The sequence below is a fragment of the Uranotaenia lowii genome, chromosome 3 (genome assembly GCF_029784155.1).
Source record: "Uranotaenia lowii strain MFRU-FL chromosome 3, ASM2978415v1, whole genome shotgun sequence".
Classification (NCBI taxonomy): Eukaryota; Metazoa; Arthropoda; class Insecta; order Diptera; family Culicidae; genus Uranotaenia; species Uranotaenia lowii.
The window spans coordinates 43,477,290-43,952,692 of record NC_073693.1 but is presented as its reverse complement, the minus strand read 5'-3'; the positions used below and the strand labels follow the sequence as shown (position 1 = coordinate 43,952,692).

The window sequence follows — 475,403 nt, the reverse complement described above, 5'->3', positions numbered from 1 at the left end:
TACAAAATTTACAAAATTTACAAAAATTTACAAAATTTACAAAATTTACAAAATTTACAAAATTTACAAAATTTACAAATTTACAAAATTTACAAAATTTACAAAATTTACAAAATTTACAAAATTTACAAAATTTACAAAATTTACAAAATTTACAAAATTTACAAAATTTACAAAATTTACAAAATTTACAAAATTTACAAAATTTACAAAATTTACAAAATTTACAAAATTTACAAAATTTACAAAATTTACAAAATTTACAAAATTTACAAAATTTACAAAATTTACAAAATTTACAAATTTACAAAATTTACAAAATTTACAAAATTTACAAAATTTACAAAATTTACAAAATTTACAAAATTACAAAATTTACAAAATTTACAAAATTTACAAAATTTACAAAATTTACAAAATTTACAAAATTTACAAAATTTACAAAATTTACAAAATTTACAAAATTTACAAAATTTACCAAATTTACAAAATTTACAAAATTTACAAAATTTACAAAATTTACAAAATTTACAAAATTTACAAAATTTACAAAATTTACAAAATTTACAAAATTTACAAAATTTACAAAATTTACAAAATTTACAAAATTTACAAAATTTACAAAATTTACAAAATTTACAAAATTTACAAAATTACAAAATTTACAAAATTTACAAAATTTACAAAATTTACAAAATTTACAAATTTACAAAATTTACAAAATTTACAAAATTTACAAAATTTACAAATTTACAAAATTACAAAATTACAAATTTACAAAATTTACAAAATTTACAAAATTTACAAAATTTACAAAATTTACAAAATTTACAAAATTACAAAATTTACAAAATTTACAAAATTTACAAAATTTACAAAATTTACAAAATTTACAAAATTTACAAAATTTACAAAATTACAAAATTTACAAAATTTACAAAATTACAAAATTTACAAAATTTACAAAATTACAAAATTACAAAATTACAAAATTTACAAAATTTACAAAATTTACAAAATTTACAAAATTTACAAAATTTACAAAATTTACAAAATTTACAAAATTTACAAAATTTACAAAATTTACAAAATTTACAAAATTTACAAATTTACAAAATTTACAAAATTTACAAAATTTACAAAATTTACAAAATTTACAAAATTTACAAAATTTACAAAATTTACAAAATTTACAAAATTTACAAAATTTACAAAAATTTACAAAATTTACAAAATTTACAAAATTTACAAAATTTACAAAATTTACAAAATTACAAAATTTACAAAATTTACAAAATTTACAAAATTTACAAAATTTACAAAATTTACAAAATTTACAAAATTTACAAAATTTACAAAATTTACAAAATTTACAAAATTTACAAAATTTACAAAATTTACAAAATTTACAAAATTTACAAAATTTACAAAATTTACAAAATTTACAAAATTTACAAAATTTACAAAATTTACAAAATTTACAAAATTTACAAAATTTACAAAATTTACAAAATTTACAAAATTTACAAAATTTACAAAATTTACAAAATTTACAAAATTTACAAAATTTACAAAATTTACAAAATTTACAAAATTTACAAAATTTACAAAATTTACAAAATTTACAAAATTTACAAAATTTACAAAATTTACAAAATTTACAAAATTTACAAAATTTACAAAATTTACAAAATTTACAAAATTTACAAAATTTACAAAATTTATAAAATTTACAAAATTTACAAAATTTACAAAATTTACAAAATTTACAAAATTTACAAAATTTACAAAATTTACAAAATTTACAAAATTGACAAAATTTACAAAATTTAGAATATTTAAAAAATTTACAGAATTTTTTAAAATTTTCAAACTTTACAAAATTAACAATATTCACAAAATTTTCAAAAGTAATAAAATTTATAAAATTTATAAAATTGACAAAATTTACCAAATTTACAAAATTTACAAAATTTACAAAACTTACAAAATTTACAAAATTTACAAAATTTACAAAATTTACAAAATTTACAAAATTTACAAAATTTACAAAATTTACAAAATTTACAAAATTTACAAAATTTACAAAATTTACAAAATTTACAAAATTTACAAAATTTACAAAATTTACCAAATTTACAAAATTTACAAAATTTACAAAATTTACAAAATTTACAAAATTTACAAAATTTACAAAATTTACAAAATTTACAAAATTTACAAAAATTTACAAAATTTACAAAATTTACAAAATTAACAAAATTTACAAAATTTACAAAATTTACAAAATTTACAAAATTTACAAAATTTACAAAATTTACAAAATTTACAAAATTTACAAAATTTACAAAATTTACAAAATTTACAAAATTTACAAAATTTACAAAATTTACAAAATTTACAAAATTTACAAAATTTACAAAATTTACAAAATTTACAAAATTTACAAAATTTACAAAATTTACAAAATTTACAAAATTAACCAAATTTACAAAATTAACAAAATTTACAAAATTTACAAAATTTACAAAATTTACAAAATTTACAAAATTTACAAAATTTACAAAATTTACAAAATTTACAAAATTTACAAAATTTACAAAATTTACAAAATTTACAAAATTTACAAAATTTACAAAATTTACAAAATTTACAAAATTTACAAAATTTACAAAATTTACCAAATTTACAAAATTTACAAAATTTACAAAATTTACAAAATTTACAAAATTTACAAAATTTACAAAATTTACAAAATTTACAAAATTTACAAAATTTACAAAATTTACAAAATTTACAAAATTTACAAAATTTACAAAATTTACAAAATTTACAAAATTTACAAAATTTACAAAATTTACAAAATTTACAAAATTTACAAAATTTACAAAATTTACAAAATTTACAAAATTTACAAAATTTACAAAATTTACAAAATTTACAAAATTTACAAAATTTACAAAATTTACAAAATTTACAAAATTTACAAAATTTACAAAATTTACAAAATTTACAAAATTTACAAAATTTACAAAATTTACAAAATTTACAAAATTTACAAAATTTACAAAATTTACAAAATTTACAAAATTTACAAAATTTACAAAATTTACAAAATTTACAAAATTTACAAAATTTACAAAATTTACAAAATTTACAAAATTTACAAAATTTACAAAATTTACAAAATTTACAAAATTTACTAAATTTACAAAATTTACAAAATTTACAAAATTTACAAAATTTACAAAATTTACAAAATTTACAAAATTAAAAAATTTACAAAATTTACAAAATTTACAAAATTTACAAAATTTACAAAATTTACAAAATTTACAAAATTTACAAAATTGACAAAATTTACAAAATTTAGAATATTTAAAAAATTTACAGAATTTTTAAAATTTTCAAACTTTACAAAATTAACAATATTCACAAAATTTTCAAAAGTAATAAAATTAATAAAATTTATAAAATTGACAAAATTTACAAAATTTACAAAATTTACCAAATTTACAAAATTTACAAAATTTACAAAATTTACAAAATTTACAAAATTTACAAAATTTACAAAATTTACAAAATTTACAAAATTTACAAAATTTACAAAATTTACAAAATTTACAAAATTTACAAAATTTACAAAATTTACAAAATTTACAAAATTTACAAAATTTACAAAATTTACAAAATTTACAAAATTTACAAAATTTACAAAATTTACAAAATTAACCAAATTTACAAAATTAACAAAATTTACAAAATTTACAAAATTTACAAAATTTACAAAATTTACAAAATTTACAAAATTTACAAAATTTACAAAATTTACAAAATTTACAAAATTTACAAAATTTACAAAATTTACAAAATTTACAAAATTTACAAAATTTACTAAATTTACAAAATTTACAAAATTTACAAAATTTACAAAATTTACAAAATTTACAAAATTTACAAAATTTACAAAATTTACAAAATTTACAAAATTTACAAAATTTACAAAATTTACAAAATTACAAAATTTACAAAATTTACAAAATTTACAAAATTTACAAAATTTACAAAATTTACAAAATTTACAAAATTTACAAAATTTACAAAATTTACAAAATTTACAAAATTTACAAAATTTACAAAATTTACAAAATTTACAAAATTTACAAAATTTACAAAATTTACAAAATTTACAAATTTTACAAAATTTACAAAATTTACAAAATTTACAAAATTTACAAAATTTACAAAATTTACAAAATTTACAAAATTTACAAAATTTACAAAATTTACAAAATTTACAAAATTTACAAAATTTACAAAATTACAAAATTTACAAAATTTACAAAATTTACAAAATTACAAATTTACAAATTTACAAAATTTACAAAATTTACAAAATTTACAAAATTTACAAAATTTACAAAATTTACAAAATTTACAAAATTTACAAAATTTACAAAATTTACAAAATTTACAAAATTTACAAAATTTACAAAATTTACAAAATTTACAAAATTTACAAAATTTACAAAATTTACAAAATTTACAAAATTTACAAAATTTACAAAATTTACAAAATTTACAAAATTTACAAAATTTACAAAATTTACAAAATTTACAAAATTTACAAAATTTACAAAATTTACAAAATTGACAAAATTTACAAAATTTAGAATATTTAAAAAATTTACAGAATTTTTAAAATTTTCAAACTTTACAAAATTAACAATATTCACAAAATTTTCAAAAGTAATAAAATTTATAAAATTTATAAAATTGACAAAATTTACCAAATTTACAAAATTTACAAAATTTACAAAATTTACAAAATTTACAAAATTTACAAAATTTACAAAATTTACAAAATTTACAAAATTTACAAAATTTACAAAATTTACAAAATTTACAAAATTTACAAAATTTACAAAATTTACAAAATTTACAAAATTTACAAAATTTACAAAATTTACAAAATTTACAAAATTTACAAAATTTACAAAATTTACAAAATTTACAAAATTTACAAATTTACAAAATTTAATAAAGTTTGGAAATAAATAAAGCTTGAAGTAATTTATGTAAATTTCGATTAAAAATTCCAATATCTGAAAGATTAAAAGAACAAAAAACAAATTTAAGAAGATGGATGTTATTTCACCTTTTGTTTTCTTGATTTGATTGAATTACAAAATTAGTTGATTTACATGTTTTATGCAACGATATAGTATGCAATTTTTTTTTACATACAAGCTTCCGTGCAATTTATTCCAATTTATTTGTTTTTCGCATTATTTTTTATTGTCCCCCCCCTCGCGATGTTCCAACTCCGAGTGACAAAAGAAGGATTTGAAATTTGTTCCTTAAATTTTTTTAATTTTTGATGTAGAAATTGCTTGTTTGTAAAACATTATCTTATTTTATCACATTTTTATAATTGCTTGAGAAACAAAGTTCGTACGGGATCAGCTAGTTATGAAATATTTTTGTCATTTTTTTTTTTCATTTGGATTGGTTCAAATTCGGGCTTTTTGTCTGTTCATTTCGAACAAATTCAATCAAACCGAATAATTTACTTAGAATTTATTTTCTTAAAACTTATGAATGGGAAAAAAATTTCTTTCATTTTTATTCAAAGTTTTGAATAAGCTTTCTTGAATAAATCAAGTAAAATTAACTTGTTTGTTTGTAAAGAAACAAAGTTTCTATTTTTCTGAATTTCCACTCGAACTTGTTTTCAGAAAAAAAAACTTTTCTGAAATGAATGTTTGAGTCCACTGTTCAAAAAATATTTCACCAGAATCAAACACCCCTCGGCTTCCAGCAAAGCAACCGGAAATGCCCCTCTTAAACCCAAAAACCGGCGCTACTGATACCCGAGATGACAGCCGCAAACGTCAGTTAACTGTCAACCGTGACAGTTTTCGGCCAAATTTGACAGCCGCTCAGACCCCTTCACATCCCTGCTCTGCTCTGCTGTCTGCCAACGGTGCACCAGAAAAGTTTCGAGTTGGCCATTCTTCTGCTCTCACGGCTCCGCTGCTGCTGCTGATCTCTGCGTGCCTGCTGCTCTGGTGTTGTGGATGCGGCCATCGCGTTCCGATTTTTAAAGGTAATCCGTTTTCTTTTCGAGCGAACCATCAGGGGCTATAGCTAGCTGGGCTACCTACCCAAAGTGCGGGGAGAAGCGAAATCAAAAGAAAAGTGTCGGATCGGAGTGTGCAAATGCAACAATCATTGTCGGTCGCCGAGTGCTGAGAAGAGAAAGAGTGCGCAAACAGGCAGGGACTAGGGACGGTTTCTTCACTTTACCACCAATCATTCGCCATTCAACAGAAGAAGAAGCATAACGAGCAAAAGTGACTGCGTGTGGTTTTTCTTCGCTGGCCTACTACGTGTAACCTTCCGGTGATTGGACGGGTATTACTGTCTGGTTCTTCCCTTGAAAGGTTCGTGTGCGATTGTGTACGGGACAGTCACGGGAACTTCGAAATTTGTGGGGGGAACGATCCGGCGAGACCGAGAAGGAAAAAAAACCAGGACCTAAATTAGTTTCATCACTGCTTCCAGATTACTGCCGGATTTGTAGGGTTGTTACGTTGCTAATTTGACCGAACCATGAGTGCTGCTCCAGCTGCCCAGGCTCCGGCCCCAGCGCCGGTTCTCAAGAAGGGAATCGTCAAGCAGGTACGTCCATCAACCAACCCATAGTCAAAAAAGGGGGTGTCCCCCAATTCGTTCGATGTGCATTTGCTGCTGCCCCGTAGAGTTGTAGTCTTATTATTCTAGTCTCACCTTCCAACTTAACTTTTTTTTTTCTGCTGCTGCTGCTCTCTGATGTGCTGCGCTATCGCGTTCAGTCGATTTGGTGCCAAGTTGGCATATGTGATGTCCATTCCAGCTGAAACATAAAAAGACTGATTTGGACCCAAGTGACCATAGGTCGGGAAACAAACATCTAGGCTAGGAAATTTGTTATTCGGGACCATTCTAGGACCACTTTTGGTTGATCTCTCGTTCGTCACAATTTTTAATGGCATTTTTTTACCCTTTTTCATTTACTTTGTTATATATTTAGCAAAAGTGAAAGTTGACCAACAAGTTTCAAGCTAAAAATATGAATTTATGTTACCCTTTTCGGGATTCCTTCGCAAGCAAACATATTGTATAATATCGAACGGAGTTTACAATATTTGGTTTTTTTTTTCACTTGTGACCCAGAAAATGTGTGCCCTTTCTTTGTGTCCAGTTGACCTCGGACTACTCAAATGTTTGAGTGTGTTACTGTTGCTCCTGTTGCAAAATCCTTTTTATTCCAATCAAACTATTCTCAAGTCACTTGAAAATTATCCTCGAGGTCAATGTCCTCGACTATTTCATGACTCATGTTTTGATTTTTATTTCAATTTGCTTCATTACAAACCATAAATTTACAATGCTTTCGGAATTCTTAGTATTGTTTTGAATTTTATTTCGCAGTCTGATCAACAAAATTGTGAAAAACAACGTTTGGTTTCAGTTTGAAACCAAAAGAATTTACAACTTTTGTTTTTATTAATCTGGTTGGAAACCAATGAATAAATTTAATCTGGCAAATTGATTGTTTTATAACAGATTATTATAACTGCTATAACAGGATACAATAGGCTTTCGAAACAAGTTTATTGCAGCTAAAAATTGGCTGCAATTTCAGTTTAAAAAAATATTTAAAATCGCATCTTATGCATTAATCAACTATGAAGATCTACCTTTTTACAACGGGATTGGTCTTGTAAACACTTTGTTTAAAGGATTTCAACAAACACAGCTAATAACATTTTCTCTCCAGGGTTTTCAATAAGTTGGAATACACTGTTTAACTTTTTGTTATGTTAAAGCCGCAGCACATACATAAAATATTTTTAGATTAATTTGGTACTATCACCGGTCAAACTATTTGTGGTGTTAAAAAATGATTTGCATTAAGCGTTCTTTTTTTATATGCCTTTTTACATCACAATTACTGAAAGAGACACAATTTTTTTTTGAATACAGTGTCGGACAATAGAATAGGACCACAGCTTAATCCAAAACAGAAAGTGACAAAACTTTGAGAAAACAATTTCCATTTAAGTTGATGCACATTTACAAATTGTAAATTCCATTCTTCGAAGAAATTAAAATCATCCGTAGTTAAAACAATTGTCCTTTATTTAAAATGCGTTTAAGGCAAACTTACTCACTAAAATAACGCGACATAAAATAGGACCGCTTTAGAATTCATGGTAAAAAAAATTAAAAAAAAAGGAAATTCATACCGTGATCGATTTGCAGGGTTAGTACTTGGTGGTATAACCCTTTTTACGCATCACTTCTCGCACCCGGTTCGGCATCGACTCCACCAGCTTTTGGCACGTTCTCACCGGGATAGCGTACCACACCACCTGGATTCTCTCCCACAGCTGCTGCTTGTTTTTTGATTTTCCGGTGTACAGCTTACGTTTAACTATTCCCATAGGTTCTCTATGGGATTGAGATCAGGGGACTGTGCTGGCCACTCAATAACGTCTACCTTATTATCCTGGAACCACTTTTTAATCGTTTTAGCGGTATGTTTGGGGTCGTTGTCCTGCTGGAACTGCCACTTTAGGGACATCTCCCACTCGGCGTGTGGCAGCATTACTTCCCGAAGTATCTGGGCGTAGAGATGCTGGTCCATAATCCGGTCGATCCAGTACAAGGGACCCACCCCGTACCAAGAAAAGCACCCCCACACCATGATGCTACCTCCTCCATGTTTGAATGTTTTATTTGTATACTGGGGCATATACGCACAGTCGAGTGGGCGATGGACCCAACTCTTTCCGTCCGAGCCGATGAGGTTCACTTTGGTCTCATCCGACCACAGCACATTTCACCATAGTTTCTCCTTTTCCAGACCGACCCAATCGAAGTGGTCCTTCGCATACATCAGCCGCGCCTTCAAGTGCTTCGGCGTCAGCATCGGCACCTTACGGGGATTTTTTCCTCCTAGTCCCTTCTCCGCCAACCGTCGCTGAACCGTCCGGGAACTGACAGATAAGTTCAGCTCGTCTCTGATCTGCTTGGACGCTTTGAAAGGGTCCTTTTGCGAGGCCCGCTTGATTGCCGAATCGTCCTTCGGCGTCGTTTTGCGGGGGCGTCCGGTCAGTTCCCGTTTGCCGGTGCTGTGAAGCGCGTTAAAAACGAAAGTTTTCGACCTTCCTAAGTAATCGACAATCTCGCGATGGCTTTTGCCAGCCTTGTACAGATTCCGGATGATCGCTCGCTGGACTTCCGTGCAGTGCTGTGCCCGACCCATCGCTTTTTCGCTGAAAACAGAGTAGGAGGAAGGAAATCTTTATTTTTTTTTGTTTTCATGATTTACATGATAAATACTTACCAGGACACGAAAATGGACAAACAACACCGAAAACAACACCTTTTCTTCAAATTTAGAGCGCTGAAAATGCCGGAACAGCCGAACCGATGAGCTGGTCTTATTTTATGACGCGACTTTTTTCACCCTCTGACAGCTTTCTGGTCGAGTAGAACAAACGGGTTGCTTTGATTGCAACTGCAACAAACGTGCAGTATGCAAAGTTTGCATACTACAATAAGTGCTTGCCGCTAGGTGTCGCATATTATTATATTTGAATTGGCAGTTTAAAGGTGATTTGAATATTTTGCATTAGAGCGGTCCTATTCTATTGTCCGACACTGTACATGTCAGTAATTACCGTGGAGTTTCCAGCTTTATACATATGCGATAGCAAACTTTTTTAAATTGTGGTTTTGGATTCCATTTTCGTGTTCTACAAGCATTACTTTTCTAACGACCAACATGGATTAAGCCAGAATGCTCAACAACCACTAACTTGCTGACCTTAACCCCTCCACTTCGTTTGTGCATACCGATCTGTTTGCTGCATTCGACATGTTGAGCCATGACATTGCCATTGGAAAGCCTGGACGCCTTTGGATCCCTTCTTTGCTGGTTCCGCAGTCATTGAACTGGACAGTTCGTACGGATGCTTTTTTTCTCTCCAAGCAGTTTTCATCTTCCTTTGATAAACCCTAAGGAAGTCATCTAGGACCAATAGTATACCTTATTTATTTCAGTGACGTGCTGTTGCTTCTCGATGGACTAAAATTAACGTATGCCGCCGTCGACGTGAAACTGTTCTACACTATCAATGTCCCCGAACATGTAATCTTCCTATAGAACCAGTTTAACCTCTTCGCATCCTGGTGTGATGCCAATTGCCTACCTCTAGACTATTGTTTATACCTAAGCCCAGTTATATCTTTTTTACGTCCTTTTATTTGATGAAAACGAGGTGCTCTCTCCAGATGAACACGTGAAAGACACGTGGTGTAATTCTTGGCGAACGGCAGGATTCCAAAACTCACACCAACTACATTGTTGACAAAGCCTCCAGAAGATATGGGTCTTTATCTCCGCATGACAAAAGATTTTAAGGAAAATTACTGCCTGAAGAGTCTCTACTGTAGCTTGGTTCGATCGATCCTTGAATCCTGCTGTGTGGTGCCCTTATCAACAAAAAGATCGCTGATCTGCTGTCATCGATGATCTGCTTTCATAAAAACTCAGCCGTCAAATTCGGTGGCGAATGATCAGCAGAAGTCGTGCCTACTGTGGACTCAACGAGCAACAGCGTTCGAGAAGACTTAGCCCTCGCACGAAGCGTAACCTGTACATGACGCTCATTAGAACGGTCATTCAATACGGGCACGAGACATGGATATTGCTCGAGAAGGACCTGAGGAAATTCGGATTTTCCGGGCGACGAACGTTAAGAACCATCCCTGGTGGCGTGCAGGAGAACGGAGTGTGACTCTACGGCGAACCCAGTATCCATAAGATGGCAAAGCCTGAACGGATATGCTGGGCAGGACATGTTGCGAGAATGCCGGACGAATGTATTGTAAAACAGGTGTTTGCTACGAATCCGGTAGGAAAGAGACGAGCAGGGACGACCAAGGTAGTTAGACCAAATGGAGCGTGATCTAGCAAATGTGGAATGTCCGAAAAATTAGAAAACTGTGGTCCTGGCACATTTCGGCTTGCGGGATGCTTTGAGTTTCTGTTAGAACTTTCGTGTTTCTTGGGAACGATGCAGCTCCTCGAGCTCCTCCTCCTCCAGGCGTCGCTTTTTCTCCCGGGAAATTCGGACTCGCTGTCGGTGATTTTCCACGTTCCGACGGGTTCCTCTTTGCCCGCGCGGCGTTTTCTTCGTCTATCACCCTCCTACACTCCTCCGATGACGTTCTCCGCAGCGCTGTTGATGGTTGTCTTGATGATATCCCAACAGTACTCGAGAGGTGCTTCGTCCAGGTCGCCCTCTACCGGCAGCGCTGCTTCGAGCGATTGCGCGTAGTCTGCTGCGACCTCAGATTGCTTCAGTCCTGCGATATTTAACCGAGGTGGGCGTCGGCTTCGTATGTTGTTCACTACGGAGAGTTTTGGGCGCATGTTTACCATCACCAGCTAGTGGGCTCACTCGATGATTGGCGCTTCAACAGGATCTGTCGTCGATGATGTCCGAGAAGCTACCTATCAAAATGTGTCGATCTGCCAGCCAAGGTTCTCGTCAACTGTGCGGATTTCAGCGGCTGGACTACGTTGCCACGAGCTTCTGGGCCTGCCTCTTCTTCGCTGCCAATCTGGATTCCAGTTAAGCTCCTCTCTGCAAATCTCGTTTCCATCTTTTCGCAGCGCGTGCCCAATCCATCTCCACTTACGTTCCCGAATCTCGAAGCCTAGAATCTGTATTTCTACGTTGGATTGTTAATTTTAAGCTCAACTGGATAAAATAACTGACTCCTATGGCTTGTTCAAAGTTGTTAGTTAGCCTCTTTAGTAAAAAGAATCAAGGTGAAATGAACCAGATGAATTTACCTTGGTGTGAATATATTAAAGCCGTCCATTTACGTTTCTGGAATTTTATAATTCAAGCTTGTATATCTGTCGTTTATCTGTCAGTATCTCTAGTGACAACATTATAATGATGCTATTTTTCTCAGCTGACATTTATTCGTAGGTCATCTAATTGTGTTTAAATTTATTTATTAATGAGTTCAAACACTATTGCGCCCTCTCGAAAAATTCTTACTTTCAAAAGAGCTATCTAGAAACAGTGCCATCTATTGCGCCGTTCAAAAGTTACAAATCAAGCAATAGATGGCACTGATTTTCGTCACTTTTTAATGGCTTCTTTAAAAGAGAGCACTGGAAATTTTACACAAGTTTCTGAAGATTTTTTGTTCGAGCTTGTACATCAGTTCATCAGTGCCTCATCCTTCATTGACTATTAGAACGTGGTCGGCGCCGTTATTGATCATTTTCAAACGGAGAGCATGAGTTTTGTGTGCTGATAATGTGTTGCTAACCACTCGAAAAAATGAAACTCAAAATGTAGTTTTTAGTTCATTAGGTCGATCTCAGTTTAGGTCCTTCGCCGAGGGAAAAAATGGGATAGTTTTGAGTTCGCAGTTCGAACTCCATTTTGAACCATCGCAAGAAGGCTGGAACTTGGAAGTTCATGGAATCTAACTATTTTTTCTAAACTATTATTTTGTTTTGAGTACCATATATGAAACGTGTAGCTTTAGGAGATTTTCCAATCCATTAATAGAAGTGATAAAGAAAAACTCCGCCGGTTTAAGCGAAAAAGGTTTTTTCTCAGGCAACGGGTCAAATATTTTGTTATTTATAGAAAGACATTAAAAATAATCTCTTTTTTTAACTAAGAAGGGGAAGCAAATGTTTTCTATGTTTAGAAGATCAAATGTTTGCCAAAAAATTCAAAACAACTAAATTGAAAAAAAAAATGTTAAAAAATAACGCCCGAATAGCACAGACCGTGGTTTTAATATAACCGAACAATGATTTTAAATTTAACAATAAACTTCATCCTTATATCTAAATCTTTATCAACCACTTTAAATCTTGAAATCGCCATAGTTTTAATAGTAACCGTGAAATATATCGTTTATTCATTGTACTTCATTGTTGCCGAATGTGTCAGAAACATGGTGAAACAACCATTTTCTTGTGATTTTTATGGTTACAGTGAATTTCATGGTAAAATTATAATCCAAACCATACGAAAATTGGTAAATTTTTCCTAGATTGACTTCTTTCGAATTTTCCGTGTAAGGAATTAATTTGACGCGAAACACGTTTTTTTTTCGTCGGACATTTGTCGTGGAGATGGCAAAAATCAGCATACCTCAGAGGTGAGACTCATTTTTCACTTTCCAAATAAATCTTTCTAAATTTTAATTTAACAATTTAAACCAAACAGGGAAATGTACGTTCAATCGGAGCCATACGAGGAAGAGCTCACCTGTATGGGCGTTTTCCGGAATGACAGTAATCTGGCAGTGGATTCGTCGGAAAGAAACGTTCACATCTTCAACTCGGGTCAGTTTGACTATTACAGTGACGCATTCATCGGACCGAAAGCCGGAGTCAACCAATTTGTTCCCATCAGCAAACAGATAGCTATGATCAGGGGCGAGGATGAGACTAATTATAAAATTGTTCAAATGAGTATATCATAGTGCCAAGAAAAACCATTTTGAAAAATAAATATTCTTAAAAATAAATACCAAAGTTTCTTATTTGAATTTTTTTTGGGAAACAAAATAATAACAATTTTCAACCATGAAATTTCACGGTTATGAGACCTTTTACATATTATGAATAAACATTGAAATTCATCGTGGTTCATCATCGTAAAAGCCATAGAAATTCAATGTAAAACGATAAATTTTACAGTTTCATCGAAAAATACTGGAAGCTGTAATAACCATAAACTTCATATTAATGTGTTCTAAAATGTATGAGAAAAAGTTCATTTTTTCATTGTTAAGTTGCTTAACAACCCCCTTTTTTCATGGTGAATTTTGCCGAAACCATAAATTTCATTGTAAAAGAGTATGAATTTGACAGTGTTTTCAAGGTTTCATGCACTATGATTCGCATAGTGTAAACTATGAAATTCATTGTTGTGTGAAAATGTAATTCATGGTTTTTTCATAATGTTTTTCTACTCGGGCGGTTTTAAACAAAATTTTATAAATTAAATTAAATGATTAAATGAAATGTTTGATTTTTCATTTCATTATTTTTTTCGAAAACATATAAGTACATAACTTTTGATGATTTTATGATCTGCAAATTTACAAAGAGTGTTAATTGATGTGTGGTCCACCGAAAAGTTTCCGAAGGTTTAGTGAGTGTGCGTCGTGATAACGTGCGGCAAACTCCGAAACTTACCCGCCTTATCGAGCTGGAAGATTTGGCCAAGGATGTGCGGTCCACCGAAAAGTTTTTCAATTCGAATTGTTCCGTTGGTTCAAAAGGCTGATATGGTAACAAACTATGCAAAACTATAAAAAAACTATAGTTTTTTGTCTATAAAAGTTTACAAAGCGCATAAAGTTTTTTATCCAAAGAAAAATGTCCAAAGCTGTCACTTTTCATATTTCGGGAATTTGCTTCTTTGTGGACCAATGTCGTGGCACATTATATTTTACGGTAATTTTATAGTACCTATTGCGTGGAATTATCACCTTGTTTATGGGCGCTCCTTCAAGCAACCCGAGTAAAAAAAAAATCACATCGAGGCATCGCGACGCTCAACTCTGCGCAGCAGGCAGGCAGTCGACGCCATTTCATTTGTCGCTTGACTTCTTCGATAATCACATCGTGTGTGCGCTGCTTGTTTGAACGGAACAAAATTAAAAGTTACTCTATACATTTACTATCCCAGGTTCTGTCCGGCGATTCTGTGATCATCCGAGGCCAACCCAAGGGAGGACCCCCACCAGAGAAGCAGATCAATTTTGCCGGTGTGATCGCCCCGAAACTTGCCCGCCGCCCAACCGGAAATTCCACGTGAGTTTATTTTACTTTTGTCGGGTGAGATAACCTCGCTTTTACTGATTGGTTTTGGGTTCTTTTGTTTTTCTAGTGAGGTTTCCAAAGATGAACCGTACGCATGGGAAGCGCGTGAGTATTTGCGCCAGCGTCTCATCGGGCAGGAGGTGTACTTCTATTCGGAACGTCCTCCGAACGCCAACCGTGACTACGGATACGTCTGCCTCGGTAAGGATGCGGCGACGTCGGAGAACATTGTCGAATCGATCGTTTCCGAAGGTTTAGTGAGTGTGCGACGTGATAACGTGCGCCAAACTCCGGAACTTACCCGCCTTATCGAGCTGGAAGATGCAGCCAAGGCTGCCCGAAAGGGAAAGTGGGGCGATTCGCCTGTGGCCGACCACGTGCGAAACATCACCTGGACCATCGAGAATCCGAAATCGTTCTTCGATCAGAACGAAGGCAAGCTCATCAAGGGCATCATTGAGCATGTCCGCGATGGGTCCACGGTTCGTGCTTTCCTCCTGCCTGGTTTCCAACATATTACGCTGATGATGTCCGGCATCCGTTGCAATGGGTTCAAGCTCGATGCGGAAGGAAAGCCGGATACCACCGCGGAAGTTCCTTTTGCGGAGGAAGCTCGTTTCTTCGTTGAATCCCGCCTGCTGCAACGTGAGGTCGAAATCCGACTGGAATCGATTAATAACTCGAACTTTGTCGGTACGATCATCTTCCCCAAGGGAAACATTGCCGAAGCACTGCTGCGGGAAGGTTTCGCCAAGACAGTCGAGTGGAGCATCCGGTACGTGAAGGAAGGCGTTGATCGCCTGCGAGCTGCCGAAAAACATGCTAAGACCAACAAATTGCGCCTGTGGAAGGATTATCAAGCCCCAACGGTTACCTACAACGCCAAGGACAAGGACCTGGCCGGAACGGTGGTGGAAGTGTACAACGGAGACGCCATCTCGGTCAAGGTGAACAATACTCTCGTCAAGAAGGTGTTCTTCTCGAGCATCAAGCCCCCGAGGGATGCCGCCCGCGCTGCCGATGAGGAAGGCAACATTCCAGCTCGACCGAAGGGATCCCGGCCCCTGTACGATATCCCGTGGATGTTCGAGGCCCGCGAGTTCCTGCGCAAGAAGCTGATCGGCAAGAAGGTTAACTGCAGCCTGGACTACGTGACCCCGGCCCGCGACAACTTCCCGGAGAAGTACTGCTACACCGTCAAGCTGGGCGAAACGTAAGTGGTTGAAGAATCTTCATTTGTATTTTTTTTTTTCAAAAAACTGTTGAAATTCTCCACTACATAGGTTATAGATTTCTGCATCTTTCAATCGGAGATCCTATGATTAAGTAGTGGTACAGAAAATTTGTCACTTGAGGTTTTTCATTATTGAACTCTTTTTTGAAGAGTTCGATGTTACCGGAACAGTGATACATTTTTTTTTCTAATTTACTTTTACATCAGTTCGGTTAAAAAAATTATAAATCACATGTTTCTGACAGCCAGGCCGCTCTCCAAGCGCTAAGTCCGTTGACATGTTACTCCAAACGATCTCAAGATTGAAAACATGTCAGTTAGTTAAACGGTGTGTATCTGAAGTGGTAATTGAACTTTCATAACCACTACATATATTCACTACATTCAGTAGTGAGCAAACATATTCTTCTTAGGACAGGATTTTGCATCATACAGGAAGGCTACAATCTTAAAAAAACTAGTCGATCATGCCTTAGATGCCAACTTCGGGTTTATGTACAAACTCAATAACCAAAATCTTTGATTTTGGAGTAAAATAAAGTTCTTTAAAACAAGAAACAACAAAACTAAGTTCGATTCAGTGTTAAAAGAAATACCTCGAGTTTTAATTTTAACCTTCTTCTTCCTCAATAGCAACATTGCCGAGGCGCTGGTTGAGAAGGGTTTGGCCACCGTCATCAAGTACCGACAGGATGACGACCAACGTTCGGTGCATTACGATGTGCTGCGTGAGGCCGAGCGACAAGCCCAGAAGGGTCTGAAGGGTATGTTCTCGAAGGAGGCTCCGACGCATCGCATCAACGACCTGACGACGGATCATTCCCGCATCAAGCATCAATATCTGCCCTCGTGGCAGCGTGCCCTGCGAACCGAAGCTGTCGTTGAGTTCGTGGCTAGCGGATCCCGGTTCCGTATCTTCTGTCCCAAGGACAGCTGTCTGGTGACGTTCCTGCTGGCCGGTATCTCCTGCCCTCGGTCGTCTCGTCCTGCCGTTGGAAATGCTCCGGCTCAGGAAGGAGAACCCTATGGTGATGAGGCCCTTTCGTTTAGCAAGGAACGCATTTTGCAGCGCGACGTCAGCGTGAAGATCGAATCGACTGATAAGGCCGCAACCAGCGTAATCGGATGGCTATGGACCGAAAACAACGTTAATTTGTCCGTTGCTCTGGTCGAGGAAGGTCTGGCCTCGGTGCACTTTACTGCTGAAAAGACGGAACATTTCCGAGCTCTGAGCGAGGCTGAAGCCCGCGCCAAGGCCAAGCGGAAGAACATCTGGAAGGACTATGTCGAAAAGGTCGAGGATGAGAACAAAGAAAATGAGGAGGAAAAGGAAGACACCGCTGCACCTGCCGACCGGAAGGTCAAGTATGAGAACGTTGTCATCACCGAAGTTACTCCGGAGCTGCACTTCTATGCCCAGCACGCCGACCAGGGAAGCAAACTGGAAGAGCTGATGACCAAGCTGCGCCAGGACTTCCGTGCAATGCCTCCCGTCACTGGAGCGTACAACCCCAAGCGCGGTGAAATGTGTGCTGCGAAGTAAGCTTGCTGACTCCTGTTAGTAAATTGTTCATATGATTCTTACACGCGTTTTGTTTTATTTTTTTTTAGGTTCTCGGAGGACAACGAATGGTACCGCGCCAAGGTTGAAAAGTTCGAAAAGGGCGGCAACGCATCGGTCCTCTACGTTGATTATGGCAACCGAGAGGTACGTTTTTTCTTGTTAACTTTACTTCTCCAATGATTTACGCAAGTACCTTAGATCCATTTCCGTACTTTCAAACGAAATGCTTGAGTCATATACTTGCCAGATTAACTCGATCAAGATCTACTCCGATTCGGGAATAATTCCGCACATACTCCAAACCACTTCTAAATCGAACGGTTCCATAAAAGGGAGAAAATACCTGCTCGGAAACGTCTCAACATCACCTCTTCACATTCTGTGAAGAACCGAAGTTTGTGATGTCGGATGAGCTAAGTTTTTCTCCTTGGAATCGTTTCTTAGATGTTGGGTGTGCCTCGCTGAACTTTACCCGTGAACGATGAATTTCGAACAGTTTAACACTAAATTTAGAAAAAAAAACAATCTTAAGTCCCTGACAAACGATTAATAAAACATAATCCTTCAGACCGTTCCAACGACCCGTCTCGCGATGCTTCCACCTGCCTTCCTGTCCAGCAAGCCGTACGCGCACGAGTACTGCGTGGCCCTGGTGAACCTGCCGACTGACGAGGACGACAAGGCGGACGCGCTGAAGGCCTTCGCCCAGGACACCCTGAACAAAAACCTGCAGATGAACATCGAGTATCGGTGAGTGTTTCTTTTTTTTTTATTTTTGGTTTTCAGTAGTGTATAACCGGCAATAATGCCAAAGGACTAGCGCTGCCCGAAGCTAGATTCTTCTAGATTATTGCCTAGAGTAAAACCCACGGATTTTATTATCCCAGAACCGACCTTCTTAAGCGTGAACTCAGCTCAAGCTCTGCTGGTCATCGCATTAAATAGGCTCAACAAACATCTTCAATTGTTCTATTTTATTTTTCGTTTTTTTTTTCTTATCAAAATTAATGGTAAAATCTTTTTTCAGCGTGAGCGGTGCCGAGTACGTGACCCTGTTTGATCCTGCCGCCAAGACCGACATCGTCAAGGAACTGATCGCTGACGGTTTCCTGATCGCCGATAAGAACAAGAAAGATCGGCGGCTGCAGAAGCTGGTAAGTCTCAGCGATTTCAATGACTTTTCTATTTTTGGAGCACGCTCGGTGTCTTTTTGAGAACGATTTCCAAACAGAAAGAATGGCATCTCAGCCAATTCGCCCCATTCGTTTTGAAGGTCTGAAAAAAGGCACCGCGAGAACCCATCATTTATAGGTTATACGGGTCTCTTTTGCTTCAGTGGGATCCCGTATGATTGCATGATGGCAGAGCAGAATTAGTCTACCGAAACTCTAAGAAAGTCGGGTCAACCTAATCAGCGACTTTCCTAACCATAGTGTAGATACATTTGTTTTTTTTTTCCTTTTTCTTCTGAAAAATAAAATTTCAAGAAATAATTTTACTAGATAACTCATTGAAACTTTCTTTTCCAAATTTCAGATAACCGAATACAAGGAGGCTGAACAGTCTGCCCGCAAGAACCGCAACGGCATCTGGCAGTACGGTGACAGCACCGAGGACCAGGCCGCTGAGTTCGGTCTTGGCCGCTAAATACGGTCGGGCCCGGCGGCCCCCAATGCGTAAATGTAACCCCTGCCTATTCAACAACAACAAAACAACAAAAAACACATACACATTTATAATTACGAAAAAAAATTATTATCAAGATTTTGTGACGAGAGAAAAGTGTTACACAACAGCAACAACATGCCTACTGATACACACACGAACACACATATACACACAACAAACAAACTAACACATACACGCATAAATTTGCGTCAGGGAGAGAAACAGAAAAACATTATGAAAAGTGGTAACAAAATCGTTTGTTTAAGATATTATTCCAGTTTATACTTTATATATTTTTTATATAAATTTCCTTACTCAACACTTCCATGATTATCCACTAGCTAGCAGCTGCTGATAGAGTACGAAAAGATGAGAAAAATCGGCGAATAAAAACCGAAGCAAACGAGCCAAACCTCTTTTAATTGATCGGTTAATTTAACAAACACAGAACTGACTCCCCTCAACTTAAAACAACAGAAAACAATCGAATGCAATCAATCAGATGATAGAGTTGCAGAGACAGCCTCAGAGAAAACTTGTAGATCAACACAAAATGCCAATAGTTTAGTTTCACCTGCTGCATTAGCTGAGTAAACCGTACTAGCACAATAGAGTACCCGAACTGACTGTTTACGAAAAGGTTTCTATCCAATCCTTTGCTTGACACCACCATGGTTAGATACGCTCTACCATAGTTCCACCAATACTGAGTCTGACTAAATTTTTGAAAAAAATCGTTAGGTACATAATAGGATTCACCTACTAAATATAAAAGTGGTTATCATCATTTCGGGTCGGCTCTAAAGTATTCCATCTTCAAATTGACCGAAATGTGATCTTTTGAAATGATACGATTTGGTAGTGTCCTAGAGGTATTTTCCTGATTTTCGTTTTTTGATTTCTTTAAAAATAGAAAGTTTTCTTTAACCACGTGTGTTGTACCGTTTGCATTTTCCTATTGAACTCTCTCTTAACACGTACTCAATTTTAGTGATGTACGAATTTGTTACCTCCCAAGACCCCACGGACTTATTCAAAAAAAAAACTGACGCTTTTTTCTTTTAACTTGGTGCGAGTTTCGCTCATACAAGAAAAATTTTGAAACACGACCGTGCGCTTTTTGGTGAAGGTTTATCATGATCGCTGCACGGCGCGGTGTATTAGCTGAACTAGGAAAAAAGAGAACATCAGTAACCAACCACACTTTAATCGATCGTCAAAACGTTAAAAATATACAATACCGTAATGATGTGCATATTGATTTCTATCCGAAAGATCATTTAGCGAGGAGAAAATCCCACTGGAAAAAGATCAATTGATCGATTGGAAAGTTTCTAAGTTAATTGTGGCAACAGAGGGCAGTAAGTTCAAATTTAATGAACGTTGATTTTTCATCCTTATGCATTCCCAAAGTTAATTCGAAGTGACGTTCCTCACCTAAAGTGACCTCTGGAATCAAGTGACTCGGCTATCGTCACCTTACGCGCGGCGCAGAATAAAGATAAAAAAAAGTCATATTTTCCCTCATAAGTTCTGAACAGGAATTTATCTATGGAACCGCTATTTTAAAAAATTATATCATCCTGTGGGCAATTCGATCAGTCAATTGCTCCCAATTTTATTTAAAAAAACATACATTTTTTCTGTGTAATGAATTTTGCCAGAAACAGCACAATCGCGGGAATTAACCTTTCATAATGATGTTTAACATTCGACTCAGTGTATTTAAGAGATGCGAGCCGTTTCCATCCACACGCACATCTTACATCTCTAATCTGCCCAGTTCACACCGAAAAAAGTAATAATGAATTGTAATAAAAAAAAACATTTGAATCAGATATCCAAAACACAAAACGTCGATTTTTTTATTTTCATTTCCTGCGTATATTTTATATACTATTGTATACTAGAAAATATATTTTTTCAAATTAGCATGCGTACTTTGGCGATCAGTGGCCGACTGTATGAAACAAAATTCAAATGACGTTGCATATGAGATTTGCCTGTACGTTTTATATCAGTGTATAGTGTTGAAAAATTTGAAAACCAAAACAAATCGAGCGCGCTAATGGCTGGAATCCGTTGGAAATTTTATTCAAACAATTTAGCCTTTTATCAAGTTATTTGGTAGCGATTCGGTAAGATTAAACCATTTCTAGTAAAAACTACAACTCATAGTAAAGCTTTGTGGTTAAATCATGGAAAAAGGTAAGCAAAATATTTTTTACTGTAATTTCATGTGCTGTAATTTATAATACGAATAAAACCTGAAACACGATTTTTTTTTCTCCAGATACTACCAGGATACTTGCTAGCCACAAATCTTTGGATGAACTACGTCTGTTGAGTAAGTACAGACCCATTTTCAGTCATATCAAAGCCAGAGGTTCGCTTCAAAAGATTTTTTACATACAGAGTCCACTTTTTGAAAAGTCTTGAATCTCGCTTAGATGTGTCGTAAGGATGTCATTTACACTTTAATTGTTCCAATAGTTCTAGCACACCCACTAGAAATAATGGAATTTTTCCATATGACACAGTATTGATTCATTCCAAGAATTGTAATTGTTTCTTTATTCAGTGACGATAACCTTTTTGTAAAGTAATAGGCCCAGCAATTTATAAACCTTTTTTTAATAAAATGGAAAGGGGCTTGGAGATTTTTCATAAATATCTTTCTGTAACGTTCAAATCTTTGCCAAATTGTTTTTGTTGTTTCTATCATTTGTTGCCATTTGTTACATTTTTGTCAGCTTTGTGATTTTTATAATTTTTGTAAACTTTGTACCTAATTTTTATCATTTATGTTTGACATTTTCCATCATTTTGAACATTTTGTCAGTGTTTAACTTTTGGGTTTTTTACGTTTTTTTTTTATTTTTCTTCATGAATCAACTTGGTCAGTTTTGTCATTTTTGTATTTCTGTAATTTTTGAGTTTTTTTTTTCTTTTTAACATTTTTTATATTTTTTTCAGGTTTTTCCTTTTTTAACAATTTTGAAGTTTAACCATGTTTGTTATTTTTGTCAGTTTAATAATTTTTATCATCTTTATTTTTATGATTTAACTATGTCATTTCTGGCGTTTCACCATTTGTGTAAATATACAATTTCTTACACTTAGCGTCATTTAATTTTTATCATGATTTTCAGTTTGTTATTTTGATTCGTTTATATTATGATTTTTGTCAGTTGAATTATTTTAGCTATTTTGTAATTTTTTGTATTAAAGAATTTTTTTTATTATTATTTTCTTTTATTTCGTTTATTTTTGTAATATTTTCATTATTTGTCATTTTGTAATTGTACATATTAACATTTCTGTAGGTTTTGCTTTTTCTATCAGTTTTGACAATTTTATTAGTTTCACTAAAAATTTCTGAATTTCTTTGATTATTTTGGAGATTTCCATGAATATTTTCATTTGTTTTCATCGGACATACAAACATCCTGTTTTCCTGTATGAACACTGCTTATTGAAAATTTCCATAACTGTTTTGAAATAAATGTAAACATATCGTTTTTTTTCGTAAAAAATATGTGCCTTACGGCGTGTCCGTAAATTGATTTTTTTTTTGGGTAATGCATCAGTCGATCCGATTTTTTTGGTAGATGTCAAATCACTTTCTAATGCTTTCGCATACGTTTGTTTATAGGTAATTTATGAATGCCAGCATCGGTTATATAAATCACCTCGATAGAAAAAATATATTTACGAACACGCCGTTAGTTGCCTAATAGTATCATCACAATTTATTCAAAAATACAACCCTTCATCAGACTCACGCCACGAAAAACTATTCAAGGACTTCGGCATCGAGTTTGGAAACCTGAGCGATGCCGCCCAGGAATGTCTTGACGATTTCGCCAAGATCCAGGTCCTCACCGGATTAGCCGAAATGGGCATGTCCTTTGTGGATGACTTTTGCTATCAGGAGGAAGCCAAACGGTTGGAAGCTCGTCTGCAGGCTATTTCGCTGAAGGCCTCGATCGATCGGCTCAAACGGGACCTCAAGCAGGAAGAAACCGATCTGGCCCGGCTGGAGCGCTTCGTAACGGAAACACAGGCTCAGTTGATACCGGCCGATGAGATGGAGAAGATGAGGAATACACGCGAGCGCCAGATCGAGATGCTTCGAAGCAAACAGGTGAGATGAGATTTGTTTTGTCTTTTATCATCTTCTGAATCATCGACACTTCCATTTCTCGAATGATTGTTTCAGAAAACGTTGATGGAGAAAGCGGATGCAGTCAATTTGGACGATTTAATAGCGAAAGTGAATCAGCTGCAAGCTGAAGAAAATGCATGAGTGCGAATTCACATTTTAGCGAGTCATTGACAAAATGTGATGTGAATCCCAGTTGTAAGTCTGTTGAGGTTCATTAATCTAGTTGTAAGAATGTTATAATAGAAAGAAGAACTCCATACGATTGCTTTAGTCTAATTACAGCGAGTTTTTTTTTAATGAGTAGTAGAGAAAAGTAAAGCGAAAATATAAAAATGGAGCGGTCATCTTAAATAACATTTTCAATATTTGAGTTGAAAGAAAACCTTTTTTAAAATTGTTCTACATACTGCTTCCGTTTGATCTTCCTAGCCATCTTTCGCTTTTCAGGGTAATCCGCACCCTGCTCAAACAAATAAATCTGTTGGAAGACCGACTTGTTGGCCCCGGTGAATGTTTCCGGGAAGTTGTAAACCAAATGCCGATTTGCCTCCGCGTCGCTGTCGAAGTGATGCAAACTTTTGCGGGCTTCATCAACGACAAAGTCTGCGAAATATTGCATAACTCGAACAGCATCGGAACTGTGGGATATATTTCTTCCTCCGACCCATTCGTAGATACTTTTCTCCGGGTGGAATTGGACTCCGTAGAAAGGGTAGCTAAAATTTAATGTTATATTCATAACTTTTAGAATCTATTTTGAGTACTTTTCATTACCTCTTATGTTCCATTGAAGAAATGAATTCCAGTCCATTCCAATCCCGATTCGTGGACATGATTCTCCAGTTTTTGCTCAGACTGGTGAAGTTCTGCTCCGTGATGCAGTATTGGTGAAAGTTTGCCGTCACTGATTCGGTCGAAAGAATTCGTTCCATATCCTGGGGCAGTCCGGCAAAAAGTCGACTATCGCGAAAGTCCGGCTTGAACTGCAAGGCCATCGATTGACCAATCGAATTGCAATCGGTTAGTTGATTAACCCGGCCAGCCGCCAGGAAAGCCAACAGTTCGAAGCCCAAACACACTCCCCATATGGGGAAGTATTCCCCGTTTCGATTAAATTCCTTCGCCAGCTGGTAGATGTGAAAACCGGCCTCGGCATATCCGTGGGGTGCCTCGAACGATACAGCTCCTCCGGGAAGTAGCACTCCATCCAGTTGCGACAGGATGTCCCGGTAGTATTCACGTGTTCGGTTGATCCTGATCAAAACGGTCAAAAAAGTAGAAAAATTAACAGGTTCTTAATCAGACTTAAAATTTTCATGGAGCAACAGTCTACGATGGATCAGATCTTCACACTACGCCAAATTCTCAAAAATGCCGCGAAAACCATTCATCGACTTCGTATTACAACCCGACTAGTAGGCCGTTGTTTCTACCTACTAGCGTGGATCACCATAGTAACGACATAGCGAAAATAATTTGTCAGTCCAGTTTTGCCTTTTGACTAATAAACTAGTACTTTTTGTAAAACAGACTTTTTAAGCTTAATTCGAAAGTACAACACTTCGTTACATAGTGTTGTCTGCCTGCCGAGATTCGATGGCCCAAGGTCGCCGACCGAAAAGTGTCCGGAAAAACTGAGAGAGATCGTTGCACATCTTTTCCCGCAGCATGGCCCGACGCAGTGGCCACTTACCCCGTATGACGCGGGTGCCCACCACATCGAGCCAGTAACGATCGGGGAACTTGTGGCTATCGCTAAGAAACTTGCGGTGAATAGGGTCCCTGGTCCGGACGGAATCCCAAATGCAGTGCTGAAGGTGGCGGTATAGACCATTCCGGATACTTTCAAAGTGGTGCTACAGAAGTGTCTCGACGAGGGATCTTTTTTCAATTCGTAGAAAACGGCGAAGTTAGTGCTACTACCGAAACCTGGAAAACCCCCAGGGCATCCACCGTCATACAGACCCATTCGTCGGCTGGACACCCTTGGTAAGCTACTGGAGAGGATAATATTTAACAGACTTGTTATCATCACAGAAGGCGAAAGTGGACTGTCGAACAGACAGTTCGGTTTTCGGAAAGGGAGATCTACGATGGACGCCATCCGAATGGTGACAGAATAAGCGAAGCGCGCATATAGAAAGAAGCGGACAGGTGTGCGTCACTGCGCCATTGTGACAATCGACGTTAAGAATGCCTTCAACAATGCCAGCTGGGAAGCGATTGCGAAAGCGCTTCACAGAATGCGGGTTCCCAATACCCTCTGCAGGGTAATAGGAAGCTTCTTTGAAAATCGAGTCCTGACGTTCGAAACCGAAACTTACGATCTACTGCCCTAACAGCGGGTGTTCCACAGGGTTCCATACTCGGACCTGTGCTTTGGAATGTCATATACAATGATTTTGCTGACGATATCGTGCTCATGATCACCGGCGACACAATTGAGGAGGTAGAAGACCTTGCAACGGTGTCCATAGAAAGGGTTGGCATCTGGATGGAGGGAGTTAAGCTTCAGATAGCTCACCATAAAACCGAAGTTCTGCTCGTGACCAATGAAGGAGTAATGTCGCACACGGAGATTACTGTTGGAGGGCACACGACATCTTCGAAACAGCAGCTGAAATACCTTGGAGTAATGGTCGACAATCGCTTAAGTTTTGGTGCGCATGTCAAATACTGTTGTGAAAGTGCATCGAAAGTTATAGATTCATTGGCCTGGATAATGCCGAACTGCCATGGTTAAAAGAGTAGCAAGAGATGTCTCCTTGCGAGCGTAGCACTGTCGAAACTACGATACGGAGGAGCGGCCTGGAGCTCCACGATAGAGCGCAACAGATCTAAATTACGGAGCACACATCGGCTGATAGCCATGCGAGTTTCATGGCATACAGGACCATATCAGCAGATGCAGCTTTTGTCATCGCGGACACAATTCACATCGACATAACTCTGGCGGAGGATATGGAGTGTTACAATGCAAGAGCTGTTAGAGGAGTGCGTAAAATTCAACGAGCAGCGACAATGCTCAAGTGGCAGGAGCAATGGGACGCATCGGACGACGCAAGATGGACGCATAGGCTAATCCCGCGACTTTCAGACTGGGTAAATCGGAAGTATGGAGAGGTCAACTTCTACCTGACGCAGTTCCTTTCGGGTCATGGGTGCTTTAAGCTTTTTTTTTCCGGGAATTTAACACAACGGTCATTCTTCCCAACGGTGCTTTAAGCAATACCTTCATCAGTTTAAGCTTATCAGCTCGCCTTATTTTCCGGAATGCGTAGATACGGAGGAATCGGCAGAATATGTTATCTTTGTCTGCCCCGGGTTCATTTCAAGGCGTTAACAACTTCAAAATTTGAACGCTGAAAATATTGTGAGTGAAATGTGTCGCGACGAATAGTCGTGGCGTGCTATAGTCGACGAAATCTCGCAAGTCATGCGCGATCTAATAAGAATCAATAGAGATGATGATCGGAGAAAGCGAGATAGTAAACAAAATTTGACAAGCTAATGGAAAGTCTTGGTCTCGTATGACACTACAATTCAAAAGCAACACGATCTAAGGGCGCGGTATAACCCTAATCTGGACTCATATTTACGTGGGGTGGGACCTCAAAGATCTCACGTACTCAGCCACGATCTTTCCTGCAGCAAAAGGAAGCGGGGATATCATTCGGGGTGGTCGTGACGGGATTCCAGCTTGGTAGTTTCTCAATCGGCCACGCTTTGGTGATTAGGAATCCTGCGGGAGTGGATGCTGTGAGTGCTGTGACGGGCGCGAGTTACTTTGAAAGCATTAGCCAACCGGCACACGTCTCGGGGTCTTCCGCACCAGTCTGAAGTTGGCGAAAGAGGAGAAGAAGAAGGGGGAAAAAGAGAAAGATGATAAAGGAGAAAGACCAAAATTGAGAAAGAGGAAACGGATAAGGGTGAGATGAGATGTATTAGTGCATGCGCACAGCCTACCTCTTGGTGTAGTATCATAGGGTGAAACCAAGGGGCACATCTGGCACACGAAGCTCAAGGTGGTTTTAATGGGACGAACCCACTCACGGCAGCAAACACTCGGCTGTTATGGTTTGAAGTAAAATTTCCAATTTGTAAAAAAAAATCATCGACTTCAAAGCCGCCTTCGACACGATCGACCTTGACGAGCTATGTAAAATCATGGCGACGGCTCACGAGAACGGCTTTTCCAGACTGACCAAACTGATCAAGGCTACAGTGGATGGAACGCAGTTCTGTATGCGGATTTCGGGTGAGTCGTCGAGTTCATTCGAATCGCGCATTAGGCTTCGACAAGGCGATGGTTTGTCTTGCATGATGTTCAACGTGGCGCTGAAGGTGTTATTCGACGAGCAGTGGTCGAAATGTGGGGCACGATTTTCAACCTGCCAACCTATCTGCTTTGCCGACGACATTGACATAGTCGGCAGATAATCTACGGCGGTGGAGGAGATCTAACGCTTACTGAAAAGCGAAGCAGGAAGGGTTGGGTTGCTGATAAATACTTTCTAGACGAAGTATCTGCTCGCCTGCGGGTCCGAGACCGACCAAGCCTGCTTGTTCGGCACCACAAAGTCACGATCGGCGGCAACGAGCTATCAACTTTGGCCCTTATCCTCACGGGACAAACCACGGTTCATACCTCAAGTTCATCCATAGTGATGTTCCTCACCTAAAGCGACTTCTGGAATCGAGTGACTTGGCTGTCTCGACTATCGTCACCTGAGAGAAGGGAGAATTGAGACGTGAGACGCGAGAAATGAGGAGGGATGCGTGAGTCATGAGAAGTCTCACGTCTCATTTCTTACCCCTCATATCACACATCTTTTGAATCAGTTCTCATGGCTTTCGACTCACTTTCAATTTTTCACGTCTCACTTCTAACGTTTCACGTCCCATGTCTCACGTACCACTAATTACTTCCCAGTTCTCTGGTCTCTCTCTAAATGTCAGGTTTCAGAGATGTAAAGTCTCATGTCTCAGAACTCAGTTAGCAAGCCGATGTCCGCGAGTTCGAGCCCAAGAGCCGCCGACCGTGGCTTAGAGGATAGCGTTTCAGTCTTCTAAGCCAGAGGTGTCATGAGATCGAGTCTTGTTGGTTTTTAACATTTGTAAGATGCTAGCCATCATATTCTTGAATGATGCACGCCTAGAGTTAAGGATAATTTAGATTTCTTCAAAGAAACATGAAGTTTTACTGAGATCCTACATGTAGATAAGTGTGTGTTCGTTATTCAAGAGTGGGCATCAAACTAAGTTGTACCGGATAAGTTTGATATTGCGGTTACTGGGAAAATTTCTAATCGCGCGACGGTAGCCTTCCGTGCGGTAGGCTAGCCGGAGCAGTAACCACAGTTAAAAAATTCACTCTTACTCACTAATTTCATTGAAAAGTTAAGAAGTAAATTCTTGAATCAATCTTCAAATCATTATTTTGCAAGAGAGGACAAAACATGAAGTCATCGGAATGAAATATCATTATTCTTAGTATTCATTGAGATTGAATTAATTACGAGCGTTAAAATCCCAGACAAAACAAAAAACAATCTACATTATTGAAAACACATTTTTCCATAGCCTGAGAATTAACTAATTTGGCATGACGAAGATTTTGATGCGATAAATGCGTCTTTGATACTTTATATGCTGGTCGAATTCAATTATGTTGTCGTTAAAATGTAACAAATCGTATATGAGAAGTTAAAAAAAGGAGTTGTGTACGGTGAATAGTCTATTATAGGAAATAATACCATTCGCATCGCAAAAAATAGAACTGCGCACTCATAACTGCGAAATTTGTGCGATCTGTCAAATCAGTATAAAATCTGACAGTTTTATACACGCTAACCGCTTTTCAGTTAAACTTTATACGGATAACTCCGACTGCAAAACATAGCACGAAATCCAATATTCAATGAATGATCGCTACCGTGTCGTTGAACTCTAAACTTATTTAAACAACTACAGGTTTTCATTTTTTTTTCATGAATTTGTCCGCTGGTTGACCCCATCGCAAACAGGTTTTTTTTATTATTCATTTTTCCGTGATTTTGACCGCTGATTGACCCAGCTCAAGGCAAACACATTTTTTTGTTTTATAAACAATAGATAAACCGATAATAATATTTGGTATACATGTTTGTTTGACAGCTTTTTATTAAATCATCTTTCAATGTTTTCCGCTTGTTCATCCGATTTAATTTCAGTCGATAAATAATCCTTATGTAGGACAGTGCTCATTTTTTTCTTGAATACTGTAATTTTTTTTACAGTGGTACCCTACGGGAGCCCAAATCAGCTATCGCAGAAATAGAAAAAAAGAGTGGATCAGCAATATAAAGTCACGAATAACACAACACAATTAAAACGACTATAATCGCAACAAAAAATGCACGCATGTTTCAAAACAGACGCATATTTAAACTTTTGCCTGATTTACCCTATTCATTGAGCTCCTACGTCACGCTTCAGTATCACTCTCTTTCTTCTTGCTTACCATATCGGGACGACCCTTGCCCCGGCACCTTCCAGAAACTTTACGTACGACGCCGGCAGGTAGCTGGTGTACTGCTCACTGAAATCCGTTTCCAATACCAAAACGCCAAAGATCGGTTCCTCGTTCAGCTGTTCTCCACTGGTGGGTTTCGATATTAGAGTTGGACCGGCCACTACATTTGAGATCAGAACCAAAAATATTGGTACCAGTAATGGTAACATTTTGCGGAACAAGGACATGGTTTTCCTAGCCGAAACTTTTTACGTCTTCACATCTGTTATCGCAACAAAAGTGAGAATTGGACTGTTGCTGTGAATGGCTTTCTGCAAAAAGAATGATCGCTCGAAAGAATGGAGAACATAAAGTGAGTAAAATTTTACGAGAGGGAGAAACAGAACGATAGACGAAACGGAGTGGGCTCAGCTTATTCAATTGTATTTGTATTTGATCCTTTGTCAACCAACGACGACATGGCAACAAATAAAATGAACTATGATCGGATGCAGATCACGTTGCATGTTATGATTGTTTCATTTCATAATCAATCATAAGGCATTTCGTATGAAATAATAGGTTTTATTTGACTATGTTGTTGTTGATAAATAACTGAGGATTAATTATCTTAAACCGTAAAACAACTTGAAAGAAAATTTTCTGTTTTGTTGGAAAACAGCAACCAATTTACAGATACCGCGGGAAGCCCAGATTTAATGTATCAGAAAAATTGCAAGTATTTCCGGAGTTGTCATTTCGAATTACAACACACTGATATGTTGTGTTCGGAACCGGCAGTTCAAACTCGTGATGGTTATTTCAATAAAAGATGAGTCATTCACTAGCTAAAACGACTCGTTATGGAAATAAAACCGTTTTGTTATTGATTTGATTTCGATGTCAAACGACGATCAAATCAATATCATTAAATCGAATATCGTCACTTGGAGTTGAACAAAATGGTACCAAAAATAAAGATAATTAAACTCTTTTAATTGCAGGACCTCAGAAGGAGAATGCGGTTAGAGTGGATGTTTTATTAGTGCATCGAAGCAATCATGAAAAAGTAAAGTTTATCGAGGCAATCCATGACTGTGACATCAAGCACATGGAGTGAAATTTTAGGGAGTTCAATGTTAGTCTTCATACAAATCAGTCTAATAAAAGTAACTTTAAGACTTAAAATTCTTGGCAATGAGGATTCGAAAAAATCTATCAAAATAGTTCGATGAAATGGATGGAGAATCCAACCACGGCCAAACCGGTTCCAGTCAACGCCAAGCCGACATCAAGCTGACCAGGCAATCCTAAGGTTGCTCAAATGTCTGACGAATCAGCAGCAGCCTCAGTAACAGAATCCGGAACAAATCCTGGAACCTCTTTCGTCAAACATTTCCGAATTCGTTTACGATCAAGAAAACGGATTGACGTTCCAGTTATGGTTCTCTAGGTATCAAGATCTGTTCGAGAACGACACACGGCAGTTGGACGATGCAGCGAAGGTCCGATAGCTGCCCTGCAATTTGGACATTCTATCCCACAGCTGCTACCTCAACTATGTTCTGCCTGCACTTCCCAAGGCCATCGATTTCCGAGAAATGGTATCAAGCTTGGAGAAAATTTTCGGCAGAAATTTCCAAGTTCCGAAAGCGTTTCCAGTGTCTCCAGATTGTCAAAAACGATATGGACGACGCCATCGATTACGGCGGAAAGGTGAACCGTGCATGCGAGAATTTCGAGTTCCAGAATTTTACTCTGGACCACTTCAAATGTTTGGTATTCGTCAGCGGTTCGAAATCTGCGAAACATGCTGATGTACGAACCAGGTTGCTGACCAAAATGGAGAACGAAAAAACGAAGCACCAGACACTCTTCAATCCCTTATTGACGAGTTTCAACGCCTCGCCAATCTAAAGAAAGACACGTCTATGATTGAACATCAATCAAACTTCAAAGCATCCGTTCATGCCATCAGGATAATGAAGAGTGCATCGAGAGCGTCACATAAAAATTCTCCGAAACTTCCCACCGTGCTGGCAGTGCGGTCAAATGCACTTTGTGAAAGAGTAACCATTCAAAAACCATCTTTGCAGAATTGTAATCGCACCGGCCACAAGGAAGGTTATTGTTTTTGCAATCACAAAAGTACCTCCTACATCTCCAACACAATCCAACACCACACCGATGGCAAGAAGCGTTCCAGAAGGAAGAAGCGTTCCAGCGCCGAACCCAAGGGGTGTTCATCATCAATCAAGTTGAACATCGAGCAAGCCGCAGGAAATTTGCCTCAGTTCTAGTCAACGGACAGCCAGTTCACTCCAGATAGATTCTACCAGTGATATTTAAGCCATTTCCACAAAAGTGTGGGACAAATCGGCAAGCCTACCATGAAGCCTTCTTCGAGTCGAGCTAACCCTCCTTGGCAAATTCAACTGCGATGTAACAATCAACGGTCAAACCCGGCAAGCAAGATGTTTCGTGACGTCGGTTTCCGGTTTGAACCTGATCGGCATTGAATGGATAGACCTTTTTGATCTATGGTCTATTCCGTTTATATCGATATGCAATCAAGTCGCAACATTTTCAACGGAAAGCAAGCTAAGCCTGAAGTTGATTCAATCGAGGAGAGAAACTCTCGAAGATGCTCTTCAAATGTCATAACTTCTACTTCTTTCGAAGCAAACTCGTGTGAAGCCCAGTTCCGTGATGAACCGTCAAACTGAAACCTTCAACCGAAAACATGGTGCCATCTCCAAACAGTTCAAGCCCGGTGACCCAGTTTACGCGCAGGTACATCACATGAACTCTTGGTGGTGCATCACTAGCACCATTTGTGGGATATTCCAAAGGGCTTTGGCAGCAGGGTGGCTTCCTAAGGCCTAATCACGCAAAGTAGCCAAATTCCAGTAAATTCAATTTTTGTTGCATCGAAAATCTAAAGACAGCAAAATGTTAGAATTTCAATAAAGTTTGTAGTCATATTCTTTAAAAGACTTTACCATCGCTCAAACAGTATTTACTAGCAATCGAATGAAAAGTAGGTTTTTAGACCACTTTTTTAAACTTTTTGTGACCATTTCATTAAAAAAAATTTAAAAAAAATATTTCTTGTCTTCATGATGTAGGCATTAACTTCAGCTTTCATATGCATAAGGCAAATATTTTTTTGGACGAGTAATATATGAACTACAGCAGTTTTCGTGAGGCATGTTTTTTCGGATTTTTTTTATTTCATGCTGAATAACGAGAAAACTTGTAACTTTTGCTGTATATAATGTTCTAAACATATTTTACTGATATTACAAGGTTTCTATTGATATAAGTTGTATATGAAGTTCATAATAATTCAAACGACTTAAATATATTTTACTTTTGTGGTGTCAAAATGACACCCAAAGTCGGAAAAGGGAGTTTTTTTGTCCAGGCTTCCAGGGTTCGTCCATAAAAAAAAGTAAAGATGCAATATTGAAGAACTTTTGAATTCATTCAGGGTCCCCGAAGAAATTTTTGTATTTTGAAGCTTCTGAAAAAAGTTACAAGTCTTCAAACTTGCAATGGTGTCAAAATGACACCCTAATGCGGATGAGGGTTAAGAGGAAAATAAAGTAAAGTTAAAACATTCCAGATTCGACAATAGGAGCGCTGTAGTATAATATTTAACAGTACGTCTAGATACTAACTATATGAATCGGTTTTTTTTTTCAAATCGATGGAGATTGCAGGTTTTTGTAAAAAGATGAATCATTGGAAAATGCATATGAGATCAACTTACACTCGGCGCATTTAAACTTTGTAAAAGTAAAAGGCCTTTAATAAAACTAGTTGTAATTAAAAACAAAAAGCAATTTTAAGTTTGGTCTAAAAACTGCATACAAGAGTGAAAACACCCTCTAGGATCGCCTAGTCTCGTTTAAAGACAAGATTCCTAAGGAGGATAGATCCGGAATTTACGAAATTCCATGAAGCAGCTGCCCGGATATTTATTATGTGTATAGCACCAAACCGAATAGCGACAGTAGGACTAGCGACGCTTTTTTACTAGCGAGATTTCTGTCATTCGCAGATTTGTTTTTCTTTTTTCAGTCCAGTAGGCGATTTCGATGTATTACTCGAACATTGTTTATGTTATTTACTGTCCATTTTCCTTAGGCCATAAATCTCATGCTCCAGGTCTCCTAGGAAACTGGCCGTGCGTCGTTATTATTTTCAACGTCGCGACGTATGCGACGTGTCGCTAGTAGGCAAAGCTGTTATGATTATAAGCGCTCATATTTTGGATTTTTCTGCATGCATAATATATCGGTCAAACTCGCCGTAAACTCAAAATCCGTCTCAAAGAACACAAAAATTCCGTTGAGAATGGGAGAGTTAATGAATCGAGTGTTGCCGCCCACACAACAGAGTTTGACCATTCCGTCGATTGGAAAAAAGGTCAAATTTAGGAAGTTTGTACGGAAAACATCACATCTGAATGCTTGGGAGTCGATGTTCATCAGCACCGCCGAAAAACCGTTGATGAACGAAGACGAGCCGCCGATCATTTCACCTCTCTTCAACCTTATCAACGAAAAATCCGCATAATGCCAATTGCGTTCGACGAATACTACATCAACTATGAAACTGGAGCTGTAATTATCCTCTGTGGAATCAGTCGGACATCGTCCTGTAGATGGGCAACATCGAGCCCGAAATCGGTCGACAAAAAGATAATTTTATATCCTTTTTCCGTAAAGTAAGAACGTTAAGTGTCTTGTCCTGTAATACGTCGTGTGTTATGTGTATACTTCAACATTGTGGTAACAAAAAGTTCATCATTCATTTAGTTTATCATCTCCAACTCTAAAGCCGAAAAAATGTGTACAGTTGCTATTGGACCCAGAAGGAACCTGAAACCGTCTGTTTGACGTTTTTGAATTTAAAATTCAAGCCGGTCTAGTGCATGCATTTCTCCATTACTAAATAAACAGTACTAAAGATTACGAGCGCAACCCAAACAATAACAATTAATGTTCTGGGGGAGCAAAATTGCACTGCCCTGTCTGTATTAACACAACTGAATCGTCATAGTTCGAAGATGCGGATGCTGCCGGCCGGGTGGTACAATTTCAAGTTATACGCCCCTCTCATAACGACGATGACGTCGATGATTGATAAGAGAATTCCCCGCGCGGCGTCGAATTTGTTGTTTTCTAGTTGACAATATTCCGTCTGATATAAAAGAACTCAGAAGTTTCAGTCAGTCGCCAAATGAGTTGCCTAGCGCGAAAACAGCGGCAACTTCGTTCGTATTCACCAGTTGGATCCCGTGTTGTCCGTCGTTGGGGTAGTGGATTTTTTTAATCGGCGTGCTGCTTCTAGAATTACCTGCAAATAGACAAGGCCATATGTTAATAACTTCTCGGCGGGAGGCGTGGGAATCGTTTGTGCAGGCAAGCGTAACGGTCGTTGTTTGTATTACGCTTACCTTAGACGTCTGGTCTGCGAAGGGAGAGGCGCGTGTCGAGTCAATTGCCGGGTAGTTCACTTGACATAGTGTAGTGATGACTGGCAAAACATGCTGGTTGGTGCTTTTTGGACTGCTTTCGCTCGGCGGAAGTGAAAGTGCGACGGTTATAAGTTCACGGGAGGCAGCCGCCGGAAGCGGAAATGGCGGAGAACTCAATGAGGAACCGATAATTGGTGTGCTGGCCCAGGAGATGTCCTATGCGCTGGCCAATAAGTACGATGAGGACTTCAAGAGCTACATCGCTGCGTCCTACGTGAAATTCATCGAAGCTGCTGGAGCACGTGTAGTGCCGATATGGTGAGTCGGGTGCTGATAAAAGTTGATAGGTACTTTACATTGTTTAGAGATGTTTTCTATCTTCTTCAGCGCGGGTAGTGTGGAGTATAGAAGAAGGAACCCGAAGTTTTTAAGATTCGAATTGTTTAAACAGCATTCAAATCGCAGGTCTAAATCTCAAATTCAGATTATTCTGCACCCATTCCAAATCTCTCTAAAAGTGTTTTAGTGTTTGCATTTTTGGTTAAGATATGAATCGAGATGAACCTGCAGGAACGCCTCGACCAGTTGGAAGATCGATGTCTATGGTTTAGAAAAGCCCATCAGAGTTTATCTTAACCTTTTAGATTCACTTCAATGAGTTCAATCACATGAACACCAGTATCCCTTCTCTTACATTGGATCACCAACTCCGTGTTGTGCAGGACCCACTTTCGGAGTGGAAAGGAGAGAAACGACTTGCTCGTCAAAACAAATCCTTCCTGCTTCGCATTTCAGTTTGCGGTAGATTTCATTCACCGCCACAGATGATCTGCCGACTATATCAATGTCGTCGGCAAAGCAGATAAGTTGACTGGATATGTTGAAAATTGTGCCCTCATTTCGCCCACCGCTCGTCGAATAAAACCGTCTAGCGCCACGTTGAACATCATGTAGGATAGTCAATCACCTTGTCGAAGCCCCCTGCGCGTTTCAAATGAACTCAAAAATTCACCCGAAATCCGCTTACAGCACTGCGTTCCATCCATCGTTGCCTTAATCCCGGAGAAGCCGTTCTCGTCCATGATTTTCCAAAGCTCTTTAGGATTGATCGTGTCGTATCGTGATCGTGTCGATAGGTGGTTCCGTAGGGACTTGGTGTTCACAGCATTTTTGGAGGATTTGCCGTAGTGCGAAGAACTGATCCGTCGTAGACCGTCCCTCCATGAAGCCGGCCTGATGGCTTACCACGAATCCGTTTGCTTGTGACGTTGGGCGGCGGAATAGGATTCGGGACAACACTTTGTAGGCGGCATTTAGGACAGTGATCAGGATAGTTCTCACAGTCCAATTTGTCGTCTTTCTTGTAGATGGGGCATACTACCTCCTCCTTCCACTCCTCCGGTAGCTATTCTGTGTCCCAGATCCGGACCATCAACCGGTGTAGGCAATCAGCCAACTTGTCCGAGCCCATTTTGATGAGTTCAGCGTACTTCTAAGCTGATTTGTAGCTATTCAGCTGGCGAATGGCTTCTTCAACTTCACTCATCGTTGGGAGTGACTCCTACGCCGGCGATGTAGCTTCCCCCATCGTTTTGATCACTTCACGATTGTCCGTCAGAATACCTCTGTTTATATCCTGGTACATTTCGGCTTGCGGCACGCAGCCTTTGTGGGACGCGTTGAGCTTCTGATAGAGCTTTCGTGTTTCCTGGAAACGATGCAGCTGATCCAGCTCCTCGAGCTACTCCTCCTCCAGGCGGCACTTTTTCTCCTGAAAAATTAGGACTCGCTGCCTCTATCGCTCTATCGTTATATTTCAAATTTTGACGAGTGCTTGACGATGGCAAAGGCCTTACTGCCGCCCGCGTGGCGTGCTCTTCGTCCATCGCACTCTTACACTCTTCGTCGAACTCGTCGTTCCGTGTCCACATGTTCTTCGCAAAGCTGTTGATGGTTGATGGTGTCCCAACAGTCTTCGAGAGGGATATCGTCCAGCTCGCCCTCTGCCGGCAGCACTGCTTCGAACGATTGTGCGTAGTCTGCCGCAACCTCAGGTTGCTCCAGCTGTGCCGAGGCGGTCGTCGATTTCGTATGTTGTTCACTACGGAGAGTTTTGGGCGCATCTTCACCATCACCAGATAGTGATCTGACTCGATGTTAGCGCCTCAACAGGATCTAACGTCGAAAATGTCCAGGAATTGCCGGCAGTATATTAAAACGTGGTCGATCTGAATATATACCCAACAAAGATATATGCAACAGTCTTCTTATCTCATTTATTTCGCCTTTGTTTCGGCTTATACAAAAACTTGATACATCCAGATACTATTCGGAAACCTTTTTCTCGGAGATTTCCAGAAGCATTGTTACAACTGAACAATTGACCGCGTACTACTCATCTGCAACGGCTTCCAACTAAGAAGCGCTTCATTGCGACGTATGTGCCTCTTTAACCGCATCTGAGCTCCGTCGAGTGATTTCAGTTTGACCAAATCCATCGTAATGTCGTCGTCATACCTAGTTTCAAGAAGTCGGGCATGCTTTGCATCACCGTGACAACCTTCATTTGCTATTCGTGGTTCGTCCGCTTTTTTCCAAGATTGGACCTTCGAGAACGTTATCTTCAAAACAGATGCAGATTCCCAAGCTTGTTGGCAATATCGTTAGTAATTTTAGTGAAACCTTTTGAAGATCTTGATTTACTCAGTGTAAGCTACGCTTCTTGACCTAAGATCGAGAGAGCGTCTTTAAAGCGCAATGGCTAACTAAGGGATGGTCACAACGAGCACCAAAAAATGCTTAATCTACTCGCGCGTCTTTTTTGCATTTAAACAAAGAAACAGTTCGGAAGTGTTATATAGAAATACAAGTAAAAAAGTAATTATTGGTAATATTCTCGGACTTTTGACTTGACGCGTTTCATTAAGTATTACAGCTGATTGATCACACTTCTTGGCCGCAGCATTCCAATTTTTCTTGGAAACCGCCATGATCCTGTTGGCCTTACTATCCTTCTTGAAAACTCTCTTGACGATAGCCCAATATCGTTCTATGCGGCGAAGCTGGGGGCAGTTTGGTGGGTTAATATCTTTCTCAACAAAATCTACATCGTTATCCTCGAACCATCTAAGAGTGGATTTAGCGTAGGGGGCTGACGCCAAATCTGGCCAGAACAATGGTGGACTCGTATGTTTCTTATATAATGGCAGCAATCTTTTCTGCAAACACTCCTTTTGGTAGATGTCGTCATTTATTGTTCCTTTTGTAAAGAATCTCGCCGACTTCAATCCGCAGGAGCAGATTGCCTGCCACACAAGCACTTTCTGGCCAAATTTTTCCACCTCAATCGACTTCTCGTGGTCACTCACATCCCTCCCAATAGCTGCAGTGCAGAATTGTGGTCCCGGAAGAGTACTGGAATCCTATATACATAAGTTTCATCCTTCATGAGAATGCACGCATCTGGCTTCTGCAAAATCCAATGATCCGGGCTCTCGTTTTGGCTCGTGATTTTTGTTCAGCCGTTTGTTTGGACACTTTCTGCTTCTTGTATGTCTTCAGGTTGATCCGCTGTACAATTCCGATCGATGTCCCAGCTTTTATCGCTATAATTCGCGACATTTTGGGAGAAACGACTGTTTCAAACATAAACAAAGCGCTGGTTCACTCTTGACAGATCAAGATGCTACATACAGGTGCTACAGACAGTTGTGCGCGTTCACGCGTTACTAAGTGGAAGGCCCAAATATGTTTATAGTTAATTTTCGATACACTCCTTATCCACTGAATCCGTAACAACCGAAAAGACTACCATCAACCTTGAACCATCTCCCGTGATCTTGATTTTTTTTTGTAGAAAACTTGAATACATCGTAGCGTATTGGACTGGACAGTAGATTGAAGTTGAACAATGGGTTTCAGTAATGAAAAAAGCTAGAACAATTTTTAAGGTTTTTTACTTTCATGATGTAGAAATTCCAAGGCCTGCTTGATCACCAGTCATGTCGTTCTTCAACCTTAAACGCGATTTTTATCTTTACATCAGTATGAAATTAAGAACACTAAAAATTAAAGGATCAATTTCCCCTTACAGGATCAACAAAACGGAAGAATACTACGCCGACATACTGTCCAAGGTAAACGGAGTCCTCTTCCCTGGGGGTGCCACCTGGTTCAACCAATCGGATGGCTATGCCGATGCCGGCTACCACATCTACAAGCTTGCGAAGAAAATCAATGCAGACGGAAGTTATTTCCCGATCTGGGGCACATGTTTGGGCTTCGAGCTGTTAACCTATGTGGATGCGGAACGAGATGAACACCGAGCCCATTGCAGTTCTCACAACCAGGGGTTGCCGCTGGATTTTAAACCTAATTTCCGCAATAGTCGGATGTTCTCTAAACTGCCGGGAGACGTTGAACGAATTTTGTCCAAGGAACCGGTCACATCAAACTTCCACCAGTTCTGTGTGACGGAGCAGAATTTGACTGAATATGGGCTGGACAAAGACTGGATCGTGATGTCAACTAACAAAGACTGGAACGGGCTAGAATTTATTTCGACCCTTGAACACAAAACGTAAGATTTATAAGGAAGTTCTGCTGTCTACAAACTATTAACATGCATTCCATTCATAGATTCCCATTCTACGGTGTACAGTTCCATCCGGAAAAAAATCTGTACGAATGGATTCGTGATCGAAACATCTCGCATACCTCGAACGCTATTCGTGCGGCGCAGTACTTTGCACAATTCTTCGTCGATGAGACTCGCAAGAGCGATCATCGCTTCGTTTCGGCTGAGGACATCGATCGGCACGTTATTTACAATTTCCCCGCCACGTTTACCGGACTGAAAAAGTCGTCCTATGAACAGTGCTACCTGTTTGAGGGTAACGTGCACTATGGACCGCAGTACCCTAAAGATAGTGCCCCTAAGCGTGGTGAGTATTTTTATTTAGTTTTAAGTTTAATTGTTCTAAGTTATTTCTTGTTCTAAAACAGCTTCATTGACCTCACAATAAATGATAAGCTTTAACAAATTGAAACTGTTTTATTTCAGGGCGCAAATTTCGCAAAAACAAAAAGCTGAACCAACAGCTTGGCACCCCGCTCCCTCATTCTGATAAGTACGATTAGGTTGTCTTTGAAGGGATGAAGGATGAGTTCTAGCAAAATAATAAATAGAAAAAATAAACTCCTCAGATGGGAACTGATAATGCAACAAACTTGTGATCACTGTGTATATTCGAAATCCAAACGAAAACATCGTCTACCAAAGGTAGATTTTATCGCCATTGTCAGCCACAGGTTGTCGTCTATCATTTGTTAAAAAAAGAAGAACCATTGTGCACATTATTACTCATCTGATTGAATCTTCAACAACTTGTCCCTCCCGTGTCGGTTGGTGGTTGATGATGATGATAATAATTTGATTGCTCATTTCATGCTCTCGAAGCATGGCTACAAATTTAAATGGAACTCACTTTTGAAGCGTCACTCCAACCAACGTCATTTTCATTGTTTTGGATTTTTGTTTGTTAACACATTGCCACATTCCGACGTTATCTGCAACAAATTGCACAGATCGAGTGAGCGAATGTATAGAAAAATTACACACAAGTGATTTTGGAATTTAATGAATGTAATTGGAAAAACAACTTGATACATATTTAGTTCAACAAAACATAAATACAAAGAAGCCTTCACGATTCCAGGATTATATCATAATAGTTAACAAATCTTAAACTTTGCTTAAACTAAACGAGATATGTAGTGGTATGAATAAGGTTTAGCAATTGCTTCGGTAGCTTTTACTTTGCTCGAAATCAATCAAAGCAAAAGTCCAAAGCATTTGCTTAGTTTGGTATGAATAAACATTTGCTTAGCGGATGTGTACTAAAATCTTAGAACATAGCTTTTGCTTCGAAAAATAGAGCTATCCAACCAGCAGAATCTGAAGTTTTCTAAAGTAAAATGAAAGAAGACGACCAGAAAATTGAAAAGTACGGCTAAAGAAGCCTTGAAGTCGACGAATCGGGTGGTGGGTGTAAGAATGACCGGATTTTTTTGGTAAATTTGTGCTCGTATGTTGATGTTTAAAGAAAAATGAATACATATTCAAATATTGTCAAACAAAAAATGGCCTAACTTTAATATTTATCATAAGTTCTCCCCCACCCCCACCCCATTGTATAAAAAATAGGTAATAGGCGCGCATTTTAATTTAGATATTTTTTCTTAAATCTTAGAGTTATATAAAAATGAGAGAACTGTATAATGTTTTAAATTATTACAATTTATTTCTTACTTTGAGCCAATTGGGACTTCATCCACTATAGCCGGATTTTTTTTTTAATTTGATATATTTACTTATTGATTTGTTTAATTTCATCTTAGACGAATGATTTTATACAACGACAAGAATATGAAAAAAGTTGGGTTATCACTTCGACTTTTCTTTATCCATGTTGAAAATGCCTTTTTGAATTGTTTTGAAGTGAAATATTGCTAATTTGATAAATTCATAACGTTATTAAAGAATTTTTTATTGGAAAAGTCTGCTACCGAGCATGCTTAGAAAATAGAGCAATTGCTTGGAGATTTGCCGAGCAATTGCTTTAGATTCGAGCTTTATTCATACCAAACTAGCTTGTTCTAAAAGTAAAAGCTCCTGACTGAGAAAACAGCTGTCAAAAAAACTTTATTCATAACAACCGAAGCAATTGCTTTAAGCGACTGCTCGACTGCTCGACTGCTCGATTTAGTTTAGCAAAAGCAATTACTAGGTTTTTTTCATACCACCCATGGTGATCACTTGTGATCACTATAAAGTCAGCATGATCAGCAGTTGTTATGTATTATAGTAGGCTTGTTAGTGAAAATATATTCTTGAATTGTATGTTTTACTGTAAAGATGTGTTTACTAAACAATTGAAACTCCAGAAATACCACAACAGTTACAGTAACGAATCTCTGGAATGATTAAGCAGAATGCTTGGAAAACTCAGTCAACTTCAGTGATAGACAGGCTTCTGCGATTCTCTTGATTTTTGCTCACTTTTTCTCATCTCCTTGTCAAACGCCTGGGAGAAACATGCTTTCTCGCACTTTAAACGATCAAGCAACCCACATTTTGTTGGAGATATTTCAATCACGCAGTCACCCAATCTCATTTTCGCAGGGAGAAATGTTCGTTAGCTTCTCAGTAACTGGCTGAGAAATAAACGACCGAGCAAAGTTGTAAATGCTAAAAGGCTGAAAATAATGTGAAACAAATGTGTAAATCTTTAATTACCTCTTTGTTTACAAAATCAGATATAAAAGCATGCCAGAATTATTAAACGTCCCCAACAATAAAGCAGGTTGACAAATTCTGAGGCCAATATTCCATAATTCCACGTAGAAAGAGGACGGTCAAATCACATATTAAAGCTGTCCACGTGATTTAGTGAAACGACCAAATTTCATGTGTAATTTTTTTGTTTTGTTTTCAGAGCCACACACCAACAATGCTCTGTCAGTAGAAGAGTGATCATTCGTTTGAGAAAAAAATTCTCGCTGCTCTCTCAGCAGCGGAGGATGAAATGCTCATTAAAAATAAGCTCACAATTATTCGGAGCGAAAAAGTTCACTGTCTCCTTTTGTTCAAGATGAGCAAAATGAAGCCTGGTGATAGATAGAAGTGTCAGCGATGATGGAAGAACAACTAGTCAAAGCCAGAAATGTCAAAAAGCCAGGAACCTAAGTCACGGTCAGTGCAGGGCCATTTAGAGGTCAGAGCCAGATCCGAGGGAAGGCCATCGAACTGATGTCATGGAAGGTCTTCGAGCCGCAGCAAGAGAGTCGAGACCAAAAGTTAACTGGATGGACGTCGGACCAGAGACCATAGAAGATCGTCGGAACAGGAACCAACTGGAAAATCGTCAAACCTTGAAGCCAATTGAAGGTCGTCAATCTAGGAATTGGTCGACGAACCGGAAGCCAAATGAGAGGTAGTCAAGCCGGAAACCAGATGAAAGGTCATCGAGCTGCAACAGTGGCCAACCACTCTAGAATTGAAACGCCTTTTATCAAAAGGTTACGGGACCGTTGGGGCAGTTGAAGTGCAGATGGCTACCGCGAAAAAAGCCGGTAGAGTTCAATTCGTTGGTAAAGGCGGAGATTCCAAGTAGAGACGCAGATGTCAGCAAATGGTGTGAACAGAGCTCTTATGGAGGACGCACCAGAAACTGCGACGGAATTAGTTCTATTCCGGGAAATGACCGCAAGAAAAAGCGAAAGCTTTGTTGGTCACGTACATCGCGGACAGTCATGAGTATGTCCGGGACAAGGATATGGTAAAAGCGATATGGGAGTTCTTGGCGAATACGTTCTCCAAGAGGAGATTTTCGGCGGTCGTTGTTTCTACTCAAGATGGAGGAGGAGATGGCGCTTACGCTATGATAAATTTATCCGAGGACCAACTGAAAAGCGATCTAGTTAAAGCTCGACTGTTGGCTAAAGAGCAGAAGAGGACTGGTTCGGGAAACCACGCAAGCGTTCCAGAGGAGTCGGCATAAGCATCCAAACCTGCGATGTGATTTGAGATGAGCAGAGATGCCATTCTCTACCGAGAAAAACGAAGAAAGCCCAGGCGGCGGCAACGCTATCCAAACCGTGTGGAGCACATCTCTCAGATTTAAGCTTTTTTCCTCAGATTTAAGCTTTCGTCTCCTATGCTCTCAAGGCAAAAAAAAATCTGAAATCTGAGGAAAAAAGCTTAAAAACGAGATTCACGACCCCTTATTTAAAAGATGTTGGTCACACGATACATAGACAAATCGTGTAACGTTGCCGCCGCCTGAGAAAGCCACACACACACACCTAATTTCAATAGCTCCGGCGTGCGACAATCAGAACCCGGCAACGTTACACGATTTGTCCATGTATTGTGTGACCAACATCTTTTAAATAAGTATTGGTGAATCTCGTTTTTAAGCTTTTTTTCCTCAGATTTAAGCTTTTTTTGCCTTGAGAGCAAAGGAGATGAAAGCTCAAATCTAAAGAAAAAAGCTTAAATCTGTCAAAAAAGGGGAAATCTGAGAAGAAATCTGAGAGATGTGCTACACTCGCTAACTTTCAGCTACTCAGTTCAGGGTGACGGCTACTCAGTTGTCGCCAAAACCGCACCTACTCAGTTCTGACTAAACGGCTTTTACTCAGAACTGACTAACAGCCCTTTTCGCGACAACTGAGTCATGGTTACTCAGAATGCGCGAATAATTCTGAAGCGGTTTTTGGCCGCTTTTTCCATGCTAGAATAGTTAAAACCTGTATTATTTTCCAGACAAATGATGGATTTGTTGATTTGATAAATAACAAAAGTCCAAATGTTGAGCATACACATTTATTTAGAAAAAAAATCCACAAACTTAATGAAATTTTTTTCGCCCGTCGGGTTTCGTCTCCCGGGCCGTGATCCATTATGCCGTTATATGCCGTAATAATTGTATTTGGACCATCATCACTTCGTCACAGAAGTCTGTAATAAAAATAATATCGGATTAATAGCCAGAAATTACCTTTAAAATGAATATTCACCATGTAAATTTCTAATTTTTGCCGCACGAAAACAACCAAGTCCGACCGCCTCGCACAAACTGATCAACATTTACTCAGTTGTCGCCTTCAAGCACTCGAGTTCTCTGAGTGCCGAATTTTCTGACGTCTGAGTAATTTTTCCGCTGATATATGAGTTCTTTAAGAGCAGCCGTCGGCTGCTTCATACATGTGGCGACGTCCGACGTCTGAGTAAAAGGTAGTCGGGCTCTGAGTATTTCAAATTTAGCGAGCACACGGTTGGAATAGAATTGCCGGCCTCTGGTGACAATTTGTCAACGTAGAGCACCCCGGTGAAAACACAGAACCGACTAGTTCAAGCCACGAAAAAGCAAAGACAAAAACAAACACGATGGTGTGCATAATAATAGCATCAACAAACGATGAATGTTTCGGGCGAGTGGTTCAGCTTCGTATGTGTTGGTAAACGCAACAAGCCAAACCAGTTGCCGTCGCTGTCGCTCTCCGTGGTGAAAAAATTTTGTCACTGTAGTGGGTGTTCGCTTTGTCGTGTTGATTTACAGATTCTCTACAGAGGTTCGGCTAAAAATCTCTGCGGTGCGTTACAGAAATCTCTACCGAGAATCGAAAACCGAGCACGTGGGTGTTTATCGTTAGAGAAATGGCAAGCCTGGAAATGAGGATATTTGTTGACCTTTTGAACAAAATGGACAAAATTGGCCTCATACCACTCCAGGACACTTTAAGAATAGTGGCATGACGCTAAATCTGGTAAAAAAGCGGAGCTTCGCTTGCTGCTGCAAGAACGGCAAAAGGCGCTTCTTGAGGCACTCAGATTTGTAGATCTCGCCATTTATTGTGGCTCTGTCACGAAAGACGCACGCTTCGGTCCGCAGATGGCCTGCCAAACGAGATATTTGGAGCCGAACTTCGACATTTTCTGGTTCTTAAATTTGTCGTCCACATCGAACTTGCTCTTGCCGGTGAAAAACTCCAACCCTGGAATTTGCTTAAATCGGCTTTTATATACGTTTCGTCGTCCATCACACAACAGCCATATTTTGTCAGCAATTTCTCGTAGAGCTTCCGTATCCGAGTTTTATCCGTCGATTGTTGCCGCTCATCGCGGTTTGAGAAGTTCTGTACCTTGTATTCTGGACGTAGCTTAGTCAAATCACGGCTGGAGACGTTGCACTGTGGTCCGAAATGGCTAAAAGTGGAACTTTTTTCATAGCGCCTCTGTCTTTCATCTAATCTCTTAAGTGTCTTCTGAACATATGCTTTTTCAAACATGCTTTATAACTTGAAAGTACCAAAAGTTAGTCAAAGTTCACTATAAAAAAATAGAAAACTCTAACTTTTTTATTTCAATAGATGGAGCTTTACTTTATACTACAAAGTTGTAGAATACGTAAAAATAAGAAACTTTGTTCAACCCATTGAAACTCTATCTCTTTTCAGAGCAGAGTTATAAAGGTTTTCTTTTGAAAGTTATTTAAAATTTAGTTTTTTAAACTTAACTATAGTTAGATGCGGATTTACATGAATAAGATGTTCTAAACATTTGTAGGAGTATTCAAATCACACGTTTTGCACAAGATTTCAACATTCTACGACGTTACGTAGCCAACTTATTGCAACTTTAAGTTTTATTTTTACTCAACTTCACGAGCGTTTATTGCAAACGTGCAAGTGAATTTTTGAAACTAATAACCCACATTGAAGCTTGAACTCAGTGCAACAAATTGGTGTTGGCACCATTTGTCTCCACGTGCTCATATTTGAACACAACAAGCGTGTTTCCATACAAAAATTATTTTCAACTGCCTTCTGCCTTCGTTCTGCGAAGCATCTGCGTAGCTTGGAAATCAATTTTTCCATTTTTTGTATGTAAACACGTAAAACACATCAAATATATGATTGTTGTGTTCAAATATGAGCGTGTGGAGACAAATGGCGCCAAAACCAATTTGTTGCACTTAGTTCGAGCTTCAATGTGGTTTATTATTTTTATAAATCCACTTGCACGTTTTTGCAATAAACGCTCTTGAAATTGAGTAAAAATAAAACTTAAAGTTGCAATAAGTTGGATAGGAAACGTCGTAGAATGTTGAAATCTTGTGCAAAACGTGTGATTTGAATACTCCTACAAAAGTTTAGAACATCTTATTCATGTAAATCCTCATCTAACTATAGTTAAGTTTAAAAAACTAACTTTTAAATAACTTTCAAAAGAAAACCTTTATAACTCTGATCTGAAAAGAGATAGAGTTTTGATGTATTCAACAAATTTTCATATTTTTACGTATTTTACAACTTTGTAGTATAAAGTAAAGCTCCATCTATTGAAACAATAAAGTTAGAATTTTCAATTTTTTTTATAGTGGACTTTGACTAACTTTTGATACTTTCAAGTCATGAAGCATGTTTGAAGAAGCAAATGTTCTGAAGACACCTAAGACATAAGATGAAAGACAGAGGCGCTAGGAAAAAAGTTCCACTTTTAGCCATTTCGGACCACTGTGCGTTGGGACTTGCTCTAATCATCCGCTTCACCTTTCCCTCCGTCTTTTTATTCTTCGATCCCGGTTTTCTTCCAGCTTCTTTGCCGTGGTCCAACGTCAACCGCTCTTGGAAACGCTTCAACACTCTGGAAACGGTTGAATGGTGAATGTTCCACATTTTTCCCAACTGCCGGTGCGACAGGTCAGGGAATTCCAGGTGTTTGAAAAGAATTTGTTCTCTCGACTCGCGTTGGTTCACCATTTTTGTTGAATCAAATTTCGGGTTTCACAGCATGTTAACAATACACATCAATGAGAAAGTATGCTAAATTTGGTTGATTTTTACCCAATACCCCCTGTTGAATGTGTCGCAATAATTTCGTGTTCGCTCTTTAAAACTTATCAAAATGGGGTTGGAGCATTAAGACAGCTATTAAACACAAACTGCATAAACAGTAATTAAAGATTGTTACATCAAATTTTGCTTAAATGGTCAACTTACCGATAAAATCGTCCTTCCATCAGCAAAAAAAGGCACCGAAAGCAAACTTCCACGGACCGGGGACTAATTGAAACCCGCCTTTTTTCGGTTCTGACACCATGATTCACAAAACTCCAGGGTTTTACCGCACAGTAAATCAGTGAGGTGAACTGTGAACAAGAAAATATTTAGTCAATTCTACAGTCAGTTTTTAAGGAATCGAATTCGGGTACAACCGTAGTGCCTAAAAGATTTTCGGGTGATGATGGCGTTGAGTCACGAGCGATGTGCCATCAGACAGACACGAAAACTTTGTCCGTGTTGTTCTGCAGTTAGATTCTTGTTTCGAGCTGGTGTAGAATCAGATGAGACAAGCAGGCAAGCAAATTCTTCTCGGATCTATCCATATTCCGTTCGCGAGTAATCAGGATATTTCTTCAAAACCAACGGCCAACCATTGACGACAAACGCCCGTCGAGCTTCATTTTTTTTCAATATTTTTGTTTATTCGTATATTTATCATCACTAGTTTATACTTTATTCTTTAATTGTGTTTGCTGATCTTTTTCTGTTTTCCACTGTTGTTGTTCTTGCTGTTGTTTATACTTTATATTTAAACCGTTATATTATTACTAATACATAATTAAATATGTGTGTTTTCCTTTTGCTTCACTTTTATAAGATCAATGATTCTGTTTGTGTGTGTGTTTGTTTGTTGCCCTTTATTCATTCTATATATAATGGTTTTATTTGTTTTTTTTATTTGTTATTCCTCAATTATAGATATAGTTTTTGTTTTTAATATATATAATTAATATACCTTTCCTCTATTTATATACTGTTCTTTTTTGTATTTTAGATTTTGTTCAATATCGCACTTTTTTCCATTTTTACCACAAGAGCATGCTCACACAGTCACACAATCTGTTAATGTTTTTTTTTCTTTCTTTTGTTTTAAATAAGTTTGGGCAACAATTGTACACAAAAGTGGGAGTGGGAAGCAAACCTTTTATCTTCCACTTTTTCCAGAAAAATGCCTTTTGACTTCGGTTTGTTATTGGCTTGTAAAATGTTTTCTTTCGCTCATGTTAAAACAAAATATCGTCGTTCCGTTTGGGATACACAACACTAGATAAATCAAACGGGAATAATATTCGGTCATTAATAGGTACGAACTCAAATCAACAGAGTTCCAGCTAATAGCTATAATTTGTTCTATGTGTGTTGTTGCTGCTAGTTCTTCATTTCTTATGAGAATGCAAACAGTTTAAAATAAAGGATTTAGTAGTTCTGACCTATTACACGTACGTTAATTTTAATTAATTATATTAAGATGCTGGAGGAGTAACTAATCATGGTAGATATATGTTCGCGGGTTCAGTGTTAACGCGAAAATATATGTAGTGAAACATCAACTTCCGGGAGTCTGAGTCCCTAAACCAACGAGAGTGTGATTCTATAAGAAAGAAAAATACTTGTGTGTGTGTGTGTTTGATTAAACAGTTCCGGTTTCTTAAATCGATTCACCGTAAATCTGTTTGCCAATAATAATGCTAGATTACATTTACAAAGGCGTCGATCTCCTTTGTGCTCAGAAAGCACTAATGTGCCCCGAAAACATTCTTCTATAATATAATTTACACATCACTCCTGTCTGTTTCCGCTGCTCGTATGTCCTTCCGGATGACGCGTCACAGCTTGATTTTTTGTTTGTTAATATTGGGGTATAGACACTTAGAAGGTTTCGAAAAGTATGCGCATACCATAAATTGAAAAGCAAACTATTTTAGAGTTGATTAATTTAGAACGAAATTGTCTCTTCCTTCCTACCGATATCGATCGATTGTGTGTGATTTTCATTTCATTCAAGTTCTCGGTTTAAGTTATTTCTTGGAAGAGTGCAGATGTTCACGAGGGAGCATCTCGTCGTTTGATCTCATAAATATATAAAATATATACGAATCTACTTACTGGCTAGTGTTTTTATACAGTCATTTTAAACGATTAATAGTGGTTACCTTCTTTACGCATTTCTCGTGTGAGAAGTGGTTTTGTTGTTTTATTGTTTCAGACATTTCAATACACTCCAAGTATTTTTGGAAGTCTAATTTTACCGCCTGTTTGTCAGTTTGATTCTTGTTTCCCCGCTGTTCGGCTGAATGAAATGAAATTTTCACCTAGTGAAAGCCATTGATCAGAGCGAATAGCTTCGAAAAAAATTTGGTCGTTTGAGAAGGTTTGTTTGGTATAAACATTTAGAGCTACTCTAGAGCAATTGAGGCTAATAATTTTATCTAACTCTACCAAAACTTTATAGTTGGGATATTTCAGAAAGATGTCAAGCAATTAAATAATATCTGTAACGAATCTTCGAAGCGAATTTCGAAATATTGTTCTACTGATCCTTAAAAATGAAACACAAGTTAGATAACTTTCTAATAAATGATCTAGTAGCGACCTACTAAAGGTGATGAACTACCAAACAGGTCTAGGAAGTATTTATTTGTGAATCCAGTATCAAAAACTTTTAAAATGAATCAAAAAACGCATAATCTAAGAGAAAAATTCATTTCGTTCACCGAACAGTAGTACCCTGAATAAATAATTGCTATGAACAAATAAATTCTGCCTAAAACCATTTCCGAGATCTCTAAAAATACGATATTTGTTTGTTACGAATCGCACTACTAATTTTGTTAACCCATATTTACAAAAAAAATATATCCACAGCCACCCAAAACTTTTACACGTAAAAACTCGCGGAATCTCCTACACTTCTTTCTGTTGGAATTTTGCCCCCCACGATCTTATTTCTCACTGAAATTCGCTAATTCTGCTTTTTGGCCTGTTGTCAAACGTGTTTAGTCTCTTTCCGTTTTCCTGTTTCTGTTCTCTCATTTAGTTCAATATTTACCGCCACGGGTTGTCTCTTCCAGTGCCCTGATTTTCAATTCTCTCTCGTGTTCTCTAAAATGTCGTGTTCCAAAAATTTCAGCATTAGTTTTCATAAATCAGAAAAATTCTACACGTAAACAAAGCTAAAGACGACAATTCTGTCGGAATTGTCGTCAAAACTGAAGTCTTTTAGATTGAGACAAAAAAAACTAACCAATTTTCAAACGAATTTTTATTTGAAAAAGTCTCTTCGAAGTCAAATAAAACAAGCAAAACAATCAAATCATGTTAATCGAAAAAAAAACAAGTGTTTTTCGTACACTTTTTAGTCCCCTTATAAAGAGGAACTCATCCGATAAATTAAAAAAAAATCGTAAAATTAATCTTAACAGTGTTATTACTTAAAATCAGGTCTGTACCTAAGATATTGCTCGTGCAGTGTTTGGACACGATCGAATGCATTCTGGCGGTGGAATTCAGCCTTCAAGGTGCGATTTTGGATGATCACGCACGCACGATGGCCACGTCGTGGTCAGAGGTTTGTTGTAGATACACATAAGAAAAAAACGGAAACAAAATGGAAGAGAGAAAGAAACAAAAGGGACTTGGCTCAAATACAACGCAACTTAATGGTAATCAATCGAAGAAGGTAGGGTGGTCAATCCCCCGCGCGATTCGGTGTAGTTATCTCTGTGTGATTTGTGAACGCGTAGGATAGTTTTGCTCTCGTAATTTGTAACGCACCAGGGTGGTGTAATTTTGGGGCCATGTTTTCGATGCGAGAGATCGTGGAACCGTGTCGTTGGTTGAGTCGTGTGTGGTAGAAGTTAGTCTGAGGACCTTGTCGAAGTCGGCACACCGTTTCTTTTTTACTGAGGCCAGCCGGGGAATCTTACCTGTAGCGGATCGTAGGACATCCGTAGCAGGACCTCGGAGTGCGGATCTCGGGGCATCAGCATGTTCGGTCGCGGGTAGGGAGGTACATTGGCTGCGGAAGAAAGGGAAAAAGGTATGGGTTAATTTTGAAGGAACTTGAATAAAAATGGAGAAGCTAATTCAATATACAACACACAATTAATGAAAAAAAGGATTAGTTTTTGACGGAATCAATAAATAAATGATCGAGTTAAATGTTGTTTTACAGGTTTGAATTGACGAAGTTCATCTAACGCCTAGCATTAGGGGTTGAAGGTCAACTACCAGGACAAGATGACGGAGAAGGGTGAACTTCGTAATCCACTTGTCGCGTGATGCGACAGAGAATCCCGAAAGAATTGTATTTTAAACATTGTGGTGAAGACAAGTCGTAGGTCGAATACACTGATGGGAGTAACCAAGTACTGTCGAAGTCAGTCGCGTATTATCATTTACAACGCACGACAATGAGACATGAAAGTCGTTCAAGTCGGTGTAGAGGCCATCCACAGCGTCTCACAAAACACTTTTGAATGGCCAAGAAGCCATTGTCATGATTATAAGTCACTCATTCTGAGGGAAGAGTCGTTTTGAGTATTTTCGTAGAACGCATGTGATCTCCCATTCGATAGCAGTTGAAGATCAAAGGTTGCGTATTGATAGTGAGCAGGCCAAGCGCGGAAGACCACAACTTCGAGCCAGTAACGAACGAGGAACATGTGGCTATCGCAAAGTTCCACAGGTCCGGCGGACGAAATACCAAACTCAGTGCTAAAAGTGGCGGCACAGATCATTCCGGATACTTTCAAAGTGGTGCAAGAAAAGTGTCTTGACGAGGTATCCTTCCTCAAACTGTGGAACACTGCGAAGTTGATGCTATTACCGAAACTTCGAAAACCCTGTAACATATAAAATTATACTTGGTTTATTCTGTTTTCAAGAAACCAATTCAGATAAATAACATGTCATCAAACAAAATAATTTTCTTCGAATGATGAAAACTACGAAGAATTTTGCTCCGTGTAGATAGATGAATAATGTGAACCGACCTGAACAAAATCAAAACCGTAGGGGAGAGTGGGGATACTTGATCCCTTTTTCTTATTTTCACCATATCTTTTTGGAAAAATTTAGCAACTCGCCGTCTTCGACATTTTCTGACAGCTTGTAACTTCGAGTTTCTATGCTCCAAAAATTAGAACAATACTGGAACCCGTTGATGAACTAGAAGCATTTTCGTGGGAGTAAAAAAATTGCGATTTTTCTGAAGTTAGGGGAGACTTGATCCCCTATTGAAGGAGACTAGATCTTTTATTCAGGATGCCCTAATCCTTGTATAAAAATCAAACAAAACCCCAAGATAGAATGTTAATTGACTATTTTGGTCATGTTTGTTCTCATTTCACAATTTATAGCATACATAAGATAAAAATTCTATAACTTTGTCTCAACGCTAATAACATTGCATACTTAAAGGCGCTATTTTTTATAATTAAGAGAAAATTAATTATTTTTGCTCTTTTCTTCAGACAATTGTTTGATAAATATTAGTTTTTGGATAAATATCAGTAATTTCGTAATCAGTAATCATAACGATCAATTCAGAAGAAGAATATGCCGTTTGGAAGGGGGATCAATTGTACCCAACTCTAGGGGATCAATTGTACCCATAATCAACATTTTAGAAAACTTTTTCTGAAAAAAGTTGAGAGTTTTCCATTGCTTTGAAAATATGGTATTATGAAGTTCATTTTACGCTCAAACGATTGATACATTGGAACAAATAATTTTTTCATAATTTTCCCATGTAAGAAACATTTTAAAGTGATGAAAAAAGATCTTCAAGTTACATTTTGTGAAATTTTTCAAACAAAGTTCAATTACTCAAACTATTATTTTGTTAAAATTTTTTAAACCACAAGCATTGCTATTTTGCTCATTTTGGCACATTTTTCTAGAACATTTGATCTTTGTAAGACATTCCAGTTTCGAGATATAGCTAAGGAATCAAGTATCAACAGGGATCAAGTATCCTCATTCTCCCCTACTGTTGTCATCCGCAAGAAAACTGCGCTATTAGTAAAAAAAAACAAGAAAAAAACCAACACCTGCTCAACGCTGTGCGTTTCCCTTGATCCAACAAAAAAATTTTTGGCTGAAGCGGTGTTTTTCGTCGTTCGAGATTTCGCCAACCAAAGCCCGTGAGTTTAAGCGCAAATCAAGGTGCGAGCACTTGATTTATTCCACCTTTATACCCAACAGTCGACGGCGAAGCCACGGAACGAAGGCAACGTGGTTGCAAACATTCCCGGAAAGCATAGAGACGCCGTTAAAAAAACCGTCCAAAAAGAGAAAAGATTACACCAAAAGAGCATTCCACGAAACGAAGTGGAGAAATTAAGCCGAGAAACGGCTGTGTGCCGAGTCGTACTGCTGTTCCGCGTCGACAATAGCCTGCAAAGACTCCCCAAGCCGTTGGAAAGACGACCACGAAGTAATTTGGCCACTTTGGGAATTCTCAGAGGTGAGACGAAGGCTCCAATCGGTACTTGAGCCAACGTCATTAAAGGGTGTACACCAGTCTTCACGGTACAACTTGAGTTCGAAGTGCACGCAAGTTTTTGCACTTACTTGCACACAACTTTCGAGGCGCAAGTTCAACACGCACCCATTTAAACTCACCGCACTCAAAGTGCAGGGTACAAGTTCGAGCTTGTGTTCGAACCCGTGTGCGCGCATCCATGTTCAGAATTAAGGAAAAGGAATATAATGCAGAAAGTGTAAGCGCTTGACCATCTTTCTTAGGTAACTTTTTTGTTTCAATTCCAATCATGATGCTGTCTTCGGGTAAAATATTTGTCTTGATTTAGGCTTTGAGAAAATTATTTAAAAAAATCAATTGTCTAGTGGGGAAAAAAGTTATTAATGAAAAATTTGTTTTTTGTGCATCTTCCGAGCAAAATATTTTTAAATCTCATTCACGCTTGAGGCTCAATCTCAACCCCTTCCGATGGTTAGATTTTGCTTAGTTAAAATAGTGACCTTCTGGTAAGCCAGTGATTAATTAAAGTTCGAAGCGGGTTAGATTTACCATGTTTTATTCTTCCTATACTAAGATTAGTAACTCTATTTTGCGCTGTGGTTTGTTAAATCATTTGAAAATGCTAATATTATTATTATCGTAAAGTAATGTTTGAATACGATTTTGTAATGTTTTAATACGATTTTCATTGAAAAAATGTTCTATATGCTTATTTTTACAATAAATATCGAAAATGTTAACTTTACAATATTTTCATGAATTTGAATCAGAATCCCAAAGTAAATATGGATTGATTTTTTTTTTGGAAAGACATACCAAATTTCAAAAATCTGTGAATACTGTATTCTATAACACAGGATCTGTGACGAAAGTATGCTCGAAATGCTCTGAAATTATAAATTATTCTGTGATTTCGGCTACCTTGGCCATAACTTCTACAATTTTCAACCGATTATGATAAATAATCAGTTGAAATCTTTGTTTTATATCAACAATCGAGTTCCGTATAAAACAAACAATTTTATAATGTTACCATCCAAATCTAAAATCATCAATAAAATTTCTGTCGATGAAATAAAATCCGATTTTATCGTTTTTTTCGTTCATAAATTCATTATTATCATCAACACCTGCCGTTTCAAATAAAAAATTTACAAAAAAAAATCAACACCTACTGTTAATCATACGCTAAAATGATGTTCAGATGATCAGTACAAGTTTGTTCACCTTCAACGTACAAAACAGAGGTTCAAAACTAATGTTTTGCAGTCCGACATTTTTAAAAATTTGATTACAAATAAATCGTTTTTTTATTTTCAAAACTCGCTTTTCAATTCGCTGTTTGTTGTATCTCAAAATTTAACAAAATGAAAATAGTTTCAATCGTTCATTTTAAAAATGATTGTAAAATTTGTATAGTTTCGATGTTTATTTCAATAATTTTCTTTCAACTTCCATATAACTGATCAACACATTGAAATGATTGATTTCATTTTTATGTGAATTAGTTAAAAATAAATGGAATCATGATCAATTATTAATAAAACGATTAAAAACTTAAACAAAGTTTTAAAGACGGACGATAAAAACATTTTTTCATGTACGACTAATCCAGTCTACAAACACTATTATCTATTACGGCCTGTTTTAAGCTTTTGAGTATGATGAACATATTTTTTCTATAAAGAAATTGTGTAAAACATCAATAAAATAAATAAATGATGCGAAATACAACTATAAAACCAATTTATAAAAATTGTATTAAAAGGGCCTGTAAAGTTCATATAACAAATTAATTATAGAACAAATAAAAATAATATATGTAATTCTCAATTTGGTAGGTATTTAATAAAATGAGGTATTTCAATTTTCTAACATCTTACCAGTGGAAGTTAGCACAATTAAATCCATCCAACGAATCTTCTAAATAATTATGAGTTTTATTTATTTTCCTATTTTGTCAGTTTCATAGTGAAAATATTTGATGGCTTTTTTAACCCTCCAAAGTTGTTCGGGTCAATATGAACATCATGCCAATATACTGAAAAACTGGGATTATTGAAAGACCAACTTTGTTCTATCAAAATGATAATCAAATTAACGACAAAAAACTAAAATTTAATTTATCTAAATCGGTTCATTAAAAATGAAACACTGCTAAGCAAAGCCAAAATTGGATGTCGTTTTCTAAAGTAAGACCTTTTCAAGCGGAAGATACTAAATGGCGGTCAAAACATTCATTGCATCCCAACTTATCTAAACATCGTCGGATAGATGTACACTCTTGACAAGTCCAAACATCAATTAAACATTCAATTACAGAAAAGCTGCCACAAGTTATGAGTATTTAAAAAATATATTTTTATTTAATTTTTTTCTTTCTGAACCAGTTTCCTCAAAGCTTGTAATACATATCGCCTTAATTTTGAAATGTTGAGTGGCTTGAATAAATAACCTACACAATGAATATAATATCATAAAAATCGGATAACATTTACGGCCGGGGGAACGTCATCAAACTGCAACTCAAATTTCCCAGAAACGGATGTTTTGCGAACATTGTGATATTTTTGCCATTTTTGAATTTTCATCTTTTTTTGTCAATTTAGCTATTTTTGATAATGATTGTTTGGTCGTTTTTCCATTTGTGTCATTTTGATAATTTTTTCATTTTTTTTCATTCAAATTTTTCAAAATTTTACATGTTTTCTACTCGCCATGCGATGATTTATCCATTTTATGATTGCATTTTTAATGCCTCCGAAATATAAACATTGTTTTATGAGATTTGCGGAGCGAGAGTTGCAATGGCAATTTCCAAACATTTTATCAAATCACCGGTTTTCTGAAAAACAACCTAGTTCCAGAAAAACAAATTTTCGGTAAAATTTTTTTCTTCTTTTTTTTTGGCAGACAGACAAAAAAATTTCATAACAATTTTTAAGAACCAACCATATATATTTGAATCGGTTTTACCACCCCATACATAACTCCGAAAATGTTCAAAAAACAGCATTGAAATTGATTTACATACGCACAAAAGATAGAAAAACTAACTAAAGAAAATAATTCATACCACATTCAACACCCAGGCATACACAGGCAGACACATTCAATCTCTTCTTCTTCTTCTCTTTCTTCTTCTTGGCTGGCTGATTAAGCTAAACTGCCAAACATTCAATCTCAGTTCAGCCAGCCACTGTGAGTACAAAACTCGGTACGAACCCGAAGCAAACCAGAGTACGAACATCGGGGAGCGCACTCTGGTACAAAAAATGTGCTCGAGTTTAGGTTCGAACTAAACCCAAGTACAAGCTTGTGTGCAAGTTCAGAGAAAACTTGCGCCTGGATTTCCGCACTCAAGTTGAACTCGGTACATGTTTTCGTGAAGACTGGTGTACACTATGAAATTGCTCTTACTTTTTTATCGTTGGATAGAATTTAATAAAAACTTGAGTGAATTTTGTTAGGGCGTGAAACACCCTACAAACAATACCGCTGGGCTCACTGCTGGCAGCCTATCTGTCAGCCGATCGACGCGCCAACCAGCGGGTAGATTACAACAACAACAACCAATCACTTTATGTTTTGTTTTGTAAACGTTAAGTCGCGACGTGATTTTACCTCGTCAATAAATCGTCTTTTTAATATGTAGTGTTAAGTAACTACGTGTTATTTATTACCTTGTATCCGTGCTACCCCAGTTTACAACAAATTTAGTTCATAGTGCATTGTTTACATCCTACAAGTTTTAAAGTCTTGTGATCGAAACACGACGAAATTGAGTCGAAAGAACAGCTCGTGCGTGATAAAATCTGATAAAAATACGTTCATCACGAGAACAAGGATCTCTTCGCATCGTTCCATCGCGAATTCCACGGTGTCGCTAGTGATTAAGCGGTTCGAGGAACGATTGACCACTAATCGGAAGCCCAGAAGTGAAGGAAAAAGTATTCCGTACAACACCAAAAATCACAACCGCGTAGTTGGGAACTTTAATCGAAACCCGAACGCTTCCGATCGGGATGTGGCTAAGAAGCGACGAGAAGCAGAACAAGTCCGCCAAAACCCGTGCCAAGAAGTTGTACTTCAACATGCTGACGAAAGTTGAATGCTGCATCATGGACGACGAAACATATGTGAAGGCCGACTTCAAACAGATCCCCGGTAACCTGTTTTTCACGGCCAAGGATAAGTTCAGCGTTTTGGAGCATGTCCGCACTCAGAAGATGTTCAAATTTGCGAATAAATTCCTGGTTTGGCAAGCCATCTGCACGTGCGGGAAGCGGAGTGCACCTTTCGTGACCCAGGACACAATGAACGGATAAGTGTACACTGTACATGAAAGAGTGCCTCCAGAAGCGGATGCTTCCTCTCCTGAAGGCCCGCAACGTCCCAACAATCTTCTAGCCGGATTTGGCCTCATGCCATTACTCCAAGGACGTGCTGAAGTGGTATGCGGACAATAAGGTAAATTTCGTGCTTAAAATGTTCAACCCTCCTAACACTTCGGAGCTCCGCCCCATCGAGAAGTAGTGGGCGATTATGAAGCAGCACCTTCTTAAACGACCTAAGGTAGTGAAGTCATTCCAGGAACTGAAGAAAGCATGGGTTTACATGCAAATAACGGTTGATTGACAGGTTGTGCAGTACACGTGCGGAAAGAAATCTGTCAGCGGAGAAACGATTCAGAGGATCTTCTGAGAAATATCCGGCAAGAACCGGATCCTTCTGGCACCTAAGCTTCCAGCCCTGAAGTCGTTATTGGCCGAGGAAAATAGATCCGGATCTTGGAGCCGCTTCGAAATCCCCCCGGAGATACGAGGAGGCATCTGGTTTACTATCGGTGCTGAGTCCGCTACTCAGGGGGGCGTCCAGGTACCACCGTCGGGTGTGAAGGCGCATGGATGGTAATGCCTGCGATTTTGCGATACGCTGGCGATTCAGGAAAGTCCTTTCCTTGCGGGACCGCTCACTGTAGGAGTGATATCTTCGTTTGTTCCGAAAAATCTCTCGGACCAAATTCGTTTTGCTGCGAAAACTTCTGACTCTTCTTCTGTGAGCCAATTAAGATTTTGCAACCCCCAGTTTGGTTTCCGGAAAAGGAGATCTACAGTGGGCGCTATCCGAATGATGACAGAGTACGCGAAACGCGCGTATAAAAAAAAAACCGTACAGGTATTTGTCCAATGTCCCTGCACTATTCCGACGCTCGACGAAACAACGCCAGCTGAGAAGCAATAGCCAAAGCGCTCCAATGCCCTCTGCAGGATAATTCATAGCTTTATAAAAAAAGGAGTCTTGGCCTACGAAAACAAAACCAGGTTACGATCAGGGGTCCATAAATCGATGCTGAAACTGTCAGCAGTCGCGCAATGATCACAGGAGTGACAATCGAGGAGGTATAAGATCTTGCAACGGTGTCGTGTTGACATCTGGATGGAGGGAGTTAATCTTCAGATAGCCCACTATAAACCCAAAGCACTTCTCGTGACCATCAAAAAAGTGGTGCCGCACATGGAGGACGATTACTGTTGCAGGACATACGACATCTTCTAAACACCATCTTAGATACCCCGGTGTAATGGTCGACAACCGCTTAAGTTTTGATGTGCATGTCAAATACTGTTGCGAGAGTGCATCGACTCATTGACCTGGATTATGCAAACCTTCTATGGGCTAATAGCAGCAAGTAACGTCTACATGTGAGCGTAGACTGTCGAAACTACGATACAGAAGAGTTATGCCCTAGAGGTAGAGCGCAACAGATCCCAATTATAGAGCAGACCTTGGCGGATAGCTATGGGAAGTTACTGTGCATACAGAGCCATCTCAGCAGATAGAGCCTTTGCGATCGCGTGCATGATTTCCATCGACATTACTCTGCTGGAGAATGAGGAGTGTTACGAAGCAAGAGCTGTTAGAGGTATGTGTAAGAGCAGCTCCAATGATCAACTAAACACGTTTCTCCAAGAAAACGTGAAGTTGTGAATAAGTAGGTACCATGATAAAACCCCGTTTTCAGAGCATTAGGTATGGTTCTACCTTAAAAATCTGATTTACTTACTTTCTGTTGTTTTAGTCGATGAAAGTCGAACAGGTTCATAGTGATGATATCAAGGTACATGACAGTTATAGCAAAATTTTACATAGCACACAACAAACATGAAATGGCGATGAGGTCCCTAACACAAATATACCAGTGTTTGATGGACACAAAAATGGTTTTTTGTTTTAATTTTTACGGATGAAACGCCACAAAACCACAAAACCAAAAACTCACGTGGTAATTGAAAAGCGGTTCCAACCCCAGCTGAGGCCGCATCAAGCTGTTGCTGCTGCAGAGAGTGCAAATGCAAATGCGTATGGGAATGGGCGTGAATGTTGTCACCACCAGCAACCGGCAGGCGAAACTGTAACAAGTGAACAAGACAGAATAAACCACATACTGACGACGATGTAGCATGGATTACGCGGGGAGAACGGTGGTTTCGAGTGTGTGAGTCGAGATCGTAGATGAGTTTTATATGAATGGGTATAGGCTCTGATACGTACCATGTGCTCGGCAGCATCTAAAGGATGTAACGTCCATCCTGAAAAACGTTCGATTTTCACCGAGTAGATTGGCGATCAATGAAAGGTGTCCCAAACGCACACATCAGCAGAACATTTAGGAAAATTTTTGAAAAAAATAAACATTGAGATTTATTTCGTCTTCAAATTTTGAGTTTCTTCGTCGTTTACTGGTTCTAGTTCAACTGAGTGGCCAGTGCTTTATTTTATTGGTCATTGGAAGCTCTTATTGCAGCTAATACGATAAGCAGTTCACAGCCCACTTAACGGTAGTTCAAAATTAAGAAAACTTTGAGACCTTCTTTTAATTAATTTGGCATCGCATATTCTGTTTAACAAGCATATACTCGATTAAAAAGAAAAAATATTTTAAAGTTTTGATTCCTCAAAAATAATTTATAAATAAGATGGGACTTACCTAATCGTTCCCTTTCGAGCTGGGCTAGGGCTGCAGGATTTCCGTAGAGGGCAGGAAACTGTGACGGGTGCATTCCTCTGCAAAATTGTAAACGAAGCGAATGAAAATTGCATTAGGTATATGTAAGAATCCAAATCGATCATTTGTCTAAGAAAACTTACCTCATCCGGTAGTACTCCATCCAGTGTGGTTCGAGCCTGGCCGGCCCAACGCCCTGCTGGTTCTTCAACTCGTCAAACTCCCTAAAAAAGACGTCCCTGTTAATCGCAGAGAATCGCCAAAACTCGATCAGCATCATTGGATGGAATATTCTTACTCATTGCATAGAAATGGTGAAAAGGATAAATATTTCGAGACAAGGATATGATGTTTGGTTTGATGGAATTAAAAAAGGGAAAGTGGAATGGGAATTTTCGTAATACGATGTGTAGGTGTGGACATTAAAAAAGGAAGGGAAAATGATAGTGCAACAAAATAAAAGAGCATCAAATCGATTTCCTGAGTCAGTCATTCGATGCCCTTTTATCATGTTATGGATCAATGATTTTGTGGAGGACGTAATGAATTTTGATCGAGCCAATCGTTATAGTTATGCTCTTAAAACTAATTAAAAAATCAACTTTGGAAAGCGTAAAATGTTAAGCAAGAGGACCAGCTATTAGCATATCATACATAAAAGCTGCTGATTTTTGTTCTAGCATAAGCGAAATCTGTAATAGATAATTGATTGAACATTTTCCAAAGTTGATTTTTTTTTTGTTATAAACCGATCGTTGTGTAAAGAGATTTTACAATCGATTTACGCTAGTTTAGTGTTTGAAGAAGCAACCAATTCGAAGGACGAGGATTATGAATTGCGAATGATTTTATGAAAACAACAGAGAGGGATAAACTAAAACAAAAACGCTGAATGACATTTCGCGAAAGTATGAAACATTGAGAACAAAATAACAAACGAAAACTAAATCTGCAATTTCACCTTTCTCAGCTACTATGAAATATTTTTTGAACTTCAGTTTTCTTATAACACAACTTGCTTTGATATTAGATCTGCCAATTTTCAAGCTATTTTTCAATAATCAATTTAGCAACTATAAATAGTTTTCGAAAAAGTTTCTAAAAAAATCGAAAATCGAATTGTTTGACTCGAAGCAAAAATAAATTATGAGATTGAAGAACCAGATCTTATGGTTTTATAGAGTATTTTAAAAACATTTCAAAGAGCACTTCAATCTAATAAGCCTTTGCTAAATACAGGATTATATTTAAATGGTTTTTCTCCTATTGTTAATTTAAAGGTGATTGATGCAAATTTATGCCCAAACAATAGCGATGTCACAATTCAGCAATAACTATTCCAAAAACGTATGAGAAAACACAAACAAAATGAAGCAGTTGTTAAAGGGCAAAGGACAAACTGGTGAAACATGTTTTTTTGCATTTCATTAATTTCTTAAGCAGCCATTCTATACCTTTCTCTATTGTAAAGTGGATGATATGGTGGTGGGACCATCGTTTCCACAGGACTACAAATTAACCGTGGGACGAAAGAAAACAGGAAGAAAGAAAGAAAGAAAGAAACAAGAAAATAAGATGTGATCATAATGCTTTTTTCCGTTCCAATCTTCCGTTAGTAGCGCAACTGTTACGAATGTTAACTGCAATGTTATAGCGCGAACTTCTGAACATGTTAATGGAAATTCTAGTTTGGAATCGAAAATGAAAACAAAGCATGACACAGGCTATATAGAAACAATAGAAACGCTCCTCTCACTCGTCGGTTGTTCTTGAAATGGACAAAATAGAGACTTGAAGAAAGCATAGCATAAAACCGTCTCGTCTGGCAAAATGCGTGGTGCGCATCCATAGGGAGCGGAATGGCATACCTGAATCCAACGTGAGGCCGGGCATATTCCGAGAGCTGCCGTAAAGCGGGCGTGTCCGGGTACGGTTTGATATCCGGCTTCATTGGAGGTTGCTGTTGTGAAGGATGGCTCGGATGACCCATAGGCGGACCACCGAGTCCACCGGGCCCACCGGGAGGTTTGCCGTGTTGTTGTACTGCCTGAGCTGCTGCTGCCGCGGCCTGCTGTTGCTGGGCTTGGGCCGCTTGCTGTTGCTGCTGCTGGGCTTGTTGAGCTTTCCGTTCTCGTTCCTTTTCGGCCAGCTTCCGATCACGTTCTTCCCGCTTTCTAGCGAGCTTGGAATCCGGTGTCGGTTTGAACTCAAGATCCGTCCGGGAGCAGGAATTATAATCACCACGATCGCATCGACGAACAAAACTATAAGAGAAAACATCGTTAAATCCAAATTGTAAAACCCACAAAAACCCAATATAACCAGAAACTTTTACTTACATAGCGGACTGCGATCGATGGCACTCGGTATCGTCTGGTTTCGCCTCCGGACTGGGTCCTCGATTGACGTCGTGCACCGGAGATGGCGGTTCCGGATCCGGATCGATATCGAGCGTTTCGATATGCACCGGTTCGTTGGGATGCGGGTGATGACCGGGTGGTCCGTGATGTCCGTGCGGGGGTCCATGGCCTGGATGATGGCCCGGATGACCTGGAGGTGGTCCTAGGCCAACGCCACCGGCAGCTGCATGGGCATGCGCCCGAAGCGCGTCCATGTGACTCGTCTTACCACCAACCTGCAGTTGGTTTTCGATGAAAGGATTGTGCGGTCCGGGAGGATACGGCGAAGGGTGGTGTGGTGGGCCCTGAAACGGACTCCCACTATGTGGGCCACCCGGCTGACCAGCACCGCTTGGAGATGGCCCACCAGGAGAGGGACCTCTATTACTTTGGCTACTACTATTGCTGTTTGGTCCCCCTGATGAACCGGGCGGTTTGGAGCTCGATCCAGACAGCGAGGAATTTGATGATGATGAACTTTGAGGAGGTTTTGTGTTGTTCTTATTCTTATCACCTGCATTCCCGTGGATTGGGCTATCCTCTGGGCGCGGTGGAGGAATGCTTGTCGGATGTCCATGCAACATTGGATTATCTAGTGGAGATCCGGTCGGTTTCATGTACGAGAACCCAGGTCCGTAAGCTGGACCATATGGATATGGTGCAAAGAAAGGATTGTGGGCGTGAGGATTGTACAGCGATGGATGCACCAGAGGGTACGGTTGGGATGGATGCATCACCGAGCCAGGAAGTCCCGCGATTGGTCCAGTCATAGGAAGAGGCAGTGGCATTTGAGGATGTCGAATAACTGGCGGTGATGCTCCTGGTCGGAATGGATGATTTGGCGGTGGTGATCGCTGCCCCGAACCGTAGACCTTACCCAGTGGGCTAGATATCAGCGAGGAAGACGATGCTGATGAAGATGGTGGTGGAGGAGTCATGTGGGGTGATTGTTGACGCATTAAGTGACGATCCCGTTCAGCTGAAGCTGCCGCTGCTGCTGCCGCTGCTGATGATCCCGGTTGATGGTGGCCGAGATGCATCGGACTCGTTCGACTAAGACTGGAACTGCTCGAATTGGCAGGTGAACTAGATCGATGATGATGGGATTGCGGGAATCCAGGACCACCGGGTTGTTGTACACTTGGGCTGGAACGACTGAGACTGGATGGAGCATTTGCTGTGGAGGGAGATGCTGCCAGTGGACTCGGTTGGTGGACTGATGTCGGAGGATGATGAGAAGAAGGATTGCTTTGAACCGATGGAGATCTCCGTCCTGCACCAGCAACTTCCATCAGACTACCCAACGCTGATGGTGTGGGCCCTCCAAGAAGTGGCAGTGCACCCCCTGGACCTCCCAATGAATGCTGCAGAAGGCCGGCGTGCCCAAGGTGTCCGGCAAGGTGTGCCGGATGATGAGGTGGTAATTGCATACCCGGATGACCCAGATGAAGCGGCAGCGGATGCGAAAGCATTCCATGAGGTGGCGGAACTCCCTGTAATAATGAATTGATAGGAGACGCTCTCGTTGGAGGAAGATCTCGCGGATGTGGTGGGTCTGAAGGTCGCATTGGTGCGGGAGATTGCGAACTCGTACTTGGAGCACTGGGTGTTGGTGTTGAAGCTGTACTGGATGTTGGCGTACTCGGTTGATGACGTGAGCTTTCTAACGACATTGGTGGCTGGCGGTGGGAAGATAAATAAGGACTGCTTGGCATATGCGATGGTAGACTGGTATTTGGTAACATATGAGGTGGTTGTTGAGATGCTGTCGAAGTTGGTGGTTGTGATGGATGACCGGGATGCGTAGGTGGCGGTCCTCCCGGTTGTTGATGTGGTCCTCCTGGTCCAGCTTGAGAAGTTGGCGGCAGGTGACTGGGTTGAGAAATCGGCACTGGTGATGAATTCGACCCGAGAACCGAAGGATGATTGCTCGGCATAAGTCCTGGATTCACAATGCCCGGGTGACCTGGATAGCCCGATGGAGGTAAACTTGGTGGTCCGGCTTGTGGTGATGCAATGTTCCCATGCATTTGCGGTTGCGAACCACTGTTATTGCTGTTACTTCCTTGGCTGTCCTGATTTGGAGTAATAGCTAACCTTGAAGAGGCTGAAACATCCAACGGGTTTTGATCAGCATGTGGCGAATAGGTTGAACTTTTCATTAGATTGTCTGCTGAGAAACTGCTCTTCATACCTGACATAGAATCCGGGGGAAGGTATTTCAAATCCTGCGGTTGCTGCTGCTGCTGTTGGGAACTTGGAGTATGTCCTGGTGCTCCAGAAAGACTTTGTGGATGACCAGGTGGTGGTCCTCCGTGCGAACCATATGGTGGCATGGGCCCTTGATATTTACCCATCGGATCGAATTTCATCATTCCGCTTGGATCGTACTGTTGCCGCAGCATAGCTAACTGATCAGGATAGTGACTCTTTGGAATAAGAGGTAAACCGCCAGGCGTTCCAGTACTTCCACTGTCCGATGCTGGCGAAGGTGCAAATTTTGCACGTTCATCTGCCGGCGGATACTTCATGCTTAGTCCAGTCAAATCATGAGGATACCCTTTAGGTAGTTGACTTTCGGGAGGACCAACTGGACCAGAACTCGAATGCGTCGAAGCTGGACCAATTTTCATAGACAAAGCTCCATCCTGGGGAGGAAATTTACCAGGCTCCATAAACCGTTTCATATCGTACTCCATTGGGCTTTCCTCTGATCCATACTTCATTGGCCCTTCCGGAGCCTGTGGTGGATATTTCAAATCACCGTATTTCATGCCATCCTCAACTGGTCCATATTTGATATGGCTTTCGTAGGCTGGTTTCATTGCCAAATTCTCTGGATCATATTTGTTCTCCGGAGCACTATCACCAGGTGTGCTTGACTCACGCATAAGTTTGGCCTCTGATTTGATTTCAATTTTAAGTTTGAGATCTTGAGGTTGATCATTCGGTGGTGGCTGAGTTTCGGGCAGTTCTTCGGTCGGTTCCTTCTTGATGAACACATCTTTTGTGTTGAATTCGGAAGAAAGGGCGCTTTGGAGACTATGTTCCTGCTTCATATTGGCGAGTTTAGAGAGCATCTCTTGTTCATTCGGAGCTTGTCCTGGAACCGGTGGTGGTGCACCAGTAACATTGGGTACCGCCATTGATTCTGGAGTCATAATCTGCCCGACTGGAGAAGATTCTCCAACTTTTTCGGATGATTCTTCGGGAACTGAAGCGGGGAGAGAGGTCATGGCTTCTTCGGGCGTTGGAACTGGCGCAGGAACCGGAGTAGCAACAGGGGTAGGCGTTGCTGTAGAAGGTGGTGTAATATCCTCAGTTTCCGGTAACTTAGCAGCATCCGCAGCTGTTGGTAAGGCTGCTGTAACGGAAATGGGAGCCGCTGCCGCAGTTCCATCTTCATCCTTTTCGTCCTCGGTTTTTGTCACGGATGTTGCGGGATTGCTGTTTTCAGGAGAATCCGTTGTCATCGGTTCCGCAGCTGGTCCAAGGGACAGAGGATCTTTCTCTTCCTCCTTAGCCGACGGAGCCGTCGGAGTAGTGGCTGTTGCACTGACATTGATGCTAACCTCTGTGGCTGCCTCACTGTTCGATTCCGCTTCATCCAGTACGGAACCCGGTCGGCTGTCCGTGGTAATACTCTCCGTAGGACTCTGTAATTTGACATAAAATGGTTAATCAAGGTCGAACCTACAAATATAAACTATACTCACATCCGATCGTTTCCGCTTCTGGCTATCCTTGTCCTCTGCCCCATCCGGATCCAAGTCATTGACCCGCTTCTTACCCTTGCTTGGAGTCTCCGTTTTGCCTTTTCCTTTCTGACCCTTGACGGTCGTCTCGTCTTTCTTGTTCGGTGTCTTGGGACTGTCCACTGGTGTCGTTTCTGGCGTTTCGGTTCCCCCGCGTTTGGGCCGCTTTCCGGTGTTGTTGTTGGTCACGGTACTGTTGGCGTTGGCTTGCTGTTGCTGTTGTTGCTGCTCCTTCGCCGTAGGCTTCTGACGAGTTCTCATCCTCGACGGTGAGTCCTCACCGGTCTCACTCTGCTGCCCTATAGCTGCTGCTGCTGCTGAAGCCGGTGTAGCTCCAGTGCCAGCTGCAGCCGCTGCTGCTGCGTTCTCCTTGATGGCCTTGGTGGCACTGGAGTCGCTATCACACTCGCTGATGTCGTCTTCCGTTACGGAACTGTTTTCCTCCTTGGAAACTGGCGACGGTCGGGATGATTCCGTTACGGTCGGTTCCGGAGTTGCTTCCTTCTTGTTACTGTTGGGCGGTGTGTTGGTTCCACTCGCATTACTGTTGGTGCGCGTGTTGCGCCTTCGTAGAGAACCGGCCCGGCGTCGCCGATGTGGCCGGTTGTTGTTGGCACCCGGTGTTTTCTTCCACAGGTAGTAGAATTCCACAAGTTCGGGCTGGATAAAGGGACAGTTAGAGGAACTTCACTTATTTAAACTTTTTACTAAGCTTACCGTGGTCCTATGTGGTAAAAGATCCTTATGAATACGAAAAAAGTTTTTCCCAAATTGGCGCAGACCCTTGATGAAGCGTTTCGTTTCTTCCTCGGTCCACTTTTTATCGATGCCCTTGGTAACTGGGCACTTCAACAACGCTTCTAGGGCTTTTCCGGCGTCGTAACCGGAATCGTGTAACTACGAAGGAGTAAAGAAAGAGAGATGGATTACACTGGGTTTGAAAGCAGGTTAGATGGCGTTAGTATACTACCCTACCCGAGTTAACTCGTAGCTTATAAGCTACAAGTTAATTCGCGTAACGTAGGGTAGGGTAATATTTTCTTTGTATGATAGGCTCTAAAGTAGGCCTGATGAGACCTTAAACCTGAGACATGATACCACTAAAAATAACTGTTCATTTGATAAACATTTCCTGGCACTGGAAAAATCTGTTCTTGAGCTTCACAAATTTTTGTAAGATTAAAAAACAACAATTATACTCACAACATCAAATGCATTTATCGTAGTATCGTCGCGACTAGCTGCCATGCAACCATCCTCCTCGCACATGCCCTGAAATGCGGAGATCGAGCGGGCGGCTGTCAGGTACATCAACAGATCGTTGTCAATGTAGATGCCGGGGGTCCATCTCGGATCCTCTAGGTCGCGATCTTCATCGTCCTCGGAGCGGTAGTTTTCGATTGGTTGGTAGTCTGGTAGTTCTGCCTAAAGAGGGGGATGATGATTAGGAATCAAAATTTACGTTAGAACGATTGATAAGAGTCATGGGGAAAACATGGGGATGATACCATAAAAATGTGTTTGCAAATAGACCGAGACTACAGACTAGTCAAACCATAACCATCAGGTGGAAAGCAGAAAAAAATTAGATAAACCAAAAAAGACAGACTAAAGAAAGATAAAACAAAGCATGAAGGAAAGCATAAATTAAAGTCAATGTGAAATCTGCTGCGGTAAGCGAATCAAATAGGTAGACATACCATACCACATCATGAACAAAAAGGTGAATTAAGATAAAAAACGGGAGATAAAATTAGGGAGAATGCGTTGAAACGAACTCTACAATAAATGAGGTGATTTGAGATGTATGGTGTGCGGTTGCTAGCTGATCGTTTACTGTCAGAGTGGATCCAGAATGTTTTTCAATTTTAATTTGTGAAAATAAAAAAAAAACTTTCAAAAGAATCAATATATTGGTACTTTTATTAGATTTTTTATGTAATTTTTATCAGTCAAATGGAATTGAAGCTCTTATAAAAAATGTTAATTTTGGATCCACCCTCGAGTCCACGACTCGAGCTTAGGTACGTTATTGAATTAACAAGTTGCTTCTGCTGATCCGCGAGGAGAGGGCAACGCATTTATAATGTTATTATTTTTTCGAAAACACAAGTTTGCTCTGTTGAGAGCTTCTTGCGAGCTACAACGACGAATAAATGCATAAAAAATACTGGCTATCTGCTACATACTACTCTTTGACAGGTGATTTATCGGAATGTGATTGTTGTTGGTTGTTATTAATTCGCGGTGTTAAAATATGTCGATTATTGTTATTACCGAGTAAAATAGTGTTTGTTATTTGTTGTTATGAGTGGCGTGGGATGTGCATTTAAGACAGCATCGTGTGTGTTGAGAAATGTTATTGAAATTTAAAAAAAAAAGCTTAAATAGTAAAAAAGTATGTTTTAAAGCTAAGTAAAATGAATGGAATGAAATACAAAAACATATGATGTATTTTTTGTAATTCGACACATCTCTGCCCAAAGTGTGTTGAATTGAAGAATAAATGGAGGTGATGCTTTTTCAAAACAATCTGAAATCAGAATAAAGATTAGATTTTTTCGAGACCTATTTTCTACTTGTTGATTAAAAATAATATAATGACTTTGAATTTCAACGATAGATCAATCCCCCTTATTCTGCGCCGCGCGTGAGGTGACGATAGTCGAGTCACCCGATTCCAGTAGTCGCTTTAGGTGAGAAACATCTTTTAGAATTAACTTTTTCAGTTATTATCCTAATCTAGTAGTCACCGTGAGTGACAAATCGTATGCTCTGTCACATCGGTTTCGACAAGACTCACGCGACTCCGACTCGACTCGACTATCGTCACCTCACGCGCGGCGCAGAATAAGGGGGATTGATCTATCGGGGGATTGTTGACTATGAATTTCAACGATAGATCAATGAATATCAGGGTTCGGTATTTCTTCTTCGACTGATAAGGCTCGAGGTCTAACTTGAAAATGGCATGCATTAAAGTAATCACTAACTAATCAAACACTACTGAAAAATATAGGAAACATAAGGGTTATTAAGTCAAACAATTCAATATCTGATCTAAGACACCTTTTTCTCTTCCCCTTTCTCGTTCTGAGATTTGATGATGATTATTAGGAACTCTACTAAATATTGTGAACTAGGGACCCAAAGGACCGTTCTAAAGCCTGATTCACAGCTGATACTGGATACAATCATTAATAATGAGTTATCGGTGTTTACATAAATCCAGCTCTGATCCTGGACCTCATAACAGTTCCCAACCAACTAAGCCAAGTCCTGTGAGAGTATGCCTGAGGCTCAGAATCTTAAAAACGTTTAAACTAAACGTGGTTCCTTGAAAGTCGTTTAAATAACAGTTATTATTATTTTGAGACATTTCAAGCTTAAAGGATTCTAAATTGTTGAAAACGCAGGTTCCAGTGGTGCAATATTTAGAATTATCGTTTATTTCCATATCTCGATAGGGGTTTTCCATGGCTACACTCTACACAAGCGATTATGAGTTTCAACACCTCCCCTAATTCGCAGATAGAGGATGTTGATCATTTTCCGAAGCACCAACAACTTCCTCCAGCCATCGAAATTAGCAGTTACATGCTAAACCTTCCCCAGAATGCTCTTCCAGCAGTTGAATGCGAGCTCACGCATGCGGGTCCGGTGGACAAAACTTTAGACCGGAAATCATGCGTGCTTACGCTAGTAAGAAAACTGCCTTAGCTCAGGATGTGGCCAAAAACGTGGATCCCCTCTCAGCACTGTCCGTCGTAGCAATGTAAGATTGGGTCTAAGGACGTATAAGAAGCAGAAGCAGCCGAAGCTGCCTTTGTCAAACCAAGAGCTTCACGAGTTCTTACGATCAACTGCTGTGTGGATAATCGGTATGCGTTATCATCGATGACGAAACCTATTGCAAGTTTGATTACAAAACGCATCTGGGTGACCAGTATTACACAGTTCGGGATGGTCAAAGTATTGACAAGACAGAGACATCGATTTTTACCGAAAAATTCGGTAAAAATGCAATGGTTTGGTTATCCGAATGCAAGTGTGGCATGCATTTTGAATCGTTTGTGTCCACTAGATGATCATTAGGCCGCTGCAAGCTTTGTATGGAAATTTCAAATTCTTAAAATTTTGCTCCTACCATATTTTTTTTGGTTGTTTTTGCTGCCAGAAACAGCAATAAAATTTTGATAGCGATCCATCCAATCCTGAATTAGCGCAATGAATTTTAATTTATGGAAATTGTTATAGCAAAACAAAACTTTTCATTCAAAAATCGCCAGAGGTGTACTGAAAGTTCCATAAAATATAACTTTGGCTGAAAAATATTCCTAGATTGTAGATGCAGTACAATTCATGTGGACAAAGTACAAACCTAACTTGTACACCAGAAAAAATATTTGATTTTATACAATTTTTTTCCAAATTTTTTTTTTGTGTTTTTGACTGCTTATTTGAAAGCTGTCATAGGATGAGAATTAAAAATCTAAAAAATACTACTTTGAATAGCCAAAGAATTTACTGATTTATATTACCTTTGCTAAAAAATTACATGAAATTATTGAAAGCTCTATCGTCTGTCAATTTTAAATACTTTTCAACGGATTCAGATTTTTATTTTGAAATGGTTATAACTTTGATCATGAAATACTTTTGAATAGCTGCTTGTCATGTTAGCAAAAAATGAAGCTTAACCAAGACCAACTTCATTTCAAGCTTAAATATGTTTTTGAATTTTCTGGATGATTGCATGTGCAATTTTTTTTTCTTCCATACAAAATTGAAACGCGTTGCGCTAACTCAGAAATCAACCAAATCATCTTAAATTTTTCACTGATGCATGGTGACCCAAAAGGCATCGAAAAAACATATGGGAGCAAAAAGTCATTTTTGCTGCGGTCTAATGATCATCCAACTTAAGTTTGTTCATTGAATCCCGAGCATTGATCTCCACGTTGCTCCACGCTTTTTAGGAGCTATCTTTTTCTAGATCTGTTTATTCCCTAAATGCGAGAAATGTCAGGATCGAAGTTTAAAAAAACAATAGGGGAGATGGGGGCATAATAGCCACCTTAAGGAAAACGCTTATTTAACCATAGAAAATAGCTATAATATGGAGGATACATTATTGTTTCGTGTTCAGACACTTGGAAAGCCTATTCCCTAACGGTCTGAAACGTGAAAAACTAGATGAAAACGTTAAAAAATGCATTTTAAAATTTTTTGCCAAAAGCTGAAAACCAGCCACTGTAGAGGCATAATGAGAACCCCCCCCTGAGGCAGTATGAGCACCATTAATCAGAGCAAGATGTGCGTTTTCTGTCGGGGAATCTAGCAGCGAATTCAACTCGATGAAGTCAGGTTTGTCGTAGATTCATCAAACAAAGCAATAACAAAATAATCTAGGTCTGTTTGTAGGATACAAACAATTCACGCACGCTCATATATTATGGGCTTTGTTTGGAGGATGATGCTACTAGCCGTAAAATGTAACAATAAAAAAAGCGATCATGAATTGTAAATGGAAAAAAATCACCTCGAACAGAAATCGAACTCTAGTCTTTTAATTACCTCTCCGACACCTTACCAATAGGCTGAATCGTCGAATGAAAACTAGTCAAGGTGTGGCTCTATAAATCAATTTTAATTCGCTGCTAGATTCAACGGCAGAAAATGCTCATTATGCCTCGATAATATGGTGCTCTATATGCCCCTAGTCAACAAATTTAAGTAAAAACGTGTTTTAAAATTGATTCAAGTGAAAAATCAAAAATTTTATGATGCTGAAAATTGAGAAACAATGTGTAGATCATGTTGCAGTGCGTACATTTCAGATCAAGCTGATTTAAAGGTCATAAAAGCTTATTTGGTGGTGCTGAAAAATTATAATATTTTCGTCACTTGAGAACCTTGCTGGTTATTATTTAATATTTCTGTAAAGATGAAAAGGATATTTCTTTTTTGGTGAAAAATTAATTCTATAGGTAGTACGAAACAAGTCCTCATGAAAAATTGTTTAAGAAAATACGTACTTATGTAGAAAAATGGAGTGCTCATTATGCCCTGGGTGCTCGTTATGCCCTCATCTCCCCTACCTTTCGAAAATATTTATATATTTTGACATTGAAAAACAACCAATTCAACTAACATCACTCCTTGTGCTTAAAGAGATATGGTGTAACTACTTTTTAAGCAGTACTTTGATAGGCACAAGCAGTGATGTCAGTTGAATTTAATGATTTTCAATGCCAAAAGACATTCCCCTATTCAACTGCCAATAATTTTCTTAACGAATAAGATACGAAGTTACGGACTTGGATAAAATTGTTCGGCGGAAAATTTCCTTCCAAAGAATTTTTAAATTGGTACAAAAACCATTACCAGGCTCGGTTCCACAGAAGAAACAACCTTCTACACACCAATGAACAATTTCAGCTCCCAAAATTTTGATTCCGAAACACATTTCCAAAGTTTGAGGTAGTTTTGGACAACACAATTCTCTAAATCAATATGGAACTTCAACCCCACTGTCTGTCCAGGAGTGCCAGAAGACAGTCGTGTGGAACGATCACTTCTCCTAATGTATTCCAATAACGTGCAACTGGTTGAGGACTGCCCTAACCTTCCACATTTAGGATTCAGATGATCTAAAGGCTCAATTTTCCCATATATTTGACGTATTTTGACAATCTAAACATGCAAAAATGTGCCAAATTACGTCAACGTCATTGATTGAAAAGTACGGTTTTTACACCACTTTTTTTTTTATTTTTCGTGGTCATGTTTAAAACAAATGAAAAAATATATATCCTTATGTACAACATATAGCTTTTAACTTAAACTTTTTTGAACACAAAGTGAATTTTTTTGAGCATTCCGTAGCTTATCTAGAGACTTTTTTCCGGAGCATGTTTTTTCGGATTTTTTTCTTAGACTTTGAATGACGAAAAATTGAAGTTTTGTAGGTGAATATAGTCTGAGAAACATATTTTAGTTATGTTATGAGGTTTCCAAAACTATAAATTTTGTAGAAATCGATTGGGAAACAAGAGTGATATATTGATTTTAGTCAGGAGCGTCAAATCGACACTCCAGGCACTGTTACGGGTGAAAATTTCAAGAACGGTGAAGGTTAAGTTATCCGGCTATCGAAAACGACTAGGTATATTCAGACTAATTTGACATATCCTATATTTTTTTCAGATAGGGAAAAAATACAAAAAAATAGTTTTTAAATTTGAACAGATCAAGCAAACCATTTCTACCTTATTATATTATATCTCTTCTGGATTTAAAAATAATTGTCAGTCGTTGTCAGTGTAAGCATATAGCAAATTTTCCTGGATCTTACAACGGATCATGAACACCATGTTTTCTGAAAAGGAGGTCCAGAAAAAAGAAATTTTGAAGTCGAAAAATAAATTTTCGAATGGACTCGGTTTTCAGAAATAGTCGGCGAATTAATCTTGCGTAAGGAGTTCAAAGGGAAGATTCCAAGTATTTGAAGTGAATCACGAGCTTCTAGACTTCGATATGAAAAGTTCAGGCCAAGTGACTCCCTTACTTCCTGAAGATGATGTCTGTAACAGAGTGACATGAACTCGGAAGATCAGATCAAGTATTTTTGCGGATAAGCCAGACCTCAGAAATTGAGCCATATCTTAAGGGTGATACGGTCAAAATTTGGTCAATATCAACTTGACGTATTTCTTTCAATTTTGCATTCAAAAAACCTGAACACCCCTCATTTTGAAGGTGTGTGTGTGTGTGTGTGTGTGTGTGTGTGTGTGTGTGTGTGTGTGTGTGTGTGTGTGTGTGTGTGTGTGTGTGTGTGTGTGTGTGTGTGTGTGTGTGTGTGTGTGTGTGTGTGTGAATGTTGCTCCTCTTTTGATTTTGGAATTCACTCTTCAGTTGTCAAAATGCCATCCAAGGAAGAAGAGCAGCGTATAAAAATTTTGCTCGCGCATCGCGAAAATCCAAGCTACTCGCACGCAAAGCTGGCAAAATCGCTAAAAGTTGCCAAATCAACCGTTACAAATGTAACGGTTGTTTGGGAAAACGTTTGTCGACAGTCAGGAAGTCTGGATCGGGAGGAAATCGAAAACCGGAAGACGCTGAGACGACAAAGAGAGTTGCCGGTAGTTTCAAGCGAAACCATTACCTCTCTCTCCGAGATGCCGCAAATAAGCTGGGTGTATCGTCTACAACCGTGCATCGAGCCAAAAGACGAGCTGGACTATCGACTTACAAGAAGGTAGTGACTCCAAATCGCGATAAACAAAATACGACGGCCAAAGCGCGATCCCGGAGGCTGTACACGACGATGCTGACGAAATTTGACTGCGTGGTAATGGACGACGAAACCTACGTCAAAGCCGACTACAAGTAGCTTCCGGGACAGGAGTTTTAGGGAGTTTTAGGAAGGGGAAAGGTAGCAGATTTTCAAGCACATGAAACTGTCAAAGTTTGCGAAGAAATATCTGGTTTGGCAAGCCATCTGTACCTGTGGCTTGGAATGCAGCATTTTCATAGCTTCCGGGACTGTCAACCAAGAAATTTACGTGAAAGAGTGTTTGAATAAACGTCTGCTGTCTTTTCAGAAGAAACACGGTTGCTCCGTCGTACTGTTTTGGTTGGATTTGGCGTCTTGCCATTACGGTAAAAAGGCCATGGAGTGGTACGCCGCCTACAACGTGCAGGTGGTTCCCAAGGACAAGAACCCTCCCAACACGCCAGAGCTTCGCCCAATTGAGAAATACTGGGCTATTGTCAAGCGGAACCTAAAGAAGACCAAAAATACTGCTAAGGACGAGCAGCAGTTCAAGGCAAACTGGCTTTCTGCGGCGAAGATGGTGGACAAGGTGGGTGTACAAAATCTGATGGCAGAGGTTCAGCGTAAGGCCCGGCAATTCGGATTTAGAAAAGCGGAAGCCTAATTGAATATTTTTCCTGAATTTTATACTAATTGAACTTGAACTTGACCAAATTTTGACCGTATCACCCTTTATATATACCGACATGTCAAAGTCTTTTGACGTGATTAACATAAATGCTCTCCTGGAAGTGATGTGTAAAAATGTGATCACCGGAATTTGTCTTCAGTGGATTCGTTCATACATGAAGGAAAGAGTCTAATTTGTGAAGATAGTGAATACGAGATCCATGACATTCTCGGTCAACAGCGGCGTACCACAAGGGAGTCTCTTGGGACCCCTTACTTTCGTCACTGTTATGAACGAGTTTCCCGGAGTGCTGCATGACTTGTTTGTGTTGTTATACGCAGATGATCTTAAACTGTTTCTCCCTGTGCGGCACCCAACAATTTTTTTGACCCTACAGAATGCTCTTTAGAGATTTTCAGAGTGTTGCAGCAAATTCGGATTGAAAATTAATGCCTCAAAATGTAATGTGATTACCTTTTCTCGCGAAGTAAGTAATATTGTGCACGAATATTGTTTCAAGAACAGCTGTAACAAATCCTAAGTGAAAGATCTGGGAGTCGAGTTAGATGAAGAACTCAGTTTTTCGAATCATGTTGAACAAGTCTTAGCCAACGCGAATTCTATGTACGGATTGGTAAGCTGGATTTGTAACGAGCTAGATAATCCTTACACTATTGTCTCTATTTAGGTTGGGCTTATCCGAATCCCAGTATAATACAAAATAGTCTTAAGATGTTTTTATCACAGATATGTCGTTATTTACTAGTTAGGATCAAAGGCTGAAGCCTAGAATCTGATAAATAAATTAGATTATTAACCTCGAGCTTCACGAATTCGGCGAAGTAAGGTCCTCACGGTTTGCTATTCATGCAACCCTATCGGAACCCCTGAGACTTGAAGGAAGCCTGAGTTATCTAAAAGTTCCCTTGTGTTCCCTTTTCCGCTTCCCTTTGAATTTAATTTTGAACTCGGCTGCTAAACTGCATTTAGCTACCAAAGTTCAAATTGTAGTTCGGCCAGTCAGAACATAGTTTTGAGATTGGCCAGTTGGAATCAAAGTTGAGGGCTGCCACTGAAGTGCTGTTTTGAACCAAAACCAATTAGTTTTGTGTTTAAAATTCGGAGCGTGTAACAAAAACAACAAATTTAATACTATCTCGGAAAAAAAATTGGTAAGAAGTGAAAGATGAGCAAAGTGCCGGCCTTGTCGAAGTTAAACATGCGTAAAGAGTTCAACGGTAGGGTCACCAAAACTCACGTAAGTTAACCTCGAGATGTAGGTCATCAGGCTATCATGAAACATGCACATCGTTATGACTAAATGAGATTGATGGTAGTTCCATCTTCTCCAAGTTCATCATTCAAGATCTTTTCGTTGGTCATGTCAGCGTCTAACGAACGATAGTCTTCGCGAAGATGAAGTCTAGAACAAATGACTTTGAACTCGTGTGATATGAACGACAATATTTAAAAAGGAGACGATTTCTGGCTAGCCATGCCAAAGATTGGGACATTGAGAGTTCCGTAGTAAGGTAAAGCCTAGTCCACACTAGGCAGCATGAACTGTGATTTTTGTTATGAGACGAACTTTGTTGTATGTTGTTGTTGTTCGAAACCTGTGACGGTATCAGTATCTCCCGAATGAAATGGGAGACGCTGAGACCGTCTCGAGACGAACCGTCTCCTAGTGTGGACTAGGCTTAACAACCAAAGCTTCTTCTGACGGTATGAGTAGGATCAAGATTTTCAACCGTCAGGAGAGTGTCGTTCATAAGCGTTCTCCACTGCTCTAATTTATTTTGCCTACTACTTAACCAAAAAAACGGCCTTTTTTTCAACACAAAACTCTAGAAGACTACATCAGCAATACAATCACACCAAATTTTCTTCCCAATTGCCCAATCAAGCTGAAAAAAAACAACTTACGACTGCAAGGTTCCTCATTGCCTTGCGGTAACTCGTTGCTTTCCGGCCGTGATTGTTTTTGTTGCTCTATTCGGGAAGATCGGGAAATTTATTGCTCCTGTCGGCGGCCTCGACAATTTAGCGCAGCCCGTAATTAATTTCAAATTGTTGAAATTTTTCACAGTGTATAATTAGCCGATAAGTAATGAAAAGCATCCCGGTAATGGTCCGACACGGGGAAAAAATATACATGCTGCTGTCCGTTGTTGCGTTTTCCTTTTCTTTCAATGAAACGCACAACAAGAAATGCGGGAACCAGTGATTTAGTTTCATTCCTTTCTCGCGCCTGGCCTGGGCTGCGCTGGGCTGGCGGCACATGTTTGGTTTTTAAATCAATTTTCATCTCATTGAGCATTTCTCACTGCTTAACGCGCGCGAGTAACTTTCTTAAAGGTCGAGAATCCGCGAGGTGTCGCAGTAGATGAGTTCAGCATTGAAAGCTATTTGAAACGTTCTTATTCTATCCCAGATAAAATTACCACTTATTAACCGACTTTTTTTTTAAGAGTACTAAGATTAAGGCCAGGTTGGCAATAATTATGGTAAGATTTGCCATCCTTGTTGGAAGATTTGGAATCAAATCCCATCGGAGTGTGGTGTTTTTTTCACATTTTATTGAAACATAATCTTCACAAATTCAGAAATTTGAATCATTCTAACCATGACTCGCGAAAACTCCCACTGGGAAGAACACTCGAAAGCCAGTCATTCAATAGGTACTACATAGTACAACAGACACAGAGTGTAGATGCTCCCGCTTTGTGGGAAACGGAAAATGACCGCGTAAGAATTTGTCGAAAATGAGATTCCACAAGTTTAACGGTTCTCTTAATTAGTTCGAGTCGATTCAATCGAACACAGTTTTACCACTGCTGGTGGTGTTTTGTGAGTTTATGTCCGTTCTTCTGGGCGGGCGGACGATCGTTGCGGTGAGTGCGGAAAAAGCGGTTGTTAGAATGTAATTTAGGAAGTTTGAAGTTCCCAATCGGTTTCAATCGGTTGAGCAAACAAATTTAGAATTAGGAAACGGGGGAAGGTCAACCATTTTTGGGGCAGATGTAGTTCATCATATCTCGCATTCGATTTGGCGTTTGAAACCTATTTTACTTGAATGTTGGGAGAAGATCTTCATAAAAATTCACAAGAAAAGGAAGAGAAAATATAATAACGTCATATTTCTGGACCTTAAAACTAACAAGGCTATCATTTCTTCGATCAAAGTTCAAATAAAAAAAAACTAAGTTAAAAAAAAGATTAATATTCTAACTCTCTCATCGGGAACTAAAATACTCAAAAACTAAAAATCATCTCAACTACTTCATTCGCGATTTTAAACCTGATAGATCAATCTCTAATCTTACACTTCACGAAACACGCCTCAGAGAAATCCAGAGACAAACATCGCGCATTGAGCTTTGATTGATTTCAGTAGAGTTTTGCGGACAGATTGGACTTACGTACATAGATATCGGTTACCTGATGGCCGGGACCCACTCTAATTTCTCCCTCGGTTGGCGGTGTGGCCATATTAGCAGCCCCTCACGATCGAACTGGTAAGCCCCGCCGGCTGCTGTCCGAGCCCGCCACTTCCGCTGCTTCCGTTGATCCACCTTGGAATGGTCCCCCGAGCAGATACTGGTGAAGGTCGCCGATGCTGACCGATGACCGATCGGGTAGCCAGGGTGAAGGTTTTTTTGGAGAACTTCCGGTCGAGGGATACAAGGAAGGAGGATCGGTAGGGTTCTAGAAATCCTGGGAAGGTTTGTCGGCGGTAGAGTTGTTCTGAAAAACGAAGAAAAAGGAATCATTAGTCTTGTTAAAATTTTAAAACAAAAAAAATCGGCTTAACCTTATTGCATCGAAAAAAAAATTTGAATATTTCTAACAATATTAAGTTGACATGGTTTCATAAGAAAAATGTAGACTTTTATTGTGGATATATGGAATTCTAAAAGCTATGAAGTGTATTTTAAAAATGCTTTTCTTCAAATAACTTGAAACTCTAAGCCATCTTTTTATGAAACGGCCTATAATACTTTAAAATGTCGTTTGCTCGATTTTTTAAGATGTCTGATGTCTTATGTCTTATGGCATATGTCTGATGTCTGAAGTCTAACGTGTGACGTCTGACGTCTGATGTCTTATGTCGTATGTCTTATGTATGATGTCATATGTTTTATGTCATATGTCATATGTCTTATGTCTTATGTCTGATGTCTTATGTCTTATGCCTGATGTCTTATGCTGATGTCTGATGTATTATATCTGATGTCTGATGTCTTGTGTCTTATGCCATGATGTCTGATGATAATGCCTGATATCTGATGTTTTATGTATGATGTCTGATGTCTTATGAATGATGGCTTATGTCTTGTTTCTGTATCTTATGTCTTATGTCACATGTCATATGTCTGATGTCTTATGTCTTATGCCTGACGTCTGATGTTTTATGTCTTACTAGCTGATCCCGTACGAACTTCGTTTCGCTTTAAATCATTGGTACGTCAAAATGAGTTTAGAAAATGAATTCGAAACATTCTTTCGACAATTTTGGGGAAAAAATTCAACAGTGTTTAAAGTCGCTACTGTTACTATTGCTTGAAATTCAAATTAAACGGTTTATTGGCTTTTTATTAAAATTTATGTGAGAGTGTTTTCTTCTCAATTGGTTGCAAAATCTTGACATTATGGTAGAAACATGTGCTATTTGTTTATGTGCACGACTCTTTTGCTTGACCTTCACACTTAAATTGGTATCATTTAAAAAAATTATTGCACAAAACACTGAACTTTAAATGAAACCCTCTTTTTCTTCCCTATGGCCCGAAATTCGATAATTGAAACCAATTTTACGTTTCTCAAAACTCCCTTGTGCCATTTTTTCTTTTCAAATTATATGTAAAATAACGTCAGGAACAGTGAACAGTGAATATAGACGCCCCTTTCGCCGACCCTTTACACGGAACATGCTACCTGGAGTCAATCGCTCATAGTTTATAACCCTCATCTGAACATTTTCATCTCAATCCGATGCATGATCACGACAATATCGCGAAAACAGTGAGCAATTAACATGGACGGCCTTTTTTTGACCACGATTCAAAACTTGACACCTGAAATCAATTATCTTTTCGGTTAAACTCCCTTGTGTCAATTTTCATTACAATTCTATGCTCAATCAAGAAAATATCGTAAAAACAGTGAACAGATAATAACTACTTTTGCCGACCCCTGAGTCAAGATTTGAAACCTGAAAGCCATAGAGCGTCCCTCAAAACTTCTATGCGGAAATTTTCATCTCAATCCAATGTAGAATAACGTCAAAATCGCAAAAACATTAAAGTTGGGTATGGACGACTCCTTCAGCCGACTTCTGATCCGCAATTTGAAACTTGAATTCGATTGCTCGTCCCTCAAAACACTCATGTGCTAATTTTCATCACAATACGATCTATAATAACGCCAATATCGCAAAAACATTAATCAGTGAACATAGACGACCCCTTTGGCCGACCTCTGACCCTAAATTTGATAACTGTAATCGATTGTTCGTCTCTCAAAACACTCATGTGCAAATTTCCATCACAATCCGACGGAAAATAACGTCAATAACGCGAAAACAATATTTGTCTTGTATGGACGACCCCCTTCGGAAGGGGTCGTCCAAAAATCTATAACATTTTTCATCATTCCTGGTCCTAATGAGCATCCATGCCAAATTTCAGATCTCTAGCTCTTAAGACGGCTGAGTCTATAGAGGACAAACAAACAAACAAACAAACAAACAAACAAACAAACATACAGATAATTGCTTTTTATATATATAGATATTTGACATCTGTTGTCTGACGTCTGATGTCTTATGTCTGATGTCTGACGTCCGACATCTGACATCTGATGTCTTATGTCTGATGTCTGATGTCTTATGCCTGATGTTTTATGCCTGATGTCTATTGTCTTATGTTTGATGTCTTATGTCTTACGTCATATGTCTTATATCTGATTTCCTATGTCTGATGTCTGATGTCTTATGTATGATGTCTTATGTCTTATTTCTATATCTTATGTCTTATGTCATGTCATATGTCTGATGTCTTATGTCTTCTGATGTCTTATGTTTGACGTCTGATGTCTTATGTTTGATGTCTGATGTCTTATGCCGGATGTCTGACGTCTGATGTCTTATGTCTAATGTCTGATGTCTTATGTCTGATGTCTTATGTCTGATGTCTTATGTCTGATGTCTTATGTCTGATGTCTTACGTCTTATGTCATATGTCTTATGTATGATGTCATATGTCTTATTTATATGTATTATGTCTTATGTGTGATGTCTGATGTCTAATGTCTGATTTCTTATGCCTGATGTCTGATGTCTTATATCTGATGTCTGATGTCTTATGTCTTATGCTTTGATGTCTGATGATAATGCCTGATGTCTGATGTCTTATGTATGATGGCTTATGACTTATTTCTGTATCTTTTGTCTTATGTCACATGTCATATGTCTGATGTCTTATGTATGATGTCTGATATCGTATGTCTTATGTCGAATGTCTTACGTCTGACGTCTGATGTCTTATGTCTTATGTTTGATATCTGATGTCTTATGCCTGACGTCCGACATCTGATGTCTGATGTCTTATGTATGATGTCTTATGTATGATGTCTTATGTCTGATGTCATATGTCTGATGTCTTATGCATGATGTCTATTGTCTTATATCTGATGTCTTATGTCTTACGTTATATGTCTTATATCTGATGTCCTATGTGTGAGGTCTTATGTTTGTATCTTATGTTTTATTTCTATATATTATGCCCTATGTCATGTCATATGTCTGATGTCTTATTTCTATATATTATACCTTATGTCATCTCATATGTCTGATGTCTTATGTCTTCTGATGTCTTATGTCTTAGGTCTTACGTCTGACGTCTGATATCTTATGTTTGATGTCTGATGTCTGATGTCTTATGTCTGACGTCCGACGTATGACGTCTGATGTCATATTTCTGATGTCATATTTCTGATGTCTGACGTCTGATGTCTTATGTTTGATGTTTGATGTCTGACGTCTGATATCTTATGTCTTATGCCTGATGTCTGACGTCCGACGTCTGACGTCTGATGTCTGATATCTGATGTCCGATGTCTCATTTCTATGTCTCATGTCGTAAGTCAGATGTTTTATATATAATGCATTCTGCCTTTGTCAAATTTCACAGGTTTAAGCTCAAACATGTCAGTTCTTATGTCTGAAGTATCAGGTCTCATAAAAAAACAACATCTTTCAAATCAAAATTAATAAGAATGGTGTAAAAAAACTATTAAACAGCTAAGAAGATACTCAAACAAATCCAATTCATCGATGCTTTCGGTTCGTTTGAACAATTTCCTCAAAGGTACTAATCCCACCAGAGCAAAGGTATTGTTGACCGGGGCCTCAAATGACAACCGTAACCCGACGAAAAAGTACAGAGAGATACTAATCACCGCGGGGAATCGAAACCGTAATACAGTGGCGACAAATGAGGCAGCGAGCGGTTTCTGTCTATCAACCCATTCCTTTTGCTACTGCTGCTGCACTCTTTCAATAACCGTGGGCACTCCATTAAGCAGCAGCAGCGTTATAGCATCATCATTCGGTCTTACTTGAAGATTGAAAAAAAAAACAAAACCCTTCAAGGTGCCAAGAGAATCCTGCCTCCCTCCCTAGTCAGTAGCAGCCGAGCGCGATCATCAACAGCGACCCACCACTTTTTACCACAAACGCTCCTCCAATCTCCTCCAATAATGCGGGTTTCTTTCGCTCGTTCGTTTAAGTATGTTTGGCTCCACCACTGCTGAGCTGAGAGTCCGAAAAGCAGCACCACAAAACAAAAAACACAAGCATCTACACCTAGCTGCAGAGCAGTTAAACACAAACCACACGCTTGGTTGCGCACTTTTCAACAAATTAGCTGTATAATCAATAATAAGTTGCCACTTTAGCGTGGCCGTGTCTCTTTTCACACTTAGTCATACACGGAAAAAAATTGCGTTGCTATTCCAAAGACGTCGTCATGATAATTTTACCATTTCTGCGTTATAGTATTTTCAACCACGCAAATTATAACATCAATTTTGTAAAAGTGCACATGAAACATTATTGAAATTACTATGTACCTGGTAATTTTCGATAACTGTCAATGTTTGTTGTCGAAAATACTATGGTCATGATGATTTCTTCATAATTTCTATTACAACTAGCGTCCACATAGTAATTTAGACATTGTGGCACCAATTCATATCAACAAAATACTACGCACATGGTACTTTTGAGAACAAAACATTATTGACTCAAAAACATAAGTGCGTATGATAATTTTACCATGGTAAACATTCTTGTTGTTTGTACTAATGAAGGATCATCAATCATCAAACCCGTGAGTAAACAAACATATTTTGAGCTGCTTTCAAGTTTCATAACTTTGAAATTCTTTCCAGATCATCGAGAGAACACACTGACATTGACCGACGTGTGTCGGAAGTGTGAATTTTAATGTTTTAAATAATGTTTTTACACATGCATGCAAATAAACTAACAAATATACATAGTAATTTTACTTTTTAAATCAAACTCCTCACGCATACTAATCTTTATCATAACACATACTAGTTTCATCATGAAACATATCAATTTTACTAGGTACAAAGTAAAACAATGCATCGTTTCATTGACAGTTTTACTAAAACGCAGTCGAATTTACTACGCGCAGCCAAAATTAACACAAAGTAAAATTACTATGTGCATGGTAATATCAAAAACAAAACATTATTGACTCAAAAATATGGTTGCGTGTTGTTCATTTAAACCACGGATCTAGTAATTTTACTATGCTTTTTTTTTGTGTGTATGGCCGATTAGTGTGTTGAATGTGCCTTCGGACCGAGCAAATCGTTAGCTTGGAAGCGCGAGGCGTGTCGATTTTGTTATAGTTTTCTGTATTCTTTAAGTCGAGAAAACAAATTCTTTTGGCTTTTAGTTTTTTTCGTATTCTAGAAATTATAACTACAGGGCTGTTTTGGATGACTTTGTAGGCTGTTTTCAGAACAACCTAAAACGCTCTTTGCAAAGTCATTAGACGCTGTTTCAGGACTCATGAGATTGGTCTCAGACTGCTTTTAAATTGATCTAAAACTTTTTTAGGACTGGTTGAGCATCTCTGAGGGATTTTCGAGGCACTCTGAAGCCCTTTATGAGACTTTTTGAGATGATTTTGACTTTATTTGACACTTATGAGCTTGTTATAAATAAAGCTATTTTCAGACTCTTTTGAGACTCTAAAAGACAATTTAGAGACTCTCTTAATTTTTTTTTAAAATTGTTTCGATATTTTTATGACTATTGTCAGGCCTGTTTCGAAATTCTTCTGAGACTTTTACAGTTCTTCTCTTTACAGTTTTCTTTTTTCAGGACTCTGGAGACACTTGAAGGTATTTTGAAGCACTTTTACGACTGTTCTGAGACTCTTTTAAGAATTTTTGAGACTCTTTGGGACTTTCCCAAAGAATATTGAAATTCATGTGAGCCCGTTCTTTGGAGATTTCTTCGACTATCTTTTAAATTTTTTAATGTTGTTTTCAACCAAATTCACACTCTTTAGAGACATAAATTAAGACTCTTTCGAGGCTCTCTTGAGACTCTTTGGTGTCTATTGTGGAATTCTATTAATACTCTCCTGAAAATTTAAAGACTTTTTCGTATTAATCTAAATATAAATAACTTAAGAATCAAAAAACAAAAGTTGAGAATTTAAGCTCATAGGCAAAAAAGGTATAAATAAATTTTTTTTTTTGGTTTTTTTTTATATCAGTTTACCTAATTTTACGAATGAAAGCTTATGTGTATATAAGTTTTCTCAAACAAATCACATAACAGTATTTTATTGCAGGAATTCATCCACATTTTTTTAAATATGTTTTATGTCTTTTTTAAAAAAACAATGTCATATGGACTTCATCTTTTGGTTCAAATATTCTAAAATATCGAAGAAACTACCGAAAACTTTGAAATTTTTGAGTTTTTTTGTGATTTCGAGACCCCAGCTTAAGTTTTTTTTTCCAATAAATTAATTCTACATTTTAGTAGTAGTTAATTTTATCTACAACTTTGCTAAAAAAACTGTCAAAAAATTCAAAAAATTTATAACCCATACATAAAATATTTTAAATTTCAAAACATCAAAAATTTTCTGATGTTTGTGTAAATCTTCCGAAGAAGCAAAACGTAACTTTTTGATGAGATTGGAGAAATTTTTTGGAGGGTTCATTAATTTTTACATATACTTTTAAGTAATACTTTACTCGAAAAACTTAACTCGAAAAAACTTCTCGAAACACGAATATATATCGTGAGGGAGATACAGTGTATTTTAAGATTTAAACTATTGCTTTCAATCTACATAAACACACTCTCATTACAAAGCTTTACAGTAGTGCTTAAAATTCCTATAGCTATTTCGAATAAATTTTCACTTGAATTTTTTTAATTTTCTTCAATTTTTTGCCACGATTCTGATAAGAAATGTATGTACATTCGTAATTTTCAAAATTTTCGTAATTTTTCTAAAGAAATCGTAACAGACTCGAGCTTTAAAAATTGGAATTTTAAATTTAAATGAAGACAACGTATGTGAATAAAAAAAAGTGAAAAAAGTAGTTTCAGACCATCTAAATCTTTCCCACAAATAGTTCATTTGATGACAGAAAGTTTCCTGTTTGTTGAAGCTACAAAAAAGGCACAGTACCGTACGAAAAGATGACTTTTAGAATTATTTTTGCAAAGTTTGCAAAAACAGTTCTATCTAAGCTCAAAATTTAGCATTGATTTACTTGTATTATTGATTTTTTTAAAATAATTTTGATGACATGCGGTAGATGAACAAATTTTAAGTGACTTGTTGAATTTTAATTTCATTTTTAGAGACAGTTTTGCACTCTAACAGGGTGGCCAGCGAGTTTCGATTTTCAAATTCCCGTTTTTCCCTGTTTTTTCGATCGAGATTTTATGAGCTCCCCAGTTTTAGAATACACAAATGCATATGTTTGTTAGGATTTTTTAACCAAAATAAGACATTTTTTAATGTTAAATGTAAGGTTATTCAGATAACGATGATGTTTGTTGGGATTTCTACAGAAAATAATTCAAGCAGGTTTAAATGCAAAGGATTAAGAAAATAATTGATGCCTTTAGAATCAGAAAGATGAGGTGCCAAAATCATCAATTTTGAGTTAAGTGCTTACACCAATCGATTGTTCATATCTCAATCTACATCAGATGCAAAACTCAGATTTTTTTTGATAATTTGGTCAAATCTTTTTCGATTGACTTAAAACGATGATTTTCGAATTTAAATTTTTTTTTGTATCGCATACAGAATTTGACTGTTGAGCTCAAATTTCTGAATTCTGAACTTTGAAATATAATCATCAACGATTAATTTCGGGTGAATTACGGATTTTTTAGTCAAAACTTATCTTTAAGTTTGGATTCAAAATTCGAATTTTAATTTATATTTCTAATGCTTAGCTCCGGTTGATTGCTACTGATTGATATTCTAATTTTTTTTTTTTTGAGAACCGAATCCGCTAAATTCTATTCCAATTGATATGATTTTATGTGTAAAAATAATATTTGAACCATATGAGAGATAAGTTCATCGCCCTTTTGACACTTGTCAAATATTTCATTTTTCATTTTGGACAAATTTTTTGTTAGTGTATGACATGTTAGACAAACCAGAAAATTTTGATTCAATCAGATTACTTTTTTGTAAACGTGTAGGGTAACGGACCTATTTTGGACCGCTTTGGGAAGTGGCTATGCTGTTTTATGAATTCAAAAAGAACATGTTACAATTTTGACTGCTTTATCCGTTCATTATGAAGATCAAGGCATTTTCAATCGAAACATATCGTCGTGTGTTGCAATATAACAAGATTTAAGCCTTAAAATTCGTTTCTTCCATCATTACTCTTAGCGGTATTTTGGACCACCAGGTTTCTATTTTGTACCACCCTCTGGACCTATTTTGGACCACCCTTGAACTAAATAAGTTTTATTTTTTCTTAATTTTGATATATTTTCGACAGCGATTGATGCACAATTTCGCGAATAATTCAGTTAATCTTTTCCTTTGTCATTCTTGTAGTCAAGTTTAGTTTTTTCACGTTAATTGATTCCTGAACTAACTTTCTTCAACTTTCCCCCAGCCTTTATTGAGGTAAACTAGCTTGTTGAATATTACTTTCCACAACCTCTTTTTCTAAAACTTCTTATGCTTTAAAACAATTATTTTCGAAAAACTCCTCTGTTATATAATGTGTTTCAAATGTATTGAAAATCCCGGCAGCACACTGCAATCTCGACGAAATTTGTTATGCAGTGTTAAATACTGGCAAGTTGGCTTATCTTTAGGATCAATTTTTAGAACGCAATCTTCTTCAACCAACCCAATGATAAGTTGAGAAAGTCTGACACCATCAACTTCGTGACATCAATTTCTCCATTTTGACTTCCAAAACCTTAGTGGATTTGGTTTTGCTTCGGTTCTATAGAATACACAGATTCTAACGAGATAAGAATGTGCGAGAATTATTCGATCTTTTTAACCATCTAAAAGTATTTTTTCACTGAAAAATTCACAAAGTTTAATTTATCTTTGAAATAAATTTTTGCTTTTAAAAAAATATCGTTGAAGTGTATTTTTGGATTTTTTTTTCAAAAATTGCATAACCACAGAGGCTGGAAAACTAGATTTTTAGTTCTTTTTCACTTTCACTTTCATCTCATAGCTTTAGTTGAACATATTTTTTGTGAAAATTGTTCTACTATAAAATTAAGATATTCACCCTTATTCTCGTTTTCGATCGAATGACATTCGTTCGAAAGTTTCCCCAATTCGTATTCTTGTTTTCGTTCGAACGTATTAGAACAGTTCGATTTTTCGAACATCGTTCGTCGGGTTCGTTCGAACGAATTTTCGCATTCTCGTTTTCGATCGAACGTATTTTTCCTTCCGCATGACAAACGCAAGTCTCATGCTGCGAACGGCAGGCGTTTAAAACAAAAGAGCCCTTTTACCAGAAAAATCGGGACAGGAAATCGTAACATTGGAGGAAATAAGACAGCCAAAAAAAAATCAAATAAAAAAGCATTTTTGTTCCAGGTTGTTCTTATGAAAAATGTTGCTGAAATCTTTGTTGATGAAATTTATACGGCCGATCTTATTTCTACTTGGGTAAACAAACCGAAGTTTGATGGGGCATTCGTGAAATTAAAAACGGTTGTGGCTCAAAGAAATAAAAATTATGGAGTTTCCTTGATTCTAATAAACCATTTTATTTTTATTACAAAATTTTAATGTTTTTTTTCCAAACTTTTAAATCGGAGTTCAGCGTCATTCAGCTTTTATGTAGTTCTGGAACTTCTTTCTCCTCCGGCGGGAAAGCTTCGAAGAAGCAGCAGTGATTGCGTTTCCACTATCGGCTCCGGATCGTTGAACGCAATCGAAACAGTCCGAATCTTCAACGGTTGCGGCTGCTGCTGCTGTTAAAACGAATTTTTACCATGGCAGACCCGTGCGTTATCCTTGTCTATCCGATCCGATCTATCCCTCCAGAAGGTTGTTCATTTCCGGCCAACTTCAGATGAAAAGGGATGATGTTGGATTTCTTGAGGCCAAGTGCGGCGTTTCCGGCCAACTCCAGCACTTTATCCGCGGACTGGTATTTCGGGGCACCCGGTTCCGCTCGTCCGGCATAATTGTTTTTTTCTCAGGAGCTGCTGAATTCGACGGGAGTTCACAAAATACACCATTGTTTACATTCAATTGCTGTTATTTTGACATTTCTCTGTTCTTCGAAATTTATAACTTGATCTGGTAACACCAAAATCGAAAGTATCGCATTCGAACGAAAACAAGAATACCTTTTTCGAATTCGATCGAAAGTATCCGATCGAACGAACGACAGATACGTCGTAAACAAGAATAAGGGTGATTATAACCGTTACAAAAATTAAACTCGTTACATATTTGTCGATTTGTTGTCGTTTTTTTCCAATCCCTCATTTAGACGGGGTTTATATTTCGTCTTTTTTACCTAACCAAGTTTTTTTTCCCGAAAATCAATCAAGAATGGTTGTAATTTTTAGACCAAACTGTCAATAATTTTTCATGAAGCATAAAAAATAATGACTTTATAAAAAAATTGGTGCATGCCCAGTTTTTTTTAATGTTTTTAAGCTTCTTTAAGCTGTAGCTTTTGACAACTGCTTATCAAACAGTTTCCATTAATGTAGATTGTAAGATTAAAGCATTGTTGTTTAAAGCATATTGCCCAAAAAACAAGTTAAAAAAATGATTGGCTTGATTTTATGCCGATTTAAGTGAACCCCGTCTAAAGGCGGGTTTGGGACTTAGCGAGTTGATTGATTAAATAATGCCAAAATTTTAAATTGTATTTATTATAAGCGATTGAAACAGTATGCATAATACTTTTCAAATCGTGATCATTTAACAGCTAGTTCAATACTCAGGATATGTTGGGTGGTCCAAAACAAGTCCCTAAAGAATGAAGTAGGATCTATTTTTGACATGGGTCAAATTGCCATTAAAACAAGTTTTTTTGGTTCTTGGAGTTTGCAAACTATTTTTCAAGTGTTTTTTTATAGTTGTGAACATGTTTGTAGTTTTTAAATTCATCACAGCTAGGCAATAAACTTCTTGGAAGTTGATTCCAATAATGGCACCTCCTTCTGAAATGGGCTTGATTTGGCTAAACTGTGAAAAATCAAAACTTTATTTTCAATTTTCTTTACCTTATCAGCATAGTGAAATGGAATCTTAGATATGTTTAGAATCATTAGAAGTAGCTTTAACTATACTAGTTCAAAATTTTTCTGATTAACATGATTTATGAGCGAAAGATTGGAAAAAAGCTGCAAGGTGGTCCAAAATATGTAGCTGGTCCAAAATAAGTCCGTTAGTCTATTATTGAAATAAAAACTTGAATGAAGTATGGTTATGCTGAAAATGTGTACTGAGTATGGTGATTTTTGATCAATTTTAACCCCAGTTAAAAACAGTCAAAAATAAATAAATTCACAAAAAAAATTCAATACATTTTAGAACTGGAACATTTCAGAGCACTAAAAGATATGCGCTGAAATCTGATTTCATATCGTTTTCGTGAAAAAAATTTATGATGACAATGCTTCTAAATAAATTCTATCCGCTCATTTTCACCATCTTTCATTTCTTCTAACGTTCTATCCATCTATAAAATTTCATAATCTTGAGATGTTTCAGCGATAGGGCCGCCGAGTAACAAACATAAATGTGATTACTCTCTTCATAAGATATGAACGAAACTTAGAATTCAATAGGTTTACTGAGGGAAAAAATGTTCCATTAAGGGTTTTCCCGGTTTCGATTTGAAATTTCAGGTTTTTTTTCCCGGTTTTCCCGGTTCGTTGGCCAACCTTCTCTAAGTTCCGGTAAAAATTGTGAGTTTTTCAATTAGAAGTAATTGAAGAAAAATCAGATTGAATTTCAAAATTTCTTATTCCCAAAAATTTTTGGATCTGTTAAATTCTGACTCGAAAAAATAAAATTAAAATTATTAATTCCGAGTTTCGGTTTTCCCGGTTCTGTGGCCACCCTGATTATTAAAATGAACTTATTTTAGCTAAAGCATTAAGATTCTCTTAAAAAACTGATTCAGTGATGTAAATTTCCTCAAAATAAAATTCCAAAAAATTTCTAAGTCGACTGGTGTTGACAGTGAACATCTTATTCTCTTAAACATTGTTAATCTTCGTTTAACCTGAAAGCCATCAACACGCCCTACTGCTGGTAGTAGCAAGTAGTACTGGGGCGGCAAACCCCAAAGAACATCGATTTAGCACGGTGGCGAATGAGTTGAGTCGATGTTATTAACGTTTGCTCCCCATTCAATTCGACTTGAGGGGCCATGGGGCGTACACTGAAGGTGCAACTCAGAATGTTTACTCTTAAGAAATGGATAAAATTTGTTTTTTTTTCTTTCTAAATTTTTTTTTCAAAGAAAATCAAAACTTAAATTTTAAGATAAAAAATTGATTTTGGATTTCAAAAGAATGAAAAATTGAATTGAGAGTTTAAATTCAATATCTGTCCATTAAGCTGTGGTCCATCACTTGCTACTAATCTCCAATAAAAAACCTTCTCATCTAACATCTCGAGACACATGTTCGCTCGGCTCATATGGATCCGCCACATTACCCCCTCTTAGCTGGCTTTCCTGGCCATCATACCCTCACTCACGTTTGCCGATTTGGATTTCGCCGAGTCGAGTCGGGCTAAGAGTTGAGTAGTCGCCACTCCATTGGAATTGACTGTCGCAAATTGTTTTACTTGTAAGCAGATTGGCTTTTTGCGCTTGTTCGCCGTCTCTCTCTGTCTGTTTGAATAATTTTGACCCCGAAGCCGAACCATGTCAATTGGAAACGGTTTTTCATGCGCGGCGGTAATAAAGACCTTCACGTGAATTTAATTAAGTGGCAGTAGCTCATTTAAGAATTCATACAGCGGGATTATTTTCAATTGATAGTTTTTTTTATATCGGTTGAATCCAGTTTATGGTTGTGTTTGCTAATTGGAATGTTGTCACTGTCGTTCGAACGTTCAATAAATTCAATAAGGAAGAACATACTTCGAAAAAAAATCAGATATAAAATCTTTTGATTCGCAATACATGACGTATTTTTACATATATTTATGCAACAAATTCAATGTGAGTGTATGCCTCTTTGGGCTGGAGGTATTCAATTTTTGGTTCATATTCAAAATTGTTTTCTTCAAATGGGTGCGATGCTGTCAAAGTGAAGGGCAATAAGTTAATCTTAGTTTTTTGTATCTCTGTAAAATAATTTTTCAGTGACTAATCCACAAATAAACAGAGCCAATCACTCTTCGCCACACTTCAATGTGCTCTCAAAAAACGATCTGTTTTTCTAATCCATAAACTTGTGCCAGCCAATGTCATTTCTCGGAAGTCAAGTTGTTGTTGTTGGTTGGGTTGTTACAAATCGGGCAAATGTTTCAATTTCTTGGCACGAATTTGCCAAACAATCTGTTCTGGCACAAACTAGCTGGATTTCATTTTCAAACAAGTTGTTTTTCTTTCCGGTTGCTAGTGTTCGAGTCACCTGCAAAACCGCGCAACCGAATTTCCCCAGCTTTAGAGAAAGCACAAAATGTGGTGCTGCTTCGGATCCTGTCTAGCTGCCATGCCAATGTGAGTGGATTGCAATGGAATGAATTTGGTGGAGTTTTTGTTTCCGGTTTCGATTTGGATTTATACGTTCGTTTTCCCCGGGAAATAAGAAAAACCAAAAACATGAGCTCAAAGGAAGAAAAAAATAACAACGCATTAGACTGCGACTGAATGTAGGCAACCCGCACACAACTGAGAGCAGGGCAACCAAAATTGGAACATCACTTCTGAATGTAAAACAGTTCGGGAATAAAACTCCGGAGTGCACCGCTTTTTGTTTTTGCTGCTGCTGGATTCGGTTGTTTTGTTCCGACAGAGCTTGACTTTACGATTGAGCAATTGGGTGATTCACGGCTTTCTTCTCGAAAATTTGTGTAAATTTGACTTGAAAATTTTCGATGTACTTGTCAAGGTCTCACTTCTTAATATTTACCAACAATCTTAATCAATCTGAGAAAAGTGACATTAAATAAATTATATTGCTCAGATAATCTGGCGTTTCGGTACACCCAATTCCGTGAGTGTCCCCCGGTCCGTTTACTTAATGTTGTTCAGTGTTTTATTTTGTCATTAAAGCAATTTTCCGACGACTTTCGAAGGTTCATTTTCGGAATGGCTCTGTTCCCTTCTTTATCTCTGGATTGCTACTTTTTTGGTGTTCTACTTAGTTGTAACAGCAGCAGCAGCAGCTTTTAATTTTTTTTCTTTCTTCTCGTTCCTTTTCTGCTTTCTCGAATCGGTTTTTTTTCCTTTCTGTTTCTGTCGGTGTCATTGTTGATGTTATTGTTGTTTGTATTTTTATACATCATGAACTGTTTGGCGTTTCGGGTGCCTTTACACCAGTCAGCTAGCCAGAAGTCAGTAATAAAGGATGTGATGAATACCACCGACAACAAGCAATGCTATTGGTCGCGTTTGGGTATAAATAACTGCCTAAAGTTGTCACATTTAACGTGACAAATATGTCTGTTTTTCCCCCTAGGGGCGGCACTTTTTCAGATGAATGGGGGAAACCGAAACCGACCGACCGACCGATGATGCTGGGTTTGACTTTCCGAAATACTTTGGGCCGAAACGAACGTGAACGTGGGCGATGATTTAATGGGTTCATTGGCGTTTTTTGGCAATTGCCAATTGGCCCGGGAAGGTGTTTATTTAACACTTAGTAATGCTACGTTCCTGAAATGGACAGTGGTTTATAGATTTAAGTTCGAAATTAGGTTTCAACATTGGCTTTAGCTATTTTGATACACGGTAATCAAATCCAAAAATCGTGTTACAGTTCAAGATTTAGATTTGAAAATCTTCTGTTAAATATAGGTTTCAAAAATAATTTTAAAATGCCAATTTTCATTTTTGCGTTTAAATTTACTATTTTTTTTTTAAGATTTCAGTTTGAAAAATCAGGTTTCAGAATAAATTATCTAATTTCGATCAAAATTTAGGGAATTAATGTCAGATAACGAATTAAATGAAGATCAATGTTGGATTTTATTCTCTTGTATTTCTGATTTTTTTTAAACATTTTTCATTATCATTTTATCCCTTCTTTATAACTTTTTACATTTTTTATTTTTGACAGTATTACATAATATTTAACAATTTTAATAAGTTTTTCACCTTTTTTTTTATTTTTTTTAATCTTATTTTTTCATCATTTTTAGCTTTTTAATCACAATTCTTCTTTGTTTATTCATATTTAAAATTTTTATTTTCTGTTACTTAATTTTTCTTCTTTTTTTTATTCCTAATTTTTTTTAAACATTTAAACTTTTTTTTTATTCTTTTTCCATTGTTTCATTCGTATTTTTTTTCTTTTATCATTTTTTTTTCATTATATTTTGGATTTTTTATTTTTTTTTCACATTTATTGTTGTTGTTAATTTTTTTTTTCATTTTTCACTGTTTTTAATAACTGTTCATTTTTTTTTGTTTTTTCACTGACTGTTTTAATTTTTATTAATTTTTTATTTTTTTAATCTTTTTCTAATTTTAATATTTTATAATCATTTTTTTATGATTTTATAATTTTATAATGTTTTTTTTTTTTCATTTTTTATTTTTTTTATATCCTTTTTTTAGCTTAGCTTAGCTTGATTGACTACTCATATCAGGGTTGCTAACTTTTTTTGGTTTTGAAATTCCAAAGTTTTTCACGATTTTTCCCCGGTTTTTTTCCTGTTATAAATGATGATTTTCGAAATTTAATATACTGGTTTTTTAATAAAAAAAACGTCGTGAATAAAAAAAAATAATTTTAAAGGGCCTCAAATTTCAAACAATTGTATCCCACAACTTGTTTAACGGTTTGAAATCATGACAAATACTTTGGCGTCTTCTAACACGTAGCCTTTTCGTATCAAATTTTTTCATGAATTTTTAAAACGAGTCTAAAGAAATTCGCCCCTATTCGTTGTTTTGCTCCACAATTCCAATAGTTTTGCAAAAAAAATGAGGTCAATTGATTTTGAAACTGTAATGTAGGACTTTTGAGCCACTGTGAAATTTTCTAGAATTTTTATAGAGTTCTAGAAAAAAAAGTATAGTTTGTATAGAAATATGTAAAGAAATACATCGAAACATAAAATCAAATCAGCTTGTCAACTTGAATGGGGATTTGTCTTACAAAACTTAAAATCATTACATTGCAGGAAAATATTTAGTTATCATCTGAATGCGGTTAAATTGTTGTGCACATCCAAAGACATGTTTGTAAAAAAATGTTTTTTTTTTATCAATACAATACTATTTTTTTTTCCAGATTTTTTTTGTTTTTATTTTTTTTGCTTATGTGTACATGCTTAAATATTGTCTCAAACTATTTACATTTTTATCGTTATCTTGTGTTTCAATCATATACATTATATACCTTATAAATTTTAACATAATTCTTCCTTTCACTGTTCGATGTATTCTTTGAAGCTCAGGATATTGCAGTGTGGTAAAGTTGATCCGCCTTCCTCCGTGTAATGTTGAAATTTCTGAAGACATGAATTGCCACAATGGTTCAATATTGGGGCAGGTCGCAAACTTGTGTACAATTGTTTCTTCAGCTCTGCATGCTTCACAATCTGGTTGAGGTCGACGGTTCTCCCTAGCTAGTAGTGCATTGTGTTCCACTTTCTCGTTGCTAATCAGGTAGTACATGCACTTTTCATCTGTCGACAACACTCGATGATTTATGTTTTTCCACACTTCCTTCCAGTTTCTTTGCACCAGATTTTCGATTCTGTTACCAGGCAGGTTTATCAAAGAGTTAGCATATATTTTTTGCGCTGAAGGATCTGTTTCAATATCTGATGGAATTTTCAGAATCTCTTTCACGATTTCCCGATTAATAACTTTAGTAGTGCCCTAGTCATTTGAACTAAAGATTCGTGAAAATATAGAAAATCGTGTATAAGACAGGGCTAAACTTTAATCGTTTGAATGTAAGATATTATTCTGTATCAGGGTAAAGACATCAGATTACGGCATGAGCTTGTTTTCGATACAATTTTTACATTAAACATATAAACGAGAAAAAATGTGCAGTTCCTTGGACTCTCACTTATGCAGGTTCGACTATAGTTAGTTTTGTCGATAATAGTTTCATTATTAAATTTACAACATTGGAGTTATGCTTGTAAGTATAGCACACTTGCGGAGAGCGAAAAAAATAGATATCTCATATTGCCCCGAAATTTTTAAAAAGCGATTCAACCTTTACTAACCTGTTTACTAATGACCGAAAATAAGCATTTACGAGATAAATCAATAGCAAGACTGCCAAAAACTTTTCTGAAATTTAGAAACAATTTTGAAAATATTTTTTAAATTCCGTGAAAAAATCTCAAACATGACAATTTTTCCGGTGAGGTGCCGAAATTCCCGGTTTTTCCCGGTTTCCCGATGAAGAGATGAAATTCCAAAGTTTTTCCCGGTATTCCCGGTTCGCTAGCCACCCTGTCATATCAACCTTAAACTACGGAACCCGAAAATGCTTCATATTCAATTTCCAAACTTCGTCTATTCTTTCTTTTGCCCCTATCTTCTATATAAACTAGTATTAACTAGAGAATTATTAAACACAATGAAAACCAAGTTTTTAATTTTCTAATTTATTTATTTTTTATTTTGTTTTTCACTATCATTTGTTTAGTAAATTTTTGTTATTTTTTTCAATTTTTTATCAAGATGTTATTTTACCATTTTTTAGATTTTTTTGATTTTTTTGTCATTTCTTTTTATTTTTGATTTAATTTTTTTTTATCGTAATTTTTTCATCATCGTTTACGTTTTTATCATTTCATTTTCAACTTTTCATCATTCTTTTTTCTTTTATTTTATTAATATTTTATTTTGTGAGTATTATTTTTTGAAAAAATTTTTTTCACCTTTTTTAATGTTTTTATCTCTTTTTTATCATTTTTTTTAATTATTTTTTTTTTACTTTTTCTTATTATTTTTTATTATTAGTTCATATTTTTTCAATTTTTCTATACGTTTACATTTTTTATAATTATAAATCACCTTTATACATTTTTCATCCATTTTTTTTATTAACTTTTTGTTTTTTAATCTTTAAGGGAGATAAGGGCATAACGAGCACACAGGACATAGCAAGCATTCCTCTTTTCTACAAAAGTACGTATTTTCTTAAATAAATTTCCTAGAGGATAAGTTTCGTCCATCCTATAATATTCATTATTTTTTTAAATCTCCTTATCATCTTTACAGAAATATTTAAAAAAAAAATTAAGCTCGTTGAATCATCTTTATCTATAATGTACGCACTGCAACATGATGTACACATTTTCACCATCATTTTTTTTTTTTATTTTCACTACAATCAAAAACGCGTTTTAACTTTAACTTGTTGACTCGGGGCGAACAGAGCACTATTGATCGAGGTATGATGAGCATTTTCTGCCAACGAATTCAACTCGAGAAGTCAACAACTATAGAGTTACAGCTTGACTAGTTTACATCTGACGATTTAGTCTATTCGTAAGGTGTCGGAGAAGTAATCAGAAGACTCGAGTTTGATTCCTGGTCGAAGCGATTTTTTTATTTACCATTCATGATCGATTATTTTGATTGTTGCATTATACGGCTACTAATTTCATCCGCCAAACGAAGCACCAGAAACATAATGTATGAATGTGTGTGAATTGTTTGTATTCTATTTTTTTGTTATTGCATTGTTTGATGAACCTACGACTCATCGTTTAGTGCAAAATGACAAATGATAAATGAAAAAAGATAAAACAAGTCAAACTGTAGCTCTATAATACAGTTAACTTCATCGAGTTGAATTCGCTGCTAGATTTTATGGCAAAAAAACGCTCATCATACCCCGATTAATGGTGCTTATACTGCACCAGAAGGGGTTCTCATTATGCCCCCTTTCTAATCGTTTTTATTTACTATTCCAAGTTCCAGCCAAATACACAATATACTACTTTAGTATCTGAACACGAAAAAGGGGTGTAACTCACATAATTAAACTGTTTTCTATGGTTAAATAAGCGTCCTCCTTAAAGTGGTCGTTATGCCCTGATCACCCCTATGAGCCGTTTTAAATAAATACATCGTAAGAAAACTTTTCTTTTATCGTTATTTTAATTTTTATCGTTTTTAATATTTTTTTTCATTTTTTCCAATTTTTTTTTCTTATTTGATTTTTTTCTTTATTTTTAAATACTTCCTTTTTTTATAATTTTTCAAAAATATTTTTAATTTTTTTTTAGTTTTTTTTTTTAATTTGATTTCATTTTGAACCACCGTTTGTTATATTTTTGTTCGTGATTTTTTTTTACCAAACTTTTTTTACCATTTTTTTTTAATTTTATCATTTCTTTTTTGTCACAATTTTTTATCATTCTTTTTTATTTATTCATCATTCTTATTTTTTTAATTTTTTTTATCATTCTTTTTTTTATTTTCCACCTGTTTTATTTTTTGAATCTTCATTATTTTAAATTTTTTTAAAATATTTTTAATATGTTTTGTAATTGTTTATAATTTTTCATATTTATAATTTTTATGCATTTTTTTCCATTAATTTATTAATTTTTTTTTAATTTTTTTTTATCTTTATACCACAAGCTGATCCCGTACGAACTTCGTTTCGCTTTTAACTTTGAAGCTGAAGATTTTTTATTTGGTTGGTAATAGGGATGCATTTTTACGAAAAAATTGCTTAAAATGCTAAACAGAATTTGCAAGCGACCTATTTGCTTGTCTACCAAACGGAAATTAAAATAAGAAATTGATTGACAGTCGAAAAGAACACCCATGTACAAATTTTTGTCTTTTTCAACGACCCCTTTTCTGTCGTCTGATTCAAAATTTGAAATCAAAAATCAATTTCCGTTTTGTAAAACACCCGTAAATGAATTTTTGTCTGGATCTCATACATGATAAAATATTTAACAGTAAAATGTGGACAACACTTTTTCTGTCGTCTAATAGAAAGTTTGTTTCAGGAATCAATTCCTCGTCCTGCGAAATTCTCGTATTTGAATTTTTGCCTCGATATAATGCTTAACAAGGTAGTTATTGCAAAAAAAAAAAATTAAATATTATGTACGACTCTTTTTACTGATTTTTTTGTCAGAATTTGACACGTGAAATCAATTACATGTGCTGTAAAACTTCCATGTACAAATTTCCATTATAATCCGATGTATAATCAAGACAATGGAGTTTATTCTGAGAGTCCCGTGACGTGATGTGCAAAATTTCACATCGTTGTGCCGACTCCAGAAACCACTCTAGGCTAGAAGTTTAAGCTCAAATGTCCTGTGATCGATTTTTGGAGCTCATTCATACTAACGTTTCTTCTCTGAAACATTTCCTGGAGTCAGGATAAAAAAGTGAAATTTTGTGAGTCACGTCATTCGACTCGCAGAATAACCCCCAATATAGCAGAAACAGTGAACAGATAATAAGGACCTTTTGCCGACCCCTGACTCGAGATTTGAAACCTGAAGCAATTGAGCGTTCCTCAAAACTTCTATTTGGAAAATTTTATCTCAATGCAATGCATAATAACGTCAATACCTCTGAATTAAAATTCGACTCCTGAAATCAATTACTCGTTCCTTGAAACTTCCACGTACCAAGTTTCCATCTTAATCCAGCAATGTTTTTGAGCATTAGTATCGTAAAAACAGTGTTAATATGCACGACCCTTTTGGCCGACTCTTAACCCTGAATTTGAAACCTGGATTCGATTGATCGTTCCTCAAAATACTCGTGTGCAAATTTTCATCAAATCAAAACTATAATAACGCCAAATATCGCAAAAACATTGAACAGTTGATATGGACGACCCCTTTTGCCGACCTTTTCTACAAAATTTGATAACTGGAATCGATTGTCCGTTCCTTAAAATCCCCGTCTGCAAATTTTCATCTCAATCCAATGCATAATAACGCATATCGTAAAAACATTTAAACAGTTGATATGGACGACCCCTATGGCCGATCTCTGACTCTAAATTTAATACCTGGAATCGATTGCTCATCCCTCTTGAAAAAGTTTTGAAATCGTGTGGAAATCGGAACAAAACGGTAAATCTAGCTTTTAATTTTGTTTAGTTAAGATAGTTTCTATTAAAAATGGTTTTTTACGTTACATATAGTCGAAGTGAGCTTGAAGATCTTTTCCATATCGTCCCGAAAAAGCCACAGTAGAGTCAACATGAGCCGCCAGCTAACCGGATGGGTCGAACGGATAAGGGCATGGATGTGCTTACCAGTGCAGGAGAATTCATTAATTTTGTGAATCTCAAAAACATAAAATTTTTCTTTTTTCTAGATGAAATGAAAAAGGTTAAATTTACCTTTTTGCTAGGGGAATGAAAAAAAACGGAAAAAATTACCCAGAAAGATGGGTGGAAAAAATCACCTCTGTTTCTCGGTAAATTTTACCTTTTTTTATTTTTCGTGTAAATAAAGAAAGTTGTTCACCAAGGATGTGCGGAATGACCATGGGTGCAAGGATTCACTGCAATTTTTTATATATTTCATTCACAATCAAGACTTCTAATCAAGATTTAAGGTTTTCCAATTTAAAACTTACAGTGTCAGATTACAGTTCAATTTCAAATTTATGATTTATGGTTTGTCGAATTTAGTAAGTTTTTATACTGAGACGTTCGTTCGGCAAAAAAGTTTTAGCAACAAAAAGGAAAAAAGAAATAGGCATTTTTCTGAGCTCAATGTTGAAAATAACTGAAACGGAAATGTCAATAAGGTCACAACAAAAAAAACTAAAGTTTGGCTAATTTTTGCCGAGCATCCGGTAGTTTTTACCGAAACTCGGCACAAAATACTAAATTTGTTAAATTTTATTTAAAAAATTAAAGCATTGCAAAGAATGGACTCAGGAGAATAGTAGGGACAAACACAAGGTAAAGAACCAGTCTTCCCGCAGCTCTATCGATGATGTTCCGCAGGCTATCGAATGCGGGCCAAAGTGAACATATGGCTCAATAAACATCGCTTTCAATTAGAAGGGGGTCGGTCGGTCGATCCTGTTGCTAGCAGTGGCCTGTGGACAAGGGTGCCACGACGAGAATGTGTATGTGTGTGTTTTCAGTTTTCCAACATAATCTATCGACGTGTTGTAGTAAGACTAAAACGGCTCTCTACGTAGGTTTATTGGAACAAAACCGAGAACGACGACGACGACGATGGAAAATCCCAGTTTACTTCGTCTACCTATCTTCTAGTATCAGAGTAGACCAGCAAAGAGCTTCTATGGCCACCAGAACCACAAAGTACCCGAGTCAGATGGAAGCCCCAGGGAAAGGACAGGACATGACGGAAAATGGGAACGAAATATATATTTTTTGCACTCCTGCACAGCACACAGAATTTCAAGGTGACAAAAAGCGATTTTGATTGCCCTCGGGGCTCAATTGTCGGCTTCGAGGATATTATGTTCCGTTGTAGAAGGTATGGAATCTGTGGCTGCCTGTCAAGTAATCCTGGAAATCGTTCACATATTCACACCCGCCCAGAAGAGGAGTTTATTACGGAACGATTTTGAGTTTCAATTACCCCTAAAACAATTCAGAAGATGATGCAGTAGGGAAAAACGAATAACGATTAGGTTTTGGTTCTCGGAGCAGCTTTTATCAATTGAAAATATTCTCTGTTGAGCTACTGCCAATATTAAGAAAACTGGAATATAATGAAACGATTAGTCTCCGGAGCAGAGAATCCGAAAGCCCTCGAGGGGTCGATTTTATCGGATAAAACCGATTTCACTTCTATAGGAAAAATAAACCCACTCACATCTCTAGACGAGACGAATGAATGGCTGACAGAGTGCCAAATCTAGTTGAATTCTGACACATCCTAGTTCCGATCCCATGGACCAATAGCACTCAAATCCAGGGAATGGTAAAGAAAAAAGAAAGCAAAAAGTGGAAGCTCCCGGACCGAAGCCAATACATCGGAAGTGGAGCGAGGAGCAAATTCCTCGGAAAGAAATAAAATCACTAAAATAGATCGGTTCCGATTTCGATTTTCCATTCGACCGGAGCAAATCCTCTTATTTCGGCTGAGTTTCTTTTTGATTTTCCTCTAGCATTTTTGATCCCTCTTACCGCACTTTGCCGAATCCCCTTTCCGCTGCAAGTGGTTGTTATGGGAAGGCAAAATGGAGCATTTCAGGAGGAATCCCTATGCGATTATGTGTAGTCGTTGAGCAGCAATTTCGTATTGGCAAATTTGCATTGAGCGATTTAAACTTTTCTGTGTTCTGACGTTTCGGAAATCGATATCCTTGATTTTTAAGGAAATTTTAGAATTAATTTAAATAAAAAAATTACTATTGAATGTTTGTTCCTCCGTTTAAAAAAATCGATATATTTGCAAAAAAACCCAGTATACCAATAGCACTAAAAAATCACATGAACATGTTTGACAGTTCCTTAAATAATCTAAAATAAGTCAGCTTATGAACGCAACTTTGGTCACTTTTTCGATCACCGAAGCTGCAGGACATCGTTTCCAAATCGGAGCCAAGGGCCCATCTTCATTCTGGTAGGAAGGTACTTTTCTTGCCCTTGCGATGAATAAGGCAGCGAAAGTTTTCCTCCTCTAAGGAGGACATTGATTATTCTTCCTGCTCAGAGCACCCATTTTTTCCTTCCTATTCCTAGATGGCGCGCACGTCGTCGTCGTCCTTCTTCTCTTCGGTGATTGAGGAAGCGTAACTTCTTCTTCGTGCACCTTTCTAGGGAAAAAGCAATCGGGACCAGAGAAAAGCAACGACGACGAAGACCAGGAGAAGAGCGCATGCATGTTGTAATGAAGTGACGACGAAGCAGCAAATTGATGATAGTCTATCGAAAGTTTTTTTTTTGTTCGTGTGCCGCCTTGTTTGTTTCCCTCGGTCCTCCATTTTTATGAGAGGGTACTGTGAGGTCAATCTGGTCTCTTAGAGACTTTTACAAAGACCGTTGGAGCATTTCGAACCAAAGTACCCGCACCAATTCGCCCCGACTGACTTGGTGTAAGTAGATACTACCAATATGGCGGACGTACGTAAATGTCCTTTGGGAAGTTGCCCAAATGGAGCGAGCGAGCAGTGCCTGGCTCCTAGCGTATAGGAAGAGGAATAGTTACGCAATAAATTGGGATGATTTCCACGGAATAGGTTAATTAATTGCGAAAAGTTTAATGGTAATAGCTGCATTGGCAGCGAGAAGGCAGGGTAGCACCAATTAGCTGACAAAGTGGCGTTAGAGTCAGCTGGGTTTTTATTGACATGTGGAAATTATTAGAACTCAATGAATATGAAAAATCAATTTGATCAGTATACTGTTAAAAATTAGGAATTGGATAGTGAAATTACCATTCTAAAATCAACACTTTGGGTACCTAACTCAAATACAGTGTTCGGCACAAAAACGCTAATCCGCTAATCGCTAGTTAGTCCGATAACTTTTTGTTAGCGGTTTAATTTTGCCGCTAAATTTTGATTGAGCTAGCGAATCAAAAAGTTTCGCTATTTTTGGTTCCGCTAAATGAAGAACGCTAACTTCCATTTACTTGTTTCAAATTCACAAATGTTTACTGATAGAAGTAGACTTTTTGTCATTTGACAAGTAAAGGAGACATCGGGCATCATTTTTACACCAATATGAGCTCCAAGTGAAAATGGTCACTTCGAATGGTCTCAGGGCAGAAGTGCCTCACGCAGATTAACTTTATTTTCTCTTTAAGTACTTCTTTTCTCAGACAAACAATTCAATAAATATTGCTAAACAGTATTAAACTATTTTAAACATCATTTATCTAATTCAAAGCTAGAAGGTCAATTTTAAGATACTGTTTTTTGCTTGCAAAAGTACAATAAACGGCCTACTTGATCAATATTTTATATGACTTTAGCATGGTCGTCCACAAGCGGTGATATGTTGAAATGTGCTTTCCAGGTTAATCGATGGATTTTCAAAAGCTTTTCCAAATTTCAAAGTTTTTTTTAGATCTCACATTACTTTCTCACACGGCAAGTCTCGAATAATAAATGCTGGAAAAATCCGCTTTTTTCAACTTGTTTTAAGTGGATGAGATATTTACTTTTCACAAAGCAGTTTTTACAAGTATTTCAAATCAGGTAAAATAAATATAGGAAAGTATCACCATTGAATGAATTTGCATTTTTATTTCATTTAGTTTTTTAGATACACATTTGGCAATGCTCCTATCATGCGAGTTTCGCATTACTATTTTGAAAGTTTGAAAAAAAAGTGAAACCTGGTTAAAGATTTTTCAACAGACTGGGCACAATAAACAATCTGCACTGTGTTTGTAAAGTATTTGAGCAAACGAATTGAGATGCAACCATAATCCATTCTGTTACCATCCTGTTTACGTTATTGTTTATCAACGTTAGCGATTAGCGCTTTAAGCTTGAAGCGATAACTTTTTCCGCTCATTTAGCGGTTTTAATTAGCGGTCGCTAAATTTGAATTAGTTAGCGATTTAATTAGCGCCGCTAATTTTTCAATTAGCGATGCCGAACACTGCTCAAATATAACAAACATATTACCTCAAATTGTGGTATACCTCTATTTGGATTACTTTGCGGTGCTGTTATGTATTAGGAATTCAATTTCTTAGCACTGGATTTTATTAGATCGACTATAACTTTAAAATTACTTGCATAAATTTGTAGGTTCAAGCAATTTTCTGTTTTGAAATTCTCAAGGTTTTTCGGTTTCCCCGGTTAGAAATGATTTTCCAGATTTTTTTACACTGTTTATACAATAAGTCGTTTCGGGACATTTTGTTATATAATCACATTAAAAAAAAGTTTCTTGAAAAAAAAAATTGAATTGAAAATGTATTCGGAAGTATGTTTTTTATTCCATAGAATATTTCTAAACCATGACACTTTTCCCGGTCATATACTGAAATTCCCGTTTTTACGGTTTCTAGGTGAAGGCAATGTCATTTCAAAGTTTTTACCGGCATTCCCGGCAAGTTTGCCGGAAAAAAATCTGTGTTTTTGAAGACAAAAATTCTGATTTTTTGTGATTTTCCAGAAAAAATCTGTGATGGTTTTCTGTGATGCTATTTCTTTTAATTTGATTGAAAATTAATGATACATTGGGTATTTTTTACATTTTAGTTGGGGAAAATCAATTAATATTACAAATCTTATCATACTTTTCTATTTCAAAGAAAGCAATCAAAATTTTATTTTGCCCAATAATTGTAAATTTGGAAATCCATTCAAATTTCAAAAATTCTGTAAAATCTGTGAATATTTCAAAATTCTGTGTTCTGTGATGGAAATTTGCTCAAAATTCTGTGAAATTACAAATTTTTCTGTGATTTCGGCAACCTCCAACCGGTTCATTAGCAACCCTGGGTATAAATAATCCTTTTGAAATTTGATTTAACAGAATCAAATATTTTAATGCTGGCTTCTGGTTTCTTCTACAGGTTCTAAAAGGTGTACCAAGAAGCCAACAATGTCAAGAAAATCTTTAAAAGTTTTACTTTCCTCTTAACACCTTAATTTAAAGGGAACAACACGAAGAGAATAGTTTGGTAACTTCCTTTAAGTTGAAATGATACCCTCGCAATTTGTATCACTATCCACAACAGAGAATTTATTCAAAAACCATTTGAAATTGTCAGCTGTGACATGATAAAATTAAAAAAAAAAATATATATTTTTAGATGCATATTATATCATACACATTTTTATGAAAACGTCAAAATGAACTTAGGGCTTGTGATATAGCTCAGTTGGCAAGTCTGTTGTCTCCTGAGCCAATGTCCGTGAGTTCGAGCCCAAGAGTAAACATCGAACACAGTTGTACCGGATAAGTTTTTCAATAACGATCCGCCAACTGTAACGTTAATAAAGTCGCGAATGCCATAAAGATGGTAAAACGACTATAATCGAAACAAAAAAAAAAAAAAAAAAAAAAAAGTCAAAATGAACATGAACATTCTTTCTAGACTTTAAGAAGAAATTGTGCAGAAAACTATTATTATGAGGTTGAAAACACAATTGGTTATTCCATGGCCGTAGAAATGGGGGGCGGGAGGGAGGAGGGGGGGTCTGGTTGTTATACCTGGTAGTTATTCTACTCTACACTCAAAATTTTAAATTCGTAATCGAATTTTGATGATTGAGTAAGGTTATTCACGAGTAACAATCTAGACTCAAAGCTTATGTCAAAACCTCGAAAACCCATCCCAAGTTCAGAGTTCTGCTACAGTTTTTCAAAATATTCTCAGTTGTTTATAGAAATTCAGTTCTGAATATTAAATTTTGAATGACATTAAACCCATTTCAAAAGCTCTGGTCCCATATTCCCAAACCAAAAATTGGATTTCTATTTTCATGTTTCGGAATATTTATGAAGGGTAAGATTTTTGATATGAGTATGAAATTAATAGTGAAAAGCTGCTTAGAAATTCTGCTTGAAATTAGATTTTTTTTTTCATTTCACGTCATATTTGATTTATGATTTACGAAAATTATATGTTTTTTTTCAAAATTTCGATAAGATGGCTTTCAGACTCATGTTTTTTTTGTAAAATAATAATTTTCTGAACATAAAAAGGAAATTTATATTTCATATTGAGTTTCAAATACTTAAACTTTATTCTTATGAAAAATTGTAATATAACAAAGCTTCAAAATGGCTATCTAAAATTGAAAACACAGAATCAGATTCATCATTCGAAATTCATATAACAGTTCAGTTTCACTATTCAGATTTAAAATAAATAATTAAAATGACGAATTCAGATAAAGATTCGGAAATCAAATTTTTGTACATTTCAGTAATCCAGGGTGGCCAGCGAGTTTCCATTTTCAAATTCCCGGTTTTTTCCCGGTTTTCCCTTGTGAGATTTTATGTTTTTACGGTACTTTTTACAAGATTTTTTGACCGAACAAATAGATATTTTATGATATTTGTAAGTGAAAGTGCGTGAAAACTGAAAATTTTCAGTGAATCAACTATGTGATTAAAAACTTATTCACAACTGCAAAAACAGCGGTGAGACTTGTTGGATTTCGTACCGATAATAAACTATTTAAATGTTGAAATGTAAAAGGGTAAGAGAATAATTCCAGTGTTCCATTTGTTCAACGAAAAATGTCACCATCGTCTTAGTTTTGACAGCGACCTTTTTCCAACTTTTTTTAACGGAAACTTCTTTATTTTTATAATTTGAATTTTTTGGACGCCATCTTGGATTCTTGAAACACCGATTGTATCTTTTTAAAACCACATTATGATATCATGTCGTTGACGTTCCGGATCTCAAATTCTCTGGGAGATTTCAAAGTTCGTTCAACTAATCAGAATTGAAACTTTCACTTGTCAATAAAACAACATTGGGATTCGAATGCTTCTAAAATCTTTAGAATTATTGTGACTAAAATATATTTTCCGAGACATTGAAGGAAGATTTTTTCGTGAAGATAATCAAACAATATTTGAAATGCAAATATTTTGTGATTTTTAAACTGCGAGGGGAATTAATAATTTTTTTTTTTTTTTTGTAGAGAAATGAATCCAACTTAGATGAAATTTCAGGAACTAGATAAGAGAAAATCGATGTTGAAAAACATGCGAAAAAAATTCGCCTTGTCTCCCGGTAGGACTTGAACCCACATCTTGCGAATTTTTTTCGCATGTTTTTCAACATCGATTTTCTCTTAACTAGTTCCTAAAATTTCATCTAAGTTGGATTCATTTCTCCACAAAAAAAAAAAGTTTCGCTGACTGAATGCTTGAGTCAAGACCCATCTCTGGGTCGCAATTTAAAAATTGGAATTAATAAAGTTTAAGGTATATTATTGAAAAACTTTATGGATTCTTAGAAAAATCATGTTGGATTTATAAGAATTGGACGCAAAAATAGAGATTTGTTGTCATTATTTCCACCATAACTCTAAAAGGAATGAAAAGCGGTGTCTTAAAATGATATCTGCAACATTATAAGAGCAGGAAAATGATGTATTTTGCCGAATATTTGATAATACAGATGATACTTTTTTTTAGATTTCTCATTTCTCATATAGAAGTTTGCCATATTTCAATTCAAAACTTGAAGAAATTTCATTGCTATTATTTGATTTCACTTGGGAAGTTATATAGTTATAAAATAATGTGCATTTGAATTCATCAATCTCAAAAATTTCAAAATATAAAATTTATAAAAATCGCTAGAATGAACCAGATTTAAAATTTTTAAATAATTTTGATATATCAGTATATTCAGATTAATATACCAGCTTAGTTTGTGCTGTTCATGTATTTTACTTTTATACTCAGACTTAAAACATTTATGATCCATAAATGTCGATATTAGTTTCAAAATTGGATTGCCAATTCGAACTTTGAGTTTAAATTTTGAATTCTAATCCTACGATTTAAATTCAGAAATTTAGATCAATCATCAATAAATACCATTACCATTGTTTTGTTTATTTGTATTCTGAATATGGGTACATGATTTTCGAATTTTATTTGAACAATAATTTCTGAAATAATAGTATTGTATATTGGTTTATGAATTTAGATGAATAGATTTTAGTTTTTGGTTTTATTTCTATTCTAAAATTAGAATTTAAATCCAGATAATGAGTGAAAATTAAGAATCTCAAGCTAAGTTATATTTTTACATTTTGATGGGGACGATTTTCGATCACCGCTTCGATAATTTTTATATTTTAAAATTTAAATTTGAGATCGATTTCGAAACTTGAATTGTCAAACTTGTACCAGAATCTTTTTGAAAATTCATCTGCATTTTCTGTCTAGCTTCTTACTCAACGTTTGATTCAAGTCTTAACAAAGAGAACTTAATTCGCCCTTCTCTGAGTTCTGAAAGAAATCTGTATTCAGAATTTGTGTTTGTATTAGAATCTCACTTTCAAATATCACACTGAGCCTGAATTTTTAATCAAAATTTCTATATCAATTCTGAATCTACAATTGGGATTCTGAAATTAGAATTTGAATAATAATTTCATTTCTAACATTCGGTGGAAAAGCGAACATTGAAGAATGGAAACACGCATAAACTTTTCTCATTTCGTGTTTTCATCAAAGAACTACAATTTACTTCTATGTCAAATTTTTGATAAAAATTAATCTTGAATAAATTCTTTTACTATACGTAGGATTTATATAGTAAAAGTGATTTGCACTGCATAAGATTTTTTCCCGGTTTGGATGTCAAATTCCCGGTTATTTCCCGGTTTTCCCGGTGCTATTTTCAATTCCCGGTTTTTTCCCGGTTTTCCCGGTTCGCTGGTCACCCTGTAATGGTATTGAAATTCGGAAACAGATTGAACATTTTTATATTGAAATCAGGTTTAGAATTCAGATTCAGAATGCAGGTTCAAAATTCAAAATATGATTTAGCTCGTAAATGAGTAGTATTACAATGAAGATAAAAATATCGAATTGATTATTTTGTTGAGTAATTGAAGAGATCACAAACATGTCAATTTGTTGGTTAATTGAATTTCAAAATTTAAAATTTTTAATCAAAGCTAGTTTGTTTACACAGTTCAGCTGAAAATTAAAAATATGAAGTAGAATTAAAGTGTATTTTTTAAGTTTAAAATTGTTTTATGAACAAACAAAAATCTAGTTTTCATTTGAATTAATGTCTCGCACAGGATTATTATTATGGCATTGTTATTTAATGGAAAATATTTGCTTATAAAGAAACACAAAAAGAATCATCATCACAAAATTCTATATTTTTTCGGTGTATTTTTGATATTGAAGTTTTTTCAAGTACCAAATCTCCAATTAAAATTATAAATATGGATCAAGTTTGCAGGAACCAGATTTGAACCGAAAAATGTTAATCTCTTACTTTTATTTTTTTAAATATGATTTAATGATTTATTATTATTAAATCCATGAATTTGCTGAAAAGTTTGGAAGATTGAGTTTATTTTGTTTGAGCATAAATTTTTTTTAAAGAAATTGAAAACCTTATTTTAGACTCAATCAAATAAGCCTAATCTGACAGACTCTTGAAAAATTAAAAGATTTTAACCATCCATGAAAGTGAATTCCATATTTTGTTATTTAAAGTTTCATTTTACAAATTTAACTCACAATTTTAAAGATTTAAGGACGTATTTTCCAAAGTTACGATTTAACTGTCTAGAATAAGGTTGCCAATTTTTTTTAGCACGTCAAATCCGGGCAATTTCATATAAACACTTGACAAAATCCGGGCATTTGATTTCAAAATTGACGAGCAGAAATCCGGGCAATATTCCCAAATTGTGTGCTGAAAAATTCACAGAAGCTTAGTTTAATGATTACAAACAACTTTTGTTCTACGAAAAAGTTCATAGAGGAGATTTTTTTTTCGACAATTTTTTCAAAAATTGCATAAGCACAGTGGCTAAGGAATTAGACTTTCAGTACTTTTTCGCTTATAGTCTTTAAACACTTCAACCAATGTTTCCTAAACTTTGAATCATATCAACACTGATCCAGCTTTATATTTTTATGTAGTTTTTGTTAAAATTGACCCAAAAATAACAGAGATATTTCAACTTATATGAAAAGTAAATATTTCGAACATTTTTCGAATTATTGTCGTACTTTCCCAACCCCTCCTTTAGACGGGCTTTATGTTTAATCTCTCCTTCCTAAGTTAGGATATTTCGTGTTCTCAAATAATCAATCCAGAATGGTGGTAACTCTTTGACTTAACTGCAAATCATATTTAGATCGAAAAAAAACATTTACCTAGGATTTCTGAGGCTACCAAATTTATCATTTTTGGAAATTTCCATTTCCAGCTTCCTCATGTTTCAAGCTTCTCTTAGCTATTACTTTTGACAACTGCTATTTATTCCGGAGATTTTGAGATTCAGTTTCGAACAGAATTTTTGATACCAGCACTATTCGAAATACTGCTTTATAGGTGCTACCATGCTACTTATATAATCGATACCGACTTATTGATAGCGTTTTTTACAGCTTTACTCTTGAGGGAAACCTGAAATTTAGTCGATAACTCAAGAAATCTAAAGTTCCCCAGAACGGTCCTCTCTAACAAAAATACATAAGATCGATCTTGCAGAGATAGATCTAATGGCTTCGATTTTGTATGTTAGTCGATAAGGCAGTTCCGAGTAGTGCTAAAAATGACATCGGCAAATATAAATAAAAGAGTGCTCTCCATTCATGTCCCTCAGTTCCTTAAATTGGCAAACATCAGAACATGGTCGGAGTGTTTTCCGTTTTAGGCTGATGTCATGCTGAAGCAACTAGCAACGCAACGCGTTCACACGACAAACCAGCTCTCATTTGATCTCCATGGAAAAAGCGCAGACCTGTCATGCTGAGCGCATTGGAAAGCGCGACAAAGCTGATGCCAGGGTGTTTTGTAGCGCGACAAGTAGGAAATCCAATGGGAATATTTTTTTTTCTCGTTTTAAAACAGTGATTTCTTGTTTTAACCACAATTATTCAAAGATCCGTCCAAATTTGTGATAATAAACTAAATAATATCCGAATCGGCATGAAAATTTTCATAAATTCTTGGTTCCCGCAAAAAAAAAAACAAGGAATTTTGTCGGTTCAAATTTCGGCATTCTTGCAATCCGAGCATGATCTGATAAATTTTTGACGGTTCCCGAAAGAAAGGAGACGATTCAAAGCATTATCAGATGTAAAGAAATGATCATTTGTAGGGAATTTCAAAGCGACTTGTCGCGCCAGCATGACATCCCAATGCGATGCAACGCTTTCTTATTGGAACGCGTGAACGCGTTGCGTTGCTAGTTGCTTCAGCATGACATCAGCCTTACACTGTAAATTTTTGCCTCGATTTCCAGCAAAAAAAATTGCTGGAATCGTTCAGCAATCCAAATTTTTGCTGGAAACCAGCAATCGGTTTTCGAATTGCTGGATTTTCCGGCATTCGATTGTGTTCTTGTCATTTTTGCTGAAAAATCAGCAATCTGTTTTCAAATTGCTGGACTTTCCAGCAATTGATTCAGTTTGCTGGAAAATCAGCAATCGAGTTGTCAAATTGGAGTCTGTTTGTTTCCGTACGCTGAAGCAAGGTGAGACTCTATTTTATGAAATTTGGTTAGATTAATATAATTATTTTATTTTCCTCTATATTCTAGCAACAAGATATCAAGTCAAGGGTGAGTTTTTATAGGACAGGTAGATATGCTATAAAAGATTCTAATCAAAATTATTCTTACAGGTGGCGGATGATCAACACTTTGGCACAAAGCTGCCTCCCCAAAGCCGATGCTATATATAGAATATTGAAAAAAAAACGTGTTTCTGGAAATAAATGTATCCCTTTATTAAAAATTGGGAGAAAATAATTGTTTTTATTGCTCATTTTATGTACAGCCAGTAATCAAAATTTAAATTTGAATTGAAATATAAATTTGATACTAAATACAGCCGGTTGTGTTGAAAGAAATAGCTGGTTTCCAGCAATCTGGATTGCTGATTTTCCAGCAATTTGAATTGCTGGAAACCAGCATTAACGTTTGCTGTTTTTTCCAGCAATTTAAATTGCTGGAAATTTTGCTGGAAAGTCAGCGGGACAAAAACCAGCAAAATTTCGCTGGTTTCCAGCAAAAAAATATTTGCTGTGTAGGCTATGAAAAGACCGTGTGATTCCTGCGGTGAATTTTCTCAGAAGAAATATCTGGTCCCAATACATTCGACCGGCAGTTTAGTATGAAGTGTGCGGCGATACCTTCCAACAGCTACAAACTGGTAATGCCCTTAGCCGTCTTACACGGTATTTTGGGTGTATAGTTGCTTGCTTAGTTGCCGCACGAGCCGTTTCTACTGACTGGTACCTATATCGACCTTTTCCCTTTTATTGTTTGTTGGCAGCACGAGTAATACGACCAATACGACGATGAGGACATATTAGGTAACTACTTACTTGGTTGTACCTTTCGCTTCCAAGTTCTTGCTCCTGGTCGGGTCGTCCAGAGACAAGACGCAAGCGGAGAAGTTCTAGCTACAGCAGAATTTTGTAAGGGGGCGCCCCAAATTCGTGTTACCGAGAAAAATGGGTCTTCGTCATGCGGTTTTGGACTCATTTTGGCCTCGTTTTTTTGGATGACTTCCTCTGTTCAACAGCTCTTTTTTTTAGTTGCTTCCCCTCTTAACCGTTTATGTTCTCCCCTACATCGAATGTAGGTGGAGATGTTCAAATCGAAGGATTGAAGTGATTTTCCCGAACTTAAATTTAATGTTCAAATCGTTTTTCTTCACCATGGTATTTTGAGAAAGGAATGGAGAAAAAGTATCCATTTTTTAAAAATTCAAATGTTGGAACACAATTTTTTTCGAGCATCTCTCCCGGATCAATTTGACGAACCTGCCAATTCAGCTCCCTGAGAGCCCATTTTGCGCACGACGAAAATCGTTTCCGTTGGTGTCGGATGGAACATCGCCGTCATCATCATCTTCTTCGAGGTTCGTTGGTTGTTCAGTGGTTGGCTTTTCCCCTTCTTCTTATTCTTTGTATGTGTATTTGATGTGCATGTTCGTTCCCCCAAACAACATCATCCTCCTATAGACCCAAAAGCATCCCAGCTGCCTGCCGGGAGATGCCATTTTTTTCTCGCCGCCGCCTCTTCTGTGTAGGCTGATAGCAATCTGGCCGTGTTTTATTCCCAGCCAGCAGCAGCCTTCTTTTTCCTCCGAGGAGCTATCGCGCCCCGGCTGTTTTTATGTGCCTGCTAATATGTTATTTAATCCATAATTTGATTTGGATGGCCGTCGACGACGACGACGTCGCTCGCTGTTTGTTAAACGAACAACAACTGACTGACTGGTGAGGTCTCCGGACAGTCCCACGAATACTAGGGGAATAGGGAGAAAGAATATGAATGGATCGAAACGGTCCGTGCAGAGGTCCATCATTCAGACATCAATCGCCATTGCGATTTCGGTTTTGGATAAAGTGTAATGAAATTTGAATAATGCTAAATTTGTTGATATTTTTACTGACATTTGAATGGGTCTGGAATTCGGAAGAACATACATATTTCTGTACTAATTGTATTATGCCATACTGATTTGCACTTCAAATAAAATAGTTAAATACATACCTACTGCTGAAAAATGTCCCAGACCATTTAAGACTATTTCAGTTTTATTTGTGTGTACGGAAATTGTCGTTCTAGCACATTTCATTATATTGCATCTCTGAAATTTAATTAAAATGGGTTTCAATAGAATGAAGTTTCAAAGCTTCCTGACAAGAATAGAAACTTTTATCAATTTTTTTTATTCGATGGGATCTAGTGATCATTTGGAGATTTTTTTTAACTTTTGCTGAATTTCTTTACAAATCGGACTTTAACCGTAAATTAGAAGCCATAACAGTTGACAATTGATTTAAAAAAAGGTTGAGGGTTAAACCTACCTCTACACTTACAATTTTAAATTCTCAAGCACATTTCGATGATTCAGTAAGGTTTTTTAAAAGTTATAAACTTCAATCAGAACGGATGTCAAAACCTCGAAAACCCATCTTAGGTTAAAAATTCTACTAATGGTTTTTTTTTAAATTTTTTTACACTTGTTGATAGAAAATCAGTTCTAAATATTAAGTTTTGAATGGGTTTGAACTCACTTAGGAGATTCTGGTTCCATAGAACTAAACTCAACCTTGTATTTCTGTTTTCATATTTTGGATCCACTTTAGAATTCTTGATTTTCATTTAGAATCATCATTAGAAACTAGAAATGAAAAGATATGTTTCAGGTAACCCTAATTTGATTTTTTCTTATGATGGAGAATTTTATGTAGATTATTTCATCAACAATCTTGAAGACTTCTGAAATCAATATCTTTCTTTTTAAAATAATATTTCCGGAAATTGGACGGAAAATCTGTCAGTGTTATAGTTTTTTTTTATTTTCATGCAAAAAAAGCTCAGTTTGGGACGTAATAACTTTTTTTTTCGCTATTCCTACCGCTTTGCCATGTTCGGCCAAGTTGTAGCCAGCGAATTTTTCATTAAGCTTCATATATTGGAATTTCATTTGCATTGCGTGAGAGCAAAATAGCCAGCAGATCGTGGCCTAGAGGATAGCATCCTTGTTGTGTGTGTGTGTGTGTGTGTGTGTGTGTGTGTGTGTGTGTGTGTGTGTGTGTGTGTGTGTGTGTGTGTGTGTGTGCTTGTAGTGCTACCGATAAACAACTGCAACTTCAACCAATAGTGCAGATGTATCAAGTAGCATAGCAAAGTAAAAATAGTAACGCGTGGTTTTTCCACAATATATACAGTACCGTTCATAATTGTATAGAAATTGAAAGCACGCGCACTGTCACTTCGACTTTGAACTTCCATAACTTTTTACTCTGATGATATTTTTTGATCATTTTTTTTTGCGTTAGATAGATCAACTATCACATTGTTATATCACAAAGTTTGAGCTTTCTGAAGTTTGTGTGGCCTGAGAAACAGTAATTCTACGAAAATCAGACTTTTTGGACTTTTTTCATTCAAACTGCAATATCTCTGAAACCACGCAACATTTTTTATTGAAATATTGCACAGTGATTTTTGAAACATAAAGCTAGCATGTCTGAAGTTTTCGAAAAGTTCTACCGATGAGATCAAAAGTTACGCGAGGTGTAATATTTTAGGCATGAACCTGGAAATGCGATTTCTATAGAATTTTGGACGATTCATGAAAACAATATCGTTTCCTCCACTAATCAGACAAAAAATGTCTGGCACAATCAATCAAGAAAAGGAAAAAAAGGGAATAAATGATCCATTTGTGTTTTGAAATCAGAATCTCGCGATATTGTTTTGATTTTTTGGTTGAAATAGATTTACTGGATGTTAAACAGAGAATATGATTTTCCTATGGAAACATTCGTCCAAAATTCTATAGAAATCGCATTTCTAGATCCACGCCTGAAATATTGCACTTCGCGTAACTTTTGATCTCATCGGTAGAACTTTTCAAAAACGTCAGACATGCTAGCTTTATGTTTCAACAATCACTGTGCAAAATTTTAATAAAAAATGTAGCTTAGTTTCAGAGATATTACAGTTTGAATGAAAAAAGTCCAATAAGTCCGATTTTCGTAGAATTACTGTTTCTCAGGCCACAAAAACTTCAGAAAGCTCAAATTCTGTGGTATAATAGTGTAATAGTTGATTTATCTAACGCAAAAAATTTGATCAAAAAATATCATCAGAGTAAAAAGTTATGGAAGTTCAAAGTCGAAGTGACAGTGTGCGTGCTTCCAATTTCTATACAATTATGAACGGTACTGTAGATCAACTAAATGGTCGCAGTGGACTCTCTCCAAAACAGAAAAAAAAGAGAGCAAAAAAAATAAAAAAGTGACATCCTCCGAACCAATTTTTACGTTTTTCCATACAAATTTTGAAATCAAAACCCGGGTGGCTAAGTCTCATTTAAAAATCTCCAAAATTCTGTCGTTCGTATTGTCCGAAAACTTATTAGACAGGGTTCTGTCGTTCGTATTGGCCGAAAACTTTTGCCTTGTTATCCATGTAAATTTTGAGTAAAAAAAGAGTGTTTTCGTAGAAGGAAAATGTTTTCTACAAATTCTATCTTTAATTCTGCGCTGAAGGCTAAAATTAATCCTAGGCCTATTAATACAAAATCTCTTGCCGAATTTGAGCCAGATCGGATCACGGGAAGGAGTTGCTCCCTGAAGTTTGTATGGAATTTTGAGACATTTTGTTCGGGAGAAACATGAAAAACCCGTTTTTCATCAATAACTTTGGTATTCTTCGGCCGATTTCTTTTGAATACGGTTTTTATTAAATGCCATCTTCGGATAAAATATTTGTCATTGTTTAGGCTTTAAGAAAAACTGGGTTTTCAAGTTTCTCCCTTCCTGTGATCCGATCTGGCCCAAATTTGGCATGAGATCTTGTACTAGGCCTAGGATTAAGTTTACTCTGCAGCGCATAACATTTCATAGGTTTTAAATTTCCCATATATTGGGGCAGCATAACTAGCATCTGTAGCAAATTCCTTTATTATATTTAAAATGAGCCATGGCAAACACTAAAAGACATGTTGACTGTATGGCAAAATCAAAATGGGAATAGTTTTATTACTTTTCGTTTACTTTCCATGAAAATTGACCGCTTAGATTAATACAATTTCCAGCATTTTGTGAGTGGTGCGTTAAAACTAGCGCATGGGCCGTGATAAAACATACCTAGTCAAAGCATATTTTTGAGTGTTTAGTAAGGTTTTTTAGCATAAAATCATAGTTTATAATCTACTTTACTGACCCTACTCACATAACAGTCCTCTATTGATAGAAATCGTTAACAATTCATATAGAAGTGGCATGTCAGTAGGGGCAGTTTATTAAATGTATCAGAAAATATTTTTTAATATACTTTTCTTTGTTTGGTGATACCTTATTTAAATGTGTTAAAACTTCCAACAAAAAAAATGTCAATATGGAATAATTCTTCTGTTTATGATTTTTTTTCTTAATGATAGCCAATGTACACATACTGTTGGAGAATATTTTGAAAATTTTTCATAAAATATCCTTATGAAAATTTGATATAAAAATAATTGATGTGCCAGAAAAAGCTTATTTAGACTTCCGTTCACAAAATAAATCGAGGTTATTTTGAGTTTTTTGAACATCGGTGTACTGCTGCACGTCCAAAGGTTCTGTGTAGAAATCGTGTAGAACCGAAAAACAACAAGGGGGATAACGAAAAACCACTTTCCCTCGATTTTCTGGCTTTTTTCCGAAGAGTGCACGGCAGCGATGACTAGGGGATGATTGCTGCCTGCTATCTAATTGGTGGTACTGCCCGAGTAGGGTAACCAGATGATTTAGAAAAGTTAATCACAAAATTTAAGAGAAAAAAACATTTTGAAACTTACCGTGTTCATATTTTCTTATGATCTGCAAATTTTAAAAATTTCAAATAATTAAACTTGGTAACCCTAAATTCGTTTTAGTTCCATAGCACACGCCACCATGTGGTTGACCCCGGTCATTTAGGGTTCTATTCTAAGTTGCGGAGCTAGCCCAAATAGTGTGCTAGTGCTAATGTCAACTGCAGGGATTATTTGATCCATAGGTTTTTATTTTATATCCCGGAATAGAACTAGTAGAAGCAAATCGAGGGCACGAATGGATGGAAACCCTAAGAAACATGCATCCTTTCCTTTTGCTTCTGCTCGTTGACGACGACAATGATGGCGGTGTGATAGGGGCAGGGTGTGAAGAAATAACGGAGGCAAACCGACGCGCCGAAATCACCCTCATTTCACTTTACTAAAATGCGATAAACCCATTGTTGTTGTTAGGTATAACAATTCATGTTTACGATCAGATCATCATCAAGGAACGACGGACGACGACGACCACGGCATCGATTCAGTTCAGGCCCCGGTGAGAATGTGGAGAAAAATGTACAAGAGGAAAGGACCATTAATTCGGTTCAACTTCATTTTTTGCTGCTGCTCCTTTCGGATGTGCGGCTCTAAAAGCATTATTATTAGGTAGTATGAACGGAACGAGCGAAAACGAATAAAAAGGAATGCGCGCACCGCATATGGAGGCGACCGATTGGATTGTCAATAACATTTGCCTCGGTTTTGGATCCGGGTTTTTTTTCCTGCTTTAGAAATCGTATTGCCGTATTTTAGTTTGAGCAGATTTTAGTTTCAAATTACCCCCAAAAGAGTAGAAACATGTGAAGTAATATGGAATTTTAGACGTTTATAATTAAAAACTAAAAAAAAATACTTATGGTAGAAAACATTATGCAATGAACGAGTACCACGAGCCTGACTCGTGGTAACTATTAAAGGTCATGATTCAGACTATTGTTGAAGAATTTGTACTACAAACCAAAGCACGAATCATACTCGTGTTTAAAATAAGTGTATACGGTTGAACCAGTGACTATTGAAAAAAAAAAACTCCGAGGCAGGCTCGTGGTACCATCAAAAACAACTAGCAATACTATATTCAATTCTATTAGTTTCAGATTTGGAAGCTTGTTACGGATCTGAAAAAAAACGAGAGACACGAGTCCAACTCTAGAGTCTCTAGAAGGCACGAGTCTGACTCGTGTTGATAATTTTATTCAAAAGCTAAAACCAACTAGCACTAAAATTTGTTCATTCGTTTCCGCTATTATTATTAGAAGCGAGAATTGAATTTATTTCAGAAAATAATTCGTGATAAAACTAGTAATGCAAAAAATGTCACGAGTCAGACTCGTGATAAAAAAAAACTATTAAAAACAAACAGTTCCCCGCATAATGCCTCCAGGTTTGAAAGCTCGTTACGGATCTTAAAAAAAACGATATCACTTAATACCGACTAAAAAGCTTACCTTCAAACAAGCATCACTATCTGAAAAGATAAAAGAGAGAGAGAGAGAGAAAAAAACGAATTAAAATTCATTCCAACTGTCATAAAAAAGCGCACGGGAACAGACTGACTCAATAAATAAAATTAACTCCATAAGCGTCTAATCTCAGATAAAAAGTTTGTCTCTTAAACCGAGCAGCTAACTTCTCAACGAGTTATCAAAACGATCAAGATATTATCCCACTCTACTCGAGACACACACACAGAATCAAACATACACAAATACACCGGGCAAAATCTCGACATCGGAATTGGCAGCAGCAAGCAGTAAAAGTGGCAAAACATTCCATCCGATATTATTATTACAATCTCCGCCCACACACAGCCCAATCCAGCAGCCGAACGTTTCCTCCTTCCCTCGAATTTGCCGAAATTCAATCAGACATGAATCGTTGTTGAAAAATCACACACTAATCTGCTCTCCTGTTTGGATTTCCACTTTCAACAACAACAATCTCGCAAAGTCTTCGTCGTGTTCCGTTTGGCTTTAGGTCTTTTCGTTTGCTTTTTTTCGAACCCTGGTTGGTTGGTTGGCTGGCAGCATCAAAACCCCGAAAGCCATATCAAAACATATAAATTAATCCTAATACTTCAACACCGCAGCTCGGGCACGTAGAAGTCAGGCAGAAATATAACATACCGGAGAGCAGAAAACCAAAAAAAAAAAGTACAAGAAGTACCACCTGCCCTCGACTCGTTCGTCGTCGCCGTCGTCATATAATCTACTTCTATATTATTAGCAGCCGGAGGGAGCTTTTTGGAGTCGGAAAGTTTCCTTCCAACGGCTACACAAACATGCGGAGAAGCACAAATACATTCGGAAAAGATATTTTCTGGTTCAGTCAGTCTCAGTCCAACTGAAGCCCCATTTGACTGACTTGGCTTGCCTCTTGGTTGACTTGATTCCTGCACTGCTCACTGGTCTGCGGTCTGGTTTCTGATGTTTGAGGTTTGAATTTTATTTGCAAAAATGCGAGGAAAACAAAAATCTGTTAGTTCTTGTGAGAGTTGATTTCCGTTGAAGTTGATCTCCGGTACCGTTTGCAGAAGCTGGAGGGATATTGGTTTCATTTATCCGGTCCGAATTTTGAAGGAGGGGATTTGATGGGAAAAAAAATATTCGAATCCATGAGATCGTTTTGTGAAGGTCATCAAAAAAGGTAATGGATTACTTTTCCTTGAAAAAGTCTTTAAAAGGATCGAAACGTCAGTAGTACATATTTCACAATCAAAGTTTATATCTAGCATTTTACCATATAACAACCCAAGTAACCATAAGCACTAAAGCTTTTCATTTTTATAGCTTTATACCAGCATTCAAGTGCGGAATTACACTATATCAGCACATCAAATGCAATTTTGCACTACAACAGCTCTTCGAGTGCTATGCTGTATCATATTAGAATTATACCACTCTTTTAAAATGGAACTAGTATTTTAACAGATTTGAACAATGCTTTTAAAATGCAACATAGCTCCAAATCAGAATAACGAATGCTATATTTCTAAGCATTAAATTGGTCTAACAAAAGCTTGCTTTAATGCTTTTAATGTAAATTTAGGGCACCGGTTGCTAGAAATTTGATTCAAATAGGGCTTTTTTTCAACGATTTAACCTAGACCTGAAAGATTCACAAGAAGAGTTAAGATTCGAAAAAATATTTTTTTTCCACATGGTTGAATCTCATTTGAACGCCATTTGCATTTTCCCAGCATTTTCCCCTCCAGCGCAATAGCACCAACCAATGCTAATAGTAATACACTGCTTTTATAGGGTTATACCAATTTCTGCACTAAAGCAGCAGTTAATTTCACCAAACCTGACTCAGGGTGCTAATATGATGCACCGAATCAAGCTCTATAGCTAACATTAGAGCAGAATTTGTGCTAGATTTTAGTGCTTATGGTTACTTGGGAATGTATCCATCAAGCCAGATAGGCATCTAGCCATCTATAGCTAGTGCTAAAAGAGAACAGAGAAGCTCTAAAGCTGTTGTTGAATAGCTTTTTGACAAGTCGTTAGTGTTTATGGTTTCTTGAGTAGTCTTCTAGTCTCTAACCAGTAAGCTAGTTATCCATCTAACTTTTTAACCATACAGCCATTCAGACAGCAAACCATATAGCCATCTTACCAGTTAACCATTTTAATAGCCTACTATTTTGCCCTCTAGTCATTTTGCCAACTAGTCATCTAGCAATTTAGCCAGCTAGTCAGCTAATCATCTAACGCTAACCAGTTTGCCATTTAGCCATCTAGCCAGTCAGTGATCCTGCTAATCATCTAAAAAGCAATCCATCTAGCAGTCTAGTCATCTAACCAGCTAACCATCTAGCCATTTAAAAATTCTACCAGCTAACAATATAGTCATATAGCTGCCTAGCAAGATATTCAGCTAGTAATCTTGGTAGTTTAATAGAGCCCAAAAATATTATCGGAGCAAGAAGGTAAAGCTAAAAAGCTACATATCTCCAACGCGTGGCAAAACTGAACGGCTCTCTTTAGTAAAAGAGCGTCGCCCGTTTTTATGTGACGGAGTTCCCCAGGAAATACACTCGTTATCCGAGTATGGGTCCCATGGCGACGAACGTGCTAAGCTAGTTCGCTGTTAAACCATCCAGCCAGAAAACCAGGTCTCTAGCCCACTAGCAAGCCTCTAATACGTTAGCTATCAAGCCAGCTATTCATCTGGTCCTCACCAAATGAAGCAATCTAGCCAACTACTTAGTCAAGTCCTGTCAGGTCATTTAGATCAGTAAGGTCAGTCAGGCCAGTAAGATCAGTCGGGTCAGTTATGCCAGGCAAATGAGTCAAGTCAGATGTCGGATCAGTTAGGTAAGTAAGTCAATCAGGTCAGTAAATTTAGTAAGATCAGTTAGGTTAGTAAAGTCAGTGTGGTTGGGCAGGTCAGTCATATCAGTCATTTAGTACGGTTAGTCAAGTCAGTCAGGTTGGTCAGGCCAGTCAGACTAGTGAAGTTAGTCAGGCCAGTCTAGTCAGTCACATCAGTCGGGTCAGTCAGGTCAGTCAGGCCAGTAAGATCAGTCGGGTCAGCCATGCCAGTCAAGTGAGTCAAGTCAGTTAGAGAAGTCGGATCAGTTAGGTAAGTCAAGTCAATCAGGTCAGTAAATTTAGTAAGATCAGTAAGGTTAGTCGAGTCAGTCTGGTTGGGCAGGTCAGTCAGATCAGTCAGATTAGGCAGGTCAGTAAATTCAGTAAGATCAGTAAGGTTATTCAAGTCAGTCAGGTTGGTCAGGCCAGTCAGACCAGTCAAGTTAGTCAGGTCAGTATAGTCATTCAGGTCAGTCAAGTCATTGAGATCAGTAAGATCAGTCAGGCCAGTCAAACAAGTCAAGTCAGTTAGAGAGGTCGGTCAGTCAGGCTGGTGAGGCCAGTCAGATCAGTTAAGTTAGTCAGGTCAGTCCAGAGTCCTAAATGGTCAGTCAAATTATTCAAATCAGTAAGATCAATCAGGTAAGTAAGGTTAGTATGGACAGATAAGTAGATCTGATCAGTTAGGTCAATCAGGGCAGTCTGATCGATCAAAGTCATCTAGGTCAATCAGATCATTCAGGTCAGTTAGATCAGTCAAGACTGTCAGATCAGCCTGGCTAGTCATATAAGTAAAATATGTCAGATCAGACAGGTCAGATAGGTCAGTAAGATTAGTTAGATCAGTCAAATCAGGATACTCAAGTCAGTCAATCAGGCCAGCCAGGCCAGTCAAGTTAGTCAGGTCAGTAAGTTCAATCAGGTCAGTAATGTCAGTCGAGCCAGTCAGATCAGCCAGTTTAATTAGATCAGTCAGGACAATCTGGTCAGGTCAGGTCAGTTTAGATCAGTCACAGGCCAGTCAGGTCAGTTGGATCAGTTAGGTCAGTGAGGCCAGTCAAGTCAGTAAATTCAGTAAGATCAGTAAGGTTAGTCCAGTCAATATGGTCTGTCAGGTCAGCCAGATCAGTCAGGCCAGTCAGATTAGTCAGGTCAGTCAAGTCATTCAGGCCAGTCAAGTCATTCAGGTCAGTCAAGCCATTCAGGTCAGTAAGTTCGTCAGGTAAGTAAGATCAATCAATAGGTCGAGTCAGTCGGATCAATCAGATTAGCTAGATCAGGCAGATCACTAAGATGAGTCAGGTCAATCGGGTCAATCTGATCAGTTAGTTAGTTAGACCAGTTAAGTCTGTCAAGACAACTTGACCAGTCATATCTGTAAAGGCAGTCTAGTCAGTAAGATTAGTCAGATCAGATAGGCCAATTAGGTTAGTCAGATCAGTCAGGTCAATCAGGTCAATATGGTCAGTCTAGTCAGTAAGGTCAGTCAAGTCAGTAAAGTCATAAAACTCAGTCGGATCAGTCATGTCAGTTAGGTCAGTCAGGTCAATCCGTCTAACTGTCTGTTCTGTTTGGATGTTTGGATAACGTACCGCTATTAAGCCTTCCCCTTTTCTGAAGATCAGTCAGAAAAGTAAGATCAATCAAATAGGTCTGATCAGTTGAACTATTCAGATTAGCTAGATTAGGCAGATCACTAAGATGAGTCAGGTCAATGAGATCAGTCTGATCAGTTGGGTCAATCAGGTCAGTCAAAGTCATTTTGTTCATTCAGGTCGACCATATTTGTCAGGTCAATACTATCAGTAAGGGCAGTCAAGTCGGTCAGGTCAGTTAGACTAGTCAAGTCTGTCAGGTCAGCTTGGCCAGTCATATCAGTAATCGCAGTCTGGTCAGTACGATTTGTTAGATCAGACAGGCCAATTAGGTTAGTCAGATCAGTCGTCAGTAAGGTCAGTCTGGTCAGTCTGGTCAGTAAGGTCAGTCTGGTCAGTAAGGTCAGTCTGGTTAGTAAGATCAGTCAAGTCAGTAAAGTCATTGAACTCAGTCGGGTCAGTTAGATCTGTTTGGTCAGTCAGATCAATCCGTCAGAATGTACTATTTTATTTGGATGTTTGAATTTGTTGGGTCAATCAGATTAGCTAGATCAGACAGATCACTAAGATGAGTCTGACCAGTTGGGTCAGGCAGACCATTAAGATTCGTCTGACCAGTTGGATCAATCAGGTCAGTCATAGTTATTTAGGGGATTCAGGTCAACCAGATCAGTCAGTTCAATACTGTCAAATGGTTCGTTAGGGCAGTCAAATCAGTTAGATCAGTCAAGATTGTCAGGTCAGCCTGGCCAGTCTAATCAGTACAGTCAAGTCTGGTCAGTAAGATTAGTCAGATCAGATAGGTCAGTCAGATCAGGCTTCTTCGATTCTCTTGATTTTTGCTCACTTTTTCTCATTTGCTTGTCAAACGCCTAAGAGAAACATGCTTTCTCACACTTAAACCGATCAAGAAGCCCACGTTTTGTTGCAGAGCATTTCAAAAACGCAGTTACCCAATTTCATTCTCGAAGGGAGAAATGTTCATCAGCTTCTCAGTTACTGGCTGAGAAATCAACGATTGAACAGAGATGGACGCTTCGGTTGTGGTTTATTTCAGCACTTGCTGGGGCCAATGTTCCATAATTTCATATAGAAAGAGGACGGTTCAATCACACATTAAAGCTGTCCACGTGATTTGGTGAAACGGCCAAATTTCATATGCGATTTGCATTTCTTTTTCTCTTAGGAGCGATGAGAATAGTAAAACTATGCCCTTGCCTTCACTGAGCAATTCATTTCACTGATCACACGTAGCGCTGATGAGGTGTTTTCAGAGTCACAAACCAACAGTGCTCTGACAGTAGAAGAGTGATCAATCGTTAGAGAAAAAATTTCTCTTGGCTCTCTCAGCAGCAGATGATAAAATGCTCTTTAAAAATCTCCTCACAATTATTAGGAGCGAGAAAGTTCACTGTCTCCTTTTGGGCAAGATGAGCAAAATGAAGCCTGAGTCAGATCAGTCAAATCAGGTTATTCAGGTCAGTTATAAAAATCAGTAAGGTCAACGAAGTCAGTAAAGTTATTAAACTTAGTCGGGTCAGTCAGGTCAGTGAGATCGGTTAGGTCAGTCAGGTCAATACGTCTGGCTGTCTGTACTCCATTTTCATCGGTAAAGAACTGGTCGATCTGGTTTCCTGGTCCTCTCGATCTTTTCTCCAATGTTTAGAAGATAAAAACGGTACTACCGATCAACAAGATAGACAAGTTGTGTTGGCTCACTCAATTCCACGTTTTATCATTTCTCTTCTCAATTCTGATGTCGTTCACGTTTGTTGATTCAATATCTCGGTATTTTTACGCAAAGTTCATCACCATCTCAAGTTTGAATATGGACTTTTGCATTTTTGCTCTTATAGACTGAGAGTCCATATACACATAATTCAGTAGAAAAATTAAACTGATCACTTATGGACAGAATCGAAACCACACATCATTGCTTACTCAATGAAAACGGCACCATTTGGTTAACGAACCTTTTCCCGAACACAAGGACCCACCGATAGATGGCGTTAGTTGATTTTATGAATCCGATATGAGGTGTTCGTATCCGTTAGCATGACTGCTGCCGTGCTGTGGTTTGTTTCCAACAACGGTTTCTCGATTCAGAAGTAATCGTTCGAAGATTTACTCACATTGCACGCTACCAAGGGAGGACCATCGACCGATGACCATCCGGAATAAATGCGGGTGGGTAAAATGTTTTGGGGGGTGAGCAGAAATAAATAAATTGTATCAACGATGATGATGCGATGTTTCTCTGTTTCGATTTACTCGTTTATATTTTTTCTATCTCATCTTTTTCTATCTGATGTTTTTTGGATTAGTCTCACACATTCGACACGGGTGCTGTTTTTGTGCGAGTTTATTTTTCTCTCTACTGCTGATTGAACACAGATTATTGCCATTTGGTGCTATTGGCGTCGATTGAGTGTTAGTGTTAGTAATGGATTTGTTTGTTGTCAGTGTTTTGTAACCACTTTTCACCCCTTTTCATGCCATAAAAACTAGGGGCAGAAGTTCACGATCAATCCTTCTGACGGAGCGAAATTCACTGGTATTTGTATCACTGATTCGACTTGGTAGATTTGGTCAAACGATTAATACGTGTATGGCGTTCATTCTTGTGCAAGAGTTGCTCATAGGCAGGAACCGAGAAAATGAATCGATACGGTTAGAGCTGTATAATTTGTAAGCCCCCCAAATGGATTGTTGATTGATAAGCAGATTATAACCTGCTGCCGGTCGTTTTACTTGTATTGATTTCTGCTCATTGAGATGGTTATTAGGGGAATTACGGGCAGTGATAAAAGGCCCCGGTTGTATATTGGAATTGATCCGATTGTAGGAGGCAAATGAATGATACAATGTTATTTGATCAGTAAGCAAATTGGAGTGTGTATTATTATGGAATTTTCTCCATCCGAAGATGATTATCGGATTTGATGAAAGGTTAACGCAGTAATCACCGTTTGTAGTGGGACTAAACTTTGATAGTTTCTACTTTAATATTTGATTGTAATGCTGACAAACATTTCGATCGCGGAAAAACCTTGTACCGTATTTGGTATACTGCGAAAATCTTTTATTTTCGGCATAAATTTATTTAAATATGGAACAAGAAGCTGTAACCTTTTTAAAAACCAACACAGCCAATCGACATCCGTTGAACTTCTTATCACAACAAATTTAGCACCATTTATTCCCAAACCAAATAAAAGGGAGCACATTCAAGTTGCCATCGTCAACGGCCGGGCGCGTAAATGGAAACGCCAATCGTAACTAACCGAATCCGAAAAAGACCAAAACGTGCTTCTAATCATCCTGATTAGTGGCAGGCAGGCAACACAATCACAACCCGATGACCGAGCAGCGAGCGACGGCAACGGGACGTCGACGGAGAAGAACGCCCGGGTGCAAATAAAATATTAATTATCCATTCATAATGAGCTACTTGAATTTCATTACTTCACTCCCGAAAATGAAGCGTGTTACACAGTTCTTGCGAACACGAAAGGCAGACCGGGGTCACATACGAAATTGTGGGTTAAAATTTAAAATTTAAGGAATTATTTAGAAAAACAAAATCTGGAATTTGAAAATTTAACTCTTTTTTAAAGCTTAATTTTATGGAAATTTCTACGAATTTTGTCCACCAAATTCGGACTAAACACCCACCGTGCGCTCCCGAGCACAGTTGTGTTCATATTCCTGTGGCGAGAGGCTAAAAGCAGCTCGTTTTTCCGTTTTTTGATGTCGGGCCATAAACGGTTTGCCGGATCCATTTCGCTGCTGGCTGCTGACTTTGGAACTGCAGCAGAGCTGAGAGGGGTTCAATCTTTTTCTTTTTATTTTATGTTCGATCGTTTAGCGAAAAATTGATAGAGCTACCAACAACAAAAAAAAACCATAGCACCTCCCAGGGAGTCTAAGGATCCGAAAAATATGAATAATTCCAACGAGAAGGCTATTAATCTGGTGATGATTTGTGCATAATTGAAAATTTTCCTGGGGCTATGTTTTTCGAGAATGTTATCATTTGATCGATGTCCTACCCTAATATTCGAAACAATCTCATCTTATCTTTGAATGGTTTTATTGCCCCTTTCCCACCCTGATAGGTTATCAAGCGAAATCTTTATTTGATAAGCTTCTAGAATCGTAAAAGAGCGTGTCGCGAAATTCCGAAACGGGGACAGAATTACAAATGTTAACAATCAATAATCTAATAAATATAACTGTCTGAAATCGTAGAACTAGTGTTTTTTTTCGAGTAGGGTCAAGAAAATTTCAGACTGTTGAGCAGAAGATATTTTTTTTAGGTTTTAAAACTCATCGAGCAATTCTCTAAAAATTAAAAACCTTTCAAGAGTCTTTTTAGAGGTTTTGAAGAGTCACATAAGAATCCTTTTAGATAATTTTAAAAAATCTCATAAGGATTTTTTTTCAAAGTCTTTTCAGTCTTTTAAGAGTCTAATGAGAATAATATTAGAGTCTTTTTAAAGTCTTTTTAGAGCATTTTAGGAGTCTTTCCAAAGTCTTTTCAGGGTTTTCAAAGCCTTTTTTTAGAGTTGAAGATTATTTTCAAACTCTTCTTAAGAGCCTATTTAGAGTCTTTTGTGAATCTTATTTTGGTTTTTTCATAGTCATCACAGAACTTTTTTGGTCTTTTTAAAGGTCTTTTCAGATCTTTTTATAGTATACTAGCTGATCCCATACGAACTCCGTTTCGCTTTAAACTTGGAATTTGTTATGAACAGTTTGTATGAAAGTCAACAGCCAAGCATTTTCCAGATGCACCTCCGAATACATTGTTGAGTAATAATCACAAAAATATTATACGATCACTTTTCTGAAGTCTGCTACTTCATTTGAAATCATGAATCAATTGACCGTGGCGAAAACCCCCGTGTATAAATTTCGACTCAATCGTTGCATAACAACGCAATTATTGCCAAAAAAATAAACCCCTTTTGGTGACCTCTTATACAATCTTTGATATCTGAAATCGATTACCCTTCCCTCAAAACTCCCGTGTGTAAATTTCCTAAGCAATCCATGGCATAATAACGTCAATATTGCCAAAAACAGTGGGAAATTTAATTAATGTGTAAGACCCCTTTCGACGACCCCTGGCAAAACATTTGACATCTGAAATCGATTGCCCGTTCCTGAAAACTACCGTGTGCAAATTTTCATCCCAATCGCATGTATAATAACGACGATATTGCAAAAATACGGAAAGGTTAATATGGACGACCCCCTTCGCCGACCCCTTACATTGAATTTGGTACCTGAAATCGATTACCCGTCCCTCAAAACTCTCGTGTGCCAATTTTCATATGAATCCGTTGTATAATAACTACAATATCGCACTAACAGTGAATTGTTAATATGGACGACCCCTTTGGCCGACCCCTGACTTTCATTTGGATCAGTTAAATCTATTGTTTGTCCCTAATAACTCATATGTGCAAATTTTCATCCCAATCCGATGTACGAAAACATCATTATAACTAAGATATTGAAAGTTAATATGGACGACCCCTGATTCCCCATTTAGCATCTCGAATTGATTGCTCGTCATTCAAAACTACTATGGGCAAAGTTTCATCTCAATCCGATGTATAATAACGCCAATATCGCAAAAACAATAAACAGTTGATATGGACGACCCCTTTTGCCCACCCCTGACCCAAAATGCAATGTCTGAAATCGATTGGCCATCTTTCAAAACCCTCATGTGCAAATTTTCATCACAATCCGACGAAAAATAACGTCAATATCGCAAAAACAATATTTGTCTTGTATGGACGACCCCCTTCAGAAGGGGTCATCCCGAAATCCGAAAACATTTTTCATCATTCCTGGTCCTAATGAACATACATGCCAAATTTCAGCTCTCTAGCTCTTAAGACGGCTGAGTCTATAGAGGACAAACAAACAAACAAACAAACAAACAAACAAACCCACAGAAATTGTTTTTTATATATATAGATTTAGAGTCTTTTTAAAATCTTTTTAGGGGCCTTTTGAATCTTTTTATAATCTTTCTAAATTTTTCAAAGATATTTTTTTAGTTTTTTTAGAGTCCTTTTGGAGCATTTTTAATAGTTTTTTAGTCTTTTCAGAATGTTTCAAAGTCTTATAAGAATAATTTCAGAGTCCTTTTTCGAGTGTTTTAGAGGTATTTTAGTCTTTCCAATCTTTCTAGTCTTTTTTAGCTTTTAAGTCTTTAATTGCTCCAAAAAGATTCTAAAAAAACTAAAAAAAACTTCTCATTTTAAAGTCTTTTTATAATCTTGTTATAATCTTTTTGTAGTCTTTTGATAATATTTTAATAATAGTCTTTATATTTTTTTTTCAATAGTCTTATAAAAGTACATTTTAAAGTCTTTTTATAGTCTGTTTATAGTCTTTTTATATTCGATTTCAACTTTTTATAGTCGGTTTATAGTCTTTTTTGTCTGTTTATAGTCTTTTTATAGTATTTTTATAGTCTTTTTACAGTAATTTTATAACCTTTCTATAGTCTTTTATAATCTTTTTATAGTCTTTTCAAGTCTTTTATAGTCTTTTTATAGTCTTTTTATGATCTTTTTTAGTCTTGATAAAGTCTAATTATAATTTTTTCAAGTCTTTTAATAGTATTTTAATAGTCTTTTTATAGTCTTTTTTCAGTCTGTTTATAGTTTTTTTATAGTTTTATCAAGTTTTTTTAACAATCGTTTTAAAATCTTTTTATAGTCTTTGATTGTCTTTTTATAATCTCTTTATAGTATTTTTATAGTCTTTTGATAATCTTTTTATAGTCTTTTTATTTTTTTTTCAATAGTCTTTTGAAAGTACATTTTATAGTCTTTTTATGTTCTTTTTCAACTTTCTATAGTCGGTTTATAGTCTTTTTTGTCTGTTTATAGTCTTTTTATAGTATTTTTATAATCTTTTTATAGTCTTTTTACAGTAGTTTTATAGTCTTTTTATAATCTTTCTATAGTATTTTTTAGTCTTTTTATAGTCTTTTTATAGTCTTTATGATATTTTTATAATCTTTTTATAGCCTTGATAAAGACTATTTATAATTTTTTCAATAGTCTTTTAATAGTATTTTAAGTCTTTTTTTAGTCTGTTTATAGTTTTTTTAAATGTCTTATAAAGTTTTTTTAACAATCGTTGTAAAGTCTTTATATATTCCTTTTATAATCTTTATATAGTCTTTGATTGTCTTTTTAAAGACTTTTATAATTTTTTTATAATCGTTTTATAGTATTTTTATAGTCTTTTGATAATATTTTTTTAGTCTTTTTATTTTATTTTTTGAATAGTTTTTTGAAAGTACATTTTATAGTCTGTTTATAGTCTTTTTATATTCTTTTCCAACTTTTTATAGTCGGCTTATAGTCTTTTTTTGTCTGTTTATAGTCTTTTAAAAGTATTTTTATAGTCTTTTTACAGTATTTTTATAGTCTTTTTACAGTATTTTTTATAGTCTTTTTATAATCTTTTTATAGTCTGTTTTGTCTTTTTATAGTCTTTTTATGATCTTTTTATAATCTTTTTATAATCTTTTAATAGTCTTGATAAAGTCTATTTATAATTTTTTAAAAGTTTTTTAATAGTTTTTTAATAGTCTTTTTATAGTCTTTTTGCAGCCTTTTTTTAGTCTGGTTATAGTTTTTTTTATAGTCGTATCAATTTTTTTTAACAATCGTTGTAAAGTCTTTATATACTCCCTTTATAATCTTTTCATAGTCTTTGATTGTTTTTTTAAAGTCTTTTAATAATCTTTTTATAGTCTTTTAATAATCTTGATATGTCTTTTTATAATTTTTTCAATAGTCTATTTATATTATTTTTATAGCCTTTTTGGGTATGTTTATAGTTTTTTTAAAGTTTTTTTTTTAACAAAAAAAAAATAAAGTCTTAATATAGTTCTTTTATAATCTTTTCATAGCCTTATTATAGTCTTTTTAAAGTAATTTTATATCTACTCGTTTTATAATCTTTTTACTATCTTTGAATAGTCTTTTTATAGTCTTTCGTATCATTTTAGTGTTTTTAGTCTTTTTAGTATTTTTAGCCTTTTTAGCCTTTTAAGTCTATTAGGCTTTTTAGTCTTTCTAGTCTTTTTAGTCTTTTTAGTCTTTTTAGTCTTTTTAGTCTTTTTAGTCTTTTTAGTCTTTTTAGTCTTTTTAGTCTTTTTAGTCTTTTTAGTCTTTTAAGTCTTTTTAGTCTTTTTAGTCTTTTTAGTCTTTTTAGTCTTTTTAGTCCTTTTAGTCTTTTTAGTCTATTCAATCTTTTTAGTCTTTTAAGTCGTTTTAGTCTTTTTAGTCTATTTAGTCTCTTTAGTTTTTTTAGTCTTTTCAGTCATTTTAATCTTTTCAGTTTTTTTAATCTTTTTATTCTTTTTAGTCTTTTAAGTCTTTTTAGTCTTTTAAGTCTTTTTAGTTTTTTTAGCTTTTTTTAATCTTTTAAGTCTTTTTAGTCTTTTTAGTCTTTTTAGTCTTTTTAGTCTTTTTAGTCTTTTTAGTCTTTTTAGTCTTTTTAGTCTTTTTAGTCTTTTTAGTCTTTTTAGTCTTTTTAGTCTTTTTAGTCTTTTTAGTCTTTTTAGTCTTTTTAGTCTTTTTAGTCTTTTTAGTCTTTTTAGTCTTTTTAGTCTTTTTAGTCTTTTTAGTCTTTTTAGTCTTTTTAGTCTTTTTAGTCTTTTTAGTCTTTTTAGTCTTTTTAGTCTTTTTAGTCTTTTTAGTCTTTTTAGTCTTTTTAGTCTTTTTAGTCTTTTTAGTCTTTTTAGTCTTTTCAGTTTCAATATATTTATTGCGATATTCAAAATTACCTAAAACAGGGAAGAGTAGCTCTTCTATAAACAAATGTTCACTCATCATCAACACGAATGTATCAAAGTCCTCTCCCACTGGAGAAGCACCGCAACAACAAATCGCTTGTGACCGTTTGGCACATGTTGTCCATACATATGCCATGGTTCCACAGTCCTCTTGAAATCGAACCAACCCACAACAAATACAGATGATACACTCCGGCTTCCACTCAAAGAGACAGGATGATTCCCCCTGGGGGGAGGGGGCATCCCCACCACCATTCGGTGTTTGTGAGTATGCGAGAGGGGGGCATCATCGGGCCAATGTTTATTAAACTGCTTACATCTACTTAATAATATTAACAGCAATCAAGACCAAGCGAACCGATATGAACTACAAACCGTGCTCCGGTCTCGACATGGCTCTTCAAAACGAATTTCAGACAGCTTGTTACAGAACCATTATCGTACGTTGGCAAATGTACACGGCTACAGAGTGTTTCCGAAATGTGTGTAAGATATAGCTTTGATTATATCTACTTAATCTCACATACAATCTTATGTTATTCTAAGAACATATTTCGAAAATCATTTTAATCAGTTGTTTTTATCGTTAGACAGCTCAGTTTATGCTAATAGTTTTCACCGCGAGTCTGACTCGTGATTTTTGTTTTTGAACCCAACTCTTTACTTCGGGCTACACTCACTAATACCATTCTTACCACGAGTCAGACTCGTGGTTATAGAGTTCAATAGTGTTTAAATCTAAATTCTGTGCGTTGTATGTGATAACTTTTTACTGTTATGGCATTTATCGATTACCATTAGTAAGGTTCGTGTTTGTTGTTTAAAAATTCCACATCTTATCACGAGCCAGACTCGTGGTTGTTGACAACTCCAATCCATGACTTTTGTTTCTGAAAAAAATTCTCTATCACGAGTTAGACTCGTGTGGTTAGCGTAGTATACCACAAATTTGTACAACAATACAGACTGGTTTGGCCTATGATACAGATTTTATTCACGAGCCAGACTCGTGGAACAAAGAGATGCTCTAAACCTAATTCCTGACGTTCCATGTGCAAACTCCTCACAACAAGGCAGACTTGTGGGCCTAGTGGTTTTTGTATATGATGTTTCTTTAACAAGAGTAGGACCCGTGGTTTTAGTTATGGCACAAATTGTTAATCAAAAATAAGACTCGTGATTTTGGCTTATGGCACATTTTCATATCACGAGTCAGACTCGTGGCTAAGGAAATTTTCCGGTCGTCTCCTTTCGAGTGACACTGTAAGCACTCACTAAGGAAAGGATATTAGCTGGTCGATCACACGTACATAGTGGGGACAAACATAGCCCCAAACACAAAGACACACCTATAGACATCATCACAGGGAATAACTCTCTTCCAGAGTAGTGGGCGAAAACCCCAATATCCCCGTTTGTCGTAACGGATGACAAGTCCTATCCTCCGCTCGCTATGATGTCGTCGATCCAGGACTAAAAAAGGAGTTCACAAGTACAAGTAGGAAACGGATGATGGGTCACAAGCAAGCCGACACAGAGGTTGAGTATTAAAGTCCCTGGATCAATATGACAAACCCCTACCCCCACAACGTCGAATATGCTTTTCAACCACCTTCCCGTACCCCACCGTAACCGGTCATTGAGGCGGCCACATCATCCAGTTGATAGCTGCTATGTTCCACATTCCGCTCCAAGTTGAGTATCAACAGCAATGAAAGCCCAGAAAAGAGCAATAACAGCAGCAAAAGCAACAGATAAAAATGTATATACACGATGAGGTTGATAATGGCAAGCATGATAAAATTAAGTTACTGATTACTGCTGGCTGCCATCATCATCATCCAGTGTGTGTATGTCAGCCACAGCAGCAGCAGTTTATAATGTGATGAATGGAGTTGTCAACTCGGCGGTGGGATTATCGTTTCGTGATTTCAACGGAGATTGTCGACCGACCGACCGGTTTGATTGTTTTAAATGGATATGGGCATTTATTAGAGGCGTCGTCGTCGCTTTACTTCGAAGGTTCGGAAGCGGCGTAACTGATTATTTATTTTTTCATTGGACTGATGATAGTCAATTAACTTCTCGATACCCAGCCAATGGTGCCCATAATTTGCTCAGCAATTGATACAGTGACAAGTTGGTTGCGGGTGAATGTTTATTTTTTGCTCTCGGGAATATTGAAATCGAAACAGTAAAAATTGGACACAGACTACTGTTTCCGTGGGCGTAGGATTTAAGTCAGATTTCTGCCCACCCAAGTTGCTTGATGAAAGACTGACATAAACCTCCAGAAAAGATCAAAGACCTAATTTCAGACTGAAAAATCTTTGCTGTTATTATTTCTTACGCTTTTGGCATAAATATCTAGAGATTGATATGAATATCCCAAATGTATTCTGAAGAGATTTCTTGCATTTTTGGCAAGAAATATCACCAGAAATCCAATAAATGTCTTTCGAGTAAACCATTGAAGAGGATCAAGATACACTGCACCATTTTGTTCAACAAATTGTTAGCAGCACCCATATGACAACCCTCCAAACGTTTTTTTTTTATCTCCCCAGCTCCAAATCAACCGTTTCCCAAAAGCTTCGCTTTGTAATTGGACGCCTCAATTCAATTTGGCCATCCCTCTCATGATTCCGTTGTTCCACTGATCTGATCTATTCATTCAGAAACTCACACCTCATAAAGCACCACCATTGTCACTTTTGACAACGGGCAACAAACGAAACGAAATACAACATGAAAAAAAGAAGGTTGAAAAATCAATAAACCCAATCACATCACATCGCCAATAAGTGGGATAAAGGGAAATAAAATCAAACAAACAACCCGGGAACCGATTGCTACTGGCTGGCTGCTGTTAGCTACTGGTTTGGTGTTGGTGTTCCGTCAAACGACAATCAATACCAATAACACAACACCCGGTGGCACCACCGCATTATTTCCTGCGGCCTTCCTTCGTACTTTTTTCCCCGACTGTTGTTTGATTCTAATCGCAAAAACCACTTACTGACAACGACGACAATACAAGTAGTCTTCTTGCCTTCGCGCGGCAGCAAATACACGCCATACGCCGCTGCCGTACGTAAACCTCATCAATTGGCTCCCCCCATCTCGCCCCACCATCTTTGATATCCATCAAGAATTTGTTGTTGGGGTGCCTAACACCTTCTCCAGACATTGACACCGGAGCGGTGAGCGGGCTCGTTGACATGTCGGCAGTGAGTCTTCGACATTGAGAACATATTTTCCCGGCTTTAGCGGATGATTGAATTCAGATGGGGAATAAACTTATCCTGTGTGGACACGTTTGATTTTTAACAAGTATAAATTGACGAAAAAATTTCCAATGCTGTCCAAAAAAATTTCTACATGTCATTCTATTCTATTAGATTCCTCTGAAACATTACTTTTGTTAAACTGTTCTTCAAACCTATACTAATTTTACATCAATTTCCTTATTTCACTTATATCGAAAGTGAAAACCACACGAATCGGACTCGTGGTAAGAAATTTGCGCTACAAGTACAAAACAAACGAGCCTTACGTCGAGATCGAGTAGCTTTGGGGTAATTTTTGAATTTCTCAAACCCTGGGATCTTTAAAGTTTCGTTTTGATTTAAAACTTATCCATGATTTTTTGCAGAATTTTAAAGTAACATTTGAACTTTTATGTTTGTGCTGTGTCCATTTTGTAAACAAAATGGAATGGAGTTCTTGCTCTGCAAAAAATTATACATCGGCATTTACTGGCATAAGCTTTCATCCCATGAGACTTACACCATTCCAAAAATGTCGAGATATCGTCTTGAAGTGCTGCACAGTCCACTGGTGATTCGATGATCCGGTACATACTAAGGTCATCTGCGTGCATCAATTTAGAGAATTTCAGTAAACGAGCAAGATCGTTAACAAAAAGGGTAAAGATAAGTGGTCCTATGTTGCTGCCCTGGGGAACACAGGAAGGGACGTCAATGACTGAGATCTGATTCCTCGTAGATTCGCAAATGCTCGTCGGTTTGTCAAGTAGCCATTTAGTAGATCATGACGTAAAGCCATAGCTAGCGTTCTATTGTCCTGATTGCGATATCATGTGGCACTTTATCAAGGGCTTTTAAAAAATCTATGTAAATAGCATCTACTTGTTGCATCTTGCCGATAGCAGTATGGAGTGTGGCAGAGTAGCTCATCAGATTCGAAACCGTTGATCTTTTTTTCATGAAAACATGTTGGTGTTCGGTTATTATTGATTTAGCAGCGTTGTAAAGTCTCTCGCAGATTATTGACTAAAAAACCTTAGATAAACAACAGATAATCGAGATAGGTCTGTAGTTCTCCACGCTATGACTATTTCCTGATTTGTGTATTGGTGTTATAGCGGCCGTCTTCCAAATGCCAGGGAAAATACTTTCGTTAAGTGACCGATTGAAGATGATTTGCAGTGGTTCGGCAAGTGATTCCGCAATACCTAGTATAAGAAACGGCGGGATGCCATCTAGGCCTAGTCATTTCGGCGGATCGATAGTTTTCAGAGCTGCCAAGACTTCATGCTTCATGTTAGAAGCGACTGAGGAAGGTTGATGTCAAATGTAGGCAGGGTTTCGAAGTTTTCGTTGGTAGCAGATGGCATTTGTGATGAGTAAACGCTCCTAAAAAAATCTGCAGAGGTCTGCAGACTCACAGGCAGTTTCAGAGGAGCGCTCTTCAAATGATACTCGCGATGGAAAGCTGCTGGGATGACGTCGAAACTTGATACATTTCCAGAGTTCAGAAGGATTTCTTTTCATTCGCTTCTCCATATCTTGATATATCTCCTGAAAAGAGTGTTACGTAACGCTGAGTAATCAGCTTCCGTTGATGCTAGATCGGCTTTGTTTGCTGTTTTGTATTCAAGAAGTATCGTTAGCGTATCTTGCGTAGTCTGTTTTTTACACGACGAAGACCGACTGCCAATAAGCTGTAACCAATATATGCTAGTGCTTCTATTACGAGGCGAGAATTACATCTTCTTCAATCAAGGTCGAGACGCAACCTAGCGCACTCTGTAAATACGCTATAGATAATTTGTTTTTTTTTTAAATTATTTATAAACCTGAAATTTGCCTTTTTAAAATTTTGTTATTTAAAGAATTTGGAGAGTGATTTAGAGGGAAGTTGACAGTCTGAACAAATAGAACACAAAATGTTTTTTATACCTATTCACGGATATTTTGGTCTAGTGTACGTACCTGAAAGTAGAAAAAAAAAGACATATAAGAAACTTTTTATTGAAAAACAAATGATTCTGATGAATGAGTTTATTATTATTATTTAACAATAGCTAAATCAGCATGCGATATACGATGTACAAATATACATGTAAAAAAATATTTCACACTACATAGTATGTGTACGAAAGTGGTTTTTGAGATGGCGTCCAACACAGAAGCTATTTGACAAACTTTTATGGGCTGGATCGAGAAAAATTCAGGAAAGCCCTAAAAACAGCTGGAAATTAACTATTCGACAAAATTTTATATGATAAATCGATTCCTAGAGGATCTAACAGTGAGCTAAAATTTGAATAAAAGAGTAGATGATGGGTTCCATGAAGTAAAAGAATGAAAGAGGTTTTATCAAGCCCAATCCTAAAATTTCAATAAAAAAAAGTTATGAAAAAGATAAATTTTTCTGACTGGTTCGTCTAGCTGACTAATGAACAGGACTGAGTGCATTTCTAGAAGGTTTAAAAGCTGTCCAACGGTACAATACAAAAAATACGGTGGTCAAATCGTTCGCAAAATATTTTTACCGCTACACAGTGGTCAAAAATGTGTTAAAGGTGATCGTTGCTTATAACTTTTTTTTGTTTTACATTTTATCTTCTAGGTGTCTTCGATGAATTTTTACAATAGAATGAGCACTATAATAAAATGTCATGATTTTTTTTATTAATTCCCCTATAAGTGAGATAAAAATCCATCTTCTAAACGCTAGATCCAATCTCTGTGCAGTCTTCTACAAACTTATTTGAAATGCAAATTAATGAAACTTTGTCTTCGACGTCGAGTTTCTTAAACATTCATATTTTGAGTTACAGTGTAAAATATGAAGAAAAAAAACCGTCAAAATTAATTTTTACCATTACTTTTTTTTCTAATTATTTGAAGATTTTCAAAACATCCTACAAAGTTGTTCAAATAAACAAAATACATATTCTTGTTGAAAATTGTAAGCATCTAAAATGTAAGCTGATAGAGTTATATTGAGAAATAGCATAAAAATAGTACTATTTCAGCCTCAATTTCACGAACAATCGGCAACTTTCTGTAGCTCGCACTATATGTAAATTGATCATCAAGGTTTTTTCTATGAAACACTTTAAAAATCTTGTTTATCCTCTAGTATCTAAGCGAGATATATCTATTTGGTTTTGTCATGTTCAACAAAAATATGTATTTTGTTTATTTGAACAACTTTGTAGAATGTTATTAAAATATATAAATTACCAGAAAAAAGTTATGATAAAAAAAAAAATTTGAAAAGTTTATTTTTTCAAATTTTACACTGTAACTCAAAATATGAATGTTTAAGAAACTTGACGTTCATGACGTTGACAACATAGAGATTGGATCTACGGTTTAGAAGAATAATTTTTTATCTCACTTATAGGGGAATAAATTGATAATAAAACCATGGCCGTAGGAACGGGAGGGGGGGGGGGGGGGGGGTTGGGGGTTAAACCCCCCCCCATGAGGGTCCAGAAAAAGCAAGCGAGGTATTCTAGTCTACACCCAAAATTTTGAATTCTTCATCGAATGTTGATGATGGATTAAGGTTACTATAGAGTTACAATTTTGACTCAATGCTGATGCCAAAAAATTGAAAACGAATCCCAGGTTCAAATTCTGCCACAGTTTTTCAAAATTTTCCCACTTGTCGATAGAAATTCATTTCTGAATAATACATTTTAAATGAGATTAAACTCATTTCCGATGATCTCGTTCCGTATTATCTAAATTAAAATTGTATTTCTGTTTTTATGTTTCAGATTCTGTATCCAGTTTAGGATTCTCAATGTTCGGTTTGAATCATCATTAGAAAATAGATGTGGAAAGCTGTTTTCAAATCCTCGTTCAACTTTGGTTTTGCATTTCATTCGAAATTTGACTAATGGTTTTCGAAACTCGTATGCATTTTCAATATTTCGATAATAATTTTCGAAATTCTTTAACTTTATTCTTTTGTAGAATTCAAACATAAAAAAGCTTCAAATGGCTATCCAGAATTGAACACTCAGAATCAGTTTTCTTATTCGAAATTCATATTTTAATTCAGATTCGTAAGTCGGATTAAATAATTAAAATAATACATTCAGATTCAAATCAAAGATTCATGACTGCGGGCTCTGAAACAAGTTTCAATTCTTAGCTTATATTTTAAATTCGAATCTGTCTGAATTCAGAAATATTATCCAAAAATCAATTTTGAATTCAGGTTAAAAATTCAGATTTCAAATTAATATACAAAGCTTAGATTAAGAATAAGGCTGATGTCAAGCTGAGGCGACAAGCAGCGCAACACGTTCACACGACATACCTGCTCTCATTTGATCTCCATGGAAAAAGCGCAGACCTGTCATACTGGGTGCATTGGAAAGCGCGACAAAGCTGATGCCAGGGTGTTTTGAAAGGCGACGAGTAGAAAATCCAATGGGAATGTTGTTTTTTCTCGGTTTAAAGCAGTGATTTCGGGTTTTAACCACAATAGTTCGTAGATCCGTCCAAATTTGTGATAATCAACTAAATAATATCTGAATCGACGAGAAAATTTTCATAAATTCTTAGTTCCCGCAAAAAAGCAAAGAATTTTGTCGGTTGAAATTTCGGCATTTTCGCAATCCGGATCATGATCTGATGAGTTTTTAATTGCTCCCGAAAGAAAGGAGACGATTCGAAGCATTATCAGATGTGGAGAAGTGATAATTCGAAGTGAATTTTGAAAGCGCCATGGCGCCCCAGCATGACATACCAATGCGTTGCATTGCTTTCTTATTGGGACGCAAAGCGATGCTTGTCGCCTCAGGCTGATGTCATGCTGAAGCAACTAGCAACGCAACGCAACGCAACGTTCCAATAAGATTGCGTTGCAACGCATTGGTATGTCATGCTGGCGCGACCTGTGACTTTGAAATTCCCTACAAATCATCACTTCTCTACATCTCATAATGCTTTGAATCGTCTCCTTTCTTTCGGGAGCCATCAAAAACTCATCAAATCACGACCCGGATTGCAAGAATGCCGAAATTTGAACCGACAAAATTCCTTGTTTTTTTTGCCGGAACTAAGAATTCATGAAAATTTTCTCGCCGATTAAGATATTTTTTAGTTTATTATCACAAGTTCGGACAGATCTTCGTACTATTGTGCTTAAAACCCGGAATCACTGCTTCAAATCGAGAAAAAACAATATTCCTATTGGATTTCCTACTAGTCGCGCTACAAAACACATTGGCATCAGATTGGTCGCGCTATACAAAGCGACCAGTATGACAGGTCTGCGCGATTTCCATGGAGATCAAATGAGAGCTGGTTAGTCGTGTGAACGTTGCGTTGTAGGTCGCGTTGCTAGTTGCTTCAGCATGACATCAGCCTCAGCTTGACATCAGCCTAATACTTTTTCACATACTTTTGATAATCCGCTTAGGATACTAATTGGTCGCAACTTTTCAAGCGTATTCAATGTTGATTCTTTTCTAATAGGAATGATTTTCGAATTTTTCCAACTACTTGGATACTTATTCGTTGTTATAATTTTATTGAAAAGATAGGTAAAAGGTTGTATGATGCTAGGTAAATTTTTGTTTGATAAATTTCAAAGGAAAATCATCTAACCCAACAGCATTCGAATCCATTTCAGACAAACTAATAATGAAGTCGTTTTCGTGAATCGGATCAAATGAAAAAGAATTCCAATTTGATTGTAAGCCCATCAAATTAATGTTGTCATTAAGAGTAAAAGATTTTAAAAAACATTCATTAATTTCTTCGGCTGAAAAATTCTTAGAAGGTTGTTCAGTAAACTTGCTTATTTTAGATTTCTTTAATCGCTTCCACAGAGTTTTTAAGCATAGCTTTGAATCAAGGAATCTTTCATAGTATCTTGTCTTTGCAGTTTTGACAAGAGTATTAAATCTATTACGAATTGTTTTGTAAAGGTTGAAATGCTCATTGCTACGAAATGTTTTCCATTGATTGAATGCTAAATTCCTGGGTACAATAGCTTGGGCAATAGAAACGTCGAACCATGGGTTATGACCTCGAGAGGAGGAATATTGTCTAAGGGGAACGCATATTTCAAAAAAGGTTATTCAAAGTTAGATTGAGGTAATCTGTTAAAATATTTGTGTCGTCGACATTGTAAAATAAATCCCAATCAATAGAACTAAAGTTCCCTGGTCAAAAGTGAGTATTAATTCTGTTGTAGTCTCTGAATAAATAGAGTTAATTTGTTTCTTCTTTATTTATATGAGTATGAATATGATAGGGTTGCCATGTCATGTCCCGCTTTTTCTTAAGAAAATTATTGTGGAAGACTCATTTTTCTCCGATTCTACCACTTCAAAATAGTTTGTCCGTGATTGATGAAAACGCTTTTGATAGAATCTCTCCACGATCATTTCAAATTCTGTCATTTTTCGAATCTTCTTTTATCCATTTATGATTTTCAAAACTAGAAATGTCCCTACTCAAACAACATGACCGATAAGGCTGTACAAATTTAATAGGTAACACGTTTATGAAGTTTCACTGACTAACACTGGAAAAACCAAAATTTTGCCTCATCAATATAAATTCATTGGTTCAACAGAGAAAATCATTCAAATGTAATGTTTTCGTTTTTTTTTCAAACCAGCAGCATTTCTTTTTCAAAGTTTTTATAAGACAAGATTCAATAACTCGTTTAGCATTTAAGGTTGCCAAAATACCGGGCGAATCCATCCAATATTATCTTAAAACCAGAGAAAATCCGGGCATATGATTTCAAAAATTTCAATCCAAAATCTGGTCAAAATCCCAGCAAATTTGATCAAAACAGCGAAATTATTTGTTGAAAATAAGAAAAGGATACTTTTGAAAATTTATTTTTACATCAAAACACATCAGCATATTTGAATCGTATTTCAGGTTTCCGAAAAACTGTTCATAATTTTTCAGATTAAACTTTCTAAAACAAACAGACTCCAATTTGACAACTTGATGGCTGATTTTCCAGCAAACCAGACCAATTGCTGTGGAAAGCCTAGCAATTTGAAAGCCGATTGCTGATTTTCCAGCAAAAATGACAAGAACGCAACCGAATGCTAAAAAATCCAGCAATTAGAAAATCAATTGCTTGTTTCCAGCAAAAATTTCGATTGCTGAACGTTTCCAGCATTTTTTTTTGCTGGAAATCGAGGCAAAAATGTACAGTGTATATTAGACTAGTTCACTTTTCGGCTTTTTTCGCAGATCAAAGCCGGACTCATATAGGTTGTTCCTCGTGCATTTTCAAGTATTTCAGCCAATTTTGAGATCATTTGAACTAACCTCTGTTCTGCGCAATGAGTTTTTGTGAAAAAAGACCATTTTTCTAGAAAATATTCTTATGAGAGTTCTAGCAAGCCACTGTTATTACGATACGGTAATTTTATGTTGCATGATGGTTGATGTTATAACCATTTATATGAATCTGATCTAGATAATCGTTCAAAACAAACCGAAAAAATTTAAAAAATCATAAACTACCAACTTGTACAGAAATTTTACTCACAAGTTGAGGGTTAAAAATCTGTAGTAAATCAGAAAAAAAATTTGTTTAACAAAATCTTTTTTTGTAAAGCTAGCCCTTTTTATTACCTTTCTATTGATGTAATAAATATACAAATTGGTTGTATAGCGGTCAAGTTATTTAAAGATGTTTGCAACAAATTTGATTGGATAAAATATTTTTCATTCAAGTTGGCTCCACACCAACTTGTGCACAAGAAAGGACATTTTATTCAATCAAGTACCCCATGACGGGGCCAGGAGTTAAAAAAAGCACGCGCTTTGATCAAGTTGTAAGCAAGTCCTCTTGATGCCACGTTTTTCATGTTGCATGAAGCTAAAACTTGAATAGGAACACAACTATGATTTAAAAACTGATGCATGAATATTTGAATAACTTTGCTCCTATTCTTGCGATAATTACATTTTTAGCATCAAATGAATGGTAATAAACAGGGCTTTCTTAATAAAAAAAGTTTTTGTGGAACATATTTTTTTCTGATTTACTACAGATTTTTAACTCTCAACTTGTGAGTAAAATTTCTGTACAAGTGGGTAGTTTATGATTTTTTAAATTTTTTCGGTTTGTTTTCAACGATTATCTAGAACAGATTCATAAAAATGGTTATAATACAGGGTTGCTAGCGTTTTTTCATTTTGAAATTCCAAAGTTTTTCCCGGTTTTTCCCAGGTTTTTTCCCGGTTGGAAAAGATGACTTTCCCGGTATTTATTATACTCGTTTTATAATATAAAATTATAGTAAAAAAATCAATGTAAGGTCCGCAAATTTTTAAAAATTAGTTCCCAAAACTTGTTCATCGGCAAGAAATCATGACATTTACTTTGATGTCTTTTAACTCGTGGTTTTTTCGTGTAAATTGACAGGTTTGATAAATTTTTTGAACGAATCTAACGAAATGGGTTACAATTTCAACAATTTTGGAAAAACAAGTTTGGTTGATCTTGAAATTATAATGTGGTTCTTTTGAATTTGTATAGAGTTGTACAAAAATAATATAAAATCAGCTGATCAACTTGAATAGGGATTTATCTTACAAAACTTGAAATCACCAGTTAGCAGAACAAATATTAGTTATTTTAAAAGTGCAGTTATATTTTTTTTTTGTAGAAATCTAAACACATGTTCAAGAAAAAATAGTTTTTATTATACAAAACATTAATAACTTTAGTAGTGCCCTAGTCATTTGAACTAAAGATTCATGAAAATATAGAAAATCGTGAATAAGACAGGCCTAAATTTTATTCGTATGAATGTTAAGGTTAAGGATACATCCTAGGTGAAAATGCTAATGAAAAATCTTATTTCATGAACAACTAAAAAAAGCGACACTTACTGGCTTTGTAACATGATGGAATCAATGGGGAATAGTTGAAACCTAAATTTTGAACCAGTCTCAGAGTTTGAAACTTATTAAAAATGTTTTAATTTCGGTTTCCACAATATGAGGAAATTTCCGCGGTGAAAACCGGGGGAATCGAAATTAAAGCATTTTGAAGAGGTTTTGAACACCGAAACCAGTTCTAAATTCATCTTTTAACTATTCCCCATCGATTCCACCATGTTACAGCCAGCCAACACATGTCGATTTTTTGAGTAATTGTCGAAATAAGATTTTTCTTTTTCATTTTCACCTGAGGTGTATTGTATCCTTAAGATATTATTTTGTTTCAGGGTAAAGACCTTAAATTTTGATGGGAGCTTGATTCCGACATAATTTTTACATAAGACGTATATTCCAGAGCAAGAAACTTTGAGCAAAAGTTTAACGTAGCAAAATGAAAAACAATACCCTTGTGATATAAGGCTTCGTTCCTCAGTCCAATTCCAACGAAACACACAAAAACAACAACATTGAAAACAATCTACATTTTTCTAGTGATAATAAGTTTATAAAACATGTATATGACGTCGAAAACTAAAACTGGTAGTCGGAAACTAGATAACATAAATAAAAGGATATAAAGTAGGTAGGTAACACATTAAAGACCGCGAAAAAATCAGTGACGAGAAATACAGAAATTCGACACTTTATATATCTTTCAGAAACCAAACCAAATTGTACAAAATTGGTATCATTGAATTACCAAAATTGTTTAGTTTTGGCGATTTTAGTTTTAGTATCAAATTTGTAACATTTGAGTTATGCTTGTAAGTGTAGCACACTTGCGGAGAGCGAAAAAAAAACAGATATCTCATGTATGCATCGCAATTAGTTAAAAAAGCGATTTAAACTCTGTTTGTTTACTAATCAACCAAAATAAGCGTATTATGAGGTAAATCAATGTCGAGACTGTCAAAAACTACTCTTATATTTCGAAATTAATTTCAAAATTATTTTGAAAATCCATGAAAAATTGAAAAAAATGAACATTTTCCCGGTGAGGTGCTGAAATTCCCGGTTTTTTCCCGGTTTCCCGGTGACGCATTGAAATTCCAAAGTTTTTCCCGGTATTCCCGGTTTTCCCGGTTCGCTAGCCACCCTGTTATAATATCAACCACCATGCATCATAAAATTATCGTTTAATATTAACAGTGGCTTGCTAGAACTCTCATGAGAATATTTTCAAGAAAAATGGTCTTTTTTCACAAAAACTCATTGCGCAGAACAGGGTTTAGTTCAAATGATCTCAAAATTGGCAGAAATACTTGAAAATGCATGAGGAACAACCCATATGAGTCCGGCTTTGATCTGCGAAAAAAACCGAAAAGTGAACTAGTCTAGTGTATATTCAGCATCTTTCATTTCTTCTAACATTCTATCCGTCTTTACAAATTTTCGCAAACTCCAGATTTCGTTACTTAAAAGGACATAACGTTTCCCGGGAAAGCCGATAAATTAAGTAACAAACATAAATTACGGGTATTATTCTTTTCATACGTTGTTTTATTTTCACTGCACTTTAATATCTCCAAAACAAACCATCATCGGAAGGCATCTTCGGAACCTGATTATTTGATGAAGTGGAAAAGAAAGGTAAATGTATTTTACGGTCGGATGACGTGCCGCAATTGATTAAACCGATTTATACATTCATACATGGGAGATATTTTAATTAGCGGTAAATTACATCATCCGCGTGAAAATTAAAAGTGAAAAAACTTGTTCGTAAGCTTTTTAACACAGATTCCTGTCGAAAGACCTACAATTAAGTATGTTATGCAGTTGACATATAGTTTATCCTTTTTTTGTTTTTTACAAAAAACAGAACTGAAAACAGTGTACTCATTGGTAAACACTGCTGTCATTTTTCGAAACTAGCCAGGGTGTAAATGCACAGTTAATTTACGATCTTCTTGTAAAAATGTTTCGTTTCATCGTATTCTGTCTGATAGTTGTTCGGATTGGACCAACATCTACTGTACTGTATCCTGTTTCCACGCGTTCACTTGTAGATGCAGCGATTGCTATCATCAAAAGTTGTTTCGTGGAACATCAGAACCTGATCTTTGTTTCCTCGATTGTGTCCGTCGAATGGCCGAATGTTTTGGATGAGCTCTTAACACGGTTGGACTACAGAGTTTCTTTGACTATTGTTGATTCTACTGCATTCTACCGTACTAATAACTCAGAAGTTAGCCACATCATTGCCTTAATTGGTTCGATGGACGCCTACTATGATTTCTGCAATATGCTTGGGAAAAAGAACTTCAATATAAACAGTTATTTCCTGATTGTGTTTCTTCAGGATGATCAACAGTGGATGCCGGAATCACTTCTGAATTTGACAGCTGATTTGCAGATGTTCAACGCGATTGCTCTCTATCGCGTTGATCAAGTGGTTTACATGTACAATTGTATACCGTTTGTCAGTCGTCAATGTTCCAATTCGACTGTGTTCGAGACTAGAAACTGCACTTCATATTTCATACCAAAAGTAGCGAACTTCTTCGGAGCACCACTTCGTGTGGCAATTGTACAAGGTCCTCCTGTGACGGGAGTCGTTTTCGACAAACATCAACATGTTATCGACTATATAGGAATCGATGGTGATCTATTGAAGTGTTTATCTCAGGTGCTGAATTTCACCATCATCTCCAATGTATCATCCTTGCCTATTTCATGGGGCAATGTGTTTGAAAATGGAACAGGTACAGGTTCAATGGGTCTGGTATTGAATGGAAAAGCCAATTTTACCATCGGTTATTCTTCTCTCAAACACATCAAGCATAAATACCTTTCGTACACGTATCCTCATTACTATGCAACTATCATACTGATCATCTCACCAGGTCTTGGATATGGACCTCTCGAAAAACTGCTGCTACCATTTCAGTTTTCTTTGTGGATGAGTTTCGTTGCTGTTTTGACCATCGGTGTCATAACGATTGTTGGGTTGCATTTTTTCCCTAAACCAGTTCAATACTTTGTATTTGGATCCTCGAACCGAACACCGGTGATCAATTTTCTACAATCGACATTGGGATACTCGATTGAACCCTTGCCAACGAGAAACTTTGCTAGATTTCTTCTTTTGCTTTGGATTATCTGCTGCTTTATACTGCGAACATCCTACCAGCAAATCATGTTTGAACACTTCTGTCGCCAACGGAATCACAGCACACCTCAAAATTGGAACGAATTCATCACTGGAGGCTACCGAATTCATTCACTGCAAAGGCATATGCGCCTTTATGACAACTTTCCTGCAAACGTGAAGTCGGTAATTTCTATTTTGGAACCTAAAGACTATGGAATGATCTCCTCGCATATCTTCCTTGGACACATTCGAGGCGCAATAGGTGTGTATTTGGAAGATATTCTTCACGAGAACCAGCAGTTTTACGTTCATGGAAAGGATTCGTTCCATAAAATATTTCCTGAACGCGTGATCTCCTATCCGGTCGGGATGTTCTTTCCAAAAAACTCTCCTTTGGTTGAAATTTTTGACGTAAAACTGCAACAACTGGTAACCCATGGGTTTGTGGAGCACGGAAGGCAGAAAGCGTTCGGTCGAAATCTTGAAATAGACATTCGGAAACTGCTCAACCAAGCACAGGTGCGTCCTTTGACTCTGAAAATGATGGCTGACGTTTTTGGACTCCACGCCGTGGGCCTGATCTTGGCCGTCCTGATATTCTGCCTCGAATACATTTGGTGGAAAGTTTATGAATTTTGCAAAAGTGTCCTCGTTTTGGGATTAAACTAAGTAGATGGAAGTATAAATATGGTGAATTTTTTCAAAGCAAATAAGTAAGAAAAGTCGCTTCTCAGCGGTAAATTTCAAATTTTCTAAACCTGTTTGAAGAATCCAACTATGCTCTTGTGGAACCAAATTGATTCTTCTTGTGTTCTTTATTGACAACTTCACTTGCACGTTACCGACTCATGAATTGTACGTCAATCTGAATGCGTTTTGTATGTCTTTCTGTCTATCTGTGGAAAAAAAATTGGGATCCGATCCCATCGAATTTATTGTCGCTGAATCCCCTCACACCTCACAAGTGTCAAAATCAGTAGGTACAACCGAAAGAGTTGCCGATTGCCGAACTCTCGCAGACTTGATATGGCATTTTTCATCATCGCAGGTTGGCAAGGTTCCCGACCATCACACTATGGGGTTTGAGGCGGCAAAAAGACAAAAATCAATTTCATCGTAATGATATTTGTCATATACCAGTTTGTAACTAAGATTAACTAAGATAACCTCAAATTTTTTGGTCATTATCACAAGCACTTATCGTTTCACAGACATCAAACTTAGATAATTTAAAAAAAACTATACTTCAGATTCAATAATATTCAAATCAACTTTAGTCCTCTGAAAGACATGCTACAGTAAGGGGCAAAATGAAGGGTCCAATTTTTTTTTTCATTTCTTTTATTTTTTCTGGTTAAAATTTCCAAGTAGAGATTTCCAAGTATGAAATCATTACTGTCGTGATAGTCGTTTTGTGAGAAGTTTTTTGGCAACGAGCCACGTGATAAGTTGAGCTCACCAGCGCACGTAGAGCTGTAAGCCTAAAGTGACGATTTTATTTTCGGCCTTTTGAATCAAAATAAAGATAAAATTGTTTCATCTAACATAATCAATAACTTTTAATTTTTGGCTTTATACGGCCTTAGATTTCAATTAAACAACTTTTTATTCGAAATACCCGACGTTTCGACCATTTTTTTGTGGTCTTTCTCAAGGGAATTATCTGTCTGCTGATTCAGATAATTCCCTTGAGAAAGACCACAAAACATGATCGAAACGTCGGGTATTTCGAATAAAAAGTTGTTTGATTGAAATCTAAGACCGTAAAAAGCCAAAAATTACAATTTAAAAACATCTAAAACATAATCAATAACGAAAAGGTTCAAGTCCTGCCGGTGAGCCGGTGAATCTTTTTTTGAAAATTTCATGATATTTACGGCTTATGTTCTTTCGTTCTTTGATACCTCATGTTTCTCTAATTCTTTCCATCACCTACGAAAATGGGATTTCGTCTATGATTCAAAATATTTGTACATTAAACTCAAGTGACTCGAAAAATGCTTATGGCGTTCAGTTTGGTCTGATCGAATCTCAACCAAATGTAAAACAAAAAAAAAAATACTAAGCTACGAACACGTTTTTCCCATTTTTGAAAACTTTGCGCTAGCGGAAAGATATTTAAAAAAAAATTAATGGACAGCAAAACGAACTCTTTAACGGGTCAACTTTTCGTTGACAAGTCTCACCTGGTTGTTCCGGAGATCAAAAAGAAGAAAAAAAATATAAATTTGATGTCTAGTACTTCAGGTGGCTAATGATCAGAGGAAGCTGCGAATCAGTCAGTGTTTCGAAACATGTCAATCGTCAATGAAGGGCTAAATATACAAAGAAGAATGCCTCCAAAATTAAAGTCGAAAAACTTCTTCATTGGACACTAAATCAAAAATTACTTGACATAATGACCCTCACCCCCCCAATTCGCACATGGAAACATTATATTACTAAGCAACTGCGCTGAAAATTTCTTCAATTTCCATCCATGCATTCAAAAGTTATTCGAAAAAAAATTAGCGCATTTTTTTAATACACTTCTTAGTGTTAAATGCAAAGATAGCTTCTTGTAAAACAGATTATTGAAGTAAAAAAACGGAATAGAGAATTTCAAAAATGAGGGTCAATGCGTTTTCCTAGATCGTTCCAGAATTTTCCTTGCACCTATCCGTGCCGAGCCAATCTCTGAAAACCTAACAAATTGAGGCGTCTGATTCCAAACTTTGAACAAGGGGAAAGTTCTAATGTTTAATCTAAATCTTGGCAATCTGGAATTCTCAAAATGTTACTTTACAAATATGACGTTTGAGATGTGTGCAGCTAATAAATTTGATGACTTTAATTTTTAAAGGATTTCTTACTAGAACTATGATCAGGAAAACCATTTATTTGGTACAAAACACACCAGAAAGAAACATTCAACTGTTACCATGAACATTTGTTTACATTACCAAATCACTGGTGTTACATTTGCTTGCATGTCTTTTGGGATGCCAGGTGCTAAATTTTGACTATTTACACAGATTTTTCAAGTTTATGCAGCTGATCTGCTAGACACATTTTTTTGACAGTTTTATCCCAAAAACACTTGTGTAGTTTAATTTGTACCGAATATAATTTTCCAGATTTTTTTTTTCAAAAAGATGTCTAGAAGTCTTTGAGGTTGTAGGATTCATAATAAAAGGCTTTTCGATAACAACTTATTTAAAAATGGGTAAAATACTTTGGAAAACTGTCTTCGTAAATCGTAGATGTTTGTGATAAAATAATTTAAAAATATTTGATAGTTTATTTAATAGTAATAGTTTAAATCTAAAAAAAACGAATGATCTGATTTTTTGAATATTTGTTCAATACATACTTCAAACAAAATATGAAAATAATTACTCTCAATATCAAAATTTGATTGGTTTAAAAAAAGGCGACAATCTTCGAGGCGAAAACCTCCACCATTTCGAACTTCAAATATCTTTTTCCAAGTAAGTACTTCTCCGCATCTCTATGATGTTCATCCGAAAATCGAAACCAGCAAGCAGAAAAAGGAAAGGGAAAATCCTATCCGCCTGGTAGCCCGTTTGTCTGAATGTAACTCATCCCTCCGATCCGGTTGCATTTGTTGGGGTTCGAATGCTCTCAACTCGAGCTTGAATGAATAAATCGAGTGTACCGAATCTGTTGATGCTCTGCTTCTGTACCAGGAAGTATCCTTCTTATGTGTGCTGGATTTGGTTCACAACTGCTGCTGGTGAGCCTGTGTGTTTTCCTTTTGTTTTATTTTAGATCCATGGCTCAACTGAGCCGTTTTCGGTGGAAATCGTGTTGTTTTTTGTCGGTGGAAAACCATCGAAAATGGGTTCCGTTGAATGGGGGATGAGGGATTCCACTTACAAGCTACTATAGGATGGTTATTGGTGTTTTTAATATTAAAAAAAATTAAAATTCTATTTTGATTTTTTTGAACAAAAAATGATGAATTTTGAATCAATCGTGGACCAAATAACATAGAAATTGTAAAATCAATGACAATTTTTTATTGATCCCTATCATCATATGGCGACCGTAAAAAATTTATAAAAAAAAATTCTACTGTAGACACATGGGTTTGTGTTAACACTCATATTAAGCTCATTGAGCTCTTACCTTGGATATTTAGGATAGAACAATATAGATTTTACTATTTTCTACACCAAGACCTTTCCCCTGAAAAAATCGTCGAAAGTTCGATGAGATAATTCGAAAAGATTCAATTTTCTTAAAAGCTTTCTTTATTTTCAAACTAACATATCAAAAATTAAAGAGTAACATGACAACCGTTACCTTAATTTGTGTTTGCTCACACCTAGTGCGGCATGGCCGGAGCTGCCGAAAATCGCAAATTTTAACGGTGCCATGAGCTCAACCTCTTTCACTGACCTACAAGATAATTTCGACACCCCAAAGGCCCAAATTTCCTAGGGGCCAGCTTCATTCAACCGAACGATCGACGATGATTTCGTCATCTTACAGCAACATCCCGGCATACACCAACGTTCGTGAATGGAGCAAATAGAAAGATGAACCCTGGCCGGGGAAAGGTTCCTCGAGATATACGTAGGTACGAGATGCTGCTGGCTGGACAGATCAATAAAATCGACGTCTACGAACGATGAAAAATGGAAACATTTCCCATCGTCAGTTCATTAGGATATACAAACAAACATTTTGTCCAATTCCAATGTACTCAATCATTCGTTGCGTTCGTTCATTCGTTCGGTTCGGTTTGTTGGTTCGACATATTGATTCTGGGCCTCCCATCCCATCTTCTCGTTCATTCCCACATTTCTCCGTCGTGCTCTATTTGGGCTAGCTAGATGGGATGATGATGCTGTTGAATCTGTTGATTTTCTACGAAACGTACATACAGACATTTACACAGCCATAAACACACATCTCCAGCGGCTGGTTAACTGACTGTGGACTGGGCTAGATTCCTGCGGACGTGCTCTGGGGACGGACTGGCTGGCTGGGCACAATGTGTGTTTGACTGATGTGTCTTCTGGGTTCACCCGGTTTTAGTAGCTACAGGGAGCATTGGACCTGGCGGCCGCTGGATGGATCATCAATGGGATGGTGTTTTTCAGCCGAAACTTCCGTTGGCCCTGGGGCGAATCGATCGCCCGACGACGACGATGACAGACATTACCAGCTGCTGGCTGGGTTTTTCAAAAAGTACTGGTTTGGTCACGTATTGATTGAAACGTCTTAATATTAAAAATGTCCTTTAGATTAGGTATTCAAAAAACTGTGCAAAGTGTTTTACATCTTAGACAAATGAAATATTTCGCAAATCTGATTCAATGATTTTTCTCCTTACATGGCGACCGTCAAAAATAAACTCAATATTAAAGTTTTAAAGCGACGCCGCACACAGGGGTAAACCATAAAAAAGCCAATCAAAACTATGTTCTGCCGAAACTAGACAGTTTAGACGTATATGGTATTCGGTGTTACATTACAAGGGCTATGAAATATTTAAAAAAAAAAAATTTTTTTTAAACTAACTATCTATTTTATATCCATTTTAATGCTTTAATGTCTGAGAAAAGTTTCAAGCTTGTACCAATTCAAGCAACTTTGTCAAATAAATCTTTATTGTATCAATAAACGTTTCCAAGCTATGATTGAGTTCAAACGCGATTTTTTTAGAGTAACTAAAATTAAAATAAAAAATATATAAAAATATTGATGCACTCAATATGATTTGCACGCTACTGTTTTGCTTCGATGACAAAAAGAAATTTCAAATGATTTTTTCCATGCTTCTCTTATCATTTCTTTGAATATTGTTCATATTTTGCTCAGGATCGCCCAAATACTGGTATTTAGAATGGCAAATTCCAATTCTAAGGCTCGATTTTTGAAAGGTTTTTGAAAAAAAAATCTGGAATTGCTCGGCCCGGATACGTGCAAAAAAAAAAATTCTGGGATGATTTTGTAGGTATACATTTCAGGAGATTCCACTTGATTTAATTTGGAATGGAATATCTATATGTATAAAAATAGATTTCTGACTGTCTGTCTGCTCCCTATAGACTCCCCTTAACAGGAAGGGGGGAGGGGGTCTCTCAAACAGAAGACAATTGTTTGCATAACTCGAGAACCGATCAAGCAAATGGTACCAAACTTAGCATGCAAGGGTATTTGAATACGAAAAATATATATTTAGAGCAAGTTTACTGGTGTTGGGAAAAAATGGTAGAAATTTTGACACTTTAAAAATTTTACCATGCAAAAATGTTCTCAAGATCTTTGGGAGTTGTATTTTTTACAGCACTGTTTCTTTTTCAGCCGTATATGATAGAAATATTGCTTTTTTGCATCACAGCATGCGAAACTACATCACGTGTTGTTAAAAAACTTCAACGCAAATTTTTCAAAATGTGCAAAAAGTGACAAAATTTCCACAACTTTTTCCCAACACCAGTGAACTTGCCACAGCATTTTTGAACTAAGTAAACTGAATATCATTTTTAATGTGAAATCGGGCGCTGACTCCGGAAATGAAATTCAAAAAACTCTCAGTAGAACAGTTTTTGAGTTATGCTACAAATATAAAATTTTGGAAAAATAAAAAGGAACTTGAACTTAAAATCAAATATCTCGTACTGTGTAATATTAATTTGAAATCTCTTTTTTGCCTATAAGGGGTGAATAAATTTGCTATCGATCATCTGAACTTCATGTTTACGTATGATCAAAAGTATTGTTTATATAAGTGACTTTATGATAGAAAAAATTATAAAGAACGTATTTTTTTAGAGAAAATTTTATTTCAGCAATAGTTTTCAAAGTATTTTGCTCGAGAGGAACAAAAAATACTGGTTTTTCACAAATAACAGTTTTCTTCACTAGTCGATCGCTTTTTATGAACAATTTTCCAAAAGTCTTAGTTTATACAAAAATTTCACTCGAAGACTGCAACCCGATTAAACTTAAAATAAAAAGTTATTGCGGTTCAAAGATTGTACTTTGGCCGGAAATTCTCGCATAAACGCAATGCGTAAAAAGTACTCATTGCTTGTTAGACGACAATTTGCATCCAAAATCCAATTTTTGAACTACAATAATTTTTTTTGTTTCAAGTCCAATCGGGTTGCAGTCTTCGAGTGAAAATTTTTTCTCAATTTAGACTTTTAGATAATTGTACATAAAAAGCGATTGGCTTGTGAAGAAAAAAGTTATTTGTGAAAAAACCGTTTTTTTTTGTTCCTCCCGAGCAAAACATTTCAATTCTATTCTCGTTTGAAGCTCCAGCAACCGCTCCCCATGGTCAGATCTATCTGAAATTTGGCATGTGACCTCCGGGTAAGCTAAGGATCAATTTTGACTTGGAGCGAGTGAGATTTACCATGTTTAATCCTTCTTATACTATGATTAGTACACTGCGATTCGTTAAATTATTAAAAAATGCGAAAATTACTGTTATGGTAAAGTAACCATAACTTCTCCAATTTTCAATCGATTTTGGTAAATAACCACTTGAAATCTTTGTTTTGAATTTAAATTTAAGGCCAATAGAGAAACATTTTTTAAATGTTACCATCAAGTCCAAAACTATCGCTGAAACAAAATTTTCTCTAAAAAATACGTTTTTTATAATCTTTTCTATCATAAAGTCACTAATATAAACAATACTCTTGATCTTACGTAAACATGAAGTTCAGATGATCCATAGCAAATTTATTCACCTCTAATATGCAAAAAAGAGATTTCAAATTACTGCTACGCAATCCGAGATATTTGAATCTAATTTGAAGTACTTTTTTTATTCTTCCAAAATTTCATATTTGGAGCATATAGCTCAAAAACTGTTCTACTGAGATTTTTTTGAATTTCATTTTCGGATTCAGCGCTCGATTTCACATTAAAAATTTTGGTCGGTTAATAAAATTCCCGATTATTTTTTAAATTTTGTAAACTAGTATTATTAGAGACACTACCCTTTTACTAGTAGGGAGATAGAAAGGGAGAAAGGTCCTCTTTTTTACATAACTTAAAATCTAACTTAGCAAATGGAACCAAATTTTACATGGGAGGGTATTTGGGTACGAGAAACGTTCTAATGATTATTTATGACTCCTTCTTCATCCCAATGAGGGAATAAGAAGAAGAAGACGGGTGCTTCAATACATTTGTTTGTATAACTGAAGAACAAATCGAGCAAATGGAACCAAAATTGGCATGGGATAATATTAGGGTACGATAAAAATATTTTCCTGAATCTTTGGTATCCCTCTCTCTTTCCATTGGGGATATAAGAAGAGGGAGGGGAGTTACTGTACATTTTTCTATATTACTCGAAAAGTGTTTAAGTAAATGAAACTTAATTTGGCATGGGATGGTATTTGAGTACGAGAATTATGTCAATGATTATTAGAGACCCCTCCCTTCTTCTATTGGAAAAATAGTTAATATTGACCATATTGACTGGACACTCGATTTAGATTTTTGGATAATTTTTCTAGCAGTGCGTCTCATCGATTTTAGAGTGCGCATCGATTGCTTTTGATGAAATGTTATCCCAGTTGGAAAGTGTAAACCAACTTTTAAGGAAAAACAGCCAGTTTCAACGATACAATCGTACTTAATAGGTAATTTTTTCCAACATGGAATTTTTGTCAAATGTTTTAAGATTCGCAATACCGACGATAGGTGTCAAAATTAGACAGAAAATGATAGGATTTTTTTTATCTAAAAGTCATGTCAGTTTGATCAGTGGTACTACTCTCTCGTTCCAATGGGAAGATAGAAAAGAGAAAAAAAACTCCTTTACAATTTCTGGCATAATTTGAGAACTAATCAAGCAAATAGAACCAAACATGATTATTTGAAACCCCTCCAATCTTGCATCATTGCGGATATAGGGAGCGATTATACAATTCTTTGCATAACTCGAGAACTTATCTAAGAAATGGAATCAAAATTGACATATAAAAAGATTAGGGCACAAGAAATCATTCTATTTTTATTTGAAGCTCCACACTTCTTCCAATGAGTTGGCACAAGGTTCTGTACTTGCAGTTACTTTATCTTTGATCGCGACTCTATCTTAAATAATATAAATAAAGGGGTACACGTTTTAGTTTATGCAGATGATCTTTTAGTAGCTGTTACGGGTCGTAGTATTAAAGTGAACAACAGGAAAGAATATCAAAATGGTCCAAATCTATGGGATTCACAATGGCTCCAGAGAAGTGTCTCAGGAGCCACTTCTGCCTTAAAAACAATATACCTTGGAAGCTCAAAGTATTATTGGATTGGGTGCCAATACCATATAGAAAAGAGCCTAAAATTTTAGCGATCTTTTTCGATAGACGGATAAATTTTGTGACACACTGCAAAGAAATTCGTAGCCGCGTTAACGTCCAATTGCAATGATAAGTAAAAAACATTCTGTGTCGAATCGCGACACAATTTTGACTGTTGGCAATAGCGTAGTTAAAAAAAATCTCTGTACGGTATAGAAATTACCAGCCGTGCTTTGGGAAAACTTATATCAGTCTAGGCCCCATTCGCAACCAAGTAATTCGAAATGCTAACGGATTACTTCCAAGCTCTCCTGTACTTTCCAGTTGTGCTGAGCTACCCAACACTGAGCGAATTTTACGTTTTTGGTAATCGACAATGGAGCTTCCCCAAACTGAAGGTAAATTGGGAAATAAAACATAAAATTTGTGCAGGATATGTCCCAGGAAAGGTGATCGCTTGTTTGATATAATTCAATTGTGGAAAACAAGTTCCTAAATTACAATAAACTTTTTACTGATAGCTTTAAACTTGATAATTACTACGATTCAGGATTGTTTTTTTTTTTTGAGAAAAAAAAGGTAAAGTTAGGAAGAAGACATTTTTGGTTTTGGTAAAAAATGACAAATAATCGACAAATGTGTACAAAGTAAAGTTTTCGTGTAAAGATGAAATATCTCAGTTATTTGGTGATTAATTCAAACAAAAATTACTAAAAAATATAGTCTTGATATATTTCAAATTTTTTGGAATAAAAAGGTTGAAATGTGTACGATATCGGTCTGCCACTAGCACGAACTTGTTTTCAACTGTCATCTGTCGCAACAGCTGGTGTGCTGTTTAGCAGTGGTTGAGGTTGAGTTGGACGATCTCTATGCTCTTGGCGCCTGGAATGGTACCATGCATCTTCTTATAGCGCAGACAAGGCATTTTCAGGCTTTTTTCAGTTGCCCGACTTGTGGCCGGTTTTGCTACAACGCCAGCATATGCCACGCCTGTCTTGCCCGGTGCAGTCGAACGACTTATGGCCGAACTCCGTGCACTTGAAGCACATGTCCGGTTGCTGGGGGTTGGATATCTGACAGATATAGCAATTCCACCTTTTAGCCGCCCATCCTTAAATGCTGCGTTTGCTGATGCAACCGGAAGCTTCACCAACCCCGACATGCGTTCCAGATATAGGGGGGCCATTCCTAAACGAACTAACATCTGGTCTGAGCGGATTTTACACTGCTCGACCAGTGCCACCTGCAGTTCATACTCTGTTGTGACCGCGTCCAGGTTTTTAATGCGGATGGTCACTTCTTCACATAGGGCACGTACCTTGGCCTTGTTACCAAGAACTTCGGCCGCTTTAACCGTGGAGGTTCCACTGGAGTTTCCCGCGCCATGCTTAAGTTCCAGGATCATCTCACCGTTGCGGGTTCGACGGATTCTCCGGACGTTATCGCCGAGATCGGCGAGGTTCTTGTCTGTACGCATCTGTCTTAAGATATCTACGTATGTGCCTTCGGGTGCCTTGACGACGATTGACTCTCTCCTGTCCCTGACGCGACGTTTGCCTCGTCGGGGTCGGGGTTTGGCTTTTTTCGTCTCCGCATCCCTAGGCCTCCCGTTTATGCGCGATACCGTCTGCTGCCCGGTATTCCTGCTTGTAGGCTCGCCTGCTTTCCCTGTAGAGCCTTCTTCCCTCTTTTTCGCGCTGGCCATAGGGTCCTGCCAGACAGACGGATCCTGGACTCTTTTCTTTGGGTCCCCAGGTTTAAGATCACCTGGATCACCGTTACCGGCAAACACAAGTCCGTCCTCTGTTTGGGCGAAGGCATTGCTCTCCTTCGGGCGCATGGTGTCCGCCCTCAAAAGGGTCTCTACCGGCACGCGCTCTTTAGTTTAGACCTCGGATCCTGCCAGACGTTTCTCCACAGCTTTAATGGCTGCGATGAAAAGCAGCATCACCCTGGATAGCTTTTCGCGTATTTCCTTGTGGATGTTGGACTTCCCTTTCACATATTGCACAAGGTTAGCGATGCCAGCCATTACCGACTGGGATACTAAGGGTTGTGTCCTGGTGCCCCATAGGCTACCGTTAGAGACTGACGTAATTTTACGACCCGCCAGCCTTCCAGGCTCATCGGCACGGTGAGCGACACACCTTGGCCAAATGGAATCGGTTTCCTGTAGAATCCATGATCGTAGTCAATTAACCTTATTACTTTTACCAAATAGAAATATTAATCGTGTTGAATATTTTTGGAACAATTTTGACACCTTGTCAATGATAACAACGGATGAGGGCGCCAACAGACAACTTCCAGCAACAACATTAACAGAAAAAAAACCTGTACAGCTAATTCATTGCTCAATCCATCCTCGCATCAACGATGCTAGTAGCTACTACACCAACCCGATGTGTAGCTAAGTATGTTTTACCACGTACCTATTTGTATAATTTATACACGTGCCCTCTCTGCTCTGTTCATCATTAGCTACAGCTACCGAGTCGGGTCGAGTATTGATGATGATCATCATCTTTCATGCTACCGAAATGGGATGGAAGGAGGGCAATGGAGGTTGACGGGATCCCTCCAATTTCATGTGTTGATATGCACGCGTGAAATATGCGCGGCGCGCGTTTCCCTAGTTTCCAGCCTAACGGTGGGGCGATAAGGTTATCTACGTGAAATGTCATTTAGCTCGTTTCAATTGTTAGCAACTATACAGACTATACGATAGGGTAATGGGGGGAAAGTCAGGATCCAGGGATTGTGAGGAAGGGTAGACTATATGCTTTCATTAGCTATAACGCGATTAGAGAAAGACCCCCTTCCAGCTTTCCCTTGGTAGCCGCACGGTCCATATGACGAATTGAATTGAATTGAATTGGTAAATTGGCAATTAGGCGCCCTTTCCGGAATGAGACCCGGAGAAAATAGAACACGGACAGAAGGACCGAGAATGGACGGGTGTATGTAAATTTTCCCCATCTAGGTACCATACCATTCAGGGTGCTGCTTTGGGTGGTTGGGGGCCATCATCGTCATGAAGGAACGATAATGTAGTCCACCTATCACTTGCAACGGGTGGACACAAATCACTTCAGGTGAAATAATTGAGTTTTCCACAATCGGCTAGGTAACTTATACGCTCATTGGAGGAATGTTTTTTCTTCATTGGAAGAGATTTTTCGAAGCCAAATTGAATATGCAGATGAGCGCGTGCTGGCACCAGAACGTGGTGCAACTCGGTAAACAGGATTTGGTTAATATGTGGCTTTGTAAATTTAAATCTTATTGTGGACCAATGAATTAATACGGGTAATTTTAGAACTAAGCTTGTTCATGAGAAAAAAAACCTCAAATTCTGAATAAAAAAAATCCTTCACAAATTACTATCAAACTTTTAATTCAGTGAAAAAGCTCAGTCAACAAGCATTACATTAGGTTAACATCTAGTAATACCACTCTATTTGCTTTGGCTTAAATTACCCTATCAAAAAAAAAAATCAAGAATATTTATAGCGACACCATATCGCCCGAGCAACCTGATATGAGTGCTAAAAGCAGTAATTTGATAACTTCACCGAACAGCACACAACGGGAAAACGGGGAAGACGGCGGGAAGAGCCGACAAATAATATAAAAAAGAGGCGATGATAAGATAACGTCTGATTTATGAGCACACCTCGAAGTGTGTTCCGATTCGATTTACATCATGTTGCTGGACACCTTGCCCCTGGAGGCTCTAATCAGCAAAAATATTGGCATTAGGTACCTTACTACTAGAGAATGGAGCAGGGCTGTTCAAGAGTTGACTGCGATTATCATCGTTGTCTCTTATCGGAACGGAGATATCGATTGTCGATATGTGTTTTTGTCGGTTAGACAAAGCTGATAAGTTTGCCTTAATTGCCGGGATTATTGGCTTAACCAGTTGCTTTTTACAATTCTGCCGTTGACATTTGGACAATTCGAGGTTTGAGCAATTTTATTTAGAAAGAGAGTAGCTGCAAGTCCACCCTACACAAAAACATGCTTCCAGTACCATGATGTCCAGATATTGTTTATGTTTCTTCAAGCACGTGCTCCAATGGGTTTTGCTGATTTCAACAGTATTTGCCATATTTGTTTATCGTTTGATTTATTGATTGCCTCGCCCTCTGTCTGCTTTGTAAATGTGAAGTGAAAGAGCTGTTTATTTCCTAGCCCGGTCTGATGATAGTTTGTAAAAATTTTCATACCACTTCTACTCTGTTAATGTGTTGAGAAATGTTGTTGTTTAGTAAACACTTTTGAGAAAACGCTCTGCTTTTGCTGAGTGCTCCAATGTCAATTTGTTTGCTTCAGTGTTTCATTTGGTGGGTAGCACAACGCCGTTTGATAGATTGATTATTTCAGAACATCAAAAGCTTTGAGTAGGTCTTTCAACCCGCGTAGAAAAACTTCGTTTCAATGCTTTCAACAAATTAGAATTTGTTTGCTTACTACACTACAGATTAGGTGACATGTTTCTTGACAATCATGTCCAAAGCCAAAGAAAGCCGTAAAACAGATTTGGTTTCCTCTAAAAGCTGTTCTTCGGAAGGAAGAAAAACCCATTGAACATCATCTGGTTCGCTTGAGCTACTCCTAACGAGCAGAGGCGATAGAGCGGAAACTGCCTGAAGGCATCGGCAACAAACTAGCCGTTTCTGGCTGCTAATACACCTTCCACCCTCCTTCTTTGTTCGAGGTCGTTGAGGTTAGCTGTGTGTTTGTATGTCTTGCTGCTGCAGTATGCATGCAGTTTTGCAGCAAATTACAAATTGATTGATGATTGATGGAATCGCGACAGACATCCACCATCGACATGCATGCGAAGCGAGCTGCGGTAGGTACCCCTTCTTCGAGAAAGCTCCACCAGTCGTTAAAACCCGGCTACTTAAAAAAAAGAGTCTTGCAAGTGTGGTGCTGCGCTTTATGTTCGTCACATTTCGCAAGATTTTTCATTTTAATCACATTTTTTTTCTACCTACCTCCGACGAAGTTCGCCTCCAGGGTAATCTTTATTAGTCGCTTTATTGCTGCCCCAGCTTCAACTAATTTATCACTTTTTCCACTTAAACTACACCGAGAGAGGCCGATGGTTGCTCACAAAAACATCACAGCACGCCCCTCTGGGATGGAACGCTGTAACTCTGCAGCGCTGAGACGATTACTATTATTCTCTACCTTTGCTGCTGCAGTTGTTGCACAAAGTTGCGATTACTTTTCTTCCGTTGTTTCTCGGTGTTTATTTTACCTTTTGCTAGATTTGCCAATTTACCGATAGCAGCACATTTAGCCCCCGTATTTCTTCAGCTGCCGTTTGTTTTGTTTGTACTAATTGCTACCTGACCTCCCCGGCACATTTGGGGACCCTTTATCGCACATGGGAGCTAACACTCCGAAGTTACACACCCAGAAAATTGCTAATGTATTATTACCTCGGAGAATTCGCTGGACACAAACCAACAATTTCCGACCCTAAATGGTTCCCTCCAGTCGGTATGCACTACTTACAACAATCTCAGTTTAATGTTATTTCACTCAACTTGCTGCTTCTTAAGCTGTTCCGGAATATATTCCCGTCTTAGGCTCCTCACTTAATTTCCTCTAGGGCATTTCCCTGATGCGTTTGTTTCCCTTCATGGGTTGGTTACTCGCTCGCTTGTCAAAGCTGTTGTTTTCCGACCCCTTGAGGGTTTCAAATTGTTTTATTCATATTCGGATCAACTTCAAACGGAATGACAACCTTGTCACGATACCGGGACCCAACGAACAACAAGTTGGTCAATTGACGAGTGGTGTTTGTTTTTGATGATTGTTGACGTTGCTGTGGTCTTCACTGGTTTAACACCCGGGTTTTGCTTAAAGAAGCGAGGAAATTGAAAAACTCACACGTCACACTTTAGCTAACTTTTTCACGCAGCTGATGATTACGATCCTGCGAAATAGAAAAGAAAAAGGGAAATGGTTTATTTAAAGTGGTACAACCGATACAACTTAATCCACTTGGTAGGGTGTAAGATATGATGATCTATTCTGATCTGCTCTGGTGGCGAAGATGAATCGGAACAGGGTTCATAAATTTTGTGAAGCTTATTCGTTTCAATTCGCAGTTGCTTATCCTTTTTATGTTTGCAGATGGTATTTAAATTATTCTCGTTATTATCTGTTTCATAATTTGGTCACGATAGGAAGGTGACACTTATGCTCTTAAAATTAAATTTATTTATGTTCTACAGAGAAATAAAAACAAAAAAAAAATTACATTGTAGAGGTTTTATCAAACTCATCTGGTATTTTTTCACGAATTTCGGCACTAACGATTAGTCTCGAATGGATAAGATAGTTCTGAAGGCCGAGGAAACTAACATGGATACCATCCAGTGAGTGCTAAATATGTTGGACTTGTTGCGCTAGGGTAAAACTCCAGGCCAATCGAAATTTTAACAAATCTAAATTCAATAAAATCAAAAGGTTTAACGATGAATAAAACTCTATAGAATAGAGGCATTTAAAATAACAAAATATAACCTTGAATTGGAACATCAAGTAAAATCTAAAGGCATAAATTTTATTCAAGAAAAACTAAAGGCTCCCAAGACGCTGCTAAACGATTTTTTTTTGTGGCCCTTTCCGTTGATTCGATTGTTAGTATTGATAACCGTAATTTTCCGAACGATAAAGTTAATAACCATGTGTGTATGGAAATTATTGTGCATTGCAAGTCGGTTTGCAAGTTGGGTTGATGGATTGGGTAGGTGGGTGGCACTGGCAACGGCCAAGTGTGATTGCCTTGATGTGAGCAGCAGCAACGACTTCGCACGACCGGAGACGTTCGTGTGGGAAGATGAAGCGCAATACTTTACACTAATTTTCTGCATCCGAAATGCGAATGGCAGTGCATTTGGTATTCCTATATACCAATCATCAAGCAAGCAAAGCATGCAGATGGTGCAGCAGTTCAGTTACTGAGCAGTGACCGACCCTATCTGTTACTTTCTGATCTCGCTCCCACCCAAACTACTAAATTGTAATGGCGAGCGAGCCGAGAAGAAGAAGTGACGAACGAATGAACGAACGAAAGGAATCAGCCGGCTCAAATTATGATAGTGTTATGCTAAGCTGCACTCTAGTGCAGCTTAATGAGGTGTTAAATTGGATGTAACCACGAGGTCTAGTTTATGTTGCCTGTTTGTAAGCTGTATGGCCAAACGGATTCTTCTGAAGCCAGAGGGCGACAGAAAGCGTGACCACAAGAGTAAAGATACAGTTAGAATTAATTTCGGCATTTATGACAAAGTTGTTGTGTATGTTGAGATAATTTTTTGCAATAGAAACAAAGTTCAGAAACATGGTTTGAACAAATTTATTTCTTTTCATCTTTAATTATGTTTTGATAAGCGAATTTACTTATACTAAAAAATTGCATAGTTCTAAATTTGATGATAGCTTCGTTCAATCGTAGGTAGATGTTGGTTTCTACTGGTTTATGTCATTATGTCAACAGGTAGTTGTTCAATGAGCCAATGTTTTGGTCGAAACTAGCCAGATCGTTGTTCAATGAAGCAAGTTGAAATCGTTCGAAAGAAGTCAAAACCGATCCAGCTTTCGACCTGATAGAAATCGATCGAAGTCAATTGAAAAAATACAGATGATCAACTGTCAATCCATTTCTACTTGTTTCGATCTATTTTGATCAATTTTCATTGAATAGACTTGCCACGAGCTTCTGGGCCTGCCTATTCTACGATGCCCTTCAGGATTCCAGTCCAGTCAATCTTCTCTACAAATCTCGTTTTCATCTCTTCGCAGCGTGTGCCCAATCCATCTCCACTTACGTTCCCGAATCTCGATTTCTAGTGCCTTTTGATGACACTGGCGATGTAGTTCCACATTTGAGATCCAGTTGCCAGGCCACCAAGGATGGTGTTCCGCAGGCAGCGGTTCACAACAACTTGAAGTTTTCACGTCGTCACTTCATATGTGCACCAAGTTTCGCACCCGTACAACGATACGGATTTGACGGTTGGGTTGAAGATTTTGATTTTCGTTCGTACAGAGATCTGGCGTGACCGTCAGATGTTCCGGAGGCTCGCAAACGCAAATCGGGCCTCTCTGATTCGGGTTTCGATGGCTTTCTTGGTACCACCATCAAGCGTTATCTGGCTACCAAGATACTGGAAGCACTCCACTTTCTCAACCTGTTGTCCAGTTATCACGAAATCGGGAATGATTTACTGTGTTGATTTCCATCGACTTGGTCTTTCCGACATTGATTTTCAGACATGCTGCCTTGGAGCTTTCGGTGAGGTCCTCGAGTTTGCGCTGCATGTCTTGTTGTCTTTGGGCGAGCGAAACAATATCGTCTGCCAGGTCAAGGTCGTTCAGTTGCTCCATCGTTGAAGGATTCCACGGCAACCCTCGGTTCGGTCTACAGTCAATCGATTCAGTCAAGATCTCATCCATTACGATAAGAAAGAGTAGCGGTGATAAGATACATCTTTGTCTCACTCCAGCAGTTACCGGGATTGGATCAGACAAGACACCGTCGTCAGAACCTTGCACGAAAATGCCTCGTACTGTGCTTCGATGAGACGGACTAGTTTCTGTGGGACTCCTCGTCGTCTAAGAGTCGCCCAGTTGTTTCCGTGGTTCAGTCGGTCAAATGCCTTTTCGGAATCAACGAACACCAGCAGAAGAAAGTCCTGTAATTCGTTGATTTTTTCCAGTATTATTCGTAGCGTTGTGATGTGGTCCACACATGATCGTCCGGATCGGAATCCAGCTTGTTGCCGTCGGAGTCTAGCGCTGATTTTCTCCTGGATCCTGTTCAGGATCAATTTGCAGAGTACTTTGAGAGTTGTACAGATCAAAGTTATGCCACGCCAGTTACCGCATTCGGTCAGGTCTTCTTTCTTCGAGACTTTTAATAGGATACCCTGCATCCAGTCGGCTGGGAATGTTGCAGTATCCCAAATGTCAGCGAAAAGACGGTGAAACATTTGTGCTGACGCAGGGTCGGCTTTGAGCATCTCAGCAGTGATGCGATTGTTTCCAGGCGCTTTGTTGGACTCCATGTCTTTGATTGCCGGCTCTATTTCGGCCAGCGAGGTCAATTCCGAGTTGACGCCATTAATGCGACTTACTGTTGGCGCTTCGACCTGCGGGTTCTGTTGGCCATCGCCATCGAGTTGTTCAAAATGCTCAGTCCAACGCTTGAGCTGATCTGTTCGACCTGTCAACAGCTGACCTACTCGGTCTTTTAGCAGCGTTCTTGCATTAGTCCTTGCACCACTAAGGCGGCGAGAAATGTCATAAAGTAATCGGATATCTCCAATGGCGGCGGCGCTTTCTCCCTCTTCGGCTAGGGAGTTTGTCCAGGCTCTCTTGTCTCGTCTACAAGCTCGTTTAACTGCCTTTTCCAGCTCAGCATATCGTAAGTGGGCGGCTGCTTTGGTTGACCCGGTACACGCCTGCTCAATTCCGACTTTCGCCTTTCTCCGATCATCGATCATCCTCCAGGTTTCATCCGATATCCATTCACTTTTTCTTCCACAGACTTTACCGAGAGTACCATGGCTCGTCGTGAAAGGCATTCTTGATTCTACACCACTGTTATTTGATTGTTCCGTCTGTCGGCAGTACTGAGGCTCGAGATTCAAGCTGTTCAACGTATGTCCTTTTCACTACTGCATTCTCCAACCGGCGGACGTCGTATCGATATCCGACATTCTCCTCTCGCCGCTGGACACGACTCTCAGTCGTATCTCGCCAAAGACGAAATTATGGTCAGATGTAATGCCTGCGCTTCGTTTGTTGCGGATATCAAGAAGGCTCCTTCTCCATTTTCGGCTGATGCAGATGTGGTCAATTTGATTTTCTTTTCGGCCATCTCGGGATACCTTATAAGCCGATCGATGGGGGAAGAGCGATCCACCGATCACCATGTTGTTGTTGCCACAAAATTCTACAAACAACTCTCTGTTTTCGCTTCTCTGTCCTAGACTGTTGGAGCCAATCTTTGCGTTGAAGTCGGAGCAAGTGGATTTGAATGTCACCCTTCGGAATTTTCTCTACCACGCTGTTCAGTTGACTGTAAAACTGCTCTTTCTCCTGCAAATCGGCAACGTCAGTTGACGCATAACACTGAACCATTGTAAGGTTTCTAACACGTGTTCTGAAACTGGCTATGATTATTCTTTCGTTTGTTGGTTCTCATCTTATGAGGATTGCATGAGCCTGAGGGCTTAATAGGAAACCAACTCCTCGTTCCCAAGTAGCCGGTTCTCCTCGTATGCCACAGTAAAGCAGTACTTACCCGGACTGTCACTAGTATTCTCCAGCGTTAGACCAACGGACTTCGCTCAGTCCCAATATCTCTAGCTTGGGAAGGCTAGCTTCTCTAGCAAGTTGAGCCAGCTTATCTGGCAGGGCAAGGGTCAAAACATTCCAAGTTCCAATTCTAGTCCGTGTTTTCATGCTAAAAATCGTTGCCAAAGTTCCAATTCGGCTATTTCTTGTCTCAGTTTCCATAACAGTTTAATAAATCGGGAGCAGTAAGTTGTCAGCCTAAGGTCCTTGAAGAGTACACAAGTACTAACACCTTTACCATGGTGACGGTGAAATTTATAGGTAAAATATAGAAGCATTACACCTACTATAAGGTAGAGGTTTCATTGGATCTTGATCTGAACCTTACTGTGGAGTATCGAAGAACGCCTTGAATACGAAGATCTAGAACTGAAAAAGCACTGTTATTGTCTACAGCTCAGGGGTAGCATTTAACGGCTCGTTAAAAGCATGTTGACCTCAAATCTAAGTACTAACATAGGTGTATTGACCTACTACTACCGAAATGAGACATGAGAGCTGAAATCTGCCAATTAGAACTCAAACATGGAAATGACAAGTGAGCGAGACCTGCGGCTGGAAACATGATACAGGAAACGAGAACAGAGAAGTGAGAATTTTGGCATGACATGTGAGAAGTAAGAAACGGTACAGAGAGGTGAAAAAGGAAAGGGAGAAAACTTACTTGACAAGTGAGCAATGAGACTTGAGGAATTAAAGGTGAGAAGTGAGACGTCAGAAGCGAGACATGAGAAATGACGCCCTGACGTCGTACGTCTAACTTTTTATGCCACAATTTTCGAGTCTCACTTTTCACATCCCACGTCTCATGTTTAAAGCCCCATTTTTATAATTTCATGTCTTCTGTCCCAGGTTTGAGATCTCGAGTTTCTCAATGTCTCAAGATTTAGGTCTCATTTTTGTCTCATGTCTCAAATCTCATGTAGCATATCTAATGTTTAAAGTCATCATCATGTCAAGGTTTTAAACTCATGTTATAGGTCTAAAGTTCCATTTTTCATGGCTCATGTCTCAGGTGTTATGTAACAGTTTTCAAATCTCAGGTTTCAAATCTTAGTCTCATGCCTTATGTCAGTTTTCAGGTCTTGGTCTTAGTTCTGTAGTCTCATGTTTCATGTCTCTGTTCTTATGTCTCAAGCCTGACCCACACTCGGCAACTTGAACCGCGATTTCGGTTGCTAATACTTGTTTATGTTTTTATTTTGAACTAGACGAAGAGATGCATGTCTCCAGTCTTCCGACAAGTATGGGAGACTTTCAAAAGCCGAAATGTAAACATAAGCAAGTCTCATCAACCGAAATCGCAGTAGCCGAGGGTGGACGAGGCTTTAGGTCTCACCTTATCAAGCTTCTGAGCTCAGATTCTCCTAACTTTTCAAGTGTTTTCCATTGACAAGGACTATTGAATTTTAGAATTCGATCGGTCTAATGTTTCGTAGTTTATAATCGAATACCTACTACGAATAATCCTTTGTCGATAAGACTTCTCCAATGTTAAAATTTTTCTTCTTACATAATTTTTTTTAGACTTTTAATCATTATATTCATGTTATATCATTACAGTTTATTAGGTGTTCTGACCAATTATGATCAGTTCAACTCTTTGATTTAGTAAATTTTAAACATTGTTTATTTGACTTAAATTTCCTATAGCAAAAAAGTATTTGATATTTAGGAGAACATCCTGTAGATACAAAAGACCTTCATTACTCAAAAAACATACAAAATTGAGTGATCATCCGTGTACTTTCTTATGGGGTGTTGTTTGAAATTGGTACCAGTATGTATCACGCAATGCGATAGGATCCTCCTACGTCCTCTTAAAACGTTCGTCATTCAGTGGAATAACATTACAAATTTGATCAAAGCTGTGCAGGATTAGCACCTTTGAGGGACCATTTGCCATGTCAAATCGAACGATTTGACAACCACCCTAGCGGCAGCAGCAGCGCGCTCATGCAAAAGGGGTACATAAACTGGCCCGTTTCCCCGAGCACGCATACACAACTACAGATCCAGAATTTTAAATACACCTCTAGATTTTTCAGCCAGCAAAAAAGGGACACCGCACACGGGAGGATTTGCAAATAATCCAGTAACAAACTTTTCCTTTGTACACTCGACTTGCTGGTTGACTGGCTCAGAGTTGTGGTCTTCTTGTTTTTCCCCCGTGTGTATTTTGACAGCGTCTGTCAATAAATTTTCATCAATATTTTTTTTCTTCTTGGGACCGAAGAAAACCTTAACTGGGGTACTGCGCCACCAACACAGGAAATCGTCACGAAATGATACTTCCCCGAAGTTTAGAGGTCAATCGAAAGGAAACCCACTCCTTCACCCACTTCGATGTCGCAAATTCTGAACCGCTTCGTCGTCACAAAAGAGCATAATCCACATTCCTGCCTGCCTGGATTATGGTTGAGGGAACAACATCTTACCTTGCCCACTATCGATTCCCCGCGAGCCCCAAACACTGCTTGCTTTCCGGATCAACTAAATCACCGAGGGAGGGCGATTCCAGCTAATCGATCGTTTCCTGGCTGCTTCCGGCTCATGAAAATCTCATCTCATAGAACGTTGACCGGAACTGCTAATTTTCCCGGACACAACACTGACATCTTTTTCCTGTGCCGTTTTTGGATTTACAAACGAAATTCTCACTACTCCAGCGCTTCCTTTGATCTCTTGGCACGGCTCGGTCTGCCTCTTTTTATTTTTTCTTTTCACCCCATACACTCCATTCACACATCACGGATGAAAGATGGACAAGGACAGAGAGGACAAGAAGAGTGGACCACAAGAAAAAAAACTGAAAAAACGAAGGAAAAACGCTGATTTTCCTGACCGCGGTAGCTTCCGGTGCTCGTAGCGTCCCCGCACTCGCGTCACGCTGTTCCTCCGGAAGTCGATCGGGTTCGCGACACTCGGCACCAGGTCCGGAACCGTTTTCCGGATTAAAATCGAACCGTTTTTACGCAACAATACGCGCGACAAGCACTCGCGTTCGGATCACGGCTCCGCAAAAGTTGGCCATTTTGAAAATTTTTCCTCTGCTTTGCTCTGCTTCTTGCTCTTTCCTTGGGGCTGCGCGTATTCCGACACGGGATCTGCGGTCCATCGGAAGAGAGAAAGGGAACGAATGAGCGCTTCTTCTTTTTCTAGCGCACAGAGCTAAATTTAAAAACCGCACAAAATTCGGCAGTGGTATGCGTATGTTTACATATCCACTTCTACTCACACATCTGAGCTGGTGGCGCGTCTTCTTCCTATGCTGACGTTAGTTAGAGGGAAATAGCAAGCAAAACAGCCCGCTTTCCGGTTAGTGGAGCGAATGAAATGGCGATAGCAAATAGAGTGGTTTCTCGTTTTGGCCACCATTTGAAAAAGTGGCACTGCATAACTTTATCCGAGACAACAACCAAAATAGAAGCGAGGGGCCTATGAAAAAAATTAAAAACTAAACAATAGCTTCGTTCAATCGTAGGTAGAAATTGATTTCTACTGGTTTCTGATAACTTCGACAGATTTCTATCAGGTCGAAATGAATCGTCCTGTTTATTGTTGTTTTATTGAGCAATGGCCTGACTAGTTTCGACCCAGGAGTGGAAAACAGAAGAAAATAAAAACAAAAAAAGCGCTCAAATGTCAAATTGATCTGATTGAATCACCGACCAGTGAGCAGGTATCAAATTTTGTTGCATTAGGGCATCCGCAGCAATCGCGAGTATAGTGAAAATGCTCACGCGTTTGATCACTTTCAAACCGCACCGGGGGTTAGTATGTGGGTGAGCAAAATAGGGCCATTGCCGTCGGGACCGACAAAATCACCAAATTTGCTCACTAGAAAGGGGCGAGAGCAAACATGCACTGAAAAAAATCTACCATTGAAGGCTAAGTTCAACAAACGATGTTTATTAAAATTTTGTAATTTTGGTAAACAATTTGTTGATTAATTAAGCAATTGTGGCTCTTCTTTTGATTCGTTCGAACGTGCGGACGGAATTTTGTTCGCGGGGGGATCGGAAATGTGTCGAAAATTATATAGAGCCATTTTGGAAGTATTCTGTGCTGGGTCGAAAGAGGTGAAAATTTAGGCCCTCGGAATCGGTGGCCCAGGGTTTGTTCTTCGCAGCCGAGTGGGTCGTCGGAATTAGCATAATTTTGAACAGTGCAGAACTTGCAATTGACCAGCATCGAGTAACAACAACGTAAGCAATGCAGGTAAGTGAAAAAACTGTTTATTTAGCGAAAATTTATTTTTTTTAAATTTTTTTCTACCCTCCGTACAGGTTGGAAAAGTATAGGCAGCAAATAGAAAAAAAAACTTCACTGTCTGACCGGGGCCATGAGCAGCATCTTTAGCAGATAAGTTTGAACCGGGGCAATGACGCATACAATCCTCCTTCTCGCTGCGCTGCACCAGGGAAAACGGTTCCGACTCACTGAAGCCAAAGTCTTGGACCAGCGGCGGAAAACCTCCTGTTTGATCGTGGAACTCCACAGCAGCTGGCATATTTCGCGCAAGTTCCGCTGAATTTCGGATGATTCCGGCTGACACTGCACAGAAGTTCTAGCTGCATCCGCAACCTGACCCGGTTGCTGGTCGCTCGAAACTGCGTGGCCCTGTTGCTGCTGTATGGCATCTTCAACCAGCATGTCGACTTTGGCGTCACATAACGGATAGCAGTTAACCCGTCGAATAACCTCCAACAATCGCTATGCATAATAATAATTAATAATTAATAAAAATGATAATAACCGAAATTGAAGCGAAAAAACTATCGACTCCGAAAATTTATTCGATCAGTAAATTTAATTTAATATTTTCTGTTAAAGTTTTCTCAGTGCAATGCACAATTTAAAAATAATATGCTTCCACCCGGTGCGCGAAAGAGTGTGTATACCAAAATCGGTCCACTGAAATGAGCAAAATCGGGCCGCGTATACTCTCGTATTGGTGCGTTTGCTCTTAGAATGATCATTCTAAAACTTTTTTTAAGTCTTTGAGAGAGTTTTGCATTGAATAAGTTTGCAAGTTTCACCAAACTGAGAATGCCTCATCTATGAAAAAATAGCTTTGTTGATTTTATTTGGTTTCGGCTTGAATTATTATTATAAACAATTACAATTTTTTTCAAAAAGTGCTCATTTTTCTGTCGAAAAGTAAAAAATGTTGCAAAATACTGCAGCGAAATTTCTATTTGCCTGACCTAGGTTTCGACTAAAACATTGGCTCATTGAACAACTACCAGTTGACAGAAACCATGATGTTGAAACCTGGGTTAGGCAAATAGAAATTCACTGCAGCATTTTTTTTCTTTTCGACAAAAAACTGAGCAGTTTTCGAAAAGAGTTGCAATCGTTTAAGATAAAACTTTATGCCCAAACCAAACAAAATCTACAAAACTATTATTTTACGTATGAGGCATGCTCAGTTTGATGAAATTTCGCCAACCTGTTTAATTAAAAACTTTCTTTAAGACTTGAAAAAAGTTTTGACAAAGGTTTTGTTTTCGAGAAACAAAATTTGTTACCTATACTCACTGATTGGTCATTTATTCAGAACAATTTGACATTATCTGAGCGATTTTTTTTTCTTTTTTTCTGTTGTCCAGCTCAAGGTTGAAACCAAGGGGCAAACAAATGGACCTTACTGACTTTTTGGAACCAAAATTTAGAACAAAAATGTCAGTTCCCATTCGATTTCAATGGCATTCTGGTACCAAAACGTCAGTGTGGTACCAAAATGTCGGTTCGGAAATTGGCTGCATGGTTGAAACCGATTTTTACCTACGGTTGAACGAAGCTATTATTGTGCATGGACACTTTTCACGTGTTGGTACTACTGACATATTTCCTTTCTGTAATAAAAATAAAAAGTATAAAGTAAACCGTCAAAATCAAATCCCCATCTTGATACCAAATATGTCAAATTTCAAATTTTTGAATTTAAAGTTGTATACGTTGTTTAAACGTTAATAATCATTTCGTTTTGAAAAGTGCAATTCTAAACGAAAAAAATAGGAAAGTAGCGAGAAAAGTGTTAAGAAACTGTTTAATTTTTCTCGAAAGTATTACTGGAACATAATGTTGAGTGTATACGAATACAACATACGATAAGCGTTCCCCTACAAACTACTAGATGTCGCTACAATTTGGATAGCTGACCATTTGCAAAAAAAAGTAATAGTGACATCTGGTGGACAGTAGAATGTTCGAGTAGGGAATTTGAATCACGAAAAACAACAAAAATGACAAAATTACAGAAATAAATGATAAAAAGGCAAACATGACAAAAATAACAAAATTGACTTAAATGACAAAAATAATATTATTTACAATTTTTTTTGTCATTTTTGTTTTTTTGCCATTTTTATCATTTTTATCATTTTTGTCATTTTAGTCATTTTTGTCATTTTTGAAATTTTTGACAATTTTGTCATTTTTGTCATTTTAGTTATTTTTGTAATTTTTGTAATTTTTGTCATTTTTGTCACTTTTGTTATTTTTGTAATTTTTGTAATTTTTGTAATTTTTGTAATTTTTGTAATTTTTGTCATTTTCGTCATTTTCGTCATTTTTGTCATTTTTGTCATTTTTGTCATTTTTGTCATTTTTGTCATTTTTGTCATTTTTATCATTTTTGTCATTTTTGTCATTTTTGTCATTTTTGTCATTTTTGTCATTTTTGTCATTTTTGTCATTTTTGTCATTTTTGTCATTTTTGTCATTTTTGTCATTTTTGTCATTTTTGTCATTTATGTCACTTTTGTCATTTTTGTCATTTTTGTCATTTTTGTCATTTTTTGTCATTTTATGTCATTTTTGTCATTTTTGTCATTTTTGTCATTTTTGTCATTTTTGTCATTTTTGTCATTTTTGTCATTTTTGTCATTTTTGTCATTTTTTCCATTTTTGTCATTTTTGTCATTTTTGTCATTTTTGTCATTTTTGTCATTTTTGTCATTATTGTCATTTTTGTCATTTTTGTCATTTTTGTCATTTTTGTCATTTTTAACATTTTTGTCATTTTTGTCATTTTTGTTATTTTTGTCATTTTTGTAATTTTTGTTATTTTAGTCATTTTTGCCATTTTTGTCATTTTTGTCATTTTTGTCATTTTTGTCATTTTTTGTCATTTTATGTCATTTTTGTCATTTTTGTCATTTTTGTCATTTTTGTCATTTTTGTCATTTTTGTCATTTTTGTCATTTTTGTCATTTTTGTCATTTTTGTCATTTTTGACATTTTTGTCATTTTTGTCATTTTTGTGATTTATGTCACTTTTGTCATTTTTGTCATTTTTGTCATTTTTTGTCATTTTATGTCATTTTTGTCATTTTTGTCGTTTTTGTCATTTTTGTCATTTTTGTCATTTTTGTCATTTTTGTCATTTTTGTCATTTTTGTCATTTTTATCATTTTTATCATTTTTGTCATTTTTGTCATTTTTGTCATTTTTGTCATTTTTATCATTTTTGTCATTTTTGTCATTTTTGTCATTTTTGTCATTTTTGTCATTTTTGTCATTTTTGTCATTTTTGTCATTTTTGTCATTTTTGTCATTTTTGTCATTTTTGTCATTTTTGTCATTTTTGTCATTTTTGTCATTTTTGTCATTTATGTCACTTTTGTCATTTTTGTAATTTTTGTCATTTTTGTCATTTTTTGTCATTTTATGTCATTTTTGTCATTTTTGTCATTTTTGTCATTTTTGTCATTTTTGTCATTTTTGTCATTTTTGTCATTTTTGTCATTTTTGTCATTTTTGTCATTTTTGTCATTTTTGTCATTTTTGTCATTTTTGTCATTTTTGTCATTTTTGTCATTTTTGTCATTTTTGTCATTTTTGTCATTTTTGTCATTTTTGTCATTTTTATCATTTTTGACATTTTTGTCATTTTTGTCATTTTTGTCATTTTTGTCATTTTTGTCATTTTTGTCATTTTTGTCATTTTTGTCATTTTTGTCATTTTTGTCATTTTTGTCATTTTTGTCATTTTTGTCATTTTTGTCATTTTTGTCATTTTTGTCATTTTTGTCATTTTTGTCATTTTTGTCATTTTTGTCATTTTTTGTTATTTTTGTAATTTTTGTAATATTAGTAATTTTAGTAATACTAGTAATTTTTGTAATTTTTGTAATTTTTGTAATTTTTGTAATTTTTGTAATTTTTGTAATTTTTGTAATTTTTGCCATTTTTTGTAATTTTTGTAATTTTTGTAATCTTTTGTTAATCTTGTAATTTTGGTTATTTTGGTGTTTCTTGTGATTTTTGCCATTTTCGTCATTTTTGTTATTTTTGTCATTTTTGTAATTTTTGTAATTTTTGTCATTTTTGTAATTTCTGTAATTTTTGTAATTTTTGTAATTTTTGTCATTTTTGTCATTTTTGTCATTTTTGCCATTTTTGTAATTTTGCCATTTTTGTAATTTTTGTAGTTTTTGAAATTTTTGTAATTTTTGCCATTTATATAACTTTTGTCACTTTTGTAATTTTGGAAATTTTGGAAATTTTTGTTATTTTAGTTATTTTTGTCTTTTTTGTCATTTTTTTTATTTTTGTATCTTTTGTCATTTTGGTCATTTTTGTTATTTTTGTTATTTTTGTCATTTTTGTCATTTTTGTCATTTTTGTCATTTTTGTCATTTTTGTCATTTTTGTCATTTTTGTCATTTTTGTCATTTTTGTCATTTTTGTCATTTTTGTCATTTTTGTAATTTTTATCATTTTTGTCAATTTTTGTTATTTTTGTCATTTTTGTCATTTTTGTCATTTTTGTCATTTTTGTTATTTTTGTCATTTTTGTCATTTTTGTCATTTTTATCATTTTTGTCATTTTTGTCATTTTTGTCATTTTTGTTATTTTTGTCATTTTTAACATTTTTAACATTTTTGTCATTTTGTCATTTTTGTCATTTTTGTCATTTTTGTCATTTTTGTCATTTTTGTCATTTTTGTCATTTTTGTCATTTTTAACATTTTTGTCATTTTTGTCATTTTTGTTATTTTTGTCATTTTTGTAATTTTTGTTATTTTAGTCATTTTTGCCATTTTTGTCATTTTTGTCATTTTTGTTATATTGTTATTTTTGTTATTTTTGTCATTTTTGTCATTTTTATCATTTTTGTTATATATGTTATTTTTGTCAATTTGTTGTTTTGGTATTTTTTGTCATTTTTGATATTTTGTCATTTTTGACTTTTGTGTCATTTTCATAATTTTTGTAAAATTTTAATTTTTGTTTTTTTTTTGTAATTTTTAAAATTTTTTGTAATTGTTGTAATTTGTGTAATTTTTGTAATTTTTTCAAATTTTGTTATTTTTGTCAATTTTACCATATTCGTCGATTTAGTAGTTTTGTAGTTTTAGTAAATTTTTAATTTTTTTTATTGTTGTCTTTTTTGTCAATTTAGTAATTCTAATCATTTTTGTCATTTTATTCATTTTAATGAACTTTAGTTTATTTTGTCATTTCGGTAATTTTTGTCATTTTTCTCTTTTTTGTCATTCTTGTCATTTTATTCTTTTTTCCATTGTTTCCATTTTTGTAGATGTTTAATTTTTTGTTTTTTTTCATTTTTGTATTTTTTGTCATTGTTTTAATTTTTGTCATTTTTGTCAATTTTGTCAATTAAGTAATTGTAATGATTGTTGTCAATTTTATTAAAAATTTTTTTTTTTTGGTATTTTTTGTCATTCTATATTTTTTTTTTTGTCTTTTTGTCATTGTTGCCATTTTTACCATTTTTGTCATTTTCGTCGATTTAATAATTTTTGTCATTTTTTTATTTTTGTCATTTTTTTATTTCGTGAATGACAAAAAATTTTTCTAATAGAACTGTCATCATAATTAAAAAATTAAAAACAAACCCTCAGCTTTTAATCTAAAGAAAATTTCACTTTTATTTCTACTCTCATTACTAACACAGATTAATACTAATTAAAAGAAAAAAAAAGAGAAAACAAATGGAAGGATACAATTTACACGTAGTACTTATAGACACATTCAGGCCAAAAACTAACAAATTAACGATTTCCGTCGTCCACTGGGTTCCAGTACAATTATTGGTTGTATTGTTCTTCTTTGTCACAGCTAATATTATATGATTTTCATTTTCTTCTGTCTCTTCTTCGTTTATCCCTCAAATTATCAATGCTAAATGATGTAGAAATAAAAATCAAAAACAAAACGAAACGAAACGAAAAAAAAATGCGTGGTTTTTCTCACTGTACACATACAAAACGGAAACAATAGGAGATGACGATGACAATAATAATGACAAGACAGTAGCTTATACTTTTGCTGTTTTTACTTTCATAAATACTAATCGCTATGGGTGTGTGTGTGTTTAGGAGAAAAAATTACACGGCGAATACAAAATGAAATCATTTTCGGTAGTTTGCTTTTTTTCTATCCTTTCTCTTAAATTCACTTTTTTATAAATAGTTTAACTTCGTGTGTTTTTTTGTTTAACTCTGATCGATTTGTTTGCAATAAAAGTAGTTTTTATCTATAATTTTCTCTTGTTTTTTTTCTTTTGATTTCTGTATTGTATTCAAATTTCTAATTTTGTTGCTGTTTTTTTACGATTACGCTTTTCCTCGGTCTAGTGATAATAGTTTTTTCTTCTCTCATCATTACATTTGTGATTTTTCTTTATCATCAAATACCTATACATTTTTGTTGTTGATCGCTAGTCTAATGTTGTAAAAAAAATCAGTTTTCCGTCTCGATTTTCGACACTCGCCAATGTGGTTCATCATTGGCCAATTGTTACTTCCGCCCTCAGAATAATTTATTTCCTATCGTTTTTTTTCTCTCTCGGAAGGACGACAACGACAATCTGCTGCCTAAGTGCTTGCCTGCCTTCTTCAGATGGTTAGAGGTGATCCACCACCTTTTTCTTTTGCTCCATACTAGGATTTGCCACGTTTTTCACCGACGCCGTCGATCGAGCATTTTGGTTTCGAACCTGGCAATTTTTCTATCTTCTATCTACTGAGTTTACTGATGACCCGGATCAGGGCTCCATTCTCATCCTTGAGGCGCTGGTTTTCGGTCTTGAGGGCTTCCAGTTGCTGTTGATTGGGGTGTGTGTGATATAGTTCCGGATTTTTTCGAATTGTTGAAAAAATAAAAAAAGAAAGAAAAAAAACGGATTAATAAATCTGTAAACAGGATCATTTTTCAATATTTTTTTTCTTAAAAAGAGCAACACGACGAAAATTCATAAGCACCATTAATATTTTGTTGAAGAAACAAGCCAAAAAAAGTTAGATGTTTTCTCTCCCTCACGCGAGAAGAGTCCGATTTTCGAATCACAACAAAAACAAACACACACAAACATCACATATCGATACAAAGATGATGAGGCTAGCTGTAAACCAACAGGAAGAAACGAATGAACGAACGAACGATGGCAGGCACGGCTGATGATTAGGTGATTCATTGAAAAGTTTTATAGATGGAAGTAAAAAGTGAAAATATTTTAGTATGAATGAACAATATTTAAAAATTTAATTTAGATAAAATTACGAAAAAAGACATTCAGAAATTTCAAGCATGTATAAAAATCGGATTTGAAAAATAAATCCAAAAAAATGTTAAAATTATTGCACTAACTAAATATTTACAATTGAAAAATGATAAAAACATACAAAAATTTTAATAAAGATTTTATGATCAATGATTTAATACAAATATAACCAGCTTAAAGTTGAATCTTATTTTTGATCAATATTTTTTTCCGAATTTGAAATCTAAATTTTTTTTTTCCTTTTTCCTTAATTTCTTCAGATATAATAACACAAGTTTATCTGTCATCTGAAGAAAACATTGGGCCTATAGTTTTTGTCACTGATCCATTCATATGAACGCAACACGCTTCTTTTGAAGCAGGCATTCTATGGTTGAAACGGTTAACATCTCCCTACTTACTTGGATCGGTTTTTTTTGCTTCCAACAAGTTTTAGTGATTTGAAGTTGGTTTTTAGAATTTGAGCTTGAAAATGGCCTTAAGCCATTGATTTTAGATCAGCAACACATTTTCAATGATTACTACTTTACTAATTAACTTAATTCTCATCATAGCAGGAAATCGCGTCGAGTGTTTTTATGATCTAAGGATTTTTCAAATCAGATCAGAATTTAAAATAAGTTTCCCGAAATCCAAAAATCTATAAGATAAACAAGAAAGATAGGCGAATGCAAAATTTACTGGTTTCTGGAGTTCCTGAGGTATTTTTTATATTTAATAGTGTTTCCGAAAGATGGCTTCTGCAAATAACTTATCTCCAGATCAGGTGAATTGCCCGTTGAATAAGTTGATTAGAAAACAATCATCTTCAAATGAAAACCTTAAGGCAATGGAGCCTCTCATACACAGCTCGAGTACTACCTACAAGGGACAGTATTGAGTGCGTTTTGTAGACCTCAACCTTCAACTATGGGTTCACATTGAACCGTACACGGGTTCCCGAGAAGTTTTTTGGACAAAGTTGTTGGTTCATCTTCTCCTGTTGTGTCGTTACGCTAAATCGAGAAAATCCAAGTGAAACTGTTGGTTTCCAGATAATCGATACGCTCTGAAGGTTTGGCTTCTGGAGTCTGGAGTCGAGTGTCTGTCAAAGCGAGTGCTCATGTAACTATGAATCTCCTCGAGGCCCTGACTCCGAATCAATCATAGCTTACCTCACATTACCCGGTTCCTGCGTTGAGAAATTTTAAGGTACAGGTACAGAGATTTGAGGTAATTTAGATCACAACGAGTCTTTTTTTTTTGTGGGCCTCAATCTTACAAAAAGTGCCAAGCCATGGGGAACGTAGTCAGAGAGTTTTGTAGACGAAGTATAGTCTTGAAATTGAAGATGGCGGCTTCCGCTGAACTTCAAAATGATGTAACTCAGTGAAAATCGCACGAAAACCCCACAATATAAGTAAGGGTTGAACTAGAAGAAGTCGAATTTCGCTATCTAAGGCCATCTTGGAATTCTAAATGACGGCTTCCGTTTAAGTTTAAAACGCTGTTTATCACTGAAAATCGATTTAAATTTCCACATGGGTATTGAGTTAAAGGGCTAAACTAGAAGAAGGCGAATTTAGCTACCTGACGCCACCTTGAAATCCAAGATAGCGGCTTCCGCTTAACTTCAAAATGCTGTAAGTGACTTAAAATCACATGAAATATTTGTATTGTGTGAAACTGCTAAACAAGAAGAAACCAAATTTCGCTTTCTGACGCAATCTTGAAATCCAAAATGGCAGCTTTCGCTTAGCTTTAAAATGCTGTTAATCACTGAAAATCGTATGAAATCACCACAATATTGGTATTGGGTGAAAGGGCTAAACTAGAAGAAGTCGAATTTCACTTTCTGACGCCATCATAAAAACCAAGATGGCAGCTTCCTCTTAACTTTAAAATACTATAAACGACTAAAAATCACATGAAACCTCCACAATATGGGAAAGGGCGAAACGAGTAGAAGTCAAATTTTGCTATTTTACGTCACCAAGGATGCTAACTCCCGCTGAGCGTTAAAATGCTGTAAATGGTCGAAAATCTCATTAAAATTTCATGCGATTTTCAGTAATTTACAGCATTTTCAAGTTGAGCGGAAGCCGCCATCTTTGATTTAAAGATGGCTTCAGATAGCGAAATTTGACTTTTACTCGTTAAGCCCTTTCACCGAATATTCATATTGTGGGAGTTTTATAAGATTTTCTGTGATGTACGGCATTTTAAAGTGCAGCGGAAGCCGCCATATTGAATTTCAAGATGGCGTCAGATTGCGAAATTTGAATTCCTCTAGTTTTGCCCTTTCACCAAATACCCATATTATGGGGGTTTCAAGCTATTTTTAGGCATTTAGAGCATTTTAAGTTCAGCGTAAGCCGCCATCTTGGGTTCCAAAATGGCGTCAGATAGCGAAATTTGACTTCTACTAGTTTAGCACTTTCAACTTATACCCATATTATGGAGGGTTCAAGCGATTATCAATAATATACGGGTTTGAAAAGAAAAGCCGAAGCCGCCATCCTAAATTTCAAGATAGCGTCAGAATACCACTTTCGATTTCTTCACCCAATACCTATATTGTAGGGCTTTCAATTAATTTTCAATTATTTACAGCATTTATCAGCAACTTGAGCGAAAGCCGCCAATACGACTTTTTCTTGTTTAGCCGTTTCACCAAATATCTAACCATATTATGGGGGTTTTAAGCTATTATCAGTAACACACAGGTTTGAAAAGAAAAGATTTCAAGATAGTGTTAAATAGCGAAATTTGACATCTTCTTGTTCAGCCATCTCAATTGATACCCATATTCCGGGGGTTTCATGCAATTTTCATCAATTTACAGCATTTCTAAGTTTATCGGATGAAACCATCTTGGATTTCAAGATGGCGTCGGACAACGAAATTCAACTTCTACTCGTTTAGCCCTTTCATCCAATACCCATATTGTGGATGTTTCATGAGATTGTCAGTCATTTAAAGCTCGGAAAAGTTAAGCGGAAGCCGCCATCTTGGACTAATGATGGCATCAAGCAACCAATTTTGTCTCCTACTAGTTGGGTCTTATTATTGAACCAGGCCTACACCTTCTGAAGGTGAGACTTAAAGCATGGATCACTACAAATCTGGACGCATTAAAAAGGGTCTATCTCGGAGCTATGTAAACGAAATAAAAATGTTTTGTTCATTCGTCTCGTATCGCTCATAGTGAACAGTCGCGTTTCGAGATTTCGTCCAATATATCCGGGTGTTTCGTTCCGTTCGGGCGTTTAATACGGTGTTTTGTACCGCGCTATACGTTTTTCTGCCAAAGGCAGACCCCAGCTCGCCAAAGTGGTGCTATTATAGTGTTGGTCGACAAAAAAAAAGGTTTTTTTCTGGCTAGCTGACTGCCCTCAACTGGTCACCACGAGGGCCGCCGCCATTGTTTGACTCATCATCATCATCAATCTGGTCGTTCTTGCTCGAGCCGAGACTTGACGTGGCAGCCATCTTCGAAGAAGGACCACGTGGTTGGGATCACCACTGAAGGAGCCAATCAAAACAAAAATCAAGTTTGTTATACTTTTCTTACTTTTCTCTATTTCTAATTCTATTTTTTCTCTATTATATATTTCGATCAAATTGAGCTTCGCTTTTATTTTCATGAAATATGAGCGAAGGCGGGGGGTCGGACCCGCCAGAGGTGGATGGTGAGCAAATCATCTATGAGGATGAGGAGCATCTGGAGGATTCAGCTGTAGCTGGTTCTTCAAATGTTCATCCTTCTCCGCCAGTTGATATTGCTACTCCATCTGCAGCTGCGGGAAAAACAACCCGACTCCGAGTTTATCCTGATAATTCATCCTCTTCTGGGCCGGGGGTGGTTTTCATCCGGCCCAAAACTAACGGAAAACCATTAAATTTAGTGCAGATCACGAAAGATCTGGCTAGGTGGCCCTCCGTTACCAGTGTTTCCAAAGTACGTCCGAACAAATTGCGCGTTGTTGTGGCCGACCGGAAGGCCGCAAACGGAATTCTTGCCAGTATTTTTTTTAATTTAGAGTATCAGCTCTATATTCCATCTCGAGACGTAGAGATCGAGGGTGTGATCACCGAATCGAGTTTGGAGGCTGAGTACGTTAAGTCTCACGGCGTAGGTAAGTTCAAGAGCCTTGATTCGACTTCGGTCGGAATCTTGGATTGTCGCCAACTCATGACTGCCTCCGTCGTTGATGGCGTTACCAAGTATTCGCCTTCAGCCTCGATTCGGGTTACATTTGCAGGAACAGCCCTCCCTCATTACGTCTTGATTGACGGAATTTTAAGGCTTCCAGTACGCCTTTATGTGCCTCGCCCAATGCAATGCAAGAATTGCATCAAGTTGGGGCATACTGCTTCGCATTGCTGCAACAAGAAGCGATGCTTGCATTGTGGGGAGAATCATGGGGAAGGAGCATGCTCAGCAGTTGAGCAAAAATGCGTCTATTGCGGGGGCTCACCCCATGATATCTCCTCCTGCGAGGCATTTCAGGCAAGCTGGGATAAACAGAGGCGCTCTTTAAAAGAACGCTCCAAGCGTTCTTATGCCGCCATATTAAAGAGCGCCTCTCCACCGGTCCAACCTCAGACCAGTAACATTTTTTCTGTGCTGTCAGTTGACAATGAAGACACAGATACGGCTGATGAAGTTCAGCCAGTCTTCGTTGCAGGAGGCTCTCGGAAGCGAACAAAGGCGCCTTCTCCGAAAGTACCAGCTAAAATAGCTACGGTTGTCTCTTCAAATAGAAACGAGAAAAAGTCGACTGCTGCTGAAAAGGAAAAACAAGTTCCTCCAGGTTTCCGCGGAAATGCACCACTGCAGAATAAACCAACAGCTGCGGGAGCTTCGCAAACCCAAACCCCAAACGTGATGCCAGAATCAACGACTCAGTCTGGGCTCTTTAAGTTGACTGACATTTTGAACGGATTTTTTTCGTGTTTTAATGTATCAGAACCCGTGAAAGACATTGTATTTGCAATGCTTCCTGTATTAAAGACATTTTTAAAGCAATTGATGCAAACTTGGCCCCTCCTTTCAGTGTTTGTATCTCTCGATGGCTAATTTACGCCGAGAGGTCGGAGATATCACTGTACTACAGTGGAATTGTCGTAGTCTTATTCCAAAATTGGATTCATTGAATTATTTACTTCATAAAACAAACTGTGATATCTTTGCATTGTCCGAAACTTGGCTATCTTCTCAATCTAACATCTCATTCCACAATTTTAATATTATCCGTCTGGATCGTGACGATTCTTATGGAGGGGTGCTTTTGGGGATCAATAAGTGCCACTCTTTTTATAGAATTCACCTTCCTTTATCAGGCGGAATTGAAGCTGTTGCATGTCATACAACAATAAGAGGTAAGGACTTATGTGTTGTCAGTTTGTACTGGCCTCAGAGAGTTGCAGTGGATCGAAATCACCTAGAGGACCTGTGCTCAGTGCTCCCTGAGCCAAGGTTGATCCTGGGTGACTTCAATTCACATGGAACTGTCTGGGGAGAACAAATTGACGATAGTCGTTCTACTCTTATCTATGACATTTGCGACAGTTTCAATTTAACAGTATTGAACACGGGTGAAAAAACACGGGTACCTAAACCTCCTGCAAGACAAAGTGCAATTGACCTCTCACTCTGCTCAAATTCACTATCATTTGATTGCCAGTGGAAGGTAGTCCATGATCCGAATGGTAGTGATCACTTACCTATCGAAATTACTATCACCAATGGGGTCAGCTCTTCGAACACAATAAATATGACATATGACCTTACAAGACACATCGACTGGAAAAAGTACTCGGACACAATTAAAACCGCCATCGACTCTATGCACGTTTTACCTCCTTTGGAGGAGTACCACTTTCTTTCTTGTCTGATACACGATAGTGCAGTTGACGCTCAAACAAAACCCATCCCAGAATCATCTATTCATCGAAGGCCTCCTAATCCATGGTGGGACCCTCAGTGTTCTAAGCTTTATAAGGACAAATCAACAGCATTTAAAGAATTTCGAAAACATGGAACTCTTGTCCATTTTGAAGCTTACGTTTCCCTTGAAAATCAGTTTAAAAAGTTAACCAAGGGGAAGAAAAAGGCGTATTGGAGGAATTTTGTTAGTGGGTTATCGCGTGAAACATCCTTAAGTACTTTGTGGAAAGTGGCACGAAGCATGCGTAATCGATCATCTACAAATGAAAGTGAGGAATATTCACATAGGTGGATATTTAAATTCGCACGGAAAGTCTGTCCAGATTCTACACCTGTGCAAAAAATAATCCGGAACGTGCCTCCTGATAGGTCTGATAGTGGTCTAGACTCAAGCTTTTCGATGGTCGAATTCTCACTTGCCCTCCTCTCTTGCAACAATTCAGCTCCGGGAATTGATGAAATCAAATTTAACTTGTTGAAAAACCTTCCGGATGCTGCAAAATTTCGCTTGTTAAATTTATTTAACCAATTCTTGGAGCATAACATTGTTCCCCAAGATTGGAGACAAGTGAGAGTCATTGCTATCCAAAAGCCCGGAAAACCAGCGTCTGATCCCAACTCTTACCGTCCAATAGCGATGTTGTCTTGTATACGCAAATTGATGGAGAAAATGATATTGTTTCGTTTGGACAAATGGGTAGAAACAAATGGTCTCCTTTCAGATACTCAATTTGGGTTTCGAAGGGGCAAAGGGACAAACGATTGCCTCGCTTTGCTGTCTTCAGAGATACAAATGGCGTACGCAAAACGTGAGCAAATGGCTTCAGTGTTTCTAGACATAAAGGGAGCTTTTGATGCAGTCTCAATAGAGGTTTTGTCAGACAAGTTGCACTCCCGGGGTCTGCCTCCTCTATTGAACAACATCTTATACAGCTTACTTTGTGAGAAACATTTGAACTTTGCTCACGGAGATTTTGCAGTTAGAAGAACATCTTACATGGGCCTCCCACAGGGTTCATGTTTGAGTCCACTTTTGTACAACTTTTATGTGAGTGACATCGACAGCTGTCTCTCTGAAGGCTGCACTCTAAGACAACTTGCAGATGACGGAGTAGTGTCTGTCACAGGATCTACTGAGTCTCATCTGCACAGGCCTTTACAAGATACTTTAGACAGATTGTCTTCCTGGGCTTTGGGGCTTGGGATTGAGTTTTCCCCTCAGAAAACGGAAATGGTTGTTTTCTCTAAGAAACGTAGACCTGCTCAACCTAAGCTTCAACTCCTAGGCAGAACGATCACTCAATCAAGGAGTTTCAAGTATCTTGGGGTTTGGTTTGATTCCAAGTGTACCTGGAGAGCCCACATTGAGTATCTGAAAGGAAAATGCCAACAAAGAATCAATTTTCTCCGATCAATTACTGGCACCTGGTGGGGAGCCCATCCAGAAGATCTTATCAAATTGTATCGAACAACTATTCTATCCGTTTTGGAATATGGTAGCTTCTGTTTCCAGTCAGCTGCCAAAACTCACCTCATCAAACTAGAGCGTATCCAATACCGTTGTCTCCGTATCGCTTTGGGCTGTATGCCCTCAACACACAACATGAGTCTTGAAGTTTTGGCAGGAATACTCCCTTTGAAAGATCGATTCAATTTACTATCACTTCGGTTCCTCATCAGGTGTGAGGTCATGAACCCATTGGTGATTGTAAATTTCGAAAGGTTACTTGAGCAAAATGTTCAAACCAGATTTATGTCTATATACCATATCCTCATGTCAATGCAGGTAAACCCTTCTTCGTATTCTCCAACTCGTGTTTGTAACCCAGACTACGATCATTCTTCTGTCCAGTTTGATTTGTCTATGCAGCAGGAAATTCGTGGAATCCCGGATCCGCATCGTCCTCTTCTGATTCCAAGAATTTTCGAAGCTAAATATAGACACGTCGATGCTGATAAAATGTACTTTACCGATGGATCACTTATAGAGGAAACAACAGGATTTGGAGTGTTCAACGAAATATCCAGCGCATCTCACAGTCTCCAATCACCATGCTCTGTATATGTTGCAGAGTTAGCAGCTATTCACTGGGCTTTGAATAGTATCGCCACACGACCTATTGAACACTACTATATTATAACTGATAGTCTCAGCTCTGTTGAAGCAATCCGCTCTATAAAACCAGGAAAATTCACGCCGTACTTCCTCGAAATGATACGAGATATATTGACCACTTTATCAAGACGTTGCTTTTCTATCACCTTTATCTGGGTCCCCTCACATTGCTCAATAGCAGGCAATGAGAGGGCAGATTCCCTTGCAAAAGTGGGTGCGATGGAAGGCAACATTTACCAGCGTGAAATCGTATTCAACGAATTTTACTTCTTGGCTCGAAGAAACTCTCTTGTCAACTGGCAGCGTAGATGGGACGAGGATGAGTTGGGTCGGTGGTTCCACTCGATTATCCCAAAGGTAAGCCTTAAACCCTGGTTTAATAGATTGAACCTGACTCGGGATTTTATTCGTATATTTTCCCGTCTCATGTCCAATCATTATTCCATGAATGCGGTACTCTATCGTTTAAATATTGCTGGCAGCAATTTATGCGGATGTGGTCTAGGTTACCATGACATCGAGCATATTGTTTGGTCGTGTGAGGACCACCTATTCGCCAGAGCGAACTTTATAGATTCCCTTCGGGCCCGAGGAAAACCACCCGACGTTCCAGTGAGGGATGTATTAGGTATGATGGACTTGGACTATATGTTCGAGATATACCTTTTCCTAAAAGCTATCGATCTTCGACTATAATTCTCTTTATTTTCATATTTCCCTTTCTATCTTTCTTTTTCTTCAAAAAAAAAAGTGAACTAGATCTAAGTACACAATTGTAATCAAACAAAACGAGTTTGGCTCCTTAAAGCCTAAAGGTATGAGCCGTTTCAAATAAATAATTTACAAAAAAAAAAAAAAAAAAATGTTTTGTACTCAAATTGTAGGGTTTTTACTGTACTTCTTAGGAAAAATAATAAAAAAAATATTCCGATGTTGTTTTGATGAAATTTCGTACTTTTCGTCGAGAACTACTCATCTAAGTTTGTGTTTACGAGTTTTGATCACCGCCAGTTGTTGTTTTAGGGTTGTGTGAATAGGGTGTTCATCTAAGTTTGGACACCCTATTCACTGACCTCAGCGGCCATTCACTGTCCTCAGCGGCCATTTTGTTCCACAATCTCTTCATCTCTGTTGCATCCCGAGTCGTCCTACCATACTTCTTCATCTTCTGATTAACAATTGCTCAAAATTTTTCGATAGGGCGGAATTGAGTGCAGTTGGGTGGGTTGACGTCCTTTTCGACAAAATCCACCAGTTGGCCCGATACCACTGTAGTACCTCTTCGCTGTAGTGGCAGCTAGCTAAATCTAGCAAAAACTTTACTGGTTCTTTGTGAGATCTAACAAAAGGAAAAAAACATTTTTCAGGCACTCCTCCTTGTACATTTCGGAGTCCATGGTCTTGTTTTTCACAAAAAACCGGGGTTTTTCGGCCGCAGCTCCAAATATCTTGCCAGATCAAACACTTTTCTGCAAAGTTATTGTCAAAAACGAATTTGAACTTGATGGGGACATCACTCCGACTAGTGGCTTTGTAAAATTTTTGGTCAGGAAGCCTCCTCAAATCAGATTTCGCGATTTTTGAACCAGCCCACATCAGGTTTTTGAACGTGGGTGTCCAAAATTAATTTTCGTCTCGCGGCTATTTTTCAGATAAATGTGATCAAGGCCCTTGGGTTTTTCGAACTTCTTCTTAACAGTCACTTTCCAAAACAGTTGTTTAAAGTAATGCATTTGAGTTCAACCTACCAATTGCTAATACCAATTTCAAACTCTTACGAATGCCCTTCCGTTTTTAAGGTTGAGCTTGATTTGTTGGCTTCCGGTTGACAATGTTCTCAGAAAGGATGAAGGCGAACAGCCCAAACAGCCTTCGAGACAAAGGATGTGTGAATAAAAATATACATGACAGAACGTTCTTGATGGAAGCACACGACTTGAAATTACTAGCATGCCACATCTGGGAAAAATCCGAGTAGAGTATCGGATAAAGATTACGAGTAGAGTGAAAGAAACTAATCCGTACTAGTCCTTGATGTTGGGAAATTATTCGACGGTAGAAAGCATGGGGTGTAGTCCTGTCCTGAGTCCTAAACCCTGCCTTTCCTTTGAATTGTTCAAAGTTTTTTACGGCTACCATGCAAAACAGCTCGATGCACTGTAAACTGATCTGCAAAACCGATGAACAAACTCTCTCTCCTCTGGTGGAGGCTGGAACCCACTGGAAGGTCGTCGGATCAGACCCCGATGGAAGGTTGCACAGCTGGTTCATTGGATCCATAAAAGGTCGTAGGATCGGAACCGGAATTGAAGATTGTCTGTTCGGGTCCACTACTGGAAAGTATTGAGTCGAATCGAAGGTTATTGGAAGGTCGCTGAACCGGAGTTTATTGAGTTATTGAGTGGTCACCGAGCTGAAGCCAAAGGTGGTGCTTCAACAATCAGTGCTTCAACCATGGTAGCTTTCTATACCCGAATTCTGTGCACTCTACATTTTCGGAGCCTTTAAACGTCATACTATTGTCGCTGCGTCCCCAAACCGGAGTTTTCGTCAACATCAACGACGGCGAAATCAATGACGACATTTCATGTTGACCAGACATCTATCAAATCTTCCAAGTGTCGGAACCAATAAAAGGAAAGGGATTTCGGAAGTGTTTGATGAATTTTTCAACGTCGCTGATTGGCCAGGTTGCCAAACACCAGCGCAAAAACTTCTACTGGTCTCGCTCGAGGTCACTGTTTCGTATACTTCTATCGAAAAATCAGCCCCTCTCTATCTCGACTTCAAGAAAGCGGATTTCGATGTCATCTCCCATACCTGACTAGGAATCTCAACTCGATTTATTGAATCCCAATGCTGCGGCTGAAACCTTTTAGCACATACTAAACTACGTTATCGACCGCCAAGTGCCAAAGCGCACGACTTCCGAGAATTTGCGGACTCGCTGGTTCACGGAAGAACTATGTACGTCGACTGAAGAGGGCGAAGAGATGTGCCCTTAGAAATCATCATAAGCTCAAATCCTCCCAAACTAAGGATGTTCAATGAAGACTGCACTCCGCTTATAAAAAAGCCAGTAAACGTTGTTACCAAAATTATCTTTTCCGAGTACAACGTAACCTTAAGTCCTACACAAAATCGTTTTGGAAGCATGTCAAAAGGAATCGGAATGAACCTGATATTCCAACTCAAATGTTTCTCGATCGCAACACAGCACACTCGGATTACGGAATCAGTTATCTCTTTGCTAAAACATTTTCGAGTACTGTTGCTACTGCTTCAACATCCCCAGAACATGTGTAGAGTGCTGTCACGAATGTTTCGCAGCTCGGCTTCTGCATAAGCACGATTGTAGTAGAGAATGAGGTCATATCTAAGACTGTGAGACTCATGTGTGACTGTGTGAGACTCATCTTTCAAGCTTCTTTGGACAGAGCCATCGTTCCCTTCACTGTGGAAGGAAGCTTACATGTGTCAGTAGACTGAGTCGATTTGGGGTCATTTTCGAATTTCCCAAACCCTGGGGTCTTAAAAGCTTCGTCTTGATCCAAAACTCATCCATGATTTTTTGCAGAATTTTTAAGTAACGTTTACATGAGTAAATTTGAGCTTTTAGGTTTGTATGGGAAAATTGAATATTTTGTACTGAAAAATCAACATCGTTTTTGTTTTGTCGGTGGAACTGAGTCAGCTGATGGTTTTTGTGCCAATTTATAAAATTCCTAAGGGAAATTTTCGGCTGAACAACTTTGTTGAAGACTTTAACTTTGTATCTCATAAGACAAAAAAGTTATTAACTGTTTAACAGCTGTATGTCTTTTTGCATTGATAAACCATAAATTCAATTGACATCACTGCTGGAGCCTTGCGAAGTATAGCGGGAGAAGTAGTCATGCAATACCACGATAGGCACCCTGCAGTGATGTCAATTGAATTTCATGTTTATCAATGTGAAAAGACGTACCCCTATTAAACTGCTTATAACTTTTTTGCCTAATGAGATACAAAGTTAAAGTCTTGGACAAAGTTGTTCAGCGGAAAATTTCCCTTAGGAATTTTATAAATTGGCACAAAAACCATCAGCTGACTCAGTTCCACCGACAAAACAAAAACGATGTTGATTTTTCAGTACAAAATATTCAATTTTCCCATACAAACCTAAAAGCTCAAATTTACTCATGTAAACGTTACATAAAAAATCTGAAAAAAATCATGGATGAGTTTTGGACCAAGACGAAGCTTTTTAGACCCCAGGGTTTGAGAAATTCAAAAATGACCCCAAATCGACTCAGTCTAATGTGTCAGTCCATAAAAAGGGGGATCGGAGAGATATCAACGTATATAGAGGAATCTCCGATTTTATGGTTTCAATTTTCTCGTACCGTAAGCAAAATTTTTCAATCGATCAGCATGGATTTATGCCCAAACGTTCCACCACAACTAGCCTGTTGACCTTTACCTCCTATGTGTACGAAAGTTCGGCTGCTAAGTCTCAAACAGACGCCGTTTCCGAATTGTCAGCAGCACGATATTGCCATTGGTAAGCAAGGACGCTTAGGATTCTGTGGACCTTTACTTGGCTGGTTGCGCAGTTACTTAACTGGGCGTAAATTGACAGTTCGCATAGGAGATTCTCTCTACAACCAGTTCTCTGCCCCCTTCGGTGTGCCCCAAGGTAGTCACCTAGGACCGATTATCTTCCTTATCTATTTTAGCAATGTGCTCTCACTCCTCGGCAGTCCGAAACTTTGTTATGCTGATGATCTTAAGCTGCTCTTCACCACAAACGGTCAGGACGACATTGATTTCCTGCAAAACCTGCTCATGCATCGCAGTAAATGTGCAGTCTTCAATTTCTCACGAAGACGGCAGCTTTTTTACGAGGAATACTTCTTAGGGGATAAGTCCGTTGCACGGGTGGACCACATCAATGATCTGGACGTAATACTCGAGCGTAAGCTGGAGTTCAAAATACAAAGTTCATACGAACTACGTCGTCGAAAAAGTTTCTAGAAGCCTCGGATGTTTATTTCGAGTAGCCAATGACTTCAAGGCGTGAACTGCCTGAAGAGCCTGTATTGCAGCATAGTTCGATCCATCCTCGAATACGCATCAGCTGCCTGCCTTAAGACACCTAAACTGGCAAGACCTGTTTCACCTGCCAAGCTACGAACATCGATGTCGTCCCATGGACACGGATAATCTTCAAGCTCGAAAAAATGCAACACAAGCCTCTTTCGTGGCCGGTCCACTGACATCGGGAATCGATGGTCCCACGCTACTGGAAGCTATTCATCTCTGTGTGAGAACCCATGGACCTTCGAAACCAGGACCTTCAACTATATGTTCCTATTCGATTGAACACCCACGAAGCCAATAGTGTTTCCGTCGGTGTTATGAAAACGTTCAACCGGTTTTCCGAGCTCTTCGACACTTTGACGTTTCGAGGGATGTTTTCCGAATAAAAGCTATAAGTATATTGAGAAATCGTTAGTTAGTTAGATTCAAATATAGTGAAATTTTAATTTTAATTTTAAGTCATCATTTGGACCTAAATATACTTGGTCTGTTGATTGAAAAAACAAATGACGACGAAGACTACCCTTAAGGTGACTATTTTTGAATTCGAAAGCCAAACGCAACAAATTCCGATTCGGTTACGAGACTCATAGCCGTAGATGACCTTGGAAACCTGAGGAGGTAACATTCGTCTACAGATTAATCCAAACTTTAGTATTGACAGAAAAGTACAGGAAGCTCTCCAGAGATAAGCCTGAATGGTTATGAGGAAGAAAATCTTCAGGGGTTGAGTATACGCCCTTAGGTTCTTGAAGGCTAAATACTTATAAAAGAAAGTGTTTTTAATGATCCCGGATCACGATGTTTGGTTATCAATATTGCAATGGCTCATCAACATGAATGGCTATTTCGGTGCATTACAATTCTGCTGGCTATGAAAATCCCACAGTTCGTTGCGGCTATTCTTCTGAACAAATAAGGGTAACAGTAGATTTGAAGACGACCCCCGAGTGCAGCATTCGACATCAGTTCCATCGGAATCTTAAAGTAAAAGCTGATTGAAGGATAAGAGAGACCAGCCGGACAGTTCAAAATTCGTCTCCATCAACCGCTTCTTCAGGTTTGGATGGTATTTGGTATTTATTGATGATGATCCAAGGCTAAAGCCTATCATCTTAATTTAAATTTAAAAATTAACATCGGCCATACTTTTGGCCTTACGCTGCGTAGACTACTCCATCCTTCTTTGGGGGATATTTGTGAAAGCATGTACGGCAATTAATATCTCCCACTTGCCAAATCCTCCAAAAATAATGCATCGTTTGACTTCCTGCGATTTTCTAGCGAATTCAATCCTTCCAGCAGGCACAGGGCTCGGTAACCCGGCATTTTCTCTTGCCATCCAAGATTTCTCAGTGCGTATTTGATAAATGTATTTGAACTCTTTCTAATCTGTTAACGGTGACATTGTAGTAGGGTTGCCAAATAATACTGGCGTACTCGATTGTAGTCCGAACTAATCCAACATGAATTGAGACGATTGTGTAAGGGTTAATCAACTCATGGCTTTGTCTATTGACATAGATAAACATAGAGTTTGCTTTGACTACTACCTGTTCTATGTGTTTCGTAAATGAAATTCAGTTCTTTGTCTATTTCGACTCCAATATACTTTACAGAGGTCTGTCTAGTAATAATCAAACTGTTTTCAAGGCGATAGTCATACGTGCTAGTCGTTAGTTGTCGAGAAAATGATAGAATACTGCCTTTTGAGGCGTTCAACTTCAATCCATAGGTTCTGCAACGGTCTGAAAATCGGTGCAGTGCGTTTTGCAGAGTCGAGCAAGCCTTCAGATTGCGAACAGAGAGGAACATTTTCAGATCATCTGCACATATATCAGCTCAAATACGCCCTGCAGTACCTCAAGGAACTCGTTTATAACGGTGATGAAAAGACGGGGGTCCTAAGTGACTGCCTTGTGGCACACCACTGTTGATCGACAATGCACCGGACCTGACATTCCCCAGCTTCACATATTGTAAATTTTAATAAAAATTTCAGAGTCGTCGCTGGTGAATTGCCAATAAAACACAGACTTCCGATAATCTAATACTTCACTTTTCTTTGTCGGAAGTCGGAAGTTCGGACTTCCGAAGTAAATTTAGTGCGTTAATACTGAATTGAAACCTGAAACCTAATTGAAAGAAGGTATGAATTCCATTTTTGCTTAGCATAGATTTCGATCACATCAAATGCTTTTGACATATCGTGCCAGCACTAAATTTTACTTCGGAAGTCCGGACTTCCGACTTCCGACAAAGAAAAGTGAAGTACTAGATTTTCGGAAGTCTCTGTTTTGTTGCCAGTTCACCAGCCACGTTTCTAAATATTTTATTAAAATTCACAATAGCGTCGACTTGCATCATCCATTCCGAAATTCAAGATACAAACTTCCCGAGATTTATTATGATCGATCGAGATTTGGCTCCATAAGACTTTCGATTGTGATATAAACTTTTTGTATTTTTTAAGGTTCCGTTTAGAAGTATGATTAAAGTTGCTTCGAGAAGATTGTTTTCTGATCTTAAATTTTTTATAATTTTTAAAATCTATGGTTATACAGCTAGAACAGAGTTAGTTATTCACAAGATAATGAATGATAAAAATGAAACCTATGTTAGTTAAACAAAAAAAAAACACCCAAGCCCACTCCATCACACATTTCAAGCGTAAAGCATGGGTTAGACCGTACAAATCGACCGGAAACATCCCGTTTGATAGGATTTTGTTAGCAGTTGAATCGTGGAACTCCCGGATCCAGTTCGATAAAGCTTTCGTTGCGTAGCACGGCTAGATCTTAGTATGCAGTAGAGTACGAGTGTACTGTATTGTGTAACTTTTATGTATAGATTTTTCACCGTCAAGTGTGTGTAAAATGTTGACTGCCAGATTACCTCGCAAGCTTATAATTTTTGTTCAACTTTTAAAACTGCCGAGCATTGAGGTAGCCTTTTCGCTAAGAATAAGTAAAGGCGATGTGCGCGCTGATTTGCAATGGAGTGAACTTGTGCTTTCATAAATTTAACAAGACAAACTTTCCGAACCAAACCTAAATGAATGACAATCAATCAACATGAGCTGCAGCGATTATTTGAAAGAAAGATGAAAATAAATTATTGAAGCTGCCGATTGCCATAGGAAGAGTTTTTTTCAATAAGAAGCATCAGAAAGATAGAGATAGAGTAACAAATCTAGATAACATATTTGCGAAGACTAAAAAATGAAAAAAAAACATCCGTTTAGTGACATAAACCTCGATAGAAAAACAATCGAAAGGAAGTTGCTCACAGTATATTAGTTAACACAACAGTTAACTCCACAAACAAATCGGTCGCTTCGAATCTTTCGATAGTAGGTATTAAAATGTCACGAGTCAAATCAACAAAATTAATTACACGTTGAAGGAAAAAATGTTCAAAGATAGCTAGACATAGCCTATAATCAGAGCGGTTAAATCGAACGAAAAACTTAAAACCAACACATGTGAAACGGAGAGATGTCAAAAAACTTCAGGTCAAACGATTTTTTTTTCGGTTTTATTCAGAAAAAAATTAAATATTGCATACCAAAAACCACTCTCTACCGTCGGCGGTATTCCGAAAACATTCACATTCTAGTACTTCGTTTTGAGCGCTCGCGTCCACTGTTGGCCTATCTAGGGGTGTCAAAGTGTCGTTCGGAGTTTTGTTTGTTTACTTTTTCATAAACGCGTCCGCCTCTATTTCGCAATCTCGAAACAACAGTTCTTCGCTATTTGGTTGATTTGAAAAAGAACAATGCACCATACTAAGCAGTTTTTTTTCTATGTACAATTTGGCTAGTTTGTGTAACTTTACACCGATTTTTTCTATCCAAGAAAAAGTAGGAAGCTTCACCAATCCAATTCCGAAGTAGTACTAGATCTAGGATCTCAACAATAGCACCAATAGTACCTAGCTGGAACTTTAAATCAAAAAACCAATGAAAAAAAAAACCCGAACCGAAACACAAATTTCAAAAAGAAAAACAAAAATTTTGATTTACTCAACAAATTTCAGTATTTGTAAACCTTTCCGTTAAGTTGGATAACGACTAGTACTACGATAGTTTTTGTTTCAAATATCTACTAGTAAAAACTAGTACTACGATCGTTGTTTGTTGTTGTTAAAGTTGCGTTGCTGTAGTTGTTGATGTAGCCGCGTTGCCTTCTAGTTGTGTCAATTTTTCGTTTCATTTTTCGACGAATTTCAGCAAAAAAGTAGACGACTAACTTAAATTGCTCGTATCAAAAATTGTAAATTTTCATGGGTTCTATTGTTTTTTTTATCAACTCCTTCCTTCCTTCCTTTCTACTGTTTGTTGTGCAACTGATTCTGTGCCGAGGTGGTCAGTTTCGACACGACCCGTGTGAGGGCCCGATTTTCCGCCCGCAGACGTTCGTTTTCTGTTTTGTATTTTTGAAGAAGCTGTGTTTTTTAACCGCGGATTTTTTGAACGTCAGAGTTGTTGATTTTTTTTTGTAGTATAGGAGAAAAAGATTTCAAAGACAAAGAAAAATGATTAATGATCATCGTTCATCGAAACGTCACAAATGGTGGTGTGTTTTTGGAGATTGAAGTACGATAGTATTTTGTTTGAGTGCGGTACTAGACGTTGTGTAGGTGTAGACGATATTTTGGGTTTTACTGACGTTGAGGTCCTTAAATATTAAATAGGGTAAATGATCTTGAGCGGAACTAGTCGAAATCTGATCTTGAGCGGAACCATTTATTTTTCCTAAGATCTAGGCAATGATTGTTTATAAATCTTATCGAAATGTTGATAAAACACTTTTTCAAGATCTTTTCATACAAGCTTTGCCATTTTTGCTAAAATTTATTAAATGAAATAATGTTATTAAAAGCTTTAAAAACATACGCATTTCTGCTGCAATTTTCACCAATCTATGCTGACATTGAACGTCAATTTAATGTTACCCTTGGCCGTTATAAACTGATTCTTAATGACTAAAATGGTAGAAAAATTCTTGAAAAAGCATTATTCAGGTTTTTGTAACAAGTTTTCCATCAAAATATCAATTAATCGCTTAGTTTTTAAAAGTAAAATATGATCTTGAGTGGAACCATCTTCGATCTTGAGCGGAACCACTAGCTTCCAAAATAAACCGCTAGGTGCGCTGTCTTAAGCCTTATGTCTCACACGCAGCTTTTACCCCTGAATGTAAGCAACACCTTTATATTTTTCTTATTATATCAGCCTTAGGGACAGAAAAAATATAAAATTAAGTTCGAATAAAACTAAAAATTACTTTAATTGGTGTTACAACGTACCAAACCAGGCACTCAAAATGTTTTATTTATTAGGGTACAAGAAATGTTTTTCGATTCTTTCTTTCAGAGGACGATGGTCAGGTGGAGGAAGGCTTTCATACATATTTTTTGGCATAATTTTAGAACTAATGAAGCCAATAAAGTAAATTTATTATTTCAGAATAAGAATTAATCTTCATTGCCAGTACTATTCGATCTTTAAGAAGCAGCTTTCCTTTAAAGAGGCTGTTCTTGATGTTGAAATTCGAATTGAAAACGATATAGGTACCTACCAATAAACAAAAATTCATATTATTTTTTACACAAAATTCCTTCAGTTCTAAAATGTGTTTCAAAGCATATCTGATTAGCTATTTTATAATACTTAACGATTCAATTGGTGGCCTAGTGTTGAAAACCTATCCGACTCCCTACTGTTTGATGTTTTGACTTGAGCTGGAACTCATGGAAATCAGTTTGAGATATAAGTGTTTTATCTATTGAGCTAAATGCTTAATGTTTCCATATTTTTTAAAAATAAACTTATTTTATCGTGATTCATAAGAAACTGGAATTTATTATAAACTTTATTCTATGAATAAGTTGTTTAGAGCAAGAATGCTGAAATCAAAGAATAATCTGTAATTTCACAGAATTTTGAGCAAATTTTTATCAAAGATTCTGTGCCGGTGAACACAGAAATTTTAAATATTCACAGATTTCACAGAATTTTTGAATTTTGAATTGATTTCCAAAATTATAATTTTTGGTGAATATTAAATTTAGGTTTCTTACTTTGAATTAAAAAAGTTTGATAAGAATTACAATGTTAACTGATTTTTCCCAACAAGAATATAAAAAAAGAAGCAATTTATCATAAACTTTCAATGAAATTGAAGGAATTAGCATCACAGGAATCCATCACTGAATTTTGGGATAAAAGTACAAAAAATCAGATTTTTTTTCAAAACACTTTGATTTAGAGCAATGTACTGTTTTATTTGCAAAATCTGTAATTTAAGGCATCTTCTTTTGTATTACTGACTTTGTCGTAACCTTCAAAAGTTGTTCGGGGCAATATGACTCAACACGCACATTCAAATAATTTCTTAATATACTAATGAACCTAATTCTTGAAATAGAATAACTAGAATTTGAGTCTGTTGAATCTGTTCTTTCAAAATAAGATACAGTGAATCAAAGTGAGAATTGAATATCTTTATTGAAGTAAGACATTAATTTTAACGGATATTTTGTGAACAACTTTGGAAGGCCAAGTTTTTGTAATTTACGTAAAACATCAATTTTAGAACTTAAAAATCCTTAAAGATGAAATATAATTGAAGTTTTCACAGTTACACAAAGATTTGGAATGATAGCTATTAAAGATGTTGACAGTACAAAATGGTTCCGCTCAAGATCATATTTTAGTTCCGCTCAAGATCAGCATGGTTCCGCTCAAGATCAGAATTCTTTCTTCAGTAAAACAGCTCTAGAGTTATCAGAATTTACACTAAAATATTCTACAAATCATCATTAGAAAGCAGAAACCCAGATCTATCCGCTGAACTAAAAAATTTTTCGTTCGGATATAACCCCTATCCATACCGCTTGGTCAACTGTTCCGAGTCGCGTCGAATTGAGCCAATTAGTTCCGCTCAAGATCATTTACCCTATAGGGTTGAGGTCTTTGGATCCAAAGGATCCTAGAGTTTGAGAGGTTTTTTAGATAGTAGAGGTTTATAGTTCATACAGAACATTTTTTCCAATTTGCCAGTTTGGATGATTTTGACAGTTTGGGCAATATTTATTATTTTTAATATATTTTGACAATTTCGATAGTTTTGATTGTTTGATAATTTTGGCAATTTCACCAATATTAAAGATTTTGATAATTCGGACAATTCGACAATTTCGAAAATTTTGACAATCTTAGGCTGTAGAAGTCTGTACGCCGTAGAGATTATCGAAGTCAAATATCTTTCAACGGAAATGTACACACAATACTCAAGAGTAAGTATCAATATCGAGGGAAGTATTGGTCTTTTTACCCTCAAAGTCTCCAGAGAGTTTCTAGACCACAAGTTTGAGACAATCCAACCACGTTGGTCATTGCCTGAAGATAGGAGGTAGGTTGGAGTTTCACAATGCTACATTTCAGATGTCCTTTTCTGGAAGTAAAAAGTCTACAAATTCATCAGAAGTTCACCACTGAGCGTAGCAAGGCATGGCTTTGATCAAGGCGGGAAGTTTTGCAGTTCTAAACACAGGATGAATGTGAGAGCACTGATATACTTTTGATATTGAAAGTTCAATTGGTCGAGTTTTTTTGATTACAAGTGAAGGCCTTTTTTGAACTTCTGTTAGATTCATAAGATTTTATGCTGGATTATGTGAAATATCCTGGCACACATAGTATGATGAAGGTTGGCGGTATAAGCATTAGTGAAATGCTAGCCGGGTATACCTTGGAATTGTACGCAAAATGATGCAGCACATGCATGTGGATGCAGAGTGGCCAGCGAGTTTCCATTTTTAAATTCCCGGTTATTTCCCAGTTTTCTCGATTGACATTTTATGATCCTCCCATTTTTTAAATAAATGAATATGTTCATCAGGGTTTTTATTTAACAAAAATAAGACATTTTTTTTAAATGCTAAACGTAAAAGTGTGAGAGAACTTAAAATTTTTAGTTATTCAAACTTCAAATTGAAAGATTATTCAATTGTTCAATATGAGATTTCTGCAGAAAATAGTTTAAGCAGGGTAATGCAATAAAGTAGGAAAAAATTGAGGCCTTTAGGATAAGAGGCATGAGGTGCCAAAATATCAATTTTGAGTTACGTACATATACCAATCGATACTTCATATCTAAATCTATAGATATCTGGTGCAAAACTTACAAGTAAAAATTAGTTTATCGTATACTGAATTTGACTATTGAGCTCTGGTTTATGAAATCTGAAATTTCGAATATAATCATCAACGATAAACTTCGGATGAATTACGGATCTATACTTAAATCAAAACTTAACTTTAAGATTTGATTATGATTCGAATTTTCATTTTTATTTCTAAGGTTCAGCTCTAATAAATTGCTACTAATTGATGTTCTAATTTAAATTTTTTTCTAAGCAATTTTGAAAACATAATCCGCAGATTCTTATTCCTCCTAATACTGAATACTGAATAAGGTTTTTAATTGTATAATTTTAATTTTTTTAGAGCCTGGGTTCTGGGTGCTTGATTCTGGACATGGCGTTAACATTGCGGATCCAATACGAGATATCTCGTTTTTTAGCTCGCCACAAGTGTGTCACACCAGAAACATAACTCAAAAGTTCTTAATTTTATCACTAAACTTTCTTCGACGAAATTGAACATAACACTTGCCGTAACTCAAAGCAGGTAGATTATTGGAATGTGGCTCAATAATTTCTAAGATGTAGAGTGCCGAATTTCGGCGTTTCTCCGTTATAATTTTTTCGCGGTCCCTAATTAAGGTTTCCGAAATTTATACTGTGTTTTTTGACAAATATTCTGACTTTACTGTGATTAAACCCGAAAATTTCCGGTTTTCTGTTATGCTTTTTCCATTAATTTTATTGAAAGGTCTTGACAAATTGGTTGTTTTCTACAGTTCGCCAAGAAAAATCAATCAACATTATCTTATCTTTTCACATTTTTCCTATTAAGAATTCAAAATTTTTAATTTTGAAAACAAAACATGAACAAAATCGAACAACTCTGTAAACTCGGTGATAATTCTCAAAATTCTGTGTACTGTGACACTAATTCTGTGATGAAAATTTGTTCAAAATTCTGTAAAATCATAGATTTTTCTGTGATTTTGGCAACATTGGTGTTAATCTGAATTTTGAGTCTGAATTTGTAATCCAACCAGAAAAAATGCAGTTACATACACTACTTTAGAGTAAATGTATCGAGAGATTGATCTTTTTGTCCTAGAAGTCTTTAGATAGCTTTTAGACAATGAGCATGACAGTTCCGATTCAGAAATTACCCTTTAACAAACTTCTCAAAGTTTAATTTCCTACAGAGTAGGGTACGTGCTCGTAATTTTTACAATGCTCCTAATTTTTTCGTTCTTTTATTTCGCGCTTATTAGAAATATAAAAACAATGATTACGTCGAACATGTCTAGTTTCATGTCTAGTTTAGATTTATTAGAAACTCCCAACTTTTTTAATAAACTTACATCATTGCTGCTTTACTTTTTTGTAAGTGATGTGAAGTATTGACATTTTGAAAATTTTTAGATTAATTTAAAAAGTTTAAAGTTTTAAATAAAAGTAAATGTTTTAAACATCTGCTGATGGGTGAAGAAAAGTAACTCGAAACGTTGCGAAAATTCAAAAAAAGTTGTTTCACTCACTGAAGAAAGTCACACTTTTTTTTGGGGTCGCCTGTAACCTATACGTTGCATCTCTCTGATGCCATCTATATGTCAAATGAAAGTGCTAACTTTGCTGCCCACAGTGGCAGAGTTTCGTTTCTGTGCAGTTTGTGTACATTAAGTTGTGAGTGGCAGAGTTGAGAGCAGTTGTTATCGCTGAATATGTGAGAGGGTACAAACCCGGACACATATTCAACATATTCAAACACCTAAAACCGCTCGTAATCAACCGGAAATTCGTGTACCAGACCATAAATCGAACCTAGAGACCAGAGGCACCGAGGACAAGACACGATCTGGACGACCAAGGTCTGTGAGAACTCCAAGGTTGAAAAAGATTATACGAGACCGGACGTGCGCGCCGCTTGCGACGACTTTCCGAGACGTCTGAAGCTCGATGAGTTACTGATAAAGCTATGAAAGTCAGATTCTGATTTTCATATTATTCTTTGAAATATTGAGACTTTTCTGTGTGACCGGACTTTTTTGTCATCCTGTATATCAATGATGATAGCAAATGACTTTTCCAGTATGATGAGTGAGATCAGTTGTGCGGCAGTCTTGAATGGACCTGAAAGGAACCCACTACTGGGACTTCACATTGGCGATCTTGCCAGGTGTAGCTGTGGTGTTCATCCTTCGGTTGAAGGGAAATTCCAAGCCTGAGCCTATCCGGGATAATAAATTACTTAAAAGGGACCTCAACTCAAGGGGGCTCAACATGATTGAAGATAGCAATCCATAGCACAAGTGACCACTTTCAATGCAGCCTTCAAAGAGATCATTTGTGCGGTAGTCTAGAAAGAGTCATAGGACAAGTACTAGGGCTCCAGTAGAGATAGATTTTTTCAAATTGAACATCCAAAAACAACTATAATTGGAAATAGGGAAAAATCAATTTTCATGAGAAATCATCAATCAATTTGGCGAGCATTGCAATGTTTGTTGTAAGCTATTAAAATAAATCAATCAATGGTTGTATCTTTTCACTTTTTTTCTATTTTTCAGATTCTGATACAAAATTGATTACGGAGAGACTTTTCGCGACAATTATTGGTTCTCGGAATCGTAACATTTTTTATGCGTCGGAAATCTTGGACAAATAAATGAAAATTTAATTTGAAATTATGAATTTCTGTTTGATTAAATTTAATTTAAACAAATACAACATTTGAAAAACTTCATTGTTGTCTGCTCAAATAATATCACAGAAAAATAGCTTTTGCAGAGAAAAAATGGATGCCCTGAGCTCGATCACTTTCAATTTACTTGACCGCTCACTTAAGAAAATTTTCACTTCACGGTCACTTAAAATTCACATGAATTCACGTATGGTCAAAAATCATTCCAGAGGTCACTTATATTTCAAGTGAAAATTATTTTCAGTGTAGATAGGTGCCAGTAGTTTCATTTTTTTTTTCAGAGCATCGAGAGAAGAGCGTTGATTCAGATCTTACCAAGAGCTTTCAACTTGCCTTGTGAAATTCTCGAAACAGACTCTTCGGGATTTGTAAAAGTAGATCGCCTTTCCAAAAAATCGTGTGGCACGATTGGTCATGAAAAGTGCTCACTAAAAGGTCCAGTTATGATGAAAAGAATCGCCACTCCAATTTAGTTTAACCGGTTTTAACTGAGAGTTATGGCTCGGTGGAAGCTTTTAAAAATTTTTGCTTCCAATCCACGGGCGAAGGAGTTTAAGAGTACAAACACAGTGAGCGCGAAGCAAACTGCAAAGCAGTGATGCTAGGTGTCCTGATTTTCGGAAGGGCGTCCTGGTTTTTGAAAAATGTACTGAATTTTCCTGAATTCTAAACTGTAATTTGATTTATGGTTTAATTTCGGCGGATTTTTGAGAAAACCACCTGGCATCCCTGTTGCGAAGCGGAATGTAAATTCGCCGGATAAATTTCGGAAGTTCGTTTTTGAAGGCAGGCCACAGTGCACGCGAATTTCGAAGCGTTTCAACACTGAAAAAAAACTTTTGGTGTTTTGCAAAAATTAATCAATTCAAAAAATCTTAGTTTATAGAATCAAATATTTGAGACGTACTGCGCGAAAATCTATCCGCGCAAATTTAAAAAAAACGCGGTAATTCCGGAAGCCGCGATAAAAAAACCTTGCGAATTCCAGGATCGCAGCGTGTTATGAAGAGGAATCTTAAGGAAATGAATACTCGGTGCCTGGACTTTGTGAGGACATCGGAAAAAAGATTTCAGACGCCATTTTGAAATCCATGATGGCGGCTTCCACCTCACTTCAAAATGTTTTAAATGACTGAAAATCGCATGAAATACCCACAATATGGGTATTAGGTGGAAGGAATCAATTTGAAAAAAAGTTGAATTTCGCTATCTGACGCTTTGGTACGCCATCTCGAAATCCAATATGGCGGCTTCCTAATCTGACAAAATTATGACAAAAATATAACAAAATTGTGAAAAAAATATGACATTATGACAAAAAATTACGAAGCTCTGACAAAACTTTGAGAAAAATATGACAAATTTGATAAAAATATGACAAAAGTATGAGAAAAATATAGCAAAAATTTGATAAATTTGACCATAAAATGGCAAAACCATCACCAAAATATACAAAAAAAAAATTAATATAAATATGACAGATGACAGTATTTTGAAAATAAAATAACAAAAAAATGCAATTATAACAAAACTCGAAAAAAAACATTGACAAAAATCTGAGTACATGGAAAATATAACAAATGTGATAAGAGATGATTTAGCTGAAAGCTGAAAATCACTATAATAAAGATACCAAAAAAAAGTCATAAAAATATGACAACTATAATAGCTAATGAAAAATAGGCAAATAAGAAAAAAAAATGCAATAAAAAGACAGAAGTCTGGCAATACTATGATAAAATATACAAATGTGATAAAGATTTTTGTCAATTTTTGTCATTTTTTTATTTGTCGCATTTTTTTGTCATAGTTCTGTAAGATTTTTTTCATTTGACTGTCAATATTTTTTTCACAGTTTTGTCTTTTTTTGGTTCGGTTATAGTCGTTTAACATCTTCTCTTCATGTCATTCACGACTTTTATCAACGATTCAATAGGCGGAAAATTACTGAAAAACTTATCCGGTACAACTCGGTTCCATTTTTATCATATTTTCCATCGCCTTTTCAAAGGTTAAATCATCGTTAACGGAACTTCTAAGCGCTTTTTATGCAACTTCTTTAAAGAAGGTCGATAACGTTTGCTTAACAATTTTACGCACCGTTAAGATACTTCTAGGTGTTTAAAAGAACCTATATGGGAATTCAAAGCGACATGTCAAAAATGTCTGTCAATTTCTTGCCATGGTATTTGTTTTGTTTGTATGTCAAATTTTTATATATATTTTAGAGAAATCCAAGATAATTTGTCCATGCAAATACGATGCATCCATGTTTACACTGCCGGCCAAAAGCTTGGGATCACCCACTAAAAAACATTCAAATTTTGATTGTTCATATCTCAGCCGTCTTAGGAAATATTGCAAATATTCTGATCTCATTTGAAAGATAATGAGCAATAGTTATTTCGGAGGTATTTTGCCCAGATATATTTTTTTAGTTTTGTACCTTAAACTAAACCTAAAGTTAGAACATTTTCAAAACATCGCACTCAATATTCAAAGCCCATCATCTCAGGATAGAGTGGACCAAACTTTAAAATTTGAGTTCCATTATAATTCTTATTCTTTACTTCTCAAAACACATTAAAAAAAAACTTTGTGAAAAAAATTAAGAATGTACTATAAATTAATAAAATAAACACTTAAGTTATCGTTCAAACTAAATGCCGTTGAATTGAAAATATTCTTAGCGTAACATTGATCGTTACTGTGATGTGCATCGAATGCTACGCAAGATAACTTTCCGGATTATACAAGAAATCTCCTAAAACCGTTTATATAAAAAACGGCATTTTCAAAGCCTTAGTATAGGAGAAAAAAAATTCATCTGAATTTCGTTTAAACAGAAAATTTTATTCATGGATAAAAACTATTTTTACCACCATGAGAGGAACCCCAATTATTGGAGATAGTCAGAATTCATCCGAAACAAATTTTATAACAACTAAGCTTATCGGGATCCTCAACGTCAGTTCAAACCGCATGGAAACGTTTTTTTTTAGAAAATACACTTAAATCTAGAGAAACGCGAAGACAAACAGGTAGGAATGTTAGTGTCAATAAAGTAATTGTGGCTTAGAGTAGTTTTAGTGATAGTAAATAGCAGTTTGTTGATTGTTCTCAAAGATTTTTTTTTTGTTGTGCCCAACGCAATAGAAAATCGGTGCTCGATTACCGAAATGTACAAAACCGTTTTTGAGCGAAAGTAGAAAATGTACTAGTTGTTGCGTGATTTCTGTTTGTGGGTGCATAAATGTTTTCAGGCGCTTCGAAATGAAATGACTTTTTTAAAGGGAAGATTGAAATAATAAAATAAAACTGCTCGCTAGATTGCCATTGGTAATTTTGTTTGTTTTTTTGTGACAGCAGCCAGAAAGCACGCCATTTTGTTTGGATTTTTTCCTCTAATTTATGTAGCTTCTTTCACTCTAATTGTACTTTGTTTGTGTTGTTTGTAGCTGTTGTGATCAAAATGTGCTGTTTGTTTTGTTTTTGTTGTGGTTAGAGTTCGAAAAGGCAATTAGACTAAAACTAGTTTTGATAAGTATTGTGATATGGTTAGTTTTCCGATAGACAGAACAGAGCGGTGTAATCCAAAAAACCAAAAAGCCCAGTAAAGCGTTCGCTTAAGCGCTATGCCATATACTTAAAAGTATAATAAGTTAAGAAACTAAACGATAACGGGACATGATGAAGGGGGTTAACTGAATTGAAAAGCCATGTAAAATATAAGTAGATATCATGAATGTACGTAGCGATTGTCCCTCGAACATGTGTCAAATTTTGTTAGTGTTTCCTATTCTGATTGAGATGTTTTAAATTAAAAACTAAAACTAAAACTAAAATTTAAAAAAATATTGAAAAGAAAAGTCTTTTCTCCTTAACTGATATTCAAAAATTATTCTGAGAAAAGCATTTCGTTTCAAAAGGAAAACAAAAATATACCAGGAAATCCATCAAACCGGATGGATTCGATTTCCTGGGATCAAAAACTGTCCTGAGTGGTTTATTTTTCCAGAAAGAAAAAAAAAACGCGATTGGCGAGAAAACAACACGATTAAATCGAAACAAAAATAAAAAAACCCATAAAGAGGAAAATTTATGTAGGTATAGGTGGGATAAAGATGGCATAGTTTTTTTTTTGTGTATGGTAGTTTCTTAAATTCGCGCGAAAAAAAAACGAGGGAACGGGGTTTTCAGTTTCCGTAAAAACATGGTGTGTTTGGTTGAGGGGAAAGGAACAGGAAGTTCTGAGAGCAAAACTGTCTGCCTCGGGGCAAGGCTAGCTAGCTAGCTAGCGCGCTAATTACCTTGAGCTCTTCCTCCATTTCCGACATTTTCCGCTCCATCGCTCGTCTTTCCCGCTTTTCCAGCTCGGACAGTGAGTTGTTCTTGGTGGTCTGCCAGGGGGTATTAGGTAAGGAAGAAGAAAGACAAATGAGAGATGGATTACAGAGCGAACCCCCCTTGATTTAATTTGGTATGGGAGCTTCGGGTGGGGAACATTTGGGGGGAATGCTTCAACCAGTCAGTAAGTGGTTTATTAATGGATGCAATCTTTCCACTGGCCCATCGACCGAAAGACCGGAGCGTTAATTAAAAATCTATGTTTGGACATTTTTGACTACAAGGCAGTTATAACTGGTTTGACAAATGATTTTGCCGCTAGAAATTTATGTTCGAATTGTGATAGGAGAACCTGAATTAAATTCAAACTAAAAAAAGTCTATTCAATTCTAAAGAAACTTTAAAAGGCGATACTTACCGCGGTTGTGAACCTTTCGAGGGCCGACTTCAAACTGAGCACTTCTTCATCCTTTTTCCGCAGGGTGCCCTTGAGCACATCATTATCAGCTCTGTAAAAATGGAAGAAAACAATTATTACTATTAAAAACAGCGTACCAAAAATATGATCGATAAATTAGACTGAGTCGATTTAGAGTCATTAAAGAATTTCTCAAACCCTGCGGTCTTAAAAGCTTCGTTTTGGTTTAGAACGCATCCATGATTTTTTGTAGAATTTGAAGAGCCTGCTTATAGTTTTTGTGCAAATTTATAAATTATCAAAAGAAATTTTTTTCGCGGAACAACTTTATTGAAGACCGTAACTTCGTTTATAATTAGACGAAAAAGTGTTTAACAGGAGTATGTCTTTTGGCATTGAAAAACAAACAATTCAATTGACATCACTGCTGGTGCCTCGCGAAGTATTCAATGAAAAGTAGTCATACAATACCTCACTACACTGAACCCAAAATCACACTTAAAATACACTTGAAGATTCACAATTCAGCGAATTTCTTCATTTCAAGTGACTCATGTACATTTCACTTGCCCCCCCACTTAAATTTAAAGTGAGCGAGTCAATATTCACTTACTCATCACTTGAGTTTTAAGTGACTGGCACTTGAATTCTACTGGACGTCCACTTACTTCTCCGCTCACTTGACCGATCACTTAAAATTCAAATGAATCTACGAATAGCGCATGTCAACAATGTTGGGACTGAATGTATTTATTGTGATTTGGAAGGGAAACAAACGAGTTGTGTTTGCGCTAGTAGACAAAGAAAAGAAGCTATTTATTAGTATTCAAACAATTGTATACTTCCAGAGCTCGATGAAAGTATCGTTCAGCATTGCCATGATGTTGGTTTTTTGTGATAATAGGTAAATTGTGATGAATAAACCGTAACCATAATATTAAATTATATGTTTCTTTTATTTCTACTTTTTCAAGCCGTCAAGTCCTGAAGACAATATCTAATTATGTTTTTTTTGGGAATTTTCAAGCTCAACAAAAATAAAAGTAAGTATAAAATCCAGTGAATACTCGACAAATATTAAATTTATTTATTATTAATTGCAGAAAACAACAACAAAAATTTCCTGTTTGAGTGGAAAACTGAAGGTTTTTTCAAGTCGGAACATTTCGTTCAATAATTGAGTTGAATTAATTGAAAGAAACTGATATTTTCCATTTTTTTTATTTCATTAATAAAATGAATTGAATCACAAAGTTAATTAATAATCAAAATGCCGAAATTCCACCTGAAAATTCTCTTTACTAAAAGATATAAGCGACCTGAGCAAACATTCAAAAACTTCAATTAAGTTTATTGTTTTTCAATGCCAAGATATACCCCTCTTAAACAGCCAATAACTTTTTTGTATATTAGATTCGAAGTTACGGTCTTCAACAAAGTTGTTTAGCAGAAAATTTCCTTTAGAGAATTTACAAATTGGTACAGAAACTAAAAACAGGATTGGTTCCACAGAAGAAGCAAAGCTGATGTTGATTTTTCTGTACAAAATATTCAATTTTCCTATACAACCCTAAAAGTTCAAATTTACTCATGTAAACGTTACTTAAAAATTCAGCAAAAAATCATGGATGAGTTTTAAACCAAAACTAAGCTTTTTAGGCCCCAGGGTTTGAGAAATTCAAAAATGACTCCAAATCGACTCTATCTATTGATACATTGATTACAATAATGGTTTTTTTTTCTGAGTAAAATAGCTTGCACGGCACTCTTATATCCCAGACCATTTTCTTTTTGTGTTTGCTAGGAATATCCAGTTTATTATGATGTTTCATAAGGCAACCGTTTAGGACCACTTTTCTGATTGTATTATGTTGAAAAAAATGTCTGTCCAATTCATATCATACGCTGATTTCGCACCCCAATGTAGTCAGGGACTTTTTCCAGCGTTCAAAAGAACAGCAATCTGGCTTCCAATATTCACTAAAAAGCGTGTGTTCAGTTCGAAATCAACTTGATTTGGAAAAATTATTCAGCATTTCTGTCATTAGACGTTAATTGGTGGATCAACCCAAAACAAACAATAATGACCAACGTCTACAAAATGTTTGGCATCCAATTTTTCCCTTCTGGATTGTTTTTTTGACTTGAAATTTGAATAGAACTTTAAACCTCTGGCTTATTGGTCTCATGCCGCAGTAAAAGGCCGTGTGAACGGTGGAGGGAGCGTTCAACGGTTTAAACCCCCGTCCCTTCCCAGACTGATTTTTCCAAATAAAATTATCACCGTAGTAACTAGAAATTACTTCATCTTAAAAGGTGCTTAAAAAAAGGGGTTATCCATAGAGGCAAAAATTGGGATCGCCTTCGGCGGAAATTAGGCTTAAATCAAACTATGCTTTAATAATTCCATTTTACGACACTTTAAGACGTTCACAAATTGAAACTTATTTTTAATTGTAAATTTCAATTACAATTCAATCAACTTTTAGTATAGGAACTCAAAACTTGACATACAAAAACCCTACCTCGTCATAAGAATGGGTTTTGATCAAGAACATATTTTGAAACAAACCATTTCAACTTCAAAACTTAGGCTGGAACAAATATCAGTTCCTACTTTTGTCACCCCCAAATTTTCAAAAAACCCGAAGGGGAGAGTAAATATAATTTTAAGTATTTTATGTTAATTTAAAAAAAGTCAGATATCCGAAAGATTACAAGACTAAAAAACAAAACTCGAAAGATGGGAGTTATTTCATTCTAGTATTCTTCATTTTATTGAATTTTTCGATAAAAAATTACTTGATTTATATGTTTTGTGCAATGATATATTATGCAATTTTCTTGCATTCAAGCTTCCGTGCAACTCATTCCAATTTATTTGTTTTTCGCATTATTTTTTATTATCCCCTCCTCGCGATGTTCCAACTTCGATTGACAAAAGAAGAATTTGAAATTTGTTCCGGCCTTATTTCACCTCTCACGATGGTCAATAGAATAAGCAGAAAAAATCAAAAATCTAATATCCTCTACTTTATTACTTAAAATTTTGATGATGATATCTTTCCAATTTTTTTTTTATTGTTTAATTTTACTTTTTTAGATCATGCATCATCAGCATCGTAATATTATTCCTTAAATGAATGAAATATAATAAACACAATTAGAATCAGATTTGATTAAAAACCCAAAGATTCTACCTTCTGTTCTTTCCGGGACCCAATATTTTAATTGAAAGTGACAAAATCTTCAGAGCTTGTAATTTTGAACTTAAAAAACTGCGATTAAAGTTAATTTTAATTTTCAAATTCTAAAAACAATTCGAAGTAGCAACATTAAAATTAAATTAAAATACGCAATCTATATATATAAAAATGAATTTCTGTCTGTCTGTCTGTCTGTCTGTCTGTCTGTCTGTCTGTCTGTTCCCTATAGACTCGGAAACTACTGAACCGATTTGAGTGAAACTTGGCAGGGTGGGGTATTGAAGGCAGGGGAAGGTTCCTATTATGGTCTGAGACCCCTCCCTCTCTCATGAAGGGGGGGGAGGGGCCTCCCGAATAAAAGACAATTTTTTTGCATAACTCGAAAACCAATCAAGCAAATGGTATCAAATTTGGCATGGGGTGGTATTTGGGAACGAGGAATATTTCCATGAATGTAAGGTACCCCTCCCTCCTCTCAGTGGGGTGATATGAAGGGGGGAGGGGGCCTACCTCACAATTTTTCAAATAACGGGAGAAATAATCAAGCTAATGGAACCAAATTTGGCATGGAAGGGGAAAGGAATACGAGAAATGGTTCTATGATTATTTCAGACCCCTCCTTCCTTCCAGTGGAGATACATGAAAAAGGGGGGGGGGTGGCTAAACCCTTTTTTATTGCATAACTTGAGAACTATTCGAGCAAATGAATCCAAATTTGACTTGGAAGGGTATTTGGGAACGATAAATAGTTCTATGAATATTTGGTACCCCTCCCCCATCCAGTGAGGAGATAGAAAGTGGGGAGGGGGCTTTGTTACAATTTTCAGAATTACTGGAAAACTAATCAAGCAAATTAAACCAAATTTGGCATTGGAAGATATTTGATTACAATGAATGTTTCTATGATCTTTTGAGAACCCTCCGTTCTTCCAGTTGGAAAATCTTGAGGGAGGAGGGTGCTTCCTTACAATTTTTTACGCCACTCGGGAACTAACCCAGCAAATAGAACGAAATTTGGCTTGGGAGGATATTTGAACATAAGGAATGTTTTTATGAATATTTGGTACTACTGCCTCCTTCCAGTGGGGTGATAGGAAGGATAGAGGGTGGCTCCTTTACAATTTCTCGCATAATTCGAGAACCAATAGAGCTAATGGAAATAATTTTTGCATAGGTAAGCATTTGGATAACTACGTAAAATAGTTATTTGCTTATTTCAGACTTCTTTCTCCTTCAATTGGGGATACAGTTAGGAAAGACGGGAGCTCACATACGATTGTTTTGCATAAACCAAGAACTTTTCTTACAAATGGTACGATCCACTCCTTCCAGGTAGGGGATAGGTAGGAAAAGGGGCTTTGATACAAATTTTATAGCATAACTCGACAACTAATAAAGCAAAGAAACCAATTTTCGAATGAGAGAGTATCCGAGCACAAGAAATGTTTTTTCCTGTGGTTTAGCAATCTTTCCCTCCATTCAGTGGAACGATAAAAAGTGGGAAGAGGGTCTCTCATACACTTTTTTTAATGTTTCGATAACTAATCGAAAAAATGGAATCAAATTCGTATGTATGGAGCATATTTGTGTACGGGAAATGTTTCTTCGATGGGTTGAGACACCTTTCTCTTGCCAAAGGGGAGATATAAAGTGGGGAGAGGGTCACCCATTTTTTGAATAACTCGAGAACTTATCGAAAATGAAGTCGTATATGCAGAGGTGCAAAGAGATCCCTTTACGCTACATGCAGTGCCGATTCTTACAGCCCGACGTCAGCCACGAAAGAATCATCTTGCAAAGTTGCAAACTGATTCTTTTCCCCTTACGTGCAGAACGTCGAACGTGTCTGCAAGTAAAAGTCAACCGCGCGATGACTGCACGTTCCGAAAATTACAAACGATTCTCCGAAGTTAGGAACAGTTGCAAACTTGCAAGCCCGAAGATAAAATCCCTTGAGCCGAACAGAAAGAATCATTTCCGAAGATAGCTACAGTCTGTAAATTGCTTGCTTGCAGACTTGCAGCGCGGCGATGTACGTTTGCAAACTTGCAAGTTGCAAGTTACAGAACGGTGGACTCGTTCTTGTGCGGATGGATTCGTTCCACTAACCTAAGCTAAGACCGACTGAACCGAATCCACGGAGGAAGAAAGTGATAGGCCGAAGAACCACCGCCACCGACCATCAATTCAGTTGCCGTTCAGCCATCGAAGCGTGCGCGCGTAGCGTATGTACATGGCTATCAGCATAACGCTCGGCGCGCCGTACTACAAAAGTAAGGACATGATGGAGTTGTTGTTGGTGCCTTCGTGCTCGTTTCGTTTCCTTCTAAGACGGATTCGAAAGGAAGTGGTGCCCAAATTTTATGGTCGAAAGCGTGATATGTTTAACCGTGAAACGTCCAGCTTTTTATAAGCAGTATCGTAATATCTGAAATATATACAACTGTAGAGTAAGATTTTTAAAATTAAAGTTTCTACGAAGATTGCAAGTAATTTTGGCTTTGAAGTCAAAGAAATTTTGTTGGTTTTTTCCTTCTGTTGAAACGAAATTCTGATGAAAATTTGTACCAAAATGAATCATAGATATTTTTCAAAGTATAACTTAAAACGCTTTACAGTCTTCAGCAAAGAAGTAAAACATAATATATAGTCAATGATTGATTTATCATAGAACTGTTTTTTAAAAGCCTTATCAGTAAAACTGGATGCGAAAGACAAAATCTCACCAAATATTCGAGTTCAGTACGCCAAAATCATTCAAAACCAGTTATAAAACATTGATAGAAGATTTGAATCAAACAGAGTGTGGAGTTTTTGAGTTCAAGGTTGGAATGACGACGAACAAGCACTGAATTTCTATTGAGTTTTGAACTGAGCTGTACAAACTTTCTGTAAAAAACCAAATGAGTGTTGCAGACCACAGAAGAAGACATGACTCCCAAGATTACTTGGTAAAGATGACGTGATTCTTACTATTACTATTATAACTTTGTTTTATTTATGTAACGTAAGATTACAATCTTTTAAACTGTTACAATGTGGTGGATGTTTCTTGATTCTTTTTTAAACTAATATTCAAATCGTTCCATTTTCGTAATTCTAAATTAAATCATGTCGTTTTACTCCATATATTCTTCTAGCAGACTTCTTTTAAACTCTGATTTCTTGTTGATTAGTTTTAAATTAGTTGGGAGACTATTCCGATTTACAATGCCTCTAACAAAAAAGGATCTGCCATAATAAGAGGAGCTGTGCGGAGGGATGAGTATGTTTCCAGTGCGAGAATTTCTTAGCGGAGTGAGCAAATTTTTCAAATAATCTGGCTTTCCAGTGCTGATAATTCGATGCATCACCATGCATGATCGTAATTTATAGAAATTTTCGAATGAACAACCAATGAGAACTTTTTGAAGATGGGAAACTCGAGAATAACGTGACAAGTTGAAGATATATCGCACACAGGAGTTGAGGGCTACTCGCAACTTATTCACAGATCTATCAAATGCATTCAAATAAACAAAATCACTGTAAATAAACAAACGATAAACATAAGTCTTGAAAAGTTTTAATTTTGTAGCTGAATCTAAATGTTTAGTTGTTAGGTTTAATCTTTTTATTGCACCATAAATCTTGCCGCATTGAGCATTAACATGTCGATGCCAGGTTAGATCTCTGTCAAAAACAACACCAAGATTTTCGGCGTAATCTACAAACTGAATAACACTATTATTAAGGATAAGTTGCGGGTAAACTGAAGTAGATAATTGTTTACCAAAAAACAAGGCTTTAGTTTTTGATGGATTGATTGGGAGAAGGTTTGCATAAGACCATTGATTCAGCTTTGCAAGATCGTGATTTATTTCATCAAAGAAATCATTTATATTTGAATTGCGTTTAGAGCAAAGATAAATTTGCACATCATCAGCGAAAAGATGAATAGAGCAATGTTCTAAAACGGATGGGAGATCGTTAATGAAGAGCGAAAAGAACAAAGGCCCTAGAATTGATCCTTGAGGAACACCCGATTCGATTGTTACAAACTCAGAGTTGCATCCATTGAAGAAAACAGATTGAGAACGGCCTTTTAAGTAAGATTGCACCATTTTTACAGCTGAACTGGAAAAATTATATTTGGAAATCAATTTATTGATAAATACAGTATGTGAAACACGATCAAAGGCTTTTGCAAAATCTATCATCAAAAGTATAGCAATTCCTTTTTTGTCTAAGCTAAACGCAATATCGTTATGCACTTTCATGAGTGCAGTTTCTGTGCTGTGAGATGAGCGAAAACCAGATTGAAATTCATATAACATATTATTTTGATTAAGGTAGAGTGTCATTTGTTGTTTGACTAATTTTTCAAAAATTTTTGAAATTGCACTCAGTATACTAATAGGTCTCAAGTTAGCCAAGTCAAGAGCTTTCGCTTTTTTTGGGATTGGAATTACTTTAGATTTTTTCCATTGGTATGGAAATTTGGAAGTTTTTATAATGGTATTAAAAATGTGACTAAGTGCAGGAAGAATGAATGGTAAAGTAATTTTAATTAGACGGATTGGTATTTCATCCACTCCTAGAGCATTCGATTTAACCGAATTAACAGCGTTAATGATTTCGTAGTCTTCTATTGATTTAAATTCAAATCCTTGTGAGTTAGAAGGGCAATGCAATTCTTCAACTCCGAGATGAGTAAAGTTAGAAGAGAAATAATTGTTTATTTCGGCAGCAGAGAAGTTTGACACAGCCAAATTTCCTGCAGATTTTTTCAATCCAAACTTCTTCAAGTTATTCCAAAATAATCTAGCAGGTAAATCAAGATTGAGGCGATTTTTTTCACGCGCAGTTTTTGCTTTAGTAATCATCATGTTCACTTTATTTCGTAGGGATTTGTACTTATTTCTATCTTCGATAGACTTGGAATTCTTCCAAGAATTATAGGCCAAATTTCTGTTTATGATAGCATGATTTATTTCATGGTTAAACCATTCATTCTTACGGTTTCTACGATATTTTAGCGGAAAGAAAGACTCGTGAGTTCCTAGCAAATAATTATTAAAAATATCGACTAGCATATCAGAATCTTCAATGCTATGGAAACGGGTCCAATCCGATTCTTCGAGAAAAGCCGAGAGTGAATTTACATCAAAGTTTTTGTAATCACGAAACCAAAAACCATCTTGCGGAATATTTTTTGGGAAATCAAGCGATGCTAAAATTAAGTCATGGTGCGAAATACTTGGCAAGGAAATTTGACTAAATCGGTGTATGACATCAGGAGAATCTGTTAAAAGTAAATCTAGTAAAGAACTACCGGTATTATGGAAAAACGTGGGTTCTCTATTGACACAGTGAAAATTTGAGCCACTCATGAATTCTTTAAACTTTTGGATCCTCCCAGATTGTTTTAAAAGATCAGCATTAAAATCAACTTTTCAATTCATCTTTTTGTCCTTTTGTGTCCACAATCGCGCTTAACTTTATTTGGCAGGGCTTGAATATTCACTTCCGATGCAGGTACTTTTTGGGTGGAATAACTGAATAAGTCTAGAGCTCTACGAAAACGCGTTTATCTAAACATCCCTTCAGGATGTCAAAAAAAAAAAAAAAAATGTAAGCAAATGAAACTGAATTCTAAATTTGAAATTTACACAATTTAATCTGTGATCCTACTAATCAAGTGATCCTGCCTTCGGAAAATCGATTGAATTTTCGGGACGTAACTTCAAAGAAGTTTTCGGGACGAAACTTCAAAGAATTTTAACGCAGCACTGTTTTAAAACATCCTAGATGATTTTTCAACATAGTTTGGATCAGTTTTATTTAACAACTTTGTGTTCATAAATAACTTGTAAGATGACAAGGTTATAATCAAAACTAATTTGCTTGTATTAGCTTTGATGATTTACATCAATCACCCTGGTATGATAATTGAAAACTAAAATAACAGTTGGGCACCACTTCCTTTCGAATCCGTCTTAGAAGAAAACGAAACGAACACGAAGGCACCAACAACAACAACTCCATCATGTCCTTGCTCTTGTTGTACGGCATGCCGCGCGTTATGCGGATAGCCATGTACATACGCTACGCACGCACGCTTCGATGGCTGAACGGCAACTGAATGGATAGTCGACGGCACCTCGGCCTATCACTTTCTTCCTCCATGGATTCGGTTCGGTCGGTCTTAGGTTAGTGGAACGAATCCAACCACACAAGAACGGGTCCACCGTTCTGTAACTTGCAAGTTTGAAAACGTACATCGCACCATCCCGCTGCATGCAAGCAACTTGCAGACTGTAGCTATCTTCGGAAATGATTCTTTCTGTTCGGCTCAAGGGATTTTATCTTCGGGCTTGCAAGTTTGCAACTGTTCCTAACTTCGGAGAATCGTTTGTAATTTTCGGAACGTGCAGTCAAAGGATTTTACCGCGCGGCTGACTTTTACTTGCAGACACGTTCGACGTTCTGCACATAAGGCAGAAAGAATCAGTTTGCAACTTTGCAAGACGATTCTTTCGTGGCTGACGGCGGGCTGTTAGAGTCGGCTAAAAGTCGTGCGCTGCATGCTACATGTAGGGATCTCTTTGCACCTCTGCGTATATGACATGGGATTGTATTGGTATACAAGAAGTGTTTTTAGGATGATATAAGACTTCCCTTCCTTTCATTAGGGTTAAAGGAATGGGGGAAATGGTCACTCTAACAATTTGTATAACAATTCGAGAACGAATAGGTAAAACAAGTGTCCCGTGACGTTATTTTGTTACAAAAAATGTTTCTATGATAGTTTGAAACCCTCTGCACATTATAACGACAACGAAGATTTCATATAAAAAAAAAATATTTTGGCATAAGCTATAAACTTATCAAGCAAGGAAATCCAGAGTCATTAAAAGGATTAAAACACGGATTAAAAAAATTAATAAAGATTACAAAATACGATTTTGAAATTGAATTTTAAAATTTTTTGCCAATAAATGGAAAGTTAACAACTAAGTACCAAAAATTTCAATAACTTCTGGAAGGTGTAGCAAAGCACACCGGGTCAGCTAGTGTTTAATAAATTTATATTTAATTTGTGCTTTCAATATTTACAACAAAACTGGAATTTCCTTATTTTCATTTTTTATCAGTTTCTTATTGACCATTCACGAAATCATTCATTTTCCACCATTTCCTTGTCAGTATAATAATTGAACATGAAGTTATTATTTTAAACTTCGAAAATGAACTTTTCAAGCCTTTTATTTTGGCCATTGGAAAAATTTATAAAAAAGTTGGATTTTTTTATTCCGATCAATGGCACTCTTTTTATTAAATTAAACTTAACCATCAACTATTGAATAAATTCACTCAAGTTCAAAATTGTTTTTTTTCTCTAATCGAAAATTTGCATTTCAAATCGCAAATCAAATTTAATAAACTCTTGAAAATTAAGAAAAGAATTGTAAATTAAGATGAATAATTAATAACAAATATTATCATTTTCCATCCATACATCATGGTTAATTTTTAACCTGATCGGATAGTTATTTTAGAATTCAGATTTTTTTAAAATCTGTATTTCTGAAATATTTATTTCAAATTTGATAGCAAGCCTGCTAAGGAATTTTTTTGAAGCATCATTTTGAAAAAATTATCAATGACTTGACGAAATAGAATTGATTTTAAACTTTTATTTAATTTGATTTGAAAATGTTCATTTATTTTGTCAGTCTTATTTATTATTTTTTGAGTTTTTGTGGTAATCATGAGTAAGAAAATTAGGTTAGAAATCAATTTCCTTAATTATTGTGTAGCGTGTTATTACGCACACTTCAAACGAGCAAAAACGTAGCAACCCATGGGCCTACTGAGCTTTCCTTATGCGAGAAAAATCATATAACAAACAATCATTGGCAAAAAGAAAAAATACAATAAGAAAATACGGTTCAAAAATTGACACTTGGCCAAAAAGTAAGAACGCGGAATAGATAAAATGTGAAATGCGAAAAAATCGACAAGTAGCAACTATTCGCAGCGAATCCGAAAAAAATGGCAACGTCGCTATAACTGTTCTCACATAAGGAAAGCTCAGTAGGACCCACTTCCCGGCAACGTTATACAAACCGTGTGGAGCACATATCTCAGATTTCCCCTTTTTTGACAGATTTAAGCTTTTTTCTTCAGATTTGAGCTTTCATCTCCTATGCTCTCAAGGCAAAAAAGCTTAAATCTGAGGAAAAAAAGCTTAAAAACGAGATTCACCAAGACTTGTTTAAAAGATGTTGGTCACACGATACATAGACAAATCGTGTAACGTTGCAGGGATCTGGTAGGACCATGGGTTGCTACGTTTTTGCTCGTTTGAAGTGTGCTTAAAAACACGCTCTCAAACCACTGGGCTCGCTATACATGGGAATTCTTTTTCTGAGTTTCTTATGTATAGTTAGCTAGTGTAGAGCGAAGGCGGGAGCAATTCATGGGAGCTTTTCATCAACATGCCCTCTAACCTAAAATTTCAACACCTATCAAGCTTTCTCCTATTGGCGCACTAATGCCTGTCTATCCACCTTTCTTTCAAATTTCTATTAAATAAATTCTCTCTAGTTTTCATTCCGCTGCACATGCCATTAAAATTATAATCATACAAAATTACGGCAATTAAAATCATATAACGAAAAACATGTTATGGTATTTTTATCCTATTGGATAATGCATAAAAAAAAGTAAGAATCGAACTCACTGCAACATTAGACTGAGTCGATTTGGGGTCATTTTCGAATTTCTCAAACCCTGGGGTCTTAAAAGTTTCGTTTTGTGCTAAAACTCATCCATGATTTTTTGCCGAATTTTTAAGTAACGTTTACATGAGTAAATTTGGACTTTTAGGTTTGTATGGGAAAATTTAAAATTTTGTACTGAAAAACGAACATGGTTTTTCTTTTTACTCTGGTACCAAGCCATTCAACCCTTTATGTGCCAATTTATAAATTTCTTAAAGGAAATTTTCCGCTTAACAACATTGCCGAAGACCGTAACTTATTATCTCTCCAGACAACGAAGTTATAACCAATTTAATGAAGGTATGTATTTTGGCATTGAAGGCAATTCAAATAAACCCGCAACACTGCTGGGTACAAACGAGAGATTGCTTGACTGATTTGCTCGTAGATGTTTTCTTTCAAATTTTATCATACTAGTTTCTTCGGAGCGATTGTTGTTTACATTAGGAGCCATCTTTTGATGGTTTCTTTAAATGAAAATAACTATGCTTGAAGGGCTGGCATTCAATTGATTGCAAGCGCATCAACATTTCACATAGAGCTGGAACAGCAAAACAACGAACCCCACACTCAGTATTAAAAACACCTATAGTAGAATCGTTGTCACTCGGCCTGTTCTTGACCGATATTCATAAACAGGATATCAAAATGAAGATAAAAGATTCGTTTAGCATTTTGTTAAACAAAATTTGAGAACCAAATCATGAGGTCTTAAGAAAAGCTGCTTTAACTGAACGCCTTTTGCTGAAACATATTCCCCCGGGTAACCATAAAAACATAAATATGCAATAATTCAAAAATCAGATATTTAATGTATTTAAATTAAAAGCGAATACCTAAAATGTATATTTTTATTATTAGAAACTCAAATCTTTTTTTCGATCTAAACTCTGGCATTTGTTTTCGGCCAGCTTGTTGGGAGATAATGTATTCATGGCGTTTTTCGAACAAAAATACTTATGAAATTTAGTGCACTTTTTTCAAATTAATCTTGATTCCAAAATTTGTTTAGACAGAATTGCACCTATAATTATTATTGGAGTCGCAGCAATCCGTGCTTGCGAACGGACGTGTTTTTTTTTTTTTTTTTTTTTTTTTTTGTCGTCGCGTTTTTTCCGTTTGTAAGTTTTTCACTAATAGAAAATTTGTGTTTTTAAAATATTGTTCCGAAACTTGGTTGTTGAATTGAAAAGAATATCTGTGCTGTGTTTTTATTGCGTGGAAGTGAGATTTCGTCTCTGAAATCTGAAGTGCAGTTTCGGTTCCTGAGCCGCTGAATGGATAGGGGCTAATGTTACGCCCCCGGACACTTCCAGAAAATCGAAAAACACCATAAGTTATGAGCCTTCCAAGAGAGTTGAACAGAAAGATGCAGTTTCTCGTTTGTTCCTCGTTCAAGATAAGTGCATTTTTTTTTTGTTTTTTAATACTTTTAATACGAATGAATAATCTAGAGTTGAAAATTTATTATTCTTCATAGGGTAGTTCAAAATATATTTTCAAGGAAACATTTCACCGCCCCATAAATTTCTACTACACGCTTGAGAGTTAATTGGTGTTATTCTATAAAATATTATATCAAATGCGTATATGGGAATTTCATATCTCCTTAGGTAGTTGAAATTGATAAGAACGCGTTTTTTTGAGAAGAGTCTTCGTGTCGATTGATATCTCAAGTCAGATAAGAAATCATTTACGATAATTTACACATAAGATTTTTTTTTTGCTTAACAGAAGCTTGAATCAAAATGTAACTTACATATCATTATAGTACAGACCCCGTTCGTTTTTGGCAACACGCCCGTAAATTTTATGTTGCCAAAATCGAATGTTGCCAAAATCGAACGGTTTTTTTTGTCACTTTTTTATTTTTGATTTTCATTTCAAATTAGTCAAAATTGATGTAAAACCTTATATTAGCATAAAAATTTTCAATTTTGCTCAATTATATTAGTTTTAAGCAGTAAAACATGGAAAAATTAATGTTTTAACTGTTTAAAACTATTATAATTAAGCCGAATTGAAAAATTTCATGCTAATATTACGTTTTACATGAATTTTGATTAATTTGAAATAAAAATAAAAAATAAAAAAGTGACAAAAAAAACCGTCTTTTTTGGATGTTGCCAAAAACGAACGGTTTTTGCTCGGATGTTGCCAAAATCGAATGTTGCCAAAATCGAACGGGGTCTGTACTAGGTTTGACTGACGTGTTCTTTACTGCTCAATTGATGATAGCAAACTCAAGCTTATACCCAAGTTGATAAAATAAGATCTCTTAAATAAGAAATGAGGTGTTTTCAGTTATGATTGTTAAAAAGAAGAATAATATTTTAATTTCTTAATTTCTAGTCAGCAAGTGTTTTTTTTTTTTTTATTTTCAAATATGTATATATATTTTTTTATTCATCTTCAAATGTTTACTTTTAAGAATTGCATTGTTATTTGTTGTTGATTTGTCTATTTTATCATATGTTCAAATGTTTATTGACATTTGTAGTCATACCGTTGGCAAAAAAGGTTAAACAAGTTAAAAAATATGGAACCATAAAAGTTATTATGAAATTTTTATTTTATTTTTTATTTTTTAGAATTCTTTCATTACATTATTTCGAAACTAGTATATCAATAAACTTTTTCTAAAATAGCTTAGAGAAGAAGGTCTGATACATGCGTGAAATGAACTTTCTACTAACCTTGAGACAAATATTGATTTAGCATCGAAGAATTTAAAAATCGTTTGTACGTTTGGTACGTGAAAATCACTCTTTTATTTGAAAATATTTTGCCTATTCGTCAAAATAATGTTTGGTAGTACAGAATATCCAATTGAGTTTTTCAAACGAGTTGGTTGTAAAATAATTAATACAGGGAGAAAATATTAAGCTACATCATTAATGAATAAAAATTTTTAGTAAGGGATATTAGATTTTTCATATATACGAGGAATGCTAACTAGATTTTTTTTCAATAACTTTCAACTCACTTAAAAAGCACTAGTAATGGTTATAGCCATCAAAATAGTAGGACACTAGGATGCTAAAATGAGATCACACTAGTCAAAAGTGTCTCCTGAACATATCCAATCACCCACACCTCCAAACCAAAATTATTTGCTAGGATGCAGAGGTAACCTCGGTCCTAAAGCATAAAATTTATCTTTCATCCTTTTCTCTCTTTCAACCTATCCATTGACTACTAGGACGTGGCCGGCGCCGTTATTGATGTGTAAAGAGAGAGCATCAGTTTTGTTCATTGTGAATGAGCTGTCAATCCCAGACGCCATTCTTTTGACCTCTGGGCAAAACTGATGGCCTCGGTCAATCACGGAGTAGCAACCATTGGCGATGTGGAATTCGTTCTACTGAGCCACACCTGCGATTATGGAATTCGAAATGCAATTAATTTAAAATACATAATTGCCATGCAAATAAAGAATGATAATTAAATACACTTAAAAAGTCGAAAGGAATTCATTAATTTTAATTTATTACTTAAAACTATGAACAAAGCATTTCGGGTTCAATGATTAAAGGTGGATGTGAGTAGTCAATCAAGCTAAGCTAAGCTAAGCTAATTGCACCTATAATTATTATTTATTTTGTTCCAAACATCTAAGCAAATTGAAAAGAAAAACAAGTCATTTGGCGATAAATCAGTCTGAACGCGAAAATCACCGAACATAAACATAAACGCAACAAATTTGATCGATTTTATTAGTTGGAAGGATCGTGTATATGAACCGATACTGTCATGTGATTTGAAATTTGAAGAAATTGAAGCTTTTAAACTCCAGCCGATGGAAGTCCCTAATTGGCCTTGCCACGGCCAAGGTGTCAAAAGATGTGTTAAAATGGTGTCTGAAGCAGCAGATGAAGTTTTTTCGTTCAAAAAACGCCATAATTACATTATCGCCCAACAAGCTGGCCGAAAACAAATGCCAGAGTTTAGATCGAAAAAAAGATTTGAGTTTCTAATAATAAAAAGATACATTATAGGTATTCACTTTTAATTGAAATATATTAAATATCTGATTTTTGAATTATTGCATATTTATGTTTTATGGTTACCCGGGGGAATATGTTTCAGCAAAAGACGTTCAGTTAAAGCAGCTTTTCTTAAGACCTCATGATTTGGTTCTCAAATTTTGTTTAACAAAATGCTAAACGAATCTTTTATCTTCATTTTGATATCCTGTTTATGAATATCGGTCAAGAACAGGCCGAGTGACAACGATTCTACTATAGGTGTTTTTAATACTGAGTGTGGGGTTCGTTGTTTTGCTGTTCCAGCTCTATGTGAAATGTTGATGCGCTTGCAATCAATTGAATGCCAGCCCTTCAAGCATAGTTATTTTCATTTAAAGAAACCATCAAAAGATGGCTCCTAATGTAAACAACAATCGCTCCGAAGAAACTAGTATGATAAAATTTGAAAGAAAACATCTACGAGCAAATCAGTCAAGCAATCTCTCGTTTGTACCCAGCAGTGTTGCGGGTTTATTTGAATTGCCTTCAATGCCAAAATACATACCTTCATTAAATTGGTTATAACTTCGTTGTCTGGAGAGATAATAAGTTACGGTCTTCGGCAATGTTGTTAAGCGGAAAATTTCCTTTAAGAAATTTATAAATTGGCACATAAAGGGTTGAATGGCTTGGTACCAGAGTAAAAAGAAAAACCATGTTCGTTTTTCAGTACAAAATTTTAAATTTTCCCATACAAACCTAAAAGTCCAAATTTACTCATGTAAACGTTACTTAAAAATTCGGCAAAAAATCATGGATGAGTTTTAGCACAAAACAAAACTTTTAAGACTCCAGGGTTTGAGAAATTCGAAAATGACCCCAAATCGACTCAGTCTACTGCAACATCTCATCTCACAGCACTTGGAATATCATTAGACAATATCCTTGCTGGCAGATTGTTTCCATCCTGCTTTGTCTTGTGATAGGATACGGGATATGTTTTTTAGACATATGCAATGCCGTTGCGTTGGGAGGACAATGTTAGTTATTAGAAAGCATTCTATGCCGATCCGGCATAGAATCTTATACCGATAATTCCACCTCCAAGGAAGTTCATTATTGGAGTCTGATTTGTGGATGCAGAGTTCTCGGCGGTTGTTGCGCAACAATTAATTCTTCACCCGGTATTGTGCAACATTACGTATTAGAGCTACTGAAGATAAGCGTTAACAGATGACGCTGTCCTGCTAGCAATAAGTTATAGAAGAGACAGTGCAGCTACGTGCCACCGTCACGATAGAGACAGCAGAGAGCTCTCAGAACCTTCGATCACCACAAAAACAAGTTGATGCTGATAGCAATGGCACCATACGAAATCGAATCCAAACGCGCAATACCGTACCTGGAGGAGATCGATGAACCTGCTGATAACAAGCAATACCGGACTCGATGCGTCCAGGGCGTAGTGGCGATCGTCATGATCAACTTTGTTTGGAGGAGGATCCTCATTGCAACGATATTAAGGACACGACCAACGTGCGGAAATGCGCTTAGATGGTCTCGACAGTCACCTGGCTGTAGCTGTGCAAAGGCTTTGAGAGATAAAGGGTGAACCCATCGTCTGACCCCTAACGCTGGAAATTGGATGAAAGAAATCATACGACTTAGCTAGACCTGCGGTGACACAAACCGGACAGCTAAAAACATGATGTTCAACTGTCCAAGGTTGGAAGGGTCACGGTTTTCACAAGCGTTGAAGAGGCGAGAGGATGTACTAGAACAATTGCTAGTAGTATGCGATAAATTCTTCCGGACTATGATCGCTTTGACTTGAAGTCTGAAGTCGACTGCGAACGGTTTACGGTGACGATTTTCGTCGTCTGATTACTAAAAATTACCTTAAAAGAGTGATCTTACGATTAGAACAAAGGCAAGATTTACGACCTAGTGGCACCGTGGATTCACTCCATATAATAGTAAAAAGGATGACTCCACCTCGAAGCAATATCCGATAATGTCGTTCACTCACTACGAGTGAAGCCATCAAAATAAGTCAATAATCTTGCCGCAGTGAGGAAAGGGGGTTTCCACTGTCTAAATATATCTACCTTGAGGTAAGGCTTATCTATTAAAGAAGGGGTCAGACCTTGAGTCACTTAGAAGAACGGCCAGACGTCAAGCCGTTAAGAGAAAAACTCACAATTAAGTGTAAGCTGAAGAAATCCTCGTTCACTAATATTCCCGTGAAGCGCACTATCTGCTTCTCTCATATGAGGTACAGCCTAAAATATTCTAAAGAGGCTTTGGAGCTTTTGAAACAACCCCGAACACTGGTCGACCAAGAAAGTTGCGATGCGATGGTTCAGATAAAAGCCTGGCTATCAATGAGACCAACGGATGCGTTACTACGAATGCTTGACTATCGCAATCCTCTCAATCATATAATTTTCCCGGAGTGTTCAAAAAGCCCCTTCGGGTCGAGTGTACTGACACTAAAAGTCGGGTAGATGGTACCTAAACATGGTCATCGGCAATCTTAGTAGAAGGAGTGAAGCTGGAGAAAACACTCTCGGATAAGAGTGTTGCGAGCCCAAGAAAAAGGACGAGGACGTTTCCTAATATAAGAACTGTGGGAAAAGAGCGAGGTATTCTCGAGAGTGGACATGGTAAAGAAAGGAGTATTTCACTTTCGGGGAATATCCTCGGAGTAAGGTCACTTTGGGCGTCGGTAAAGTAGTCAGAGTCGATGAATTCTACTCCTTCTATTCTAGATAAAATTTCATTATTCGTAAGGGTCGGAGGTCTAAGGTGAAGTGTGAAGTGAATTACGAGTTGACCTAAAAGGAATATCACGAGTTGGCTCAGGTCAAAGATAGTCTATGTTTCGTCAGAAATACTTTATTGCAGTCCCTGAATTACTTCTATCATTTGATGAGGCCAACAAAGCGTCCAAGAACAATATTGAAGTACTAGAGCTCAAATTCCGTTGTAGAAGGTCGACGGTAGAAAGACTGCTAATCTTCTTTGTTTTAGAGCTCGGGTTTAAGCTTCATAAAGGTAGCAGGTCCTAGTGATAATGAGCCTTTGTACCTTTAGGGGCAATCATAACTCTTTGAAGAAGTTAAGAACTTCACTTAAACGCTCGAAATAATATCCTTGGAAGTGTTCCGTTTGATTAACATATACAAAGTGCCCGAGCACATTCGATAAAAATTATAAAAAACAGATATCTATAGTTTGTCAAATGCTACTCACTTGGCCTGTTCGTAGAGAGCTTTGTAGTCGATGTAGTCCCCGCCATTTTCTTTGGCCGACGCCGTCGTCGTCGACTCATCTTTGCTGCCGGAGTCCGCTAGCTCCGATGCGGTCGATCCCACCCGCGATCGTCCTCGTTCGGCTCCGGACTGTTGATGGGATTAAAAAATAAAATTATAAGTATTGTTTAAGTTGTAAAGAGAAAATATTCTAAGTTCGATTTGAAGCAATAGCAAAGGTCGTTCTTTTTCGAATCTTACTTCGTAACCTTCACTTTGCAGCGAATTTGTGCTGTATGATCGGTATAGCGATCCCGACGTCGTCGAAGTCGTCGGTTCTACCTGGGATGCGGCTAGCGAGGCCCGACTTCGGCTTCGGTTTCTTCGTTCGTGATCACGCAGCGATTGACTTCGGCCAACGTGAACGGCACTATTACTGGGCAGGTACGAGGACGAGTACGTATTGAGGCTACTGTTAGATCCGGAGTGTCCATTAGCAGTCAGGTGGTTTGATCGTTTGAGGGCACTAGTGTAGCCACTAAGTCCACTATTGGTATCATACAGAGACGATGAACTGTACGGGCTAACGTAGCGATCCTTGTAGGAGGAACCGTACGAAGAACTTCCATTGCCGTAGCGGTCTTTGTCTTTGTAGGGTGATTTGTACCCTATGCTGGTGTTGCTGCCGTACGAGTCTCTTCGTGAGGACAGGTTGGAATAGTCGAAGTAATGTCCGTTACTGCTTAGATTTAACCTGGCTGGGCTAGGGGTAGCAGAGGTGTACGGACTGTAGGCACTCGTTGCCGAGCTATAAGGATTACTGGAACTGCCATAGGATCTCCCGTAACTGCTACTGCTACTAGTTAGCGGAGTCGAGAGTGAGCTGTTCAACGGTGTTCTAGTCAACGATGAAGCCCTTCGAGTGACAATGGGCTGTACTGTGCGCGATCGGGATCGGAATGACATTTTGTAACTTGTGTCCGTAACCTGTGACGTCAATCTAGGACGGCTTTGTCCCAATTTTCAACGAATGAGTAATGAGCTCATTCACCTAGGCAGGCAGATGAGAGAATGGTCGCGTAATTAGTGACTAATCAGTGTGCTTCGGCTTCGACGATCCAACAACCTACTAAAGCTAAGGCGGTTGCATCAACATAAAAAAACCAAACGTGTGCGTTTCTGTGTACGAACTGTCTCGTGACTTGGCGAAACCAAACCGGCCCGAATCGGATTATTTTTAAACAATCATCAGCGCAATTTTTACCTTTGCACATATTGTTTTTCAACGGCATGACGGGTTGGAAAATAATACTGTGTGCGAAGCTGGGTGTCATCCGATTCTGACAGCGGGAAAACGGATGACTATACCTACTGTCTTCAATATGGGAACAGAAAATAAAACCAGTTAGCTATTTTCGGACTTATAATGCCGGCTATTTTTGGCACCAAAGAATCCGAAATAAAACAAGAGGTGTTTGATATGCGTGTTTTTTTTTTTTTTTGTGGGGAATCTTAGAGATGACGACTTTTTTTGAATGGTTTGAGATTTGTGTATGTGTATGTGGGTTCAAGAAATTATACTTGGACTGACTTTAAAAAGCTTCTTGAAAATTGTTGTAGTTTAGAAAAAAAAAATTTCAAGTTGAAAAGTTTTTTTTTAAATTTTGCATTTAGTTATCGAAAAAGCAGGCAATGGAGTGGTATGCCACAAACAACGTCCAGATGATTTATTCCAAATCTTGAACAAATTTTTAACATAAATTTAACTTCTGGTGCGCCGTCTTAAATTCTAAAATTCGAGCAAGAAAAGATTTCCAAACATTGAATTGAAGCTATTTTTAGCCGATGACCGACAGTCTGTCTGTCGATCCGTTTCTGTTGTTGTTCCGCGAACTTCTTCAATAGAATGTAAAAAAAACACCATCCTCATATTATTGTGGAAGGTAAACGAAAAAAAAGAACCAACATTTGAAAAATGTCCTAAACCAAACCGCCAGCCAAGTTGTGGTTTTCACGCCGCCGGGCCGTTTTATTTTCGCTTCAGGAAGCGTCAGGTCCAGCCGTGACCGATGACTTTCCTTTCTCCGGGTTGTCCGGATTTACTTTTCGCTCAGCATTTTCCAACCGGAAAAGTAACTACGCCTGATAGACGAGCACACAGGCGTAAAATGCGCGCATTCACACTCACCAGCTACTTGTCGGCGGTTGTGGAAAATTCGTCTCCAATCCACCTTTGGGGAAATCTCCCTTTTCACAGAGTTGTTATGTTAGGTTATGGAGAAAAAAAAAGTCATAAATATTTATCCGTTCACGGGTTTTGCCTCATTTTTTGGCCAGTACGTTCACCAGCTAATGGATGTTCGCGTGCGGAAGATAAATTCTCTAACCCTGAGCTGGACGACGGAGATTTTCAGCTGCTCCAAGAAATGAGAACGGAAATGGCGGAAAAAAAGGGATTGCTAAATTATCGAGTAGGTAATATATTGGAAACACGATTAAGAGTTGTGAAATCCTTTGTCATTTTTGTCCTTTTTGTCATTTTTGACTAATAAGTTATCCTTGTCACATTTGTAATTTTGTCATTTTGGTCAATTTGGCCATTTTATCATTTTTGTCATTTTTATCATTTTTGTTATTTTTGTCATTTGGATTTGAGCCAATTTAGTCATTTTTATCATTTTTGTAATTTTTGTCATTCTAGTCATTTTTGACGTATTTGTCATTTTTGTCATTTTTGTAATTTTTGACATTTTCGTCATTTTCGTATTTTTGTCATTTTTGTCATTTTTGTAAATTTTGTCATTTTTGTCATTTTCATAATTTCTGTCATTTCTGTCATTTCTGTCATTTCTGTCATTTTAGTCATTTTCATTTTAGCCATTTCAGCAGGGTTGCTAGCGATTTTTCGTTTTGAAATTCCAAAGTTTTTCCCGGTTTTTTCACGGTTTTTTCCCGGTGAAATGATGATTTTTTTTTATTTTACTCGTTTTTTTTAATATAAAATCATGGTGAATAAAAAAAAAATCAATGGAAAGGGCTTCAAATTTTCAACAATTGTATCCCAAAACTTATTAATCGGTAAGAAATTATGACAAATACTGCGGCGTCTTTTAAGAGGTTTTATTGTTTTTTTTTTTGAACGAATCTAACGAAATTGGCATCTATTCGTGGTTTTGCTCAACAATTTCAACAATTTTGCAAAAATAAGTCCGGTTAAATTGATTTTGATACTATATGTAGTATCATTTTCAGCTACTGTGAAATTTTCTAGAATTTTAATAGATTTCTAGAAAAAAATGGTATAATCTGTATAAAAAATGTAAAAAAATAGTATAGAAACAAAATTAAACTAGCTTTTCAATTTGAATGGGGATTCGTCTTAAAACTTAAAGAACTTAAAATCATCAGACTGCAGGAAAGTATTCAGTTATTTTCTGATAGCAGTTTTTTTGGACAAGTCCACAGACATGTTTTAGAAAAAAATGGTTTATCTTTCCAATACAGAACAATGAATTACTTTTGAATTTTTATCAAATACACATTAAATAGTTGCATTTCTGCATTTTTGATCAGGTTAGAAACCTCTTTAAGCGAGACAAAAAAGTTTAGTCCTTTGGACTCTCACTTATCGACTTCGATTGTAGTTAGTTTTGTGTTTAGTTTTGTCGATAATGGTTTCATTGTAAAATTTATAAAATTTGAGTTATGCTTGGAAGTGTAGCACACTTGCGGAAAGCGAAAAAATAAGATATCACATATTGCTTCGCAATTAGTTGAAAAAGCGATTCAAATTTCTGAAAATGAGCGTTTTTTAGATAAAGCTATATCGAGAATGTCAAAAACTACTCTTCAATTAAGAAATAATTTATAAAATATTTTTGAAATTCCGTGAAAAATTTGCAAACATGACAATTTTTCCGGTGAGGTGTCGAAATTCCCGGTTTTTTCCCGGTTTCCCGGTGACGCGATGAAATTCCAAAGTTTTTCCCGGTATTCCCGGTTTTCCCGGTTCGCTAGCAACCCTGTTTCAGTCATTTGAGTCATTTTAGTCATTTTTGTCATTTTTGTAATTTTTGTAATTTTTGTCATTTTTGTCATTTTTGTCATTTTTGTCATTTTTGTCATTTTTGTCATTCTATTCATTTGTGTCATTTTTGTCATTTTATTCATTTTTTTGTCATTTTTATCATTTTTGTCATTATTGTCATTTTTGTCATTTTTGTCATTTTTGTCATTTTTGTCATTTTTGTCATTTTTGTCATTTTTGTCATTTTTGTCATTTTGGTCATTTTTGCCATTTTTGTCATTTTTGTAATATTTGTCATTTTTGTCAATTTTTAGTTATTCGTGTCCTTTTTTGTCATATTTGTTTGTCATTTCTGTCGTTTTAGTCATTATTGTCATTTTTGTCGTTTTTGTCGTTTTTGTCGTTTTTGTCATTTTTGTCATTATTGTCATTATTGTCATTTTTGTCATTTGGGTCATTTTTATCATTTTTGTCATTTTGTCATTTTGTTATTTTTGTCATTTTTGACATTTTGGTCATTTTTTGTAATTTTTGTAATTTTTGTCATTTTGTCATTTTTGTCACTTTTGTCATTTTTGTCATTTTGTCATTTTTATCATTATTTTGATTTTTGCCATTTTTGTCATTTTTGCCTTTTTTGTCTTTATAAACCGAACGACTATTTTGATTGATAAAAATGACTGTTTTCTACTCCAACGTTTCGATCCTTATTGAATCTTCATCAGGGGCTTTTGTCATTTTGGTCATTTTTGCCATTTTTGTCATTTTTGTCTTTTTTGTCATTTTTGTCATTTATGTTATTATTGTCATTATTGTCATTTTTGTCATTTTTGTCATTTGGGTCATTTTTATCATTTTTGTCATTTTTGTCATTTTGTTATTTTTGTCATTTTTGACATTTTGGTCATTTTTTGTAATTTTTGTAATTTTTGTCATTTGTGTCATTTTATTCATTTTTGTCATTTTTGTTATTTTTGTAATTTTTGCCTTTTTTTTCATTTTTGTCATTTTTGTCATTTTTGTCATTTTTATCATTTTTGTCATTATTGTCATTTTTGTCATTTTTGTCATTTTTGTCATTTTTGTCATTTTTGTCATTTTTGTCATTTTTGTCATTTTTGTCATTTTTGTCATTTTTGTCATTTTTGTCATTTTTGTCATTTTTGTCATTTTTGTAATTTTTGTCATTATTGTCATTATTGTCATTATTGTCATTATTGTCATTTTTGTCATTTTTGTCATTTGGGTCATTTTTATCATTTTTGTCATTTTGTCATTTTGTTATTTTTGTCATTTTTGACATTTTGGTCATTTTTTGTAATTTTTGTAATTTTTGTCATTTTGTCATTTTTGTCACTTTTGTCATTTTTGTCATTTTGTCATTTTGTCATTTTTATCATTATTTTGATTTTTGCCATTTTTGTCATTTTTGCCTTTTTTGTCTTTATAAACCGAACGACTATTTTGATTGATAAAAATGACTGTTTTCTACTCCAACGTTTCGATCCTTATTGAATCTTCATCAGGGGCTAAAATTTATTGCTAATTTAGTGAAAATCGACTTCCAATTTTGTTGATGTTTACTGTCGATTTTCACGAAATTAGCAATAAACTTTAGCCCCTGATGAAGATCCAATAACGATCGAAACGTTGGAGTAAAAAATAGTCGTTTGTACTTAAAAATCCGAGACTGATAGCCGTAAAAATCCCTAAAAAAAGGGATTTTTTGTCATTTTGGTCAATTCGGTCATTTTTGTAATTTTTATCATTTTTGTATTTTTTGAATTTTTTTTAATTTTATCATTTTTGTCAATTTTTGTCATTTCTGTCGTATTTATATTTTTGTCATATTTGTCCTCGTTGTCATTTTTTCCATTTTTGTCATTTTGGTCAACTTGTTCATTTTTGTCATTTTCATCATTTTAGTCATTTTTGTCATTTTAGCCCATTTAGTCGTTTTTTTTTAAATATTTGTCATTTTTGTCATATATGTCCTTGTTGTCATTTTTGACTTTTAAGTAATTTTTACAATTTTTGTCATTTTTTCCATTTTTATTATTTTTCGTCATTTTTGTCATTTTGGCCAAATTGGACTCTTTTGTTATTTTTATCATTTTTGTCAATTTGGTAATTTTTATCATTTTTGTCATTTTTCACATTTTAGTTATATTTGTCATTTTTTTTTTGCCAATTTGGTCATTTTTGTAATTTTTATCATTATTGTGCCAAAATCGAATGGTTTTTTTACTTTACAACTTTAACTTTTTTTTTATCAGTCAAATTTAAATCAATTTCTCAAAAAGTCAAAATAACAAAAATTTTTGAAATTTTATAAAATTTAAAACAAAATATAAACAAAAGACTTACAAATATTTCAAACATGAAAAAAATTACCAAAGTTTCAAACAGAACAAAAAAAAAGGCCCAAAAATAGATAAAAAATGATGCTAATGACAAAAACCACGATTTAGTTTTAGTTAGAAATCAAAAAATAAGTCGTTTGATTTTGGCAACACTACATTTTTTGGCTAGATACTTAAATTGAACAGGGTCCCCCTAAATGGAAGGGGGAGGGGGTCTCCCAAACAAAAGAAACATGTTTGCATAGCTCGAGAACTGATCAAGCAAATGGAAATAAATTTGGCATGGGGGGGTATTTGGGTTCGATAAATGTTTCTATGATCATTTGGTACAACTCCTTTCCTATCTCCAGTGAAAAGATAGAAAGGGGAGAAGGAAAGCTTCCATAATGAATTATCATAACTCGAGGACTACTTAACCAAATAGATCAAATTCGGCATGGGAATGTATTTGGGTACGGGGATGTTTTTAAAAATTTTTAAAGCCTTCTATTCTCTTCTCGAGCGAGAAGAAAGGACAGGGAACGGGTCTCCCAAACATTTTTTTTTTTGGCATAACTTGAGAAATTATAAGGCAAAAGTGTTTCACCATGGGTGCACGGTTTCACTTCAAATTGCAAAGATGGCGAATGCTTGTTTTCTAAATACACTTCCTATAAACCTTCTCAGGTTTCAAAACTTCGCACCTTAAAATTTAAAACCAAAAACTGTCCTTGACAAGACGCAGACATTTTAGGCCTTTGAAAAGGTGTTGAAAGTAGTACTCCTTGTTTATTGAAAAGTTTCTTTTAATTTATAGCCATAGTTATTTCCCTTCCGTCGATATGCTTCGCCAAACCATCACAGCTGAAGTATTTTGATACCACTCGACTGCTTTCCTAACGGCTAGTATATCACAAAAAGCCCGTAAAAAATCCGAAAGAAACTCTTGGCCTGCGTGCGTCTTCAGCAATAACCAAGAGTATATATGAGCCGTTATCAAAAAGCACGATGAAAAATTTGAATTCAAGTACTTATTTTGTAATTATACTCCTTCTAGATGATATTGAAATCGTTTCCCAAGAGAAATAAAAACTGGTTTGAGTTTTTTTTGTAATAAATCAAGTCTATCACTATCACGTTGCCACCCTGTATGATAACGCTGACTAGATTTATATAATTTTTTATTTTTCAAATGATTCCCGTAAAATTTTGAAATAAACACACTAAATTCCTTTTTTTTCTTCTTAAAAACTGTTTTAAAATTTATCTAAAAAAAAACAAAATAATCCCTTTCTTCAATTTGTACACATGTTTTCCCTTCATCACTTGATTTACGTTTTCCAAATTTTCCGAATCGACCAATCATCAATCTCATCGTTCAACCTAAAAACGAACCAATTTATCGCTAGAACGAATCAATCGATCTCCAAATTTGATCATAACAGTATAAATCACAAGGTAAACACAACACACACATCACCCGAACAGGACAGGGCAATTAACATTTTGCACATGCTGCATTTTACGAGCCGGCCTGGCAGCTTATTTAATGGGTTCTCCTCTCCTGATTGAGTAATTTCCTGAGCGATGGATCTCCATACTTGGAACGGCGGACGATAGATCGGCTCTGATTGATGGTCAATATGTAAAATCACTCAACTTGCTCACAGGGGACCGACATTTTAACAGCACTTGGGGCATCCGAGATTGTGATGTACCTGTGCCTGGTACGACTGGTACCTGTCATTTGTAGCTATAGTCGTTGTTGTCGGTAGCCAAAAATGGGCATTAATCAAACGATTAATCACACCGATGATGATGCGTTTTCGTCGTGTGAATGTTGCAATTGAGAGGCCAGCTTTGAATTCCAAACTTGATCGTACACAGAAACGCATCCGATTTTGGTGAACACTACTCTGTATCAAATGGAGCAAGCAAGTACCAATTCTAAAACCGGCTGACCAGACACAATCTTTCGTTTCGGGTAAATGAGTACACGTGAAAAATGTTTACTTCCAAAAAAAACACTGCAGTCCTATATTTATTTGGACGAAAATGGAAAACAGATCAGTTCGGTTGCTGAGCGCCTGGGAAATGTCTGAGTTCAGTAGTTTAGTTGGCTGCAATAAGCAAAACGACCCTCCTTCTAAAATGCGCCTTTTCCCGACAACCGGGAATGGAAACGGGATGGAAAAACTTCAACACACTTTTCGCGCGAGAGAGCGTAGCCAACGTAGAGGATCTTTTGCGAGTACCGTCCGCTAGAAGACTAAACTAGAAGCGACTTCAAGAGACGAGTCGTAGGGTCGGAAAACTGATCGCGAATGCGTGTGTGCCTACGGTGATTCAGGTGTAGAGCGCGCTCAACACAAATATATGCAAATAGTCGCTAGACGACCGTTCGCTGACTAGGTTTGGGAATGTTGAAGGATTTCTATGAATTTAGGGTGTTTTGGCTGAAAGATTTTGAAAAACACAATTTCGATCATTTACGGTTACCGGCTTTTAGGAATTCTTGAGCTCTACGTTTTTTAAAATATTCGAATATTTTATACCATTATTGTTTCAGAATTTAAAAGACATACACCGCCTTAGCCGATTTAGGCTTTACAGACTGAAAAAGTGAAGTGGACAACTTAAGATTAACATTTAACACCCAGTACTGAGATGGGAATCGAACCCATGCCATCAGTGGACCAGCGATGATCGTTTTTCCCCACTAACCACTCCACCACCGAGACGTACCGTAATATAAGTGAATATTACTGATGCATAAACAAGATTTTGCTCTCATAACCTTCAAATCGTTGCCAGCGACAATATTTACTAGTTCTCTCATTGGTCTATACTCTATTCCCATCTGATTTTTAGCCATCTGGATGCACTACTGGTTGCAGAGAGAACATGATGATGATTTTCTCACTTGAAGCCCGCGCGGGAGCAAAATCATTACAAAATTTAGAAACATGGCGGACTTTCTATCATATCCGATCTAAACAGACTTCAGGCGACATTTTATACGATCTTGTCCCTATGTAGCTGAAATTGCGATTCGCAACACTATTGTGAATGACTTAAGTTATCATTACTGATACGATTTCATTTTTGCTGGAAGATTTGAGTCATAAGTAGCGGGAAAAAAATAAGGAAACGTTTAGAGTCACACGCATTAAAAAGAGACAAACATCTGTTTGTGGTTTTGTTCTTTCTCTTACGAAGCTTTGTTCAAGTCAAGTTTGAACAGAGTTTTTTCCGAAAACTCAACTCGGAAATATAGCTTGTACAATTTAAGAATGTTCATTAGGTCGGCAGCCAAATGGGTTATGTCAAATTTCGTAAACTGACCATATATATTTTGTAGATTGGCACAAAAAAATAACCTGTGCAAAATTTCAGCACAATCGGACTAGATTTAGGGGTGCCTGAACGCGCTCAATGTCTCGGTTTTTTCACCCTTGAATTGAAAAGGGAACCAAAAGAAAACCGGAAATTCTAAATTTAAATTTTGACGCCAAATGACTTGAAAATGCATAAAGCGTCAAAATCTGGTTTATTTCGAAAAAAAAATGGTCAAAAATCGACCTTCAAATTTTACAAATCAAACTATTTTGATGTCAAATGACTTAGGAATGCATGAAACGTCGAGATCTAGTGGTATCTAAAAAAAAAAAAAAAAAGATCAAAAATCGTTTTTCGGTGATTTTCAGAAAACCTAAAATTTTGAACAGCTCAGTTTTTCGGGCCTTTTTACAAGGTTTTCGAAATTCGTCATGACCCATTTGGCAGCCACCCTTATTTACAAAGTTTTTAACTCAATCGGAAAAGCATGTTAAAAACATTAAAAAAAAACCCAAATTTAATATTGATTTGAGTAGGAAAAAATGTTTCACATAACCAATACTCAATTTATGATTTTAGCATTTGCAACGGTGTCTCTGGGAGAAAACTTTATTCTTCAAAAATTAACATCGCTTTTTTTGCACCATTCTAAAGCTGGGACTTTCCCATTTCATATGAGCCCAAATTTTAAATAATCCATCGGGTGGCCTAGAACATTTTTTTAAAAGATTTTTTAGCCTTTTATTCAAAGGCAAATTTATACTAATCACTGTTAAAACACTTGTCTTACCTTACGTCCAACTCCATATACCAATAACCTGATCCAATAGAAAAATTTCGACTAAGTTGTTGCCAGGGAATTTGATACAAATTGAGAGTAAAAAAGTAGTAACGTCGCAAACATAGTGATTATTATTTCATTTGAAAAATCTAATAAAACTTCTCATCGCTGATTGTACCAAGACAAGAAATGGTATCTTGACGACTTAGTTATTGGCTGTAGAGTGTTTAAATTTTCAGGATGGTCCAATTCCATTGAAAGAACAATCTTTCACATGAATTTTATGAGGGTTATCGAAATTATGCCTCCTGCTTTTCTTGAAAATTTAGTAATTTTTATTTTGAGTTAAATTCGTGTGAAGACTTCATGAACAAATATTTGAGACGAGGGAAAAAATTTTACTTTCTTCTTACATTGGGCCCAAATTTTGAACGATTCACCAAAGCATCAAAACAAAATATCTTTGTTGAAAATCTTTCAACCTTTTTGATGATTTTTCAAGGCTTACATACTTTTCACTGTTAATCGATTGCTCAACCTTAGCCACGGGTACCGCAAGGATGGTTAAATGTCATCTATAAAAATGGATTTCTGTCTGTCTGTCTGTTCCCTTTAGACTCAGAAACTGCTGAACCGATTTTACATGAAACGTGACAGGTATTGGCGGCCGGGGAAGGTTCCTATTATGGTTTGGGACCCCTTCCCTTTGGCCTCTCAAATAAAAGACACATGTTTCCATAACTCGAGAACCGATCAAGCAAATGGTACCAAATTAGGCATGGGAGGGTAGTTCGGTACGAGAAATATTTCTGTGTTTATTTGAGACCCCTCCCTTCTTCCAGTAGGGAGATAGGAAGAAGGGGGAGGGAGAGGAAGCCTCTCTTACAATTTTTCACATAACTCAAAAATTAATCAAGCAAATGGAACTAAATTTGGCATGGGAGGGTATTTGGGTACCAAAAATTTTTTTATGGTTATATATCTGAAGAAAAATCGAGCAAATGGATCCAAATTAGGCATGGGATGGTATTAGAGATTTTATAGAGATACGATAGATGTTTCCATGAATCTTTGTTATCCTCCTTCCATTCTAGTGATGTGTTAGGAAGAGAGAGTGGAGTTCCTGTACATTTTTTTACCATCGAAAACTATTCAAGTTTATGGATCCAAATTTAGCATGTGAGAGTATTTGAAGGCGAGAAATATTGTTATAATTATTTGAGACTCCTGCCTTCTTCATTTGTGAAGAAAGGTAGGAAGGATTTATATTGAATATCTCGAGAAAAAATATAAGGGTAGAACAAAGAAGTTTTTTTTTGCAAAATTTTAGAATTAATCAAGCAAATGGAACCAAATTTGGCATGGGAGAGCATGTGATACGAGAAATGGCTACATGATTATTTGAAACCGCTACATTCTTCCATTAGCGATATAGCTAGGAAGGGAGGAAAGAGACTCCCATACAATTTTTTGAACAACTCGAGAACTTATTAAAGAAATGGAACCAAATTGCACATGGAAACGGATTTGCGCACGAGATTGTTATTTTTTGTTTTGAGATCCCTCCATCTCTCCAATGGGAAGAGGAGAAGTAGGAGGGAGGCTTTTATACAATGTTTGGGTATCACTCGAGAAATTATTATTCGAATTTGACAGAGGGTTTTTGAGCACAAATTTTTTTTCTGTGATTATTTAATGCTTTTCCCTCCTTTCACTGGAGCGATAGGAAGAGGGAAGGGGAGTTCCTATACATTTTTGTTTGCGAAAATCGAGAACTAATCGAGCAAACCTTAACGAATTTGGGAGGGGAGAGTATTTAGATACAAGAAATATGCCATACGCAATACGCCTATTTTGCATCCTGTGAGAGCTTATCGAATAAATGGAATAAAATTTTACAGGCCAGAGTATGGGGGATGGGAGTTGGGACTCTCATGTATGCTTTTCGCATAGTTTGAAAATTAGTCAAGCAAAAGAAACCGTATTTAACGTGTAGGGGAGGAGCGGGCTATATGCGCCTATTAAGCAGAACACTGATTTAATCAAATATCACATCGAATATATGTACAAAATATATATACACGTGTGCAGGCATCTGTTTTCTATACAATGGAGTAATTTTTATGTTAAAATTTTCTTCTGTTTCCAAGAAAATGATTTTATTCTAAGTGTTGTCTAAAATGCCGAACCTCAAACCGTGCGGGCTAAATGCGCCTATTTATGTTTTGAACAAAATTTCTGTTTTTGGGCAATATTTCCGTATAATTTCATTGAAACTGCTAGAAAGTAATAATTTCCGTACGACAAAGCTGAAGTTTTATAAAAATCTATGTGTATTATAATTTTATGGAATAAAACAAAAGTTGGGGTTGCCATACTATGGAGGCAGTTCATCCATGAGAAAAACTTTATCAAATCTGTTTTTAGATCTTCAATTCTCTCTTAAGATGTTATTCAGAGCTTAGATTTGAAGGTTCAGTGATAACAATCATTCATTTATTCTATTTAACCTGTTATTTTAAGATGGAGGCATTTTACAAACACGATGGGGGCATACAAAAACACTCTATTATTCCACTATATAATCATTATTAAACGTCCACAAAAGCTGAAATATGTTGAATTTCTTAAGTTCATTTGAGTAAGAAACAAAAACCATCCTAGTTTTTGTTTTAAACTTCTTTACGTATAATTTTTAAAAGTCGAAATATTACATCAAAATGTATCAAAACCTTGTATGATTTTTTAAATTTTTTTGAGTTTGTTAATTCATAAAATTCTTTCTTGCCTTATGTTCTAAGCGTATCTCCCTCAAAATGCATTGGTCAGATAAGCTGTCTAGTCAGCTATTTCATCAAACAGCCATAGAGCCATTTAACCCGATAGGCCCATTTAGGAAACCTTTCCCCTAAGGGTTTTGTGTAGACAGAAAGTTTTTATGATGAGGCCCCTTCTTCATTCAGAGAAGCAAATAGAGCCTCTTATATATATATTTTTAAATTGCTCAGAGTATGAAATAAGTAACAAAATACCGTAAAACGGGGTAACTTTGATCACCGGGGTATCTTTGGTCTTTGACCAACAATAAATTTTTGCACATTATCATCAATAACTCAATCTATAGTTTGAATTTTTGAAAAATGTTTTCTACGTTTGAAAGCCTAAGAATTGAGTATCCAATAGACAAAATTTGGTTTGTATTTGAAATTTCTTTCTGTTAGTAAAAATGTAATTTCAAAATTTTTTAAATATCTACTTCTTCCAAGGCTTGCAAATTAACAGCTCTCCTGATGAAACCAAAAAGCATTTAGAAGCAAACGGGTTGTTGAATGTGAAAGAACTATTTTTTTTCTTTGAATATGTATAATTATAGTGTTATTTTTACACTCTTTTAGTTATAAATTTTTGATATTTAAAAAATAATGACATTTTCCAACAGTAAGCCCGTATTGAACAAATGGATAGAAAACCTATCAAATTGTTAACTTTGAAGAAAAAACGAAAAAGGAAATAGTAGGAACGCCTAGAAGAATGTGTTAAGGTAAAATTTTATTTGTATTTTTTAGCTCAAACTATTTTGCAATTGTTTTAATTTTTACCCCTAAATGTATGCAACATAATGGTACTTTTTTCAATAATAAATGTTTTTGGAAGAAAACGGTAAAAAGTAAGATCAAATTGATAAACTAGCATTTGTAAATATTATGAAGGTGTTTTGTATCCTTTGTGATCAAGGAAACTCATCAAAACCGTCAAAATAGTTACTGATCAATGTAACCCCAAAGCATCAAATTCAAAACAGAGACGAAATCGATTTTTTAATCAAATTTAAAGTGGTCTAATGAATTTCTGCAACCATGTTTTACGTTCATTGGAGTCCAGTACTGATTTTAAAAATATGAAACATGCCACATTCCCCTTAACAGAAAAAATAATCGAAGAATATATAAAAAAGTGATCAATATTACCCCGGATTATGGTACTCAAGGAAAGCAGGAGCCACTTTGGAAAATAATTAGTTTTTCGTGTAGTCCATGTTTCAAAAGTATTTTAAATTTTTGTACCCATGTCTTCAGCAAACTTGTGAATTCAGATAAAATACACAACTTGTTGAACGAACAAAGTCATATAAACATCATTTATTGGAAAATAGCGCAAAAATATTTTGTTCGGCTTTTGATTTACCGAAATATCATAAAACTGCTGTTGAGTTTCGTTCAGATGAGACGTGTCGACAAAATTCTTCAAAAATTGTAATCAGATACATTCCATTTTGTTTCTGGAAATTGCTACATATACAGAATAATAATAAATCCCTTACTTTTTGAAAATACTAACAACAAACTAATATAATACCAATCGAATCAACCAAACAATTTATACTTTCTTTGGAAACTTGGCTATTATCGTTGAGCCGAAAAAAAAAAACAAGAATAGCAAACAATATCTTTCATAGACCTTCATACATTTTTTCATGGAAAAGATTGGTCACGTATTGTCATCCTGTATACACATTTTAACATATTTTAAATGTTTTACACTTTAAGGTTTTTCAAAAATTATTCTAATTTAATTCATTTCCTGATTTCTTTTTAACGATGAGTTGTTAATCATTCTAAAATTGTAAAATATTTGTCCATACCAGTTTTAAAAAAATGATATATTAGTCACGTGATCAAATATGCACTTCACTTTTCGTAATTGCATTTGCAACCCAATCATTTATATTGTGTTCTTTTAAAATCCTAGATGCAATATTATTTAATTCAAATCCATGAACGCGGATCAGGAGGGTAAACAAAAAAAAAATCGGAAAGCTACAGACGATCAAAGACATTTCCAAGTCAGTTTGTGATATCATTATTTTTTCGTTTTAGGCAAAGATAAAGTTGTATGATGAATAGGCTCAGCAGTTTTTTTTATTAGATTATTTCATCAAATTAAAAAAAAGCTAGATCTGAACAAAAATTATAAAAATAAAAATAAATGAGGAAAGTTGGAGAATAAAGACTCTGTTAACGGTTTTAGATTTTTTATCGACATGACTCAGCATTCAAAGTCTTTGAGAAAAATTCTGGATTTTCGACAAAAACAATAGATATTTGTCGTTTTGTGATTCGACCCAAAAAGTTGGTGACCATTATTCATGGTGCTATTTCAGACAAATCATGCCAAACATCGATTAGTTGTGTAGTTTTACTTGAAATTAAGCAGTCCACATTACCAAAGTCATAAGATTTTCATGAGTGACTTTAAAGCCTATCCCAGTGGTATCTCAATTAAATTAAGAAAAATGAAATCTATAAAAATGTTCTAGTATCATGAATGCATACAATGTTTGATTAACAATCTGTGATATTTTGATTTTTTTGTGATTTTGACAACCCTGCTCAACATGCAACAATGCAATGATCTTATACAAAATTACAATCTTTAAAAAACAACAGATTCTTCATCGTTAGAAGAAAAAATAGGGTCTTCCAGGACAAAATTTAAAAAGGATGTTAGGAAGGTATATAAATTTGAAAAACGATTCGACTGAGAAGACAGTGATTTGCTCACTATAAAATATAACTGAGACTTTTAAATTGAAGTGATGATGAATTGTTCGAATCATCAGTTCGAACGAAAAAGGGTTTTTTCCTACAAAACGGTTAAAACCTTTTTAGAAAGAGCTTCAAAAATAGTCGTTTCAAATAAAAAAAGGAAGCAAATAATATGTAAATATGTACCTATCCAACTTCGGCTTATGAATTCGTTTTATTTTCCCTTTTTCAGTTATTTTTTCGTCAAAAAAAATTTCGCTATTCAAAAATGCACTGCTAACTATTTAGAATAAATATTATTTTGAGAGAGGCCTTCCGAAAAGATTCCAAATTCAAAGTGGCCCGTTGTTTCGAGAGGTTGCTCACCCCTGTTCTATAGTGTTTCCAGAGACTTTCATGATTAATCGAGGCTGAAGATTCGATAAAATAGCGCAATTCATCAATAAAAGGTAGAAACCCCATTTTCCGTTTTTTATTTTTCAAAATAATTGTTCACCGTGATCTTTCCACTTATTTATCGATCAAAAGCCTTATGGTGAAAACACGTTAAATCGACGACATGTCAGAGCGATGTAGAGACAAATTTCGGAAAAAATCGGTATCGATTTAAGTAAAGCGAACGGCACCGCTGTTTCCAGAAAATCACGTTATAAGTTTGATAGCTAAGTTCCCAGCAAAAATATTATCTTATTTTTTCAATATCTCAAATACAAAATATTGTCCAAAAAAAATCATAGCAAACATGAAATCGTATCAGAAATGATAACTTAAGTCGTTTAAATGGCAAATCGCAATTCCAACTGCATAGTGAAATGACCGGATAAAATGTCGTCTGAAGTCAGTTTAAATCGGATATGATAGAAAGTCCGCCATGTTTGTAAATATTGAAATGATTTTGCTCCCGCGCGGGCTTCAAGTAAGAAAATCATTGTCATGTTCTCTTTGAAACGAGCAGTAGATGGCTAACATCCAGATGGCTATAAATCAGATGGAAATTAAGTAAAATTGACCAATGAAAGAAGTGGAAAACATTGTCGTTGGCAATGATTCGAAGGCTATATATGAAACCAAATCTAGCGCTCTCTTGCATTCTTCCGATAGGTACGAATAGTTTTAAGTTTTCGTCGCTTTAATAAAAAACAAAATTTATGTATGTATCCACCCTCCACTGTCAAATGTTATCTGAGATATGGAATTAAAAAGTAGGTCTTCAAACGTTCTATTTCTCTAAGCCAATAATTCGATTTTTTTTACATTTTGCTCATCCGCCTTTTTTAAAAATAAATACCTCAATGAAGAAAACTTACCCTAGTAAAAAAAATTGTTATTGGAGTTTATCCTCTGCCAAGCGGCATTTTTCTACCTTACGGTAATCCGATCACAGATTCGATTTAGAGAGCCGTGAGATTGAACGCTACTGTGAAATGGAATCGGAAAAGAGCGAAGTTTCCGTGGTAAAACATGGTTTGAGTTGATTTTCCATCGTTTCCATGAACAAAGACGGCGCAAAATTTCCCGGTAATGTCTGGGATGCCTGGTGTTTTTCTTGGCCGGATTTATCCTTTCGGGGAAAAGGTGAAAATTGGTACCTACTACAAAGTTTGGTTGTTGTCTTTAGGAGCTTCGTTATAATTGAATGATGGAATGATATGGTTCCAAGAATAAGAAGCAAGGTTTTTCCGACTTTTATTTGTTTGAATGACTTAGAAGCTTCCAGAGATAATTTCCGAAATGTTTATAAAAGAAAATGGAGAAAAAAACCATGTATAAATTTTGCTAAAAAACTAGTTTTCCACTGTTTGACTTACCGACACTGGACTTGTTCATTGTGTTGTCGATATTTTTGTGGCACTCATCTTCTCCCTACATTTGCCCCAAAAACACCGAATCTAATGGCGGGCGGCTATTTTCCCAACCGGTCATTAGATTTCAGCGGGGGAGAGACGACGGTCACAGTTTGGGGGTGTCGAAATTTGACCATGACACTTTTTTCCACTTTCCGACTTTGGGTCCCGGATCATATGGATTAGGTTTGGTTTGGTTTAGCTGATGACGATGATGATGGTCAAGGAGGACATCTCGTGCCAAAACTCAGTCAACAAAAAAAAACGGAGGGAGCGATAAAAAAATGTGTATACTTCGGTCCACTTTTCACAGCATCAAACGGTCAATCATCACTGCTCAGAGGAAAAAAAAAGAAAAAAGTGTCCTCACCTAGAGGTAAATTTTGACAAGCAGGTGATGTCCGAGAAATGCCTGTGCGATTTTTTTCTTCAACTGGGGACATCACCAAAATTTCTTAAATGGAAAAATCTAATCCGAAAAGAGTGTGAAACGGTAACCAAATTTTTAAATGTAATATACTTTCATTTGGCCGTTACCGTAACATGGTGCAATTAATTTCACCAGCCATCATCATCGTCAGCATCCATTTCGGTTGCCAGACTAGATACTACCACCAGAGTCAAAAACTGACACGCGTTTGTTTATTTGGTGCACACCAGGCGGTCTGTGGCGAACACATTTGTCACACTTTATTACAACGCAACGCTGACAGAAGAAGATTATACATCCAAGTATAGAGTTCTAGGAAATTAAGCGTGTGCGAAATAGGAGCGGAGCCAATGGCCTCTGGTTCGAAAAGGTTTGTTTAATTTCGTTAACGATGGAGTAAAATGCATATTTTTTAAATAAATTATAATTTTGCTGGCGAATTTACTTTAGAATATGTTCAAGTAGACCAGGGGTTTTCAAAATTTTATCACTCACCGCTCTCCTGTTTCGATGTTTTTTAGCAGACCGTCCCCCTAAGAGTATCTTGGAACAAATTTGCTCTAGAGGCGGTAGGAAACACTTTGAAAACTACTGACAAAGATCTTCTCAAGTCTAACTTTCAAAAATTTATTAACTCATCCATGATTTTATGCAGAATTTTTAAGTAACGTTTACATGAGTAAATTTGAACTTTTATGTTTGTATAGAAAAAAAGAATATTTTGCACTAAAAAATCAACATCATTTTTGTTTCTTCTGTGCTTATGGTTTTTCCACTGAACAACTTTGTCGAAGACCTAAACTTCGTATTTTTTTAGGCAAAAAATTGATTAGTTGTTTAACAGGGTTTATCTTTTGGCATTGAAAAATAATAAATTCAATTGACATCACTGCTGGGTGCCTAGCGAGGCATTGCATGACTACTTTTCATGTAATACTTCGCGAGGCACTAGCAGTGATGTCAATTGAATTTATTGTTTATCAATGCGAAAAGACATACCTCTGTTAAACAACTAATAAATTTGTTTGCCTAATAAGAAACGAAATTACGAACAAAGTTGTTCAGCGGAAAATTTCCTTTAGGAAATTTATAAATTAGCACAAAAACCGTAAGCAGACTCGATTTCACAGAAGAAACAAAAGTGGTGTTGATTTTTCAGTACAAAATAATCAATTTTCCCATACAAACCTAAAAGTCCAAATTTACTCATGTAAACGTTACTTAAAAATACTGCTATAAATTAAGGAAGAGTTTTGGAACAAGACGAAGCTTTTTAGACCCCAGGGCTTGAGAAATTCAAAAATGACCTCAAATCGACTCAGTTAGCTCACATGCAAACGCATGAACCCCCCACAATATGGGCATTGAGTGAAAGGGCTAAAGAATTTGATGGAAAATGACTGTCTTTAACCAGAAATCCCGAATAGCAATGACAATAGCTCTATTTCCCGCTAGTAGTATTCGTGTCATAATTTAGGGCATTTCACGAACACTATTAAATTTTGGAATCTTTAACCTCAAGACGACCGCATTCGTCGGCTGGCTGCCCAATTTTTGCAAATTGGGAGGAATTTTGGAGGTTATTTTTCCCGTTCTCGTTTGTACACTCCAGTGAAACGCCAGTTAATGTGCGTGAGAAATGACAAAAACAACTCTATAGCTAATAGCAATTTATATATGTTAAAATTCTGGAAAATCACTAAAAAAATAAACAAAAATATGACTAATGTAATAAAAGTAAGACAGAATAATGACATAAATATAACAAAACTGTGGCAAAAATATGACTAAAATTTGACAATCAAATGACAAAAATCTGAAAGAGCTATGACAAAAATATGACAAACTAAAAAGTGACATATGACAGTAATTGGAATGAAATATGATAAATGTGGTGAAAAAATTATGCCAAAAATATGACAAATATTACAGAATTATGACAAAAATATGAAATTCGACAAAAAATTCACAAAAAAAGACAAAACTATGAGAAATGTGATTAAAATATAACGATATTTTGACAAAAATGACAATAAAATGACAAACACAAATGAAAAATAACAATAGAATAACAATAAAATGACAAACATGACAGAACTTAAATTGGGACAAATATTTGACAAAAAATTTGCAAACATGAAATAATAATAACAAAATTAAAAATAAAATCACAAAAAGATGACAAACATATGATGAAACCACAGAGAACATAAAACTACACTAAAATTATGGCAAAGCTGGTAAAAATATGGAAGAAAAATGGCATTTAAATGACTAAAATATGATAAATTTTCTAGAATATGACAAAATTTTGTCAAAACTATGACAAAAATCTGGGTAAATTATGAAGGAGGGCATGAAAAGTTTAGAAAATTTTGACAAAAATATGTCAAATAATTACAAAATAATGACAAATACGTCAGTAAAATGACAAAAAATTACGTAGGTAATATGACAAAAATCCGAAAAAAATTATAAAAAATATGTTACAAAAATATGACAAAATTTAAATTAAAAAATTTGACGAAATAATGACAAAATTAAGATAAGGCTATGAGCTTGTGATAAATGTAGTTGAGTTGGCAAGTCAGTTGCCTGCTGACCCGATGTCCGTGAGTTCGAGTCCAAGAGTAAACATCGAACAAATGCTGATGTTAAAACGACGATAATCGAAACAAAAAAAAAAGACGAAACTGAAAAATTTTTGACAATAAAATGAAAAAAAAAAAACAGAACTATAACAAAGCTTTATCAATGTTTTTGTTTCAATTTTGCTTGATTTTCATTTTAATTTAAATGACTAAACTGACAAAATTGACAAGAATGACAAAAATTACAAAATTGAATAAATGACAAAATAAGCTAAATTATTACAATTGACAAAATTGACAAATCATACAAAATTGATTAAAAGGACAAGACTGACGAAAGACTAAATTTACAAAAAATGTCAAATAAGGCTAAAACGACCTATTATGACAAAAATGGAAAAAAGGATCAAAAATGGCAAAAAACGACAAACATGTCGAAAATTAAAAAACTGCTAAAATGACATAAATATTCAAAATGACAAATATAAAAAGTTTAAATATGACAAAATTGACGAAATTGGAATAAGACTGACAATATTGAAAAAAAATGACAAAAATGATAATTTTGAAAAAAAAATTAAAAATTGGAAAAAATGAAAAGAATAGACTAATTTGACAAAATTTCGAAAACGTCAGTTACGTATTTATTTCATTTACGTAAAATTTTAGACAAAAATGACAAAAATTACAAGAATGACAAAAAATGAAATAATTGAACGAAATGATAAAAATAAAAAATGACAATATTAACAAAATTTTAAATTGACAAATAGAAAAAATTTAAAAACTGAACTAATTAGTTCAGTGACGAAATTGAGAAAATTGAAAAAATGGCAATTTTTTCCATTTTGTCTGTTATGTTAATTGTGTTAAATTTGTCAATTTTGTTAATTTTGTTAATTAAGTCAATTTTGTCACTTGCGTCAGTTTGGATAATTTTGTCAATTTTCTTCATTTTGTCATTTTTTTCAATTTTGTCAGTTTTGCCAATTTTGTCAATATGTGCATTTTGTCCATTTTTGTAATCTTTTAAAAAAAAATTAGGTTTCTTATTTTTGCCAATTTGAGAGTTTTTGTATTTTTTCATTTTGTCAATTTCATCGTTTTTTCAGTTTTGTCGTTCGTGTCATTTATTGTCCTTTTTTTGTCAATTTTGTCATTGATGGCAATTTTGTGAATATTGTCGGTTTCATTAATTTTACCAACTTTTTCAATTAGTCAATGTTGTTATTTTAATAAACTTGACAATTTTGTCAGAATACTACATTTTTCAAATTAATTCAATTTTTAATTTTTGTCATTTTGTAATTTTGATCATTTTGGTCATTTTTGTCAAATTTGTCCTTTTTATTATTTTGTTATTTTTGTGAATTTTGTTATTTTTGTCTTTTTGGTCATTTTAGAAATTTTTGTCTTTTTGTAATTGTAATTGACAAATTTTGTAAGTTTTGCTAATTAGGGTTCAGCAATTTTTTATATCAATTTTGTAATTTTCTAAAAATTTACTCATTTTGTCAATGTTTTCAATTTTGTCAATGTTGTCAATTTGGTCAATGTTGTCAATGTTGTCAATTTTGTCGAATTAGTAAATTTTATCATTTTCGCCAATTTACCAATTTGTCTTTTAAGTCAACTTTGTCACTTTTGACGGGTCGTTTTTTTTTTCAAAATTTTTTAATTGTCGATTTAGTCAATTTCGTCAAATTTTTAATTTTTTTCGATTTTGTCAATTTTGAGATTTTTGTTAAGTCGATTTTGTTCATTTTCACAATTCAGTTAATTTGGTATTTTTTGACAATTTTTTCGTTTTATGTGAATTGTGTCGTTTGTGTTAATTTTGTAAAATTTAACAAATTTTTATAAAAATATCCATGAATTTTCGCGACTGAGAATAAATTCAACATTTTGTAATTGAGTGAATTATGCTTGTGCTTTAACATTACCAATTAATGCTCGATTCGAGATTCTAGAAGAATTCTAGCGTAACATTTCATAAGGGCGAAACTAGAAGTTAGTTCGAAACGAGAAAAACGCGTTTGAAATTTCGGAACATGTAATCAAATCCTATTTAAAAAATCGACCACTTTTTGTCCAACAAAAACGAAAAATATGCATTATATTCACTGATTGTTCGTTGGTTATCAAAAACTTTATCTTTTTTCACTAAATTTCAGAGATTTTCAAGTTTCGCCCTTTTTTGTTTTCGATTCTAGTTATGCCTGCAAGAATCGCCCAATGGGCGATGGGCACGCTCGCAATCCCGGTATACGATTTCTCGTGTGTTAAACAGAGAAAACAATAGCCTTCACTCCAATTTCACTCAGATTAGCTGTCATTCTTATGGAGATCTGAGTAAGAGTAAAGAGCAAGCTTTATCGGCCTTTTTTGTTTTGGTTTTGAAGTTTCGTCCTTTGGTCCTACACGCAAAAACTAATTAGGCCGTTTTGTCACACACGGTCAACTCGATTAAGCCTATTGGCCCTACACGAAAAGAAAAATTACCCCATTTTGAATAGGCGTAATTTCACGTTCCAACGTAAATGCATCAACAGGAAGTATCGCCCAATTGAATTGTATCGATTTTCTGGAAGTTTTAAGTTATTTAAACACAGAGAACAGACGTACAAGCTAGCCCAAAAAAACTTGTATAAAAATCCCAACACCCTTCTTGAACCTATTTTTGTTTTTTGGCTGGGCCACCAGATGTCTCCAAACACATCAAAGAGAACTGTCAAAACAAAGCTGAGAAAAAATGACTAAGTTTTAGTTAGTTTTCAATAGGTCTTATGAGCTGCTTGGCATGCTTCAAGAAAATCGCTGTTGAAATTTCGTAATATGTTCATCATGTTGCATGATAAAAAAATTTCTTAAAAGTTATTAGCTTTTTCCTTCAATTTTTTTTTATAAATACAAAGTTTTAAACAGCGGGATGCTAAAGTGATATGTGAAAGTAACCCGCTTTGAGATGCCTAGAATCAGTACTGCTGGATGAGACTGATCGTCAAGACTGTTCTTATATTTGACTGGACATAGGCAATGCGTTTTCTAACATAAATTAATGTTCATGAAATGCGAAAACTGATACCTACCAAAGCTGTTAGTTTTTTTAACCGTCGTAGTAGTGCAAAAATAAAGAAAGTGAAATTTCGCCCAGTTAAAAGCTACTCTGATTTCATTTATCTAGCAATAAATTAAAGCGATAAATTTTACTGAGAAATTGGATTGATTTTTTGTGAGATTACGATTACGCCTTCACGAAAACTGTGCACTTTAAAGTTGATTTGTAACTTTTGAACGGCGCAATAGATGGCACTGTTTACAGTTAATTTCTAACGTATTTTTTTAAGATAGCATTTGAAATTTTACACACTTTTTTGATGATTTTTTGTTCGAGCTTGTACGTCTGTTTTCTGTGATTTTAAGATAAAACCGCGTTTATTAGGTAAAGTGAAACCGCGTACATCCGGGATGACCGTTAACTCGATTTGTATACATTTGGCAGGTTTCGCCCTTTTGAAATGAATTTTTGAAATTTTGTTATTAGGATAAAATGTAAACAAAAAGGTAAAAATTATCGATGACTTAAAATTATATTTTACTACGGCTTTTTACATCGAAGATCTCTAAAAAAAAGTAGAATATTTTTTAAGGTCTTCTTCTAAAACCTGGTCTAGGTCTTCTGAATCCGTTTTTTTTCTAAGCCCAAATTTTGAAAAATATTTCATTCGAAAACTGTTTTTCGATTAGAGTTAAGGTAAAGCAATTACTAGGCTTCAAAAATGGGCTAACTTTTTAAAGGGCGACATTCATCACTGTTAATGAGGCGTTTGTATAATTGACCTACCCGACTCATACAGTGACGAATACCATCCTTAATAAACTTAGCCCATTTTCGATACTTAGTATCTTTGATATCTTAAATCTTGCCGAAATGCAGTCTTGGGATGAAATATTTGTCATAAATTGGTCTTGAGGAAAAACCGTATTCAAAAGAAATCGACCAGAGGGAACCAAAGTTATTGATGAAAAACTGGGTTTTTATGTTTCTCCCGTACAAAATGTCTCAAAATCCCATACAAACTTCAGGCTCGATGAACGACCCCTTCCCGTGATCCGTAAAAAGTTTAATGTTTTTTCGTCGGTTTGTTTTGCAAGCACCTTCTCATAGCAAAATTTGCCTTCCTTTTATTTTGAACTTTTTAACACGATCTACGGGGCCATTCAAGCGTCGTCCAAACGAATGCCTTGTTTCACATCGCACCTAATTTAGAAGCAAATTTCCACCTTCACCTCCTCTTTTATTCAGAGTACGATGTTTCGGTACCAAAATAACACTTCTCAAAATTCACCGCAAATGTTTTCCTAACAAAAGCGGCGATAATTTTGGCCTACGTTATTCTAATAAATCGTGGGGGTTTGTTTTCATTTTGTGTAACCCTTTACTAGGAAAAACGAACGATCGATTTTCCGTAGATCGTATGAGAACGAAAACACCAAGGATACGCGATGCCGTTAATCTTTCGTCGCACTTCCTCCTCGAACCGCAAGCCAGCCAGGCAGGAGTGCTTTCTCACGTGGAAAAATGTTTGTTTTCCTTAGTTCGACTGAGGTGATTTTTTCCTCTTAGAAAATTTCCAATCGGGAACCATGCACCATTTCAAGGCTGTTCCGAAAATAGACGGCGATTGTGTTGTTTTGATCGGTCAATATTGATGCTCGGATTCGGATTATTTTGAGTGGTCATAGAATTTTATGGATCACTCACTTCGTCCGTTCTGGATCGGTTTTTCTTGATTTCTTAGATTCAAAGCCGGGGAAAAATGTTTATTTTTGGATCTTTTCCTGTTTCGACTCGACATCAAACGGCCAAGATAAGCTGCTTGTTTTCCCCAAAAATAAGACTCGTGGTGTCATTTGGAAAAGACTCCTTTCGGATGGATGATCGCGCCGTTGCGGAAAGAGCTCATAATTGATTTACAATGTCGTAAAAACGGGAGGAAACCAAACAGCAGCAGAGCATTAGAGAGCGGTGAGAGTCTTCGCGCGGATCCAATGTAATCCAGTGGGGCTTGTTTCTGCTGTTCTTCCCACGCAATCCGGGAAGATCACGCACTTACGCACGCACGCACGCACCGACTCATGTTGAATTCAAGCACGTTTTCCAAAACGAATGTTACGTCTTAGGGTGGCCTCATAAAATCGCTAGGAAATGTTCCTCGTGAAAGGTGTGATTACTAGTCCAAATAATAAAAATAAACACAACGGGTTCGAAGTTATTTTCATGTCTAATCCGACCAACTAGGTAGGAATGCTTCTGAATGTTCTAAAAGAGTGCTAGTCCCTTGGTCGCCTCAGTGCCTATTTTAGAAAATAGCAAATGATGTAAGGCAGATGCACTCGGTTGTTAATTCCGGGATTCTAATGGTAGATTGTACTCAAGTGTTGTGAAATGCAACCACAGTACACATAAACTGTAAGACAAGATCAGGCCCCGCGAAAACGTAGTAACGTCACTTCACGGCTTTGTAGAACTGCTGTTTATTTTCACTTTTCCGCCATGAGATCGTTGCATCTGGTCATGCTGACGGACGTGTGGCCTGCCTGTCTTGGGGACGTACGATGTTTACTATTTTTAAGCCCATGATAAATGACAGGATTACGACAGAAGAGGTAGAGAGAAAAAAAAGCAGAATGATAGCGATGAAATCTACTTGGGTGGTCATGCACTTGGAAATTGTGACGTAACCGAATTTGATCAGTTAAAGGTAAATTCTGGGGAAACACTTTCCGAAACAATGTAAACTGATCCCGGAAGCGAGTCAGACGTTTTCGCAACCGGGAGCATTTTGTTTGTAATTAGAATTCTTCTTACAGTTTGGCCCCACCTAGGGACACCGTTGGCTTTCAATGGCAAAAACTAACCGTAGGTACCTAGGTATGTCATTGGAAGCGGATTTAATTTTAGAACTAGAGCAATTCGGGTAAAGTGTATGCATTGCATGCACACGATTTAGCGCGTCCATTCGCGAGGCCGAATAGCTTTTTCTTCGAGGCGGGGTTTAAAAGGCCAATGTGCGACGTTGCTAATACTGTTACCAGGAATAAAATTTGTCCCGGCTTGGTAGAAAGAATTAGACGACGATGAGTTCATTGCACTTTTCAGAACGTGTTCTGCTGAAAAAACAACTGCTTTTGAGATTATCAAATATTTTACATAATATTCATCCAAGGACTTTCATCTATTGCTTCAAATCACTTGATAAAAAAAATTAAACTTGAGCACTTACCTCCTTGTCTTCACCGTCGACTGGAGAATCTTGCCTATCGGGGTCAATGTCCTGCGAAGGAAACGAAACAAACATGTCCGTTTTAATGGTTTGACAATCACAAACTAGAAATGATGAGTAAACAAGCTGCAAATTGACTTCAAAATTTTGCCAAACGATTATGTTTTGCTAAGAAAGTTCTTCATTTTTGTTTTATAAAACAGATAAGTAGTGTGGAAACGATCATTATCAGAGCAATACTACAAGGCGGTCGTAACTTGGAAAAAAGTAGCTCATATTGTTAAATACACAGAATTAATCATGATTTAACACAAAACATACCAACACTTTGTATATACCTATTTATGCAACCGGGAGTCAAATGACCCCTAACACTTTTTCCGCTAAAACGCTGTGTTTCTCAACCGATTTTTACTAAATTTATAATTTTGAAAAGCTTGTAACGTGATTAAAATATGATATCCAGACAATATTCAGCTACAATCATTTATTTAAAAGTTATTAAAAGTCTAAGATAAAATTCCGAAAAAACTTGCTTCGGGAAAAAGGTCGTAAGTCAGTTAGTGCTCGAAAAAAAATACTTAGTGCCTGAGAAACCTGAAGTTAAAAGCTATATGTATGTTCAACATATGAAAACATTTTTTTAAATTTTTTAAGATCATGGCCAAAAAAAGTGGTTTAAATACCGTACTTTTTAAGGAATCATCCGCCAAAGTCGTTCTTGTCACAGTTGAAAATTTTCGAAAAGTGAATTGGAAAGTTGACGTAATTTTTGACATTTAGGCATCTTTAGATTTGTAAAACACGAAACACAAAATTTTTGACGACTATTCAAAGTAGCTGTTTTTCAAACTTTTCATTAATCTGCATTTAATGAGACTTTTCTTACACCTAAATTCGGCTCTATACTAGATTTTGAGTATGTCGACGCAAGATTTAAGCGATAAAACTCAAGTGATGTAATTATATTGGCAGTGCAATGCTTCACAAAACTATGATCTGGCGGATGATTCATTAAAAAGTACGGTTTTTACACCATTTTTTTACACTTTTTGTGGCCATGATCATAAGAAATTGAAAAAAAATTCCATATGTGCAACATATAGCTTCTGACTTCAGCTTTCTCAGGCACTAAGTCAATTAATAACTGATTTACAACCTTTTTGTTATGAGTTATGACTATTCGGACTCTGGTCTAAGATTTAAATGGATCATTCTTGATTAAAAAAACATATTTAAACAGCATAGACGACTGATGCAGGTACATATATTCCTTATTTCAATAACTCAAATAGTATGGAAAAATAAAATTTCGAAAATTTCACTTGCTGTAGACTTAAAGTGATTTTCGGTTTAAGGTCATACACTAACTTTTTTTCCAACAGTCTCATTTGCTGCTGGTAGTGTTCGTGATATTATGCAAGTTGTTTCACCAACACTTTTTTAGTTTAGGTAAAATCAACCTCGAAAACGACCGTGTTTGTCGACCGGCTACACGTTTTTTGTACCGAGAATTTTTGAGGTTAATTGTCCCGTCTCCTCTGTACACGCTCTGCAAGTGAGCGTAAAAAATTGACAAAAACAACTCTGTACCGGTCGATTGGATAATATAGCTACAGAACACTTTTACCTCAAGATCGCACCCATGTATCAATTCGAGTAAAGTCATGGAGGGATATACCGCGAACAACGTCTAAATAATGGCACTCTTAGGTAGTTTCATCTCATCGTGATCCAGAGAAGAAACTTGTCTTCAAGTTTAGCAGATGTGGTTTCGTAGGAACTTTTGGAAATGCAATAGCCGATCTCCATCACTGCCTAGTTAAGGGGAGTGAAGTCTACGTGAAACCTCCAGGAGTGGTCTAAGAGGTGACTATCTGGGGAAATATTTGGGTAAGATTGGATGACCGTCATAGGATTGACTATCCTTAGACGGGTAGTCGGTGTCCTATCCAGTGTACTTTTTAGGATAATCTGGATCTCAGCCTCGTAATTGTCCAATAAAACCATGTGCTAAGTTTACCAAAAGGATAGCAAACTGTCAGCTTCAAATGAACTAGTGAAGGCCATGTCTGGGGTAACGGACCATCGAAGCTTGTCAAAAGTTAGTACAACATTCATACAAGCGTGAACAAACCAAATGCCGTACCACGCTCTAACGCTAACCGATTTAGGAACAGAGGGAAAACGATCATACCCAATTTAAATGAAGAGCGTCTACCTTTAGCTGCAGAATGAAATTAGGTTAACGAACTTGGTGATTAAGCCACGAGAATGCGGAGGCTCTAATAAGATGGTCGTCTAGTTGAAATGTAGCTTGTCAACTCCGAGTGATACCTTCAAAGATAGAGTGGCTAAGTATAATTGCGAGAAGGAAGAGTTAGCAGCCTCGGGTTGACTGCACTGAGCGAAAAGTGTAAAATCCATTCGGAAGAAATGTCAATGTGACTGCAGCGACCCGCATTGAGCCGTTGGATAGTATTGATTACCTTATTTTAACAGCATAGCGTAATGCCATTAACATAATATATGAGTAGCTAGGGTCTCGATACAAAAGATAGTGTTTGTAATCGACAATGATAAACAGTGCCATTTCTGTAGCTGCTATTATCCACCAAGGTAGACCCTAGAGAAGTTTAGCACTATGGTCGAAAACCACACGGAAAATGGTGAGTTCGCTGACTTTCTAACCTCAGAGATCCAATTTTACTAAATGCCCCGACAAAGCTGAACGTAGGTAATACCAGTGCCTACCCTCCCATATATGTATGTAGTTGGACGTGAATCTCTCATAGATGTATACCAAGTTGATCGAGGGATAAGATGGTTAGCGAGTCCTTCGTAGATAAAAATCACTTTGCTACATTGCGGGATCGAAGACGCAGACCGGCAGCGTAGAAACACTGAACGGGTGTTCACTGGTGGACAGGTGAAATTGCAAATCTACGTGTCAACTGCCAACCCTTCACAAGCGCGAGGTGTGCCTTGTACAGGGCAATCAAACCGAGTGAGTATACACGTGCAGGAAACTCTCCTGACAACGCCTAAAATGTACCCAAATAAACTGACAGAGTTGCTATAGCACAGCATTATCAACTGGCCACCAGTTCCATATGACACGAAGAAGCAGATATCGGCGGTAGAGCTTTACGACATCGTTACATCTCTGAAATCGAACAGGTTGCGGGACCAGACGGCATTCCGTAAGTGACATGAAAGTGAAAAAAGTAGTCCTAGATGAATTGAAGAACTGTAAGCCACCAGAAGCAGTGAGAAATTGGATGCGTCTAAACGCGCGTTCAAGTAACCTGGTGTGAAAATCGAAGACCGGCTTATCTTCAACAGCCACGTTTAGTATAAGCGACGATAGTTACGGCCGCTCTAACGCGAATCATGTCGAACATTTCGGCGATCTTTTCGTCCGTTACGAATTTGAGATACGTATATTTCCACGGCAACAAAAACACGTCTAACGTGCTGAAAAGGCTTAAAAGGTTTCTTGAGTCTACTATCAGCAGCTGTAGGACAGCTTTGAGAGGAAGATAAACTCATAGTCTGATCTCGAACGTCGAGATTTGGATGGGGATAACACACAACGAAGTAGACTTCGATTTGATGCAGTATGAACACGTATGCTTGAGTAAGCTTCACCACCGCATCAGGCACGTTTCCTACCAATTTGCGGTGGGACCATAGGGTGTTCAATTGTCTAAGCACAATTGTCGACAGAGGATTTGAGGGGACCCCTTCACTAGGTTAGCAATGAGTCCATCGTTGAAAAGAAAAAGTATCACCGATTCCACAATCGAAACTAAAAAGATTAGTAAAGATCGACTGCCGAGTTGATCTACACCGCTGACGAGGCACGAAAACTTTATCGTTGGGGATTCCCTGAGTAGAACCACTACAGTATGACCTATAAAATAATGCGAAAATTTTCAACAGTTTTTGAAAATTTTTGAGTATTTTTTGTGGGTATATACGCTCTTACCTTCATCTGTCAATTGATGTAAATATCGGCAGGATGTATGAAAAAGAGATAGCGACCAGTTGGACTAGTTGGAACATTTTTGGCTTTTCGGCCAAAAATCGCTCAAGTAAATTGCGGCGGCTGTTGTAGCCCATGATTACCACGTGAAACGTTCTCTCCTTGATGGACCATGTTTACGGAAGCCGGGTAGCGGAAGACCATGACCTTCATGCACTGTAAAAGTGGTAAAATCGATCAAGTCGGAAATGAAGCGGATAACAGTAAGACAAAACCGGAGGATGGCTAGGGAGCGAATATTGTGCAAAGATGACTTGAACGAGTCATCGAAGGCAAGACCAAAGCGCCATTTGATAACAAAACGAATTAGAGCAGCGCTGCAAGTTGAGCGCTCGAAGCGATTTCCGTTAAAATTGAAGAAGAAGCAGTTGATTGTGGTGTTTTTAGACGATAACCGTTTTTCGATTGATCCGGTGTTCAATTCACGGACGGATCGGATTATTTCACTCCTTAAGCATAAGGATGTTCCAGAGAATGTTATAATACTGAAGTCAACATGGACATTTTGAAGTCTCAAAGGCTTCCGTAGATTCGTGCAAAAATCAGTAAACCCAAGGGTGTTGTTTTTCAATAAGATGGAGCCCGTGCAATACCTCGAAACAGAACCAAACCTGACTGGAGGAGAATATGAAAATTTTGCCGAAGGATCTTTGACCTCTTAGCAGCCTGGATTTGAACCCCCTTGACTATTAAGTATGGGCGTATGTTTAAGCAAAGGCTTGAATCTTCTCACCCAAGTGTCGATTGTCTGTAGGTCTGGAGGATATCTCGGAGATGTGGGCTTCAATTTCAAAGGCTTATATTGCGAAGATATTCTCACGATTCAGATCTTGCTGAAGAGAGTAGTTAAGAAGTGATTGAGTGATATTTTCTAATATGTTTATCTACAGGTCTGAATCAATAAAAAGGTTTTTAACTAAATAATGTTAACATCAAGAAAAGTTATTTTGAACCTTGATGAGATTATAGTCGATGCATAATATTGGTGTAAATAGAGAAGAGTCATTTGATTCAGTGTATGTAGACTGCATCGGGAATCCGCAGGTATACCATGAGCCAATTTATCTTCTCGTTAGAGCGACTTTCTTTGCCGGTTAGACTACTTTAACCCGGCAAAAAACTCCCCTTTTAGCGTACAATGAGTTCTTCTTCGGAATCAAAGAAGTATTATTAACGCACCAGCACTAAATTTTTCTTTAGAAGTCCGGACTTCCGACAAAGAAAAGCAATACTAGACTGTCGGAAGTCTGTATTTTGTAACCAATTCACCAGCGACGATTCTAAAAATTTCATTTAAATGTACAATATATAATAGCTCAACCTTTGAACGGTAAGTGCATCTCGCAAAGCACAAAAATGTACCTAACATGACCCAAACGAAGTTGGGAGTTTACTATAAATATCTTAACAAAAACTCACCTCCATGTCGACGTGCACCACTCCGGTCGAACGCCGCTTCGGGCGTCTCCTTCTCTGGATCACGGCCTGCGTAGCCTGGGCACTGCTACCGGTGGTACGGTTTTCGTTGTTCTCCTTGTCGTTCTCTTTGTTCTCCTCCTGGGTGGTGGTGCTGGTGATGCCGGCAACCTTCTGTGCTTGCCTCCTCAGGTGCAAGCTGGCATCGCCGACTTCCGGTGCCGATACCGGGCGGGCTGTTTGGGAGAGATTAGAATTAGTTTGTTGACCTTTTGTTGAGTTTTGAAGCAAGGGTAGCTTACCGCTAACGGAAGTACTATCACCGTTCTGCCTTCGCTGCAGTAACGAAGATACCGAGGTTAGTTCAGGCTGGCGATTATTCGAGGCGGGCTCTTGGCTGCTGCTGGTGGTAGTGGTTGCGGCAGTGTTGTTGACTGATGATACGGAAGTACTGCTAGCGGGTGCCGATGCATCCTCCAGCTTGAACTGTAAATGGGAATAAAATAGTAATTATTTAAAAAGCCAATTTTTTTTGTATATCTGAGTACCCAGTCAAATGTACCTATAAATCAGGATCAAGTAGCGCGACTTTCACATTGACCTAGATTGGTGTGGGTTTAAACATTTTCAAGGCCTATCCGAATGTTTACCTTGTTAGTTTATCTAGATTAATTTAGATGTCTTTCCAGAAAATACCTTGGTCCAAAATGTCACCACAAATGCATGCATGATCAAAAATTTTGAGCTTACCTTTGAACCAGCATCAACCTTAAGACGCCACGAAGGCCTTCGTTCGGCTACCGACGACGAAGACGTATTGGAAGTGCTGCCAGGTTGTGAAGTTGCAGAGTCCTTTCGAGAGCTGCTAATGCTTCCGGTGCTCGGTGCAGATACAATACCTTCACCGGCTGCCGCCGGCGTTACGTTCGAGGAGGAAGAATTGGCGGTAGCTGAAGGTTTTGAACTGACCACAAAGTTTTCCTTATCGCTTTCGGCGTACTTGTTGGCCTCCTGCCTGAGTTTCTCCGCCAGCGTTAGGGAGTTGGCATTGTCGATGTCGAAGAGGGATCGTTTTCCGGTGATGGCTGTCGCTGCCGTAGCGGTCGTTGTCCGGATCGAAGCGACCGGCTGCACTGAGGATGATGATGAATCTTTGCTACCGGTAGTTGTCGAAGACTTGGGTGCTTTTAGCGTCGACTCATCCGGCTCAGTCTTGATTTGTTTCGAATTGTTGTTGTTACTATTGATAGGGTTGTTGTTGTTGTTACTCGTTGCGGCCACATCTTCCTTGCCCTTATCTTTGGCTTTCGTTGGTTCACTGTTGTTAAGATTACTACTACTAATACTACTGCTACCGGTACCAGCTAGCCTAGGGCCGGTGCTGATCGTGTAGGTCACATTGATCTTGCTGGCGGCATCCGCTTCCGGGGGTTCTTCGTAGTCGCCTCCCCCTCCTCCACCGCCACCGCCACCCGCATCACCCCCTCGAAGGAGGCTCTTTCCGGTGCCGGAAGTGGTCGGTGCTGTGATGGTGAAGCTGGCCGATACCTGTTCGCCGCCCTCGCCAGAATTAGAAGGAACTTTGCTGCTGCTGCTGCTGCCACTGCCGCTTACCTCTGAGCTTTCTCCTCCGACGTCCACAACCGAAGGAACGCGATCGTTTATTGGAGGAGTAGTGGTGGTGGTTGTGGTTGAGGTTAAGGAGGATGCTGGTGTTGTGGTGTTGCCGATTGATGCAGGCAATTCGCTCTGTTGGTGTGAATGAATGGAGTAGATGGGTTTTTTGGTTTAGGAAACGTTCTTGTACGATTGAAGCTTTGTTTAAAATTATTAGTTTTGGCGCAGTGTATCGCGAAATATTTAAGGGGATAGGTGAGTGCACTTTGAGAAACACGTGAGAGTGAAGGATGATCTTCTGAGAGCGCACGCGGACAATGAATAGACGGCAGATGCATAGAAATACTATAGAGCTCTTTATCCACAACTGAAAACACATTCGTCATACGGCTGATACTTTGTTGTGCCAAGGCACTGACCTCAAAAGTAGGTCAAGGTCACCTGACTAGCCTTGTGTCCCTATTGAAAACGACCAGAGGGGTCTGTTTGCTCTTGAATAAATGCATGTTACTACTGCTAAACCTTAACTCTAATGCAATACGTTTATTTTCTTATACCTAATTTTATACAAATAATTCTGCACGTAAGCGCATTACTCCAAAAATATGCTATTATCAGAATCGAAAGTGATGTAGGCTTCATCTCGAGCAAAACAATTCATCAGCACTGCTTAAAGACATTTGAGCGTAGACAAAGGAAAGTGGTGACAGAAAATGGGAATCAAATTCATGTCGCCACATCTCTATCTCATTCTAGTAGCTGGGTGTTCTACCAACTGATCTATCTGAGCTTGTTGGAGAAGTTGACGTTTATTTTCGTAGTAATTCTGCTGGGATGATCCAGGATTGACTTTTTGACCAAATACAAATTCACACACGATTCTTAGACGATTTATTGGATATCATTCTCCCTAGCTGTTAAAATCGTGTTCGTATATCTACCTGTTTTTTAATGAAATTTTTGAGCATAGGTTAACGCCAATCTTTACACTAAGTTGGGATGTCGTATTTGGTGTACGATTGTTTTGATTTGATGATAGTCGTTTTAACATTTTTGCGTCATTCGCGACTTTATATCAACGAAGCAGTTGGCGTTCGATGGGCTCGAACTCATAAACATCGGCTCAGGAGTCAAGTACTTTGCCAATTGAGCATCTGTTGGTGTACTATAGTACTACTATAGTAACTTAAAGAAAACTTGAAGAGCAAATCTTCTTTAATCTAGAGATCGAATACTAATTGAAACATCCTTGGAATCAACAAATGTGGTGGACCATTTATTTATCAGTTAATAATTTTACTCAAAATCTGATTCAAATGGAGCTTTTAATCTTCAAGCCATAAAAATGTAACGGAAATTATAGATTTCATCTATGGTATCCCACTAATTAGCTGAACAACCGTTGAAAAATTATCTCTTTATAATTTTAATCAGCTATCAGGCTGAAAGAAAGCTACCAAAATTCTCGGAGAAACTGCTATTCAGCCTTTAAATATCTGAATTTGAAGAAATCAATCAGCGATGATGACATCATCAAAAAAAAAAAAACAAAACAAAAAGAATGATGACCGATTTCTGTCCGATGTTTGCCAGCTACTTTTCCCCTTTCGTGTTGTTTTTTCTTCATTTTACCTTGTCTCGAACTTCGAACCTACGACTTCTTGGTCCCATGCCACAAAACGCAGAACCAACCATGAACTCTGCTGAGCATTAGAAAAGAGTCGTTCTTAAACAACCGAAATATTTCTCAATCAAGGTCAATTTAATGTATGTAAAGAAATTGAGATGCTTCCAGAACATTCAGGTTCATTTCTCGGATAATTTTATTAAGCAAAATGAGAAGTTCCGAGTAATCAGAAGATGAAAACAATTTTCGATATATTCGCTATGGAAAATATCGATCTATTGGCAACTATGCATTGATTGATCAATAATCAACCAACAGATAATTTGTTATGGCTAAAAAGACCCTTTCAAGCTACTCTTGTACAGCTGACGTCTTTCAAATTTGAATGGTGTCAAAAATTGTTAAACAAAGGCTGAAATCATATCAGAAATTTTAAGTCGCGAATGCCATAAAGATGGTAAAACGACTATAATCGAAACAAAAAAAAAAAAAAAAGTATCAGAAATGATAACTTAAGTCGTTTACAATGGTGTAACGAATCGCAATTCCAACTCCAAAGAGAAAAGATCGTATAAAATGTCGTCTGAAGTCAGTTTAAATCGGATATGATAGAAAAACCGTCATGTTTGTAAATTTTAAAATGATTTTGTTTCCGCGTGGACTTCAAGCGAGAAAATTATCGTCATGTTCTCTCTGCAACTCAGCAATGCATCCAGAAGGCATCAGATGGTAACTGAGTTATATTGACCAATGAGAGAACCGGAAAATATTGTCGCTGGCAACGATTTGAAGGCTATGAGAGAAAAATCTTGCGCTCTCTTCTCATCTGGTCATCAGGCCGAAATGTCATCAGGCCGAATGGTTGTCAGGCAAAATGGTCGTAAGGGCGAATGGATCCTAGGCCGAATAGTTCTTAGGCCGAATGGTTCTTAGGCCGAATGGTCGTTAGGCTGAATGGACGTAAGCCCGAATGGTCGTCACGCCGAATGGTTGCAAGGCCGAATGGATGCTAGGCCGAATGGTCGTCAGGCTAAATGGTCGTAAGGCCGGATGGTCGTCACGCCGAATGGTTGTAAGGCCGATTGAACGATAGACCGAATGTTCGAGAAGACGAATGGTCGAATTCGGCCTTATATCCATTCCATTCGGCATTACGACCTTTCGGCCTGACAACCATTCTACCCAACGACCATTCGGCCTAGCATCCATTCGGCCTTACAACCATTCGGCGTGACGACCATCCGGCCTTACGACCATTTAACCTGACGACCATTCGGCCTAGCATCCACCTAGCATCCATTCGGTCTTACAACCATTCGGCCTTCATCCATTCAGCCTAACGACCATTCGGCCTAAGAACCATTCGGCCTAGCATTCATTTGCCCTTACGACCATTTTGCTTGCCGATCATTCGGCCTAGCATCCATTCGGCCTTACGACCATTCGGCTTAACATCCATTCGCCCTTACGACTATTTAGCCTGACGACCATTCGGCCTAGCATCCATTCGGAAAACGACCATTCGGCCTGACAACCATTCTACCTAATGACTATTCTGCTTAGTGACCATTCGGCCTAGCATCCATTCGGCCTGACGACCATTCGGCCTAGCATCCATTCGGCCCAATAATATTCTGCCAAATAACCTTCGGCCAAATGTCCCATTCGGCCTATTGTCCCATTCGGCCGACCTTCGGCCTGTTGACCCATTCGGCCTAACATCTTTCGGCCTATCGGTCTTTGGCCGAATGTTCGGGCCCCAGGCCACACTCACAATGAGACCAAAACGAGAAAATTAAAGGCAAGTACAAGAAAAGGCCCTCCTATAGTGAGGGTGCTGGTTCTGTGAGGGTAGGCATATTATTTAAAGATTACCTCCCACGGGCTGTTCTCGGTCAAAGACAGGAGAAACTTAAACCGAAGTTCGCTTAATGTTCGTACAAGTCTGGTTTCATGGTTGTGACGTGTCTTGAATAGGCTACATCGGACTGGCTTAAGCAAGTACACCATCAAACAAACCATGGATAGGAGCTGAACTAGTCGCCGTTGGAGATATAATCAAACCCCAAGATCCTGAAGGCTCACCTACCAGGAGCTGCCGAGGACGATATCCGTACGATTCAGGCTACAGTTGAAAGCCAAAACGATGATATTAGTACTGAAAGCTGGAGATTCTATAATATCCACCAAAAAACGAAGCTCTCGTAGTAGCTTTCACCGTAGACGAAACCTCGATGAAAGAATTGGAGAAGAGGAACTTTGTCAAATTCTATGGATTTGATTCCAGTAAAATCTGGAAAATAACCAAGAGAAATCCAGGAAGCAGAGCTGTTGAAGAGAACACCACCGATAAAGCTGTTCAAGGATCCGGGCAGTCTAAACAGGGCCTTGTAAGGGACCAGTCGGCGACAGACCAGGACCAATCCACAGAAGGAGAGTCGACAAGCAAAGGAAGTACTTCGATTTCAAAGGACCAGAGTCTAAGGACCAGGGCCAATCTATTGCAGATTGCTCATAGTAAGGGACTAGGTTGTAGAACATGGACCTATGCTTGGAAAAAGATCAACTTAAACCAGGCCCGAGTGGAAGAAACAGTTTTAAAGGTAAAGCAACCATCAACAAACCTGCTAACCAAAAACTTTCAAGAAACCTTAGCACATGGAGCAAACCAAAACGAGAAAAGCAAACATGTGCAAATGGCAAAAGCCAGTGCTTTGCCACACCACCACGGGTAAAAAAACCCAAAAATGAGTACCCTAGAATGTGTTCAGGCGAACCTTCATCATGCTATAAAGCTTAGTTCTTTTAGAAATGGGACACTTTCATTTGCTAATAGCTCGTTTACTAGTTATCGGATATTCAAAATTTTGACAGCATTTTGTTGCCTGTAAAAAGTACTATTCGACCTATTTTTTTAAAAATTTAAAATTTACGCATTTTTGAGATAGGTACGATGCAAGAGAAAAAGAAAAAAATAATTTTGCACAGTTTCCTTTAAAATTCATCATTATCAAATTGTTAGCTGACAAAACCGTTGATTATTCAAAGAATTACTGAGTTTTTGTGGTGGATAAGTATGCAAACACTGTCAATAATTCCACAAAGTTCAAATCAAGCATTGGAGTGAAGCACATGATCGGCAACTACGGTTGAGGGTCATCAGGGAAGCCAAGTCTCATACCAGCATTTTTAATTATCAATGAGCGAAAAACTAAGGGTAGATCGCTGAAATGTCCAAAACAATTTTCTCCGATAAGCTGAAATTGTTGCCTAGTGATGACTCATTGAAACCCAACCTCAAACAACCACTTTTTGCTAGTTCCACAGCTCGTAAGCTGTATAGCCGGTACCGAGGCTATGGGACAGATGATTTCTGATGAACGACTAAACTTACGAAATACCCTATTTTAAACAAATTCCAGCGTTTGAATCCTATATCATGTCTGCTCGTTGCAAGATCCCGAGTATATTAAAGTCTGTATTTGCTGGTTATTTTGTATAAAATTATAATGATTTGCCAAAATTCTGCTCCTGCGAAAAAAAAACAAAAATTTTCAAAACGAAACTTTGGTTTTCGCTGTTTTTAAAAGCCTAAAAAGAGTAATCTTGTATGTACCATCCGCAACCTACCTATTTATACTAACCGATTTTACTTCAAGTTCAATCTTATGATGGTTTTACTTCGTTATTGTCAGATTTTGCCAGAAGAAATTCCATTAAAAACGTTCAAAAATGTGGTCAAAAATAATTAAATTTGTTCATTTCGAAACAACTTTATCCACTAAAATGCCTCAAGTTTCTTTTAAAATAGAAGTATTGGACCGAAAAGTATCAGAAATTGAAGAAAGAGGTTGAAGCCACCTAAAATATAGATTTGACGAAGTATAAGTTGGAAAAACTGATCAAGACCATGACTGAAAAAAGTGTGCGCCGGCCAATGGGAGATATAAACAATAGAATAGAAATTTCTCTAACAAAAAACGATAAATAATTTTTTTGAAATTTTTTCATGAAATATCATAACATTACCTTCATTTTTTTCATAGAAAGTATTTCGATCAAACGAATGGTTTTTGAGATACACGCATTCGTAACTGTCCCATTTCTAAAAGAACTAAGCTTTAGGAGCCTCGAGTACACTACTGAGAAGATTCGTCTCCGAAAACCTAGACCTTGCCTTTATCCAGGAACCTTGGGTTTACAAGGGTAAGGTACAAGGGCTTTACGGGCCGAATGGTAAGATTCTTTACGAACGATAGAAGCGCCACCTAAGGGCTGCTTAAAATTAAATTTACTCCCTTTACAGAATTTATCGACGGAGACATCACGGCTATACGAATGGAAAAACCGACAACGAAAGGTAAGCACACGGAGAGCCTCAGCGTATTTCAAAAGAAATAGCACCAAAATACCCATACCGTTGGTAGTAGAATTCATGAAAAAATGCCGGGCACAAAACCAGCAGTTTCTCGTCTGCTGCGAAGTTAGGGGAGACCTGATCCCCTATTGAAGGAGACTTGATATTTTATTCAGGAATCCCTAATCCTTGTAAAAAATCAATCAATACCCCAAGATAGAAAGTCAATTGACTGTTTCGGTCATGTTTGTTTCACAATTTATAGCTGACAGAAGAAGAAAATTCTGTAACTTTGTCTCAACGCTAATGACAACGCATACTTAAAGGCGCTATTTTCTATAATTAAAAGAAAATTAATTATTTTAGCCTTTTTCTTCAGACAATTGTTGGATAAATATTCCCTCAATAAAATTTTAATATTCCTAATATCTGCTTATAAATATTCTTAGAAAATTTAAAGAAGTATCTTTACACTAAAGGGTCGTTTTTGGAAACACATTAGTGTATCAGGGAACAAAATTTAGGAAAACAAGTTAGTTTAAGGAAAATTTTAATACATTTTTTACTTTAATATTAAACTTCTCATTACTGCCTCAAATATAAAATAGGAGTTTCCTTATGAAAAATCCAGGAGCATAGGAGGTGTAGGAAAACTCGATCGCACCATTCACTAAAATGGATCCTGATCTTTTACCTTTCCCCCACTGACATAACCCCTTCCTTGGATATTTAAATATAGATTCGCAGACGTATAGACGATTTCTATAGTTGGTAATATTGACTTACCTTTTACCTTTGTTTTAAAATTTTAAAATAAATCTTTGGAACATAAAGGGACAAAAGGTTGTTAATTGATCCTTTTAAGTATCCTACTAATAATCCTTCCTTCATTCCTCATTGACTACTAGGACGTGGCCGGCGTCGTTATTGATCATTTTCAATGGGAGAGCATGAGTTTTGTGCATTGTGAATGAACTGCTAGTCCCAAGCATCATTCATTTGGCCCTTGCACAAAACTGATGGCCTCGATCAATCACGGAGTAGCAACCATTGGCGAGGTAGAACTTGTTCTTCTTAGCCACGCCAGCGATCATGGAATTTGAAGTGCGTAAGTTGAAAAAATTCTAATCAAATATGTTATCTTAAGTTTTAAATGAATGATTATTTCTGAGCACTTCAAGTTCTATGATTTAAGGTGGATATGAGTAGTCAACTGAGCTAAGCTAAGCTAAGACAATTGTTGGATAAATATTAGTAATCTCGTAATCAGCAATGTAATGATCAATTCAGAAGAAGAATATGCCGTTTTTAACTCTAGGGATCAATTGTACCCATAATCAACATTTTAGAAAAAAAATTCTGAAAAAAGTTGAGAGTTTTCTATTGCTTTGAAAATATGGTATTATGAAGTTCATATTACGCTCGAACAATTGATATATTAAAAAAAAATTTCAATAATTTTTCCATGTAAGGAACATTTTAAAGTGATGAAAAAAGATCTTCAAGTTACATTTTGTGAAATTTTTCAAACAAAGTTATATTACTCAAACAATTATTTCGTTAAAAATTTTGAACTGCAAGCATTGTTATTTTGCTCTTTTTGGCACATTTTTCTAGTACATTTGATCTTTGTAGGACATTCCAGTTTCGAGATATAGCTAAGGAATCAAGTATCCTCATTCTCCCCTACTGTACAAACAAATTTCACGACAAGAGATCTGGGTTATTTTTATTGCCTTAGCTTACGGGAAACGGATGAAAAATCATTCTTGGAAAGTGTATCTTGGCATAGAAGGAATAAAGGTATGATCCATGAGAAATGATCGAAAACAAATATGTTCATCAAGTTTTGTATCCGTTAAATTTTCTTTGTTCATTTTTTCAGCAGATGCATTGAAACTCCATTGTCCGTCAAAGTTTTGTTCTTAATTCATGAAATTTGAGTCGAATACTTCTAAACAGGCTTTGGAGAATGATGCTTTATGTCACATAAGAGTTTTTCAGACATACACTAAAACAGACTATAGCTTGAAAAACGATCAATCAAAATGTACTATTATTACACTTTTTTCATCTCTAACTAAGTTATTGTTACCGTTAATTCTAGAAATGAGATTTTGTTGGTTTAGTTTAACCGCTACATTTGCTCGATATGTGTTAAGCTATCTTTTATCAATATGTTTTTTAAACTTACGCTAATCATTCTACAATTTTTTTCTTTTTTAAACGAATGGTTTTAAAATAAATTTGTAAAATAGTGAGATTTTTTTTTTAATTTCTCCATCTGCCATCTATTCTTGTTTGTGGTTGCGCATTCAATTTGACATAGGTAATTTAACAATAATCCAAACAATAGGTAAATGTAAACTGAACAAATCTGCAGCCCTAAAGCTCAAGCAAGGATGTTAAATTTGTGGGGTATCCAACAACGTCTCGGTAAAAATCATTTTATTAAACATTGAAATTCACTTCAAGCCCACGGCAAGACACAACAACTAAACCAACCTGCATACTTACCCTTACTTGATCTAGAGGGCTTGCCTATAAGTTTTTTTAAAGGATTTAAAAAAAAAAAAAAGAATAACACTCAAAAGCCTATCCTTCACTCGCGAGTGTGTTGGACAAAATAAAAATTACAAAAATCAAACAAACTGGTAAAAAGAGGGAAACTTAAACTTGAAAACAAAACTCAGGAACCAAAAAATAAGTGTTCTCTAAACAATAAAAGGACCCTCGAAGGACGCCGTCGACCAGCGTCGATGCCGTCGTCGGTTCTTCGAAGCTGTTGTTGTTGTTGTTGAGGATTTGCTACAACTGGTATTGGTACTCACATCGGTTGGACTGCTACTGCTGCCGGTGTTGTTGGTCGAGTTCTTCTTCTTGACCAGCTGTTCGGCGCTCTTGATCTCGTCCAGGGTGACGCCCTGCGTCGAGCGACGCGTTTCCCGCACTCGTTTGGCGTGCGCCTTCCGCTGCGTTTCGCTTTCCTCGTCGCGCGTCGGTGGCACAAAGGATCTGCAAATTGAGGGAGCAACAGTTTAGTTTGGTTTTTAAGTTAAGGATGTTTTTTTTTTTTTTCAACATTTTTTGCTATTAATCATATCACGCGACACATTCAGCATTCCAAGGTTTTGGGTTTTTTTTTTGTTTTTGGGCGCACACTCACACACAATCGCTATTGGTTTTGTTTAGCCGATTTCTCTCTCGGTCGCTACTTATTTTTTCGAAAGAAAATTTTTGAACAGACACCTGTGAGAGAAATTTTTCCAAAACATTTCCAAGTGACAGATGATAGGCTGTTTTTTAGTTGTGTGAATTCGCGTCTAGCAAGCAAAATAATGAGCATGTTCGGGGTGAGCGTTGTTAGATGACATCAAATTATGAGATCGATGACGAATGTGTGTGTATGTTGTGTATTTCGGTGAGGGATATGTGATGCGTACGAGAACGAGCGCACTGGGTTAGTAGTACAGATTCAAATCGGCTGCTTTCACTAGTAGGAAGTAGTCACCACAATCAACGGAGATCAATCAACGGGCAAATCATCATCAAACCCTATAGGGAAATCGTCTTCGACGCATGCTTTTTTGGGGTTTGTTTTCGGTAGACGTGAGGGTAAACCTAACTCATGAGTCTTCCAAGTAATTTGTGACACTGACCACATTACAAGAGAAGATCTTTCTGAAAATATCAACTCTACAAATCTGTTTAAGACCCATTCCACGAGACGTCATGAAATTTTTAGAGCACTTTTTTTTAGTAAATCGTGTAAAAATGTAAAGATGTATCGACAGATTCAGAATTTGAAGCGCTATATTCAGATATATTTTTTTTATAGAATTAAAATGTGAATGATTAAAGTCGTAACGTGCCAACGCGCCACTTTATAAATTTTTTTCTGGAAGTTCATTTCCGAAACTACCTTCTCGATAAACAATGTATAGTATGACACATGTTGTCATTAAAAGTAACGTTTGAAACAATGTTTTTTAAAAAAGTTTTAAAACAGAACTTTTTGAAAAAAAAACAAAGAAAAGCCGATACTTAATTTGGAGTCTCTGGAGCCACCATTACAATAATCAATACAAAAGCACTGTGTCTATAAAGACAGCTTTATAAAAAAACAGATAACTCTCAAAAATGATCATATTATAGAAGACTCTCGCCTGTATTCAAAGCACTATTTACTCAAGAAAAATGGGACCATGGAGTTCAGAACAACATATTTTGAAAATTGTTTTCAAATAAACTGTGTGTCTAGTTAAAAAAGAAATAGTTTTAATTTAAAATATTTTGATGAAAATTTTATAGTTTTTTTCTGTGTAGCCATAAAAAAAATCAACATTACTTATTTGTTGTTTTAAGTAGAATTTTACTCGATCGTGAAGAAATAAACTATTTTTTTTAAGAAATAAATGAGGTTGCCTAGAATTAAAATTCTCTATTTTTTATTTAAATTTCAAATAATTAACCCATTATTACGTCTATCATTATTGAAGGACATTTAACAATTTCCGATATCATTGATCTCAATTTTCAAGCAACTCTGTTGAAGGTCAAAATACATATCGACTTATGCTTCCAATAGATATTAGATTAAAAATTTAACATTCCTTCAAAATTCCTTTCTTTTAAGAAAGGAGAAGAAGAAATCCTACATCATTTTTTGCAGATGCCAAAATTACTTCCAATCTTGGAGACGATTCATTCTTTGTTCAAAATCATCACTTTGAAAAATCGGAAGAATCGGCTCATGAGGGGGGGTTTGGTGATAAAATTTTTCCTATAACGTTTTGCTTGAACAAAGCATACATAAAGAAAAGTAAAAAAAAATATTGGATTCTATTTAGGTTTGAGTTATTTTATATGAATAGTTAGGTATTTCTTTAAAATCCTAACTTTGGAACGAATTTCCCAGAAGTCGCCAATTTTGTTTATGAAGTTTAAAAAAATAAAAAGATTTTGAAGGTTTCATTTAGAAGAAAAACATTTTGATTTTGCATAAATTAGCTAGTTATAAGCTAATTCTTTTTAACCACAAGCATAACTATGTTAAGCATTGAAGAAATTTTATCAAAAAATAAGGAATAAAAGTAGGATATTAAGTTAACAATTCAAATCAGATTTATTTTCTACTTTTGTAAACTCGATAAAAATTAAGATTTTAGGATGAAACTAAGTTTTTGAAGAATCTGCTATCCAAATAATGTTAAACAACAATCAAAAAAATAGAATTCCAACGGAATTTTCACTTGAAGAATAAGTACAAGTTCATGACCAAAAAAAATTTATCATTTATATTTTATTTAATAATTTAATACTGTGAAATTTTTTTAAATCGAAATCTTGATTTTTCAAAAAACAAAATCTTCAAAACGATATAAAATTTAATATTATATTTGTGATTATTTTGTGTTTCCTAACTGATTCTAATTGAATAAAATATTTGAATTTTGAACCCTGAATTAATATTACAAAACTGCGATCTCTTGCAATTGGAATCCTTTATAATTCTCACATTGAATGCTTAATCTATATTACAAAACTTAAGTTTGCTAAATCTCAATCAATCTGAATTTTAAATTTAGTTTACTAATTTTAATCCTGCCGTTTGAAAATGAGCTCAAAATCTGGATTCCGGATTTAAGAACGATTTTTGAATTTTACTTTCAGATATTAATTCCTATTAAAGGCGGATTTGTTTGTTTTTGATCACCGCACATTCTTGTGGTCTTCTTTAAATGATGTTTTCGGTTATTTACGACGAAAAATAAAACTTCTGTTTTTTTACGTTTCGGCTTACTGAATTTCAGCCATCCTCAGAAAAACTATATTTAAATTTAAAGTTTATATGCCATTTCATTTTATTTAAATATAGTTTTTCTGAGGATGGCTGAAATTTAGTAAGCCGAAACGTAAAAAACAGCAGTTTTATTTTTCGTCGTGAATCACCGAAAAACATCCAGTAAAGAAGACCACATTAAAGGCGGAACAAATATCGAATTCTTCTTTTGTCATCTCCCCCCTTCTATATTAAAATTTGAGGCTTTGAAATTTGTTCAAAGCGTTGAAAAAGCGAAAATCAAATAGTAGGAGATGGGAATTGTATCATCTTTTGCATTCGAAATATTTTAAATTTTCGATTTAAAATAACTTTTTTTTCGATTTTTTGCAGCTTTTGTCCAATTTATTGAAAATTTGGTTTTTTTTTATCCCACCCCTTATGATTTTTCAACTCCAAGTGACAAAAGAAGGACTTCGAAATTTTCCGGCCTAATTATGAACAAAAAAAATGAAATTAGTATCAGGGCTCTCAGCCTGAAATCCTTCAGTTTATTTATTCGAAGTTCAACTTGTGAATCTAAATGAAAATGGTGAATGATGAAACATGAAACTGACTTAGAATTGGAGCTTAGTCATCTTATTATTCGATATTCGGTACTAAATTTTTATCGTGAGAAATAAAAAAAAAACTGTAGTAGAAATATGCAACATTAAAAAAATAAAAAATTTTCTTGATGCTTACGTAAAAAAGAGAGCAGAACTTTTAAAAGTTTTCGGTGTAATTTTTCAACTTTTTAGTTATTTTTATAAACTTTCAGAATTTCGATAACTTGAAAAATTTGATAATCTTTGTCATTTTTGCCATATGTGTAAGTCAGCAAGTTTTGCCATTTCGGGCATCTTAGTCGAAGTAAACAAAATAAATGGGGAAAAATTGTTTTCATTTTTGTATTGGAATCTCATCCTCTTGGATGATTCATCCCTAGAAGGGCTATATTGTGATTTCTGTCGTTTTGTCCAGTTTGTTATGTCATTTTTACCATTGTTGTCAAATAACTCCTTTTTGCCATTTTTTTTATTCTGACGTTTATCGTGTTCGGAAGATTTAAGTCATATTTGTCAGTATGTCAATTTTCATAAGTTTCCGTTTTTTTGCCATTTGTTTAAAGTTGTAGTTTTGGTTTCGTCATTTTAATCAACTCGGTCAGTTTTGTAATTTATAACAAGTTTTGCCAGGGTTTTTTTTAACAGTTTTTTTAAATGTTTTTTAATGTTCATTTTATAATTAAATATCTTATGTTTTTCTTTATTTTGGATCTTTCTGTAATCTTTTTCTCTGTTGTAATTGCGGTTACTTTATTCATTTCTATTTTTTTAGTTTTGTTTTTATGACTTTGTTTTGTCAATTTGGTAATTTTAATCATTCTTGTCATTTTTGTCTTTTTTCCATTTTCTCTATGCTGTCATTTCGGTCATTTTTTTTGCATACTCGTAATTTTATATATTTTTGACAAAATTGACAAACATATAAAAAATAATAATTTTGTTATATTGATTAGTGTTAAAATGATAAATACTAGAAGGACCGGCAAATTAAAAATAGCATTTTGGACCGTGACCAGTCGAAATGACTGGTAAATGGAAAACAATTTATAACACAATGTTCTTAAATATTTTTTCTGATATCATTTTATGATTCCTTCGATAATGTTTTTGTTATAAAATGGAAAAAAATAACCATGGGTACACGGAATCACCTCATTTTCGCATAGTTGACGATTGAGTGTATGTCATAAATTGAATATTTCAAATTATTATGAAAAAAATCAAGCACATTATCAAACATAGTAGAAAATTATATTCAATAATTATACACTGAACCCAAAATCACACTTAAAATACACTTGACGTTTCACTTAAAAGTGGGAGTTCAGTGAATTTCTTCATTTCAAGTGGCTCATGTACATTTCACTTACCCGTCACTTAAGTTTCAAGTGACCGAATCAATGATCACTAACTCATCACATAAGTTTTAAGTGACTGCCACTTGAATTTCCTTTGAATGTCAACTTACTTCGCCGCTCACTTCAATTTCATTACAGAGCAACTATGAAGCCATGGTGGGAAATCTTTGTTGGATGTAAGTTGTGATAAATTTTCAATAATCAAAATATTTCAATTTAATTTTTACTTTTCTTTCTGTTCTTCAAAACAGGTTTCGGAAATGCTTCCCGATGGTATTTTTTCTGAAATTTTCAAGTACAGTGCAAATAAAAGTAAGTACATATCACGAAAAAAAAACCTCGAAACATTATTAATTTTGTTTTTATTTTCAGAAAATGTTAACCAAAATTTTGGGAAAAAATCGAAAAAGTGGATGAATACTTCAAGTCAAAACTTTGATTTGAACCCATTAATAAATTTGTGAAAAAACAATGTATTTTTTTCGAATTCGCAAATAAATAAATAATTGTTTTGATTAAATGAAGTTTATTGATCATTGATATTCCGAAATTTTATCTTAAAATCACTATTACTCAAAGATTTAATAGACCTGAGCATACATTTCATATTCACTTCAGGCTCACTTAGAATTCACTTCGTCACTCACTTGAAATTCACTTGACCAGTCACTTAAGTGAATATCACTTGACGGTCACTTAAAATTCACATGAATTCACAAATGGCGAAAATTCACTCCAGAGGTCACTTAAATTTTAAGTGAAAATTATTTTCAGTGTAGGTGTTGACCATGGGTGCACGGTTTCACCTCAATTTTGTCGTAGTAGATATTTTCTAGCAGCCATTGCTCTAAAGTTTTACATGAGTGCACGGATTTGCCGCCATTCATCAAAAATTAACTGGTTTTGTATTTGTACAAAATTGATAGTTTTAGAAAATTTGCAATGTAACTGAAATAAGTTTCTCAGGTAATTCTCAGCACTTCAGTTTTCTATTATTCAAAGTCTAAATAAAAAAAAAAATAAAAAAAACAAGCTTCGGAAAAAATACTGTAGATAAATTACGAACCGCTCAAAAAAATTACTGAATTCCAAGGAAGCTGAAGTTAGAAACTATACGTTGCGCACAAGGATATATATTTTTAGTTGTTTTTTTTTTTTAGAACAAGACCCCAAAAATGTTAAAAAAGTAGTGTAATAATCATAATTTTCAATTAATGAACCGTAAAAAATTAAATTTGATATTGTAGGTTTTGTAGCATAATTTTCTATAAGTAGAGTATAAGTAGAACAATTTACCATGGGTGCACGCCATCCACCGCCATTGATTCAAAATTAACTTTATTACATTCTAAAGGTAAAAAATAACTGCTTTTATAAGTTCGAAAGAAAATTTCTGTTATCAACAAGATTCTTCACTATGAGTGCACGGATTCACCGAATTTTCATCAAAGATTGGGCTTATTGAATATTTTTGGAAAAGCGTTCAGACCAATTTTTACTATATCAAACTCGAAACAAATTTGATTCGACAATCTGAGTCTAAATTTTAAATTTCAATGCTGAATTTCGCGACTAAATTTTTGCTAAACTCTGGATCTAAGACTAACATTGGAATCTGATCCAAAATTGAATTTAAGTTCTAATCTGAAACTATTCATGTAATCTTGTGAGTTATAGACAAACTGAAGAAATTCAACCGATATAGCTGTATCCTTCAGTATGAAACACATAATTATGCTCTTCAATTCCAGTTATTTTTTTACATAAAAAGTGCTTTGATTAGAAAATAGTCCTACGTAACACGTGAACAAATATAGAAAGCGACGAATTTTCTATTTTGAAGAGACCATCCCGAAGTCAATTCAAAGCTCTCTGGAGCCACCATTTTCCAAAAATCAATCCGCCAATGACTCAAACTGAAGTGTTAATAAACTACGGCAAAAAATTCACACCGACGGGCAAAAAATCAGGATACAGACCCGAAGCTGCACCCAATTAATTGTTCGTCTTCAACAAAAAAACAACAGATAATTTTAAAATGTCAAAATCGCAAACAACAACCAATTAAACGTTAAAAAAACCAACAGATGGCAGTCAGACGAACGCACGAACGAAGGATAATTACTTGAAGAAGTTTTTGAAAATATTCCCGGGCGAAAGTTTGTTGGTGGAAACGACGACCGTTGGATTGTTGCTGCTACTAGTGGTGGTGTTATTGGTGTTGCTGCTGTACGGTGGTGGTGAAGGTTGTTCTGATTCAGTAACATCGTTGTTGGTTGAGGAAAAGTGGAGGCTGCTGCTGCTGGCCGCCATCGGAGCTACACTCTTGGCCAGGATCGTTTGCTCCTGCTGCTGCTGCTGTGGCCCGGTTGCGGTGCCGGATTTTGAGCCGGCCGGCTGCGCGAGTGTTGCTGCTGATGCCTCTTCCGCTTCCGGCTGTTGCTGTTCCACTTCCTGTTGTTTCTGTTGTTGCTGCTGCAACTGTTGTCTCTTCTCGTTGAGTGACGAGAGAAATTTATTACGTTCGTTATTGATCTTGGTCTTCTGGGCTTGTTCAATGTATTTGCGATTGAGTTCGAACAGGCTGTGATTCTTGTTTGCAGTCGCGCTACTATTGTTGTTGTTGTTGTTGTTATTGTTGTAACCTCGGCTGTCATTATTACTATTGTTGTCGTTGTTGTTGAGGTTGACTGTAGCTTCTGATTCTGTCGTGTGACTGATGCTGTTGTTGCTGTTATTGGCAGGTGTGATGCTGATTTTTTTTATTGTTGTAGTTTGGTTGATGGGTGACGTCGTGCGTTGATGGAACAAAATTGATGATATTCACGCGTCACATTTACACAGAACCACAACAACGTATGTGTGTGAACAACAGACGGACGGACGAATGGTAATTTTTTCGTTGGTGAACGACAGTTTTTCAACAAAGTTCGACGATTGTATGATGATGGAAATAACGATAGTTTTAGAAATGTAATGGAGTACAATGTTGTTTTGAATGGGTAGGCTTTACAATTCGAATAACAAGTGACATTTCGCTAAAGGAGTTATTAAATTTTTATCTCTGAGAACGACGAAGTTGACAGAAATTTTCAAAAATTTTAATTTTTAACATCAACCCAATTGATTTGATAGAAAACTGCGAAAAAATAATTGTTTTCGGAACTTTTTCCTTTAGTTCCACTTCAATTTGGACAAATTGCGAATGCTGTTTGGATTTAAAAATGCATCAAATATCTTTCAACGTGTGATGATCTATTCATCAGACGTTGAAATTTGTTAGCAGCATTTTGTAGTCCAAACAGCATTCGTTATCTGTAAGTCAAAATTTTAATATCTAGTGATAGAAGCAGAGTTGCCAACTGGTGAAATTAGAAATCAGGCTATATCAGGCAACGTTAAAGTAACGGAAATTTCGCTCAAAGTGATGACCTTTTTTATGGTCATCGATCCACATTTTCACTTTTTCTCTTCAGTAGTGGTACCTAATCCAGTTCCTTACTACCAATTTTTCACCACATTCGCAAAAATCAAGCAAAATGAGGCAAATTTTCAAAAATCAGGGATATGCAATGGCCTATCAGGTTCTCAGGTTGAGCTTCGAAAAACCGAGCAAATCCTGTAAAATCAGGCACATTGGTATTTCTGCTTATTCGTCCTCTACTGCGCAGAAAGAGGATTCAAAGGTTTTTTATATATCTCGATATGAAACACTTCAGTTTTAATATTTCTCATGCTAAAATTACTCATGTTTTAAAATCTCCCGTTATATATATTTCTCTTTCTAATATTATTGTTTTACATTATTATAATAAACTCTCTTTTATACACTTTTCGCCACTCTCTATGCGCAACATGTATGTTAAAGTATTTTTCTCTTTTTTTTTTTTTTTCAATTATGTCTATTTTATATTTCTCTCTTATTTGATTTTCTCTTTGCGTTATAGTTTCCTCTCATTTAATTTTTCTGTCTGTTTTCCTTTTTTTGATTATTTTTTCAAATTCCTATCTTTTTTATAATTCTTTCGTTTCATATTTCTGATTCCTATTATTCTTTATTTTTTAAATTTCTCTTTTTTGCTTTTCTTTTTTTTATTTCATTCATTGTAGTTTGATTGATGGATGACGTCGGTGAACATTTTTTCCTTATTTATTTTTTAAATTTCTCTATTTTGAATTTCTTTTTTTTTATTTCAATCTTTCTTAATTTCTCTTTCTTTATTTCTGTTATTCATAACTCTATTTTTATTTCTCTTTTTTATTACTTTATTTGTTTATTATTTGTATCTCTTCTGTTTTATTTTTTCCTATTATTTTTATTTCTGTTTTTCACCTTTTCTCGAATATTTCTCCCCTTTTCAAAAATTTCTGTTTTATCAATATTTTTCTTTTTTTTTTCAAACATTATCCTATTTTTTCAAATGTTTCTCTCTTTTTGATGTTATTTTCTTTTTTAAATTTGGTCAAATAATTCTCTCTTTTTTTTATTTCTCTATTTTGAATAATTCTTATATATATTCTTATTTAACATATTCTTTTTTTATATATTCTTTTTTATATACTCTTTTTTATATGTTCGTTTTTATATATTCTTTTTTTTATGTATGTGTAGTTATGTTTAGTCTTTCAATTTCTCTCTTTATAAACATTTTTCTGATTTATTTACTTCTCTCATTTTATGTTTGTTACATTAATTAACGTCATTTCATATTTCTCTCGTGTTTTTATATCTCCCTTTAATTTTTATATTTCTCTTTTTCTACATTTCTCCCTAACTTATAGATTTTTTTAAATTCTCTTTTATAAACTTTTGAAACTTCTATATTTTTTTCTTTATTTTTCTTTTCTTCTCTTCATTTCACTTATTTTCATATCATTCTCATAATTTTATCATATTGCTCTCATTTTTTATATTTCTTTCTTTTATTAATTTCCTTTTTAAATATTTCTCTCTGTTAAATATTTCTCTCTGTCAAATATTTCTCTCTGTTAAATATTTCTCTCTTTTTAATATTTCTCTCATTTCCACATCTCTCTTTATATATTTCTCTCTTTTTATATTTTTCTCTTTTTTATATTTATCTCTTTTCCATATTTCTCCCTTTTTTTATTCTTCCCTTTTCTATATTTTTTTATATTTCTCTTTTTTAAATATTTCTTTTTTTAAATGTATCTCTCTTTTTAATTATTATCTCTTTTTTATATTTCTCTTTTATTTCTCTCTTTTCATTTTTATCTCTTTTTACGTTACCCTTTATACATTTCTCTCTTTTTATATTTCCCTTTTCTATATTTCTCTCCTTTATAATTCTCTCTTCTTTATATTTCTCGATTTATTATATTTCTTTTTTTTCATAATTCTCTCCTTTTTATATTTTTCTCTTTTTTATATTTCTCTTTTTTTATATTTCTCTCTTTTTTATATTTTTCTCTCTTTTCTATTTCTCTCTTTTTTATATTTCTCTCTTTTTCATATTTCTCTCTTTTTCACATTTCTTTTTTTTCATATTTCTCTCTTTTTCATATTTCTCTCTTTTTTATATTTCTCTCTTTTTTATATTTCTCTCTTTTTTATATTTCTCTCTTTTTTATATTTCTCTTTTTTTTATATTTCTCTCTTTTTTATATTTCTCTCTTTTTTATATTTCTCTCTTTTTTATATTTCTCTCTTTTTTATATTTCACTCTTTTTTATATTTCTCTCTTTTTTATATTTCTCTCTTTTTTATATTTCTCTCTTTTTTATATTTCTCTCTTTTTTATATTTCTCTCTTTTTTATATTTCTCTCTTTTTTATATTTCTCTCTTTTTTATATTTCTCTCTTTTTTATATTTCTCTCTTTTTTATATTTCTCTCTTTTTTATATTTCTCTCTTTTTTATATTTCTCTCTTTTTTATATTTCTCTCTTTTTTATATTTCTCTCTTTTTTATATTTCTCTCTTTTTTATATTTCTCTCTTTTTTATATTTCTCTCTTTTTTATATTTCTCTCTTTTTTATATTTCTCTCTTTTTTATATTTCTCTCTTTTTATATTTCTCTCTTTTTATATTTCTCTCTTTTTTATATTTCTCTCTTTTTTATATTTCTCTCTTTTTTATATTTCTCTCTTTTTAATACTTCTCTCTTTTTTTTAAATTCCTTCCTTTTTTATATTTCTCTCTTTTTGATCTTTCTCTCTTTTTGATCTTTCTCTCTTTTTTATATTTCTCTCTTTTTCAAACTTCTCTCTTTTTTATATTTCTCTCTTGTTTCTTTTCGAATTTTTTGCTTTAAAAAAGAAAGAACACGGATTGTGAGATGTATGATAAAAAAAAGAAGATGGAAATATTGATACAAATTTGAAAAACTAAAAAAAAACATCAACGTACAAAAGAATAATTTAAAAAGAAAGATACTTTCAGATAGAGAACCAAAAAAAGTGGTTCAAAAAGACGAAATTCTGTAAGGAAAAACCTCATAAGCCACCTAACTTTCGTTTAATATTCTCTATTACAGACATCAATAAAGAATATTTGAGTGTTGGTAAATATCCAAGTTTTACCAACGATTTCAAAATACTTCAGCGTTCGCTAACTTTCTTAACGTCTCCTCGCGAAAATGTCACTTGTTTCTGTTTCGTCTACCGGGATTTTTATTTCTCGTAAAGCACATGGGAATGAACATTGTAGAAAGGCCTTTGGTTTAACTGGCCTTCCAAGCACTCGAAAGCGTTCGAAATGGTTCCCAACCCCAAGAATTGAGATCATACGGACCTCTTTAAGCCTTTCTTTAACATTTTGAGAACTTAAACAACACCTACCTTCGGATTTGCTGCTGCTGCACCGATGACGAGGTGGTCGTTCCGGTGGGACTAGTGGGTGGGGACGTCGTCGACGATTGTTGCTGGGTGGTTGCGGCACTTCCGGTGCTTCCCAGGACCAGATTGCTGGTTGCTTTCCTAAAATGTCAATGGAGAAAGGTTAGTTCAAATTTCAAAATTGTAATTTTCATCGAAAGAAGTCGGTTGATAGATATTCGTTATTGGTTTGATCAAGCAACATTTCCAAAAATAAAAGCTCTTGCTGTGATTTACAATCCTTGAAAAATTCAATCCAAATTAGGGAATTAGAGAGGAAAAAAAACATCATTCCGTATGAAAACGATAGGTTTTAAAAAAGCTCGATCGTGTGATAATGAAAACAGCAACGATTATTGGACATTAGACATATCAGTTAGAATGAAAAACTAAAAAAAAATATAACAAAAAAAATACCTTAACGTTCGATGATCCTTGAGTGATGCTGACCTTTGTATCAGATAGTTGGTGGAGGCGGTCTTCGCAATCGTGGCCGGATTGGCGTTGTTGTTCGGCAAAATGGGACAGGAGTTGGCCTGTATTCGGGCCCGCAGTTCAACGTACTTTTGGTAGAACCTGGTTTGGTGGTATTGAGACATTCGCCGCGTAACCGGAAGCGATGATATTGGTTGGTTTGTTTTGAGTGTTTTATTTTGGATGTGAGAGTAGTAGTAGTAGTAGTAGGAGCAGGTTGTAGTGGTCATGAAAATGGTGGTAGTAGAGCGTTTAGAAAATTTGTTTGTTTTTGTATTTGGGGTATGGTGAGCACAGACGGATCGATGAGTGATTTGGGGAATGGATTATTTGCGCAATTCACGATGTTTGTGTTTTCACGATGCAGTTGAGTAATGAATCAAAACAAACGGTTAATGAGTATGAAAATGAGACATAGCACTTATGGGTAAACACACAGAAAAACACACATACACTAACAAAAATGAACGCTTTTCAATGATGGAAAGTAACCTGAAAATAATTTCATCCGAACTTTTTGGAGGCTCTAAATTGACCAGAGAAAGAGCAAATATATTCAAATTTTTGCTTACAGTTGGTATCAATGTTGATTTTAATACTTTAAAAAATAGGTTTTAACGATTCGGGAATTAATGGAAACTCTTTTATTTTATTTTTTCAAGTATTATTTAAGTCTGAAAAAACTGTTTTTTTTTTTCAAATTACTAGGTTTTTTTACAAAGTTTTATTTATTTTTACGACTTTTGATCTTAGTTTTTACCGTCTACGGTATTTTTAATCGCACAAACAGTACAAGATTCATAATATCGCTCTCAATTAAATTGAAAAGGGCAAACATATTGTCGACCCCTGCAAATTTGCCTTATCATCGATAACAATGTTTCTATTCTCGATCATAACCTTTTCATGATTGATATGAACTCGTAACTTCTACCGACAAGAGGTAATTTCAACGGAAGAAAGAGTAAAAGATTTATAATATCAATAATAACACCAATGAGCTGATCTAATTTTATCGAATTTTTCAAAATGTGTACAGAATATCGCCAATATTCCAAAATAAAACGTGTATAGGTATGTAATTTTTATCTACGTACAGGTATTTTTTACCAACTGTCTGTAATTTTTAACAAACAAGGTTAAAAATAATAATATGATTATTGATGTATTTCAGTTTGATGCCACCTAATTTATTGAAAAGCTCTCAAAATATTTTTGTAATTTTGACTTATACTATGAGTCAATTTTCAAAAAACTATCGATAGTTGTTTTAGTGGAACTTGAAAAAGATAAGAAATAAAAAGACTATGGGTAAATTTTCCAGATATCTTTGTTTTTGGCAAAACGACTACCAACAACTTTACTCGACAAACTATCAAAGGTCAGTACTTTTGGCCGAATCATCGATAATTATCATCAAAAACTTACTGTACCTAGTATTTTTACTGGACGAACCAAAAAAGATAGAAATTTTTACAGAAATTTTTACTTTTCATTGGATTTCTTTTGATCAAATTTGTATTGAATTTTCATAAAAAAAACCTAAACTTGAATTGCCAGTAATTTGCACCGGACCATCCGTGAAATTTCCATAATATTAATCGTAAATTAATTATTGTTATTAAAAATTCGTCAATAAAATGTGGGTTATTTGTACCAATGAACTGAATTACTTGTACCGAATATTTGAATGTTTGCAATACTTCCAGTACTGTTGGTCAAAAAAAACTGTTTCATTAATTTTAATCCCCTACTGCATGAATAATGTAACTGAACTTTTTTTTCGAAAAGCATTAATTTTAAAATATCCAAAGTATCCAACTCTACACTCCAAATTTGTTGATGGATTAAATTTACTCGATAGCAACAATCTGGACTCAGAGCTGATGTCAAAACCTCGAAAACTAATTCCAAGTTCAGAATTCAGCTACAGTTTTTCAATTTTTTTTTTCAAATGTTTTTAGTAATTCATTTCTGAATACTGAATTTTTAATAAGATTTAAATCATTTCAGAAATTCTGGTTCCTTCGAAATTGTATTTGTGATTTCATATTTCGGATTATGTATCCACCAGCTTAGAGTTCTTGATTTTCGGTTGGAATCATCACTAAAAATTAAAATGAAAAGCCGTGTTTGAAATTATCGTTTAAATTTGGTTATATATTTCCTTCGAAATATGATTCATGATTTTCGAAACTCATACGCATTTTTTTACATTAAGTTTGTATTTTTCCGAGTATAAAAAAAACAACTTAGCATTTTGAGTTTTTGTTTCATATTCAGATTTAAAGTTCATGAACTTTATTCTAATGCAAAATTCTAACATAACAAAGCGCTAGAAAAAGGACTATCTGTGTGTTTGTTCTTTCGATCTCTTCCAGTTAGTAAAATAAAAATATGGCTGATTTCTCCTCCGATTCCCCTATATTTTACAAAAAGTTAAGAAAAAGCATGTTCGGACTTGAAAATTTTGAGTCCTAACTTGTGTGATTTTTTGTTCGAGGAATCGAATTAAGGCTGTTTGAGTAGTTCATGGTAAAACGCAAACAGCTTTCATTCGATTCGATTCTTCACACAAGATAGATCTCATTTGATTCAAAATTTACGAAACCGAACATGTTTTTTTCAAAAAAAAATTGAAATGTGTAGGGGAATTCAGAGTTAAAACAGCCATAAATCAATTTTCCGATGCGTGCGGTTGCTCAAACAGCCTTCATTCGATTCCTCGGAAAAAATCACACTAGATAGGTCTCATTTGGATCAAAAATTTTATGTGTTTTCTAAGTTTTAAAATGTATATAGGGGAATTCGGGGTTAAATCCGCGATAACTCCATTTTCCTAAGCGTGCGGTGACTCAAATAGCCTTTCTTCGAACCCTCAGAAAAAATTACATCAGATCTCCAATTGATTTAGAATTTTCAAGTCCGAACATGCTTTTTCTGAACTATTTAAAAAAAAAGAGGAAAAATGAGGGTAAAACAGCCATAACTCCCTATTTTAAAGCTTGCGGTGGCTAAAGCAGCCTTCATTCGATTTCTCGAAAAAAATCACACAAGATAGGTCCATTTTTTGTCCAAAAATTTCAAGTCTAAATAACCTTTTTCCAGGATAATTTACAAATTATAGGGGAATTAGGGGTTAAAAAGGCATAATATCTCCGTTCGTAAGCTCGTGTGGCGTCTAAAGCTATGTCCAATCGATTGTTGGAGAATTTTCACTTAAGTTAAATATATTTCCATTCGTTTCGTTCGTCTAGAAGGGAAGATATTGAATTTCTTCGCGATTTAAAACTTGTTTGTCCATTCTGCACTATATCTCTGAAACTAGAATATCTATTTCAAATCAGTTTTTTTATATATAGGTTTCCTGGTTCATCATTTTTCATTGATTTCATTCAAAACTGTTTTTTAAACTTTTTAACACCGTATCTCCAAAATAAGAGGTGATAGACAAAATCACCCAAAGATTCTATTTCAGGGCGCCAAAATATTCCCAAATCAGTTATTCACATATATTTAGGCACCAAAAATGCTGTACCCCTATGTGTTTGATCATTTCCAACAAATTTTCCAGTTAAAACTATATTTTTTGAGTGATGCAAAAAACAATGCTTGTAATACGGAATTATGTTCATTAAGTAATGTCGTGAGAGGGAATACTATTTGAATAAGCTTGTAATATTCGTATAAAATGACAAAAAAGTGACATGGATTTCCGAGTCTTTCACGAAGAATGATGATAACAATACGATGAAAAAAGTGCTTTTAACATACCTAATTTCATAAACATTACATGAAAAAATTTTGGTTGTAGTAAAAGCAACATGCATGTAGTCTTTTCCATTCCTGATAAGGTGTAATATAATAATTTCAGATATATTCTTTGTTTCTTGAAATACTATTTTGAGAATTTTAAAAACACCTTCGTTTTGGTTCTCTGTTTTTTGATGAGAGAAATTTGGCATTGAAATTAAACATTGAAAATATCAGTCACCTATTCTACATGGCGACCGTCAAAACTGGTTCAACACGCTTGTACTCTACAGAATTCCAACCGATTCAAATGAGAATATGGATATAAAAATTTCATTTTAATCAGAGGACGTCGGAAAAACTTCACTGGTCGATTTGTGGCGAAATGCTACATTGTATTCAATCATCATTGAAAAGCGTTTCATAAAATGGTGGAAAAGTGTGATTTAAAAAACAATCTAATCCACTCGAAGAAAGATTAATAAAAATGGGTGCAACACAAAATGGTAACGTGTAGGTTACTCAAAATAAAGTTACATAAACAGGAGGGACACTCACTTTTCGTCATTCTCGAAACTCTGGGTCCGCCGCAGGATAACGTCCGGCTCGGTTGGTTGGTTTTCCTTTTCCGGAACTTCTGCAACGAGATCGAAAACAAATATTAGAATGGATCAGTGGTGTTTTTTCTTTCTTTCGTAACTCCGATGAGTGAATGGGGATTGATTCTAATTTATGTGTGGACAATTATTTTAGTTCAAAGGGTTTTTTAGGGGTCTTCGATTTCTGTACATGTGCTTCTTTTTGGATGTGTATACTCGAATTCTTTTAGCGCAAATGCAACAAACGAACGGATTTTTTTCTTTTAATGAAAAACATGAACGAACAATATAATTATTTTGAGCTGCTAAGGGGGTGAGTGAAACGAACGAAATGCAATCTACAAAAACAAAAGATCTTGAAACGGCCATTACGATTTCTGCTAAAGCTGTGATTATTGGAAATGCCATTCTGTAGCTTCTGCAGGTATGCTTCCTGCTGTTGAATCGCATCGGCCGTAGGAATCGGAGTAGCCGCAGGACGAGCGCGACGCCAGGGAACAGGTGATGCCGGAACTGGTGGAGCTGCTGCTGCTGCTTCAACTGAAGGTGGTGATGGTGCTGCCGCCAAGATTGTTTGCTGTGGTTTCGGAACGATTATCTGTTCCGTAACCGGAACCGGAGTCGGGCGGGATATGATGGCAACAGGTTTGGTGGTTTCTTTTGCGATGAAAGTTTTGATTGGGCGCAACAAATTTTGAAACCGAGAAAGAAAACGAAACGGTCAAAAGGCGGGCGCCAGTGGTGTTTTGAGGGCCAAAATTTCAAACAACAAACGAACTCGAACTTCCAAAGCACTTCTAGCAATTCGATCAGTAAACTGCTAGTAAAATGATTAAAAATAATAGTAGGTGATTCTAAGCCAACAGCATTTAAAAAATAAACTCGAGCAGGATGAACAAAAATAACAACTGGTAGTGTAGCTGATATGCTGTTTTCAGGATGAACTTTGAGAGCGATTGTTTTAAAATCGAAACAACAAACTGATGGAAAATGGCAATAAATTTACTAATCATCAAACGGTAAATTAAGTTCAAGCTTGATACATGATTTTATGAGGATTTCGAAAATCGTGTAAACGAACTATGAATGAGCACTGCTTCGATATTGGAAATGGCCTATTTAAATACATATATGAATTGGAACAAACACAATATGACAGATTGCTCAACAAATATAAATCAACAAGTTTATTAACCCTAATCCGCTCTAGAGGATCAACATGACACCATTGGAAGTTTTCGGCTTGTAACTTCATTTAGGGGCATCCAAATTAAAAAAAATCTTCTGAGATCCTCGATGAATTCATGGAATTTTATATTATCTTCTATACTTTTCTAATCGACGCTCTCTGAAAGCACTGATCTGAATTTTTTTTTTTGGAAACCGGCTGTCCTTCGGAAAACCTACTCAATTTTTGGCCAAAATTTTTTTTTCGAGAAAACACCAGATCTCGACGTTTAATGCATTTCGAAGTCATTTGGCATCGAAATTGAAAATTCGATTTTCGGAATTTCCTTTGGTGTGGGTGGATTTTTCAAATCCCTAGGTTGATTTTGGACCAAGCATTTTTTTTTTTCGTTGTTAACACTAGATTTCAATCCTTTATGCATTTTTAAGTAATTTGGCATACAGATTAAAATTAAAATTTTTCCGATTTCTTTTGATTTTTTTGACTTTTGAGGGTAAAAAAACCGTAACTTTGAGCACGAATCAAGTCCGATTGAGCTGAAAATTTGCACAGGTCAGTTTTAGAGGCCAATCTTAAAAACGTTTATGGTCAGTTTGTGGAATTCGACATAACTCATTTGGCAATAAACGATCTACAATAAACAGAAATTAGTTTAGGTTTTGCCGAAAACTGAGTTCACAATTGATTGCTCTGCTCATGTTAAACATTGCAACGAAAACGTAAATTTAAACCAAATACTTTCCCGAATGTTTGAATATACAAAAAGATAGCTGTTAAAACGATCATATTTACATTATAAGAATCGGTCCTCCCTGTTTAGATACAATTCGTGCATACTTGATTCCGAATACCAAATTTTACATACATCTTCTAAACAACTAAAAAACTAATTTCTTTCCCTAGAACGAATGAAATTGATCAGGAGCATGTTTATGATAAATGCAAAGCCATTTTCAAGATTAGCAAAGCAAGTATACGGCCTTCTCAAGCAACTTCAGGAAAACCAATTGAATTCAGCGTATTGTTTTCTTCAATCCAATCATCACTATTACTGGTCTCATGAAGGAATTTTGAATTTTAACAACAACAGACCAGCAGAGTAAAGTAAAATGGTGCATCGAAAATGGGACGAATATGCGTGTTTGTGTTGACTTGAATGACTGACTGACTGACTGACTGACTGACTGACTGACAGGTTCATAATTAGATGGCCAAACGGCAGAACCACAAACGAACAAAAAAAAACGAGTTGAGCGAAGTAGTAGGTTGGTAATAATAGCTGCAAAACTGCAACACGGGCACGTAGAACGTCGAAATTCTGATGTACATAAGAGGTGTCTCGGTTCCGTGCAAACATAGCGAGCAGATACAAGTCAAGATGATGGCACCATCAACAACTGGTGGTCTACCTGTGTCGGATTCTGATAGGCTGCTGTCGGCGGAGGAGGTTGTGGAAGAGGACGACTCGGAAGACGAGTACGGTTCCGAAGAGACGGTCGCTTCCGGTTCCGATTCTTCGTCCGGTTCTGCGGTCTCCTCTTCTTCTTCTACGTCTTCTTCCGATTCTTCTTCTTCTGCCTCTTCTTCAGCTTCCTCTGCCGGTTCGTCTGCTTCTTCGGCTGAGTCCGATTCTTGCTCTGCATTCTTCCCGTCTCGATCACTCCCGCTCCCATCGTCCGGTTCGTCATCCTCTTGTTCCGAAACGCTTTCACCTTCGTCGGCGGCTGCTGAATTCACTTGTTTTTAAAAGTGGGTTTGAGTTAAACATACAGTGCTCAAATCATCAAAAATCCAAAACAAATTGAAACAAAAAAAAAACAAATCCAATAAAACCAAAAAAGAATGACCGGTCGCATGCGCCCATGCGCAGAAGTTGGTTGGTAGAAATGAGACAGTTCGTCTCTTCTACTAGTAGTAGGTAACCTATATATGTGGGAAAATTTTACTGGTAAAACTGCCGGGAGCGACCAACACTCACCTTCTTTCTCTTTGCTACTGTCGATTGGTTTGACCTCAACCCGGATGACCTTGGTGGGTGTTTCGATGCTATTTTCGATAGTATCGGTGATTCTGCAAAGGGAAGGAACTCGATTTAAAGGTTTGTTCAATGACTTCCTTAAAACTATTTCTGACCTTTGACTAGCGGGTCGCCGCTTGGGCCGTTTGTGATTCTTCCTAGCTTCATCCAGCAGTGAAACGATATCCTTCTGGGCGATATCGATCGCGTACTGGCCGCTGTAGTTCTGGATGTCGATATCGACATTGGCATTCAACAGCAGCTGGACTGCTTCCTTTTGGCCCCAGTAAGCTGCCGCATGAAGTGCCGTCCATCCATCTACGTCCTGTTTGTCAAAGTCTCCCCGACCGTCCAGCAGCAGACTGAGTACTTTCAGGTATCCCTTGGCAGCGGCCACATGAAGCGCCGTGGCTCCCGTTTTCGGGTGCGGTTTATCACAGTCTGTACTGTCAGTTCGGAGCCATCGTTTGGCATCACTGAGCATGATCTTCTCCTCAATTTGCCGCGCTTCCTCGCAATCTATGCCCTGTTCATCGATGTGACGCTGAATAAGATCCTCCATGGCATCGGAACAGGCCAAATCCAGGGCCAGCTCCCCGTCACTGTTGATCGATGCCAGATCCGCCCCATTTTCTATCAGGTATCGGGCTATACTGAGAAATCTAAAACAGAAATACAACAAGATTAAAAATTCGTTTACGCAATTTATTTATAAAAAATATTGACTTACCCACAAGATGATGTGGCGTGCAGCGGGGTCCAACCTTCGTTGTCTTTCCGATTTACATCTGCACCGTTTTGTACCAAATATTCGACCATGTCCAGATTATCATCGATACACGCCTGTAAAAAACAAAAACAGAAAAAGAAACGATTAAAATTCAATTTACAAAATCCTTCAAAAATATCCAAATGTTCCACAATGTAATTATGCTCAGAGAAAAAAACACTCGTAAAATTTGAACACGCAATTTGCGCGGAACCCTGGAAACTACAGAAGAAAACAGAAGTGTTTCTAAATATAGTACCTATCTTAAAACAAACCGACCGGAGCCAAATGGAAACACTTTTCCATCGGTGGCAAGGGACCAGGGGCACAATTGACTTGTGACCGCACCCAAACCGATCATTTTTGCCACCAACTGACCGACCGACCGACCATCTTTTGGAGAAAATATTAAGTGGGGACAACGAGGGGTTTCCCAAAAATATCGTCCGGTTCGGCGATCTTAACCCACCAAGGTCAATTGTTTCCTCCTGCTCTCAAGTGGGGTCTGGTGCGAGATTTTCAATTCGGGAGGAGCTGGATGCTTAAGTTGCGGAAATTAATTTTGAGACAGGGTTAAAACGCTCATAATTGCGATTTTTCTAAGACGATAAGAGACATTCAAGTTTAGCATATTTAGCATATTTCATTTTTAATAATAGTAGTTTTCAAGTAACTTAGAGAGTGGAAAGCAAATACTGAACTAGTGCATAATTTCAATCTTAACACATTGCAGACCAAATGCGAGATAACTCATTTTTTCGATTGACGCAAGTGCGCTTAAATTTGAAGCATGACTCAAATGTGATTCACTTTATTAGGAAACTATACTCTACATAATTGTGTACAACACTTTCGATAACTCAAAGATACCTAATTTGTAGAATTTTGTCCAGTCGTTACTGAGACAGAGAATTCCAAAATTTTATGTCGTTGAACCTAGATTTTTTCGCAGTCCTTTATATGTTAAAAAAATATTGATAAATCAGAGAAAATAATTTTTGCCTTTTTTTTTCCTTTTTTATAGGAATTTAACCCATAAAAGTCATTCTTCCTCGATTCTTGTCCTAATAATTTTTACTTTCCATTGAAAAAAAAAACATTTTTTTCGCAAATAATATCGTAAGAATTTTTGCAGTGGTTTCATATAAAACACTTACGGTAATCAACTTTATGTCAATAAACTTGATTCTTATTTTGATCTTTATTCTAATTCTTTATTTCATCCTGGCCAAATCGAGATTTAAATCTGAATCTTAATTCCTAACCTGATCTTGATCATGTCTCAGAGCCCGATCTTGATCATGTTCCTGTTAATAATCCTGACCCTGATTCTACTCATGAACCTGATCCAGATCTTAACCCTAACCTAATTCTGAACCACATTCAGACTCTAATTATTACCCTTATCATGATCCTGGTCCGTATTCAGAACCCTAACTTAGATCCTCATCCTAATCATGATTCGGATCCTAATTCTGTTCATGTTCTGGTCCTTTATCCGGGTTCTGATTGATAATCGAAATCCAATCCTAATTTTTATATTGATCCCTATCCTGATGCTTATCTTGATACTGATCCTAACCTTGATATTGAATTTGTTCCTGATATAGGTTTTGGCCCTGATGTTGATTCAAACTCTGATTCTGAACCTGATCCATATGTGGATCCTGACCATAACCCTCATTACGAACCTGGTCCTTATCCGGATCCTTTTTCTGATCGTAATTCTGGTCTTGATCCTTACTCTGATTATAATTCTGACAGTTATTCAGGACCGAATTTTGACGATGACCTTCATTCAGATTCTAATCCTGATTCAGATCCTAATCATAATTCTGATTCTGATTAACAATGCCTTTTCTGGCAATGAGTAAGCGAAAAAAGAGCTTTTTTTGTTTTGGGATATATTGTTGAATTGTGAGCACTATTTTCAGGATAAAAAAAAATCGAGTGTTTTCTAGGTTGTCATAAAAATAAGTCGTAAGACAAAAAGTAAGAAATTTCCGAGATTAGGCTTTTGTTAAGACACGGAGCACCTTTTTGTCTTTTTTTCAAAAAGGTATAGTTATCGGTCGATTTTTATTCGTTATGGTACTGCTATACCACTACATTCGACACTTTATATTTATATTATGCATAACAGTCCCATGCCGAATATATATTTTTTCAACAATCATGCTTTCAGAACCTTTGATCGAATTATTTCTGAGACCAAAAATTCAGCCTTTACTCCAATCATGAGCTCTCCATATTTCAACGTCATTGGCATGAGAAGTGAACACCAGCGGCGATGATTGGATTTGAGACCGTCGGCATTAACCTTCCAGCGCAACCGAATTGCGTATGACTGAAGCAAACAGAATAGAAACGTTTTGATGTCCCTGCCTATCCAATCACAAGATAAAGGAGGATGGAAACAATGAATGAATGAATTGATCCACTCGGTCAATGATGTGGGTGTATATGTAACACGGCATTAGGAAAACTACAGAGAAAAAAAGTTGTCCTTGTTTTGAACCACTGTGCGTGTGTATGTAAGCAGGCAGTAGAAAAACGAAAAAAAAAACAGTTTCCCCTTTTTCAATTCCCTTCCCCGTCATAAGACGATACCGGCAAACCCCCGGTGGCTATGATAATCAACCCTCGTATCTGCCACAGGTGGTATACTGGTTAAGCTGTCGGATGGGCAAGAAGAAGATATCAAATCTTTGTGAGTTCGATTCTCAATCCCATAAAATGTTTTTCTTTTTTAGCTCGCATGTTTGCATGTGGTCCTGTAATAAGCTCTGATCGGCTTTGGAATTTTGCAATCCCTTCTTTGTGTGTACTTTTGTTTTAATGAACAATCATAAAGGTGCTTTGGAAAGATCGACAAGCTGATGCCAGGGTGTTTTGTAGCGCGACAAGTAGGAAATCCGATAAAAATATTGTATTTTCTCGGTTTGAAGCCATGATTTCGGGTTTTAAGCATAATAGTTCGAAGATCCGTCCGAATTTGTGATATTTAATATTTTTTACAAGCTTCAGAAGCTTCAAAGAAATTTGAGCGAATTGACACACATGAACCTGCAAGAATATGCCAGAACAATACAAACCTAATTTGATAAGTGTTACAGGCAACACTGGTGCATTTCATCATTAAAAAAGTTTTTTTGAAAATCTCTCTATAAGAATGTCGAATTTGAACCTTCGCACTGATCGGTAGATTGATGAGAGAAATTTTAAGTTTAAAGGTTTTTTTTTGCTTTATTCAGTCTTCCTGCCCTGGCACGTAGAAAACGAACAAAACCAAAACAAAGTGTTTTGATATTCCCGGGAGAAACAGAAGATTCCCTCTGGTGTGAAACAGGGTCTTCTGGAACCTATCCGATACCGTAAGTATTTACATTTTTTACACGTTCACAACAATCGTTTAAAAAAGGATCCAGTGCACTTGTGTACTATAAACAAAATTACATATTTTGACTAAAAACTCTAAATTCGCTGTAAATATAAGTGACATCAGAAAAATTCTAATTGTTCTGATGTTCATATATCCTTCTGAGAATAAAAAGTTTTTCTTATCAAAGGATGAGGGGATATTGTTATTCATCTTACTTGAAGTTTCACTCAATTAAAATTAGTTTTCTAAGATATATGTGAATCCCAGGGTTGCTAGCGAATTTTCGTTTTGAAATTCCAGTTTTTCCCGGTTTTTCCCAGGTTTTTTCCCGGTTATAAATGATGATTTTTCCGTTATTTTACTTCCGATTTTCCGATTTATACTCGTTTTTGATTTAAAATCATGGCGAATAAAAAACATCAATATAAAAGGCTTCAAATTTCTAATAATTGTATCCCAAAACTTGTTAACCGATTAGAAATCATGGCAAACACTTCGGCGTCTTGTAACACGTAGTCTTTTCGTAGTTCTAACGAACTGGGCATCTATTCGTTGTTTTGCTCCACAATTTCAACAATTTTGCAAGAAAAACTCCGGTTAAATTGATCTTGAAACTATAATGTAAGTACTTTTCAGCCAATATCAATTTTCTAAAATTTCTATAAAGTTCTAGAAAAAAAAGTATAATTTTTATAGAAATATGTTAACAATACATCGAAACATACTATAAAATCAACTTGAATGGGGATATGTCTTACAAAACTTAAAATCATCAGATTGCCGGAAAATATTTAGTTATTTTCTAAATCCAGTTTAATTTTTTTTTGTACAAATCCAAAGACATGTTTTTTTTAAATTTCAAACAAAGCAATGAATAACTGTAGTAATAGTCATTTGTACTAAAGATTCGTGAAAATATAGAAACCATGTATAAAACAGGGCTGAGGTTTAATTGTTTGAGTGTAAGATATTAATTTTTAACAGGGTTAAGACCTTAGATTTCGGAAATTATAAGCAAAAGCTTAACGTAGAATGAATTAAAAACTTAACACTTGCGATGTAACGCTTCCTTCCTCAGACCAATGAAAACGAAATACACAACAACAACAACATTGAAAAACCAATATTTTTTCTGATGATCTCTTTGATGCTTAAAAACGTCTCACGCTGTCAAATTATTTGCTTTTTGCATAAAATAATTTTTTTTTAACCTCTTCAAGTGAGAGTGTAATACCTCCATAAGCTAGAGTCGTTTTCCTGACTAGACCAAGGAAGTTAGAGAAAATAACACTTTTGTACCATATTGAAACTTACTCAGAAAACTTCGAACTGATGCATCAACTGGTGTCAGGTGGATTTTAATCAAATAGATATTGAATAGTTGAATTCCTAGATCACTTTAATTCATTTGTATGTTGCTGACCCTCTATTAAAGAGAACCTGGATGAGTTAGAAACCTCTTTAAGAGAGGAAAAAATTACAATTTTGTGTTTAGTTTTGTCGATAATAGTTTCATTATTAAATAATTATCATTTGAGCTATGCTTGTAAGTGTAGCACACTTGCGGATAGCGAAAAAACGAGATTACTCATATTGCTCCGCAATTAGTGATAACATAAGATAAAATAAGCGATTATGAGATAAATCTATATCGAGACTCTCAAAAATACTCTTAAATTTTGAAATAATTCTAAAAATATTTTTGAAACTTTGTGAAAAAATTTCAAAAATGTCAATTTTTCCGGTGAGGTGCCGAAATTCCCAGTTTTTTCCGGTTTCCCGGTGACGTGATGAAATTCCAAAGTTTTTCCCGGTTTTCCCGGTTTTCCCGGTTCGCTAGCAACCCTGGAATCCGTTCATATTTAATTGGGACAACGCGAACTATCACAAAGCAATAATTTTGTAGATAAAAATTAGAAAAAATGAACTGAAAATTTTCACTATTTAAAATCAGTGTATGAAGGTTCACTCCTATTATGTCCTTTCATGTCCAAGCACTATTTTGAGACAACTCTGCTTATTCTGGATGACATTTAAAAAGCTGATTTCCGCTTGGTGTTGTTGTTCACAGTTTAACTTAAAACTCTGTGTATCATGAGCTCCAGTTTTTATCATTTTCGTGAAAAATAGAAGCATTTCCCAGGAAAAGCACAAAAATATCGTGCACAAATTGTGTACTATTCCCAACATTTCGCTGAGACAGTTGGCGAAAATGGAAGAAGTAAGCATTGGAGTGGTCTGAAATTCTATTCGGAAATATGGAGAGTAAAGCAACTTCCTGGACAAAAAAAATGGGCCAAAACCGGGTCCGGTGGACAAAACTTTGGACCCGAAAGACATGCGTGCTTACGCCAGTAGGAACTCTACCTCAATTCAGGATGTGGCAAAAAACGTGGATTCCTCTCAGCACTACCCATCGTACCAAAGTAAGATAGGGTCTAAAGACATATCGGTAGCAAATTTTGAACAGGGCGAATGCGCCAAATGTAAACAAACTAAGTTATCAGCTGGGTGAAAAAGTACGTTCGAAGTCCTACATTTTGATTATACAAAGTTCTAAAGGATATTTGGTTTTTGAGAGATAAAGGAAACAAAATAATATTTTTGCTGGGGGCTTATGGAGCTGTCAAACTTTGAACGCGTTTTTCTCGAAACAGCGATGTTGGCGCATTCGCCGTATTCAAAATTCGATACCTATATAAGAGGCAGAAGAAGCCTAAGCCGAGTCAAAAACAAGCTGCTTCTGTCAAACCAAGAGCCTTCAAGTTATATGATTAACTGCTGTGTGGCAAGATTGATAACAAAACGCTTCCGTGTGACCAGTATTACACTGTTCGGGATGGCTACGCTAAAGTATTGACGAGATGAAGACATCAATTTTTACAGAAAAATTCTGTAAAAAACTAAAAAGTTTGGTGAGCCATCATATGTGATTGGGAGTGTCCGATAGTGCCTGAACCCTCATATGCTGTCCATGATCCGGAAGCATAATCACCCAGTCATGTTTCTTCGGATTTGGCATCAGTTCACTATTTAAAAAACACGATAGCTTGATACAAATCCAACAAAGTCCAGATAATACCGAAGGAGAAAAATCCGCCAAATTACCCGCAAGCGAGACCGATTGAAACTTTTTGGGCCCATACCATATTGTATTTGAGAAAACATGTGAAGCCTGAAGTTTCTTTCAAAATCTTCGCAAAAGACTGGAAAAAAGTAGCCGTAATCAGTCTTCGATCAACAACACAATTTTATTGTGTTTTGAGAAGTAAAGAATGAGGATTGTAATGCAACTCAAATTTTGAAATTTGGTCCACTCTATCCCGAGATGATCGGGTTTGAATATTGAGTGCGATTTATTGAAAATGTTCCAAGTTTAGGTTAAGTTTAAGGTACGAAACTAAAACATAATTTGTTGGCAAAATACCTCCGAAATAGCTATTGCTCATTATCTTTCAAATGAGATCAGAAGATTTGCAATATGTCTTAAGACGACTGAGATATGAACGATCAAAATTTGCATGTTTTTAAGCGGATGATCCCAAACTTTTGGCCAGCAGTGTAACATATTGCCTGAAAATGACTCAGAAAAGGTCATATTTTTCATTTCCAGAAAAACTAATGTTAGTTTTTTTTCTTTTAAACATCTTCCAAAAACCTCCTGATTCTCGTCAGTTTCAAAATTTAACACACCGAAGAATGATGCATCGTTATCCGAAGTCAATTATCTGCCACAAAAGCAATTACCATGGAGCCATATTCAGAAGTCGATAAAAAATAATAGGTACCTATTTGTGTAATTTGATTTTTCAATATTTTATGGTTTTTTTAAGTTTGCCATTTATTTTTTATTATTTTCTGTTCATTAATTTTCTTAGAATCAGTGCATCAGCACAACAATTTCTACAAACTCCTTTGCAACAACTAATCTTTCACAATGAAGTATTTTTGAACCCATTCAGGTTCTGAGTCAGATTTACGTAAGTTACTGCTATCGATGTTTCATTAACAAAAAATGTTTATTGGTTTTTCCAATTTATCAACAGCGTGTTCAAATATTTGGGCATTTATTTGGGAAAATTTGAATTTGATTTCATTTTACGTGCTTATCATTTTCTAAGAAAATCTCTAATCAAAATTTTGTTTCAGCTGTTAGTTGCGAGTACTCAGATTCAACGCAACGGAATGTACACCGGATTTTATTCATCATAGTAAAACAAAAAGTGGCGCCATCAAGAAAGTGTTGATACTGTTTATTGCGTTTGTATTTCTTTTTTTACTCTCTACAATGTTTGCCTGCTGAGTGAGGGAGAGGAGATAGAATCGCGAATGAAAAACGACAGACGGCGTGAATTTATGAAGGCATCTCTGCAGCTCACCAATGAAATTATTGAGAAGTATGAACTCCAACCAATAAATTGTGTTTGAATATTACCTGAAGATTCATCTCAGATTTGAAGCCACTATTATTTTGAAAGATTCTTTGCGATCAAAGAAGAATCTTTAAGAATAAAATGTGTGTGTTCAGCGGCAATTTAAGCCGGGCAGCGGCGGCGCTAGCTATTTGCGAAGTTGCACGCAAATGTGAGATAATATTGCCGCGCGCCGCCCGGTTGCTTTTTATTGTTATGATGCGCAGCGCAGTTTATTATAACATTTACTCACATCCCGGCGAGATTCAGAGAATTGTTTGTCACTTCTCATCCCCGGCCCGCCAATGAAAGATGAATGGGCAAATGTTTACACGATAAGAATGATTTCGTATGTTGATTCTTGTTACTTATTAAATGTTTAATTTTTCAAATCTAAAAAAATGGATTCGAAACTGAAAACAGTTGTTCTTGAATGAAAACTAACTATATATTCTACAGTCTTATTTAGAAACTCAAATGCGTAAGCTTTCGTTTCAACGCTGCCAGTCGACAAATATCACGATTAAATTTTCAGCCTCAATAAAACATTGTGTTTATAGAGTCGCGAACAGCAAAATTATCCTGTTTTAGTCACGAGTAGGCATACTGGCGTCAAAGCCCGTTCATTGACTTGCCACTTGCCTGGTGACACATCGGCTGGTTGGATGGAGATCCAGAATCTTCACCATTTTGGAGCACAAAAAAAAAAGAAAACAAAACATTTGCGTGGTATTGACGATGTCAATTCCGGTAGCCGTTCTGACAAACATTCGAAAACCCGATTTGAGCGCTTTGTAATCGTCAATAAATTTTCTTTTGAGCTGAAACTGGACAAAACGGCTGACTGTGTTTGGGAAGCTTTTGGCTGGGAGTCAGTAATTTATTGCTACATTCTACCATGAAAAAAAAGATACTGGGTATTCTTATAGCTAAAAGAAAAATTCAAAATATCAGTTTTGAGGTCCAAGAATTTTACTCTATTTCAGCTGTTGGAAAATGGTCTTGAATTGAAGAAAACTCAAAAAGAGTGGATACGATCAACCTTAACCTTCCAAAGCTGTTAGCAAAATACCCGTTTCGGGGAAATTTGACTTGTAATTTGTTGTTATTCCCGTGGCCTCAAATGTTGACTGATTTTTATGATATTGCATTCATTGTGTAGGTAATTTATTCTAAATTTCTAAATATTTTCAAATGAAGTGAATTTGTCCTATTCTACTAGGTTGTCTGTAGTTGGTACCGAATGAAAAAAGTCCCAAAAACCATTTTATTTTTCAATTGCTTATAATTTCTGACAACTTTGCAGTATTTGAGTGCGTTTTTGATTTCTGGAATTGTTAGGAATACATCTATCCGACGACGTATAAATATACGGGGGTCCAATGAACATTTTGACCGCTATTCCGGATTTTCCAGTAGAAAAAAAATCTAATTCAAAACAAAGACATCCAGTTTTGTCTTAAACTCACTGTATCTCATATCTCAATAAACCGCTTTTCCAAACTCTAATTTTAGTTTTTTCTCGTTAACTTGATTAACATTTTCATAGAACATATTTGAACTTTCAGAAATCTCAGTTCCTCAGTATATTGGAATGATGATTAAGATGCTTTGAATCTGCGCTTCGGGTCATATTGACCCGAACGGCTTTGGAGGGTTAAGTAGATCTGTTAGAGTTGCAGGAGAAAATTTGAATAAATAAATATGAGTGAACTGGAATTTTTGTCTTGTGGCGTCGCGTCGTTATGTTTGTCCGCCCATTTTTGAAGCCTTATAACTTTTTATCTCAACTCTTATCGAAATGCAGTCTTGAAATGAAATATTTTTCATAATTTAAGAAAACCCATTTTTGAAAGAAATCGGCCGACGGGAACCAAAGTTATTGATAAAAAACTGGGGCGGGATTATGGAACTCGAAACAATCGAGTTTCGTTCGATTCGACCAACTTTGGCGTTACCGATCTCGATTCGAATGGAACGTTTCGCAATGATCTACTACCCGATTTACTCGAAATCTAGTACTTAAAAATTTAGAACTCGAACGAGATTCGTAATACTGATTCTAGTTCGATTCGAGTTCAACTCGAAACGGGTAACTCGAATCGAATAGGATTCATAATTTCACCCCTGGTTTTTCATGTTTCTTCCGAACAAAATGTCTCAAAATCCCATACAAACTTCAGGCTCGTTGAGCGACCCCTTTCCGCGATCCGATCTGGCCCAAATTTGGCATGAGCTCTTGTACTAGGACTAGGATCAATTTTAGTCTGCAGCGCATAACATTTCACAGGTTTTGAATTTCTCATACAAATTTGGGGCAGTCTAATACATACATTATCAAAAAAATTATAGGGATTCTGCGAAGAAACGAAAATTCTACCTGGCGATAAAAATAAAAAGTCATTTCAGTCAGTACATTTTCGTATCTATGGATTTTAGCAATTTGCAATCTGGCAACGCTGTTCCTGATGGTTTCTGCTTTTGAATTGAACTACCGATAGCATCATTGCAGTTTGTGTTAGACGGAATACAATCGTTCTGCAAAGACGGGCAAAGTGTGAGTGTGTAGACTCGAGATTTGATCATCTCTGGTAAAAAGTAGTAAATAGTACATGAGACTTGAGGTGAATAAGGCCCCAGGCCCGGACGGAATCCCAAATTCATTGGTGAAGGTGGTGGTGCAAACCATTCCAGATACTTTCAGAGCGGTGCGAATCTGGTGTTACTACCGAAACCAGGAAAACCCCGTGGGCATGCATCATCGTATAGGCCCATTTGTCTGCTAGACACCTTAGGCAAACTACTGGAGAGGATAATTCTCAGGCCTATTATCTACACAGCAGGTAGTAGACTGTCGGACAGACAGTTCGATTTTTGGGAAGAGAGATCTACTGTGAACGCCATTCGAATGGTGACAGAGTACGCTAAGCGCGCATATCAAAGGAAGCGGACAGGTGTTCGCCCCTGCGCAATTTCGACGATCGAAGTTAAGAATGCCAGCTGGGAAGCTATTGCCAAAGCGCTTCACGGGATACATGTTTGCAATACCCTCAGCAGGATAATAGGCAGCTTCTTCGATAATCGAGTCTTAACTCACGAAACCAAAACCGGATTACGATCTACTGTCCCAACAGCAAGTGGTCCACAGGGTTCCATATTGGGACCAGTGCTCTAGAATACTAACGCTAAAACTACCAGCAGGCGCACAGATAGTCGGATTTGCAGACGACATCGTGCTCATGATCACTGACGAAACAATCGAGGACGTAGAAAGGGTTGGCATCTGGATGGAAGGAGTTAAACTTCAGAAAGTCCACCATAAAAGTTGTGCCGCATATGGAGATTACTGTTGAAGAACACACCACATCTTCGAAGCAGCAGCTGAAATTCTTTGGAGTAAATTTGGCGCTCATGTTAAATAGTGTTGTGATAGTGTGTCGAAAGTCACCGACTCGTTGGCATGGTTTATGCCGAACTGTCATGGTCAAAAGAGTAGCAAGAAGCGTCTTCTTTCGAGCGTTGCACTATCGAAACTACGATACGGAGAAGCGGCCTGGAGTTCTGGGCTAGAGGTAAAGCGCAACTGATCGATATTACGGAGTACACATCGGCTGATAGCCATGCGAGTTTGCTGTGCATACAGGACCATCTCAAAAAATGCATTTCATGTCATCGCAGACATGATTCCCATCGAATCTGTCAGAGTATAAAGAGGGTTACGTAGGTACAGCAGTTAGAAGAGTGCGTAAAGCTCAGCTAGCAGCTCCAATACTCAAGTGGCAGGAGCAATGGGATGCATCGAACAGCGCAATTGAATAAATCGGAAGTATGGAGAGGTCAACTTTTACCTGACGCAGTTTTCTTCGGGCCGTGCAAGGGTGCTTCGGACAATACCTTTATCGGTTTAAATTCATCAGCTTGCCATATTGCTCGGAATGCGTATGAAAGAATCGGCAGAACATGCAATATTTGTCTTTAACCTTGAACGCTGAGAACGTTGTGAATGAAATGTGTCGCAACGCAACGAACTTTTATGGCGATGGATGGATCATGTAGGATCTAATACGGATCAGGAGAGAACGAGAAAGTCAACCTAACTCACCAAGCTAAAAGAAGGTCTTAGGCCTCGTATAACACCACAAATCAATAGCAACGCAATCTATCAATACGTGTGGTGAGGCTTAGGAGGTCTCACGTACTCAACTAAGATCTTTCCTACAGCAAGAGGAACTTGAGAAGGTAAAAGGAAAAAGGGTGGGTATATAAGTGCAAGAGCACAGTCTACCACTTGATGTAGTATCATAGGGTGGAACCAAGGGGCACATCGGGCTAACGAAGCGCAAGGTGGTTGGTTTGAAGTCAGTGGTTGGTATTTGCGAAAGCTTCACTCAGTCAAAACCGGTTTACCGAACGTGACGTCTTTGATGAATTCACGTTTCTTTCTCTGATGAAAGTTTTGATTGGATCTTGTTTAGCTAGGAAAACGTTCATTTTTGCCATTGTTTCTAATACACTTTGTCCTTTGAGGTTTTGAAGCCCACGAGTTTAAGGCTCCAGCTATGACCAGAACGCTCTTTCTCGTGAGCACCTCGAAAATATTATCTCCTTTAGGGCCAAACATATCCGAAGAAACACCTTGGCGGAGCAAAGAAGCTACATGAGAGAATCCCGTAAACTCTGGATATCACTAGGCCTTCTTCATATGACGACATTCCTGGAATAAGGCTGTGATAGCGACCGATTAAGCACCCTTGGTTATCCAGTTGGTACTGTCTAAAGCCGTGCGAGGCCATGGTGGTGGTTAAGCTAGGCTTACCAGATACTTTCAGAAAAAAGCGGGACATTTCTCGAAAAAAAGCGGGACACAGCCGAAAAAAGCGGGACATTTAAGAAAAACTTTAAAAAAAAGTGGTTAATTGTAAAGATAAACTTTTACGTTTACCATCAGCCATAGAATACTTCCTATGGTTCTGTTTTAGCGCTGACTAATTTCGCTCAGTTTTTCTTACATCACTTCTATTTACACAGGTTTTTTGCCATATGCCCCGTTGTTTTCCACGGTTTTCGCGAATTACAAAGTTTGAGAGAAGATATTTCAAGTCGTACATGCAAACGTTGGATTTGAAACCGCGTAAAAAATCTTTGTGTAATTTGTATAAAAATGTGTTTGTTCGGCAATTTGTTTGAAAAATCGACAACTCAAGTAAACTTTCACCTTAATATACTTTGAACAATTGACTCGAAAAGAGTGGTTTATAATATAAGGCAGCTTAACTAAGTTTCCGGCGGATGGCAACCCTAGGTTAAGCCATGGTTGAGGCCATATCCTGTTCTATCTGTGGGTCGTTCTCTAAGAAGCCTTGTTCTTAATTTTGCTGTGGATGTTGAATTCCCTCTTCATTGGTGTTGCCAGATCCTTCAATCCGGCCATAGCGTTGACCTGTTGATCGGAAACTCGGAATTCCCGAAGGAACTACTCTTGGACCGCTTTAATGGGATCTATGAGCCTAAATGGAACACGCCTTAATTTTGCTCCTATCAATAGGATTTGGCCAACTTTTAACAATAACTCTCCTCTTTACAACTCGAAAGTTACCGAACTTTCCTTTAACGACTCGAGAACCGACATCTTCTCGTAATGGCTGGAGATCTTTTTTTGAATCCCGCACAAACCTCTCCTCTTGACGACTCAAGGCCTGATCTCTCCTCTGGGTCTTAAAATCCGATCCTTCCTCGGAATGAACTCGAGTCCTGATCTCTCCTTTGACAAGTGAAGATCTGGCCTGACCATATTTCCAGTATGGTCAAGCTAGTGACCGTTTGGCTGATATCTGTTCCCCAAAAACCTGGAGAAGTTATAAACGGGGTGAATGAAACCACCTTTTTAACTACTGACTAAGTATCAAAAGGTCTAACCGCATCCACATGGCCCAAGTCTTGGTCAGGAAGATCTGATGGTAAATGGAGTGATAGTTACTGCATTTAGTCGAATCTTACGACATAGTTCCCAAGGTACTATGCTTGAGTCATTACCCAATAGCCGATATTCGCTGAGATTAAACTCGCAATGATCAGGGATCGATCATGCACGTTAAGAGTTTAGGTGATGCTTAGTACTCACTCACAGTCACGATCTTATTTATTTACATAGTATTCCGTCTCACGACATAACTTGACGAACATAATTCCTAAAATTCACTCGGTTCATAGCAACCGTTCTCCAATTTCTTGGGCACCCCACGTTCGCCAGATCACGCTCCACTTGGTCTAACCACCTCGCTCGTTGCGCCCCCGCTCGTCTTGTTCCTACCGGATTCGTAGCGAACACCTGTTTTGCAGGACAGTCATTCGGCATTCTCGCAACATGTCCTGCCCAGCGTATCCGGCCAGCCTTAACCACCTTCTGGATACTGGGTTCGCCGTAGAGTCGCGCGAGCTCGTGGTTCATCCTTCGCCTCCACACTCCGTTCTCCTGTACGCCGCCAAAGATGGTTCTCAACACTCCTCGCTCGAATACTTCGAGTGTACGCAGGTCCTCCTCGAGCAATATCCATGTCTCGTGCCCGTAGAGAACAACCGGTCTAACGAGCGTCATATACAGGTTACACTTCGTGCGAGGGCTAAGTCTTCTCGACCGCAGTTGCTTGTGGAGTAAGCACGACTTCAGCTGATAATTCGCCTCCGGATCTCACGGCTGGTGTCATTGTCTGCGGTCACCAGTGAGCCGAGATAGACAAAGTCTTCGACTATCTCCAGCTCGTCGCCGTCGATCGTGACCTTGTTATTACTGGACAAGCGGGTTCGGTCGGCCTCGGATCCGCACGCCAGCATGTACTTCGTCTTGGACATATTAATCATCAACCCAATCCTTCCTGCTTCGCGTTTCAGTTTGCGGTAGATCTCCTCCACCGCCGCAGATGATCTGCCGACTATGTCAATGTCATCGGCAAAGCAGATAAGTTGAATGGATCTGTTGAAAATCGTGCCCCGCATTTTGCCCACCGCTCGTCGAATAACACCTTCTAGCGCCACGTTGAACATCATGCAGGATAGACCATCACCTTGTCGAAGCCCCCTGTGCGATTCGAATAAACTCGACAATTCACCCGAGATCCGCACACAGCACTGCGTTCCATCCATCGTCGCCTTGATCAGTCTGATCAGCTTTCCGGAAAAGCCGTTCTCATCCATGATTTTCCATAGCTCGTTACGGTCGATCGTGTCGTATGCGGCTTTGAAGTCGATGAATAGATGGTGCGTAGGACTTGGTGTTCCCGGCATTTTTGGAGGATTTGCCGTAATGTGAATATCTGGTCCGTCGTTGACCGTCCCTCCATGAAGCCGGCCTGATGACTTACCACGAATCTGTTTGCTTGTGGCGTTAGGCGGCGGAGTAGGATTCGGGACAACACTCTGTAGGCGGCATTGAGGACAGTGATCGCTCGGTAGTTCTCACAGTCCAATTTGTCGCCCTTCTTGTAGATGGGGCATATTACCCCCTCCTTCCACTCCTCCGGTAGCTGTTCTATGTCCCAGATCCGGACTATCAACCGGTGTAGGCAATCGGCCAACCTGTCCGGGCCCATACATTCACGATCTTGTATCTAGATTAAACATTCGACGGGTACAGGATGGTATAATTGCAGAGTCATGTTGAAGTCATGATCATTTGTAGAAGATCATCGTTTAACCCATTTTCATTGGTATGGCAAATTTTATCGATCAAACGCGTAAGATATCGATCGGTATCAGTTGGATAACCGCTTAAGATCTTCATTAAAAAAAAAAACCGGACATAATTATCATTATGTAGCTCTCGGTCCCTCAACATGATCACAAATAAGGAAAAATGTACATACAAATTCTTATTTTCCCAACAACATTGTGAAAGATTTGAAACTCATGGCCTCAATCTTTTCCCAAAGGATTAATCATTCGCAAATGACGCATGACCATTCTTTATGTAGTTATCAACTGTTTTAGTTATTATCAGTTGAGTGAGTGACGCTATACGATGAAATTTTTAATGTTGTTCCATTGGAACGGAAGTCAGGCGCCAAATTTTTCGAGTTCCCAAGGGTTTTTCGGTTGAAAACAATTTTTATTTGTTAAACAAGCATTGAAAATTTTCTCTAAAACAAAAAAAAATCGTATGTTGCACCAATTTCCACCAATCGCAAGATATTGGCATCAACATCCTCCTCGATTCACTTTCAACAACCTAAGCATCTCAAAGTCGGTTGAAAATGCTTTGAAGTGTGTTTACACCCTCCCCCTTTTCCCCCACAAAAATCAAACTGACACAATATCCTTCTCTTTGCCAGCCAAGTCGACGCGCGGGGCCTTCGATTTACATCGTTCATTCTCTAATAGTGTGTCACTTATTTGTGTTTCTACTACATTGCATTCCCTTATTTACGGTGACAATGATGCAGGTCCTTCTCCCCGTCCTCAGTATTTACACTCGAAGGGGGTGAGGTTGACGACGACGTGGTCAATAGCCTCCTCCGCTTTTAAGCTGAGAGAAGAAAAAAAAACTTCAATGAATCTCTGAATTCATTTAGAAACAAATGACGATTAAAATTTTCTTCTGCGTTAGTAGGGTGACTAGATTTCAAGATTTAGATTACATTTTTTGGCTCAAAGGTGCCGATGCCAACGATAAACTATATGTGTCTATGAATGTCAATTTATAAAACGAATTGCCAAGTTTACGTAAAAAAAAGGCGAGCGACAAAAACATGAAATAGCTACAGGGCTGACCGAGATGTGCCGCTTCGTTGTCTAGCTAGCTAGAGAGTAGTTGAACTACCAAAAATAAGTTCGAACATGGGTGGTTCGTAGTAATTCGCGCCGCCATCCATTCATGTGTGTTGTGTGGGCGTACCAGAGCCAAACCGGGGGAGGTGAGGGTGCGGGGATTTGTTGCTGGCTGTCGAAGAATCATGCCGTTTTGCCCCCGTGGCTATTATAATAATAGTTTATATCTGTAGCAGGAGCAGCAGCGAAACGATTCACGAAAGGCGGGCGGGCGGACTGTTCTTTTTGGCTATGAATGGAGCACCTCTGGCTGAATGGGGTGAATGACAGGCTGCTGATTGAAATAGAGCCACAATTGGTTGGCGATAATCGAACCATTCTTCGGATCGGTCTTGTACACACAGGCATTAGCCGCCTCATTCGAAGGATTATCTCAGCTGGTGTGAATAAGTGATATCATTTTTTAATACCTTTGCTTTGCTTCCCCATGATAGATGATTTTACGAATAGTCACAACGACAACTAGTTTTTTTCAATATTCATAACAACTTCTCTTGGAAAATTGATTATTTTCCAAGTTTTAAAATGGAATAGGATAAAAGATATTAAACGAAAACATATTTTTTTTAAATATGATTTTCCTAAGACAGGTTGCCTAGAGACGTTAAATTGTAGCCTTAAATTTTGACTTCAATTGAACAGTAATCTCAATTTTATGAAGAGATCAATCACCGTAATGTATGTTTGTAGCTTAATTTATCGGCCTTATCGGTGAAAAGTGATGTTCTTTTTAGAAGGGACATCTTAAGATTATGAAATTTATAGATGGATAGAAAGTTAGAAAAGATGAAAGATGGTGAAAATGAGCGAGTAGAATTTATTTAGAAGCATTATCATCGCATATCAAATTTTCGTTCAGCACGGCCAACTACAATGAAGTGGTAGATATCCATCTATAAAATTTCATTATCTTAAGATGTCCCTACTGAATAGGACATCACTTTTCACCGATAAGGCCGATAAATTAAGTAGTAATCTCAATGATGGTTTTCTTTGATATATGACTTCTAACATAGTTTTTGAAAAATTCTACAGTTTTGCCAGAATTGAAGTGGAAAAAGTAACCGAAATCAAATCAAGTGATTATAAACGTGAAGAAAATGTTTTGGCAAATTACCACGAAAACCCATATTCTGGAAAATGTGGGTTGAGAAATCAAACTTCCTGTCTCAGATCGGATGCAGATCAAAACAAAGGCGAAAACAAATGTTTACCGGTATTCAAGTAGGAAGTAGCTCAAGATTATTTAGGATCCGGGATGGTCTGAACGGAAAATGGATCGAAGCTAAGTATCAACTTATTAACCTGTTTCAACTCTGCCTAAAGCAGTGATTTCTATTGAAATGTTCATGTTCATTAGAGGAGTCTACCAGTTTCCACAAATTTATAATTTTATCGAAAATTAAGAGGGGCTAGTGAGCGCTTCTTAATCCATTAGACAAATCAGGGGTTGTATGTGTGTGTGTGTGTGTGTGTTTTTTTTTGTTTTTTTTTTGTTTTTTTTTTTTTTTTTTTGTTTTTTTTTTTTTTTTTTTGTTTTTTTTTTTTTTTTGGTTACCCAGGTGGTAAATTCGAAGAAGGAATTTTACGAATTGTTCCCAATGCACGTCGAGTGCCGTGTCTACATGGGAACAATGGGTCAACTCGTTATATACTCATCCGTATATACATATGCCCTAAACTCCACCTGGGGCGTCAGACTAATTCCCAAACCGGTACCTGCCCTAAGGCAATACTTCGGTAAGGGGGTGTCTAATTCACGCATAGCGCTACTTTCGCAACACTCGCCAAGAAGTTCATATTTTAATTAAATATCATCCTGACCGCCCAACACCATCTTCACGTCCCATCGGCTACGCTGATTGTTTTGCGTAGTTCATTTCATAGCTTCGGACTCTTTAAGCTTAGTAAAGTTAACCTCCGTTATCCTGCGTCAATTGCAATTTGCGTCAGTCTCCAACTCCTTTGCAAAGCAGCCATTATCCGGGCGAGCCCATCACTGACTGCCTGCCATGTGTTAATGTCATCACACATCTTCTGCAACATGTTGTCCGCTGTCGTTTCTGGTCCGCAGGCTGCGAATATGATGGCACGTTTCTCTTCAAATCTTGGACAATAGAATACCACGTCCAAGATTGTGTGTGTGTGTGTGTGTGTGTGTGTGTGTGTGTGTGTGTGTGTGTGTGTGTGTGTGTGTGTGTGTGTGTGTGTGTGTGTGTGTGTGTGTGTGTGTGTGTGTGTGTGTGTGTGTGTGTGTGTGTGTGTGTGTGTGTGTGTGTGTGTGTGTGTGTGTGTGTGTGTGTGTGTGTGTGTTTGTGTAAAAATCAAATTTTAACGCGTTCGACCTTTCATAACAGCTAATATTCCCATTTGCCCTACAATCGTCAGATCGTATTCATAAAACTATCCACTGTTTTAATTTCACCTAAAAATAAATTCGCACAATCTGTTGCAAGTTTCATTTCTTCAAAAATGTATGCAGGGCAAAATAATAAGAATTTAAAATATTCTATTAACAAAATTGAGACTTTCTCAATTCCACGCACAATAATGATTCATTGTTATACTTTCGGATCTTTGCATAAAAATTTGACGATTTCATTATGTCTTTTTGGAAACCCTTAATTAAAATTTAACATTACACCAAGCTTCGGATCTACGTATACATTTACCAACAAGTATTGACTGTACAGATTGGTTGTAATATTATTAATCCTAGAACACGTTAAATCCAACGTATCATGAAATTAGGGAAATAAGTTAACATCAAACATGTTTTCGAGTAAAATAAAATGTTTTAAAGTATGAAATGAAAGAATTGTTACAAAAATTCAGATTATCATGTGAAATAACCTTGTTAAAAAATTAACTAAAATCTTTAGAAAATCTTAAGAAGAACAGATAAATATCAATTTAATTTAGACTCTCGAAGAATGATGGTTAAATTTGGACCTTTTCACAGCAGCTGGACAAAAAAAATTAATAATAATCTTGATGGTGCATAACATTGGAGCTTCATAATAGTTTTATTGAAAATAGCGAGAGAAGTGAAAAGTAAAATTCAAGTTTGTTAAATGCAACGATTCATTCGTATAATTAAAACCCATCGATTTCACAAGGGTTCTTTTTTATCATCAAACCATAACGAAAAAATTTTCAACGATTTTCAATAAGTACATTAATCTTTATCGATCAGCTAATCTCTCTCATCATATGATTCCAAATGTTGGCAATCATTGTGGAAGTAAAAATCACTGCCTGATTTAAGTCGATTGGAATAAAAATCTTTTTTAAATTCGTTATGCCAATCCACAACAGTAATGGAGTGTCGGTTTAAAGTAAAAATTTGAAGACTATAAATTGAAACATCCTATTAGAAATGTAAACGATTTTTTTTCAAATCCTATGCGTTTTGGTTAGTCTCATAAGATAATAAAACACAATGAGTTGTATAATAAAAAGTAAAATTCCTTCTGTTATTTTATTTCTGATTTACTAAATTATACAAAAAATCAACTATTCCGTTTGTGTAAATAAGATTGCAAATAATAATAGAAACATTTAAAGTTTGGTAACGGTTTGTTTAATTCTTTTAAAAATCTATAGGTACGTAAGTTAATTTCAATTGTTTTGCCGGATCTATACACTAGTCAAAAGTGTCTCCTGATCATATCCCTTCACCCATCCTCCAAAAATAATTATTTGCTAGGATGCAGAGGTGACCTCGGTCCTAAAGCATCAAATTGTTCTTTTATCCCTTTCTCTCTTTTTCAAAATCTATCTATTGACTACTAGGACGTGGCCGGCGCCGTTATTGATGTTTAAAGAGAGAGCATCAATTTTGTTCATTGTGAATGTGCTGTCAATCCCAGACCCCATTCTTTTGACCTCTGGGCAAAATTGATGGCCTCGGTCAATCACGGAGTAGCAACCATTGGCGATGTGGAATTCATTCTACTGAGCCACGCCTGCGATCATGGAATTCGAAATGTGTGTGTTTTGAAAAGATTCCCATAATTGAAAAAAACAAAAAAAAAACATCAACCAAGTTTGCTTAGCTTATTAAAAAATATTGGTCTTGAACATTTCTCAGGTTGCATTTAGAGTTCAATGATTTAGGGTGGATGTGAGTAGTCAATCAAGCTAAGCTAAGCTAAGCTAAGCTAATTCTACAGTTTTGCCAGAATTGTTTTTGATAGTTTTGAGTGGCTTTAATTCTAAGAAAAAATTGCCGTCTCAAAGTAATAGTTAAATTACTTGTGTCTTCAGTATGCTCAAAATAGAAAGAATAATATTTAAGTTCCATACTTAAACTTACTAATCCCGGCATATTCAAGGTAGTTTGTTTGTTTTCATAACTGGTGCTCAGTAGCATACCTGAAAAGGAAGAGAAAAAAATAATAGTTAGTTCTTGTAATGGATACACGAAGGAGAAAATATAAAGTTTTATTTATTTCATTGAATTAATAAATTTGAATGAACTTTGGAGACATTTTCAAGTTCAAGGAAAAAGAATGTGTTGTATGCAGGGTTGCTTACATTGTTATTCAGAATATTCAGAATACATGGTTCAACGGAAATTTCGGTAAAAGTGAGGACCTTTTTTGGTCGACAATCCACGTTTTGGCCTCCACCAATATCTTTAATGCCGTTCCGTACTACCCATTTTACTTTATATATATTCACAAAAATCAGGTTTTTTTTCCGAAAATCAGAGGAAATGGAGGCTTATCAGGTTGGCCCAAAAAAATCAGGCAAATCCTGAAAAATCAGGCACATTGGCAACTCTGGTTGTATAAATTGTTGGAACCAGTACGAATCAGTAAATCGTCGGAATAAGAGACAACCAGTCAAAATTCGACAATCGATTCAGTCTAGAGTTCATATTTGAGAGTTATTCGAGTGAGAGTCAATATTTGAGAGAGTTCAACTTATTCAGAATCCAGAACATCCAAGATCCAGTCAAAATACGAGATTTGGGAGTCAACCAAGAGTAGAGATTCAAAATGAATCAAGAGAACTTTGAATCAGTCAATTGTCAACATTCATGAGTCAACCGATGAAAAGCTTAACTTGGAAATCGAAAGTTCAAGGTCAAAATAAGTAGATATCAAGAGCTTTAAAAGTCAATCATCCAAAGTCGAAAGTCTCGAAGCCTCTGCTCAAGGTCTAGATTTTGGACCCGGGATTTGAGGATCATTAGTCAAGAGTATTGATTGGGCATTATGGTGATATTATTTTCAAACTTTCTTGAAACCTAGCTTCTACCCCAGACAATTCTTTGCATTTAGAGTGGTAATGATCAAAATTTCACAACTGCTTCACAAATTGCAACAATTTGCAAAAAATTAGCACATTTTCACTCTTTCTGAGCACTGGTTTCTCTCATTTGAACTCAAACCTTCTAATTTTCTCTAACAAATTGCCACAAATTACCACAAATTCAATCATTGGCTGCACAATTTGTGTGGTCATTGACGAATTTTCTCCCTTCATTTCAGTTCCCCGTTCTACCCCCTAATCTGGATCCAATCAATGATAAAACAATACTGGCAAAGTTTTAGCTCATTCGGATAACTCTAAGGCGACTCTCAAAGACATCAAATTTGTATGGAAAAAGTGAAAATTTTGTATGGAAAAAGTAAAAAAAAATCAAAAGAAATCATCAAATCTGGCAACACTGCAGAACAACACACTAAAACATTTTAGCATGAGGAACATCTTTATAGAGCATTTAAATGAGGTTGCCAGAATTTATTCAGCACTTATCCGGGCGGGACGAATCCGGGCAATTTAATATTAAAACCTGGCAAAATCCGGGCATTTGAATTCACGACCCAAAAATCCGGTTTAATTTTAATCCGAAGTTTAGCCTTCTAAAAAATCTTTCATAATGTCATAACTTAGAACCCACTATACGTGGTAACAAAATCCACTGAAAATTAATTGAAAACAAGCGAACCTGACAAGACGGCTTCTGAAATCAGAACTCATTAGGCTTTAATATTTCAACTTCAATTCTGTGTTTTGACGAAAAAAAAAGTCTGACTTTACATGATTTTACCCAAAAATTCGGTGACGGTTTTTTGTGATGTTTTTTCAATTAATTTCATTCAAAAGCCATGTCAAATTGTGTCTTATTTACATTTCACTTAAGAAAAATCAATTAACATTATTAATTTTATCATTTTTGTTTAAATTCAAAGATAATTATCCACAATTATTGACAATCCACAATATATTGACATAAAAAATTTAATTTTAAAAACAATGTCCAAAATTTTAAAATTTTGTGAAATCTCAGAATATTTCTAAAATTAGGTGTTCTGTGACACAGATTCTTTGATTAAAATTGGCACGAAATTCTGTAAAATTATAGATTTTTCTGTGATTTCTGCAACCTTAGTTTGAGGGCCACCTTAGAGTGGTCCATTAAAAACGAAATTTGGGCAGTCTGTAAAGGGATCAAAGTTGAGGGGTGGAAATGTTGGCTTATAAAAACCTTCATATAACTAAGAGTCACCCTATTGGGAATAAGTATCAAGTATCGAAAATTGGAAGTCGGGTTTCGAGCATTCCAATGTAAGATTTAAATGTTAAGAGTCGCCACAGTCTCCACAGTCGAGATTGAAGGGTCGACAGTAGAGAGTGATGAGTGTTGAGTTCTGAAAGTCAAAAATTGAGAGTGATGAGAAATAAATCGTCTAACAAAAATCATTAATTGGGAGCCGAGCGTCGAAACTTAAGAGTTGAGATTCAAGTATCAAAATTAAGAGTTAAAATTTTTAGAGCAAATTTTATAAAAATAATCATAAAAGATTACTTGGAAGCCTAAAATACGATTTAAAATTTGTCGATGAGTTTTGTTGATTTTTTTTTCAATTTTTGTTCTTGATTTTGGTTGAGTAATTTCTGGGTTATTGGCCAAATTAGCTGAATTGAAAGCAGGGATTCGATAGTCAAATGTTGAGATTAGACAGTAAGTTCAACACCGACGAGAGTCGACCACGTAGCCATGAGTCGGAAGTCGAGAATCAAAGTCTTAGAGTCAAGAGTAGAAAATTATGAATCGTGAGTAACAAATCTAGAACCATAAGCAGAGATGCCAATGTTCCTGATTTTTCAGGATTTTCCTGATTTTTCAAGGCTTAGCCTGACAACCTGATAAGCCATTGGATTTCCCTGATTTTTTAAAATAAGCCTGATTTTGACTGAATTTTGCAAATGTAATTTAAAAATGGGTAGAAGAAACCTAGAACTGAGAAAGGAGATTCAATTAGTACTGAAGTCAACAACGATGAAAAGTCGCCTACAGCCAAAAACTTAGAATAAGAAGTGATCTTAAGTCGCGAATCAATTGAAATTGAGGTTTAAAATATGAAAGTTTTAATTAGACAATTGAAAGTTAAGAATCAAGAGGCGTGAAAAAAATTGAAGATTTACAATAAAGTGCCGAAATTCAAAAACCTTTTCACGAGACAAGAGTCTAGATTCAAGTATCTCGATAAAAGACCGATGTGAAGTGAGTTAAGAGTTCAGAATAAGAAGTCGAACATTTTTCGACTGTTTAAGGGTCAACATTAAAATTATTGAGACTTAAGCTTTTGGAACTGAAAGTCCAAAGATCAATTTTTGAGAGTCGATCCACGACTCGACTCGAAGGTTTGGAGATGAAAAACAAAAAGCGAAATTCGAGAATTAATTATTGAGACTCGAATTGAATAGATATGGAAGAATCGAGAAACGAAAATCCTGTAGAGAGTTTAAAGTTCAGAGTTGGAAGTTGAGTGTCGAGAGTCTGGCAGGCGTCAAAAATAAGTAAAAATTAGAAAGTTGAGATTAGATATAGTCAAAAGTTGAGAATGAGTGCAAAATCGAAAATTGAGAGCCGAAAAAGGGAGTCAAAAATCAAGTGTCAATCGCATTAAGAAAATAAGACTTTAGAGTCGCGAACCGAAATAAGGAATCAATAATTGAGAGTAAGGAGTTGAGCGTTCAAATTTAGAGTTGAAAGTGTGAGTAATAAAAGGTTTGAAATTTCAAATTTGGAAGCGAGAGTAAAAAACCCAAGTAACACAAATTAAGCCAACTGGCTTTTTCGAGTTTTATTATTGTTCTTTAACCTACCTTTTTTTACCTTTTTTTATTACGACATTTTTCTAACTGGCATAAAACAATTTTAAAACTGTTTTACAACTGCTTTAAGATTTTCAATATTAAATTACTAAACGCCATGTAGATTGCGAAACTCAATCGAAATAACTGAAGACATCTTGCTGGAAATTATATTATAATACTAAAAACTAGACATTTTAATAAATTAGACAATGTTTGCGGTACTATTTGTTGTAGTTGTAGTAGTGGAGATGAATTTGAATGAAAAAAAATGTATTATTTGAGCAAATTAATATGTGTCATAATATTTAATTTTTTAATTTAAAAAATGCTTGTTCGTTAAGGCGCGCTTATGTTTTGATGCTATTTCGTATATATTTCACCAGAAATCTTAGGTGGCAGGAAGTTTCACGCTAAGATATATAGTACCGTTCATAATTGTATAGAAATTGGAAGCAAGAGCATTGTCACTTTGACTTTGGACTTAAAAATTCTATAGAAATCGCATTTCTAGATCCTTGCCTGAAATATTGCACCTCGCGTAACTTTTGATCTCATCGATAGAACTTTTCGAAAACTTCAGAGATGCTAGCTATATATTTCAACAATCACTCTGAAAAATTTCAATAAAAAATGTAACGTAGTTTCAGAGATATTGCAGTTTGAATGCGAAAAGTCCAAAAAGTCCGATTTTCTCTGGCCACACAATTTTTGTGATATAATAGTGTGATAGTTGATCTATCTAACGCAAAAAATTTGATCAAAAAAATATCATCAGAGTAAAAAGTTATGGAAGTTCAAAGTCAAAGTGACAGTGCGCTTGCTTTCAATTTCTATACAATTATGAACGGTACTGTAAGTATATAATTTTTTTTCAAAATTATTTAAATGCAATCTCCACCAATCACCATATGCTTGGGAGAGTAAAGTGATAACACGAGGAAAAAAAAAACACGGAACAAAACACAAGAAAATTCCTATCAGATTCCATGACGTAGTTTTAAAAGAGCTGTGGGTAGTCTTAAGAGAGTTCTTAAGAGTTTCTTAAACCTATGTCTATAAGGTCAAATAAAACTATGCTGTTGGATGTTTTATTATAGCTTATAAAATAAGCTTTAAAGACGTTGTCAAATCAGGGCCAACTAGTCTATAATATATATTAGCTTTAAAGTAGTTGTGCTAAAGCATCGAATGCGCTTTGGCTTATAAAGTAGCTTTAGGAAATAGTCTTAAGCCAGCTGTGAAGATTGGCATAAAACTTAAATTGTCACTTGGAAAATGAGACACATAAATTGAAAGTCTGAAAATTGAGAGTCGATGGATGATAGTAAAAGATCCAGAAAAAAACAAAGGCAAGTTCTACTAACCTGCCGTAGTTTTTTTCTGGATCTATAAAATAGAAAAAAATGAAGAAGAAAGTAATTGTAAAACTGAAAGTTATAAGCCAAAAGTTTAAGGAAGACATACAACAATGGCGGTTTTGAGAGAGCATAGAGCTTTAAAAAAAGTTCTGTAAACATCCTGATTAAAGCGAAATTAAATTCGAACACAATTGGCACATCAAACAGCCTCTGGAGGGCGGACGGATTGAACGCTAACGACGAGCATCCATCCTAAGAAGTTTTTAGTGTCTCTTCCCGGCGAGAATGAATCATTTTTTGCTGCTGATGCCGCCATCATCGCGTCGTGTCGTTCCTCAGCCACATATAGCACAGCACTATGAAGGCAGAAGGAAGCCGACGATGTCGGGATGAGCGCAGAAATTTATGATGTCCAATAAAATATCGTCGGTCGCGTTTGTTTTGCTTTGAATCTCGAAAAAAAAAAAAAGAAAAAATCGAGATATTAATGTCTAAGAAATGAAGAGATTGCCATCGTTCTGCGTGATTCGAAGAATACAACCGCACCCTTTTAGTAAGTGTAAGCTCTACGCAAACCTTCTCGTTTGTGAGCTCTCACAGAGCTCTACTCCTAAATTGCGCGGCCATTAGAGCATACAACACGCATCTGATCTTTTGGGATTTCGGGTGAAAGAACTCACTCGGTGCGTGTTGTTTAAATCATCATTCTTTGTGCTGCGTTTTTTTTTTCACTTTTTTTTATTTTTAAGACGCACACTTGTAAACAAAGAAATTCCGTAACAGAATTACGGCTGCTAGTTTCGCTTTTCAACGAACGTTAATTTGGCATGATGGCACTTTTAGGACTAATTGGAACGGACAGGGAACCAATTCTTTGGGAATGCTAGTTTTTCGACCATAGAAAGTATTTCTAGGCTGAGGGGAGCAGCAAAATTGAGAACAACGTAGGGGAGAGTGGGGATACTTGATCCCCTTTTCTTATTTTCACCATATCTTTTTGGAAAAATTTAGCAACTCGCCGTCTTTGACATTTTCTGACAGCTTGTAACTTCAAGTTTCTATGCTCCAAAAATTAGAACGATACTTGAACCCGTTGATGAACTAGAAGCATTTTCGTGGGAGTAAAAAAATTGCGATTTTTCTGAAGTTAGGGGAGACTTGATCCCCTATTGAAGGAGACTTGATCTTTTATTCAGGAAGCCCTAATCCTTGTATAAAAATCAAACAAAACCCCAAGATAGAATGTTAATTTACTATTTTGGTCATGTTTGTTCTAATTTCACAATTTATAGCAGACATAAGAAGAAAATTCTATAACTTTGTCTCAACGCTAATAACATTGCATACTTAAAGGCGCTATTTTTTATAATTAAGAGAAAATTAATTATTTTTGCTCTTTTCTTCAGACAATTGTTTGATAAATATTAGTTTTTGGATAAAGATTAGTAATTTCGTAATCAGCAATCATAACGATCAATTCAGAAGAAGAATATGCCGTTTGGAAGGGGGATCAATTGTACCCAATTCTAGGGGATCAATTGTACCCATAATCAACAGTTTAGAAAACTTTTTCTGAAAAAAGTTGAGAGTTTTCCATTACTTCGAAAATATGGCATTATGAAGTTCATTTTAAACTCCAACGATTGATATATTGGAACCAGTATTTTTTTTCATAATTTTCCCATGTAAGGAACATTTTAAAGTGATGAAAAAAGATCTTCAAGTCACATTTTGTGATATTTTTCAAACAAAGTTAAATTACTCAATCAATTATTTTGTTAAAATTTTTTAAACTACAAGCATTGTTATTTTGCTCATTTTGGCACATTTTTCTAGAACATTTGATCTTTGTAAGACATTCCAGTTTCGAGATATAGCTAAGGAATCAAGTATCCCCAGGGATCAAGTATCCTCATTCTCCCCTATATTTCGTAATAATTTAAATGGACAGATGATTCTAAGAATTTTGACCGTATTTGCTATGAACACGGCGTCAAAGGACTAAGTTTGATGCACTTGCCAAATTCGTCACAACTTCACACTTGAAGTTGCTGACAAACATTCTACAGCTTCGTCACTCAAAAACATGATTCTTGATTTCCCACCTTGATTTTAACTTAACGTTACCTGGCCAGCTGTAATAAGGAACCTCCTTCAGTTGTGCAAAATGACAGAGACAAAAAGACACATTTTCCCCCTGTTTCGTAAAATTGAAGGGAAAAAATGTGCGACCACCTGAATTGCATCGTTCTGGTTGTTTGATAGCCTAGCCGTGTCGTTCCGACTCAACTCTCTAGACTCTTATTGCTGTTGGGTTTTTTGTGTCTACCATTCAATATAAATATACCTTCATCATACCTCTACCCGAACTAGCTATATGTGACTCCAAATGGAAGATGGATGAATTGGCAAGATTGGCCCGATTCGCGCCAAGGTATCGAGCGTTAATTGCAAACGGTTATCGGGCCATTTTATCTGGCTGCGATTTCCCAGCGGAATGTTGTTTGTTGCTTTTGTGCAGGAAAATATTGAAGAAAAAAATCGTAAAGGTGCAGCAGCCAAGATGTCGTTGCTTTGTGCAACGACGAAGTTCCAACCAGCCTTCCTCCATTAGCAGAGCACTTAGAATTTTCCCACAAAACTAATGAAGCTCAGTGACGATGTCATCTGAGAAATCAACATTATTTATATAATAAAAAAAAAAAAGTTAAATTAATTTTAAACGGTAACAATTTTAACCCACCCGAATCGCATCCGCATAGCTATATTACAGACATCCCCCTAGAAAGAACCTACAGCATTCGAGTGACTACTAGAGATCTTAAAGTAGCATTTGCTCTCTAACCTCCAGCATCCTCCGGCAGCAGCTTGTTCAAACACCCGGGCAAACGACGAAGCTTTTGCGGTTTTCAGTTGTTATACGCCCGTTCCAGTCGTATTTTTGCAGGTGTAATTATTAGCGGTCACCACACACTGGTGACCGCAACCATGAATTAGACGTTCTCTGGTACAAATGCGAACGGGTGTTGAGGAGGTTCCATTACTGTACGGTAGAAATAATGAATCAAATTTTAATGGAAGTTGTAGAAATTGGTGACACATTAAAATGAACATTAGTATTAATTTCGTTCCTCGATTACGAAAAATTTATTCGTAGAAATTTATTTGTATTTTCTGAGATTTTGATAAATTTGTTGCAAATTGTAACCAGCAGTGTAATATCAACCGTGAAAAAAGCCTACGGGTCCAAAATGTTAGACCCGGGAGAAATTCATAGAGTGATAGAGCATTAGAGAGAGTGATATAATTGAATAAAGAAGCAGTAAGAGACATCAAACATCGGAACGAGAGAGACTCAAAAGAGCTTGAGAGAGCGAAAGAGCTTGTTAGACAGCTACACTCTACGCCTATAGAAAACGTTGCAAAAATCCAATGCCTTTAAGCAACTCTCTGTGCCGAAATGCGCTAAAAGTGTACACTACCGAAGTTGATATGATTGGAAAAGCACCACTGGCATAAACATTCGAGCAACCAAACAAAATGATGCATTCAAGCGAAACAAGAAAAACATTTTATGGGATTTTCATCCCATTGGATAATTCATCCCAAAAAAAATATAGTAAGAATCAAACTCACTGCAACATCTCTTCTCGGCTTACGAGTCCGATATCTTACCCAGTGCCCCAGCTGAGTCGCTTAGCAAACGCAGCATTTTTGTTATTTTTGTCTTTTTGTCAATTTCGTCATTTTGGTCTTTTTATGATTTTTGTCATTTTGGTCTTTTTTGTCATTTTTATCATTTTTGTCATTTAGGTAATTTTTGTCATTTTGGTCTTTTTGGTCATTTAAGTCATTTTTGTCATTTGTGTCATTTTTGTCCTTTTGAGCTTATTGTCTTTTATTTTCATTTTTGTCATTTTTGTGATTTTTGTGATTTTTATCATTTTTGTTCTTTTGGTTATTTTTGTCATTTTTGTCGTTATTGTTATCTTTGACATTTTTTATTTTTCAACATTTTTGACATTTTTACCCTTTTTGTCATTTTTGTCCTTTTTGTCATTTTTGTGTTTTTTTTTTTAATTTTTGTCATTTTTGTAATTTTTATGATATTTGTCATTTTTGTCTTTTTGCCATGTTTGTCATTTTTTTAATTTTTACCTTTTCTTCCTTTTTGTAATTTTTGTCATTTTTGTAATTCTTGTAATTTTTTTCATTTTTGTCATTTTGATAATTTATGTCAGTTTTGTCATTTTTGTCATTTTTATCATTTTTGTCATTTTTATCATTTTTGTCATTTTTATCATTTTTGTCGTTTTGCCATGTTTGTCATTTTTGTCATTTTTGTCACTTCTGCAATTTTTGTCATTTTTGTCATTTTTGTATTTTTGTCATTTTTATCTTTTTTGTCATTTTTGTCATTTTTGTCCATTTTGTTCATTTTTGTAATTTTTGTCATTTTAGTCATTTTTGTCATTTTTGTTATTTTTGAATTTTCTTTTCTAATTTTTTTTAATTTTTGTCATTTTTGTCCATTTTTTTCTTTTGTTCATTTATGTAATTTTTGTCTTTTTTGTAATTTATGTCATTATTATTATTTTTGTCATTTGAGTGATTTTTGTCATTTTTTTTTATTTTTGTCTTTTTGGTTAATTTTATCATTTTTATCATTTTAGTCTTATTGTCATTTTTGTCGTTTTGTCCATGTTTGTCATTTTTTATATTTTTTTAAATTTTTGTCATTTTTATCCTTTTGGTAATTTTTGTAATTTTTATCATTTTTGCAATAAAGTCATTTTTATCATTTTTGTCTTTTGGTCATGTTGGTCATTTTGTCTTTTGGTCATTTTTGCCTTTGTCCTTTTGTCATTTTTGTCATTTTTGTTTTGTCCTTTTGTCATTTTTGTCATTTTGCCATTTTGGTCATTATTGTCATTTTCGTCATTTGTGTTATTTTTGTAATTTTTGTCATTTTTGTCATTTTTGTCATTTTTGTCGTTTTTATCATTTTGGTCCTATTCATTTTGGTCTTATTCATTTTTGTCATTTTGTCATTTTTGTCATTTTTGTAACTTTGTAATATTTGTATTTCTTGTAATTTTTGTCATTTTTGTCATTTTGGTCTTCTTTGTCTTTTTGTCATTTTTGCCATTTTTGTCAGTTGTGTCATTTTTAACATCTAATAAGGTATGAGGACATTAACCATGCAAGATGTCATTTTTTTCATTTTTTGTCAGTCAGTCTGTAAGTCAGTTTGTCAGTCAATCAGCGATCCAAATATTTTGCGCACGATTTGACCACCGCACTTTTTCAATTTTACCTGTGAGAAGCTTTTTGACCTTGTAGTAATGAAGTTAGGACTGTTTATTAGTCGGCTAGATAAACCTGTCAGAAAAATTCATGTTTTTGTCACTTCCCCTATTGATATTTTCAGATTACGCTGGATAAAATCTATTACATTCCTCAACTTTAAAGATTTAATTTTTTTTGCTTTTATTTATCCTCTATGACTCCTAAAACGATTTACCATGCAAACTTTGGTCGAATAGTTGATTTCCAGTTGTTTTTGGGGCTCTCATTGTGACTTTTCTGGATTTTCTTTGCTAAAAAAAAATTTGTCAATTAGCTTCGATGCTAGCTCAAAAATCACTTGACAGATTGTCACCAAATTTCGTACACGTGCACATTACGTTGTTATGTAGCTTCACTGATAATTTGATCAGTTTTCATTCATGCATTCAAAAGTTATTAACAAAACAAAGTGTTGAATTTCCTTCGAATACACACCTTAAGTATCCAAGTCGTCTGAATGCCCAACAAATGGCACTCTTTAACATTGAATCGGTAATTAAAATTAGGATCTAAATAATTCGGCTCAGCGAGACAAAAAAAATCCAAAAGATCGAAAGATCAAAATTAAAAGATCGATATTCCATAGATCGATCCAAGATCGAACAATTGTTGTTTGAATGATCGATCAAGTTGATCAATTTTGAGAAGCGACAGATCTTTAAGTAGCGAGACAGCTAAAACCGCCATTTCAGGTAATTCGGAGTCGCTTAGTCAAGCTGAAGGAGGGATAGAACTTAACACATTGCGGACCAAATACAAGGTATAATGTTTTCGTTGTTCAAATGTCACGAATTTGATAATGAAACTTTATTTTACCAAAATTTAGATTGCTCAATCAAGTGCTAAATTGGAAAAATTTGCTCCAGTGATTTTTAAGATATAGAATGCCGAACTTAGGTGTTTTCCGTCTCAGATTCTCTCGCAATTCGTGAAGTCGTAAGAAAGCAACAAAAATGAAGAAACGCAATCAAAGTGCTTCGGGGTGCTTTACTGCACGTATTCAATGGCTATCGTCAAAAATTGGGTAACGTCCATGTGCGCTCAAAATCTTTTAACGCACTTCTGATTGAAACACCCAAGCTAAATACTAATAGTCACGAAATTATTTTTGAGACATCTAAATTGCTGCATCCAATCTATATATATAAAAATGAATGTTTGTCTGTCTGTCTGTTCCCTATAGACTCGGAAACTACTGAACCGATCATCGTCAAAACTGGCATCTGAGGGTTTTTGAGGCCGGGGATGGTTTCTGTAATAGTCAAAACTCCATCCGACTTAAGGGAGGGGGGGCTTCCATACAAAAATTGTAGTTTTTCGAAACAAATTAAAGTCATGACATCCATTTTCTTGAGATTTTTTTTTCCTTTGGGTGGTTTGTTTTTCGTCTCTATGGTCGAGGCGTCGCGAGTAACCCAGGCATAGCATACTGATCAGTAGGAATATTTTGGCGCATATTTCTCAACCAAGCATATTTTCTTTGAGGGGTTTGTTCTTCGTCTCCATGGGCGAGCAAACGTCGTCGCAAGAGGATAGTAACCAAAGCACACTGTTCATTGATTGCTGGAAAATTTAACAAAAAGGCGCATGTTTCTCAAACACGTGGGGGCGGTATGCAACCTAGATGTGTTTTTTTTCTTGCCCTTTTGATTTGTACACAGCACGTGGTAATAAATGACGCTTAGATGTGACACGGATTGGTATTTTATCAATCGAATCAAAACCAATTTAAAGATTTGAAAAATACTTCCATATTTAGTTCATGTTAATGTAGGTAGCATTCGAATTTTCATTCAAGGAACATTAGAACATGTTCAAACGTTCAACATAAATTAAAAATTATATTTTCTTCTAGAAATTGTTACTTCGGCCCAAAAACACAACTGAAACGAATTTAGAAATGAAGATGGGAGCTTTTTATTTTAAATAATTCTGAAATAACCATCGTACTTTATGCTTACATACCAATTCAAGTACGTACTTAACATGAAAGGTGTTTTTGTGTTACATGTCTGCATAAAAAAGACTTTTGATCCGCTTCGTTTTTGAAAAGCGAGACTTTAGAACTGATATTCAACTGGAAGCAAAATTTTTAAGAGAAATTTTTAGTATACCCTTAAAGTGTTAAAAACAATATTCCCTTCTGTCAACTTACACGGTGGGGCAAGGGCAAACGTCGAACTTTTAAGAAATTCATCTTCAAAATGATTCAATATGTTGGAAAGACCAGAATTGGTATTCCGAATGTTGAAACTGAAGCGGATATTGAAAATTCTTAAATGTCTTTGTAAATGAAGGTCATTTCCTTTGAACAGCATTCGTTAAAAGTGGAGTAACAAACATAAATTTATATTGCAGGAATACTGCAGATATACATATCAGTGAAACTTGATAGAACAAAAAGCAGGAATTCGTATTAAATCCATTTTAAAGCCATTACTCTGACGCATCTGTAAATAAGCTTTGCATTGACACTTGCCTCAATATACGGGACAAATGTAAACTTAGAAATTTGTTTTTGCCAACATTTTTGAATATTTGACTTTCAAAGAGAAAATAAAAAAAAAAACGCTGAGAACGTATTAAGTGATGCAACTGATATTTTTTTAAATATATATTTTTTTACCGTAGTAAATTTATAAAAAAAAAGAAATTTACACTGTATTTATTACATAACTAATTTAATATATTTTTCATTACCATGATAAGTGCTGTTTGGGTATCGAGCCGGTTTAATTTGCCTACCTTCTTCAAGCAGTGGGGGACAAAATTGAAAAAGATGGGAGAGCTCCCATGTAAATTTAAGATAAAGAGCTTTTCAAAGAAGGGACCATATTTAAAATGGTTTTTTTTTTTTTTTTTGATACAGAGTACATATTTCAGATCATTAAAAACGAGTTTAGAGTTCAAGTTTCAGTAAATAATATATACCATCTTTGAATTGCAATTTAGAACTGCAGCTGCAGCTCTCATTTCAAAGTAGTTGGTTCTGAAGTACTATGAGGTTTGATTTAAAAAAATGCTCTTTAAAATCTTAATTTGAACAAATTTTTACAAATTACATTTATTTCCGGAAGGTGTAGCAAAGCACAACGGGTCAGCTAGTTCTAAATATTTTCTAAATTTCGTGTTAAATTCGACCGCTACATATAGCATGACGCGTATTTTTTGACCATCTCTTATCAAAACGTGATTCTCGACTCTTTGTAACGACGAACTCGACTCTTACCCGAACATCAACTCTACGATCTGAATTCTCGACCAGCTAAACTCTCATCTAGAACTTAAGCCCGACATCCGGGACTCAAGTACCGAGTCAAGATTCCAAACTGGGGACTTTCAATTCTCCACTCTCAGTTCCATCCGGTTTTCGACAATTCGCCTCTCAATTTTCGACTCTCGACTTTTGACTCTCAACATTGAAATTACCATTTTGGATCACCACTTTGAAACCTTGGCCATCTATTCTGGACCCTAAAATTTCGACTTCTGATTTCGATCCCCAGCTCAGGTTAACTCTTGACTTTTCATTAACAACTCTTAACCTCATTCCTTTATTTGCATCTCTACACTTTCGATTTATGACTCTTAGTTTTTGCCTATCAATTCTTAACCCCCAATACTTGATTCTCTTCTCTCAAAATTTTAATTTTGATTTTAGACCTCGGCTTCTCATTTCTGAATGTTGATCGGTTAAATACGACTCTTAGTAAGACTTATTACCGCATTCGCTTTCAACTTTCGACTCTTGACTTCCGAATAACGATCCTTAAAAATAGGAACCGATACAGTTTTCATTTTTATTTCTTTTTTTTTTCGACCAAAGTTGTTTCAACTTTTTAACGATGTAGTTGAAGGACAGTTATTAAAAAAAAAAACTAATCCGTTACAGCTGTGTTCGATGCTTACTCTTGGGCTCGAACTCATGGATATCGGCTCAGGAGAACCTGATTTGCCAACTAAGCTATATCACTAGCCCTCGCTTTTTTTATCCTTACAGCATAATTTTCAATTATCGAGTTTCTTATCTCAAAATTTTATCTTTGACGCACGGATAGTCTACAAATGTTAAAGTTGAACATTCCCAGTTTGCTAACTTTCAGCATTCAACTCGAGATTCTCTTTTTTTCCTTCTATGTTTGGACATCGACTATCAACTTTAGACTTTCAATTTCAACTGGAAATTCTTGATCCTTTACACTCCTTGTAGGGATAGCAAATCTTTTCTAAATCTTGAATTTTCTTGATTCCCAGTCATTCGAACTTCTTGATTTCAGTCATTCGAACTATTGATTTGAATAAGCATTTTTTTTCACAATTTCAGCTAATTTTGCGAATTTTTTTGCCTTTATTGATTTTCAACAGTTATTTGTGTTAAAAGATTACGAGGGATTTTTTTGTAATTTCTGTCAAGTCTAGCATTGAATTTTTTTTCTCTAAGTCGATCTAAGTCTATTTTGGACTTCGAGTTTCAAGTCCATTTTTATTTTGACATGCTTTTCGTTATTTTTTCAATAGAATTTTCAACCCTGTTTAAAAGTTTTGTTTGATTGTAGAAATTTTCCTCGAATTCACTCGAGTTTCAGATTAATTTGTACGTTTGTAAATATTATTGTTGCATCCATGAGGCATGTTTTTCATTTAAAATCGAAGTTCGGAATCAAGTTTTTTTAGTTTCAAACGTTCTAAGCATTTTGAACCATCAGATTAACGGATTGAATTTGAGTTCATTAAAAAAAACAATTTTTTTGGGCCTTAGTCTTAGCTGAGTTTTTATTTTCGTACTCTTAACACATTAAAGACCGCGAAGAAATCTAAGCCCAAAAACACCTAAATTTGGCATTGTCTATCTCAGAAACGACTGGACCAAATTCTTCAAATTTAGTATCTTTAAGTTATCGAAAGTTCCTTGGTAAAATATATAACATACTAGCTGATCCCATACAAACTCCGTTTCGCTTTCAACTTGGAATATGTCATGAAAAGTTTGTATAAAAGTCAAATGCCAAGCATATTCCAGATGCACTTCTGAATTCATTGTGAAGAAATTATTGCAAAAATATTGGATAATCACTTTGTCTGTCGTCTGCTACTAAATTTGAAATCAGTAATCAATTGACCGTGCCAAAAAACCACGTGTATAAATTTCGACTAAATCATTGCATAACAACTTAATTATTGCCAAAAACCTAAACTCCATTCGGGGGCTCTTATATAATTTTTGATCTGAAATCGATTGCCCTTCCCTCAAAACTCCCGTGTGATAATTTTCAAAGCAATCCATTGTAAAATAACGTCAATATTGCTAAAAACAGTGAAAAATTAATTAATATGAACTACCCCTTTCGTCGACCCCAGGCTTGGGATTCATTTGAGAGCAAACACCCACGGAGCTCAAATCTGCTCCCACTCTTTAGGCGGCAAGATGGAATGAGAAGGAGTTACCATTTGTCTCAATGATGCAATGCTCCTAGGGAGTTCTTTGTGCCTCTCGCTCTGCTCTGAAAAAAGAAATGAGCGCTCCACGGGAGTAGCTCCCTAGGAGCACGCTTATAAAGCAAACGTTATGTGCCAGGTATCTGGCTGGCCCTTGTTCGTTTGTTTTGGTTTACGCCGGCAGTGTCATTTAGGAATGATTTAATACGAATAGCAATAGATAGAACGTGTCCCGGCTGATAAGTTTGTTGAGTAGAGTGGCCCAAATAAGCAGATTGCTGTGTGAAGTTTACATGAAAAGTTTAAGTTCGATAGCACAAGAAGTAATCGCGCAACGAGCCTCAAGTTAGTAAAGAAAGTTCAGATATTTTGTTCGGGTAGCTAGTATTTCTTCAATAACCGTCAAACGGGGTACCATGCAAAAGCATTGTTAGATGCTACTTTTGTATACCACAACACTTATTCAATTTCTGTTTGAATAAATATATCTAATGTAATAAAATTATCATTTAATGATAATGATGATTACTCAGTTTCTAACATCGCGAGAGAGATTTTTTAAATTTTGATTTCCAATTTCTCAATTTAAAAAATTGAGCAATAGATGTACAATTTTTTACATTTTTCGATGTCGTAAAACATTTTACCAAATTTGACGGATTGGCTAAACGATTCACATACAAACTTTATACTGCTTTTATTACCCTATAACAGCTCTGATGCAAATATTTTTAAATAAATAAATAATTAAAAATTATAATTCAGTTACCAGTCTGGGCTAAAATTCATCAAATTTAAATCTCGATTTCATACGCTTGAATATGATTGTTTTGAATCACGCGTTTGTTAATTTCAAAATTTCATCTACCATAACATGAACTTTTTTGATTTAAGCTAGTTAATTTTTGGTAGTATTTTTTACCCCTAAATGTATGCAGCACCCTTATGCTTTTTTAAATCATTTATGACAGAACTTTTTTTTGAATATGATTGTTTTGCACCACGCGCTTGTTAATTTCAAAATTTCATCTATCATAACATGAACTTTTATGGTTTAAGCTAGTTAATTTTTGTAGTATTTTTTACCCCTGAATGTATGCAGCGCCCTTGTGCTTTTTTTCCAATCATTTTTGACAGAACAAATTCGAACAAAATCGAAACTTACTAAAATTAGTGCTTTATTCAAACGTTTCCATTTGTTTTTTCATTAAGAACAAAGTTTGTTGCATCTTGCCCCTTTTAAGTATGTTGATAATCGCATATTTTTGTGAATTTAAAAATAACAGGAAAACCAATTTTTCTGACTACGTTAATTTGATGTCCTATCAATAATAATTATCTGTGTAAGTTAAGTTTTTAGAAGCCATTCAAAGTGAAAAGTGTGCGTGATGCCCCAGTTGACGGCACTTCTTTTAACACCGGCCGATTTCATTGTAATACATGTTATCTGAAAACCAAAAATACGACAAACGTTTTACATGATCAATGAATGTAAAGTGGAGTAATAATGTAAACTTTGTTAAAGTTAAAAATAAACTAAAACTCGTTGTGCTTACATCGCCGCACAGCCACCCCATCAGCCAGCCCGCAGCTGTGAGCTACTTGAAGCAATCAAATATGTACCTAACTCGAACGCAATTCTGAATCGTCACACGCAAAGTGATTCCTCCCAGGGAGGCCTCTTTGGGAGGAACGCAGAGCCTCTGGGAGAGCAAAGAGTGACTGGCGCTCTTAAAGATTCTGGCGTTAGGAGAAGCGAGAAAGAGTTATTTCCGACTGCCAGGAGTTTGGGAGTTCCTCCTCTATGAGTGTTACTGCTCTGCCTCTTTTGAGTCGCGCCTCAGGATTCGTCCGAAGCCTGAGTCGACCCCTGGCTAAACATTTGACATCTGCAATCGATTGCCCGTCCCTGAAAACTACCGTGTGTAAATTTTCATCCCAATCCGATGTGTAATAACGACGATAATGCAAAAATATTTAAAGGTTTATATGGACGACCCCTTTTTGCCGGCCCCTTACACTGAATTTAATACCTGAAATCCATTGTTCATCTCTTAAAACTCTCGTGTACCAATTTTCATCTAAATCCGATGTATAATAACGACAATATCGTATCAACAGTGAATAGTTAATATGGACGACCCCTTTGGCTGACCCCTGATTTTAGTTTGGATAAGTGAAATCAGTTGTTTGTCCCTAATAACTCTTATGTGCAAGTTTTCATCCCAATCTGATGTATAAAAACGTCAATATCACTAAGATACGGAAAATTTAATTTGGACGACCCCTTTTGCCGGCCCCTTACACTGAATTGGATACCTCAAATCGATTGCACGTCACTCAAAACACTCATGTACCAATTTTCATATGAATACGATGTATAATAACGTCAATATCGCAAAAACAGCTAACAGTTAATATGGACGACCCCTTTGGCTGACCCCTTACCCAAAATTTTGCACCTGAAATCGATTGTTCATCTTTCAAAACACTCATGTGCAAATTTTCAACACGATCCGACAAAAAGTAACGTCAATATCGCGAAAACAATATTTGTCTTCTATGGACGACCCCCTCCAGAAGGGGTCATCCGAAAATCTAAAAACATTTTTCATCATTCCTGGTTCTAATGAACATCCATGCCAAATTTCAGCTCTCTAACTCTTAAGACGGCTGAGTTTATAGAGGACAAACAAACAAACAAACAAACAAACAAACAAACATACAGAAATTGCTTTTTATATATATACTAGCTGATCCCATACGAACTCCGTTTCGCTTTCCACTTGGAATATGTCATGAACAGCTTGTATGAAAGTCAGTTGCAAGCATTTTCCAAGTGCACTTCTGAAGTCATTGTTGAGTAATAATTGCAAAAATATTGTACGATCATTTTGTCTGTCGTCTGCTACTAAATTTGAAATCAGGAATCAATTACCCTTACCATAAACCCCGTGTATAAATTTCGACTCAATCGTTGCATAAAAACGCAATTTTTGCCAAAAAGCTAAACTCCTTTCAGAGGCCTCTTATATAATCTTTGATATCTGAAATCGATTTCCCTTCCCTCAAAACTCCCGTTTGCAAATTTTCAAATCACCCCATTGTATAATAACGTCAATATTGCTAAAATCAGTGAAAAATTTATTTATATGGACGACCCCTTCCGTCGACCCCTGGCAAAAGATTTGACATCTGAGATCGATTGTCCGTTCCTGAAAACTACCGTGTGCAAATTTTCATCCCAATCCGATGTATAATAACGTCGATATTGCAAAAATTTTGAAAGGTTTATATGGACGACCCCCTTTGCCGGCCCCTTAAGCTGAATTGAATACCTGAAATCCATTGCTTATCTCTCAAAACCCTCGTGTACCAATTTTCGTCTGAATCCAATGTATAATAACGACAATATTGCATCAACAGTGAATAGCTTACATGGACAACCCCTTTGGCCGACCCCTGATTTTAGTTTGGATAAGTGAAATCAGTTGTTTGTCCCTAATAACTCCTATGTGCAAATTTTCATCCCAATCCGATGCATAAAAACGACAATATCACTAAGATACTGAAAATTTATTATGGACGACCCCTTTTGCCGGCCCCATACACTGAACTTGATACCTCAAATCGATTGCACGTCACTCAAAACTATCGTGTACCAATTTTCATCTGAATACGATGTATAATAACGTCAATATCGCAAAAACAGCGAACAGTTTATATGGACGACCCCTTTGGCCGACCCCTTACACAAAATTTGACACATAAAATCGATTGCTCGTCTTTCAAAACACTCATGTGCAAATTTTCAACACGATCCGACGAAAAGTAAAGTCAATATCGCGAAAACAATATTTGTCTTCTATGGACGACCCCCTTCAGAAGGGGTCATCCGAAAATATAAAAACATTTTTCATCATTCCTGGTCCTAATGAGCATCCATGCCAAATTTCAGACCTCTAGTTCTTAAGACGGCTGAGTCTATAGAGGACAAACAAACAAACAAACAAACAAACAAACAAACAAACAAACATACAGAAATTGCTTTTTATATATATAGATAGATAGATATAGATGAGATATGTTTTTCAATGAAGCGCACTCGCGTCAAGCGAAAAGAGGGATATTGCGTATTTGGCCCGCAATGTGTTAAGACGATTTTAATTGTTTTTTTTCCTAATTTTTCCGATTTTTTTATATTTATTGATTTGATATTTGATTTTTAATTTATTTTGTTGACTTTAAATTTTTTCTTAATTTCAATAGTTTTACTTTTTTAAAGCCAAATTCCAAAATAGTTATTCTGAAATAGTTTTCCTGAAATCGTTTTTTGAGATAAATTTACCCATTGCTGACAATTCCTACTGAAATTATGGGTCATTGCGTACCTACGTTTAGAGTTCAATACCATTTCAAGAGTTTTTAACGTTTTTTAACCTTTTTTTTGTCATTTTAGGTAAATTTCAAGTTATCTTTTAAATTTTCCAATTTTTTTAACTAAGCCGAATGTTGGAATAGGTTTAAGTTTAAGTTTAAAAGTCACTATGAGCATTAATATCCGGTAAAATTCATATGAAGCCAGCTGCTGATCAAATCGCAAAGTTTAGAACGATTTAAAATTGATAAAAGAGAACAAATTGATTCCTAAACTCATAAAAAATGGCAAACATTTAGTGAATTCTGAGTTTTTTTTGGCAGACTAAACCGTTATACTTCTTGTTTTGTTTGTTTTTGCGATGTCAGTCACTTTTTTAGTTTCAGATAAAGGGAAAACACCCGCTTATTTCATCGATGGGGAACCTAAAGTGCATATCAAAAATATGCCCATACGCTTATGATCTTAGTTTTGTCATGATCTTTCACATGGAAAAGGAATTTTTGATGAAACATCAATAAGTCACACAAACGCAACCAATTTGCAAATCATAGCTTGTGGGGAATCGTGGGCCACACATCTTGAATCACCTATATTTTTATTTTTTTATACACATTCAGAACTTAAAATACGTTTTACCTATCTGCACAGTTTTGTTATGCCAAATGAAGAGTTATGAAAAATATTTTGTCCATCTTATTTAAGAAATTTTGCCAAAACGTTCGCGAGCCAGGTTTTGGAATCCATGCGATCATACACAGCTCTTTTTTTTATTTCATCATCTGAAATTGCTTTTGAATATCGAAATGAATTAGGAAATCACAGTTTTGGGTCAAATCATAAACTTTGCATGTTATTTGGTCAATTTGGATTTGGTGGCCCACGATTCCCTACCATTTTTCAAAATCCAAAAAATATTGCTTTTTTTCAAACAGTCAGAATTTGGGGAAAATAACTTATTAAAAATTTAAAAAAATACCTTATGATACCTTGAAAATGTAGAAAACCATACCATTTTTATTTTCATTTTATCTTTTATAATAATGAAATTATGGAACAACGAAAAAAAGTGGCCCATGATTCCCCACTCTCCCATACTAAATTTTGATGGTCGCCATGCATCATGAAAATCGGTAAAAAACCGGTCGGCCCATGGCGACCGTCAAAATTGTTGTTCTAATGGTTTTTCAAATCTGCCTCGGCATTCAACGTGTCTGAAAACTTTTTGCAATTTTTCTTGTTTTTCGCTTATGACATTTTTATGATTATATTTTAAGCCGGTATCATAAAATATAAGTAATTTGAAATTTTATGACAGAACGTTAGGGGGTTTTCAGATAAATTATGAAATATGATGTAATTTGTATAATTTTTTTTTATATATATCAAAAAATCATATCAGATTTGAAAATATCATTTGAGTGGTGCAAATTTACAGGTTAATTTCAAATCGAAATAAACAAGCCGCTCGGCTCAAAGTCCGCCGCAAAACGCTCCAATGCCGACTCGAAAGTTTTGGGCGTTTTCACTTTCTACCGTGTAGCGGTTTGGGCATGGGGCATGGCGCTTTCGATTCGCGACCGCGAGCGTCCACCACAACAATATCATAATCATATGGCGGTCGAGCATAACCAGCAGAGCCATATAAAATGGACAGACAGACAGACAGACAGACAGTCAGTGGAACCGGGCCGGACCGGGACAGCCAGCAGAGAAACAACATGTCGTGAATAAATGTTGATGAGTTGATGTGTTTTGCTGCTGCTGGCTGCCGGTCACAGAAAACCTTTGGCTTGCGCGGAGTTGTACTCGAATTGGTATCATGTTTAATTCATTCCCTGCACGGTTCATGATTTTTTCGGCGTGACATGAGAATGCGTAAGGCGATTTTTTTTGTTTTGCTTTTTCAATTTTTCAGTTTCAATTTTTGGTCTGCGTTCCGAGGACGCGACGCTTGTTTTGTTTTGCGGAATAAGGGTTCATACTGATGATGAATGTTGAGTTGAGACGAGAAGGAGGACTGGTCGATATCAACTTTATTACGAAATAGGTGCCTTCACTTGGGTGGGTGCACTTTTGTTTGCTACAATGTTGCAACGTTGTAGGCGCGTCGCGAACTAGTTAGTGGACAGATTAAAAATTGAAACCAAAATCGAACGGAATGAATTGTTTGTACGAAATGGATGTTGTTTGCGCAAAAAACGGTCCTCTCAGTTTAGGGTATATTCGCGCCACATCAAATTTCCCATTTGAAACAACTATTGCGCGCACCCCCTTTGTTAAAGCCAAATTCTTATGGTCAGTTTGTTGGCTGACCAAACCACCGCACAAAGCGGAGGAGAAAAAATAGATTACTTGTTATCCAGTATCAATCGCGCGCAGTTCAATCATTATTCAGTCCGAACAGTTAGAATAAACGTTTTAAGATCGAACATTGTAGCTGCTTTTACTTGAAATTAAACGGAAGTAAAGTTTATAGAGTGCGGTTTTTACGACTAATCCGAAAGTCAATTTTTGTCGGAAACATTTTGGTCCTTCGAGAAGCCGGATTACGGGACTCGCTAGTGCCGTAAAACTAGTGCAGTGGACAATAGTCCTGAAGTGCTGTGTAGAAGAAAACGGACGGACAATAGACCAACAAAACGCGCGCGCTCGTTTGGCTTGGGTTTGGTTGAAGTGTTCAGTAGTGAAATGAAAATTTGTGCCATCTTTTGAGAATGATTGCGTGATAAAATACGGACATATTCTCGATTGCCGTACCGTAATACTGACTTAAACTGTGACAGAATATCTCCCCCACTGTGGGCGAATGAGTGCAGTGCGAATTACGGATAAATTAAACCAGTTCCAAAAAGACAGCAGTGAACAAAAAAAGTGAGCCATAAAGGCTAAAGTATTTCCCTCAGATCTGTCGCTGCATTCTTGGGGTTATCCGCCAATAGCTAGCCAAAAGTGTGTTGCTTTGTGTGAAGAGCCAACAGCATAAGGCGATCGCTGTATGGCTTAATTTTACCTGTACGGTTGGATAAGGCTGATGTTGGATAACCGATTGGCGATTGGCTTGTTCTGCATGCTCAAACAACAGGAGCTGGTCTTGATACCAATCATCGTCACCTACAGCTAAGTACCATTTATCTTTTCCTTTGTGTGTTCAGGAAGTCTGTGGAGGGTCGTTGCACGAAACACCTCTGTCTGGCATGTTACTGTTTAGAATTCCGGATAAAGTAGGACAGAATTTGGAATAGCCATATCCGAGTGAATTAAAGTGGGTCGGTTGTAGAAATATTGCTGACATTGGCCCATCAATCAGCTGGGTGATTGCGTTGAGCTGTCTTTTCACTTTTTGCGAGACGTCGAGTCGATTCCAGCGGTCTGTCTGAGTGTTTAACAGTGCAAAAAGTGAAAAAAGCGGTAGCCTAGCTGAAACTGTGAGAACTGGATAGTGACAAGTTACCATGCGCGACTTGCGAGAACTTTATAAACTCGAAAGCAGCCAGTGTCGTGTTTTCGAGACAGTGCGGAAATTTATTCATAAAGCTAAAATAAGTGCAGTGAGAAGTGAACTGATCGGCGTACGCATTGAACGACTGGACGATGCGTTCAAGCAGTTTCAGCTAGTGCGTGCGGAAATCGAGTTGCAGACCGACCAGGTGACCGGGGTAGACGATCCTGAGCAGGAGTTGGCGTTGATCACCGCACGGGCCGAGGAAAATGACAGCATTTCGATGGATAGAGAGAACGATTATTGCAACATGAAGGGCGAGCTGTTGCACCTCCAGTCATCAGCACGCAGGTCGGAAAATGCTGAACAACCTACCACCAGTTCCCAGGAGTCGATCAGTTCATCAGCGAGTTTGGCACGGGTGAAGCTTCCGGAGATTCGCCTACCAAGCTTTGATGGGAAAATCGAAGCTTGGATAACTTTCCGTGATTCATTCGACAGTCTAATCAATTGGAACAACCAACTGACGGTAATGGACAAGTTCACCTACCTACGCTCCGCTCTTACAGGAGAAGCTCTCCAGGAGGTGAACTCGGTTGAGTTAACGGCAGCCAACTACGAAGTAGCATGGGCTGCCCTGAAAAATCGGTACGAAAATCGCAAGTTAATCGTCAAAACCTACCTCGATGCGATTTTCAGTGTCGAAGTAATGCGCAAAGAGAGCTACGAAAGTTTGAGCAAACTTATAGGCGATTTTGAGAAAAACATCAAGATGTTGGAAAAAGTAGGTGAAACTTCCGAAGGCTGGAGCACTTTACTAGTGTACATGGTCTGTGCTCGATTGGATCCGTCAACGTTGCGGCACTGGGAAACGCATCACAACTCACGAGAAGTTCCCAGGTTCCAGGAGTTGTTACGCTTTTTGAGAGACCACTGTTCTGTTTTGCAAACCCTTGCGCATCAAGACACTGCTACGGATTCCCAGGTCAAACGGTCCAGGTTTGGAGTGAGCTACACCAGTGCTCAATTTTCTACGAGTTGTCCATTTTGTGGAAATGAATTCCATTCTGCTTTCCGGTGCGTGAAGTTTTTAAAGTGTACAGTCGAAGAACGTGCCGATTCAGTGAAGAGGGCTCGACTGTGCCTGAATTGTTTGTCACCCGGTCACATGGCTCGCGTCTGCAGCAGAGGCTTATGTCATCAGTGCGGATCGCGCCATCATTCATTGCTGCATCCAGACACTCAATCCTCCGTCTCGCAAACCCGTAGGAATTCGCCGCCGTCCGTACGTCAAGCTCCGCAATCCCCTCCACCATCTCCGTCATCCCAACCGATCCCTTCTACGAGCCCACTTTCCAGACCACAAACCTCCTCATCGTTCACAGTTACACACATGCCAGACTACTCTACAGACTTCTCTGACAACAACCAACACACAATTGGACATTCCACACAAACGCACCCATCATCACACCACGTTTTGCTGTCGACGGCCATTGTACGCATCCAGGACCAGTCTGGGAACTCTCGACCAGCCAGAGCCTTATTAGATTCTGGTTCCCAGTTCAATTTTATTAGCACCAGATTCTGCCAAAGCTTAGAACTTCGAAGCTCCTCCGATTGTCTTATCGTCCAACGCATCGGTGGGTCAACAGTCGCGAAACAGCAAGTGATAGCCTCCGTTTTTCCCCGTTGCTCGGGAATATCTTCCTTCGGCTCGTCGATGAAATTTTATGTGCTTCCCGAAATTACGAATAGCCTCCCAACCAACTCTATTCCTTGCAAGTCGTGGAATTTACCAGATAATGTGGTACTTGCCGATCCAAACTTCGACAAGCCAGGACAAGTGGACCTCATTCTAGGCGCAGAGGTCTTTTTCGATTTGCTCACCGATGGTCGCTTCAAAATCCCAACTGGCCCCAGCATACAGAACTCCGTCTTTGGCTGGATCATTGCTGGCACAGTTTCAGAACAGAAAACTTTGTCATATCCCCGTTTTACTGACGGTATAGTTGGTGTCGGCGGCCGGTGGAAACATGGAAGAGTCAACCTTCTTAACCATCAGCTTCGCCAGAAGCAAGAAAATTCGGCAGGCAGTTGTGTTCTCCTTAAGTCGGAATCATCCAGTGTATCGACAGCTTCAACATCTTTGTACATAATCAGTTTAGTTATGATCCTTTTGATCCTAACCCTTCAAAAGTTCTACCAGTTTAAATGTCGATACATCAAACCCCTACCGAAAACCTTGCGGTCTGTTTGGAAAGAGTCGGTGAAACATCTCACGGTTATTACCAGAATCCTTTCGTCGTCTGCACACTCGTTGAGGTTTACTCAGTACTCAAGCCAGTTAAGCAATGCGTTTGTCGTTCCGATCCATCGAAGTTCGTCGCTAAGCTCGCATCGACGAATACGATCATTCAAGAGTTTGTACAACTGGTCTGGCAGATCTCCGTTTGTTAGATCAAGAATCAACGCAGCACCGATAGTTCACCAACTACAATCCTTGGGTCGCCCTGTACCGTCGTTCATGATTTGCCAAAGGGTGAACAGACAACGCTAGTCTGAGCAGAGTTCCAGCACCAAAGCCTTCAGGGGTGACGCGGTTGCGATCGGACGGGTCGGACCTGTCACCCCACCGCTAACCTTCGTTAAGTAACCATTCAATACCTGAGTCCATTACGGACACTTACCCGTTTTTCCTTAACAGGTTGCGGATCATCGTGCTGGAACTCCTCATCCTGTCATAAGCTCTCCAACGTCGCAGCAGCATCAGTAGCAGTAGCAACGGCAGTACTCAGCGTATTAGTAATCCCATCATCATCATCATCATCATTTCCAAGTCATTAGTGCTTCCGGTGTAGACCGGTAGCGTTTCATCCAGTTTCTTTGCATCACACCATATGTTGCAATTGTGCAACCAGACGCCACTTGTCTGAGCAGGGATCCAGCTCTAAAGCAATCGGGGGTGACGCGGTTGCGATCGGACGGGTCGGACCTGTCACCCCACAGCAGCCCTCTGTTAAGTAACCATCAATTTCCAACGTCCAGTTCGGACATTTACCCGTTTTTCGTTAGCAGGATTGCGGTTCATCGAGCTGGAAAATCCGGTCCTGTTTTCTTCAACCACGAACTTTTACAATGATTCAACGTAGTCGGCAACGTAGTCAGCATCCAGTCGTGGATCCAATTAAGAAATTTCTTAAGAATCTTTTTGAAATTATAAATAATTCAAGGCGGCCGGTATGTTTGCGCAAAAAACGGTCCTCTCAGTTTAGGGTATATTCGCGCCACATCAAATTTCCCATTTGAAACAACTATTGCGCGCACCCCCTTTGTTAAAGCCAAATTCTTATGGTCAGTTTGTTGGCTGACCAAACCACCGCACAAAGCGGAGGAGAAAAAATAGATTACTTGTTATCCAGTATCAATCGCGCGCAGTTCAATCATTATTCAGTCCGAACAGTTAGAATAAACGTTTTAAGATCGAACATTGTAGCTGCTTTTACTTGAAATTAAACGGAAGTAAAGTTTATAGAGTGCGGTTTTTACGACTAATCCGAAAGTCAATTTTTGTCGGAAACAGATGTTGATTATTGGTTTTTAAGAATCTTCAAATTTCCATGAACTTGGAATTGTTTACTAACGGCAACAAATAATTTAAAATAAGGTGGTGCTTTTTAGAGTTTAGCAAATCGACTTACATGGCGACCGTCAAAATCAAATTTGATCCCAAAAAAATTCCACAACCCCGAACTGAGGGTGGTGCTTTCGTAAGTTTTCAAATCGATTTCCATGGCGACCGTCAAAATCCAACTTTGACAAAATAGGATTCAAGTTGTTTGTCTTTTTTTAGAAGAAAACAAAATTTAATTTTCATCGACAAAAAAGTAACGAAACAAATCACTTAATAGTGCTTTCAGTAAGATATAAAACGAATCCGTACAACAATGTTGTCAAACGACAACGGCAGCGGCAAATCCAAAGTCGTGATTACTGCAACCGAGATTTGTCTTTCAATCCAACTCCTGTCCGTGCCTTCTCTGCCCATTCGTGCCTCCAGGAATATCACGGACCACGACGTGCAACCAGGCAGCGACCAGCAGCAGCGTGAGGATATTTGTACGTATAAAAGTGCGATTACGTAACACGTGCGCGCTCTGCCGGCCAGCAGTTAAGGTCGATATCCACCCGGCTGTGTCCATTCGTATGTACCTACTATGTGTAGTACTTACAAGTTGACAAGTTAAACGTTTTTGACAAACCCAGACACTTGGACTCTTCCAACCCGGACCTCCTTGCTCCTTTTCCCTGATCCGTCCGGGGCGTCCGGCAGTCTTCAGTCACTTCAATGCTGAACTGATCAGTAAGTGTGTTTTTGTTGTTGTCACTCGAAGTCTCTCCCAGAAAAGTGTTGTGTCCGACAAACTGGTCACGTCACAACAACAGCGAAAAAAAAACCGTGCAGCTTTTTATTATTTTTATTACTACGATGCCGATTTACACCCCGATGATGTTGCAGCAGCAGCAGCATTTACAAATTCGCACAAAAATTAAAAATAATCACTTCGCCGTCGGGAGTGTGACATTCAAGTATTCGGAGGCATTAGATTGAACCATATTTGCAGGACAACGTAAAGCAGTTTGTTATTCCCAAATTTCAATTTAATATTGAATCAATCTAACTTCATGTGCATGTGCGTGTACGCATCAACTGACACAATTACCACAGCCCGATTGTTTCATGAGCATCATGAGCGATCGCTTCTTCATCGTTAGTTAAATCGTCGTCGAAAATTCTCTCGCACGCGGCCAATTTTAGATGTTCCATTAGCAGCGCGCATCCGTCGTCGCCGCCCAATGACCCCATGAGTCAAGTGTGAAATTAGATGTTGACGTTCGTTGTTCTTTGCCGTTGCCGGTGCCGGCCTGGCTAAATTAGCGCAAGCACTTGCTGCCAATTAATGCTGCCGTCGCCCCGCCGAAACGGGATGTTTACATATCTGCCGTTTAATCCAAGACATTGGTGCGCTGCTGTTACGGGTTGACATTTGATTTGAATGTGGGTACTATACCTAATCCTGGTTTTTTTCAACATTTTAGATATTTCCCCTGATTTGGCTTTTAAAAATGGTCATACTTTCACCGGTACAAAAAGTTGAGGGTAATTCAGGAGCTCATTTGTCCAAAAAGAGCCCCCAAACCATTGCCCTTAGCAAAAATAAGAAGACGATGTTTATTCTCGTGTGAAAAGGATGAGTCATAAGTAGCGGGAATAAGTAAGAAAACAGCCGATCTAACGCAAACTAGTTGGGGCCAAAAGTGCGATTAAGAGCAGCACCCATGATCTGTCACAGAAGTTGCACGCGAAGCTTAGGGTAAAAGCCAAAGCAATCGGCCTCGAAGTAAAGGCTGATATCAACTTGGACTACAGCAAACGAGATCTACAGCTAAACTGCGCTAATTGTGTTTATTTGTTGTAAGTATCTGCATTTTCAGGTACATAGGTGTCATCAGATCAACCCAGATCTGAAGGCTTTAAGAGAGAAGTTTATAATAGGGTAGCCACCATGACCCGGAATAGTCAGCCCGGTCCAAAGTTGAAGTAGCGAAGAACACATGCATCCCATTTGTATGGCTCAGATGAAAAAAAAAATCTCGATTTTCGTCATTCTTGTGAAAGTTCAATTGTTTCAGCAGACATATAAATGTTAACCATCAGAAAACTTGAGTGCCTGCAAAACCCCCACACCTACAGAATCAATCCTATGCCAAATACGACTCTCTTTCCTAGTTTCGCATGAAGCTTAACCCAAAATGATACGAATGGCAGTAAAAATTGGTAATGTACATCAACATTGAAGCCAGATCCTATGCGCATACGTGAAAAAAATATACTTGAAAGGAACAAAATCTACCCTTAAGAAGTGTATCATATCTGAGGTTGAACCTCATGAGTGTACTTCATCAGAGGTCAGCAACTTTACTCCGGGAATTTGCACTCCAACAGCAAATGAAGATGATGTCCACCACAAAACGAAGCCTAACAACAGTACGAAGGCAGCCTGACAGAAGCGGATTCAGTCTGACAGTGCAGAGAAGACTTTTTATGGAAACAACCGCAAGATGTTTCGGATACTCGCAAGCGCAAATCAGGCCTTTCCGATCCGGGTTTCGAGATCTTTCTTGGTACCACAATCAGGCGTTATCTGGCTACCAAGATACTGTAAGCACTACACTTCCTCAATCTGTTGCCTAGCTATCACGAAATTGGAAGGTTGGCGATTTTCTGTGTTGGCGTACACACATCTGAAACTTGGTATACGGTCAGCGATAGGTTCAACCGGATTATGAATGCCCTGCAGAGGAGCTGGAGTCAACGGCAGTACGCGAACGGTGTAGGATGCCTCCATCGCCGGGGAGCATCTGAGTAGTGTGCGTCCGGTCCCTTGAACGAAGCTACAAAGATAAGGCATCAACTTCTGCGTAGTGGAGGTCAGCCGGGGAGTATCCGAATAGTGCCGCTTCCTACGTAGGAAACAGCGGGGATACTATACCTTCCTATACCTTCCTCGTAGCGGACTTTGTAGGAAGGCGGTTAACCACTGTTTGGGGATACTCACGGGTAAAGAGCTTCTCGATGCCGGGCAAGCCTCTCGAGTCGGTTTGGGATGTCGTCACTGTCGGGAATCATTCGAGTCCAGGACAAACTGCTCCCGATCTGTCACACGACGGACAGAAAAATCCTAGAATTAATAGCCAAAGGGATACAAGAAAACCGGACAATGGTCGGAGTAGACTGACCCCATCGACGGGGTCGAGTAGAGTGCGACCGACCCCACGGTTTGAAGCTACAAAGAGGCAACATCTTCCGCGTAGCGGATGCCGTGGCCACCACATTCGGGGAGTTTCTGAGTAGTGCGGTTCCCAACAACCGAAGCTGCGGGTATAAGACTTGACCTTCTTCGCAGTGGAAATCGTTGGGAAAGGATTATTCCACGATCGGGCAATACCCACGGGTAGAGTGGCTCTCGACGCAAGGTGAGGGTTACTCCTTCGTCGGTAATCATCCGAGTAGTTGCGGTTAAGTTCCGCGCGTGTCTAGGATAAGGTGCTCTCGATTGGCACACGACGTGCGTAAAGGTGGCAAACCTCGAATCCTGCAGATAAGAGGTCGGGCTTCGAGTCGTTAGAGGAGAGGTCAGGCCTCGAGTCTTCAGGAGGAGAGGTTTGTGTGGTCAACCCCGAGTTTTTACGATAAGAGATCGCTTCTCGAGCCGCAAGAGGAGAGATCTGGCTTTTAATCACCTCTTGTTGAGCGGTTTAAGTGGTTACTTCGAGTCATTACGAGATTACGAGGAGAGGTCAGACTCCGACTCGCTAGAGGAGAGATTGGGCCTCGAGTCGTGCAGATGAGAGGTATGTGTACGTCAACCTCGAGTCGATGCGAGGAGGGTTGGGTCTCGATCCTGGAGGTAAGAGGTCGGGCTTCGAGTCGTTAATGGATAGGTAAGGTCTCTAGTCTTCAAAGAGGGGGGGGGGGGAGTTTATGTGGTCAACCCCGAGTCTTTACGACCAACAAGAGGAGGGGTCAAGTCATTAAGAGAAGAGGTAAAATCTCGAGTCGTAAGAGGAGATATAAGGCCTCGAGTCGCGAAGAGTAGAGGTTTAAGTGTGAAACTCGAGTCATTGCGAGGAGACGTCGGTTCTCGTGTCGTTAGAGGAGAGTACGGACTTCGAGTCGTAAGGATGAGAGGTTTTGCTGAAAGTAGTCTCGTCTACGAGTATTGCCTTAGAGCGCACTAGCGCGAATTGAAGTATAGTGTGTTAAACAGTTCAAGGTGAGAACTAGCTCTACTGCCCCAGGTGGAGTTTAGGGAGTAGAAGGTATACACGGAGTATATCATGAGTCTTCCCATTGTACCCAAGGACCCAGAGTAGCAAACTGGGAAGACACGATGGCTCGCCGTGCCTTGAAATACAATCCGTAAACCGGGACATTGACCCAATCCGACAGGCATGGCCCTTGATCCAATCCGGTGAGGCATCACGTCGAAAGGTAGGTCATACTCTCGCTTGTGCGTTCTACGGCCATACTCGCAAAAAAGTTCATTTTAAATTGAATATCATATTGACAGGTCAAGGTCGTCTTCAAATCGTGGTCCGATCAACTGCACCGGAAGTTGGTTCTGACTTGTTCTGCATAGCGACTTCCGGAAAGTGAAGTTATCCTAAGTCGATAGCATTTCACTGCAGTTTTCAACTCCTTTGCAAGGCAATCGTAGTTCGGGCAAACCCATCGCAAACTGCATGTCAAATGTTAATGTTTTGCGCATAAGCCTTTAAGTCAGCAACTCATCCGGTCCAAACTCCTAATACTTGCCACAGACAACTGGCATTGTGGGAATACCTCTCTTCTACGAAGACCAAACCTGCAACTCGCGAGAATGTCCCGTCTCTATCGGTAAAGAAGACCTCGAATCGGTGAGTGCAGAGGTCAGACCTAAGCCATTACGAGAAGACGTTTTAGCTTGGGTCATTAGAGGAGAGATCAGACTTCAAGTCGTAAAGTGGAGAGGCCATAAATGCATAGTCAAAGGCTCAATACGGTGACGGGGCCTGGGTAGCGACAGTGTAACTTACAAAGATTTTGCAGAATGAACCAGAGAAAGAAAAGTTAGGAAGATCGATCGATCGTCGGAATAGACTAACCCCTGTCCAGTACAGTTACCGCGTGCGTGAGTGAGAGCTTCACCTTCGGAAGTATCCAACTAGTGTCATTTCCTACGATTGAAGCTGTAAGGATAAGGCTTGACCTCCACTACAGTGAACGTCGAAGGGAAAGAGGTTTTTCACTGACTGGGAATACCCTTTGGTGTAGAGTGGCTTCCGACGACGACGCCGGGAGGATGACGTCCGAATCGTACATAATGTCCTAAACGTGTGCTGTCACAGGAGCTCTCGTTGCCATAAGGAGAGGTCGGATCTTGAATCGCTAGAAGAGAGTTCAGGCCTTAAGACTGCGAGAGGTGAGGTCGTTATTTTATTTTCTAGTGGATTCATTCGTAAGTATAGCTGGTCGGGATTCGACCAGACCGAACTGAACGCCATCAGCATTTTTTCGAGACACTTGAACTTCATGGGCAAATATTTTCATCTAGAAACAAAATCTTTAATGTTTGTGAGCTTGAATCAATAGTTTTTAATTCAAGAAATTCATTTTAATCATTAGTATTCGGTTTTTGGATCTAGGGTATGAATAACTCGAGATTTAGCTTCTGTTGTTTTTAAATTTCCTAATGGCGCTCAGTTCGGTCTGGTCGAAGGCCGGCCAGCTGTGGAGAGCACTAGCACGAGTATGACCTTCTACTTTGAAGTATAGTATCATTGGGATTCTAGGTGGATCAGAAGCCTCAAGTGGATTCACGGCATGACTTAATGAACATAATTCCAAACTTTCACTAGGTCCATGGCACCCGTTCTCCAATTTCCCGGACATCCCACATTCGCCAGATCACGCTTCACTTGGTCTAACCACCTCGCTCGTTATGACTCGGCAATCTTGCAACATGTCCTACTCAGCGTATCCGTCCAGCTTTCACCACTTTCTGGATACTGGGTTCGCCTTAGAGCCGCGAAAGCAAAAACACGTCACCAAAGATACGCAGGTCCTCCTCGAGCAATATCCATGTCTCGTGCCCGTAGAGAACAACCGGTTTTATGAGCGTCATGTACAGGTTACACTTCGTGCGAGAGCTAAGTCTTCTCGACCGCAATTGCTTGAATGTTGGGAGTGTATGTGGTTATACCATAAGTCGACTTATTGCAACAAGAACCCAGAGAAGACAAAAGGGAGTGCTGCGGTCCCTGAGAGTGCCTTGCGTAGCGTAGAGGGAAATTCCTTGAATATCTATTAATTTTTTGCGTTTAGTGGATTGTGGAAGAGTACCATTTTTTGCCTTCAGATCAGCAACTCTGAGATGAATTTTAACTTCCTGTGGTTTAGAGTGGAAATAAGTGTCCGTACACCTAACGATTGCAGATGTACGGCTAAGAGAACTCCTACAAAACTCACTAGAGGCTTCCGACAGATCCTTGCCAAATCTGCGCGGAAGAAATGGTGAATCTGGATGCCAGGTGCCAGTACTTGGATGCAAGAAGTCTGGCACAAGATGTGTCAGAAGCAGGGGCGACACACGTTACGGAGGGTCAAGATCCCGATGTTGCAAGACCCGATTAGTTGAAACGAGAAATTACGTAAACTGCGGAGCTCAACTCAACGCGAGGAGAGGTCAGACCTTGAGTCGTTAGAAAAGAGGTCGAACCTTGAGTCGTGAAGAGGTGGGGCGTTGCTGATGGAGTGGATTCTTTAATAAATATGCCGTGAAGTGCATGAGCGCAAGTATGACCTGACTAAAGGATAGTTTATCGACAGTTTGAGGACTAAGGCAAGAACTAAGGTAAGAAGCTCCATGTGGAGTTTGGGGTACTCCCACGTATACGGAGGTTTACGTGAAGTAAATCATGGCCCGTGGGCTCAGAGTAGCATATTTGGGAGACTCGGTTGCTCCGCCACACCTTGGAATGCAATCCTTAAACGAGAATCTACCATTTGGGCAACCATTTGAGTATTTCGCACGAGCCTTTATCAAGCAAAGTGGCCAAATTTCAATTTTCAAACTATTTTGGTCATCGTATGATTTGTTCAACTTGCTATGTCAAACTATCAGCAGAACTTCAAGCTTCATGCAAGCTTTCACCAACTGCCGGACTCCAATCCGGGTCACTAATAGAGCAATTACAATAGCTACAAATCGGTTCGGCTTATCCCCACATCTTGGGCTGCGGATTGTTTTCCTAAGCAATGAACTACTGCAAGGCTGCCGCCACATCGCTTCATTGAGTGTTAATGCATTCGTTGGTTGCAACCAGCCGGGTCCCGTCGAGTGATTTCATTAACATCAAACCGAATGGGCGGGTACCCCCGGTCAGTAGATCGCCAAACGGCCATTGTACACGAACGATACCGTTTCACTCGCCGGACTGTAACCGGTCCATCGTTTGTTGTTGGATTGAGATAGGGTAATCCTAGCTGAGAGCAAATAAACATCAACACCGTCATTGACAACTCAATCTCTACCACCTCTATAGGTATCGACACGAAGCCTTGCTTGAGGAGAGGTGTTTTCTAACATCGCGCCGCCTCACTTTGAAGAAGTTTATTCTACTGTGTACAATAACTACGAGCCCGGAGAAATTTGCATATCTTGAGCAGGCGCGAGCCAACTCTTGAGCCTAGAGAGGTGTGATTAAGGGTTTATGTTAGTTTTTTTCTCCTTTATATCTTCAATTTATCGAAGCTCAACAGCAGCAACTCGAAGAGCTGCTTTCGCTAATGAATTTTGTACCTTACAGCCGCTTCAAAACAGATGGTTGATGAAGGTGGTGGGTGCCGGCATAAACGGTAGTCACGTCTCAGCCGCAAGGATTATTGATTGTGAAGGAATTAGGGCTAAGCTGAACAAACCGTTTTGCGATATACATACTTTAGTTCGCTACAAGGTAATGGGTAAATATTTGTACAGCTGCAATAACGATAATGTACCTACTGGGAGCAGCTAAGACCTGCAGCGGAACAAATCGGATAAATCGGAGGATCTCTGGCAGTCAAATGGAACAGAAGAAAGTAATTCTGCGTTTGTTTTTAAAAATATGTAAAAAATTGCTTTGGTTAAGGTGATCTTTTAAAAGCAAACAGAAGAATACGAAAATAAAATTTTGAAATATGCGTATACAAAAAAAATCGACAGGTAAAAATACATCTTATAAATTCCACCAGGTCAAAGAGGAGAGGTTTTTACCACCAATGGTGGTGGTCGTCACAAATTAACCCGGATCATGATGTTATTGCTAGACATTTGACCGAATGGAACGAATAAATTCACATTTAATCATAAATAATAAATTTCGACCGTTTTCGTAACTGCTTTCGTACAAACTTGGAACCGCAAGAAGGAGGAGCAAAAAAAAAACCCCGAACCGCATTGGAAAATTATTGAGAAGAGCGCACTCTCCGACCATTGACTTCTACGTGCGCGCGACTTGATCGCGGTTCCTGACATCTGATGTGGGTGTAAAAATCAGACATCCTCCTCCCCTCCTGGTTCCCAAAACTAACAGCCCGAAACAACCAAAATAAGGTTACGAATTTGGAGTGTTTTTTTTTCATCTGCAACCCGCAAAAATCGGTCATCCACATTTGGACTGATTTCGTTTTGAGTTATGATTCTGTTTTAATCGGTCCTCTTTGAGCGCGGTTTTCGCAAAGTGTTTTCGGGGGGTTTGTTTTTTTCCCTTATTTTTTTTTCGTTGCCAAACACGATCCCACAATCATAACTTAAGACAGCGACAGCACTCATACAATCGCAGAGACCTGAGAAAACAAACGAACCGAAATCGGTGAAAGCTCGATGACATACGCTGATGTTTGCAAACTTGTTTCTGATTTATGAGACGGTTGCTGTTGGATGTTTACTTTTTTGTGGGCTTCTTTCTTTCGGGGGGGAGGTCCTTTTGCGAATTTGTATCTTTCGGTGGTTCGGAATGAACCAGGGAAAATTTCATGTTTTATACTTAGCGTGGTAGATGGATTTCTGAAGTTTATTTAGTCGTCTTTACCTGTAAATAAAAAAGAAAAAAATATGTAAGTACTTCTAGAAGTAAGCTTTTGTTTATGAAATTTTGAAAGAAAAAATCGCTAACACAACCATAAGTCAACCTTTAGTGCTTAAGGAATCCTTAATGTTAGTTCTCGGTAGGGAGATCTATAGCATTTTGCAACAACAAATTTTCAAGGCCTGTCTCAAAAGATCGGTAAGACTTTGTCTCTGAAAATATTCAAAAGCTCTTAAAAATTTTTTAAGACATTGCTTCGGAAGTTCTTCAAGGCCTAATCTGGAACATCGTCAAAGCCTCTTTCCACGAAGTGTTTAAGGCTTTTTGAGACCTGGTTTTTCTCCAAAGCCATGTTTCGAAAAGTCTTTGAGGGTTTGCTTCGAAAACTCTTGAAAACATTCCTATAAGGCTTCAAGACATTCTTTAAGCCCTCACCTCGAAACATCATCAAAGCTTCTTTCCACGAGTTCCTAAGGGATGTTTGGGACCTGGGAGATCTCCAAGGCCTTCAAAACCTTTCGAAAAAGTTTCAAGACATTGCTTCGGAAGGTCTTCAAGGCCTCACCTCGAAACATCTTCAAAGCTCCTTCCCGCGAGACCTTGAAGATTTTGAGATCTGGAGGAGCTACAAGGCCTTAACTCAGTAGGTTATCAAGGCCTTGAAAGTCATCAGGATCTTGCTGTGTAAGCTGTTCAAAACCTTCCCGAAAGGCTTTTTGAGGGCTTGCTTCAAAAACTCTTGAAAACATTCCATAAGGCTCCAAGACATCCCTTCAAGAAAGGTCTTCAAGCCCTCAACTCGAAGCATCGCCAAAGCTCCTTTTCACGTGTCCCTAAATGATGTTTGAGACCTGGGAGATCTCCAAGGCCTTGTCTTCAGTGGCATTCAACCTTTCGGGAAAGTTTCAAGAAATTGCTTCGGAAGGTCTTCAAGGCCTGACCTCGAAACATCGTCATAGACCCTTCTTCTCACGAGACCTTGAAGGATTTTGAGATCTGGAGTTGGAGCTCCTTCACTTGTCTCAGAATGTCGTCAGGATCTTGCTGCGGAAGTTGCTCAAAACCTTCCCAAAAGGTTTCTAACTTTTTTTAGAAGTTTTTCAAGGCGTCATCTCGAAAAATTGAAGGATTCTCTTGGCCTTTCCTAGGAAGGTTTTTAAATCCTTGTCTCGTAAATTCGTCACGATTTTGCTTCGGAACACTTCAAAACCTCCCCGAAAATCTTTCAGGCTACATTTAAAAATATTTATTCCAAAATCCTTTGCTTTGGAAGGTTTCTAAGATCATTTCAAGGCCTCATCTCGAAAAATCGTAAATGCCACTTTTTAAGAGGTTGGGCCTTTCTTCAGAAGTTTCGCGAATTCGTCAAGATCTTGCTTCGGAACTCTTCAAAACCTCCCTGAAAGTTCTTCATGGCTTCATTTAGAAATATTGTCAAGGCCTTTCCTCGGAAAGTTCCCGAAGTCAAGTCTCGTAAATTCGTCTAGATCTTACTTCGAAAGCTCTTCAGAACTTCTACGAAAAGTCTTCAAGCCCTCAATTAGAAATATTGTCAAGGCCTTTTTCAAAATGCTCCGCTGTGGAAGGTTTCTCTGATCATTTCAAGGTATCGAAAAGTCGTAAACGTCACTTTTCACGAGGTTGTGAAGGCTTTTTGGGAGCTGAAGGATTCTCTTGGTCTTTCCTCGGAAGGTTCTCAAGGCCTTGTCTCGTAAATTGGTCAAGATCTTGCTTCGGAAGTTCTTAAAAACCTCCCCGAAAAGTCTTCAAGGTCTCATTTAGAAATATTGTCAAGGCGTTTCCTCAGAAGGTTCCCAAGGCCTTGTCTCGGAAATTCTTCAAGATCTTGCTTCGGAAGCTCTTCAGAACCTCTCCGAAAGGTATTCCAGGCCTCATTTAGAAAACTTGTCAAGGCCTTTCCTCGGAAGGATTTCACGGCCTTGTCTCGGAAATTCGTCAAGATCTTGCTTTGGAAGCTCTTCGGAATCTCTTCGAAAGGTCTTCAAGGCCTCATTTGGAAATATAGTCAAGGCCTTTTTCCAAAATCCTTCGCTTTGGAAGGTTTCTAAGTTCTCGACCGATAATCATCAAAGCCTCTATGAAAATAAGAGGAATGAGAGGAAATGGTTTGGGAGAAATGTTTTTTTAAAGTAGTATTTAAAACCCCTTTCAAGAAATTTTAAAAGGCCTCATATATCGCCTCGCGACATTTTTACAAGGGAGTTTTCAATTTTGCGAAGCGATATAGGGATCAAGAATTGAAGACGCCTTGCCTCGGAAAGTCACGAAAGGTTCTCCAGGAATAATCTCGTTCCTTCTAGAGGTCTTTAAGGCCTTTGCTTTGGAAGATTTTCAAACTCTCGGCAAAATATCATCATGTCTTGGGTAGGGAATGCTTTTAACTTTAGTGGGGTTTGAGTTATTTAGGGCCAAGTGCGTGAGATTTTCAAGATCTATTTAAGTGTCATTTCGAGAGATCTTAGGGAAAAAGCTTCATTTAATTTCCTTTTGGATAGGTTTCAAAAGGTCTTACTTCGGGATATCTTGAAGGTCTCGCTTATATACAAAGCATTGCTCTGATAAGTTTTCAAGAGAAAGAGAGAGAAATCTTCAATGCCTTGGGTAGATGGTCTTCAAGGTATCAAAAGGAATGTCGCCAAGCAAAACCTCGTAAAGGGTTAAAGGCTTTAAACGCTTCTAAGACCTCACTAAGTAAGTTTTCAAACCAACTTACCGTATTACTCATAAGGTTGGGACTGTATCGCAACGCTGATATTTAAGAAACCAGGCCTTCACACTCAAGTGTTTTAAGGACATGTTAGGGATACCGAACCTTTGAGGCCAAGGTTTGTCTGAAAGGTCGCTTGGAGTCTTCAATAAAAAATCGGGACTTTAGAAACCAAACATGTATTTTTAATCGAAACGGTCTTAAAGGCCGAACGAGTCTTTAAGGCCAAGAAAGAACTTGGAGGCTTCACAGGTCAGAACGGGTCTTTGAAGCCGGACGAGTTTTTAAGGCCGGACGAGTTTTTAAGGCCGGGACGGATCTTAAAGGTTAAAATGCATCCCGCAAGTCATTGGTCTTTAAAGCCTAAACAAGACTTCAGGGCAAGGCTAGTCTTGAAGACAGCGCCTGATTTTTAAGGCTGACCGTAAAATACAGGAAGCTTCTTAAATTTGAAAGCCGTTTTGAGATATGAAACATACTTACAGGAGTGTCTTAAAATTATTTATAGGGTAGAAAATCTGAAGATAAATTTATGTACTTTCGAAGCATGAGAAGGTTCGGAACTTAATTAAATAACTTGTTTAATCCATTTTAAGAGACAAAAATTATCGAAAAGCAACAAAGTATCCGGCTTGGGTCTCCCAAGCAAGTTCGATGAGAATAAAATTAAACCTAAACTGTTCACAATTCATGAATAATTCACCATTAGCCCTCATTTAGCAGAGCTGAACTCAGCAGCCAAAGCGCAAAACAGGGAGACCTCCTAAATCTCTCAAGTCTCACTGGAAAAATCCGTCCGCTCGCCGTCAAGTCTAGCCGAACTCGCTCGGATAGGGCAAACACTGCGCGCGCCCAAGCTAGCTAGCTATATAAGCACACACGACGCTCGTACGCCTCAAATCGGAACGAAAATAGCATAATGCTAATTCACCGACAGCACCACCAGGTGATCATAATGGTGATAGTAATAATAACAATAATGAGCTGTACGACCGTTTGCAAACAGCATTCATCAGCCACACAAACCGCTGCCAGAAGTCAGCAGAGGGAGTCTTTCGTTAAACTACCCAACCTCTATCCGCAACTACTGGTTCCCCGATTCGATTTCTCATGCCTCGATTTATAGCAGCAAACAGAAAATAACCGCTTCAAAGCAATACTTGAAATGCGAAGCAAGTGACGTAAATCTGCAGCAGCCGGCTTAAATCAACGGCAAGTTGAGATAGCTGTTAGCTTTTCTAAGCTTCAGCGGAAAGGCGCACGAGATCTATCTGTCTATCTATCTGCTACCACAGAGAGCTGGAGCCGGTACGAGATGATGATTGAAGAACTTTATGAGCTTATGACTAGACGCGAATTCTGTCAATCCACATTCAACTCAACACACAACAAATAAAAAAAACCTGACAGCCCGGCAGCCTTCAGTCAGGGAAACGAAACGAAAACGGGTGTCTGCCCCAGCTACAATAAATCCCCCCATTATCTAATTAGTTCTGACAATTTTTGTCAAAATAAAATGAAAAATTGTATGCCTGCCGCTGCCAGCGGCAATTGGACCAGACTTCGTGGGCTACCCATGAATAACGAGCACATCCTTTGCCACCACATTATTGTACTCTCGTTGACGAGCTCAGCTAGTAGTAGGGGCAGGAAACTGAAATCCATCATAAGGTCTAGCTAAAGCAGCACTGCAACTTCACAACTCTACAGGTATAGCCCATATAGCAGCCTCTTCTCGGCGCTTTTTCCCCTGACTTCTAGTAGAAGCGGAGTAATCCGAGAAATTTGAAGTGTTGAACTGTCGACCGATACCTGATGACGATGACGGCAGCGACGACGACGACGACGAACTCAACGATTATTATTATTATTACTAAGCGAGGGCAGCAGAGATGGGAGGCATCAATTGCGCGAAATACATGCAGTGGCAAGCCATAAGTAGCAGCAGCAGCAGGTCGTATTCAAGATTGTGAGGTTCGGTTTTTGCCCTAGAATGTTTCAATTTGTTGACAAATGAAAAAGGTAGAATGCGGCAAAAACGAAAAATGTTTACTTCTTCAATGGCGACCGTCAAAATGAGATTCATCGATTTGGCCGTGAGTCTTTGACATCAATGATCAATCATACAAACACCTTTGTCTTTCGAGGCCTTAGCCTAGACAATCTACAGGGTCTCACTTTTGAAAGGCTTAAAAAGCTTGCCAATGAAAGGTTTCAAATTCTCGTAAAATCTTTGTTCTGGAATGTTATCCAATTACTTTGAAAGTTCATCGCAACCACGCTTCAGGTTTTCAAGGACTCGCTTGGAAAAGTCTTCAAATCACCTTAAAAATTTCAATCTTGACATTTGCCCTTAAGCCCTAGATATATTCAAAGCTTAAACGGGAAACTTTAATTTAGAGGCCGGAGTTTTTTTATGATTAGCCATCTTTAGGACAAACTGAAAATTCGGTTCACATAGCTCTTACAAGTTCCATTTCGGGAAAATTTTGAACTTACGCTTCGCTTTTCTCATGAAATCGAACAGGAGTTTCAAGATCCCGTAAAATTCCGTATTAGGAAGGCATTGAGGCGTTGCCTCGTATAATCTACCAAAGCCTCTGAACCTCTTATAGCGGAGAGTCTCCTAAGCTGTTATGGGGGAAGGTTTTTAAGACCTTCATAGGGAGATTTTTAAGGGTTCGAAAGGTTCATAAGACTCGGAAATTTTTTGATGACTCGCTAAGCTTTGGGGGATCTTAAAGTCTTAAAATCTTCACAATGTTCTAAAGCCCTAGAGCCCTCACAAAATACTTAAGGTCGGCGGGTCTTCAAGGCCGGTTGGTCTTTAAGGCCGGTTGGTCCTTAAGGCCGGCTAATGGATCTTAAAGGTCGGCGGGTTTTAAAGTCCGATGGATCTTTAAGGACGGCGGGTTTTTAAGGTAGGCGGGTCTTTAAGGAAGGTGGATCTTTAAGGCCAAGATACCAAGAAATGGAACAGAATAGTTCTTGATTTTTTCTTTAAGGCCGGTGAATCTTCAAGGCCGATGAGTCTTCAAGGCCGGCGGGTCTTTACTGTCATCGGGTTTTTAAGGCCGGCGGGTCTTTGAGGCCGGTGGATCTTTAAGGCCGATCTTTAAGGCCGACGGGTCTCTAAGGCCAACGGGTCTCTAAGGCCGACGGGTCTCTAAGGCCGACGGGTCTCTAAGGTCGAAAGGTCTTTAAGGCCGACGAGTCTTTGAGTCCGATGGGTCTTTAAGGCCGATAGGTCTTTAAGGCCGACGGGTCTTTAAGGCCGGTAGGTCTTTAAGGCGGCAGGTCTTTAAGGCGGACAGGTCTTTAAGGCCGACGGGTCTTTAAGGCCGACGGGTCTTCAAGGCCGACGGGTCTTCAAGGCCGACGGGTCTTTAAGGCCGACGGGTTTTTAAGGCCGACGAATCTTTAAGGCCGACGGGTCTTTGAGTCCGATGGGTCTTTAAGGCCGACAGGTCTTTAAGGCCGACGGGTCTTTGAGTCCGATGGGTCTTTAAGGCCGATAGGTCTTTAAGGCCGACGGGTCTTTAAGGCCGGTAGGTCTTTAAGGCGGCAGGTCTTTAAGGCGGACAGGTCTTTAAGGCCAACGGGTCTTTAAGTCCGACGGGTCTTCAAGTCCGACAGGTCTTTAAAGCCGACGGGTCTTTAAGACCGACGGGTCTTTAAGGCCGACGGGTCTTCAAGGCCGACGGGTCTTCAAGGCCGACGGGTCTTCAAGGCCGACGGGTCTTCAAGGCCGACGGGTCTTCAAGGCCGACGGGTCTTCAAGGCCGACGGGTCTTCAAGGCCGACGGGTCTTCAAGGCCGACGGGTCTTCAAGGCCGACGGGTCTTCAAGGCCGACGGGTCTTCAAGGCCGACGGGTCTTCAAGGCCGACGGGTCTTCAAGGCCGACGGGTCTTCAAGGCCGACGGGTCTTCAAGGCCGACGGGTCTTCAAGGCCGACGGGTCTTCAAGGCCGACGGGTCTTCAAGGCCGACGGGTCTTCAAGGCCGACGGGTCTTCAAGGCCGACGGGTCTTCAAGGCCGACGGGTCTTCAAGGCCGACGGGTCTTCAAGGCCGACGGGTCTTCAAGGCCGACGGGTCTTCAAGGCCGACGGGTCTTCAAGGCCGACGGGTCTTCAAGGCCGACGGGTCTTCAAGGCCGACGGGTCTTCAAGGCCGACGGGTCTTCAAGGCCGACGGGTCTTCAAGGCCGACGGGTCTTCAAGGCCGACGGGTCTTCAAGGCCGACGGGTCTTCAAGGCCGACGGGTCTTCAAGGCCGACGGGTCTTCAAGGCCGACGGGTCTTCAAGGCCGACGGGTCTTCAAGGCCGACGGGTCTTCAAGGCCGACGGGTCTTCAAGGCCGACGGGTCTTCAAGGCCGACGGGTCTTCAAGGCCGACGGGTCTTCAAGGCCGACGGGTCTTCAAGGCCGACGGGTCTTCAAGGCCGACGGGTCTTCAAGGCCGACGGGTCTTCAAAGCCGACGGGTCTTCAAGGCCGACGGGTCTTCAAGGCCGACGGGTCTTCAAGGCCGACGGGTCTTCAAGGCCGACGGGTCTTCAAGGCCGACGGGTCTTCAAGGCCGACGGGTCTTCAAGGCCGACGGGTCTTCAAGGCCGACGGGTCTTCAAGGCCGACGGGTCTTCAAGGCCGACGGGTCTTCAAGGCCGACGGGTCTTTAAGGCCGACGGGTCTTCAAGGCCGACGGGTCTTTAAGGACGGCGGGTTTTAAGGTCAAGACGAAGAAATGGAACAGAATGCGTTATAGAAGAAACTCCATACTTTCTAAGTTTTCCGCAAGCAGCTTGATATAGATAACGAACTTAACTGGTACAAACGTAAAATTTGAAACAGATTGTTTCATTTTCAATATCCAATAAAACTCCGAGAAGTTTCGAAAAAAATATTGAACCAATCCAGCGTGGTGTCCTCTGATACGATTGCTGACGGTAGGCTGCTGCATCTGTTGATCTGTCGGTCGGGTGTGTATTTACTCTCTCATTGTTATTCGATATACCTTGAGAATTGATTATTTCGACCACAGGCAGCAGCATCACCAGCAGCCGCACTATACTAGAAGAACTGGTTTGCGACAAGAACGATTCGTTTTTTGTGACTCGCTCTTTTTTTTGTCTCCGTTCAATTACAGATCGACTTGCCGGGGTTTATTTGTAACACATTACATTTCAATTGGAAGCTGGCAATTAAAGTCGGATTAGCGCTACTATTGAAAAGGGGCTTAGATTGAAGAAACTTTTGAATTTATAACGATACTTGGAGCATTGAGATTAAAGTCAAAATGGTTCTATTTTTTTATTTTCAGTTGAAATCCTCAACTTTAGTTTGATTTCAGAAAAGAATTGATTTGAGAATCCAAATTCTCATAGAGTACAATGAAACTAATCGGCAAAAACAGCATGGAAGCTGATCTAATCTGTGAGCTAGAAACTGCGCGAAACACGCAAATCTTTATCGCGTTAATATTCGCGCGCCCATTATTCATCGATGGACCTCTAGCAAAGCGCAAGTCACACTCAAAAATAGCACCCCAACCTAAGGAGGTGAGCAAACACGTAAACTGCTGCGTTTACACCAAGTAAGTAACCTTCAAAGTTGCAGAAAAACACGTTACTTACGCTCTTCTAGTTTCGCGTCTCGTCTCGGGTAATTGGAATATGGCCGGGCCGGGCCCACGCCAGCGGAAAATTATTCTGTTTATTGTTTACCTAAATATCCGTTCGCCGGTGTATCTCGGCAGTCAGCAGATGGATACCGTTTTTTGAAGCGCGTCGAACACCACCATCCCCCATCATTTGAACATGTTCTGCTCAGCTTCATTCGATTAGAATGGGGCGTTAACGGGGTGAAGGGTGCATCCAAGCGTCGAAAAGTACATTTAAGTTCGGTTCCAGTGAAGAGACCCAGCGAGAGGAAAAGCAAATTGAGAAAAAAACAGTCCCAACGGGGTGGGTGCAAAACCGAATCTCCATATCCAAACAACAACGCTTTCGTCTGCATGCAAATAATAGTTTATCATATCGGGTGCGGGTGAAAAACAATCGCCATTTTGAATTGCTTGTTGGTTGGCTACCGGATTGCCAAAATTTCCAATCTCCTCTGCCGGCTGCCACCAGCACAAGTGAGGAATTTTGGCATTTCGCAATACCGAGAATCACCAGACAGCCGTCATCGATACAATGTGGGAATTTGACGAATGCTTCCAATGCCAGATGTGGCAGGATACACTTATGGAAATAATCTCGTTATTTTGGAAGAATCCATTTGAATGGTGAGAAAAAATTAAAACGAATCATTAAAAAAACAAGATTTTTTTTGAAAGCCTAAAATGCAATTTAAAATCAGCTGACAAATTTCGATGAAACAATTATTCTTCAAGTTTTTTTCTTGATTTTTATTCTGGGTTTTGATCAAACTAGCCCGGAAATTTGGTCGACAATTTTGAAATAAAATGCCCGGATTTTGCCAGGTTTTAAGATAAAATAGCCCGAACGCGTGCTGATCTAATAGTCTAAAATCGACTATAAAATTTCAAAAAATACCAAAGTGAGGACACCAAAGGATATTCGAAATTTCAATTTTGATGTCAAACGACTTAAAAAATCATAAAACGTGGATTATCTCGAGAAAAAATTTCTGGTCAAAAATCGACTTCTTGAAACTTAGTCCGTTTTCCGAAAAACGACCGATTTTCCGAAGTTCCAGAAAGTCGGTTTTGGACCAAATAATTTTTTTGAGATAACACCAGATCTTGATGTTTTATGCATTTTTAAGTCATTTGGCATCCAATTTCGAATTTCCGAATTTCCTTTGGTCCTCCCTCTGGTGATTTTTGAAATTCCTAAATCGATTGCAACCAAACAAACAAATTACAAACAATTTTTTTTTTTCGAGATACACCAGATTTCGAAGTTTTATGCATTGATTTTGACTTGTGTTTGTGAAGAAATATTCTTGAATTTGAAAAAATACTAGGCATAATATCAAGGCATTTTGACCACGCTCAATATTAATAATGGGAACGTTAAAAAAGTTTCTTACAAGTCGTGAAAATGTATTTTTGGCAAAATTGAAATGGTTTTAGTAACAGTTTATAAATATGACCAATCGGAAAGAAAAACAGACATTTTCATTATTTTCTTTTTTTCCCCATCTCGTATGCACCTGTCAATCAAATCCGCGCGAATGATTCACGGCCAAATTGATGCAGCAGCACCCCGGAAAACTGTGGCCGGACGACCGAGTCGAGCCGTCACGCGGGGGGAAAGTTCATCAGCCACTTCCAATGACATCCGCCGCCATGAGTTTTCACCCCAAAAACGGTTCGTTGTCTGTGTAGAGTTTTTTAGACGCTATATACGTTGAACCGTGTTTTGCGCCGATAAATTTTATATCATCACACGCGTCACGGCGCTTGGTGCGTAGTATTTTTGCTACGCTTCGTCGCCACTCGTTGAACGTGTCACGGAACACGCTCACAAAGAAAGCGTGACCCCCGGAAGTGGCCGTTTTGGTCAGTGAGTGATCGGGTTCATCAATTGGTTTGATTCTGAGAGTGGACCACAATGAGGGATTTTCCGCTGCGGTCATCCATCCGGAAGCTAAGGTTCTGATTATGCATTTTAAAAGATTCGAGAGCGACCAGGGTTGAAGGACTCTTTCGCGTTTAGTGACGTTGATTGGATGGAAAAACTCAGCTTCCATCAACAAATGGGAATTCCCGACTACGGGAAAATATTTATAAAATGACAAAGGCAATTGCGATGCCGCTGTCCGCGAGAGAAAGTTAATTGCTGTCCTGACATATGATTTTAATCAACCAGCCATTGAGAGGGAAAGTTGAATAGAATAACAATAAAAAAATTTCAGAACTCGGTTCTTTCCCGCTGAAAGGATAAAGAGGAGTCATGTTTTGTTTCAAATGAATTTCTAGAAGTAAATAAACACATTTCACAGTACGACTACTACTTTATTGATTGCTAACGTCATCGAATTACAGGAGCAGTTTCTACATGTTATGTGTAATTCAAGTGATTTTAATTTAACTGAGAAATTTAATCCTATTCATTATGGAAAAAATTACATTGCATTTTCCTGTTACATGTACAAAAGTACATTTTTTCCATTCGACAAGAACAGAAAAGGGGGCCAAAAACAATTCCCCACCGATGTAAGTGGCTCTAAATGAGTTATGCTGAACATGGCAATAAAAGCCAAGTTTTTAATCATGTTCGATAAGCTATCGTCATCGACAACGATCATCATGAGATGGAAGCAAACAAAATGCAAGGGAAAAAAATCTGACGAAGTAGATACCAGGAAAAGTCCCTCGGTTGGCTGCTCGCGAGTTTCCTTTATTTACGACGCGAATTGTGGATTTATGTTTAAATGTAGGGTGTCAGCACCGGTAGTTGGCCATTATCAAAAGCTTATCACCAGCGGCAGGAGATAAGAGTTTTTCGTAATAGTTTATGGTGAAAGTTCGTCCGAGAGATGCCTCCCGAAAGGATGATTCACCCCACCAGGGTGGTAAATTTGACGTAAAGGCTTTTGACGTTTTTGGTTTACTTTAAGAGGGTACACAGCTCCATAAGCTACAACTGAGTGAGCTTAATAACTAGGTAAGTAAAGCGAACAACTAGCGCAGGAACAGGTGAACCTTGAAGCGTAACACCCATACTTTAACATATACAACTAACCTATTAAAAACGAATCATCGGAAAATAAACAAAATAATGATTGAACTGTTCTGTGAGCTACAATATTTGAATTGAGTTTTAATGTAGTACCTATGTACATTTATGAATTGAAAACAATTATAAAGAAATTGGCATCCAACAACTATAATCGTTGGTTGGAAAATTTTAAAATTCTTAGAACAGAGATGAAAATCACCGAACTTCCTGCAAAGAATGATCGGCAAGCTGTATGGATTACACCTCAACCCTCAAATTGAGTGAATCTCGTGATTTTCGAATCACGTCACCGGCATATACCGGAAATGGGCACTTGCTCTCAGGGTCAAAGCAAACGAAACTCATTCAATGCCAATCTAGTCCGTCACACAAGAAACATATCGATCACTACTTAGCGCTACTAGCCAGCCGGCCTAGCACCGTGAAAAGCGAATAAAGACCATGGTATGGTGAAATTTTCCGATTTGGCATATTCGAATTGAGACTCAAGCGAGAGTGGCGGATGCCCGTTTTACAGCTTTTCACACACCAATTTACTGAAAACACCGAAAACAGTGGGAGAAAACATTGAAAATGGCTTGAGAAAGAATTTTCTCCCATTTCTATTGAATAATTATTAAAACGCGATTTTATTTGTAAGCATCCGGTCGTCAGTGAAGGTTGTAGGCAGCACTAGAGTTGCCAGATTTATTTCAGCACGTATCCAGGCCGGACAAATCCGGGCTATTTTATCGAAAAACCTGGCAAAATCGGGACTAATATCCGGGCTAGTCCGGATAAAACCGGGCAATCTGGCAAGCTTAAGCTAGAGCCAATATTGCAGATTTGCATACTAAAAATGCAGTATTAAAGGCATTAAGCCTGTACAAACACAAAAGCGAAATAGTGTAAATTCTTACAAACATATTCAAAGCACAAACGAAAAAAATTTGAGAGCTTGTCTTGAAGATGAAGAAAATCGATGTTAGAAGTGCGATAGTACAAGCCACTGGTTCTAGTAGAAATATGATTGATTTTGATTTTGAACTATATGTCGGGACTCCGTTGCTAAAAGAGCTTGACGAAGATGACGAAAATGTATTTCAGACTAGTAGGTATACGTAAAAAAGTTCAATTATGCTTCATTTTTCGACCAATCTTGTTAATTGGCTCGATTTATAAATGACCAAAATTGATGTTAATAGTTTGCTAGTCCAAACAACTAGCACATCAGGATTTAAACTGAAGTTTAAACTTTTCAAATATTTTCTTTTAAGAAGATAACAAGGCTACAAGTCACAGCTTTCCATTCAAGGAGTCGCAAGATATAATCAGAAATTAACTATTACACCAATACTAGAACTATTTATTTGTACTAATACACTTTTAACATCGATTTTTACCATCTACAAGTCATGACCTTTTACTCAAGGGGTTGCCAAATAAAGCAAGTCAAAACATTTGATCTTATCAATTAATATTTTTTCATTTATCTTCCAAAGAACGAAATTATGTGCTCATTTTTCTTTTTTCTAATACATCCACAAAACCGGCTCTACTCCTGTAATGAACTTCCTTGGAGGTGGAATTATCGGAATGAGATTCTATGCCGGACCGGCACTAACAAGCTTTCTCATCACTGGCACATTTCATTTGTCTGAAAGAAACCAAATAAATCATATCAACTCCAACACGTGAAAAGGGTCTATGTTCCTTTATGACGTTTCGAATAAAAACGCGTTTGAAAATTTTGCAACTTTTTTTAAATCGCTAATTAATTTTCACCAGGAATCTTGCAAGTCTATATGGTCAAAACGATGCGTAGGATCATTCTAAATATGTTATTATCGATACGACGATGTTATCATGAAAAAGTAGCTCGCCATTGTTTATAGACCCTAGCTGGAGTATGAAATTCGTCTAAATGTTTTATACACCCTTTGCTTTGTACTGTATGTCTCATATGTGTGAGCGAGATGGAAATAAAATTTGCCCTATTTTTGACAAAGGCTTATGGTTCTCGCTATAGGAGTGAGTGAATAGCTTTCCGCATGCTTCCCCTTTTAATGTTTTGCATATAGACCGTTTGCTTTGTTGTGGAGTAAAGGGTGTATAAAACAATCTGTGTGAGGATAATGTCATTTTGTGGCTCTAAAATTTTTAGATCGTTTGCTCAAACTGCATTATAAATCTTATGAAAACTGAAAAACTAAAAACGGTTTTTGTGTTAGGTAGAGCTTATATTGGGCTGTTTGCATCCATTGAAAACGGGTTTTGTTTACTTTGTCTTTTATACCCTTTTCACATGTTGGTGCTGATATCCCATATTCTATTACAAGAATAAGCGGGAGGGAAACAATCAGCCACCAAGGATATTGTCGAATAAAGTACCGAGCGCTGTGCATGTAAGTAAACCGGCGTTAGAAAGATAAGTCTTTCTTTTCAACCGATGGCAAAAAAAAACACCAGAAAGATGAGCTGTGCGTGTGTATGTAACCCCTCTCCCTCCCAATCTATAATGAAGAGCCAAAACATTAAATTTCGGAGTTTGAAATACCGCATTTTTTTGGACAGAACTACGTTAATTGGCAACACTAAATACTCATCATTCCTTATATTCTTCTAACTTGATTAGTAAAGTGAAACATATGAAGATATTGATAGTCCATACGTTTCACTTTTAATTATCAGGTTAGAAGAATATAAGGAATCAGGATTATTTAGTTTTGCCGTAGTAGAATATTTTAATTTTTTAATCGGTCAAGACAAGTAGGTACATCATGTAAAATAACATGTGAAATGATTCAATATAACATCTCCTTAATTTTAACTAATCATTTGTAATTTATGTATTCGAAAAATTTCATTTTCTCAAAATGTGCGAAGACAACTTGTTTATAATTGTCAAAATTAACTTCAAGCATATTTGCCTGCAAAATTCATGCATCATAAAAACTTGTGAATTTTTGTCAGTATAGAGATTACACAAGCAAAAAATCACTTTTTCGAGGTGCAGGGTGGCCACTCAAAATCGATTTTTGATTTCCCGCATTGTTCCCGTCTTTTCCCCGCATGGTCTCACGAAATTCCCGATTTTGTAAAACAGAAAACCAAGCAAAATTCTTAATATTTTTTTGAATATTTATTACTATGGTGCTAAATGATATTTTAAAGGATTTTTTTTCAGTTATTTTTACCAATTAAACTTCAAATCATTTTTTTTTTATTTTTAAAACTATGTAACTCGAGTCGAAAATGTTAGACAAATAAGATTGTTGATAAAAGAAAAAGGGTAAGGGACACCGGGGTAAGACGATGAATGTTAAAACAATACTTTATACTGTGAACTATTTTTTCAAACTTTAAATGCAGAATGTTGAATTTACTTGTAGTCTTTCCAAAAACTGTTAAAGAAATACGATTCCAAAAATAGCGGATGTTTACAGCGACTTTTTATTAATTTTCAATTTCTATTTTTAAACATTTTTTTAAATTTTCTCTCCTCCATCCAATACAATTTAGCTATATTTAGCATTCGGATCATGAAAAGTTCTGTAAAGTACTTGTTTGTTCTGGATTAAGTATAGGCTTATTTCCGATAAAATCGTGTGTTGCAACATAAATTAATCATAATAATCGTTGAAAGATATCTTACTAATAGAACCATGAACTTTTTTTCAAATTTTTGACTGTTCGAGCAATAAAGTAACGTATTAAACCAAGAAAACGAAAATTTGTTGAAAATTTCCTGAGAAATCATAAGGAAAATGTACCGTCCCCAGTTACCCCATAAAGCGGGTGAAGACACCAGCAACAATTTACGAGGTAACTTTTCTTACTTTGCGTCTATCAAGCCCATCTCTTCAGCGTTTGTAATCAACATGTTCTGCATCAAATTGAACGTAATTTTATCAAAATTGAACCACTGCTGATTTTTTAATGGTTTTTCAAGTTAAATTATACGAAAAACCGTCCACACTTACCCCAGTGGACCTTATATTAATTAAAATATTGTGTAATAATCGTTTTTTCGCTGTATTTGTTTCTCAGATATTTTTAAGTATTTTAATTTTTTCGTCCATCAGCGTCAGATAACGTCTCTGAGCTTCAGATACCTTCAATTTTTTCGCCTCCAGTTCCTTTGCCTTATTTTCTGCCCCTCGCTTCCGTTATGCAATAGTTTCTTTCTAATTTTTTGCTTTTAAGGACTCGACATACCTCGAGTGAGAATTGCGAGCATACTACATTGGCGATTTCGTTACGGTTATTCCCGTTGTTCAATGAAGTAAGTTGAAACTAGTCGAAACCGATCCAACTCGGCAGGAAGAGCCGTTTCGACCTGGTAGAATTCGTCGAAGTCAATTGAAAAGAGACTGCTGATCAACTGTCAATCTATTTCTACTTGTTTCGATCTATTTCGACCAAACTTCATACAACAGACTTTCACTAAGCCAAAAAATTCCCGACTTTTCGGAAGAATTCCCGGCTTTTTCCCGCTATTTTCCCGTTGGATTTCAAATCCCGTCTTTTTCCCGCATTTCTCGTTTTTCCCGAATGAGTGGCCACCCTGGCAGGTGCCAAGACAATAAGAGCTAATATTGACCAATTTTGGGGCGCTGATTCCAAATATTCATTTAGTTTTTTTCTATCAGCTCTATTTTTCGAGATAAATTTTCAAAACATTTAAAAATTCACTTAATAATTTGTGCACTTTCTTGTCAAAGCTGTAGAAAATTATCAATATTTTAAAATCAAAGATTTTAACTTAATGATCGACTTTCCCGAAGATCACGAGTTATTAAAACTTCTGAGAAATAAGTTTTTGGAGTATTTTTTTTTGCTTAAAAAATCTGCAAAAAAACGGGAATTTTGATGAAATTTCAAAGAAAATTTAAACTAAATTGAATCTTTGATATTCAAATTTGATAGTCAAATCGTTTTGCAGTCTTCAACAAAGTTGTTGAATGAGTCAAAATCCTCAATATCAAAACTCAATAACATTCTGGAATGTTGTCAGAAAAAGCTGCAATATGTTCAATTGGAATTTCTAAAAATTTGAAGAATTTAATTTTTTTTAAACACGTTGCATCTCTGAAACAAGAATCTGGCAACAATCTGAATCCTTGATTGAATGAAAGATAATAAATGGATTCAAACTCAGCTTTGAGTTTGCAAGTATTTTCCTTAGTTTATCAGTTTTCAAAAATCGATTTTACTGAAAACTGACATATTTTGAAATTTTCACATGTGACATATTACCAAAACTAGACATGATAGACCAAATCTGAAAACTAGTAACCAGTAATTTAGCTTTCAAATAGGTTTTAGTAATTTCTTACGTTTTCGTATATTAAGTTCGTGAAGTAAAATCAATATTCAAAGAACTGATAAATTTCAACAACAAATGAGTATGTTGGCCATATTAACTTTTAGTATATCATTATGTTTTGTTTATCAATCAATATTATTTTATAAATATTTTCATATAAGAAGATTTTTCTTGAATTTGGCGAAAATCTGTTTATAAAAAGTATTATAATATGAAAACCTAGTTTAGTTGGAAAAATCTTAAAAAATATGATTTTGTCCTAAACTCAATATTCGTAGCTGATTTGCATTCCAGTTCTAGTTCATTTTTCTTAATGCAATTCGAAGATACAGTTATCAGGTTGGTTTCTCAAATCTTTCTAGAACCTGACTTCGACGTTATTAGTTCTTATTTTTAGTTATTAAAATTAGAACATTTATTTAAAAAAAAGGTTGATATATCATTTAAATTTAAAAAATTTCAAAGACTAAATGTAATATGAAAATGCTATCCAAAATTATAAATTGTGAATTTTAATGTTAATTAAATGTTAATTTCATGAATTTATTATTTTCATTTCATGTGCTGAATTTCAGTTATTTTTCAAAATTTAAATGCATGTTATTTTCAAATCGTTAAATCAAGTTGTCGAAAATTCATTTTATTGAATCAAATAACACAGTAGAATAAGATTAAGGTCACTTTTTTCCGGTTTCAAAGTCATTGTTCGTCAAAAATAAAAAAAATAATAATTTATTGCTTTATTCAACAACGATTTAACCCTTCCTTGTGATATCGATTGAAATCGAGAAATTTGCAAAAGTTCACGATAGTTCTAAATTAAACAAAAATAGAAATGATGTTTTCAAAATTCTGGTGAATTAACTTTTATTTATTAAAAAAAAAACGCGTTTGTTTGGAAATTCATTCATTTAAAAATTGAGTTTTATAGTGTTCCGTACAATAAGTCGAATTCCTCATATATCTAAGTATACATCATAGATGAGTGAAAACTAAAACCCTTCATGAGTCAATTTTTTATCATCTGCAGTTCAACTTTCTTAACACATTAAGGACCGTGAAAAAATCTAAGCTGGGGAAGACCGAAATTCGGCATCCTATATCTCAAAAACTACTGGACCAAATTCTATGAGTTTAGTATCTTTGAGTAACCGAGAGTGATTTATTTCATTAAGTCGAATATAGTTTCGTAATTAAATTTATAACATTAGAGTTATGCTTCTAAGGCAGGCATGTCAAACTCGTTTAGGTGTGCGGGCCGCATTAAAAATTTTACATGACGTAGAGGGCCGCAGCCAAAATCAATTAAATCGGTAAATTCAGCTTTAGTTTTTTTGGAGTAATATTTTACATAAAAATCAGTGGTGTTTTTTTTGTGACAATTTAAGACGGGGCTACGCGGGCCGCATTGACCAAGGCCGCGGGCCCGCGAACTCCCGGTTTAACATGCCGTATTACGGGAAAAGTACGAGAATTTCTTCGAAACAGCAATGAATAATTTTTTTAATTTTTTTTTTATGAAAGAGTAAAGAAAATGCTACATTTGTATGAAAAACAAATTATGAATTCGTTAATAAATGCCTGAACTACACGCAATTGTTTGTGTTCCAATATTAAATGAAGCAGACTTTAAGGGCAGGTACCTTGCGGGTAGAATTAGAAAATGGAAACAAATTGATTAAATCTAGTTTTGTTTTGAAACAGTTTGATGCATTAAAAGGTTAATGAAAAAGGAAGTCATTAATCTTGATATTAATTCTGATGCAAAAACAGCGTAAAAAAAATTAATAAAGCTTTAATAAAATCTGAGGTATTTGCTCTATGGACGCTTCGGCTTGCTTCTAAAGCTATGCCAACCCTGGAATTTTGTCTGACCTATAAAAAATCGTCGTTTCTTCATTTGATCCTGGTCACGGCACCAAATGTTTTGTCAGACCATTGCGGATGGACAGAAAGACTTGTTCTTGCGTTAACGACTTGAAATAAAAAGGGACATTTATTTTGCATTCGCTTAACATTACAGTTTTTCCCGCTTAAAATTAGGATACAAAAAACTCTTAAAACTATGAACTGGCAACACTCAGCAGGTCACAACATAGAAAACAATACAAAGGGGCTAACGTGGCGTTCATCTCACAGTGACCATTTCTGTTGAGAATCAACATCATTCAATGTTACAAGAAACAAAGATTCTAAACGATCGCAGAAAATCTGACGTGGAAAATTTTAAATCAGTTTATATTACTTGCAGAGGGTCATTTGCCAAGACTTTTAAACAATAAGTAACTTTTGGAAACCAAAAAGAGTTGAAAATTCTCCAGATAAATTTATTCATATTGCTGCCATCACAGCAGAACGTTTCTGGTTAGTTGACTCTGAAGAATTTAGTTAATTTTGCAACTTAGTTGAGGATCGAAGTTTGAGGAGCTTTTAAAAAAATGATATTACACAGTTTTACCAAAAATAGTCACATATTTCGTAATTTATTTTCCCTTGTTTCAAAAAGTCATCTCTCTTTTTTTTAAAAAAAGCGAGCTATTAGAGAAAAAATAAAATTCAAAATACCAATATGTTGTCTTTTATGTGAGGTTTAATTAGTCTATCAAAAATACCTAATAGATGAACATTTTGTTTTCGTGTTTCTCCAAAAAGGTGTTTTTGTAATTATTGCTGTCATTTCAGAAATTGGTATAACCCTTTTTTTCTAATTTTTTTTTTACTAAATATGCCGGTTGTGACCATCGATCGGTTTCACATTTTCCCACAATGAGGGGTGGCCGTTTTCTGCCATTTGCCGGCAAGATCTCTCTGATCGGTGTCCCGGTTGCTTGGTCGTGATCTCGGGGTTCTTGGCAACAGGCAAGAAGGGGACGCACCAACGCAAAAATGGATCTAATTTTAGGTTGCACCGAAAAAAGACATCTCGGAGCAGTAGCTGCTGCTGCTGCTGACTTTACTCGTATAGACCGCGCGAGTTTTGTAGGATAACTTCTCTAGAGAGATGCCATTATGCGGGAAGAATTAATGTAATATTTTGTTTTATTTTTTCGGAAAAGGGAGCTCTTTTGGTCGAAGCAAATGTTCCAATTTCGGTAGATGCAAATACGAACGGACGGAATTGATTTCCTGTATTGAACTGTGGATGGTCGATGACATAATTTAATGCTTTTTCCTCTTCCATTTTTAGTTATTCAACAACGCAGTTCTCATTCCATGGTTTTTTTTATTCCCATTTCAATTAGAACGCCTCGAACCCATTTATAAGTGTGACTTTAATTTGTGAAAAACTGACAGCAAAGGCATAAAATTCTCCCAGTAAAAGTTTGGCAAACTGGAAATTGCTCCATCGAAACCGCAACAGTAGCCTGCCCTTCCTCAAGGATTGCTTTCCTGGCAAAGGACTTGCGCACCAGGGGCCATTGCCGTCAGGACCAGACATTGTTTGGGTTCGTTGGCGCCAAAATGTTAGGACAATCCCCTTTCCTCCCTCTGGTATCCCGGATACGGATCAATGAATGGAGCAGAGGAGGATATCTTTCCCTTTTTCGCAGCATGTTAACAGTCAAAACAAAGGCTCGCCTCAGAAAGCGCCGACGATTGATAACTAGTGGTATGAAAAAGCGATAAGCGATTGATATCGAGCGGCTGATGAGTTTTTATTCCAAGGCTGGGAACGGAAATAAACCCTTTCTCTGGTTTTCTTCGGGAGTCAACGAAAGCCGTTGTTGCGTGATTCTAGGAATTTACAATGTGTCTACCATAGGCAGACGTCGCTGATTTCGATGGCGAGGTTATTGAACTCGGCTCTGATTCCTTTCTAGCCTATTCAAAGATGATTAAGGGAAGAAAATCAAACCGAAGAAAACTTGGCGTGTGATAATTTAAGAAACAAAACCGACAATCGGAAATTATCTAAAACAAGAATAACACATTCGGCGTTTCTTGCAGCCAAAAAAAACAGAAACACGACACACAGGTGTCTCAATTAAGGATGCATCTCGATGCGGTTACACCAATCCCGGCGTATCGCCTCTAGCTCTATAATGATCTTCGTCGAACGTCATTTCTGCCATGAAAGAACGGAAAAGGTACTCCCGAGTAGGATTTGGGCCTTATGACACGAGATGCTTCATATTTATTAATGCAAACCCTGCAGCAGCACTAATCATGCGCGAACGGGTTTTTTCACGGGATGGTTCACGGCTGATCACAGCTTCAATCCGAGCGTTTCGAGGCACCAGAATCTCCACCCTCTGCTCTGAGTGCCATAGTTGAACTCGCAACGAGTACTTACTAAACTGACGGGGGCAAGGAAACGTAAGGGACTTCTCCTCCGGGCATCACAGGTCTATATAATATGCTATTAGGATTTTATTAGCGCAGCGAATTTTATTGCGTACAACTTTTCCGCACCACTGCCGTGCGCAACTCGACGCGCTATTGCGCTTTTCGATGCAAGCCGAGCCGAGATTACCCGGGAGTCGTTCGGAATTGCCGGTGGGGCTAGATTATTATTAGGTCGTACAACCGCTATTCGTTCGGTAAGCCAACTAAATAGCCGAGATAGTTGCTTATGCCGATGGTTGGATGCCGGTGTGTCGAATTGGCTCCCGGTTTTTCAAAACTCAAAGGGGGGAAGGACTCGCTAAAACGGGGTAACTTACTCGCTGCCAATATAAACAGCGACCCTTCTCATTCATAAGTTTCCGACAGACATTGTGTATCCGACGGGCACACACCGGCCAGCAGCCGATCGATTCTCGCAAATGGGGAGTTCACTTTACGACCCTCAAATTGCTGCCGTCGTCGTCAAGTTTTCTTGAGTTGCAGTTTACTTAACCAGTTTAGGGGTTCGGGCCCCGGTAATCGCTGCACGAACCAGAGCTGTTTAATAATAATAATGATGATCTGTGCCAGCTCCTACTGCTGCTACTGGAACAATTGACCGGGTACCTATTTTCGTCTGCTGACATAAACATTTTATCACACGCTTATACCTTGGACATTGTAGCATTTGCACCTGATGTGACGCAGTCTCTATCATCTGGTTCTGAAGGCAATGCATAGAAGTTCATAAACTCTTCCACAAAATCTTTTCATAGAAGGGTCATCCGTGGATCAGTGGAAATACAACTGTTTTTTAAGGAGAGTCTTTTAACATCCAAAGGTCCTTCAATCATGTGATAAAGATGAGGCGGCATCCATAAATTACGTAACGCAAAAATACAATTTTTTGAACCCCTACCCCGTATGTCATTAATCGTAACGCTTCACTTCCATCTGTATCGTTGAGCCATCAACTCGTACGCCGGAGCATCGTATCGTTGCTGCGTACCTGCCCTGCAGAAACTTTTTACGTTATTTATTTGTTTCCTTACAAGTTTTTCAATAAGCACTTTTCAGTGATAAAATTATTTTCATTTTCATTTACACACATTTTTTCGGTCTTTTCACACCATGGGGAAGTAATTGGCCGGCGCGAAAGCCGGATGAAAAAGAATTGCCGAGCCTAACCTTCTACAAATTTTGTTCAAAACATTACACAATGCCGTCGTTGTCAAGCTTTTTGTCACGGCACTAAAAATTGTAGAATGAATGCCAGATGCATGCTTTGCGGCTCATTTGATCATGAAAAATTTAAATGCCTTTTTGTTTTGGTGATGATAAACCACAAACAGAATTTTTCAAGTGTGCGAATTGCGCAGGTAATCATTCCTCCCATTCCATAGACTGTCCCGTCAGGGCAAAAATTGTTGCTTCTAGGAGAAATCCCAAAGTTGTTGGAAAATTTTCTTCTCCTCCTCACAGACAAAAATTTTGACTATTAAAGGGTGATACGGTCAAAATTCGGTCAAGGGAAAACGCGTGTAAATCGGTGAAATCGTTTATTTTAAAAATCAAGTTAAATTTCTTTTTCAAGTTTAATTAGTATAAAATTCAGGAAATATATTCAGTTAGGCTTCCGCTTTTCCAAATCCGAATTGCCGGGCCTTACGCTTAACCCCTGCCATCAGATTTTGTACAGCCACCTTGTCCACCTTCTTCGCCGCAGAAAGCCAGTTTGCCATTAACTGCTGCTCGTCCTTAGCAGTTTTTTTGGTCTACTTTAGGTTCCGCTTGATAATAGCCCAGTATTTTTCAATTGGGCGGAGCTCTGGCGTGTTGGGAGGGTTCTTGTCCTTGGGAACCACCTGCACGTTTTTGGCGGCGTACCACTCCATGGCCTTTTTACCGTAATGGCAAGATGCCAAATCCGGCCAAAACAGTACAGAACAATCGTGTTTCTTCAGGAAAGGCAGCAGACGTTTATTCAAACACTCTTTCACGTAAATTTCTTGGTTGACAGTCCCGGATGCTATGAAAATGCTGCTTTTCAAGCCACAGGTACAGATGGCTTGCCAAACCAGATATTTTTTCGCAGAATTTGACAGTTTCATGTGCTTGAAAATATCTGCTACCTTTACCCTGCTTGTAGTCGGCTTTGACGTAGGTTTCGTCGTCCATTACCACGCAGTCAAACTTCGTTAGCATCGTCGTGTACAGCCTCCGGGATCGCGCTTTGGCCGTCGTATTTTGTTTATCATCGCGATTTGGAGTCACTACCTTCTTGTAAGTCGATAGTCCGGCTCGTTTTTTGGCTCGATGCACGGTTGTAGACGATACACCCAGCTAATTTGCGGCATCTCGGAGAGAGAGGTTAGGGTTTCGCTTGAAATTACCGGCAACTTTGTCGTCTCAGCGACTTCCGGTTTTCGATTTCTCCCCGATCCAGACTTCCTGGCTGTCGACAAACGTTCCCCAAACACTTTAATTACATTTGTAACGGTTGATTTGGCAACTTTTAGCGATTTTGCCAGCTTTGCGTGCGAGTAACTCGGATTTTCGCGATGCGCGAGCAAAATTTTGATACGCTGCTCTTCTTCCTTGGACGGCATTTTGACAACTGAAGAGTGAATTCCAAAATCAAAATAGGAGCAACATTCTACACACACACCTTCAAAATGAGGGGTGTTCAGGTTTTTGAATGCAAAATTGAAAGAAATACGTCAAGTTGATATTGACCTAATTTTGACCGTATCACCCTTTAAAAGGAAAACGATCGTTTTTTGTAGGTAGTTTTTGGGTATATTTGGCCATTAATTTTGCCAATCATTATGAACTACTTATCAATTTGCATCTTCCACAGATCGTCAGCCAAATTTAGAACTAGATATATATTTTTTAATTTTTTTCTCTCGTTCTTCTCCAGAACATTCTGGCGAGGCTTTTCAATGAAAAAAAACAGGGCAGGACAGGAGATCCGCCAGCTGCCGGCTAGAAAGTGCGTATTGATTTCCTTCCCAGAATTTTTCGAAATTTCACCCCGCTAATGGGTTTACCATTTTGCGCACAATTCAACCACAATATATTGTTTATTTTATCGGTGAACAGCATTTTAATCATTCAGACGATGTTTGATATGTTTTTGTCTGTGGGCGAATCAGATAGAAAAAATGACCTGCTTTATCACTTCTCCAATTGAAAGGATCGGATGGCGCTTTGTAAGATCTCATACTTTCATGGAATTAATCATTCTTACTTTTATTAGAACTTAAGCTCACTATTGATTCCTTTAGGACTTGTAGAACGATTTAAACATGAACTTTGATCGCATAGTTTATTTCCAGCTGTTTCGGCGCCTCTCAATGGGTCTTCCCTGGATTTTTCACGATCCTGCCCAGAAATGTTGGTCAATGAATTTATTCATTAGACGGTATTTCAAAAACTACTTGACAGATCGTCACAAAATTGTGCACATGTCGACATTATATTACAAGGTAGTACCATTCGAAGTTTCATCAATTTTCATCCATCCGTTCAAAAGTTATTCACAAATGAAAGTGTTGCATTTTCCTTACAATCGTGCTTCTAACAGAATCGGACACCAATTTAAAAGATAACGTTTTTTACCTATATAGGTATTCAGCATTCTGTATGGCCAGGTTTTTTAATAAATTTTTCGACTCAAGTCCGGTCCGGCCCGGATGCCGAGATATTGTAAATATTTTTAAAAAATACCCAGATTTTGCTCGGAAATTGGAACAAAAACCTGAGTTTTGTGAAAGTTTGATTCATCAAAATCAACCAATTTTTCTCCGGATGCCTTAAACATAAATTGTAAAACATATCTTTCGAAAAAAAAATTTTTCAGATGATTCTTCTTAATTTTTTCCCTTACATTTTTTCGATTGTTGTCTGGCATTTGCTCTGAATTGCTCGGTTTTTGGAATGGATAATTTCAAATCAATTACCCAGTTTTTGACAGGTTTTCAGATAAATTGTCTATAATTTCCAGGCCCGACTACGTGCAAAAATAATTCTGGAATGCTTACTTTATGTTTGTCTATGCTCTTGAGGGAAACTTGAACTTTTATCGATTGCTCAAGTAATCGAAAGTTCCAAAGAAATGACACTTGAAAGATTACTCAGCCTTTAATTAAGCATTTATAGCAATTTACTCAGGTCAAGAATAAAGTTCTTATTGAAACTTTTAAGTTTGATAGTTGATGCAACAGGATGAAAATCCCAGAAAAAAAATAGTTGATGCTCGATAGAAGACTGTTCAGCGTTTTGAATGAGACCACTATAAAAACTAAAGCGTTTATTTTATATCGACATTTGAATTATAACATTTCTCAAACTATAATTTTAATATTGCCCTTTTTGTAATGAAAATTAGAAAATTTGGATACTTGAAAAAATTAACTTTCCACAGATTATCCACCATGACCTGTGGCCAGAGATGCCAATGTTCTTGATTTTTCAGGATTTGCTTGATTTTTTAACGTCTATCCTGTTAACCTGAAAGCCTAATTTTTCCCCTATTTTTTGGCAATAAGCCTGATTTTGCCTGATTTTTTGATTTTGCAGAGAATTAAATGTTTCAATAAGCAGAACTTTGAACAGATTCGTTCAAAACTCAATAGAAATTCGTTGATTGCTCGTCGTCATTCCAACCTTGAACTCAATAACTTCAAACTCTGATGGATTAAAATCTTCTATCAATGTTTTATAACATAAACCATAAAACTTATAATTTAGATGGTTTTGGCGTCCTGAACTCGAATCTTTTGTAAGATTTTGTCTATCGCATCCAGTTTTACTGTAAGGCGTTAAAAAAATAGTTTTGAGATAAATCAATCATTTATATCTTTTTATTATTTTTTACTTTTTTGTTGAAGGCTGCAAAGACTATGACTATGACTATGACAAAGACTATGAAAAATATCTAAAATTCATGGATGGAACGCAGTGCTGTGTGCGGATTTCGGGTGAATTGTCGAGTTCATTCGAATCGCACAGGGGGCTTCGACAAGGTGATGGTCTATCCTGCATGATGTTCAACGTGACGCTAGAAGGTGTTTTCGACGAGCGGTGGGCGAAATGCGGGGCACGATTTTCAACAGATCCAGTCAACTTATCTGCTTTGCCGATGACATTGATATAGTCGACAGATCATCTGCAGCGGTGGAAGACATCTACCGCAAACTGAAACGCGAAGCAGGAAGGATTGGATTGATGATTAATACGTCCAAGACGAAGTACATGTTGGCCTGCGGATCCGAGACCGACCGAACCCGCTTGTCCAGCAATAACAAGGTCACAATCGACGGCGACGAGCTGGAGATAGTCGAAGACTTTGTCTATCTCGGCTCACTGGTGACCGCAGACAATGACACCAGCCGTGAGATCCGGAGGCGAATTATCAGCGGAAGTCGTGCCTACTATGGACTCCACAAGCAACTGCGGTCGAGAAGACTTAGCCCTCGCACGAAGTGTAACCTGTATATGACGCTCATTAGACCGGTTGTTCTCTACGGGCACGAGACATGGATATTGCTCGAGGAGGACCTGCGTACACTCGGAGTGTTCGAGCGACGAGTGTTAAGAACCATCTTTGGCGGCGTACAGGAGAACGGAGTGTGGAGGCGAAGGATGAACCACGAGCTTGCGCGACTCTATGGCGAACCCAGTATCCAGAAGGTGGTGAAGGCTGGCCGGATACGCTGGGCTGGACATGTTGCGAGAATGCCGGACGACTGTCCTGCGAAACAGGTGTTCGCTACGAATCCGGTAGGAACAAGACGAGCGGGGGCGCAACGAGCGAGGTTGTTAGACCAAGTGGAGCGTGATCTGGCGAACGTGGGGTGCCCGAGGAATTGCAGAACGGTTGCCATGGACCGAGTGAATTATAGGAATTATGTTCGTCAAGTTATGTCGTGAGACGGTATATTATGTAAATAAAAATAATCTAAAATTCATTTTGGTTTGAAATTTCATTTGAATTTCGTTTTAACAGAACGTGGAAAAATAAAAAATAAATAATATTGCCATAACTTGAAAGTCAAAATTACTGGCGATCTTCGGAAAAGTTAATTATTGCGTAAAAGAGCAGAAATTTTTCAAATAAATTTCTACCTACTTTCATAAGTCATTTCGAAAACCAGAGCTGGAAGAAAAAAATACATAAATGACTTTTGAAATTCTACCTACTTTCAAAAGTCATTTCGAAAACCAGAGCTGGTAGAAAAAAATACATAATTGCATATTTGGATTGCGCCTCCAAATTAGTCAAAACCTATTTTAAAAATTTTGGACCTCGGGAAAATTTGAATTTTTTCGCCTTGTGTTATTGCACCTTTATCTGAATCAATTTGATATTTCCAAAATATATGTGACTTTATATATAACAGTTCTCGTAAGTAAATAAAAATTCATTCAAACTAAAATATGTATTTTAGATATTGCGGAACTCCTTATAAAAAGCTTGACGTTTTACGGAAAAACATATATTTTTTCACCCAACAATCAGTCAATTGTATGATGTTCAAAATATTAAGTATAGAAACGGAATGAAGGATTGATTTGTGTTTCAAAGCCAGAAACTTAGGCAAATGTACTTTTTATCAAAATTAATTGACTAGAGGATAAATGACAGGAAAATATGACTGTCGTATGCAACCCATTCGTTCACATTTCTATACAAATCGGAATATATGTTTCAAGTTTATGAAACTGTTCTTGCGTATCTTTTTCTACGAAAACTTTTGAAATCTGTCACATTTAAGCTTAGCTTCGCGAGAAATATTATGAAGAATTCGAAAAAGGTAAATGTTCAAACAACTGCTGAATCACATATTTGAAAAGTGCTATATTTTGTCAATTAAACGTGTGATAGCTTTTAGTTCTTTGATAGGGAATATCGAGTTTAAAGGTTGAAGTGACAGTGAATTTGGGGAAAAAATGTCGGCACCCCTGCCTGTGGCTGAATTTTTGATATTTAAAAACAACAGCTTAAATAAAAATATGTAGCTTTTTCAAAATGAGCATTTCATCAAGTGAACTGGCTTGATATGGTTGAATCGTATTTATCATATCAAAAATAATTTGAACTTGTTAGTATGTCGTATGGAGAAATGCATTTTTTTTAATATGTTATAAGCACTCAGCCAAATTCATGAAAAGATTACCATTCTGATGTGTTTTTATTGCTTCTACATTTAATTTTCAAATGTATGAGCTTTCCTGTCGTTTTCACTATTTACTTCAGCATAAGGAAGCCCTCAGGCAGTACCCTTCTTGAACAAAATTTTAAAGATCGATCTTGCAATCCTAATTAACATCTTACGAGTGCTAAATTGTATCTTAATTTTATTGGGTTAAAAATTTAATATCAGAATATCTCATCATGATATACTTTTGTTTTTCTCTTCTGATCGGGTCTCTATCATCTAGTTCTGAAGGCAATGCGTAAAAGTTCATAAACATAAACTTTCCCACAATATATTTTTTTTCATTTAAGGCTCATCCAAAATGTCAAAATACAATATGTAAAAATGAAAGTGCAGAATATCGGTAGCGTATAGAGAAACCCTAAACAAAAGTAACTGCAAAGCAATTATTGATTTCAATCGTTTTTTTTATTCAATTCAGATTGTTTTGAGTAAACAGGATTTTTAATTAAATTGCTTTATAAGGGGAATATTTTAGCATCCAAAGGTTCCTCGATAATTTGATAAAGCTGAGGCGGCATACATAAATTTCGTTAACATAAAAAATTTGCAACTTTTTGTGGAGTAAATTTGAACATTCCATCGGCTCGCAACATACTTAACAGATGATTGAAATCGAACCAAACATTATAAAGTTTCTAGTTCTTATCCATCGGAGTTCAGATCTGTCCAGATTACTTTTTAGTAATTTCTCAATAATGATAACTTTCTGTTCACTTTTATTGATCGCTTTGTTACGAGTTGCTTTATGCTTGTTAACTGATAGTGTTTTTAATTTATCTTATTATGCTCAAGGAACATAACTTGTGATGCAAAAATGTTACACTTCATAATATTGGGTTTTCCAACGGTTATTTTATAATCTCTTTTTATTGATATTTTTCGGTGAGCGCAAGACGAAATAAAAATGCTGTTTTTAACGTTTTCGGCCTACTTAACTTTCGGCCGTTAAGGAAACACGCGGCAAAAAAGTTTTTTTCTGAGGATGGACGAAAGTTAAGTAGGCCGAAAACGTTAAAAACAGCATTTTTATTTCGTCTTGCGCTCACCGAAAAGTACGTGCGGTGATTAAAACTAAACTACGAAAACGGTTATTTTACGGAAATGCGAAAGTCTCTCTCAGAATCATTGAAAGGGGAAATGATCCAAACAATCTTTAATCTTGTTGAAGCTTATAGCTCTAAACTGACTTTAATCTGTTCATCATTTTAGATTTAGAAAAATTGTGATGGTACAACGTAAGGTTGCCAGATTTTTTTCAGCACAAATCCGGGCAATTTTATTCAAAAACCTGGCAAAATTCGAACATTTGATTTCAACCAAAATCCGGGCAATATCCGAGTAATTTTTGTGAAAACCTAGAAATTACTTACCAAAAATCAAGAACGAATTTTTTTTTTTCATAAAAACTCATCGACAGATTTTAATTCATATTTTAGGCTTCCAAAAAAACCTTTAATCAATGACCTTTCATCATTCATTCAAGTTAGTTTAGAAAAAAATAGTAATGATCCAAGCTAATCCGGATATATATTTTTTGCACTTTCCGTAGGGGTGAAATGAAGGTGGCAGATTTTGTTAGCATCATGGAATACCGCCGAAAATTGGAAGCAATTGTTGAGGAAGTTCATTGATTCAGAAACCAATGAGGTCAATAAGTTTTTACATGCAGAAACAAACTTTGGATTCGGATATGAAAATGAGCTATTTAAATCGTTAATCTATACAATTTTTTTTCCTTTGGTCTCCCCTTACATGATTTTTAAAGTTCTAAAGTCATTTTTTGACAATTTTTTTCGTGATAACAACAGATTTTGACGTTTTAAACGTTTTTAAGTCATTTGGCATCAAAATTAAAACATCCATTTTTCCGATTTTCTTTGGTTCACCCTGTGGTCGGTTTTCAAAATTCGATTATACATCCATCCCCCTCTCAGATGTTTACGGTATGTAAACGACACTAATTCTGCGCAGCTAACAGCGTTATTCTGGGCATTTTAAAAGATCGAAAACAATAATACCAAATTTAAAATGTAGGTCAGTTTAGTAAAATTGATGCCCTTTTTTCTTAACAAAATTAGACATATCTGTGTTAAAATAACAAAATGTGCAGAATTAGGGCCGGTCACGGTAGCTTTAAGTTTCAAAACTAAAATACGCGTCCAATTTTCAGGAAATGTTTTCAAACATCATGTTTTTCTCATTTAGCCAATCATCTGAAACTGTAACTGTAAGATGTAATTGCAGGGAATAGAGCTGTAATCTAGTACAAGTTAAGAATCAGACTTTAATTATGTTTCCATTCATTTGCTATACGAAATTTAAATATTTTAATTCACGTTACTGCGCCGTTTTCAGATTGAAGCCAGAACGAGATCGGTCAGATTTGCGTACGCGAATAAACTTAAATAAACAAATCATTCCCCGGCCCCATATCTTATCATCCACTGATGTCAATTGTAATTAGCATTTGCTGCGCGAAGCTGCTGCACCCTATCCATATCGTGCAGTTGTTGTCAGTGGACAAATAACAAGCTTGGCACTCACCTGATGCAGCGCCGTTAGCCCGTCGACATTGGCCGTGTTGATGTCGGCACCGGTTTCCAGCAACCGGGATACCTCGTCCTTATCGCCGGCCACACAGGCGGCCAGAAAGATACAGCCGCTGGAGAACTTGATCCGCCGCATCGACGGACTCTTCGGGATGCCGCTGTGTTTGTTCGTTTCCGATTCTTCCCATCGCTTTAGCTGTTCAGCCCGCTTAAACAGGGCCGACGAGCTGCGATTATCCATGGACATTGTGTAGTCGTGCTGTGTGACACAACAATCTCAACGATCGACAGACAATTTTTTTATATTCAATTATAGATCAATTTATCAACGCACTTCACTCGATCTGCACAATTATATGATTTACCATAGGGAGGCGAAACCATACCCATTCACGTTACGTTACACTCAATATTTTCGGCCTGAATTCTTCTCGGTTTTTTCTCTCTCAACTTTAAATTTTGATTCACCGCAACTCTCTTCTTCGCCTTTCCCCAAAAATTGTATCGGCACGGAGCGCTTCAAGGTGTTTCGATATCACACTGAAATTGATACGCATTCAATTAACCATTCGTAACCATCACCATAATCATCATCTTCATCATCGAAAGCGAAGGCATTATCGCGCAAAAGACAGCTTCGGCCACAATCACTGAATCCCTCTGTTGCTGCCCTCTCTATTCATCCGAATGTGTTGTTGTTTTGATGTTGTGTTGTTACAGTTGTTGTTGATATGCTGCAAGTAAAAAAAAAAGAGAAAATAATTTTAAACCACCAATCCATTTGAAAACCTTACGGAAATTTTCACAACCCTGTGCTCTCTTTAAGTTTCGGTGTAGGTAGTGGAGCTTCAGAAAAAAACAAATGGATTAGTTTCTGCGGAATACTACGGTGCATTGTTGATTTAGGTGCAACTCCCTCCGGTGAAAATCCAAAACGGAACCGAACCGATTGAAATTTAAAGCTGGGTTTTCATCTATATGAGCGCTCGCGGATCGTGCGAGTTTCGTGCTCGTAAAAATATGAATCGGCAGCTTTGCTGTCCAGGGGAAATCTTCGAGAGAAGTCTGAGAAGGAAGACACATCGGCCCAAGTCAGCTGTTTCTATGGCCCAAACAATCTAAATTTTCCGACAAAACTCCTAGTCCCGGTAGGTTCACCGAACAAAGTCATAGCTGATATAAAACAGAAATTTGTTAAGTAGTTTACATCAATGAGATACATTGTGAGAAATTGATCACAAGGGGGACTCTTTCTCCAAGAAATTCTCTGCTTCATCTGTCGTACCACATGGAAGTCATTTAGGACCGATTATCTTATTGATTTATTTTAACGATGTGGTCTTCACTCACTCCCCGACGACCCAAAGCTTTGCTTTGCTGACGACTTAAAACTAGTTTACAACGGCCAGGACGACCAACAGCTGGGAATAGTCCCAGGATCCGCAACTGGGAGCTGATAGCCCAGAAGATTACTCTCGTGCTTTATTTTTTGTGCGCTGCTGTCAGCGTACAGAAATTGATCCAAGCACAGATGACCACCAGAGCAGAAGCCACGATATGATCCAGGTCAGCCAGAAGCTGCCACTGGAATTCGAGGCCGAAAAGAGACTCTACCTCTTATCATAAAGACTCGGAGTTGACCACACAAACCTCTCCTTCTGAAGATTCGTGGCCTGACTCTCCTCTAACAACTCGAAGCCCAACCTCTTTTCTCCAGGATTCGAGGTTTGCCACCTTTGTGTCGGTCGAGAGCAGCTTATCATAGACTCACGCCTGTCACAACACACGCGAGGGACTTAACCCTTTCCTTCCCACGAGGTTTTTCACGTTTTAAAAATAGAAATATTGATTTACAGTTAAAGTTCTAGAACGAAAGATGCATAATTTAAGCCTACTTTAATGATCCATTTGATAAATTTGGGTTTTGAGGTGGATCATATGTGCTCCATTGGGAAGATAACAACACATAGGGTGCAAATGAAAAAACAGGAAATAATTGCAAAAAAACATGGAATTTCATCACTTCATTGGTCACAAACTAAAACGATCCTATTTGATGAAAAACTTCTTTGGTATACGCATCCCTCGAAAGTCTATTTATTGAAATATCTGAAATTTTCATTTTTTCCTTGAACAATTGGCCGCCATGACACTTTGCGCAAGGGAAACAAAACATGCCGTTTTTCGAGAAAATTTCGAACTTTTACAAATATTTTGAGACATGTGGTCATTTAAGCAGATGAATTAACTATCCTGAAGCGATTTTTTTTGTTGACGAAATGATTTTCTTGAGTATTGATAAGAAGCTTCCCAAGAAGAAAAGTACGTTTTGTTCCCAGTGTATCACCAGTGATCCACTTTACTTACTGAAAAATTTATATGTTTTAGTTGAAATCTAAGTAAACCATCATTTGATTCTGCTTGCATAAGCAACCTTCTGCACGTCAGTATTTTTATTTCAAGGAAATTATAAAAACTTGTCAAGTTATTGAGCAACAAATGACGACTTGATTTAAATTCGAAAAAAATCCGACTTTTTTGCAGCTTTTGATCTGCCAAGCAAAACCTAGCGAACCGATTTTCTTCAAATTTTGTGCAATGTTTCTTTACTCATATCAACACATTCGGTGAGAAAATGGTGTTGATCCAAAGCGCCCAGTTCAAATGCGAGCTGTGCAAAGTTGTGGATCACCTGTGCTACCATGGGAAGGAAAGGGTTAACGCAACGACTCGGATGATTCCCGGCGAAGACCCGGCGTCGAGAGCCACTCTACCCGTGGGTATTCCCCGATCGTGTAAAACGAGAGCAACTGTTACGGCACACATTCGGGATTTTGAACGCTACGACTCGGATGTTTCCCGACAGTGACGACATCCTACACCGACTCGAGAGGCTCGCCCGGCATCGAGAAACTCTTTACCCGTGGGTATCCCCCGACAGTTTCCTGCGAAGTCCGCTACGAGGAAGGTATAGTCTTACCCCGTTGGGATATCCTACACACGTTCGCGGCGCACCCATGACCTCCGCTACGCAGAAGTTGGTGCCTTATCTTTGTAGCTTCGATCAAGGGACCGGACGCACACTACTAGGATGCTCCCCGTCGATGGAGTCATCCTACACCTTTCGCGGACTGCCGTTGACTCCAGCTCCTCTGCAGGGCAGTCATGATCCGGGTGAACCCATCGCTGACCGCATGCCAAGTGTTGGAAGCAGTACACAAACTTTGGACAGGCAAACACCACATGTTCGGGTGTTTCCTTTGGGCAATATGGCGAAGCCACATGTCCAAACCGGTAGTGGTACGTCTTGAAGTATCCATGACTAGTCAGGAATTGCGTCATATGGAAGTCCATTTCATCGTGTCTTCTTCCGATCCAGCTCCCGATGTGCGGGATCTGTTGATGGGTCCACCTTCCTCTCGCTGAGCTGTCCCGCATCTGCTGCCAGTTGGACAGCGAGTCCTCGTTGGCGAGATCTCTTACGTTGGGCGTGTCTTTCTTGTCGTAGCAATAGACATCCTCCTCTAGCAAAACCGAGATGGGCATGACGCCCGCCACTACGCCGGCGACTTCGGAATGGTCCAGTATCCACTGATAACCCGCAGGCTCATCAGCTGCTAAACTCTGCTAAGTCTCTGCAGGTTACATTGTCTTCCTAGGGCCTGTCTCCAGGCCGCTGCTCCGTACCGCAAGATTGGCGTGGTCACGTTTGCCAGTATCCTCCTCTTACTATTGCGGATTGCAGAGGAGTTTGACATCATCCGTGTGGCATCATCTAATACACGTAGTCGACATGACTCGTTTAGCTGAGTCTGTCGTCTATCATCCCCCCTATGTACTTAATTGCGCGTTTGGACACGATGTCACACGGTCCAACTGCAATGGTACCTGTTTGGGGGGAGATCAGCACCATCTCGGTTTTGTGGTGGGTTAGGCGCAGGCACTTGGAGTGCATCCAGCTCTCCACTGCCTGGATAGCTACCTCCGCTGTTGAGGAGCCTCTCGCCAAGAGGACTACATCATCTGCAAATCCTACGAGTTCAGCTCCCGATGGGAGGCTCATTCGTAGGAGCTTGTCATACGTGATGTTCCACATGACCGGGCCGAATATTGACCCCCGTGGAACACCCGCCGAAACCTCTTGTGTTCATAAACCCTCACCGGATCAGTAGGCAATTGTGGAAGGAACTTTCCACAAGTCTATACAGATATTCATTTGGGTTAGCGACGACACAATCGCTGTCAAACTGACGCTGTTGAAGGCGTTCTTCCATACAAAGTGACCAACCTCACCTTATTGCCGACTCCAGGTCCAAGCTGGGCGACGACTACTGCCAGGAATCGAGATTGGAAGGAGATGCTTACTACGAGAGTTCATCTTGCGATATTCAGTAACGCTGCGCTGAGCGGCGTTTGGTCGTGGTTAGTTTCAATTGGTATTTTCCGATGGCTGGAAGAAGTTATTGGTGTTGAGGGAGAGCTTGATACGTCAGTTGGGATGCTATTCAACATTCTCGATCTTCGAATTGAGCAGAGGCAGGGTTGCCAATATGCCTGATTTTTCAGGATTTGCCTGATTTTTGTAAATAAGCCTGATTTTTGTGAATATGATGGAAAATGGGTAGTACGAAACTACGGAACTGCATTAAAGGCATTGGTAGAGGTCAAAATGTGGATTGACGATAAAATAAAAGGTCCTCACTTCGACCGAAATTTCGGTTAAACTATATTTATCCTGATTTTAATTACTCTTGTCCCTGAATTTTGAAAAAAAAATCGGCAACCCTGAGCTGAGGTGTTGAAACTCATGATTAGGCAATTCGCGTATTGACGGTCTTTGGTGGAACTAGCAATCACAAGGGTAAAGTGTAGCTTTGTAAGGACCTTACTGAGATAGCAAATAAAGATTAACTCTATTCAACCACTGAAATCTGTGTTGAATCTTTCATTCAACGTTTTAAGTTAATCGGTACGCAATCATGACAAATACTTCAACGTTTTTTAAAGCGTGGTATTTTGGTATTTTCACATCAATTTGACAAGTTTTAAGAAAAATTTTGTACGAAAGTTTTAAACGTATTTCCAAGAAATTTTACTTTGAAAAAAAATCATTTTATCGGGTTTTAGCTTGACGTTAACGAATTTCTACGAAAACTTACTTTTTTACCATCTTGCCGGTTTCAATCGAGCCTTTAAAAGTATTAATAAATTATGAAATCCTTAGTTTCGATGGGGTTTGCAGGAAATTGAATTCTTTTTGATTTATAAGAACCCGGAACAATTTTCTATTCAGAGAAATAGAGATTTGTAAAGGTTTTTAAGATTGCGTTCTTTATTTTATCCATGCGAAAACCGCAAAAACTGACTACGCTTAAGTCTAGCGTAACATTTCATAAGGGCGAAAGGACCAAAGGACCAAAGGAAAGGAATCCAAATTTTAAATAGGATTAGATTTGATGTTCCGAAATTTCAAACGCGTTTATGCTCATTTGGATCAGGAATGATGAAAAATGTTTTCAAATTTTCGGACGACCCCTGCTGAAGGGGGTCGTCCATACAAGACAAATATTGTTTTCGCGATATTGACGTTGCTTTTCGTCGGATTGTGTTGAAAATTTGCACATGGGGGTTTTGAATGACGAGCAGGTCCGTCTTTTTCCACCGGAAGGCCAAATCGAAACAATCAGCAGCAGCAGCCTTAAAAATCTGCGCTTCTAAAGCCAATTCCGTCTTATTCCACCGGAAGGCCAAATCAAAACAATCAGCAGTAGCAGCCTTGAAAATCTGCGCTTCTAAAGCCAATCCGTCTTTTTCCACCGGCAGGCCAAATCAAAACAATCAGCAGCAGCAGCCTTAAAAATCTGCGCTTCTAAACACAATTCCATCTTATTCCATCGGAAGGCCAAATCAAAACAATCAGCAGCAGCAGCCCTAAAACTCTGCGCTTCTAAAGCCAATTCCGTCTTATTCCGCCGAAGGTCAAATCAAAACAATCAGCAGTAGCAATCTTAAAAATCTGCGCTTCTAAAGCCAATTCCGTTTTTTTCCATCGGAAGGCCAAATCGAAACAATCAGCAGCAGCAGCCTTAAAAATATGCGCTTCTGAAGCCAATTTCGTCTTACTCCACCGGAAGGCCAAATCAAAACAATCAGCAGTAGCAGCCATAAAAATCTGCGCTTCTAAAGCTAATCCGTCTTTTTCCACCGGAAGGCGAAATCGAAACAATCAGCAGCAGCAGCAGCCTCAAAAATCTGCGCTTCTAAAGCCAATTCCGTCTTATTCCACCGGAAGGCCAAATTAAAACAATGAGCAGCGGCAGCCTTAAAAATATGCGCTTCTGAAGCCAATTTCGTCTTACTCTTCCGGAAGGCCAAATCAAAACAATCAGCAGTAGCAGCCTTAAAAATCTGCGCTTCTAAAGCTAATCCGTCTTATTCCATCAGAAGGCCAAACCAAAACAATCAGCAGCAGCAGCCTTAAAAATCTGAGCTTCTAAAGCCAATCCGTCTTTTTCCACCGGAAGGCCAAATCGAAACATCAGCAGCGGCAGTCTTAAAAATCTGCACTTCTAAAGCCAGTCCGTCTTTTTCCACCGGAAGGCCAAAACGAAACAATCAGCAGCCTTAAAAATCTGCGCTTCTAAAGCCAATTCCGTCTTATTCCATCGGAAGGCCAAATCAACACACACAATAAGAAGCAGTAGCCTTACAAATCTTTACTTTCCAAGCCAATTCCGTCTGTATTCACCGGTAGGCCAAATTAAAAAATCTGTGCTTCTAAAGCCAATTTCGTCTTATTCCACCCGAAGGTCAAATCAAAACAATCAGCAGTAGCAGCCTTCAAAATCTTCGCTTCTAAAGCCAATTCCGTCTTATTCCACTGGAAGGCCAAAACAAAACAATCAGCAGCATCAGCCTTAAAAATCTGCGCTTTTAAAGCTAATCCGTCTTTTTCCACCGGAAGGCCAAACCAAAACAATCAGCAGCAGCAGCCTTAAAAATCTGCGCTTCTTAAGCTAATTCGTCTTTTTCCACCGGAAGGCCAAATCGAAACAATCAGCTGCAGCGTCCCTAAAAAATCTGCGCTTCTAAAGCCAATTCCATCTTATTCCACCGGAAGGCCAAATCAAAACAATCAGCAGCAACAGACTTAAAAATCTGCGCTTCTAAAGCCAATTCCGTCTTATTCCAAAAGAAGACCGAATCAAAGCTATCAGCAGCAGCAGCCTTAAAAATCTGCGCTTTTAAAGCCAATCCGTCTTTTTCCACCGAAAGGCCAAATCAAAACAATCAGCAGCAGCAGCCCTAAATAATCTGCGCTTCTAAAGCCAATCCGTCTTATTCCACTGGAAGGCCAAATCGAAACAATCAGCAGCGGCAGCCTTAAAAATCTGCGCTTCTAAAGCCAATCCGTATTATTCCACCGCAAGGCCAAACCAAAACAATCAGCAGCGGCAGCCTTAAAAATCAGCGCTTCTAAAGCCAATCCGTCTTTTTCCACCGAAAGGCCAAACTAAAACAATCAGCAGCAGCAGCCCAAAAAAATCTTCGCTTCTAAAGCCAATTCCGTCTTTTTCCACCCGAAGGCCAATTCGAAACAATCAGCAGCGGCAGCCTTAAAAATCTGCGCTTCTAAAGCCAATCCGTCTTTTTCCACCGAAAGGCCAAATCGAAACAATCAGCAGCAGCAGCCTTAAAAATCTGCGCTTCTAAAGCCAATTCCGTCTTTCGTCGGGTGAAATATTTGTCTCAAAAACAAAGGGTGATTCATTCAAATTCAGGCTTTAAGGCTTATTCATGAAAGCATTCGGCCAATGAAGAAAAAAGTTTTTAATGAAAAGCTACTATTTCTTTTTTTTTAAACATTACTGTCATAGTAAAATAACTATAACTTCTTCAATTTTCAACCGATTTTTAGTAAATAACTACTTGATTTTTTTTAATTGACATATTATGCCTATTCAAAATTTCTAAAAACAAAACATTGCTCAAAAAATGCATTTTGTTATCATTCTTTCTATCATAAGATTACTATTATCAACAATACTGTTGATCATTAGAAAAAATGATTTAGATGATCGATAGCAAATCTATTCACCTTTATTATGCAGATACAGATTTCAAATTATTCTTATGAAGTCCTAGATATGTGAATCTAAATACAAGTATTTCATTTATTTTTTCAAAATTTTCTTATTTAAAGCATGAATCAAAAACTGTTCTACTGAGATTTTTTTTAAATATCATTTTCGCCCGATTTCACATTAAACATTCTTCAGTTTACTTAGTTAAAATGCTGTAAACTAGTGTAATTTAACAAGGTTTATTATTATAATTTGATCAAAATAAAAAATCGGGCCAATTAAAAATGTTGTAATTTTTTGTAATTTTTATAAATTAATCCGAAATTTACCGGACAGATAGCTCTTCAGCTAGAACCAAATAATCCGAGAAACATAAGATTATTTTGACCAGTCGGTCCTCGGCAGAGAATTGTGGTTGTACCCGAGTGCTGGTGAGTGTTGTGTTCGAATCGAGAAAACCTGCGCGACCTGCGCCACGGCATTAAACTTCCATCCATCCATCCGCACAGGCCAGCCAGCACACGCACACACCGGTGCAACCAGGCAGGGGCCTTTCACGATACCAATACTTTCAGCTCGGCTTCGACTAGTAGAAGCGGCAGGCAGGGCAGAGATTGACGTCGTCTTCTCCGCCCGGCCTCCTCGATATGGGGTTTGCTTTCGCCCAACCGATGGATTCCTCCCAACCCTCGATCATCGATTCTCTTCTCACGGCCATGTCGTCGTGATGTTACGTATATCTTATTCTTCGATATACGCGCGAGACCCTCTACTATGTACGTTTATTTTTTCATTTTATACGGGAGAAAATTAAGACTGATCCGATATGGAGGAATAAAAGCAAAAAGAGAACGGGGGACAAGAAGAAACCCACCAAGGAAAGAACAATCTTAAACCGGATCATTTTTCAAGGACTGGGTCCAAAACGTTCGTTCGTTCATGGGCAGGATTTGTTGGGTGGGAAAAAGGGAGGCTTTTGGATCACTCTGTGTCGGAGTATGTGGAGCTTTCGATGTTCCCGGCAGATCGATCTCTCAGTTAAAGTTCCACCCTCGATCTTCTTTTTCTTCGCATCTATTCGCAACTTAAATGCACTTATTTGGAAGCAATCATTCAGCTCTGGTTTTACGTTTTTCGCTCTGCAAGGTCTGATTTTATTCTTGAGACAAGGCCAAAAATCGAGAGCATATAATATCCAAATCCAAACAAGGGACCAATAATTTCAACTTTCTCCAAACTGCGATGCTTCCCCCAGATCTCCCATGATAATAATCCAATAGAATCAAAACTTCCCGTACCTTAAAAGCCTGAGCCAGGGGTATTCCGTCCTTCTTGAGGAACCAGATTAATCCGAGAACAAACTGCACTTCTTCCCAATATCGGTAGCAATCCAAGCAAGCAGAGTATTGTGTATTTTGCTTCCTAAACCACAGTCGGCTGTGTCAGCCCGATGAACTGGATTCTGCTGTGGGGCTCCTCGTAAGGAGCAGCTGCACACACAAAGTCGGAACCAACAAAGCAAAAAAAGAAAAATACTAGGGAGAAATAAATTTTCACGCACTTCGCGATTCTTCGTCGTACACGTTCACTATTCACTTTTGCACACAAAAATATACTATTTCGAACGGCAGCAGAGCAGAGAGCTCACTGCTTCTTGCTGCTTACAAATGGGCAAGGAAAATTTTCACATCCAACAACGCAGAGGAAAAACTCGCGATACGCGCTGGGCTGAGCTGAGCTGTGCTGTGTGAAACTCGGCAATGACACGGGGGAACCAGCGAAAAAAAAAACAAAAACACACAGTAGCAAAGAAGTTCAGTTCAGTTTTTCGTTCCGTCCGCACCACGACGATCCGCGGACACTTTCTTTACTTTACTGCTCAATTCACTCACTACTTCAACAAACAACGGGGCAAAGTTTCTTCGCTATACCTTCTACCAGCTAAATATACGTGGGTTCGCGTTCGACGGGCAAAAAAATCCGGAGAATTCCGTTGCTGCTGCTGCTGCTACGGGGCAGTGTTTGCGCACGGGAATCTACAAGACGAATATGGCCACTCGTCCGTCTTCGCTTTTCGAATCGAAACTCCCTTTTGGCTGGCTGGCGAAAAAGAGATCTCTCGCAATGCACGCGGCGTTGTTGGGTGAATTTTTGGTTCGTTTTCTACCCAGTTGGGTAGTGGAAACACGCGCCAAGCGTATTCGAACTTTTTACACATTCTTGACAAACTAAACAGAAGGAGTTGAACAAAATTTGTTAGTTAAATTTAATAAGATTTTTTGTTGCTGTTTTTATTTATGGCCCTTTTCCACCTTTTTGCATTTAAAATAAGATTCTGAAATATGAATTTGAAATCTGAATCTAAAATTCGAATTTGAAAACCGGAATCATAAATCTGAATCTGAATTTGAAATCTGAATCTGAATTTGAAATCTGAATTTGAAATCTGAATCTGAAATCTGAATCTGAATCTGAATCTGAAACCTGAATCTGAATCTGAAATCTGAATCTGAATCTGAAATCTGAATCTGAAATCTGAATCTGAAATCTGAATCTGAAATCTGAATCTGAAATCTGAATCTGAAATCTGAATCTGAAATCTGAATTTGAAATCTGAATCTGAAATCTGAATCTGAAATCTAAATCTGAATTCTGAATCTGAAATCTAAATCTGAATCTGAAATCTGAATCTGAAATCTGAATCTGAAATCTGAATCTGAAATCTGTATCTGAAATCTGAATCTGAAATCTGAATCTGAAATCTGAATCTGAAATCTGAATCTGAAATCTTAAATCTGAATCTGAAATCTGAGTCTGAAATCTGAGTCTGAAATCTGAGTCTGAAATCAGAATCTAAAATTTGAATCTGAAAAAAAAATTAAAAAAAAAATTGTTAAATCGGAATCTGAAATCTCAATCTGAAATCTGAATCTGAAATTTAAAAAAAAAAATAACAAAAAAGATAAACAGAAAAAAATTTGAAATCTGTATCTAAAATTTGAATCTGAAATCTGAATCTGAAATCTTTTTTTTTTTTTTTTTTTTTTTTGTGGCGTTTAAATAGCTGTGAGAAGCTGACGCTGAAAAGGAAATGTGGGTAGAGGGGTTGAAATCTGAATCTGAAATCTGAATCTGAAATCTGAATCTGAATCTGAATCTGAAATCTGAATCTGAAATCTGAATCTGAAATCTGAATTTGAAATCCGAATCTGAAATCTGAATCTGACAAAAACTTGACAAACGACAAAAGTTATAAAAACTACAAAAATGAAAACACGCTAAAACAACACGTAAGAAAAATGACAAGAATAATAAAAATAACAAACGTGACCAAAACCACAAAATGACAAAAATTGCGTGGTTAAATTTCAAAAATTACCAAACTAGCTAAGACTTTAACGACATACATAAATGACAAAAATGACTAGAATAATTGAAAAAAAAAACTGACAAAAATAACAATAATGACAAAAAAAAAGTGACAACGACGAGAATGACAGTAATACTTAAAAGGCGAAAAGAAAACAGAAATATCAACATTGAAAAAAATCGCAAAAAACGAAAATGACAAAAATAATATAAAAAAGATCAAACTGACAAAAACGAAAAAAATTACATAAATTCAAAAATAACAAAAATAGCGAAAATGGAAAACATGACGTCCATGACGAAAATGACAGAAAAGACAAAAATAATGAGGATTACAAAAATCACATTAGTGACAAAAATTAAAATAATTATGGAAATAAAAAACAATAAAATGAACCAAAAAAAACGATTCAACATAAGCATAATGCGTAAATTATAAAAAAAAGCAAAAATAAGATGAACCAAAAAATTTACAAAAACGATAAAAATATTCAAAATTTTAAAAATGACGAAAAACAACAACAATGACTTAAATAACAGAAACGACTCAAACAACCAAAACACAAATATACTGATAAAAAAAGGAAAATAAACAACGTTTTGACACAAATGACAAAATTTATACAATTTAAATATTCATTTTTTATTACTTTTGTATTTTTTTCAACTAATCGTGTTTTATAGTGTTATTTTTAATTGGGAGCTTTAGTGAAATTTATGAATTTTTCAACGTTTTTGAATGTTTTAAAATTTTTGAAAAGCGCGATGTTTGATATTTCCCGAAATTCTGTATACATATATGCATTAACACTTTTTGTCAATTGGCAGTTTTGATAGGACATTTGGTATCTAATTTTTTGGCATATCTTATCAACGCTATTTGTAATTTGTTTTACGAGGTTTCTGAGAGCTCTCTGGAGCCACTTAAGGACCCAGATTCAGATATTCTTAATTGAACTTTGCCACTGATGGATCTCTTTCAAAGACAAGAATAATAATCTCAAATTTGATATCGAGTATTATTTTAAATGTTCGATTTTGAATAACTTTTTTTTCACGAAATTACGCGATTTTGATTCGAAAGTACAACTATTTTCATACAGGAAAACGATCTTGGCTTGGCTTGTCGAATTTCACCGCCCAAATTTAGTATATGGATTTCAACTCTTTCTTTCAGAAGTTGGAACCAAAATAAAATAATATTCCATGTTTACTATCAGCAAAGATTTCTAGAGTTTGTTTTGATTAGGTCGTATGAACCATTATAAACAAAATATTTGCTGCAAACGATTGATAAACATGTATTTTATCTTTGGTGAAATATAGGTTTCATTTTATCATTAAAACTTTTACACAATGAGTTGAATTTAGGACGTATAATTTTAATTTTAAGTTCAACTTTTCAAAACCAACTAAATAGACTGTTTTTAAATAACCGTGAGCAACCGATGTTGCAGCGTGTGCAAGTATTAGTGCAAATCAACGATTTCTTTGTGTTGGTAAATGCCAGTTTTTGTTTTTTTGTTCAATTTCTTTCAAATGTCAGAATATTCCCTTTGACGAGGGGCTTGCAAAAGTTAAACAAGAGGTAACATTCGTAAATGTTGTATAAAAAGATTAATTTAGCGTAAATTTATTGTTTAGGTATTCTACCATGGGTGCACAAATTCACTGCAGTTTGGTTAACTGTTGTGAAATGAATGTGGCGCTTATGTGTAAAAAAAAGAATAAATCGCTTTCACAGGCATTTCTATTTTTTTTTTCATTTTCAGTATTATGAATCTACGGCAAGTATTTCGTATGCTGAGAAATTTAATCAGAAAAATAATATAACAACCGAAACTCCAAGAGTAATTTCTTTCCTTGCAACAGTGAAACCCCACAACTTTTGGTATAAGTTATTTAATTTAGTGATACAACGAAAAACTAAAAAGAGAGAAAAGCACACATTTACACAAAAAAAATTTACCTTCAGTGATTAGTCTAGCGCTCCCTTCTGATTGGTGGTGGTGCTTCGATAACTCGTCCATTCCGATTGTCACAACACTGATTTTGTTCGGTACCCTTCACTCGAATTAATCCTCGAAAGTTAACCGCCCGGGCCCGTGGTTTTTCATATACCTTCGGTAAGCTTTGTACCTTGGGTTATCGGCCATCTGCCGTTTCATTTCCTCCTCCTGTTCGTGCTTCCACTGGTCGTAGTTGGGCTTTTGCCATAGCTCGCGCCTAAGGTATTCGTCAATTTTGTCCGGTTCGACGGCTCGGAATTGGTGCACTCCCAATTTCATGTTTTTCCTGATGAGGTATAGTTTTTCCTCTTCGCCGTAGGGTTGCTTGAGGATGTAGAACTTGTAAACCCAAGCAAGGTTCCATTTGATCCATTTGAAGAGTGTGTAGGGAAAAATGATGATTTGCACCCACAGAATGTCGGTTATTTGAGGCTTTGCGTAAGCACCCTGAATGTCCAAGTTTTCCTCGATGACTCGACGAATGTTTCGCTCGGATTCTTCTTTCTGTTCGGCTTTCGATAGTTTGGAACGGCCTTTGTTACTGCCACCGGAGGAAGTTCCATTGGGTTGAGATTGTTTAAGGATTTCCATTGCTTTGTTTCGGTATTTTGGTACGGTCATGAAATACTTGATAGCCTCCTCGTAGCGTTGTTTCCGGGAAAAGTACTGAACCAGTGAGATGATTGAGATACACGAAAGGACTACGATGCGTACGTCGACCTAGAAAATTAATTTTCATATTAATATTCCAATTGACCAATTGAAGTTTCAATGCTAAATTTTACATTTAAATCGCCCAAATAAAAATTCTAAATTCAGATGCAAACTCCTTATCTTAATTCGACTCTCAAGCTTAATTATAAAAAAAACGATTCTTGTTGCATGCCGAATTATTGAGAATTCATAGTCTCGCTTCGCCACTCTTAGCCTTATCTTTGTCTGATAAGAGTAATGCATTTTGGCCAAACTCACCTTGGTCCTCCTCCTATAATACCGATAGTAGTGCGAATAGTACGCATCCGGATTGTCCAACATATAATTGTAATCATTTCGAGATTCTTCATCCCGCAGGATCTCATAAGCCCGGGCAATCCGTTTGAAATCTTCCTCGGCTTCCTGTTTGGCCCTTTCTCCTTGGTGCAAATCCGGATGATACTTCTTAGCTAGCTGTCGGTAGGCTCGGGAGATTTCCTGTTTCGTAGATTCCCGCGTTACGTCCAGCACCTCGTAGCAATTTTCCTTGCCACAGTACAGACCCTCGATGAGCCGATAAGCGCTGACGGTTCCAATCATTTGGCAGAGGCACAAAACGGCCACCGCCACAAATGTGCCAGCTAGTCGCGGATTCATTTCCGGTCACTGATTCAAATCTTCACAGAGACATAATTGATAAAAGCAATCTAAACGAAATACTTTCACTATTATTTCGACTGTATATGGGATGCTGACGAATCTCGCATCAACAGAAGACACCGCGACGCAAGTCCCGTTAGGTTGAGGATGGGACTTTTGGAATTTCTTGCTGCTGCTAGCTCTCCTTCTTTTGACAGCTGATTGCGTTGCCCGGTTGGCTTTTTCGTCCGGCTGCTGCACGCTCATTTTTATCTAACCATTAATGTTTATAGAATAACCATTTTATTGTTTTTGATGACAAACTTTCAATATGGTTATTTTTTAAGAATTTTTCTGGGAAGAAATTTAACCATTTTGATAGTTCTCAAGCATTAACCACAAAATGGTTGAAAAAATGGTATTTCTTTATCGCCATTTTGGAAATTATTGCTTTTGCAGCCGGGTGCGTTTTTCGGAAGAAAAAAATAAACGAATTTAGGAATTAATCCATTTTGTATTGCTAGAAGTGAAAATTATACGGCAAATGTTTCTTGCTGAAGGTAAGTCCTTAATGAATAATATGCGAGATACTCGAAATTAATGCGAATTATTTGATCCCCAATAGGATGCTGAAATTGCGGGTCTTCCGGGTCATTTTCCTTACCCTCCGGAAAGCAGAATCCGATCGAACTGTCCATAAAACACCGGCCGTGCAGGAGCTTCTTTGCTGTCGGTAGCTCGAAATGTCTGGGCGAGGCCCTCATCAACAACACAATCAATTTCCAAATCAACAGCAGGAGCAGCTACAGATTTCCGGATGATACAACGGCAGCTTGCAGCTGAATCAGAAGAGAGGTCAATTGTTGTCACAGGGCCATCAGCATTCCGGGGGAATCGTAACGCAGGTGACGAAGGATTCTTGAGGGATCGATGACGAAATGACCCGAATCGGGCAGGAAGAGGAGGAGGTGGTGCAGTTAATCATCGGAAGAATGACTATCGTGACCGGAGAAGTATAAGGCTTTGCAAAAATGCCATTATACTTATTTTTATTTGTGAATCATGTAATAAATAAGAATATTTAATTGAAAAACTCTGATTTTTATTAAAAATTTGATGAGAAATCCTCATGGATCTAAAAAAGTAGCTCATTTCAATTTCGGTTGTAAAATAACCATTTTTCAACTTCACCTCCAGAATCCCATTCGGTTGAAAAATAACCATATTCGAACTTCTCCCCTAGAAGTCATTTTATGACTTCTCATGCAGAACTCATAAAATGACATTTCCCGGGAAAAGGTCAAAAATGGTTATTTTTGAAACCTAAATGGTTTAATAATTTCTAGCGTGTGATGTGAAGCGATGTGAAGGTGCTTGTGAAGTTGTGTTCCATCCAAAAATCATGTCTACCCCAGTGAAAAAAGTATGGCGCCAAAGGAGAACATGAACTGGCTGCGTACTTTCTTGTTTTTGTTTGTGAACAGTTTAAATATTTTTAAGCGTGTTCAAATATAAACAAAACTTTTTATCGCAATTTTTATCTCTTGGCGCTTGAATTTTGAGACGATTTAGACCTAAATTGCGATTTGGTTTGGTTAAAAACGGTCAATGGAATTCATCCGGCAAAACTGCCGGCTTTGTCTAGAACCGGAAGTCGGGGAACCGCGTTCGATTGAGTCGAGCACGCTCTTTTTTTTAAACTCAAAATTAGGTAGTTTTGGTTCAAAACACCACTTCAGTGGCTTCCCTCAACTTTGAGTTTGTCTGGGCAATAGCAAAACTAAGTTCTAATAGGCATACTCAATACTAAGTTCGGCTGCCGAACTCGAATTTATCCTTTTTTTCGAGGGTAGCTTATTTTCAGGGAATTCAAGGATGATTAAAATTTGTTCTAGTTTTTTTAGACTGGTCCTTTTCGATTTTGACCATACGCCCAAATATCCAATTTAGAAGAAACAGACTCCGGAATTAGAGATTTTCTCCAGATATTTTTGAGAAATTAAATCTTATTTGTCATACGAGTCTTTTTTTTTACTCTTTTGTCTCTCGTACTTTTTGTAATTTGCGTTTTCTCTTGTTTTTTTTATCACTAAATTCTGTAATTTTTTGTCATTCAAGTCAATTTTTTCTGTTTTCCTTTTACATTTTTTATGTTTTAAGTGTTAGAGTTTTTTTTTTATAAATTTGGTTTTGTTTCTGTGCGTGTCTATTTTTAAGTTTTTTTTCAACATGCTGTTATATTTTTCCCTTTTTTTTTTCTTTATTTGCCTTTTTTGTGCTTTATTTGTCTGTTTTGTCTATTCGATCTGTTTTTGTCATTTTTGTCCTTTTTTGTCATTTTTGTCTTTTTTTTGTCATTATTTTCTTTTTTTGTTTTTTTTTTGTTATTATGTCTTTTTATTGTATTTTCTGTTTTTTTTTGTCATTTTATCTTATTTGCCTTTTGTGTGTGTCGTTTTTGACTTTTTTATTCTTTTTTGTCCGTTTTTTCGTTTTTTTTTTGTCGTTTTTTGTCATTCATGTTTTTTGGTCTTTTTTGCCTTTTAATCTTTTTTTGTCTATATGTTTTTTTTGTCTTTTTGATCTTTTTTTGTCATGTTTTGTCCTTTTTGTTTTTTTTTATCTTTTTTGTCTCTTTTCTTTTTTGTGTCTTTTCACTTTTTTGTTTTTTTTTTTGTTATTTTTGTCTTAATTGTTTTTTTTGTATTTTGGCTTTTTTGTCTGTTTTGTTTGATTTGTCTTTTTTTTCTTTTTTGTTTTTTAGTCTTTTTGGTCTTTTTTTGTTTTTTTTTTTTTAATCTTTTTTGCCTGTTTTGATTCATCGTCTGTTTTGTCTTTTTTTTTTTTTTTTTTCTTTTTGTCTTTTTTGTTATTCTCCTGTTTTGATTTTTCGTCTCTTTTGTCTTTTTTGTTGTTTTTGTCATTTTTGTCTTTTTTGCCTTTTTTGTCGTTCTATCTTTTTTTATTTTGTCTATTTTGCCTTTTTTCGTTTTTGTCTATTTTGTTTTGGCTTTTTTTTGTTTTCGTTTTTTTTTGCTAGCCTTTTTCGTCTTTTTTGTGTTTTTTTTTTTTCTTTTTTTGTCTTTTTTATTTTTGTTTGTCCTTTTTGATTTCCTTGCCTTTTTTCTCTTTTTTATTTTGCCTGTTTTGTCTTTTTTGTCCTTTTATGTCTTTTTCTCTTTTTGTATTTTTTTCTTTTTTGTTGTTTCTGTCTTTTTCGCCTTTTTTGTCTTTTTTATTTTTTTTTCTTTTTTGTATTTTTTTTGTCTGTTTCGTCTTTTTTTCTTCTTTGTCCTTTTTTGTTTTTTTTTGTCTTTTTCTTTTTTTGTTTCTTTTGTATTTACTGTCTTCTTCCCTTTTTTGTTCTTTTTGTCTTTTTTTTTTTGGTTTTGTCTTTTTCGTTATTTTTGTCTATTTTGTCCTTTTTTATCTTTTTTATCTTTTTTGTTGTTTTTTTTTTCATTTTAGTTTTTTTTTGTCTTTTTTGTTTTTTTTGTCTCTGTTTGGTTTTTTTTCATGTTTGTCTTTTAATTCTTATTTGTCTTTTTAGTCTCTTTTGTTTTTTTTTGTCTTTTCTGTCATTTTGTCTTTTTTTACTTTTTCTTTTTTTTCTTTTTTTTGCTGTTTTTCCTTTTTGTTTTTTTTTCCTTTTTTGAGTATATTTTTTTCTTTTTTTTAGGTCTTTTTTGTCGTTTTTGTCTTTTTTGTTTTTAAAAATAAAAAATCTTTTTTGTCTTTTTTGCCTGTTTTTTTGTCTTTGTTTTTGTCTTTTTTGCCTTTATTTCTTTTTTTGGTCTTTTTGTTTGTTTTGTCTTTTTTGTCATTTGTCTTTTTGTATTTTTTGTTTTTTTTTGTCTTTTTTGTATTTGTTGTTGTTTTTATAATTTTTGTTTTTGCATTCTATTGTTTTTTTTTTGTTTTTCTTTAATCATTTTTGTATAATTTCCTGTAAAAATAAAATGTCTTCAATTTTAACTGGGTAAAGTTAATTTTTTTAGTTTTTTTTTTCAATCAAACCTTTAACTTCTACAACTTTAGGATTTTTATTACTTTCAAAAATTATTATTGAATTTTCTTTACTTTCGTCTTGAATTGATTCTCAAATTGTAAATTTTGAATTTTTGAAAAGTTTGTCCTTTTTGATCAATTTTGGTTTTCTTGTCTTCTTTGTTTTTATTGTCTTTGTTTGTTTTTTTTTTCATTTTTTGTCTTGTGAATCTTATTTGTCTATTAAGTCTCTTTTGTTTTTTTTTGTCTTTTCTGTCATTTTTTCTTTTTTGACTTCTTCTCTTTTTTGCTCTTTTTCTTTTTTTTTCCTTTTTTTCTTTCATGTATGTTTTTTTTCTCTCTTTTTTGAAGTTTTTGTCTTTTTTGTATGTTTTGTTTGTTTTTGTCTTTTTTGTCCTTTCTGCCTGTTTTTGTTTTTGTTTTTATTGCCTTTTTTCTCTTTTTTGGTCTTTTTGTTTGTTTTTGTCATTTTGTCTTTTTGTATTTTTTTGTTTTTTTTTGTCTTTCTTGTATTTGTTGTGGTTTTTTGCTTTTTTGTTTTTGCATTCATTTGTTTTTTGTTTTGTATTTTTTAATAATTTTTGTATAATTTCCTGGAAAATTCAAATGGTTTAAATTTTAACTGGTTAACGTTAATTTTTTTTGTTTTTTTTTCAATCAAACCTTTAAATTCTACAAATTTAGGATTTTTATTACTTTAAAAAATTCCCGCATACTAAAAAACTATAGCTTAAACAGTTTAAACGATACATCTACGGTTTTAGAAAAAGTGATTGTCTCTGTAAACGCAGCTGTTCTTTTAAACGTTACCCGCATACTAAAAAACTATATTTCAAATAGTCTATACCATACATCAACGGCTTCTGAAAAAGTGATTGTCTCTGTAAACGCAGCTGTTCTGTTGAACTTTACTTCGACAACTATAAGAACGAAACATTAACGTTCATATATGAAAGTAAACCGTAGAAATGATCTCGAACCATTACTCATACCGTTCATTCCTTCTGTCAAACATACGTCCAAAATCAACGAAAAGCCGGTCAGAGATGCCAGATGGTTTGCACAAAAATCAGTACACATCAATGAAAATATCTTTTTATTGCTTCTCTGATACGATTCAAAGGTGTTTCAACAACAATAATTGAACTTGAAAGCAACATAATAAATGATACTATGATACATCTTTATTGGAGTTATATAACGGTAATTTTGGAATTAACTAGTTTCAACAGTAAGTTATGCAGAGACACCCAAGAAACCATAATCATTTACAACTTGTTGAAATGCTATCCAAAAACAGCTTTACAGCTTCTCTGATCTCTGTAAGCTTGTTTTTTTTGCGTTTAAATAGCTCGGGGAGCTGACGCTGGAAATGAAAATTAGAGATAGTTTGGAGAAGGAAAATTTTAAAGTTTAGAATAGGCAGCGTAGAATAGTAAGCGATCATGAGACGTTGGTTAGCTAACCATGGTCTAGACCATCATGCACTTCATTATATCCATTCCGGCTGGATATTGACAGAATGCAGTTCAAGATAATAAACCAACCCCTCTTGATACCAGATACCAGTTATTTTTTATCAATGAAAAACAAAATTCAACCTGATTATGACCATAAAGAGAATTATATTTTTTATTTGTGCATTTGCATGCAAATTTATATTTAACACAGAAAAATAATAAATATCCATATTTTGAAAAATCTTCAAATTTGGCACCACTGGCTGTTTGACTGTCCGGAAAGAAAAACAACAATCTTGTTCAACTTTTGTCGCGTTTCAAATCGGCTTTTTTTTACTTGCTGGGTATTTTGCTGCAAAAACCGGATCTGAGGACCCCGGAGGACGCCAGTTTCAACAGCTGCCACCCTCAATTGCGGAGCCAGGAGGCTAATAAAAGCGGTTATAAACATCCGGCTAAGGCAGTGGCAATGTTCGTGGAAGTTTCAACACAAAGGGTACCGTGGGAGCATCGGATTGCTGTTTGTAACAGGTAGGTTTAGTTTCTAGTTAAGCAAAATTCCAACAAAACCAGCTTACAAAAAAAAATAACACAAAAATCATATATCGAGAATATTGAGAACTTTTTTTTTCAATTTTTGCTTCCTTCAGGTTGTGGATGCCATCTGCTATCACAGCTTCCGACGTAGCCAAGGCCAGGAGAGTTGTCAGAACTGGATGGCAGTTCAAACAAGGAACGAAGCTTATATTTCGATTTTTAAAAGGTACGACAAAAATGAGGATGTTGTAAATAAAATTTAAATATCCATAAACGATTTATTCTCTCAATCCGAAAATTCCCAGCTATTCACACACGATTCCAAATAACGTACGCATAGCGTTCACTAGCGTTGTTGAACGTTATGACAAATCGTTTCAAGACTTCAACAGTAAATGTCGCGTTATAAACTTACTTCAAGAATTACTTCAACAATAACAGTTTGATGCTCTAAATACGTTTCCGTAAGCGATTTTTGGATTTTATCTTAACTGTTTGTACAAAAGTCGCCCCATACAATTGTTTTAACAGTTTTAAACAGTAACATAACTTAACGCCATATTCAACAGACCGTCGTTTTGGAATTCACAGTTAGTGGAATGTTTTTTACGATGTCAGATACCGTTTTCTAAAAGTTTATTTACGCTGTTCCAAATAGTTTTATAACTATTATAGTAACTGTTTGGTAACAGTTTTTTTTTATTCGGGTACTTCGATAACTATAAGAACGCTGCATGGACGTTCATATGAAAGCGTGATGGTATCTGGAATAGTATTAACGATATCTTTCAAATTTACTTTAATCGTAAAAATGATCTCAAACCGTTACCCATACCATTCATTCCTTCTGTCAAACCTGCGTCAAAAATGAACGAAACGCCCGGCAGAGATGCCAGATGGTTTGCAAAAAAATCAGTATATATAAATAAAAATATCTTTCACATTTATTCTATTCTTATACAACTTAAGAGAGTTTCTACGACAATAATTGAACTTGGAAGCAACATGATCCTAAACGAGGTTTAGTTATAGTTTTACGTGATGCATTTTAAAACTCTTAAAGTTCATTATGCAAGATATCTATAAGCGTTACTTTTCAATTGTAGTTCATTTTTGTATGCATAAATGCGTGTTGAAAATTATGAATATAAACAAAAGATAAAATCCATTATATCACATTTTAATCCGAAGCATTCCAAACGCTGAACTTTTTGCCATTAGACAATTTATTCTCAATTAAGTCTTTCCAGTTGGGGAAATGGCTTCGGACTCTCAATGGGGTGTGTTATTTTTCTAACTGTTTTCATCATCAATCGTTTTTTAAGTTGTTTGCATATGAGCTATGATTGTTTTTTGTGCAATCAAGCGACATGAAAACATCGAATTTTCATTTGCAATGTGTATATGACAAATTGGATCGATTGGTATTGAACGGAGCTTCTAAATTGATTTATAAGCTCACTTTAATTTTTATAACATTCCTAATTATTACACATAAACATCCTGATCACCTCAAATATATACATGAAAATTCAGCATTTCAATATCTGTACAAATATTGATAAAATTGTCAACCTGGCATCCCTGACCCAAACGGTGTTCCCGCATACTAAAAAACCATATCTCAAACAGTTTATACAATACATCAACGGCTTCATTAAAAGTGATTATATCTGTAAACGTAGCTGTTCTACTAAACTTTACTTCGCCAACGATAAAAACGAAATATGTACGATTATGTGAAAATGTGATGATATCTGGAATGGTGTTAGAATGATACAACGATTTCCTCCAACTTTTCTTAAATTATATAAAAACGAACTCGAACCGTTACACATACCGTTCACCCCTTCTGTCATTCACGTCAAAATGAACGAAACGCCCGATCAGAGATGCCAGATGGTTTTGTACAAAATCAGTGCACATTTATGAAAAGTTTTAATTTTTTTACTATCATCATACTAAACGAGGTTCATCTATTTGATTTACAAGACGCTTTAAACAATTGTTAACGCTTCAAGTAAGGTTATGAAAGATAATTATGAAAGTTTCTTCACGAATCCGTGGACTTAATTGTGATTTCAGTTCATTGCATGTTAAAATAACAACAAACAATTACAAATTTGGTGTGTCGGCTAGCATACATGCTAACAGGCGACACAGAAACGTCAAAGTTTTAAATCTTTGTTCTCACATTTTAATTTCGTATTGGTACAATTTTAAAAAGTCGGTCTGGTCGGCACCACTGCCGACAGCTGGAAGAAGAACACAAAAAATAACAACAAATCTTTGTTTTACTCGTTGAAAAAGTTCAGCTCCTTCCTTTAGCTGCAACAAAATATCTCTCCGGTTAGGGTCTAACCGACGGACAGACGGACGTTTAAACTGGAAAAATGAGACCCAGACCAGTGATGTTCGCAACAGGTAAGTTTTATCAACAGTATCTATAAATCGATGCAAATATATGAAGATGTTTTTTTTTTATTTCAGCGACGGGTGCTGGAGGAGCAATGTCGTCACATTGGCAGGAGCAATGTCCCGTACGACTTTCGGATCCAGCAGTGACCAGCAGCTACGCCAACGTAACGCCCGTGTTTTTTTTTAAATTAGACCTAGTGAAGGAACTCGTAAAGATATACAAATGGTACAGGTGAATAAAATGAACATAAATAAAATTTAAAAATGAGTTTGTTTTTCACATAAAGAAAAAAAAGCTTGTGTGTGTGTGCGTGCTACATTCCCCTACGGTTCAGAATACAGTAAGCATAACGTTGGAAGAACGTCATATCGAATCGTTCTGCGACTATTACTGTAAATGTTCAGTTACAAGGAAATTTTTAGAAAAACTGTAACAAAAACAGTTCGATGCAAAAAATACGTTTTTCATGAGCGTATTTGAACGTTGTCTCTACTGTTTGCTGATCAGTTCTTCGATATAAGTGTTTTAACAGTTTTTAACAGTAACATAACTTAACGCCATATTCAACAGACCGTCGTTTTGGATTTCACAATTAGTGGAATGTTTTTTACGATGTCAATTATCGTTTTCTAAAAGTTTTTTTACGCTGTTCCGAATCATTGTATGACTATTATAGTGACTGTTTGGTAACAGTATTTTGCTATTCGGGTTGTTCGATCGTTTTGCTACCGCCGGCCGCGAAGAATTTTTTTTCGCCCTCGAATCTTGCTGGAGGAGAAGCAATTGCTGATTAATCAGCACGTCCTGGCATTCAAAGAATGCAAAAACCCGATGGCATTGTTCAACCAGGTATGTATAATTAAAAACATTTTTCAAACAAATCTGATGATCCCGTTTCTTTCGTTTTAGGTTATACTACCGGAACCCCCAAAATTTAACTCCGTGCTATGGATTCCTGGACACCGGAACCTTCCAAGAGGGTACTGATTGAAATAAGGAGGAGGCAGCACAGAAATGTACAGTTGGGCAGGTCTGTTGGTATAATATCAATTCGTAAAGATTCAATAAAATGATGAAATTTAGAACATCTGTAAGCCATTTTAATCCGAAAAAAATCCCATATGCATTGAACAAAATTTGCATTTGTGTGCGTGCACTTTAACGAACGGTTAAACGATATAATCTAATAGTTTTTTCAATGGTTACGTTATATGAAGCACCATCAAAAGAACAGTAATCTCAGTACAAACTTTTCGTACAATAATCATTCCGATTTCCGTAACAGTTTTATTGACGGATTCATAAATCGTTTAAAATATGCCTACACATGTTCATTCTAGAAACAGTTTAATGCCCTGAAAACGTTATTCATTAGCGTTTCATAAACTATACCTTAACTGTTCCTAGAACAGTGTCTCCATATAGAGGTTTTAATAGTTTTAAACAGTAACATAACTTAACGCCATATTCTACAGACCGTCGTTTTGGAATTCAAGATAAGTGCAATGTTTTTTATGGTTTCAGATAGCATCGGCTAAACGTTTTTTTACGCTGTTTCTAATCGTTATATAACTGCTACAGGAACTGTTGTGTTACAATATTTTCGTATTCGGGTTATTATTGTATTATCTTTATTTTCGTCTTGAATTGATTCTCAAATTTCTAAATTTTGAATTTTTGAAAAGTTTTGAGGTTTTGGAATGTTTTTTACACCCTAATAAATTTGATAATTAAAAATTCTGAAGTATGAAATTGTGAGTTTCTCAATTCCGGTTTTACCAAGACTTTTAAACTTAGGTTACGTATCTATTTATACAACTTTCAGCGATGTATTGCCATATCTTATAGAATTTTAGTTGTCTGTTATAAAAGTTCATTTTTTTTAAAGACTTTCATCAAAACTTTTTTAATCATTCGCCATTCATTTCCTTGAAATGAAAATATATATTTTCCTTCCTCACTTCACAGGTAGAGGATCTCGATCTTATTCCAACGCTTCTGGTTAAAGTGGAACCCGCGGCCGATGAAGAAATCAACAACCATGTGGTGGAGGACGATTTTCCCAATTCAAGCGACGATGAGATGCTAGCAAAAAAGATGAAAACCGAAAACGACTCACCACCTTCAACGGCCAAACGGAAATACTCCCGCAAAAAACCGTTGAAAGAGAAAGGTAAAGCTAAGCGGAAGAAAAAACCGTTAGATAGAGCTCGGGAAAATCGAAGGAAATCAAAGTCGGAAATCCTAGAGGAGGATAGAAAAATCTCAGAGTATTTTAAATTCGTTTGTGAACTTTGTCAGCAACAATCTGGCACGTTTCGAGATTTGAAACAACACTACAGGGATGTTCACGATCAGCGAGGCTATCAGAGGTGCTGCAATCGAAAGTTGTTCAGGCGATGTCGACTGTTGGAACACATCGAAGTCCACCTGAATCCGAACCACTTCGGGTGCGATGTGTGCAGCAAAAGTTTCAGTTCCATGTCCTATTTAAGGCTACACAAAAAAGAAGTCCACGAGGTGGCTGTCAATCGGCCCTTCAAGTGTGATCAATGTCCCAAGACTTTTGTTCAGAAGGGTCAACTTAGTTCGCATTTGAGTCGTCATAAAATGCATCAGTGTTCTATCTGTGATAAATTCCTTACCGGTAAGGGATCCCTACTTGTGCACATGGCCAAAATGCACAGTGAGGAAGGAAGAATGATTTGCGACACCTGTGGCAAAGAGTTCAAATTCAAGCCCAGCTTCGATCGACACGTTCGGATGCACTTAGGAATAGCCGAGGACACCAGTGTGGAGTGCGAAATCTGTGGAGATATTTTAGCAACCAAAGTCACCCTGAAACATCACATGATCGCCAAACATTCGGAATCCACCGAACAGCATATTTGCAACGTTTGTGGCCGCAGTGCTCCCAACAAGTTGGCGCTGGATTCCCACAAGCGGAAAATTCATCGGGAGGAAAAGTACCAGTGTGAGTTCTGCGAGAAGCGGTTCAAATGTCCGGTGGCGTTGAAGGAGCATCGGGCTTCCCATACCGGGGAGGTGCTATACAATTGTAGCTTCTGTGCGAGCACTTTCAACTCCAAAGCCAATATGTACTCGCATAGGAAAAAAGCACATCCGGTAGAGTGGGCCCAGGAAAGGACGAAGAAACAGATGGGGAGCTAGGAGAGGTCGGCGAGTGGTGATGATCGAAATTGTTGAATAGACTTATTCGAAAACAGTAGGCTTGTCAAGTATATTTTATTACTTCGAATGCCCGGTCTTATTTAAAAAAAACAAACACTGTCTTAGCCGATTTAGGCTTTAAAGACTCAAAGGATCCCCATCAGAAGATGACAAAATGGATATCAAAAAAACGCTATCCTACGGCTCATCGAAATCCTGGCCAACCATCAGCAGTAGATTGCAGTTCTCCTGCAGAAAAACGCAGTTCCCCAGACTGGGAACGAGAAGATAATCGAGTCGCTGGCGTCGGGAATTCAAGAATTCCGGTTCGACCCAGAGGGCGGAATTTTTTTTCGACTCCCCCTACGAACGGTATCTAAACAGCATTTAACTGAGTCACCCCCGGTGTTACTTTCGATATTTTCATTATTATTCGGATACGATATTTGAGCGAATTTGCAAACATTTAAATATAACCCGTTTCCCATCAACAAACTAGTAGCGTGCACTCATCCGAAAAGGAAACGTTAAATTCACCTGGATTTTCACGTAGGCGCTCGTTACGTGAATTTTTGCTTGACTTACGTGAATCACTTAGAGGTCAATAAAAAAACACTTGATCCTTACTTATATTCTGTCAAAATGAAGACACATTCGATTTACGTGAAAATCCAATGATCCACCAAGTATAGACGGAATGGGTGCATTCTATGTGATGTTCACGTAGCTCTTAATGGGTCATTCACGTTAAATCTCTGTAAAAGAATACCGACTCAATATGGCGTGGTTCCAAGTTCTAGCACAGTTGTTACAGGCAAATAGAGACATTTTAAAGCAGTTTTTTGTAAGTATCAAGAATTTAGCTGTTTGATTGTTATTTACAACTTTTTCTATTTCTTCTATTTAAACAGAATGTGGAATCGGGTCAGCTGCAACTTCAGAAAACCGCTATGGAGGCACATCAATTTCGGAAAATGCCATTTTTTGGACGATGTTATTGTGTCAATTAAATGAAAAGTGAAAGTGTAAATAGTGTAGTTGTGAAAGTGAAAAAATGGCACAGTGTTTTGTAAATTATGTGGCATAATAAAAATCCTTAAAAATAAAATATTTTTTATTTAAATGATACGAAAAAAAAATCCTACATTCTTATTTCAATGAAATCTATGTGAATCGCATGTAGCAGAACGAATCCCTTTTCACATTCGATCTACGTTATCTTCACATACAACGCATATGAAAATTACGTGAATTCTGCTTGCTGTGTGAGCTCTGTTCGCTACCTGAAGTTCACGTAGGTTCCACGTGATTTTCATGGTAGCAAAAATCCATGTACATTTTCACGTAGCGTTCATGTGAAAAGTTTTTTCCGTGTGCATAAGAATTGATCCCGATGAGTCACCCCTCGCAAAATAAACAAACGAGAAACACGGGTCACGAAGATGCTACCAGGAACGCTCAGCGTGAAATTATTCAAGTTTGGAAAGTTGGCATTATTTGTTCTGTCAAAGATGCACTTCCGGAAAAAAAGATAGAAGTGTGCAGTTCAAAAGGCGCATCGTCCCGGAAAAAAAGTCCGCGCGATAAGAAAAGGTAAGCTAAAGAATTAGCACCTGGCAGCCAGCTAATTATCGCCACCTTGATTTTGGTTCTCGCTCCACCACAAAGCGTACCGATACAGGGCCGCCAGCACCTGAAACGTGCGAAGGAAGATTGTGACAGCGGAAAAGAGGATTGCTCATCCGCATGCGATTTCCTCCATCACAAAGCAGTAGAGGAAAATATAGGTACTTGGACCCTTTTTTCTTCAATTGTTGATTTCTCCAAACTCGTCAGGAGCATCATCTGGTAGTGGCTCGAACTGATTCGTTTAGTGGAATCGTGAATTTTTTAAATCTATTCCGAAACACTCAAAGAACGCCTTTCAAGGAAATTCTCGACGCACACCAAGTGTAATAGTTGCAAAAGTGTTTCTGCGTGCTACGTTGCTGTTTTGGAACGCCCCGCGGTAAGCGGAACTGCATGGAACGTGTTCAACGCACTGGTGGAATATTCTTCCAAGCGAAGCAGAAGATGGAAGTGCCACTTCATTTCGGAAGGTGCGCTCAAGCAGCAGTGTAGATTGGCATACTTCAGCGTTGACTGGAATCGGTCGCATCATCCGTAAGGAAGCGCTCTCTCGGGGAACCGATCCAATGTTCTGTTCTTCGTCTGGCAAACGGCGATCTTCTCAGCACACCATTGGCGCTGAAGACCTCTTTTCGGCAGAGAATCGTCGCAATACAACTACATGCAATTTTGGAACCCGATATAGATTGTCGGAGTTGTCCTTTACGAAATTGTCGGAGTTGCGCAAGGCGAACGGTGGCGCAAATTGGTGACCAGCGAAGACTACAGAATAGTTTAGCAAGAAGGATCGGAGTGCACCTACAGGGTGTTATGTTCGTTACTCATCGATCTAGGCTAAGGCTAAGGGTCCAACGCCGATTGACCGGCGCATAGGGCTGAGATAAAAGATCTCCACTGCTGGCGATCCGGAGCCAGCGTCTTCACTTGCTGCCAGCCAAGGTTCTCGTCAACTGTGCGGATTTCAGTGGCTAGACTTCGCCGCCACGAGCTTTTGGGCCTGCCTCTTCTCCGATGCCCATCTGGATTCCAGTCAAGCGCCTCTCTGCAAATCTCGTTTTCATCTCTTCGCAGCGTGTGCCCAATCCATCTCCACTTACGTTCCCGAATCTCGATTTCTAGCGCCTTTTGATGACACCGGCTATGAAGTTCAACGTTTGAGATCCAGTTGCCAGGCCACCAAGCGCGGATGATGTTCCGCAGGCAGCGATTCACAAAAACTTGCAGTTTTCGCGTCGTCACCGCATATGTGCACCAAGTTTCACACCCGTACAGCAATACGGATTTGACGTTTGAGTTGAAGATTCGAATCTTAGTTCGTAGAGAGATCTGGCGTGACCGCCAGATGTTTCGGAGACTCGCAAACGCAAATCGGGCTTTTCTGATCCGGGTCTCGATGTCCTTCTTGGTCCCACCATCAGGCGTAATCTGGCTACCAAGATACTGGAAGCACTCCACTGTCTCAACCTGTTGTCCAGCTACCACGAAATTGGAACGATTTTCTGTATTGATTTTCATCGACTTGGTCTTTCCGACATTGATTTTGAGACCTGCTGCCTTGGAGCTTTCGGTGAGGTCGTCGAGTTTGCTCTGCATGTCTTGTTGTGTTTGGGCGAGCAAAACAATATCGTCTGCCAGGTCAAGATCGTTAAGTTGCTCCATGGTTGAAGGATTCCACGGCAATCCTCGGTTTGGTCTACAGTCAATCGATCCAGTCAAGATCTCATCCATTACGATGAGAAAAAGCAGCGGTGACAAAATACATCCTTGTCTCACTCCAGCAGTTACCGGGATTGGTTCAGACAAGACACCGTCGTGCAAGACCTTGCACGAAAACGCCTCGTACTGTGCTTCGATGAGATGGACTAGTTTCTCTGGGACCCCTCGTCGTCTAAGAGCAGCCCAGATGTTTTCGTGGTTCAGTCGGTCAAATGCTTTTTCGAAATCAACGAACACCAGCAAAAGAGAGTCCTGGAATTCGTTGATTTGTTCCAGTATTATTCGTAGCGTAGTGATGTGGTCCACACATGATCGTCCGGATCGGAATCCAGCTTGTTGCCGTCGGAGTGTAGCGTCGATTTTCTCCTGGATCCTGTTCAGGATCACTTTGCAGAGTACTTTGAGGGTTGTACAGATCAAAGTTATGCCACGCCAGTTACCGCACTCTGTTAGGTCTCCTTTCTTTGGGACCTTTACGAGGATACCCTGCATCCAGTCGGCCGGGAATGTTGCAGTATCCCAAATGTCAGCGAAAAGACGGTGCAACATTTGTGCTGATAGGGCAGGGTCGGCTTTGAGCATTTCAGCAGGAATGCAATCGATTCCAGGCGCTTTGTTGGATTTCATGTCCTTGATTGCCGCTTCTATCTCAGCCAGCGAGGGCGCTTCCGAGTTGACGCCATTAATGCGACTTACTGTGGGCGCCTCGAGCTGCGGGTTCTGTTGGCCATTACTACTTGTAACTCGGAAAAGTTGATCAAAATGCTCAGTCCAACGCTTGAGCTGATCTGTTCGATCTGTCAGCAGCTGACCTGCTCGGTCTTTCAGCGGCATTCTTGCATTAGTCCTTGCACCACTAAGGCGGCGAGAAATATCATATAATAATCGGATATCTCCAATGGCGGCGGCTCTTTCTCCCTCTTCGGCTAGGGAGTTTGTCCAGGCTCTCTTGTCTCGTCTACAAGCTCGTTTAACTGCCTTTTCCAGCTCCGCATATCGTAAGCGGGCGGCTGCTTTGGCTGACCCGGTACATGCCTGCTCAATTCCGACTTTCGCCTTTCTCCGATCATCGATCATCCTCCAGGTTTCATCCGACATCCATTCACTTCGTCTTCCACAAACTTTACCGAGAGTACCATGGCTCGTCGTGATAAAGGCATTCTTGATTCCACACCACTGTTCTTCGACTGTTCCGTCTGTCGGCAGCTCCGAGGCTCGGGATTCTAGCTGTTCAACGTATGCCCTTTTCACCTCTGGATTCTCCAACCGGCGGACGTCGTATCGACACCCGACTTTCTCCTCGCGCCGTTGGACACGCGCAACTCTCAGTCGTATCTCGCCAAGGACGAGGTGATGGTCAGATGCAATGTCTGCGCTTCGTTTGTTGCGGACATCAAGAAGGCTCCTTCTCCATTTTCGACTGATGCAGATGTGGTCAATTTGATTTTCTGTTCGGCCATCTCGGGATACCCAAGTGACCTTATGTGCTGGTCGATGGGGGAAGAGCGATCCACCGATCATCATGTTGTTGTTGCCACAAAATTCTACAAACAGTTCTCCGTTTTCGCTCATCTGTCCTAGGCCATGGCGCCCCATGATGCGCTCAAAGTCCTGATTATCGGAGCCAATCTTTGCGTTGAAGTCGCCTAAGTGGATTTGAATGTCACCCTTCGGAATTCTCTCAACCACGCTGTTCAATTGACTGTAAAACAGCTCTTTCTCCTGCAAATCGGCAACGTCTGTTGGCGCATAACACTGGACCATTGTGAGGTTTCTAACCCGTGTTCTGAATCTGGCTACGATTATTCTTTCGTTTATCGGTTCCCATCTTATGAGGGCCGCATGGGCCTGCGGGCTTAACAGGAAACCAACTCCTCGTTCCCGAGTAGCATGTTCTCCTCGTATGCCAGAGTAAAGCAGTACTTGCCCGGACTGTGTCTTGTGTTCTCCAGTGTTAGGCCAACGGACTTCGCTGAGTCCCAATATATCTAGCTTGAGGCGGCTAGCTTCTCTAGCAAGTTGAGCCAGCTTTCCTGGCTGGGCAAGGGTCAAAACATTCCAAGTTCCAATTCTAGTCCGTGTTTTCATGCTAAAAGTCGTTGCCAAAGTTCCAATTCGGTTATTTCTTCTCTCAGTTTCTGTAACAATACAAGATATCAGGAGCAGTAGGTTGTTAGCCTAAAGTCCCTATCCCGCGATGGGGCTGCCATCTTGGACTTAGCTGGCGGGAGCCGCATTTCATAAATTCAGCCGCTTGCTGCAAGACAGACGCTGTTTGAGCCGCCCCTGACCTGGAGAACAGACGCTCGGTTGTTGTTGCACGCCGCCCCTGACATGGGGAACAGACGCGTGCGGCCACCTTCTCAGTCTGCATGCGACCAAAGCATCCACCGGGGTTGGGTACCCGATCTCCGCTTAGGTTACTCGCACCCCAGCCGGCACCACGGGGAGGTAGAGATAGGAGTTGTGGATAAGAGGTGATATGACCACTATGGGGTCTCGTGTTGCACATTATCCACCGTTTACCAGCCTTACTCATCGATCCGCAGCAGAAAATAGAAACAAGTGTGTGTACGCAGGGCGAGTGGCGGAGCCATCGCGGTGCGTCTCCTAAATTCCGTTAAAATAAAATCGAATTTGAAAATTTAATTTTTTTTGAGAAATTGATTAGATATTTCCAAAAGAAGGAAATTTCCAAAATTCGTTAAACCAAATTCATAAAAATCCAAATTATAATTTTTTTTTTAACAATTCCTAAAAAAATGTTTTTTTAATTAAAATAAAAAAAAAAAAAAAAAAAAAAAAAAAATTAAATTTGAAAAAAAAAAAAACTAAAATTCATAATTTTTAAAATCATTAATATTTCCAAAAGAAGGAAATTTCCAAAATTCGTTAAACCAAATTCATAAAAATCCAAATTATAATTTTTTTTTAACAATTCCTAAAAAAATGTTTTTTTAATTAAAATAAAAAAAAATTAAATTTGAAAAAAACTAAAATTCATAATTTTTAAAATCATTAATCAAAGGAATAAAGTTTCCCAAATTCGTTTAGTCAAAAATTGAAAATCGGGAAACGTTTAATGAAAAAAAAAAAAAATAAAAATTAGGATAAATTTCGAAGTTTCAAGGAAAAATGTATCAAAAAAATAATACAGAAAATTTAATGAAGTTGGAAACAATTAAGAACTTGTAAAGAGAAGAAATCCTTATTGAAACAGTGAGAAAACGTTTCAAATAAAGAATTTTCAAAAAAAAAACTGAGAAAAAAATTAATTGGAAAAATTTAAATTTTTCCATTTATTAAGAGGTTTTTAATTTTTTTTATAATTTTGTATAATTTAAGTACTTACATATATTATTTGTTTTTTTTTTATTTCAGGTAACTTACCTTAGGAACAACCTTCAGTGAAAATCGTTTTTTTTTTCGGATTCAAAATCCTTAGAACAAGCAGAGAAAATGTGAAGAAGTCCTAGGCAGAGCGAATGTGTTGACTCGATTGCTGGAAAATCGGTAAGTGCCCCATCAATAGAAAATTATAGCCAGAAAAGAAATTTATTTTTTTCCCTTACAATCATAGAGGATTTTATTTAAAACTGTTTGTCTTAATTCATTATTCTAAACACAAATTCAATATTTACAATTTAAAACACAAGATAAAACTGAACATTAACTTAAAAACCGCCACCGCCTTTCTTAAGCTCCCGCTGCTCGGCCAGCTTGTTCTGCTTCTCCTGGGCCCACTCGATCGGATGGGATTTCTTTTTGTGCGCGTACATGTTCGCCTTCGAGTTGGAAGTGGTGGCGCAGAACGGACAGGTGTACAGCACCTCGCCGGTGTGGGAAGCCCGATGCTCCTTCAGGGTGACCGGATTTTTGAACTTTTTCTCACAGAACTCGCACTGATACTTTTCCGCACAGTGCACCTTACGTTTGTGGGATTCTAGGGCGAACTTGTTGGGAGCATTTTTGCCACACAGGTTGCAAATGTGCTCCTCGGTCGATTCGATGTGCTTGGCGATCATGTGCTTCTTCATGGTGGCCTTGTTGTGGAGGATATCTCCGCAAATTTCGCACTCAATGCTGGTGTCCTCTAGAATGCCCAGGTGTTTCCGCACGTGCTTATCGAAGCAAGGTTTAGTTTTGAACTCCCGCCCGCAGGTGTCGCAGATCATTCGGCCTTCGTCGCTGTGCATGTTGACCATGTGAGCTGATAGAGATCCTTTCCCAGCTAAGACTTTGTCACATTTGGTGCAAGGGTACAGTTGATGTCGACCCATGTGGGAAGACAACTGTCCTTTTTGAACGAAACTTTTGGGACATTTGTCACATTTGTACGGTCGCTCGACGATAGTCTCGTGGGCTTGCATTTTGTGCAGCTGCAGGTATTCTTTGCTGCTGAAACTTTTCGTACATGCATCGCATCCGTAGATGTTCGGATTTAGGTGGACTTGAATGTGCTCTAGCAGGTGACATCGTTTGAACAGCTTCTTGTTACAACACCGTTGGTAACCTTTCTGATCGTGACGATCGCGGAAGTGTCGCCTCAAGTCGATGAACGTTTCCGATTGCTCGTGACAAAGTTCGCAGACAAACTTGAAATACTCCAAAATCTTCCGATCTTCTTCTTCGATCGTTTCCCGCGATTTGTTGCGATACTCCTTGGAGGGATCCAGCCCTGGTCGCTTCTTTTCCTTGGTCACTTTCCCTCGCAGTGGTGCTCTGCGTGTATATTTTCGCTTCACTCGAGGTTCCTGATCGGCTACAGAAGATTTCGATTTCCGTTTTGGTATTTTGTCTGCTAAAAATTCATCATCACTGTCATCATCGTCGTCGTCGTCGTCTCCGGTTGAATCGGAAGAAGACTGGCGGTAATTATCATCATCTGGAGCATCGCAGGATTGATCGACAATTTGTTCCTCATCTGCGATGATCGTTTCCTCCAGAACCGTTTCGGTGGGTTCCATTTTTACCAAAATGTGGGAAAGAGCCTCGGTTTGTTCCATCTGCAAAAAATAGAAGAGGCGTTATAGTCTTATAATATTCAAAGGCCATTGTCGTAAAATTTGAAAACGGTTTTTCATAAGTCTTAGAGAACGATCATCTGCTTTTTTCGTTTCAAATAGATAGAAATACAATTGTTTTTTATCTTCATTCTCGATGTGAAGACTTTAATTTGCAAACCCTTTTATTCGGTCCTGATAAATGTCATTTGTTTAGATCTGGTCCTGGCAAAGACCTTTTCCTTAAAATTTGTTGCGTCTTTGTTCAATCTTTCTTCAGTTTCATTGATGTTCGCTGTTTTAACATTCGACTCTGATTGATACAAGATTAATAGAAATGTTCAGCTATTCGATAAGAGATGGCGTTGCTAGCAGTCCAAAATTTTGTTTCCATAATGTTGGTACACTTTTTGTATGAACTTAAAAAGTTAATTTGAAAGTAAAACCAACCTTTGTCGGGATCAAATCGTGTTTCTCATCGGGCTGTTCCCCGACCAACATTCGCAGATAGTCCTGATTGGTTTGAACTTTCTCCGAAAACTGGTAGAAATTATCTACGATCGAGCAGCACGGCTGACAAATTCCCTTCGGCATCTGGTCCATTGTACTGAACTAAAATTTTAAAAAAGAAGTATTCAAATATTATTATGAAGTTTTCACCAAAACCTGATTTAAAATCAGAAAGCTTCTTACCGTAAATGTAAAAACGAGAGCCAACTTTTGATTCAGGGGGCTGGATTCTATAGAGCAGGGATCGGTAACTTCCGGGTCCAGACACAGTCGACAGCTTTGCTGGACTGTTTCCATGTTTACTTCTGTTGCTTATTGACAAAATTTTCTGGTAAATTTCTTTAAATAAGGCGATATTACTGACGAAAAACGAACGGCAGCTAGCCACAAAATTTTTGGGACATTCCGATGTTTACAAATATCTGAGAAAACCCCACTGAAATAAAAATTCATTCATTTTTTTTATTTGGGCTGCATACTTTTGTATACGATACAACCACAGATAATTTGAACAGACTGTAAACATAGATTGTACTCATTTTGTATTATAGAGATAATTCTCGCATTTGGGAATAAATTGTTTCGTAAAATTAAAAAAAAATGATAACACAAGAGAACACCATTTTTATGTTGGCTATTTTTTGTATAAATCTTATTTAAAAACAATTTAAAGTGCCGAATTGAAAACTTTTCTCAAATGAACAAAAAAAATGTATAAACTCAGATAAAACTTGATTGGTATTTGAACCAAAATCAAATTGATTAAGAAAAATATTCTTTTGAAACAAACTAAACTCCTTTTCATTTGAAACAATGTATTATGAGTTTAGTTTAAAATAATATCTTTTGAAATAAAGGATTTATTCTTTGTACTAGAAGAAAACTTTGATTCAAAGAGATTGTGTTAATTTCAAAGGTGAAAAATTCTGTGAAATAAAGGAAAACGGGTTAGAAACAAAGGAATTTTTATTTGTCCCGGCAGAATCAAAGAAATTTTCCTATATTCGTTTGTCCTTAAAATCTTTTTCGCTGCGTGTAGGTACAAACATTATAAACTAAAAACTAAAATTGACGTTTGAAAATAACTCAAAATTTCTTTGGTTTAAAACAACGTTTTGTGAATATTCCGGTATTTTACAGAGCTCAGAAATAAACGAATCCTCTGTAACTTTTTTTTGTCAGAAATGAAAATTACTTACGTTCTTCGATAAATATGATCATTAATTCAAAACCTTTATTTGCAAAATCTTGTTAAAATTTGATAGTTTTCCCAAAAAAGTGCACCAATATCCTAAATTCTCGCGTGAGCTTTCATTACGTCGAATGAAACAAAATTTGAAAAACTGAGATATTCACTAAAAAGGCTTCATTATAACATTATCTACCTATATGATTGATAAAACAATCAATTTAAACCCTTTTAATGTATAAAATTTAAGACTTTCAAAATGACGAATGAAACAAAACCTTGCTTGCCCATTTCAATGTTGCTTACGTCCCTTCTTCCAAACGGCGAATGTGCAGAGGAAGAAAAACCTAGCACATTCGCTATGGATTCCATGAGCAAACAGTGTATACAGGTAGAGGTAATCAGAATATCAACCTGGCAATATTATTTCAGATTCTTGTTTTCAGGCATTCTTAAATCGATACTCAAGGCTTTCGAACGCTGTACAATAATGCAGCAAGGAAAAGAAACCGTACAGCAGCAGTAGCAGCAAACCCAACAACTGATCGGCAGCAGCCTGCTGCTGTTAGTCACACAATCACCCGATTCACACTTTTATTACGCATTCAATAAATTTACCGCTACACTCGATAACTCACTAAGTTAACATTCACTATGTCAAAAAAATTGAAAACTTACCGGTAATTGCCTCAGAAACATTTGGGCGTAAGTGCAAGTTCAAAGAATCAAAGGACGAATGAGACAAATTTCCCCTCCAGCTGATCGGCAACAGAAAGCATGATCAGCAGCAGCGAGTTGGTTTGATCGATGTCGCACCCGATTCACACATTTAATTATGCATTTACTCACCAATTTACCGCTACACCACTTATTAAACAGCCACTACGCCGAGAAAATTGAAAATTTTCCATAGTATTTACATGAGAAACATTTGGACGTATGTGCAAGTTGAACGAATCAAAGGACGAAAGAGAAGAGACGAATGAAACAAATTTCCCCTCCAAACGACGAATGTGTTCAGACGTATGAACGATTTAGGTTTGAATATGTCGTATGTTCCTATATGATTGAAAAATAGCTCTAAAAATTGCAAAAAATTAAATTCATAATGTGGAATATCTGACACAATTAGTTTCCATGAATATTGCGTATTTTTTGAAGGGTTATCGGCGAAGGAATAAAAATAGGATTTAAAAAACACTCTTCAAATTTCAGAAGCGTTTTTCTCGGTTCGGTGTTTCTGTTTCATTCGACGTAATGAAAGCTCACGCGAGAATTAATGTTTACATTTTTTGTTTACCTTTTTTCTCAAAAATTGGAAAAAAAAACAAACGACATAATTGCAAGTTTGGATTTAGCGCTTCTGAAATTATTCAAGTTCAGCTTTTAAGTTCTACGGGATGGAGCTCGCGTCTTATTTTTGAACTCTTTTAGAGGTTTATTTCAACCGCACTCCACCCACTGTTTAAAAAAAATCTTCTTTTGTTACCCATTTTTAAACCACTTCTTTAAAAAAAACCCATAGTTGACCAGAATTCTGCTAACGTGTATTGACATTCGTCTTTGAAAGTGTTGTTGTTATTGTACTTTTTGCCTGCAGGCAGCAAAGGAATCGAATTTTCGCGTTTCTTCCGCGGATTGAAAAGTATAAATTATTACGGTAAATCGGTCGGAAAAAGGTGCAAATTTCGGCCCCGGAAACAGTTAACAAAAGAAATGTTTCAACAATGATAACGCTCTTCTCGTTTCTGGTGATCATCGTACTGATCTACCTGGGTATCACCTGGTAAGTTTCGTGAAATCGACCAATTTTCCTTTTCTTTGATTATGAATTCTGCTGCTAATTGACCTTTTATTTTTTTTTCGGGTGTTATCTTATCGGCAGGTTGCTCCCGCAAGGTATCGGTTACGTGCTCAAACGGAAGTTCAACATCAAAATCCGCTTCGGGCGGATCAGTTTGCCGTTTTCTCTGCGGGACGTGACCATCTGCAAAAGTGGATTCTCTGTGGTATGTTATTTGGGTGTTTTTTCTGTTAGTCATTTTTCTTTCCCCTTGAGGGTCATGTAAATCATAACGTTATTGATTGATGGGTTGGATTTCTCTGTTTATATGCGGCTTCATCGCTATCGATAGAACCCTATTAATTGAGATAATGGAATCTAGTTGCTACAGTCAAGGGGATTAATTTTAGCGAGTCGTATGTTGCCTGCTTGTTTATCGCTGAAGTGATCTCAATACATTGACGAAGGATCAAGCAGGATTCCAATTTTCAATTGTTGGTATGCGATATGAAAACAACAATGAAGGTTTTTTTAATTTCAGTTTTTTAAATTTCATTCAAGAGATTCATACACGGAAAATAAAAAAAAGGTAAAAGTTACCGAGTTACTGGGGTAATTTTTTTCCACCCCACTTTCGAGGTAAATTGGTGATGGTGAAGGTGAATTGTTCATTTTTTTCTTTTCACCTAGAAAAAAGGTTATTTTTACGTTTTTGGATGAAGTAAATCGTAAAAGATTTTTTGTATTTGCCTGTTTCTCTAGGTGAATTGCCCCCTTTTTCCAGTAAAATTCAGGCAGAATTCAACGCGCTGCGAGGTAAGCTTTTCCTCGAACAGTTAGAAGGTACCCTTTCAATTTATTTTTGCAAAAAACGAAAATTTTGTGATTGTTTGACTTGTTTATTCACTTTTTAGTCGGTTTAGTTTCACGAAATGTTGTCCTAAAATTTAACAACTGATCCACATAAATTCTATTTCATACGTAAACCACCTTGTCGATGCCATTTTGGAAAATGTATTAGAATATAATATGCCAAGCTCCCGTGACAAATCAAATCAACTCTCAGATTAATCAACTAAAATCGGACATGCTTATTAAACAATTTGTAATGCCTCAATTTTTAAAATAACTTTCCTTCTTCGTACCGAATTTACTGTGCAGTCACTGTTTCAAATGATCCGGCTCGAAGGACCACTATTGGAACTATGGGATTGATTAATTTGATATTCTCCTTATTTGTTAAGAATCAAATTTTTGCGACTTGTGGTTTTCTCCTAGTGTTAATATTGTTAATTTGGACCACTCTGGACGCAATTTTCAGACAAACTTTCAGAGAGAGTAGACATGATATTCCACCGTAAAAAAACTGGCGGACAGTCACACCCAGGAGTTACTTTCACATAAAATATTGTGCATTTTAATCTTTTTCTTTTTTTTTCCAACATTGTTGGGCAACTAAAGGCAGAACAGATACTCCCGATAACCTACTAAATCACTTTTCTTGGTCGAAAGTAAGTTCGGAAATCGCAAGTCCGGATTTATCAAGTAAAATCTAGTGCTGACGCGATAATACCAACATTTTCAGTTTCACTTAACCTTTGGGAATCCGGGAATTGACTTGCCTATGTTTTGATCATAATCTGTGAACTCTAAATTTCGTTTTCAAAACTCAAGAGTACCTGTTCAGCCCGAATTTATCATCTAAATTGCCTTTTTTTCCTTAAAAGTAGGCTGGCACTTTCTAACTGGGATAGCAATTCTTTCAATCGCCTCTGGAGTGTCGAGTGTCCAGTCAGTATGGTCAGTGGTTCAATAACGGTTGAAAAGGAACGAACACACAATATTCAAACGTAAAGAATGGACTGACAGCAACATGAGAATCGAAGACTCTTTAATACCTCAACTACAAAATATTCTTCTGGTAAGAGTATACAATCAGAATGTTTCTTCGTACGAACTATCCAACTAATGTAGGCTTGCCAGATACTTTTGGAAAAAAGCGGGACATTTCACAAAAAAAAGCAGGACACAGCGGAAAAAAGCGGGACATTTAAAAAAATTTAAAAAAAAACCTTAATTTTGTAGCTAAACTTATACGCCAAAGTTGATCATAGAAAGAAAACTAAGGTTGTTTTTAACGCAGATTGATTTTGCTCAGTTTTTCTTACATGACTGCTATTTACAGTGATTTTTGCCAAATGCACCGTTTTTATTTTATTCACGTTTCTCGCAAATTGACACGTTATTTGCGAGAAAATATTTCAAGTCGTTCATGTGAACGGCGGCTTTCATACCGCGTTAAAAACCATTGTGTAATTTTTAACAAAAAATACTTTTTTTGGTAATTTGTTCAAAAGTTTGAAAACATCAAGAAAACTTCCATCTTTAAACGAAATTTTTTTCCTACATTGGCTTACGTGCTGCATGAACATTGACTGAATCAGAATCTTACTCTAATGCTAAGATGTTTAGATTTATTCTACATTGTCTTATATAAGCTATGAAAAAATGCTGCTTATTTTTGATAAAAAAAATGATTTGAAAGATTTTTTGTTCATCCAAGAATTCAAATTGAGACTAAAGTTTGATTTTTCCGGTGTCAGTCAGTTAACTTTTTAAAAGTTTTCGAAAAAAAAGCGGGACAGCGGGACATTCAACAAAAAAGCGGGACATGTCCCGCTTTTGCGGGACGGATGGCAACCCTAAACTAATGGCGTATTCGTTTATGCCCAGTTTTGCACCAGGTCAGTACCAATTTTGCACTCTCTAGCTGTATTTTTTTTTCTTTTAATCGCCAAACTGAATACGCCAAACAGATTTCAACTGAAAGTTAACGGAAAAACACTGAAGATTCTGTCAGTTTTGCGGATGATCGTTTGAGTGAATGAGTTGTGCAATACAATGACGACGATTTATTTCCATTTTAAGATTCCGATTTCGTTTTTGTTTACATATTGTGTTGTAGTATCATTTTTTTTTGTTCTATTGTTACTAAAAATCCGTTCTGAAGCTCACGGAAAGTTAAAAAAGGTAAAATTTACCGAGAAGCAAGGTTATTTTTTTCCCACCCTTTTTGTAAATTTTACAAATTTAACCTTTTTAGCTATCATCTAACAAAATAGTAAATAATACCGTTTTCCCATTCACTGATTTAAAAGGTAAATGCTGGTTGGTTTGATTAGTTTCTTCGCTACGAGGTAAGATTTACCTTTTTTGGATTCACCTTGATTCTCGGTGAATTGTACTTTTTTCCCCAGCTCGATTCAGGTAAACTACCTCACTGTGAGGTGAGTTTCACCTCGAAGAGGTAGAAGTTACCTTTTTGGTTTCCACGAGCGTTCACCTTGCTATCTCGGTAAATTTTACCTTTTTATCATTTTCCGTGCTGAAGAGAGAATGTTGACACGCTACTCCAACATGAAAAGTGTGACGTAGAATATTGCCTGTTTTCGCTTCCAGATCAGAGATGTTAAAATCGCGAGTCTACATACTCGCACTTTACCCTTCTTTGCAGAACGATTTTATTTCGTTAAACTCAAACTGCAATGATGCTATCTATAGTTCAACTCGGAAAGCATCAGGAAGTAAGCTTCGGGTAAACTCGGCAGCGGCAGGAGTAAACAGCAATCGGGGGAAACATCAGCGAAGCGAACGTACAGTTCTGCGAATTCAAAATTCAAATCGGTTTCGTTCGGCAGCCGAACACATCAATCGCATGGGGGCGTGGCTTAAAATGATAGATACAAAGGAACGGGAAACAAGCGAGAGAAGGGTGCGAGGAATGTTAACTCGGTCCGTCGGGCAACGATCGCTCGTGTGCATTCGTGTACGGTAAGCTTCGTTCTGTTGTTTCGTTGGTGTGATTTTATCCCTGCGAGGCATGGAAAACATCAATGCAGAACTGTTTTCTTTGTTTTGTGTGCAATCACGTAATGATTGGAACGAAGATAAAATCAATCTGCACACAACAAGTTAAACTCGGAAAAAATCAGCCGAATGATTCTTTCCGAAGCGAGTTTACACACCGCTGTTCTAGATAAGCCACAAATATTAGCAGTTTTGCTGAACTTCAGCAGTTTCGGATTAAATAATTGGTCAGATTATGTTTTAAAATAGTTTTACTATTTTTTTTTTATAATTTTTTTGGTCCTTAGGATTTTAACATCTGGATGTCAGTCATCCCTCAAACCTGCTGAAAAATGTGAGGGAATGTTTGTATGTGACTCCAATCTGATGAAAAGTTATTGAAAGCAACTTTAAAAAATCTTCATAATGATCCATCCACGCCTCTCCAACGCGTTTTCTGTTAAATGGTCTTTCCAATGCTCATTTCTGTTATCTGCAGAAAAACATCGGAGTTCATGTAGCATGTAGCAGAGTAGCATGTATTCTGTATTGAGCTTTTCGATAGAGAATGTACACATGCTACTCCAATTAAAAAAAATGTATATCTACTCGTTTAGTTTTGATAACTGCCTTATGAAAAGACGCGTTCATCCACTCATTATTTCGATTTTTTTCCATCTGTTTTCAGCAAATCGATGAAATCTGCATCCGGAGTAGTTTCTTCAACTCCGAAGTCACCAAGCTGCTGTCGATCAACATACGCGACATCCGAATCAATAAGGACATCAATAGACGACAGCAAACTGGCGGTTCGAATGCCGGTGGAACATCCGCAAGCTATGGCCAATCCCAAGATATGGGAGGTGGTTCGAGCACCCCAGATTCATTCGGAAGCTCAAGCGGAGGTAACAATGGAGGCAACGGAGCCCGCAAAGGGCGCAAGATTTTGGACTTTCGCGAGAAGAAAGTTCACCCTATGATTATCAAGTTTGCCCAATTCATGGCCGTTCACATTAACAATGTTTCAATAGCATTACTGAACAATGATCACGATCCCGGATGGTTGCTTCATGCAACGGCAAAAGAGCTACACCTAGACGGAAGTCTGGTACACAATACCAAAACGATGCTGGTCTCAGCTGCACTGAGCGATGCCCAGGCTAAGATTCTCCGCCACTGCCAACCTACTCGGACCAAAATGAGCGTGAAACTAAACGAATGCCAACCCTGCCTGGGGGAACTCAGTTTCGGCATTGCCATGGACAGTGTTTTGGTGGCTCATGGACCCATATCTTTGGAAAAACTGCAGCTGGCGATGACGAATACCAAAATGGTGCTGCACGGTGGTTTGTACGAGTTCATCAAGGATGCCCAAAGTCAGAAGCGACGTCATCAGATGTTCCTGAGGCAAAACAGTATTAGTTTGGACCAGGTTCCGATTTTCGATGCTGATTCGACCTCGAACGGTAGTGAAGCTTACCTAAGGATCGCACCCATTATTCCGAAAAATTTCGCGATTAAAATTGAGAACACAACCATATCAGCGGTGAAGGAGAATAGTTCCAATGATTTTTCTGCTACCTTGCAGTCTTTTACCATCAGTGGAAAGTTCCAGAACCGGAATATTCCGGACGAGTTCCGAATGCCTATGTTTTATGTGGGAACGCAGCTGCAGCAGCTGGAAATCGATACGATGCAGGAGAAGCTGTTGTGGTTGGAGCAGTTTAGTATTGACGCGAAGCTGGAGAAAGATCTTATTAATGTGTACTCGAAGTTGAAATCGTTCCGGATGATCTATCACCATCGGGAGATTTACGGATGGATTAGTAAGAACTTTTTCTCCAGTGAGCAGCTAGCGAGGCAGATGAATCCCAAAAGTTTGAAGCTGGCTGGTGGATTGGGTGCTGCTGGGTCTGGGATTTCCCCGACTGGATTGAAGGCTGGGGGAGCTTGGGAGGAAATTTTAAGCCGGGTAGTCATCACCGGATGTGCCGAGCTGTGGAATGTGACGACGGTGTTCAAATTTGGACCACAGGAGGTGAGTAAATTTTGTGATCAGAATCTGAAGTCTGAAATCTGAAATCTGAATCTGAAATGTGAATCTGAATCTGAAATCTGGATCTAAAATTTGAATCTGAATGTGAAATCGGAATCTGAAATCTGAATCTGAAATCTGAATCTGAAATCTGAAATCTTAATCTGAATCTGAAATCTTAATCTGAATCTGAAATCTGAAATCTGAATCTGAAATCTGAATCTGAATCTGAAATCTGAATCTGAAATCAGAATCGGAAATCTGAATCTAAAATGTGAACCTGAAATCTGAAACTCGAAATCTGAATCTAAAATCTGAAATCTAAATCTGGATCTGAATCTGGATCTTAATCTGAAATCTGAATCTGAATCTGAAATCTGAAATCTGAAACTGAAAACTGTATCTAAAATCTCTCATCTGACATCTGAAATCTGAATTTGAAATCTGAAGTCTGTATCTGGAATCTGAAGCCTGAATCTGAAATCTGAATCTGAAATCTGAATCTTAAACCTGAATCTGAAATCTGAATCTGAAATCTTAATCTAAAATCTTAATCCGATACTTGCAACTGAAATCGAAATCTTAACCGAAATTTTAAATTTTAAATCTGAATTTGAATTCTGAATTTGTAGGTACACAATTGTTTTTTTTTTGACTTACAGATTTCCTCGATCTGCTTCAACCACACCAAATTACTGCTGGATCAGTTTAGCGAGTGTCGCAGCAACGTGTACGAGAGTAGGTTCCTGAATTTGGTGCTCGAAAAGCGACACTGGAGCGCCGAGTTGATGGTGGAATCGTTTTGGTGGTCCCTCGGGGCAGTCGGTGGTTCCCCGAAGGACTACGGCCAGAGTTTGAAAAAGAGTCACATCCGGGGAAGTCCGTTCTATGTGGGCGTTAGTTTGGTGAAGTTGAGCAGCTACGGAGACTCGACAAAGCTGGATTTTACGATTCACACTTTCCGCACCGAGTACAGCCCAATGTTGGCCGAGTATTTGGTTCACGCTAAGCAGTGTTTGGAAAAGTATAGGTCTTCGGAACTGGGAAGGCGACGGCTTTCGGAAGTAGTTGGAATTTCTTTGGATGATGTTGAAAGTGGAACTCCGTCAAAACGAGGAGGTAAACCTGGACTTCTGATTAATGCCAAAGTGACAGATGTGACCTGTTTTTTCTTCAATAAGTTTGAAACATGTTTGTTGGTAAATTTAAGTGAGTTATCGCTGGCAAAGACGGCAGCGATAAACGTTGTCAAACTGGATCATTTGCATATGGAGATTTTGGACTTTAGAAACAACTCGTTCCCGTCGGAGTTTGGCTCCGTGGATGGGCAGAATGTGTTTGCCAACTTTAAGGTGATTCGGGTGGAGTATTCGGATCATTCAAAGCACCCGAAGTTGGCGATCCACTTTTTGGAGGACACCGGTGCAATGTGGAATGCAAATCTGCATATGCATGTCGTGACGTTGTTTGGCGAGATAAAGGAATTGAGAGGGGCTCTCAAAACGAAGCAAATGGCGCAGCCCCCGTTAGAACTGCCCAAAGAAGAGGTTCCACCCAAAAAGTCGAAGAGATCCTGGATCGTTGACCTTTACGCCGAAGGATCGACGGAATTCGCCATCAAGATAAGCGATCGCCACTCGATGCTGCTATTCAGTGAAAATTTGTACATCAGCCGGAAGGATCGATGGTTCATTTCGTTTGAGAATATTTTTATCAAAATTGACGATCAGCACATTTTTACCTTCAAGGACGTCGACTGTCAGCAGTTGTCGGAAATGGACGCGCTGAGAGGGGAACGGAAGCATTACGAGCACTTTAGATTGGCCAGCAATAAGGTTTGGTTGACGTCGATTGGGGTGGTGAGGATCATATTCCCTTATGATCACGACTTTTATGGGGCAATTGTGAACGAGTTTGTTTCGATCTACAAGTGGTTGAAGGTTATCCATGGCTATAAGAAGAAACCATTTACGGAAAACTCTCCCCTGCCTAGCGATATGTTTATCCAGATCAAGGAGTTTTTGATGGAGATGAGTGACGATCCGTTTGAGGTGAAACTTCGGGACAACTATGTGCTGCTGCTGGACGAATTTAACGAAAGTGTGAAACGGAAGGTGCTGTTTGACCAGAAAATTGCGCAGCTCTGCTCGGAACGATTGATTTTGCCAACAGGTAGGTTCATTTTACGTGTTTAGAAACGTCTCTCGCTCACAAGCAATGACCAATGGGTTCAATGTTTTTCGTTGAAATTGTTAATAGTAATGTTTTAAACATGTTCTAACGCATGTTTTAACAAATTTTTTAATCATGTTAGGAAGAGTTTTTTAGAAGCCGGTCTTTTTTACCGGCTTTTAAAAAACTTAAATCTTAAGTTGTTTAGTCATCAATTTATCATTTCGAATACCAATTACCTCTTAGAGTGAAATTACCTTTCTCATGTCTAATTTCATTTTCCCAGGAACGCTGGAAGAGCTGAATGCCAACTTTATAAAGATGAACTCGGAGATCTACATTCAACGGTCGAAGCAATTGGCGAAAACGGAACCACCCCGTACCAGGCTGATCGCGTGGATCATGACAGATCTGGAGATCATGGCCATGGCCGACCCATCGGTTCACGGTGCAGAGAATGCGGTGCGAGTGATCCGTGAAATCGATGCCGAGAGCCCCTGGCCTGAGGAGGGAATCGAGTTTGTCACCTTGTGGTGTAGGGCGGTTAATGTGAGTTGTACCGAGTGGAAGTTTATGCTACGGGACTATCCGCAGCCGATGTTCCACGTGAAGGCGATGCATCTGTTCGGACATTTGGCTGGGGCGGAAATGGCGCCTCCTAGGAGAGCTAAGAGAGACGTGGATATCGAGATCGGGGACCCATTTGGAACGCATACCATTCAGCGAAGCATGACTTCGATCAAATTTTATCACGATTTCGATTGGGAGCTGGATTATTTGGCTTATGCTTTTGGACCCTGTTGGGAACCGGTAATGGCACAGTGCAATTTAATGATGGAGAAGATTTCTGCGCCTTCCAGGGATCCGAGTCCCCCTCTTCCGTTTTGGGATAAGATGCGTCTGTTAATGCATGGTCGCCTCACGATTATCGCAAAGCAGTTTACGATTCTTTTGCATGCTTCTCTCGATCCGTACAACACCACAGAAGAAATGGAACTCACGTGGAACAATTGTGGAATTGTGTACACCAATGCGAAGATCATGTTCAAAGGGGATCTAAACGTGTACGTGAGAACTGCCTCCCGTTACGACGATTGTCGCCTTCTTCATCTACCCAACCTTAGGCTTACGTTCAAATTGAACTGGATCTGTCTAGCCAATCCTAATGATCATCACGCGGTGATCCCCTGCGCCCCTGACAAGCTTCCTGAGTACTCCAGTAATCAAGTGCACGACTCGTTCCGAGCCTTCCGATCCCAAAACCTCAACATCGGCATTTCTTTCGAAATCAAACAGAACACTTCGGACCAGGACATCCCGAATTTGGTGCTATACGGCAGCACCCTTCGATGGTTCGAAAGTTTGAAGCTGATCTTGTCCGGTGTGACAAGACCAACCCGTCGGGGACTTGTCTTCAACAATGTTCGACCGCGGAAGAAGCAGCTAAGCCGTCACTACCGGCGAGCGAATTTGCAGATGAGTCTACACAAGTTCCAGATTTTCTACTGGATGTCACATGCATTGAATCGAGGTTTTCAGCTGAATGGTGGTCGGATTTCTTTAAGCTCGGAACACACCTTAACGCTTTCTCCGATCGACGATGGCTTAATCCACCGACCTCGAGCCGATTGGTCGATTATGTACATGAACAGCGAGCTGAATGACGCCGAAATTTGGCTGAGAACCAATACCATCATCGATCGTACCTACGGTAGCTCGGAAAGTATTTCTAATTCCAACGGGGATATTTGTCGGTATTATTTCTTGAGTGTTGCAAGAGTGTCCTACGGGCGAGAAGCACTACTCGTCAATGGGACAGAAAGGGAAAAGGATACACCGACCCACAAGCTGGTGGTGTACGATTTGAAGGGAGCCTGGACCAAGGACAACCGGGACGTTGCGTTTGCCCTCTTTGATTCGTTTATGAAGAGTCAACGGTTGAAGAATAATTTGCAGACGGAAGCGCTGAAGTGTTTCCGTAAGGAGGGTAACAATACCCCGTTGAAGCAGTCCCGTAACAGTCAGGACAAGGGGTCGTCTTCGTCACAGCACCATTCAGTTAGTCAAGCACATCTCAGGGACCGGCAAAGGCAGGAGACTTCGGATGGTTTAGTGATGTTGCAACAGTTGATTTCGGAGGCAGATCATAAGTCTGTGGTTTTCAGTGATGATTTGTCTGCTCAAACGCGGCAGCAGCAGTTGAAGGGATTGCAAGCTTGCCAGGATGGGGACGTTTTGCATTACAATTGGTTCATTTCGTTGGTGAACTCTCAGGTGCTGCTGAAAGGATGCGAGACTTCGGGGTATGTTATTTTGAGTGCTGCGAAGGCAGAAATCTTACAACGCGTTCACAGGCCGGTGTGGCGAGATCATACGATCGTGTCCAAAACAACTTGGGTGGGATCACTCGAATGCATGCAGTATTATGCTACCGTTAGTGCCGAAGATGGTGATACTAGGGAGATGGCCGAGATTATGTGGCTTACTGTGGACAACATTCAGGAGAAGGATCGAGACTCAACTGCGATCAATGAGTATCCCGATTTGCCTCACTTAGTAGGAAGTGGACAAAGTGTTGGCGGAGTTGTTTCCGAAACGGTCGGCGTATCCGGTGATAGTTACAAGGATGGAAAATGTCCCATCCAGCTGCAACGAATTGTTTCTAGATGTAAGTGTGAATTTTTCTACGTTAGCTACGGTGAAACCAGTATTGATCCGACGACGATCAGCGAAGTTCCTCCTCCTCCGGTTGAAGAGAGTTTGAGCCCTTGGGAGAATCAGGACGAGCCAGTCGATGCCTTCACGTTGATGCATCACGATTTGGACGTTTGCACTAATTCCCTTCAATATGCTATGATTCTGGACATCGTTAACAACCTTTTACTGTACGTGGAACCACAAAGAAAAGAAGCTTTGGAACGTTTAGCTCGAATGCGTTTTCAGTTACAACTTCACAGCAGTGAGGATCAAAAACGCCCAATTCAACATTTGCAAACAGAGATTCGAGGGTTGATGTCTCGAATACGCTGCTTTGAAAAAGATATCCATTTTATAACCAAAGCTCGGCTAGAAGAAGGGGACAACGATGAGTTACGAATCGAGTACGATGACGTGCAGAAAATTATTCGAGAGCATAAGGAGGTTCTTTCCAACAAAAGTGATGAGTTGGACATTATGCTTTCGTGCTACAATGAGACGCAGCTGTCTGCCTCAAATCGTTTAGCTACCATCCGAAAAGATAAACCCCTAACCATTGTTAGAGCCAATGAAATATGCTTTAAGCATGCTCAATGGCGACTCACTGAAGCTGACGGACAAATTGGCATAGCCGATTTGATCCTGAGCAATTTCCTGTACACCAAAAATTCTAAAAGTGATAACTCCGTCGACCATTTACTAGAGCTAGGGTACATACGTATCAACAACCTCATCCCGCGGGACAGCTACACCGAGGTTCTCTGTCCAACAGAAATCCAACGAGATATGCCCGTAGATCACAAACGAGTGCTCCGTGTATTCTGCCGGGAAAAACCTCCGGTCGGTGGAATTTCCGTCAAAGAACACTTCGAAATAAATGTGGTACCCGTCACGATTGCCATCTCGAAAAAGTTCTATAACACAATGTTGAAGTTCTGTTTCCCGGATCGGGATGCCCTCGAAGTGGAGGCTAACGATGACCTGGAAGATGGTGCCAGTTCCAGCTCTACCTCGTCGCTCGCTACCAAGAGCTCGTCCAAAAAGTCTTCCGCCTCCTCCTCGAAGGGTAAAAAGAGTGCCAAGGACAGCAACTTCTATGTTAAGATTCAGGACGACGTTGAAAAGATGAAGGAAAGGGCCGAGAAAAATAAGCTGTTTATCTATATCAAAATTCCGGAAGTTCCGGTCAAGGTCAGCTACAAGGGTAACAAGGAGAAAAATATTGAAGATATTACGGATCTTTCGCTGTTGATTCCGACGCTGGAGTACCACAATGTAACGTGGACCTGGTTGGATTTGCTGCTGGCGATGAAATCGGACAGCCGTAGGGTTTTGCTGTCGCAGGTGAGAACAATCTGTTTTAGTTACACCTAAACGAGGGTTTCTTAAAGAGATTTTTTTTTCAAATAGGCGATTAAGCAAAAACTGAAACTGAAGAAGGCTCTAGTCGACGAACAACCTTCCCCACAGGAAGAGGACAAGGCCAAGATGCTGTTCGGCAATCGACATGCGGTAAGTGTTTTTTGCTATAACTATTGTTTTTCAAAAGAAGTGTAGAGATAATCTAACATTTCAATTACCATGGTCTGGTTTAATTTGATTTTTAAATTACGCAATTTAAAAAAAATGAAAATGAGCCTGATTACACTCTACACTCCTTACAGTGTTGATAAATTCATGGTCATCCAATAATATTTATTTAACAATTGATCATTTCCATGGCATGTGTCATTAGAGAGCTCGAAACAAGGTATTAAATTATCATGAGCTATCTATGTACCAATATAAACTTATATTAATATTGTTTTTCGTATCATTAGGCAAGCACTTAAAATGTTTATTTTATGAGTGTTTGGTTTTTGACGCTTTTATGATTATTTAGTGAGAAATGTTTTGGTATTTTTAGTGTATCCGTATTTTGTTTTCCTTTCTAATATTTATTAAGAGCAAATTTTTTTTAAACTTATTTTTGTTTTTGAGCTTAGAGAAAGGACAAACGAAAATAAATTAGGCGTTGTTTTATTCATAAATTTTCGTTTAACATGAGAATTTAATTGTTGCTTATTGTCACATTTTTTGTTGTTTTATTTCGCTGTATTATCATAAATTTTCGCTTTTAATTGTAATCAATACGAATAATTTAACCCTAGACGTTCCCCTTCCCTCTCCTAAATTAAATTATAATCTAACAGTTGAGTCGCCGCGACTATTACGGCTCCCCCTTCTACTAACATAGATAAGTTAAGTGAAACACTCGGCAAAATGAAACTTTGTAAGTAAAATGCCTTAATAAACAGACCTTTGATTAAAAAAAAAATAAAAAAAAAAATACGAATAATTTGTTTTATAGTGATCATATTATCCAATCAAAATATAACTACTCGAGGACTTACTGTATATTGATGATTATTTTGAAACAACCGATAATCTATAAAACTTTAAATTTGGTAATATTCTGTGATCTTCCTTGATAGTCGGATTAATGTTTCGTCTTCTATCAAAAAAGTTTCATTTAAAATTGCTAGTTTAGTTTGTAAATATGCCATTACATTTGTTCGTTTACTTTTGATGAAAAAACATTATAAATTTAAACTGATTCCTATATTTTTTTTTTTAAATTTCCATCCTCCACAAATGACAGCCGGAAAATAAAAGCCTACGCAAAGGAGTGTTCAAATTTTCAAAATCCTAATACAAATAGGTTCTACTTGATGGATTCCGAAGAACCAGATCGCATCAGTTTCTTCCGACTTGTATCATCCATATTGTTTGGTGTTTTTTCCACAATTGGTAGCTGCATAGTTTTATAAAAGTCCACACTACTCTATAATCCGAAAAAAAAAGAAAAAAAACTTGCATCTAGTCCCAACGAATTCAAATAAGAAACAGAGAATCATCACATTTTTTTCGCTTGAGATAGCAAATTGTTTTAGAAGATGCTTTTCCCTTTTTTAAAACTTTGACCAAATAGTAGGATACCGTAAATAGTGTTTTGTTCCTAGAAACAAAAAAAAAAACAAATCTTTCCTGGAAAGAACCAGATAGAGACAATAGAGCGAATTAAGGTGATTGATTGTTGCTTCCTTTCGGTTTAGCATAACTTAGTAGCTTATAATAAAAAAATACTATTATCAGCCCAGGGCAACAGGTTTCCTCTTTCGTTCGAAACAGAGCAATAATATAAAATGTTTGTGCATACGTGATATGTGATGAAGTTGAAAAAAATGGTATAAAAGATTTTCAATATTTAATTCTTGTAGCTAACTTGCGGCGGTGGCAGTTTTTTCTTCTGTCTGAGACATATTCGAAAGCCTGTTGAAATTTCACTTGGAAGTTGGAGAAAGCTTTGGTTTCCTTTGTTTGGTTTGGTCTATTTTTTTTGGGATCCCTTTTTTTCGAAATGCGTTTTCTTCCTTCCTAAGCTTTATTTTACGATTTGGGCCGAAATTTGGAATCCCTTTTTCTAAAATGCGTTTTCTGGCCTTTCTGAGCATTATTTAGCGATTTGGTCCGAAATTTGGGATCACTTTTTAAAACGCATTTTCTAGCCTTTCTATGCGTTATTGAGTGATTTGAACTGAAACGCATTTTAAAAAAGTGATCTCACTTTTTTAAAATGCCTTTTCTAGTTTTTCTAAGCGTTGTTTTATTATTTGAACCGAAATTTTGAAATACTTTTTTAAAATGCTTTTCCTGGCCCTTCCAGTCAGTTCTACCAATATTTTGAGGCAAGTTTATTTTATCGTTAGAATAAAATGTCTCAATACTGGCAAGCCAATATTTTTTAAAAGCCTCAATTATACCTTCTTCATGACCTTTTGGTTTGATTGTTTGGTGCGGTTATTCTTTTTGGCTAGAGTATAGTGTCTACATTCCGGGAGAAGTTCGTTTCATCCATTATGGTGTGTACATTATTGTTCTGCGCTGGAATTTTTTGTTCAGCAAATGAAAATGACATAAAAAGTGAAATTGTTTTCTTTGGTGGTCTACTTTTCGAAAAAAATCCATTTTTCCTTCTAGAACATCGTGACTATATTGCGTTAAAAGCTAGATTTTTTTGTGCTGGAATATCGTGTCTGTATTTGGAATCGCTATAAATCGCTAGTACTCAAATTCTGTAACAAGATTCTTCGTTGATGTTGGAATATTTTTTTTACGCCGGAATATCGTGTCTATATTTCCAGAGAAGTGTTAATTTTGTACGTAGACATATTTACGTTTTTTTTCGATGGAATACAGTGTCTACATTCCGTTTCCTTACCTTGATACTCAAATTCAGGTTTTGTTGAATGTGTATTTGACATCAGCGAGGAGGACTGTCAAATTCTTGAATACCCTCTGGAAATTGTTTTCTTTCCTTTCCCAAAATCAAAACAGCCGAAATTTTTTGCTCAACTATTTATTCAACTAAAAAATATTGAAGGAAAATTCAGATAAACAATAATGTTAACGATATTCCCTACAGCTTGTTTGTTAAAAGCGCTCCAGAGCAAGCAGATTGAGTGTTTTTTATTTCTTATTCATTCTCTCTCTTTTCTTCGGCAAATCCGGATGGCTGCTCATTATTTTTTTCAATTAAAACGATTTTTTTTGGAGGGCACTTGTCGTTTCCACTGCTTTAACTTGAATTCTCTTCTACAAAGTATATATTACACAGATTTCTACTTGTTTAGTATATATTTTTCGCTTTCATTCTCTTGCATCTTCCATTTGCTTACTACACATTGAAGGACAATAAGTTCTTTCTTTCTTTTTTTTTCCAATATATGGGACCGAGTCGCTCGTTTAGGGATGTATTTGTGTGATGTGTTTCCGGTTAAAAATTCATATAAAAATTTGCTCGCGACCCGGGTTATCACATATATTTCCTAACTTTAAAAAATGGCGCGCAGAAGAAGTAACGATTTTATTAGTGATTGCTTAGTGCGCACGCTAAGCTGCTTACGATTATTTTATATAGACCCTAGCAAGATTTTAAATAAAGATTTTAGATGTAAATAAAAGTATTTACAAAACAAGAGAGGCAAGAAAAAATTGAAAGGGCTCACTAAAGTAATAAAAAATAAAACTCTACCACAAAAATTCAACAGGAGTATTCTAGAGAGAGCAACGAAAAGTTTGGGAGACTGCAGGCTTTGTTACGGTTAATAGATAGATAGATAGATAGAGTAAGATAGTAGCTTAGAAAGTGGTTAAAAGTTCTTCTTGAATGCTGTTGGATCGAAGCAACTGACGAGGGGATTGGCCACCGAAACTGGAAATGGTTTCCGATTTGGTGGCTTCGTTCGTTTTCATCGTATGGTACTGCTCGGAGAAGTCCTGCAATGAGACATAATTTTCGGTAAAATATTCGCTTTGGATGTTACGAAGTAGAAACAACTTACCTTCAGACGATTTCCAGGGAAGATCGCTCGTTCGCGCTTCTTGATCATGAAATCGGTATGGACGAGCCACCTGTGCTCGAAGCATTCCTCCACCGATGGACGTTTCCTAGAATACGAAGACCCAAAATTCAATCAGAGATCTCAAAATTGACCTACGAAACACTCACGTTGCAGCGCGTTTGAAGATCAGCATCAAGAATCGGGTCGCCTCCTGGGTAACCTCCTTGAACAGATATTCGAAGCGGTAGCGCACGAAGCTGATGTTGGAGCGGGTTTCGGCTTCGTCGGCTCCTCGGAACGGACTGTTGGCCGATAGGAACAGATACGCCAGACAGCCGACGGTCCAGATGTCAGTCTGTGGGTAGGCTGCCTCGTGGTTCAATACTTCAGGGGCTGTGGATTTAAAAAAATTAATTAAATTGGCGAGCCCCTAAGATTAATGTTAACCGCATCGTACCAGTAAAGTCCAACCAGCCTACGTTCGGCACGTTGGTACCCAACTTGGAAACCTGTTGGGCGGCACCGAAGTCGACCAGCTTGATCTGCACCTGTCGTACGGAGGACATGACGATGTTGTCCGGTTGCAGATCCAGATGGCAGATTCCTCGCCAATGCAAGTACTGCAGAGCATCCAGGACTTGGGTGATGATGGTAGCTACGATTTGCTCGGTGTATTCCGAACGACTACTGAGGTAGGTCAGCACGTCAGCACCCTGCAGCTTTTCCATTACCAGAGCAGCAATGGAGGTATTTTTGGGCTTGAACGCAGCCAGCAAGGTAGCAATACGTTCATGTCGCAGGGTTCGCAGCATCTCAAACTCATGCTCGGCACCTTCAGCAATCTTTTCATCTCCAAGTTCGAAGATTTTGGCGACCACGATTTTGTCAGTGACCTTTTCCAATCCCTTGACCACGATCGAGAACCGACCTCGGGAGATTTCTGACATAAAGCTGAATTTGTCGTTGTAGTTGCCTTCAATACTCCACTTCAATGGAGACTTCTCATAACTGTAATCAAGACGACCCGAACGATCTTCTGGGGCAACATGTTGACCTGATTCCGTGAGCTGTTGCAACTGCTTCATAGCCCGGGTAATTTGGATCTTAGGTGCTCCAACGTCCAAAGTGTTGATGTTCTTAGTTGGGATACCACGGTCACTCCAGCCGATACGATTGTACGCAGCCAAACGGAACTGATATCCGGTGTTGGGTTCCAGTCCATGTACCAGGTAGAATTCATGATCAATGTTGCTCGCCACATCCACCCAATCCATACGACCGTGCTGCTTTATTTCCAAGCAGTAGCACATGACCGGCGAATTGCCATCGCTTCTAGGTTGCTTCCAACGCAGCAGCACTTCAGTATCGCTGACGGCAACAGCATCCGGACTGTCTGGGGCATCTGGAATAATCGCAATCACCACCCGACAACGTGCAGTTGTTTTGGAGATCTTGTTGCTAGCTACTGCCTTGTAGATGCCGCAATCGTTGTGCGAAGCTGGATGGAACTGAATGACCGATCGTCCATCGACGTCGTCCAAAACCTTAATACGGTTGCTATCGGTGACGACCATATCGTTGCGGAACCAGGTCACTGTTGGCTTCGGATCACCAACAGCGTAGCATACAATCTGGTTCGGTTCGCCTTCACGGATAGAAATCGTTTGTGGCTTCTCTCGGAAGAACGGTGCATGACCTTCACGCTTGACTTCGATCAGCGCCTCGGCTTCGGCGTACGAACCCAGACGAGTACCGACTTCGCTACGCAGACGCCTATTGATGGTGATGCTGTCGTCGGTGCCGTATCGGCTGATGCGGCTGCGACGCTCATCGTCGATTTCTTCGTCCATGATCTCTTGGAAACGACGACGCTCACGGATGATTGGAAGCTGAGAGGAAAACATAGTGATCATTTCAAAAACTAATCTGATCAAGCTTTATAAATACTTACACTGCTATCGTAATTGCTTTCGCTGAGGATGCTCGGGGAACGGTGCTTGGCGATCTTCATGTACTCACGTAGACGAGTTGGGAAGCCGGTATCACGCAGCTGCAGCAGATAGGTATCCGGACCGTACTGGTAGTGGCTTTCGGATTTGAACGAAGCGGTCTCGTAATCGGGATGGATGTCCTTGGAAACGTATTCCTCCCACTTCCTGCGCTTGTGTGGAATGTCGTCCACGGTAGTCGGTGGTGGAGTACCCTCCGGAGTGAAGATGATACCTGGTGGGTAGACCATCTTCGACGGGTGGTCGAAGCAGCTCATCAACGGGCGTCGACGGTACCAAGTGCGGCACGAGGCGTTAGTGTACCAATCCCTGTAGTGATAGTAGTAGCGACGCAGACGATCGGTACCAATCTGGTACTCCTCGAAGGTACGCTTGTAGATGATGTCGAACCAGGAATGGTTCAGCGCTTCCTTGATCGTCATACGGTGTTCATCCTCATACACCAACAGCTTCGTGATAAAGTCACGAGCTTCTACAGAAATGAATTCCCAAACGGTGCCAGTGAATGACCATTTACCGTCTCTAATCTTGGTCAGAGTTTCACGATCGTTACGACCCATAAATGGACTGATACCACCAAGCAAGATGTAGGTAATGATACCGACACTCCACATATCCTGACCCAAACCAACTCCACGACGGTTGATGACCTCTGGGGCCACGAACTCAGGCATACCGTAGTCCAAAGTGTATAGCTTATCGTCTTCAATACGGCGCGACAAACCAAAGTCGCAAATCTTAAGGTTATCGCTACCTGGATGAGCAATCAACAGATCCTTGATTGTCAATCCCATGTGTCCGATTCCTCTGGTATGCATATGTTCCAGACCCAGAAGGATCTGATAAACGTAAATAGCGATTTGGCGTTCGGTGTAGTAGTCGTGGGACAGTAAATTATCTCGAACCAGTTCCCCACCAGAAGCCAACTCCAGAATCAAACACAACGATCTATCGATATCGAACGCGTCATGCAAGCGAATCAACTTCCTATGGTTTAAGATGTTCATAATGTCGACCTCGTTGAACATGAACGGTCTCAGATCTGGACTGCCGTACATAATCTTGGCAGCAAAGTTGCGACCATTGGAACGTTCCGCCGCATGGTAAGTGATGCCCTGCGTACCTCTTCCAATTTCGTCTCCAATATCATAGAAGTCCTGATATACCTTGTTCCTAGCGCGGACATATGGCGTCCTGTGATGGGCATTGTAGACATAGTCTTCTTCGTTATCCTCGATGTGAACCATCACTGATGAGCTAATCGACCCGATTTGGTTCCGAGCGCTCAACGAGTACAAGCCCTCATCCTTCTTGATCGCATCCGTGATCAACAGAACCCAGGTGTCCGGCTCGTAGAAGATCATCTAGAAACAAACATTCTCAAAAACTAGTAAAAACATTTTTCTAAAAAACACTCACCTTGATGCGTGATGATTCAGTGATGGGTTGCCAGTCTTTGTACCACTTGACATCCGGGAAGGGTACGCCTGCGATCTTGGCCTCAACTCGACCGGAGCGACGTCCCATAATGAACACTTCCTCCGGGCGTTGCAGGAACCGCGGATACTCTCCCAATTCCAAGCAAACGCGTTGCTTAACGCTGCCGTATTCGTTGGTGGCCACCGCCTCGTACACACCGACGTCCCGTTCGGTCATGCGGTTGATGAACAGCGTTGCCTGGCCGTTTCTGGTGTAGCTGAAGCAATAACGACCACCGGCTTCGATCTTCTGATCGTTGAAGTAGTAGGTCATTGTTGGCTTCGGATAACCATACACGAACCAGAACAGGCTGACGTTGTGATTCTTGGTGCCGAACTGGACGGGGTATTCCTGACGAAGGAACTCCGGTGGAATTCCGGTGCGCTGGTCCCGATGAGTTGGTTTCTCAACGTCGAAACCACGTGGATAGTGTGGCGAAGTATCCGGGCGGTAGTCTCGTCCCGGTCCAAGGTATGGGTAGAAAACTGGAGCCTCCGGTTCCAGCTTCTGTCTATACGTTTGGACGTAGGGACTTGGCTCGCTTACTCCGTATTTGTTTTCGACGCGAACGCGGAATTTGTACTCCCGGAATGGTTCCAAGTTACGAACTTCGCACGAACAGCTACGAATTCCTGAGCGATAGGTATACCAATCGCCATCGGGGATTTCCATAAGTTCCAGTTGATAGGTGATCGGGTATCTCGGTACGGTAGTCAACGATGGTTTCCACGATAAAGTCATGCGGCGATCGGAGAGTTTTGAGATGATCGGTCTATCCATAAGAGGATAAGGAGTAGAGTGCAGGAAGCCCTTGTCTTTACCCTTTCCGAAACGACGCTTTGGATGAGCATCCAAGGCTTCGAAGTTAAGGTTGACATGAGCAAGTACTTCAGCGAGGTTGTTGTAAATCTTGCAGGTATAGCGACCCAGATCTTCTTCCTGGATATCGTCGATAATCAAACGAGCAAGACCGTTGATGTCCGATTCGATCTTATACTTTTCGCTCGGTACCAGACGGTGTCCATCGCGAATCCATTCGACAGTTGGAAGTGGGAAGCCGTCGACGCAAGCGGTAAATTTGGCTTTCATTCCTTCCAGAACGGTCATGTCGACTGGTTTCTTCATGAAGTAAGCTGGAGTTGGCTCTTCACCTCTGGTGAGTTGAGAAACAACATCCAATTTGGCTTCAATGGTGCTGCTTCCTTCGCGGTTGGTAGCAACGCAAGAATACAGACCGGTGTCGGATTCAGCGCACTCCTTAATGTACAGACAACAATGTTCTCCTTCGTACTTCATCTTGTAACGATCGTTTGGCGAAATGGGAGTTTCGTTCTTGTACCACTGAACTGTGGGTCTTGGGCTGCCAACCAGCTTTGCTGGGAACTTAGCCTCCAAACCTGGCAGTTGTTGCAGATCGGGGAAGCGGTACACGAAGTTTGGTTTCTGGAAGATTTTACGAACGACAGCCGAGGCCTTGGTTTCGGTTTCTCCCAGAGGATTGGCCATCAAGCAAGCGTATTCACCGGAGTCGGAGGTCTCGGTAGGAGCAATCGTAAGGCCGACGCTCTTACCGTCGCAAGTAACGGTAACCCGACCGGTAGGCTGCAGTGGCTCTCCATCCTTGGTCCAGATAACTTCGGGAGCTGGATTACCAGCAAAACGAGCACTGAACGTAAGTTCTTTGCCTTCGTCGGCTATAATGTCTCGGAGACCTCCCAGGAAGGTCGGAGGTTCTTCAGCGATCGACGAATCGGTGGCCGGGAGAACAGTAACCGTTCCAACGCAAGAAGTCTCGCCGATTTCGTTCGAGGCTACTACCTGGTACTCTCCGCTATCGGCTTCAGTAGATTTCTCAATCGACAGTGTTTGGCTACATTCACCGTCTTCAACGATCTTGCAGCGATCACCAGCAATTGGATTTCCTCCATGAAGCCACTTGATGGAGGGAGTTGGGTAACCAACTACCTTAACGTTCATCTTCACGGGGAAGCCTTCAACGATGCTGATGTTTTGCAGCTCATTAACGAACTGAGGCTTCTTGGCCTTGGGAATAATTTCGGTGATCGAAGCAGAGGTAGCCTTACCGACGGCGTTCTTAACCTCACAGGTGTAGATGCCGGCATCCTCGGGTGTCACTTTATCGATAATGAAACCAACGATGCCGTTCGGTTCGTTGATGAAATTGATCGCACGAGTCTGATGCACCGGGATACCATCCTTGAACCACCTTACCTCCGGCATCGGATAGCCAGCAATTTCGGCCTCCATGTGCAGTGTCTCGCCAACGATGATCTTGTGATCTTGGAGCGGGCGGATGAACACTGGATAACGCTGCTTGGCTGCAATTGGATGTATGGGTTATTTTCTGGTTGGGTAGCGTTGTGACAATTTACTTACGTGTTACAGCAACAGATGATTGAGTCGATACATCACCGCTCTTGTTTGAAAGAACCAGTTTGTAACAACCACTGTCACCGGGTTCGGCTTTCTCGATTACCAAACGGCAACGACCGTCGTGTCCGTGAGTGATAGAAATGCTGGAAAGAGTTTATAATCATTAGAATTTCGTTTTTCTTAGACATTGAACATGATCGTACTGCTCGTTAGGTTCGATTTCGTTGCCATCCTTGTACCAGGTCATCTTAGGCAGCGGGCTACCATCGACGATACAGGACAGTTCCAGGCGATCGTCTTCTTCGAGATCCATTCCCCTCTCGAGTCCCTTACCAAACACGGGCTGTTCGTTCTTAACTAAGATCATGAACTTAGCCTCAGTTTCACCTCCAATGCTGGAGGCCAAACACGAATACTGTCGAAAAAAAAAAATTAAGTTAAGAAATAACATCTACCAAACTCCTTCAACAACTACGCTTACATCTCCCTGCAGTTCGGGACCGAAGTGGGTGATGAACAGCTCACTGGTGACCTCGGCCTCACCAACGGTAATGACCTTCACCTTGGGTTCGTTGGTTTCCGGGTCGATTTCCTCCAGATCCAGTGGGGTGCCGTTGCGCAACCACTGAATACTCGGCCGAGGGCAACCCTTGACCTCGACCTTGTTGTAAACGTCGGACCAATCGTGCACGTTCATGCTGTCCGGTTCCTTGGTGAAAGTCGGTTTGTCGGCTGGAAATGGAAGTGAGATTTTTAGATTCTCACGGTTAATAGAAAATAATCTTGTACTCACTGTGAACATTCAGCTTAGCCGTAGCAACCGTTTCACCGAAGGTATTGGAGGCCGTCAGCGTGTAGGTACCGTGTTCTGCCATGGCACAAGACTCAACCAGAATGGTGTAGATTTCCTTCTCGACATCGGCGATCACGTCGCAGTTGTCCACGTTGCACAGGTTGATACCGTCCTTGGTCCAGGTGACCTTGGGCTTGGGATTGGCCTTGACCAACACCTGGAAGACACCCTGGGTGAACGGCATAACGGTGATGTCGTGGAAGTTTTCAATCTCAGGCTTCAACAGCACGTCCAAGCGACCATTCGACTCGTTGATGTCGTACTTGTTGCTGGCCCGGAAAGTGTAATCACCGGTGTCGTAGTGCCGGGCTTGATCGATATGCAAGGTATAGGTTATCTCCTTGAGATTGTACTCCAGCTCCTTGATTTCGGTCTTCATCTGGATGTAGTCGTCGGCTTGAACTTCCTTGCCATTCTGGATCCAGCTGAACTCCGGCTCCGGATCCGCGGTGATGGTCACAGTCAGATGGATGGTTTCGTTCTTGTTCACGCTGATGTTCTCCAACCCCTTGAGGAACTTCGGACGACGGTATTCCTTGCAAGCTGTGAGGAACAGATTTTAAGTATTGAAGGACATCTCTGCTATACAAATATACTTACGAATGACAGTGAGGTTGCATGGAAGTGTCTTCTCCCCAATGCGGTTCTTAACCACGGCCTTCCATTCTCCAGCATCGGCTTCCTTGACGTCTCGGTTTTCGATCTTGTACGTAGTCTACAACAGTAATTTGTTATAACCTCATGGTGGTTTGAAGAGAAAAGGGAAAAAAGTAGTAGAACTTACTCCAGAATCTGTGAACCGGATGCGGTCGCTAGCCTGCACTTCTTCTCCGTCGTGATACCAGGTAACGGTTGGTCTTGGGATACCATCGGCCTCGATAGTCCACGTCAGAGGCAGCGAATCGAAAGTAGTGACATCGGCAATGTCGGTCTTGAAAATTTCCGGGGAAGCTATTCGGAAAAACAATGTACCACTGTTAACCACTAGGTTTTCAAAAGGTTTATTATCGATTGGAGCTTTTCTTTCGGAAATCATCTACGAAGGAGTAGGAATATTTACAGAAATAATTTGGATCATTTTTGTTCTATGAAAAAAGATAACCACAGTGCGCTTAGCCTAACTGAACAGATGCGACATATAGATAGACACGTAAGATCCACACAAAGAGACCTCGAAGCAGCTATGTACAGCGAACGGAAAACAGTTGCCGACAGTTTGAACTGCCGAGAAAGCGAAGACAGACACGGTACCGCGGTAAGATTTTTCGAAGTGCACCCAAACGTAACATCTATAGGAAACTGAACTTTAAAAATTGAATAAAAGGTTTTCAACATTCACTTACCAATAGTTTATAGATTTGGTTTTGGTCGGCCGAATCTTTTGACAGTAGCTTCTATACAGAGTAAAGTTAGCTGAACAGAAATCGCAGCAAGCGTTAGTATTTTGTTGAAAACAACAGTGGTTAAAGAAATCGATTTCATGTGATAAAAGTCGAGCATGTTCGAGTATGAGTTGTTTGAATATTGTTGAAGTTTTTTTTTGTAGGAGGAATGAAAGGTAAGAGGCGTGATAAATGTGTTCTACCTTCTGCTTGTTTGGCACTGTCTGCTTCAGCCGTGGCTGTCTTCTTCGATTCTTCCATCTGTCCCGCTTCTGCTTCCTCTTTTGAAAGAGCTTTTTTCGGTTTACCCTTCTCGACAAACTCCTCTTTTTTAGTCTTCGCTTCTTCCATTTGTCCCACTTCGGCTTCCTCTTTGGACAAAGCTTTTTCTGGTTTACCTTTCTCGACAACGTCTTCTTTCTTTGGCTTTGGTTCTTCCATTGATTCTGTCTGAATGCTTTGCTTCTCAAGCTTCCGATCTTCTACGTCGGGTTGCTTAGGCTTTTGGCTTTCCGAAACGTCCGCTTTCTGCTTCTCGGATTGTTGTTGTTGAACATCGCTTGACATTTGCTTCTCCAGCTTCTTTGCTTTCTTAGCTTCTGAAGTGTCGAGAGGTTGTTCCGTTGCTGCTTTTTCAGATTCCATTTCTTTACTTTCAAGGGTTTCTGATAGCAACGACTTCTTTCTCTTCGGTACCGATTCAACATCTTCTGTCTTACCTTTGCTTGAGTCCTCAACCGATTCCTCTTCCAAAGACTGTTTCGATAGTAATTTCCCCTTCTTAGGTTCGCCATCGGTCTTGCTAACTTTTACACATCGCTCATCGACTTCCAAAGGAACACCTTCTTCAACAACATCTTTCTGTAGCTGTTTCGACGTTTTAGATACTTCGACAGATTCGTCTTCAAAGCGAACCTTCTTAGCTTTGTCCGCTTCCCGTTCCTCAATGTTTTCACGATTCAATCCATCGCCCATAACGCCTTGTTGACTTTCTTCGACACCAACTCGGCTTGACTGTCTCGACAGCAGCAGCTCATCTTCGGAAGCCGAAGTGATCGAAACTCCTCGGGACAGTTTGCCGAAAGCATTCGTCTTCGTTGTCGAAGCTTCATTGTCCGATTCGGCCTCTTCAACGAAGAACTTCGTTGTAGCCGCCGAACCTTCATTAACGGTCAAACTTTGGAAGATGGCTTTGTTTTCGTTTGACTCCAACACGATACTGTCGATTTCTTCGACGTGCAGGGCCGAAGCGTGAGGCTTCGTCGGGTAGATAATACGTTTCGGGGCCTCCTCCAATAACGGTGAGCCGGAATCTTCTTCGAAAATAACGGTTGTTGAACGCACCTGGTGTACCGAGTGCGATTCATCGGAGCCTGTTGATGAGTGTAGATGAATGTATGGCGTATTTGGTGTTGGTGAGAGCGGTCTTTCAATACATTTTGTTTTTCATAACAGGTTGAAACAGTCAAAGGCAACGTTACGCGATTTACCGAAAAATATTAGAAATTCGTAGTTCATCAATGAACTCAATAAAGTTTGTATTTCATTCTTTAGATAACGTCGATGCCTTTGACTTTGATGAATTGATGACTATTGATGAGCAATTGACCTTTTGAATGATCAACCTCTCTTCGGTACATTTTTGAAGGCTTAAAAGTGTGATGAAATGTTTATACTGATGAGATTAAAATCTGGGGACAATTCCACCTTACCTGTTACGTAGCCGGCGTGGATCTCCTCGGTGTGCACCGAAATCATAATGGTTTCGCCATTTTGGCCGATCTTGGTGCACTCGTCACTGGTCACGATTCGATGAGCATCGGCATCGGTATTCGCATCGAGGCTCGCCACAAGGGCCTCTGTGAATGCCGACAGCCGAACGAATGAGAGAAAGCCACAATTTCCGCGCCAAAAACACAAACGTTGCAACACATACGAGACACATTGGTGTTTGAGTAGTAGGTAGCACATGGACACGAAGTGTTGGTTGTTTTGTTGGTTGATTTAGGATGTTTGTGTTTGTGTGTGGATTTTTGCGGATGGCGTGGTATAAACAGATGAAAAAGGTTGAATAATTTGTAGAGTATTTATAGACAAAACACTATGAGACAACAACTTTAAAGAAAAAAACGATCTAGATGCTCAGTAACTACTTGAACGAATGCAGGAAAACCTACTAAGGGGTCTACTGTCAGAACGAGCTTAAAACGAGATTGTTTACCCTGGGTATCGGAGACCTCTTCTACCTTGTCGAGTTCGTAAGCCGACTCGCTAGTTGTAGATTCGTCTAGTAAAGTTTGTGTGGAAACGAAATAATCTTTTCTGAAAGGCCGTCGTTCAATGTCGCTCGACATTAAACCAGATAAAGAGGCATCCACAACTTCGAGAACCAATTTTTCCGCTGGTAGTTCGTTTTGCGCGGTGTCTTGAACTTGTGCAAGCTGAATTTCTGCTACAAGCTCTCTCGATTCTGTTACAACTAATGTTTCTTCTTTCGGGGTCGAAAGCGGTATGTCTTGTAATGAAATCTGCAATTCTGTTTGAATGTCGATCTGTTGAACTTCTTCGACGCAACCGACCTCGGTCGGTTCTATGTAACAGGCTGAATAACAATGATAATAAGCATTTTAAATGGTGTAGAACACATATGTGTGGGTACGTCAAAGGTGATCAACTCAGGTCGAACCTCTATTTACAATTTACATACGAATTATTAGAGGAAAGCCTCGAAGAATACGTCCTATGTTCTAGAATAACCCGGCTTGATTCTGGAATATCTTCATAAGGCAAAAGCCTCTTCTGTTACGGCAATCGAATAACGGCCTTTCAAACATGGTACAACTTGAATAGAGTTGATCACCCTCAACATATTGGATTATCACATTTTCGTAAAAAATACGTAATCTCAGCTGCACATGATCAAAATAAAAACGTCTTCGTAAAATACAGCAATGGTTATTGACAAAACACCTGTGCTCGCTGCTGTAAACGGTTAATCACATTTTGAGCAAAAGAAATAATTTATGTCTCGATAATAGCACCTTGTCAATGTCCGAATCGAACCCATACTTACTTTGTACAACGACCCTGGACTTGCTGGACGCCGTTCCGAGCGAGTTCACCGCACGAACTTCGTAATCGCCGGAATCGGTTCCGCGAACCATGGTCAGCGTGAGCGTGTAGTTTTCGACCCGCTGCGAGTCCCGCTTGATCGTGAGACGGGCATCGGTCTGCACTGGCTGTCCATTCTTGTACCAGGTAATCTCCGGCACCGGCTCGGCGTAAATCTCGACCTCCAACGTCAGGGTAGTATTCTCATCGACATCGGTGTCTTCCAGTGGTTTGCGCACCTTTGGAGTACACAGCACAATCGTCTTGGCACTGCTCTCATCCGATCCGTACTCGTTGGTGAACTTGGCCCGATACGTTCCCTGCAGTTCGGCCTTAGCCTCCTTGATGTACAACTTATAGTACAGACCTTCCTCAGCGGCGCGGAACTCGTTCCGCGATTCGGTGATTTCCACATCGTCGATGTACCACTGTACCTTGGGTCTCGGGAAACCATCGGTCTTGATGCTCATGACCACATTGGTGTCTCCCTCCTTGCAGGTCAATCCCTCCAACTTTTCCCTAACCATGGCCTTGCAGTTCACATTAACCTGCGACCTCTCGGTAACGGTACCGTAGTCGTTGATGATATCGGCAGTGTACGAAGCCGTATCATCCCGATTGGCGGCATGAATCTTCAAGGTGTAGCGACCATCCTCGTCCGTAATAAGAATACGCTTGCCATCCGGAATGACCTCCTTACCCTCCTTGTACCAACGGACGATCGGTTTCGGGTTACCGTTGGCCTTGACGTACAGCTCGATGTCTTCGCGCTCGTTGACAATCGTCTCCGGGGCCAGTCCGTGGGTGGTCTTCGGGGGAGCATGAACCATCAGCTCCCAGAACTCCGTTGCCTGACTGATTTCGTTCGTTGCGATGATCTAGATTCGTTCGAAGTTAGTGGTAAAAAAATTAGTTGAATTTTTTAAAAGAGGTGGGGACCACAGTGTCTGTTCGGTGTATTTTCAGGGATGTTTTTGGGTGTTTATTGGAGCGAATATTGGAGCAATTCGCAGAATGGTAGTCTAGAATACCTTTTACTCCGCACATGGGCAGAAAGGGGGTTTCAATATCAAAGGTGTTTAACGATTTTTGATTCGAGGATCATTAACTTCTTTCGTTCGGAAATATTAAGGCCGTAGACATTCAGGTCAAAGATCTTCAGACCACAACAAGTCTGCAGGCCGAAAGTTTTCTATATAACATTCTAAGGAAAATTCGACTGGAGATCCTCATTTCAAATGACTTCAGGTCAGTAATCTTGAATTCGGATGTTTCTAATTCGAAAGTACTCAGGCCAAATTTTTAATTTGGTAGTCCTTAGACCTTCAATTCGAGCCTAAAAATCTTTAGGTTAACAGAGCATCACCGGTGGTTTATGGTTTGACTTCATGTTTTAAGGCATTCCCGTAAAGAATTAAATTCTTACAGGAATGTCAAATGAAAGTAATGAAAATTATAGGCAGATAGATTAGAATAGGAAGCATGAGAGCCAAGAGTGTGTTATGAGAAAACTCCATAAAAAAAAAGAAAAAGGTTTGTCTCAGCACCGTATCATTCCTGACGTATTCCTGACAGTTTAAATTGAAGGTCTGCAGATCGAATATCTTCTACCTGAAGGTCTTCAGATCAAGGGGCATCCCAATCGAAAGTTTTCAGAGTGATGATCGTAGGGGTGAAAAATTTAGAAGACCTAAGGTCGTAAGGTCGAAGTCCTTCAGGCCAAGGTTCTTAATTTCGGCAGCTGAGAGGCTGAAAAAATAATTTAGACAACGACTGTTTTGATCAAAGATCTTCCGACCAAAGCAGTTGTCTTCTGACTAAAGAGTAGGTATCATTTCCGAAGATCTATGAATCAATGATCTTCCGAATAAATGATCGTTGGATGAAAAAATTAAAAGACCTAAGGTCGTAAGGTCGAAGTTCTTCAGGCCAAGGTTCTTAATCTCGACGGTTGTCGGCCTAAAAATATTGAGACTGTACTGTAATACTTAAACTTAAGATTTTCAAACTTGAGGCAACAACTATTCTTCTGACCAAAGGTATGAAGAGCAGTTGTCTTCAGACTAAAGAGTAGGAATTTTTGTCAAAAGTCTATGAATCAAACATCTTCCGAACAAAGCTCTTCAAATTCTGAAGGTCTTTAAGCTAGTTAGATGCGATTAAACTGGAGATCCACAGGTCAAATGCTTTCTGACTGATGGTCAGATCGATCGAAATTTCGAAGATCGAATGTCTCCTGATAAAGAATACCAAGGCCAAAGTTCTTCAGAGCGAGTAATTTTAGAGTGGTTCAGGAGACCACTCTTCTGTTCAAAAATTTTTCGGCTGAAAGTCAAAGGTTTTCAGGCCGAGGATTACACATCTATATTACTAAGGTCTTCTGGCTAAATCGAGGCTAGATGTAGGACCAATATTTTCAACTTGAGAGTCGTCCTACCGAGAGCTCTTACTCAGTGAAGTTCGAAATTTTTACTCAATATCTAAAGTTTTGGATCTCGGAATGCAAGTTTTCAATCTTTTTTTTGAAGACTGTGGTACTCCAATCCAGTCTTCAGACCAAAAGTGTTCAAACCTTCATCAGCTCGAAAGCCGTCATCTCAAAGCTCCTCTTCAAAAATATTTAAGATAAAGGTGTTTTGCAGAATGATTCAGACCGAAAGTTAGAACACGAGATAAGTACGGAACATCTTCCGTGTAGCGGATGCCGTGGGGAAGCCGCGTTCGTGCGTAGAATGCTCGACCTTCGAGAAGTATCCGAGTAGTGCGGTTCCCAACGACCGAAGACTACAGGGATAAGACTTGGCATTCTTCGCAGTGGAAATCGTTGGGAAAGGGTTATTCCACGATTGGAGAATACCCACGAGTAGAGTGGCTCTCGACGCCGGGTGATCCATTCGCTTTAGGATGACGTCCTCGTCGGGAATCATCCGAGTAGTAGCGTTAAGTATCGCGCATGTGATGTGCTAGGCGCGAGTCCAGAGTCTAGGATAAGCTGCTCTCGATCGGCGCACGACGGGCAATAGAGAGGTCAGCCCTCGAGTCTTCAGGAGGAGAGGTTTATGTAGTCAACTCCGAGTCTTTACGATAAGAGAGAAGTCGGGTCTCGAGTCGTAAGAGGAGAGATCAGGCCTTTAATCAACAAGAAGAGGGGTAAAAGTGGTCACCTCGAGTCATTACGAAGAGAGGTCAGATTTCGAGTCGCTAGAGGAGAGATCGAGTCTTGAATCGGACAGAGGAGAGGTCAACCTTGAGTCGTTAAAGGAGAGATCAGGCCCCGAGTCGCGAAGAGGAGAAGTTTATGTGGGAATCTTGAGTCATTGCGAGGAGATGTCGGTTCTCAAGTCGTTAGAGGAGAGTGGTCCCGTCAATGAGTATCGCCTTGGAGCGCACTAGCACGAATAGACCTTCCACTATTAAAGCAGAGTTTATTAAACAGTTCGAGGTGGGAACAAGGTCTGCGGCCCCAGGTGGAGTTTAGGGAGTAGGAGGTGTTCACGGAGTATATCATGAGTCATCCCATTGTACCCAAGGACCCAGAGTAGCAAACTGGGGGGACGCGATGGCTAGCCTTGCCTACCGAAGGTCCTAGTTTTTGGACCGAGAAGTTTCCAATTTTTACTGATCATAAAACTTTAGAAAGAAGATGGCCAGGTCATCTTCAGCCAAAATGTCTCCGATGTCTTCAAACCGAAGGTTTACAGGTCATTGGAGATCTGCATTTCGAGCAGTTTAGGATCTGAAGGGTACTGAAGGTTTCCATCTAAAAATTCTCCAGACCTAAGACACGACATTTTTTTTAAATCCACAGCGTTTTGACAAGCCCATGAAGTTTTATGAGAGTAGGTTTTGACGAAAAGCTATATGAAGGATAGTTCTGATCTAAAATTGTACCATTAGAGTTCCGATGACTTTAAATTCGGAAGTAGAGGAAAACCTAGTATCGGTAACTGTATTACTTGGTGCACAACTTATAGCTAAGGTTCTCGTTAACCTTTCGCTATTTGTAAAGAGGAAGAGTAAGAATATGATAGGGTAACGTAAGTAAGTTATATTGAGACCAGGTAGAGTTAAGTGTTGGATATGGAAAGGTAAAGAAATGAAAAACAAGATATAGCTGTTGACAATATTTCGGATCATAGAATCATCTCTTTGCTAAGTTATAGAAATAGAGGTGAAGTAGCAAAACAACGTATGACCTAAAAATACTTCCAACAAGAAATCAGTTACTGTTATGGAATGACTGTGTTCGTTTATAAATGTCAAATCAAATAACATCTAATCCCACTTACCGAGTAGTTACCGGCGTCCTCCATCTTGACCGGATTGTACTTGACGATGTGGTAGTTTTCGGCCGTCAAGAACTTGATACGGCTGTCCTCCTTGACCTCCTTACCGTTCCTGTAGAACCGCACCGTAGCCTCCGGTACGGCGTCGACCTCAATGCTCATCTTGTAGTTCTCACCGACCATCGCCACCATATCCTGGGGCTTCACAATGCGCGGTGGACACTTGACGGTCAGGTTAATGAACGTCGAGTCCTCGCCAAGATTGTTCTGCGCGACGATCGAATAGGCACCGGCGTCCGAAGGCTGTACATCCATGATGACAAGCGATACGGACTCGGCATCCTCATAGAGGAACTTGTAGCGACCATGCGGTTCGATAATGGTGCCCTCGTGACGCCAAATGATTTCGGGTCTCGGATAGCCGTAGACTTTCATCTCGAGTAAAGCCTTTCCTCCAATTCGTGCCAGTGCGTCCTTCGATTCAATTTTAATGTGTGGCTTGGCTGGCTCATGAGAGAGTTGGTTGACCTGTCCCTGAACCGTGAGTTCAGCACTACACTGGATATTGCCGGAAGCGGTGGCGGCAACACAAGTGTAGAGTCCAGCATCCTCTGGTTTCACGTGCTGGAAGACAAGCGCCAACGAGTCTGAGTCGTCAGCCATTAGCACCTTGAATCGCTCCTCGGGATCGAAGGGCACACCGTTCTTTTTCCACACGAATTTAGACTTGTCCTCGAGAGTGTCTAGCTCGTTGAAGATCTCCTTCTGGTCGGTGACCAGCAGCTGAGCTTGGGTTTTGGTACTGCCGAATTTGTTGTAGGCGGTACACGAGTAGACACCACAGTCGCCCTTGTGGACTTCCGGTATCACCAGCTCAAAGTACCCACTGTCCTCACGGTCGCGAACGACCTTCATACGCTTGTCGGTGTCTAGGATTTCTTTATCGTCTTTGCAGCTGTAAAGTAATCATAGAAATTGGTTAGAAGTAAATAACAAGGTTAAAAGTAGACTTACAATCGAATCTTGGGAGCGGGATCTCCCTTGACCTTAACCATGAAGGTCAGGTAGGTCTTCTCGATGACTTCAGCACTCGTCAGTTCAACGGTGAAGATCGGCGAGTTGGTTTCTGTCATAGCCTTCCTCTGTTCCGGGGTCACTAAAAGTTTATAAAAAGAAGTTTAGGGTCTTCAACAATACTTCATAGATTAATCCAAGGGTACTCACGCTTTTGTACGTGCAGTTGAGCGGTACAAGAGGCATTCTCGGAACCGTTGATGGCACGGGCCGTGTACAGGCCGGTGTCCTCCTCCCGGCAGTGCTGAATCTCCAGGGTGTGGGTCAAATCGCCGGACTCCTTCATGATGACCCGATCGGCCAGCTTGTCGTTGAGCGGCTTGTTGTCCTTCAACCATTGCACCTGGGAGCGTTCGTCCAGCTGACAAGCGAACTTGGCATTTTCGCCGGCTATCGGTACGTAGCAGAAAAACATGTTAACATGGGTCCTCCAATAGAGTTTTAAGCAGTTCTAGACGCGCTGTTTTGTGGCTTAAGTAGGTACTGGTGCTTACAAGAGGATTGTGTCAAACTGGAGTAATACATGGAGTTTTATGGTGTGACAACGTTTCGGTTGCCTTTCTGTACGTCTTCTTGAGGGGAACAGTTTTGTGGATCGAAGGTTTATTTTTTAATTATAGAAAAGCCGGTAGTGTTGGAAAAAGATGACACTTAAACCGTTATTTACTGTGGTGAAACTACATCGATAAGAGAGATAAATCGAAGCATATCTAGAAGCCTGTAAAGTCTAGGAAGCGTATATCATTGGTGTTGTAATTTTGTTGACATTGATCATAAGCGGACAATGGACTTCAAGAAGCAAATAATAATTGTTTGTTCTGTGACTGATTTGGGGCACAGATGTGCGCTATAGTGAATGTTGCTGGATGTTCACGTGAGTTGGTGGTGGTGGTGGTCCTCCACAATCGTCTTGATCTTTGGGACGTGAAATCGTCAACGAGAGTGACCCGCCTTCGGTATATTCTGTGGTTACTGACTATTGAGAATATTGGTTTACGGTAGCAAAACACGATAACTTACGCTCGACGCTGAGACCGTGAATGGCCTTCACGAAGTGGGGCCTAATGTTGGTAGGAACCCGAAGTTTCTGGGTGTTAGTCGACGACATCTTCTCCTCGTGGCGGTACTCGAATTCGGCTAACTCCTCAAGTTGGGCTAAGGTTCCGGGTTTTGACGCACAGAGATTAAGTAGTTTGATTGAAAGGAATTAGATTAGAATTATTTAAGAGGTTTACACCAGAGTTGGTCAGGCTAGAGAACGGAAAGAAGTTATGATAGGAAGCAGTTACGTTTCAACATTGACATATTTATTCTTAAAAAAAACCTTTCGGATACCTCAGTTAATTACGATGAACATAAATGTGGTGCATACGCTTGCAAATTATACGAAATTTGTTTAAACTGAAACGTAAAAGACACATAATACTGTTTTGAGTGAGCATGCTATTAATCGCCGTCGTCAGTATGCCGATTTCTCAACTTGGTGCTTAATGGCCTGGTTACTGGCTGGCTGGTCTACGAGGTGCGAAGAGTTATTACACAGAGAGTCAATTTAGAGAGCGCGCACATCAACACATTCAACTGTACCTTCGAGGGTGCGGCTCTTGAGAGAGGAATATCTGGACGTCGTGTACCTAGATCCGGATTGCTCATCCATCGCGAGTCTTTTCTCTATAAGCTCGAGGTTAGGATCGTCGGTACAAATCTTCTCCCCAGTGATGGGATCCTCGATGGTGTATTGATACTCGTAGACTGGACCCTTGGATTTCTTCTGCTCTTCCTCTTCCGGGATGATAATGCTAGAGAATTCTCCTTGTTCCGCCTTGTGGATGGCGTCTTCTGCAAAACGTGAAGTTTCGTCTGCCTTACCGAGCAGATGTTTGAGACCCTTAAGCTTCTTCTGCGCTGCAGCAACCGAATGATCTGGGTCCGGTTCGTTAATGTGTCCTTGGAAAAATAGTTGAGTCTTTCGCTCTAGATCGTCTGTGTTCACCACAAGCTTCCGGGTTATCTTCGGTGGAGGAGGTGGCGGAGGACGATCTTTCTTAACAAATACTTCTATGGTAGCCTTGTATTCCGGTGGTGGTGGAGGTGGATCAAAGAAGGTAGGTAACTTCCACCAACCTCGTCTATCACCGTTGTCTCCGTTATCCTCGTTATCACCACTATCTCCGCCTGAACTTCCTTGTTGAGCTTGTCCACCACTGCTTTCACCCCCTTGTTGTGGACTACGCTGTTCTTGTCCCGATCCTCTTTGATCTCCGCCTTCTCGAGGTTGATTGTTTTGCTGCGAATCTGAATTATCAGCCGCCTTTGTAATCACCGGTAATCTGGACTGTTGTTGATCTGAATAATCGTCTCCTAGCACTAACTTGACAGAATCTTGCGTCGCTCGAATTTGTTCGAGGATTTCGCACGCAGTTTCTTTAATCTGCTGAACCTCACGTTCTCCTTTCGCTTCGAACCTTCTGCGAATGGATTCTTCCTCCGCAAGACGGATCTGCTTCGCTGCGAGTAGCGCAGCCTGTTCCCGCTCGTAGATTTCGTTCAACTTACGCTGCAAAGCTTCCTCCCTAGATTTCTGTTCTATAAGATACTCTAGGTTATCTTCCTCCGGTTCGTCAACCGAAGCAGGCGTATCAGACCCTGTTATGCTATCGGTTTCCTCTGGAAGTAGTGTTCAAGAATAAAACTAAATGGTGAAGCAAAAATCTATCTGGCGCATGAGATGGGATCGAGAAGGAAAGAAAAAAAAACTAGCTAAGCTAGAGAATCTGATCATGGGCTTACCTGTTTGTTTGGTGGTGGTCAATTGTTTTCGGGACACTTCCTGAAGCTTGACGGCTTCAACCTTCTTGGCTTCGAATGGTTTCTGCTCAACGGCCTTCGGTTTCGGGGATTCCGGTTCCTTAGGTTTCTCGAGCTTCTTCTCTTTGGTTGGCGATGTAGGTACCTTGGTTGGTGTCTTGGGGGCTTCCGGAACTTTTACTGGTTCAACCTTCTTCTCGGCTAGTTTTGGACTCTCGGGAGCTTTCGTTGGAGTCTTAGGAGCTTCAACCTTCTTCTCGGCTAGTTTTGGACTCTCGGGAGCTTTCGTTGGTGTCTTGGGGATCTCCTGAACTTTTACAGGTTCAGTCTTCTTTTCCAACGGTTTGGGACTGTCGGGAGCTTTTGTCGGTGTTTTAGGAACTTCAGCCTTAGGCTTAGGACTTTCTGTTGTTTTGGGAGTTTCCTGAACCTTTACAGGCTCTACCTTCTTTTCGATAGGCTTCGGACTCTCGGAAAGCTTAGTTGGTGTCTTAGGAGTTTCAACCTTCTTTTCGAACGGTTTGGGACTCTCTGGAGCTTTGGTTGGTGATTTTGGAGTTTCTTGAACTCTCACAGGTTCTACCTTCTTCTCAACTGGCTTCGGACTTTTGGGAGCTTTTGTTGGTGTCTTTGGAGTTTCCTGGACCTTTACAGGTTCAACCTTCTTTTCAACTGGTTTAGGGCTTTCAAGAGCTTTTGTCGGTGTCTTAGGTGTTTCAAGCTTCTTTTCAACCGGTTTAGGACTCTCGGGAGCTTTTGTTGATGTCTTGGGAGTTTCCTGAACTTTCACAGGTTCAACCTTCTTTTCAACAGGCCTCGGGCTTTCCGGAGCTTTTGTCGATGTCTTAGGAACTTCAACCTGTTTTTCAAACGGTTTAGGGCTCTCGGGAACTTTTGTCGGTGTCTTGGGAGTTTCAACTTTCTTGTCGACTGGTTTAGGGTTCTCGGGAACTTTGGTCGGTGTTTTTGGCGTTTCCTGAACTTTCACAGGTTCAACCTTCTTTTCGACAGGCTTTGGACTATCAGAAACCTTTGTCGGAGTCTTGGGAACTTCAACCTGTTTTTCGATTGGTTTGGAACTCTCAGGAGCTGTCGTTGGTGTTTTAGGAACTTCAACCTTCTTTTCGACTGGCTTTGGACTCTCGGGTGCCTTTGTCAGTATTTGAGGCTCTTCAACCTTCTTCCCAACTGGTTTTGGACTCTCGGGAACCTTGGTTGGTGTTTCCTGAACTTTTACCGGTTCAACTTTCTTTTCAACCGGTTTAGGACTCTCAGGAACCTTTGTAGGTGTCTTAGGAACTTCTACCTTCTTCTCAACAGGCTTCGGACTCTCGGGCGCTTTTTCCGCTGTCTTAGGCTCTTCAACCTTTTTCTCGACCGGTTTAGGACTCTCGGGAACCTTTGTTGGTGTCTTGGGAGCTTCCTGAACTTTTACCGGTTCAACCTTCTTCTCAACTGGCTTTGGACTTTCGGGAACCTTTGTCGGTGTCTTAGGTGTTTCAACCTTCTTCTCAACTGGCTTGGGACTCTCGGGAACCTTTGTCGGTGTTTTAGGTGTTTCAACCTTCTTTTCGACGACTGGCTTAGGACTCTCGACAGGGGCCTTTGTCGGTGTCTTGGGAGTTTCCTGAAGTTTTATCGACTCAACTCGCACCGGTTCAAGTTTCTTTTCGGCTAATGGTGTTTTCGGACTGTCAACCTTGGTAGGTGTTGCCGGTGGTTTCCTGTCTAGCGGTTTTGGACTGTCCACAAGTTTGTAATCGTCTAAAGGCTTCTCCGGTACTGGTATCTGTAACCTGGGGCGATCTTTCTTATCAACCTTCGGTTTTTTCGTCGGTTCTTCCGGAAGCTTAACCGCTTCGACTTTCTCTACGGTGAAGTGCTTCTCTTCTTTAACCTCAGTGACTTTTACAGCTTCAGCAGCGGCTTCTTGATCCTTCTGGAACGATAATCGCCTAGCTGAGTGACGAGCTTCGATTTGAGCAAGTTTAGACTGTGGATCTAGTTCGATCGTTGCTTTGACCTCAGGTGTTTTGACTTCCTCTGTAACCTGTTGCTGTATTTGACTCTGTTGCTTTTGCTTTAACGCAGCGTACTTCGACTCGATCAGTTGGATTTTCGATAGTGAGGTAGGCGTTAGAGGTTCAAGTGGTGTTGAAGGTGTCGAAGGTGTTTCGACAGCTTTCGCTTCAACTGTTTCCTGAAGGGATGTTTGAGTTTTGAGCTTGCTGTATTTGGACTCTAGCTGTTCAAGCTTTGACAGCTGTCTTGCTGGTTCCTCCTTCTGCTCTTGACTGACGGTTACAGTTTGTTCAACTTTAACTGCTTCACTAGCCTGGGTTTGCTGCTGTAATTCTTCTTTTTTGTACTTCGCCTCTAGTTGCTCAAGTTTGGAGGTGGCTTTAACGGATTCTTTTACTTGTTGAACCTCAACGATCTGCTCTTGCTGCTTATACTTGGATTCGATTTGTTGAAGCTTTGAAAGAGATTCTGGAGTTTGAGGGGTTTGCGGTTGTTGTGCTTGTTGCTGTTTCTGTTGTTGCTCTTGCTTTTTCTTTAACGCAGCGAACTTCGATTCGACAATCTGGAACTTGGCGTCTAGTTCTTCAGACTTCTGTTCAAGTTGTTTCTGCTTGAGAACGGCGTATTTTGACTCGATCTCTTTGAGCTTGGAATCGGTGTCGATTGCTGTGGCAGCAGCTACGGTTTCTTGTTTTACAGATGATTGAAGAGTTTCAGTCTTAGCTTCGGTGATTTGCTGAGCTTGTTTGACGGAGCTTTGCTTCGAAATGGATTGGTGCTGCTCCTGCTTCGATACCGATATCGATTTGCTTTCAACGATTGTTTGCTGTTGAACCTGGCTGACAGATTGCTTTTGTGTTGAGGAGATTGATTCGGTTTTGCTAGCAAACTGCTGCTGCTGTTGTTGTTGAGAAACAATTGCGGATTTATTATCGATAACCTGAACTTTGGCTTGTGATTCGAGCTGAATGTCCTGTTGTCGCTTAACGGCAGCTGATTTGAATTCTTTGACTTCTGCTTTCGCCTGGTTGACTTCCTGTATTTGGACCTTGGATTGAGCTTCTAGCTGTGATTCCTGCTGACGTTTGGTTGATTTCGCTTCAACAACTTCGGCTTTCGATTGACTGACAGCTTTTGACTGGTTAACTTCCTGGATTTGAACCTTGCTTTGAGCTTCTAGCTGTGATTCCTGTTGACGTTTGGTCGACTTTGCTTCAACAACTTCTGCTTTCGATTGATTGGTAGCCGATTTGGTTTCTTTTGTTTGAACTTTGCTCTGTGTTGATGTTTTCGATTCCTGTTGAACGGAAGAGCTTTGAACAACTGTAGAGCTTTTGATCGAAACGGATGATTGTTTGCTTTCGGTGACGGAAACCTTCTGCTGAGTTGTAACTTGTGATTGTTGAACAACGGTTTCCTGTTTGCTAGTGCGACCGCTTTTCTTGACTTCGAGTGCGGCTAAGCGCTCTTTGACACTGGCAGGTTTCTCCTCTTCGTCCTCTTCGACTTCCTGGCTTACGACTTTCTGAATCGCCTGTAGTTCTTCGCGATGTGCTTTGTGCTTAAAGATGACGTAGTTGTCTGCGATTTCCGATGGTTTGATGTTCTCGTCGGTTTTGTGCGCCTCAATTCGCTGCGGTAGCTTGATGATCGACTCGTCGATGTTGGTTTGAGTTGGATCAATGCGTAGATCGTCGTTGGAGTGTTCCTGTAGAGCTACTGTGTTGTTGGCGTACTCTTCGATTTCGTAGATCCAACGCTGTTTCGCTTCCTCGGAGTAGGCAATCAGATGCGCTGTATCGCCCTTGGTTCCAGGTTTCGGCGGAAGCTCGAAGGCACGGGAATCGATATCTCGAACCTTAACGTCCGGTAGCTTGACGATCTCCTTGAGAATGAAGATCGATTTGTCGTCCGACAGACGCTTCGCTTTCGTTATAAGAATTCGGCTCTTGAAGAGGAACAGGTAGCGTTCCTTGATTTTACCTTCCTTGTCTTTCACTCCAAAGTACTCGTGGGCTAGCACTCGGCCTAGCTTCTGAAGATTCCCGCGGAAACCTTCGATGCTCTCCAAATATTTGTTGTTTGCTGCTCGACTGGGCACCGAGAGCATCAACTCTAGGGCCTTCTGTAGATCGGTGACATTTTCGCCGAGAGAACTTGTATACTTTAAGAGTTCCTGTTGCAAAAAGAAAACTCTTGATTAGACTTCCAATGTTTTAGTTGAAAAAAAAAATGCTATAAGTATCGCTCAGAAAGCATTAAAATCACGCCCAAAAGGCCTGCGTTTAGTTTGATTCATCAGCTCCGGTTGCCATCCTTCAATCTATTTTGGTTCGGGAAAATTCTCCCTCCGCTAACGTGAAGAGGCGTGCCAAAACCCCCAGTGAACAAATTACACAATTTTTCCAGATTGTGGTTGGATGCTGTGAGATGCCAGATGATCTGATGGTGATGGACTATTCACTCTTGGCACTTTTGGAAGTTCTATAAATAATAACCTTGGAAAAGGTTTCGTTTCGAAAGCTGTGACTTTGGGAATTCGGGCGACCTTGCCCTCGTAGATGGATTGTGTTGATGTAATCCAAAACATTAGAACAAAAAATTCTTGAGTAGGTTGATCGACCAAATTAAAACGGACAACATTAGTCGAGTTGTTTTTCGCCTGACGCCGACGACATTTTTTCACGAAATCAAAAAAAAAAAGAAAAGATTAAAGGTGTGACCTCATTTATGATATAATGCGAGATACACACACCTGAAGATTGAGACCGTTGCCAGACGAAGAAATTAAGTCATGGGGCTATTTTTAACGGTGAAGATATTGTTTTGACTCAGATGATCTTGTTTTAGGATCCCACCTTAAAGTAGAACTACATATCTACACATATACCTAGTCATAATACTCTGGTGAGGGATTCCTCATCGATCGTAATGGGAAAACGTGAAAATGGCCAAGTGCACTTTGTGTAATTGTGATAATCGTTAACGTTTCGTTGGGTTGAGCTCATAGTGAGTAGGGTCATGAATAACCGGAATCAGAAACAACTTGTATAATGTCATTCGAATGTTTGGTCTGAATTTAAGTTCAATTTGTACATTTTTCTTCAAAATTTTGATCCCCTTTGGCTGAATTTCAAAAATAAAAATGTCCGACCAGATTGGCCGTAATAAAGAGTTGAACAGAAATGGAAAAGCATGGAATATTCACAAAAAATCAAAATTTCCAATGCAGAAATTGAGAAAAAAAATCTAAAAAAAATTAGATTCTACAATAAGAATTTCGATTTTAATATAAAAAATAAGAAAACCTGAAAACTGGAGGTTCAGAATCCTTGTTCTAGAATCTGAAATTTTGAATCGAGGATTGAGATACTAGAATTTTGAACCTTCAATGTCGTCGGCTCTTGGATCCCGGGTCTAGAAAATAAAATCCAGAGTATGAAGGACTTGAATTAAGAAACAGTATAGAGAATCTGGAGTCTAGAATCTTTATTCTAAGAGCATAATTCTAACATGATGAGTTATATTTTGATTGACACAATCTAGAATTTTGATTCTACGATTTCGAACCTAGAATCTAGAATTTAGATCGAGAATTGATAAATAGAATATAAAATCTAGAAATTGTGATAAATCTCAAATCTAGAATCGGGAATCTGTTACAAGAAATTAAGAAAGAAGTTCGAAAAATCTACTATACATAATTCATAACGAAAAATGTAAATTTTGAATAAAAAATACAGATTTTCGAATTCAAAATCTAGGCCTTTGTAAATTGTAAAATTGTCAAAAAGGTTTCTAGGATATGTAACCTAGAATTTAGAATCAGTCTTCAAACGGCAGTCTTCAGACGGCAGTCTTCATACGACGGTTTTTAGACGACAGTCTTCAGACGACTGTCTTCAGATGACAGTCTTCAGACGACAGTCTTCAGACGACAATCTTCAGACGACAGTCTTCAGACGACAGTCTTCAGACGACGGTTTTTGAACGACATGGGTATGTAGCCCAGAATTTAGAATCAGTCTTCAGACGGCGGTTTTCAGACGGCAGTCTTCAGACGATAGTCTTCAGACAACAATCTTCAGACGACATGGGTATGTAGCCCAGAATTTAGAATCAGTATTCAGACGGCGGTTTTCAGACGACAGTCTTCAAACGGTAGTCTTTAGACGACAGTCATCAGACGACGGTTTTTAGACGACGGTTTTTAGACGACGGTTTTTAGACGACAGTCTTCAGACGACAATCTTCAGACGACAGTCTTCAGACGGTAGTCTTTAGACGACAGTCTTCAGACGATGGTTTTTAGACAGCGTATTCAGACGGCAGTCTTATGACGTCTGTCTTCAGACGACAGTCTTCAGACGACAGTCTTCAGACGACAGTCTTCAGACGGCAGTCTTCAGACGATAGTCTTCAGACAACAATCTTCAGACGACATGGGTATGTAGCCCAGAATTTAGAATCAGTCTTCAGACGGCGGTTTTCAGACGGCAGTCTTCAGACGACAGTCTTCAGACGGCAGTCTTTAGACGACAGTCATCAGACGGCGGTTTTTAGACGACGGTTTTTAGACGACAGTCTTCAGACGACATACTTCAGACGACAGTCTTCAGACGGCAGTCTTTAGACGACAGTTTTCAGACGATGGTTTTTAGACAGCGTCTTCAGACGGCAGTCTTATGACGACTGTCTTCAGACGGCAGACTTATGACGACTGTCTTCAGACGATAGTCTTCGGATAGCAGTCTGCAGACGACAGTCTTCAAACGGCAGTCTTCAGACAGCAGTCTTCTGACGACAGTCTCCAGACGGCAATCTTCAGACGGCAGTCTTTAGACGACAGTCTTCAGACGACGGTTTTTAGACAGCGTCTTCAGACGGCAGTCTTATGACAGTCTTCAAACGGTCGTCTTCAGACGACAGTCTCCAGACGGCAATTTTCAGAAGGCAGTCTTCAGACGGCAGTCTTTAGACGACAGTCTCCAGGCGGCAATCTTCAGACGTAAGTCTTCAGACGGCAGTCTTTAGACGACAGTCTTCAAACGACGGTTTTTAGACAGCGTCTTCAGACGGCAGTCTTATGACAGTCTTCAGGCGGCAGTCTTATGACAGTCTTCAGACGGCAGTCTTCTGTCGACGTAGTCTTCAAACGGCAGTCTTCAGACGACAGTCTCCAGACGGCAATTTTCAGATGGCAGGCTTCAGACGGCAGTCTTTAGACGACAGTCTTCAGACGACGGTTTTTAGACAGCGTCTTCAGACGGCAGTCTTATGACGACTGTCTTCAGACGATAGTCTTCAGCCGACAGTCTTCAAACGGCAGTCTTCAGACGGCAGTCTTCTGATGGCAGTCTTCTGACGACAGTCTCCAGACGGCAATCTTCAGACGACAGTCTTCAGATGGCAGTCTTCAGACGACGGTTTTTAGACAGCTTCTTCAGACGGCAGTCTTATGACGACTGTCTTCAGACAGCAGCCTTCAGTCGACAGTCTTCAGACGACAGTCTTCTGACGACAGTCTTCAGACAGCAGTCTGAAGACAACAGTCTTCAGTCGACAGTCTTCAGAAGACAGTCTTTAGACGGCAGTCTTCAGACGACGGTTTTTAGACAGCGTCTTCAGACGGCAGTCTTATGACAGTCTTCAGACGGCAGTCTTCTGACGATTGTCTTCAGACGGCAGTCTTCAGACGACGGTTTTTAGACAGCGTCTTCAGACGGCAGTCTTATGACAGTCTTCAAACGGCAGTCTTCAGACGGCAGTCTTCTGATGACAGTCTTCAAACGGCAGTCTTCAGACGCCAGTCTTCTGACGACAGCCTCCTGCTGGCAATTTTCAGACGGCAGTCTTCAGACGGCACTCTTTAGACGACAGTCTTCAGACGACGGTTTTTAGACAGCGTCTTCACACGGCAGTCTTATGATGACTGTCTTCAGACGACTGTCTTCAGACGGCAGTCTTCTGAAGACAGCCTTCTGACGACAATCTTCAGACGGCAGTCTTTTGACGACAGTCTTCAGACGACGATTTTTAGACAGCGTCTTCAGGCGGCTGTCTTCTGACTACTGTCTTCAGACGGCAGTCTTCAGACGGCAGTCTTCAGACGACAGTCTTCAGGCGGCAGTCTTCTGACGACAGTCTTCAAACAGCAGTCTTTAGACGGCAGTCTTATGATGACGGTTTTTAGACAGCGTCTTCAGACGGCAGTCTTATGACAGTCTTCAGACGGCAGTCTTCTGACGACAGTCTTCAAACGGCAGTCTTCAAACGGCAGTCTTCAAACGGCAGTCTTCAGACGCCAGTCTTCTGACGACAGTCTCCAGACGGCAATTTTCAGACGGCAGTCTTCAGACGGCAGTCTTTAGACGACGGTTTTTAGACAGCAGTCTTCAGACGACGGTTTTTAGACAGCGTCTTCAGATGGCAGTCTTATGACGACTGTCTTCAGACGGCAGTCTTCAGACGACAGTCATCAGACGACAATCTTCACACGACAGTCTTCAGTCGACAGTCTTCAAACGACAGTCTTTAGACGACAGTCTTCAAATGATAATTTGAAACGATAGTCACCACGTGAACAAATAAGTGACGCTTACTCAAAATAGAAAACATGTTCGGAAAGCCTTCGAAATGATTTTCGATAGTTCGCGAAAACTTTAAGATTAATCAAGAAAGGCTTCAACCGTTCACTTAAAACAGTTTTAATTTTCATGCGAATGATTATTTGAAGAGATCCACACAAAAAAAATGAGAAACTAGAATCTCAAAACCAGAATTCAGAATTCAGAATTTTGAATCCAGAATCTAAAATCCATTATTTTGAATATTGAATCCAAAAAAATTTTAAATTCATTTTCTGGGATTTTATCACTTTCGTGTTATTCATCCCCGCAATATTAGATCTAGGTTCTAGAATACAGAACCTGAAAACTTGGATCTGAAATTCGAAACCTAGATTTTGGAATCTACAATTTCGGGTTAAAATATATTTGGAGAATTTGGAATTTAAAACCTTATATCTGGATTCTACATTCTTGATTATGGATTTTTTTTATCAAGATTCTAGAGTCTTATTTTCTAGGATTTAAGAAGTGTATTCGAAAAAATGCAACACTTTGATTTGTGAATAACTATTGAATGCATGGATGGATTGATGAAATTTTCAGTGAAGCTACCTAGTAATGTAATGTGTACGTGTACAAAATTTGGTGAAAATCTGTCAAGTGGTTTTTGAGATTGCGTACAATACTAAAGTTTTTTTTTTGTAAATTCTTTATTTGAAACGGCTCATACCTTTAGGCTTTAAGGAGCCAAACTCGTTTTTTTACAATTTATTTCTTAGCTTAACACTTTTATTTTAGAGAAAAAAGAAGATAGAAAGGGAAATATGAAAAATAAAAAGAATCATAGGCGAAGATCGATAGCTTTAAGGAAAAGGTACATTTCGAACATGTAGTCCAAGTCAAGCATAGCCAGCATCCCTCACCGGAACGTTGGGAGGTTTTCCTCGGGCCCGAAGGGAGTCTATAAAATTCGTTCTGACTATAAGGTGGACCTCACACGACCAAACAATATGCTCGATGTCGTGGTAACCTTGACCGCAGCTACACAAATTGCTGCCAGCAATGTCAAAACGATAGAGTACCGGGTCTAAGCAGTAATGATTGGACATGAGACGGGAGAATATACGAATAAAATCCCAATACTGAAGTTCATTGATAACATTTTTTGGGCAGAATCGAGAAAAATCCAGAAAAGTTTCAGTGGGAGACCCAAAAACATCTGGAAATCAACTATTCCACCAAAATTCATATAGTAAATGTTTATGAAATCCAAGAGGATCCAATAGGGAGCTTAAATTTGAATAAAAGTGGAGATGATTAATTCCATGAAGTGAGGGGAATATGAGTTTTTTCAAACTCAATCCGAAAATATAAATAGAAGAAGTGATAAAAAAGTCAATTTTTTCTGACTGGTTTGTCTAGCTAACTCCATTTCTATAAGGTAAAAAAGCTGACCACCGGTAAAATAAACAAAATACGGTGGTCAAATCGTGCGCAAAATATTTGGACTGCTTGTGGGGAGATATTTTGAAAAAAATTTTAGCGATCACCTGTCACGATTCCAACCAGAAACTTTTCGTTGACAAGTCGCGCCTGTATTTCCCGAAAATAAACAAGGAGATAAAATTTTAAAAATTAATGTCTAGTACTTGAAGAGACTAACGATCTGTGCAAACTGCAAATTACTCAGTCTTTCACATCGATTGACAAGATGAATGGCTAAAAATACAAAGAAGAATGTCTCCAAATGCGACAGTTTTCTCTAAAAAGCACTTCAATAGGTCTCACAAAGTTTATACTCTGTTTAAGTTGGATCTGGAATCGGGCCGTTACTAAAAAACGGCAGTGGAGTGATACAAATTCAAATATGTTGTTTTTGTGCCGGCTAAATTTGTTTGATCAAATTCAAAATTTTGAGTTGTTTTGAAAGTCAAACTTCAGAAAACAAAAAACGCCATTAAAAAAAATATCCTTGATTTGAAAAAGCGTGATTTATAGTATGGATTATAGATGGCACACTTGTTGCCCAAAAATTAAAGTCTAAAAATGTCTTCATTGGATGCTATCTCAAAAACTACTCAACCGAACACCACAAAGAATTGCACATGTAGGTACCATTACCTTATCAGGTACCTTCGCTGAAAATTTCATCAATTTACATCCATGCACTTAAAAGTTATTAACAAAACAAAATGTTGCAGTTTTTTTCGAACACACTTCTTATACACCCATGTTTTCAATTTTTCATAAAAAAAACATAAAAAAGTTTTCGTCAGAAAAACTTTTTTCCCTTAACAGTGCTCACTTTGCGATGTTCAGAACAGTTGTAGACCACATTATTCCCCACCCTTGAAATAAAATATCATCGAACTCTGAGAAGGCCATTTTTTTAAAAAAGACTTAAAGTTTTTAGTTAGCATTTTTTCTTCAGTGTAGGATATCCACTTTCTGTTACCATCAATTATTACAATCGAAGCTCTTATTTTTTCGTTGGTGGCATTTTTTTTGGGAAATTGAGTTTCAGTTTTTGAAATGCATTTTTCTCAGTGTAGGATTTGAAAAACAAAAAATTTCTAGAAATTCAATCATTTTTCCCGGTTTAGAAAAAAAAATCATCAAATTCTGAGATGGCATTTTTTTTTGGAAAATTGAGTTTTATTTTGCATTTTTGCATGCATTTTTCTCAGTGTAGGATTTAAAAAAAAAATCAATATATTTTTCAAAAAAATCAATATTTTCCAAGCTTCGCTTGACAGAGCCATCTTCCCCTCACTATGGAAGGAGGCTTACATGTTTCCGGTGTTTAAAAAAGGTAACAGGAGAGATGTCAACAACTACCGGGGAATCTCGGCATTATGCGCAGTAGCCAAACTATTCGAATTGGTGGTCTTGGATCCGATTTTCTTGTCCTGTAAGAATATTTTTTCCGACGATCAACACGGATTCTTTCCCAAGCGCTCCACGACAACTAACCTTCTGACGTTTACTTCTTACGTGCATGAAAGTTTTGCTGCGAAGTCTCAAACCGACGCTATTTACACCGATTTGTCTGCGGTAGGATTGTTCGATCTTCAGGGAAAGATCGATCTCCAAGATCGATTCAGATGAACGGTTCTAGGATCGATCTATCTAAAAAATCGGAGCTTAAAGATCGATCTCCGATTAATCGATCTGTTCCATTTGTAACAAGAGGGAACTGCTTTTTATTAAAAATGTGCAAAACAGACACATATTTCAAAGTTGTATAATCCTTCTACATATGAAATGAAAAATATTTCAAGCGCTTTTATGTAAGGTGAACCGGAGTTAGTAAACAATTCTAATCAAAATCCAAATATCTCGGAAAAGCTTTGATATTTTTAAGTATGTAATGTATTGACAAGAAATATTCTAGGAATTAAAAGAAATTAGTTCATGGTATTTTTCTAAAGTAATTTTAATGTAGGTATGAGAGATATCGAACAAAGTATGCAGAAAAGTTTCAAAAATGAAATTAATTAATTTATTTGAAAAAAGTAGTTTTTGGAAAATCGCTGTTATTTCTTAAGATTTGCAAATTGTAGCAAAATTTTTAATCTCAATCAAACACAAACACTTCCCTTCACCCAATCCACAACTTTTGGAAATAACTGGAATCATGAATGCTAAATGAAAAAAAAATCACCTCGACCAGGAATCGAACTCGAGTTTTTTGATTATCTCTCCGATACTTTACCAATAGTTAAACCGTCAGATGGAAACAAGTCAAGCTGTAACTCTATAATTAAGTTGACTTTATTGAATAAAATTCGTTGCTAGATTCTACGGCAAAAAACGCTCATCGTGCCTCGATTGATATTGCTTATACTGGCCCATGTGGGTTCTTATTATGTCCTTACAGTGACTAATTTTCAGATTTCGGCAAAAATAAATTAAAATACATTTTTAAACGTTTTTAACTACTTTCTTCAAGTTTCAGCTAGTAAGGAAATACTTTGTTAGTGTCTGAATACGAAACAAAGGTGTAACTCACATATTATAGCTGTTTTCAAAGGTTTAGTAAGCATCCTTTTTAAGGTGGCCATTATCTTTTATTTTCCCTAAATGAGAAAAAAAGATCGAAAGTTCGAATCGAAACTAAACCGATTTAATCGATTTTTTCTTGGCCGAGGAATCGATCCAAAAAATCGAAAATCGTAGTTGAAAAGATCGATCTTCCAGAAATCGATCCAAGATCGACCAATCCTAGTCTGCGGCATTCGACAAAGTCAACCACGATATTGCCATTGGAAAGCTCGAACGCCTGGGTTTCTGTGGAACTCTTCTTGACTGGTTCCGGAGCTACCTATCAGGACGTAAATTAACAGTTCGCACGGAGGACTCTTTCTCCAGACAATTCTCTGCTTCTTCTGGTGTGCCTCAGGGAAGCCATTTAGGGCCGATTATCTTCTTAATCTACTTCAACGATGCGCTCTCACTCCTCGACGGTCCAAAGCTCTGCTATGCTGATGACCTAAGCTATTTTACAACATCAACGGCCAGAACGATATTGATTTCCTACAAAATCAATTTAACCTCTTCGCACACTGGTGTGATATAAATTGCCTGCCTTTGAATCGCAGTAAATGTGCAGTCATCAGCTTTTCAAGAAAGCGGCAGCCTTTTTCCGCTGAGTACTTCCTCGGAGATGAGCCAATCGCACGCGTAGAACACATCAATGATCTGGGTGTAATTCTAGACCGGAAGCTGGAATTCAGGACACACACAAACTACGTTGTCGACAAAGCCTCGAGAAGTCTTGGATTCTTATTTCGAGTGTCCAAGGACTTCAAGGATGTGTATTGCCTGAAAAGTTTGTATTGCAGTATTGTTCGCTCTATCCTTGAGTATGCATCAGCTGTTTGGTGTCCCTACTACCAGAATGGGGCCGAACGGATCGAGGCTATACAGCGGCGCTTCCTGCGATTCGCCCTTAGACACCTGCCTTGGTAAGACCCGTTTCACTTGCCAAGCTATGAACATCGATGCCGTCTCATAGACATTGACACTCTTCAAGCCCGCAGAAACGCAACACGAGCTTCCTTCGTCGCCGATCTCTTGACATCGCGAATTGACTGCCCCACGCTCCTAGAAGCCATTCCTCTAAGTGTGCGACCCCGTGGGCTTAGAAATCAAGATCTTCGATTGTATGTTCCCATTCGTTCGAACAATTATGGAGCTAATAGCGCTATCATCGGTGTAATGAAAACATTCAACCGTTTTTCTGAGCACTTCGATTTCGACGTTTCGAGAGATGTTTTCCGTACTAAAGTTTTAAGTATGGGAGAGTGGGGAATCATGGGCCACTTTTTTTCGTTGTTCCATAACTTCTTTATTATAAAAGATCAAATGAAAATATAAAATGTTATGGTTTTCTACATTTTCAAGGTATCATAAGGTATTTTTTTTAATTTTCAATAAATTATTTTCCCCAAATTCTGACTGTTTGAAAAAAAGCAATATTTTTTGGATTTTGAAAAATGGTGGGGAATCGTGGGCCACCAAATCCAAATTGACCAAATAACATGCAAAGTTTATGAGTTGACCCAAAACTGTGATTTCCTAATTAATTTCGTTATTCTAAAGCAATTTCAGATGATGAAATAAAAAAGTGAGCGATGTATGATCGAATATATTCCAAAACCTGGCTCGCGAAAGTTTTGGCAAAAATTCTTATATAGGATGGACAAAATATTTGTCATAACTCTTCATTTGGCAAAGGAAAACTTTACAGATAGGTAAAAATTATTTTAAGTTCTGAATGTGTATAAAAACATAAAAATATAGGTGGTTCAAGATGTGTGGCCCACGATTCCCCACAAGCTATGATTTGCAAATTGATTGCGTAAGTAAATTGTTCTAACTTTTTTAAGCTTGATCAATAAAAGAAGCATATGATGCGTATTTCAGTAAACAACATATAGGAATACATGCTCACGCAAAGCGACGACGATGACACTTGGTTTGAGATTTTTATCTCAACTCACATCTGAGATATTAAAAGCGGCCCACGTTTCCCCATGGCCCACGATACCCCACTCTCCCCTATATTGAGAACCCTGTAATTAGACTTAGTACTCTTTTTATATTAATTTTAAGTCATCATTTGGACCAATATGTGTTCCGTTGATTTGTAATAAATAATTATAATTATAATTATAATAATTATAATTATAAACATTCAATAATTTCTCCCTGCTTAGGAAAAAAATTCATCAAATTCTGAGATGGCATTTTTTTGGGAAATTGAGTTTTATTTTTTAAAATGCATTTTTCTCAGTGTAGGTTTAGAAAATAATTCAATATTTTTTACCAAAAATTAAATCATTTTTCTCGGCTTATAAAAAAAAATCATCAAACTCTAAGATGGCATTTTTTGGGAAATGGAGTTTTATTTTTTTAAATACATTTTTCTCAGTGTAGGATTTCAAAAAAAAAAATCAATATTTTTTTCAAAAAAATCAATATTTTTCTAAAAATTCAATAATTTTTCCCTGCTTAGGAAAAAAATCATCAAATTCTGAAATGGCATTTTTCGGGAAATTGAGTTTTATTTTTAAAATGCATTTTTCTCAGTGTAGGGTTTAAAAAAAAATCAATATTTTTTTCTAAAAATTCAATCATTTTTCCCGGCTTAGAAAAAAATTTCATCAAATTCTGAGATGGTATTTCTTGGGAAGGTGAGTTTTTTTTTTTTGAAATGCATTTTTCTCAGTGTAGGGTTTGAAAAAGAAACCAATATTTTTTATAAAAATTCAATAAATTTCTAAAACTCTCCCATGAACCACATTTGTGTAGGAATTGTAATTTTCGAGCTAAAAATGTTTATAAAATTTTTGCCTGAAATGTTTGGCACTTTTCAAATGTTAGTCTAGATAATTTATGGGAAATGCCAAATTTCTTTACTGGGTAAGATCTTTATGCCCAAAAAGTTTCATTGAGAAGGTCATGCCAATTGTGTCTCGATTTGGCGTGAAATCCGTTATATTTAGAATTCAGAATTCCACTCTAGAATGTAGACTCAGAATTTAAAATCTTGTAGTTTCTGAGAAGGTCATGCCAATTTCGTCTCGATTTGACGTGAAATCCGTTATAAATTCCGAAATCTAGGCTCTAAAATGTAGACCTAGTATTTAAAATCTAGTAGTTCATCTAGTACCTATAGTTTGTAACCCGAAAAACAGAATCTCGAATATTAAATCTATAATCTTTGAATCTGGATATGAACTTTATCTAGAATCTACTATATGAAAGATTTCAAAATTCAGAAGCATAAATCGAGAATTTAGAATTTGGAGTTTTAACTCATACAAGAATTGAAAATCTAGAATCGAAAATGAAGAATACCAAATCCGAAATCTATAATTTAGAATATCTTGGAGGTACAACAATCGATAATCTAGAATCCAGAAACTTTTTTTTATATCGAGTTCGACTGGAAATATTTTTTCGCACTTTTTCAACGTTTCGACCCCTTTTTGGAACATCTTCAGGGACTAAAAAGTGTTTGTTTACTTATTTAGTTTTGCCTGACTACAATATATGTTTTCTTACCAAAAAAATTGCCTTGAGTTGATTCGGCTGGTCGTGTAGAGCTTTTTTTTTTTATCTAACTAGACATTTGAATCTTTTCTGCTGAATAAACATAGAACTTCGGATCAACAATTAATACGTACAGAACATGACAACTTGAATCTGGAATTTGAAATCTACATTTTAGAATCTAGATTCTTAAATCAGGAATCCAGAGTTTATAATCCATAATTTAGAAACTAAAATGCGTTATTTGGAACTAGGAATTATTTATCTAAAATAAAGAAAATAGGATCTAGAAGATTCTAGAATTTAGAAACTAGAATCTTAAAACTAGAAACTAGATTTTTTTTTATTTCAAAAGATTGAACGGGTTTTTTCGATTTTCCAAAAATTTTTTTGGAACGAAAGTTTAATACATATTCCAGATATTTTTTTAAAATAATTTTCAAACTCACCTTAAATAATAGTTTATAGTCGTTGATACGTTGGATCGGTAGCTTGAGGTGCTCCGCGAGGCTTTTGTCGTCGTCTAGCCGGGTGGAAAGATCCTGTGAATGGAAATGATAATAAACAAAAATGAAAGAAAGGTTAACAATATTGTAAATATTATCTTTGATCGGTTCGAATTCGACGGGAATGGGTGGGCGATTTTATTTCGCTATCATAAATATTTACTTTTCACCAGTTGCGAGATGCACCGGTGCGAAAATAGGACAACCGAGGATTGCGAGCCGATTTTTTGGCTAGATTGGCAACGATTCGGTTGGAAAGAAACGTGTCAAGTTTTAAATAAGAGCGAGATTGTTGTATCGATTACCCTTCTTCGAAATAACAAGTGAATTCTTAACCAAATTCACAAACACGCTTGTAAACTTTTCTTAATTTTTGTAAATTGTCCCATACTTGTCAGCATCGGAAGCAAGGAAAAATTTCGACAGTTCAATCTGAAATGTGACACTCAATACATTTTCCCGCATACATACACACAAATACAAAAAAAAACGTATTCGTTAACTTTGTCTCAAGTTGTGAGTTGAGGAAATATTTTTAGAGCGTCGTCGTCGTCGTCGTCGCCGTCAATAAATCGGGAATGTTGCGCCTGTTGATCCGCCTTTCTCGGTATTATGGCGGCACACAACAGTTGCGACTTGCTGTAATTTTTACCAATTTTCATTCGGTTACAGCACAGCAGAAAAGCAACCGGAAAATCGCCGGCACCGCGTCAATGATCTGGGAATTGATTCTTGAATCTCAGAAGGCAGTATATTGATCGTAAATCTGGGTTTGTGACTCTTCTTTCGGGATCAAGTCGTTTCTTGAATTCTTGTCAGTTTGTCACTACTAGTTAAATTTGCCGTTGGAATCGTTAATAAAGTCTGTTAGCATATAAGTGACGATTTCCTCCAAATGTTTTTCTAACACCAACTTCAAAGTAGGATCTCTAATAATCAACAAATTATGTTTTTTCAACGTCTGCAGGCAAAATCTATCAATCCTAATTTTGTATTCGGTCACTTCTAATTAATCACTTTACTTCATTTTTTGGATGAACACACCTTGAACCCTACTCTTATCAACACATTGCTTATACATTACTTACTATAATTACATTTTGAATGATCGAATGTCGGGAAGAAAATTTTATTACACCCATGAAGGTCTTAAAATAGTACTGGATTTGTCCAGATTAGGTTCCTCTTATTGCTTGATATAGCCACAGCAAACTGAGTCGAATTGGGGTCGTTTTTAAATTTTACTACCCTGGGGTCTAAAAATTCGTTTTGGCTCAAAACTCATCTACGATTTTCTGCAGAATTTTTAAGTAACGTTTACATGAGTAAATTTGAACTTTTGAATATTTGAAAATTGAATATTTTGTACATCATATTTGTTTATTCTGTGGAATCGAGCCTGCTAATGGTTTTTGTGCCAATTTATAAATTCTCTAAAGGAATTTTCACATTGAACAACTTTGTCGAAGAACGTAACTTAGTATTTTTTAAGACAAAAAAGTTATTAGATGTTGAATGGGAGCATGTCTTTTGACATTGTTAAACAAATTTAATTGATACCACTAGGTGCCCAGCGAGGTATTACATGCCTACTTTTCATGCAATACTTCGCGAGGCACCAGCAGTGATGTCAATTGAATTTATTGTTCTTCAATGCCAAAAGACATACCCCTGTTAAACAGCTTTTCGCCTTATAAGATACAAAGTTACGGTCTAAGTTGAACTAAGTTGTTCAGTGGAAAATTCACTTTGAAAAATTTATATATTTGCACAAAACCATGAGCAGGCTCGATTCTACAGAATAAACGGAACTGAAGTTGATTTTTCAGTACAAAATATTAAATTTTCCTATACAAAACCTCGAATTTGTAATTTACTCATGTAAACGTCACTTAAAAATTCGACAAAAAATCATGGATAAGTTTTGAGCCAAAACAAAGCTTTTTAGACTCCAGGGTTTGCAAAATTAAAAAATGACCCCGAATCGGCTCAGTCTATTGCCACAGTCCGAATGATGAATTAGAGAAATAATGTTAATCAAATTTTGCCGATTTATTATTAAAAAAATAATTTTATTTTAATGACATTATTGCTTGATGTGAATAATCTTTTTGAAGTTAAAACTTTCACTGGCATTAAGAGAAGGACAAAGACGAGGATGAGGATAAGAATAAGGGTAGGATTACCATGTCCTGTAACATCAAAAAGTGTACATTAAATAATTTTTAAAAAGTTTCAGAAAAAATCAGCATTAAATTATAGCCAATTTGTTGCAAGTAATGTTACTGACATGACAATAATGATTTTTTTCTTAACCAACTTTTACCATATTGAAAATGTGCAATTACAGTTTTCAACCATGTTCTTGTTATTTGTAAACGAAAAGTTTAAGGCCCAATTTTGTTGGATTTTATGGAGGGGGGGGGGGAAGATGTTTTTGATTTTATTCTGAAAAACGCCTAGCACAAAGGGATACAAAAATTCACACCAATGCACACAAATACACGGACATCGTCAGAACTCGTCGAGCTGATTCTATAGGTACCTATAAAGGTATATCTAAGAACCATATTCAATGATTTTCAAAATCGACCAATAGCTATACCTTTCTAAAAGAAAGGCAACAAACATACGTTTCTTTTTGCTTGAAAATTATGTCCGATTCATGCGCATTTTATTTGTGACGAAAATGTGCATATTGCCTACTGTTTGGGCGCTAATTATATATTCAAAGGTGCTGATTTTCTTAACAGTCTGGAAAAAGCCTTTCTTAAAACTGGATACATAAGTTTAAAAGCTGTTGGGTTTTATTCAGAGAAAACTCTAGCCAATCAAGTATTGAACTTGTTTTTAACGAAAAATCCCGATTTCAATTGATTTGTGATCCCTTCTATTATAAAACCATCGTTTAGAAAATTTAACAAAGGAAGCAAAACTGAAGTATGGAGCATTGAATGCATGATCAGTTTGACACAAAATTCTTTAATTTTTAGAAATAAGTCCGTTTTTCTGATAAAATGTCTTTCAACAAAAAAAAAGAGTACATTTCGTAAAATTTCACAAAAAAAAGAGTACGTCTTATTTCTTGATCGAAAAAGAGTACATGTACTCTTTAAAGAGTACGTATGGTATCCTTAAATTAGGGCCAGAACCAATGTTGCCGAAAAAAAATTCTGTGTTTTTGACAAAAAAAAATCTTGAATTCTGTGATTTGAATCTAAAATTCTGTGACGATTTTCTGTGATGCATATTCTATGAAGTTCAAAGGGAAATCACGTCAAACATCAACAAAATTGGAAATTTATTACAGTTTTTATTGAAAAAAATCATTTTACATTACCTTGTTTTCATATTTTCATGTATCATAGTCAGAAATAAAAAGTCGAAAATTACAAAAAAAGTTTAATTTTGGAAATCTGTGAAAAATTTAGAAAATCTGTGAATTCTGTGTAAATTTCAAAAATTCTGTGATCTGTGACACAGATTCTGTGGGCTGATTCTGTGTTTTTCTGTGATTTCGGCAATCTTGGCCAGAACTAAGACTAGGAGTAAGACTAGGAATAGAAACAAGACTAGAACTAGTATTAGGTTTGGAAATAATAATACGATTACAGGTTAGATGTTAAAAGTAAGACTTGGACAAAGATGAGGATTAAGTAAGACTTTGACTAGAATTAGAACTAGAACTTCGATTACGACTATTACTACAAAAAGGGCAAGTTCTAGAACCAGGATTGGGTCTAGAACTAGCACTAGCACATCGAAAAAGACTAGGGCGTGGACTAGTGCCAGGACTAATACCAGGATTAGGACTAGGACTACGAATAGGAATGGAATTAGGAGTAATATCAGGACTGTTACAATGGCTAGGTTCAGTACTAGGACAAAGACTAAGATTAGAAAAGGACTAAGACTCGGACTCGGATTAGGAATAAGAATAGTATTAGGACTAAGAATAGAACCAGATATAGGTCTAGGATTAGGACTAGGACTAGTAGGTAAAGGTATAGGATTAGGACCAGAACTAGAAAAAGGTATAGGTTTATGTCTACGAAGAAGATAAGGACTAGGATTGAGACCAAGACTGATTAAAATTTGAAGTAGGACTTGTACGACGGTTATGTCTCTCACAAGAACAAAGATAAGTACTAGGACTAAGGATGGGATTATGACAGGAACAAAGGTTAGAAGTAGAACTAGGACAGACTAGAATGAGGACTAGGAACAAGTTTAGGAATAGGACTAGATTTAAAACATGAATGAAGGCTAGTACATGATTAGGATAAGAATTAGGTTAAGGGTAGAAATGGAACTAGGAGGATGACTAGGAATAGTATTAGGGGTTTAAGAATTAAACTAGGGATGTGATTTGGACTAGGAGGACTAGAACTAGGACTAGGACTGAGATTTTCTCTTATAGTCAACAATTCATTATTGAGTTTAATTTCTATAATAAGGATTTGAAACGAAAAATAACAAATATTTTTTTTAAATAAAGCAGAACAATCTTTCTTTGGATTTATAGAATGTTCCATAAATTATAGCCACTCTTTCAAAATATAAAAAGATATTGTTTTATTAAATTTTATTTGGCACACTGCATCATTTTTTGTGTTCTCCCCAACACTGTAAATGGTACAGAACATCAATCTAGCTGTACGAAATTAATAG

At 37.5% G+C, this 475,403-nt stretch overlaps 12 protein-coding genes and 1 long non-coding RNA gene across 39 annotated transcripts in view; 7 read left to right on the top strand and 6 right to left on the bottom strand.

Annotated features, from left to right (window-relative positions):
* The first annotated feature begins 5,950 nt into the window (after positions 1-5,950).
* Positions 5,951-20,647, top strand: LOC129754259 (staphylococcal nuclease domain-containing protein 1). 3 transcript variants are annotated; one of them, XM_055750209.1, is made up of 9 exons: positions 5,951-6,109; positions 6,568-6,684; positions 14,799-14,923; positions 15,000-16,145; positions 16,800-17,705; positions 17,778-17,874; positions 18,299-18,480; positions 18,758-18,884; positions 19,267-20,647. In XM_055750209.1, exons 2-9 carry the CDS (start codon positions 6,616-6,618, stop codon positions 19,375-19,377), a joined length of 2,763 nt encoding a protein of 920 aa, XP_055606184.1. In that variant the 5' UTR covers positions 5,951-6,109; positions 6,568-6,615; the 3' UTR covers positions 19,378-20,647. The 3 variants fall into 3 exon arrangements, with proteins under 3 accessions (XP_055606184.1, XP_055606183.1, XP_055606182.1); XM_055750208.1 differs by lacking the exon at positions 5,951-6,109 and adding an exon at positions 6,116-6,446; XM_055750207.1 differs by lacking the exon at positions 5,951-6,109 and having other exon boundaries at positions 6,116-6,684.
* Positions 13,222-13,603, top strand: LOC129754271 (WD repeat-containing protein 55 homolog). Its single transcript, XM_055750229.1, has 2 exons — positions 13,222-13,257; positions 13,326-13,603. Exons 1-2 carry the CDS (start codon positions 13,232-13,234, stop codon positions 13,582-13,584), a joined length of 285 nt encoding a protein of 94 aa, XP_055606204.1. The 5' UTR covers positions 13,222-13,231; the 3' UTR covers positions 13,585-13,603.
* An 807-nt stretch (positions 20,648-21,454) lies between the features above and the next one.
* LOC129754268 (uncharacterized) lies at positions 21,455-23,903 on the top strand. The gene is made up of 4 exons (XM_055750222.1): positions 21,455-21,606; positions 21,692-21,745; positions 23,178-23,545; positions 23,621-23,903. The coding sequence occupies exons 1-4, from the start codon at positions 21,597-21,599 to the stop codon at positions 23,705-23,707; spliced, it is 519 nt and encodes a 172-aa protein (XP_055606197.1). The 5' UTR covers positions 21,455-21,596; the 3' UTR covers positions 23,708-23,903.
* Positions 23,904-23,931: 28 nt separating this feature from the next.
* Positions 23,932-30,416, bottom strand: LOC129754262 (gamma-glutamyl hydrolase-like). Its single transcript, XM_055750213.1, has 3 exons — positions 30,069-30,416; positions 24,341-24,820; positions 23,932-24,282 (listed from the first exon to the last, which is right to left on the bottom strand). The coding sequence occupies exons 1-3, from the start codon at positions 30,305-30,307 to the stop codon at positions 23,955-23,957; spliced, it is 1,047 nt and encodes a 348-aa protein (XP_055606188.1). The 5' UTR covers positions 30,308-30,416; the 3' UTR covers positions 23,932-23,954.
* Positions 30,417-35,204: 4,788 nt separating this feature from the next.
* Positions 35,205-40,765, top strand: LOC129754261 (gamma-glutamyl hydrolase-like). The gene is made up of 4 exons (XM_055750212.1): positions 35,205-35,865; positions 39,641-40,126; positions 40,186-40,490; positions 40,610-40,765. The coding sequence occupies exons 1-4, from the start codon at positions 35,603-35,605 to the stop codon at positions 40,684-40,686; spliced, it is 1,131 nt and encodes a 376-aa protein (XP_055606187.1). The 5' UTR covers positions 35,205-35,602; the 3' UTR covers positions 40,687-40,765.
* A 7,808-nt stretch (positions 40,766-48,573) lies between these two features.
* LOC129757090 (arginine-glutamic acid dipeptide repeats protein) lies at positions 48,574-172,040 on the bottom strand. 8 transcript variants are annotated; one of them, XM_055754217.1, is made up of 18 exons: positions 171,427-172,040; positions 163,606-164,555; positions 120,720-120,739; positions 79,983-80,303; positions 68,812-69,033; positions 68,326-68,505; positions 67,570-68,268; positions 66,048-67,509; positions 63,794-65,960; positions 63,323-63,718; positions 62,909-62,962; positions 61,598-61,693; positions 61,437-61,513; positions 61,001-61,038; positions 60,729-60,858; positions 51,885-51,976; positions 51,408-51,469; positions 48,574-51,060 (listed from the first exon to the last, which is right to left on the bottom strand). In XM_055754217.1, the coding sequence occupies exons 4-18, from the start codon at positions 80,046-80,048 to the stop codon at positions 50,997-50,999; spliced, it is 5,805 nt and encodes a 1,934-aa protein (XP_055610192.1). In that variant the 5' UTR covers positions 80,049-80,303; positions 120,720-120,739; positions 163,606-164,555; positions 171,427-172,040; the 3' UTR covers positions 48,574-50,996. The 8 variants fall into 8 exon arrangements, with proteins under 8 accessions (XP_055610192.1, XP_055610186.1, XP_055610187.1 ...); XM_055754211.1 differs by having other exon boundaries at positions 63,794-67,509; XM_055754212.1 differs by having other exon boundaries at positions 61,598-61,678; positions 63,794-67,509.
* A 6,828-nt stretch (positions 172,041-178,868) lies between these two features.
* Positions 178,869-390,493, bottom strand: LOC129757385 (protein phosphatase 1 regulatory subunit 12A). 14 transcript variants are annotated; one of them, XR_008739677.1, is made up of 21 exons: positions 389,709-390,492; positions 380,322-381,060; positions 292,068-292,180; positions 291,454-291,999; positions 291,299-291,390; positions 290,730-291,056; positions 288,504-288,788; positions 288,091-288,169; positions 283,723-283,881; positions 283,270-283,407; positions 278,594-279,220; positions 271,552-271,735; positions 261,870-262,868; positions 261,422-261,605; positions 261,123-261,355; positions 255,656-255,706; positions 228,470-228,618; positions 209,273-209,363; positions 208,818-208,907; positions 197,226-198,104; positions 178,869-180,070 (listed from the first exon to the last, which is right to left on the bottom strand). XR_008739677.1 is itself a non-coding variant. In XM_055754594.1 (20 exons), exons 2-20 carry the CDS (start codon positions 380,571-380,573, stop codon positions 179,984-179,986), a joined length of 4,686 nt encoding a protein of 1,561 aa, XP_055610569.1. In that variant the 5' UTR covers positions 380,574-381,060; positions 389,709-390,492; the 3' UTR covers positions 178,869-179,983. The 14 variants fall into 14 exon arrangements, 1 of the variants encoding a protein (XP_055610569.1); XR_008739678.1 differs by having other exon boundaries at positions 288,091-288,166; XR_008739679.1 differs by having other exon boundaries at positions 290,730-291,044.
* Positions 390,494-393,665: 3,172 nt separating this feature from the next.
* On the bottom strand, positions 393,666-395,366 carry LOC129757395 (dnaJ homolog subfamily C member 25 homolog). Its single transcript, XM_055754609.1, has 2 exons — positions 394,761-395,366; positions 393,666-394,508 (listed from the first exon to the last, which is right to left on the bottom strand). The coding sequence occupies exons 1-2, from the start codon at positions 395,136-395,138 to the stop codon at positions 393,855-393,857; spliced, it is 1,032 nt and encodes a 343-aa protein (XP_055610584.1). The 5' UTR covers positions 395,139-395,366; the 3' UTR covers positions 393,666-393,854.
* An 8,734-nt stretch (positions 395,367-404,100) lies between these two features.
* LOC129757398 (uncharacterized) lies at positions 404,101-404,629 on the top strand. Its single transcript, XR_008739692.1, has 2 exons — positions 404,101-404,393; positions 404,454-404,629. It is a non-coding gene; the product is annotated as an uncharacterized LOC129757398 (long non-coding RNA).
* A 661-nt stretch (positions 404,630-405,290) lies between these two features.
* Positions 405,291-406,721, top strand: LOC129752131 (transcription factor grauzone-like). The gene is made up of 3 exons (XM_055747924.1): positions 405,291-405,298; positions 405,370-405,373; positions 405,513-406,721. Exons 1-3 carry the CDS (start codon positions 405,291-405,293, stop codon positions 406,713-406,715), a joined length of 1,215 nt encoding a protein of 404 aa, XP_055603899.1. The 3' UTR covers positions 406,716-406,721.
* Positions 406,722-413,618: 6,897 nt separating this feature from the next.
* On the bottom strand, positions 413,619-415,999 carry LOC129757393 (transcription factor grauzone-like). The gene is made up of 3 exons (XM_055754608.1): positions 415,757-415,999; positions 415,514-415,675; positions 413,619-415,066 (listed from the first exon to the last, which is right to left on the bottom strand). The coding sequence occupies exons 1-3, from the start codon at positions 415,868-415,870 to the stop codon at positions 413,735-413,737; spliced, it is 1,608 nt and encodes a 535-aa protein (XP_055610583.1). The 5' UTR covers positions 415,871-415,999; the 3' UTR covers positions 413,619-413,734.
* Positions 416,000-418,340: 2,341 nt separating this feature from the next.
* Positions 418,341-432,546, top strand: LOC129757384 (protein hobbit). 2 transcript variants are annotated; one of them, XM_055754592.1, is made up of 8 exons: positions 418,341-418,548; positions 418,648-418,771; positions 423,080-424,429; positions 425,089-426,598; positions 426,885-430,639; positions 430,706-430,807; positions 431,031-431,045; positions 431,937-432,546. In XM_055754592.1, exons 1-8 carry the CDS (start codon positions 418,490-418,492, stop codon positions 431,985-431,987), a joined length of 6,966 nt encoding a protein of 2,321 aa, XP_055610567.1. In that variant the 5' UTR covers positions 418,341-418,489; the 3' UTR covers positions 431,988-432,546. The 2 variants fall into 2 exon arrangements, with proteins under 2 accessions (XP_055610567.1, XP_055610568.1); XM_055754593.1 differs by lacking the exon at positions 431,031-431,045.
* A 1,132-nt stretch (positions 432,547-433,678) lies between these two features.
* The window catches only part of LOC129757383 (obscurin), an 84,397-nt gene continuing 42,672 nt past the window's right edge, over positions 433,679-475,403 (bottom strand). Inside the window, exons 3-24 of one of the 4 annotated variants that reach the window (XM_055754588.1) lie at positions 470,676-470,768; positions 454,058-458,273; positions 452,855-453,934; positions 452,288-452,422; positions 451,418-451,657; positions 451,208-451,349; positions 450,197-451,148; positions 445,870-446,785; positions 444,509-444,655; positions 443,000-444,169; positions 442,199-442,365; positions 442,015-442,129; positions 441,355-441,957; positions 441,043-441,293; positions 440,765-440,976; positions 440,565-440,704; positions 438,108-440,506; positions 436,631-438,052; positions 435,137-436,568; positions 434,847-435,072; positions 434,680-434,785; positions 433,679-434,614 (exon numbers count right to left, since the gene is read on the bottom strand). In XM_055754588.1, the coding sequence (XP_055610563.1) occupies positions 434,477-434,614; positions 434,680-434,785; positions 434,847-435,072; positions 435,137-436,568; positions 436,631-438,052; positions 438,108-440,506; positions 440,565-440,704; positions 440,765-440,976; positions 441,043-441,293; positions 441,355-441,957; positions 442,015-442,129; positions 442,199-442,365; positions 443,000-444,169; positions 444,509-444,655; positions 445,870-446,785; positions 450,197-451,148; positions 451,208-451,349; positions 451,418-451,657; positions 452,288-452,422; positions 452,855-453,934; positions 454,058-458,207 (16,143 nt within the window). In that variant the 5' untranslated portion in view covers positions 458,208-458,273; positions 470,676-470,768 and the 3' untranslated portion in view covers positions 433,679-434,476. The remainder of the gene's footprint in view (positions 434,615-434,679; positions 434,786-434,846; positions 435,073-435,136; positions 436,569-436,630; positions 438,053-438,107; positions 440,507-440,564; positions 440,705-440,764; positions 440,977-441,042; positions 441,294-441,354; positions 441,958-442,014; positions 442,130-442,198; positions 442,366-442,999; positions 444,170-444,508; positions 444,656-445,869; positions 446,786-450,196; positions 451,149-451,207; positions 451,350-451,417; positions 451,658-452,287; positions 452,423-452,854; positions 453,935-454,057; positions 458,274-470,675; positions 470,769-475,403) is intronic. The other 3 variants (XM_055754589.1, XM_055754590.1, XM_055754591.1) reach the window with 3 other exon arrangements.

Coding starts and splice junctions, on each gene's coding strand:
- LOC129754259 (XM_055750209.1), top strand. CDS start 6,616: ATGAGTGCTGCTCCAGCTGCCCAGGCTCCGGCCCCAGCGCCGGTTCTC. Junction 6,685..14,798: donor AGAAGGGAATCGTCAAGCAG/GTACGTCCATCA, acceptor TTACTATCCCAG/GTTCTGTCCGGCGATTCTGT. Junction 14,924..14,999: donor CGCCCAACCGGAAATTCCAC/GTGAGTTTATTT, acceptor TTGTTTTTCTAG/TGAGGTTTCCAAAGATGAAC.
- LOC129754271 (XM_055750229.1), top strand. CDS start 13,232: ATGGCAAAAATCAGCATACCTCAGAG. Junction 13,258..13,325: donor AAAATCAGCATACCTCAGAG/GTGAGACTCATT, acceptor TAAACCAAACAG/GGAAATGTACGTTCAATCGG.
- LOC129754268 (XM_055750222.1), top strand. Junction 21,746..23,177: donor GGATGAACTACGTCTGTTGA/GTAAGTACAGAC, acceptor ACCCTTCATCAG/ACTCACGCCACGAAAAACTA. Junction 23,546..23,620: donor AGATGCTTCGAAGCAAACAG/GTGAGATGAGAT, acceptor TGATTGTTTCAG/AAAACGTTGATGGAGAAAGC.
- LOC129754262 (XM_055750213.1), bottom strand. CDS start 30,307: ATGTCCTTGTTCCGCAAAATGTTACCATTACTGGTACCAATATTTTTG. Junction 24,821..30,068: donor GCAAGGGTCGTCCCGATATG/GTAAGCAAGAAG, acceptor CGTTTTGATCAG/GATCAACCGAACACGTGAAT. Junction 24,283..24,340: donor TCTTCAATGGAACATAAGAG/GTAATGAAAAGT, acceptor ATTAAATTTTAG/CTACCCTTTCTACGGAGTCC.
- LOC129754261 (XM_055750212.1), top strand. CDS start 35,603: ATGACTGGCAAAACATGCTGGTTGGTGCTTTTTGGACTGCTTTCGCTC. Junction 35,866..39,640: donor GCACGTGTAGTGCCGATATG/GTGAGTCGGGTG, acceptor TTCCCCTTACAG/GATCAACAAAACGGAAGAAT. Junction 40,491..40,609: donor AGATAGTGCCCCTAAGCGTG/GTGAGTATTTTT, acceptor GTTTTATTTCAG/GGCGCAAATTTCGCAAAAAC.
- LOC129757090 (XM_055754211.1), bottom strand. CDS start 80,048: ATGGCCACACCGCCAACCGAGGGAGAAATTAGAGTGGGTCCCGGCCAT. Junction 67,510..67,569: donor AGAAGCGGAAACGATCGGAT/GTGAGTATAGTT, acceptor GTCAAATTACAG/AGTCCTACGGAGAGTATTAC. Junction 61,514..61,597: donor ATGGAGTACTACCGGATGAG/GTAAGTTTTCTT, acceptor ACAATTTTGCAG/AGGAATGCACCCGTCACAGT.
- LOC129757385 (XM_055754594.1), bottom strand. CDS start 380,573: ATGTCCATGGATAATCGCAGCTCGTCGGCCCTGTTTAAGCGGGCTGAA. Junction 291,391..291,453: donor CGGCGACCCGCTAGTCAAAG/GTCAGAAATAGT, acceptor TTCCCTTTGCAG/AATCACCGATACTATCGAAA. Junction 261,356..261,421: donor TGATAGTACTTCCGTTAGCG/GTAAGCTACCCT, acceptor TCTCCCAAACAG/CCCGCCCGGTATCGGCACCG.
- LOC129757395 (XM_055754609.1), bottom strand. CDS start 395,138: ATGAATCCGCGACTAGCTGGCACATTTGTGGCGGTGGCCGTTTTGTGC. Junction 394,509..394,760: donor ATTATAGGAGGAGGACCAAG/GTGAGTTTGGCC, acceptor TTAATTTTCTAG/GTCGACGTACGCATCGTAGT.
- LOC129757393 (XM_055754608.1), bottom strand. CDS start 415,870: ATGGAAACAGTCCAGCAAAGCTGTCGACTGTGTCTGGACCCGGAAGTT. Junction 415,676..415,756: donor CTCTCGTTTTTACATTTACG/GTAAGAAGCTTT, acceptor TTAAAATTTTAG/TTCAGTACAATGGACCAGAT. Junction 415,067..415,513: donor ACGATTTGATCCCGACAAAG/GTTGGTTTTACT, acceptor TATTTTTTGCAG/ATGGAACAAACCGAGGCTCT.
- LOC129757384 (XM_055754592.1), top strand. CDS start 418,490: ATGATAACGCTCTTCTCGTTTCTGGTGATCATCGTACTGATCTACCTG. Junction 418,549..418,647: donor ATCTACCTGGGTATCACCTG/GTAAGTTTCGTG, acceptor TCTTATCGGCAG/GTTGCTCCCGCAAGGTATCG. Junction 430,640..430,705: donor GTAGGGTTTTGCTGTCGCAG/GTGAGAACAATC, acceptor TTTTTCAAATAG/GCGATTAAGCAAAAACTGAA.